Below are 576716 nucleotides of genomic sequence, written 5' to 3'. Positions count from 1 at the left end.
TATGCACCAGGCAATATGAATTAATCTTGTCTCTCTAAAGATAAAACATAGAGAAGACATTCTAAATCTTAACCAAAATGTTAAGGGGATTAAGTGATTAAATTTAATGCTGTTTTGGCAATTAGGTTTTTTTTCCTAAGTTTCAACATTTTTCAGGTTTTATTTTTATTGATTTTTTTAAAATAACTGATGTATGCTTTTATATTAGTTTCAGGTGTACAGCATAAGTATTCAATATTAATGTATATTGAGAAATGACCACCACAATTAGTCTAGTTAGTATTTATCAAAATACATAGTTATAAACTTTTATAAAACTTTTTAAGATTTATTCTCTTATCAACTTCCACATATGGAATACAGTATTAACTGCAAATCTCCATGCTGTACATCACATCCCTATGAATTATATACTTCGTAGCTAGAAGTTTGTGCTTTTTAACTTCCATCACCCATTTTTTTCCACTCCGTACTCTGCTACATCTGGCAACTACCTATCTGTTCTCTGTATCCATTAGCTCATTTTTGTTTGTTCTTTTTTTGTTTTGCCTTTTGATTTTAGATAACACATATAAGTGAGAACACACAGTATTTGCCTTTCCTTATCTGACTTATTTCACATAGCATAATGCCTTTAAGGTTCATCCATGTTGGTGCAAATAACTGGATTTTATTTTCTTTTTATGGCTGAGTAATATTCCAGTGTGTGTGTGTGTGTGTGTGTGTGTGTGTGTGACCTTTTTTTTTTTTTTTAATCCATTCATCCATTGGTGGACATTTAAATTGCATCCATATCTTGGCAATTGTAAATAATGTTGCAATGAACATGGGGTATATGGAATTTGTCAAGTTAGTATTTTCATGTTCTTCGGATAAAAACCTAGAAGTGGAATTGCTATGTCATTTGGTAGTTCTATTTTTTTAAAACTTTTGAGGAACTTCCATATTGCTTTCCATAGTGTATACACCAGTTTACATTCTCACCAACAGTGCATAAGTGTTCCCTTTTCTCCAGATCCTCTACAGATTTGTTATTTCTAGTCTTTGTGATAAGAGTCATTCTAAGTGGTGTGAGGTAATATCTCGTTATGGTTTTGACTTACCTGATGATTAGTGATATTGAGCATCTTTCATTTACCTGTTGGCCATCTGTAAGTCTTTTCGTTTTTCTGATGATTTCCTTTGCTGTGCAGAAGCTTTTTGATTTAATATAGTCCTACTTGTTTATTTTTTGGTTTTGTTGCTTTTGCTGTCAATTAAAAAAAAAAAAAAACTTACCACCAGTGTTTTCTACAAGGAGTTTTATGGTTTTAAGTCTTAATATTGAAATATTTGATTTCTTGCAATTAAGTTCCTTTAGATAAATTTTGTTTTTCTTTGAAATTTATTGAAAATTGGTAGTAAGGATATGAATTAAAGTTCATCCTTATTGATTTCCCAAGTATGCTTTTTAGGACAACACCAGTGCCTTGCTCGGAGAACCATGTTATGTTCTCCTTTGATTATTTCACATTACAAAATTAAGTATTAATTAATAATTATTGATTAATAAAAATTATTTCATGTCTCAGTTTTCAGAATAAAGAAACACTAGAATTAAAATTTTCAACATGTTTTAAATTAAACCTGAAGGCATATTTTGATCTTAATTTGGGGGTTTATAAATATCTAGTTTAAATTATAAGGACAAATATCAAATACAATAAAACCTTCCGATCTTTTTTTTCTACTTTATGAATATGCATTAGAACACAGGTTTTCTGATAATTTATCAACCATCTAATGTGTAATAAATCACTACAAAACCAGTGTCCAAAAAAATCAATAATCATTGATATCCTTCACAACTTTTATGGATCAAGAATTCTAGAGCAAGTTGGCTATATAGTTTTGATTTAAGTGTTGCATAAGTTTGCAGGCTTTAAGGGGATGGAAGAGGCATTTCTAAGATGGTTAACCTATATAGCTAGCAATTTGATACTTGCTATTGATGAGAGCTTGTTTTCCTCCACATGGGCCATTCCAGAGTTACTTGAGTTTCCTAATCACATGTCATCTGCCTTCTCCCAGAATCAAATCAAAACCAAGAAAGAAGATTGAATACCTTTAATAGCTTAATTTCAAGTTCATACACTCTCCCTTCTACCATAATCTGTGGTTCACTCAGGCCAGCCCTGATTCAATATGGAAGAAATCTACACAACAGCAAGAATGTCAGGAGGCAAGAAACGTTTAAGGCCATATTGAAGGCTGGTATCATAAATGTTAAGAAGTGTAATAACGTTTCTAAACTTCAGTTTCCTCTTCTGTGACCTGAGTCATATGAATTAGATTAGAGATCAGTAAACTTTCTGTAAAAATATAACTAGTAAATATTTTAAGATTTGTGGGCCAAAAAATACCTGTTGCAACTACTCAACTCTGTTGTAGCACAAAAGCAGATATAAATGATACACAAAAGAATGAATGTGCTGCATTTCAATAAAACTTTATTTACCAAATAAATTTGGATTTGGGTCACAGGACATAGTTTGCTAATCCTGCACTAGATGATTTAGAGATTCTAATTCTTTATTATTTATATTAGAAGAGAATTTCAATTCTACACAATCTTAAAAAGTGATAACACGCTGTCTAAATAGATGATTCTTGAAAAAATATTTGTGCTCTGCCCTTGTCATGGACTAAGTTTTGATCCCTAAAATTCATATATTGAAGCCCTTACCCCCTTTTTGCCTATGCAGTTACCTAAAACCAAACAAACGAAAACTAAGTGGACTCTTCTCAGGTGAACTCATAGGTCCTTAACCTGGGGAAAATGTGAATGAGCTTAACTTCTTAGTGAAACTGGGTTTGGGCACTGCAAATAATCAGACATAGTTTTATTTCACCAAATTAAAGTGGTTTATAAAGAAAGTGTTGTTGTTTTTTTTTTTACCACCCCCCCCCCCCCCCCACCAAACACATACACACAAACCAAAATCTGTCTTAGTCTACTTAGACCTCTATGGCTGTAACAAAAAGTATAGACTGGGTGGTTTGAACAATTTATTTCTCACAGTTCTGGAGACTGAAAAGTCCAAGATTCAAGCACCTACAGATATGTTGTCTGGTGAGGAACTCCTTCCTGGTTCACAGACAGTAATCTTGTCAACATGTGCTACTTGGAGGAATGAATGAGAGAGCTCTCTTGGGTCTCTTTTATAAAGGTGTTAATTCTATTCACGGCGGAGCCCCCATCATGACCTAATAACCTTACAAAGGCCCCATCTCCTAATGCTAACACTCTGGGATTTAGAATTCAACATATGAATTTTGGGAGGATATAAACATTCAGTTGATAACACCTTACAGAACAACTCTCTTTATTTGTCTGTTATTGACCTCACTGAACATTAATAGATAAAGAAAACAAAAGGAAATGCAAGATGTCTAAATAAAATCTTTAAATTGTATAAAATATACATTTCTAAATATAGATAGATTATATATATTTAGGGTATCTATTCAAACTGCTCATTTCGAATGGGTTATGGTTAGTATGAATTCTCACTATAGGAAGGCGTTTGCACCTCTGCAATGAATAAATTTACTAAACAGTACAGAGGAAGAAATAATATGCATTGTGTGTAGACAATAAGGGAATAAGACTTTCTTTGTAGAAAAGTTTGAAATAAGAATTAAACTACCTACTATCAATATTTGTTTCATTATCTACATGCACTAGAAATTCTAAGTAATCCCAATGGCACAATATTTCCCTGTGAAGTTTTGTTTTTGGTTTTGTTTGATATAAAATCAAGATAACTCATGTAGTGATCATTCTTTTAATAATATGCTAAATATTCAATTGCTTAATTAGCTCACTTTTATTACTCCCTCTAATAATCTATGTATTCTACATAAAAGTTAATTCTGAGAACTCTCAGTTACATGGTTAAACTCCACTCAAGTAATTCAGACAAGTTTCAAAAGTTAAGTTTATAGCGGTTCAGAATTAATTAAACTGATTCTGGGTGCCAGTCTTGTCTACAACCACCATATAATTGCATATTCTTACATTTAACAATAGATTTAAAATAAACCATGAGAGCACAGTGATTGTAAACAGGCAGAAACAAAATTAGTTACATCTGTTGTCACTCTATTTGCAAATTATTCCCTAAACTTGGCAGAAGCATTTCCTCTGGTGTATTTTCCATTTTTCTCAAAAAAATGCATTAATGCAAAACACACGTCTGATAAAGAACTCTTATTCAAAATATACAAATAGTTCTTAAGATTTAACAATATGAAAATAAACAACTCAACTTAAAAAAAGACCAAAAATTTTAACACCTCACCAAGAAAATATACAGATGGAAAATAAACACATGGAAAGATGTTCCACATCATATGTCATCAGGGAATGCAAATTAAAACAATGAGATGCCCTTGAAAACCTGTTAAAATGTCCAAAATCCATTAAGACCAAATGCTGGAAAGGAGGTACAGGAACAGGAACTCTTATTCATTGCTTATAGGAATGTAAACTAGGAAAGCCACTTTGAAAGACAGTTTAGCAGTTTCTTACAAAACTAAGCATACTTCTACTCTATGAATCCAACAATCACTCTCCTTGGTTTTTACCCAATGGGATTGAAAACTTATCAACACAAAAACTTGCACTTGGATGTCATAGGAACTGTATTCATCAATGTCCACGTAATTACCAAAACAACAAGATTTACATCAGAAGGTGAATTGATATTGTACTTTTAGTACATTAGATAATGGCATATTATTCAGTGCTTAAAAAATAATGACATGTAAGTAATGAAAAGATATGGAGGAAACCTAAATGCGTATTACAAAGGGAAAAACATTTAAAAAGGCCACATACTGCATCATTCCAACTATATGACATTCTGGAAAAGACAAACTATGGATATAGTAAAGGGATCAGTAGTTGCTGGGAATGTGTACATAGGCTGAGAAGAGAGGATTTTAGGACAGTGAAAATACTCTGCATGATACTATGATACACATGTGTCCATAATCATAGTATCATGCAGAGTATTTTCACTGTCCTAAAATCCTCTCTTCTCAGCCTATGTATAATGATGCTTTACTAGGAAAGCATGAAGCACTCTCCTAGACCTGTACCTCCTAAACATCCATAGATGTTTCCCCAGAGTCACTGTTGTGGATGGACTGGCACATGTGACCTACAAAGCAAGGTCAGAAAGAGAGAGAGGATGAACCTGGGGTTCTGCCTTTATTGGGATCAAGGGTAGGGTGCCTAGGATTTATTGGGTTCTCTATTGGTCGATTTAAAACAGAAGAGCAAGAAAAAATTAAACATAAGAGTATGGGAAAGGAAAAGCAGGGTCATTCAAGTGGTTAGTTCATTACGTCATCCAGGGCTTTCTAAAAAAGAAAATTCATGGGGCATTTAGGTGGCCGTTGGTTAAGCATCCGAGTCATGACTTTGGCTTAGGTCGTGATCTCTCAGGGTCATGATATTGAGCCCCACCTCAGGCTCTGGGTTTGACACGGAGCCTGCTTAAGATTCTGTCTCTCCTTTCCCACTGCCCTTCCCCTCTGCCCTACCCACTGCCCTAACTTGTGTGTGCTCACTTGCTCTCTCTCTCTCCCTCTCTCAGTAAATCTAAATAAACAAATACATAAATAAGAAAATACATGGTGAATCGACCTGACTCTTAATTCACTTGTGTGGCTAGCAATATATTTATCTGAGATATATGGGTTTTTGTTGTTGTTGGTTTTTTTCGTCTTGTTTTTGTTTTGTTTTGTTTTTATTTTATTTGTGTTTTTGTCTTTTAATGAATGCCTTTGCCATCAAAAGCTTAATGTTGGGGCGCCTGGGTGGCTCAGTGGGTTAAGCCGCTGCCTTCGGCTCAGGTCATGATCTCAGGGTTCTGGGATCGAGTCCCGCATCGGGCTCTCTGCTCGACAGGGAGCCTGCTTCTCTCTCTCTCTCTCTCTCTCTCTCTCTCTCTCTCTGCCTGCCTCTCTGTCTACTTGTGATCTCTCTCTGTCAAATAAATAATAAATAAAATCTTTAAAAAAAAAAAAAAAAAAAAAAGCTTAATGTTAGGCACTTACATTATAAGCAGAAAAGCTAGATGTCAATGTTCATAGCTGCAATGGCCATAGTCACCAAACTGTGGAAAGAACCAAGATGCTCTTCAACAGATGAATGGATAAAGAAGATAGGTCCATATATACAATGGATTATTATGCCTTTATCAGAAAGCCTCATTTTTGCTGGATTATCTGCTAGTGGTTTCATGTTTATATATTTCCAACTTTTGTATCAACATGGATGGGACTAGAAGAGATTATGCTGAGTGAAGTAAGTCAAGAAGAGGGAAAAATTATCATATGGTTTCACTTACTTGTGGAGCATAAGGAATAACATGGAGGACATTGGGAGATGGAGAGGAGAAATGAGTTGGGGGAAATAGGAGGGGGAGATAAACCATGAGAGATTGTGGACTTGGAGAAACACACTGAGGGTTTTGGAGGGGACGGGGGTAGGTGGTTGGGTGAGACTTGTGATGGGTATTATGGAGGGCAAGTATTGCATGGAGCACTAGGTGTGGCGCATAAAAAGGGAATTTTGGAGCACTGAAAAAAATTTAATTTTTAAAAAAAGGAAGAAAAGCTAGTTGACCAACACATATACTACAGACATGTCATTGAATATCTGTCCTAACCCAGAGAATACACAACACCAAGAGTAAACCCTAACAGAAAGTATGGACTTTGGGTGATGAGGATGTGTCAGTACAGGCTTATCATTTCTAGGAAATGTATCACTCCAGTGTAGGATTGATTGTGAAGGAGGCTGTGGGTGTTGGAAGCAGGGCAAAGGGAATATGGGAATTCTCTGGACTTTCTGCTCAATTTTGTTGTGAACTTTAAACAGCTCTAAAAAAATAAACTCTATTTGAATGGAGGAAAAACTAAATTCACACAATTAAAAATGTTACCCTATTGCTTTTGTCCTTTTTTATTGGCTTGTTTATAGATAGGAATTTTAATAATGAATTCATTTTAACAAATTAAAAATAAATCACTCATTTTAATAAATGAATTTTTTGTAGCAAGTATTATTTTTATTTCATGAAAAATACCTTCCAAAATAATCTTGCAGTATAGAGAACATATCAAAATACAATCTGTTGCAGACTTAAATTTTATATCAGAATATACAACCATTGTTACTTTACCTCAAGGCTGCCTTCTTAAAGTCATCCTTTCCCTCAAAAGCTAACTCATTGCTTTGAATCAAATGAATATACAGGAAATTTATGTCCATTTAAGATCATTTTTTTTTTTTTTGCTGCTCCTACCTGTCCACCAGAAATATTTATGCTACTTTAAAGAAATTCTCGAGGTTATATCTTAAATATTTTAAAGAAATGGTTTAGGAATAGCTATATGTGCATATTTGCACATAAAAACTTTTTTTTCCCCCTTAGATTCTTACTGTGTCAGGAGTACTTAAAGGTGTTGGTGCTCCCTAAAGCTTTCTTTGGCCTCCTATTGAAGTTCAGGCTCTTTATTTCAATGTCCCCAAATATTTTTTAAAGAATACACATAACTTTCTTGTTATGACTGAAAACAGAAATGTATGAAATACTTCAGCTCATTGCCCAAAGTGATAACATAGTAATGACGTTTATTTTTCATAAGGACCTTTTTGATCCCAATTATTAGAGAAATCTGATTTTATGGTATTAAGGCTACTGTATTTTCTTCTAAATGCATACAAGACTGAAATATGCAGTCAGCTATACGCAGAGATAGGTACAGGCAATGAACCCAAAGATGCAAAGGACATTTATTAATGAATCTGAAAAGGAAATAAGACAAAGAAGAAATTTAAATAGCTTTTACCTGATTTCATACTCTCTATATTTCATATATACACTTTTTCAAGCCTCATTTTTGCTGGATTATTTGCTAGTGATTTCATGTTTATATATCTGCTGGTGAATGTCTATGAAAATAAAAATTTTCATTTATTCACAGAAAGAATTCAGAATCCCCATCAAGTGTATATTACAACATTCCCTACAGGGACTCATTAAGGATAAAAAATTCTTGGTCAAGGAGCATTCAATCTTTCCTTTCTTAGATATGATTTATAGATACAATTTTAGCTGTTATTTATTCTAGACATTACCCTTCTTCCTAATTTTCATTTCAATTGATAAATAAAATTTCTAAAATATTTTATTTGGTTCTAAGAATAATTGTGTTTAAATATCAGTGAAGAAATAGACATCCAAAAATACTGCATGCATTTGCAAATATATTTTTCTAAATGTATCACTAGATCCCAGGAAGAAGATAGAAATACAGTTTATAATTGTTATTAAAATAAAGTAAATATTATCTTTGTTTTTGTTATTGTCAAATTTGGCTAGTTTTTTCTCCCTAATGTTTATAAGCTTTTCTTGCCACTGAGACGGTGAATTTATAAACTGTTCTGTAGGAGATTTAATTTCTATATTTACTAACCAGAGAAGAGTGGAGTTCTTTTAGTGTTCTTTTTGCAACTCAACTCAGAATTGAACACATCTGTACATTCTGTACAGAATTTTCTATCTGATTAAAAATACCTGATTATCATTCATCCAAAATAAAAATATAATTTTCTTAGACTTTACTTGTCATTATGCTTTTTTTGTGGGGTACACTAGTTCTAAATTCATCATTATAAAATAGTTGAAATAGCAGGATTTTGCAAACAAAAATGAAAATGAAAATCTTAGAGGGGTTGTCTGGGTGGTTGAGTCAGTTAAGTGTCTACCTTAAGCTCAGGTCATGATCCCAGAGTCCTGGGATCGAGCCCCATGTTGGGCTCTCTGCTTAGTGGGGAGCCCGTTTCACTCTCTCCCTCTGTCTGCTGCTCTCCCTGTTTGTGCTCTCTCTCTCTCTCTCTGTCAAAGAAAGAAAGAAAGAAGAAAAAAATCTTAGAAAAATAGTTTATTAAAGACAGAATTGGGATATTCTGGATATGTACATAGTAATTTAACTTTGAAACACTAGATTGATATCTTTTGGAAATTAAGATAGTTGCAATATTGCATACTAACACACATATCACTTAGAATTATTGCATAGATTCTGTTTATTTAGAGTTGTACTAGCTGTTTATTAGCGCTGGAACAGGTAAATCTACAATAATACAAACACACACACACACATACACTTTGAATCGTTACTACATAAACAATTTGGCCACATCATATATGCATGTGGCAGGGAGGGTGTCTATCTTTTAACTAGCATTGACCTACATTCTATAAGCAAAACAATTTATAACAAATAAACATTCTGTAAATGAATCATGCTACTCAGTGAACTCATTTGCTCTGGTACACTTTTAAAATCTGGTGTGAATCTTATTTAGTGGATATGATTATATTACTGAAATTAATTGAAAAGGCATGAGACTTTTGGAAATATTTTGTTAGACACTTTTCAACTATTTTCACAAATCATAATAAATTTCACTAAATATCTCTCAAGCATTCATTTCCTACAATATAAAAGCAAGGCATAAGAGCACACAGAATACAACATACCAAAACAGGAAAATTTACTCAAAATGGGATGAATTAGTCAAGTATCATGTATCTTCACCGAAATGGCAAACTTATTCCTGATACAGCTAAAACCCAAAAATTGAAACACTAATTCCTATTCAATATTGAACAGATCAATTAACAAAATTTCTGTTTTGCTACTCTGAGATTTTATGAAATTTAAAATAGGTTTTAAATATCTGTACATATGGTGATGCATGTATATTATGGTGAAGACCATGTTGGGTAAAAAAAATTCAACACTAATTAAAACAATCCTCTGTAGGGGCACCTGGGTGGCTCAGTTGGTTAAGAATCAGACTCTTAATTTCAGCTCAGGTCATGATCTCAAGGCTGTGAGATCAAGCTGGGCATGGAGCTTGCCTAAGATTTTCTCTCTCTTCTTTTGCCCAACCCCCAGTAAAATAAATAAATAAATAAGTAAATAAATAAACCCTCTATAGCTAAGGTTGCAATATTGTATATATATATATAAAGAAATTGTAATCACATCTTCAACAATCAAAAATTTCTATTCCATAGTTAATAGCTTTTTTCCCTTTAAACAGTAAATTTTAATTTGTTTTATCATCTTGGTATTATTCCTGGAATAATTCGCACTTTGTTATAAAATTATTCGTCTGGCAATACTTGGAAACACATACCTATTTATTGTGTTCTTACAAAGCAGAAGGAAACATTTTCCAAAACACCAATTTTAATTTTTAATTATTTTCCAAAGAGATTTGTAAAAAATGGTACACACATGGATTGATTTCTGTGAAACACAGTTAAGAAATACATACTATTTTAAAATTATTTTTATTAACATATAATGTATTATTTGTCCCAAGGGTACAGATCTGTGAGTCATCAGGCTACACATTTCACACCATTCACCATAGCACATACCCTCCTCAACATCCGTAACCCAACCACCCTCTCCCTATGCCCCAACCCTCCCAGCAACCTTTAGTTTGTTTTATGATATTAAGAGTCTCTTATGGTTTGTCTCCCTCCCAATCCCATCTTGTTTCATTTTTTCCTTCCCTACCCCCTACAACACCCCACCCTGCTTCTCAAATTCCTCATATCAGAGAGATCATATGATAATTGTCTTTCTCTAAAGGGTATTATGCTAAGTGAAATAAGACATACTATTTTTTTCAATATTTCCTATTTTGAGGATAAAACAAGATTTAAGTCCTTTAGGAATAATAGTTTCAACATCAAGCATTTAATAATAATAAATTACTTTAAAATCACCAGCCCCCCCATATATCCATTAACATATATGAGATATTGATAGACTGAATTGAATTTCAGCTGACATTAAGTTTCTTTTTAAATAACCTCTCTGACAAAAGTCACAACAACTTCTTTCAAGACACCTCATTAAAAGCAAGGGAAACAAAAGCAAAAATGAATTTTGGGGACTTCTTCAAGATAAACTGCAAAGGAAACAGTCAACAAGACTAAGAAGCAACCCGTGGAATCAGAGAAGATACTTGCAAATGACATTACAGATAAGAGGATGGTATCCAAGATTTATAAAGAACTTCTCAAACTCAACACCCAAAAAACAAAAAATCCACTCAAGAAATGAGCAAAAGACATGAACAGACACTTCTCCAAAGAAGACATACAAATGGCTATCAGACACATCACTAGCCATCAGGGAAATACAAATCAAAACCACAATAAGATAGCACCTTACAGGGGCGCCTGGGTGGCTCAGTGGGTTAAGCCGCTGCCTTCGGCTCAGGTCATGATCCCAGAGTCCTGGGATCGAGCCCCACATTGGGCTCTCTGCTCAGCAGGGAGCCTGCTTCCTCCTCTCTCTCTGCCTGCCTCTCTGCCTACTTGTGATTTCTCTCTGTCAAATAAATGAAATCTTTAAAAAAAAAAAAAAAAAAAAAAAAAGATAGCACCTTACACCAGTTAGAATGGTAAAAATTAACAAGACAGAAAGCAGCAAATGTTGGCAAGGATGTGGAGAAAGGGGAACCCTGCCACAAAGATAAAGATGTAGTGAAAAGCAGGTGTGCCTACACCTCAAGATTCATAACAGCAATGCCCACAATAGCCAAACTGCTGAAGGAGCCAAGATGTCCTTCAACAGATGAGTGGATAAAGAAGATGTGGTTCATAAATTCATGGAATATTACTCAGCCCTCAGAAAGGGTGAATACTTACCATTTGCTTTGACATGGATGGAACTGGAGGGGATTATGGTAGGTGAGATAAGTCAAGCAGAGAAAGACAGGTATATGGTTATGCTCATATGTAGAATAAAGGGAATAGTGCAGAGGACCATACGGGAAGGGAGAGAAAATGGAATGGGAGGAAATCAGAGAGGGAGACAAACCATGAGAGACTCTGGACTCTGGGAAACAAAGTGAGGGTTTCAGAAGGGAGAGGGCTGAAGGCATGTGATAGCCAGGTTATGGTATTAAGGAGGGCAGGTGTTGTAATGAACACTGGGTGTTATAAGCAACTAATGAATTGTTGAACACTACATTAAAAACTAATGATGAATGGTATGTTGGCTAATTGAATGTAAAATATAAATAAATAAATAAATAAATAAATAAATAAATAAATAAATAAATAAATTTTATTTTTATTGTTAAAATTATTATTCATAGAAATAAATAGATAAGGGGCACCTGGGTGGCTCATTTATTAAGTGTCTGCCTTTGGTTCGGGTCATGATCCCAGGGTCCTGGGATCAAGCCCCACACTGGCTTCCTGCTCATCGGGAAGACTGCTTCTTCCTATCCTCCTCCCCCTGCTTGTGTTTCCTCTCTCGCTGTCTCTTTCACTGTCAAATAAATAAATATAATCTTAAAAAAATACATAAATAGATAGATAGGTAGATAGATAAGAATATATTACTTTTGTTGCAGAAATGTCACTGGGTTATATGGATTTTTTTTAATTATATGCAAAGGTTATACAGTGATTAATTAATAAATTTACTTTCATGAGATATTAGTTGGAAATAAGGTTCATCTTCAATCTGTTGAAAGCAAAGATTTGAGAATCAACTGGCTTGCAAAAAAAAAAAAATATTTTGTTAGTGTGCCAACAGAATCATTCATGACCCAATTTCTGGGAAGCATACCAAAAATGATTTACCAAGTATTATCAACTGACTATTAATTACATCTGTTATTTTTTCACCTAGAGACATGTTGTTTAATCTTATGTACTCAGAAAGGGTTATGAAAATTGGAATACTTTTTGTTCTAATTTACATTTGCCAATGCAGTATTTGTTAATAATTTTTTGATCCCCTCACATAACCCAATTTAAAAAGCCAGTCTTCACTGTTGAACTAATTAGGTAGGTCATAGTGGTTTTCTGTCAGAATAAAATCCTACCTCCACTGTATAGTTCAAATGTGTATGTTAATCCAAAGTTCAGGATTTATTATGAAAACCACTGTGAAAACTAATTGGCCTGCAGCAAGAGTATCACTGGATTATTTGTTAACAAGAGATAGAAAACATTAAGCATTTTATGAAATATTATTGAATATTTAGAATAAATTAAGACTTCCTGTAGAGTCTAATATGAATAAACCATGTGTGCTTAAAAAGAATGCTTTCCAGGGATACTGGGCTGGCAGTCAACTCTTGGTTTCTGACTCAGAAACCAAGGCTTCAACTCTTGGTTTCTGTTCAGGTCAGGCTCTCACAGCAGTCTGAGGACACAGCCCCACATCAGGCTCAGTGGGGAATCTGCTTCAGATTCTTTCTCCTGCCCCTTCTCACCTTCCCTGCTCACTTGTGCTCACTCTAATAAATAAAACCTTAAAAAAAAAAAAAAAAAAAAAAAGGATGCTTTTCAGTGTATCCAGTGAGGTGTTTGCTTTAGTCAGTCCAGGCTGTTAAAATGGAATACCATAGACTAGGTGGCCTGAACAGCAAACTTGTATTTGGGACAGGTGGTCTGGTGAGAGCCTCCTTCCTGGTTTGCAGAAGATGTCTCTGTACCTTCATGTGGCAGATTTCAATTGCTTTTTGATGTGCCCATCATTTTACCTGGACATGATGTACGGGGTAAAAGAAACTGCTGTGAACAAGTTTTAGTAATTTGATGGTGAGGCACAGGGGTAGGGGAAACTTTCTGCAGTTTTCTGAATGTCTTAGTCTCTAGGTGAGCCTATCCCATGTTTCTCAGTTTTCTCTTCTTTTCTTTTTTCTTTTTTTCTTTTTTTTTTCCCTTTCCTTTTCTCTTTTCTTTCTTTTTTCTTTTCTTTTCTTTTTTTCTCCTCTTAGATGGGCAGGAATTACATTTACCCCTTCCTCCATGTGAAAGCCTAGAGCCTGCTGGAATTGGGTATTTCTCCTCTTCAGTCCAGGTAGGCTTTGGTAATCTCTTAGCAGGTTAGGCTCTGGTTAACTGGTGTCCCTTGAGGGCAGGCCTTGTCAAGGAAAACAGATTACTCTTGTGTGTTTCAAAATGGTGCCTTTCTTTTCCCTTCTGCTAGAAGACTGAAGAGATTTTATCTCCATATTTCTGAGGGAATCAAATCAACCTCCTGGAGGTAAATCTCACAATACTGTGAAATCCTCCTATGACTGGGTCCTCCTGGAATTTTTGACTCTTGGGATTATGTATAGTGAGTTTCTAGCAATTTCTTAATTACAGTTCAGTTTTTCCTACCCAACACTCATTTCTTTCTTTCTTTCTTTCTTTCTTTCTTTCTTTCTTTCTTTCTTTCTTTCTTTCTTTCTTTTTTTTAAAGATTTTTATTTATTTATTTGATAGAGAGAGACAGCAAGAGAGGAAACACAAGCAGGCTTCCCACTGAGCAGGGAGTCCGATGAAGGGCTGGATCCCAGGACCCTAAGATCATGAACTAAGCCAAAGGCAGACGTTTAACAACTGAGCCACCCAGGTGCCCTATCAACCCCATTTCTGCTAGTGAGTCTGCTCCATTCAGCCATGACACCCCATATTCTCCTCTTTCTCCATTATCCAGGTGAGTAGTTGGCCCTGTGTCCTCTCTTCCCTTATGGATCCAAGAACAGTTGGTTATTTTTCAATCTGTTCTCTTTTTTTTACTTGTTGTGAGAATGGAGCAGTAACTACTAGGCTCCTTACATTCAGAACTAGAAACCAGAACGCTTGGGTCTTATTTTCTATTATTATTGTATGTTGCTGGTATTTTACCTTCTACCCTTAAGAAATAAGTATATTTTTAATTATTTGTCTTTCTATTCACATAACTTTCCTTCAGTGAATTATGTTTGTCAGTGTATTTTATATATATATATATATTTTTTTTTTTTAATTTATAACCTCAATGTATTTAGTTTTGGTCTATAAATTTGTGCTTTCAGTGAAATTAGCTCTTTTGATAGTAAGATTGGTCATGGCTTCTGTCTGTGAGTTTGGAGAGGAGGAGGGCATTGGAGCCTCAGAGTGGTAGGCTCCAGACACCTCAGAAGCAGCATGCTGTCTCTTCCTTGCTCCTCTACTTCCTATGTAAGACACATCCCTTGGATCTTGGTCTCATCTTCAAATTTTTAAGGAGCCTCAGCATATGCAGAAGTAATTTCCAGGGTACAACTTACACGGAGAGGAAAGGGAGAAGTGAAAGTTCAAGAAGCCAAAGCTCTGGACATTGGACACATTTTTAAACCAACTGTTTACTCCATTGAAACTTTTGCACTGTCTTGATAATCCTGCAGACTCCGATTATCAGCTGGTGTTGATTTCTGCAGCAAAAAGTCAGGCAATCATTTTCCCAAAACAATGTGGGGAGTAAAAGCAAGAGCCAATTTTTAAAAGACTTACCTCAACCTAACCTCTCCAGGCGTCTTCCAGCTGCCCTCTGATTTCAACCCGCAGTTACGCATCTCCCACACTCTCTGGTCTCCTGCATTGTCTGAGCATACACTTTATTGTTTTCATTTATTTCCTGAATTCCTGTTCTCTTCTTGCTCTTATAATTTCATCAGTTTTGATTTTGCGTGAGAAAACCCACCTTCTATGCTAAAAATCCTCCTGAGAGTAACTAGTAGTCTCACTTCCCAGACTTTGATAAACATATATATATATATATATATATATATATATATATATATATATATATATATATTTCTTAAGGACAGTTACTAAGGAAGAAATCCCAAGGTGTGGCGAATTACCAAATGAATGGAATATAATCAGAGATGCCTGCATTGAAGGAGGCGGGGATAACCAAGTTTGGAAGTGAACAAAGATCTTTGCAAGGCAGAGCACCAGTTTCAGGTGAACAAGACACTGGTAAACTAGAGAGATCCCAGTGAAGTTAACCCAAATGAATATCAAGTCCAAATAAATATCAACAAAGGTGCTAATAAATGTGCTTTATTGCATTAACATGTTGATTAAAATGCACAACTTTTACATACAACAAACTGAAATATGAGTTGAGATTCACAAATTACAAATTTGATAAACCTGTATAGTTATCAATATTTATAAGAGAATTTTTACTCCCTTTGTCTGGAAAACTATTTTCAAAATACAGTTTATCTTTCACTGTGACTGATTGCAAATTCAATTTTTAAAATGCTGTTTCTATTTCCGTCACAATTTTTTTAAAAGATTTTATTTATTTATTTGACAGAGAGAGATTACAAGTAAGCAGAGAGGCAGGTAGGAGGTGGGGGGGGGAGCAGGCTCCCTGCTGAGCAGAAAACCTGATGCGGGGTTGGATCCCAGGACTCTGGGACCATGACCTGAGCGGAAGGCAGAGGCTTAACCCACTGAGCCACCCAGGCGCCCCTCCATCCTAATGTTTTATATGCAAGCCAATGCACATGCTTTTTGAAGCAGGTATATTTTAAAGAAAAACACAATGTACACGTGATGCATACAGTTCTTTTACTGAACAATGCATTCAAACAAGGTTAAATGTCTTGAACAGTCGTTGTGTTCAAATAGCAGAGCACAGAGGCAAAATTATTTTAATTTGATGCCATGGCTAAACTTGGATTGCATGTCTACTGATCTTCTTGGTAAATTGTTTTAGAAAATGGAAAATATTTACATGGTTTTCCTAATGGAAATTCCAAAAATTAAATTTAAATAATAATGCTAAATTGACTTAAAACTCTGAAATAATTGTAAAAATCGTTTTCCCAGCCATCTGCTTTCCTTCCAGTACCACAACTGGGCATCTTCTCCTGTCTGTACTTCATACTCCACATAGCACTTAGGCATGCACTGACTCTAAATTGTCACCTAATTAATTAGCCTGAGGTCGCTTAGTATGAATCAATTGCTTCTTCCTTTGAAGATGCTACTGCCTCTGGAATTAAAAGAGTCAATCCAATGGTGTGTCCTATGTTTTTGGCAGTTGTTTCCAGAGAAGACTACATTGTCTTTCAGTTAGTTATTAACTGGCAGGTCTTTCAGCTTCAAAAGAAGCATTAGATTGAATTTACAGAAGAGATGGTTTGGATTACAGAAATTTACATGCGATTTAAAGAATCATACTCTCAGGGGCGCCTGGGTGGCTCAGTGGGTTAAGCTGCTGCCTTCGGCTCAGGTCATGATCCCAGGTCCTGGGTTCGAGCCCCACATCGGGCTTTCTGCTCAGCAGGGAGCCTGCTTCCTCCTCTCTCTCTGCCTGCCTCTCTGCCTACTTGTGATTTCTCTCTGTCAAATAAATAAATAAAATCTTAAAAAAAAAAAAAGAATCATACTCTCATTGAGGAAAAAAAATGAAATCTATCATACAGCAGTGGCCTCTGAATTACAAATAAGGATTTCTATAATATTTGTGTACCCAGGGACACTTTTATCTGAAGTGGCTTTAACATCCATGCTTTAAATTTTGTATTATCATTCCTATAGTTATGTTAGTAATTGGGCTTTTCAAATAGAGATTTTAAAAAATTTGTGGGAAACTTTGAGTTTTCTTTCTTAAAACTGGTTGAAATTGAAAACTGCCAGTGTACTATACATGTACTATAAAAAAACCAAAAGAATATCCCAAATATCAACTTCAATCTTAACACCTTCAGGTTCATTTGTCTCGTAATATGCAGTGCTAGCCAATAGTAAAATCTCTCAATGGAAATTCACCTCCTCAAGCCATAGTGGTTGATTGATTTGTCTCTCAGTCTATCTGAGTCAATTCACAACTTAACCTTTCCTTTCTGACATTTTTCTATGTGGCCAAATGGGAAGACTCTTCATAGTTTCCACATCACAAATAAAGACCTCCGTAAGAACATCAGGTGTCATCTTGAGTTGAGCACTGCCTACTTCCACATAGTGGTGGAACTATGTGAGTTGTTGAGGTTGGCACTTGAAGGGACTGACCGTGAAGTGGTGATGAACTGTGAGGGGCTTGTTGAGATTTAGGAACACTGGAAATCATTGACATAATTCTGTCAGTTTAGTGAATATTTTAAAATATCTCTGCCATTTTTCTGGAAATTCTGAAAGTTAGTCTGCTTTATGTAAAAATTGCTTAGCAATTCATGAATGACACAGAACTCTGGTTTTCTTATTTTTTTTAAAGATTTTATTTATTTATTTGACAGACAGAGATCACAAGTAGGCAGAAAGGCAGACAGATAGAGAGAGAGGTGGAAGCAGGCTCCCTGCAGAGCACAGAGCCCTATGTGGGGCTCGATCCCAGGACACTGGGACCATGACCTGAGCCGAAGGCAGAGGCTTTAACCCACTGAACCACCCAGGTGCCCCAGAACTCTGGTTTTCTTAAGCAAGAATTATAAACTTTGTCTTGCTTGCTTTTCTGTAGGCATTCTTACTAAGATCTGGCAAGTGTTTAAATATAAGCTCTCATTGAGCTTTCAAAGACAAGTTAGTGTTAAAATATTAAAGCATTGACAAACTTGGAAATATTTTGCCCAGGGATTTAGCAAGGAATTTCTTAAGCAGTTTGGGCTCTTATAACAAAATATCAAAAACTTGCTGCCTTATGAACAAATTCCGGGTGCCAGTAGAGTTGGGTTCTGGTGAGAGCACTCTTCTGGCTTGCAGATAACCATCTTCTCACTGTATCCCCACATGATGATGAACAGAGCAGAAGAAGCATGCCCCATCATGAATCTTATAAAGACAATAGTCCCCTTCATGAGTGCTCTATCTTTATGACCTCATCTAATTTTAATCATCTCCCAAATCATCCCCTAATGCCATCACACGGGAACGGTTGGAGTTTCAGCATGCAATTTTTGGGGGGCAGGGGGGCACACAAACATTCATTCCCTAACAATTATATGTTAAAATAATTATCTGTTTAGGAAGATTGAGTGTAGGGGCACCTGGGTGGCTCAGTCAGTTAAGAATCTGCCTTAGGCTCAGGTCATGATTCCAGGTACTGGGATTTGGCCCCACATCAGGTTCTCCACTCAGTGAGAAGCCTCTCCCTCTACCTGCCCCTCCCCCTGCTTGTGTTCTCTCTCTCTCTGGTAAGTAAATAAATTAAAAATCTTTAAAAAAAAGAAAAGAAAGAGTGTGTGTTAAATTTTAAAATATGTATTTATTAATATTATTCTGAATGCATACATGTGGTTTCTGGAACAAGACAGATTTCTATTTACTTATAACCAGTAATGGTTCTGGGTCTCCAAGCCCCAATTTACCCTTCCAGAACAACATGATGAGAATAAGAGATTACCCATATGTACTAGAGTCTGTGCTATAGGCAAGGAACCTAGAAAATGTGAAAGTAGGTGATTATGTAAGAGTGAGTCAGCTATCCCTTCCTCTCTTCCTTAAAGGTGGACAGAAATCTTTTGCTCCTGAAGTAAACAATTCTATTGGGAATTCAAAAGGGAAGCTCTGGGGCAACTGAGTGGCTCAATTAAACATCCAGCTCTTGATTTCAGCTCAGATCATGATCTCATGGTTCTGAGATTGAGCCCAGCAATGGGTTCTGTGCTCAGCATGGAGTCCATCTGAAATTCTTTCTCTCTGAACGCCCCCCTCCACTTGCATGCTCTTGCTCTCTCTCTCTCTCAAAATAAATACATAAATCTTTAAAAACAAATCAGGGAAGAATACTGGGTTCTTATCTTTTGGAATATGTATTTATATTTCTAGGGGAAAATCAAAGTAATATCCTTAAGCTTTAGAACCCCTGGGATTATCTCAGTGGTCTTTGTCTTATCCCCCCTGAGATGTAAATGTATACATCTCTTAAGGAAAATCTCTAGAATTTTCTATATAGTAAGCCATAATTTAATTTTCAAGGCTTGTCTTTTAGTCCACATCCAAAGTTTAAGTAAAATCTTTAAAGAAAGCCCTAATGTTGAAAAACAAACAAACAAAAAATACTTTCTCTACTATTTCTCCCATACTATGTCTTTAGTGAATATAAACACAATTGTATTGAAAAAATAGTGCATGCTTTGTCATTCTGTTTACAAAAGTGTTAAAAATATGATATAATATAATGGAAAGCCTTTCATAAAATGAAAGCATATCAAATAAATCATATCTTTATTTATAAAAATTACTTTAAAACCCATTCAAAAGAGGTACACATATAAAAGTGATGTGATCATTTATTTGTTTTTGTTTTATTCATAGAATAGGAGACTCTTTTTCTAATAAAAAACAATTGACAAGGGATGTGTGGGTGGCACAGTCAGTTGGGCACCCAACTCTTGATTTCTGCTCGAGTCATGATCTCAGTGTCCTGAGATCACATTGACTTAGTGGGGGCTCAGCTTGAGACTTCTCTCCTTCTGCCTTGGCCCCTCCCCCTACTGATGCTCTCTCTAGCTTTCTCTCTCAAAATAAATAAATAAATCTTTTTTAAAAATGGGTAAAATTATTTTCATGGTATTTTAATATTTGATGGATAATCTTAAGCAGAAATTCAGTCTCATAATAGTCAAGTTTACCCAGTTTTGTTTTAATATATTCATTAATGAATAAAATATCTTGTGGCTCAGAAAGAGAATTTACTTCAGGAACAATAAAGAAAACAATAAAGTATTCAGGTATATCACTCTTAGGAGAGTCTTAAGTACATAAAAGTCACTCTGTGTATGAAGACCCCTGCATTGCTACATGGTATCCAAATGAATACAATACTGACACTCTTCACCAAGGAAAGAAAATGTTTTTGAAAAATAAATTTTCAAAGGTGCAAATAATGTCCTTTGAAAAACAAATGTAGGGGCGCCTGGGTGGCTCAGTGGGTTAAGCCACTGCCTTCGGCTCAGGTCATGATCTCAGGGTCCTGAGATCGAGCCCCGAGTCAGGCTCTCTGCTCAGCAGGGAGCCTGCTTCCCTTCCTCTCTCTCTGCCTGCCTCTCTGCCTTCTTGTGATCTCTCTCTGTCAAATAAATAAATAAAATCTTTAAAAAAAAAAAAAAGAAAAACAAATGTAAAAAATGTAAAGAAATATAGCGAAGCAGAAATAAAAAGAACACTTGGTTTTTATAACATTAATACATTTTTTGGTGTTTGCATCTGATATTATCCTAATAATTCAAAAACATTATTGTCCATAGGCATCTTATTAAATGCTGTTCTTGTATAACATCTAACTTTCAACCCACAAAGCCATCACAATGGGATAAAAGAAAAAATGAATTGCATTTTTATTCTTTCAAGAAAAGTATTAGAATAAATTATATAAGGAAAGACAATTATTTTAAAGCCATTTCTTCTGAAAGTCTATTAAAGAATTTGTATGCAATGTACAAGGGGAAAAAGTGAATGTTACGCAGTATTACTTAAGACAAGTAACCAAACTTCAAATAGTATTATGTAATTGCATTTTTACTATAGATGGTATTGACTGATGGTCTTATTTTGCTAGAAAAAAGAACTATACTAATGGAAACTGATACAGATAACATAAGACATGCTGAATAATGCAAATAAAATACACTAGAAATGGGGATACACATGGCTAAGTAGAAATAACTATCTTTCCTTTGGCTACAACTTTATTTTGTTACTAATTCTAACTAATTTTGTGCTGTGAGGAACCTAGTCCATACACAGTTCTTGCTGAATGTATGAATTCAGTATTCATGTATTCCTTGTCAGAGGTGTACATTAGCATACTGAGGAGTCAGCTTCTCAATCTCTTGAATAGAATATTGCTGTAATGTTAGTAAGCTAACTCAATTGCCTTTTTATGTTTTTAATAGGTTAGCTTGAATAGCTTCATAATGTCAATAGTCATTTAGAAAATGATGTTATTTGGAGAGAATGGTGATCTCCCTTTCCCTATTGGCATCTACAGGCCAAAGTGATGAGGAGCTATGAGGCAATTAAACAATAAATGTGAAGTCAGCCTCCTCACTTTTACTCAGAATTGGACTAACTCCACCAAACAGATTGGGCAAACACCCACTAAAGCCAAAACCAGAGGCAAGGATTCCAAAGAAAAGAGTGTGTCATAAAACTCTGTACATGTGCTCTAGGCCAGGGGCCAAAGGCAGGATTTTGCAAAGGTTTATGTGAAGGTATGGCCCTTTTTTATTCTTAAATATGTAAGTGATTGCCTGTGTCATCTCTCCTCATTTCATCTGTTCTTGGAAAAAAATGGTATGTGCTTTTCTACTTTTCTCAAGTTGTTGATCCAAATCCAACCAAGTTAAGTGAAATATAATAAATCAGAACTGTAAGTGTAGGTAAACACAATATCATCATTACAGTTCCTAAACTTTCCTAATGATCTATGCTTTCTCTAATCCTTGTGAGTAAAAATACCACTGTTTTGTGTTGTGTAACCTCTGAGAAATCTCAGTTATAAAACTGAGACTTAAATCTGCCAGATTTAAACCTTTAAATTTAAATCTTTAAATCTGTCAGAGTTAACTGATACATTTCATACCATCACTCTTACATTTGTAGGAGAAAATTTCTGCTTTAATGGAAATCTATGCATGGCCTAGAGCACACTCTCCACGTTACCTGATTCTGACATGTTGGGAACTGTTTTATAATTTTGTAAGTTTTTAGATAACAGATAGTAATGCAAAATAATTATTTTCTGTAGATATACAGGGGATTTCTGTCTTATGGAGAGACAACTGTAGAAAAAAAAAATTCCTCTAAAAGAAAAAATAAAACGTGTTCCTCTTTACATTTGTATGAGAGTCATGATTTTATTCTTTAAAAAAAAAATCATCTTTCGGTTCATATTGGCTCATGATGGCTGGATAGCTCTCATGCTGGATATCCTCAGCACACTGTTCCCCATTTTATGTCACTAAGTTCAACAGTACCACCACAGGTAGGATAAAAAAAACATTTAGTATCTAATCCAACATTTCATTGCTTTATATGGTCTCCAACCCTTTTATGTAACACTAAACATTGTTGGTTTTATAAATCACCTGTTACAGCCAGGTTAGTAAGTTAGTCAAAAAAAAAAAAAAAATGGAGGATACCCTTCAAACCTCAAGACAAAGGGAACAACATGAACAAATTCAAGGAGGTCAGAATGCGCAAAGTAACAAGTTCATGGGATTAACTGGAATTCTAAGTAACTAGGAAAATGAGGAAAGCAAACTGTGAAAAAAAAAATCCAAGAATATGTTTTGTGGGGAAAATATCATCATGTTTTCTAGTCATACTTAATATTTTGTGTTAAAAATTGCCATTATACTTGTATTTGAATAGTTCAAATGGTAACTTTAATTTCTTTAATTATACTTTTATATGTAAAAATACTAAATTAAATTAATTTCTCAAGGAGCTGATATACTGTATGTGTTTTTGGCTTCTCAGATTTTTTTTATTAGCTGTAGCACTACAATGAAATGTGTGTATATTAAATTAATATATGACATGACATAACATATGACAATATATGAATTAATATATGTCCATTATCAATGGACTATGTTTTGTTAGGAGAATTATGTATAAATTGCTAATTATTTCAGTGTTCATTGAATAATGTACATTTTCTACATTTTTTGTTATTAAATTTCTGGAGTAATATTTATTTTCCATGTTATTGTCCTTCAGTAGCATATATTTCTGAATTTTCCTAACCCTGTAATATCTGTAATATATAGTGACTCTTACAGTGTGGCACAAAGATGTTTGTGAAATGTGGCTCTCAGAAATGCCAAGTGAAAATACACGCTGACAAGAGCAGACTTTAGCATACTATGGTGAGTTCTCTCTCTTTCTCTTTCTCTTTCTTTTTCCCTCATTATTTAATATACTCTGCCCCAGGGATACTGCTCAGAGAAGGAACAGCCAAAATTGCATCTTCTTCTTTTGGCTCAAATGTCTTGGAAAAATTGAGAACCCCACAGAGCTCAAAGGAAGAGTACCTAGAGTGTTGTGCAATTTTCTCATTTTTATTTTTCTCTGCCTTTGTTATGGACCTTTAAAGACGAAGGTTTGTTGTAGACTTTAAGTTTCAGGAAAAGGGTTTCAAAGAAAAGCAAACATTTGTGAAATGATAAATGTTATGTTTATATCTTGTTAGTGAGCTTATTGAAAGTGCTTACAGCTTTGAGGTAGAGTAAAGAATATTGAGTAAATAATATTCCCTGCAGAGTGAAAGTTGTGCATAGACAGAAATCATGCAGAGAATCTTAGAAAGCCTACATCACAAGAAATGCTTTTCAGCAGGGAAGTCTCCCTCTGAACTTACACATAGGTCAGAATGACATAAAATGCTTCTTTATTGATAATGACAGAAGTTTAAATAACTTTCAGATGATGTCTATACAAAAACTATAAATTGAATCATAATTCAAAGTTTCAATTTGATCCAGTAATCCTACTTCCAGAACAGAGAACACTCCTTATGTGATAAATCAAAATGGAATACAGAGTTAACACTGTTTTCTGGCAAAATATTGGATTTTGCTCAGAGTACTACTGTTTACAAATGGGAGGAAAAAAAAGTCAAACTGAATCTGACAAAACTATTTGTTCAACAAATATGTGTCTCATACCTACTGTGTGTAGGCATGATTCTAGGTGGTGAAAATACAATAACAAATACAATGTCTGTTTTTCTGAAGTTACATGCTACTGGAGAAGGCAGCTTACAAATATGTGAACAGATATATACACAATACATTTCATAGAGTGATAAACATTTTGAAAAAACAGAAAAAAAGAGGTATGGTAGTTATAAGGGAGGGTTATTTCATTGAGGAGTGGGGGTTACTTTGGTTGGAATTCCCAAAAATTCTGAAAGGATGAGTAAAATATGACCAGACATTCAGATAGTAAGGACTTAGGTATTTAAAGATCTAAAGCATGAACATGCAGGTAGAGGGAAAAAAGATACACAAAGGTTTTGAGGCTGCAATGAGTTTATATATTTTACAACTTAAAAAGGTCTGGGATAACCAGAACATCATGAATATTGCGTTAAACACTGAGAAAGGGAAAAGTAGAAATGAGGGAAGAATCGGCTTTCTCAGGTAAACACCTAAATTGCCAGGCATCCAAATAAAATTAAGGAAATAGGTCAGAAATACAGAATTTGGTTTAAAAAAATCTCCTACCTCTTCCAAATATCAAACCCAGTCAAAACTAGGAGACTTCTTCCAATTTCTTGCTCACCTATATGTGATGATTCATTTTATGTGTCAAAACTGGGCTAAGGGATGACCAGAGAGCTTGTAAAATAATATAGCTTTGAAGATGTTTCCAGAAACGGTTAACATTTGAATCGATATACTGAATAAAGAAGATCTTCCCTCACCAAAGTGAGATGAGGATCATCCAGTCTGTGAGAGTCTGAACAGACCAAAAAGACCAGAAGAAAGATGAATTTTCTCTCTCTCACCTTGATCTAGGCTATCCTTCTTCTCCTGCCCTCTGACATTGGAGTTCTTGGCTTTTGGATTCTAGGGCTTATACCAGCAGCTAATGTGGTTCTCAGTTCTTCAGTAAAAAAAAAAAAAAATTATTATTATTATTATTATACACACACACGCATGAAACACACACACACACACACACACACACACACACATATATATGCATATGTATTTCCTATTGGCTCTCTTTCTCTGGGGAACCCTATTACAATATATGCAAATATTTGAAAATACTCATGCCTACTCCTAATTCCACAGCACTACATAGAGACAGGCAAAAATTAAGTGAAAATAAGGAAAATATAGCAAAGTCCTAATAGTGGATAAATGGATAAATCGTGGATAAATTAGTAACACCACCTGCAGAGACAAAGTTCTGGCCCTCAGAAAGGAAATATTGAGAAATGGCCTAAGAAGGAGCAGATCAGAGCACTGACTACTAGGGAACTTAAAGGCATAGTCTGGTGTGTTCACAATCACAATAGTGTTTAGAAGATACTACTTTTAAGGGAGGGAAGGACTCTTAGAAGAGAAAGAAAGCAGTTGGAGACCTGATGATGATATAAAAAAACAAACTAGAAGGTAAAAAGCATTACAAAATCATTACAAAATCTCATTACAAAATCAGATTTAGCAAACTTTTCTACCAAAAAAAAGGTGCCATGTATTTAAGAAACTGCATTTGCCTACCAACAGGAAAGATTACCTAGAAAGTTGGCCTTGCTTTAGAAATACTTGTAATTGTTGCTCCAGAAAAAATTTCAGCACAAATTAAAATGAATGGGAAAAGGCAGGCATCATCCATAAAAAGAAATAGTAAGAATAAAACAGGAGATAATCAATATTAATTAGCTAGTAAAAACACTTCCCAAAAACCCAACCACAAAAGGGAGAACACATATAACACATTACTTCAAAACAATTAATTATAATTAAATAAGCAATGAAAGATATAACAGGATGCCACAATTCAGAAATTCAAAAGCTTGGAATGGAAATATACAAAAACAAACAAACAAGAGTTGTGAAATAAGAGTTGACAGCAATTAGGAAAGAAATTTGATAAGAAAACAAAATCAGAGGCACCTGGGTGGATCAGTCCTTAAGCCTCTGTCTTTGGCTCAGGTCATGATCCCAGTGTCCTGGGATCCAGCCCAGCATCTGGCTGGCTCTCTGCTCTGTGGGAAGCCTGTTTCTCCCTCTCCCACTCCCCCTGCTTGTGTTTCTTCTCTCACTGTGTCTCTCTCCGTCAAATAAATAAATAAAACTCTTAAAAAAAAAAGAAAAAAATCATCTCTAAGAGAAAAATTAACATATAGCTAGAGAATCATCTTCAGTGAAGTGTAGAGAAACACGTTAGGGTGATAGAAATGTCAATTACTTTTGGTGGCCACAAGATCATATATAATTGCCAGAACTTTTCAAAGTGTGTATCTAGATTGAATGAATTTTATTACATGAAAATATCTGTCTAGTAAAGATAAGTAAAAACTTGTATTTTCAGGTGGGTTGTGGTAGATTGTTAATATTTTCACACCCCACAAAAATCCATAAGGAAAGTCAGATAAATTACAAAAATTATATGTTTCACTGTATATCAAATCTGTGGAGTAGAGTCCTTCCCAGGTGGCCTGTTTCTCCCTTAGGAGGTATTTGATTCTGGGCGTAAGCTGAGATTCCAATTTGACCACAGCAGCAGGATCAACACTGTGGGAAAGAGACACCAGCCATGTTTCCCAAATGCACAGGACTGCTGCGTGGGATGGAAAACTGAAGGACCCTCAAAGGCAACTATGACTTTTCTCATATCCTGGCTGATTTCTGGGGCAGACTGGTCCAGTAAATCAGCACAAAATCTCTTTTAGTCTTACAGTGTTTGGGAGACAAATGTCCTCAAAGGTGGTGCTGCCTCAGACACGTGACTAAGCAGCCCCTTAAAACATCTGCCAAAATTTTAAGCTGCAGGAATAAAGGGTGAAAAAATAATTTAGAGATTGCTCAAGGGAAAACTTGCCCTTCACAGTCTTTCAGGGCTCTGGAGATAGAGATCCATTTTGTTCTCAAGCAAAAACCCAAGAGAGTCACATTCAACAAAAGGAAACAAATCAAATGTGTAGTAAGTCTTAGCCAAAACTGAAGCCCTGCCTTGCCTGGGCTCCATTGCTGACAGACTGAGGCAAACAGTCATTCCCCAGTGGGGAAAAGGTATCATCTGATGCTATGATGCAAATGTCAAGCAAACATTAAAAAAAAAAAAAAAAGTTGGACATATAAAAAGGCAGGAAAATAAGGCCAATATCAAGATAAAAAATAACTAATAGAAGCAGGTCCATAGATAATTCAGATTTTTAAGTTAGCAAAGACTTTAAAATGCCAGTAAAAGATTTAATTTTTCTTAACAGACAGAAAATTGGTAGCAAATGATGGAACTAGAAAATGACCTGTCTCAGCGGTCTTTCAGTGTCCCTCCCGTGCCCCCTACTGGTGAAGTCAAACACTGTGCCAGCTTGCAAAAGAAATGGTTACGGAATCTTCTTCAGTCCCAGCAAAGCAGGCAAAACAGGGTAAATGTGGGCCAAGAGACAGTAAAGAGATAACTGGCAAGAAAGGGATAAATGATGTCAAACATTACATGCATTATTGACAATTCTTATTGTAAGAACAATGAATCTAGGTGCATAGATTTAGGGTTATAGTTTTTTTTAATTTCTATTATTGTGACTAAATTTATAATTTTCTAAAAAAGGTACAAATATTTCTAATGTAGTATCTTGAAGCAATAGCAACTACAATTTACACTGGCTTAAGCAAAATGAGATAATAAATACATAAACACAGAGAAACAGACATATTTGTGAAGTCACATAACTAAATTTCAGGAAGAACAAAGGTAGAATTTGTTAAAGCTAGGATCAGCATAGAAGTCTGTATCTCTCACATATTATTCTGTTTTATTTATATATTTTATTTTATTTTCTCTGATAGACTCTCTCGTGGTGTTAGACCCAGATTCTGGTGGTAACAGACATGTTTACATCCTTAGATCTCCTTCTTTCAGAGATGTAATTAAAAATATTCTAAAGATTTTGATTTGACGTATGTCAGATTACTCAGTAGGATCTAAGGCTGCAATCAAAGGAATCAAACATTATGATTCACTCAGCTTAGGTACATGATTATCCCCAGACTCCTGGCCACCAGAGAGGATGGACATGACCCTTGAAGAATGATTATGAGCCAGTTAGCCATGTACATTCTGTGCCTGTTACAAACATCATAAAAAATAACTACATCACATTTTAATTGAAGATAATATCACATTTACTATAGCAATAAAATTATAAAGTCTAAAAATAAACGGGAAGACATGTGCAGGATAGATACGAAGAAAATTTTAATCTTTACTAAGAAGATAGAGTAATAAAATGAGTATAAATATAAAATGAGTGTAGATTTCTCTTGTGTAGCAGACACATGTTTTGGAATGTTAAACACATACACACATATAGATCCAAAACAAGGCACTGTATTGTAGAGCCTGACCAAAAGATATTAAGATAATAAAGTTCATTCATACCTATGTGTTGTTTCTTTTTTTTTTTTTTTTTAAGATTTTATTTATTTGACAGAGAGAAATCACAAGTAAGCAGAGAGGCAGGCAGAGAGAGAGGAGGAAGCAGGCTCCCTGCTGAGCAGAAAGCACGATGTGGGGCTCGAACCCAGGACCTGGGATCATGACCTGAGCCGAAGGCAGCGGCTTAACCCACTGAGCCACCCAGGTGCCCCTATGTGTTCTGTTTCTAAGGTAGAGAATACTACTTGAGAAGAAAAACTCCTGTGAGTATTAAGTACTTCTAATGCTAAAACATTAATTACAAAATTATTTCTGAGGACCCGTGGAGAGAAAATTTAGAGGTCAGCGATGATGTGAAATATGTGAAAATGCAGTTAAGGAAGTCAGTCTTTACTTCTAGGGAATTTGTCAGACCATACTGTTATGTAACACAAATTTAAATATAAGGCAAAGGCATAAAAGGGACAGAGACTGGGAACTGGTTATGAAAGGAAGTTAGAAAACAGACTTCAGGGCGCCTGCGTGGCTCAGTCAGGTAAGCGTCTGTCCGGGTTGTGATCCCAGGGTCTTGGGATTGAGCTCCCTGCTCAGGGAGAGTCTGCTTCTCCTTCTCCCTCTGCCCTTCCCCCTGCTCCAGTGCAAGCCTTCTCTCCCTCAAATAAATAAAATCTTAAAAAATAAATAAAAAATAAAAAGGACCCATATAAATCTGAACTTATTGAGAGTGATTTCATCAGCATGCATGTTGGGAAAAAAAAAAAAAAAACTAACTTTGATGTTTTTATTTACATTGGATTTAGATTAAATGGGAACAAATGAAAGAGAGAGAGAGAATTGACCACAATAATTTCTAACCACAAGCTTGAATGAGTATGGATTTGGGTCAATAATTCCTAATACCAGTGGGTAATAACAACACTTAGAAAAAATATATATATATATCATCTGCTTGCTTCGGCAGTATATACATTAACACAAGAATGATACAGAGAAGGTTAGAAAGAATGCTTATATATATGTTCAAGGATCATGAAATTTCACATAAAATAAAATGAAATAGTAACATAAAATAAAATAAGATTTAAGGAAAAAACATGAAAGATCTATTAGGAGGAAAGCAAAGCAAAACAAAACAATACCTGCTGGGGTGGGAGGTTTGGAATTAATAGATGACAGAAGGCAAAATATGTAAGTTAGACTTTTTAAAGGGGAAAAAAAAAACAATTTAAAGTGTGAGTAAAGCATTAGAAACTATTAAAAACCCGACTAGGCAGATTTTTAAATAGAACCCAATAAAGATTTGGTTTAATTTAGAAACTAAAAATACAATAATAATAAAAATGTGGGAAGGGCAGATTTAAAGAGATGAACAGAAGATAAAGGGATTGGAAGATAAAGTTGACAAGATTATCTATGTAGCAGCATAGAAAAATGAGTTGGAAAATATTCTAACAAGGAAATTTTAAGAGACACAAAATGTACAGGAGACTATCATATATATACTCCAAATTTCAGAAGGGAAGTAAATAGAATGGTAAATACAGAATTATATGCTTTGGTATATAATTGGTATATAATCAATGGTCTACAGAAATATAATGAGGGTACAATTTCTGAAATGGAAGAAAGACTTAGAATGATTAATCAATTCCAAGCATCATATTTTAAACAAATAATGAAAACAAGAAATCTACACTTTTATCATGAAAACTCTAGAACAACAAAAAAATTGAAACACTATTTGAACAGCCAAAGAGAAAAGATTAATTATGTACCATGGAACAAAAGATGCCTTAGGAAGTACAGAATTCTGAGTTGGCAGTTATTTTCCCTAAAAATATTTAATATATTATTTGCTCATTCTCACTTCTATCCTTGCTATTGACACATCCCCATGAGCCTGTTGGTCCTTTTTAACCATTTCTACTCTTTTTAGTGACTATTTGTAAGATTCCATTATTATTTTTAATATAACTTCTCCATAGAAACTACATATATCTAGATGGGGGAAGGTTATTCTATTTTTTCTTGTTTGGGATTTATTGAATTCTTTAAATTTGTGAATTGATATTTTTTATCAATTTTGGAAATTTTTCAACTCTTTTTTTTTCCCCCCCACATATTTCCTCGGCTATGTTCTATATATTTCCTTGGACTAAACGTATGTTAGATCTTTTCTACATCTTCTAAGTTTATTAAATTCTCTTTTATATTTATTTGTAATTCTTTTGTCTCATTTTTCATTTTGTATATTTTCTTCCAAAACATCTTCCAATATAATAATTTTTCATTAAGTTATAGCCAAGCTACTCTTAAACCACTTAATTTTAGTCTTGCTCATTGCAATACTAAGATTAGAAATTTTACTAGGGATTTAAAAAAAAAAATCTACTGCCACTTTCTACAGTTTCCAGGTCCTTTGTGAAGTTTTGAAGCTTAACTTTTTAACTGTATGATCACATCAACCATGCTTATTTCACAATCCTTGTATAATAATCCACTATAACATTTCTTGTGCTGTGTGTTACTCATCTTATATCCTAATGAGCCTGAATATCTTTGATTGCATGATAGACATTAAGTCTGAAAATCAAAATACTTACAGAATTATTTAGAGGGAAAGTTATGTAATTTTTTTTTTTTCCATAGAGTGCTTGAATTTATTTTTTAATTGGACTTAGCAACACACCATCGCCTCAATCCAATTTTGAATCTTGCAATTTTCTAGATAGGGACAATGACCCCAAGCAGGACTGAAATCCTTATCAGGGAAAATTTATGTCTGATTTGTACTTGCTACTTTTAAGGTACCTTGTATTCACTTCTTCAATCCTGTAACACTACCAAAGTCCCTCTTCTATTTCAGCCATCTCTAGGACTCCAGGATCCCACTCCTGTAGTTCAAAGGTAGTCCCATTACTTGATTTACCTCTTGAAAATTCTTTTTCTTTATTGTGGCCAGTAATTTTCAAGTATTTTTCAGCTATTTGATACTTAAGAAAGTTTTCATTCAGCTGTTTTTTCAGTTGTTTTTAGTAATTTTTCTAAAATTGCTAGATTCACCCTAACTAGAAACCACAGATGTCTCCTCCAGTTTTTTTGTTTTTGTTTTTGTTTTTTTGTTTTTTTAAGCATCTGATTATTTGAAGCTCATGTTCACTTTTTAGCATAAACATTCTTTTCATAAGCAAAGATGTTGAGTTTATCCTAAAAAAAATCTGGCAAGGGATGCCTGAGTCTTTATTAAACATAGAGTTTAGATATAATTTAGATTTATAAAGTTTAGATATAATTTAAAAAGCCTGCAGCAATAAAAACTGATTGAGCCAAAAAAAAGCCAAAACATCATATACAGGCATGTAAAACAAAAGCAATGCAAATCATTTTTGTAAAGTAACAGTGCATTATTATACTTATTGTTTAAGTCAAGCAATATACAAACATAGCCTTCACAGGACAATGTAAGTCTAGTTGTTATCTTTGAAAAGCACTTGAAATATTATTACATTCAGGATTTTGTTCAGTGACTTTTTGGTTGGTTTAACTCCGCTCTGTTATAAATGAACTCAATTAAAGGAGACTATTAATTGCTGCATTTGTGCCATTTCATTTACAAGGAATTACCAAAGCCAGTACAACACTGAAGAGAAGATACTTTTTTTTTTTTTCTTCAAAGCAGCTGGTCATAGAGAAGGATTGTTCCCTCAAGAACCATAAAATTCTTCCATATGACAGCCAAGCAGAAAAGGTGAGAACAAGATAAACAGCCCCGCTAACAGGATCTGTCACCATGATGAATGCTGATGAGCGGTAATTAATGTGGATTCTTTTAAGCAAAGCCCAGAGGTCTAAGCTTATGCCTGCTTACTTAGAGATGGGGAGGCAGGGAAAAGAACCAAAGACTGAAGAAACCAGAGGAAATGCCGTGTTCTTTTTTGTTGTTGTTCTCCCTTTCTTTTTTTAAGTGGGAAGGGAGACTATTAGAGCTGTGTAATGTCTGACCTTCTTGCATTTTTGAGCTCTTGAATATTAATCAGATCTAAATCCACTGTTTCACAGATATAAACTACACTGCCTATATTTATTAACTTGTTCACTATTTGTCTTAGTCATACATAGACAGTCACCTCTTGACCATAAAGTAATAGATATATTATTTTGAAAATTTATATTTTCTTTTTCTTTTTATACCATATATACTTTTCTAGCATGATAAAGTGTTTTTTTTCACACTTACATTAAATTATTTCAATAATATTCTGAAGAAAAAAGTGTTACATTGAAAATAATCAATCATTAATACTATTACATTAGTATGTTAGTATAAATGATATTTCATAAATGTTTTTATAATCATATCATCCAATGCCTAGAAGTAAACTTCTGGCATGATTCTTGGGACATTATCAAGGCATTTAATTTTTTCAGCAGATCATTCCTTGGTAAAGAAACAACTTCTATAAATTTTCCAACCCCTTATATTTAAGTCTTGGATTACTGCATATTCTCCATTAATCATTATTGAACAGGCATATGATATATTAGCACATCAGGGACCACACACAAAACAGGATAGCATTTTCCAACATTACTGTTCCAGCCATGTTTTGTCAACTCAAGAATAGCAATCTGTGTCTACCTTTATTGTGATCTATGAGACTCCTGTAAGGAATTCTTAACAATCATCTTTTTTAGGGGCTGGAAATATTATTTCAGAAAAAGATATTTATGATGAAATGTTCTTTTCAGCGTTAGGATACCCTCCAGACACCATCATCAAGTAATCCTTTTCTGGAAACATATGTCACAGTTTTCCAAGTTATGGTTCTCACCAGTGGAATTTATATACCTTATCATTTCAGGCTTAACTTTTTTTTTTTTTCTTTCCCTTAGATTAAGTCTTCTTTAAAGACAGACTGGTTATTTTAGAAGAACCATTTGATTCTCAGTTTCTCATTTGTAAGTTAGTTACTCTTTATTATTCTGTAAGACATTTATTTTCAAAATGGAAGGAAAAGAAGATTATCTCTGGAAGTAAGAGAAAGGAAAAAGAGACAAGACATCTGAGTTAGCAGTTACAAAGATGCCAATGTCACAGGTCAACTCACAGCCTCTTCCGGGAATGGTCTTTGAGCGCTCTCCTGATACCATAAATTCTCTTCCACTGATCTAGCCTTGGCAGAATCCCTTTTGGGTCATTACAGGTCTGAAAAAGAAAGCTGAACCATAAAACCTTTAAAATAATTGCCTTATCTTCTCCAAGATCCATTTTCCCTCATCTCTTTTATGCGCATGAACACTCATCTATGTGTGTATGTTCATGCACATGTACAAAGTTATGCACATATATTTTACATATGTGTATTTGCTATTTTTAATCTTTTTCCCCATAAATTATCTGTCAATATCATTTCATTAGTTTTTTTCTTCTGTTGCTACTGGCATTTTTCCTGAATGTTATCCATTAATTAAATATTGTTGAGGGCCAAGTAATGCACAAAGCAATATTTTAGGAAAAAAAGAACAAAAAGACCAAATTTTCTTCTCTTGTGGTATTTATATATTTTAGGAATGCTACCATTAGGTGCTCCTGGGTGGCTTAGTCAGTTAAGTGTCTGTCTTCAGCTCAGGTTATGAACCCAGGGTACTGGGATCAAATTCCATATTGAGCTCCCTGTTTAGCAGGGAGTCTGCTTTTTCCTCTCCCCCTACCCCTTGCCCTGCTCGTGCTCTCTCTCTTAAATAAATAATTAAATATTTTTTTTTAAAAAAAGGTATGCTACAATTATTTCTTTTCCAGTTTGACATTTGACATTTAAATATTGTTAATGCTAGTTTTGGAGAGAAAAATTGGAATATTAATAGAGTCAAAAACATTTTAAATTGCAAGTACTCATTATAATGAACATTACTTTCTTTGCCATGAATTGTATTTAGTTAGGTATATGTATTTATATTTATGTATCTGTGTTTTAAAAAATATTTAATTTAAATATATTTGGGTATATGCTATATGACAGATCTATTTTTTGAAATTAAGCAGCATAATACACTGATTATCATTATAATTTCAATTTCTCACAAAATTGAAATGAATCAGTAGATCTGATTACATTATATTACATGCCTTTTTTCACTTATATGTTCACATTTTTTATCTTCTATTTTGTATCCAGTTTAATTTTTTTATTTTATTTATTTATTTATTTATTTATTTAATTTTTTTGAGAGAAAGCATGCACAGGTTCTGTGCGGGAGGGCAGAGGACAGGTAGAGGGAGAGAGAGAATCTCCAGCAGGCTCCATGCTCAGCTCAAGACAGAGGTGGGACTCAATCCCAAAACCCTGAGATCATGACCTCAGCTGAAATCCAGTGAAATGTTTAAGTGACTAGCCATCCAGATGTCCCTATTTTAGCAATTTCTAGTGAGACAATGAATACCAATATATATTCTCTATATATACATTCATGGTTTCCAAATAAAGCAGAAATCTACATTAACTACTTTCCTGATTCCATTACCTTGCAATTGATTCATATCCTGAACTTTCAGACATTTCCTCTATGCAATCTCTCTCTTTATGCATGATTATACATAACATGGTTTTGTGTGCATATTTTTTACGTAATTGAGATCAACTGTATATATAAATTTCTCTGCAATAACTCTCTTCCCTCAATGATCTATCCTAGAGATTTCTCCCTGTTAGTATATATATATTTAAAAAATCATTTTAACTGTTGCTGAGTATTCCATAGTGTAATGTATCATTTTTCAGCTTTCTTGAAGTATAATTGAGAAATAAAATTGCAATATATTAAAATGCACAACATGATGATTTAATATACATTGTGAAAGTATGCCCCTCATGAGTTTATTAGCATATCCATCCTTACACATATTTAACTTTTTTGTGTGTGAGATTTAAGTTCTACTCCCTTGGCAAATTCAATCCCCATATTGTTTTCCATAGTGGCTCTACTGATTTACAGGACCACCACCAATTTGCAAGGATTTCCTTTCTTCTGTGTCCTTACCAGCATTAGTTCTGTCTTGTGTTTTTTGATACTAGACATACTAACAGGTACAAAATGATATCATGGTAATTTTGATGTGCATTTCACTAATAATTAATGATGTTGAACACTTTTTCATGTACCTGTTGGCCATTAGGAGTCTTCTTTTAAAGAATGTTTGTTTAGATCCTTTGCCCATTTTGAAATTGGGGTTATTTTTGTTTGTTTGTTTTGTTTTTGTTTCTGCTGTTGACTCATAAGTTCCATTATCAGATATGTGGTTTGAAAATATTTCCTCCAGGGATGCCTGTGTGGTTCAGTGTGTTAAGCCTCTGCCTTCAGGCCAGGTCATGATCTCAGGCTCCTGGGATTGAGCCCCACATCGGGCTCTCCGCTCAGCAGGGAGCCTGCTTTTCCCTCTCTCTCTGCCTGCCTCTCTGCCTAGTTGTGATCTCTCTCTCTGTCAAATAAATAAATAAAATCTTTAAACAAAAGAAAATATTTTCTCCCACTGTGTTAGTTGCCTTATCATTCTGTTGCTTGTTTATTTTGCTCTGCAGTTTGATATAGTGTCCCTTGTTTATTTTTGTTTTTATTGCCTTTACTTTTGGTGTCAAAATTGAAAAATAGTTGCCAAGACCTATGTCAGGGATCTTATCACCTATGTTTTCTTCTAAGAGTTTAAGTTTCTATTTATCCTTTAATCCATTTGAATTCTTTTGTATGTGGTGAAAGACAAGGATCTAGTTTCATTCTTTCGGATGTGAATATCTAGTTTCCCCAACTTTGTTTTATTTTGTTTTTTGAAGAGACTATCTTTCCACATTATAGTATCTTGGCACCTTTGTCAAAAATTAATTGACCTGTCTGCTTTATTTTATTTTTAATGTCAGTACTATACGGTTTTAATTACTATAGCCTTGTAATATTGTCTGAAATCAGGTAGTGTGACATTTCCAGTTGTGTTCTTTCTCGATATTGCTTTAACTATTTGGTCTTTTATGGTCCCATGTGAATTTTAGGATTTTTTTTTTTCAATTTTTTTCTCAGAAAGTGTCATTGATATCTTGATAGGGATTGCACTGAATCTGTCAATTTCTTTGGATAGTATGGCTCTTTTAATATTATTTTTTCCAATTTTTCTGATCCATGAACATGACCTATCTTTCCACTTATTTGCATCTTTAATTTCGTTCATTAGTTCTCTATGGATTTTAGTTGTATAGGTCTTTTATTTCCCTGCATAATTTTATTTGTAAGGAATTTTTTTAAAGATTTTATTTATTTGATGGAGAGAGACACAGCAAGAGAGGGAATAGAAGCAGCAGGAGAGGGAGAGGGAGCGGGAGAGGAGAGGGAGAAGGAGGCTCCCTGCCAAGCAGGGAGCCTGATGCAGGACTTGATCCCAGGACCCTGAGATCATGATCTGAACTAAAGACAGATGCTTAACGACTGAGCCACCTAGGTGCCCTATTTGTAAGTATTTTTATGTTATTATTAATGGAGTTGTTTTCTTAATTGTTCTTTTTGATGGTTTGTTGTTAATGCATAGAGATGCAAACTGATTTTTTTCAAAGATTTTATTTATTTATTGGACAGACAGGGATCACATGTAGGTAGAGCAGCAGGCGGGGGGTGTGGGGGGGTGGGAAGCAGGCTCCCTGCTGAGCAGAGAACCTGATGTGGGGCTCAATCACAGGATCCTGAGATCATGACCTGAGCAGAAGGCAGAGGCTTTAATCCACTGAGCCACCCAGGCGCCCCTAAACTGATTTTTGTATATTGACTTTGTATCCTGCAAATTTACTAAACTCTTTAATTTGAAAGGTTTTCTGGTGGAGTCTATAGGTGTTTTTGTTTGTTTGTTTTTTAAGATTTTTTTTTAAATTTATTTGACAGACAGAGATCACAAGTGCAGAGAGGCAGGTCGGGGGTGAGGGAAGCAGGCTCCCTACTGAGCAAAGAAACTGATATGGGGCTCGATCCCAGGACCCTGGGATCATGACCTGAGCCAAAGGCAGAGGCTTTAACCCACTGAGCCACCCAGGCGCCCCTGTAGGGTTCGTATACATAATATTTCATCTGAGAAAAGAGAAAGTTTTACTTCTTCATTTTCAATTTGGGTGTCTTTTAATCCATTTTCTTGCCTAATTGTTCCAGCTCGGACTTTGAGTGCTAAATTGACTAGGAGGGGCAAGAATGGATGTTGATACCTGGTTCCTGATCTTAGAGAAAAAGCTGTCAGCTTCTCGCTGTTAACTACGTCAGCTGTCTGCTCATCACATAAGGCCTTTATTACATTGAGGCACATTTCATCTATGCTTAATTTCTTGGGTGATTTTTTCCAAGTTTATTGACATGTAATTGACATATGATTTTGTTTAATATCATTAAATTACAATGTAATGATTTGATACATGAATATAGTGCAAAAGGATTACCATAATAAGGTTAATTGACACATCCTTCAGCTCATATAATTACCATCTTATTGCTGTTATGGTAAGAATACTGAAAGTCCTCTCAGCAACTTTCAAGTATAAAACACAGTATTGTTATCTAGGTCACTATGCAATACATACACAAAAGATCTCTTGAAACTATTCATCTTACCGCTGAATATTTATACACTTTTGACTAATGTCTTCATATTTCCCCTACTTCTCAGCCCCCAGCAACCATCATTTGACTCTATGTTTCTGTGAATTTGAAGTTTTTAGACTCCACATAAGAGATCATATATTTCTCTCTTCTATTCTATAGGTTGCTTTCCATTTTGTTGATTTAATTACATCAAATTGAAAAGCTTCTTCACAACAAAATACTCAGCAAAATGAAAATGCAACCTAAGGAATGGGAGAAAATGTTTTTAAACCGCACATCCAATAAGGAGTTAATCCAAAATATATATAAGATATTCATACAACTCAATGCAAAAAAAAAAAAAAAGAAGAAGAAGAAGAAGGAGAGGGAGAGGAAAGAAAACGCAGAAAGAAAACAAAAAGTCAAAAGTCAAAATACTAAATAATCCAATTAAAAATGGTCAAAGTACCCAAAAAGACATTTATCCAAAAAAAATACTCAAAATGGCCAACAAGTACATGAAAAGGCACTCAGCATCGCTGATCATCAGGAAAATGCAAATCAAAGCCACGATGAGATATCACTTCTCACCTATTAGAATGACTATCATCAGAAAGATAAGAAATAAGAAGTGCTGGCAAGAAAGTAGATAAAAGGGTACCACTGTATATTGTTGGTGGAAATGTATACGGATACAGCCATTATGAAAAATATTATGGAGGTTTTTCAAGAAATTAAGAATAGAACTATCAATGTCTTTTCAGCAAAAGACACAAAATCCCTATTCCAAAGAGATATTTGTACACCGTGTTCTTTGCAGCATTATGTACAATGGTCAAGACATGGAAACAACCTAATTTTCGAGCAACAGATAAATGGATAAAGATGTGGTTATATAATCATATATTATGTAATTACAATTTATTTTTACATACACATATATGCATCATATATTAAGTATACATATATACATGCATATGTATATGTGTAATGTATATGTATAATGTATGTATATATTATATATCTGTGGATACATATATCATGTATAATATATGAAGTACATTTAGCAATATTATATATACATAGTAATATTATTCAGCCATAAAGATAAGGATATTCTCCCATTTGTGACAAGGAAGGACATTAAGGACATTATGCTAAGTGAAACAAATTAGGCAGAAAAGACAAATACTATATAACTTCATTTATATGTGAAAAATTGAAAAAAATAATCTCATAGAAACAGAGGTCTTTTTGGTGTTTGCCAGAAGTAGAGAGTATAGATTGGGAATACTGGGAGAAGGTGGTCAAAAGGTACAACTTCTAGTTACTAATTAAATAAGTTCTGAGGGTGTACTGTACAACATGATGACTATAGTTAACAATACTGTACTGTATATTTGAAAGTTGCAAAGATAGGGGATATTAAAAGTTCTTATCACAAGGAAAACAATTTGTAATTATGAGATGTGATGGATGTTAACTAAACTTCTTGCAATGATCATTCCACAATAAATACATATGTCAGATCATGTTGTAAACTTTAAATTTAAGCAATTGTATGTGTCAGTTACATTCCAATGAAACTGGAAAAAAAAAAGTTTAAAAAAAGGAAAAAAAAAGAGCATAACTAAAAAAGTCCTTTAGAGCAAAATTCTTTTAAAATTAAGTTTTTAGAGAAAAAATAAATATTCCTGATAAAGTCATACTTACAGTAGTGTATATAAACATGAAAAAAAATAAAATAAAATTAAGATGTTAACAACAACAACAAGAAAAGCATCTTGGTTGCTTCCAACTTTTGGCAAGTATAAATAAAGCGACTAAAAACCTCAAAAAAAAAAGAGAACATGATATATTAAGTGATAATAAGCTTTCATAATTGGCATAATTATTATAAAAAACAAAATTGCTAAATTGCAAATATTTGTGGTTGAGACCACAAAGGTCATAGTGAAGTGTTTTCCCAAATTTCTAAAACAAGAGAAATGAATGAGAATATAAGTCAATATAACAAATCATATCAGATACAGAAAAATCTATTTGTAGGTGATAAATGGCCCCAAGCATTGAAATATATTTGTAAAAATATATTCCATAAGCAGGGCACTTGTCGTGATGAACACTGGATGTTATATGTAAGTGACAAATCACCAAATTCTACTCCTGAAAAAAATATTACACTATATGCCAACTAGAATTTAAAAAGAAGCTTGCAACAAAATAAAAATAAATAATAAATAAATAAATCCAACTCAATGTAATTGTCATAAAGCAGAATTTTAATTTTAAAAGTTATTTATGTTTACTCTAGACTTCAGAAATATCCAGAACTCCTACAATAAGCCCACCATCTCTAAAGGTAGAACAGAGCAACTTCAGGGGAGAAAGGACAGAGAGATTTAAAGCGCACCACTAATTTTTAGGAGTCTGGAAGATTAGAAGGACAAAAGACTGTTCTCCAGATCATGCTCCTCAGCCTGTAGAGTTTGTGTTTTAGCCATAGGTAGAAAAACTGCAACAAAAACAAGTAGTGCTTGGGCACCTGGGAGGCTCAGTCAATGAAATATCCAACTCTTGATTTGAACTCAGGTCATAATCTCAGGGTTATGAGATTGAACCCTGGGTTGCACTCTGCACTGGGCATAGAGCCTATTTAAGATTCTCTCTCCCTCTGCCCCTCCCCCCTCACTCCTGTGCTCTCACTCTAAAAAAAAAAAAAGAAGAAGAAGAAGAAGTTACATACACATAAGAAGTTCAGTATATATTGATTTAAAAATATGAAACATTAAAAATAAGTCACTAATTATATTGTTACCTGCAGCTTTTAATATCCTTTGTATCTAGGCATAGCAAGCTTGGGGATATTAGCAAGAGCAGGATCAACGGCATAGAGTAGTTTAGTGGGACATTGCGTTTTGATGTTTTCAATGTAAACATGATGTTTTGGACATTATATAATACCTGAACTCACATATTAGTGAGCATTAAAAACAGTAATATCTTGGTGAGATAATAAAACTGTTCTTTTTAACAGAGGGGGATAATAGAAGTGCACAATGTCAATGTAAAAGAAGAGAAAAATGATAGATAACATGATACAACCAAGAGGACCAATCTGAGGAGTAACCAGGAAACATTATTAGGTACTCAAAAAATAAATTTAAAGAAATTCAAGGAAGATCAGCATGGAGCACTGGAGAAAGTGTTTTATAGCTACAGGAAACTTTTTTTTTTTTTTTTAATACTTGTGAGATCTGTGAACTGAATTTTAAGGGAATATACTGACAGCATTTTAACACAGTACTGGGCAAAATGTGGCCTCAAGGACTCAATGGGTTTTAGAAGGATTTCTGTGTGGTAGAGACCTGTGTATTGTGCTTTCATAATCACCATTATCTCTGTTAATTTGAATTATTTCTGAAAGTACAGAAATTGTGTGTCATTTTTTAAGTATTGCATGCATAGCACATGACATATCATGGGTACCTAATAAATACTGGTTGATAATTTCTTTCCAATAAATAAAGTACTTGCCAAATGACACAAATTGCTTGAAAATTACATTTTTCCTTTTAAATTGGCCCTCTGGTTTATCTATAATTCAATCAGTTTAGTTGTAAGTCAATTTTGCTGAGTCTGATCAATTCACAGTTCTAACAAGATCAATTTTGTGAACCCACGAGGCTGACTGTAGTCTCTAGACAATGTTTAAATCACTGATTCTATTCTGGAATATTCTCCTAATATCCATCTTCATTTCCCATGGTAACACATTTATTTTCCTAAAACTTTTCTTCCAAATAATTTCTGGTTTTTAAAATTCATTTTTTTTAAATTGAAGTATCTTGACACACAATGTTAAAAATATAATTTTAAGATGAGATAATTTTGTGTTTGACAAGTTTTGAAAATCTTATAAGTTATTTACCATCAGCTCCTGGATTGAATCATGGCCTTGATTAGTAAATCAATTTATTTAATCAGTTTATTTATTAAAAGATTTGATCTCTTCCTCTGGGAAAAAAGTAAGACATAGAAAATTAAATGATACTAGAACTTACCAAAAAAAAAATTAGTCATGTATATAAAATGGATGAAAGCTCTCTCCCTATCTTGTTCTCCATAAAGCAGATTCACTGGGCAGTTTAGTCAATCACACATTTAGTTACAGGTTAATGATGCAAGTTCCATCAAAACAGTTGAACTGATGTGAATATACAGACACCATCAATAACTAAAAATCATTCAATTTCTAAAATAAATAGAAGAGGACTCATCTGAATAAACAGAGTTGACATTATATGTGTTCAACAGGATGTACACAACTATTAAGAGAAAATTCTCATTAGCACTTTCATTAAGAAACAAAGAAAAGAAGAACAATTTTGAAAAGTTTGCTTAAAAGAAGACCTTAAGAAAGACTAGGGAATGGGGTGCCTGGGTGGCTCAGTGGGTTAAGCCGCTGCCTTCGGCTCAGGTCATGATCCCAGGTCCTGGGTTCGAGCCCCGCATCGGGCTTTCTGCTCAGCAGGGAGCCTGCTTCCTCCTCTCTCTCTGCCTGCCTCTCTGCTTACTTGTGATTTCTCTCTGTCAAATAAATAAATAAAATCTTAAAAAAAAAAAAAAAGAAAGACTAGGGAAATGTATTTATCTCATTTCAGGTTCTGGAAATAATATTTAAAAGGCTTTTATCTAAACTAATTAAGGAAAGATATTGTTACACACACATGAATCTTATATGATATATTAAAGATTTTATTTATTTATTTATTTATTTGTCAGAAAGAGAGAGAGAACAAGCAGGGGGAGCAGCAGATAGAGGGAGAAGCAGGCTCTCTGCTGAACAAGGAGACTTATGCAGAACTTGATCCCAGGACCTTGGGATCATGACCTGAGCCAAAGACAGATGTTCAACTGACTGAGCTACTCAGGCATCCTTATATGACATAATGAAGAGCATTGGACATACAAGGAATTTTGTGTCATTGGTGAATATAGTGCATCCTTAATGTTTGAAAAAGAGAGGAGAAATAATACTTCACTACCATGTGATTTTTTATTGATTATGTCTGAGGTTGATTACAAACTCTCTAGAGAACCTCTTAATTTGAAATATTTCCTGAATATCTAAATACAACATGTTCAGATCCCATGTATTCTATTCACAATTCTCTACAGGTAGCTCCATTCTAAACTTGCTTCATTTGAAATGATTTTCTGCTTGAAAAAATATGCTGTAGAAAGTAGCAAGAACAACCCAAGTAACACTGACCGAAAAACAACACAGCAGGCTCCTCCCCAGAAATCCAGCCAAAATAATGAGAGGACAACGATCACAGGGTCCCCATAAAACTGTAAAACCCCAATATCAGGGAAAACAATATACTAAGCTCCTGGTATTGCCATAAAACCCCTATATTTCATAGATACAACTTTTATTTTTAATTTATTCCCACTATTCTTGTTCTTTTTAATTTTTTTAATCTACTCTCCATTACAACTAGAGGTTTAATACAACATATTCCATAATAACCTTTTAACTTGAACTTTTTTCATGCATATGTGTTTTTCTTTTTCTTTTCTATTTTTTAATATACATGTAGATATAAGCTTCCAGGTAATCCTCTTTCCCTAATCAATACTACCCCTATATAGGGCGCCTGGGTGGCTCAGTGGGTTAAGCCGCTGCCTTTGGCTCAGGTCATGATCCCAGGTTCTGGGTTCGAGTCCCGCATCGGGCTTTCTGCTCAGCAGGGAGCCTGCTTCCTCCTCTCTCTCTGCCTGCCTCTCTGCCTACTTGTGATTTCTCTCTGTCAAATAAATAAATAAAATCTTTAAAAAAAAAAAAATACTACCCCTATATATAAGCCAGTTTTAATTACCCTTTATCTCTGGAAAGTTGAGTCCTTTAACGAAGATATCAAGATACACCCAAGAAGATTAAAAATAACCTTCCTCACCCACATTGAGGATTTATAACCAACCCTCCCACAGTGGTTCTGTATATTTGTTTTTGTTCTGGTATTATACAAATCTTGGGGTTCATTTTGGCTAGGTTCTTTTTTTTTTTCCCCTTGTCATTTACTTTTGTCAGTCTTTTTTGTTTCTCTGTTTTTGTTTGTATTCCTTATAAATCTTACCTTTGGGACCCATTCTGGTTAGGTCTTCTCTTTTTTTCCTCTCTCTCTTTCTCTTTTTCTTTTTTCTTTCTTCTTGGTGGTGACTTCTGATCTCTCAGAAGCATTCCAGGGTGCACCTTGCCTGGATCACAGTTGATATATTCAGCTATACATCTCCTCAACCACCTCTCACCAAAATGACTAGGTGGAAGAACACCCAACAGAGGAAAATTCAGAGACTGTGCCCTCTCCATCAGAACTAATGGAAATGGACATAAACTGTATGTTGGAAAGGGAATTCAGGATAACAATTATCCAGACAATGGATAGGTTGGAGGAAACCATTATAGACTCTATAAGGACAGAAGTGAAAACTGCCTAGGGAGAAGTTTAAAATGTTATCAATGAGATCCAATCTAATCTATATACTCTGACAGCTAGGGTAACTGAGGCAGAAGATAGAACTAGTGATCTAGAGGACAAACTGATAGAGAAAAAGATCAGAAGGAGGTATGGAAGAAATAGCTTAGAAGCCATGAAAACAGAATTAGGGGAAAAAATGATGCCATGAAATGTTCCAACATCAGAATTGTTGGGGTCCCTGAGAAGTGGAGAAAGAGAGAAGACTAGAAGATATAATTGAACAAATTCTGTATGAAAATTTTCCCAATCTGGGGAATGGGATCAACATTCATGTTTGAGGTATAAAGAACACCCCCCCAAGATCAATGAATCTAGAAAGACCTTAAGACACTTGATTGTGAGACTGATGAACCATAATTTTAGACAAGAGCTTCTGGGGGCAGTTAGGGGGAAGATTCCTTATGTAAGAGAAAGTCTATCAGAATAACGTCCGACCTATCCACAGAAACCTGGCAAGTCAGAAAGGGCTGGCAAGACATATTCAGGGCACTGAATGAGAAGAAGCTGCAGCCAAGAATACTTTATCCAACAAGGTTGATGTTCAGAATGGAAGGAGAGATAAAGAGCTTCCAAGACCTGCAAGGTTAAAAGAGTATGTGACCATACCAATACCAGCACTACAAGAAATATTAAGGAGGTTTCAATAAAAGAAGAAAGAACCCAAGAGTGATATAAAACAGAGATTTACAGAGATGATCTATAGAAACAAGGACTTCACAGGCAACATGATATCAATAAAAACGTATCTTTCAATTATCACTCTCAATGTGAATGGCCTAAATGCTTCCATAAAATGGCACAGGGTTGCAGATTGGATAAAATGACAGGATCTATCCATATGCTGTCTACAAGAGACCCATTTGGAACCTAAAGATACATCCAGACTGAAAGTGAAGGGATGGAGAAGCATCTTTCATGCCAATGAGCCTCAAAAAAAAAGCTGGGGTAGCGATTCTCATATCAGATAAATTAGATTTTAAACTAAAGACTGTAGTCAGAGATAAAGAAGGACACTACATCGTTCCTAAAGGGTCTATCCACCAAGAAGATCTAACAATTGTAAGTATTTATGATCCCATTACAGAAGCAGCCAACTACATAAGACAATTGTTAATCAAGATAAAGAGTCATACTGATACAAATACATTAACAGTAGAGGATCTTAACACACCACTTTCAGTAATAGATCATCCAAGCAGAAAATCAATAAAGAATCAAGAGCACTGAATGACAGTGGACCAGATAGACCTTATAGATATGTACAGAACATTCCACCCTAAAACAACAGAATACTCATTCTTCTCAAGCGCATATAGAAATTTCTCCAGAATAGACCACATACTGGGTCACAAATCAGGGTTCAACTGAAACCAAAAGATTGAGATTATTCTCTGTGTATTCTCAGACCACAATGCTTTGAAACTGAAAGTTAACCACAAGAAAAAGTTTGGAAGGAATTCAAACACTTGGAAGCTAAAGACCACCCTGCTTAAGGATGTTTGGATCAACCAGGAAATCAAAGAGTAACTTAAACAATTCATGGAAACCAATGAGAATGAAGACACATCTGTCCAAAACCTATGAGATATAGCAAAGGTGGTCCTAAGGAGGAAATACATAGCCATCCAAGCCTCACTTTTAAAAAATAAATAAATAAATAAACAAACAAACAAACAAAAACCCTAAAAAATCCAGAATACACCAGTTCTCTTTACACCTTAAAAACAGGAGAATCAACAAATTAAGCCAACTCCACACACAAGAAGGGAAATAATCAAGATTGGAGCAGAGATCAATGAGATACAAACCAGAGATACAATAGAACCCATCAACGAAACTAGAAGCTAGTTTTTGAAAGAATCAATTAGATCAATAAACCACTGGCCAAACTAATCCAAAAGAAAAGAGAGAGGAACCAAATTAATAAAATTATGAATGAAAACGTAGAGCTCATGACTAACACTAAGGAAATAGAAACAATCATCAGAAATTATTATCAAAGTAAAATGCCAATAAGTTTAAAAAAACCTAGATAAAATGGATGCATTCCTGGAAACCTATAAACTTCCAAAACTGAATCAAGAAGAAACTGACAACCTGAATTAACCAATCTAGTAACGAGATTGAAGCAGTGTTCAAAAACCTCCCAAAAAACAAGAGCCCAGGACCTGATGGATTCCCTGGAGAATTCTACCAAGCATTCAAAGAAGAAATAATACATATTCTCCTGAAGCTGTTTCAAAAAATAGAAACAGAAAGAAAACTTCCAGACTCTTTCTATGAAGCCAGCATTACCCTGATCCCCACACCAGGCAAAGACCCCACCAAAAAGGAGAATTTCAGACCAATATGGATGCTAAGATTCTCAACAAGGTCCTAGCTAATAGGATCCAACAGTACATTAAAAAGATTATCCACCATGACCAGGTGGGATTTATCCATGGGATGCAAGGGTGGTTCAACATTCACAAATCAATCAATGTGATGGAACAGATCAATAAGAGAAGAGAGAAGAATCACATGGTCCTCTCAATTGATGCAGAAAAAGCATTTGACAAAATCCAGGATCTGTTCCTGATTAAAACGCTTCAAAGTATAGAGATAGAGGGAACATCCCTCAACTTCATAAAATATATCTGTGAAAAACCCACAGTGAATATCATCCTTAATGGGGAAAAGCTGAAAGCCTTCCCTTTCAGATCAGGAACACGACAAGGATGCCCACTCTTGCCACTCTTGTTCAACATAATACTAGAAGTCCTAGCAACAGCAATCAGACAACAAAGAGAAATAAAAGGTATTCAAATTGTCAATGAAGAAGTCAAACTCTCTCTCTCTTCGCAGATGACATGATAATTTCTCTGGAAAACCCAAAAGACTCCACCCCCAAACTACTAGAACTCATACAGCAATTCAGTAATGTGGCAGGATACAAAATCAATGTACAGAAATCAATTGCTTTCTTATACAATGAAAATATAGAAAGGGAAATTAGAGAATTGATTCCATTAACTATAGCACCAAGAACCAAAAGATAGCTGGGAATAAACCTAACCAAAGAGGTAATGGATATATACTGGAGGAACTACAGAACACTCATGAAAGAAATTGAAGAGGATACAAAAAGATGGAAGAGCATTCATGCTCATGGATCAGAAGAATAAACATTGTTAAAATGTTTATACTGCCTAAAGCAAGCTATACTTTCAATGCCATCCCAATCAAAATTCCACCGGCATTTTTCAAAGAGCTGGAACAAACAATCCTAAAATTTGCATGGAACCAGAAGAGACCCCAAATTGCTAAGGAGATGTTGAAAAAGAAAAACAAAACTGGGGGCATCACATTGCCTGATTTCAAGCTTTAGTACAAGGCTGTGATCACCAAGACAGCACAGTACTGGCACAAAAACAGACACATAGACCAGTGGAACAGAACAAAGTGCCCAGATATGGACCCTCAACTGTATGGTCAAATAATCTTTGACAAAGCAGGAAAAAATATACAGTAGAAAAAGAACAATTTCTTTAATAAATGGTGCTGGGAAAATTGGACAGCTATATATAGAAGAATGAAACTCCACCATTCTCTTACATCATACGCGAAGATAAACTTGAAATGGATTAAAGACCTCAACATGAGACAGGAATCTATCAAAATCCTAGAGGAGAACATAGGCAGTAATCTCTTTGACATTGGCCACAGTAACTTCTTTCAAGACATATCACTAAAGGCAAAGGAAACAAAAGTGAAAATGAGCTTTTTGGACTTCATCAAGAACAAAAATTTCTGCACAGCAAAGGAAACAGTCAACAAAACAAAGAAGCAACCCACGGAATGGGAGAAGGTATTCACAAATGACACTACAGACAAAGGGCTGATATCCAAGATCTATGAAGAATTTCTCAAACTCAACACACACAAAACTGATAATCACATCAAAAATGGGCAGAAGACATGAACAGACACTTCTCCAAAGAAGACATACAAATGGCTAACAGACACATGAAAAAAATGTTCATTATCGTTATCCATCAGGGAGATTCAAATCAAAACCATATTGAGATATCACCTTATACAAGTTAGAATGGCCAAAATCAAGACAGTAAACAACAAGTGTTAGAAATTATGCAGAGAAAGGAGAACCGTCTTACACTGTTGGTGAGAATGCAAGTTGATGCAGCCACTTTGGAAAACAGTGTGGAATTCCTTAAGAAATTAAAAATAGAGCTACCTTATGACCTTGCAATTGCACTATTGGATATTTACCCCAAAGATACAGATGTAGTGAAAGGAAGGGCTATTGGTACCCCAATGTTCATAGCAGCAATGGCCATAGTCACCAAACTGTGGAAAGAACCAAGATGCCCTTCAACAGACAAATGGATAAAGAATATATGGTCCATATATACAATGGATATTATGCCTCCATCAGAAAGGATGAATACCTAACTTTTGAATCAACATGAACAGGACTAGAAGAGATTATGCTGAGTGAAATAAGTCAAGGAGAGAGAATCAATTATCATATGGTTTCACTTACTTGTGGAGCATAAGGAATAACACAGAGGACATTGGGAGATGGAGATGAGAAGTGAGTTGGGGTAAAGTGGAGGGTGGCGAGGGGAAGACAAACCATGAGAGACTGTGGACTCAGAAACAAACTGAGTGTTTTGGAGGGGAGAGTGTTGGGGAGTTGGGTGAGCCTGGTGGTGGGTATTAGGGAGGGCATGTATTGCATGGAGCACTGAGTGTGGTATATAAACAATGAATTTTGGAATGCTGAAAAAAAAATAAAATTTAAAAAAGAAAAAAGAAAGAAAGTAGCAAGAAAAAAAAAATCACTACCTGAGCGCTACAGTGGTTGCTTTGTATGAGCTATAACTCAAAAAGAGGGGAATAATCTTAAAACGGTATTTTTCAAATTTTTCTTGGTGTGAGATAGATACAGATCTAAATTATCTAAATCTGGATCTAATACAAATATTATACACTGAGACCCAAAGTATTATTAAATACCTGTGTCCATCAGTGCCTATGAGAAACTCAATTTTAAATATCACTAGAAAAATCTGTTTTAACCATTTCACCTTCCACTGACAAAGTTGAGTGATATTAAGTACAATATATATGTATTTATATATATATATTCACATACATTAAATGATTCAGAATTTGTTGTGTGTTAGTACTGCTGCTTTAAACATTTACAAGTATTAGCTCATTTACCCTTTATAGGTACTTTATAACCTTCATGAGATAGGTATAATTACTAACTGGATTTTATAGATAAGTAAATTATAGTAGAGGGAGTAAAATAACTTATCCAAGATCATTCTATTAGAAAGTGGCACAGCTTTTACACAAACTCAGACTGTCTGGTTCAGTCTACAGTGTACCTGTTTGAAGGCACGAGTTTACTTATGAGCCCTCTGAGGAAAATGGTAGAACAAGTAGGATGAACCACAAAGTAGTAGCTCATCTTATTCCCTTTACCCCAATTCCTGCAGATCTCTATATCCTATAGATATTCAACCTCATCAACCCCCATGCTTCCCACTCCCCACTGCATATACTGAGATGGTTTTTTAGGCTAGCAGGACCACTACATTCCTTTGTTCCCCAGTCAATACCTTCTTAAGGAATCAACAGCAAGCAATAAAACTGAAGTTTATGTAGGAAGATAAGTCTCTTTTCATGTGGAAGGTCAGTGAAAAGAAACTAGAACTGAATAAATTGTAGCCACAATATATTCTGGGATTTATAGTTTTCATTTACTTTTTTAAATCAAGCGACAGAACACAAAATTGCAGACTCGTTCATATTATTCAGAAATGAAATCCAATTCTGAACATTTATAATGGGAGAAAAAATAGATGCTTCTTTAGGGGAATTAATTCATATACTAAATAGATATCTTGAAAAATACCAGAGAATTTGCTGTGTATACTTACTGGCCTACAAGAAATTGTCAGTAACAAGGATTCTTAAAGCTAACATATATTTAGGAAGTGAGGATAAGATAATCCATATGTCTATTTATGGAAAACATCAGGCCTGAATAGTTCTCTCATTCACAGATGGATAAACAGGCTAATGAAAAATGAAATCAGAATGGGTGTTACGGTATGATCCTACAACATAAAGAAAAGAAAATGTACCTTTGACATTCTCAAACACAGCTGTTGTATTTTGAAATAGATTTAGTATTGAACACAGATTAAATATTAGAAAGTATGGGCTTTCCATATTTATTAAATTTGAGAAGAATGGATTATATGAGATGAGAGAGGAAAAGTGATAATAAAACACAGCTAAAATAAAAGAGAAGCTGATTGAGAATCAGGAAAAAAATAAAAACAAGACAAAAAAAACGAAGGACGTATTTTAAAAAACTAAAATAGTTTTAGAATAAGTATTAGTGTCATTAGAAGTTAAACTAGAAAAATATACAGAAAAAAATAATTGTGATGTAAAAGATACACTTTTCCAGGATTTAGAGAAAAAACAAAGAGATTAAAACAATCAGTGAGAAGATGACAGAAACAGATGCCAAAGAAATAGAGATATAACAAACATTATGTATATTATTGATTTTAGAAGACCAAGGAAAATGGAATTGAAGAAGTTTAAATACAATAGGAAAATAACCCTAAGCTGAAGCAATATCATATTGCATGATTTAAATACTTTCTTGTCTGTCCACCAAGAAAAAAAATCAATAGTCCAATACAAACACATACACACGGAACTCAATGTAATTTTTGCATTTTGATGATTGTACTATCTAGGCAACAAGTATCAGATTTGCTCTAAAACTAAACAACTATTCAGTGTGGAATAGCCCAAGATGCCTTACGTTGGGGATCACGTGTTGATTAAGAAGGATGTATGCATAGCTGCAAAATATCTTTTATACCCCTTGTCATGCCTCCAACATAATTTAATAAAATGTTTAATGATGTCAACCTCTTATCTAAAAAGAAATTTATCATGGAAGTGGTAACACTTGTATTTCTTCCAAATAAATTGGGAAAAAGGAATCAGTTCACATATCAAAAGAAAAAAGGATACAAAAATCATGCCATGATTACAGAACACAGTAAACTGGAAAGTAGCAACATTTTAGATCCATGACACAAAATATCCTTAAAGATTGGACACTGGTTTGGGGAAATCAGAGGAGGAGATGGACCATGAGAGACTGTGGACTCTGAGAAACAAACTGAGGGTTTTGGAAGTAAGGAAGGTGGGATGGGTGAGCCTGGTGTTGGGTATTAAGGAGGGCACGTATTGCATGGAGCACTGTGTGTGGTGCATAAACAATGAATCTTGGAACACTGAAAAAATTAAATTAAATTAAAAAAAAAATTGGACACTGGTGAAAAGAAACAAATGATTCTAAGCCAGAAAATACAGATAAAGCTCTGAAGACAGAGACAATCCTCTGATTATGCATTAAGGGTCAATGTAAAAGATCATTATTACAGTTATTGTGTGTTGTTTATTCTAAAGTTAGATATAGGAAGACAATTAGTACATCATTGAAAGCCAATAATCACTGAGAAATTTCTGAAATTGTCATTAGTAATTATCAGTGATCAAAATAAATATTTACCAGACTACCTATATCTCATGGGGTTGGAGTATCATTAATGGAATTTGATAAAATATTATAAAAATACTTAATAATAGAGTTCTTTGTTGAACAAATGCAACACTGTAGCAAATTAAAAGTTTCTTTTGTGGGACATCTGGGTGGCTCAATCCATGAAGTGTCTGCCTTTGGCTCAGATCATGATCCCAAGGTTTGGGGATCAAGACCCTTTTGGGGCTCCTTGCTCAGCAAGGACTCTGCTTCTCCCTCTGTCTGCCACTCCCCCTGCTTGTGCTCTCTCTCTCTCTGACAAATAAATAAATAAAATCTTTTTAAAAAGAGTTTCTTTTGTAATGAAACCTATTTAGCATTATGTTATTTGATCTTTTTTTGGCATTCACTCATTAACATTTGGTAGATCAATGTTCATTGAATATCAGTGTTAGTAAAAGCTAAGAGTAGTATACAGATCAGAAGATAAATAGTAATGGAAACTTTTAGGAAAAAAAGTGTTTTGGAAGCGTTTGAAAAGGATTGTTTTTACTTCTTTTTTAAACACTTGGTAGAATTTATCTACCTGCTCCTGAACTCTTCTCTGTTGGCAAGTTTTTGGTTGTGGATATAGTCTAGTACTCTTTACTGATATCTTCAGATTTTCTGTTTCTTTCTGATTTGGTTTTGGTAGATTTTATGTTTCTAGGAATTTTTTTTCATTTATTCTAATTTGTCTGCTTTGTTAGTATATAGTTATTCGTAGTAGTCTCTTATGATGCTTTATATTTCTGTGAGATCAGTTATTGATCTGGGTTCTTTCTCCTTTTTTTCTTGGTTAGTCTAGCTAAAGGATTGTCAACTTTTTATTTCTTTTTAAAGAATGAACTCAGTTTTGTGAATCTTTTCTATGGCTTTCCCATTGTCTCTCCTATTTCTATCTGCCCAAATACTCATTGTTTCCTTCTTTGTGCTAAATTTGGGATTAGTGTGTTCTCTAGTTCTTTTAGTTGGTAAGTGAGGTTGTTTATTGGAGATCTTTCTATTTTCTTAAAGTCTGAATTTATAGCTATAAACTTTCCTCTTAGAACAATTTTGCTGCATAGGATCAGTTTTGGAACATTTTGTTTTCATATTTGTTTGTCTCAAGATATTTATTTCCCTTTGCATTTATTTTTTGAAGTGTTAGTTGTTTAGTAGTGTGTTGTGTGATTTCCATGTGTGGATGTTCCAGGTTTCTCCTGTTATTGACTTCTAGCTTCATACTATTGTGGTCATTCAAGACACTTGATATAATTTCAATCTTTTAAAATTTGCTTAAATTTGTTCTGTGGTCTAAAATATCATCTATCCTTGGGGCACCTGTGTGGCTCAGTGGTTTAAAGCCTCTGTCTTCAGCTCAGGTCATGATCCCAGGGTCCTGGGATCGAGCCCCACATCAGGCTCTCTGCTTGGCAGGGAGCCTGCTTCCTTTCCTCTCTCTCTGCCTGCTTCTCTGCCTGCTTCTCTGCCTACTTGTGATCTCTGTCTGCCAAATAAAGAAAACCTTTCAAAAAAAAATAAAATATGATCTATCCTTGAAAATGTTATGTGTTCTTGAGAAGAATGTATATTAAACTGTCATTGGATAGAATGTTTGGTATATGTCTATTAGGTCCAGTTGGTTTATAGTATTGTTCAAATCTACTGTTTCCTTGTTGATTCTCAGGAAAATTTTTTTAAATTAATTTATTTATCTGAGGAGGCAGGTAACATGTATGTGCATACATAGCAGGGAGGGGTAGAGGCAAAGGGAGAGGGAGAAAAACAAGACTCCCCATGGAGCCTGATGCAGGGCTCAATCTTATGATCCTGAGATCATGACCTGAGCCAACATCGGGAGTCAGATGCTTAACTGACCAAGCCACCCAGGTGCCCCTCTGTCTTGATAATTTATCCAGTGTTGAGAGTGGAATTTTAAAGTCACCAACTATTAAGGTATTTCTGTTTACTTCTTCTTTTAATTCTGTTAGTATTTGTTTTATATATTTAGATGGTTTAATGTTGGGTGTATATTTTCAATTGTTAAATCTTCTTGAAGGATCACGATATAATAACCTCCAATATCTTTTTTTTTTTTTTTTACCATTTTAGTTATTTTGCCTGATATAAGTGCAGTCATCCCCGCTTTTTTTTTTTTATTACCATTTGCTTGAAATATCTTTCCTTTCACTCTCAGTGTAGCTATAAATTGAGTATCTCATTGGCAGCATATTATTAGATCTTTTTATTATCATTTTATACATTCAGCCATTTTTTGGTCTTTCAATTGGAGAACCTACTCCATTTATATTTAAAGTAATTATTGATAGGTAAGGACTTACCATTGTCATTTTGTTATTTTCTGTTTTGTGGGTACATTATTTCTTGCTTCTTGCTCTCTTCTTTTGTGATTATATATGAATATATACAGATATATACACACACATATATATATATATTTTTTCTGGGTAGCAATATGAATTGACTCCTTTACCATAATCTTTTGTGTAACTACTACTGGTTTTTTCCTTTGTGGTTATCTTGATGCTGCATAACATATTTTGTATTCATAGTGCCCAAAATCTGATATCAACTTAACTTCTATAGCATTCCTAAACTTTATACTTTTACTCCCACCCCTCTCACATTTTAGATTATTGATATTACTGTTTACATATTTTTCCCAAGTGCATTCAATAACACAATTATTATAGCTATGGTTCTTTTTAATTTACTTTGCTTTTAAACTATATTTGTAAGTGAATTAGGCACCATTGCAATATTAGAGAATCTGACTTTGACTGTATATTTACCATTAAGTAAATATATTCATTTGCCAGTTTGTTTTACATGTACATTCATATGTTTTACAATGTTCATTAGCATCTTTTTATTTGTTTGAGGAACTAACTCTCTTCAGCATTTCTTCTAAAGCAGGTCTAGACATGATGGACTCCTTCAGTTTTTGTTCATTTAGGGAAGTCTTTATCTCTTCATTTCTGAAGGGCAGCTTTACCGAGTATAGTATTCTTGATAGATAGTTTTATTTCTTCCAATTTTTAAAATAAATCATCCTGTTCCAAAAAAAAAAAAAAAATCATCCTGTTCCCTCCGAGATTGTCAAGTTTCTGTTAAGAAATCCTCCTCTGGTTTTATGGGGCTTCCCTTGTATGTGATATGTCATTTTTTTCCTTTGTTACTTTCAAAATTTTCTTTTTGTCCTTAACTGCTGACAATTTAACTCTAGTGAATTTCAGTGTCATCCTTTTTGGATTCAACCTATTTGTGTTTCTGGGTGAATCAGTTGGTAACGCCCTTGGGCAGATGGAGCTTGCCATTTGGGTCTATATTTGGGTAAGGCCACTACCCAACTCTGAGACTAGGGGGTGTGCTTCTGGCTGGGAACAACTGGGTAGGACACTGCCTTAGATCGCTACCTAATCATGGTACTGGAATGGGCTCTGCAGTCACCTGTTTTCTCCAGTCTGGCTTCCTAGTTAGGTTGGACAGAGTAGTCCTACACTTGGCACCACACAGGGCTGAAAATTAGCTTCATTGCCTGGAGGGACAGTGGAACAGACCCCAACACTGGCAAAACTCCTTATTTGGGGACACAAATTTGGTAGATCTGTACACAAAATTCCTTGACTGGACAGTGCCATGGTGTCTGTACTGAAGACAGGCAGAGCCACTGGCTAAGCTCTCTGCTCAAATATTGCTATGTTACATGGCTTTCTGGGTGCTCTGACCAGGTTTCCTGGTTGGAGAGGGCCAAGGGCTAAATTTAGCAGTAAGCAGGAATATGAATTAGCTTCCATGCCTAAGCAGAGCTGCAGAACACACTACAAGGTCAGAAGGCTTATTTGGGGTCCCAAATCAAGCAGAATTGAGCACCAAGTTCCACGGCCAGTGAGAAGAGATATGGCTTGGCTTTACAGATAAGTACATTCACTGGTTAGTATTTCTATTTGGATAATACTCAGTCTGCAGAGATGCAAGTGCTGGTTGCTGTATGTCCCATCCCCCCCCTTTTCCATAATATTGGATCTCCAGTGGTTAAGCCCTACAGATTGATCACAGTTGAATCCCCATGTAGTAATACCTAAGTGAGCCTTCTGTAAAGTGACCCACATGCTGGGGGAGCTGGATGTCCACCTTGGACCCCTTATTCCCACTGGAAAAAAAAGTAGGCCCACCTGGGCCCTCTCAGTTGCAGTGCTATGCCAGCCGAGGGGAGAGATGATGTGGTCAGAGTGAAGCTGCTCCTCTCACCCTTGTAATGCTTTTTTGATCTCTGTCATGCAGCGGGTGCTCCGGTCTCATCCCTGAGGTCTAGGATTTTCACAATGATGTCTTGTCTGTAGATAGTTCCTAGGTGGTCTTCTTGTGGGGAGGACTGAAGTCAGGATCAATGTACAGTGCCATCTTAAACATACCACCCTCTAGGATATTGTATTCTAAGAATGTATTTTTACTTTGAACTCAGGGTATCTTGGTACAGACAACAAATAACATTGCCACAGCAGTTGAAATAATACTGGTCCTCAAATAGTAAGATGAGGCTTCTGGTTCCAAGATTATCATTTACTAACCATGGAGGACTTGGGAAATCTATGTAATTCTCTGAAATCAGTTTTTCTTCTGTGTTAAGTGAAGAGTGGTAATGGTTGGCCTTTCTATAGCCCACTGTTGTTCAGCTAATGATGATAATAAGGGATATCATAGTAATCTGAAAGATTATAAAGACTGTTCAAATTTGTAATGATTATATTTACCAATAAACACATTTATTGAAGGTTGCTCTTACTTTTTCTACATTAATATAAAATAATGTATTGATCTTGGGAAATAGTAAGACATGACAATAAGAAGAATATAATCTATTTTATTAGCACTGAATAGATCTTTATGGCCTGAAGAATATGAATAAATAGGATACTAGGGGGTCTATCTATTCATGTATAAATTTTTCCTTTCTTTAGTCTCTTTATTCTAGCCTTTGCTGACTTCAGAATAAGTATGCAAATAAGGAATAGAAAATGAGTAGTTAATAAGCATTTATGAATATGTATTTATTCATTAATGTGTTCATGAATGAATAAGCATTTAATGCTTATGTAAAAAATATTTAAGATAGTATTCTGTTTACTATAAAGCAATATTCTAAAGTTAGTTATTTTTTAATCTATATTTTTTTTCTATTTGTTCTGTAATATATTCATTCAATCTTTAAAAAAAGAAATATTGCATGTCTGTAAATTTTCAGGCTGTGAGATGTGAGCGACACTGGCAAGATCTTCCTGATTTTCAAATAGGAAAATTTAGAATATAAGACTATCAGAACCAATCAATGCCCACAGAAAACACTCAACTGCACAGAATAGCTTTTTAGTATCCATCTACATAGAAGTTTGGTTTTTTAAAGTATTTCCACAACATAACAAATAATACATTTTGATTAATGAATTTACAAATATATGAGTAAATGAATGAGTACACGAATGAAGAAAAACATGAAAAAATTCTATTATAGCCTTTCTTCTTGATTTGAGCTTTTTTTTTTTTTCTTTTTAAACTTAAGGCAGCAAACAATACTACTTAATCTCAAGTACTAAAGTATTTTAAGTACACATTCTTGGTCTCTTAACAAAACTTGTGCTTAAATTCTGATTAGTAACTGATGGATCAAGAATTGACTCTGGGCTTTAAACATGACAATGATAAATTGGTCAAATCAATAATCTATTGGTATAGCCATATTCAGTGAGAGGATTCAGTTATTTTTTTTTTTAAAGATTTTATTTATTTATTAGACAGACAGAGATCACAAGTAGGCAGAGAGGCAGGCAGAGAGAGAGAGGGAAGCAGGCTCCCTGCTGAGCAGAGAGCCCGATGCGGGACTCGATCCCAGGACCCTGAGATCATGACCTGAGCTGAAGGCAGCGGCTTAACCCACTGAGCCACCCAGGCGCCCCGGATTCAGTTATTTTTATAAGCAATGAATCAAAAACACTATTTTTTTTTTAATGTCTAAAATGTGGGCCTTTGAGCAGACACACAACATCCATGTGTTTTACACGATGGCATTAGCTGTAACAGTCATTTATCTTGTAGAGAAATAGACCTTCCATTATGTGCAACAAAATATGGAGCAACTGCTTCAACAGATATCTTAGTTGTCAAATATGACAGTCCATGTGTAGAAAAGTTATATTCCAACACAAAGCAGAGGCCAAAAAAAATGCTTAAAATATAGAATTAAAATTAGGTACAAGAGGATTTCTTCAGCTGAGAATGCCAACTATGCAGCATACATGCTTATGCAGTAAATATACACTGGCCCACAACATTTTCATTTGTTTCCTTTCAGTATTTGAAGTCCGTAATAGAAAATACCACTTAATTTGTAAATTCTATCGAAATTGATATTCTGTATTTAAATGCAGTCTTTCCCATATCCACATCTCAGCAATACATACAAATTGGCAAATCTGTTGTATCTTAATTTGAAACTACAGTAAATCCTTAGTCTTTATAATTTACTAATATGTGATATTAGGTGATGAAGCAAGTTTACTTTGGGATTCTCCTTAAATAATGAGTACTTGACAAGAGAATTCCAAACTCTTTTTAAGGCTCTGGAAGGAAATCTTTTACTATATATACATAATAATTATATATAAAATCCCCACTTAAATTTCAGGTTTAATCGGTTATAATATATTGGTCTCTTAGTCTTGGCACTTGATTGATGGTATAGAACTATGATAATTATGTCCCTTTTTGTGCATCTGGTAAATTTTTAAGATCTAATGCGTAGAACAGAACTTTTTCCTCAAATATTAAACCTGGATATGTCATCATGAAGGGTCTAGGACTTGTTCTCCTTGCAAGATAACAGGTCTGCTTATCTTCTGAGGTTGCTTGCTATATAAACATCCTTGGAATTCCAGTCTGTAATAAAAGCTGTTGGTGACTGTTCACAAGATGTGCAAAAATGTTAGACCCATGAAGAATTATCTCCCAACAAAGCTTTTATCTTTTGCATACTAAAGTTTAATCTACTTACAGATTTAGAACATTTGGACAGTTATTTGTAGCAATCATTTATTGCTGCAATGATATAGAGTAGCCATCATTTTATTATGTTTTAACTTATTATTATCATTATTTGGGGGGAGGAAGGGACACAGGGAGAAAAAGAAAGAATCCTAAGCAAGCTCCATGCCCAGTGTAGAGCCCGATGCAGGGCTCAGTCCCGCAGCCCCTCAGATCATGAACTGAGTTGAAATCAAGAGCTGTATGCTCAACCAACTAAGCCACCCAGGCACCCCAAGAGCAGCAATCATTTTAAACTCAGCATCTTAAAATAGCAGGTGTTTACTGCTTGCTCTTGTGTCTACAAGGCAACTGCTGCATTTTGACCGATCTAGGCTGGCTTCGTTGCATGGCTCTGCTTTATGCTGTGAAACAGGGTTAAATTCTTTTCTACATGCCTTAGTCTGAGTCCCACAGTGAAGTAACAGCAATTGTCTGGGGCGTGTTTTTCCCATTATCAATGGCCAAAACCCAAAGGCTGCCCAAATCTTTGGAGTGCACTTTGATCCTTTGCTCACATCCTTTCTCTCATACTGTTATCCAAAGCAAGTCACATGGCCAATCCCAGAACCCCTTAGGCAGGAAAATATCTTTTTCTCCAAAACAGAGAGGAAGTTGAGAAGCTGTTTGTTGTACAATATTCTGATCAACTCCAACATTATTTAAAGTGGTTTCTTATTCTCAATTTATATGGTTCAACTTTTTATCTGCTAATTATCTATGGCAATTATAGAAAGGAATACTCAAAAGTTTGATGACGCTTGATGACCGCCTGAATTAAGAACCAATCATGCTTGGCGTAATTCATATGAGTAGTAATCGTGTAGATGATTTTGTAGTTTTGAAATATTTTACATGTAAACGTTCACGGACTGCCCCAAACAACAATGGAGGTGGGAGAAATGACATTGATAGCCCTCATTTTTCCAGCTAGGATGCTAAGGTTTGAGAGATTATAGATCAGGGCCAAACCAGGCAAACCTGAGGCTCAAATTCTCATACTCAGGACCACACTGAATAAGCAACCATAAAGAATTGAGCATCATGTCATTAATTAAAACATGTGTCTTATGTTAAAACAATGTGTTCAACTCTAAGACACTTTATTAATCTGGTTGGTTAAGTATGGAAGAAGTATTCTTTTGTAAAAAAAAATCTGGAGCTCAGAATACATCATAGCTTTTTATTGACCTTACACTGATTTATTAATGCTTTGTATGAGTCAAATGACTTTAGGGTATTCTGGTTTTTTGTTTCAAGTTTTTATTTAAATTCTAGTTAGTTGACAGATGGTGTAATATTGGTTTCAGGAGCAGAATTTAGTGATTCATCACTTACATCTAACACCCAGTGCTCATCACAAGTGCCCTCCTTAATACTTCAGGGTATTTTTATCTTAATTTAGTTTTAATTGTCATTGTTCCCTGTATTTATTTACTTATTTTTAATGTGTCATTGAATCTCTTTATAAATCAAATGTAACAGAGATGCTTTCACAAAGAGAGATTGCATGAAAATCTGAGCTTCAGAAAAGTTCGTGCAATTAAACTTTAAACTCAATGATAATGTCAATTGCCTGCAACTTACCTTGCCTTCTACAATGTCCTGGAATCCCTAACACTCACCATGCATAAGCCTCATCACAAAACAGTAATTTATTCTGTGTAGTTTTGTGCAGTAAAGCTTTTAATGGATGCAGAATTGTGAACTACAACATAAATACATATCTATTTCTATTTCTCTGAATATACATATAATTCAAATTATAATATAGGATAGCTTTTTCTTATTAAGGGGAGGAGCACTATATTTTTTGTTAAGTAATCTCTAATTTTTTCTAAATTTTCATTATGATAGATTTATGCCCTATCCACACCCTGGCCCCCAGGTTTTTTTTTTTTTTTCTTTTTTGTCTACAGCTATCGTCGAATCTTTATTTTCCTTTGTTTTGCATTTTAAAGCACTTCATTAGGTTTGAAGATTTTTTCATTAAGTTTTATTAAGCTCATTAGGCTGAGAGACTAAGTGCCATTTGACACACACAAAAAGAACAAAAGACAGAGAAATACTTTACTGAGAGAGCAGAAAACCTATTATCATTTCTGTCCATGCAATAATTTTAGATTTTTTATAGTGAAACAGAAATTAAAATTATATATGAAGAGTCTAAATAATTTGTCTATTTGACTAAATAATTTTCCAAAAAATGTTTAATTTGATTAATTTAGCCAAGCACATGACATGTTTCATTTTTATATTCTTTTTTAAAATTATGTTTTCCCTAGTATCAGATAGGTACCTTTGATCTGGACAACCAGGAGTGGTGACTACACAATTCAGTCTCATTTGGACACTTTATGCCATTTGGATGGAATTCCAATCCATATGAATCATCTCATTCATCTGTTGAAGCTATGTAAACACTGTGTATATTCTCTTCCTTCTCCTGTCCACTTTTTTCAACACTGCCTCTGAATTCAGGAATGTTATGCTTCCTATTTTATCTAATGAATATAAGACATTTTTCTATGAATTACAATAAGTACTAACTCTATACTTATTTCTAAAATTTGAATTTCTCTCAAAAAACTAATGTCTATCTGCATTTCTCAATTTTTTTTTATTTTGAACATTAGTATTTATTGATTTTCTGTGCAACTTAAACTTTAGTTTTAGAGAAAAAAAAGTATACATGAAGTCAGAAAAAGACCAGATTAAATCTTTTAATGACTATATATTATTCTAATAAAGTGACATGCATGGAATGCTTGATTAATTTAGATCCAGAGGAACCATTTCATTCTGAGCTACAGAACCGTGGATATTTCTGTTTGGTTCTGGATCATCAGACTTTGAAGTGCCTTTGGGATAATGGCCTAATTCTGAGCTCAAACAGATTTGACATACCATCAGAGTCTGGGAAAATGCAATTGTTTCTCACAAGACAGCTCCTTTAGGGAAAAAAAAAAGTATATATTCCTATATATAGATATATGCATATGTACATATGCATATATCTATATATACTGTAATTGGAAAACCTGAAACAAAGTTTGAGTCTTAACTTTTTATTTGAAAAAAGTTATTAAAAAATGCTCAGGAACTAGCTGATAACAAAACCCAAAGCAGAATGGCATTGCTTTATTAGTTATAAATCTCTTAAAACATTATTACAATGTAATGTATGTTTGTCTTAACTTAAATGTTTAATAAATTTTAGGGGCACCTGGGTGGCTCAGTTGGTTCAGCCTCTGCCTTTGGCTCGGATCATGATCTCAGGGTCCTGAGTTCCAACCCAATGTCCTGATCCCTGCTCTGCTTCTTCCTCTGCCTCTGCCCCTCCCCCAACTCGTGCACTCTCTTTCTAAAATAAATAAATAACATCTTAAAAACAAGTATTAAAAAATGTTTAATGCTTTTTAGAATATGTAAATTTAGAATACAGCTTATGCAAATTACTGTAGTTCATCTTACTTTTAAATTCTCAAAAATTTGTGACTTACGTTAACTTTTGAAAAAAGTATTATACAATTTATTACCAGCTCCATATCCATATGTTTTCAAAGACCTGAAATCATGAAAAAAAAAGTAGATTAATTTCCTTTCACTGTCCACATCACCAATATTTTTACGAGATAGGCCCTACTGCCCATCACCAACATTTTTAAAAGGAATACATAGAAAACTTTTAACTGGTGAATAAATGTTAAAATATAACTCAAAATATATCTAGCTATTTACCCATCATATAAATAAATTACTTAGATTGCAAAAAAAGTATAACAATAATTTAATGGTTTTACCTTAATAATATTTAAAAGAAACTAAACTCATGCACTGGAACATATGGTGGTTATGTCATATCTGTCTATAGATTGTTAGTAAAGATTGTCTGGTCAGGATGGCTGAACAAACACAGGAAGTCCCACCACACTCTCCACTTATATAGAAAGGCAGGACACAATCAATAAATATACTTTTGGAAGATTTAATGCAAGAAAGAAAATTTCTGGATATCAAAAATTAATAGCTGGCCCACAGCATTATTATCAGAAGCTGTCATGTTTTATCCAGCAGGAACAAATATCAGATGTACTGTTGATAGCTGTGATGACTACCATAGAAACTGGAGTCTAGGTCACAGGAATTGAGCTGAGGTCAAGCATTTGGGTAGGAGCCAGAAGGGATCTATTATACCCATGAAAGAAAACTTGAAAATAGCTGCCTATTATCCTACTATCGTTGCAAGAGGTTAGTCAGTCTGTGGGTAGAAAAGGATTTACCTGTGAGAAATTAAAACCCCAGACTGTGTCTCAAAAAGTTGAGGTAAACATGAGAAAATTAATATCATCACAAGGTGTGGAGGGACCAAAGAAAAACATACAATCAAGAAGAAAAAGAGATAATGAAGTAAAATAAAAGATATAAGCAATGCTTACATTGAAAATATTCCAGCAGGTTTAAAATTTAAAAAGATAAAAAATAAGAAAATAAAAATATAGAATTGGCAATACAGAATTGCTGAATATTTCAATGATAAACCTAGAATAGGAAAGAAAATATTTTGAAAGTTGAAAAATACAATACACTATCAAAACATTGGGAAAGGTAGATAACTAAGGAACTAATTTGTATAAATATTAAAATATTTAGTTTAATTTAAAACTGTTATTTAGTTTATATTCATATATTAATTCATCATTCATTTATTCTATGTGTATAATATATACAGTTATTAATAGATGTGGCTGGAATTAATAAAATAAAATTTTCTTCTGATTTATGTACAAATCTTTAAAATAAAAAAAACCTAAGTTATGGTATAAAATACAGTAGATATTATACACATATTTTAACATTACTTCCAAAACTCTATTTTTCTTATATTTAAATACATTAGCAATCTAAATTGTATATTTTTATGTAATGTAAGGAGAAAGTCAACTTTTATTCCAGGAGGGCCAATATATTTTTTTTTAAAGCAAATATAATTTTCTCATTGAATTATAAAGAAAACTTTTGTTACATATCAAATTCACAAATATATACAGAAACTTATAACTGGTAGAATAAAAAAACCTAGAAAATTCAGAAGATAAAGGAAAACAGAATTTGTACACATTTTTAATCATTATGTGCAACAATTTAAAAAACATGGAAATCAAAATGATTGGAAAACTATAAAACATATATTAAAGATAAAGAGTTTTTGTCTAACATATGGAAATTACTTCCACCAATTGTTTAGAAAAGACAGTAATACCAAAAGAAAAGTGATCTAATGAGATTTGACTAGACCATTTGCAAAACAAGCATGACAAAATACATTTAAAGATGCCCTCAACATCTCTGCTTGTCAGAAATTTTCAATATATACTAAAATTAGAATTTTACATAATACAAAAGCCAAATAGTTTTAATTCTGGACCTCCATATGAAAAAATGAACTATATCATTACCATAATTGAAAGATACAAGATTTAGGGAAAGATCAATTACACCCATTAAAATGAGACACACTTTTGTTTAGTAAATGGTAAGCATTTTCATGTTACATTGTATATTAAGAAAAAGTAAGTTGTATATGGGATAATCCAATATTTGTAAAATATAAAAGGAAAAAACCCCTTCTGTGTGTATGTGTGTGTGTCTTCCCACACACATGTGTGCGAAGGGCATTACTACTTAGAGTGATAGAAGATGGAAAAGAGAGATTGGCAAGAAATGGAAAAAACAGATTGCAGCAAATGTGAGAGCAAAACTGGATGAATTTTAAATGAAGATAATATCAAAATATTTTTAAGAAATATGTAAACATTGAATATGTACATTGGCAAGAATTACAAGTTGAGAAAATAAAAATATCTGATCTAGCTCTGTGAGTGTGGTCTTAGACTTACATCATCTTACTGCAATGCCTACAATTAACTATTACTTTGATTTTAAAAAGTCATATTATTTTTTAACATGCATACAGCACATACTCAAACATCTTGTTAAATAATTACAACTATTCAATATAGCTATAAAAGTTATGTAACAGAATGTATTAGCCTTTCAAGGACAGCCCAATTCCAATAATTAGTCATTTGGGGAAAAACAGTTCCATTGTTTTCTCAGCTTGATAAAGATTCTCATTCAAGTTGTAGGCTAAGATAGATATAATTAAAAGTCAGTTTTAGCTGTTTCATCTTGGCAGTGGTCTGGGATATCACTTACTTCATTTGTAATTCTAAAGTATCTACAAGATACCACTTGATATTTGAAAAGCTATAAAAATGTTTATCAAGGAAAAAAATCTAATTCCAGATGTGTCTATATTCTCAGTAACACATAACTACTCATCACAATGAACTGATTTCAAACCCAATCACCACATCAAAAAAATGATATGAACATATTAATTATTAAGTTAGCTTCTAATTCTATAGTTATATTTTCTTTAACATTTATGTTTTTATTGAATTTTGCTTTTTCAATTACAAAATAATACTGCAAAAGTTTTATATAAATTTCACTGAGTGAAAGAGATTGCTACCATATTTTCTGAAGACAATTTTTTCCATATATCTTGGAAGTCATTACTATATCAATACCTTTTCCAAGGTCTTCTTTTTCTAGAAATTTCTTCTACGGAAATAAATGGAAATGCATAAGAAGTTTTTCCAACAAGGATTTTTACCACATGCTATATACTATAATAGAAAAGGAGAGATCTATGTAATGCTTTTCATTGATAATATGTCATGCCGTCAGTTTATTGGATATTCTTAGGTCTAGAAACATAGAAAATAAACATTTTATATATAATATATAATATTTATAATATATACAATATATAATATATAATATTTATAATATATACAATATATTATATATAATAAATATAATATTTTATATAATACAAAATTTTTATTTAAAAATAATGTTAGTTAAAAGCAAATAATATGCTTTTTAAAAATTTTTAGTTCAAATATCTCTAAATTCAAAACAATGAATCTAATAGTTAATTTGAATGAAATACAATAAATATGTAGCTATCTAAAAATGAGGAAATATGGGAGAAATAGAGTAAAATTTCAAGTATGCTATCTCAGAGGGATAATATTAAAAGAGTTATACCATTAAACATTTAGCAGTTGTTCTATCAAATTAATTTTTTTCAATATTATGTCACTATTTATTTCCATTACCTAACTCCCAGATCATAGATCACATGTATTTCTACCTGCTATCCACACTAATATGGTTTTTACAGTGCCAGCCTAACAAGCTTCTTTAAATGTTTTTATGCCCGGAAATTCTGTAACTTCGCAAATGAGGCACACAATGTCTGCAATCCACTCAAAAACTATCATATGTAATTCTCATTATTATAATGTGAAATTTAAGAAAACCATAGGACAGAGATTTTAACTTTAAAAAGCGACATCATCCCCCGATCGTGACCTATTCTCTTTCACAAATGTCTATCATTTTATTAGAGATATATGAGGATATTATTGTTAGTAATCAACCCCTCCCAATTTGTCCTTCAAAGTAATCCCATCCAGTTGCCAATTGATGAATGTAAACTGATGAATTAAGAGAAGAAAGACCCAGTGAGAGAAAGAAAGAAAGAAAGAAAGAAAGAAAGAAAGAAAGAAAGAAAATGAAAGAAGAGAAAAATGGGAAGATGGGAAGACATTATCAACAACAACAAAAAAAGAGGTAAATTCCTAAGCTGCTTGTGTATCTGAACATTGTAAAAGTTTTTCAAGTGTGCAGCACACCAAGGCAGAAATATTGCTATGCAATTTCAGAACACTGGAGATAAAGGCAAACTGGAGAAAGAGAGAATATTCCCTCGTTGCTAAGCTTATGGGAACCCCACAAATCCTGTATAATCAAGAACCATGATGAAAATGTACATTTTATTGATACAAATTTCCTCAGAAAATATTTCAATTTTGATCAAATATGTGAAGTTGTAGAAATAGAATTTTTCGCATTTGACATAAACTAACCAGATAGACATCATTCTTGAACAAACTGGTGTTGAGCACAAAGGAGAGGATCTGCAAAATCTGTATCTGTGAACAGAACATCTGGACACAAATTACTAGAATATGATTTAAAATTATTAATAAAAGTACATGGCATGGTGATTGAGTTTGGGGAGTTATGTGAATGGGTGTGCTTGTGCATCTGTGTATGTGTTTCAACTGTTTTTAAATCAATATCATTGCTGTTTGATACTATGATTTGATTAATTCCTTTTTATCTTTTTTTAAAATTTAATTTAAATTTTTTTCCATGTTCCAAAATTCATTGTTTATGCACTATACCCAGTACTCCATGCAATACATGCCCTCCATAATACCCACCACCAGGCTCATCCAACCCCCCCACTCCCCTCCCCTCCAAACCCTCAGTTGGTTTCTCAGAGTCCACAGTCTCTCACGGTTTATCTCCCCCTCTGATTTCCTCCAATTCACTTCTCTCCATCTCCCAATGCCCACCATGTTAATTCTTAGTAAATAATTCAGTGATCTTTACAAAGTCCCACATTGCACAACTTTTTCAGATATTGTCAAATGCAATATAAAACCTGTCAAAATTTAATACATGGCATCCAGGTAAATTTTTTTAAATATTTTGTCTGCCAGGGTGCCTGGCTGGCTCAGTTGGTAGAATGCATGACTCTTGATCTCAGGGTGGTAAGTTTGAGTCCCACACTGGGTGTAGGGATAAATTAAAAATAAAAAAATGAAAATAAAAACTCATTCTGCCTTAATTTATTGGAAGTAGTGTCCCTTCAAGCAAGGAGCATTCTAGTTCACACCTTTGTTTAAGTACACAGGAGGACCACAAAATTGTATTATACTGACTATGTGGGAAATACTATGTGGAGATTCCATTGTTGTGTCAGTGCTCTAAATACATGCCTATCTTAGGGAGTAGAGATCATCCTCAGTGGGCTTTGAGTCCCTGTTGGTGTAATTAGTGGTCTGTTCTCTCAGGATAAGACATTGATGGTAACTGCTAAACTATCTTGCCTTACTGATGAACCTTTCCACCTCAGTTCTGGCTGGTGCTGTTCTTCAGCTTTACATTCTCCTCAACTCATGCTTCAGGGAACATGGGAGGCACAGAAAATATGCTCCTCAGCTACTCCTGTTCTCTCACAAAAGTTTGTTTATGAGTTCATGGGGGGAACAAGAAAGGTGCTAGATTAAGTCTTAACTCTACTTCATATACTACATAGTTCTTTCTAATTTAATCTGGTTGGGCCCATAATGATCTAGGGCTTCTCTGAGAAACACATAACCTCCAAAGTCTATGTCAAGATATGAAGAGATAGGTCCTATAATAGTTGCTAGGACTGCCATAAAGTGGTACTATGAACTAGAGAGGCTTAAAAATACAAAAATTTAGTTTTTCACAGTTTTAGAGATTGAAAGTCCAAAATCAAGGTGTCAGGAGGTTTAGTTTTTCTTGATGTCCCTGTCCTTAGATTTTAGATGTCTGCCTTTTCACTGTGTTCTCATATGGTCTTTTCTCTGTGAGTATGCATTACTGGTATCTTCCTCTTCTTACAAAAACTCTGTTATATTGGATCATTGCCCTATCTTTATGCCTCTTTTAATTTTATTTACCTCTTTAAAAATCCTGTCTCCAAATACAGTCATTTTGGCAGTTAAGGCTTAAACATGTGAATTTGGAGAGGGGTACTGGGGGGGTGTGTGCTATAATAAGCCCCAATATCCTCAATTACTCAAAGCTATGATATTACTCAAAGCTAAGATATTTTGAAAACTGCAGTGGGTACAGCCACTGACCTATATCCCACATTCCTCAATAAACAGACACTTCTGTAAGTCCTCTGAAAATTTCAAATTCTCCAGTTGCCCAATTCCTTCTTCAGAATTACCTAGTCACTCCATGCTTCAGTAAATAAACTTTTAATCCTGACTACTTGGGGCCTCCTTGACTCTACTATAGTTCTATGGTGAACACTAGGCCTGGGTGGTTAAGATTAATTATATTGTCCCTCTTCTCTGAAAAAAGGATCTTTTTTTTTTTTAAAGATTTTATTTATTTATCTGACAGAGAGAGATCACAAGCAGGCAGAGAGGCAGACAGAGATAGAGGAGGAAGCAGGCTCCCTGCTGAGCAGAGAGCCCGATGCAGGGCTCGATCCCAGGATCCTGAGATCATGACCCGAGCCAAAGGCAGCGGCTTAACCCACTGAGCCACCCAGGCGCCCCTGAAAAAAGGATCTTAACAAAAGGTTTAGGTGATCCATACTACCTCAGATGACAAAATATTAATAGGCAGTAAAATATAAATAGGAAAAATATGAAACATGATAGATGATAATCAATGCTTAGTGGTACTCCTATTGCTTGTTTAAACAAACACTAAAATTAAAACTTAAAATATGCAGAAATTAAACCATACATTGATGAACAACCAATGACTCAAAGAGGAAATCAAATGGAATATTTAAAAAAAAATACCCTGAGACAAATAGAAACAGAAACAACATAACAAAACTTGTGAGATGCTGCAAAAGCAATCCTAAGAGGAACGTTTCTAATGATAAACATTCACATTAAGGAAAAAAATAAGCATTTCAAGTAAAGAAACTAGCTTTATGCCTCAAGGAGCTAGGTTAGGAAGAACTAACTAAGCCCAAATTTTATGAAGGAAAGGACATAGTAAAGATTAAAGCAGAAATAAATGGAGTCTAGAAAGAACAAACTAGATCAACTAACCAGGAAAAAAAGAGAAAGGGCTCAAGTAAAGTTATAAATAAGAGAGGATTTACAACTGATACCAGAAATACAAAGGGTCATCAGAGAAGATGATGAACAATTATACACTAAAACAGTGTGGAATTGGCATAGAAACAGATGTATAAATCAATGGACCAGAAGAGAGACCCTCAAATAAATCTGCATATCTACATTGAACTGGTCTTTGTCAAGCGTACCAAGAACACCCAATGGGGAAAATAACTTCTTCAATAAATAGTATTGGGAAAACTGGATGTCCACATGCAGAAGAATGAAATTGGACTCTTATTCACATCAAAAATCAACTCAAAATGGATGAAAGACTTAAATGTCACACCTGAAACTGAAACTACTAGAAGAAAACAAAGAGAAAAAAATCTCCTTGACATTGATCTTGGCAAAGTTTTTTTGGATCAGAAAGCAAAAGCACAAGCAGCAAAAGTGAAAATAAGCAAGTGAGAATATGTCAAACTAAAAAGTTTCTGCAAAGCAAACATAGTGAAGACACAACCTATGGAATAATAGAAAATAATTGCAAACCATTTGTCTGATAAGGTGTTAATATCCAAAATATCTAAAGAACTCAAATAACATAATACCAAAACAAACAAACAAACAAACAAAACAAAATAATCTAATTAAAAATGAGTAAAGGAAATGAATAAATATTGCTCAAAAGAAGACATACACATTGCCAACAAGTATATGACAATGTGCTTAATGTCACTAATCAGAGAAACAGAACTCAAAACCACAAAATCAGATACTACTTCACATCTGTTAGGTTATTATTAAAAAGACAAAAATTTTAAAACTATTGGTGGGAAAAAAATAGTGTTAGTGGAGAAGGGATCTTGACACACTGTTTCGTAGGAACTAAATTGGTATAGCCACTATGGAAAACAGAATGGAAGTTCCTCAAAAACTAAAATTAGAACTACCATATGATCCAGCTATCCCATCTCTGGGTATATATTCAAAAGAAATGAAATCAATATCTTGGAAAGATACCTGCATTCTTAGGTTCATTGCAGCATTATTCACAGTATCCACAGTATGAAAACAGCCTAAATGTTTATCAGTGGATGAATGAATGAAAAAATTCATTATTCATGGGATATTATTCAACCTTAAAAAAAAAGGGGGTCATGCCATTTGCAACAACATAGATGACATTATGCTAAGTAAAATAAGCCTGATATGGAAGCTCAATTACTGCATTTTACTTACACATGGAATCTAAAAAAGTAGAACTCATAAAAGCAGAGTGGAATGGTGGTTGCCAGGGCCTAAGACTTAGGATAAAGAAAAAGGTGCTATTCAAAGGGTAAAATGTTTTAGTTACCCAGAATAAATATATTCTGGAGATATAATATAATGTGTGGTAGTTATTGTTTATAATACTGTATTGATATTTCAAATCAGCTGAGAGTAAATCCTCAGTGTTCTAAACATCAAGGGAAAAAAGTAACTATGTGAGTTGATGGATATGTTAATTAGGTTAATTATGGTAATCATTTCACACTCTATACGTAGATCACACTTCATGCTCTACACCTTAAATACACAGTGTCTACACAAGTCAGAAAATTGAAGTTTTGAAATTTATTTCAGAAACCAAATCGTCTATCTAAAATTAATTTTAGAATTTAGTTCTACTCAATTGTTTCATTATTTCAAGCAGTATCAATTGCCATTTAATTTATCCTAGGTCTATTTTCCTCTTATTCCTATTAGAATCCCCTTTGAAATTTCCTGGCCATTGAAACACAGCCCCAGGATTCCCTAGCCAATAGTAATTCAGATATCAATACTGCAGACTTTTGAAATATCAGTTTCATTAGCTTGAAAAAGGTGATTTATTTAGCTTGCTTTCTAGCAACTTTGAACAGTCGGTATGTGCTAAAAATCTGCAAATAACACAGTATACTTCTCTACACCAACCCTTCAAATATTTTCTAACTCAATAAGGTTAAAAAGTAGCTTCCTCACACCATATTTCAAGCTTGTATAGGAAGTATTAGTGATTAGAAGATGATTAAAGAAAAACAGGAAGAATTATGTTTTATCTGTAGAGTAACAAATATATTTTGATCATATGGGTTTATGGAAAAATCAATTTAAGGTTTTCAACAGATGTTCATCTACTTGATGGTATAACATTTTGCTTGGCCTAATAATAATAAGCAATGTGTATCAAATGAAAATGAGCAATCTGCTTTCTGTGGTTCATTTTACAATCAAGTATTTAATAGAATTTAGAAACAAGTGAACTTAGGAAACAGAAAACTTCCAAAGCAAGTAACAAAAATATTTTTCATTTCCACATTTTATTTGAGTAAGACATAACCCACACTAGAAATTTGGTGTTGGTTTGTGATGACAAAATTTGTATTATGCCTCTGAGAAAACAAATTCAATCATTTTGTCCCAAAGGGAATCGTTTTGCAAATATACAATCATGAAATTTTTATTCATTAGGAAAGTTTTGTACATTCTCATATATTTACCAAATAATTGATGTGTATCATATCAAAGTTTGTCTAGGACTAAATCTGATTCAAGCCCTTCATTAATTCTTTTTGTCCTTGTAACATTTCTCTCTTTGACTCAGTCTGTTCATTTCAATGAAAAAGGATGTCCTTAGCATGGCCTGAAGATTGTTGCATTCACAATCAAGTTAAGAACCACCTGAAATATGATTTAATCATAATAAAACGATTCTCCCAAATCCAGATTTAGGTTTTAACATTACTTCTGATTTAACACATTTGTACTCAAGAACATTCAGAATATAGCTCTATGTGCGCACTTGTTTTCTTTTTTTTAAAGACTTTATTTATTTGACAGAGAGAGAGAGAGATCACAAGAGAGACAGGCAGAGAGAGGGGAAGCAGGCTCCCTGCTGAGCAGAGAGCCCGATGCGGAGCTCGATGTGGGGCTCCATCCCAGGACCCTGAGATCATGACCTGAGCCAAAGGCAGGTCACCCACTAAGCCACCCAGATGCCCCTTTCCACTCGTATTTTAATGATTTCTTTCATTCCAATTTTATTATTTTGCACCTCAAAATTATATTTCTGTCTTGTCATTAAACTGGCAATGTTTGTGTTGGCAGTCTTAATTCCACCAAACTCTTAGTTTCCTTTTTCTTCATAGATTTCCCTCATACTTTCCAGTGGTTCCTTATTTTAGCATATGCCCATGATCATGGGCTCTCCAGTCTAAGCTATAACTGTACAATAACAATTTTACCATGACCCTTCTCCTACATTTGGGAACCCTTCCATTCCTTCCTAAGGAGTCCTTAAGAGCTAAATTTTCCTCCTCGTACTCTGTTTACAGTGTTTTCCAAAAAGGCTGAAAAATAAGGAGGCTGTGCCAGGGAAGCCAAAAACCAGAAAAAAAAAAAAAAGTTAATATAGATACAGAGTTAAGCTAATGGTAACATGAGTTAACTTATGTTGGAAGATGTGTAGGCAGTCATATATGTTTTATTCTATGTCCTCTTCCAGTTCTGCATTTATCAGCAATGTATTTCAAAATATCTGCTGACTGCATTGAACATCTCCCACAACTCATGGGAAGATATTAGGAGGCCAGTATAGAATGACCTTTATCCAGATAACAGCCACATTTCTTTAAGAAGAAACTACCCTTTCTAACCTTGACTTGTTCTTCTCACACCCCCTTTGAAAACAAGGAAGAGCACCCTTCCATCAGATTATGCCTTGGAATTTCTCTAGCTAACATCATTTTGTTTGGCAATCTTTGTTTTAGCATCCATGGCCTATGACTCTGTTGACCACTCTGATGTGTTGATTTGTAGGAAAAAAAACAAGTTTTCCCATTGTTTAAATTATTCATTACCACTTCTTTGTTCCCTCCATCTGCTTCTTTCTTGTGTGTATGTGTTCAGAGTTCCACCTGTGATACCTTGATGACAATGAATATTCATCTTGTAATAGTTTGTGTCCCTTAGATACTTTCGATAGAACGTTTTGTAGGAATCTTAATTTCGGTATGCCTAAACCACACTCCTTATCCTTTTTGCCAAACTTGCTCCTATTGCCACATTACCTATCTGGTTGATGACACACACCCCTTTTGATCAGACAGTCCAAGAAAGACATTTGGAATTAAATCTAAGCTTTTAATTCCTCATCAATAATTTCACTCCTCTTAGCCACATGAATTACTTTTTTTTTTTTAAATACCAAATGTAACTTGATGTCTATAATTATTTTCGTATGGCATTTTTTATATTATTTACCACTCACACAACTAGAAAATTTCTATTGAGCCTTCAGATCACAGGACACAGTTTGGATATTGTCTTTTCTGACATCCTTGTTATAAAACCCTCTATTTTTTACTTATAATGCCCCTACTAGTCAAGTCTTTGTGAGGAGGGAACAGGAGGCTGGCTGAGAACAATGCAAAAGGCTGACACCCTGCAAACTTCCCCCACCTCCATTCCTGGGTGGGACATATGTGACATTCTTTTTTTTTTTTTTTTTAATTATAAACCCCCTAGCCTCATTCAGTTTTTTTTTTTTTTTTTAAGATTTTTATTTATTTGACAGACAGATCACAAGTAGGCAGAGAGGCAGGCAGAGAGAGAGAGAGGAGGAGGAGGAGGCAGGCTCCCTGCTGAGCAGAGGGTCCGATGTGAGGCTTGATCTCAGGACCCTGGGATCATGACCTGAGCAGAAGGCAAAGGCTTTAACCACTGAGCCACCCAGGCGCCCCCATATGTGACCTTCTTTAGGAATCTCCCAACTATCTTAATGTTAATACCTTGCTAGAGGGAAAAACCTTGACAATGTTAAGGCCTCAAGGCCTCTGGTATCCTATAGGTCCTCTTTAGCATATGAAAGTTCTTTTGAAGCCTCCCTTTTTCTTTACCTCCCTCAACCCACCTGCGACCCCTCACAAACTCTGGGCAGCAGCTCTTTGCACCCATGGTTCCTCTCCCCATGCTTTTAATAAACCACCATTTTGCACCAAAGCTATCTCAAGAATTCTTCTTGGTCTTTGGCTCCAGACTCCACCCCACTGAACCTCAGCTATATTCTAAAACTTCATCATTTGTTTCTATCATTGCACAGATTATGCTGTGTTACAGTTTGAGTTTATATTCATTTCTCTTGTTAGTTTTTGGGCTATTTGAGGGATAGAATTATGTCATTTTACCCTTCTGTCACCAACTTTAATCAATGGGCTTGACATATATGGACTTTAAAAAAAAAATCAGGGTAGTGACAGCAGATAAAATATGTAACCCCACACCTTCCTTCTCCATGGAGACAATGACTTAATACAAGGACCAACGGACACGTAAGAAATCCAGAAGGCAGTTAGTTTACCACACCTCAAGCCAGGCACAGTCAAGAAGATCTGCACTGAGTCTAGGAGGAATACTTGTGGTATTTACTGATCATGCCCCTTCCTCTGGCACAGTAATGCACAATCAGGAGAAAACTCCCAATTTCTGACTTCCCTCTGAGGAAAGAAAAAGAGGAATGGAACATACATCCTGATGAGGTTTTGGAATATAGGTGAGGTTCGGTTGGGTGAGGTCTGGAGCTGATGACCAAGAAAGAATTCTTGAGACATCGCTGGTACAAAAAAGTAGTTTTATTAAAGCACAAGGACAGGAACCATGGGCAAAAAAGGCTCCTGCCCCAGGGTTTGTGAGGTGTGGCTGATTATATACTAGGGGGTTGGGGGAGGTAGAAAAAGGAGGTTTCAAAAGGATTTTTGAATGTTGAATACTCACAGGATACTGAAGTCTTGCCATTGTCAGGTTAAGGTTGTTTTTCCCTCTAGCAAGTCATTAACAGTTAAGATAGTTGGGAGTTTCCTGGAGGAACATTACACTTCTTCTGTTTTAAGTATCTGCCAATGGGCTGCAGATTATAAGGACCTTTAATTGTATCTACATTCCCTTCTGGAAGCTAGGCCCTTGATAGAAATGTTTTGTTTTTGTAAATTGCTAAAGTTTTTGTAAACTGAGGTGGAACTCATGTCTTGCAGCACCATAAACTCTCAAAGTTAACTATTTGTTTTTCCTTTAGGGCAGCCAGGAGTGCCTGAGGAATGTCATACATGTCCCATGGGGTATCATGGGGTTTGTGGGGTGTCAGTTTCTGCCTGTCCCCAGCTAGCCTTCTGTTTCCTCATCACATCCCATCTTCTGGTTTTTGCGGGACGTTACATGAGGGTTGGTTTCTATCTTGCCTCAATCTAAATTCTGAAAGGAATGGGCGGTAACTTGGAGGCCACTAAGAATAAAGGACATTACCATGGTTTGGTCTAGCACCAGAGTGCTTGCAGAGAGTTACTACAGATAGTCACTAGGGGAAGCACCAGGACCATGGCTTGTAACAACACCAGAGGCTTCAAGTACTCCAGACCCCCACTGTGTAGAAAGAGAGGCACCTGTTCAGCTAGGAGGTTACATGCACAAGTTCAGAGAAAATGCATCATTAGAATAGGCTTGAGAAGTCAACAGAATTTCTAGCCAGGCTGACGGGTGGTGACACACAGAGAAAACAATGTGAACTCCGAAACAGAGATTGGAGGGATGTTTCTAGGCAGCCACCAGATGCTGGAAGAGACAGGTATGGGTTCTCCCCAACAGTCTCCTCAGGGAGTATGGCCTTGCTAGCATCTTGATTTCAGCCCAGTAATACTGGTTTCTTCTAGGCTTCAGAAATGTAAGAAAATAAATTTAAATGGTTTTAAGCCATGTTGTTTATAGTAATTTGTTACAGCAGCCACAGGAAAATAATAGTTACTAACTTCATATGGATATGGTTTGTGCTTTGAATGCAAACACACAAAAGCCATGGAATGAATGATGTTGACTGAGTTAAAAAAAAAAAAAAAAAGAGCTGGGAAAGAAAGAAATTAAGAACTAAGGACCCAGGGGATATGGTTAGCATCTGAGAAGTAATTTGGTTTTAGTTTTAAGTATGCAGTAATTTGCATATGGCTAAAGGAAAATTAATTTCCAGGGTTTTCATACTATCATGAGTGAACACTCAATTATTTAAAAAAAGCACAAGTGCAATAAATGAAGTAATTGAAGTGAATGGATAATTAATACACTTTAAAAATTTACTGAAATTATTGTTACATACCTAACAACATGAGTCTTTTATGGTCTCTAAAGTTTATTTATTTATTTATTTGTTTATTTGTTTACTTTTGAAATAAAGAGTATGAATGAAGTTGCTAAAAGGATGTATATAAATATATATATATCATATTGCGTATATCATACTGCAATTTTTTTAAAGAGACTGAAAGGGGGCACCTGGGTGGCTCAGTGGTTAAGCCTCTGCCTTCAGCTCAGGTCATGATCTCAGGGTCCTGGGATCGAGTCCCACATTGGGCTCTCTGCTCTGCAGGGAGCCTGCTTCCTTCTCTCTCTCTCTCTCTCTGTTTGCCTGTCTGCCCACTTGTGATCTCTCTCTGTCAGATAAATAAAATCTTAAAAAAAATAAAATAAAATAAAAAAAATAAAGAGACTGAAAGTATAATAGTAAAGAGCATAGAGTTTGGGACTAAAATGTCACTGTTTAAATCCTGGTTCTATTATTTATCAGTTGGGTGACCTTGGGTATACTATTTTATCTTTTTTTGTCTTGTTTATTCAGTCTATAAACTAGTGATTTAAACAGTCTTCACTGGGTTGCTCTCTGAATTAAATGGGTTGGTATTTATATATTATTTAGAACTGTACCAGGCATTTAGTTCTTTAAAAATGCTAATATGGGATGCCGGTCTGGCTCAACTGGTAGAGCATGCAACTCTTGATCTTGGGGTTGTAAGTTCAAGTACCATGTTGGGTGTAGAGATTACTTTAAAAATTAAAATCTTCCAAAGTGTTTGTTAATAAATAAGACAGACTTGAAGTACTCATCAGTCTGGGCATAAACTATATTTGTGCTCTTTAAGATATCAGTGATTTTTAAGAAGTTTTGCCAATCTTGTAGTTGTCAGTCCATTCAGACTATTACAACAAAAATACCGAAGACTGGGTGGCTTCAATGATAAACATTTATTTCTCACAGATGTGGAAGCTGGGAAGTCCAAGATTGAGGTGTTAGAAGATTCAGTGTCTTAGGAGAGTCTGTGTATTGGTATCCTAGATGAGTATCTTCTACCTGTGTCCTCACAGTGTGGAGGGGCAAGGGAGCTCTCTAGGGTCTCTTTTGAAAGAGCACTAATCCCATTCACGAGTTTAGTAAGGGGTGGATCATGACTAATCATCCAAATACCCACCTCCAAATACCATCACATTGGCAATTAGGCTTCAACATACGAATTTTGAGGGACATAAACATTTAGTCTATAGCAATTAAAAAACTGCTAGTTTTGGAAAACTAAAAGAAAAATAGATACTATTATGTTAATGTTTCCTATTAGGAGGAAGGTGTTTCAAAAATGTTAACATAAAAAACAAATATCTAAAAGAGGAAATGGGGAACCTGGCTGGCTCAGTCAGTAGAGTGTATAACACTTGATTTTGGATTGTAAATTTGTGCTCCATGTTGGGTATAGGAATTACTTAGAAATATAGTCTTTTTTTTTTTTTTTCTTTTTAACATTGTATTTATTTATTTGTCAGAGAGAGAGAGTACAAGCAGAGGGAGTGGCAGGCAAAGAGAGAAGCAGTTTCTTTCTGAGCAAGGAGCCCCAAGTGGACTCAATCCCAGGACCTTGGGATCACAACCCCAGCCAAAGGCAGATGTTTAACTGACTGAGCCATCCAGACATTCCTAGAAATGAAATTTAAAAATAATAATAAAAGAAATAAACTGATTAAAGTATGCATGCCTCTGGATGGTATTGGAGAACAACAGATGAATTTTGATTCTGGGGCTCTGCTCCCTTTAGAATGCATATTAGGGGTACCTGGGTGGCTCAGGTCATGATCTCAGGGTTCTGGGATCAAACCCTGCTAGGGCCCCCTACTCAGCATGGAGTCTGCTTCCCCCTTGGTGCCTCTCTGTCCCTCTCTGCCCCTGTCTGCCCCTGTCTCTGACCACCTCCCTGCTCATCTGTGTGCTCTTTCTCAAACATAATCTTTAGAATGCATTTAGGCAACTTTACTTTTATTGAGACATCTTACCTTTGTAAATGGCAATGCACTTGAAAAGTTTACAGCCTTGTTTTACATTGATCTATTCTGATGATTACTTTTACAATAAAAATTTCTGAATAGACTGTTGAATCTATTATGTGTTCATTTTAATGATTCCTCTTTTTGAAAGGCGTTTTATCTCTAAATTTTTTGTATACTTTTCTGTGATCCCTGTAGTCAATATGACTAACAGAAATTTTCAAGAATTTGTATTATAGAAAGTGAATTAATCTGATAAATCATTCATTGTATATTCCTTTTATTCTATCTCACCCTTCAGTCATCATGGGATGATAGACATTATGGTCTTAGCAACTGTTGTATTGGCAAACTTAACTGTGGCTTTGTTACTGCAAATGCCAAATACGTCTGAATTGCCAATGAGAAGTGGCATTAATTTTTCAATCTCTCTGAACAATTGAGTAAATTACTGTGTTCGGTAATGTTTCAAAAAAAAAATGTTTACTCTTCCAAAATCACAGGGTTTGGATCAAAGTGAAAATTAAACTTTCAAGAGATGAGAAGCACATATATGTTCCTTGTTTCCAGGACATGCATTTGCATTCCCAAATTAAATGGCATTTGCTTTATATGGACTGTCTTCTCCCACTGCCTTAATTTATTAAGACCCTACTCATATTTCAAGGCTCAGCCAGCAGCCGTCATTACCATCAGTATTTTCCAACCACTTTCACCCAAAGAGAGCTTTATTATCTGAATCATTTGTTTATAAAGTCATAGGAATTCTGAAGCTAAAGGAGAACTTTGAGAAATGTACCAGGCATTTAGTTCTTTAAAAAACGTTAATATGGGATGCCTGTCTGGCTTAATTGGTAGAGCATGCAACTCTTGATCTTGGGGTTGTAAGTTCAAGAACAAGTACGTAAGTTGTAAGCACAAGTACATATAACTTTATATGGGAAGAACCCAGGTCCCAGAGGAGTTAATATGCCTAGCACATAAAAAAAAAAGTTAAAGTGCCTGACTGTAATTTATTATTAAAATAGTAGTTTTTTCCTAGGAGCCCATGGAAATCAATCAGTTGCCACCACAGAGATCAATGGTGAGAATGACCAGGGCTTAGCCTCCACACATGATATTCCAACCTGATTTCAGTAGAGGGATCACTTTAATTTGTATTATATATATAGCTTTCAGTTAGCAGATACTTGTTAAAAAATAACTACATTAAAACTTTCCTCCTTTCCATATATTTTTACATTGTTTTGCTATTTATCTATTATCTCTATACCCATCCATCCATCCATCCATCCATCCAACCATCCATATGAGTAGATAAGAAAGAATACATGCTCCTTCTTAACCCAACTTTGATCTTACTGTATTTGAAGGGGATGATAATACCTTATATTATCCCCCACCCATCCAGTTTATTCACAACGGCCTAAACTAAGTATTCAGTATAATTTCCAATATTAATGATAATGAGAGTAATAAAGTCAGCTGAAGTGGAAATAGTATGTAATTTTATATGTATCAACAGTTTGACATAACTGACATCAACATTAATTAATGAAATTAATGATTCATTAAATGAAATCAAATATCAGAGACACATGTTTTTATCCAGCAGGATACAATGAACATATGCTCAACCATATTTAAAGCAGCTTAGGATCACTTAAATAAATAACTTTCTACCAGTTTACCTATTCCACTTTAATTAATAGCTCTAGGATTAAACATAATGATAATGAAAAGTCAATTCTATGAGTACTGAAATAAAATAAGGCAAATTTACAAGATAGGCTTTTAAAAATATATGTATGGAACACTTGGAATCTGACAATGTGCCACAGCAAAGAACTAAAAATTGCAATAGGTATACAATGTTTCTGTTTTTATCTCACATAATAATGAAAAAATAGGTTAGTCCAGGGATAATGTGCAGTTGTTTCATTCTTTTCACATGACTTTTATCCATGGACCCATGGCTCGTCCAAGCCCTGATGTAATTTTTTTATTCTAGCAATTACAGAAGGGATAAAAGTACAAGGACTATTTAACGACATTCCTATAAGAGCATGCAGAGTCCGATTCCAAAGCCTAGGCAGATTCCAAGGACCCCTCACTTAGAGGGGTTCCATGCTTAGTTTAATGTACCACTGTCACCATCTTGAAATTCTGCATGTTCACTCTTCATTTAAACCCTGCAAATTATGTAGCCAGTACTGAGAGAATGACCCAACCATGCATTTCTTTTTTTCACCTTTTATTTGCCAGAATTTGGCTATATGACTGCAACTTGCTAAAGAATACTAAGGAATGTTGTATTTTGCTGGTAGCCAATGTCAGCTAAAACTCAGGAGTTCTAATATTAAAAGAAAAAAAGTAAAGAATATTATCAATCAATCAATATCAATCAATATTATCAATATTATCAATTATCCAGCAAAATTAGTCACAATTGTCTGTTTTCCATTGTTTTATTCCCAGAACTTAGCAATACTATGGGCACATGGTTGATGCTTGGCCTATTTTGTTGTTGTTGTTGTTGTTGACTAAATGAATATATGGTTCAATTCTGAGTAAACAGAACTAAAGAAACTAAAATCTTTCCATTTTAGGTAGATCTATGTCACCAAAGCCATTAGGAAAATGAGACTATCCCAAACTAGTCATATTTAGTATTAGATAAGCATTTCCAAAGACTAGAAAATACCTTCAAAATCCTTGATACACAATAGGCAATATTAGGTTAGTAGTACCCTGTGGAGTTCTATTTTCATAAGTATAAATGATATTTGATCAAACCATATATTACAGAGGTACAAAATCTCATGTTCTCTAATCACTGAATGTATCAAATGACCCTTGGAAAACATAGTCTTAATTCAGGCACATGTTGGTGTCATAACTTCCTTTCTGTAACCACCTTAACCAAAAATAATATATTTTTTTAAAAAGAGTGTTAGAACAATTCCATGTGATACTATGTACCTGAATGATAGGCTGATGTTTGTGAAAGTGACATAAAAAGCAAAATTATAGCAACACTGAATCCTTTAGTATAGAGCAAAGCAAGCTTACTGCCAAAATAATCACTTTGCTTTATATGTTATTACAACAGCTTAAGGTAACTGATGGTCATTTTGATTACTTATTATACTCGTATAAGGAATTTAGAAAAAGCTTAATCAAAAGAATTACAGCAAAACAATTTGAAGCCATAAAAGGGGTGTAAGGTTTGCATTTCTGGAATATATTCTTATAAAAAAAATAAAGCATTTCTTATATTTTGTAAATTGTAAATTTTGTGCCCATTACTATAAAACCATATTAGATATTCAACTGGAGGATCCACTGGAAAAAAAGTAAACATAAAATGCATTAAAATGCATTAGTAGAATGAAAGCTAAAGAATAATTTTTAAAAGAACTAAAATGGAATGAGTCAAAAAAGAGAAATTTATTTTTCTCTACCATAATGTATTATATGGGTATACACAGGTTCCCATGGTAATCATTTCAGAATAGTTAAGGGCTCTTCTATCCTTGAAATATGATTTACCAGGCAGCACCATTCATGGCCATTCATAGGCAGGGAGGAAAGAAAGAATGACCCCAGACCAAGTTTTTCTTAAGCAAGTGAGATGGGAGTTGCTGATATGATTTCTCTGGTTGAATATTTAGACAAGTAGTCACACACTTACCTACAAGTCAGGTAAAAAAAAAAAAAAAAATGTTATCAAGCTAGGAAGGTTTGTTTTTAGGGATAAAAAGATTAATTTGAGGTAATGAACATATATCACAGCAACATGTCCTAGGAAACGTTAAGAGTTGAGATTTTTGTTTGAAAAGTATTTGTACTTACGAAATTTCAAGTAAGACATTTCAAGAATGTCTTATGGTCTTGTTTCTAAAACAGATTTTACTTAGAACAGATTTCAACTTATGGAATAACTATGAAGTTAGTACAAATATATCATCCACTCCCAATTTCCCCTATTATTAACAGTTTATATTAGTATGGTACTTTGTTACAATTAATAAATAACATTATTGTTAACTAAAGTTTGTACTTTATCCAGATTTCCTTAATTTTTACCTAATGACTTTTGCTCATTGCTGGTATATAAGAAAGTATTGTTTTATATTAACTTGGTACTCTTGCTTTCTTAATTGGTAAGGCCTAGCCACAAAGACAACTCTGTGCCAATGAGCACACCCTAATGGCCAGATCTTGATTGCTAATGCTATTCTCCAATAAAAGGAACTAGAGCTGCTTGGAGAAATGGCTACCTCGAGGAGCGAGACAGGAAATATATGAGCTGGAAGCATCTTGTTAGTGACAGAGTAAAAAGGTGCTCAACGCCAAAACCAAAACCACCATGATACTGACAGGTGAAGGGCATGCAGGAGTCACCTTAAAGAACTTTACATAGCAAAAGTTGATAAATAGTATCCGTTTATAACCCAAAGTATAAAACAAATATCCATGCGCACCTGGGTGGCTTAGTTGGTTAAGCAACTGCCTTCGGCTCAGATCATGATCTTAGAGTCCTGGAATCAAGTCCCGCTTTGGGCTGTCTGCTCAGCAGGGAGTCTACTTCCCCCTCTGGCCCTCTCCACTCTCATGCTCTCTCTCTCTCAATCTCATCCTCTTTCAAATAAAGAAATAAAATCATTAAAAAAATAAAATAGGGCGCCTGGGTGGCTCAGTGGGTTAAACTTCTGCCTTCGGCTCAGGTGATGATCTCAGGGTCCTGGGATCGAGCCCCACATCGGGCTCTCTGCTCAGCAGGGAGCGTGCTTCCCCCCTCTGTCTCTCTGCCTCTTGCTCTGCCTACTTGTGGTCTTTCTCTCTGTCAAAGAAATAAATAAAAAAATCTTTAAAAAAAAAATAATAAATAAAATAAATATCCATGACTCCATACTGATATAAGCAAATAGGGGAGAAGAGACCTTTCTCCCATGCAGAATTTCAGTTAAGTTTTATAGCTCCTATACTCTCAAAGAGGTTGAGTATAACTACACACTCCTTAAGTGTGGGGTGAACAAAGTAACTTTCTACCAAAGAGCATAATTTGGAAAGGGAAAAATAGAAGGTTTTTCAGTACATGACTCTCACTAGCACTACTTCAGCTAGGTCATCAAGGCCAACATCAACCACAATAATTCAGGGGCCTGGGTGGTGCAGTTGATGAAGTGTTCAAGTCTTAGTTTCAGCTCAGGTCATGATCTCAGGGTCTTAGGGTAGAGACTCGGGTAAGGCTCCATAAGCAAACAAGAAAAGCAATGATTCATGTGGATAGTTTGTACCTTTTATATGATGTAACAAATGGTACTTTGTGGCTTTTTCTCAAAAACACAGAGCCCGAGTCCCATGGTGTTAAGAACACGTATTCTACTGTTGTTGAATGGAAATATTTGATTGATAGTTCTATTTAGGTCAACTATATTTTTGTTAATTTCCTCACTGTTTCATCTATTAATTACTGAAGAGGGACATTGAAGTCTCAAACTATAGCCACAGATTGGTCTAGTCCTTTTAGTTCTATCAATTGTTGCCTTATGTATTTTGATGCCCTGTTCTTGGGTATGTACATGATAAGGCCTGTTGTATCTCCTTGGCCAGCTGATCTCTTTTTCATTATGCAGCATCCATCTCTATCTCTGATAATTCACCTTGTTCTGAAACCTGTTTCATCAACAATTATAGCTACTCCAGCTTTCTGTCTATTGGTGTGAGCATGGCATATCTTTTTTTCATTCCTTTACTTTTAAGCAAACTGATTTTTTTTTATATTTAAAATGGTTTCTTTGAGATAACATTTTGTTTAATTGATTATAAGAATCTGACATTTAATTGGTGTATTGAAACCACTCACTCTTAAATTGATTAATATATTTGAATTGATATCTACTGTATTTATAATCACTTTGTATTAATTGTATTCTTATTTATTTTTTTTCTTTTTTTTCTCCCTCTGTTTTTGTCTTCTCTGGGTTTAACATAATTTTGTTATTCCGTTTTATCTCCTTTCTTACCATATCAGTTGCACTGTTTAAAAAAATATATATATATACACACATATATATGCATATATATATGTATATTTAATTTATTTATTTGACAGAGAGATAGAGCCAGAGAGCACAAGCAGAGGAAATATCAGATGGAGAGGGAGAAGTAGGATCTGTACTAAGCAGGGATCCTGACGCAGGGCTCGATCCCAGGAACCTGGGATCATGACTTGAACAGAAGGCAGATGCTTAACCGTCTGAGCTACACAGGTGCCCTTAAAATACATATTTTGAGCAGTTGTTCTAAAGGGAGTAATATATATTTTTAACTATTTTAATTGCAACTTTAAAAACACTATGCAACATCATGTTAATTCAGGTAATTTGTAACAGAGTATTTCCAATACCTTCCTCTGATTTCTATGACATTGCTGTCATTTATTTCATATATATATATATATGAAATAAATATATACAAAATATATATATATTTATAAATATATATGTATAAAATTATTGCCTATCATATTGTTGCTTTTAATACTTTAAACAGTTATCTGTTAGATCAACCAACAGTAAGAAATTATATACCTACCTTTAATTTTTGTTAATGCTCTTCTTTTCTTTACATAGATTAAATTTCTGACACAAACAATTTTCCTTCTCCCTGTAGAAAATTTTTAAAACATTTTTTTGGCAGAAAAAATGTCATTTGTTAGTAATTAATCCTTTTTTTGTTGCTGTTGTTATTGTTGTTGTTGCTGGGTGAGGGGTTGTTTTATTATATGAGAATGTCTTTTTTCCTTCCCTTAGACTTTTTAGGTGATTACGTTACCAGGAGTAAAATTCTGAGTTTTTTTTTCTTTCAGAACTTAAATATTTTACACTTCTTTCTTCTTGCTTGCATGATTTCAGACTAGAAGTCTACTTAATTCTTAGCCCCATTCCTCTTTAGTTAAAATGAGTTTTTCCCCTTTTTCTGCTTTCAAGATTTTATCTTTGTCTTTGATTTTCTGCAGCTCAAATATGATTTGTCTAGGTTTAGAATTTTTGATATTTATCCTATTTGGTCTTTTTTTGAGCTTCCTGGGTCTGTTAATTTGTTGTCTGTCATTGATTTTGGTGAGCTCTTTGTCATTACTGCTTCAAATATTTTGTTGTTCTGTCTTCTGTTATTCTGATTATCTGTATGTTACAGCTTTTGAAATCATGTTCCGTTGTTATATTATTAGTTCAAGAGGGCTGTCATAATAAAGTGCCACAGACTGGGTATCTTAAGGAACAGAAATTTATTTTCTCACAATTCTGGAAGCTAGAAGTCTAAAATTAAGGTAACTATATGTTTCATTTCTTCTGAGGCCTTTCTCTTTGGCTAAGAGATGGCAGTTTTCTCCCTGTGTCTTCACAAAGTCTTTATTCTGTATGTGTCTGAATCTCTTACAAGAGCCTCCTTCATACTGGATTAGGTCTCATACTAATGATCATCATTTTAACTTAACTACTTCCTTAAAGATCCTATCTCCAAAGACAATCACATTTTTTTTTAATTTTTATTTTTTCAGCATAACAATATTCATTATTTTTGCACCACACCCAGTGCTCTATGCAATCCGTGCCCTCTACAATACCCACCACCTGGTGCCCCCAACCTCCCACCCCCCACCCCTTCAAAATTCTCAGATCGTTTTTCAGAGTCCATAGTCTCTCATGGTTCACCTCCCCTTCCAATTTCCCTCAACTCCCTTCTCCTCTCCATCTCCCCTTGTCCTCCATGCTATTTGTTATGCTCCACAAATAAGTGAAACCATATGATAATTGACTCTCTCTGCTTGACTTATTTCACTCCGCATAATCTCTTTCAGTCCCGTCCATGTTGCTACAAAACTTGGGTATTCATCCTTTCTTTTTTCCTTTTTTTTTTTTTCTTTTTTTTTTTTTTTTTTTTACAGCTTTATAAACATATATTTTTATCCCCCGGGGTACAGGTCTGCGAATCGCCAGGTTTACACACTTCACAACACTCACCATAGCACATACCCTCCCCAATATCCATAACCCCACCCCCTCTCCCAACCCCCTCCCCCCATCAACCCTCAGTTTGTTTTGTGAGATTAAGAGTCACTTATGGTTTGTCTCCCTCCCAATCCCATCTTGTTTCATTTATTCTTCTCCTACCCCCTCAACCCCCCATGTTGTATCTCCTCTCCCTCATATCAGGGAGATCATATGATAGTTGTCTTTCTCCGATTGACTTATTTCGCTAAGCATGATACCCTCTAGTTCCATCCACGTCGAAAAGACAATCACATTTTAAGGTTCTGCTGGTTAGGGCAACAAACCTACACAATTTGCTGGTATGCAACTCAGTTCTTGGATTTCAGTTATATTTTTACTTTTTTTTTTTTAATTCTTTTTCTTTTTTCTTTTTGCTTTTTAGTTTGGGAAATTTCTATTGATGTATCTTTAAACCCGTGAATCTTTGATTCTTTCCTCAACTGTTTACAATCTACTGACGAACTCATCAATGGCATTTTTCATTTCTCTTCAGGTGTTTTTGTTTTCAACCATTTACTTTTGGTACTTTACTAGAATTTCTATCTCTCCACGTACATTATCAATACATTCTTGCGTGTTGTCTACTTTTTTCATTAGAGTTTTTAACATGTGAAACATAGTTATTTTAAATTCCCTGTTAGAAAATTCCAGTATCTTTTTTTTTCCCCTCTTTGCCTTGTAATTTTTTTGTTGAAATGTAGGCATGCTATATTAGATAATTGGAGCTGAGGTAAATGTGCCTTAGTGAGAAGTGGTGATGTTAATCTGGATGGCGGTTGGCTGTTTTTATTTGTTCTGTAGTTGTAGATGTGAGAAGTTTTTATTCCTTTAGTTCTCTTGGTTTTGTCTCTCATGCTCACTTTGATTTCTTACTACTCCTTCTTAGAGTCTGCTGTTTCAGCTGTACCCACACTATATTGGAAACCTGCAGCTATGGTGGTAAGGAAGGGGGGTCCAAAGGGAAACTATTTTATATTCTTTTGATTAAGTAGTAGTCTTTTAGTGGCTCTTTGCTTCTGAATGTGGACAAGTGTTTTTCTCTAGTGGTATTCCTTCCTTGTCACCTTGTTTGCAAGACAAGAAGGCTAGCTGAACTAAAATAAACAGAACGACCTTCCATCATGTGGGATAAACTCTGGCAAAGGTTTTTCCCTGGAGAGTAATCCTTTGTTGTAGAGAAATCTCTGGGCATATTTCACAATGATTTCTCTTTCTATCCCTCTATCAGACCCATGTGGTCATTGTTTTTGATCTTTACCTTGAGAATCCGTTGGTGGTCCTAATGGTAAAATTCACAAAGAGGGGTGGCTCATAGGGTAGGTAAGAATGTCCCCAGGAGATTCTTATCTTTGTGCTGGACCAAAACCAGCTTTAAGCAATTCTTAAAAGTCATCATTGAGATGTTCCCACAAGTTTATGGCTCCAGCAACTTCTGATCCAGGGAAGCATATCTTGACTTTTACTCTCTGGGTTCACTTGTCTCTCCAGACTCTGGGGGTGTTTGTTGTTTGATCTGCAAACTCAGTTCTTTAGTTATCTGATAGGTTCAATAAAAGTTATTGATTTTCAGGGAATTTAGGTTTTCTTATTGTATGGAAGGAAGTGATGACTTTCAACCTCTTTCTACATCACCATTGAAACTGAAAGTCAAATTTTGATGCCTTATTATATTTTATTGCATAGCATTTTGCTATTAACTTATATATAAAATTTAATTATGACCATATTTAATTGAAAGGATGTTGCATGAGTTTATTTTTAATGAGTTTAGAAAATTCCATGAGCTTCCTGCATGAAACTAGATGTTTATTATAGTCAAGTTTAATTATATAAACAAGATGAAAGCAAAAATAGAAAATTAAATTTCTGAATTATGATCAATTTTATTAGTATACTTCCACTAATCCTTTCATTACAGATGCATAAGTGAGAGAGTAAAAGCTCCCTCCACCCTCCACTCTTTTTCTTATTTATTTAATATTTTTTTGTTGTTAACCATACTGAGGGCCTTAAGAGCAGTGATCACATTAAAAGTCTTTGTATGGGGTGCCTGGGTGGCTCAGTGGGTTAGGCTTCTGCCTTCGGCTTGGGTCATCTGCAATAGAGCCCCACTTCGGGCTCTCTGCTCAGCAGGGAACATGCTCCCCCGCACTCCCGCCTGCCTCTCTGCTTATTTGTGATCTCTCTCTCTGTCAAATAAATTTAAAAAATCTTTAAAAAAAAATCTTTGTATGATCGACATATAGAGGTCTATGAAACATATTAGTAAATGTTTATTTGATAAATGAATATTCAATACTAATAGAAATGGAATGACTTAATTGCCAAAAAATAAATAGTAAGCAATAATCTGAATGTGAATGATCATCAGGGCCTTGAAAACTCTATATTAAACTAAATTAATTTTAAATAATTCAATTAAATTTTGAACAAGGAAGACATGTTGGAATTTTTTTAAATAGAAGCAAGTGGTTAACAACTTGAAACTAAGTTAATGCTATTAAAATTTGTAACAATCTTTTTAGAAAAAAAATCACAGATGGTACTGTGGAAAACTGGAAAGTAAAAACATGCCTTATGTTTTTTCTTCCTTCTTTTCTTTTTTTTTAATCCAATTCAATATTAAGTAGTAATAATAAAAACACAAAACCATATTTAAATTCATTTAGTGGGGCATCATTTTATAATCCACTTCTGGATCCTTCTGCCTCCTATTATTATTAATTAGCTCTGTTGTATGAAAATCAAGGAAGTGAATTTTCTGGAGGGAGTTACCCATTTTCCATTCTCTTCTTTTTTGTGTTGGGTACTATAGATGGCTTGTTAGGGGAAGGACATCTAAATTTGTATTTGAAATAAATCTTTTAATCATCACTCTTTATTACATATTAAAAGGTGATGTATCTCAGGAAAATGATACCAAGCTCTACTAGCAGTGGCATCAGCCATATTTTGTTAATAAAATGACCAATGAATGCTATTTAAGGATTGAATAATGATGTTTAAATCTAGAAAAAAAGAAAAGAAAATTGCTTATTTTACACTGTGGGGTCTTAGCTGTGATGATTTCAAATTTAGTATAATATAAGAAATGGTCAAGGTCGACATAGTTACTAATAGCAAGCTTTCAAGGAATCTTTATGGCATCTTTCAATTCAGAACCACTTTTCTGTATCATTTATTCATGGAACCACAAGTTGTTATACTTACAAAGTTTGCTGGATATTAGAAACTCTGATTTCAGATTGTCAATAATTGTAAATATTAAATATTTTTAAAAATATGAATGTGCACAGTTTCTATCTTCTAAAAATCTACAATCTAATGGGATTATAAAAATTAGTACTGTAAAATGCCAAAAAAAGTTAGTGTTTTTTACCTTGCTGCAATTGGGGTATAAAAGGGAATGATCCATCTTACTAATGGAAAGATGGAGATTAAATTCAAATACAAGATTTTATCTGACTCATGAATGGGAATTATTATTACTTTGTTTTTTAGAAAGCCATCAATGGTAAAGGATGAAACAATGTTGCAGGCAGAAGGCAAGATACTGCAGAAGAAAAAAATCTAAAGACATGAAAGAGCATGTCACTTTTGCACTGAAGGCATAGTTTGATATGAAATAAATACTTTGAAAGAGTGGGGATAGGGAAATGGCCAGGAGCTAGATTAAGAAAGGAATTACATGCCAGCTAAAGAGTTAAAGCCTTTTCTGCAAAGAGATGTGTAACATTACCATTTTAAAAGGTTTATAATGTAAAAGTTCATGCTGGTGACTAGGCAGAAGATGGATTGGAAAAGTATCAAAGGGAATTAGAAGAAGAAGATGAATTGTGGACTTCCATCAACACAGCAGACTCAGCAATTTGAGGAGGTAAAAAAAAAATCCTTAACAAACACTTAAAACGGACAAACTAAATAAACAACTATGCAACTGTCCTTTGAAGCAGAGCTGACAAGTAAGAAAGCAAGAGAAATTTTTAAAATCCACAAATTAAACAGAAATTGAAACACAGAGGCTGTAATCAACTCTGGGATAAAGGAGGAAGTGTAGGTCAGATAACAAGGAGCAACTGGTGAGCAACAGTCATGCTAATCAATTAGTTCAGATTTTAACCACTGTGTAAGAACATAGGAAAAGACTTAAAAATATTTAAATGAAGATAATGAAAATATATAAACAAAAACTTAGAAAGAGCAGATAAAGAAGTTGAATCAAGATGGCAGGATACTCTCCCACCTAGAAAAAGTCACTTCATGGGTGAAGCCGCTCAGGCCACACAAGAGGAATGAGGGTCACACCATAGAGCTGCACTGTCAGAACAGTAACCATGGACTACTTGTGACTATGGAGCCCTAGAAATGTGGCTAGTCCAGAGATGTTAATGTAAAATATATGTCAAATTCCCAAGAGATAGTACCAAAAAATCATACAAATATTCCACTGATAAAGTTTCTTGTAAATTACATCTGAAATTATGATATCTTAGATAAGCTGGTTTAATTAAAATGTTAAAATGTATTTCTCTTTTCTTCTGCTTTTTAAAAAATATGGCTATAAGAAAATTTTAAATTACATTCATAACTTGCATTTGGACTTATATTATCTTTCTACTGGACAGCTCTGTCCTAGGGAGTGATGTCTTAACACTAGGATCTCCCAGCTAGTAACTGCATTATTTCTTGCTGACAGTGTTAACTCTCTTAAGACCACTAGAATTTAATTTCTTTTTTGCTTTTGCTTTAAGATATACATTTGATTAATGAATCCTCTTTTCCAAATAGAAAATCAAATGTCCCAGCCAGTACGAACCACCTTCCCCTTAACTATTTAAAATGACAATTTTATCTGGGTGCCTGTGTGGCTCAGTCCGTTGAGCAGCCAATTATTTGGCTCAGGTTTCTGATTCTGGCTCAGGTTACTGTCTCAGGGTCTGGGATCCAGCCCTGTGTCAGCCTCTGTGCTCACCATGGAGTCTACTTGGATTCTCTCTCTCTCTCTCTCCCTCTGCCCCTCTGACCCCTGCTCAGGGATGCACGCTCTCTCTCTCTCTAATAAACAAAGAAAAATGATAATTTTCTCTTAAATTCCCTCTTTGCACCTCCTTTGTTTCTTGATACTACATTTTCCCACCACTTACACATTTTAATGTCTTTTGATGGAAGTTCCCACTGTTTTGTTTTATTCTCATTTTGATTTGTTTGTTCACAGCCATTCCTTTCTCCAAACACATTTTTCAAATTATTGTGTTATATGTATAATAATTAAAGATTCCATTAAATTTTGTTTAACTGGAAGTAAATTTAAACATTATTTTGGGATGGAGTTCACCTCTTTTGCAATAAGTATAGTGTAATTTTCTGATAGCCTTGTATGTATTTCCCCACCTGTCAGTTTCATTTTTTTTTCTTTGCAATAAGTTTTTAAGTTTATTTTTCATATTTATATAGTAAGGTTTCTATCCTTTACATTATAGATTTTTCTTATGCATTAAGACTTTTGCAATTTATGTTGAGAAATATCCAGCTAGGTATTGGAAATAAAGATCTAATCCCATTACACTCATTGGTGGTTTAATTAAAAGCATTCCAAACATTTATTATTCTTATTTTTATAATATTTCTAAAATTATCCTAGATCTCTTAAACACCAAGTATGGAATCTACATAAATCTAGAGCATATGCACTTTACAGAGGAGTTTTATTTATTTTTTTCTCTTACTTTCATGATTTGGAATTGGTATATTTTAAAGAATCTGCCTACATTACTATAAATGAATGAACAAAACTATAGTTTTGATTCAAAAATAAAAAATGCATGAGATGCCATTTCAAATGCTTTTGTGTAAAATCATGAAATTAATTTCAGTTTTCTGTTGTATATAATTAATATTTAAATGTATTATTGTTGACATTTTGAGTGTCATGTTCTGTATTATTGCTACAAATCCTTTTTATGGGACAATTTTTTCTTATTTATTCATCACTGCATTTTTTTTTTCTTTTTTTCATCCTCCCAGGAATTTTGTATGCCCATAACATAATGCTGGTTGAAGGGTGAGGCAGGTTAGAAATCTGCGGTCAGGTCACTATCTCACCCCAAAATCCTTGCATTCACTCTACTCTCAGAACTGTGCATTTACTCCTGGTAGGTACTGCATAGGAATTTAATTAATTCATTTTTATATAAGATAGTTATTATGTGATAGCTATACTATATAACCACAGAATAAAATAGTACTTCAGCCATTAAATGGTTAGTGTGACTGCCAACACCAGCGATAACTCCAAGTGTGGCATGTTTATTTCAGATTGAATTTCATTTATGTGTACTAATTTACCAAACTTGGCTGCATGTCCTCAATATCAAATGATTTGACATGGATATTCCAAGTCATCAGTCACTCAGGGCTCGTTAGAATAGCTAACGTTACCTTTGTGTTAAAGAAATGGAGATGTGTAAAAATCGCCAGTTCAGACATATTTACCAGATCCTGGAATACTATGGAGTGATTGAATTAGACTTTATATTTTTATCTCTAGGAAAGCCTGAAGGTAGAAATATAACTCTGATCGTGTTGGTGGAGGAGAGGCAAGTGGAGTGTCAATAACAATAGGATAGTAGTGCAGTGAATGGGTTTGGCAAAATACAAACCATCAAATGTTAAAAATTCAGCTGATGGCACAATTATTGCCTAAGAATACTGCAAGTTTAACATCTGTGACTTTGTAGTTTCAAATGATAAATGCCATACTTATGACCGAAGGGAAAATGCAATTTTGCTCCAGGATTATTATTCTAATTAAATGATCTAGGCACCAAATCAGAATGAGATTTGCTATTACAGTTTCTCTTAAGCTTGATTTATGTAAAAATTTTTTTTCAACTGTCACATTGATTTGAGATACTTATATGTAGCTTTTAAAATTCTGAAGTGAAATTTATTATTTAAAATTAAGTTTTTTTTTCTACTGGGGTTCTAAAACTTAACTTCCCTTTCGGTTGAATTTCTATATTCTGTACCTTCCACTTCAGTAAATATACATAGTTTTGCTTTGTTCTTCAGTTGTTTCAAATGGCTTATTTTCCTCAAATGAACAAATTTTAGGTGTGTTCAAACTGAAGAGGTCATTAATATCCTTCATAACAACAACAAAAAAGGATGTTCACTTGCAAAAAAAGGGACACATGATTAGAGAGTAGTACATGATCCTGGTTCCTTCCAAAATATTTCCTTCTAAACTGACAAGAGTCACACAAAAAGAGAGAGAAAATTAACTTTCTTGCATTATTTAAATGCAGTTAGAGAAGACCAAAAGTTATTTTAGCTTTTCTTTCTTTCTCTTTTCTTCCTTCCTTCCTTCCTTCCTCCCTCCCTTCCTTTCTTCCTTCCTGTGCTGACAGTGATCATTTGAATATTGATTTAACTTGCTAAAAATCAATTTGAGATTCCAATGATAGGGAGGCAAGTCAAAGTATGACAGTCATCAAAATAGCTACAGCAATCTGAGACATTTCTGGTGAAAATGTATTCTTAACAAATTTCTGATATTCAGAATCTCAAGTTTCACCAAATTTATTAAATTCAATTAACCCCAATTTAGACACCTGAAGTAGAAATACTGAAAAAGAAATCAAATACACTGCCTTTTAAAATACACTTTTGCATATATACCTCTTGATCCTTTGTTCTAGATAAGAAAGTAAAGCTATTTGAAGTAAAATTTTTCAAATTCCTGAAATAATAATGAGCAAAATGTTTGTATATATTTCAGGAAAAATGGAATGTTTATGGATTGCATATTTCTCCATATGTTGGCAAACACATGTTGTATTAAATTAGATTATATTGTCTATTGCTTTCCTTACACTATTTAATAGCTGGTAATATATCAGAAATATGAATATGTATGTTATTTATTTATCCTTTAACTCTATAGTGCTCCAGAATTTGCTTGGTGTGTTTACTTGAAGTATATTCATGCTATCTTAGACACAACATTCAGAGAAAGGCCTTCATATCACTTTTTCACTTTGAGGGGGAAAACTGACTCAGAGCTATAAAGAATTCATGGACAGTGTGACCAGGACAGTTAGAACTAAGATACTTTGATCATATCTGATAGGACTTTTCTGCCAGTACATGCCAAGCACAAGAACTCTCAGGACAAAAACCTAGTTATATACTTCCTTACCTTTGACTGTAGAATCTTCTCTCTCCTAAGCCAGCTAGGTCAGAGAGAGCTGAGCCATTAAGGAAGTAGCATTACTGACATTTTCCTTAAGTTCCAGGGAGGGAATTCTTTTCAGAGTCCTTTGGTGATTATGTATGTTGCTTGGCGGTTTAAAGGTCTCAGAGGCTCTGGACATCTGAGCCTCCAAAACTCTTCTGGAAAAAGTTCTAGTGGCAATTCTGACTCTTACAGCAAATGTCTTTGAAACATATTCTTTATATTTGATAAGCTTGGTCATATTGTAGATGATTGATTTTGGATGACAAATTCTGGTTTTATTTAATTGTTCACGTGTACTGTGAAAGTATCTGTTTTCTAATGACTTAGACCTCAAATTTGTGAGTGATTCTTGTTTTGCCATAAGTCTTTACACATGATGAGATTAAATACAGAAATAGGATGTTTCATTTAAGGCTCAGTGATACTGTGAAAAGAGAACAGATTCATCCAGAAAAGTCTGTGTTGGAATCTTAGTCTTTCAAAATCTTGGTTTGTGATCTTGGGGAATTTGACAAACCAAGCTGAGCTTGTTCTTTGTTTTGTTTTGTTTTGTTTTTCCACCAAGAAAGTGGGTATAATAATCCATAACCTAGTGTTGTCAGAATTAAATGAAGATAATATCTGTTATGATACAAGAATTATGGCATTTAAGAATTATATGTATTTTTCTATTGTATTATCTATAATAACAGAAAAACTGGATAAAAAAGAAAGAAAATCAGCTTTTCATATACTGAGTGGAAAAATAATCCCTTGTCTATGGTAAGTTGAAAAAATATTTGTTGTCTGAACTGTCCACTTGTTCTAAAATGCTTTGGAATCGGGGATGCCTGGGTGGCTCATCAGTGAGATCAAGACCCACATCACTCCTCCTGCTTGCGTGCTTTCTCTCTCTCTGTCTCTGACAAATAAATAAATACTTTTTAAAAATAAAATAAAATGCTTTGTAATAAAAAATAAAACTGCCCAAGAATCTAGAATGTCTGTGTAATGTTTTTGTCATCAGTATTATTCATGTCATGGGTTCCTTTCTCAGTGCCCAAGAAAAGACTCCATGACCCCCAACAAGAAAGCTGGGCTGAACAGTGTATTTGTTTCAATTACAAGAAATGTTTATGAAATATATAGACAAAAGCTGAGTGATAAATATCATAACACACTTTACAGATATCCTTAGAGCTAAACAGAAATGTCATTTAAATTCCTACAAAAAAAGTACAAATTGTATGTCTAATATTATACCATGGGTAATATGGGAACTCAAATTTTAAGCCAAAATATATTTTAGTAGTAGCTTCTCTGAGGGAAAAAATATTCCCTCCTTATCTACATTTGAATTACTTATTTGATTAATTATTTTATACCAACACATTACAACTTATGAATTTTAAAAATGTTACTTTACTGGGGCACCTGGCTGGCTCAGTTGGTTGAGTGGTTGACTTTGTCTCAGGTCATGATCCTGGAGTCCCGGGATCAAGTCCCTCATCATTGGGCTCCCTGCTCAGTGGGGAGTCTGCTTCTCTCTCTCTCCCTCCCTCCCCTCCTTGTGCTCTCTCTCATTCTCTCTCTCTCTCAAATAAATAAATAGAATCTTAACAAAAAAATAAATTAATTATTATTTTTTTTAATGTTATTTTACTTACTGACTTTGGTAAAGTGCTGGAATAACTAGGTTTCCAGTATTTGAAATGAAAATGATTGTGCAGAGTATGCTGATTATTGGTTTAGAATTGGGAAAGAAAAGGAAGAAAAAGGAAGTTTCTAAAGAAATAAAAGGTTTACTTTCTCCATCATGGGCTTATAATCACAATAGTTTTTTTGTTTGTTTGCCAGAATGTTCTCATATTTAGGCAGGAAATAGTTTATCTGTTTATTTTAATAATGACAGTGTCTGTAGGAATGATTTATAAGCACAAGTAACAGAGGTACCACTGGCATTGTGTTGTTGACCATAAAAATTTCAACTGAACATTAAATATTCTACCTAGTTGGGTTTTCTCTAATGGCTATTGAAGGGGACTTTCAATTGTTTCCATTAAAAAACTCTTGGTGAATTTTCCCCAGGTTCTAACAAGCTATATCAAAATAAAACTCATTTCATGGAAAAAAGGAATCCCACAGCACTTCTTTTTAATAACTGTTCAGCTACAAAATTTTATTGGTATCTTTTTATGTTCCCTCTAGAGGATGTAATGCACAAAAGCATTGCCACGGAACATATAAAATTACAAATGAAATTTATTGTAAAAAGTAGAATGTCTTCTAGACTGGTGTCAGTATTTATTTCATTCATAAACCAAAACTGCAGTATAATATATTCATTGTCAGCAAGTTCATGTGTGTAAATTGTCATCCAATGTTATTGACTGATATAAGACAGATATTGAAAAGACAATTTAAATGTACTCTTCCAAACATAAACTGTTCCACAAAAGCACTGTAAAAACTCCTTCAAGATTTTGGGTTGTGCTTGACATTTATGGTTAACTACATAATTTGGTCGTGTCATAATCCACTGTGTTTGGCAATTTGGCATTAAACGCCTGCAGAGCAGATTGGATCCTCACCACCTCGCTAGTAGACAGCTTGAGTCTATGACGAAGCAAGCAAGAGAAAAGATCTAGACGACGCTGACCAGGTGGGGAGAGTTTATTTACACGGTCTCTTATCTCTAGAAGTTGCAAAAGTGCTGAGTCCTGGGATCCCTGAGTATAGGGGTAGTCCAGCTGCAAAATCAAGTCCCGAATTGCTTCAGGGTCAAAGTGCATGCTGTAACCAAACACTTGAATGTTATTGATTTTCATGTAACCCAGGTTCCGGGAAGGGTCAATAAATTCCAGAGGTTCGTAGTAAATGCTCTCATTGCCATTGGGGCCGTTGGACTTGATGCGACTCCTCAAGTAGATGTGCACCGTCTCAAAAAATGTCTTCCATTTGTTGCCCAGAGTCAGCGACCAGTTATAACACTGCAGCGGGAGGTCCAGCTTAGTCCGCTCCCAGTCTGGAAAGCTGTTTTCATTCACAGGCATAAACCAGCTCTCGGAGTGGCTGCCTCCGAAGGGATTGATGTAAACGGCCAACACTGGCTCCAAGGTGCTGTTTTTAGTTAAGCAAATCTGTAAAGAGAGACCCAAGATCATATGGACCAGACTCGACTTGTACTTGTTACTCTTCAAAGTGAGGAGCATCCGCTTACGCCAGGAGGGGTCAAACCAGCTATTGAGGCGCATGTCGTTGCTGATAAAAATGGCATGGACTTCTATTCGTCTGTCCGTCTTCTGCAACAGGTATTTCATCTCGAGGTCTTGCAGGTCAGTCTCAAAGCCAATATAATGATCGGTGGACTCGGCGACCTCAGGCTTGCAGAGCCCCTGGCTCAGCATGTAGCCCGTGTTGCAGGTGCCACAGCGGGTGCGGTTGTCAGGGGCGCAGGTCAGGCAGGCAGAGGCGTCGCCCACCGTGCAAGGCAGGAACGCGGTGCAGACCACCTGGTCATTCGGGCAAGTGCATGAGTGCGTCTCTTCGGAAAAGCTGCCCAGGAGACCGTTCTCATTGCAGTAGAGAAAAGACTGGATGCGAGTGAGCCAGTAGGTTGAGGTTCTAGGAATACAAAACAACACGAATCTATATAAATACAAAGATATATTTTGTGTGTGTACTGCAATAAAATTAACTTTAGCTCTGAAAGCCTCGCTATCATTTCTTAGGTTAGCTCCAGTTGTTTGGATAAAAGATCCAGACAGTTTATAATTGAAAATAGATACACTTTATATAATATTTATATATGTTATATATATATTAGATACTTTTTTTCATTCTTCATTGCACAAGGTTAGATGTGGATATATTTGATTTGAAATGAAATATGGCATGGACTACCTTCTGATGAGATTGCTTGTCATTTCGCTAGGGTACTTGGAAGCTGATTGTGAACATAATTGGGTCAGTTATTGTTTTGAAATGCGAACCAGCAATAGGAAATAAAAGTGATATTATCACAAAATATCTAGAGTAGAATTAGAGCGTATAAATGCTGACTGCTCATTCATTTGCTCTTAGCTGCATAAAACACTAATGTTGCAAGAAGTCAAATAGAGAGTAAAATAAAAATGAAAGAAAAATAAACAACTTTAAAGTGTCAATCGGTGTATTTAAATAATCAGATTTTATCAGTATTGACCGAACAAGAACCCACTGAGAAGGAAAATATTATTAAAACATGCTTGACTTTATTCTTACAGGCTCCTCAAGAAAATTGTTGAAAATATCTTGTTAAAACCAACTACAAGTTATTTTAATAAGGGTTAAGTGTATCAGTTTAATGTGTTTGACTTGAGTCATTAACGTTTTTCCTTATTTATACCCAGAAATCAGGCTAATCATGAGGCAAATGTAAGATTTTTACTTTTCGCGTTTTGTCCACATTATTCAAACTCTTTTGGTGTGTTTAAAATCTCAATAAAATAATGAAGGAAAAATTGTGTGGTCCTGTAACCAGGTAATTCTTTGTTTTTATCACAGTGTACGATCATGGAAGAGTTGAAGGGCATCTATACCCCCGTGCCATTCTTTTGTGTGGAATAGCAATATCTTCCACACTGAGGTTTCTGAGAAATAGTTAGGATCAGACTCTATGCGTGTGGCTAGAATATTGCACAATATATCTATTTCTGATATCCTTATGCCTTTCTGGTGTTCATTATTTAGTACCCATGAGATTTTCTGTGAAATGTGTCTATTACACTCAATCCTTTACACTTGAACACTGTTGCTGTTTCAAAGATGTTGTATATGCAGAATACTAGTAAAACATAGGTATTAATCTGTCTAATAATCTGTCTAATCTGTCTAAATAACCAATAAAAATGTTTCAATATCCATAACAATATTTGAGCTGTTTATATTACATATTCATTTTCATTTCCTGCCCATCCTCCCCTTGAAATGCAACACATTTTTTTTTTTTTTAAGTGAGTTCTTCCTTGTTTTCCCAAATAAATCTCATAACTCCTTCCTTCTCTCTCATGGTGCTTACTTATTCTTTTTTATTTTTTAAGATTTTATTTTTATTTATTTGACAGACAGAGATCACAAGTAGGCAGAGAGGCAGGCAAAGAGAGAGAGAGGAAGCAGTCTCCCCGCTGAGCAGAGAGCCTGATGTGGGGCTTGATCCCAGGGCTCCGTGATCATGACCTGAGCTGAAGGTGGAGGCTTTAACCCACTGAACCACCGTTGCACCTCATACTTACTCTTTTCATGGTACCTTTTTTCACTTAAAATTTTGTATTATTTTGTACCTACTTGTTCATACTATAAACTATTGTTTATCCTATTAAATATAATATCCAGCTTGCCAGAAAGCATGTGTGCTTGTTTAGTGCTGTCTAGTGCCAAGCAGAATACCAGGAGGCCACAGCCCTTTAATGTTTACTGAATCTTGACTCAAATCCATATAGGAATTAAAAGACATTTTCTCAATAAGTGTAATTTTGAGTGAAAGTTAAAGCCCTGAAAAGAACATTTAATATGGTTGTAAAGACCCAGGTCTCAAGCTGCAGGAAGGAGAGTTACACAACATACACTTTGACATTTGCACAATTAAATGTATAAAAAGTTTTTCTTTTCCACCTTCTCTAAATGTAATTTTTTTTGTTATAGACCCAGAAGAAAAGAAAAACAACAACGACAACACTAAAATTAAACCAAACCCAACCACAGCATAAAAGGTCTTCCTCTTAATTATTTCCCACACTGAAAAACACTGGCCAGTAACGCGAACCTATTAAATTCATTTGTAACTTTCCCTAGATTCTTTAAAAATAAGTTCTCCGAAAAACTCTCCCAGGAGCACACCCAAGGGTGGTGAAGTATCAATGGTGTGAGGCTCTTGGGCACTTTGGGAGCTGTACATCTGCATATGAGTCTCCCTCTAGCTCTGGTTGTTTCCTCCCTGTAGAATAAATGTACAAAAAGCTTCCTTCTGTGGTGCATGAAATAACTTGATTATCTCTGTATTCAATTTAGATATATAGAAATTACTACTGATTTTTAATCTGCAGTTACTGATGTATTTATTCCATCATTTTTCTCTTTCACAGGCTATTACTGTCTATCTTGGCTTCTTTCTCTCTCTTTCCTCCCTCCTTTTTTCCCTCCTCTCTTTTCCCCCCTCCCCTTCCTTCCTTCTTTCCTTCCTTCCCTCCTTCTTCCCTTCCTTCCCTCCTTCTCTTTCTTCCTTCCTTTCATTTCTATGTTCTCTTATCCCTTCCCTCAACCCTTTCTTTCTCTCTCTCTCTCTTCTGTAACTCTATTTGTGTCTTTCTATTATAAAGAATATAAAATATATATCCTATCTGGATTGAAAATTATATTTTCTTCGCTGAAACCAAAGCATAAATTCTCTGAGCCAATTCATCTTTCACTGTAAGCTCTAATCATGTTTCCAAATCATAAGGACAAACAAAAAATGAAATAAATAGACCTAAGGCTAAAGACAGAGCTCACAAAACTAGGGCACCGTAGGAAGAAGCATTTGGACACTTTAGAAAAGCAAGGGCTTTTTCAGCTTTCAATCTCTTCCAATCCTTTTCACGTCCCTGCAGATGCATTACTGAAGGAATACGTTTCAGCTTCGTGGGTTTCAGCTTGTCATGTATGAATATTGAGAACTTGACACACTGCCAAAGCTCCTATACCCTGGGATAGAAGGGCTAGTGTGTAGATTTCTTCTTTTAGGCTTCTTGTCCTTTCTCCCCTACTACCTACCTTTTGACAATTTTATACTGTATTTCACAAGTAAGGAATAGATTTTTTAAAGGAAAATTAAATGCAGCAATCAGTCTTTGCTTTACTTTTTGTAAAATCTTGGCTAAAGCAGGAGTCAAAAATGGAGAAGGGAGCCCCTCTGGATTTTTCATTTACCCAAACAATTATGTAGTTTTATTTTTCCCAACAAAGTAAAATAGAACCGATTTTTTCTTTATTCTAAAGCCTTTTAAACTTATTTTAAATAGTTAAATTGTTAAGAAACTTTATAAATTCATTTAACTAATGTAAAATTAATAAAAATCAAAAGTAGGCCTGTATCGAGTATTTAACGCTGCTTCCTTTTATATCTAAATATTTAAAGAAAGTAGTACCACATTTTTTTTAAAATTCCCATCTATAGCTTTTATTCACACTAATTATTTGTTGTCTCCTCAGGCTAAGGCTAGAGGATGTGATGTCAGTAGATGGACTTCTGGCAAGAGGTCTTTTGTTGCTTTTTATCAAGCAGGTGGCATGGTTCATGACATCTACTTAATTGTACTTTGATAAATATTTACTAAATGAAGTAAGAAAGAAAAGGAGAAAGAGGGGATAGAGGAGCAAGGAGGGGCGTAGAGACAGAAATCAGAGTGAAGGAACTATGGATTATGAGAGAATAGAAGACAGAAACAGAAGACAGAATTTAAAAGGCCATTGACATGTGGTAGCTCCTATGATATGGAGCACTTCAGGAAGGGGAGGAACTCCCTTATATATCAGGAACAGTTTGGATTTTAGAAATAATTTTTACAAAGGCTTTTATGGGGTAGTATTAAAAAGAGAAAAGTGCCTTCCAGAGTTAAGTTAAAATTTAAAATTTAAGTTAAATTGAAGCTAAAAGCTGATAGCACGTTTACATTTGAGGGATCACGTGGCATACACGCTTGGGAACTTCATACAGTTGTTTAACCAGTTGTCTCCATTCGGTCTGTAACACTCTCCGTGTGTGGAAAGCCTGGTCTTCTCCACAGTATACACATCCTGTGAGCATCAGGAGAGGCCTAGACTAGAAGATGGATACCTGACTTCTGGGCCGGACTCTACCTGATGACCTGGGACAGGTCACTTAGCCTCCTTAACTTTGAGCAGAGCTCAAAAAAACAGTAGTTCAGAGTTTGACTTTCCTTGACCCTGAGGAGTAGAGGTAGCTTTCTGAACCTTCATGTGTCCATGTGTGACTTCACTTGCCGATTTCTGTCAGGGTGAAATGGTGTCACATATAAACCCCATCATCACCGTCTCACATGTGGTGGTTATTCATAAGGAAACAGTGTGAATAAAATGCTTGTCTCTAAAATTTTCCTGTTATTTAGAATATCAACTAAGACATGGTCTTATTCTTATAGTTTTGAATGATGTTAACTGTGATTGGTGAAACAGATTCCTGGGCTTCCCTTCAGAGATGCTATAAGAATTTCGAGGAGTAGGGTCCAGGAATATGCAATCTCAGAGGACATTATGTACACATAGGCTGCAAAGTTCCTATGTAAGAAAACTGACAACCCAAATAGTGCCTCGGGGCTCTTAAAATACCATCTAGTCATCAGCATGTAAGAATATGCTCAGAGAAGGTATAGAAAAGTTACGATTTCTGTGGAGAAGCGTCAGCATCAGATGGCTTTGAATTAACATGTGAGGCTCTGTCCCCAATGTGTAGGCTACAGTTTGCAAACCCTACACTAGAAAATTTGCCATGTGCTTATATTGAAGAACAAGGCAAATGCTAAAGCCTACCTTAATAAATGAATTCTATGTTGCTACAGTAATATTAATTATTTAGTGACTACCTCTCATTTCATGGGCCAGCTACTTTGTATTCATTATTGAAAATTCTTCATAGTAGTTTCCAAAGGCAAACCTCATCTTAAAATTTTAAAAATATTGAGGTTCATTTTTTTTTTTTAAGATTTTACTTATTTATTTCACAGAGAGAGACACAGCGAGAGAGGGAACACAGGCAGAGGGAGTGTGAGAGGGAGAAGCAGGCTTCCTGCCAAGCAGGGAGCCCGATGCGGGGCTCATCCCAGGACCCTTGGATCATGACCTGAGCTGAAGGCAGCCGCTTAACGACTGAGCCACCCAGGAACCCGTGAGGTTCATTCTTTTAATGACTTTCTCAGTTACATATATATTAAGTAAGACAATGAAGACAAACTCAGAGAAGCAAACTTAAATATTATTTTTTTAAATGTGGTTGAAAGTGTGGTTGCATGGGATCGTGAGAAAAAGTACTTAACAATTGACTTTAGGAAAATACCCAGAGATTGCTATTAGCTGGACAGCATCAATGATAAAAAAAACTTTTAATTCAATAAAAATTACTTTTAATTATGATATAAAGTTTAATTTTTTGAGTGACAGTATACTCTATTGGCTTCAATCACTTTTAGGGAGCCAAATTATCAACTTTGAATCTTATTTCATTTACCTCATATATACATTGAGAATAAAATATAGGTTGTTGTAATAAATTAAAACACAATTTCGGGAAAAGCAGTTAAAAGAGTTCCTATGAAATTAATGTAAATGCTTATTTTTATTATTACTATTGTTACTACTGTTATCTTTTAAAGAAATAACACTGCATATAGTTCCTTTAATACAAATGTTTTCACCTCAGAAAATTGAAAATTTTTATTTTACTTACAGTTCATGCATTGCATGCATAATATCACACTGTATTTCTGAATTTTATCTTTACCAAAATAAACACAGTTATTGATAACACGGTCAGGACTATATTTAAAAGTACACATGTGGCCTCTTTGTGATAGTTTTGAAACTCTAAAAGGTGTGTTAAGACAACATTGCTTAAATTCAGGACATATATTCTGATGTGTAATGGTTTGCACTGAGGTATTCGAACATATGTTGATACAAAAACAATTACCTCCTTTCACGGTTAAATCCTCTCTGAGCACTAATAATCTTATTTCAAAGGTCCCTTATTTCAACCTTCTAATCTTTTATTGCTTTCCAAATCTGTGCAATGTGGATCCAAATTTTAAAACCTAAACAATATAGTTTCAGTATCTTTTTGAAGTTAAATATCACTCTTTTGAGTAGAGCATTTCATTTCAGCCTTCATCGGTTTGTATTTCTCTGACTCTAATACTTTAAACTAAATATGAATTTGGGATTAAGTACCCACAGCTATTTAAACAATCTTAAGCTGATTATTAGCTCAGCCACAGAGAATAATACCAAATAATATTCTGTGACCTGCCCTCTTCCAATTCTGCTGCTCTGACCATCTCAGCCTTGACAAAGTGGCCTAGGGCTCATGGTGACACCCCAACACGTAATAGTCTCACTCTTTCCTTTTTTTTTTTTTTTTTTAAGATTTTTTATTTATTTATTTGACAGACAGAGATCACAAGTAGGCAGAGAGGCAGGCAGAGGGTGTGGGGGGAAGCAGGCTCCCTGCGGAGCAGAGAGCCTGATGTGGGGCTTGATTCCAGGACCTTGGGATCATGACCTGAGCTGAAGGCAGAGGTTTAATCCACTGAGCCACACAGGCGCCCCTCACTCTTGAGAACAGTTTTACACCTCAAGTAAGAGAATGCCATTTTCAAAGTTCCCTCAGCCATGAGTCTCCCAAGGAACCATCTCTATATCACATGAGTATATAGATACACATCTATATAAAATCTATAGACACATATAGATACACACTTTAATTCAAGTATTGACTAATAATTTTGGCTTGAATGTGAAGGAAGGCAATGAAAAAGGAAGTGAAGCAGTTGAAGAGGGAGTAGGTTATATTTTAAAGAAGTTATTACCTGGTAGTTAACATTCACTGAGGTCTTATCATGAGCACATTTAATAGGCATTATTTATTTGTTCCTCTCAATTCTCATTACTCCCTGAGTAAGGATGCTTATTACCCCTATTTATAAAGATGAGGGCATGCCTTTTATTTATTTATTTTTATTTTTAAAAGATTTTATTTATTTATTGGAGAGAGAAAGAATGAGAAAGAGAGAGAACATGAGACGGAGTGGGGGGGGGGCTGGTCAGAGGGAGAAGCAGACTCTGCTGAGCAGCGAGACTGATGTGGGACTTGATTCTGAACTCCAGGATTAGGACCTGAGGTGAAGGCAGTTGCTTAACCAACTGAGCCACTCAGGCACCTCAAGGGCATGCTTTTTAAAAAGCTTAAATGACTAGAACTTGTTCAAAATCCAACAGCTAGTCGGTGGTAGAACTGAAAGACGATCCTTGGTCTTTATTACTCCCAGTGATTTTTTTGGACATGACATCAAAAGCACAAGCAACAAAATGAAAAATTAATAAGTAGGACAACAGCAAACAAAAGGTTTTAGTAGAACTGATTTGTGACACACTTGGTTGAGTGGCACACACAGAAAAATCTGTTTACTTCTTAGAGAGCTACTGAAACGTTTTGTCCCCAAAGATGCTGCCTCTGATATTATAGTTCAAAAAATCAAAAGATATGTTTTTCTTCTACTTGTGACATAAAATCTGAAAAGAGACAGGTCAACATTCAGGCTGTAAAAGGGGAGGCATGCAAAAATGAACACAATTATGTTTCTCTAAGTAAAGAGAAGATATTATCAAAAGAACACCAGCATTTTCTTAAAGTGCACATTTAATTTTATTCCAAAGATTACCAAAAATTGAAATATCTTGCCCACTAATTCACACTAGATAATAAGTTAAAAGAGCTTAAAAAGTATTTAGTATGTGCAAGTTCAGCTAGTCAGTGGTTCGTGTAATTGATGAATATTGACACAAATGCAATTATTTCTCAAAGACAGGTAAATCTGGTCTTTCCCAAATGCATTCATAACATCCTGGCTTTCATCCACCATAATGTTCATTATACCAAGTCATTGTTCATTACCAAATCATCTGTCTCTCTCATTACATTATACAATCTATGAAGAAAAATATGTATTTGTTTACTTCGCTATTTTACTATCACGATGTACTAAATCAGTGTACAATTTTTATACTTAAATCCCCCATTACAACTTTCTAAACTTTTATTGGTCTTAAATGTGTGGATCCAAATTTGAATGGTCTTAAATGTGTGGATCCAAATTATGGATCCAAATTTGAAAATTTAAATAATATAATTTAGGAATTTAAAATATTTATAAAGAGACTATTTCATTTCATCTTTCACAGGTGTATTCATCTCTGATCCTAGTACCTCAAACCTAACATAAATTTCATATAAGCAAATAAATTAGTGAATAAGAGGAAGCTGAAAAAGAAAATTTAAGACTAAATTGAAAATGTCTTTCATTATTGTTGTTCTTATTAAGATTTCATATGGCTTTCTTGATTTCCAGTAAGTGATGAACATTTTTAAAAATTGTCTTATTTTCACATTTTTTAAAGTATGTTTCATGACCAATTTCTTATCAACTTAGAGAAGATCAATAAAATGTTTAACTCTATCATTTGAAGACTTTAATCAATTTTAATGTTTTTCTAAAACTAATAAAACTAATAACCAATACCATTTATATTTAAAGCATAGTTTTAAATTTAAATAAATAAAACATAATTTGTGCAAATCTGAGGTCCATCTATTCATATACCTGTGAACACGACTATGGAATGAACTGTCTATGATATACTTATCTTGGTCTTAGAAACATCCCAGACAAATAGATTGTCTCCAAACTTGCCATTTTCTTCTTTCTTACTACAATCATCATTGTTGTCTACAACCATGGATAACAGCTTATCCCTTTGTGCCTCAAGTAAAGCAAGAACCTGGTTTCTAGAAGCCTTGTACCTACTCTTTTTGTCATTTTGTTACATTTGTGTACTAGCAAGCTAATCTTAAAATTGATCCATTTCTAATTGTATGACACCTTTATAACTTCAGGAGCCATTCACAAACTGATAGCCCCTAGCTTTCAATGCTTGATAAAGTGTATTCTCCATTTAAGCTGTCCCTGTTCCCCTCCCTAAATATGTGATGCTCAATTCCAACTACATTGAATTTTCTTGTTATAGAATTGAATGTCCTTTCTTCTCTGCTTAATGTGTTCAAGATGCAAATTGAATCATTTTTCTTCTAAACAGTCTTTTTTTTTGATGACATAACTTAACTAAATTCCTTGAATGAGTGTATCAGATATCTATATTCCTGTATTTGTAATTAAACCATGTGTAGCCATACACTGTGGTTTAATAGATTCTTATCTCATTATTTCAACTAATGTATACTATTCACGATAACATCAGTAATTTCCTACATGTTAGTTTTCTTAATTAGAGTATAAGCTCTTCAGAGCTTATTTCATTGGCATTCCTAGAGACCGACAAAATGCCTTCTTGACACTTCCAAACAAAACTGCTAAGTCAAAATTGAATTATGGACTTATGTTTGTGGAAAACATCAGAGAGAATACCCTTAAAAACCCCTCAATGCAAAATGCCAAGAAATTCTGGCAACACCTATTTTGAATGCATTGTAGTATGGAAAGAAAGATGTAAAACTTCACAGGCTGAAATTGAAGTAAAAGAACAATATGAAAGAAGATATGTGTGCCTGATCTCAAGTTTGGGGTGGTCATCTTGGGTATCAGAGACAAAGTCTGGTACACTTAACAGTAAGAAGTTGAATTGGAGACCCACTATATTTGGAAAGACAGACACTGTGCATTGAAAGGGAGTCAGCTTAAAAAAAAAAAAAACAGCAGCTGGGGCGCCTGGGTGGCTCAGTGGGTTAAGCCGCTGCCTTTGGCTCAGGTCATGATCTCAGGGTCCTGGGATCGAGTCCCGCATCAGGCTCTCTGCTCAGCAGGGAGCCTGCTTCCCTCTCTCTCTCTCTGCCTGCTTCTCTGTCTACTTGTGATCTCTCTCTGTCAAATAAATAAAAAACAAACAAACAAATAAAAACAGCAGCAAAAACAATCGACATCTAGCAAAGGAAGAGAGCAAATTGAGCATCTACCCTGACCTTGCTATTTGTAGAAGGAAGAGTGCATGATCTATAAATTCAAAAACAGGAATGAAAATAATTATTTTAAAGTGCTCCAAAGTTGTTGTAAGGTGGCAAAATGAAACATACATTTTCTATAGGAATGTACATTCTGCAAAGTACTTAAAGAATCAACATAGATAAAAATTATTTTGACCATGAGCTCACAATGAAAAAAAAAAAGCACATGAGGATGTGGTATTTTTTATTTGTGATTGTTTTCACCCTTATACATTATTTTCTCCCTTCTCCATGTTGGATGGCATGGCCTAGAATCACAATACTACTTTTACACATATTTTCAACTCCCTGCTTCCACTTGAGGAGAACTTAACCCTGATTATCTGGATAATAAATGACAAGAAGATGGGCAAAATCTTCTTTTTATGTCTCACACAAGAAAATGTGAAAATCTGAAGGCACAACAGTTATAAGACATCAGTATTAATGCATATTATTTATGATTTTCAAATTAACGAACAACTATGGGTAGTAAAAGAATGATAGTTGTTCTATGTGTGAACACCAGTGCTATACTGCAACTACAAAATTGCAAAGGTTTCATTGAATTTATTGCAGATTATAAATGTGATATTGTACAGGATTATTTTCAGACTGCTAATTTTATTATTATTGTTATTAATTTTTTTTATAGCGAGAGAGATAAAGTATGTGGGTGGAAGGGTGAGAGACAGAGAGAGTGAGAATATTAAGCAAGCTCTGTGCCCAGCACTGGGCCTGACGGTCATTTTATATGTTGAAATACTATTTCTCAAGATGTTATTATTAGGAGTTAGGGACTTTGGGAAGTAATTAGGTAATGAGGATGGAGCCATCATCAATGGAATTACTGTCCTTAGAAAAGGGACCCTAGACATCTGTCTCACCCTGTTTCCACCATGATGGCACAGTAAGAAGATGGCTATCTAAAAAGGAAGAAGTGACCTCACGCCAGACACCAAGTCTTTCTCTGAGCCTTGACCTTGGTCCTCCAGCCTCCAGAACTGTGAGAAATACACATTTATTGTTCAAGTCATCCATTCCATGGTATTTTCATTATAGCTGCCCAAACTGACTAAGACAGGTATTATCTCCTAATTTTTCTACCAACTTAATGTTACATTTAAGTCTGTGGAAAATAAAAGTGAATCAAATGACTGTATAGAAAAATGGAAACAATTCAGTATGTCTAGTTTTCTTGACCTCATTATTTTTCAAATGAGATTACAAGAAATGATGGATGATCTTAAATGACCATTCCACATCTATTTAGAAAAAAAATAGCAGAGCAATCACGTTAATCCTTGGGTTCCTGGAGCAGACTTACGTTATGTAGAACATCTCTTTCCTCAGCACACAAGACATTCCATTAACCAAAATATCATCTGATAGGGAAAAAAATGAGTCACTCTGGATGATATCAGCAGTGACACAATCAAATGGGTGTTCAACTGTGCTGTTCTCTCACTCGCAGGGTGAACAACAACAATACAAATAGGAGCTTCTTATCAATTGTCAGAAAGAGAGAAACTTGTGTCATTTCAAGAGCTTAATCTATTCTGTTGGCAGAGGGGGGACATTCACAAGTTTGTTCCCTTCATGTTGCAGGTTTAGCCTTCATTTAATTTTTGAACAGTAAGTCCATTTTGAAATTATTTGAAAATTAAGTATTATCATTTTTTGCTTACAAATTCATTTTAAGTTATCTTTGTTTCTCTTTTCATTTGTTGCCACTGCCATTTATTACCTTTTAATAATCAAACAATCCTTTGAAAGGGAAAACAAAAAAGACATTATATGCAAGTAACTGCTAAAATCATGATGTAAAAAATAATCAGATAATTAAAACCTTATAAATATTTATAGATGAGATGTATAATAAGTACCCATTCTAATACAAATAGTCTGGCCTTATGAAATCTTATGTAGTTTGCAAACCAAAAGTTTGCAAACAAAGGGCATTCTAGAAACAGTTCACCAGATCCATAGAAGAAGATCCATAAAAGGAGAGCATGTACTAAAGGTCAAAATCACATTCTCTCTAGACCTCAGAATTATCAGGGTAATCACATGGTCCTCATGCCCACCATTAAGTATTAATCACAAATACATCATGAGCACTTACTATGTGCTGGGGACTATTTAAATATTTTACATATATAAATACAAATATATATGTATATTAACATTTAGCCCTTGCAACAACCCTATCAAGTAATCACTATGATTTTGCACAAGGTGCCTCTTAAGGGACAGCACAAACTATCTATAAAAATGAGCCAGTATCCATGCTCTTCACCACTCCACAAGATTATCTACAGTGTTACTGGCCCAATAAAGGCATATATGAAAAAATGATGAGAAAGTATATTTTTCTAGATGATTATAATTTCAGTCTACCTCCTCAGGTGACAATTATCTGAAATGTTTTGACCGCCCAGATAACCTTTGGACAAAATGTGAACTACTATACTGTTTCTGGATTAAACAGCACAAAGTGAGATGAAAATATAATTCACACTGACATCTTAATATCGTCACGATGTTTAGTAATCTAAAATCCCATATTTTATAGATTATGTTAAAATCATATGACAGTGAAAAAGAATCATGTGATACAAAGGAGATTCTGAAATAACTAGAATCAGTGTGTATCAGAGCCATTCTATCCACTTAACTGAAGAAAGAGTAGATCTACCTCAGTTTCTGTTTAGAGCAGTAATACATTTTTATGACACATGTACCTTGCATGAAAGAAAAACAATAACCACCCAAGTGGATACAGGGCCAAAAACAACTTGCCCTTGATTCTGGAAGTTAAATTATTATTGTATAAACATTTTCATCATGTTTCCTTATCCTTCTAGCATGGGATAAAGCTCCTTATCTAAATATAGTAGTTTATGTAAGATTTCTTCTCATTCTGTCTTTACCTATCAAGTCATCCTAGTATCTATATATAGATATAGATATAGATATCATTTGTTTTGATATATGATATAGGATATCATATGATATGATATATGATATAGGATATATTAGATATGATATAGTATCCTATATCATATATTAAAACAAATATCTCTATCTATATCTACATATAGATATAGATATTATATATATTACATATATATATAATTTATTATGGTATCTGGTTGTGTAAGAGGCAAAGGCAAGCTGAGGAGGTGAAAAATAGCAGTATGATTTGTAAATTAAAAATGAGTGCTTCATTTGTTGTTAATTACCTGTCCAACATCCACAGGCCCCTTCTTCCTACAAACAGAAGCTGATTTTGTTCAGCACAAGGTGCAGAAAAACAAAACAAAACAAAGCAACATTACTTGCTGTTTTCCTTGGAATTAACAGTAGACACAATTCAGATGTCTGTCTGATGCAGAATAGTCTGGAATTGCTCCTTTTTCCTGAAAAAACTCAATAGCCATACTTGCTACTCCTAGTCCTGCTACTTATGCTGAAAATGGTTTTGATTTCTGAAGCAACAAGAGCCATATGGATTCAAGACAATAGACATGTAAGCAAAGTTGAGGGAAAGGCAGTAAATAAATAAATAAATAAATAAAATTTTAAAAATCCAACCAAACAAAAGCAAGCAAACTGGTCCTATTCTTAAGAATCATCAACAACTGCAACATCTACAACATCAAGTTGCAGAGCCATTGCCAACAGCTACTTTCTACAAAACTCCTGTTGCTTCAGAAAGAAAAATCTTTGTTTTTAAGGTTCCATTCACCACGGTTTCTGTTACTTGTAGCAGAATATTGATTACTAGAAACAAGATAAAAGTTTCTGAGAAGTACTCAAACTTTGAAACTAAATAGTCCCTTGCTTTTGTGTTGGGGGTGGAGTGGGGGTTGGAGAAGAAACCCCCAGTCCTTTGAGATTGAGGGATATCTCAGGGTAGAGAAAGCTGAAGTTATTTGCATACTAACTGTAACAAGGTTTCCGAAGGAAACTCTACAAAAAGTAACTTGTTTTTTGCAACTCTAAAATAAAAGCCAAGCAAATCAAATTCTTGGAACTTTCTTGGAATTCAAATATATAAAGACTGACAACATGAAACAGAAAATTGCATCTGTTGGCTTAATGGACAAGTGATTTTATGTCACCAAACAAAGAGAAAAAACACTTAACAATCAACAAAAGTATTAACAACTTGGGAAAGAATGTGGATTCTTCAGGCATTATTGAATACCTCTGAAAGATTTTCAATGCTTGTTTAAAATAAAACCTGGAGGTGGAGGTATGTTAAAAAAAATAGCACTTTTTAAAAAATAGTATGTGTTTTTAGCATAGGTTAGCTATATCCCTATGGGGCTGTTATTTTTGAAATAATGTCAAATTAATGTTGAGACTGAATTTTGTTTTCTTGGTTCATGAGGATTTAGTAGAATTTCAAAAAATATTAGGTCAGTAACTGAAATTAGAGAAATCATTGAATATTTCGAAGTATTACTGTATTATGACTTCATTGTGCCACCACATAAGCCAATATTCTACATATATATTTCAGAATGCCTTTTGTTTTCACAATGAAAAGTTTAGAGAATCCACTTGCAGCATTAGATTGGGAAACAAAGTCAGTAAACCAATAAATACACACTGATTTTTTTTTTTTATCCAATGTATGCTTTTCCTCTTCCAGTGAATCAAAAGTCTCTTTTTAGTGTCTTCCTAACAGTATTTGGACTCTTACAAGAAAAGTTTTATTTCTCACTTCAGTTTATTCCCACATATATCACTCCTGTAAATGATCTCAAGTACAACCTCTTCCTATTCCTCTAAATTGAAAGAAGCATGTCACCATATATCAATGCCAGAGTTGTTTTGGGGAGATTGAGCTGAAACACTACATTTCCCAGGAAAGAACCCAGGAGTAAATCAAACCTACAACTTTCATTTCAGTATTCAGGGAATAGTTTCTCATATGAAAAGATCACATAGTATGTTTTCTTTCTAGAAATATTGCCTTAGATTCTAATGATTTTTATCTAAAGAGGGGGCATCAACTGTGCCTATGAACATTAAGTTCTGAAATTCTTCTGGCCTCTTTTGAATACATTGTGGTTCCATTAATACCTGCTTATGATCATCTCACTCCTCAGATAAAGACTTTCCCACCATCTCATTTAGTATAAAAGTCTTTAGAGTGACTTCTAAGATCCAGCATAACTAGACCCCCTACCACTCTCTAACCTCACTGAGATTTCTTTCCTGCGTCCTTGCTCCAACCAGTGTCACTGCCTCCTTGCTCCTTCCTGAACATTCCTTTGCTTCTGTTACTGGGCATTTTTCGTTTGCTCTTCCCTAGTCCTGGAGCTCCCTTGATGGTACATCTATCTCTATGGCCTCCTTCTTCAACTCTTTCAGATGTTTAAGCTCATTTTTTCTTAGTTGAGGCTTTCTATGGGTTACCTGCTTAAAATTGTTGGTCGCCCCAGCCCTCCCTCCCTATCACCCTCCTCTGCTTTATTTTTCTTGCAACATTAATGTTCAGGCTATTTTAAATATCTCTATATGGGCACCCATGTGGCTCGGTTGACTTCTGGACTCTTGATTTTGGCTCAGGACATGATCTTGGGGTCCTGAGGTTGAGGCCTGATTGGAACTCAGCACTCAGTGTGGAGTCTGCTTGAGTTTCTCTCCCTCTGCCCCTCCCCCTGAACACACATCTTCTCTTTCTCCCTCTCACTCTGTCTCAAATAAATATTTTTTAAATAAAAATAATAATAATAAATAAATGTCTCTCTTCACCAGAATGTTAGTCATTGAAGGTAAGCATTTTTATCTCACTTATTTACAGTTATATTCCCAGAAACACTATCTGGCTCATTGTATGCATTCAATAAATTATGTTGCAGAATAAATTAACTAATTCTTTAAAAAATTTTTAAAGTGAGAGGCATACTTAGTAGACACAAGTAAGTATAGCTTGTTCAAGTTGCATATCTTCAATTTACAGAAAGTACTCTTAGATATAATATGAACACTTCTCAGTGAAGTAGAAATACCTCGACTTGAAAATCATTACTCATTTCTTTTCATTTTGCTTTGAACACTATGTTCTATGCTTCAATGGTCAAAATTAGCTCTATTCAGTTTTCTTTTATCAAACACAGGGGTATTTGGAATAAAAATTCCACTTGAGGGAAGTTTTAGAATAAAGCAAAACTGAAGAGCAAAAAGAAGGGTCATTTTTTTTTTAAGATTGTATTTATTTATTTGACAAAGACAGAGAGAGCATGCACAACAGGGAGCAGCAGAGAGAGAGGGAGAAGCAGACTCCCTGCTGAGCAAGGAGCCTGATGCAGGGCTCCTGGATCCCAGGACCCCAGGGTCATGACCTGAGCCAAAGGCAGATGCTTAACCACCTAAGCCACCCAAGGGCCCTGAAAAGAGTCAATTTTTAAATCTGTTTCTCACCTGTAACTTGACAAATACTTCTAGATCCCAGCTTCTTATCCCATGCTCTAGATAGCATCCATCTACCTTTCCCTGAAAAGTAAACTTCCATTCACATTTTAAAAATCTTGTTCTATCATCAGTATCTGACTTTATCATTTTCCACAGTTTCTTAAAGAAAGGAAGAACATGAGAAATAAAATTCTGTGTTTTTTATATGTCAGCAGCAGAAATCAAAGTTGAACAATTAAATCAATTCTAACATAGGATGACTTAACATCCTCCTAAGCCCCGTGCTTTCTGGAAACAGATGTGGAGACATTCAGACCAAGAAAGAAGACCTGAATATCACAGTCACCAACAGCTTCAGAAAAGCGAAGGTAACAGGTAATTTTTTATTATAGTTTTAATATTTGATTTAAGAATATTTTGCTTAATTGCTCTGATACACATAAAACATGGTAGATGAAATTGATTTTCTGAACACGATCTAGTACAGCTTTCTATTTGGCTTCCTTACACATTAACAGAGAAATGAGATTTGAAGTAAGTGTATATGGTTCCCTGAGCACTCCTCTGAGAAACAAAGCAACTGTATTGTCCCAAAAAGCCGAGAGCCACTGGAGGAGTTTTTGATGCACCTTAACTTTGCTAATCCATTCACTTTATTTCTATTCTTCTCGCTTCACACCACTAAGAGTAGTCAAAATTCATTGCTTCCTGTGTAGTGTAAAATCAAAGGAAAGATGAAGTTGTCCCCTAAAGCTGTGTACAGTAAGGCTTATACTTGGTCATTTTTATCTACATGAGGCTACACTAAAATGGATTCTGGTTAGTCTTAACTTTCTCTTTGGAATAACCATCATACTGCTCCTGAAAAATACTAATTAGAAGTACCTGCCTCTCACAAATGTAGTTAAAAGCAACCATTAATAGCTGAAAATTGATTAAAGTAGACAACATCTGCTTTTAGAACCAAAGGCTCTGACATATAATGTGTTATTCTGGCAAGTGGGAATACACACATTTCAGATACGCTATGGCATGGCACATACACGAGAAAATTAGCTTTCAAAGTGGTATGTCAACATTAATTTTCATAGTTTTGTAATATCTTTAATCATAACCAATGGGGTTAGACAAAAACACCTGCTGTCCTTTCTGTTATTTGTTTGACAAATTAAATTCAAAGTAGCATGACTACCATATAACTGGATATCCACCCTGGGGTGAGTGTCATCAAGTGTTCCTGCAATGTCAGCAGTCCGTGTAAACATACCATCCTAAAGGGACTAAACACAATTTCAAATGAACGTATTTCCATTACCTTCCTTAATAGATTTTCTGATTCAAAAATTGAATGAGATAAATATGAGTTTTTATTCATGGAGTAGTTACCTGAAGAAAATTGAAGGGATGAGTTGAAGTTATACTTAGCTATTTGCTTATGAATTACTCGGAATTCTTGGGTGTTCTCTCACTCAGTGAATTTGAGAGCCTTGTGTTTCTTGAAATTTCTGTACACAAGGAGAGATTCCTGTTTTTCTATGTGATTATAAAAAAACAGTGCATTGGGTATAGGGACACCATAATACTCATAGTTATTCTCCAACTTAAAAAGATGATTACCTCTTTAAATCAATTTATAGTTGGTTAAAGGGAATATTTGCCCAACTACTTTGGGTATTTAAGCTCTTACTCTATGCAAGATATATTTGACCTTCTCAATACAATGCCTTTGCAAAATATGGAGCTAAGGGTTCTAAATCCCTTCGTAATCTAATTGTTTTATGTTAGAGCTAACTGCCTCATTGTTATTCAGGGTAAATTGAGAAGAAATATCTTGTTAAATGTTTTAAAATAGTAGTAGCAACTTTCAACATTTTTGTTTAACAAATTTCTACAAAAATTTTGTGTTAGGATAAACTAAAACGTGCACATAACAATACATGCTATTTAATAACTATTTTTAAGCTTCTTACTAGTTTTTACATGTTTTATCTACCTCCTCCCCTTTTATGGGAGGTGGGTAGGTTGGGATAGTTTAGAACATTTTAAGGCAAATTTCAGAATTCCTGTTATTTCCCTCTAAATATGCTGCATGCAAGTCTATATGCATCCCAAAATTTAAATGTTAGAACATTCCCTTACATAATCACAATTGCCACTATCACATAACAAAAATTAACCATAATTTATTGACAGTGATTAATACTCAGGCCATAATCAAATTTCTGTAAAATTCTAAAAATACATATTTTTAGTTATGAAAAATCAAGATTCAAAGAGATTCTATTCATTTCATTAAGTAGTTATGTCCCTTAAGTCTTTTTAGTTTTGCTTTCTTTGTTTCTTCCCATTCCATTGACTTTTTGAGGAAAGGAGATCAGTTTTGTAAAATAGCCCATGCTCTGGATTTAAATAATGGATTCCTCAGTATCATTTAAGGGTACCATTAAACTCGCTCTTCTATCCCTAATTAATTACCTGTAGATTAGAAGTTGGCATTATATGTATGATTAGACTCAAGTACATTGTGTTTTACAGCACAGAGTACAAAGAAATCTCATGAGTGATTCTGAATATTTACTATTTCTATGTTCAATATTCTTCCCTCAAATCATAAACACACACACATACACTCAGACAGTATAAGCAACTCAGATTTCAAACCAAGCTCTGTGATAACCTAAAAAATTTTCATTAAGAAACAGCCTGTACAGGGGCGCCTGGGTGGCTCAGTGGGTTAAGCCTCTGCCTTCGGCTCAGGTCCTGATCTCAGGGTCCTGGGATCGAATTCCGCTTAGGGCTCTCTGCTCAGCGGAGAACCTGCTTCCCTCCTCTATCTCTCTCTCTGCCTGCCTCTCTGCCTACTTGTGATCTCTCTCTGTGAAGTAAATAAATAAAATCTTAAAAAAAAAAAAAAGAAACAACCTGTACAGTGTGACTAAGCCAAATACTATGACATTCGATCTGACCCTTGACTTCTATTTCTTCCTGTGCAAATAAGAAATAAAATGTTACATGGTAAAAAATACAACTGGAATTAAGATATGGTTAAATCTTCACAAAGGGCTTTCATGTGGGATCTAAGAGAGAAAAGAAAGATGTATAACATTATTAAGCAGCTATCTTAGGCACTTTACCTAACATATTTGTATAATTCTCACTCCTATGAAGTAAATATTATTAACACTATTTTTTTTACAGAGCAGATTACTGAGACTGAGAGGTGAAGTAACTTTCCTAAGGTCGTAAAATAATGAGTAAGTGGGAGATTAGGGAGTGGAGCAAATATCTTCCTACTACTACCTAGCTCAACCCTAGAAGTACATGGATGAGTACAAGCACAGATCTTCCTCCACTTACAATGGATTTATGTCCTGATAAGTCTCTGGTAAGTTGAAAATATCGTTAAGTCAAAAAAGCATTTAGCACATCTGAGATACCAAACATCATAGCTTAGTCTAGCCTAACTTAAAACCACAGTTGGGCAAAATCATCTAGTACAAAGCCTATTTTATAATAAGGTGTTAAATATCTCTAGTATTTTTTTAATACCATACAAAAACAGAATGGTTGTGGGTACAGAATGGTTATCAATGTTTTGATTGTTGACCTCATGATCATGTGGCTGACTGGGAGCTGCCCAACATCCTGAGAGAGTTGCATACCTCATCTGGCTAGCCTGGGAAAAGATAAAAATTCAAAATTTGAAGAATGATTTTGAAGAATGAATGTTTATTGCTTCGGTACCATCATAAAGTCAAAAATCCTAACTTGAAACATGATAAATCAAGAACCCTGCCCCAAATATATTGCTTCATTGCTTACAATTCTTTCATTATAAAATATATTCCCTTGCATCAGGAAGGAATGAAGGAAGGAAGGAAGGAAGGAAAAGAGTAATTCAAATAAAGTAATTAGGAAAATACAGTACCAAGGCTGCCTATTATAACAGAAAGTTGTATTTCTTCGTTATATTTCCTGCTTAACTCCAAACTACTGTTAAGTTTTCCTTCAATTTTAGACTTAGAATAATTACTTTGGGTATAAACAAAGATATTGATTTATTAACTGGTATTTATATTTTAATTTTGAAAGAGGTAAGGATTTAATTTTACCATAGTGGCTAATATGCATTGCCTACTATGTTCTAGGTATTTCTCTAAACACCTTACCTTTATGAACTCATTTAGACTCAACAGGAGCCTAAGATTGGTACTGATATCTTCTCCATTTTGCTGATGAGGAAAGTGAATTACAGTGAGGAGGAGTGAAGTAATTTGGAACATGAATACTGAAATGGCTGAGCTGGGATTTAAACTAGCAGTATGATACTCTTATGCACTAGTTAATACTGCATTACCATAAAACTAGCTTCTTTTTAAAGGCACAATAAAAGGTAATGGCATTTCCTTCAGGTAATTAAAACCTCAATCAATTCTAAGAGACTCATTGATACATGAAAGAGGTAAGAATGTATGCAGAGGAAAAGGAGATGGAGAGAAACATTTTTAGATAAAGAAATAGAAAAAAACCTAAATTATTCATTTATGTGTTCATCCATGAATCACCTACTGAGCTGAGATTTTTTGTTTCTGGAATATTCATCAATTCAAAGCATATTCCAAGAGGTTATCTTATGTCCTTTCTCATTTGCTTATCTGTGACAAAAGCCATGTTTCTGCATTAATAATATGAGTTAAAATCTGAACTTTTAAATTCTGTTGAAATAGTATTTGAAATAAGAAGAATAACAAAAGGTAACTGCTGTTTATCCTTTTCTGATTTTCCTGGTGTGTAGCTAAACAACAAAAATTCAGTTAGATTCATTTCTGTGTTACCATTATCAGAATTAATTTAAGTTTACATTTTTACATATCAGTACTTCCTGATAGTCTCTAAACTTTTAAGATATTGCATTAGATGAAACTTTTTTGAATCTTCCCTCTATTTTTTTTTTTTTAATTTTAGCCATTTATTATCCACAAAGTTCACTTACACTGATGCAGATGTCTCTTTCAGGTAACTTTCTGGTGCTTCATTGAAGCCTGCTACTGGGCTTAAATTTATGTGAGGGACAGGGAAAACAGCAATGACAATATTGAAATGTAGGTTCTTCTAATTGATTAATGACTTACATGCATCTTCTTATGCTATAAAATCTTCTAGATGGAAGCCCCAGTGTCTGGGATTAGTAGCACTGATGGACAACTCTTAGACTGCCTGTGAACCATTCAGCTGGGGGCTCCCTGCGAGTCACTCCTCAGTACTGATGTGGTTAGGACCTGTGCCAGCATACTCAAGCTACTGAGTCCCAGAGAGCAGCTCTTCATTTATCTTATTACTTTGCAATAAATTAATGAGTTAATTTATTACCTCATCAATTCTAGCAAGTAAATATCTCATTGCTACATTTCCTTAATTTTTTCCTTCTATCTGTTTGATCTGTTGTTCTTATTTTATTTCATTTGCTTTACTTATTTTACCTTTCGAGGGAAAGGAGGTTAGTGAACTGCTTTCTCTGGCCATTATGAAAGGTATATTTGAAAAAGACTGAAGGCTAGTGATAAGAATCTAGTGATTTTGAATTCTAACAGTAGAGAATTCTGAAAAGCTCAGCTCTCCTTCACCTTTCTTCAGCATTATTTTTTCTCTACTGCAACCTTATTTCATTGCAGTCAATGCACAATGAAGTATTTAATAATAAAGTCTTACCATTTCATGAAAATAATGCATTGTATGGGAAAAATGTATTAGAAAATGCAACATATAACAAAGAAAACAGCGTTATTCCCCTAAGACATAACAATATTGTCATTATAATCACTGTTTCTCATAATGACAAGCTTTTAAATATAGTTTTAAAACCTACCTTTATTAAGTACAGAATTTGCCTAAAACTGGTTGTATACACAAGACTACACCTTTTAAAAATAATACTTGAATTAAGTACATACAGTAGTCACAGATAATGCATCCCTAGGCCTGTAGACAAAAATTGAACTATGGCATTATGATACAGAATTGAAATTAAACTAAGGAAAATGCAAACAAGAGACTGCTTATAGTATAGTACATGTTGTCAACTAAGGTGAAAATGCCATGAAACCAAATTAAATATGGAATGATAAATAGATCAGGCAAATTTGCAAAGCTGAAAAAAGGCTTAAAAGTCAACCTCCTACTGAACTAGACACACAGTGTGATGGGCTGGAACTCTAGTTTGCTTTGTTCGTGGCAGACTCTTACTAGTAAAATCTCCAAGACCATAAAAAATGTGTTTCATTATTTGAAGATATGAAGATAATGAAAATGGTATAGAGATAAAACAAAATGTTAAAAGTCAAAGTTGGAAACCATCTGCACAGAGAATGCTATTGAAATGTTTTCACATCCATTTCTCTATAAAATAAATGCTAAAACTGTATTACTTTGTTCCCCTATTTTGAAATATGTTAAATTGTCAACAAAATCTGAATTAATCTTCTTAGAGAAGACTTGCATAAGCCTATATATGAAACTTTAGTAAGTACTCATTTAGTTATAATTATGTGTCTAATATCAATTTTAGATAACATTATGTGAGGAAAATGAAATGAAATGAAATGAAAATTAAAATATAAATAGTTTTGTGTGTGAATTCCAAGGGCCTATTTCACTAGAAATGCATATACATATATAATAAATTTAAATTAAAAGCAATTCATAGGTTATGCTAGTAAGTGTAGAAGTTATAAAAATACAAATCATGTGGGTGAAAACAACCAAAAAAGAGATGTTCTCTGAACTGAGGTTTATAGAATAAATATGGTATGGATAAGTGAAGGGAACACGAGGTGATATTATTGTGGAAAATCATATCTTACATGGGGTAGTAAATAGAGGAGTGATAACACCCGTGTTTTTTCCAACTGACAGTGAGTCCTCTCTACCTTAAGCTCATTAATCAAGTTAAATCAGCATATCTTGAAATCTCCTGTGTTATAATACTATTTTTTTTTAGAGTTGGATCCATTGTTCATCCAATTACATGGTCTTGAGTTCATTCATCATTCCTGTATCGATTCATACACTCACTAGCAAGATATAGATATAGATATTATACTGGGTTGTATAGTGTCACCTCAAAATCATGTCTGCCTGGACCTCAGAATGTGACTTTATTTGGAAATAGGGTCTTTACAAGGTAATTGGTTCAACTTAGATGAGTCTATGTTGGATAAGGGTAAGTTCTAAATCCAAACACAACTGACCCTTGAACAACATAGGGGTTGAAGTGCTCACTCCTCACGCAATCAAAAGCCCACGTATAACTCTGACTCCAAAACAACTACTAAGAGACAAGTGGTGACTGGAAACCTTACCCATTACATAAACAGCCTATTAATACACATTTTATATATGAATTATATACTGTATTCTTATAATAAAGTAAACTACAGAAAAGAATGTTATTGCAAGATCATAAAGAAAATAAAATTACAGTACTATACTGTATTTATCAAAAAATGTCGATGCAGATGTGGATCCCCAGAGTTCAAACTCGTGCTTACATAGAGACACAGACACATAGAGGGAAGACTTTCAGGTGACAATGGAAGCAGTGATTCAGTGATGTAATTCCAAGTCAAGGGTTGCCAATATGTTGGCAGGAACTAGCAACTACCAAGGAAGCGTTCTTCTCCAGAGCCAGAAGGATCATGATCTGTGAACCCCTTGATTTGAGATTTCTGACCTACAGAATGTTGAGAGAATAAACGTCCTTTATTTTTTTCAGTCATCTTGTTTGTGGAAATGTTACAGCATCCCTAGGAAACATATAGAGATCTAAGTATAGAGATAGATAATAGATGATAAACAGATAGCTAACTAGACAGACAGATAGATCTGTATGGTCTGGTGCCAGCGCCTGAGATTTATAAAATGAGTAAGTCTGAGGTCATGCTCTTTTGAAGTTAAAAGTCTGGAAATCAAGGAATCAGTTTTGAATTCTCCTTCTGTTGGTGCATAGTCGCCATGGGCCCTGAGTTTCCCAGCACATTCTTGTTGAGTGTACCAGGCTGCAAGTGTTATCTGTCTCCTGACATTAAGCATTTTTGTAGCTAATCACATAGGCAGCTAAGTAGATCAAGACACTAAAGCCTGATGGTGACTACTTTGTAACTGCCCAGGGGAAGGAGGTAGCTTGTTACCAGTTATCATAATGCATATTTGTTGCTCAAAAGTTTTAGACCCTTGGTGCTGTATTTCTCAGTAGTAATGAAATTCCACCACATGGAAAGAACCCATCTGGGGCACCTGGGTGTTCCAGTGGATTAAAGCCTCTGCCTTCGGCTCAGGTCATGATCCTAGGGTCCTGGGATCGAGCACCGCACCGGGCTCTCTGCTCATGCTCAGCAGGAAGCCTGCTCTCTCTGCCTGACTCTCTGCCTACTTGTGATCCCTGTCAAATAAATAAATAAAATCTTCAAAAAAAAAATTAAAAAAAAGAAAGAAAAAGAATCCATCACACCCTCTCTGTGTGAATTTCAGACAAGGACAACCAATGTAATCATGCTGATGTTTACACTGCTTTATTTGCCATGAGTAATAAAGACCTTTGACCTTGATTGAGGAGTCTTGCATCCTTTGCCAACATCCTTGAACGATAAGAGGCTAACAGAGTAGATTTCAAGTCATATAAAACTTCAGAATCCTGCATATTCCTTGACACTTCCTCCCTACTCACTTAATTATGAAATTGTATTTTTTCATCTTTTTCACTGTCTTAGCCCTACTCATTGTGCCACCAAATCGATACATTGGATTATTAGAGAAACTTTTTTTTTTAAAGATTTTATTTATTTATTTGACAGACAGAGACCACAAGTATGCAGAGAGGCAGGCAGAGAGAGAGAGGAGAAAGCAGGCTCCCTGCTGAGCAGAGAGCCAGATGCGGAGCTCCATCCCAGGACCCTGAGATCAAGACCTGAGCCGAAGGCAGAGGCTTAACCCACTGAGCCACCCAGGCGCCCCTAGAGAAACTTTTTAAAAACATGTTTTCTAAATTAGCATCCACATCACTCAGCAAAAGAAGAAAAACAAACACATTGAGTCCCCATTGCAAAGTTCTCAACGCAGCATCCCGGGCCTTTATAATCTGATCTCATGTGGTGCCTGGAAGTTGTATTCACTCTCCATCTCTAAGCACTCTCTTTAAATATGCTCACTTCCACATCTTTGTTTAAATCATTTCCCCAGTTTAGGTAGCTACACCAACTTTGCTTAAGTCTTGTTCTTATATTGATGGACAAGTAGAGTATCCAAATGTCTTCAGCTCCCCTACCCATTGCTGATTCTGAAGTCACTCAAAATATTTCTGTACTGATAAAGAATGTACACCCTTATGAAGCCCCTAAGAGGTGCTAAGCTTTTGAGGGCTGATGGTAATATTTAGGTTTTTATTCTTGGACCCCAGGAAATTGTATTACATACAGATGCTGCTCAGTAAATTTTTATTTAACAATAAAAATAACAAAATCCCATATAAAAAATGATGCATTATGATATTTAAACAAATCACTCCAGGTGCCTGGGTGGCTCAGTCAGTTGGGCATCTGCCTTCGGCTCAGGTCATGATCCCAGAGTTCTGGGATCAAATCCTGCACTGGGCTCTCTGCTCAGCAGGGAGCCTGCTTCTCTGCCCCTTCCCTGGCTCATTCTCTCATTCTCTCAGATAAATAAATAAAATCTTTAAAAAAAACACTCCACTTTCAACAGTTTGAAAACGATTTTAGAAAGCTCCAAAGCATTGCATGTAACTGTGGTATAAAAATCAATTTGACACCATTTCATAGCTTATCAGAGGTGGTAGAGATGCACAAAATTGATGTAAGAAGAACAAGAAAAGGAGAGTAGTTGTCCTATGCAATTAGTGTATATTATCATGAACTTAATTCTTTGCCTTTCAGGAAAGCCAAAATTAGTGTTTATATTTAACTGAAATCTTTACATATATACAAATCAGCCTTTTGCACACCATGAGAAAATATATTCCATTGAGTGTCATGAAGGTGACTAAGAAAATTAATTAGATCAGCATTCACAATGTATCATGAGTCAGAGAATCATGGAAATTAGAGCAGGATAGGACCTTGGAGATCACCTTGTCCAACACCTTCATTTGGCAGATGAGGAAATTGAAACTAGATTGGTAAGGATAATTTCCCAAGGTCGCACAGATAATTAGTAGCAGAACAAGGGCTCGAACATAAGTATTCAAACTCCTAAGTAGGGTCCTTTCAACTGAATAAAGGTCATGCTGTTCCAAAGCACTACAAAATAAAATAGAACAAAAGGCTCTGCCATCAAGCACATTCTAAAGAAATAAATGTTGAACAGATAAAAATATTCATATATAATATATTATAGAAAGGAATACAGATAAGTACTTCTATTTTTGTTCTTTTAAATTTCTTTAAAATGCATCTTTGCTCTTCTTAAAGAATATGTTACACATTTTATTTTAACAATTATTAACATGAGGGCTTTGTTGATAATGATGAAGGCATAAGCAGCAAGAATGAGATAGCTATTCAGAATACATAATTGATTTTCTGCACAGTTCATTTGATTATATCTTAAGGAATTTGCTATATTTCCAGAAATGAATCTAACACTTGAAAATTAAAATCATGATGGGATAGTATGGTAGAGACCACGACGTGTTTCTTAATATTCATTCTTCCTTTCTTTGCACAGTAATAAAATTTTTGGCTGATGACATGGCCACTCAGCCAAAACCACATGTTCTAACTTTTCCTGGAGTTAAAGTGCTCTCAGAATAAGTTCTGGTCTCTGGGTTGTAATTGGCATGATACATGTAACTTTTGGGTTATTCCTTCAAAAGAAAGAAGTGTTCTTTCTCTCTTGCATTTTTCCTTCACTGCTGCTCGAATGGAGTCATTTATAGAGATAGTTAAAAGCCATCTTGAACCCTAAGATTAAAGCTGTGTGTGTGGGAGATGGCAGCACAACCGCTGGAAGGAACCTGGTTCCCTGACATCACGAAGCCATGAAACCAGTCCTCAATGTCCTACACACTTGCTTACAAGAGAGAGAAAGATCCTTGTAGACTCTGTCAACCACCATTTGAGTCTTGCCTTTCTCAGCAGCCTGGCAGATATCCCACTTGATACAAATGGAATTGATTTGACTGGGCAATTTGAAAGTTTACACTAATAGACAATGTAAGGATTCATTCTGAAAGCAAGTCTTCCAACCTAAGAAGAATTTAAAAATATAATCATACATTTAATGATTCATTGCCCAGAAACATTGATTCTTTAAAAAAGTGTATAATTTTATTAAATTGTTTTTCTGCATTTTCCATATGTTATCCTTGGACTGAGGACTAGCTACTGTTTTACAGAGAAGTCAGTTCAACATTCCCACCTTCACCACAGTCCACTGTGCCTCTCCTTTTGGCTTTTCTGGATATCCCAGAGATATTTCTTGTTAATGTACCTGTACATAAAATCTATCAACTGGTATTGTAATTGTTTATTAATTTATCTCTACTTTCCTTTGAAAGCAGGATACATGATACATCAGTGTTAGTTCTTTTAATTCCCAGTTTACAGACAATGCTGCATGTTTTCGCATTTGATATTTCCTTGTTTCAGAACTAAACGGCCGAATCCTACTCCATCCTTCCTGTCTTTGTTCAAATCTTACTTTTCAGAGACTCTTCTATGGAAAATGGCACTTTCCTTCCTAGTAAATCATTACCACATCCACCTGTTTATTTCCTTCATAGATTTCAATCTCATCTGAAATTGTCTTATATATTTATCTGTTGATTGTTTATTACCTGTGTTCCCCTTGCTATGTTCTAGACTGTACATTAAGAGAAAAAGATCTGAGATTCAGCAATCTCAACCATGTGAACATTTTCTACCTTCACTGGAGTTACAGGACAATGAAGATAACAGACATTTGACAAATAATTACTAAGGTAATCACTAACAGGGCTGTGTAGCTCTTATATAAATGAAGTATTAAATTTAATCAGAATTTATTTGTTTCTTAAAATCATGAATCATAAGCTCACAATCTTAGCATTGTACACATATGGTATAAAACTGCAAATGTACATTAATCAGTCACTTGGAGTCTTATGAGTCTTTTCTAATAAACTGCAATACAAATTGATGCATTTTATATTTTTACATGAATTTATTTTTGCTCTTCAACAGAAGGACTTCTAATATATTTGCATAATCTGTTCTAAATTTGGTTCTTGAAACTGGAATGACATTAATTCTTTCTATGCTTACCTGCCTAAATAAAGAATACTTAATGAAAATACATATGTGGTCAGTAATTTAATCTGGAATAATAAAGTATTTAAAAATATTTTTAGTTATTCATTCATATAAATTATAAAAGATGCGGCTACTTAAAAAATGTTTAAAGTTAAGAACAAGTCTTCTCCTAAGTTATAAAACCAAACGTCAGTACTCCCAACATGCATTGGCTTTCTTCCTGTCTTCTTTGCTTTTTACAATGCTGAATCTGTGAACACACAGATTCTCTAAAAAGTACGTGGTTTTATTTTTGTTTCTCATACAAGAGTGATTAAACAACTAAGTAATTTACCTTAGCCAAGCTAACACATAAAAGTAACCATCACAGTGGCCAAGTGAAATTCCCTTACAGATGAAATGAGAATAAAAGTGATGTAGATGTCACTTCTGAAAGGAAGCCCTAAACCTGAGTGCCCCGTTCAGAGTAGTATTCCTGGTCTCAGCAATCGTGAATGCATGTGTCCAGATGGACTGCCCATCAGCCGGGGGACCCGAGTAACTACAATGAGCAGAGTCTGCTAGCTCTTCTTATACACACAGAGTGAGTAAGAAACAATTTTTGTTGTGTTACATCACTAACATTTAGAGTTTGCATGCTATAGCAGCATAACCGAGTCACCATGCCAATATGAGGTCGCCAAGATCAATAGGATAGAAGACAATCGGGAGGGTCATTCACTGACTTTTAAATTCTCTGGTTTCAAAGTGACACACACCATTGCTCCTCTCAATCCACTAGTTGTAACTAGTCTCATGGTCTCCTCTAACTACAATGGAATTTGAGAAAGCCGCTGGGGGGCACTTGGGTACTTGGGAGTCAGTAACTATGTTTCTACCTCATACTTCGTAAATAGTCATGTGAATTTTGTAATATACTTTAAACTTTGTTTTTTCCTTTACATAAATGGAGAAGTAAATAACCACTTTATGCCACTGTGGTAAGAATTTAACTAGATGATATATGGAAAAGATAATCAAATGGTAAGTCCTCAGAAACTATTAAATGCTTTCCTTTAAATACTTAGACTATAAAATGCCTTTTTACCAATTATTTTATAATTCAATAACTTAATTTATTTATTCTACAAATATTTAGCATGCAACTATTATGTATTATATAACTGACAACTCAATTTTACCAGCCACAAACTATTTGTTGAAGCTTCTAATTGAAAAGCTGATTTTTCTATAGCAATGCATAATAATTGGTTAATAGATAAATAATCACTATCTACTGATTTCATAAAACTTAAATATCAACTTGGTCCAGAACTAAATGTCTTAGAAGAATCTGCCTGATATCTGCCCAAAGAGGAAAAGTAGTTACCAGATCACACTCAGCACACATTATTTATTAATAAAATAGTTTTCCAGGATTCTCTCATTTGATATTTGCCATGGCTTACCAGTTTAGCAAATAAATATTGGAATATCTTTACCAATGCCTAAAGTAGTGAATAATCAGGAGAAAGACTAACCCACACAAACCAATTATCTCAACTCTGTGGATGAGGAAGACATTGGATAAAACCTGAATATTCACTAGTGTGTGGCAAATCCTTGCTGAATCTGCTTATTTATCAAAGCTTGACTTACACTAGATTAAAAAAAACCCTTTACATCATTTCCAACTCTACAATAGAAAGTACAAAATGCAAAAATAATTTAAAATTTGAAAAGTGTGTCAAATTATCATTTCAGTAAACATTGGAAAATTCTGATTTGATTGGATAAGTCTATCATGCTTACAAATGGAAGTTAAGAATACAATTTTTGCCTAGCCTTTATTTATCCATAGCTCAGTTTCCTTCAAAACATTAAAAAAATCAGACTCAATTTTATATGATGATCTTGTTTACACAAAACTACTCTATTATTGCCCTTTAAATAAGGATCAAGAGACAGAAGTGTTAGAAGGTTAATAACAAACAAACCTTATTCCTTCATTCTTTTCATTCTTACTGATAGTTTCCTCTATGTAAACCAATTCTGAAATTTATCCAGCTCAGCCAATAATTAAAAAGAGAACTATCTTTTAGAAGTGAAGTGCTAGTAATTTTATTGTGTAGCAGATGAAGAACGTGCAGAGAGACATATTTTCGGTCATCTACATGCAAAGAAGCATTGAACTATAATTTTAGTTTGTAGTGTTATGTTATTTACCAGTTCTGGGGATACTTGTAATTCATGCAGTAGATAATTACAGCATTATGTTCTTTAAATACCATTAAAAAGAACAGGTGCAGTTTCTGAACACTAAGGACAATAAGCCAATCTGTGTTTCCAGCGGCATGCCTAATGTGAAGAATGAAAATGCTATTGACATCACGAAGACTTTTAAATTGTAGATGACGTTAGCAAACAAAGGTTGTTTTTAGCTGCCTAGTTAGTGGTCTTTCTTACTCCTCTAGCATTTTCTTCCAAAAGCCACAGAAGATGTATAGAGAAATGGTTTACATCAATTCCATATACTGTAATGAATAACACAGAGAAGTCTGTGCTTCTAAAATCAAGATAGAATAAGAGGCATATAGTGATGGTAAGCATGTGAATAAGGCAGCCAGTCCTAATTTTAAAAACAACATGGTGCACAAAATTCCATTCTTTCGAGAAAAAGCCCTTTAAGATTTATGTATCTCTTTTGGAGGCACGATTTTATCTTATGAATTTCTGAACACAAATCTCATGGTTGTCCTCACAAAGAGAAGTTGCAAGTAAGGGAAAATGGTGCAGTGGCAAAGTATATCTTCTTCAGAGAAAGAATTCTGGTAGGATGTTCAGATATCAATTCTGCTTCTGCCATGAAGATTTTTATCCGATTTTAGACATGTTATTTTATCTCTATAGTTTGCAGGTTTGTTGGGGAAAATCAGAGTTGACTGACATCTTTAAGCTATTTGACTGTAGGTATGATTTTCTCCTTAAAAACAACTTAAAAAAGTCTTTTTCAGTCTTTTCAGCCTTGTTGCCTGTGTCTTCATGCTATCCTTTGAGCACTCTGGACTCTAAACCAAACTCTTCGCTCTTTTCTTTTCTTTTTTTTTTTTTTGTTTGTTGGTTTGTTTTTATTCAGTTTATCTTCAGAACATTTTTGACTCTCTCTTAAGAGATAAGCAGTTAGTTACCCAGATTTCATGACTTTAAACCTTTTTAGCTGGTTTTACTTACCTTAAGCCTTATTTTAGTCATCTCATGAGGGGAAAACTGTGCTGTGAAGATCCTGAGCATTGCTACTCATAATACCTCCCTTTAACTTAGAATCTGTTGAGCAGTTACTGTATTCAAGCACTTAGTGTTCTAAGAGCACTATGTATATAATCTTATTTAATTTTCGCAACAACTCTAAAAGTCAGCGTGGCATTTTTATCCCTGAATGAAGCATAGTAAGCAAGTTTCCACAACAATTCAAACCTTCTCCCTTTCCCCTACCAACACAGAACCATCTTGGGTACTTTTAATGAGGAAAACAAATTCGTATTGTATTTATTTGTTATACATTACAGCTCTATGTGTTCCATTGGGTAGTCTGACCTAGCTGATATGGATTATTATCTCTGCTTAATAGGTGATGAAACTGAGACCAAGAGGGATCAAGTTACTTGCCTAAGGTTACACAATAAAAATGAGGAAGTTCTCTAACTCCAAAATTTTGCTCTCAAAAGCTATGCAAAAGCTTTCACTTACAGTGAAGTGGGTATGGGATGTGTTGACTATACCCTTCACTGAAGATTTAGGAGATAACATTTTGAGAATAGCTAGAAATGTGTCCTCTTCTCATTGAAAACCCCTGGAATCGTACCAATAAAACAGAAGACACCATCAATTTCAATTACTGTGACTTTCCTAACTCAGTAAATAATGTCTCTGTCAACCCAGATGCAAATTTGTGGGGGTTTTTTTGTTTCTTTTTGTTTTTTTGTTTGTTTGTTTTATTTTATTTGACAGACAGAGATCACAAGTAGGCAGAGAGGCAGGCAGAGAGAGAGAGGGAAGCAGGCTCCCTGCTGAGCAGAGAGCCCAATGCGGGGCTTGATCCCAGGACCCTGGGATCATGACCTGAGCCGAAGGCAGAGGCTTTAACCCACTGAGCCACCCAGGCGCCCCAGATGCAAATTTAGATGTTCACATCTTTCTGATTGCTTCTGACTCCCACATCCCTGCACAACCACAATCACCAAGGTCTTTCTATTATATTCCTTAAGTATGTCATATTTATCTCTTATTTTGGGAAAAGTTTTTGTCAATTTTTGCCAATTTTTCCTAGATATCTCCTGACCTTCTTCCTTTAAAAAAAAATATTTATTTACCTGTTTTGGAGACAGAGAAAGCAAGGGGAGGAGGGTTACAGAGGGGAAAGAGAGAGAATCCCAAGCCGACTCCCTGCTCAGCCCAGAGCCCACTGAGAGCCTCGATCCTATCACCCCAAGATCATGACCTGAGCCAAAGCAAGAGTTGGACACCCAAAAGACTGCACCACACAAGTGTCTCCCTCCTGACTGTATTTCAGGCACTCTTACTGATTTTTATACTATCACCAAAGTGAACTATCTATCTAGTAAATCTGGTAGTATCATCTCCTGGCTCAAATAATCAATGGCTCTATATTGTGGGCTAATAAAGTTCTCCATGATCTTGTTCCTACCTACAAGTTCATTTTCATTTATCCCAATTTTCCCCCTTGAATTTTATGAGCTAGAAACTGAGCTACAGTATATGCAGGGCATTATTGGAATTGGTGCTGTATAGTGGTCATTTGCAATGGATTTTGGAGATGTATGACCTGTTAGTGATTTTTTTTTTTTAGTGATTTTTAATAGAGATAGTAATAACTGCAATGATGTGTTGCAGCATGACATAGAAAATGCATGCAAAATGTGCAGTGAAGTTTTGAACTGTTAATCCTGGCTAATGTGTAGAAGAAAACTATTTGCCTCAAAAGAAAGCCTGTCAACTGTCTATATCAATCTGTGACATTCTCTAATGTGATAGTCATGAAGTACTCAGGACCTACACGTTAAATTTGCCAAGGGCTTATACTGATGGATTTCTGAACATACTTGTAGTGTTTGTGCTTCCGTATGTTGTATATGATGCCCTTTCTGTGTACAACCTCTAAAGATGGGTGATTTATCTGGCAAGTGCTTACTCAATCACTCTTTAAATCGTAACTCAAATTATAACTTAACTGTGAAACTTTTATTTAGTTACTGAGGCTAATTTTGCCTGTGGTAGGAGTACTTTTATGTTGTGCCATTACAAATTTTGTAATGCATTGTACTGTGTCATGTAGTACTGTATTATCCCAGATATCTGAATTATATTATATTGGGTTGTAGTAGAATGTGTTTTGATGGATCTGTATTGAATTGTATTTTAAGTTTTGGGTATCATATTTACTCTGATCTAGTTTTAAGTCCCTTCACGGTATCAATCTTGACTGTTCATCTTACTCTTGCCATTACTTAGCAAAACACTGAGCACAAAGTAGATATTTAATGTTATTTACTGAATTGAAACCAAGAATAAGAAACAGGTACTCGCTCCAAGTTTACAAGATATAGCATTCTATAATAACAGATGGGTTTGTAGTGATTTTGAAATATGCCTACAATTTCTTGACACTCTTTTCTTCAAGGCATGGGGTTTAATTTTCTTCTTCTTGAGTGAGGGTCAGGTTGTATATAACAGTTGACTATGATGGAATTTTCTCCAACTTCTGAGAATACATTATAAAAAGCTATGTGTCTTCTTCTTGCTCTCTCTTGAATTGCTAACTCTGGGAGAAGCAAGCTGACATATCAGGAGGACACTCGATGAGCACTTGGACAGGTGCACCTGAGAACTTCTTCGAATGGGCATGTCAGTAATCCAGCTTACGAGTATAATTTCCAGGCCCAGTCAAGCGTACAGACGACTGCAGTCTACCCTTCAATGTCATGAGAGACACTAAGAAAAAAACACCCAATTAAGACACTCTCCAAATCCTGACTCACAGAAATTATGATATAATAAATATTTATTTTTTAAGCTCCTAAATTTTAGGATAATTTTTATGCATCCATAGATAACTCATATTTTATGGTTTATAGAAAGACTATAAAATTATTCTCTAAGAATCTGTGATTTTTTTAAATGTGGGGTTTATGTTATCCACATTACAAAAACATAATTTAAGATGGTTTATTACACAGTACTAAAATAATTAATTCTATAAATATTTACTAAACAACTACTATGTCTTATCGATAAAGAAACAACAACGTATGCATGTGTTATGGCTTATGATCCCACTCCTGAGTATAAATCAAAGAGGAATTTTCCTCAGATTAGAAGCAGAACACAGAGCTGCATGTTCACTGTGGCATAGTGTACAGTGGTGGGGGTTAGCGATAATTTGGGTATAAGTCACTAAAAAAATATATGGACACTATAGTGGATGCAAATTATAAAATGTTCTGCAACAATTAGAAGCCACAAAATATAAGTATAGAAAAATGCATTGATCTTTAAAACATGTTTTATGGAAAGAAATTAACAAAATGCAAAATACAGCAATGCAAGTAAATAATCATATTTTTAAAAAACCATCACTACACACTTTACAATGAGATACTCACATTTAAAGACATTATTTCAAGCCCAGTACAGTGGGTATCCATCAGAATGGTAGTATGTATAAAGAATAAGTAAGAGCATAACACACACACACACACACACACACACACACACATATATATATATATATATATATATATATAAATGAGATGGGGTCCTAGCATAAAAAGAAAAATATGATGACGATCTGTATATATGATTAACTTAAATCTCTGTACCTGAGTTTGATAAAAACCAAACCAAACAGATAAAACACAACAAAAGAAAAACAAACAAAAAACCCTATAATATTTCTTGTATTTGGGAATTAAGAATACAACAATGAAAAAGAGACCCAGTCCCATTGTGGGTTTAATCTACAATAAAGAAGTGAAATAATAAACAAGAGGTATTAAATAAGCATAAATGCTATGAAAAGATTAAGAGTGTGATGTGATAGGGCATAATGTACAAGGACTACTGCAAAGCTGAGCAAAGGATATATATTCCAGGCAGAGTACAGATGCTTTGGCTTGGCATGAAAAGGATAACAAAGATCAGTGTGGTTTCAGCATCATGAGTTAGTGGAGAGTGATAAAGCAGGGGCCAGATCAAGCAGGATTATGTTAGTCATAGGAAGCAGATTTGGATTACAGTTTAGACTAAAGTGAAAAGAAAAGAAAAAAAAAAATACTGTTTTACAGAAATAGCATCCTGGGGGCACCTGGATGGCTCAGTGGGTTAAAGCCTCTGCCTCTGGCTTGGGTCATGATCCCAGGGTCCTGGGATTGAGCCCCACATCAGGCTCTCTGCTTGGCAGGGAACCTGCTCCCCACCCTCTCTCTGCCTGCCTCTCTGCCTACTTGTGATCTCTGTCTGTCAAATAAATAAATAAAATCTTAAAAAAAAAAAAGAAAGAAAGAAAGAAAGAAAGAAAGAAAGAAAGAAAGAAAGAAATAGCATCCTGACTTCTGTGTGGAGGAGGAATTTAAGAAGAGAAGAGAGATGTGGAATGAGGCAGACCGGTTAGGATACCACAACTACAGTATAATTTCAGGAAGGTATCATGGTACCTCAGGCAATGCTGGAAACAGCGAGGGTAGAAAGACCTAGATACTGGAGTATAGACATTGAGAAGTAAAACTAACACAACCTGTTGCTGGATGGCATAAACAGTATGTAGAGAGAGAAAACAGGGATGATTCCTGTGTGTTTTATTTGAGTAAAGAGGTGAATGGGGTCACTACGGTATGAATAGGTAATAATATGTAAAGCTTGTTTTTAAAAATATCTTTTGAGTATTCAATTATTTATCATAAATGAGACCCTGAGACCTGAACATAGTTGAGAGTTAACTATAAAGTTTCTTCTGTTAACCTGAATAGAGTTTTCTGTAAATTTGTAATAGTTAAATATCACTCTCCCACCACCACCAGAGTTACAATATGTAGGGATTGAGATCACAAGCTTGAACATTGTAAGTATGGGTTCTCACCAGTTCTGTCCCCTACTAGCTCTTGCATATTGGACAATACACTTAACTTCTCTTTCACTTTCCTTCCTCAATGGCCAATGAAGATAAAATAATACATAATCCATGCAGATTACACAAACTGAGCCATGAAAACAACTTTGCACAGTGCTTGATGCATAGAAATCCTTCGATGATGTGCCTTTCAAAAACAATGTATAAAATCAAAATAAGATAATTTCCTCTTTCCCAAACAATATAAATTCCTGGGTGAAATTGGCCTAATGTGCATATCTACTCCAGAAAGCATGCTAAACTTTGATGACAAATTTTATTGAGCCAAGAATATTGAGCCAAATAATAAATGGTCCTCACATGATTTGGAGACTACTATCTAATAGGGAAGAAATATGCTAGTCGAATAGCCATATAAATCAACTTAAAATTACATTTGTGAAAAATGTAAAAAGTGCAGGTAGACTGTGCTATGAGAGTAGGAAAAGGGAGTTGAGATGAATGTGCCAAGCTAAGGAACAGAATGTGCAAGGACTTGGTGCTGTACAGGCATGAGCAAAGAAGACAGTGACTAGTGTGGGGGTGTAACGGTGTAGCCAGAAGGAGGCTCCAGACTCAGGAAGAGTCAGAAAAACCACGTGGGCTACATGAGGGACTTCAATTTTATTGCAGAGCAAATGAGTGAGAATAGAATTACATGATCTGATTTATGAAATTATAGCCTATATTTTAACCCATGTTTGTTGGGAGGAGTATTTAGTTTGCATAATGCTCACATATTAGATATACGAGTAATGATGAAATGCCAGGATTTAAGATGACTGGTCCACTGCTCCTGGAGAGCTGGAGAATGAGCCTATAGGGCAGAACAATAATCCGCTGGAGAGGGCTAAGGAAAGGTCAGAGCAAGAGTGTATCCCAGTCTTCTTTACTACAAGTCTAGTGACATGGATCAGATGCTTGAATCCACATGGAATCAAGGAAGATTTGACAACCACAGTAGTAAATGTATATACTTCAATTAGCATCAGAAGTGGTTGCCAATGCCCAGCTTGACAAGACTCTGGCTTTAGTTAGAATGGAATCTTTCTAAGAAACAGAGATGTCTTCTCTTGAATGGATTTCCACAAGGCACTATAGCCTTTGTCATTAGAAATGCATAGAACTGGGGCGCCTGGGTGGCTCAGTGGGTTAAGCCGCTGCCTTCGGCTCAGGTCATGATCCCAGGTCCTAGGTTCAAGCCCCATATCGGGCTCTCTGCTCGGCAGGGAGCCTGCTTCCCCCTTTCTCTCTACCTGCCTCTCTGCCTACTTGTGATCTCTCTCTGTCAAATAAATAAATAAAGTCTTAAAAAAAAAAAAAGTTAATCCTGGAGCCTCACTAAAGTCTTCAGATGAGTGCAGCCTTAACCAACACTTAGACTTCAACTTCCAGAACAAGAAACATTTAAAAAAAAAAAAAAAAAAACAAAACCGATAGCCCTTATTTCTTAAAAAAAAAAAAAAAAAAAAAAAAAAAAAAAAAAAAGAAATGCATAGAACTACAATGAAAACCTGTCAATTTAAACTATGAATTGGTAATGCTACAATTATAGGATTTTTAAATAAAATGTTGTTAATGGTATTTTTTTTTTTAAAGCACTCTATAAAGTGCTTTTATGAGAATGCTTCTGGGAATGTTCCTGGTTTCACTTATGCTCTGATGCTTTTTTATATTTTGATAGAATTTGGAATTCATTAGTTTTAATACTGGGAAGATGACACTTACTTTCAAAGGTTTTGTTATTTTTAAATGCATGGCAATACTTTATTGTAGTGCATATGCATATGAATAAGCAATAGAAACTACTATTGGAAATTAAGGTAATATGGTAGGAGTAACCAGAAATCATCATTTTGTATACTGCATCTTCCATGGAGATAGAAAATGTCATGTCTATTACAAATATCTTTGCATTTAATAAAGTGACCAATGATATTAGCATCTGACACTTTGATTTTAGATTAGAGCCCCAAGAAAAGAACATCAATGTATTCATCTCAAAACATGATTTTAGAAGGGAGTAGGTTATTAATAATAAAAAAATTGCTTCTGTTTTAGTATATATATATTTTTTGGGGGGGGATTTTTTATTTTTTGAGAGGGAGAGAGAGCATGAGAGAGGGGAGGGTCAGAGGGAGAAGCAGACTCTCCACTGAGCAGAGAGCCTCATGTGGGACTGGATCCTCGGACCCTAGGATAATTACCTGAGCCGAAAATAGTCACTTAACCAACTGAGCTACTCAGGCACCTATGTTTTAGTATATATTCTTCATTTAATTTGAATATTTACATTGGTTATAATATAACTGAAAAGCTAGGATGTAAGGAAGTGTATGACCTTATAACCTATTTTGTTAAAATGTCTGTATATTTTCCTAACTCTATTATCTCTACACCAATATACAAATATATTAAATAATATATACATATATTATTACTATTATCAATATATTATTACTATATATCATAGTAATTCTTTATAGTATAGTATACTACCTAGTATACTATATACTCTCTTTATACTATAGTGTAGTATGCTATACAGCATTACTGTAGTATTACTGTAGTATTACTGTAATAGCTACCTTCTTGCAAAACAAAATTACCATGAAATGTAATAAAAATTAAGTCTAGCAACAAAGAGTTAGGATAGATATTCATGCATGTGTGTATGTGTGTGTGTGTGTGTGTGCACATGTGTGCATGGATGTATGTAGAGGACATCTTCTATACATTCAGTTATTAGAAGAGACACATGCTGTAGGTTCTTGTATTTTTAATAATGAAAAGATATTTTGAGACAGAGATTCTAGCAAAACGCAATCACATTAAAATAGTATTATTATCACAGATCTCCAGAATATTATATTACTATCATTTTTAAAAATTTTTCTTTAACCGTTGTTTGAATAAAATAATGCTACACAATTTATCTGACTTAGAAAGTTTTGAAATTATTGACTTAATTAGCAATATCCTTAAGGTCCAACAAGCATTGCTTAGCAAAATCACCAGCTTTTGGATCTATATTCAGCCACCATAACTTGTTATCTCTGTCCCTGTCAAGGAAGTCCTTCTTTTCTATTCTCATTGGAATGCACTGGTTGCAGTCTTTACCTAACACATTATGGAATACATTGGTAACATTTCTCTGTGCCTTCCCTTTTGGAATAACCTCATCATTAAAACAACTCTATAAAATAATTCTTCAATCATTATTGTTATCGAAATTTTAATTACCATAAACTTACAGTTTCAACATATTCACTCATTTCCCTCTATTCCATCATCTAATTCATTTTCTTTATATACATATACATTTTCATATAATCTTCAAGAGTCCTATAATTCAAGCAGAATCATTGTTCTTATCTCAATATTTACCAATAAAGAAATTGAAAAGGAGAGGTGTATGGGTGACTCAGTTAAGCATCTGACTCTTGATTTTGACTCAGGTCATAATTTAAGGTCATGAGAATGAGCCTCACATCAGGCTCCATGTTGCACTCAGCTCTGGCCATGGAGCTGGCTTACGATTCTCTTTCTCTCCCTCTCCTTCTGTCTCTCCTGACAACACATGTGTGCACATGCGCTCTCTCTCTCTCAAAAATAAATAAATAAATAAATAAATAAATAAAAGAGACTTGTCAAAGTAGTAGTAAGAGGTCAATTGGAGACTGGAAGAATAATGAAAGAAATGTGTATACCATAATCACGGACATCAGTGATTATGCATTCACTATATGTTAGACATTTATTCAAGAGTTCAAATCTTTTAAATCATTTAACTAAATTAACTCCAAAAAATGCATAGTTATATAAAAATGCTTTTTAAGTGAATGAAATATAGTAAACACTCAATACAGCTGAGTTTTTATAAATCCGCACAATATCCAGAGAACTAGGCATTATTTTCCTCTAATTTATAGGCTAATCACCTGAGCTACTGGGTAAGGGAATAATGACAGGCTCATGACTTGAATATGGCTTTTTCTGAACAAAAACTCCTATTTTTAAGTTCCAACATCACTGAAGGATGTTTGGTAAAAAAAAAAAAAAAAAAAAGGCAAGAGGGGATAGTGAAAACTCCTATCAATACGAGTTTTTTCTGGGGCACCTGGGTGGCTCAGTAGATTAAGCTTTGACTCTTGATGTTAGCCAGGTTTGATTTCAAGGTTGTGGATTAGTATAGAGTCTACTGGAGATAGACTTTCTTTCTTTCCCTCTCCCTCTGCCCCTCCCCTCTGCTCACATGTGCTCTCAAATACATAAACAAATAAATAAAATCTTGAAAAATATGTACAAGTTTCTCTTAATAAGTAATGAAGAATTACAGATGGGAAGGTAGTAAATAAAGATGCCACACAATCAGAGTTACATTTTTGAAAGAAAAATTATTCTGCTATATGAAGGACAAATAATGATCTGAAACTGGAGGTAGGGAGAAAAATCATGGTTAGATATATGGGTATTCACTTAACTGAGAACTGTAGACTTGGAACCAAGGGAAATGAAGGCCTTGAATATTTAAACTGAAGAAGAAAAATAAAAGTGATACAATTCAACAATTGTCTGGAATGAAACTAGTGTGATAAAAAAAAAAGGCAGGGAGAATATCAGGGGGTTACAAGATCATAGAAATTGAGAAAAAGAGAGTTTTTAGAAAGACAAGAAGCTACCAGGTTTTAAAATGAATATTTCCAGGTTGAAAAGGAAGGACGTGCTGGCACCTAGCTGGCAGTTATCTTAAGCTGGAAGAAGAAGATGGAAAGATGGAGTGAAAACCATTTTATAATGTGTGAAAGACTGGATGATAGGCAAGAAAATGGAAACTACTCTAAGGGAGAGGAAAGAAAAGACGTGAATATTTATTATATTTATTAATAATTTATTATATGATGAATACATTATATGTGTTGTTTCTTGCAACCTTCACATCTCTCTTGTCATCTTCTGATAGATGGTACAACCTTTGCTTTTAGAAATAAAATTACCTCACAGTTCTGAATGGTAGATCCTCTCCAACCCCAAACTAATTTCTTTATCAGTATTCTGAGATCCCATCTCTCAACGAAGTCAGCTAAATGAACTAATAAGCAATGAGGCAAAGAAGTTATTGCATAAGTTAAGAACCAGAGCATTAAATTATTGAAATCTCCATTTGAAAGTAAAACAAGAAATATCAGGATGTATGTCTGAGTCAGAAAACGATTTGGTAGCCCATCCCAGAGAAGATAATTGAAGAAAAACCCAGACAGATGGGATGTTGGCCAGTTTACATACTTTGAACCCTGTGTTGAGCCTGAGTGTAGGTGGTATTAGGGAGAGAACTGTAAAGTATCCCTTTTAAACTGAAGGATCAATGCAAAGGGAGTCAGCAGGCCACCTACACACTTGTAGAACTCTGGTGGTGTGTAGCCAAGAACAGAGAGGAAGATGTGCCTCCAAAAGTTTGCAGAACATCCAATTCCTTCCTTGGGTCCAGATGGCCAAGGAAGGACAAAAAGATCTGAATGACTTGAACATAAAAAAAGAGGAAGATACAAGATGCCCTTAGACTTGTCAACCAAAGCCAAAATCAGAATCATATACATTTCAAGGGAGTAAACAGGGACAGGTAAACAAATTTAGAATTCCTCCAAAAGGCCATTCATATCTGCATGAGGCATAGAAAACCCACATTAGGTTTAGAATGAACCCAAAGGGTAAAGAGAAGAATCATAAAGAGAAAATTAACTTAATGAATTAATTAAGTTAATTTTAACTTAATGAAGTGAAAATACAGACCAGAGTTGACTGTTAGATTTAGAAAGAATATACCTTAATATGCTAAAATTTCTTCATTAGATACAACAGATGGCTAAATGTCAAATGATTGCATCATAAGGATAAAAAAGACACCTTTTTCACGGCTGAAAACGTGACTCTCAAAATCATGTTATGTCTGATTTTTTTCCCCAAAGATTTATTTATTTATTTATTTATTTGACAGAGAGAGGAGAGAGCATAAAAGGAGGCACTGGAGGGAGAAGCAGACTCTCTGTTGAGCAGGACTCAATCCCAAGACCCAGGACTCTGAGATCATGTCCTTAGCCGAAGGCAGATGCTCAACCAACTAAGCCACCCAGGTGCCCCATGCTATGTCTTATTTTATTTATATTTTAAATATAAGACAAATCATATCAAATCTTATGATGATAAACCGTATTAGCAGGAAAGATGAGTTGGGTGACCCCAGAAAAAATAGTAAACATTTTAAGTCACTGTACATAATGAGAGAAAATGCTAATTGATCACAGAGTGATAACTAGAGTGAGCTAAGCCAGGCTGCAACAGTGTAACATATGAAATAAATTCACTCAGTTAAGGTTTCTCTAGGCAATGTGTAATGTTATTTACCTCTTTTTTATATTCAACATTATAAATGTGCACTTAATTTTCCTTATGTTAAACAAAAGGGCTGCATAATCAATAGAACGCGTTCTTGTCTCAGAGGGGCTCCCTCTCCATTGGAAAAGACAGACACACAGCAAATAAATATAATAAAAATGGCGTAACTCCTAATTGAGGAAGGTGGAACACAGAAAAGCAATTCCTAACTTGTTGGAAAGAAAGGTGGTTAGGAAAACTTTTCAAGAAAGAAGGTAACTTTTGAATAGTCTTGAAAAATGTGTAGAAATTTACCAAGCCAATAGGGAGAGGAAATAGGGTAAAGGCACATGAAAAGAACAGTTTAGTTGGGCTAACTTGAGTATTTTTTATTCTGTTCTACGTGACCCTAAGTATTTCTGTACTTAAATTCTATTTCGTTCAAATGTTGTTGTATTTATGTTACTCTATATAAACATTTTCATAAATATTCAAAACCATATTGATTTGTACTTTAAAATGTACTTATATTAATGTAAAATAAAAATTCTTATAAAGATAAAAATGTATAAAACCTAGTTTTATATGTGATACTATCGCCAATATTATATGCTTATTGTTGGCATACGGGTCATCTGCCACGAAAAAGTAATTTCTCTGTTTGCTTTATCACATTATATAAAAATATTCCAGACACAGGACTGTATTTGTATTCACAGTTATTAACCATTGATCTGAATGCCTACATAAGGGTTAATTTTAGATTAAACAAGAGATTAATTTTATTTAGTAAGACCAGAAATTTTAGGGCCAGACAGAACTTAGTTTTGCTATTTCCTCAACATCCTAACAAACCTTTTACAAAATCAAATGCTAACATTAAAGCTAAAGGATGTGTTTTCAAACTCGATGAGATGAAGTGACTGTATTTCAAAACAACACTTAAACGCTGAGTTAGTCACACAATTCAGGGATAACAAAATTAGCATTCCAGGGATTCATTTGCCAGAAAATACCGGTTGCCTCTTTAGCCACATACTGTAAAGCTATTCATACCAGCAGCTTAAGACACTTCAGTCTGCCAAGTTTCCCAGGTGCCTCCTGCAGAGAATGCCCCACAGTCAGCCAGCCACTCCTCTCTTGTAAAAGAAAAATCTCTATTCACAAGAGAGAAAAACTTACAAACAGAGAGGCTCTTTTTCAATATCTTTGAAGCCAATTCAATTTGGAACTTGAGCAGTTGTAACTCCTCTTAACAACAGGTGCAGAATGATACACTGGCTCTCTTATAAATATTCTTGAAAGGATCTCTTCGCGTTAGCATTTTAATTCCCTGTCTCTTTAAATGAGGCCTGCTTTTCATAGGTCTTTTAATTTAAATGCATCAACTCTTCATACCGTACCTAATTTACTTTACTAATAAAAAAATACCAAATGCCAATTGGTTTGTGTTTCTTGTGAAAATGTTGTCATTAAGATATTAGCATATTTGTAGAGATTTGATGATTCTTACATTTAAAACATCCCATTCCTTTACACTAAAATGGCTATACCTTCTGGCTATTTTCCAAAAGTGAAGTTGACTTTATGTCTAGGATTCCAATCCACAATCTCTTGATTGAGACTCTGGTATTTGGAGATGTTTGTTGGCAGTGTAGAGAAAATTGCACTCGACAAGGGCTACTCAAGGGTTATCAGGACCGTTTACTTACAGTATACTCTTTTGGTAATCATTTAATATTTTATTTTATTTTATTTTTTATTTTTAAAAATATTTTATTTATTTATTTGACAGAGGGAGAGAGATCACAAGCAGGCAGAGCAGCAGTCAGAAAGAGGAGGCAGGAGCAGGCTCCTCACTGAGCAGAGAGCCTGATGATGCAGGGCTCCATCCCAGGACCCTGAGATCATGACCTGGGCTGAAGGCAAGGCTTAACCCACTGAGCCACCCAGGTGCCCCTCATTTAATATTTTAATCTTCATTTCCCTTATCTGTAGAATGGAATAATAAAATGTTCTTTGTACATCTCAAAGAGTTAACGGGAGGATTGGATATGCTATCAGTTATGACAATATGTATTTAAGTAAGAAGTGTAAGAAATGAATATAGAAAAGGAAAATTGAATATAAGATATTAAAAAAACTTTCATCAGAAGAAAACATTAAAAATAATCTTCTCAACCTTTGGATTGGCAAGGATTGATGATGACTGAAAAGTGTTAACCACAAAAGTAAATAACTTATGAGATTTAAAAAAAAAGATTTTAAATCTGTTCTTTGATGGACATCAATAAGAAAATGAATTGACAATGGGCCTCTCTGCTCAGCAGGGAGCTTGCTTCCCTTCCTCTCTCTCTGCCTGCCTCTTTGCCTACTTGTGATCTCTGTCTGTCAAATAAATAAATAAAAATCTAAAAAAAAAAAAAAAAGAATTGACAAGACACATGTGGGGGTGACTATATTTGTAATTCATCCATCTGAAAAATATTTGTATCAGAATATATAGAGAATTATTATAATTCAATAAGAAAATATACTGTTCAATAAAAATGGACAAAATATTTGAATAAACTTCTCACAGAACATGATATATGAATAGTTAATAAGCATCTGAAATGTAACTTGACATGATTAGTTATGGGGAAAGCAAAGTTCAGTAACACTTCAGTCAGAAACCAGAAAAGTGAGAATTTTTTTTAAAGATTTATTTATTTTAGAAAGGGAAAGAGAGAGTGCAGGTTTGGCAGGGGGGGGCAGACAGAAGCAGAGAGAGAATCCTCTAGCAGATTTCCTGCTGCATGGAGGCCCAGGCAGGGCTCAATCCCAGGACCCTGAGATCATGACCTGAGCTGAAATGAATAGTCAGATGCTCAACCAAATAAGTCACACAGGCACTCCAGAAAAGTGAGAATGTAGATGCCCCTAAAGTTAAGAACAGAACTCATATTTTAATAACTAATATTTTAACTAATATTTTAATTTTTATATACTTGGCTTTCAGAAAGAAATGATGAAATCCATACTACTATTTTTTCTTAGAAATTCTATTTTAACATGTATCTGTTGCTTTTTGTTCTCACAGGGGATTTTATCTGAAAAAATACAGTGACTTCGCATGTTAATATGCATGGGTTTTTGTTTTTTGTCTTGATAATGTTTGACGGTTTAATAGTTTCTGAGAAGACAGCTTCTCAAAAATATTTTTATACTTAGGAAAATGTACCTTCCAAATGGGAATTTTAAAATACTAAATTGAAGTACTCTTGAGATGATTTCATCTGTGAAAATCCTCACTTTTTGTCCCAGTAATAAACATTATTAGGAAAAAAAAAAAAAAAGGAAGAAGAAGAGGACGAAAAGATGAACTTAGGACTTGAGAAAAAGGAAAGAGTGGAAATATGATGCTTGGATAACTGTTATCATAAAAGATTTCTTCAGAGGCTGGACATAATTTTATTTTTCTTTTTGAGACTAGAATTTTGGTTTGAGTGATCTATGTTTTCTGAACAAAAAAATATAGAGGAAGAGAGGCTAGATACCCATTTCCTTGTTTAAAATAAAGGCACTTTGCAAGAAGTTTTCAACAAAAAATTGAAAACATTTTCAAATCTGTGAAGATTTCATGGAATTATGCATCAGCATGGAACAGAGGACGTAAGAGATTAGAAGCATATTGTTTAGTGTAGTTATATTTATAAAGAGTTTTGGGTCTTGGAACACAGCAAAACTCTCAGTCCCATAGCAGACTACCTCGAGCACACTGAGATCGCCGTCCTTCCAAGCCATATGTCCATTCAGTGTAATGCGATTAAGCCAGAAAATAAGACACAAGAGAGGACAGACAGAACCAGATGAAGATGATGAGATGCTTCCCAGTGCCTGAAAAAAAATAGTACTAGGAGTCTGAACCAGGGAAATTAGAGAATAAAAAGAAATTTCAAAAAAAAAAATCCAAACTGGAAAGAAAGAAGTAATTTTGTCTCTGTTTTCAAATGACATGATATTATATCTGGAAAGATCAAGAGATTTCACGAAAAAAACTGCTAGAACTAATAAATTCAGTATACTTACAGAATACAAAATCAAAATGTATTATTTATATACTTATATACGAACAATGAACTCTTGGAGATATTAAGAAAACACACACACACACACACCCCATCCTTAAAACTTTCTATCTTCCTTTCTGGTTAATTTTTCTCTGGAGCACTCATCACCATCTAGAACAATATTTTGTTCTGTCTATTTTTTTCTCACTTCTCTAAAACATGAACCCCAAAATTACAGGAGATATATCTCCTGGAATTTTATATATAATTTATATATCTCCTAAAATTATATATATATGTATATACGATTTATATATAGTGTCTTTATGTTATACATAGTTTTATATATATTATAATATATACAAGCATACAAAAAAATTTTTTTTTTAATTTTTGAGGTTGATATACCTCCCATGCCTATAAATGGCATTAAATATTTACTTTTTGAATGAAAAAATGAATAATTTTTAATAAGGTCTAAGTAATATTAATGTTTATTTTTTCTTCTTTATTATTTAAGTCATTTAAAACTATAACTTTTACTTTTAGTTCAGAATTCGTTATGTGTTAATAGGTATTGCTATGAAGTCTTCTTTCTTTTACTGTTTTCTCTAGAGTCTGAAATTCCCCCTTGGATATTTTTTGCTCCAAGGATTATCAGCGGTAGATTTCTTAATTTCCAGTCAGGTAAGAATGTCATTTTGCAATACAAAAATTTCACCTAAAATATTTAATCCTATTAGATTATGATAAAAATGACTTCATTTGTCTCTTCAAAAAATTTTTAAGATCAAGAAATTAATTTAACCTTACAATAGATTATGTTTGTATGCTCTGTCTTGGCAGGTCCACTTGATAGCTATAATGATCGACCAGATTGTTATATATACTTGAATCTATTTCTAGACTTTGTAGCATCTTTGACACCGCTCAATTACTGTAGGATCATCAACATTATCATCAGTACCATTATCAAAGAGATATTCTTTTTTTTTTTTTAAAGACTTTATTTATTTATTTGACAGAGAGAGATCACAAGTAGACGGAGAGGCAGGCAGAGAGAGAGAGAGAGGGAAGCAGGCTTCTTGCTGAGCAGAGAGCCCGATGTGGGACTCGATCCCAGGACCCTGAGATCATGACCTGAGCCGAAGGCAGCGGCTTAACCCACTGAGCCACCCAGGCGCCCATCAAAGAGATATTCTTGAATGTTTAATAGACACTGGGACTTTACATATATAAATCAGTTAATGCCCATACTCTATAAGATAGGTACTCTTATTACTCACACATAATAGTTAGGAAACTGAAAGAAAGAGATAGTAATTTCCATGGATTTTTAGCAGTATAAGCAGAACACTTCTAAAACATGGTCTTATTTTTTCTAGAATGAATTTTAACATCTGTGGATATTGTTCTATTCTCACTATCCCCCTTTAAAATATTATTTGCTGCCTTTTCTTACTACTTTGTTCAGATAGATTTTGATGTTGCATTAAATTACATAATATTAATTTGAGGAAAATAATATCCTTATAGGATTTTTTCATTCAGAAATATGTTGTCCATTTATTAAAAATTTCCCTTAATATCCTAAGGGTTTGTTTTAGTTTATTTCCTTAGTATTATTTGTATTTTGATATTTTTATGAATGTCCAGTATGTCATTTTGTGAAGGTGAAATTTTCTATTGTATTTTCTTACTGGTTTTTGTTCATTTATTTGTAGACTACTGCTCATTTATTTATTTTTTAACTAGCAACTTCACTCAATCTTTCAAGTACATTGTTTAGATTTGGTTTGGTTTTCTACTCCAGTTGAATCTCTGGGGACTTACCAGATAATAATAAGCATGCCATCTACAACTAATAATCATATATTCTTTTAAATATTAATTATGTCTATATTTGCTAATTCCATATTCCAGTTTTATTTCACTAGCAGAGTTTCCTAAGTAAGAGTAAATAATAAAAGCAACGTTAGACATTGTTTTCTTCATCTTAAATCTAGCATATAATACTAGTATTTCAGGGAAAAGTTTATATATCTGCTTGAATTGATTTTTCTATTAATCTCTTGATTTAATAAATACTATTTTCAGTCAGAATATCTGGAGATGATCATGTCGGAGACACTGCATATTATGAGTATGTTCTTTGTCTACGTCTTCATGTGGGAAACAGGGCAAAAGAAATGAACTTAAATGAAAATCTCCTTACAGTTTGCAGCCCACACTGATAGATCCCTGAGACATGCAGAACATGATCATCCTTAAGGAACTAGTGGCTGCCTTGTAACTTGATGTTTAAAAATAACTTTATCTTGGCTGCTGTTGACCCCTCAAGATCCAGATTTCTTTGAGACTTATACTATCCCTAACCACCACTAATTAAAAAGTACACAATCAGTTACTGCCCACAATCCCAGTACAGCAACTTTCTGCCCACAGGTCCTGTCCCATGAATAGGGAAGGGATCAAAGTCTAGGCAGGGGAGATAGAAGGCTCCTGACTCTGACTAGGCTCTGAACTATACCTGGCAGATGGGGTTGCTGAGACAGAGCAGAAGAATAATAAGGGAACAAACCAAGAGAGCACAACATCTCAAGCCCACAAGCTTCCCATACAGTTCTCAACAAAAGACCACCAGTAAAAGCCCTCAGTGGCAACCCATTCAGGACCCCTCTCACTCTGGATCACTTTTTTTTCTTTCCTTTTTGCTCTCACCTTCATGTAATAAACTTTCACCTCAATTCACCCTTTCGTGTCTGCAAGATTCGTTTTTCAACTCCTTGAGACAAGAGCCCCGCCATCCGGCAACAGTCTTACCTAGGAAGTCACGTGGCTGAGCATAAAATTATTGAGTCACTGTTTTTCCTCACATAATACCACTGACTGATCTCCCATACTCCAGTATTTAGTGCTATATATTTTTTAAAAATTTGTTTGCATGTTCGCTTGGTTATAGACAAGTTAGGAGTCGGATTCCTTGTCATGGTTACCGACTGCACTGCTGTATTTGCCTTTATACTCATGCTCCTTGCCTCCCTGACCAGCGGCTCTGTTCCTCCCCAGTTATCCCCAGGGGAAGAAAGATAGGCAAGCAAGCAGCCAGCCCGTGGTCTGGGATGAGCCACTAGTCGTGTTTGCTTCAGTCACTCCCGTCCCGAGAAGCAACAGCCTGGATTGCTGACAGATCCATGCTGTAGGGGTCGACCTCACAGTCAGGCATGCAATGAAGGAGTTAGAACGCACACTTTTGTATTCTCTCTTGCGCCGGGCACACAGTATACTGACTTTAAGAATGTGCCAAATCTTTAAACTCCATGGTAAACGAGAAAAAACTGAAATGGGGTAGCTAAAAATGATCAACATTAACTCAGAAACCACTTAACAATATAGTTTTTTGTCATAAATTTTGTTTGGGACACTCTGTCTTTTTTCATTCATATGGATTCAAGTTTTATAAGAAAAGCTCTCTCTGCATCTCTCATTATCACTGATTCTTCTCAATCAGATATTAGTTTTCTCCTTCTCGGAACCCTCTCATTTGCATTCTCTAGGCCCTTTATGCTTGCTTCTTTCTTTCTTTCTTTCTTTCTTTCTTTCTTTCTTTCTTTCTTCCTTCCTTCCTTCCTTCCTTCCTTCCTTCCTTCCTTCCTTCCTTCCTTCCTTTCTCTCTCTCTCTCTTTCTTTCTTTCTTTCTTCCCTCCTTCCTTTCTTCTTTCTTTCTTCCTTTCTTGCTTTCTTTATCTCTTTTTATAAATTACATCTTTCCATTTTTTATGGCTAGTACTAGATTAGTTTCTCAAGATTTTATTCTAAGAAACCAATTCTGGGGGGAGCCTGGGTGGCTCAGCTGGTTGAACATCTGCCTTCTCTCATGACACAATCCCGGGGCCTGGGATCGGGCCCCACGTCGGGCTCCCTTCTCAATGGGGAAGCCTTCCTTTTCCCGTGCTCCTCCCCTGCTCGTGCTCACTCCCTCTCTCTCTGTCTTTCTCTCTCTCTCAAATAAGTAAAAAAAAAAAAATCTTAAAAAATAAAGAAACCAATTTTTTTTCTCTAATAGTCCACTGTTCTTATTTTAGTTTATTATTATTTTTTTAATTTATTTGACAAAGAGAGATCACAAGTAGGCAGAAAGGCAGGCAGAGAGAGAGAGGAGGAAGCAGGTTCCCTGCTGAGCAGAGAGCCCAATGCTGGACTCTATCCCAGGATCCTGAGACCATGACCTGAGCTGAAGGCAGAGGCTTTAACCCACTGAGCCACCCAGGCGCCCTGTTCTTATTTTAGTTTTAAGTGTGAAGAGAATTTTTTAAATTTTCTTAAAACTTTCTTGTTCTCTGATTATTCCATTTCATGACTTCAAGCTTTTGCATGAATTCAGTAACCTCTGAAATTCCTTTGCACGGAGGAGTTAACCGGAGAGGGGGGGCCATGTTATTAACAAACACTGTAAACCTGGGACAGTTTAGTGACAAAGAACCCAAGCTCTATAGCCAGATTGCCTGTGTTTGGATCCTCGCCCTGCTACCACTAGTTGAGTAATCCTTAGCAAATTTGGATTATCTCAGCTTCAGTTTCCTTGATTGTAATTTTAGGGTAATAACACTAACTACCTTGTAACATGTATTAAATGAGCAACAAGGAGTAATGCACTTAGAAGAGCTTGACAATAGTTTGTGCTTCATACTTGTTAGCTAATAACTAGCTAATTATGATTGCTCTCATTAGCAAGTCAACCTCAGTGATGAGGGAGCATGAGGCTGGCTGAGGACAAAGCAAAAGCTGGCACCCTACACCCCCTCTCCACCCGCTCCCCTCAGTAATGTGTGTGACATTCCTCAGGCACCCCTGACTTCCATAAACGAGAAACAAATAGCTAACTTGCAGAGATCACATCCTGCAAGACAGATTCTCCCTTGGTTTACAAATGTACTAGAGATCTACAAACAAAGACGTTACCTTATCAATAGCACAATTTCCAGAGGCAAATAACTCAGTTCCTCAAGCCCTAAATAAAGTTAAATTTCTTCTAAACCCAAATCTCACTGACAAAGACGCTTGATAGCAGAAATGTGATTGGCTTGCCAAAAGACAACATTGATCAAGCCTCGAGGCCTCCGGTATCCTGGCACTTTGTAGGCCCTCTTTAGCATATGAAAGCTCCATTGAAACCACCCTTCCCCTCGCCTTCCCCCAACCGCAAGGTACGCAACCTGCCATCTCTCACAACCCGGGGCAGCAGCTCTCCCTGCCCAGGGTCCCGTCCCCGTGCTTTAATAAACCACCATTGGTTATCGGCTCTGGACCTCAGCCCACTGAACCTCACCTAGGTTCTAGAACTTCATCATCAGAACTATCACCCTTTATAGTAATGTGTCCGTGGCTCTGTATTAAAGAGTGTTGGTGGCTTCCTCCTAGTGTGTCCCTTGACTGCTAGTTAGGTTGCTGTTCAAATTGGACCTGGTAATTTACAAACTGAACATCTTTGCCCTCTTTCCTCTTTCTTCCCTGCAACACATCTCTTGAAAATTTCTCCACATTCCTGCATATGAATTGAAAGATTCCATAACTTCGGGTTGTGATTTTGTTCATTTTCAATAGTAATTTAGATGAGATTATGAAACAAAAATCACGCATTAAGATCATAATCATGTAATGTCCTTTTGTTTTTAACATATAATTGAGGGGTGTGTGTGTGTGTGTGTTTAAGGTAATGTTAGGGAGAATATGAGTATTTACATCCCTTAAATTGGCAGGTTTTCATTACATTTTTACTACATTTTGTTTAGATTTGTTTCTAGCTAACCTTCCTTCTGGTATGAAGTAATTTTACTTTATCTCAATAAAAGGTACTACCTCAGACTTGATCTTTTTTGTTTGCTTTGAGAAACCTACATGAAGTCTTCCTGCTGGGTTTAATAGAACAAAGAACAACCACAACAAAATGACCTTCCTTTTCTCCTGTATTCTTTTGTTACATCAATGTTCTTTTGTGCTGTTCTATTTGTTGCTGTGTGAAGTGCATCTGGGTTGTGAGATAGGGGATTTTGATTGCAATTGGCATTGATTTTTGAAATGTATTCACTCACTTTATAACTTGTAGTGGCTGTCTCAAATGAAGTGCTTCAAAGTTTTTCCTTTTCTTTCTTTTTTTTTTTTTTTTCAGTGTCACGGCTTTAAGGGGTTTATGTTTTGGTATACTTAGTTTTGTTTATTGAGTCATAATACCATTTGCTTTTAAAACATAGTATCTTACCTTAATGTTCAAGGAAAAGCACTCTAGGTTTCAGTCATTTACTATTTTAATAACTTGGTATATATGTGCATACCTGTGTGTCTGTGTGCATGTGTGTGTATACGTTTACACGTGTACAAACATATGTATGCAAGGAATACATGTAATGATATAATAATGAAAGGATATGAAGAAGGATATTGTGTATTTTTTTGTACTTACCATGAAGATTATAAAACATAAATGAGGATTAAAGATTGCACACTGCCTCTATATGATGCTGCCAAATTAAGCATTGGATTAAATTTGTCATTAAAACAATCCAAATGAGATTTTTCCCCACCAAATTGAGCAAATTTGATTGGAAAAAGGCAGCATTTTAAAGACATACTTGATCTTTACTTTTTAGATGGCTTAGTTTAGTATTTAGTTTAATGTGATACACATCAAATTATTTTCTATTAGTTTTATCATTTAAAATGGAAAAAAGCGTAGGACAAATACTATCTTGTCTACATATTTACTAGGGACAGTTTTAACATAATCAATTACATCTACACCCAATAAAGCCTCCAATTTCACTCGTATGAAAACTAACATAAGACTTTCATGTAATATGAAAAAAAAAATACTTTATTTCTCTTTTATGTGTATACTATAATATTCTTTATAAAGAGATTTGAAACTGTATTCCACTCTAAGTCAGACCTATCATCCCTATATCACCGCGTTTACCTCTGGCTTCAACATTTTAAAGGGGGAATGTTCAGGGAGAAAGACTCATGGATAACAGTAATTCTTCTACTTTGATATAATAAAACCACCGCACCATTCCAGTGGTGTATGACGTTCAGCTTCCTATTTATTTTGGTAAGTAAACATGTATCCATTTCTTCCACAGTATAAGTAAAATTGCTTCAAAGTGCTCAAGTAGAAATGAGACTGATTCTCACCTCTGATTTAAATATACTTAAGAGGGGCGCCTGGGTGGCTCAGTGGGTTAAGCCTCTGCCTTCAGCTCAGGTCATGATCCCAGGGTCCTGGGATCGAGCCCCGCATCGGGCTCTCTGCTCAGCGGGAAGCCTGCTTCCTCCTCTCTCTCTCTGCCTGCCTCTCTGCCTACTTATGATCTCTCTCTCTGTCAAGTAAATAAATAAAATCTTTAAAAAAATAAAAAAAATAAATATACTTAAGAATTGAAAGTGCATCCGTTCGAAGAATTTGATTGTCAGTAACATTATAAGATTTGTAAAAAATATGAGTGTCCTGGGATCTGGATTGATTCTCAGTTTGTGGTCCATATATAAACCACTGATGGTTAATATGATATCAACAAATAAGCAGTTTATTCCTTGTACTCCATAACATTTTTCTTTCTGAAATGTAACAATTCATCACCACAGGAATTATTGCATTTAATGGCACACTCCACCTCATGCAAAATATTGGGATGAAAATCTCAGAGCTCTTTTTCTTTGGAAAAAGAAGCATGAGAAGTGTTTTAGTAAATGAATTAACATTTAACTTGTAGGACCATTTCAAGTTATACCTGTGTAGAAATGGCATAGTATAACCTCTATGTCTTTCTGAGAAAGTATTTAAAATGATCATTTGTCAGAAATTGGCAACTAGTGCCTAGAAAATGTCTGAGAAGTTGAGAAAACAAAGATCTAAAACCATTTTAAGCTTAAGGTAATTATTATCGTTGTTGTTATTGTTATTTTGTAGTGATTGAGGTGACTATACTACAACTGATGGCAACTCTGAAAACTGTAAGAATTGGACTAAAAATGATGGTACAGTGCTTTCTAACTGTATACTTTGAGATTTAATGTTATAACAGGTATTTTAGGAAGTAAACAATTTTGTTCTGACAAAAATCCTTATTTAAACAAATCTATTTTGGAGTGCCTGAGTGACTCAGTTGGTTGAGCGTCCAACTCTTGGTTTTGGCTCAGATCAGGATCTTGGATCCTGAGATCAAGCCCCAGGTTGGGCTCCACACTCAACATGGAGTCAGCTTGTCTCTCTCCATCTCCCTCTGCTCCTCGCCATGCTCTCTCTCTCTCAAATAAATAAATAAAATCTGTAAAAAAAAAAAATCTATTTTAATTTTAGGACATTTTAGAGTATTCGACATGCATATAGACTATGTAGATTTCCAAGTAGAATTTATAGTAACTACAGTTTCCAAATTTGTTTATCCATGACTTCTTTTTAAAAAGTATGTGTTTTTCTATTTATTTTAGAAAACAAACATTAATGTCTCACAAGATGCAAGTTATTTAGTGAATAACTAAATATTCATGAAGGATTATTATCAACTCCTTAGTGAAGAGAAAATGAGGACTGATAGCAAAGCCCTTCAGCCACTCTCTGTGGCATAAACTTGTGGTTTATAAGGAGCTGATTCTGACTGTTTAAACAAAGTGGTACTACTCCAAATAGTACTGGCAAAAGGCCTTCTTAATCTTGATATTACAGATCTTATGACTTTATTTCCAAGATTTTCCCGATAGAACTCTTTTTCTTTCAAACAAGTTAGTGTTAGGTGTTAAAAGTCCTCTCTCAATATAGCTGTCTACATTTTTACTGTTCAAAAATCTGATTATTTGAGCCAGCAACTCCATTGAGTTACCACAGGAGAAAACCGTGTTGGGAATGACATTCTTAATCTTTCTTAGGAAAGTGTTGTAATGTCAAGAAAATAGAGTAGGAGTCACCGAAATGACATTTGCAAGGTGAACAACATGGAAAACAAAGAGGAATAAATCTCACTCAAGACTATTTTCTTTGTTTCTTGACTTTCTTTTCCTGATGAGAGAATAAACTAACTTAAAGTCAAAGAAAGACAACAGTGTAAGATTTTTACTTAATGTAATGAGCTGCTGACCTGTTTGCACTATTCTCACACACATACTAACGCACATACACATTTAAGTTCACAGAATTTCCAAGAGGAGCAAAGACCCTTGATTCTGTTAATATTTTCAAAAGCAGCTATCTAAAGCCTTGAATGTGGACCTCATTCCAAAAGTTGTGGGTTGCAGACAGCATACACTCAACAAAATATCAAGGTGACATGATCTTTTTTTTTTTTTTAAAGATTTTATTTATTTATTTGACAGACAAAGATCACAAGTAGGCAGAGAGGCAGACAGAGAGAGAGAGGAAGAGAAGCAGGCCTCCTGCTGAGCAGAGAGCCCGATGCGGGGCTCAATCCCAGGACCCTGGGATCACGACCTGAGACAAAAGCAGAGGCTTTAACCCACTGAGCCACCCAGGCGCCCCTCAAGGTGACAAGATCTTTGATTGTTCCACATAATCTTTTATACACGAGAGAAAGAAAAAAAAAAAAAAACAAGCACAGCACTATAATCTGACAGATTTTCATTTTAATGTATTTTTTTTAAACTCTTATCTAAAATGGTCCAAGTGGGGATCCTGAGATGACTAGAAAGTAACTGATTTAAAAAGAACAAATAATTTTTATGTCTAAATATGACTGAGTTTTAAAATAGTTATTTTCAGCTAACATTCATCCACATCTAATAAATTGAAAGAGTATAAGCTGAAGGTCAAAGTAAGAATATTAGTGAAAAGATAAGGGCATGTTAGAGCCATGAGAGATGAAGTATAAGCTACACCAAGAATTAGATAAGAGGGACGTGACCTGACTTGCAACGATGCAGATGGAGGTAGAGTATATTATGCTAAGCAAAGTAAGTCAGTCAGAGAAAGACAAATACTGTATGATTTCACTCATATGTGGAATTCAAGAAACAAAGCAGAAGAGCGTAAGGGAAGGGGGGGAAAAAAGAGAGGGAGGAAAAACACAAGAGACTCAACTAGAGAGAACAAACTGAAGGTTGCTGGATGGGAGATGGGTGGGGGGATGGGCTACATGGGTGATGGGAATAAAGGAGAGACTACTTGGGACGCCTGGGTGGCTCAGTGGGTTAAGCAGCTGCCTTCGGCTCAGGTCATGATCCCAGCGTCCTGGGATCGGGTCCCGCATCGGGCTCCTTGCTCGTCAGGGAACCTGCTTCTCCCTCTGCCTTTGCCTGCCATTCTGTCTGCCTGTGCTCGCTCTCTCTCCCTCGCTCTCTCTGACAAATAAATAAATAAAATCTTTAAAAAAAAAAAAAAAGGAGGGACTACTTGTGATGAGCTCTGGGTGTCAAATGCTGAGTGATGAATCCCTAGATTCTGCACCTGAAACTAGTATTATACTGTATGTTAATGAACTTTAAATAAAACTTTAAATAAAAACGTGAAACAATTAAAAAAAAAGGCAGCATGAAAGAAAAGACAAATTTGCCAATTTTGAAATTTGTGTAGAAGTGGCCCCATACCAAGAAGAAAGTGGGACACACCCACTCTCCCTCTCTCTCTCTTTTTTTTCTTTTTTCTTTCCTCTGAAAACTTCTATCCCTGGATTACCTGAATCAGAATCCAGGATACTAATGTGTTATTCTGTACAAGTAAAAATGAATGTGTTTCTTATAGAGTTTATATTATTATCTTTATGACTAATTTTATTTTGACTATGAAACATATGAAAGTACATTTTGAAGAAAACTTATTAATATATTAGAAACACCTACACCAAAGAAATAGTGTCTTCAGTTTTGGAAAGTTAAATAATAATTATTTAATCACTCCCATGTGTTGAGTACTTTATAATTATTATCTATATATTTTACATTTCTCAATCACACACTGAAGATATCTAAATATTAAACTCTTTAAATATGCTGCTAATTATTTCTTAGCATGTGCCTGGGACTCATCATGGAGTGGCTGAAGCACAAAAAAATTATACAAAACATTCTTTTGTAACATAGAAATGTAAGGAAAATTAATATCCTGCCTTTTTCCTACAGCTTCATATAAAATTGTTCTCAGCAAAACCCCTTGTATTAATCATAAAAATGTCATTTTTAATTAAATCACAGAATCCACAATATTAAAGGACTTGGAGGCCATTCAGTAAAGTCCTTTTGTTATTAGGATGCAAGTTTGGCTGCAGTAACATAAGCCAGATAATACTGGCTCAGAAAAAATACACTTTTATTCCTCTCTCAATAACAGTACAAACATCAACAGTTCAGGACTGTTTTGGTAGCTTCAAAAAGATTGGGTTTTACTATCTTTTTTTCTTTTCTTCTCAAATAGGCAGAGAGAGAGGGGGAAACAGGCTCCCTGCTGAGCAGAGAGCCTGATGCAGGGCTTGATCCTAGGACCGTGAGATCATGACCTGAGCCAAAGGCAGAGACTTAACCTACTGAGCCACCAGGCACCCATGGGTCTTACTACCCTTAACAAGTTTCTTCATGTCATCACTTTTAATTCCAACCCATCACATTTTCATTTTATCCAGGGGGAAGAAAATAAGTAGATGGCATCCATTCCTCTTCCTTTAAGAATACAGTTTAGAGGGGCGCCTGGGTGGCTCAGTGGGTTAAGCCGCTGCCTTCGGCTCAGGTCATGATCCCAGGTCCTGGGTTCGAGCCCCACATCGGGCTTTCTGCTCAGCAGGGAGCCTGCTTCCTCCTCTCTCTCTGCCTGCCTCTCTGCTTACTTGTGATTTCTCTCTGTCAAATAAATAAATAAAATCTTTAAAAAAAAAAAAAAAAAAGAATACAGTTTAGAAGTTTCATGTTTTCTTTCTACTTCTGTTTGACAAGAATTATCCACCCTTGGTTCAAGAAAACCCAGGGGCACGGTGTAGCATGAGTTCTGCTAAAACCAGGGGCGGTGTTAGTGAAGAAAGAGAAGGAAAGGATGAAGACAGATAATCCCTATTATAGCCCCCAATTTGTCTGGGGTCTGTTAGGTCCTTTAGAGGAGTTGAAATTGATCTAGGGCAGCATTATTGGGTTGGTTCACCTAGATCTCAGTGTGGGTATGTGGGAAGCAAGGAAGTGGAGACAAAATCCTATCAGAGGGTACACAAGGTGAAAACTAGTTCATAGAAATCCCAAGACATTATTTTTCCTTTACATTGTGTTGACATTTGCATTGATGTGAAAAGCAAAACTGTTGCTGGAGACTTAGCATGAAGATAAGCCGTGGAACCAAAATGGCTGTGCTAGTAGGCATATAGCATTTTCCGCCACATACTTGAAGAACAGGAAGAAAGCAAGTTTCAGTTAAAAATGTTCCTGGTGAAGCAGTATAAAAAAGTTTATTGTGTCTCAATTTTCAGTACAAATCCATATGTCAGAACAAAATGGGAATATGAATAAAGCACTTGTGTTACACACTGAACTATAATGGTTGCCTTGAGGCAAAACACCTGTGCAATTGTTTCAGTTGCAAGCTGAGGTAAGCACTTTTTTCATGGCAAACCATTTTTACTTGAAAGAATAATTGACAAACTGGTTTATCCAGACTCGGATACTTGGCAGATCCATTGTCAAAACTGAAAGAAATAAACCGATCACTTCTAGACAAACCACTGACATATTTAATATCAGTGTTAAAAGTATAGTTTTCAAGTGGAAATTAGATATTTGGAAAACTTGTAACTGCAACCGTGAGAGTGACGGCTTCCAATAAATAAAGACTTTTCTCATGAACACAATGAGGATATTAAGGAATGAAGTTTTGTGTTATTTTATAATGATATGTTGTCAACATTTGGAAGATCTTCAAAACGGAGTGCATCAGTATTTTCCAAATGACTGACACATGATTTCATATGCATGGTTAAAGATTCATTTTAAAGTTCAAGATAGATGAAATAATTTGATGTAAGATATGTCAAAATGTTAATCACATTGTTTTAGATTCCCAATTACATATAATTTTTAAAAAATCTTCACTTGTTGAGTTTTTGGTGCAGTATAAAGAGTAATATCCACAATGATCTGAAAAAGCTATTACAATACTCACTTCTTCAATAAATCTGTGTGAGATTACAAAATTACAATTTGTAGCCAATTGCATAGAGACACAGCCATGAAAATTGAGCTATCCTCTCTTAAGTCAAATATTAAACAATTCTACAGAGATCACTCAGATTTAAATGTTATATATATTAACATGCAATGATCATACTTACTGTTCTTTGTAATTGTATTAACAAATACATTTTTAAAATTTCTATTTCAATTTTTACTATAGTAAATATGTGTGTGTATATGCATATATATATGTATGTGTACATATGTGCATATATATATATACATATATGTATATATACATATATATACAGGGATTTCTCTCACTCATACACAAAGACTCTTTGAATTTCTCCATAATTTTTAAGAGTATAAGGGGGTCCTGAGACCAAGTTTTTTGACATCTGCTGGCCAAAGTCATAGAAGTTTGAGCTACAGGATTTGCTATTAAGATGACAGAAAAGCTACACTGAAGGCATATAAAGCAGCAGAATGTTTTATGTACATGTCACCTGGATATCACATCTGATACTAGGAAGTAGGAACACTTTGTCACTCAATTTTGCTTTTCTTCTTTTGAGGATAAAGGGGGAATGGTGATAGGATAAAACATGTAAGTAAAAATGAAAATTGCCCTAAGAAAATTATAAAGACTTTTAATTCTGATTCTCCTCCTATTTTAAGCATTGTTAACTTGGGAAGGGTGTTGTCTGAACCAGTATATTGGTATACTGTGAATAATGTAATTTGGATAATGAATTTGGATAAGTGTTCTTACATCATTGTTGTTTTCTTTCTCCAAAGACCAGTGCAAGGACCTGGGATGTTTCTCTTGACATACTAGCAATGGATTGTGATCTCAGGAAGCACTGTATAACTAAATTTGCTATTATCTAATTTTTGTAACGATATGTTTGACTGTCAAAATTTTGTAGTCTAAAATCAACTACGAGCAATTGGCCAACTTAAGGACTTACATTACAGATCCATTCCTTAAATATTACAGAATTCATTGATTCTTTGATACCAAATAATTCTTTAAATTCTGTATGACCATTACCAATGCCTAGTTTAAAATCATGGTTTTCATTACATATTTGAAGTCACCAAGACACTTGAAAATATACATTTATAAAATCTTAGTTCAAATTGATTTTTGAATATGATAAGAAAATCAGAAAAAAATCAGAACCAGAAAAGAGTAAATGACTATGAAATGAATTTTAAGATAAATGCCATTTAAAATAATATAGAGAAAAGAGTTATTTTATTTTTTTTTTTTTATTTATTTTTTTTTTAATTTATTTGACAGACAGAGATCACAAGTAGGCAGAGAGGCAGACAGAGAGAGGGGGAAGCAGGCTCCCCGCTGAGCAGAGAGCCCAATGTGGGGCTCGATCCCAGGACCCTGGGATCATGACCTGAGCCGAAGGCAGAGGCTTAACCCACTGAGCCACCCAGGTGTCCCGAAAAGAGTTATTTTATTAAACAACATTTTAAAAACAGAATTTTGTTCATCTACTATAAAGTAATTAGTCTTAATTTTTAGCAAATATAGGCTTTTAGGAGTAAGTGTTCAAGCTGTTGTGCACATAGCACAACTAAAAGGAAACTATGATTCAAGTTACTAGCTGGGGAGTGGGAGATGAGGGTAGAATAGTGCATGGTTGGAAATTGAGCTCAAATAGCCACAAACATTGTGGAAAGTAAGTAGGAGGAGTACTGAGCTCTCAACTCCATATTTCCCAAACAAGAAAGAGGATTTTTCTTAACTCATTGTGTAGTGTGACTCTTCAAGATTGAAATAAAGGTCGTTAAAATGACCTAGATGAGATACACTTCCACCCAGCCTTTCCTCTTTTTAGTCAAGGTATAGTACCTATAATCTTATAATTATTCTTGTCCAAGCTAGCAAATGTTACTTATGTATAAATGTCTTTTCTAAGCATGTTTAATTTATGCTACTTAGGAATAACTGTAACATCATATATGAATTATTTTATCTCACCAAATTTTGTCTCTCTTCATTATTAGAGAAACAATAAAATCTTTTGTTTTCTCCAGATTATATATTTTAATACAAGATAAGGATTGTAATCTCTATCTGCTTTTCTTGAATGAATGAAATTACTTATAGAAATGTCCTGTAATGACTTAAAATTATTTTCACTTCTATAATTCTACTGTTCATAAATTAGGAAGTTGCAGTTTATCTTCACATATTTCCATTTGGTTCCTGTGCCAAGTAAAATTTTATTTTTCCTCAATGTTTAATAGCTATATTACCTTATATTGTTGCTTTTAATGTTCTGTAATTATTAGTTTCTTTATTAGTTTTGTAATGCACCATTAAAACTTGGCAACAACTTATACTTTTTCATTGTCCTCGTTCCTGGGCCAATATTCTCTCAAAATGTCTTTCTCAACATTGTGTAAGAATGTTACACATTGTGTAACAACAACATTGTGTAATAATGGTGCATTGGAAGATCGTCTACATGCTGTAATAACACATGGACTTTGGCAAAACTAACTGTAAAAATAAAGAGAAAACCAAACATATTTATAGCATTATAGTTTGAAGTACTTCTCTATCTCAAATAAACTTTATGGCAGCTAGGAGATATTTGTTACCACGGACAAATTACATTTTTATACTTCATTTTTATTGCTTTCAGGACATATTCAAAATGGATCCAGGTTTTTATTAGATTTTATATCTCTTCAAAATTTCCCCTATTATTATAAGTGAAGGGAACCAATTTGAGTTAGTTTATGGTATAACAGAATATCATTGCAAGGATAAATCAGATATCACATATTATTGAAAGTATGAAAAAAAAAGAGAAAAAATCTGTTATAGGCAATCCTCTAATGCATTAAAAAAGAAAGCTGGCCTAATGTGGGGAGGTACTATAGCAAGAAGTTGTAAATTGATTTTCTAAGAACACCAAATCACTCTGCATAACAAAATATTGAAAGATTTCAGTAAAGAGGGGTTATATTGAATAAATGAAGGTCAATAAAGAGAGAGGGTGAAAAGAAAAAAAATGTCTGGATATTCAGCAAAGGAGAAAGGGAAATAAGAAAATATTTAAAGGATTTTTGCACATTATTCCTGCATGTCAGATATAAATACCATTCTCATTTTCACTTTGAAAATATTAAAATTTCTATTTTCCTTGCATGTGTTACAGAGTTGTAAATACTTGGTGACACATATGGCACAGAAAGAGTCGTGTGTCATTTAGAAATAAAAAAAGTATAACAAAGTCTCAGAGACAGAAATGTACTGGATTTAGGGGTAAAGTGGAAATAAGGGTTTGAATGATACTTGAATTCTCTGTCCCAGATTGAGTCTACATTCCAGCTTCACTGTCATCCACCACAGACAGGATTTCTGCAGAAGAGATGGTTACCTACCCCTCTCACACCCATATCCCAAGGTCTTACTGATAGGTAGAGACAGGCCCTTTCAGTGATGGTCTGAATGTTTGTGTTCTCTCAAAATTCACATGTTGGAATCTTTACCCCCCAGATGATGGTATTATGAGTTGGGGACTTTGGGAGGTGTTTCAGTCATCAGGATAGAGCCACTGTGAATGGGATTAGTATTTTTTTTTAAGATTTTATTTATTTATTTATTTATTTATTTATTTATTTATTTATTTAGGAGAGAGAGCAATAGAAAGCATCAGCAGGAAGGAGAGAGAAGCATGCCTCCCACTGAGCAGGGAGCCCCATCTGGGGCTTGATCCCAGAACCCTGGGATCATGACCTGAGCCGAAGACAGGCACATAGCCAATTGAGCTACCCAAGGCACCCCATGGGATTAGTATTTTTATAAATAAAACTCCAAAGAGAGATCTCATCGCTCCATGATGTGAAGACATACTTAGAAATTTGCAGTTTGCAGCGCTGAAGAGGAAAAGCCTTTACTAGAGCCCTACCATGTTGGCACCTTTGATTGGGACTTCTAGCCTCCAGAACTGTGAACTATTTATAAGCCACTACCTCTGGGTATTTTGTTAGGAGAGCTAACTAATACACAGTTTCATGTCCATTTGAAAGAATGAGGGAAGTAATTCACCTGCTTAATGGCAAAACAAACAGAACATGATATGCATATTATAACAGGCGATCCATTTATATAGACTAGGAAACATTTTATATAAAATGACAACTCACTGTCCTATGTTTCTAGACGTTGAACTAAAATATTAGAAAACATATCACAGAGCATTTATCAAATATTTATTGAGCACTTGTTATCCTTGGATTTGAGAGCTATGTCTAGGAACTCCAGCAGATAACCAAACATTCAGATTTTTTATAAACTGCCTGAATCTCATATTTTCAGAGTGTTCTAGTGGTCAGGTCAATCCTTCCCAAACACTTTAACAGCTATAGTTCATTTCAGTTATCCAAACTTATTTTATCCTCTCTTACCCAAAGACACTGTTAAATCTTTAAACTCATTTTCGTTTCTCAAGTGTTCATTTTTGTTTTTGTTTTTTGTTCTTCCCCTTAGTTCATGATCATAGTATCATTCTGAATTGTACTAGAATTAGAGATCAGGAGTAGAGGGAGGGAAAAATGGAATGTTGACTGACTTTATGAAATAATCCAAACTCCATATTTGTGTATCAATTTGAAATAGCATTTGAATTAAAATCATTTTGATCTATAGGGTTTTAGACTACTCCTATGGGTGTTATATTAGTTAAAAATACATATGTATGTGTATACATAATGTATATATTTATATATATTTTGTATATATTTATTTATTTGTATGTATATTATATAAAAGCCACTGGTGGCTAATAAACAAACATATGTATATATACGTGTATTTATATCCCATCTATATTATATATAATGCATTATATATATCTATACATAGATATTATATATGTGTGTATATACATACATAGATATTATATATGTGTGTATATACATACATATATACACTAGAGAAATTATTAGTAAAATATTCAATATTATTTGATGAACACTCACGATATAGGATTCAATCTGGTTTGCACTCCATATAATGAAAACTAAAGTTACAATATCCTGTATTTAGCATAGCATGTATTCATAACATTAAAGATTTCAATGATATATGGACTGAATACTTTTAAAACACTCAATAACACTTTTAAAGATAGAGTAAATGTTAGAACATATGTCAGCAAACGTTTGTTCTATAAGGAACCAGACAACAAATGCTGCAGGGTTTCAGGACCATATAACTACATGGCAACTATCTAGTTCTGCCATTATAGTTGGAAAGTAGTCATAGACAATATGTAAATGAATGAGTGTGTTTCTTTACGTATGGATATCAAAATGTTTGTTCCATACAGTTCTCATCAACCAAAAAATGCCTTTCTACTTTTGATTTTTTTTAACAATTTGAAATGTAAGGAACAGTCTTTCCTTAGGGACTGATAGAAAAAGAGGTGGAGGTCCAGTTACAGCCCACATGCCAATTTGTTAAACCCCACTGTTGAGCATATATAGGAAGTGCACGACATATTTCTCAGATAAGAATAACATAGACCTAAACTTATTTTATCCTGTGATGTTAGAGAAGGGATTTTATCATATCTCATCTTCCACTATTATTGAGGAAGAGATAATTTCATAAAAATATTTTCATCAATTTTTAGTGGTTTGCTGCTACCTGCATATATTGGCTCAGGAGGGCCAATTATGCATATCACAAGAATTGGCAAATGCTATAAATTAGGTTTTTTATCCCCCCTGGAAAGTTGGTTGTTAAACTTTTACTAACATACATTCAATGTACTATTTCTAAGTATCCTTGGCCATTCTGTGAAGAATATATAACAGCACAAGATAATGGAGTTGAATTATTTTGTAGGGATTATGTATGGATATTTTTAATAATTGTTTTAATTATTTTCCTTTAATGAAGAGAATATGTCATTGTTCCTTATCTCAAAAGTTTTAGAATAGTAGCAAAAGTTTACTACCTCAAAGAAGGCAGATTACCACAGGCTTTACAATTTATTCAAGTAAGAATGAGGATTTTAATGTCACATGAATTCATGAAAGTAACAGTGATGACAGTATAAACTTGGTGAGATTAATCTGAGTGAGTATCCTGTTTTATTTCAAGGACAAATTACACTTGCACTACAAAGAAAAACTTCAACCTACATGTCTTTATAGAGAAGGTGTCAAGAAATCATCTTACTCGTTGAGGTTCATTTTGCAGGTCTCATTTTGTTTGGTTTTCCTTTTTGTTCCACATTTTAGACAATACTAAGGGTGTGATGAAGTCAAGAAAAAAGCTGAGAAAAATTCCGTAAAGGAAGGACCAAAAATAAAATCTCAAATGGAAGTGAGTTACAGGTATCGCTTATCTACTTACTTCTTTCAGAAAATTTTGAAAACATACTTCACAAATATCCAAACTTTTTTTTCATTGTATCCTACTAACAGATTGTAGTACCTAGTTTGCTGTTGTTATTGTTTCCTAATGTCATTTTATAACATTCTATTAAAATTGGAGAAAATAAAAAGCAAAACAGAAATAAATCCCACATTCCTAGTAAAAGAAGAATTGTGATGGAAAGAAATTCTAATTTAACAAAATCTTTTATCTAGAAAGAAGTCTGCATTTTTTGTGTGTGTAATGAGTGATAGCCAACATAGGAATTATGCTTAATTAAAAAAAGAGAAAGTTAAGGAAAGCCTCTGGTGATCTCTGACTTACTTAGGTCAAAAGGATTAGAGAACAAATATTTATTTCTATAGTTTATTAAATTTAGTTCCATTTATTTTTCATTTAGTACCAAATAATGTATTTTTCTTTTATTCTTTTTTTTTGGTCATCTTTATTTTACTCTACTTATTTATTCTGTATAGATCCAACTTGGATTATTTCATATTTTCATACTTTTCTTACAAATCCTGTACTTTCATGACCTCTTTGTATGTTTAAGTTTTATTTATTTTTACTAGAATTAATGTAGCTCTCATGATATATTTTATCCCACTATCTGCTCATTTTTAGTTTCCATTTCTTCCCTCACCCCTTAAACATATCTTTAGATTCTATGTATTTTCCTTTTTTTTTTTCTTAAGGTTTATTTATTTTAGAGACAGAGAGGGAGAGAGAGCATAAGAGGAAGGAAAAGAGATTTGGAAGCAGACTCTGCCCTGGGCAGCATTCCACTTTAAAATAAATGTACTGGGAAGGGCTCCATCTCATGATCATGAGATCATAACCTAAGCAGAAACCAAGAGTTGAAGGCTTAACCATCTGTGCTGCCTAGGCACCCCGTATTATATTCCGATATCACAGTTTTGCATGCACTGATAATTGCTATTCCAGTTGTTCAAATTTCTCCTGAACTTCAGATGTTCATATCCTGCTCTAGCTGTATTTGCTTTGTTTAAAAACAAACACAAAAGAAAAGTATTAGTGAGGATGTGGAATGTTTGGAACTGTCACTCATGGCTGGTGGAAATATAAAATGGTGCAACCACCTTTGAAACCATTTTGGCATCAATTCAAAATCTTAAATATAAAGTTATCTTATAACATCAATTTCACTCTTAGGTATATACCCAAGAAAATAAACAACCATGTCCACTTTAAAAAAATGTACATGAATGCTCATAGCAACATTATTCTTACTAGCCTCAAAGTGGAAACAACCCAAACGTCTATCAAAGAATTAATGGATAATACAAATGCGATGTACCCACACCGCTGATACTCTCTACAATACAGATAAACCTGAAAGCACTACACTATGTAACAGAAGCCAGTCACAAAAGACTGTGTACTATATAACTCTATTTATATGAAATGTCAAAAAATAGGCAAATTATTGGGACAAATAGTAGATTAGACAAATTTCTAGAGGCAAGTATCGCCTGGCTGTGTGTGCTAGTATGGGGAAGGACTGCTAATTGGTACTAGGTTGCTTTTTGGGACAACAAAAATGTTCTTAAGAGGTGATATTTGCATAAATTTTGAATATTCTAAAAACCACTGAATTACAAAAATGATGCCAATGATCTATTTTGAAATTGGACTTTTAAAAGGTGTATAGACTTTCAGGTTTTTTTTTTCTTCAGTGAAAAAGTCTATAATAATAGATTTCTTCTCATAATTAAGCATCAAATCAAAATTCAAGCATTATGTAACAGAGATACTAACACAGATAAAAGTTTGTTTAGTGATATTTTCCTATATTTTCCTTAGCTTTTTATTTTGCTGTGTTTTTTAAAAATCTGACTTCAAATAAATAAATACAACTTCTCAAAGCAACTGTTGCAAAATCCAAAAACTGCGCTTCACAAAATTAGCTCAGACACAAATATTTTAAGTCTGTCATTATTCATATAAATTGTTACAAGTTTTTCCAGCAATTTTCAGAGATTCATGTAGAATGAGGTTTATTCATGTTTATTCATATTATTATGAGCGCAGCTCAAAGAAAATGAACTTTAAATTCTTTTATTTGAAAATTATATATTGAGAAATTTCACTGCATGATCCTTCTTACTCCCTATGCTTACAATATAGCTGTAGGGTTTGTGCTTTTCTGTTCACTGTAATACAATTATTAGTTAACTACCACACGAAACAGAATGATTTCTTGATTCTGATAATAAAAGAAAATGAAAAACAAGGAAGTGTCAGTACATGGGTTCTCCATTGGATTACTGCTTTGGAAAATACAATTTGTTATTCTGAGACTTAAAAGAAAACACCATGCTATGTATATTACCATTTCTGCATTCAGAAAATAAAGAGAGCTCACTGTCAAAACAATGTCCTTTGTTGTCTATATGCCACAAATGTCTTACCTTTGTCTTGGCAAGCTGATGAGGGGTTGTTTATGACACCTCTTGCTAAGGCTAAAAAGCTTGTGTACAATTTTCTGCGCCTTTAGGAATAGTTGCTTCATGCTGTTCTCCAGTTGTTCATAGCGGCGCTGAAAATTAGAATCCATTGTCCACAAATGCATTATGGTAGATGTGTTGAGGAAATAATTCATGGGTAGCCTTTTCATAAAGAACTTGAATTCATCTGGAAAAATGTTAAAATTCCATACTTTAATACAACAATTATTTTCCCTTTTCCCCAAACACATTTAATATGTTAATAGAAAAACAAATACTATTATTTTGTGTGTAGCAAATTAATAGCAAGTTGGGATTTTTTTGATGCTTTAGAATTGTTTTCTTTTTTATTCCCCTTAAAATAGAACTTTCATGGTAGAAGATAATTAAAATAATTTACACTAAAACAAATAGTGTGGCCAGAAAGTTTAAGCTGAATTTAATTTTTCCATGTTCTCCTTTCAATGGTTTTTGAATGAATTTTCTCCCACAAGTAGTAGTCATTAATCTAGCTTTCATTTTTGGCATTAGTATTAATATTCCTTTCTAGGTTTTTTATATTAAAGAAATATTTTCATTAACTCAGTATAGAAAATGTATGTTCATTACTAAGTGATTATATTATATTAATGTTCGAAGAAAAAGAGAAAGATTTTAAAACAAAAAATACAATAGTCAACCATGCATTCTGGTTAAACAAAAAAAAACAAACAAAATAGTTAAAAACAATTGTATACCAAAGAGAAAAATTTTTAAAGAATCTAAAGCTCTAATTCTGGCTTTTGTTTTTATGCTGATAATTATCATATCTGAAATTGTTTTCTTTTCAAATGTCTGATTAACCAACAAAGAAACAAAAGTTAAGGCTACACTAAAGTAAGCAATCATCTCACTGTCTATTAATTATCTAAATACAAAAGGTAGCTGAGACCACAGCCAAAAGATGCAAACAACCCAACTATCCATCCATAGATGAATATATATACTAATTATGATATACATATAAATGAATATTATTGACTCATAAAAATAAAATGAAGTTCTGATACATGTCACAGCATGAATAAACCTTGAAAATATATAACTGAAATAAGCCAGACCAAAAAAAAAAAAAGACAAATATTATATGATTCCAGTTATATGGAGTATCTAAAATAATCATGTTCAATGAGATAAAAAATAGATGAGAGGGGTGCCTGGGTTAAGCCCAGTGGGTTAAGCCTCTGCCTTCAACTCAGGTCATGATCTCAGTGTCCTGGGATCAAGCTCTGCGTTGGGCTCTCCGCTCAGTGGAGAGCCTGCTTCCCCCTCCCTCTGCCTGCCTCTCTGCCTCCTTGTGATCTCTCTCTCTGCCAAATAAATAAATAAATAAATAAATAATAAATAAAATCTTTAAAAAAATAGATTAGAATTTAGCAGGCGGTAAGGAAAGAGTGAATGCAACATTATTGCATATTAGCTACACAATTTCTGTTTGTGGTGATGAAAACCTTTTGGATAAAAGATTGTGGTGACAATTTTACAACATTGTTAATGTAACTAATGTCACTGAATTATACAGATAAAATGACAAATTTTATGTTATATAATTTTACCTCAATTAAAACATTTTCATACACCAAGAAGAGATAGTATAGCCTTTCCCCCACCTCGCCTTTTCTTCCAAAGCAAATATGAAGAGGGACTCAAAAAAAAAAAGCAAAAACAAAACAAAACAAACAACAAAAAACCCCCAACCCTTTCTATTGCTTTTACTATTTCTTTAAAACAGCACTTTTGTTAAGAATATCATGTTGCACCCATTTCACTGTAGTAGATGACTGAGTTTCCTCCCCACAAAAAACAGGAACCCACAACAAGATTTCTAAAGTGTTTTCAGTGGCTAAAGAAGTATTATTTGGCAAGTGAGACAAATGATATTTTAGTCATTATTCTACCCATCAAAAAGTTACATAGTATGCATTAAACCTTAGCCTCTCCTTGCCTTCATTTCCTCCTTTGAAACTGAATTTTTCAGCGTACTTTGTGGATGATAATAATCTCATTTCACTTTAAAATTGTATGATGTTATAAACAGCTTTTTAAATTACCATTACGTTAGTTTTAAATATCCAACTCAAAAACAGTTGTTTTAAATGGTCTGTTGCAGCTACTTTCATTTAACTGGAATTGGACAAGGTGTGTCAATAGCCATTTCTTGATGTAGGTTGTGTGTCTAACACAATTTTTTTTTTTTTTTTTTTTTTTTTTTTGACAGAGAGAGAGATCACAAGTAGACAGAGAGGCAGGCAGAGAGAGAGAGAGAGAGAGGGAAGCAGGCTTCCCGCTGAGCAGAGAGCCGGATGCGGGACTCGATCCCAGGACCGTGAGATCACGACCTGAGCCGAAGGCAGCGGCCTAACCCACTGAGCCACCCAGGCGCCCCCACACAATATTTTAAAACCTCCAAATTATCATTTCTTTATGCCATTCACTTGGGCAAATTACATTAATACATATACATATTTAGAGCAATTAATTTGTATTTATTTTATGCATTAGTGTTATTTCAATATTCAGATCCAGACTTTTCATCAATGCTACAAATATAACTTTTTGGCAATTAATAAAAAATTATATTCATGTATATTGGAGTTATTATTTCATCTAGAGCAAATGAATACAGAGCTCTGGCATCTTTTGGACATTTATGGTATCAACTCTTACCAGAAGAAGAAGGAAAAAATAAAATAAAAGGAAAAAAAAAAGATTTATGAAGGAAGATTTCTGAGGGTGTATCCATTTGATATGCTGTAAATCTTTTTTTTTTTTTAAGTAAGCAGGGTATAAATAAGAGATGCATTTTAAAATTCCAATTTCACAGTACCCTACATTTCGTTTGGTCCCATATGTCTCTTTTGAGAAATTCCCTCTTTTGAATAAAAGAATTGATGCATGGAAATTGGAAAGCATTTCTTGGATTATTCACAGAGCAGATGTCACCACTTTGAAAACTAATCATTAATTTCATTGTCATCTTTTACTTGAACAATTTTGATAAGACTTTATTGTCTCATGGCTAAGCATATTTTAATTATTTTCATTGTTTTTTATAATACTATTCTGAAAGTTTCTAAATTAGTAAATTTTATTTAAATTAAATAATATTTTAATATGGAATGCATTTTATATTACCAAAGTGTATGTAATAGTATATGTCAGCTGAAAATCATCACTATGTAATTTCTAAAAAACACAGTTTTAACATGGCATTTGAATAATTACTTCATTATGAAGTCATTAAGAGTCACTACTGACAGTCATTCAAAACATTTATTAGACACCTGTTGTGCACAGAGCATACAGATGTTTCAGTCTACGAGAGCGACGATGGATAAACCTTTCATCTTATTTTTTTAAATGGCAAATGATTTGAGATAATTTCTTATATTAAAATAACATCTTCCATTTCTGAAATTCATTCTACATAGAAGTCAAGAGAATCTCCAGAAATATTTATCTTTTCTTTTATGCTTGGCAATTAGTAAAATCCTTATTTATAGAATGTGAACATGAAATTTGAATGATGCAGTAGAATTGTTATATTAGGGGTTTACATAACTACAAAAAGAAAATACAATGATTCAGGGTGCAAAATAACATTTTATCCTACAGTTGTTGCCAAAAGCCATATTGAAGATAAAGTACTATTGCTTTTCAAATGGCAAGTAAACAATGACTAGCCATACATTTTGGGGTGAGTAAATTTGTAAATGAAAACAAATTAATGTTATATAAAAATAACCCAGAAAAACTAAATTTAATTTCTAGGTTATTAGAGAGACACTAATCCGGAAATACCTGTTAAGTATGTAGCAACTGAGTACTTTTGCTCAGCATGGTCTTGAGGACTACAGAGAAACAAAATAATAAAGCAGCAATAATAATAATAAACACTCTTGCTTGCAAGAATTTATAGTCAATTGGTCTTAACAAAAGGAATTCACACGAAGCAAAGAATAATGTGGAGAAAAATGCACAATGTGAATGAATTCTGCAGAGGCAAAGAGAATTAGGCTAGGTGACTCTTTTCCAATAAGTTATAGAAGACTAGAGAGCCATCATCTTGACTTTCTATACTGCTACTTCATCTCTATTAAACATGAAGTATTTTTTTAAATAGTTGAACAAGTTTTGATCCTTCTTTCTCCTTTCCCTTGATAGTAACTCTAGTTAACACCCAATATTTAATTAGCTAATTTTGGAACTAATTTGTTCTCCCCCCATCCCTATCTCCCTTTGTCTCTCTCATTAGTTCTTACTTTGACAAGAACTCTTTTAAGTGCTTTAAATATTAATTAATTATTAATCCCTCCAATAATCTTTCATGTAAATTTTATTGACTTTATTATGTTTGTAGAATACAGATGACCTTTACTTTCTTACCTCTAATGTTAGCAAAAATTTTTATTAACACCTAAGGCATTAAAATATTGATCTTATGTATTTATATGTTTGTACTCTATTCTCATGCTTCACAACTGAATTAAATAGGTAAGAGTAGAAAACTGAAAATTTCAGAGTATAAAATAACCAGTCATAAATAGGTAAACCCTGATTTATGTTTCTGTCTATATTGATTAGCATGAAAATCACTGACCAATATCACTGATTATGTATTTTTAAATATTCAGAATCTCTGTTCAGAACTGATTTAGAATATATTTTCAAAGATGCTGTGCATTCTTTTTTTTCTTTTTTTCTTTTTAAGCAGGCCTCACACCCAGTGTGAAGCTTGAAGCAGCACTTGAACTCATAATCCTGAGATCAAGAAGCTTAACCAATTGAGGCACCCAAGTTCCTCCTAAAGCATTCTAAATTTTTTAGAGCTTTGAGAACATATAATTTACTTCCTCAAAATTGTAGAAAAGTAATCAGGTATTTTTCATTATTATTTAAAAAATTTTTTGAGTTATAAATCCATGAAAATAATCCAGAACAGAATCTGCTTCTAATAGAAAGCACGACTATGGTTAGGAAGGACAGAGGGAGAAACTGGTGTTTTTATGAATTCATATGAATGTGTTATTTGATTAAAATTGAAATAAATATTGTGAATCAATATAAAAAGATTGCCAAGAATACTACTGAATTATCAATGCACTATGTGCATATCTTATGTGTCCGACATTTAAAAAAAATTAAACTTATTTGTTTTCTAATAGAAAAGTAAAATCCTGTTGGTTCACATTTCATGCATTTTTTTTTCTGAACAATTAACATATTGAGACAATCAAAGTATCTTTTCAGTAGAAATGACCATGCTTTATGGATAACAATTTTAATTACTGTGAAAGTATAGAAACAGTCTCATCATCATAATAAAATATTGTATAGTATCTAGCAAAATATGCAGGGAGACAAGGCATCTTAAAATGAAAGAAGGTAACAGACAAAAAAATGTGGGTCAGATATATTCGAAGAATCTATGAAACATTGTTTTTAAACAGAATCATCATTTCTGATTTTGTGACATTACCAATCTAATGCCTTCAAATGCAACTCTCCTGCCTATGGTTGGGAATGCAGGATTTTCTGAAATAATACATATTAATAACAACTGCCATAACACAAATTTCCTATAAGCAATGAGCTAATAAAACAAACACGACTTCCATACCCTGAATGCAGTACTGTACCCTGAACACATGGAAAAATACATCCCGTTTCTATAGCTGGATTTTAATTTATAAATCTGTTGGTTTAGTCTAAAATAGATTTATCCTTATGTTAAGTACTACCTCCAGAGCTGAGAAATAAACATCAAATTATTCCCATCACGGGTCTTCCAAGTTATTGCCCAACTGGAACACCCTGTTAGAAGTTACTTTTTGTTCCTCGAGACCCAGTTTTCTAGAAGATACCATGGATTCTTCTATCTTCTGACTTTCACTAGCAAAGATTTGCCTCAATTAATGGCAAACCTTGACACCACAGAAATTGTGGCCTTAAGTAGGTAACATACGAAATTGAGAAACGAGTGGGGATGTGAGTAGAAGAGGGTTGATGTGAAAAAAAGTTGAAAGAGAGAAAATCCAGGTCATCAGCATCCTGAATGGCAAAAAGTTCCCAAGGGTGGAAATGAAAATCTGACCCCCGAGGGAGTAAAATGAATACAAATGTTGACCCCCTCCATAATTCTGACTGTAATTATTCAATTTTTACTTTTACAAAGGTTTTTTTTTTTTTAATATCCAAACATTTCATAAGGACTATTTGAATGATTTGTATCAGTTTAGAATCTTCCCAACCTCTACAGTGAATCACTGGTATGACTTTGAGTGGCCACATATCAGTGCAAGTCTATTCACACCATTCTGTAAGTCATGGGTATAGAATTTGTACTGAAATTGACAAAATACTATAATGCTGCCTAAGGTAAATGGCAAGCCTGTTCAATAGCTTGTGAACGGCCGATTTTATGAGGCTACAAAGTGATGAGTCCAAAAGGGCATAAATCTAAAACTGACCCTAATTCCCCAGCAGCTGCCTAGAAGTTGTGTTTTTCCTGCTTTCTTTTTCTCTGAAAAACACAGCACATTTTTATACTAAAATACTTTAATACAGTGAGCCAGGTGATTTGACCTTCATTGGGTTGCCCTGTTTATGAACCCCTTATCGAATGTTTGAGAATTACCCAAGCAGAGCTTTAACTAGAGAACCTGCAAGACTCAGGTCTTGCCTTTCCCAGTGCCCATGCAGAAGAGAGCAGGTGCATCATTTAAGCTTTAGGAATCTGTTGTACCCACCCAGATTTTGAATCTTAAGCTGTTGATGCAATAGCAAAGAAGATGCCCAGAGCAATTGCCTTAGAAGTAGCGGTTACAGCAGCAATGGTAGTGTTTGGAGCAGTCTAGCATTTACTGCAGTTAGCAGTGATGACCTCACTAAATAAGTCTTGTGTAAAACTTCTGGCTTCATCTTGACCATGTAGCATGAGTATGCCTCTCTAGGTTACTTGATGATTCCCAATGCTATATAATATCCTTTAATGAATTCCTTATCAGATTAGGTTGGCTAGAGCCTGTTTTTCTTACTTGCAGCGAAGAATCTGCCAGACTGAAGTGATTTGGCAATAGCTCTCACGGGCAACAGGGACAACATATACTTGGTGTCCTACCCTAGTTGAGACAGAGGCTTTTTAAATCCATATGGTATTACGAGTGGAAGTCTAACAATAGAAATACCACCTGTGCTCATCTAGAATGTGCAGAAACAGCATTTGAGACTATGTGCCTGCATAGAACTGCATCAGAACATGAAAAATGCAAAGACTGAGGGTGAGTTGGTTACTACAAATAAAGATGGCTTGCTCAGAGAGCTCAAATTCCTGCACTTTCAACTCGAAGAATAGAATGAATGCTAGAGACTTTCAAAGACTGTGCTAAAGGACTCTTTTATCTCTTGCAGCTGTAGGGCTTCAAAACAAACTTTGATCCCAAGATTGAATCTAAATTCCTGACAGATCTGTTAAATTAAAGTTAGAAAGAACACTGATTGGGAAGGCATGGGAACATGGGAACTGCAAGGTAGATCTACGAGAGGACTGAAATTATCTCGGAATAATTTAAAGCACTAATTATGAATGCTTGTTTCCTTGCCCCCAAGAAAAGAGCACCTTCTTCTTTGTCTCACAGACTTATGCTGTCTTGCTTTCAGCCTTTGTAATAATCTTAATCAACGCAGTGACTTTCACTGGGAAGCCAAAATTCATCACGCCCCACTTCCATCACCCATCATGACCCAGGGGAGTTTTTGAAACTATTCTAAGATTAATTTTCCAAAAGCCTATCAAGAATTTGCTAATTTTTATTGGAGAAAACATTACACATGTTGGTGAAAAGAATGCTGATATCTCTGATGAATACGGGTAGCTGTTTTCTGTCAGCTGGGATGCCAGTTAGTGTGAAAATCTGGGTGAAATCAGAAAATTCTCATTTCAATCAGGATACAATTAATACTCTGTAACTGAGTCCTGGTAGCAGCTGTTAATCATCAGAGGTACAATTAACATAGGTATTGTCATATACAACAGGTCCAGTGTGCTACTTGGAAAGATCTAGCCAGTAGGAATTTTATAGATTATTCATCAACTCATGGTACCCAGGGATTTAAATATAGGACCATTGCCCTGAGGTCCTATTTGATTTGTATAACTGGAAAACAAAATTAAATCTGGTGACTAAGACCTGACCTGAGTCATCAGGAGAGAGAATGAGGCTCTATTGAATTCCCAGTCCTGAATTATTTCAAAGACTCAGAACTCCTGTAACACAGTTTAAGTGGGGCAAATCTTTCCTTTTCATTGTGAATTAATTCTTAGGGCTCCTGAATGCCAGAATATTCCAGGAATCAGTGTGCTGCCTTATAGAAGTAAGACAGTAAATTGGGTTTTCCCTGAGTCCCCCTCAAATTAGGCCCAGTGGGACCTTAACTCATGCCATCTTCATTTTCCCAGTCTCTAACTAAAGAATTAGAATAGGAGAACATTGGCTCCCTAACGTATTATGAAGTAAGGTCTATTAAGATAAGAAGGATAAAATGAAGCTTCCCTTTCCTACCAAAAGGCTAAATTTGAAGTGATATTGCTTGTTTTGTATACTTGACATAATTGCAGGAATTAGAGATCCATTCAGTACTGAAAATTGTGAGGATACTATTCATACTCCATCTCCAATTAACTCACCATGTTGGCTACAGCTTAATCATAGAGGAACTCTAATTAAGACTGCTATTCCAGATGTGGTAGCTTACTGGTGGCATGACTCCTGGCACTAGGGATAGAACTTCTTCTCTGGTACAAACTGTTTTCTCTATCATTGTAAACAGAGAATATACCAGAAGCAGTTTTCTTTCATGTGTCAGATACAAGAGTTAAACATTTTCATTGTATCCTGGGGTTCAATCATTTCATAGCCTCTGTGGTACAATTTATTTCATGGGAACATAGATCATCTCGTCATGCCACAGGAAGTATTTTGATAACGACATCATACTGAAAAGATATGAAAAACACAAGTAGCAGTTATGCTGGCTGCTGGTCTATACCTTAGCTGTGTACAAGGACTGCAAATATATCTAATGACAACTGAGGCACTCAATGCCTGCACAAAATTTCTAAGTCAGTGGTCCTGACACATTTGGACATTCCCTCTAAAATGAAGAACAGGTAATGGCTCCTTCAACAACCTTCATAACAAAGATGTACAAATGTTGGAAGTTGCATCAAATGAATTATCTAGCAATATTACTGATAATGACGAATTCAAAAATCTGTATTGGGGTATCAGAGGGCCCAGTTGTAGATTCCTTTGCTCCTTGATGTCCTCAAGGAATTGCTCTTGCTGTGTGATTTAAGGAATATTCCTGGCATAGCCTTTGAGTCAGAACTTCCAGTCCTCCTGCTGATTCTGTGAACTATCCAATCCATGTCTTCAAATAAATTCCTTTTTTACTGTGGTCAGAATCTGTTCTTGAAAGAATGTTGACTGATGCTGTTAATTGAGGCCATAAAGGTAATGATAATCTAGAGCTTAACAAAAGTATAACAAATATTTATCGAGTTTGTATCATGTGCCTATCACTGTGCTAGTTAACTGTTAAAACTACAATAATAATTATTGTAGCTATAGCAATAGTATTTTCTTCATGGGTTTCCCATGTAAATTAAATTAATTACCATGAAAGCTCAATAAAATACCTCATATAATTAGTGATAAATGGTAGCTATTATTCTTACAATTTATTCAGTGTTTCTATGTGTGCTATGCTGGACACTTTACATGGATTGTCTCATTTAATCCTTACAACCGTCCTTGGGGATAGGTGCTATTATATTCTTCATTTGTTCAAAGTGACAGGTTTTAATTAGAGTTCAAAACAAACCAATTTTGAAAAAAAGCATGACTCCTACCTTAAAAAAAACACAAGAGAGAGTTAACAGGGGGAAATATTATTCTCTACATAAAAATATTTTGTTTGGTAGACTACACAAAAGTTATTATATCTAACCTTATAACAGCACAATAGGACAGGCCAGCTTAACTGAGATGTAATATGAAACTAATTTGAATTATGGAATTATTGCACAGAGACAACTATGAGAAAAAAATGAAGACAATAGTAGACTCAAAAAATATAAAAGGTGAGCTCATTTTCTATTTCTCTGAGAGTTGGGACAACATTTTACTTTTCTTTATATTTTCCCCTCCCAAAAGCCTAAGACAATACATTACATATAGTATGAATTAAGTATATATTTCTTAAGTGGCTAAACCAATTGACAAGATCCAAAGAGAAATAGTTGAAGCTTAATATAAACATATACAGAATAATTCATTTGGAAAGGCAGAGTTTGAGTTTATATAAAATACGAAGTTAAGAGTTACCTATGTGGGAAAAGAGAGTTGAAACAATATGTGTGTTATAATTCTAAGCCTGAATATTACTATGGAAAAAGGGAATTCAGGTTGAAAGCAAATTGCAAAATAAAAACAGATAAATTTCTTAATTTATGGGTGAAAAATTGGCAAATGAATTGCAGGTGGTGAAATTATAGTACAGGTAAGTTTCAGAATATTGTTAAATATTGCAAATGCCTTGTAAAAAATTAATCATTGTTTAAAAGCAAAACTAAAACTACATATTCACGATTGTGTAAGGAAAACGTACATTCGGTATCTTCTAAGTATCAAGCGCTCCTGTAGGCACCAAATTCTCTTAATTCTACACAATAGTTAATGCTATGTTCCATGGTATAAATATTAAAACCATGACTTGGAGATGTTGAATACACACCTCCAGGTATGAAGCCTTGTAAGTAATACCTAAAGAGAAACTGTGGAACTCATAAGCAACGTCTGCCTATGAGATCGAGCTCATTAGAAACCATGTGCCTACTATCAGACAGAGAAAGGGTAATGTTGGTGAGAAGTAAGAGCCTTTACATCATACCCTTTCAATAGCCAGCAATTCACAAAAGATACACACTTTCTCTTAAAGTAGGAAAAGCCCATCTAGCACCACCCTCCCCTGTCCATTTTTTGCAGCAGTTTTAATTCTTTTCTTTTCTTTTTTTTTTTTTTTTAAGATTTTCTTTATTTATTTGAGAAAGAGAGTGAGAGAGAGCATGAGAGGGTAGAAGTTCAGAGGGAGAAGCAGACTCCTCATGGAGCTGGGAGCTCGGTGTGGGACTCATGACCTGAGCCGAAGGCAGTCGCTTAACCAACTGAGCCATCCAGGCGCCCTTTATTCCTTTTCAACAATGAAAGTGGAGGCCAAAGAAATTTAGTGTTTTCCCTACAAGCACAGGTCTACAGAAAAGCTGAATTAGTACTTAAACTAAGAACTTTCACCCATAACTTGTACTTTATATACTGTGTTGTTATTATTGTTATTATTAAAAATACATGAAAATATAATCACTAAAATAATACTAATGCACATATTGTTTAACTGTTATGAAGTATTTTCAGATAAGACAATTATAAAATTATTAAACAAGAACACCATTTTTTAAATAAGGTTCGGTTTGGCAATTACCAGTAAGCATAAAGAATATTATGCTATTCTGTTAGAGTTTATTCCCAGTAAAATTCCAAGTATAGGTAGGACTCTCAATGCACTATGGAGAAATTATCTGAGTCCCTGGATATTTGATAGAAGCTTAAGGCATTGTTTTAGAGCTTTGGAAAATCTAACTTTAACAAAGGGTAAACGCACCCTTCAAATAGCCAAACCTCTGGGGAAAAAAAGCAACAAAGTTCCTGCACAGAAACAACAGGGAAACTATCAAGAAGAGGAGGCTATCTCCAGCAGCTAAGTAGAAGTTTCTACACACCTCTAGGAAGTTTGGAGAAGCCAGGCCGTTATGTGACTGTATGATAATTTGAAATCTGCTTTAATTTTTTTCCTTTCTTATAAAAGTCTTACATGTAATTGAAGTATCTGTTAGCATAAAAAATATATGATAAAACCTTCAGTAAGACAGAGTCTGTGCCTGTGATGACAAATAAATGCCTGAACATATGTTTGTATGTATCTGCATGCATAAAATTTATATAGGTATTCTTATATATAAGAATATATATAAGATCTTATATATAAGATAGTAATTTAGGTTGTATACTTATACTAACTCCTTCATCAAATATTTATATATTAGCTTTTATGTAGAATTAAGAGGTGTTATATTCTCTACTTTCATTATGCATGAATTGAAAATATCTCCTCATAGTTCTTAATTTTTGAAGGATATTTACCTGGATTCAATTAACCAAATGTGTTTTGTATTGTGTGCCCCCAATACATTATTCATAATATTACCTATGTTTGTTGGGAACTTGACATTTTTTAAATAAAAACAATATCTGATTCTACCAATTATTCATGCTTATTCTATTTATTCCCAATCAAAACATCTCAGACCTGCCATTTACATGTCACAGACTATTGGCAGTTGTACGCAGTTATTTGCTATGAATTTGGCACCGTCATCACCAGTCTTTCCCGACATCCCCTTCCTTGAACAGTTCCAGGATAGAATTTATCAGTCAGAGAAACTTGTAGGATGTGGAAGTTGGATATGAAGTGGAAACCACTATTCTCAGAAGTTTATTCCAATAAACACATGACAGAGACAGTCCTTCCCCAAATTCAGTGACATGGTGGCTTCTACAGATTGAGCCTTTGTCACAGAAATTGCGGCTTGCCCAGAAGCAGCAAGATCCAAACACCTCTCCACAGGCCCCATCTTCCATCGCTAGATGCATGCGGCCTCTGAGACCTATCCGCAGACTCCGGCTTTTCTATCAGTTCCAGGGCTTCCAGATTAAGTGGATTTAGCCGTCTCTCTCATTCTCTTGTCTATCCCTTTCTTCCTCGTGTAAGCATTATCTCCCATTCCGAGCCCTTTGTTCCCCTATGCTTTTAGGGGCTTTATTTTATTAAGTTCAGATGAAGAAAGCCAGTGAAGCAGCCGTGGCTGGTTTCCTGCCATAGCCATTGTCTCTCGGAGAGCACCGGTATTATTGCTGACAGCAGTGGGACCAAATATAAAACGATTTGTCCTCTCTGGTGCATCTATAACAACATCCAGGCCAGTGAAACAAAAGCAGCAATCTGCAGGGATTGGGGAGGGGGGTGTCAGGGGTACAGATAAAGTTTTGCTTTTCAGATTTTGGTATTGTTCTTCTTCCTTCCAGGCCCTTCCTGCATCCTCCTGAGTGAAATGCAGGCCTGAAGGTGAAGCAACTGTATTGTAACTATGAGAGAAAACCCAATGGCAAGGAGAGACTTTGTTCTATGTCTCCTCAATTCCGTGAAGCGACACAGGCACCACCATCCCTCTTCTGTAATGCATTGTAACTGAGGATGGACCAGAAAGAGACACACCTTCTTCTTTCGTGAGCTTCTTACATTCTTAGAAATCATGGATGACCCTATGGACTTTTGATCATGTGGGATAGTTTATAGGTATTTACCAAGTTATATATCTATTTAGTAATTCATGTACAATAACAGTAATCAACATTTTACATATAAGCAACATATTCTGAAAAATAACTATATTTTCGAGACAAATATATATATTTTTTAAAGATTGGCATTATTTCACAGTTTTGCAAATGTCTTTAACATCTTGTTTGAGAGAAAACATCTGATTCTCATATCTGTTCCTGCATTCAATTTTTTGCACTATCACACACCAGGAAGCTTCTAGACATCTCCACTATATGTTCATAAGAGAATGAAAGTGAAAAAAGAAGCAGTCAGGTTTCAGGAACATTATAGCAAGAGGCTTAATCTGTGGACCTCCTAAAGGTATCACAGGGACCGCCAGTTTTCCTTCAACTACACTTTGAGAAATATTGAACAGAAGAATAATATGAGTATAAGCTATCATAGTCTAAGTTTATATATTAGGTAATGAATGCATATAATATGTAGCTAACATATAAAATAGCTACATATGTTTTACATGTAGTACCTTAATAATATGTTTTATATGTAATAACATTATGTATTAATGATAACAACCAATGGGACCAATTTCATAGTATGAAGCAACATCATATTTTCTGTACTTATCAACAGAAGATAGTTAGTTATGCTACTAATTTGTGGGAAAGGGAATTTGTGATATTCATTCCCCAAGAATATAACACATAATGTTTCAGCTTTCAAATAATTTAAGCATAATATTAAAAAATAAAAATCATATGTTAGTTTAACTGTTGCTGCATGCTTTTTGAAAATCTTATTTTTTTAAAATCATAGATTATTTTGGAATTACCTGGGGCAGAAAAACAAAACTGAGACAACCATTATTTGATGATTTTCCCCAACAATGCACTGCCAAGTTTCAAAACTGGAACATCATATTTATTTGATCTGATGTAATGGTGAGCTTCTATGATCATAGCTCTGAAAATCACCATTACTATTCTTAGTGGAGAACTCTGAAAGCCAGTCATAAAAGATATAAATGATACCATATGGTGTTAGAGCTTGATGCTTTTGTAGAATCCTAGCACTGTGTATAAGAAAAGTGGTCTAATAATAAAATCATGACAATATTACTTCTTTCTCACAACAATATTTTCAGTAGTAATCTAAGCAATAAAAGTAATAGCAGGTCTAACACCAGTGGCAATATTAAATTGAAATAGCAAATTGCAAAGCTAGTAAAATTGTTATCAGAGGGATTGATCTACAATAGAACCAATATTTCAAGCTCCCAAATAAATGTTCAATAACGTGATGCCTCACTATTGTGTAAGCATTATGATAGTAATTTACCAAAGATATATTACTTAAAAAATATCTTGCCATCTTTCATATAATGGGACAAAACACAAAGAACTAAAATGAAAATACACTTATTTTTATGTTCCAATGGATTTTAGTTGTTCACAAAACCTTACTTAATTTCAAGGAATGTTTATTTGTATTGGAACCCATGGAAACATTAGACCCTGACCAGAAAAGTTTCTTCTCTGTACAAATAAATGCAGTCAGTATAATTATTCAAGAAAGGGTTAGGAACAGTTCTCATGTTTTACAAATGAATTATAGTTTTCTTTTTTTCTATTGCATATTAAAAGAACAAAAAGCATAATTTTTACTTGTTATAGGACATTAAAAACATTAACAAAAATCCATGTATTTAGTTATTATCAGTATCATCTATCCATCATCTATCTATTATCTATCTTCTATTATATATCTTGTAATTGATGGGAGAGGCTATATTTTGCTTCTATAACAGTTTATCCCCCAAAACCTACATATAAAGCAAAAACAACCCTTCTTTTTTGCTCATATTACAGGCCCAGTGAATCAGCAATGGGTTCTACTGGATCCCAGGCTCATGGAGGCTCTACTTTCTTCCAAGTGCAAACCTTGGAACATAATGCCTTCTTGGTCTTCACAGTAGGGGAAGAGAAAGCAGCATGTGTTTTGTTTGTTTTTACTGCGTTAGTCTATAAATTCTGCACTTTACTTGTACTGATGCTTTATTTGTAACACTTGTCACTTGCAACATGTAACTGCAAGAAGACCAGGAAAAATAAGGGAGCAAATAGAGTACTGGGTAAGCATTACCATCTCAATAGTCTACCTGGCTGATCATCAAATATCCATTTCCTCTCTTCCTCCTACATATAGAATGTACTCTATTCTCCTCAGGGGAGATAACCCAAATATCCCATCACTGTATCAAGTGCAAAGGCCACGTTATTTGAGAGATGTGAACTAACTTGTGAATCAATTTCAGATATGGATCCCATCAGTCTACAAGTCAAACTAGTTATTTACCATTTATGAGTTATCTATTTGCTTCTCATAACTCTGATAACTAGTGTAAGAGAGACGAAATAACCACAATAAACACTACCATTTGTAAAGAGTGTGAGTAGAAGACACGTAGAAATCACTATTCACAGCACCTGAAAACTTCCAACACACTCTATGGACTCCTTACCCTGGAGGTGGGGAGTATTCACTAATTAGGCCCTGGTTTTACATTCTGGAAGGTTCTTCCTTTTATGATTCTCTTACCAGTAACTGAACTCACAGTTCTTGTCCAGGGATAGTTCTTAGATCTGCTACATCTCTTTACATGTTTGCCTTTCTACCTGTCTGACTACCTTGAAGCTATCAAGGTTTTAACAGAAGACCACATCCTTATCCTTATCTTTTACTGAACATGTGTCCCTTAGGCTTTCTCTTTCTTCACTTTGTAATTCTTGGACACTAGAAGCAGTTAGCTCTTTTAAGTCTGAAAACCTGAAATTTCTGGACTTTGTCCATTTCATGTCCCAAAAAGGAGCTTATCCTTTTCTGAAAGAAAGTTCAGAAGAGAGTTCATCTGTTTCTTTAACACATGGCCAGATACAGCCATTTGCAATCAACCCATAACATTTTTTTAACTCCTTTGCCTAGAGCTATAATTGTGTGAGACAGGAGGCCTCCCCTGTAAACAGCTGCAGATGACAGCATTACCAAAAGATTACACAGGTTGACATCTTTCCTTATGATCAATCCATCGACCACTAGGCCAATATCTTCTTCATTCGTTTGTGAATTGTCACGGAAGTATACCTTCCCCGACATGTGACTTCTGTGGTAGTCAGGACAGACAAGGTTTGTTGCAGTGACAACAAACCTACACACAACATAATATATGTGTCATTGCAATTATTTTGGGACTCAATGTCAAGCTATTTAAAAAAAAAATCCATACCACTAATGCATAATTCTAATAAAAAAATAAAATTACCAAATGACAGAAACACAGGAAGTAATAAATTTTGGCAATAAATCCCACAGGCCCATATTTTACCATACTAAAACCCAAGAAGCTCTAAACTTCAAACAAGAATTTTTAATTCATTTGACAACCACTCCTGATCTTACCTAAGTTCTTTGAGAAACAAATCTTTCCTGAAGTAACATGAGCCTATCACACAGTCCTAGGCAAGTTGGAATGTTACATAATAAGCAGTTTCTTAAAAGTCATATTATTATTCTGGGGTGCCTGGGTGGCTCAGTTGATTAAGCGTCTGTCTTTTTGTTCAGGTCATGATCTCGAGATTGAGCCCGGGGTCAGGCTCCCTGCTCAGCGGGGAGTCTTCTTTTCTCTCTCTTTGCTCCCCCCAACAGCTTGTGCTCTTTCTTTCTTTCAAATAAATAAGTAAAATCTTTAAAAACTAGATCATGGTATTATTCTAAAAACTGAAATGTTTAAATTCTGTAACACATATTCCTCAATGGTTCTGCATATAGTAATATAGACCTGTAATTTCTAAGTCACGTAGAACAATGGGATATCATGTGTTGCTGCTTGGACGTAATTCTTTGGTGCACATTATGTTTCTCCATTTTTATTATATTTAGATTTGTGAATTTTCCCACACTCAACATGCGTACATTTTTCTTTCTTGAATATTAGTGTATGCTGTCATTATTGTTAGTATTATAACCATATGGATTATAATATCTTTATAATTCATTAAGAGTAATTGCATTTCATATAAGCTAGTTGCAATCTCAAACTTTACAAGGGTACCTTTTTGTCAATTAAAAATCTAATATTTCATTATGATTTATGGCATCTGAGAAAGGGAGGAGAAGATACCTAAGGAATTAGGTTAAAATACTGATGGCAAAAATCTTAACACTGATTCTGTATCTTCCTTGCCTGCTGATGAAGATTAATCACATCTCAGAACGCCTATGATAGTTTTGCCAGCGCAGTGACAGAGATTGAATTTCATCTTCCTTACAAACCCTACCCGTTAACTCACATAGTGTCTATAAACAACACTATGGCATTGAAGAAAAACAGATTTGCTTTAAAAAAAAGAATGTTAAGCAAATTGGGTGAATTAACTTATAAAACAGTATCTGAGTAATAAAAGAAGTCAAGGACATTTGAAAACATATAAAGGAGGTAATATACTTAAATTTAGCTGGTTTTTCTTAGTACAAAGTTGTTTGAAATATTTCCATGATTGCTATTTGGTTATCAACTTCACTGGAATAACACTATATGCCAAACTGAGCAGACATCAGTAGAATTAGATCATACTTACCTTCCTCCTTTCTTTTATTACAATGTCAGCATAATATTTAAAATGTCTCAGCAAATTCTTTCCTTCATGACTTTAATAAGTAGATTTGCCAGGTGCAACACTAGCAGGAGGCTCATAATGTATTTAAGTTTGAAAATGAGGCAATTATATTTCAAAGTTCTGATTGGCTACATTTTAATTTCAGAAGTATGAGATGAACTGATTTAGCTGGTAGCTTTCTGGAGTAACCTTGAACACTTGCACCTGTTCATTTTATTAAAACAGAAACACCTTGCCAGGGATGAGAAGAGGATATTGGTCACAGAAGCCACGACAGCTTGGTCCCTCTGCTCTTACTATTGATTACATTTCTTGACAGTCACATGGGAAGTTAATTACTAGTAGGCAATTAACACCCTTGCAAAATAATAAAGAAAACATAATTATATTGAGAACTCCCAGAGACTGTTTGTAATCTTAAATGTGATATTCCCAGGTCTCCAAATAGCTATGGAAACCCAGGTCTTGACATTCCTTTTTGTCTATACTCTTAACCCAGTCCCTGTTCTTGACAAAAAAAAAGTGGTAATTATTAATATGCTCTTGCCCTATTTTAAATTATTAAAAGGAATCCTGAATTTTCATCAATCTAATTAAAAATTCCCTAAGGAATTGCTCAATGAAAACAAGATAAAATTTGCTTTGCATACAAAGTGAATCATTTTTCTAGCAAAGTAGATCTTCTGTGAGAAAGACACAGGAAATCTTATCTAATATTAGTTTGTGATCATGTTAAATTAAATTGCTGCTTTCTCCACTATAGAAGAGCAGCTCCATGAACAGATTCTGGAGCAGTCTAGGCTTTAGTTCCCTCACTGTCCTCCAGAGACCCTATGACCTTGGGGAAGGTTATTTAACGTATCTAAGACACAGGTTCGTATTCTGTAAAGTGGAGGAATGTTGGGTTTGCAACATTCATTGTTATTAATTTTATCCTACATGAGCCCATGAGGTGTTCTGGTTCAGAGACAGATTTCTTATGAAATACCTCAGAGTAAATAATGATGTGTCTGCCCCCTTTGTCCTAGTCCTTACCTCTGGAGTGACATGATGAAGGTGATAATGATATTTTTTTCTCCACAAGTAGCCTGACCAAGGTCCAGAAAAAATTATCTTTTCTGTTCACATAGACTAGGAGGCAGCTGTCCTGTCCACTTCCCCACCTGAAAATATCTTGGGATCAAATGGGGTTGAATCTGAACTTCAATGCTATTGTGTAGGTAAAATCTCTCTGTGAGCCAGATAGCTCCATGCTTTGCAAATGTTGCATTATTGTCTGCAAATTCTGGATCTTCATCTCTCCTTGAAATGTTCATATGTAGGGAGATAGTCTCTGCTGTTTTCCTGGAACTTTGGGGTGTAAGCAAGAAACTCAGCATGGGTGTAACCACTTGGCCCTCTTGGGGTGTTAAAATTTTATTAACGTATCAGATCAGAGCAATTAGCTTCTGAATCAGGGAAAAAATAATCTAATTCTTATAGTATGTGAATATATTTTTAAGAGACTAAAAGATTTTGCAGAACCAGGAAAGAAATCCAGGGAAGTTAAATATTCTCACATGTAATAACAGTAGCACCTGAGGAGGATTTGTGATGTTTAAATGAGTTAGTGTGTGGAAATACTTAATAAATCACGTATAATTAACTCAAAATTACCGGAGTTTAACTCCAACTGATTTTTCAGGGACTTTAGAAGTTATTAGCTGTGTTCTTTAAATAGAAGGTAAACTTTATTTAACATACCATTATTTAGTGCTAAGCACCCCTTATTTATTTATTTATTTACTTATATTTTATTTGAGAGAGAGAGAGAAGGAGCAGGGGCAGGAGGCAGAGGGAGAGGAAGAAGCAGACTTTCCGCTGAGTGGGAAGTGGGTCTCCATACAGGAGTCCAGGATCATGACCTGAGCTGAAGGCAGACACTTAACCAGCTTAGCCACCCAGATGCCCCAAGCACCCCTTATTTAATTTTTTATTTCAAAATAATAATTTGCAGGAAGCTCTAAAAATAGTACAGACATAATCATGTGTATCTTTGATTCAGTTTCTCTTAATGAGTACATTTTATACCAACATAGCATGATATCAAAACCAGGAAATTGACAGTGGTACATTGGATGTGTACATTCTATGTTATTTCATTTTAAATGTAGATATATTAATTCCCACCATAGTCAAGATCCAGAACACTATTCTCTCACTGCAAAGATATTCCTGCTTCTACCCCTTTGTAGTCAACCAATCCCTCTTCTTCTGACCAACCCTAACACCTGGCAAGTAGCAATTAATTTTCCATCTCCATTTTTTTTTTTAAATTTTGAAACTGTTACACAAATGGAATTAGGCAATATGTGATCTACTGAGAGCGTCTGTCTTTTTTTCATTTGGCAAAATGCCCTTGAAATTTATCCAGATTATTGTGTATACCAATACAACTATTCATTCTTTTTTATTAGTGAGTCAAAGTGCATGGTATATATACTCCGCAGTTTTTTCAACCATTTACCTAATGAGAGACATTATGGTTGTTTACAGTTTTTGTCTAACAGAAGTATAGTAAACCATTTACATTTCGTGAAGTTATTGATGATATGTGAAAGCTGAACTCTGCAATTGTTTTGTTGGGTTTTTTTTTTTGTTCTCTTTTTTGTTCCCTATTTTTCTTTAGTTTTCTTTTTTTCTGCCTTTCTGTGCATTCTTAGAATTTAATATTATCTATAGTATTTGAATGGTTCTCTTTGTATAGGTCCATTTTAAATAGTTGGGATAGGTATACATCACACACGCATAACTTATCCCAGTATGCCAGTGCAGAGGTTTTGCCAGTTTGAATAATAGGTAGAGACACTACCCTATCTCCTTTAAGTCCTTTTTCTCTTCTCCTTTTGTAATATAATTGCCTTAAATAGTTTTTCTTCATATATAGAGAACCACATCAGACAGTATTACAGTTTTTCCCCCCATTGGCTATCCAACACGTCTTAGAAAACTCAAGAAGAAAAGTCTATTGTATCTCTATTTACCTGTACGTTTACTGTTTCTGTTATTCTTTTTTGCCTTCTTGATGTGCTGACTCTTTGTTTTATTGCTTCCTTTCTGTTTAAAAAACTTCTTTAGCCAACACTTTAGGGTTGGTGTTTTTGTGAAAATTTGTCTATGTTTTTCTTTGCCTGAGAATGTCTTATCATTTCCTTAATCCCTGAAGGATATTTTTCACGGATATTGATTCTTGCTTAACATTTCTTTTCTATCAACAGTTGAAAAACATTGTGTCACTTCTTCTCACGTCCATAGTTTTTTATTAGAAGTCATTCAAACCAGGTATCCTTAGAAGTAAAGTGTTATTTTGCATTATTTTCAATATTATTTTTCTTTATCCATAGTATTCAGAAGTTTGAAAGTGATGTGTCTTAATGTGGATTTCCTTGTGTCCATCTGTTTGAGGTTCTTTCAACTTCTTAAGCTTGTAGGTATTGTGGCTTTTGCCAATTTTAGAAAATTTTCAGCTTCAATGTCTTTGAAAAATTTTTTGCCCTCTCCTTCTTTGTCCTCTTTTTGTAAGATTCAGAAGACTGGAAAGTTAGATCTTTTTGTTAGAGTACCACATATCCTTGGAGCTCTGTATTCTTTGTTTGTTTTTTGCATTTTTTTCAAGTTTATTTATCTCTGTTGTCCAGATTTGGTAATTTACATTATTTTAGCTTCCATTTCATTGATTCTGTTATTGAATCCATCCACCGAGTATTTTGTTTTAGTTATTATATATTTCACTTCTAAAATTTTCATATGGTCTTCTCTATAACTTTTTTTTTTTTTTTTTTCCCCAGAGTGTATCACAAAACATTTATATTTGCCAAAAAGAGGTCTGGTCTTTGCTCTCAGGTCCAGGAAATATCTGCCATGCCTGAAGGCAGTGTCTTTCTTTTCCTTGGGACCTTGAATTATGTCTACGTGTTATTTAGGGAGGGTGCTGGCCACAAAAGATAATAGTTAGGATGGGAGCTGACCACACCAGAATGACTGACAATGTGATGAGGTGTTGAAGCTTTGGGTCACACAGTTTCAGTTGACCTGGGGACTGAGATCAATGGCATGGGCCATCAAATAATTAGGCCAATATGATAGAACCTCAACAAAAACTATGGACACAGAAGCTCAGTTGAGTTTCCCTGGTCAGTAACACACTACGCATATTGTCACCAATTAATGTCAGGAAAGCAAAACATCATGACTCCATGTAGAGAGAAAAAGAGAAATTCCAAGTTTGATCATTCCATTGGACTCTGCCCTATTCACTTTTCTCCTGGCTGACTAATCTATATCATTTTTTATAAGATTTTATTTATTTATTTGTCAGAGAGAGAGAGAGAGAGCGCGCGAGCACAGGCAGACAGAACGGCAGCAGAGGGAGAAGCAGGCTCCCTGCCGAGCAAGGAGCCCGAGGTGGGACTCGATCCCAGGACACTGGGATCATGACCTGTGCCGAAGGCAGCTGCTTAACCAACTGAGCCACTCAGGCATCCCTCTATATCTTTTTCTTGTAATAAAGTATAACCATAAGTATAAGAGCTTTCAATGACCTCTGTGAGGTTTTCCAGTGAATTAGCAAAATGGAGGGTATTTTGGGAAAACTCCCAGCCTTGCAGTTGGTATAAAAAAATGAGGGCAGTCTTGTGAGAACACATACCTCTACCTTGATAGTTGACCTAACTTTTCACACTGAGATACTGCATATTTTCATGTGTTTCAAGCATGTTCTTAACTGCTCAGTGAAACATTTTTGTGATAGTTGCTTTAAAATCCTTGTCAGATAAATCTGTATCATCTGGCTGTTGCTATGTACTAATGGTCTTTTCTCATTCAAGTTCAGATTTTCCTGATACTTCATATGATAAGTAGCTTCATTTGAAATCTGAATCCTTTTGGTATTGTGTTAGAAACCACTGGGTCTTATTTAAATGTGTAGCAGGTCACTTGTGACACTGCTCAAGCAAGGAAGAAGAGCATCACTTGTTAATGCCAAATCAGGTTAAAAGTCCAAATTTTGCCCTTGTCCTACAATGAACCTCCTGGAGAGAAGTCCTTCTCATTACTGCTAGATGGGGTAGAAGATCAGTTTTCACATGGTTTCTCTGCTGGCAGAATCGTACTAGGGCGGATAGGTATCTCATTACTGCTCTGCACATACTCTTCCCTGACACTGAGGGACTTGGCCTTGCTGCTCCCTTGGTTGTGAAAGTCCCTTAGACCCCCTCTGATACCATAGAAAAGAAGATGATCATTACTACCCAGCAGGATTGAAAGTCTGGGCTTGTCATTTGGTCTTTTGCAACACCCCCTTAAGAGGGGTTTGGAAGAAGCTCATTATAGCCTGGCAAGTTCAGAAATCCAGATTCCCAACATAGACTTTGTTGGCAGAGGTAGGTTAAGGCTTCGGATTTTTCTGGGGGGTTTTGCTGGAGTAGGGATATTGTGTCTAAAAATTTTCTCTAAGTGCCCCTTTCCTGGTCCTTTGCCTAGCGAGAACAGTCTTTTCTTGGGACTGCTTTTGTCTGCTCACATTAGTGTTTTCAGATTTCTAGAGAGTTCATCGTCTAGTTTTGATATATAAGGTCTTAAAAAAATGACAAAACAACAAAACTATACGTCTTGTGTCTCTGTTATTCTTCATTCCCTGTGATCCCTAGCCTGTCTGCTCTCCTCCACACATCTTGTAGAGTCACATTTTTGTTTTATATATAATGCCCAGAGTTTTGGCTGAACTCTAAGTTTTAGCAATAGAAACAGGAAAAAAGTACTTCTAAGCCCTTTTACATGTTTTTCATTAATTATAACATGATCACCTTTGTGTTGAATATGATTTGATCCCTGTATTTATAAAATAACTTGGTCACCATCTAATTACATTGAAAGTACACTTTGCTTTCCACACAGTTATTCTCCTTACTAAAAAGAGTGAGGTGGGATGCCACAATTTTTCAAGTATTATCGTTAATGGAAAGTAATTTTTAAATGCAAATAGCAAATATTTTAGGCATTATAATCGTGATCTGTAAACAAAAAGAATCTTTTTGCATCTTTTAAGTTCGATTGGATTGGAAACCAGAGCTAAAGCATTTAACTACAATACAAAACAGGCAAGTTAATTTCTAGATTGCAACCTCCCTGACTTGACAGTGAGAACTCATCAATCATCAATCATTCAGGTCTAACAAGGACACATTATTTCCCTCAGGCAGCAATTCTCTTCCCAAACATTGCTACACATAAGCATTACCGGGGATCCTATAATAACCAATATTCAGGTTGCATCTTATAATGATTAAAGTATCTGGAGATGGAAAACAGGCATCCATATTTTATATAATCCTTACGAGTTGTGGAGTCAAGTTAGGGACCCAGTGTTTCTTTACATTTATCTCAAGTGCATATTTAAGGGGAAAAATAGATTTAAAGATAGAAGTATATGAAAAAAAAAATAAAGATAGAAGTATATGTAACATTTTAGTTAAATTAAATGGTCCAAATTATGTTTATCAAATTTCAGGATTTTTTCTTTTTTAATGTTATTGGTCTAATTGACTTAATTTTTCACTAATTTACAACCAGTTATTGTTACAAACCTCTTCTGAAGCTGAGCTACAGAAATGTGGTCTCCTAATGCACTTATTATCTGACCTGCTATTCAAAATTTCACAGGAAATATTTATAAACATGGTTTTACATAACAAAGAGGCATTTTTTTCCCTCTATGCTTAAAAAAATATCTTCGGCATGTTAAGACATTTTAGAGTGCAAATGAAAATAATCCTTAAACTGTTTCGTGTTTGATTTCAAGTAACAGTTTTAGAACATCAGTCTTTTGCTCTTTATAAAAATCCATAGTGTTGATTAGTGTATTGAATCACTAGGGAACATTAAAAATGCTGTTATCTAAACAAGCAACATTAATGTTTCTAAAACAAATTTCGTTGAAAAAAGGAAGCAGTTATTCCATTTGGTGTGTGTTCTTTGCATCGACATGTACCAAAGTATTCCATTTGATATCATCTGCAGAAATGTGTCCTTTCTCAGGAAGGCGTGTTAACAGCCTGATCCTGAAGATTCCAATTAACATCAGCATAGTCTTCCCAAGGGAGGGGAAGATTTTCAACAAAGGGAATTGTTAGCATTGCTGGAAGTTTTCTAAGACAAGTGAAATTGAATCAGTAGCGAATTTTCTGCAAGAAAAAAAAAATTTAGATAATTTTTAAAAATATTTTTTAAGTAAAAATAATTTAAGGAAAATAAATAAATGTTGGTGTCTAGAAGCACATTTGAGGAACAGAGTGAATAAGAGGGGTTTCAACTCAGATGAAAGAACTAAAGCGAGATAATGATGAAAGCCAGAAGCTGAGATTTTTCAATTCTGTTACAATAATTCTGTGCTCAGTTGGTTGTTTCACTTTCCCTTCTAGTTCTGAAACTTTATTGTCACTTGGTAATTCATAATTGACCTTTGTGCTCCTCAGAAATTATGTGCTTTATTCTGAAGTCAATTTTATAATATTTTTTTTAAAGATTTTATTTATTTATTTGACAGAGAGAGATCACAAGTAGACAGAGAGGCAGGCAGAGAGAGAGAGAGAGAGAGCAGGGGGGAAGCAGGCACCCTGCTGAGCAGAGAGCCCGACGTGGGGCTCGATCCCAGGACCCTGAGATCATGACCTGAGCCGAAGGCAGCGGCTTAACCCACTGAGCCACCCAGGCGCCCTCAATTTTATAATATTTGTACAAAACGTAAAGATGAATGAATCCGTGAAAGCTCAAAAGTTCTCATTGCTAATGTGCTTTACTTTTAAATTGTTTTAAATCTGGGAATCCCTTTACCTTTCCTGGAAACCTGAGTGGGCTGGCTTATGACTGACATGAAATAACTTAATGGGCTTTCTTTAAAGAAAGCTATCAGAAAGAAGAGAAAAAGGAGACGTTATAATATGAAATAAAGGGGAAAAATAACTTGAAAAAGAGTAAAAGGATGTTTGGGAAGAGACAAGAAGTAATGTGTGAGGTCTAAGCAGGAACTTCGACACTTCAGTCCTGTGAGTGATAAAGGGTTTCAAAGGTTTTATGAGGGTTTACTTGATGCTTTTACTCCCTCAGGTATGTGAGCTACCAAGAGTTTTTAAAAGCCCTGACTATAAAGAGAGTTATCAATCTTATTCAGTGATTTTGGTAGAAAAAAGGCCCCCAAAAGATATCCACATACAGAAGATACCCAATCTCTGGAACCTGTAAATGTTATCTCAATTGGAAAAAGCGTATTTGCCAACATGATTAAGTTAAGGGTCTTGACATTGACCAAGGTAGCGTTAATGTTCCCTTCAGCTTACTCAACTTAAGACCTAAAAATGAAGAAGCACACCCTCCCCAGATACCAAATCCACTGGCCCCATGATCTTAGACTTCTCAGGTTCAGGAATTGTCAGAAATAAGCTTCTGCTATTTATAAGTCACAGTTTATCTTATTTTTGTTATAGCAGCCCAAATGGACTAATTGTTTACAGCATCTATTTCAGAAAACTTGCAATTATAAATTCTTTCTCTGACCCTTTGAGATAAAAATATTATCCTAGTCCCTGGATAGTTTTATGACCCAGAAACGTCTTTCTCAAGAACCTGGTTCTTTGAAATAGTATCATAGGAAAGGTAGGTGCCTATTTTTGATTCTCTGCGGAGGGTAGGACCCTAACAATAAATAACCATCAGCAAGCACAGATGGCCAGTTAACATTGATTAACCTTCCCACTGATTGTTCCAGTACTTTTCCACCAGTTCACCCAGTGTTTAAAAATTCTCCCACCTTTTGTTAAAGGAAAATTAAGCTGCTTCTCTCTCTCTCCCACTAGAATAGTCTTGATTAAAATCTTCCTTGCTTTTTTCACTTGGGTTGTGTGACTTTTTCCTTTTATAAGATGAGGTGATGAATCTGGATTCCAGGCCTGGGTGCTAAACACCATCATATCATATCAAAGCGATATTGTAGTAGAGAGGGAGAGGGAAATTTTCTATGCAGAAGAGGAGGAGTAGGAATGTGACCACAGAGACAGATTTTGGAGTGCTCCAGCTACAACTCTTTAAGAAAGGTTGGCAGCAACCAAAACCTGGAAGAGGCAAGGAAATATTCTCTCTACAGCATCCAGAGTATCTGACCTCAGAACTGTGAAGGAATTAATTTCTATTGTTTTAAGCCAACAGGTTTGTAGTACTTTGTTACAGCAGCCCTAGAACATTAATAGAGTGATCGAAAAACATTTTTATTTAAATATATCTTTTGAAAAATATAATTAAAGTATTGCAAAAAAGTTCATTCCACTTGAAACGTTTTAGATTGATACTACTCTGATTGAGGCGATACCATGAGAGTACCACATGTTGACAACTGTGTACTGTTTCCATAACAAAAAGTAGTAGTAAATGGAAGCAATATTATTTTGTTTTCATGGAAAATGTGATTTTTTTTTTATTTCCTAAGTACTATTGTTAAAATGATAGAATTGGGATAAGCCACTTAAGCACCTGTCCTTAAGGAGAATGTTGTTTAAATAGATTAATTCAGCTGGAGCCCTGGAGATACTAATGAAATTCACTGATTTAGGATAAACAGCTTGGTATGGATTTTTGATAAGAAAACAGCTGCTCATCTAGAAGTAGTAGTAGCTAAAGTCTGAAGGCCTTGAGATTTGCCTGTTGTGGAAGATATGATATGCAAAGAACAGATGGTTAGCATAAATAATTCAAAATAGCTCTTGAGTCACTTCTTTGGGTAGAAACAATATCTTGAACTATGTTTACAAAGTTACTTAGAACTCTATATGTACAAACTATTTCTATTTCCTTTCTATGATTGCTTTCAGTTTAAAAACAAAACAAGAATTTTCAGTACTTAAGTGGTACTCCTTTACACTCATAAAGAGAAGGACGTCACATACATCATATAAAAGCATTATATGTACATTATATGTCCACTCATGATTAAATATACCTAGGTCCCCAAAGGAACTACTGTTGAGGCTACAATGATGTTAATTTGTCTCACAAATAGATTCAATTACACCCTGAAATTAATATCATGATTTATATAAAAAATAAATAAAACTGAATTTTGCATAGCATTTTATAGTTTACATTTTTCTTCATACTTCATCTAATTTTATTTTACATACAAAAATCCAAAATCATTCTATCAGTTAGGAATATATACTACTGACACCATAATTTTAAAATTGCATGTTTACATTTTATAGTGAAGTTTTTATATATCCCTTGTTAATTATTCTTGATATCCCCATCCCTTTTCTTGAAAAAAAAAAAAAGGATTCAAATTTGAAAAATGTGTTTCTCCCCACTTCAATTTTTCCTGTGTATTAGAGGTATGAAGCATTTCTTTTTTCCTGTGTTTTAGAAAAATATATACATATATACCTATTCCTGTCTCTATCCATGGTCACAAGCACTAAAACATGATTCATAATCCCCTTTCTTCTGGTTAATTACCATTCTTCTCTTCATGATTTCAGTCCTTTCTGATGTGAGAATCTAGAACTTGTGACCCTTCTAATCAAATAATGTTAACCAACCTGTTTATTTTCCTCAATCCTCCACTTAAGCTTCTCTCTTTTTTTTCATAATTAAAGTTCTTTAAAAAATGCATTTGCTGTGTCCACTTGTTTTCTACTCAATTATTCTTAAGCTCATTTTCAACTACACATCACTAATAACTTTGTATTTGGTGTACTTTCGCAGTCCGAAACATTTCATGTCAACTAACTATTGTTGACAGTTGCCAGGAAGATAGAAGCATGAGTTTTCTCCTGTAGATCCTATGGAGGCTCTCATATCTCCTCTGGCAACTCTCCTGTATCATTCTCTAACCAAGATTTCTAAGTGTTAACAGTTTCTAACTCTACAAAGCAGACATTGCCATCAGTCACTAATACATTATCCCAACCCTGGTTTCCAAGCTTCAGTCATGCTTCCTTGAACAGTAGATTCCATTCCTTTAAGACTACTACATTTCCACTCACCTAGCAATAGCACCCTGTCCTCTTCTATCGGCATGCCATCATTAGTCAGATACATTCCAACTGAAGCATATAAATTTAGCTTCATGTGCTATAAATCAAGTAGTCAAATTGCTTGCCTAAATCTAGAGAGCTATTCAGCTATTGTGAGATTTAGCAACTTTCTGGATATTTGATATGATCATTGAGAGGGCCTTGGAACTATAATATACATCTTTCCTCTCCAAATTTTACACAGGTATTTGTATTCTATAGTCAACAGTAATAATAAATTTCCTGAACCAGAAATCCAACAGAGAAGCACACAGGTAGGTACGGATATTGAGACATTAAAAGGAAGCTATGGATATACATCATCAGAACTGAGGTATTTCAATTATTATTTCTCCATGTCCCCAGAACAATTGGTACATTAGTTGTTTATTTGTTTGTTTCTGTTCTGGAGAAGTCTCACCTTAGGAGAATTTTCAGGAAAAATATACACTTTGTATGTCTGAAAGAATAATTTAATTTTAGTCAACAGTCTTTCTAGAGATATACTTGTCTCATTTAAAGAGGCTATTCTGTAAATGGAATCTAATCACTGGGAAATCATCATGGGTATGCTTAACTCTATAATTTCTGTTTTAAACAAATGCAAACAGGGTTAGGCCTAAAATAGATCTGATTGTTGAAATAAACAAAACTATAAATTGTATGTTATCAAAAAGGCATCTCAATGCCTCATTATAGATCCATTTTCTTCTTTCTTATTCCATTATCCCTGGGGATGCAAAGGATTTGAGAATAATCCTGAAATGCTATCTTATCTACCACTAATGCTGAGGCCAAGGAAGAGGAGAAACAAATGTTCCAGGTTTGGTAAACCAGACCATTTTCCCCCAAAGTCAACCCCTTCATCTTCACTGATAATTTCATCATAATGTTCATGACTCACATCAAAATTATAAGGGTTGGAACCATTACCTTTTCTGGAACATTTGGGAGAAAAAATATTTTTCTCTTAGGCTAAGCTAGTAGGATAAAATTCTGATGATGCTGGTAGCCATCTTTGTTAATAGTTGGGTGAAAACTGACCACGATGAAAGTAAAAACAAAGAAAAGCAGAGACGATAATTAAAGTGACAGATTCCTAATAAGTTCAATCTGCTCTTCTGCTCAAAGCACATTTTGCCCAAAATGAAACTCTACACTTATTTATTCTGTGTGTTTTTCTTTTTAAATTCTACTTCATTAAGTATCAATGCAACATTTTTAGTATGGAAAAATATTTTACCACATAATAATTGGATAAATTGCCTTTTTAAAATCATTTTCCCTTTTATTTTATAATTGTGTAGTTCCTGTTCATCACAGGAGTTAGCCTGGCAAATGCCTACTTACTCTCTGATGGGCAGCTGAAATGTTCATTTACCCAGAAACTCTCCTCCCTTTATCTCCTCAACACACCAAATTTTATTTTTCATCCTTGTACAAATATCACCCAGGGCCTACCTGTGTCCCATTTATATTAGTATCAGCTGTTAAAATCTGTCTTCCCAAATAGATTTTGAATTCTTCAAGAACGCAGTCCTCATCATTTTATCTCTTATGCTTACTCAGTACCTATTTGTCAATAAACAGCTACTGTTTGTAAATCATGCCCAAATCTCCTGCACCTTCTGTCTGGTTCCAAACACTATTCATTTCATCTCAGACAATTTTAGACTTGGAATGAATTTAGAACTTAACTGGAATGGAATATACAGAACATGAACTCAGAACATGAACTCAGACATCATAAGGTTCATATTTTTGTCTCTATCCAGAGAAAACACGGTGTACAGATGGAGGACAAGTGTTGACTCGCCTTCTTAGGCATGTAGACTTGCAGGAAACATTTACTTTTATATATGAGTCTTAAATTAGCTCAGCAGACTTATGATGAGACCTTGATGAAACCCATATGATGAGACATAGTTTCTAAATCTTAAATTTTGATCAATTAGTCATCTGACAATGGAAGAAAGTGTTTTTTTTTTTTTTTAAAGATTTTATTTATTTATTTGACAGAGAGAAATCACAAGTAAGCAGAGAGGCAGGCAGAGAGAGAGGAGGAAGCAGGCTCCCTGCAGAGCAGTAAGCCCGATGTGGGGCTCGAACCCAGGACCTGGGATCATGACCTGAGCCGAAGGCAGCGGCTTAACCCACTGAGCCACCCAGGCGCCCCGGAAGAAAGTGTTTTTAACTGTGAGAGCAATTTACCCCAGAAACATTATCACTTATAAAATGCATGAACAGGCTCACTAAACTTAGATACTGTGATGGTAAATACGACATAAGCAGCTACAATTTTTACAATCTTATCATGGACTTAGTGATTTCCAACATATGTGTTACCATATACATTCACTCTTCTTTGATTGTGTACCAGGATGATCTCTGTAAAATTCTACCACTCAAATTTATGTATCATTCTTTCTCACCAACAGTATTATTAGACCTGTTAAGACTTTATTGCTGATGTGAGATGAAGTTAACACTGCTGTGTTATAGAAATAAATAGTATTAAAATGCTGTATAATTCACTGAAGAAAATATATATTTATTTGACAGTGTTTTGTTTAAAAGATTGCATTGGATTCTCCAAAGGAACACAGATGGGGTGGAGTTAAGATAAAAAGAGGACAAAGAACATTTTTAAAAGACACACATTATAAATGTATTTCTCTTCTAAAAATCTATTTCTTAGAACTTCAACTAACTAGATTCCTCTATAGCTTTCCACCCTCCTGGGAAGGATTTTCACATCCTAGAATGTTATCATCAAAGCTGACTTGGAATTTAAAAACGTTAAGAAGTTCAAGCATTGTTTTAAAACTTGTTGAACAGATGTAGTTTCTCCTTGGAGACCTTATTGATGGTAAATACCTTGTATTTCATCTGAGAACTTCAAAATACAAGTATGCATTTTTAGCAGAAAGTAAGATATCAGGGAAGAAAAATTATCAAGGATGGAATCTAAGGATATGATGGTATTTTATCTTGTTGCACAATTAGAAATACATTTCAAACTGAAGCACTGGTGAATATTTTTCATCGAAATAAGACTATCCAATCACGGGGGCACCTGGGTGGCTCAGTGGGTTAAAGCCCCTGCCTTTGGCTCAGGTCATGATCTCAGGGTCCTGGGATCGAGCCCCGCATCAGGATCTTTGCTCAGCAGGGAGCCTGCTTCCTCCCCTCTCTCTCTCTGCCTACTTGTGATCTGTCTGTCAAATAAATAAAATCTTAAAAAAAAAAAAGACTATCCAATCATAAGTAGCATAATATAGTGTAAATTGGCATTTATAATAAATACTGGGCTTGAGGGCATTTGAATGCAATTGCTAATTACATTATATGAAAGTAATCTTTTTTTTTTTTTAAAGATTTTATTTATTATTTATTTGACAGAGAGATCACAAGCAGGCAGAAAGGCAGGCAGAGAGAGAGGAGGAAGCAGGCTTCCTGCTGAGCAGAGAGCCCGATGCGGGGCTCGATCCCAGGACCCTGAGATCATGACCTGAGCCGAAGGCAGCGGCTTAACCCACTGAGCCACCCAGGAGCCCCTGAAAGTAATCTTTTTAATTAAACTATTAAAATGCTTTGGTATACAGATACCATTTTAGATTTGTTATTAGTTTGAAATAAAATGTGACTTAATAAGATATTAAGTTGATATTGAATAAAAGCTATTTGAATTCTGCTTTGATGAAAGATACCTCATCAAGACTTACAATGTCAGGAAATGCTCTCTAGATAAGTAAGATCCAAGTTGATTTCTGTCATTCTATGCAAAGTAGGTTATACCTAAAGTGTCTATAAAACAGACTTTAAGAGATATTGGGGTGCCTGGGTGGCTCAGTCAGTTAATTGTCCAACTCTTGATTTCAGCTCAGGTCTTGATCTCAGGATCATGAGACCAAATCCCACCTGGGGCTCCACACTCAGTGGGGAGTCTGCTTGAGATTCTCTCCCTCTGTCCCTCCCCCCAGTCATGATCTGTCTCTCAATCTGTAAAGAATAGGCATTAAGCAGGATAATTAATAAATTTGAAGTTGCCATATAATGGAAAGAAAGATAGGGTAGTAAAAAATGTTTAGCTTGTAAAAATAAGATTCTATAGTAATAAGTCATTTCACTTCAAGTACTTTAAAAATGAAATAGAAAGGATACTAGGATTCATTATGTTTAGCTCCAGAGGACGGAACTGGTGTAAGTGGATAGAAATCCAGTAGATATCTGTTGGTGGAATTTATTGGGGGAAAAAAAATGTGATGCTATCTAGAAGTTGAAGTGGCTATTTTTAAAGAGCATGAATAATGTGATCACCTTAGGAAGCTCACCCATCAATGCTCACAGTCTTATATAGGAGGAATTCAAGTACTGGATGGGTAGGACGTACTATTTTATCTCTAATATATTCATCCACGTTGAAAGATTGTGAGACTCTGAGAACATTTTAGAGGCTATCTGCCAAATAACCTGAAGTACCATCTATCTCACAGCTTGTGCTTTCCTTGCGTTGATTTATATAATCCACAATCTTAGTGCTTAGAGATTCTTTGAGAATAACAAGTAACTGCTCTTAAAAATGAAATAATTCTGATAATGCTTCAGAACTGTCAGTTATTAGACATTAAGCATGGGTTGGTTCAAGCTAGTTGTCTTCTTTCTGAAACACTGACAACAGCTGAATTTGATGTTGGTGCTGTTTCTCTAGGGTTTTTGTTTGTTTGTTTTTTGTTTTTTTTTTTTCTTTTTTGGTTTTGTTTTGTTCTGTTTTGTTTTGTTTTGCCTGTCAGGACCATGGGAAATGTTTCCTAGTTTAAGTGAGACACTGTTTCGTCAGCCTGAGTCACTGATGAATAAGGTGCAGAGGACAGCTGACTTACAACACACATTGAGTGCAAATACATTTGATAAACAAATGTATGTTGCTGGAGAGGCCTGAGATTCTGATGTCATTTGTTACCTTGCCTATTCTTACTGATATGAACTGGAGTTGGGTAAAACAGTATTGTGGGACTTATGCATTTTCAGAAGCAGACTTTGTCCTTGGGTGGGGAGAAGAAATTAGCTCAGAGTTGGGGTATTAGTTATATAATGACTTAAAATGTTATTTAAAAAGGCAGGTGCATGCTAATCATACTTCCAAAGACGTTTAAGACCAGGCTTGCAAAGCCACGAAAAGGATACATCCTTTCCCTCCAACTTCCAAACATTTTACTTCATGACAACTTGCTTCCAAACCCAGAACAAAGTTTAATGCTACAATAATACCATGTACCTCTATCATGACCCTCAAGGACTTCTAGGAAGAATGGAATGCTAGGATAGTTTTTTCCTGTGGGAAACGTTTACATTAAGACAAATCATAATTAGATAATCACTTAGTGCAAAACAAGAATGTAAGGAATGGCATCAGGCTAAAAATATATCTTAAAATATTTGTATTTAAGTGGTTAAGTTTAACCATTGACTAGAGTAAGACCAACCATTGCCTAAAATAATCTTGCAAGTGAGCCATTTTCATATTAAGGCTAAGTTAGGACACATTATTTTACTCAATGGGTTATATTTAAAAACGCAGAAATCATGGAACATTATTTTAGGTGTACTAAGAAAGAAGAGTAAAAGGTCAAAGCAAATTACTAAAATCAATACAGAACTATTCTCAAATTCCAGGGAAATCCTAGTGTGGTTTATGGCAGGGTTCTTCTATTTGCCCTATTCTATTATAACAAATGAACAATGGTCAATGGTCAATGATCAATAAGAAACCATAAAAGGCAATTTTAGTCCATGATGCGATCAGAATCCAAAGAGAGCTCAAGGAGTACAACAATGACAGGAGTATGAAAAAACAAAAATGAAGTCAAGCATTTATTAAAAAAAAAACAAAAACAAAAAACCAAAACTGTGTGTTTCTGTGTGTGTGTGTCAAAATAAAAAGAGAGAGGATCTGACTAGCAGATTATGTGAAAAACACTTGGAAACTGTGTTCACGACTCAGCGTGTGTGAAAAGAATGACATAGATGTAAAAAGTTAACAGATTGTTAGTCTGCATCATGTCCAGAATAAAAGAGGTAATTATTTTATTTTATTTATTTTATTTTATATTAATGAAACTTCATTCATTTCACTGTGTTCAGTCCTGATTTCTACTAATAAACTGAAAATATCCCAAAAGGATTATGAGGACTGTTAAGGATTTAGAAATAAAAAGTCATCTAAGAGAGTTGGAATTTTAAATTTGCTAGAAAAAATACACAAAGAGGATATGGTAATTGTGTGCAAACACCGGAAGGCAGTGACCTATGGAAGAGGGAGGGGCCATCTCTACTACTACAGGGAGGAAGACTAAGGCTTTTAGATAGAAGAATTACATATGTGTTAGCACACAGCAACACCAGGTTATTTTTGCAGAAAACTGGGGAATAAAGAAAATTTCAAAATAAATACAAGTAATCTTATAATTAGAGCCATTCAAACTCATGCTCTTCCGCTTTGGGATACACTGAGCTCCCCATCACTGGACACAGAAGTTAAATAATCAGCACTAAATTGTATGAGACAGAGGATTTTTCATTAGACAGAAGGCTTGACAAATAGGTCACTAAAGTACCTGTCAGTTTTAAGAGTTGAGGCATGTCTTTATGCTTCAGTGGTGTTTGGGGAAATTTATCTTGTTATTCCATGTGTGTTATCTTGCATAGTCAGTGCGACAAATTTGGTCAACCTTCCTAGGATGATACCTGTTCAGAGTTCACACAACACAGCTACCTGACAATCTGACATAACACCACGCATTTGTTTTGCTGCCAATTAACTTCAAGATCTTTCCACTAACACTTTGTCAACTCCTTAAATGAAGCACTGACTTTTGCCAACAGAGGGTTATTTCTTCTTCACAGCTAGTTGTTAAGATCAGACTAGTAAGATAACAAAAATTAAATGAGACTCTCAGTGACAGGCCATTTAGCTGTGTGGCAGATGCTATGTGGACGTGATAGGTGTCACTATAAGAGAACAGAGAAGACTGAAGGAACTCCTGGTTAAACCAAAGGAAATATACCTCTTGTGCACACATTTAATACTTATTATGAGGAACCTGGCTATACTTCACAAGTTTGCAATCATCAATGTATATAAAATCTTGAATTATCACAACAGTAATGAACAAATTGATTTTTTAGAAAAAGTCAGATAGAGAAATACTGCCATTATAATTAGTGTCACAGTCCAGATTACCACTTTTAAAAGTAATTACAGACTTGCTGACATGTAGCTAGCAAATATTAACAGTGACTGAAGGCACCCTGTGTGGAATTCAACTCACTCTAAATAAAAATTGTATCTCTTTGGCTCTAGAGCTTTCCATCATTCCATAATGAAATAAGCAGATGATGACATATAAAATTCACCATAAGAATTTAGGTGAGGGGCACCTGGGTGGCTCAGTGGGTTAAAGCCTCTGCCTTCAGCTCAGGTCATGATCCCAGGGTCCTGGGATCGAGCCCCGCATTGGGCTCTCTGCTCGGCCGGGAGCCTGCTCCCCCCCCCCTCTCTGCCTGCCTCTCTGCCTACTTGTGATCTCTCTCTGTCAAATAAAATAAATAAAATCTTTATAAAAAAAAGAATTTAGGTGAATTTAAGACATGTGGCATTAGTTATCGATATCATATTTCATATAAATACCTATAATACACAATGACAATGCCATTTTCTGTGTCTACCTTATGTATCGCTTACATGTATTAAGTTTTAATCATAAGGGGTTTATTGCAACCTCTAGATCCTATCCTGAATTCTAACTTTACCACATATTAGATGTGCTGAACAAATGAGAGCATGCATTAGCCTAGCTTTCTTATCTATAAGACAAAAGCAAAATACAAGCATAATATTAGTATTTTGCAGGGTTATTTTACAGAGTAAAGAGCATAAGGTCTTAAATGTGTCTGAGTGGTCTATATACTTTCTATGAAACCCATTGAATAAATAATTCAGAAAATATAAGAAATATTTATCATGATTTCTTAAAAAGAAAAATCAAACTGGGCACCTGGGTGGCTCAGTGTGTTAAGCTGCTGCCTTCGGCTCAGGTCATGATCTCAGGGTCCTGGGATCGAGTCCCACATCAGGCTCTGCTCGGCAGGGAGCCTGCTTCCCCCCCTCTCTCCTCTCTCTCTGCCTGCCCCTCTGCCTACTTGTGATCTCTCTCTCTCTCTGTCAAATGAATAAATAAAATCTTAAAAAAAAGAACAAACTGAAAGTCTCATAGTGTTACTTTTTAAAATTAGATAAATAAATCACAACACCAATCTCCATGTTTCTTTCACTTACAGTGAAATACCAAGTATAGTCTATTCTTATATGTATTGCACCATAGGCTACGTTTTTCTAGCATAACGAACAAACCAAAATACTGCTAGACTTCATTTCTTGCTCACATCACATATCCATGGCAGCGTGGCTGTATAAACAGTGGATTGTCCCTTCAGTGACACGAACTGTCAGAGTCTTTACCAATTGAAACATTATCAATTGCTTTGGCAGAGGAAACAAACCTAACAAATTGTGTCTGGCTCTGAAGCCTTTCTTCTAAAGAATGACATTGTTTGCTCTTAGAGTTCCTTTATCAAAACCAGTCACATGGCCATATCTAACTTCAAGGGTGAGGCAAGGTCAAGTTTTCTTATGGGCCCATAGGGATGAGAGCCAGAAATATTTGCTGAAAAGCATGAATGACAACTTTATATTACATATCAATTGAATTTGGCAATTTGGAAATTTTGCTATATACTTTAAATACCTAATTTTAAAGATTTGATGACCAAATAAAAATTTTATGGGATATAACTTGACTTTATGTTAATTTCTAATGTTCTACTATTAGATTATGTTCATGTATCTAAAACCCCAAGTTAAAATTCCATATAATGCTGCCTTCATTTATCAGTGAAATAATTGATGAATCATTTCATGTAAAAGACACAAAACTAACTCCATCCATATAAACTGTTGATTCATTTGCCTTAACAAATTAATGAAATTTTAAAATGTATGGTTCGATCACTGAAAAAGGATGAACAGAATTACTTTTTATTTTGTCATAATAAGGGAATGTTGTCAAGAAATTAAATGTATACAATGGGATAGTTAATATACAAAGTACTAAGTATACTGCATTAGAAGATTTTAACAAAGTCTACATGACTATTATTAGGTCATTTTAGAAGGCATGGATGCACTGATTGCTCAAAGCCTTTGTCCTGACTTCCTACAGTTTATAGTCGAAACGAATAACCATCTTTATCAAAATGATCCAAAAGGTAGCATACAGCACACACAACCTTGGAAGGTCATCACATATATTCTTATAAAAATGACTACAGAGTAGCAGTAAGAATTCTCTGAACACACAGTATTATTTATTAACCTCTTTGCCACAGTCTATGTCTATATGAGAAAACAAATAATAAAACAATGAAGTCACCACTTACTTTGTTTTTATGATACTGAATCAAAGCCTTGAATGATTTGTTTTAGACTAAACCAGATAGATGACCAAATTATGGGTTCTAATAAATAATGACTATCATAGCTTTAGAACAAACACATACATATATTGAGAGATAATTCTCCATAACAAATAAATTCAAACTGATGGAAAAAGCATTACATCTTTGTGTTCTCATGCATCTACATCTCTGTCATATTACTATGAAGAGAAATACATGGCAGTTCATGCTCTTATTCAGAATAGAGGAATAGAAAACAAGATAAAAAAAAGTCTCTCAAAATACCTACGTTAAAAAAAAATACAATATAAGAAGCAAAGTATTTTTGTTTTTTTAGAATTGTTTTTTAGAGTATATCCTTTGAAAAGGTGAATGGTGTTAAAGTCACTGTGACAGTCCAAGATGCAGTGAATGAGGTAAATCAAAATTAATTTCTGGACAATGTCTGGCCACAAATACATTTTGTTATCTTATTCATCAGTCAGTCAACATATATTGTGATGTATAATGTGTATACTAAATAGAGCACAGTTTACTAGTTCTTTGTGTAATGACAAAAAGAGATGATCTCCTCTGTCCTCAAGAAACACTGAACTCTTTTTAGATAGTTGGGGTGATGACACAGATCCAGGTATAGAAATACATCAGGCAAACTAGAACAGGTGGATTGCATTTGGCAGAAAGCCTTCTGGGATCTAAATCAGGAATCGTTACATAAAACACCTGCTTGGCACTGTACAGCCATCTTATTTCAGATGATGTTAAAAAATTAATTGAAGTACAGAATAAAATTTGGTAATGGCAAAGGTGATATTCATAATATATTAAATATGATACAGCCAGGCATTGATGAATCAGAGCAGAAATGCTGACCAATCAGAACAGACAGCAGTGAAAACCAAATTGATTTTGCTATATTGGTCTCGTAGCTGAATGTTTTCTTTAGTGCTGAGGCTATGTATAATTTACAGTAAATCCAATAAAATATTATCACAATAAATTAAAACATAGATATTATGAGACTCACTATTGAGACTTCATGTTATAAAAAGCTTATTTTCTTTCCCCTTACTCTTATAATCCAATTACCAATCCCTTTAAAATAAGTACACTATACATATAAGTATATGATTGCTCAAATGACTTGCCAATGATCACATAACTTGTTACTGAAAATGCTTATTTGTTTTTTTTTTTTTTTTGTGGTTCTAATTTATATATATATATTTTTTTTAATTTTTTTATTTTTTTCAGCATAACAGTATTCATTATTTTTGCACCACACCCAGTGCTCCATGAAATCCGTGCCCTCTACAATGCCCACCACCTGGTGCCCCCAACCTCCCACCCCCCACCCCTTCAAAATTCTCAGATCGTTTTTCAGAGTCCATAGTCTCTCATGGTTCACCTCCCCTTCCAATTTCCCTCAACTCCCTTCTCCTCTCCATCTCCCCTTGTCCTCCATGCTATTTGTTATGCTCCACAAATAAGTGAAACCATATGATAATTGACTCTCTCTGCTTGACTTATTTCACTCAGCATAATCTCTTCCAATCCCGTCCATGTTGCTACAAAACTTGGGGATTCATCCTTTCTTTGAAAATGCTTATTTGTTTATCTGATGTTCAGATATTTAGTTCGGACAAGATGGCAGGTACTGTGGACTGAATGTGTCAAAGTTCACTTAATACATACATCTCCTATCCTTGTTAAATAGAAGACTGTAGAATTTCAGACAGCAAGAACAAAACATATATTCTTGCCTAAGATTACACAGTTAGATGTTATAGAATATGATGGTTTTAGTTGTATCTGAAAACCAACAGCGGCTGACATTTTGGGTGTTCACAAATACTCTGGATCCTTTTCTTTTGTAGACGTATGGTAAAATGTCATTTCTCTGTTTCCTTTGAAATCAGGCTTGGCTATGAAATGTGATCATAGGTAATGCAAATTGCTTCCCAGCAATTCACATGAATTCCCAGCAATTCACATAAGAGCCAGTAACAATTTACTGCACTCTTTCCACTGCCTCCATAAGCAAACCAGACCAGGTGGTGATCTGCCTTTCAGTCTCAATCCCTGAGTGAGGACAGCACGGTGCAAAGACCAGCTAACCTGTGTGGGCATGCAGTGCAAGTGAGAAGTGAACTTTGTTTATGGCTGACATTTCAGAAGTGTTTGGTATTGCAGTGTTACGAAGCTGATGCTGACTGATACAGAAATGGGAGCCAGAAATGGAAGGGAGAGGTTGTGTTGGAGAAAGCAGAAGCCTACAGTTGTGACACTGACTTAGTGGATCATGAATGTGTCAAGGGCACTTTATCAGAGTGGGAATAATGACAATCCAGGTTAAGAAGTGGGGAAAACAGCTAATAAAACTGTTGCCTGTGGTAACTAGGGATGAAGATCATGTACCCAATAAACTCAAGGTGCCAAGGGAAATGTCAGAAAATAGAATGTTAGTTCTGTTGCCAATGGCTCCTTCTGGTAAGTATGACAAAGTATTATCCTCTGTCACAGAGACACATTGTTAACAGGGGGAGGCTGCACTGTCAGCCCCAGTCCCAGAGTGAAGAGACATAAAGAAGACTCTGTAGCCAACTTAAAATGGACACGTGGTATGAGGAAAAAAACAAAACAAAACAAAACAAAATAAAAAAACAAACAAAAAACTTCATATGTTTTCATATGTCATACTTCAAAGCAAATTTTTGATTGTGCATTTTTGTAGCATTACCTAGGTTTTCTGTCTGATGTGCTATCTCAAACTTAGAAAAGAATTAGTGATTTTGAGAGCAGAAATAAAAGGGACTGAATAGAGAAGCAATGAATCAGAGCTAAAAGAGGCAATTTCTTCTCAATTCCCAACATTAAAACAATGGCCAATTACAAGTTAATCCCATAGCAAATATAAAACTTAGTGTCTGTCTTCCATGTTTTTGTCATGATCACCAAATAGATGAATTTGTCTTAGGGAATATGCCCAAGAAAATGTGTAATTCTCAGGAAATACTCTTAATTGGACAAGGCACAAATAAAGAAGTCTAATAAATCCGCATGATTGAATGAGAGAGATAAGAAGGGAAGTAGGAAGAAATTAAAGAAAAATAGGAAATACAGAAAACACCTTTAGGGCAAACTGTGGGTGTGGCTATTTTCCCATGGAATTGATTGAATTCAAGAGGATGAAGACCAGTAAGTTTTTACATAAGTTGTACTTCCAGAAAAACCCACAACTCCAGGTTTTTTTTTTTTTTTAAATCTGAAGTTTAAGATTTAAAATGACCTTTGATTCTTAATGTTTGGGCAGAAAGCAGACTGGGAAAGCTGTTCCTAGTCACGTTTTCCAGTTCTCACCTCACATGTGTCCAAGGAAGAAATGGAATAGAAAGATCACCTATATATTGGAACTTGGAAATAGTAGACAAGTGAGTCATTCCCAGAGAGAAAAACTGAGGACAAATCAAGGGATATTCACCCCTAGGTTTGAGGCCCTCATAATGTCTTTTTCTTCTTCTTCTTCTTTTTATTTTTTTTAAAGATTTTATTTATTTATTTGACAGAGATCACAAGTAGGCAGAGAGAGAGTGAGAGGGAAGCAGGCTCCCCACCAAGCAGAGAGCCCAATGCGGGGTTCGATCCCAGAACCCTGGGATCATGACCTGAGCTGAAGGCAGAGGCTTAACCCACTGAGCCACCCAGGTGCCCCCTCACAATGTCTTCTGAATAGAGTTTCATAGCTACTACCAACAGCTTGCTTCATATTCCCTGTTTTCCTCCTTTCTGGGTAGAAGTGCTTACTATAATCCTCCTGGTTGATTCTACCATGGCATATGGTATGTCTGGGATATACAACTCGCTTTTTGGTTCATGTCTCTGTAAAAAAAAGAAACTACATCTAGATTGGATTAAGATGTTGCAAGCATGACTCCATTGAATTGGACCCAGTAACAGATGGGACTTATGTTCTGTCTTTCATGAGGATGGGGGATATATGTTCTACATCTGAGAGAGGAGGGAATTGAATATCTAGGATCAGAACAAGGGAGTGTGGCATCGTTACAGCTTTTTAAATAAATACTAAAGATCGCTTTTAAGGAAAAAGCCCACTTTGAGGCAAGCAAGATTAACTCATTTTAGCTAATGAAATTTAGTATTACTGTTATGTATCACTTTCTGGCTAAGCTTTAAGACTCAGTACACACATAGTATGCCATGTTTTTATTCTTCTCCATGGGATCACTTTTCCACAAGGGGGATGATCTGTGAGCCTGAGTCTTAGAATGAGGAAAGAGAGAAAAATCCTCAACAAACTTGCAATGGTCAAGTGAGGAAGAAATATATTTAATGTTATAATCCAAAGATATTTTGAGCTTCTTTATTACTGCAGAATTATTAGCCTATCCTGTATGGCAGATTATCTATAATTAGCTGCACAATGAAGGAAGTTTATTGGTTCATGTAACTGAAACTAAAGAAAAGGTGAACTTGTAGCAAGAGTCATTTAACTGCCCAAGGATGTAACCAAAGAAATTACTTTCCACCTTTCAGGGCTCAAGGAACTCCTATGGTTGCAAGATGGCTCTCTACTGGTCTTAAGACTATGTTCTTATTTCATATTTAAGAAGACAAATTAATAGAATTCCCCATAGCTATTGCGGAAAAATTAGGAATCTTTCATCTCCTTCAAATACTCCAAGGAAATATATTTCTGGGTCTCATTGACCCAATTTTTCATGTGTCTTAAGCTGATCTATATAGTTAGGGGAATGGATTCTTAATGATTTGCTTGCATTAGTCAGAGAGCAATTCTGGATCTCAGTATAAGCTAAGTACCATACATTGTAATACTAAAAATGGGAATGGGGGTTCCTCGAAGAAAATTTGGAATATTTTAATGTCAGGGAACAGGAATGAATACTGAGCAGCAAACAGTAAGAGTTTATTAAATATTATAACATGTGAACTGGACAGTTAAAATTCAAAACTTTATTCAGAGATACTTATTTTCTCTGCAATATATTGTTTTTCTATAAACATAGTTAACTATCATCTGAGGGAGAAACTATTTTGGGGAAAAAGTAATAATAGTCTACATTTTAAAAAAGCTGAGAGGAAATAATAATTTTTTTAACATTTATAAATTGAGTTAACCCAACTTTTATAGTACATACATTTTGTCATGATAGCATTAGAAAGTTTAACCATTTTTCAGGTGAAGTGTTAAATGGACAGTGTTCTCTAGAAGTAGCACCTAGACAATTTCCATTACAAGGTGGCCTCCAGCTGCCATTCTTGGTTTATCAAATGAATATCCTTACATTTAATAAGACATGATTCTGATAAAGATTTATGTTGACAGCATACAATACACCTTAGATTGTCCATACACCAGGTGATAACGCAATTTCTCTGAGGAGTAAAGATGTTATGTCAAAAAAATTCTAAAACATTTGCGCTCTATGTAAACCAAACCCTTTATTTTTTAAGATTTGTTATTACTTAAAAATTATTACTTGTATCATTATATTCCATAGTTATAGCTTAAGTAATTTTCTTATTCATCCAAAGAAGGATTAAGCATAATATAGAATATTATATGAAAAAGATACTATACTGTTATCTATGTAGTAGTTCTTTATTTTTCTGCTAACTTTAGTAAATGATTGCATAATCCAAATCAAAATAAATTTGAGGTTTGCTTATTTAAATATATATGTAAAACTGTAAGCACTTCCAGTTTTTTCATTACGTTAGAATTATTGATCAAGACCTAAGTAGAGGGCACCTGGGTGGCTCAGTGGGTTAAGCCTCTGCCTTCAGCTCAGGTCATGATCCCAGGGTCCTGGGATCGAGTCCCGCATCGGGCTCTCTGCTCAGCAGGGAGCCTGCTTCCCTCTCTCTCTCTCTCTCTCCCTCTGCCTGCCTCTCTGTCTACTTGTGATCTGTCAAATAAATAAATAAAATCTTTAAAAAAAAAAAAAAAGACCTAAGTAGAACTGATCTCTAAATAACTGGCAACAAAATTGTTTTTATCTAATTAAACAAAACATATAAATCAGTTTGGTTACAGTTACTGTGTGTGTATTTCATTTTTCTTCTGCATCTGTATTTCCCTGTATATCTCTCTATATCTTTATCTTGTTTCCATTCTTTTGCTATAATCATCACATATATGCTACCATTATTTCTTATTAAACAACATTCATTTATTTCTGAAAATATAAAGGTAGAGAATGAATAGATTTGTTTAAATATAGTTTATACAGCCAAAATTTTTTCAGATTGCAAGTTATGAAAAAAAATACATTCTGTTTTGAAATTTTCTAACACTTTTTTGGCAGGCTGTATAAGGTATATTTTCTAGGACTTATATTACAGAACAAAATGAATCATATATAATCAAATAGGAAAATGGCTAAGCATTCTACACTAATCTAGTCTTATGATTTAATTTTATACTTGGTGATAATAGAAAATACACACAACAGAAAGGTATTTATAAACAAGTTATTCTGATCCAGTAAAATCTGGAATTTATTTTCTTCCTTTTTGTGTGGTAATTGATATTAGCATTCTATTTTGTTACTATATACTTTAACATACACATTTTCACATGTATTATCTGTGTTTAAGGAAGAATTTTATAAATTTAGATGTAATTCTAATCTGGTAAAATAAATACAAGCTGATTTTTTTCTTCAGCTTTAATAAAAATATATTTTTGGTATATTAATTATTTACATTAAAATTGTCAAGTTCAGTTAAATTAAATATTTGAAGTAACATAATCATCATTCTTAATCATCAGGAAAATGAAATAAATTGGTGCATTTCCTTACAATCAAAGCACTTAGAATAAAGTCTATCAAGTTATAGGAGCCTGTGGGTGGTGAGAACATTTGAAAACCTTTCCCAATGCGGTATCTGCCTCATTACTTCTTATATTGTGTTTATCTTCATGAGGCAAAAAAAAAAAAAAAAAAAAATTGAAAAAAAAATAAAGGAAGTTTTACATCTCAAAAAACCTCTTCTCAAAACTATCAAATATTCTACTAGTGTTAAAAGGAGTCCAGTAAAACAATATTTTACCTGTTTTTGGTTCCAAGTGTGGGTAAGTGAGTGTGGTTCTACTAAAGATGTAAAATACTAGTAAAAGTTTGTGTTAATTGTTTATACATTGAAATTGAAAAAAAAAAGCTCAATATTATCTATGATGAATCAGAAAATTACAGCAAAGTAACACCACTCCTCAAATTAAATATGAATCAGCTAAATATACTACATACCAATTGGAATAAATAATTAAACTGGAAAAATAATTAAATAATTCTTTTCAATATTGGAAATATTTTCAGAAATATCATCCAAAAATAACTTTATTCCATAAATCATTGTTTTTCCAACATTGACACAATTGAGCCACTATGGTAAGAATCTGGTTTTAAACCTTAGTTGGGCAGTCCACATATGAGTTAAAATTAGAGTCAGATTTTTTTTTTTTTTTAAAGTGGTGGTGGATGGTGGGGAGGTGGTGATGTTGGTAAAAATTCTGACTTTAATTAGCACTAGCTTTTAACTAGTAGTTCAGAACATCTGGCCATTGAGTATTTCTGATTAATTTTGACCAATAACTTATTCTGGCACATAACATGTAATGAGCTTTAAAAACATTTAGTTAATTCAGCTATTCTAGGATTCTACCCTCCTAATTATTAAGATGCCAAAATTCTTATTCTTATTTTTATTTATTTTTTTAATTTATATTATAAAATGCACAAATTTTAAGTGTAGACTCCGAATTTCATGAACTGAACATACCATGGAGCCAGCCTCTGGAGCAAAGAATCATTTAGCGCTAATGAAGCAATTCAGACCCTCATCCATCACATCAGCTCTTCCTCTGCTGGTACCAAAGCTCTGACGTAGACTAGAACAGACAAACTTTGTCTATTTTTACGCTTAATATTAATGGAATCACATAGTATATGTACTTTTGAGTCTGGTTTCCTTTGTTTAATATGATGCTTAAGAGAGTTATTCCTAACATTCTGGATAAATCATGTACACACTTAGCTTCACACTTAGCTTCATAGAACTTCAATGAGTAAGTACACCATGACTTTCTACTTTTCCTGTCTCAATAGGCATTTTGGTAATTTCTACTTTCAGAGTGTTGAGAATAATGCTACTATGAACATTCTTGTACTTTTTTGTATATTTATTGTGACTATGTACATATATTTATTTATTTATTTTTAGTTTTATTTTATTTTTTCAGTGTTCCAAGATTCATTGTTTATGCACCACACCCAGTGCTCCACGCAATATGTGCCCTCCTTAATACCCACCACCAGGCTCATCCATCCTTCCAGCCCCTTCCCTTCCAAAACCCTCAGTTTGTTTCTCAGAGTCCACAGTCTTTCATGGTTCATCTACCTCTCCAATCTCCCCCAATTCACTTTTCCTTTCCTTCTCCTAATGTCCTCCATGTTATTCCTTATGCTCCACAAGTAAGTGAAACCATATGATAATTGACTTTCTCTGCTTGACTTATTTCACTCAACATAATCTCCCCAGTCTCATCCATGTTGATACAAAAGCTGGGTATTCATCCTTTCTGATGGAGCTGTAATATTCCATTGTAGATATGAACCATATCTTCTTTATCCATTTATCCGTTGTAGAAGGGCATCTTGGTTCTTTCCAAAATTTGGTGGTTGTGGCCATTGTTGCTATGAACTTTGGGGTACAGATGGCCCTTCTTTTCACTACGTCTGTGTCATTGGTGTTAATATCTAGTAGTGCAATTACAGGGTCATAGAGTAGCTCTATTTTTAATTTCTTAAGGAATCTCCACACTGTTTTCCAAAGTGGCTACACCAACTTGCATTCCCACTAACAGTGTAAAAGCATTCCCCTTTTTCCACATCCTTTCTAACACTTGTTGTTTCCTGTCTTGTTGATTTTGGCCATTCTAACTGGTGTAAGGTGATGTCTTAATGTGGTTTTGATTTGAATTACCCTGATGGCTAATGATGATGAACCTTTTTTCATGTGTCTGATAGCCATTTGTATGTCTTCTTTGGAGAAGTGTCTGGTTATGTCTTCTGCCCATTTTTTGACATGATAATCTGTTTTTTTTGGGTGTTGAGTTTGAGGAGTTTTTTTTTTTTTTAAGATTTTATTTATATATTTGGCAGAGATTACAAGTAGACAGAGAGGCAGGCAGAGAGAGGAAGGCAAGTAGGCTCCCAGCTGAGTAGAGAGCCTGATGCGGGGCTCCATCCCAGGACCCTGCGATCATGACCTGAGCGGAAGGCAGAGACTTTAACCCACTGAGCACCCAGGCGCTCCAAGGAGGAGTTCTTTATAGATCTTGGATATCAGCACATTGTCTGTAGTGTCGTTTTAGAATATTGTCTCCCATTCTGTAGGTTGCCTCTTTGTTTTGTTGACTGTTTCCTTTGCTGTGCAGAAGCTTTTGATCTTAATGAAGTCCCAGAAGTTCATTTGTGCTTTTGTTTCCTGTGCCTTTGGAGATGTGTCTTGAAAGAAGTTGCTATGGCCAATGTCAAAGAGGTTACTGCCTAAGTTCTCCTCTAGGATTTTGATAGATTCCTGCCTCACATTGAGGCCTTTTATCCATTTTAAGTTTATCTTTGTTTATGGTGTAAGAGAATGATCGAATTTCATTCTTCTATACATAGCTGTTCAATTTTCCCAGCATCATTTATTGAAGAGAGTATCTTTTTCCATTGGATATTTTTTCCTGCTTCTCAAAAATTATTTGACCATAGAGTTTTGGGTCCATATCTGGACTCTCTACTATGTTCCACTGGTCTATGTGTGTGTTTGTGTGCCAATACCATGCTGTCTTGGTGATCACAGCTTTGTAGTAAAGCTTGAAATCAGGCAATGTGATGTCCCCAGCTTTGCTTTTCATTTTCAATATTTCCTTAGCAATTTGGGGTCTTAGCAATTTGGGGGTGAATATGTACATATTCTAAATTTCTATCCAGGAATGAAACTGGTGATTTAAAGGATATGATGTATTTGCCTTTAGTGGATGCTGGCACATATTTTTTCCAAAGAGGAATTAATTATATACCCAGCACTATTATGTAAGAGTTCCAGTTATTCTAAATTCTTACTATACTTGTTATTTTCCTCTCTCTCTCTCTTTCTCTCCTTCCTTAACTCCCTCTCTCCTTTTCTTTTTTCTTTTTCTTTTTAAATTTTTAGCCATTCTGGTAGGTGTGTAGTGCTATCATTAGCTTTATGACTCTATTTGCCTTATTCTGATTACAAAGATATTGAACATTTTGTCATATCATTATTTTACCTTTGCATCTCATCTTTTTCAAGGTATTGAAATATTTTGTCCATTTCTTTATTGATTTTTAATTGATTAGAAGGATTTCTGTATATATCATCCATAGGAGTTCTTGGCTTGACAAATGTTTTCCAAATATGTTCTCCTTTTATATAAATTGTCTTCTCATTTTTAATGGTGTTTTTGATTGAAGTGTTTTTAAAAAATCAATTAATTAAATATACTACATTACTAATTATTAATTTTAGAGGTAGAATTTAGTGATTTATCAGTTGCATATAACACCTAGTGCCCATTACATAAAGTGACCTCCTTAAATGGCATTTATGCCCTCCTTAATTGACAGTTATCCTATCCCCCCCACCTACCTCCCCCACCAACCTTTAGTTTGTTTCTTAGAGTTAAGAGTCTCTTATGGTTTGTCTCCCTCTCTGATTTTCTCTTGCTTTATTTTTCCCTTCCTTCCCCTATGTTCATCTGTGCTTTTCCTTAAATTCCATATATGAGTGAAATCACATGACTGTGGAAGTTTTAAATTTCTTTTTCTTTCTTTCTTTCTTTTTTTTAAATTTTACAACTAGTATTTGAGAGTCTGTTCATAACATTGTTTTTTTTTTCCCAACTTGCCTAAATTTTAAATAGGTTTCTTCTTGACTATAAGACCCTGATCTCCCTTTTTGTCTGAAAACTTGCAATTGCAAATTCTTTTGGTGTCCTTTTTTTGTTTTAAGATTTTATTTATTTATTTGAGAGAGAGAGAGAAAGCATGAGAGGGAAGAGGTCAGAGGGAGAAACAGACTCCCTGACAAGCAGGAAGTCTGGTGTGGGACTTGATCCTGGGACTCCTTGAGCTGCCGGCAGTTGCTTAACCAACTGAGCCACCCAGGTGTCCCTCAGTGTCCCTTTTAAGATGTAAATCTTTTACAAACCATATTGTCTTTCCTAATGATCTGGGAGTTGTCATTTTGAAAAGTAATCATCGGAGAGAAGGAGCTAACACTTTTATTTTCTGTGGGAAAGTAGAAGACAAGCTTAAGTAAGAGACAATTAGTAAGCACAGCTAGTCTAATCATGTTGACCAGCCTTCCTGTTCATGTCTTCTAATACTTTCCCATGAAAATTGAAAATCCTGCTGTCTTTTGTTTCAGAGGATTTGCATTCAACCTCTCTTCCCTACTATAAGTCTCTCTCCTCTATTACAATAGTCTTAAATAAAATCTAACTTGACTATTTAACTGGTAGAGTACAATTTTTATTTTGTAGTTCATATAAATTAATAATTATGATATATATTCCTGTCAGATTGACTATGTTATTATCAAAAAATATTTTTATTTCATTTAATATATTTTGCATTACCATTTAATATTTTTTGGCTAATGTTTATATTACCTATTTTTCCATCCTTTAACCTTGATTTATCTACGTCTCTAGTAAGTAGCAAATAATCTTTTATTGTTACTATTATTATTGTTGTTGTTGTGTTATTTTAATCAGTCCTGTGGTCTTTTATTAAGAATATTTAATGTAATAAGAAAAATAGAATATTTAATATACTAACCATTATAGTGGGATTATATCTGACTGAACACAATTTATTGAAAACACAATCTAAACCTTTCCCTTTACACTGGATTTATCTAGTTGATCCAGATTACTTTTTCTCTGGTTTTTTATCTTATTGTCTTTTTTGGGGAAGTAATCAAATAATTTTTATTTGATTTTCTTCTTCTAGATTTCAATTAAACATTTTTCCTTATTTTAGAGTTATCCCAGAGATTATAATGTATATTCTTGTTTTATCAATTATATTTCTTAACACATCCTCAGCAATGGCAGCACCTTGTAATACTGAGAATATTAGCTCTTTCCATTCATCACCCATTTTTAATTATTGTAATATATTAAAATCCTATATACATACATATAATTTCCACATCACATTATTATTTTGTACAGTCAATCTTCACTTGTATTTACTCATATGTATTTGCTATTTCTAGTATTCCTCTTCCTCTTTGAATTTCCATGTTTTTACCTAGCATTTCTTTTCTGAACACATCTTTATTTTCACCTTGTTTTTTTTTTTTTAATACTATGTACTGGTATATAATTCTAAATTAATGTTGTTTATTATAATGTTTATTTTTAAAGATGCAAAAAAAATTTTTTTGATAAGTCAGATCCATTGTTACTCCATTGAGAGTAATGTCTTTATTTTCCTTTAGGTATATTGAAAAATATTTTCTGCCTTTTTTTTTTCTTAACAGATTTTCTCTGATGTGCCTATCTGTGATTTTCTTTTTATTTATATTTGTGTTTGTGTTTTCTGTGTTTTTTTTTAATCTGTGGGTTGAATGTGTAAGTTTTCAGCTATAAAAAAATTGTACCATTTTACCATTATACCTTTGCATATTGTTTTTGCCATTTTCCCATCTACCCCACCTGTGCCCCAGATTCAACAATATGTTAGACCTTTTATGAATTTCTCACTTGTGTACTTATCCATATTTTGTTTTTCTTTTCTTCACTGCTTCCATTTCATCTATTCTATTAACATGTCCTCACATTACTAATTTTGTTATCCATTGTGCAAAACTATTAAAATAAGACTTTGAATTATTGATTTCAGATACTATACTTTTATGTTTTAGAAGGTCCTTTAGTCTACTTTTATAGATTCCAAATCTCTGATGAACTTTTCAATATCTCACCTACATGATCATTTCTTTTGTTTATTTTTGAATATTTTAATAATAATTATCCAAAATTATTTCCTACTAATTTCAATATCTGGATCATCTTACATCACTTGTCTGGTTTCTTTTCTCTTTGATGTTAGCTACATGGTCTTGTGTGCTCATATGCTGTAAATTAGGGTTTCATATCCATCAGATATAAAAAGAAGAGCAGAGGCTTTAGAAAATGTTTTCATCCTCATGAGGTCACCCTCTTCATATTTAACAGACACAGTAGGGAGTTGATACTTTCAGGATCAACTCCTTATCAACTCCTTAAGAGCAGGATTTAAACTGTATTAGTGCCGGGTTATAATTGTATAGGACTCAATCTACCTCTTGTTCTCCACCTTTTGAGCATTTGCTTCTTCAGGTCAATAACACTGCAAAGATTCAATTTTAATCACTCAGAGGTTTTATTTTATCTCTTTAGTTATATGCCCCTGGTATGTTCAAAATAAGGCAAATGTCTTTAAAGAGGAGACTAGTCACATGTTTAAAAGCCTTCAAGTCATTCTCCAATATTCTCACTTTGATCTACTGTAACTGCAATATTTTCTTCTGGATTCTTTGTTCTGGAGGAGCAGCATTTTCCAGGATCTAATCCTAGGCTCTCAGCTTTTAACTCTGCCTTGAACTGATAAATGTGACCCAGGGAAAAAGCAGTTGCAGAAACTGTGTCAATTCATCATTTTCTGTAAGGTTTTCCAACCTCGCCAGTTTTATTTTCAAGCTCCTCACTCTAGAGAGGTTTTGTCTTAAGTTCTTGAAAATCTGTGATAAACTTCATTCTTCAGAGAACTTTGTTTAGTTCCATAGCACCCAGAAGTATCTAAATTCAGTATAAACTTTGTCTTAAACCTAAACTTATTTAGGCCCACCAAATCTAGAAATTTGTCAGTCTGATCTCCACAACCACTAAAATTTTTGCTAGTTTTTCTTTCTTTTATCAGTTACTTTTTGTGTGGGGGGAATGCACAGTCCTCAGCTTTTACTCTAAATCAAGAATTGTCAGATGTTTACAGAATTAAACATATTAATGAATAAGAAAGAAGGAAGGAAGGTGCAAGCAAGAAAGAAAGAAAGGGAGAGAGGAAGAGAGGGAGGGAAAAAAAAAAAGGAGGGAAAGAAAAAATGTGAATACCGAGATTATACCTCCTGTCAGGAATCTCATTCTATTTAGTTTTGTTGCTTTGGTGATCTATTATGTCTTTGAAAATATAATTTAAAAAATTATTCACCTTTCTAATTACTATCAGTGGAAGTGCTGCCCTACTACATTTGGTGATTTTTATTTATTTTATTTAATACACTTTTCAAAGCAAAATGAAAAGGGGGAAAATTCCCCTTTTGAATTCCCCCTGTTAATTTCACAAATACAGAGAGGCTTAGAGGATATCCTGGCCTAACCTATCTATCATACACTGTAATATGAGATAGAAGTTATTTGTTTGTTTCTGTTTTCTTTTCTTTGTTTATTTCTTATTTTTTAAAAAAGATTTATCTATTTATTAGAGAGAGGGGGAGGGACAGAGGGACACAATCTTCAAGCAGACTCCCCGCTGAGCGCAGAGCTTGATACAGGGCTCTAGTTCAGGAACCTGAGATCAAGACCTGAGCTGAAATCAAGTGTCAGATGATGAATTGCCTGAGCCACCCATGTGCCCCAGTTTGTTTGTTTTTTAGAAATTTAACACTAGGGAGACTACCATATATTGTAACTTATCTAAAAGTGTTGTATTCCATAACTATTTTTAAACATCAGATAGTTTACATGAATAGAACATGATAAATGTCTCATACATGATATATGAGTATTTTATTGGGAATACTAGAAAGAGAAATTTGAAATTAGAAATTCATTAGGTTTATTCCTGGACATATTATTGTTTTTGGTATAATTGTAAATGGGATTTATTCCTTAATTTCTCTTTCTTCTTCTTCATTATTGGTGTATAGAATATGTAACTGATTTTTGTAGATTGATTTTGTGCCCTGTGACTTTACTGAAGTTGTTTAACAGTTCTAGAATTTTTTTGGTGGAGTCTTCTAGATTTTCTAAGAAGAGTAGTATGTCATCTGCAAATAGTGAAAGTTTTACTTCTCCCTTGCTGATTTGGATGCTTTTTATACTGTTGATGGGAATGCAAACTGGGTAGCCACTCTGAAAAAGAGTATGGAGTTTCTTCAAAGAGTTGAAAATAGAACTACCCTATGATCCAGCAATTGCACTACTAGTTGTTTATCTGATGAATAGAAAAATACTAATTTAAAGGGATACATGCACCCTGATATTTATAGCAGCATTATCCACAATAGCCAAGATATGGAAACAACCCGTGTCCATCAATTGATGAAGATAAAGAAGATGTGGTATGTATGTGTGTGTGTGTGTGTGTGTCAGTCAGTCATAAAAAAGAATGAAATCTTGTCATTTAGAGTGACAAGGATATGTCAACCAAAATATGTCAGTCATAGAAAGACAAATACCATAAGATTTCAATCATATGTGGAATTTAAGAAACAAAAGAGGAAAAGGAAGAAAGAGAGGCAAACCAAGAAATAGACTCTTAACTATAAAAAAACAAACTGATGGTTGCCAGAGGGGAAGTGGGTGGGGGAATAAATAGGTGAAGGGGATTAAGGAAGGGCTTTTTGTGATGAGCATGGGTTTTGTATGGAAGTGCTGAATGACTATATTGTGCACCTGAAACTAATATTACACTGTATGTTAACTAAGAGGAATTTAAATAAAGGCTTTAAAAATTAAAAAAATATATATATATACAAAAATTAGAAAAAGAATTTCTTTAGGTTTTCTAACAATTTCAAGGAGATAAGGATCTTTGATTCTAGATAGTTTTTCCTGTTTATATAAATAGAAACATTACTAAAATTGAAAAGCATTATTTATTATGTACTATTCTGATCAAAATATATACTGAGAAATCATAAATTCATTAATCCTTCCTATATTTATTTACCTACCTTTCTATTTTATAATTTGGTGGTTCTTCTCAACAAAAAGATGATGCTTTGTAACAATCAATTGCATTGCTTCTGACCTGGTATTAGCTACAGACTTGTCATATATAGTCTTTATTATGTTGAAATATGTCCCTTTCATGTCTAAATTGTTAAGGGCCTTTCTCAGGAATGGATGTTGAATTTTATCACTTTTTAAGTATGTTTTGTTGAATTAATCACCAAAAGAATTATAATCTCAAGCATATAAGTCTGATATCTTGGTGGTTAAAAACCTCTTTTGCCCATTTGAAAGTCAGTCCAACACTTTTGAGTAAATACTACTTAATTATACTCACCACACTCTAATGATTTTGATTATTCCTTAATCATGTATTATTATGTATACTTTTATTAATATTTTAAATTTTACATTGAGACATCCTTAAACTTTTATTAAAATTCAATGTTTTATGAAATGAAAGCTATTATAGGTTATGCAATCAGTAAGAAAAAACATTGAGAACACATACATGTACTCACAGAAATTCAGAAATAACAAAAACCAAAATTTGATAACAAAAACCAAATTTGAACATAAATCAAAATTGATTTAAATTTGATTTAAAAAATCAGTAGTTATGTGATCTTGCACATTCATGAGATTCATGTTAATGTAAAAAGGTATAGAACAAATGCTCTCTGCATTTTGCCTCACAAGTGAAACTCAGGGACCACTAGAAAAGACTAGAGAGATATCAAGAGAAATCAAATGACAAATTCTTAAGAGAAAGGCAAAGACTTTCTTTGCTAAATTACTCAGCTCAAGAGCAGGTGAGGTTCTAGTGACAAATAATACTTAATAATACACAAAGTACAACATATGCCTTCAGTAAAAATACTGAATCTCTGGTAATAGAAGTTATATAGATGTCTATTTGAAAGAAAAATAAAAAAATAAATGAAAGGCTTTCCAATTATGTAATCATACTTTCTTCCAAAGAGATAAAATATTTCAACATAGTATTATTTTGATAAAGTTTAAATGTTACGTTAAAACTTCTCTTACCTGATTCCTCAAAGTCACTGTTGTAGACTTTCCAGGTCTCAGTTATTCGAAGAAGATTCTCTTCCATGGCTTGAATGTCCATGGAGGGGCAGTTGCATTCTGGAAATTTGGGACCACAATGACACCAGCAATCATTGTCCTTGCAGATAAACTCTCCCTCAGAATTGCAAGCAATGTAGCTTAACGCTGCTTGTACAAAACGTTCTTGAAGGTAGTCTGGAAGGAGGACTTGTAGCCCTTAAAGAAAAAAAAAAAAAGAAAGAAAAAAAGCACACACTTTTTTAAAAAATGAAGAAAAAAAGCACAACACATTTAAAATATTCAAAAAAAGGTCAGCAATTTAATATATGTCATAGATTTAAAACTATCACTTGAAAATTATCCAAGCCAAAAAAAAGAGAAAAAAAAGAAATTATCTAAGCCTACACAATTGCAAATATTTGTAATTCTTTTCAACATATGATGACTCCATGTACTTTCAAGAATCCCAGAATTTATAGAGATGTTTAAACTCTCAGATTATCTGATTTTTAAAAATTCATTTAATTGTTCATCCATCCTTCCTTCCTTCTCTCTCTCTCTCTTTTTCATTTTTTTAAAGTTTTTCAGTTAGCACACAGTGTTATATTAGTTTCAGGTGTATAATACAGTGAATCAACAAATCCATACAACACCCAGTACTCATTAAGACAAGTGCAGTCTTTAATCCTCATCACCTATTTAACACCCTCCCAATAACCATCCGTTTGTTCTCTATAATTAACAGTCTATTTCTTGTTTATCTCTCTCTTTCTCTTTTTTTTCCCTTTGCTCATTTGTTTTGTTTTTTTAAATTCCACTTATGGTATTTGTCTTTCTCTTTCTGATTGGCTCTTTCACTGAATTGTTTAGAATATTTGGTGATTTTTACATAATGTAGGTAGAGCCTACGTTCCTAAGCCTTTAAAAAGAGACACGCATTTATTTCCCACTACTTGATTTCAAATAGTTTTCAGTATTTTCATTTAACTTTCAGACTATCAGCCCACATTTACATAGATACCATAATACCATAAGTTGTGACATTGGCAAAGAAGTTACAGAATGCTGATGGTAATGTTTACCTCATGTCATTAATAATACATAACTTATATGACTGTATCATTCAGGAGTGATCACTAAGACCAACTACAGGGAAGGACAGATTTCTTTTGTTTCACAGGTCATGTCCTTGCCATGTATTAAGACAGCCCTAGTGATAGAATTCATTATTTTTCTACATGGAAGTTTATTAAAGTTTATTTCTCTTAAGAAAAATTCAAAAATGAAGATAAGGCAATATAATTAATATTTAGTATCCCCTACTGGTTTCATATTTGTTATATTCAAGAATATATAGTTTCAATTCCAGCATTTCTTTATACATAGGAAAATGTAATTAAAAAGCTGAATATTTAAAGTAGTCAGTTAAAAAATTAAATATAGAAGGAAAAATTTGGCCAACACCTGATTGCTATTTATTACAAAACTGGATATTTACCATTATGTTTATTTCTATATCTATCTATATACCTAATTATCCCCAAAAGAAGAAAACGGACATTCTCTAAAACCACACCAAAAATAACAAAGGCTTTTTCGGGGGGAGAAGAAGTCTGGAGATAGACCACTCAAAACCTTGGAATTTTTTAACCAGACCAGAAAAATAGACAATACTGATACTTAAAGAGATAACTTCCATTGCCTTGGTAGATAAGTCAGAGTAACTGGAGGCTTTCCTAGGGTTTTTTTTTTTTTTTTTTTTTAATGTACAGGAAAAACAGAGTAAAAATACCAATAGGACTGTAACTAGCAGAAGTTCTGCTTGGTGCTGAGACTATGCTTAATGAAGCTGAGTTTTGAGCCTGATGTTCATGAAAAGAAGCATATGACAAAGGGCACTGGAAATTATAAATGATGATATAATGGAAATGCCACAAATAAAAATGTATAAATTGGAGTTAAGAAATAATCAATGGATTTAATAGCAAGTTAGAAAGAGCTGAAGAAATAATAAGCAAACTGGAATATGTCAGAAAAAAATATTGACTACAGAATATAAAGGAGAGCAAAAGAAGATAAAATACAGAAAACAGTTTAAAATATATATAGGTTATGACCAAAAGTTCTAAAAATACATTTAATAGAACCCCAGAATAAGAAGTAAGAAGGAAAAAATCAATATTTTGGGAATAAGTATATAAGAAATTTATATAATTGATGAGACATCAAGAAAATTGTAATTTGCATCACACAAATATGTTCTAGCAAGACAAAAAACAAAGTGAAAATGACTGGCTGACCTGTGCTTTTCAATGCTGCTTTGCACCTTCACGGCTTTCAACAAGCATATGAATTTGAAACTCTGTGACTGTAATGAGTTCAAACCGAAGAACTCAAAAGAAGCAGAAAGAAAAAAAAAATGGAGGCAGCGGTCTGTTGTTGCTACAGGGATAGGATCTGGTCTTGATGACAATAGAGGAACTTCCTCCAAAGATAATGGGATAATCCCAAAGATAATTTGACATTGTCTGAGTGACACTTACCAGCTGCCAGGAGCCCAAGGACTGGCAGAGGAATCCCAGCAGGTCTTTCAATGCCCCAGACCCCTGCAGAATTCTATGGGCCAGTCCCAGGGGGTGGTGGGCTATCACAACTGGTGATAGCCCTGCAAGGAAGAGGTACTGCTGCAGCCATTGCTATTGCTGCCACAGTTAGGATTTCAGGGACCCCAAACAAATAGCCAACTGACAGAGGAGATCCTCCACCATCTATGGGCTGAGGAGTCAACCAACTCCAGGCATGATGGGCTGCCAACTCCAGGCATGATGGGCCCAGCACCTGACATGAGGCCTCCCATGGATCCCCCAGTGAGGATTGCCACTGGATAAGGAACTCCAGTGCACATTCTCCCTTCAGGGTGGATGCATCCAGGAGGATGCAGGCCTTCTTTGACCTTTGGCCGCAGAGTTACGGAAGCAGCTCCACAAAAGCATGGGCCAGATTCCACAGGGCCACATTACCACAGACCTGTTTGTTTGTTATGCCCTTGTTCTTGGTTACTCACAGGATTGTCTGGTTTCCCTTTCAGGGTCCCCTCCCCCAGGAATGCTCCCACCAGGGCCCTAGACTCCTCTTGGCTCTCCTTAGCTCCCTGAGTGTTTCCTGTAAGGCTGTACATAGTCCTTTTACTTCCTTGTGGCCTGTGAAACTAGTTTATAATTAACTATTAAGAATATCAAAAAAAGAAGAAAAAAGAAAATTTGTTCCAATATATCAGTAGAGAAACAAAATAGGAAACAAAATAGTTTTATGGAACAATATCATTCTATTTTTATTATAAGCAAAAATAGTGACCTATCATTAACAATGACATTAAATCTTCTATTGGATAATAAACAAGTCCTCTGTCAATTTTGTTGAAATAAAACATTAGGAACAAACTGATCTGGAAAAGTATTTGTTACTCAATCATATGAATCATTCACATTTCAGTTTCTGGGAATTTTACCAAGAAGTTATTACCAAGACTCAATAAATGACTTTTCATTACTCCTTTACCCTTTCACTCAGAAGTATCTTGTTTGATATGTTAAATTCATAAGGGGTTGGAAACATTGGAACATGATTAATCTCAACACATGTTTTCTAATACTTCCTCAAGATTTACTTTTTTTCATATATATTACATATATTGTCATCAATAGTTTGGAATATAGATATGACTTTTTCAATTTTGAACTGTCTGTAATCTAGTTGGCAAAACAGATCTCAAAGTCAAACAAACAGGGAAATCAAGCTTACTCACTGCCAGAAAAACATTTCAGTTCATTTTTTTAAGAATTAACATACTATGTGCATCTCTTTGACATTTCCTTTCTGAATGTTAATTCTAATACAGTTAAATCAAGGAGTTTTGTTCTGAATTTGTTGCTTAATGCTTTCACCTTTAATATTTCTTATTGATGCTTTCTTTGCTCTGATAAAATTCTACTTTCGGACTCCAGTGTTTCCAATTGCCACATATAGTGACCTAAAATCCTTTATACCTTTCATGTATCACGGTAATATTGATCCAGAATCTAATGCTTTGCATTTTTTTTCCTAAGTGGAGAAGGACTGCTATTAACAGTAGGGTTGAAAATGTGAATCAACATAAATACTTAGACTATAAATATAGATGAAGTTTAAGAGAGAACACATGGGAAGTTGAGGAGTATGATATTGATTTCCTGAGATTATTTTGGAAAGGTCTTTGTACCAAAGGATACTAATAAATTTGTAATAGACAATTGAAATTATAAGCCAAAAAATAGAAAAGAAAACAAAAAAATAGATGTGCAGATAACTGCATTACTCACATAAATTGAAAAAAAATAGACACAATAATTATTCAAAAGAAAAGTGTTGCTTCACTTATTTCTGTGTTAATTTTTTTCAACATATAGAAGAGATTGAGCTTTGTTTTTATACTATAATATTCTGAAAACTAAGCACTGTGCTTCACAAATAGTAAAAATTTTAAAAATTCATGTTAATAAATTTTAATAAATCAATTAAATAAATGCCTTTTTGATATAAATAGTCTTTATCCTTTTTGATGAAACTTAATATTTTGAGGACAAGTTGATCTATACATTTAAAAAGGAGTAAGCAATAGAGAATTAGACTGCATTTGCTTAAATTAGAAAAATATTTCAAGAACTCTAAATCTAAGATTGATAAGGAGAAATTAGATGGCATTTAAACTTTAAATTTTTAAGCACTTCCTTTGTAATTTGTATACAATTCAAACTAGATGAGATTCACTTATTATTTATCATAAATTTAAATAACCCAAAGCTGTTACATTTTTCCAAATTGAAAAGTTGAGGTAAAATGTCAGAATTTCTGAACTCTTTTTTTTTCCTTTTTTTTTTTTTTTTTTTTTAAGATTTTATGGGGGACCTGGGTGGCTCAGTGGTTAAGCCTCTGCCTTCAGCTCAGGTCATGATCTCAGGGTCCTGGAATCTAGCCCCGCATCAGGTTCTCTGCTCAGCAGGGAGCCTGCTTCCTCCTATCTCTCTCTACCTTACTCTTTGCCTACTTGTGATCTCTCTCTGTCAAATAAATAAATAAAAATCTTTAAAAAAGATTTTTATTTATTTATTTGACAGAGAGAGATCACAAGTAGGCAGAGAGGCAGGTGGGGAGTGAGGAGCAGGCTCCCAACTGAGCAGAGAGCCTGATGCGGAGCTGGATCTCAGGACCCTGAGATCATAACCTGAGCCGAAGGCAGAGGCTTAATCCACTGAACCACCCAGGTGCCTACACTTTCTAGAACTTCTAAACTTTCTTATGTAAAACTGAATAATGTAAATGTAGCTTTAACTTATGGAATTAAAAAAGGTAGGCAAGAGAAAAGGTAGACTAGAGAAGAATAACTCAAAATTATCCCTTTGATCAGTCACCTTAACTTAGACAAGGTGTCATCAAAGACTTCTCTGAACTTCTTCAACTAGTACATCTTTAAACATGTGTATTCATAACCTTCTGTACTTGTAATGAATAAGTACACACACCAATAACCTATTTGTGGGCAATATACATCTGTACATCTGTTACAAGTTATTTAAAAATCCTCTATTGAACTATCTAACAAAATATAGGAATAGAAAAAAAGTAATTTATCATTATTATCACATAATCCATCTTTGTAATGGAAATATAAATACTTTGTTAATATATTCTCAAATTTTTCTATCTATCAGAAGATAAGCACAGTTCTAGCTATCATATTAGGTTATATTTAAAATGTCAACAGTTCATGCTACAGTGTGCGTAAGTATAGTTATTTTTACTAGAATCTAAGGAAAAAGTCAAAACCCAGACAGACCTATGAAAAACTGCTCCATACTGAGACAATGATTACTCTATGGAAGTAAAAATATTATCAGGATACATTTTCAAATAAATTACCTATTTGAAGAAGTAAAGTGAGTTTTGACATTTCCTAGAATGTTAGTATCACTTAAAAATTAGGAAATTAGCCTTTTATGAGAATTTTAACAGCCTAGTACTGCATATACAGCTTGTTTAAAACAACAACAAAAAGATGAAGAAGAAGAAGAAGGAGAAGAAGAAGAAGAAGAAGAAGAAGAAGAAGAAGAAGAAGAAGAAGAAGAAGAAGAAGAAGAAAGAGATCACAACTTGATAATTGTTATCCAGACTGATAGAGAATTAATGAAATTTTAGCCACATACCTTGCAACTGAATCTTATTCTCAGGACTCTGAACCAGAACAGAACTGACAGAATCTAGGTTGTCATAGTTACTGCAGCCAAGAGGACCAGTCCGTGTTTCTGTTACCTGACAAACAAAACATCCACTTTATTATATAAATCAGAGTTTACCATGTTCTTTTGGCTCAATGTAGTTGTCACCCACTGATATTACACGTCTGACGGTAAACATCACTGCAAGGCCTAGGATCTGAATCATACCAACAATACACACACTGAAGCCCAGAGAAGACAAATAATTCCCTTTGTCTTCAATTCCATTTTCTTCCCTTTGGCCAGGCATAAATCTTCTGGGAAAGTAACAGAAGCCCTCTTTGGTCAACAACATCACTCACCTAAGGTCATTGATTTTACCCAAGATATGACAAGGGCATGTTCCTTTAGATAGAGAGCAAGTTTTGACTCATATGAGAATTGTTTTTTGTTTGTTCATTTCTCCTCAATAAATCAGACCTATCTGTCAGGTTACTGTCTAAAAATGGATTCTATTATTTTATTCTACTTAAAAATCTATAATTTTCCTGTCTTATATGGTACCATCAAAGTCCAGACTCTCCTGCTTGGCTTCTGTCCCATTTCTCCCACAACAGGCGTACATCACTGTCCAACTGGACATTCTTAATTCTATGCCTTGGCTTATACAACATCCTCCATCCTTATCCCTCATTTCTCCTCTTTGACTAATTGATTTTATCTCTCCTCAGGATGAAGCACATTTTCAAACATCCACAGAAAGTACTCTTTAATGACTCCCACTTGTATTTTTTTCCCATTTTTATGAAGTTGTAGTTTGTTGTGCTCAGTCTTAGCAGCTAAGTATGGAATCACATATTGCAGATTGATATTTCCAATGGGTGTCTTGGGATGTATAGCATCAGAAGATGGCGGGGGGGGGGGGGTTGGTCAATTATGGGAAACTGGAAGTTTGTTCTCAGTATGACTTAAAAAAACATATTTTAAAGTGGGTGAATATTGTAGTGATCCTTGCATTTTAAAAAGATACTCTCCACTCAACAACCAGAATGGTTTGCAAAAAATAATTCAGATAATTTCAGCATTCACAACTCCACGAGGGTCTTCCATCTTGCTGAACGTAAAAGTCAGAGCCCTTCTAGAACTAAAATAATGCCACATTATCAAGTTATCCCTGTTACTTCCCTGAACTCATGCCTCTCCTCTTTTCCTTGTTTGTTTTGCCCCAACCACACAGGCTCTTGGCTGTTCCTTGAACATGTTTGTTATCTTTCTGACTCAGAATTTCTGGTGCACTCTCCCTGTATCTGGAATGCTCTTCCTCAAAATATTTTTAAGCTCACTGTTTCTCACACTTTTCAAGTCTTTGTTCAAATGTCACTCTCTTAGGACTCCCTGGACTAACCTATTTTAAATGAACACACTTCCCCACACTTTATTTATTTATTTATTTATCTTTCAACCATTATTTCTGTTCCTCCTTATCTTGTTCTACGGTTTCCAACGTAGTAGTTATCAGCTTCTAACATGCTGTATAATTTACTCATTTATCACGATTACCTGACACTTCTCATTGGAATGCAAGCTCCTCGAGCACAGGAAATACTGCCTACTTTGTTCACTATAGTATTCACCTCACATATTAGGTTCTTGTATAAGCCCATGGGCATTGATTAAGAGAAAGAGAAGGTGAGAGATTAAGGGGAAAATCATAACAAGGAATACATTAAGGAAGACATTAAGGCCATTATCTAGATGATAAAGGCCTGTATGAAGCAGTGGCAATAAGATTTATCTGCAGAAGATGGACTATGAAAAACAGATCTGGTGAGATTATGAAACACAGAAAATATACACAATGGAGAGAGGGAAAGGCAATTGAGGTTTCCAGCATAAGTGATAACAGTAAGTAAGATATGTTGCTACTAGGCTCCACTGTGGAGAGCACGTAAGAGAACTTGGTTTTGAGCATTCTGACTCCCAAAGGAATAACATTCTCCATTGGAAACATCCAATACAAGGAGTCACCATGCAGATCTATTTCTTAGAAGTTATGTCAAAGATGGGATTACTCACTTGGATGTCAAAAACTTATAGGTAATAATCAAAGACAAAAAGACAGATATGTCAGCTGAGATGCAGTAAGTGAATATATAATTTGTATTATGACAACTCTGTCATAGTTTGTTAATACCAAGATCTTCAGAATAATGAATATTGACTATGAGGACATAGAAAGAGTTGGAAATGCAGTTGATCATGAGCAAAGAAATACTTTTTCTCTAACACTACACTTATGTTGTATACTCCCCACGACTGTTCTCTCATGGTGATACTGACCATCCCTTATTTTGTTCAGGGAAATCATTTCTTATGTTGCTATATATATATCTAGATATAGATATAGATATATATATAATTTATGTTTAAATATCATTTGTGTATTATATGTATATAATATACATGTATGTGTGTATGTATAAATGATATTTAAATATAAATGATTATTAACAAAGGGATAAAAAGAAGATTAAAGTCATTGAAGGAAAGACTTAGGGTTTAAGGTAATTCAAATCTTCATGTTGTCCTATCATGTAGTTTAACTATTGTCCACCAAAACACACACATACACACACACACCACAATAATATAAACAAACTCCAGTATTTGTAATTGTAAGGAAAATTTTAAAATAAAATTGACTTTAGGTACACACTTATTGACGTAAGATTTTGGAAATTGGAAGGTAATCTTCTAACACTTAACTTTTGAAAGAGGATAAATGTTAGTAGTCCATCTCAGTACAGACCTTCAGTTACATTGTTGCTGTGTCGCTGAGAATCAATGCAGGAGATTTAAATGATGGTCTTACATATTTAGAGGCTTGACTATACCTATATATCTATATTGCTTTAATCTGGCACCTTTCATAATACATAATAAAAAATCTAGCATGTCCTATGTATAATTTTATTTTATTCTTTATCATTCACAACTGAATTCATTGATAATTGTCTAATTTAATATTAAAATTCACAAACTCTAGCACTGTCAATAATGCAAACCCCTTATTTTCAACTGTTTTATATTTAAGGCCCCTACATGTCTTACAAGGGTCAACACTAATAAATAAGTCCCCACTAATTTTGTATTTTTTAATAATAATGAAAAATGAAGATGAAAAGAAAATAATAAAAGCCAATTCATTGTACAAACATTTCAAGAGACATGTTGACTCTACCAAAAATGAATTTCATAGTTGTGCCACAAACTGGTTGAACTTTTGTTCATTAGCTGATAGATGAACATCTAATATAGGTGTCTTCCTATATAACGTAAGAAATGAAGAGTGAGTCAATAGATAAGCATAAAAATGAATAAGACTAACAACTATCCAGCACTGACAGCATTCAGTGTTTTGAGAATTGATGTATCAAATGAGAAAACGTTTTTACTTATTTATTTTATTCATCTATTGAAAGGAGATTGTTGAAAGGAAAGGAATGTAGTCTTTAGGATCCCAAAATGATGCCCTTTCTGAGGTGTTGTTGTGGTTTGTGGTTCGGTCTGAGCACCATGAGGAAAGTTGCGTGTGCTTAAACGGCTGGGAAGTTTAAGAGGGGGACCAGTGTGGCGTCTGCAAACATGGAAGATAGGTCTTAACCAAAATGGCCAAAATTAACAAGACAAGAAACAGCAAGTGTTAGAAAGGATGTGGAGAAAGGGGAAACCTTTTATACTGTTGATGGGAAGGCAAGTTGACGTAGCCACTTTGGAAAACAGTGTGGAAATTCCATAAGAAATTTAAAATAGAGCTACCCTATGACCCAGCAACTGCACTACTGGATATATACCCCAAAGATACAGATGTAGTGAAAAGAAGGCCATATGTACCCTAATGTTCATAGCAGCAATGGCCACAATCACCAAACTGTGGAAAGAGCCAAGATGCCCTCAACAACAGATGAATGGATAAAGAAGATATGGTTCATATATACAAAGGAGTATTATGTCTACATCAGAAAGGATGAATACCCAACTTTAGTATCAACATGGATGGGACTGGAGGAGATTTGCTAAGTGAAATAAGTCAAGCAGAGAGAGTCAAATATCATACAGCTTCACTTACTTGTGGAGCATAAAGAATAACATGGAGTACATCAGGAGAAGGAAAGGAAAAGTGAATTGGGGGAAATTGGAGGGGGAGGTGAACCACGAGAGACTATGGACTCTGAGAAACAAATTGAGGGTCTTGAAGGGAAGTTATGTGAGCCTGGTGGTGGTTATTAAGGAGGGCACGTATTGCATGGAGCCCTGGGTGTGGTGCATAAACAATGAATCTTGGAACACTGAAAAAATAAAACTAAATTTAAAAAAAGAGTAAAATCAAAACTTCAATATCCTTTAAGAACAAATTTGTCTTCAAAATATAACTATATATATATAAAATGTTATATATAACATATGTTATATATAACATATAATGTTATATATAACATATGTTATATATAACATATAATGTTATATATATAACACAAAACATAAATGTTTTATGTTAACATTTTAACATAAAAATGTTAAAAATACATTTTTAACAATGTATTTGAAACAATTCATATAACTCAATTATAAAAGGAATATATATATATATATTTGAATGTATTTCTTTTATAATTGAGTTATGTGAATTGTTTCAAATACATTGTTAAAAATCAGAGAGGAAGGGCTTTTGGATGGCTCAGTCAGTTAAGTGTCTGCCTTCAGCTCAGGTCATGATCCCAGAGTCCTGAGATTGAGCCCCAAGTAGAGCTCCTTGGAGCCTGTTTTTCCCTCTCCTCCTGGCTCATGCTCTCTCTTGCTCTCTCTGTTGCTCTTTCTGTCTCTCTTTCAAACAAATAAAATCTTAAAAAAATAATTAGAAAGAATGCAAAAGATCCTTTCAACTTTTCTCATGTTGTTTCTATATTGTTTCATTAAACTACCGCCTAATATTTTCACAGTTGGAGAATTTTGCAGAGTGTAAAAGAAAAATGCATAGCCTTCTTAATTCAAAAAGATACTGGCAAGTAATTATATTAACAAATAGGATAGGTTCAAGTTTATTTAGATTTAAATAAAATGGTATAAAGAATTCACTTGGAAATAAACAATCTTTATGATTTTCTATCAAATTTCCCTACAGTCTTACATATTCTAAGGATGACATAATGCCACAACAATGCACTGGAGCTATGAAAATAATTCAGCGAGAACTAGTTGAAGAAAAACTATCTGAAGAAAAAACAATTTTTTTAAAATATTAAGGCAGTGAAGAAAGTGGGATGAAAGAAGAACAAACAAACAGAAAAACATTTGGGAAACACATACCTAAATGAAAATAATACTTTTGAAGGATCCATAGTCTTCACACTCAGGTATTATATAATTAAAATATTTGAATTGGAAATCATAGTAATGTTACATAATTTGAAGAAAGTAGACTGAAGTAAACATGTTAGGTCACTATCTTAGCTCCACCACGTACTAAAGAGGAACCTACTTAAGTTTCAAGGTTCTGCTGGATGGAATGGTTAAAATTTTCTTGCAGCCTAGTGTGGTTGGGAAATAAAAATGAGATAAGCCATGAAAAGTGCTTACCACGGGTCTGACCCACAGTAATTATTTGAAGGTAAATGCAAGGTATGTATAAATGTTTACTATTAAAAAGCAAAGGCCTAATAACATCTCAGCTTGTGTAAACTTATTGGAATTATTCATACCCTACCTTTCAATCAAGGTTGTAAGATCATAATACTTTTTCTGCTATAAGCGCTGAATGTGAACACTTTTCTTTGTAGATAGAGAAAAGGAGACTGAATTTTAAGCCATCCTAAATCAAACTTACCTGTGAACGAAACTAGGTAGAATTTTTAAAAGATTTTTAAAATTAATTAATTAGGTAATTAATTAAATTCCTTTTTGAGAGTAAGAACAAGAGAGCAAGCATGCCTGCATGAGCGGGCAGAGGGAGAGGGAGAATGAGAAGCAGGCTTGCCTTTGAGCAGCTAACCTGATGTGGGCTTGATCCCTGAACCCTGGGATCATGACTTGAGCCAAGGCAGACAGACAACCAATTGAGCCACCCAGGCCCCCAAGACTACATAAATGTTTTGTACAAGATCACATCAATATGCAATTAGAGCACAATATAGTATGAATAACCCATGACAAGACCAAGCTAGAAATATTGATAAAGGAAAAAATGGGGAGTTCAATTATACAAAAATGACAAGAAAAACAGCAACTAGAGTGAAAATAAGGAAAGTTTTCTCATCTACAGTACAGAAAACAATCAAGCAGTCTCTCAAAACAAGCATGATTATATGAGAAAATTTTTATCCATGTTGAGTAAAAAAAGGAAAAGAAAATGTATATATAGTTTGTAAAATTATACATACACATCCATCCTATATAACTCTGTGATCCCGATACTAGTCTAGGCATTTTTCAAAATGAAACAGAGTATTAGTTTACCATTTTGACTAAACCGATTATTGTTTATCAAAAATTCAATAAAATACATGATCATATGAATAGTGTATCTGTTATTGCAAATTTATGAACGCACATCTTTTAAAAAAGCCTATAATATACCTAGAAACTTTATCTGAAATCAATTAACTGGACTTATTTTCTTACCTCTTAAACCACACAAAAAAGACAAGAATGTGTTTATTCTCCATTACAATGACTTGTCATCTATGAATTATTTATTGATCATGCAATAAGAAAAAAATATGGAATATCAGTATTCTTGTTTGTCCTAATGTGTCATTTTTAATGACAAAATAAATAAATGTTTATGTTGGAAATTCAAGCAATGAAATGAAAACTGCTTTTCTCTGCTGTTATCACATATTTACCCACTTCTGTTTACCAGACATGAAACGAGGAGCAACGGCTGTTCAAGATGATCTTTTATTCATAGGCCAAATTTTCATGTACTTTACATTTTTATATTTCTTTCTTTCTAAAAAAAAAATTCGTTTGCTTCAAAGTTATATTAGAGTATATTGAACTAGTTTATGAATAATCTTTTATCACCATTGATTATGCATATGAAACAATAGAATATTGATAAGTACAGTGTAGTTCACTTACAAAGTTATGTCTAGGGTTATTTAAAAATCCAATCCAATCCATTTTTTAATGATCTTAAAAGGTTATATTTGTTTTCTTTCAGGGCCACAGTTATGACTATTCTATAATCTAAAAGGTAAACACATGATAACTCAATCTTCCACAGGAACCAACTTAAGCATCCTTATTTCATCTTTATTTTGTTGAGTACCCATAATTCAAAAAACACACTTATTTCACACTTCTTTATAAAAAGCAATTAGTCTTTTCCTCATAAACTCGTGTATGAATAGCAATAAAATAACTCTATTTGTCAAGGGTAGAAAATTATTTGAGGGAGTAAATATACTAAGTATTAGGAGATTAACCTTCTCATGATATTTTAACATCATAATCCCTTGTCTTACCACAAAGTTTTCTTTATGTTTTATTATGGCATTTATAAAATTACACTCCTCTGTTTACATTATTTACTTATTTAACTATAAATTCCTTATTCATAATTACACACAGTACTTGACACATGATAGGAATTCAATAACTGTGAGCTAAGTTGGTGGGTAATTATCTTATTTTTTGTTAGGAATAACAAAAGAATATGTAAATTGATTTATTAAATCTTTCTGAGATCCTCTTGAAGAAAATGCTGCAGGGCCAGCGTATATAAAGTTTTAGAGCTATGGGGAGTCTTAGAAATCATCCAGCTTGAGCATCTCATTACACAAAGGAGGTATCTGGATCCCAGGGAAGTTATAGAGCTAGCTCGGTATCATGTAAGTAAAATTAGAGCTGGAACTGTGTCTGAAACCTCCTGACTCCTCAATCAAATACCCATTCTGAATGTCATACTGGCTTTCCAAGCTCTGTATGTAAGCTTTATTTAAGCTCTGCTTGCCTTGATTATCTAATTCCTTCTCTATCTCCCTTTCTCTCCCTCTCTCTAGCAATAGAGTTATAATAAATATCAATTTAACTGGTCTGGATTGATGTATAGGCCAGTTAGAATGGTATAGTGTCTTGGGTCATTCTCATGACCAATAAATACTGCCAGGAAGGTGCTGGTTAATATAACTTTGATCAAAGGCCAAATGAATTACTTTTTATTCTAAATATTAATGTATTAATGACTTGAAATATAACTTCCCACATATTCTTATATTACTTTACATTAGACATTTAAATAGTAAAATACAAGTGTTGATTAATTTTTATGATGTCCTAATATAGGATCTTTTACAGTTGTATATGGTTAAAGCTATCAAAGTAACAAAAACCTTTAGAAAATGCTAATACTAAATGTGTTCATATATATATATACACACACACATTATATATATATATATTTATATATATATATATTTATTTATATATATATATATATTTATATTTATATATATATAATGTGTGTGTATATATATATTTATATATATTCATTATATATATTATATATATATAATGTGTGTGTATATATATATTTATATATATATTCATTATATATATTATATATATATAATGTGTGTGTATATATAAATGTGTGTATATATATAAAAATTTATGTATGATATAATATATATTTTATAACCAATAATATATGGTAATTATATCATGACAGGATACTAAAACATAAAATTTTATATATGTAACTATGTAAGTTTTAGGTATTATATACATTATAATTAAATATATGTAATTCTATCATGATATTCATCATTTATGATATATAATTATATGACATTATATAATACTTGATTATAAATTATACATAATAATTAACAATTACATACATGTATCATTTCTGTTTTTTTCAAATATGAATACTGAGTTTAAAGATAATTTTACCATTAATTTTTTTTTCCTACTGGTCATTAATTCTCATTTCACCATTTTACTGAGCACTTAACATCAAACTGCAATTTAATGTAGTCTGAGTTCTCTATCATGTTGCAATATTTCTGGGGCTTAGTATTTAGTTAGGAAAGAATTTTCAAATGTATTATTAATTACAAAAAGCATATGAAATGTCCATATTAGAATAAAGATATTCTAGAAGCAAGGACTTCCTTTATTTTTAAAATTGCTTTATTACTTTTAGTAAGTTTTGTGGAAAAAGTATAAATTCATATACAAAATGCTCTGTCAAGTGAAAAATATGTGGGTATATCAATACTAAATTTAATTGCTTCTTCACACAATAATACACATTACACTTAGTCCATTACACACAATTAATATCATGATTTAAAATATATTTGGCATTGTCAATGTTTCTTGAACCTGCTCTAACCATTTAATAGAAGTTTAAAATAGTACATGATATATAATCAATGCCTAGATGACTCATATATTTACATGAAAAGCACAAACACGAATCAAATACAGATTCAGTATAAAGGAGCAAACACCATTGTTGAATTATTTATCAATGCAAATGACTTTCTGCTGAAAACTATTTTTCCTAATTCTATTCCCCATAACTTCAATAAATAACATACTTCTAAATATTAGAATCATCCATTTATAGGATTGCATTTTTAAAAGCCATCTAGAGTTTATTCTCCAGGAGAAGAAGCAATACTTGAAACATGAGGATAAAATGTATGATTATAAACAGTATTAAGTTAGGTATATTCATAAAGCATGTACAAAATAAACAATAGAACTATGAATTTGTAAAATGAAAGGGATGAGACAGAATGTAGATCAAAACATAGCATGTGAAATAAACTATTAAGGTGTGAAGACAGTAATATAAAAGACGGGGCACACATTTTATTCAGGGACAAAACAGAGTCTGGGGTGTGTTCTAAGCCTCTGTCATGGACGTGGCCTGTTCTTGTGAAGGCGGCCCATAGAATAGAGTGATGGCTTTGACTCCCACCTGTGCCTCCATGGTGGGACTGCAGTCTGAAAGTACCCCCAGCCTTTGTGTTTGCACAACTCGGTGGGGGCGGAGTGTGTCCATTTATGTGGGTTTTTGAGATTTTCCAAAGCTCTGTGATTCAGCAGAGATGAAATGTGAACTATAGGCCTAATGTTACCAGATCACCTCTAAGTCACACGTGAGGACTTACATGGGTTGAATGTTTGCTGTTCCGAATAGCGTTCTGTATCCTTTAAGATTGATCTCTGTACATATAACATACCATTTTGACACCAGATCTTCAAAAAAAAAAAAAAAAAAGAAATTGCTCTTGGAGAGCAGCTGCCTCTGTACAGTTTTCACTTACACTTGCCCCCATGAGTCTAGGCAGGACTATAATGACTGACTGATTTTTTTCATACCCCATAAATTACCCTCCATCAAAAGCATACATAAGTGCCCACGGTTAAACCTGTTGAGAGAGACTGTGTATGTCCTTTGAGCACATTAAAATATAAAATTAAGCCTGAGGCTAGAAAAAAGGAATTTTCTCAAGTTCTTAATGTGTCTATTCAGTTTGATATGGCGTAAGGTAAACTGGATACAATTTAGTCACAACAAGGTTGCCAAATAGCATCAGGACTCCTTTGTGCTCAAACCATGGTTACCATGGAATCTGAATACATAGCACTTGATTGGTCTTGAAGGTGCCAAATCTTTAAGCTCACTCCTACAGAGGCTGTTTTGATTTTTTTTCTTAAATGACGCACAGCAATTGGAAGAAACTATATATCAAAAAAGGTTTCCATTAGGTTCCTAACTACATATATATGCACTTAGAAAATGGACACTTTCCTAAAAGCTACATTTGTGGTAACTCTAACTGATCATGTTACATAAATGGTAACCTTGTACTTTATTACGTGAAGTCTGAGGGAATATTGTTATTAGACTAGAGTTGGTATAGAGTTTTCTGATGTAGTCAATATTTAAAAAAAAAAAAAAAAAAAAAAAAAAAAGCCTGAAGTGAAGTTTCACTGCTCCAGGGCAGTTACAAACAACAAACAGATTGCGACCTGGTTCAGGGCCGTGGCATGTTGTCTGCTTTCTGGCGAGAGCCATTAGACAGGCAATGCAGGTGTTACTACCCCCTTGGACTTAACACCTCTCCCCCCTAGACCAGAGAAATTACATCCAAGGGAATTCAGGAGCCAGAGGGCCATGGGTTCTTTTCTGTTGATATATATATATATATATATATATATATATATATATATATATATTCATTCCAAGTTGACATTCATGTGTTATATCTATTTTAGAGACAAAAACAAATGGAAGTGAAATATTTTAAAAAGATTTTATAGTCTTTGTTTATTTTATGAATTGCAATCTCATTGCCTTTTAGTTACTGAACCTACTTCAAATGACTACCAATTTTGAAACACAATGGTCAAAAAAAAATAAAAAAAAGAAAAAGAAAAAGAAAAAAGAAAACAACTATTTCTAAACCCAAGTTCAGAATCCAATTTTTTTAGGGGGGAGCTATTGCAAATACATCATCATATAAAACTAAGAGTATTTTATAATCATTTTCAACCACAAGGTTGTTAGCTATCCTTTTTTAAATAAAAATACAAAATTAGGATTTTCGTGAAAGGCTAAATTTAATATGACAAAGAGCTGGAATGAGAATAGGGTCCTCAGCCTGTATTGTCTTCCCCCTGGAGACAATCAATCATCTCTAATTGCAGAAGTACATGCATGGGCAATTCTTTATGGTTTTTCTTATTTCTTTTCCAAATCCTTTCTGTATCTCAAGATCCAAACACTCCAAAATATACCTCTACGTGTTTCTTTTTTGATGGAATAAGAAAAGAAGCAGTTAGATTGAACATACCAAAGATGTTATCTACTCTAACCTACAAATGAGCAAATGCGACCAAGTTTACAAACAAGATCTGTTGTCAGGATGAGTGATCAAAGAATTATACTATACAGAGCCTTCCACTTCATTAATTTCCACTTTATAATTTATTTTATCAGTATATTTCTAAATCTACCCATTCCGCCCATTTGCTACTCATCTGGAATCTCAGTCAAGCAGTTAATTGAGAACTGATGCTCCAGATGATATAAAAATTTATCAATTGAATTATCTCTTTTGCTTCCCTTTGACAAAGTAACTAAAAAATGTGCAGATGCAAATGTCAAGTACTGAAATAAAAGAACCTAACACCACACTGGAGAATGATGGCAGCAGAATCAAAGGTACTGCCAATCCATCAGGGCTAGCAGTCCACACAAAGCACAGTCTGGGACAATCTGTCACTGTCAAAATGCCAACCACCAAATGCTCTGCCATATTGGGATAGTGAAGCAAGACACTTTGTTAGATGTAGACTTCTTTTGTGTTTAAATATAATCAAACTATTTCATTATTTTTATTTTTTACATTCTCTTTCAATTCAGGAGTCAGTAGAGTATACCGTATCATTTCCCACAGCTCCTGCTGTTTTAAAAACTACCTTCCCCAAAATTTTTGTATTACTCCTCTAAAGTTCCATATTTAATACAACTATCCTGAACTACTTATTAAAACATTTCTTACTGCTTATGATTAAAAATATAAAACTGTTTATTATAGCCTTTTGAAGTTTCAGCAATGTTGAATATTTCTGAATTCTTTAAGCATATCAAAAGCTCTGACTTCAGTTATCTTTTTTATAATAGGACATCTAATGCCTGTGCACAGACTAGCTTAACTTTCATACTGAAACTGTCATATTCTTCCATTTGTCACCCAATTAAACAAGCGCCCGAGAGCACTGATAAGCACACCACACTAAAACTCAACAGATTCAGGAGTAATTAGAAAGACAGAAGTGGATTGTTTGTTTCAACTGGCCATTTCAGAAACAGGTCTGCTGTCATTTCTTTCTTCCTTTCTTTCTTTTCCCAAAAAAATAATAGGCTTTGCTCACATAGAAAAAGTTTGGATTGGGATGCCTGGGTGGCTCAGTTGGTTGGGCAGCTGCCTTCGGCTCAGGTCATGATCCCAGCGTCCTGGGATCGAGTCCCACATCGGGCTCCTTGCTTGGCGGGGAGCCTGCTTCTCCCTCTGCCTGCCATTCTGTCTGCCTGTGCTCGCTCGCTCTCCTCTCTCTCTCTGACAAATAAATAAAATCTTTAAAAAAAAAAAAAAAAGAAAAAGTTTGGATAAACCCAAATTCTTTTTTTTTTTTAAGGATTTTATTTATTTATTTGACAGACAGAGATTACAAGTAGGCAGAGAGGCAGGCAGAGAGAGAGGAGGAAGCAGGCTCCCTGCTGAGCAGAGAGCCCGATGTGGGGCTCGATCCCAGGACTCTGAGATCATGACCTGAGCCGAAGGCAGCGGCTTAACCCACTGAGCCACCCAGGTGCCCCTAAACCCAAATTCTTTAGCAACTGATTATCACTAAAAGTCAGCCCTAAGATGACTTCAAACAAACAAAAATTATATGAGAAAGAGGAATCTTATAATCCACATGAATTACATCCATATTATTAAAATTCTAAGAGGGAAGGGGAGAAAATACAATAAAGTGGACAAATCGCTCAGCAATACTGCAATCACACTCTACAGTGCTGTCCTCCCCTACCTTTTTTTTTGTTTGTTTGTTTGTTTAAGGTTGAAACACAGCCTGGGGATTATAATTAATATAATTATTTATCACAACAAGTGAATGGCAACATAACAAAAATGGCAACATAAAAAAAAGCTTAAACATTTTTAAAGTATATGTTTGTGTATTTCCCGGGATAGAAATAAAAAAAATAAAAATCCAATGTGAACTCTCACTGCAATTCTTGTTTTTCTCTTTTATTACCTTTCCCCCAAAATCTTAATCCCCATTATATTATTTCTTCCTATTTATTAGTTTCAGAGATCAGAATTCCAAAGGGACTTTTGCATGTCCATGGTACCTCTGGGAGTTCATGGAGCTTTATTGGCAGTAAGCATTTCCCAGATGCAGTCTGAAGACCACACGTACCCATGTTTATAAAACACCAACTCTATTAACTTTGAATCTCTGGAGGGGCTCTTTAGCCTTACAACCAGGAGATTCTTAGCCACAGTAAACATTGAACCTACCAAGCTAGTAAAGGAAAATTAAAAAAAAAAAAAAAAAAAAAAAAGATTCCTCAGTGGGTATACAATCTCAAATTATGTGTTTTCCTTTTTCCTTATAAAAGATTACAAAAGAAAATCCCTCTTCATTCATATTCATTTAACATTCGTAGGGAAAAAAAAAATTTTTAAAGATTTTATTTATTTGACACAGAGAGATCACAAGTAGACAGAGAGGCAGGTGGGGGGAGGGGGAAGCAGGCCCCCTGCTAAGCAGAGAGCCTGATGTGGGGCTTGATGTGAGGCTCGATCCCAGGACCCCGAGATCATAACTTGAGCCGAAGGCAGAAGCTTTAACCCATGAGCCACTCCGATGCCCCTGGTAGGGAAAAATTTTTAAAGGGATTCATTCTGAACAAACTAATTTTGACTCACTTTATATTTTATAAAAAGGTTTTGTTCTAATTATGTCCTATGGAAGATTTTTAAAAGTAAAAAATAAGCTACTCTGTACTTTAAAATAATTATAATTTCATCTTTTCTTGGTTCAGTTGATGTACATATTATCTTTATAATATATTGAGTATAAAGGTATTTGCCCGTGCATTACATGGGACCTGCTGAGAATGACTGAGCTGTTACTTCAGATATATTTTATTGAGGTGTCATTTCAGCTGTTTACATTGGGAGGGAGCATCCAACAGTTACATCTCACTATAACTTTATTTTTATCTGTTGATATAATTATTGTGACTCCTACAACCAGTCCTTTCTGTCTACCTGAAAGTCTATCAGTAAGACTTATCAGTGAGGAAGTCACATAAGCAAGCTGCATGGATCTGTTTCTGAATAGTTTCTTCCTTTTTTTCTTTTAAGATATTATTTATTTATTTGACAGAGCAAGAGATATCACAAGTAGGCAGAGAGGCAGGCAGAGAGACGGGGGAAGCAGGCTCCCCGCTGAGCAGAGAGCCCGATGCGGGGCTCGATCCCAGGACCTGAGATCGTGACTTGAGCTGAAGGCAGAGGCTTAACCTACTGGACCACCCAGGTGTCCCTGTTTCTGAATAGTTTCTAAGTAAAAACGTGGAGGATTTCTTCATATTAAAAAAAAAAAAAAGAACATGGACTTTAGGAATGAAAATTATAAAATCTTAGATTACTCAGACATCTCTACTTGCTTTTAGGTTTTCTGACATATTATAGTTTAGGCTATTGAAAAATAACATTAAAATTTTCAAAAGTGATATATTTTAAAATACAAACATCCATATTACACTTAATTATATGGTGACACTAGATGTTCGAGCAGAGAAAATGAAACAATTAGGTTACCAGAAAGGGAACCAAATAGCAGTTATGAAGTAGGTTTCTCTTTCCAGCTTTGTCACTTGCTTAATGTATAAATATTTCCACTTATAAAAATAAAAATACCTGCATTACTTAGGGAAAAATGGATTTTATAACATTACTTGTGACTCTTACGGCCCTGGATGTTAGTTTCAGAGGAGTTTTTTAAATTACTGAATCAATTTCAATACTTGTAATTAGTCTATTCAACTTTGTATCTTTGTGTTTAGTCCTGGAAAGTAGTGTGTTTCTAGGAATTTACCCATTTTTCTGGATTATCCTATATGTTAACATATTGGATAATGTTCTTATGAATCTTTTATTCTATGTATTTCTGCAGTGTCAGTTGTAACGTCTCCTTTTGGAGAAGGCCTGTGTTAATAATGAACTCGATACTTAGAACTGTTTGTCTTGTGTCCCATACCTTTTTGAAAATTGTGTTTCCATTTTATGTCTAAGTAAGTTGATTTGCTCTTTGTGTTGAGAAAACTGGAAAGCCTCATGTAAAAGAATAAAAATGGACCACTACCTTACTCCATATATGAAAATAAATCCCAAATGATTAAAGACATATATAAGACTGGAAACCATAAAAATCTCAAGAGAAATCATAGGCAGTAACTCCTTGACATTGGTCTTAACAATTTTGTTGAACCCAGACAAAGGCAACAAAAGCTAAAATAAACAAATGGGATTATATTAAACTAAAAAACTTTCAAACAGTGAAGAAAACAATCAAGAAAACAAAACAAAAAGAAAAGCAACTTACTAAATAGAAGATACCAGCAAATCACACATCCAATAAGGGGTTTAAAAAAAAAAAAAAGGAACTTACACAACTTAATGTAAAAAACAATTTAAAAGTGGGCAGTCACCTCAGTTGGTTAACTGTATGCCTTTGGCTTGGGTCATGATCCCAGGGTCTTGGGAGCCAGCCCCTAGTTAGGCTGTGTGCTCATAAATTAAATATATATTTTCCAAAGAAACCATGCAAATGACCAACAAGTACGTTAAAAGATGCTCAACATTACTAATCATCATAGAAATGCAAATCAAAATCACAATGAGATATCACCTTAAACCTGTCAAATAGACTATTACCAAAAATAACAAATGTTGGTGAGGATCTGGCAAATTCCCATGTCAGTGGGTATGTAAATGCATACAGCCACTATGGAGAAGAGTATGGAGGGTCCTCACAAAAAAAAAAAAAAAAAAAAAAAAAAGAACCATATAACTCAGAAATTTCACTTCTGAGTATTTATCGAAAGAAAATGAAAACAACACTTTGAAATGATATGTGCACATCTATATTCATTGTGGTACTGTTTATACTAGCTCAGTTATGTAATCAAAATAAGTATTGATCCACAAATGAGTGGAATGGATAAAGAAGATAGATATAGGTAGAAAGATAGATCATAAAGAGAGAAAAAGAGATAGATGGATAGGAATATTACTCAACCATAGGAAAGAATGAAATCTTGCCCTTTGTGACAACATGGATAGACTTATGTTAAAGGAAATAACTCAGACAGAAAGAGAAATGCCATATGATTTCACTTCTATGTGAAATCTAAAAAACAAAACAGAAACAGACTCATAGGTACAGGAAACAAACTGTTAGTTACCACAGGTGGAAGGGGTTGAGGGGTAGGTGAAATAAGTAAAGATTAAGGAATACAAATTTCCAATTATAAAATAAATAAGTCATGACAATGTAGTGTACAACAAAGGAAATATAGTCAGTAACATTGTAATAACATTTTACAGTGACGGATGGTAACTAGACTTCTCATGGGGATCATTTTGTAATGTATAAAAGTATTGAATCACTATAATTTACTCCTGAATAACAGGATATTACACATCAAATTTACTTCAATAAAAACTTAAACCCTATCCAAATACAAATATAGGTGTTTGTTATAGAAAAGGGAAATGCAGACTCCAAAATGTAATCCTCATATTAGTCCAGTTTTTATTAATGATGTGGCAAAGTTTCCAGTTATCAAAAATGATGCAGTTTATCCATGTTGACAGATCTGAGATAAAGAACTGCACATAAGAACTGCCTTTGAGGGGCGCCTGGGTGGCTCAGTGGGTTAGAGCCTCTGCCTTCGGCTCAGGTCATGATCCCGGAGTCCTGGGATCGAGCCCCACATCGGGCTCTCTGCTCAGCGGGCAGCCTTCTTCCCCCTCTCTCTCTGCCTGCCTCTCTGCCTACTTGTGATCTCTGTCTGTCAAATAAATAAATAAAATATTAAAAAAAAAAAGAACTGCCTTTGATATGTGTGAGTACTTAGCATGTAAGATTTTCTAGGAAAGACAATCTATACACACACACACACACATATATATATATATATATATATAGAGAGAGAGAGAGAGAGAGAGAGAGAGAGAATTAAGTAGTCTCTTAAAATTTAGATCAAATTAATCAACAGCATTTGCTTTAAAAATTATATAGATTGAATTTAAAGTAAGCAAATATTAAAAAAGATGAGTTATATGGAAATATCTGAGTCATATTTTATGATATAATTTTAAGACCCAAAGTCAATATAAGGATATTCAAGTTATTCTAAAGTTTTTACTTCTTTAATCTTGTAGAACTAAACTGATTTTAAAAAAAGTCCTTTGTTTCTAGTCCTGAGAATCATATACAAAAATATCGTTATCAAATCATGTTTTCCCCCATCAATATTTCTTCAGCTTTAAAATCTAAATAGGGAAGCCTGAGTTCTAGTCCTAAATCTAATCCTTCCCTTTCCTAGAAAAAAATAATCCAAAATCAACTGGTCTTAAGTTTCTTACATATAGGAGATATTTTAAGAAATGACCTCTAAATCCCTCTGATTAACTCCACACCCTGTTTTAAGTGGGGATGGAGGAGGAGGAGGAGGAGGAGGAAGCAAGTTGATTCTTCTCCTTTTCATTTTCTTTTTTTCTTACTATAGTCTGTTTTCTTTTTTTGACGCTCATTGAGCCCCTCTAGGAAACATTAATTGAAATTTACTTATATGTGTAAATTTTTGAGATAATTAATACATATATCTTAATACCTTTACATGTAAAAACTTATTAGTTTAGCTATTCTTTAAGGAGTTACCTCCATATAACTAGTGTTGGGTACATTCTTGTTTTTTGTATATTTATCTTCATCTAGATACTTTATTTAATTTGTATATTTTATCATCTCTCTCTCTCTGCTTATGTCATCAACAAAAATTTTAGATATATACCACTGCCCAGATTTCAATTTAATTAAATTTAGGTTTGTAATTTATTTATTTAGAATATTGATTTTCAACCCCACTCCACATTCAAATCACCTGAGATACTTTAAAATATCACTACCCTTAGAAATTTTGACACTCCTCTGTCTCTAGTTGGAACGTAGGAGGCACTGAGATTTTTTTTTTTATTTTTTATTTTTTAAAGATTTTATTTATTTATTTGACAGAGAGAAATCACAAGTAAGCAGAGAGGCAGGCAGAGAGAGAGGAGGAGGCAGGCTCCCTGCTGAGCAGAAAGCCCGATGTGGGGCTCGAACCCAGGACCTGGGATCATGACCTGAGCCGAAGGCAGTGGCTTAACCCACTGAGCCACCCAGGCGCCCCGGGGGCACTGAGATTTTTAGAAAGCTATCTGGAGAATTTTTTTTTTAATTCTTTTAAGTTTTTATTTAAATTATCTAGAGAATTATTTTTTATAAATTTTATTTATTTATTTGACAGACAGAGATCACAAGTAGGCAGAGAGAGAGAGAGGGGGAAGCAGGCTCCCTGCTGAGCAGAGAACCCGATACAGGGCTTGATCCCAGGACCCTGAGATCATGACCTGAGCTGAAGGCAGAGGTTTTAACACACTGAGCCACCCAGGTGCCCCTATCTGGAGAATTTTAACATGTTGCTACTGGTGTTGAGAACCACTGGTTTCAAATTCACTTGATCTTTAGTCAAATGATTTTAATAAAATCTAGTTGATTTTTTCTTTTGCTGCCTGTAGGCTTTAGTAGCATTGGCTACCGAACTTTATTGTATGTCTTTTCAGCCTGTATTGATATAATCTTGTAGGTTTTTCTTGATAAATCACTGATTTAGTTTTCCAATAAACATTTTCAGTTTAAGTGTGGACTTTCGGGATCTTAAATTTATAAGAATATCCCTTCTAGACACCCTGTCTTGGACAGTATTTGAACTTTATCATTTGTAATTTGCACCCATTAGACTAAATCCCAAAGAGCTCAGATCCATGCAATTCAGCAAATACTCTCAAGGCAAAAGTCTATCACAGTGTCCTGTGCTTACATGGTTTCTTTTTCACCATTGTTTCAGAATTTCTTTTTTTGTCAACTTTTGGGTTGATAAAAGAATGTGTTGTTTTTAATTTCATCTGCCACTTTGTTATTTTCAGTTTTCAATGGGAGATCTGTATTACCTCTTGCCATATAAGAAGGCCTTGACATTTCTTAATGCATTGCATTAACTTACTCTTTTTAATATTCACTCCTTATTGTTTTATTTGCTTTTCTGTTAATTTTTTTTAAGATCTTAATTTATATATTTGACAGAGATCACAAGTAGGCAGAGAGGCAGGCAGAGAGAGAGAGAAAGGGAAGCAGGCTCCCTGCTCAGCAGGGAACCTGATGTGGGGCTCAATCCCAGGACCCTGGGATCATGACCTGAGCCCAAAGCAGAGGCTTTAACCCACTTAGCCACCCAGGCGCCCCGCTTTTCTGTTGATTTTAATGGGGAAATACAATCGGTTCACATTTGCCTTACAGTGATATCCTTGATTTGAATTTTTCCTTTTTATGTTAGTATTGCTTTCTTATTTTCTTTTTTTCTCTGCTTTTGCCTCAATCTTACTGAGTTAGTCAAGTTTTTATTTATTTATTTATTTCCCTTTTCTGGTTTATAATATCCTGTTGCATCTCTGTCTTCCATTAATATTTACCTTCCCTTTGTCAATACTCAAGATTAAAACTTTCTTCTCAGGTATAATTTGAAAAATATATTTCAGCAGAAAATTAATGACCAAAACACCTATTAAGATGATATCTTTTGAGCACATAAATGAGATGAAGAGTAGATTAGAAAGAAATGGTAATAGAGTAGGTTGGAAAGAAAAGAGGATAAGCAGTCTGGAAAAGGGGAATCTAGAAAGGATTCAAGTAGAAGTTGAGTACTAAGATTTTTAAAAGTGAAGAAATACTATGAGAGGTATGAGACTTCATTAGAAGAGCCAAAATAAGAATAATGGGTATAACAGATGGAAAAGAAGAAAAGAGGGCAGACAGGTTATTTAAATAAATAACAGCTGATAATTTCCCAAATACTGAGAAAGAACTAGATATACAGGTTAATAGATCACCTTACTATCTTAATGCAAAAAGACCCTCTCTGAGACTTGAAGCTGTCCAAAGTCAATGATAAAGAAAGAATCTAAAAGGCAACCAGAAAAAAAAATAATAATAAAGCAACTAACAAAGGAACCCCCACAGCAGAAACTGTACGGGCTAGGAGAGAGTAAAATAATATATTCAATATGTTAAAGATTAAAAATTGCCAACAATGAATTCTCTGTCCAATAAAGTTATCCTTCAGATATGAAGGAAAAATAAAGTTTTTCCCAGACAAACAAGAGCTAAGGGAGTTCACCACTACTAGGCCTACCTTATAAGAAATGTTGAAAGGATTTCTTCAATCTAATGAAGAGAAAAAAGTCCACAAAACTTTGAGTGAGGTGATAACAGAATTAGAAAATTGTAACTCTTTTAGAATAGATTGTTAAACACTTAAGTATTGCATAAGATTAAAAGAAAAAAAAAAAGCATTAAAAAGGTAGCTACTGCATTTTGGTAACCAAACTCAGCATTAAAAGGGATAATTTATGACAACAAAAATATAAAAGGGGAGGAAGAAAATGATAAAAACCACATGAGCAAATGAAGGTAAGTTGTTATCATCTGCTGAAAGAGGACCATTTTATCTATGAAGCATTTTACAAACTTCATGGAAACCACAAGACAAAAATCTAGAGCAAAGAAATAAAACAAAAAAAAAAAGGAGAAAATGAGCAAATCATCATAGAAAACCACCAACTTTTACAGGTACTAACACTAGGGAAAAGAAAAATGGAGATACAAAACAACTAGAAAAAAAGAAACATAACATGGCAGCAGTAAAAAGAAAGATAACATGGTATATATCAACAATCATCTTAAATGTAAACAGAATGAACACATCAGTTAAAAAGCAAAAAGTGGCCAGACGGATTAAAAAAACAAGACCCAACTAAATGTTGCTTTCAGAAAACTTTTCAACTCCAAAGAAAAACATAGACTCAAAGTGAGAGGGTAGAAGATGACACTTCATGCAAAGAAAGCAGGTATAGTCATGCTTTTACTAGAAAAAGTAGACTTCAAGCCAAAAATGGTAACAAGAAACAAATAGGGTGATTATATAATGATAAAGTGGTCAGTACATCAAGAAGATAAAACAATCACAAATATATAGAGTTCCAAAATTTGAGCACCAAAATATACTAAGCAAATACTAACAGATCTTAAAAGAGAAAGAGACAATGATACAATAATAGTAGGGGTTTCTGTACCTCCTTATCAGTAATGGATAGATCATCCAGAAAGAAAATCATCATAGCAATTGAGCCACACTTTATAACAAATGGACCTAACAGACATATATAGGACAGTCCATCCATCAGCAGCAAAAAACACATTCTTCTTAAGTACATTTAAAACCTTCTCCAGGATAGACCATATGATAGACCATGAAACTAATCTTAGTAAATTTAAGAAGTTAGAAATCATACCAACTACCTTCTCTGAAAGGTTTCTACCTTATAGAAATGTATGCATATATTAAGAAATCAGAAAAACCCCCAAAATAACCTAATTTTACATTTTAAAGAACTAGAAAAAAGGAACAAATTAAAACCAAATATAATAGAAGAAAATAATAAAAATCAGAGCAGAGACAAAATAAATATCAGAGAAACAATGGAAAAGATCAACAGAACTAAAAACTGCTTCTTTGAAAATATAAACAAAATGGACAAACCTTTAACTAAGGAAAAAAGGGAGAAGTTTCAAATAAATAAAAATGATGAAGATATTACAACTGATACGACACAAATACAGATAATGATGAGACTACAATGAACAATTGTATGCCAACAAATCTTATACCTAAGGAATAAAGAAATGGATGTATTTGCATAAATACACAACCTACCAAGACTGAGTCAGAAAAAAATAGAAAATCTGAATAGACCAATGACGAGTCAAGAGATTGAGTCAGTAATTAAAATCTCCGACAACAAAGAAAACTTTAGGACCAGAGAGTTTCACTTGTGAATTATACTGAACATTTAAAGAAGAATTAACATCAATCCTCCTCAAAACTTCCAAAATATTGATGAAGAGGGAACACTTCCAAACTTAATCTATGAAACCAGTATTATCTTCATAACAAAGCCAGATAAGGATATCACAAGAAAAACAACAACAATAACAACAACAACACTACAGACCAACACGCCTGATAAATATAGATACAAAAATTCTCAACAAAATATTAGCAAACCAACTTTAAGAACAGATCAAAAGAATCTTACATCATGACCCAGTGGGACTTATCCCTGGCATGCAAAGATGATTTAACTTATACACACAAAAGTCAATTAATGTACTTCATCACATCACTAAAATAAAATAAAATAAAATAAAATCACATGATCATATCAATAGACACACACAGAAACCATTTAACAAAATACAATATCCTTTCAAGATAAAAACCCTTAATAGATTAGTTATAGAAGGAGCATACCTCAACATAATAAAGGTCATATACAATAGATCCATTTCTGACATTATACTCAGTGGAGAAAAATGGAAAAGACTTCCTCTGAGATCAGGTAAAAGATAAGGGTTGCTCACCCTTCTCATTCCTATTCAATATAGTATTGGAAGTCCTAGCTAGAGCAATTAGGCAAGTCAAAGAAAGAAAAGGCATACAAATCAGGAAATAAGAAGTAAAAATATCACTGTTTGCCAAAAATATGATCTTATAGATAGAAAAATTCCCAAAGCATCAATAAAAAACTGCTGGGGCGGTTTGCCTGGGTGACTCAGTCAGTTAAGTGATGGACTCTTGATTTCTGCTTGCGTCATGATCTCAGGGTTGTGGGATCAAGACCCCTATAAGGCATGCAGCCTGCTGGGGATTCCCTCTTCGTCTGCCCTTCCCCGCCCTGTTCACACACTCTCTCTCTCCCTCTTTCTCTCAAAAACAAAACAAAACAAACAAACAAACCTACCTGATGGAATTGATGATTTCAGTGAAGTGGCAGGTTATGAAATCAACTCACAGAAATCAGTGGCATTCCTTTACACTAATAATGAAACATCGGAAAAGGAAATTTAAAAAACAAACAAACAAACAAACAAACAAACAAACAAACTATCCTATTCACAAAGCATCAAAAACAATGAAATACTTAGGAATGAATGTAACCAAAGAAGTGAAATGTAAAGTGTAAAACTTTGTTGAAACTGAAGAAGACACAAACAAATGAAAAGACATCCTGTGTTCACGGATCAAAGAATAAGCATTGTTACCCAAGGCCATAAAACAGCCATATAATACCCAAAGTCATTTACAGATTCAATGGACTCCCCATCAAAATACCAAAAAAAATTCTTCACAGAAACAGAAAAAACAATACCTGAAATTTGTGTGAAACCACAAAAGACCCAGGATAGCCAAAGCAATCCTGAGAAAACAAAAAACAAAAACAAAACAAAGTTGGAAGTATCACACTCTGATTTCAAAAACAATATGATATTGGCAAAAAATAGACACATAGACCAATGAAATAGAAGAGAGAGCACAGAAAAACATGCAGAACAATGAAAATGGACCCCTATTTCACATTGCTCACAAGAATTATCTCAAAAATGGATCTAAGACCTGGTACCACATAACTACTAGAAGGAAATATAGGGAAGAAACTCATTGATAACTGGTCTTGGCAGTGATTCTTTTGGATATGATGTCAAAACCACAAAAGCAGAAATCAACAATAGGACTACATCAAATGCAAAATCTTCTGCACAGCAAAAGAAACAATCAACAAAACGAAACAGGGTGATGATATTGCAAGCCATACACTGGATAAGGGGTTAATATCCAAAATATATAAAGAAGTTAAAAAAAAAAAGAAAAAAAAACACTTTGATTTAAAAATGAGCTAAATAGAGGGTTTTCCCAAGAAAATATCAAAATGACAAAGAGGCACATAAAAAGATGTTCAGCATCACTAGTCATCAGGGAAATGAAAATCGAAACTGCAATGAGATGTCACTTCACTCCTGTTAGAATGGCTATCATCAAAAGAAAAGAGTTAATAGGTGCTGGCAAGGATGTGGTGAAAAGTACATTTCACACTGTTGGTGGAAATGTAAATTAGTCCAATCACTATGGAAAACTAAATGGAGGTTCCTCAAAAAATTAAAAAATTGATCCACCATATGATCCAATAATTCTTCTTTTCATATATACCCCAGGGAAATAAAAATAGGATTTCAGTGAGATATATGCATACCCATGTTTACTGCCGCATTATACAAAATAACCAAGATGTGGAAACAATTTAAGTGTATCCTCAATGATGAATGGATAAAAAAAAATATATGTGGTATTACGTACAATGGAATGTTATTCATCCATGAGAAAGGAAGAAATCTTGCCATTTTCAAGAACATGGATGGACCTTGAGAACATTATGCTAGAGTGAGAAAAGACAGGCAGAAAAAGACAAGTACTAGATGTTATCACTTATGTGTGGAATCTAAAAAAGTCAAACCTGTAAAAAAACAGAAAGTAAAATGGTAACGGAAAACTGGGTGTCAGTATAAGATTGACGATGTTTCAGGATACAAACTGGTAATGAGTGGTAAATAAGTCATAGAGATATAATACACAGAATAATGAATATAGTCGATAATATGGTACTATAATAATGTAATGTGATAAGTATTTCCTCAAAGGCAATCATATTACAATATATAAATGTGATCAAAGTAACATGCTGTGTACCTTAAATTTAAAAATTGTAACATGTCAAATTTACCAAATTAAAAAAAAAAAGCTGGGAAAAGCTAAAGGCATGGTAAAGAATTGGGGAAAATAACTCAATTTATGTCTTTATAACTTTAGTAAACAATGCTTTTCACAAATCAGTCACAAAATTCTTCAGATACACTGAAGTTCTCCACTTTTTATAGTTTTTTTAGCATGCTTCACTCTTTCACATTTCGAAGCCTTTATTTCCTGCCTGGATTTTCCTTTCTATGTTACTACCCTACTATTTATCCTTCAAGATCCTGATTAAATATTCCTGAGCATTCTTACCAGCTCTCTCAGATAAAAATCGATGAGTGTCCTTGAAGTAAATTTATTTTTGCCAGATTGCCTTTCTCTGTTTAGATATCTGCCTCACCAGATTAAACATCTCAAGGCTAAAAATCATGTCATTTTCATTTATATAGGCCTAATAGCTAGCAGTACTAAGTATATCACAGGTACTAAAAAAAATACACTAAATAAGCAAATTAATTGGGTAAATTTGTAAACTTCCAGACAACCTTATTCTAATGTAGGACATTAAACATTGTATTATATCCAGCAATTACAGGATCACATAATATGTGTACATTTTGCTTTAATTCCCAATTTTATTAATTCAATGAAGAGTAATTAAATGTTTTTGCTAATATTATATAAGTAAAAATTAACTATTAGATGCTTCAAATGTAAAAACTAACAACTGATTTCCATCTAAATAAGCAGAAAGAAAGGTGAATTTTTTTTAATTTAGTAAAAATTGTACATAACAAGTTTTAAAAAGGAATGATTTTTAAATTTTTATCTAGGTCATAATTTTCTCCAGGCATGATTTCATTTTAGATGAGATTTTTCAAACTTTAACTTGGACCAAAGGTGAACTTGTTTGAGAGTTTGAACTAAATTGCTTTAGCCATTCTTGAGTTATGTGAAGGTGAGAGTACATTTTTCATGCACCTAACTAAAATAGTCTCCAACCTTTTCTACTTACGTAAGTCACAAATGAATAATGCTATATATTTTAAACTTGACAGTATTATTATATTTCTCAAAGAAACCTCTAAATTTAAAATAAAATATCTAATAATTTTTAAGATGACAAAATTTTCCATTTATGATCTAAAAATTGCTAATAAAGGACTGTGGTTTAAAAGTAAAGAAAATACAATTAAGGTCAACTCAGATTTCTATCTAGATTAGATAGAAAAAGGATATAGGACAAATATCAAATTAGTGTAGCATTTCAGGGCAGAAATGTTAGGAAGCTAATGCACTTTAAAGTGCACTTTAAAATGTAAAAGTAATTTAACCTCAACCTTTTACAATCCAGCTGGAGGGAAAAGTAGCAATCTGAAATATGAATTCTATGCCCAGCACATCCTCTAGTGAGTTTTGATCACTTAAACTTTTAGCTCCTCTTTAAGCAGTGTGATGGGAAAAATATCTACTATCAAGTTGCATAAAATAAATGTGTATTATATATCACATCACAAATTACTTTTTAAACCTGGCTAAGTCTTAATTAATTCCCTGAGCAAAAGTGTTTCAATTTTAAGATGGAAGAATATAATAAAATTATTATATTATAATATAAAATAATATGTTATGTATTATAATATGTTATTATATATTGACTGTTTAGAATGTTAAAGAAGGAAAATGTAATATCATTTTTCAACAATATCAATGTCATATTTTTATATTCATTTAAACTCGAGCTTACTGAGAGATGGTTTTGGATCTCTATTCACTGCCTTTGTAATATCCACCTATTGATAATCATGTCCTTTATATGAATGTACACAAGTCAGTAATTAAATGAACAAATAGGGAAGGGACAAGCATTGCAACATTAAATTCTTAAAACTATTATCTGTGGAGCATTAGATGTAATAGACAATAAGAAGCCCTCTAAGCAACTTTGTAGTAGGGTTCAAGAAAGTATTGTAAAGGGTTTATCTTGAGATGACATACAAACTTCATTAGAAAGGTGATATAATGAAATCAAGGAGAGATAACTAGAAAGCTTCACAATGGGAAGCGTCTGATCTAGGTTCCTTTCAGGAATGGGAAAAGGAAGGGGTGGGAACCAGAGACATCTGCAGAACCCATTGACTCATTAGGTAGAGAGAACAAATGGAGAGAATGGCATATATAGAGAATTTATTTATAACCATATAGAATTTTGTGACAATGTGATAAACAGAGGAAAACACTTCATGTTATTGAGAAGATGGGAGGGAAATGAGTTTGAGGAGGAGAATGCAAGTGCATTTTTAGGGGCTGTCAACATAGTCTTGATGTTTGATAAAATATGAAATATGTAAAGCAAATGTTCTTTGACATAATTTCTTATATTCTAATAGTTCATTAATAAAAACTTATTTCAAGGCACAATTGTTTATTAGCAATGCCCTTCCTGTATTGAATTAAACTGAGAATAACTGGTATAGAAGTCATTTATTCCCTTATACCATACTTTATACCATATACTTCTCTATAAAACTATAAATATTTGTTAGTATTCTTTTTTTTGCAGATGAACTTCCCTAGATTTTTGCTTATTTTCCCAGCCAGTTAAAAATTGTTATTTTTTAAGAGAGGGGATCAAGCTTTCTTTTGTCTTCTTCAGGCATGAAAAACTTGTGTTTTTTTAAAAAGATAAAAGCCAAGTCAAGAACATCTAGACCTAATAATCCCATGTTCCATAATTCATGATAACAACCTGAGCAAAATTGAATCTGGCCACTCATAAAAGTAAAGTTGTTTAAGTTTAGGATCCCTAAGATTCTTGTTATTCCCTACCATTTTAAAGGAAAATTTTGGAATATTCTAAAACCTCTTTTCCGAACAGCCTTGTAGTGATAGTAGGTGAAAATACATAAATCCAACAGAACCCAGCCTCCGTCTCAGGTTTAATGAGTGTTCTTAAATTCCAATAAATGGATTATTGTATTGTATCTTAGTTCTATTAGGTAACCTTCTCTTTTCTACCCTTTGATTTTGGTTCCTTCTTTACCAACCAATTTCTTTTGTAAGGACTAATGAAATTCTGACTTATTTTTCCTCCTTTTCAAATTATTCTTTTCTCTACTAGAGCTTGTTTCTGAGCCTTTGGTTTACCTGTTTCCTAAGCATAATTAATAAAGTTCACATTTATGTAACACTTAATATATGTGAGGCAATATTCTAAGCACCTTAAATATACTAACTCTTTTAATCTTCAGGACAACCATATCACATAAGTTCTATTATTATCTCTTTTTACAGATGATTAAACTGATAGATAGAGAAGACAGTTAGCGGGAGCAAGATCACTCAGTCACCAGCTGGTGGAAGTGGGATACCAGCCTATGGGTCTGTGACTCCGGAATCAGAGCTTGTCACTGCTCTCTGCTCTCCTGACTTCTTCTGACATTATGTGACATGTGGAAACAGGGAATATGTTCCAATAAGTAGAGAAGAGGGAAATGACAGGATTTCTCTCAAGTATTTAATTCTATCTCCAGAAATGTAGTAGAAGAAATTGAGAAAAGCATGCAGTGTCCTACAACAGCTGGTTCTCGTCTGTTGACAGGTAGATACATCAATTCCAGAACAACAAGGGAGATGTAGAATGTAAAAGTATTTTTCTGTCATTTAAATCCATACGCTATTGAGCAGTATCTTAAAAAAAATAAGAATACTAAAAAGATTCGTGGTTGGTAGTGGTTGTGGGGAGCAGGAGAGAAGGGGTAAACAGGCCAAACACACAGAATTTTTAGAGCAGTGAAAATACCTGGTATGATACCATAGCAATGGATAGATATTGTCACACAAATATCCAAATCCGTAGAATGCATGACATAGGAACAAACTATAAGGTAAACTCTGGACTTTGATCATTATGATGTGTCAGTGTCTGTTCCAATCAACTATAACAAAATTATTCACTCTGATGGAGGATGCTGGTGATGGAGGGGAGATACATATGTGATTGCAGGTAGTATATGAGAAATCTCTGATTTCCCCTTTATTTTATTGAAACCTAAAATTCTTCTAAAAAACAAATTCCTAGTTAAACATAAAACAAACCACTTAATCCCAGCTAGCTCATAAACTCATAGATTCCAACAAAATCTCACTATACCTTTCAGAGCTGTTTTCAAAGCTAAGAAAAATAATCCCATTTTTCTTTGCATTCAGATACTAATGATTAATAAAAAGGTAATTAACAAAAACATTGAATTTGTATCCATCCCATGAGAGAACACAATTGTCCCTACAGAAGGGTTGTCAGATTCACCATGAAACAGATTCAACAGATCACCCATCTGTACATGGTTTCAGGAGACAATTTTTGCTTTCTAACCATCTTTATTACTGGCAGCTGGTATCTCACAAATTCAAGAAAACAAATATTTGTTGAGTGTCACCGTGTATAAGGCTGCATGTGTTCCAGGCTTAGTGTGGCAGGAGTTTCTGCCAAAGAGTTTTACAGTTAGTTACACCGATGAGATTTCCTCATGAGCGGTGCTGTGATCTTGATGATTTGGAGAACGGAAAGTGGGAAGACACAGAATTACAATAAAAGAGCCACTGTGGGTTCTTATTAAAAATAAGCACTTCCAAAAAAAGGGTTTTGAGTTTTCTTCCTGCTTATTAGAAAAGCTGTTATTCTGTTTCTCAGAAGCAGGAGAAATATGAGGATGTTGAAAGATAAAGGCCTGTTGGGGATTCCTGCAAAACTTTTCAAAGCTGCCTCAGCATCCATGCTATCGTTGCAACCACACACCTAATTTTAGCAACGTGAAACTCTGGGGTTGCTGCTGTTTCTGATTGCTACAAAATCATCAATTCTGCTCATGCTGAGTTGGGTTCATTTAGTTCCAATTAGCATTTATTGAGCTCCTATCTTGTACTGAGCTCCAGGTGGAGAGATCAGAAGATAAATAAGCTACTCTGGGAATATAATAAGTGCTCAATAACTATATGTTAAATACTTATAGCTCAGACTTTATAGCACTTTTACATGCTAGACATTGTTTTAAGAGCTTTTAAATTTTAACTCATTCGATCCTCACAACAGTTCTGTACAGTCCTTGCTTTAGAGATGGTGAACCTAAGACCAGGGAGGAGTTGAATGTGTAAATCTGTCCAATTTTTCCAGGTGTCATGACTAATGACCAACTGGGATTTGTACTCAGGTATTGTGATCCTAGAATTCATTGTGAAGTATTCAAATTAAGGAGTGACTGAGTGGCTTAATGAATGAATGTATGCATCTTTTAAAAGATTTACTTATTTATTTTTAGAGAGAGAGAGAGGGTGCGTGGAGGGGAGGGGTAAAAGGAGAGAGAGAGAGAATCTCAAGCAGATGGTCTGTATCTCACATTCCATGAGATCATGACCTGAGTAGAAATCAGGAGTTAACCGACTGATTCACGCAGGCACCCCGAATATATACATATTTTAAACAACTAAATGGAAGGTACTGAATAGGGAAACCTTTGGGACACGAGTAAAATGTAAACATCTTTAGATAGTATAGGAGAAAATTCCAGTAAGGAAAACAAAACAAAACAATACTATGAGCAGTGAGATTGGTTCTTTAACCCTAGGTATTTACTAATAAAAATCTTGGTGGGTCATGAGCAAAAGAAATTGACAAACCAACAAAAATAATTTCTGACCAGAAAATTAAAAATAGAACTACCCCATGACCCAGGAGTTGCACAACTCGGTATTTACCCAGAGGATACAAAAATACTCATTTGAAGGGATACCTGTTTCCCAATGTTTTTAGCAGTATTACCAACAATAGCCAAATTATGGAAAGAGTCCAGATGTTCATCCGCTAATGAATGGATAAAGAAGATGCGGTATATATGTGTGCTTGGTGTGTGTGTGTGTGTGTGTGTGTGTGTGCGTGTACGTGTGTGTGTGTGTGTGTGTGTGTGTGAGAACAAAATAATATTACTAGGCCACAAAAAAGAATGAAATCTTGCTATTTCAAGAACGTGGATGGAGCTAGAGAGTTTTATGCTAAGTGAAATGCATCAGTCAGAGAAAGACAAATACTACATGATTTCACTCATATGTAGAATTATAAAAAACAAGACAGATGAACATGGTCGGGAGAGAAAGGCAAACCATAAAACAGACTCTTAACTATAGAGAACAGACTGAGGGGTGCTGGAGAGGAGGTAAGTGGGGAGACACGTTAAATTGGTGATGGACATTAAGGAGGACACTTGTGATGAGCACTGGTTATTGTATGAAGAGATGAAGCTCTGAATTCTACACCTGCAACTAATACTGTATTTCCACTAGTTAAAAATTAAATAAAAACTTGTAACTACGACAGAAAAAATCCTAACCAGGTTTTTCCATACTTTCCCAAGGCCAATATGCTTCTGAAGAAATCTGTAACTACTTGCCTTTTAGTCTGGAATTAGGGGTTGTCAAAAATCAAAAAAGCTTCTAATGGTTGGTTAGTTACATTGTTCCACAAATTATGATCTCCCTGAGTCCACCCTCCCATTCTGACTTCATCTTTATTTTTACCCTGATGCTTGACATCTACTCATGTACAACTCTAACAAGCAGTGCATGCAGGTCTATTAAATTAAAATTGTGTTATAATTGGAAAACATCCTACCTGTTTTCTAATTATTCTCCATATTATGAATAAAATTGACATTTCAATTAACATAGTATAAATTGCCACTTGTTTCTAATTGCTAATGAAAAACATTCTCTATATTCACCATGGGCATATTTTATAAAGGCATCGACACTTTTGTTCCTTCTTTCCTTTCTTGTTTCTTATTTTCCTAAAGGTTGTTTTACTACTGTTGAAAAGTTATGAAGGTGATGAATGTTATCCAAGTTCTTTTCTCTGTGGTGGCCTATACATCTGGAATATGTTTTATAGCTGACTTTTAGCAAATCTGTTTCATAGGGAACTGTGTGAATATAAAAGGATTTAGAAAGCAGCAGCCTGCAATACGAAACTGTTTTTTTAAATTATCTAGGAATTTTCTGGAAAGACATTTCTTCTATGTCTTAAATCCTGTCACTTTTATAATACTGGAAGCTAAAATGGTATCAGATGTTGAGGTTTGGTCACCAGAGGGAAAGAGTCTGTTTTTATATATTATAAAATAAAGGACTTAAAGTATTTTCTTTCAGATCTTATTCTTAAGCTAGTAGATTTTTTCAATAATTCTTATGATAATTATTGAATAATTTACATTGGTTATTACTAACAAAATTGGTAAATTTTAAAAATGTTTAGATGACTGAGAAATAGTTCTTAGAGATGCCACATATATTATTTAAAAAGTCCACTTGCCAACAAAAAATTATGACGCATGCATAAAAATAGGAAAGTATGACCTATATCCTGGAAAAGAAGCAGGAATACAAATTGCTTGTGAGAGAAACCAGATGTCAGAATTAACAGGAAAAGACTTCAAAATAGCCAATATAAATATTATAGAACTGAAAAAAAGAATGACAAAAATAAAGACAATGTCACATCAAACAATCTCAACAAGAAATGGAAGTTATTAAACAACCATTTGGAAATTCTAGAATTACAACACACAATAAGTAAAATTTAAAAGAGTTACTGGAAGGGTTCAACTACAGATTTGAACTGGCAGGTGTAAGAAATGGCAGACCTGAAGACAGATGGAAAAAGAATATGCAGGGACACTGGGGTCCCTCAGTCAGTTAAGTGTCTGCCTTCAGTTCAGGTCATGATTGCAGAGTCCTGGGATTGAGTCCCATATCCGGCTCCTTGCTCATCAGGGGGCATGCTTCTGCCTCTGCCGCTCTTCTCCCTGCTTGTGCTCACTCCCTTATTGTCTCTCAAATAAATAAATAAAACCTTTAAAAAAATTAATAAAGATAATGCAAGCTGAGAAAAAAAAAGAATTAAAAAAAAAAGAGTGTCAGAGAAATATGGGACATTTTAAGTATATGGACATATGCATTCTAGGAACACCAAAAGGAGAGGAGAGGAAAAAGAGCAGGGGAAAAAAAAAAAAGGTCATAGAAATAATGGCAGTAACTTCTTAAGTCTATTAAAAAACAACTTACACATCCAGGAAGATCAACAAACTCTGAATAAATAAGCACAGAGATCCACACACAAGTTGACACATCATAATAAAAATATTCACAGCAAAAGACAAGGAGAAATCTATAGCTGTAAATGAATATATTAAGAAAGAAAATGGGGCACCTGGGTAGTGCAGTCAGTTAAGTGCCAGACTCTTAGTTTCAGCCCAGGTCTTGATCTCAGAGTCATGAGATCAGTCTCCTGTCTGGCTCTGCACAGAGTCCACTTGAGATTCTCTCTCTACCTCTCCCCCTGACGCCCCCCTCAAATGAATAAATAAATATTTAAGAAAAAAAGACAGAAAAAGGAAGAACTGAACTTAAATGAAACTAAAGGATGAAATAATAAATATCGAAGGGAAGATTAGTGACATAATTTAAAAATTAATAAAGAAAAATCAATAAAATCAAAAGCTGGTTCTTTGAAAAAAAAATCAACAAAATTGACAAACATTTAGTTGGGTCGACCAAGATAAAAAGAGAGAAGAATTTAATAACTAGAATCAAAAATAAACAATGAGAAATTACCATTGATCTTACAGAAATAAAAAAAAATAGTAGAGGATCACTATGAACAATTATGCATCAAGCTAGACAATTCAGAGAAATGGAAACATTCTTAGAGAAACACAAATTACCAAAACTAACTCAAGTAGAAATAGATAATCTGAATAAAACTATAACTGAAGAAAATAAAATAGTAATGAAAAACTACCCACCCAGAAAAGCTCAGGCCCGAATGCTTCCACCATTGAATTCTACCAAATATTTAAAGAATAATCAATACCTATTTTTCACATACTCTTCCACAAGGTAGAGGAGAAGGAAACACTTTTCAACTCCTTTTATAAGGCCAGTATTAGCCTGATATCAAAACCATAGACATCACAAGGAAACTATAGATTAATATCTCCTATAAATATGGGTGTAAAAAATCCTCAAAAAAATACTAGCACCTCAAGCCCAGAATTAAAAAAGAAATACACATCATGACAAGTGAAATTTATTCCAAGAATGCAAGTTTGATTTAATATCTGAATTAATTTAATATATCATATCAGTAGAATAAAAATAAAAAGCATATGACTATCTCAATAAACATTGAAAATACATGTGAAAAAAATGCACTTTTCATTTAAAAACACTCATCAAACTGAGAACTGAAAGGAACTTTTTCCACATGTCAAGAACATCTATGAAAAACTCACTGCTAACATACTTAATGGTGAAAGAAAGGATATTTTCTTGTCTAAATCAGGAATAAAACAGAGTTCCAACTCTACCCATCATTATAAGAAGTCCTGGGCTAGGATGATTAGGCTAGAAAAATAAATAAAAATCCTATCAACTGGGTAGGAAGAAGTAAAGTTATCTCTGTTTGCAGAGGATGTGATCTTATGTATGAATATTATAAAACCCACTATTTAGCCAAGTTTCAACAAAATCCATTAAAAACTCCACATTTGCTGTACGTTTGCTGTAATGGTTAATTTTGTGTGTCACTTTGATTGGGATGTGTGGTGCACAGATATATGCCTGAACTTTATTTGTGGGTTTGTCTGTTTTAGGGTGACTTCACATAAGATTATCATCTGAGTGAGTAGACTGGGTAGCAAACGTTGCTCTCCCCAGTGAAAATATGCATTGTTCAGTTCACTGTGGGCCTGAATGGTGGGGGGGGGGGAGAAAAAGCAGAGAAAACAAGAATTTGGTCTCTTCTTGGCTGCTAAACTGGTATACAAGTCTTCTGCACTTAGACTGGGATTTACATCATTAGCTTCCTTGGCTCGAGGACCTTTGAATTGACTGAGGCATACATCATTGGACCCCTGGTTCTCAGGACTTCAGGTTTTGACTGGACTGTTAGGTAGCAGCTAGACAAGAACAGTGGAAGGAATCCCTGGGGGCATGCCCCTGAGGTCAACAAAACCAGCCAACATCCTCCACTGAAGGATGGCATAGCCTCCAGGCACTCTCCCTAAGGAAACACAAACACAATCCAGAGAGGAGGTGTCCTCACCTTGACCTTTAAACCTAAAGCCATTAACAGAAGTCAGCATTTTAGTTATAACCATACCCTCCATGTGAAAGATTGCCAAGACAGTTCTAGTACAAACCTTGTAGGGTCAAAAACGCCCCCTCCCAATCCATGGCAGGAGTCTTCCAACTGATTAGAAGCAGCCTCCATTAGAGACCATCCTGTCCATGACTCAAGACCTACTCTCATAAAAGGAAAAGACCCCTGCAGTCTGAGGGCAGTTGCCACCTCTGGGCCCGCCTTCTCCAATCTCAAATGTTCTGTTGCTTTAATAAAATTGTCTTCTGCTTTCATTTGGGGCACAGATCTCTAATTCTTCGTTGCTTTGGTGCCAAGAGCCTAACACTTTTTGAGCTGACAGAACTACACCGGCAGAGGTCAGACCGTCACTCTCAGTCTCCATATTCCACCAATTCTTTATAATCTATTTCTCTCCCTATCCTCTCCCTCTCTCTCTAAAATCTCTAAATGGTTCTGTTTCTTTGGAGAACCCAGACAATACATTTTCTATGAACAATCCAAAAGTGAAATTAGAAAAAAATTCCATTCATGGTTGCATCAAGAAGAAAAAATTAATTTTAGGAATAAATATAATAGAAGAAGTTCAAAAATTGTATTTGAAAACTACAAAATGCTTTTGAGATAAACTAAAAGGTGCAAATTAAATGAAAAATCATGTGCATATACATACATGTACATACTAGAAAACTTAACATCGGTCACATGATATTATTACCCCAAACTAATCTATAGCATCAAAGAAATCCCTACCAGGATCTCACAATATTTTGTTTTTGGCAGAAATTGATAAGCCTCTTTTAAAATTCATATGAAATTATAAGGAAACCGGAAGAATGAAAGGGGCACCCCTGCTTCTTTATATCAAAAATTGCCACAAAGCAATAGTAATCAAAACATTGTGATTTTGACACAAGGGCAAACATTAAGTTTAATGAAATAGGATTGAAAGTCTTGAAATAAATTCATGCATCTATAGTCAACTAATTTTTTTTTAAAGATTTTATTTATTTATTTGACAGATAGAGATCACAAGTAGGCAGAGAGGCAGGCAGAAAGAGAGGAGGAAGCAGGCTCCCCGCTGAGCAGAGAGCCTGATGCGGGGCTCGATCCCAGGACCCTGGGATCATGACCTGAGCCTAAGGCAGAGGCTTTAACCCACTGAGCCACCCAGGTGCCCCTATAGTCAACTAATTTTTGACAAGGATGGAAAAAACAGTAAATAGGGAAAAGAATAGTCTTTTTAAACACTGATGCCAGGACAACTGGAAAGCCACATGTGAAAGAATGAAACTGGATTCTTGCTTCAGAAAACAGGAGTAAATTTTAAGACTTTGAATTTGGCAAAGGAATTTTAGATATAATATCAGAAGCTTACGCAACAAGAGAAAACAAAATAGATAAATTGGACTTCCTCAAAATTAAAAACTTTCGTTCTTCATCAAGAAAGTGAAAATGCCACCCACAGAAAAGGAGAAAACATTTGCTATTTACATATCTACTAAGAGAATTGTATCTATAATACACAGAGAACTGTTACAATTCAGTGATAAAAAAGACAAAATCCAAATTAGGAAATGAATGAAAGATCTGGACAGATATTTCTACAAGGAAAATATACAAGTGATCAATAGACATATGAAAAATGCTTGGTGATGTCATTAGGCAAATGCAAAACAAAACCCCAGTGAGAGACCATGTCATACCCACTAGCATGTGTAGATCAAAGTCAGATCATAACCATTGTTGGCAAGGTCATAGAGAAATCAGAGTCCTTGGATGTTTTAGGGGGAATGTAAAATTGTGCAGCCATTTTGGAAACAGTATGAAAGTTCCTCAAATAATTAAACAGAGTTACCACATGACCCAGCTATTACACTTCTAGGTATATATCCAAGAGAAATGAAAACTTATGTTCACGCAAAAAGTTATACACAAATGCTGATAGCAGCATTATTCATAATAGCCAAAAAGTCGAAACAACTCAAATGTCCATCAAAAGATAAATGAATAAAGCACGTGTTACATCCATAGAATGAAATATTCTTCATATTTCAGCCATAAAAAGGGAAAAATGTTGATTCATGCAACAGTTGGGATGAAGCTTGGAAACATTAAGACATGTGAAAATGGGCAGACCCAAAAGTCCACATATTACATGATACTATTCATATGAAAACTCAGAGTAGGAAACTCTATAGAGATAGAAATTAGATAGAGCTAGGTGTGGGTGGGTAGAGCATAGGGAAATTGTAGCTAATGGGTCTTGGTTGTTTTAATTTTTTTTGTAAGATGATGAAAATGTTTTATATTTCTCTGTGGTGATGATTATACACATCTGTGAACATACTAAACAACAATTGGACACTTCAAATATATGATATGGTATATGAATTATATCTCAGTAAGGTTATTTTTTAAATGAACATTAAATTTACATAAAATCATACCACCTATTCTTATGTAGTTGTCTCTTTTTGGTGTAATGCACTAAATTGGGAAGAAGTTCAAGGAATGCTTACAGTCTCTATTTGTTGATTGTAACTGTATTTTAATATCATTCAGTTCCTCTTTAAAGAACAAAAATACTTAAGAAATAAAATCAAAGTCTTCTTTGTGCATTCAACAAAATATTTGAACTAGACTTGAAGGATTTTTTTCCCTTTGGTACTTATTTATAAGAGGTATTTTAATTTTTGGAGGAATATTCGTATGTGCACACCGATGTTTATCTCAGTTTTCTAGGGCAGTTGGAATTTTGTAGATCAGGTTCGTTTGGTTGGTTGCAAGGAAACTGGGATCCGGGAGAGTTTCAGTCGGCATTTCACAGCTCTCTTAATAAATACTGCCAAACATACACACACATTCACGTGGGAGAACACATACACATACACAAATACAACTAAGAGACAGGGAATGTAGGGATCACCAATAAATGCAGCCTCCAGGTAAGTTTTAGGCTTATCTTTAGTTTCTCTGCTGGTATTTGCCAGAGTGACCAGAATGGTAGGCAGCCAAAATGGGCTTAGTGAAATAAATGAGCCCTTTCTTGGTGGTATCACTTGACATTTGCTCCTTTTATCTTCCTTTGGAAACTATAAGTTGAATTTATATGTGGGAAGAAATAGAGTTCAAGAGTTTATTGGTTTAAAGTATTGCTTGTGAGAGTCTTTGTTCCAGATCATTGTTTCTAATAAACCAGTTTGGAGTTCTACTAGAAAGACATGACCTCCGACACAATGCTATTGACTTTTGCCTCCAATCTCTAAATAAAGGGTAAATGACAAAAAAAGATTTGCATGAATTTAGTGATCTAATATTGATAGTTACATGGAAACAAAACAAAACAAGACAAAAAAACCAAAAAACCAAAATCAAAACAGCCCTGTTTTCCTGGATGAAGGCAGGGTGATTGTAATCAACATTTATTATGTTTTTTACATCATCTAATTGCGTATCTAATCGTTTTTCATGGAGGGGATAATGTACTATGTAATAATACAGACTTATTTAGATGGTAATATAATGACAAGAAAGGTGGTCACATTTTATATAATCTCAAGGATTACTTTGAGAACTTTCCGGCCTGGGTTATATTCAATCTAAGGAAGATGTCCTAGAAGTTGCTAAAGGAGGAAGTGTATTTTACTTTGTTGAATGTTTCCTTGACAAGAATCTTGTTAGTGTAATTCTGATGCCCTTTCATAACCCATCTCCCTCCAATATTCAATATCTCCTATGAAAGATAAAAGAATACTTGATCAGTGGTATCGAGGGGTGGGATTGTACATGTTCAACTATGTTGTTTCTGAAATACCACTTGGGTAGATTCACCGGAGAAGTTATAATCTTGTCTCTTTTTTTTTTCACAGCTTACGCTGATGGGAGCAGGTTCTGCCTTAAGGGAAAGTGCTAGTTATTTAAGTTTAATCAGGGGAGAACAGTTTGGAAGCCTGTTGTGACTGCTTCTTTAAAATGATGACTTGAGGGGCGCCTGGGTGGCTCAGTGGGTTAAGCTGCTGCCTTCCGCTCAGGTCATGATCTCAGGGTCCTGGGATCGAGCCCCGCATCGGGCTCTCTGCTCAGCAGGGAGCCTGCTTCCTCCTCTCTCTCTCTGCCTGCCTCTCTGCCTGCTTGTGATCTCTCTGTCAAATAAATAAATAAAATCTTTAAAAAAAAAATGATGGCTTGAAATAAGGCTTATATTTTAACTTCAGTCTTGGTGATTTCTTCAAGTACTTTTTAATTGCTTCTAAAGTTTCTAAGGGGGAAGAAAGGTACACAATACTGGAACCCATGCACTTTACCAGGAAGTAACACCAGAAAGGTAATGGAGTACATAATAAAAAATTGAAGTGTCTTAATACCTCTAGAAAGTCTCTATGACCTTATATGAGAAAGAAGCTGATGTAATACAATATGGTGTTTTGAAAAAAAAATATATGTATATATATATTTATCATGGGACAGAGGGAAATAGGACAAAATGGCAAAAGCTAAAAGAAAGGACTTGCAATTCTATTTAGGATGTAGAAAACCACAAGAGACTATCATTCTCAACCTAACAGTGAAAGTAAGTCAGATAAACTCAAATTCAAAGTTTTTGTTTAATTCTAAAAGAACAGTGGATACTATAAATGAACTGAATCCAGAATGATTAGCTCTTTCTGGGAGGAAAGGGAGACATGGCTGCTGTCATGCAATAGAGTGGGAAGAGGGTAAATCTGCAACTATTAAGACAAAGAGAAGTTAGGAAAAAAAAAATATTTAAGGGTGGTATTTTTGATATGATGGATTAAAATACCAAAAAGCCCCAAATGGCTGACACCACCCAGTGGAATGGTCATGAGCCTTTCTAAGTACACTGGGAGGGTATATAGGTGACCCGATGCAAAGCAGTAAAGATGAGAGAAATCTCTCCGAAGCGTACAGGCTTTCCCCAAGGATAAGGCTGTGGCAGCCAACAGTCTGAGCAGAATAACAGAACTGGGAGAAACCCTCCAAGGTACTTTTGTTTTTCACCAAGTACAGGGCACAAAATGGGAAGAGCCGATAATGATGTTTCTGAGGTATTCTAAGCTTTGACCAAGTACCAGGCATTGAATTTTTAAATGCCAGGGACAGGACAGCAAGGAGGAAAATCACCTTCCAGTAGAAAGCCAGGACAAGACTGGAGTGCAAAGATCATTCTGCAGGATTCCAAGAGATTCCTAGTTATTTCTTAGAGCATAAAAATTCCCCATGACTCAAAAACCTGGTAGTCGGGTTGAAAAAAATGTGTCCCTCTGAATCTCACTCTTGACCAGAACTTAAGCTCTTCTAAATGCAAAGAGCTGATGCTTCCTTCAGACTAGTTTAAGCCAGATGTAAGTTGATAAGTTAGGTTTTCAAGAAAGTGCAATTCCAAATTAGTCTGATTCAGCCACACGTAATAGAAGCCTAATAGAAGAAGTATGCTTATTTTCACAGGAAATAATATTTACTTTAATGCTTTCCATATTTTTGTGGTTCTTTTCTGTTTTTATACACAATGGTAAATAATAAAACGTGAAAAGGAAGAAATGTGAACCCAATGGGCAAGACAGGCAAGTCAATGGAAAAAACTCAGATATGAATGAGAAGTTGAAATCCCCAGACAGGAATTTTAAAATAATATCTACAATGCTAAAATAGCTAGTAGGAAAGTTAGGCCCAATATACAAAATCAAGTAGAGAATTTCAACGAAGAAAAACTATAAAAAATAAACAAATATAAATGGTAGAAATGAAAAATATTATATCATAAATGAACAAATTATTTGATTGGCTTTACATTAGACAATGCAATTAAGGAAAAATGAATAAACTCAAAACTCAAAGCTATTAGAATTTAATCAAACTGAAGAGCAAAGAAAAAAGAATGGTAATGTGAATCAGGACGAGATTGTAAGGAAAATATCAAACAGTCTAGCCTGAGAGTCTCAGAGGAGAAGTCCTGGAAGGAGGGAAAAAAACACATCAAGGCATATTACAGTCAATCTTTTGAAAGACCAAACTAAAAGGAAAACCTTAAAATCTGCCAGAGAAAGTGAAGCATTGTATTCAAGATAAAATTGCAGTAATGAGGGCTAACTACTCATCAGCAAAAAATGGAGGGCAGAAGACAATAGTATGATTGAGAACTAGAGACAAACAAAGAGAGAGGACACTCTGGGAGATGGATATATGCATATATGTATGGGTATACACACATGTATTGTGTGTATGTGTGTATTTAAAGTAAAATAATGAAAATACTAAAATAATCAATTACTAGCTTTTAAGGGTTTTTTTTTGTTGTTTGTTTCAGTATACAGGACTTTTCAATCTTTTATCAATTATAATTTCAACTTCTTTTTTTTTTTTTTAAAGATTTTATTTCTTTATTTGAGAGCGAGACAGTGAGAGAGAGCATGAGGGAGGAGAAGGTCAGAGGGAGAAGCAGACTCCCCATGGAGCTGGGAGCCCGATGTGGGACTCGATCCCGGGACCCCGGGATCGTGACCTGAGCTGAAGGCAGTCGTCCAACCAACTGAGCCACCCAGGCATCCCTCAACTTCTTTTTTTAAAAGATTTTATTTATTTATTTATTTGAGAGAGAGAATGAGAGAAAGAGAGCATGAGTGGGGGAGGGTCAAAAGGAGAAACTGCCCACTGAACAGGGAATCCCCAGTGGATTTGATCCCTGTCCTCCAGGATCGTGACCTGAGCCAAAGGCAGTCGCTTAACCAACTGAGCCACCCAGGCACTCTTTAATTTCAATTTCTGATTGTTGCTAGTAAATAGAAATATACCTGGTTTAATAAATTAATCATGTATGCTATAACTAATATCCCCTTTTAATATCTGGTAATTTTTTTTTCAATTCATTGGATTTTCTACAGAAACTCATGTCTTCTGTGAATAAAGAAAGTTTAAATCTTTTAAAATCTGAATTTTGATTTATTTTTATTGCTTGATGGCACGTGGGAACCTATACTATAATATTTACTACTAGCATGTTACATATTATTATTAACAGAAAGTTTATATTATTCTGCTACACTATACATGGTGATAGCCAAAATCCTTGCCTTGTTCCTGAACTTAAGGAGAAAGCATTTACTATTTTACCATTGAGTATCATCTCAGCTACATAAAGGTTTTTCATATATGCTTTTTATCAAGTGGAGGAAATTCCTTTCTCTTTCCAGTTTTCTAGGAGTTGTGTGTGTGTGTGTGTGTGTGTTTAATCTGTTTATTTATTTGACAGAGAGAGAGAGATCACAAGTAGGCAGAGAGGCAGGCAGAGAGAGGAAGGGAAGCAGGCTCCCTGCTGAGCAGAGAGCCCAATGAGGGGCTTTATCCCAGGACCCTGGGATCATGACCTGAGCCGAAGGCAGAGGCTTTAACCCACTGACCACCCAGGAGCCCCACATTGGTTGATTTTTAAATGTTATTCACCTTGAATTTCTAGGATAAATTCCAAGTAGCCATGATGCAGAATCCTTTTGATATATTGTTGGTTTCAAATTGCTTACATTTTAAAAATATTTATCTCTGAATGAATGGGAGATATTGGTAGTTTTATTTCCTTGTGGTAACTTTGTTTGGCTTTGATATCATAATAATGTTGAATTTAAAGGTTTTTTTTTTTTTTAACTCTCTTGAATGTTCTGGAAAAGGTGTGTATATTGTTACTTTTTCCTTAAAGTATTTGTTAGAATTCAGTAGTGAAGAAATTTTGGCCAGGAGTTTTCTTTGCAGAAAATGTTTTTTTTTTTGTTGTTGTTGTTGTTGTTGTTTTTTTTTTTTTTTTTTTTTTTTTTTTATTTGTCAGAGAGAGAGGGAGAGAGAGCGAGCACAGGCAGACAGAATGGCAGGCAGAGGCAGAGGGAGAAGCAGGCTCCCCGCCAAGCAAGGAGCCTGATGTGGGACTCGATCCCAGGACGCTGGGATCATGACCTGAGCCGAAGGCAGCTGCTCAACCAACTGAGCCACCCAGGCGTCCCCAGAAAATGTTTTAAAATAAACATCCATTTGCTTAATAAATTTTGGGCCATTCAAAGTATTTATTCTTCAATGAGCTTTAGAAATTTGTGTCTTTCAAGGAATGTGTCCACTAGTTTTCAAATTTATAATCACAAAGTTGTTTACGATCTGTCCTTGTTAACATTTATATCAATATCAGTGTAATTTATACTGATAATCAGTAACCTCCCTTATTCCTGATATTGGTAATTTGTCTATTCACTATTCTGTTTCCTGATAATTCTGGTTAAATGTTAATCAGTTTTATTGATACACTTTAAAAAGAAAACAACACTTGGTTTCATTTCTTTCCCTATTGCTTTTCTTTCTTTTTTTTTCTTTTTTTTTTTTTTTAAGATTTTATTTATTTATTTGTCAGACAGAGAGAGAGCACAAGCAGGCAAAGTGGCAGGCAGAGGCAGAGAGAGAAGCAGGCTCCCCGCTGAGTAAGTAGCCCGATGCAGGACTCGATCCCAGGACCCTGGGATCATGACCTGAGCCCAAGGCAGAGGCTTTAACCCACTGAGCCACCCAGGCACCCCTCCCTATTGCTTTTCTGTTTCCTACTTTATTGATTCCTATTTTGATTATTTTTCTTTTCACTCTTCTGATTACTTTGGATTTAATTGCTCATCTTTATCTTTAGATTAGTATGGAAACTTTGGTCATTATTTTATCACTTTCTTCCCCTAATAAAACTATTGTTTCTGGCAAATATCCCCCTAAGTACTTTTTTACCAATATTTGATTGATTTTGATATGTTGTATTTTCATTATTTTATTCATTATTTTATTCAGTTCTAAATAATTTCTCATACCATTTTTGACTTTTTCTCTGAATTATGGGTTATTGGGAAATCTCTTATTTAGTTTTTCAATATTTGAGGATTTTCCAGATAACTGTCTATTATTAATACATGCTTTACAAGGCTTGAATGATAGTATTGTTTAAATCTATTATTCTCTTGCTCATTTTCTCTCTACTTATTCTGTCAAAGATTGAGAGAAGGCTGTTAAAATCCCTGACTATAATTATGGCTTTCTAATTACATTTTTCTCCCCTATAATTTATTGTTTCACATATTTTGAATCTATGCTACTAGGGGCATAAATGTTTAGGATTATAGTTACCTCTGGATTACTAACTAGTTTTTCATTATGAAATGATTTTGTCTCTGGTAATATTCTTTTCTAATACATATTTTTCTTACATTAAAGTAGTCACTCCAGAGTTAGCATCATTTTTCTTTTAACTTATTTTTAAATTCCAGGTAATTTTCTTGTAGGTGACATAAAGTTGGATCTTCCTTTATTTATTTTTTTAATTTTATTTTATTTTTTATTTTATTTTTTTTTTTAAAGATTTTATTTATTTATTTGACAGAGAGAGATCACAAGTAGACAGAGAGGCAGGCAGAGAGAGAGAGAGAGAGGGAAGCAGGCTCCCTGCGGAGCAGAGAGCCCGATGCGGGACTCGATCCCAGGACCCTGAGATCATGACCTGAGTCGAAGGCAGCGGCTTAACCCACTGAGCCACCCAGGCGCCCCTTTTTTTTAATTTTATTTTATTTAGTTTTTTAATCTGATGTGATGATCTGGAGATAGGAGGGCCTAGGCTATTTTATTTTGTGAGATTATTGATATAGTTAAAGTCTGTTACTTGGTATTTGTTTTCTATTTTTCCCATCTATTCTTTCATTTTTAAAAGTTTTCTCACTTCTATTGAATTAATGTTTAAATAATTCTATTATGTCATTTTTTACAAGCTCTATTTTGTGATTTTAGTGGTTGCCTTAAGATTCATAGTATACATTCTTATCATCTATCTTCAAATTATATTACACCATTTCACGGATAACAATAAAGCCTCATAAGCATGTACTTCCATTCCTTCCATTCCTCCTCTTCTGGTTTTTATAATGCTGTTAGGCTACTATTTATTTCTACATACACTAAAACTTCACAACACATTGATTGTAATTTTGTTGAAAGAAATGATTCTTTTTTAAAGAGACTTAAATAATAGTAATAAAAGAGAGCCTTACCCATGTCGGTTCCCCTGCCACATTTCTTCACTCCTTGTGCAGACCTCATATTTCTGACTGGCATCATTTTCCTTCTTGACTGAGAGACTTCCTACATCATTTCTTTAGTTCAGGTCTGCTGGGGAAATTCTTATGGATTTTTAAAAAAGATTATTTATTTATTTATTTGTTTATTTTAGAGAGAATGAGAGCACACACGGGAGGGGCAGGGAGAGAGAGAAAGAGTCTAAGGCAGATTCCGCAAGGAGCATGGAGCCCCATGCAGGGCTTGTTCTCATGACCCTGAATTCATGACCTGAGCCAAAACCAAGAGTTGGACACTTAGAGACTGAGCCACTCAGGCACCCCAGAATTCTTACAAATTTTATACATCTCTAAATATATTTTCCTTTTTTTTGGAGACATTTTTCCTTAAAAATAAACTCTAATTTAACAGAATTTTTAAAAATATTTTAAAGATCACACCTCCACTGTTTTCTCACTTGCATTGTTTCCAAGAAATTTGCTGTCATCCTTAGCATTGTTCCCCTGTACCTGATCCTCATACCTCGTTAACTTACATCTAAGCACTTACCATCTTAGTAAGCTTTATGTGAGTAGCTGTCTTTATCCATGCAGGAACTCTCCTGATAACTAATGAAAGTTAAGATATTCTCTTTAATATTTGTTCTGCACAATTTGATTATGAAGTGTTTTGGTCGTCATTTTCTTGAGGTTTCTCATGTTTGCTTTCTCTTGAGTTTCTTGGATCTATACGTTTTAAATACTGATCAACTTTGAAAACTGAACATTAATTCTTCAAATATTTACTTATTTTTTAATTTTGCCTGTGGTGGACAGATTCTCAAGTGGCTCCCAGTATCTCTCCCTTACGGTATGTACATTCTTCCGTAATCCTTTCCCACTGAGTAAAGGATGGGAACTGTGACTTGTTTCTCAACACAGAATATAGCAAAGGTGATAGAATGTATGTGATTATATAATTATATGCCCATAGTTACATTATATAACATTGTAATATTTTATAATGACTCTTCCTTGCTGAACATGAATAAACAAATTAAGTTGTTGTAAGCTGCCATATGGCATGGGTTCACTGGCAAATAATTGAATGTCACTTCCCACCAAGTGCCAACTCAGATCCTCACATGGACAAGGAACTGAATGATGTCAACAGCCACGTAAGCTTAGAAATGAATCCTCCTCAAGTTGAGAATAAGATGAAAATCTGGCTCAGGTGGACACCCTGATTGAAGAAACCAACTAATCCATACCTGGGTCATTGACAATGCCCGCTCCCCCCCCCCAAATCAGAGATGATAATGTGAGGGTGCCTGAGTGGCTCAGTGGGTTAAGGTCTCTGCCTTCAGCTCAGGACATGATCCCAGGGTCCTGGGATCGAGCCCCACGTCAGGCTCTCTGCTCAGCAGGAAGCCTGCCTCCCCCACTCTCTCTGCCTGCCTCTCTGCCTACTTGTGATCTCTGTCTGTCAAAGAAATAAATAAAATTAAAAAAAAAAAAGAGAGATGATATTGGTTTTATTTTAAGCTTCTAAATTCATGACAGTATTGTTACATAGCAGTATTGTTACATAGCAGTAAGTATCTAATACATGCCCCCTTCACCCTTGTCTTCCTTTGAGACTCTAATTACACATATTCTTAGCTGCATGAAATTGTCTCACAGCTTACTGTTTATTATTTTTCACATTATTTTTTTCTGTGTGTTTCATTAGAGAGTAACTGTGTATACTCTATGTATCTGTGTCTCAATTTTACGAATCTTTTTTTTTTTTTTAAAGATTTTATTTATTTATTCGACAGAGAGAAATCACAAGTAGGCAGAGAGGCAGGCAGAGAGAGAGAGGAGGAAGCAGGCTTCCCGCTGAGCAGAAAGCCCGATGCGGGGCTCGAACCCAGGACCTGGGATCATGACCTGAGCCGAAGGCAGTGGCTTAACCCACTGAGACACCCAGGCGCCCCTCAATTTTACGAATCTTATCTTGTGTCATGTTATAGGTTTTTAATCTTATCCTGTGTATTTTTTATGTTGAAGATTATATTCTTCATCTCAATAAGTTTGATTTGGTTCTTCTTATACCTTCATGTCTCTACTTTTATTTTAGTATATGTAGAATGCAGTTATAATAAACATTTTAATATTCTTATCTGCTAATTCTAATGTCTTTGTTCATTGTAAGTCAGTTTTAGTTGGCTGAATTCTATCTTCATTATTGTCTGTGTTTTCCTGCTTCTTCATTGTCTGGAACTTTTAAATTGTTAACATTTTGAATCTTACTTTGTTGCATGTTGGACATATTTGTTTATATTCCTGTAAACATTCTTGAGCTTTGCTCTGGAATGTTGTTCTTGAAAACAGTTTGATTATTTGGGGTCTTATTTTTATAATTTGTTAGGGTCAAGAAAAAAACTGTCTAAAATTGTAGGTATACTGCATTTTATCGGCTTCACTTTATTGGGCTTCACAGATATTGCAATTTTTACAAATTGAAGGCTTGTGGCAACACCTGTTGGGCAAGTGTATTGATGCCATTTTTCCAACAGCATTTTTCTCACTTTGTGTCACTGTGCCACATTCTGGTTATTCTTGCAATATTTCAAACTTTTGCATTATTATTATATTTCTTATGGTGCTCCATGATCCGTGATCTTTGATGTTACTACTGTAACCATCTGGGTGGTGGGAAAACACAAACTGCACTCATACGACTGGGACCTTAATAAATATGTGTGTTCTATTTGTTCCACCAACTGGCCCTTCCTGTCTCTCTCCCTTCTCCTCAGGCCTCCTCATTTCCTGAAACACAACAAAATTGAAATGACGCCAATAAATAACGCTGCAGTGGCCTCTAAGTGCTCAAGTGAAAGGAAGATTTGCATGTCTCTCACTTTAAATCAAAAGCTCAAAATGATTAAGCTTAGTGAGAAAGGCATGCCATAAGCCAAGATAAGCTGATATCTAGGTCCCTTACACCAAACAGCCAAGCTGGGAATGCAAAGGAAATGCTCTCGAAGGAAATTAAAAAGTGCTACTCAAATAAACACACAAATGCTGGTGGGGGAGGGGTAGAGAAGGCAAAATAGCTTTACTGCTGATAAGGAGAAAGTTTGAGTGTGTAAATAGAAAGTCGAGGGGCGCCTGGGTGGCTCAGTGGGTTAAGCCGCTGCCTTCAGCTCAGGTCATGATCTCAGGGTCCTGGGATCGAGTCCCGCATTGGGCTCTCTGCTCAGCAGGGAGCCTGCTTCCCTCTCTCTCTCTCTCTCTTTCTCTGCCTGCCTCTCTGTCTACTTGTGATCTCTCTCTGTCAAATAAACAAATAAAATCTTTAAAAAAAAAATAGAAAGTCGAATCAGGGACAACAGTTCCTTTAGCCAAAGCCTAATGCAGAGCAAGGTCCTAACTCTGTTGTATGTTGTATGTCCATACAAATTTATGAAAGTTGAGAGAATTGAGGAAGTTGAAGAAGAAAAGTGAAAGTTAGTAGAGGTTGGTTCATGAGGTTTAAGGAAACAAGCCACTGGGGCACCTGGGTGGCTCAGTTGGTTAGGCTCTGCCTTTGGCTCGGGTCATGATTCTAGGTCCTGGGATGGAATTCTGCATTGGGCTCCTTGCTCAACAGAGAGTCTGCTTCTCCTTCAACCTGCTTGTGCTCTCTCTCTCTCTCTCAAATAAATAAAATTCTTAAAAAAAAAAAAAAAAGAAAAGAAACAAAGAATCCATCCGTATAATAAATACAAGGTGAAGCAGCAAGTGCTGACGTAGAAGCTGCAACAGTCTGTCCAGAAGATCTAACTCGGGTCATTATTGAAGGCGGATACACAAAACATCAGGTTTTCAATGGAGTTGAACAGCCTCGTATCAGAATATTTTCTCTAGGCCTTTCATTGCTAGAGAGGCTTCACAACTTCGTCACTTCAAAAGACAGCTGACTCCCTTGTTAGGAGCTGATGCAGCTGGTGACTTTTAGTTGAAGCCAATACTCATTTATCATTCTGGAAATCCTAGGGCCCTTAAGAATTATGCTAAATCTACTCTGCTTTGCTCTATAAATGGAACAACAAAATCTGGACAACAGTACATCTGTTTGCAACATGGTTTACTGAACATTTTAAAACCACTGTTGACCTACTGTTCAGGAAAAAAAAAAATCCTTTCAAAATATTATTGCTCATTGACTATGCACCTGGTCACCCAAGAGTTTTGATGGAGATAAAGAAAATTAGTGTTTTCTTGTCTGTGAACATAACATCCATTCTGCACTCTCTGGATCAAAGAGTAACTTTGACTTTCAAGTCTTATTATTTAACAAATACATTCCATAAGGCTATAATTGTCATAGATAGTGATTCCTCTGAGGAATCTGGACAAAGTAAGTTGAAAACTTCTGGAAAGGAATCACCATTCTAAATGCCATTAAGAATACTCATGATTCATGAGAAGAGATCACAATATCAACGCTAACATGAGTTTTGAAGAAGTTGATTTTAGCCCTCATCGATGACTTCGAGGGGCTTAAGACTTCAGTGGAAGAAGTAAGATGTGGTGGAAATACCGAGAAAACTAGAATTAGAAGTGAAACCTGAAGATGGTGACTGAATTACTACAATCTCATGACCAAAATTTAACAGTCGAAGAATTGATTTTTTTGGATAAGCAAAGAATGTGGTTTCTTGAGATGGAATCTATTCCCAGTGAAGACACTGAGAAGACTACTGAAGTGACAACAAAAATTTAGAATATTATATAAAGTTAGTTGACAGAGCAGCAAAAGGGTTTAAGAGGACTGACTCTAATTGTGAAAATTCTATTGTGGATAAAATACTATCAAACATCATCACAGGCTACAGAGAAATAATGAAAGGAAAAGTCATTCGGTGAGGTAAATTTCATTTTTCCCTTATTATTAAAGACTTTCACAGCCACCTCAGCCTTCAGCAATCATCACCTTGATCCAGCAGCAGCCATCGACATCAAAACACGACCCTCCACCAACAAGAAAACTATGACTCCCTGAAAGCTCAGATAATGGTCAGCATTTTTAGTAATGAAGTGTTTTTCAATTAAGGTATGTACATTTTTTAGACACAATGCTATTTGGATACTTAATAGATAAGAGTATAAGGTAAACATAAATTCTATATTCACTGGAAACCAAAAATTTCATTTGACTCACTTTATTGTGATCTTTACTTTATTGTAGTGGTCTGGGATCAAACCCACAATTTATTTCAGATGTGCCTGTATTCCTTACAACTGAGGCAGGACTTTTGTCAGTCTTCTGTCCAGTGCTCCACAAATGATTGTTTCTATTTTAGCTTGTAAAAACACTTTTCTAGGCCCTGTGTGAGTGCCAGATACTGTTCTCTGATCCTGCACTGTGGTTTCTTCCTGGGTGTCTGGTAATTTTCTCATATGTATACACGCAAAAGTATTCTGTTAAATACCCAAGGGCAACTCTCTGCAGTTCTCTGGGGTTCTGTTCCTACACTGCTTTGCCCTCTTTGGCATTCTACCCAGCAAACTAGAAAACACCAGCTCTCACTAAACTCTGAGGTTTTCCCTCAACCTACGGAATCGTTTGGTCTCTTCTAGGATTTTCTTTCCCTGTACCACAGGGAAACTCTTTCAAGACAATAAGCTCGGTGATCATAGAGCTCACCTTGGTTGTTCCCACCTCTCATGGATCACTGTCCTTCTTTGCCTGTTCTTCAGTGTCTTAAAATCAGTGTTTTCATATTTTTTAATCTTTTAAAAAAATATTGTTACGTAGGAAGGTGCACCCAGTCCCTGTTCTTCCATCTTTGTTAGAAGCAAGTCTATTTAGAGATTTTTAATTTTATTTAGTATTAAATACATTTATTAATTTAGGTTTTTCAGGCTTTTTCATTTTTCCTTTTTTTTGGTAAATGGAAGAGATAATTTGGTCAGCACTTAGTTACAACACAGAATATATAATTCTAAATAATTAATGACAAGAAGTATAAACACAAGTGGGTTTTGATTAAAGATAATATGACAACTGAGATGTAAGGGAGCATAAAACACAGTATGATGGACTTACAGACCATAGCTTCTGGCACGGAAAATAACTTATACTAGGAACATAGCTGGAAAAGTGGAGCAGAAGGAAACAGAGGCAGAAAAATATCACAAATAGAACTTTTAATTTTTTTCCTGATTTGTATAATTAAGATGCAATCTACACTGGGTAATGTGTAGAAGTATTGAATCATATATTGTACACCTGAAACTGATCTAACAGTGTATGTTGATTATACTGGGATTACATTAAAAAAAATAAAAGGATTTAATCTAAATAGTAAAGTTTAATTTGATTTTTCTAATTTACCATTAGGTAGCCACTCTGTATCAGCTATTTTGATTAAAAACAAAAACATAATAAACAGATTCTGCTTCTGCTTTCTAGCAAATTAGGCCTTTGTCAAAAGTAGAGAAAACTCAGCACTAAGAAATAAAGGCCTATAACAAAATGTAGAAAATCATTACCAAGAATATAAAAGTTCTGAATATTAAAAAATATGAATCTCAATTATTAAAAAATTATGAATTTATCATGACACTAAGTTTATATATATTAATTATTCTGGAATAATATATTACTCCTTTAGGCTAAAAAATATTGGGAACAAGTAAACATGTATACACAAAAAATTGCAGATACACTTTTGTGAATTTGAAAAAAAAGTCAGAATTATTAAATGTATTAAGTTAAATTTATGATTAGTATTGTACCAAGACACTTGAATTTGAATGCAAGTTAAAATGTTTATGCTAAGCAAGGTAAGTCAATCAGAGAAAGACAATTATCATATGATCTCTTTGATACGAGGAATTCGAGAGACAGGGTGGGGGTTCATGATGGGGAGGGAAGGAAAAAACAAAACAAGGTCTTGCCAGGGAGGGAGACAAACCATAAGAGACACTTAATTTCACAAAACAAACTGAGGGTTGACTGGAGGGGGTTTCGGAGGCGGAGAGGGTGGCTGGATTATGGACATTGGGGAGGGTATGTGTAAGCCTTCATGATTCACAGACCTATACCCCTAGGGCAAAGAATACATTATATATTAATTTAACTTTTTTTTTAAATCCTAAAAGAGTTTACTAAGGGAACCCTTTCTGAAAATGAAATTAATATATGAAATCAAAACTTCAATTATTATGAATGGTTTACATGTAAATTTTCTTATCTCATGTCTTTTTAAAGTAAGTTCTTTGGACACATAGAAATAAAATTTAAAAATTAATTGTAGGTTTTACTGACTTTATTCTCAAAGAACAAATAATTTACATATCAAAAATGCCTCTTAGAAAGTTATTATCAGACCTAATTTTATAAATAGCATTAAAATTTTTAATTTAATGGATTTTTATTATCTCAGTAATGTAGATCTAAATTGTGGAGCCTCTTCTCAACATCACCTATAACACTCTTATGTAAGATAAGTGACACCAAACATAAGTTAAGTGGATTTTTTTTTACCAGGTATGTTGATCTTTAATGTAATTTTAAGATATTATTTGTGCTTTTTCCTAAATTTGTTGGAAAAATTTTGTGAACCCTAAAATTTTAAAAATCTATCTTTTTCTGTATAAGAAAAATGCCAGAAATACAATAAATTCATCAGTACTTGTTTTGAAAAAATAATAACTTAATTCTTTTAAAAATTTTAAGTGTTTGGGGTGCGGGGTAGCTCAGTTGGTTAAGTATTTCATCTGCCTTTGGCTCAGGTCATGATCCCAGTTCTATGGTGGGTTCCCTGCTCAGCAGGGAGCCTGCTTCTTCCCCTCCCTCTGTTCCTCCTCCTACTTGTGCATGCTCTCTCTCGCTCTCTCTCTCTCTCTCAAATAAATAAACAAAATCTTAAAAAAAAAAAAAAAATAGAGGGATGCCTGGGTGGCTCTATTACTGAAGCATCTGCCTCCCTCTCAGGTCATGATCCCAGGGTCCTGAGATTGATCTCTGCAACAAGCTCCCTGCTCAGCAGAAGTCTGCTTCTCCCTCTCCCTCTGCTGCTCCTCTGCTTGTGCTCTCTCTTTCTCTGTCAAATAAATAAATAAGATCTTTTAAAAAATCTTTAAAAAATTAAGTAAAATTTTTAAGTATTTAATAAAAAATTTAATTTTATTCACTGCATGTAAGCTGATTTTTAGAATTTAGGGTATTAAGGAAGTTTTAGAAAATGCACATGACACATCAGGTGACAGATCACATTTTCTCAGAATATATATTTTCATTGCCAATCACTTCAGATTAAATTTATTAGACTATTTCACAATAAACCTAAAGAGTGTGGTAGTGAAATCTTTTAGATTGCCTGAGTCAATTGAATCTTCTGAAAATGGCCAGTTCTAGAAATTGTATTTGACATGTTATTGCATTAAAAATAATATTGAAAAAGGATATTTTATAAAAATCCTGTTAATTAGGATAATATGGCAGTTAATTAAGCTACATAGGTGTTTGGACCTCTTTTTTTAAAATTTCCAGATGTGTTAATGAATTGCAGCCTACATTTATATTCATAACTATAAGAGATAAAAACACCGAATTGTTCTATCGCATTTTCTAGAAATTGTCTCCTAGTTAACACTATTTGTCCAACTCTTTTGCGTTTTTGCAAGAATTAGCATGATAAAAGCCGGCATCATTTTGCAGATTTAATTATATTTTTGCTGTTATCTGATAATGATCTTGACTTTCTTTTTTAACAATACTCTGTTTCCTAAATTCTATAAATCAGGAGAAAACTTCACACATTTGTGGGCAAAATGAAATGCCTACTACATAGCACTTCAAACCCAGAACATTTTGCCTTATCAAAGAAACTGTGGATCTTGCGACTTTTAGTTGAAAATTTTAAATATATAAACACTGCACTAAACCTTTAGGGACTTAGTAAAGGGGTTAAGCTCTTGATTTCAAACGTATTCCCAAAACACTTTGCAGTGAATTATGTGTTCAAGTATGAAGAATTTCAGTAGTTGATGCCCTTAGATTCCCCCTACTCTCACCCCATCCCCATTCTCAGCCTTCCTATTCTGTTAACTTCCATCTAAGCAATTATAATCTCATAATTGAGAAGAGACATCTTTTATCTGTGTAGGGACATACTTGGTAACTAATGAAAATAAAAGATACTCTCCCCAGAAAAACGCCCAGGCACATACAGTTATGCAAGCCATGAAGGAACCTGCAGACCTCCTCAAGAGCCTCTCCTTAGAGTTTTTACAGTAACCCAGACAGCAGCTGACCCTGCACCAGAAAACACCAATCACTTAAAATTATAACTGCCTCAGAAGAGAACTCCATCCAGACCTAATTAAATCCTGCAAAGTCTGATGGTCCTCCCCTCCTTCCCATTTCCCACTACCTCATCCCTCTACTCCCTACATAATTCTGTGATTTTATTCTTAGTCATGGTGTTGTCACTGGCACATACCTCATTTCATTTTTTCCCAATCCCTAGCCACCCTGAACTGCTCCACATGTGGATGGAGTACACACACCCCTTTATCCCACCTGGGGCTGCCAGGCCCTCCAGACCCGTGGAGCTGGGGTCCAGCACCAAGCTCTTGCATAGAGCTCCTCCTCCGGTGAGGAGGGGGTCCATCCGCCAAAACCACCCTGAGCCAGCAGCTAAAGATAGGCAACACTAAGTCCCAGTTTGGGACTTCTGGGCTTCTCCAGCAGTTAGGGGCCCCTCATGTCTCATTAGATGAAACTTCACGCAGCCAGCCAGGCCCAGTCCTATGGCAGGTGGGCCAATATCCTCCAGCTCTACCTTCAGGGGCAATGTGCAAACTTGTGTAGTTTAGTGCTTAGAGACTAGCTGATGCCTTTTGTCCCCAAGATCCTTTTCCTGTGACCAGTCCTCTCCAGACTCAAGTCCCGTTCCAAGTCCTTGGTGACCCTCTGTTCAGTTTTGATATAAACTGTGAAAGAATACTTCTTACTGAGTAAAGTACAAAACTCTATAGCATAATTCTACTTGGTGTTGAGAAAAAAAAATCAATAACCATATAATAAACATACTTACAATAATGATGTCTTCTATTAGAAAATACACTTTAAGTTACTGTATCATCAAAAGTGATTTCTGAAAAAGTCTCTCTGTCCTTCAGCAAACTAAACTAAATATCTCTAACAATATCCTATCTTACAATATTTTTTAAATTAACCAAAATATCTATATTCACTCTGGCTACAGATTTATCTATAATTGCTATTTATATACTTGATTATCTAATATAACAGAAGTCCTACAATCAGAACGAGACTACTATAATTGTGCAATTTATATCTATAAAAGTCTTTTTCCCAACTTCATCTACTAACAATATGGAAGAGAGGTAGTATTATTTGTGTAACCCATAAGCTAGAGATGTTTCTGTATCACATTTTATTCTCTCCTGAACATCTTACAAAAATATATACCTTGGACTCATTTTTCCTAGAATTCCCCAAATACTTAAGTACTAACTTTTTGATTAACTTATAAAACAAAACATACCTAGTAATTTTAAAATTATAAAGCAATAAAGTGATATATTTAATGACTGCTTTTTACATTGATTATGAACTCTTGCAGGTGAAACTTTAAGAAATGCTCTTTATATTTTGTTTTGCTCTTGTTAACTTAGTGCAGGATCATCCTATCACACTGCGATGATTCTTTATTTGGCAATGTCTGCTGACCAAACACAATAACATGTTGATTTAAACTGCCAGAGAAATGTGTCAAAAAAAACCAATATTTTGGAAACCACTGTCTGTCTGTCTCTCTCTCTCTGCCTGTTTCTCTCTCTTTAAAAAAATAAAATAAAATGAAGGCACCTTATTCTTATTTTCTCTCAGTTTTGGTAAAGTCAACCTTAGTATGGTCAGAGGGAAAGGATTCTAGTGAACACATAGAGTTTACCTACTAATTCTAGACTATGCTGTGTCTTGACTTCCAGAAATTTATACCCAAATACTTGTACTTCTTAATATATTGTTCAAGTATGGGGGGGGATATTCCCAAAACCAAGACTCCTTAACGACTTTTGTGTCACTGACCATTTCGAGCCCAATGCGGCACCTTCTCACAATGTTGTTAAATAAATACTATAAAGTATGACCATTCACAAAATAAACTAATGTTATTAAAACAAAGTTTTATCCTCATACACGTTCTGAGGGAATCTGTGCAACCAGACTCTTACACAGTCCAAGTATATTTCTGTTAACCTTAGGGTATTCAAAACCTGGACCCAAAATCAAGTCACAGATTTATAGACACACCATTTCATCGATGTCTATTACATGAAGTGTGACACATGGAAATGCGACCTTTTTTTTTTTTTAAGAGCATAATTTTTTCAATCAGTGATATATGAAAATATACAGAGATGCATCTTAGAGCTAGGAAAAATCACAGTATGACATCATTTTAAAGTAAACTCATTCGTACCTTAATGGCAGTGGATGCGATTTGAATGTGGTGAAGTCTCCGAAGGGTGCTGTCCCTGTCAATGAAATAGGAAGCGGCCAGTTGATGTAGCGTCTCCAGAGTGACCAACGAGCTATTGGTGCTGGAGTCACTTCCTTCAGATCTCTTGCTCAGCTTCCGCTTGTCCACAAAAATTGTGAGTGACTCCTCTCCTGTATTAATAATATTTAAAATTATTCCATTTTCCACTTAACTTCAATTTTTCCATGATCTGCAGGTGAGGGAGTATAGATTACTGACATAGTAAAACCAAAGAGTGATAAGCAACAAAAGACAAGTTTAACTTTTATGTTCTTCATGGATATTTCTCATGTGCCTAAGAAGGTACGAGAGCTATTGAAGGCTGTAAATACTTATTTGGTAAATGTTGAATAGCTAGCATTTGTGGAACAATTTCTCTAGATTTTATTGACTTTCTCATACAGTTTAGTTAACCTAACACCTATGTGGCACAAAAGCAAATTAAGAACAGAAAATATGTAAATTGAACTTAAGGGGGGATGCATGATATGAAATTGTATATACTCAGAAATGCTTACTGTGGATCAGCATGACTAATGGAAACATGACCAAGCACATAATTAAACTAGCCATTTTTTTAAAATATTTTATTTTAGTAAACTGTATACTCAACTTGGGGCTCAAACTTACAACCCCAAGCTAAGGAGTTGCATGTTTAGGACTGAGCCGACCAGGTGCCCCTAACCATTTTCAACTGAACCTTGAAAATGCAGAGAAAACATACATAGGCATATACAGTTATGTAAACATATATGAACTAAATTCACAGGTTTCCTACATGTGGCATTACATAAAAGTATTATGTGTTAATAAGCTCTATTGGAAATCATTAACCGCCATGGAAGATTTGGATATTGGCGATGGATTTTTGAAGGTGAAATTTAAAACATAATATAATTAAGCTTTGATTTTTTTATGTTCAAGTGTTGACCAAAAATATCAATGGTATTTAAATTAACACTAAGAACTTTCCGTTTTCAGATTTCTGTATTCTTGGATATTCATCTAGTATATAATTGTCAGACTTGATGGTTATTCTTACTCTCAGGAACCCACTGCTCTGGTAGCATTATGCCCACTTACAAATTGGCAAGCCAGTTTTATAAAATATCAAATAAATAAAATAATACTAATTTTAAAATGACATATCCTTGGTGATTATCTAATCTTAAGCAACAGCTTATAAACAGCAGATAAAGCGAGAGCTCAGGTCTATTGATATCAGAAGTAAAGTGTTAACAATGCTACTTCGGGAAGGTCCCATTCTCGGTTTGTATTAGGATCCCAACATGCATACCTGACATCAAACAGCCTAACTACAAGAGCTGAAACAAACAAAACAGTGAGCAATAAATTTCCGCTGTTTATCAGCCGCTCGGTTTATGGTGTTTTGTTAGCAGCCCAAATGGACTAAGACAGCAAGAGACAAGTCTTATTAAGAACAGTTAAAAATAAGATAGCAAATATCTTGGTAAATGTAAATGAAAAGGAAACAAATAGTCTTGATATCTGATATTGTAGAATTCAGTCCAAATATTATTAAATGCAACGAAGAAAAACATTGTATAGTGAGTGCTAAAGACTAAGACTTGCCAAGTTGCTTTAATGGCAGCACTTTTCATAATGCAGAAAATACAGGAAATATAGGTTAAAATAGTACAAGAAACTCAAATTAAAATATATTGATATATCACTGTGCAATTATGGAATTTGCCAAAATCCAAAAGTTTGAAGACTTTGTCAAAGCTGTTGGCAAACAGGAAGGAAACAGGTCCTCTGATATATCACTCGTAGTCATGCAAAATGATGTATCTATAGAGAGACATCTGGCAATAGTTACCAACAATGACTCAGCAGCCTACTTTCAAGAATCTATCCCAAAAAACAATGGCTAAAATATGCAAGAGGTTTCTTATTGTGGCTTTATTTGTATTCTTTGTAGCAAAACAGATATCCAATCAGTAAAAATAATGTTACATCTATACAGTAGAAAAGATTGCAGCCATAAGAAAGAAGTGAGAATGATTTAAAATATTTATTCATCAGAAAACTTTTAGAGTGATTAGTAAGTTCATGATATTAGTATTATGACTAAAATGAAATTCTGAATGATTTCCTGTTCTCAGATGATTCTATTTAGAAAATTACATCTAAATATCCGTGTTTAACCTCCTTACATTCATGTTTTCTTTGGATTCCTGTAGACAGAAGGAAGCTTAATTGCCTATTCTTTAAAATACTATCAAATCTTTTCTTCAATTCAGTAATATACTAACTTCAAAATATGGGTTCAATTGATTTATTGGAAATTAGTTTTGCCTTCTGGAGATTTAAGAAAGCCATTTAAATATGTGAAGAGTCATCTTCACTCTGTCTTTTTTTGGATAGTGGTGAATTTTCTTATTATTGGAGGTGTCCAACATGAATGGAAAAACTATACATCACTGAGCAGAAGAGATAATTAGACCACTAGAATGGACTCTTTCGCTGAATTATGAGGTGCTGGAAGAAAGAAAAATAGAGAATTAATTATCATAGTTTAGATGTAAGTGTGCCAACTTTTGGTGCCAAATAGACTTGAGTTTTAATACTGACTTCTACTTAGTAACTGAATGATCCTAAATTGTGTAACTTGACTCAGTTTCCTCTCATGTAACATGAGCAGAGTATTTCTTCCTCAAAGAGCAGCTGGAAACATGAAACAGATAATATCTATAAAGGATTTAGAATATGACTAGATTGCAGTCAGAATTCAAAAGTTGTTGGCATGGTATTCATCTCTTTTATTCACCTCAATTCCTTAAAATTTAGAATAAAGCATTTCAATCCATATGTGTACATTTCTAGTAATTTTAGCTATTTTGTCTTATTTGTGATGAACAGAAACCTCCTTTTCCACTTCTTTCACAAACTGATGAGCCCTCGTCCTACAATCTGTATCCACACATGGTGAGGAAATATCTCTCAAAACAGTCCTTTAACTACCATATCCCTTTATACATCTTCACGTTTCAGGTGAAAATTCCTTAGTGGGACCTCACTGAGTCATTCATCACACAAAAAGAGAGGAGTAGCATAATCTTATGTTAAAAAGCAGGTTAAAATATTTGATTTAAGGAGGAGCACCTGGGTGGCTCAGTGGGTTAAGCCTCTGCCTTCTGCTCAGGTCATGGTCTCAGGGTCCTGGGATCGAGCCCTGCATCGGGCTCTCTGCTTAGCAGGGAGCCTGCTTCCTCCTCTCTCTCTGCCTGCCTCTCTGCCTACTTGTGATCTCTCTCTGTCAAATAAATAAATAAAATCTTTAAAAAAATTTGATTTAAGGATTTTTTGCAGATATTAGGTTGTCCTGTGATAATTTAGAAAATGACACATACCAAGAGCCAGGGATTACTATTCCAGATTGGCCCCATTTTACAATATGAATGATAAATGCTAATATAAGTTTCAGCAATCAATGATGTCCATAGAGAAGTGATGGCCCATAGTCATCATCATGAGTCACAGCAGCTTCCATTCCCTATCTACTGGAGATTTAAGAAAATGTTTCCTTTGTTTTTCAGAGTCCATGTTTGTTTGTGATGTACAGATAAATGTGCTTTCCTCCTTTTACCCTGAGAGCAAATATATATTATGGACTACAGAAAAAATTAAAGGAAAAGATATTGTAAATCATTATACACTTATATTAATAGTTTTACAGTTCATTCTTCATTGTTGCTGTTTTAATTTGAAAGAAATATGATATAATAAGAGAAAGGAAAATGTGCGTTTTGGAATCAGGGGTATGTGAAGGTAAATCTTGACAGCTCATAGTCCTCTAACTTGATTGCTCTGGGGCTTTCGTAAAGTTACACTTGCCCTTAGCATTTCCATCTCTATGACAGAACCAATATCCTACTCTCATCTGTTTGAAAAGACTAAGCATATAATGCCTCATAGAACCTGGAAGAACACATACAATATGTACAATAAATGTTGGCTTCCTCTCTTTCATTTTTTTTTTAATTAGGGCCCAACAGTAAGTGAGGAGGCTTTAAATTTTTACAAGTTAGCATTTTACAAGTCAAAACTGTTTTCTAGTGGATCTTGTAACCAAGGTACATGTGCTGATTAAAGGTAGCAGTTGTTTATTCTTTCCCATAACCTGATAAAGAGAAACCACTCGTAAGTCGCTCATTGTTCTTCTCTATGGTTGAACATTAATCCATGCATGCAAAAGCTTTCCCTATAGGGAAGCATGTGAGGCAGTTTAAATCACCCAAATTATTCTCATGAATACCTTGTTTTAAACCCTTATTTACAATAAACTAAACAACTATGCGATGTAAGCTGGGTAGTTTGTGCTAAATTTCAAGTGTTATAAATCATGTATTGTTAAACACCTAAAATATTCTGACAAGGCTACTCAATCTACATTGGAAATAAGACAATTTCTTTCCTCTAAGAGATCTGTTTTTTTTTAATTATGTATAACTACCATGTTTTTGTGATTTTTATGGTCTTCATATCCTTTGAAACTCTTACAGTCAGTTTTGAGAAAAAAGAATGCAAAAAAAAAAAAGAAGAATGCAAGATTTTATTTATTTGTTAGAGAGAGAGACAGAGCACGTGGGAGCACAGGCAGACAGAGTGTCAGGCAGAGGCAGAGGGAGAAGCAGGCTCCCCGCCGAGCAAGGAGCCCGATGTGGTACTCGATCCTAGGACCCTGGGACCATGACCCGAGCCGAAGGCAGCCGCCTAACCAACTGAGCCACCCAGGGGTCCCAAAGAATGCAGTCTTAACCTTAATCGTAACTCTTTCTCAAGTATTCAATTATAAAAGTTCATCAGAATTCTATGTAAATAACACACAATATTCAAATTTAAAAATTGAGATATTATTCAATCAACTAAAAATTTGCGTTCAAATGTCACTTTTATTCCTATTTTTTAAACCAGCTGTAGCTCATAAGCATGACGTGAGTACCAAAGGACATCCACACATTTTGTAAAAACTAAATGTGATTCTGAAAACGATTCAACATTCTGAGTTTGTTAGAAAGTAAAAAGGATTAATGACTGTGGATATAAAAAGATGTGATTATTTCACACAGAAATCATGCAGCTGTGCCTTTTACAACTAAAACACTGCGGTAGTTTATGGACATTAAAAGCACATATTGAAGGATGCTTCCAGAGAGAATGCAAAACAGAAGACAATAAAACAACAACACAAAACCAATCATGACTTTAATGCTATCCTATGATTTGTTCATAAGAAACGATTAGGTATATTTGATATGCTAAGGTATGTCAAATTAGGTAAATTCGATATGATTACTAGGACCTCCTCCTAGTAATGTATTTTTCTGTCCCAATTTTCAAATCATCTATGTTATGCCCATGAGGAAGATAAATTTAAAAGAAATTTTGTTCTATCATATTTTCTTTGGATTTTCTCTGTTTGGATTCTCATATATATAGTTATTGAGGATAAAGGTAATGCTCTCAAAAAGTTAGAACAAGTCAAAAAAACCATAGATAATAGAATGAGTAAAAGAATCCTATGGATAAATCAATAATCATGATGTGGCAGATTGCATTAATTTTTGCAATTACTTTCTGCACAATTGTGGGTGCAAATATGCATCCATGGATTAATGGTCCATTGTAGAGAAGAACTATAAACAGTTCATGAGTGATTTCCTTTAATTTGGTAAGGGAAAGGATAACACTTGGGTGAGTGGAATACATGAAAGTATGCCACAATCTAGTACAAGTTTTGAAAAATGCTGCAAAGTTACACAAATTCTTTGACTTTTTCCTTCTACCAGAAGGACAGCATGTTCCAAAGTGAAACTTCCTCAACTTAATTCTTGGAACGAAGAGACACCCAGAGTGGAACATAGAAGATCCACTATCAAAGCATATCAATTGTTTTGTTTTCTTATTTCTTTACTGTGATGAAAATAGCACTTACAGGTTGGCTCTGCCCTTGGGTTAGTCTACCAACCTAGATTGTATACCATTCCACCCAGACAAAAACAAAGCAAAATAAAACAAACAAAACAAAACAACTGTACATTTCTGATAGATATCTTCCTGGTCATTCAATTTCCTTACACTGGAAGATCTTATTTTGAATGTCCATTTGCTTTTGTATGTTTTACTTATAAAGACTGCTATTTGAGTAGAAATCTTTCTCATAGGAATAACCAATGCAAACATAGCTTAAATGTAATTGTAGGTCTTACTTTTGATGTATTATTTCAACCCAAAAATGTCATCCAATTTTTTGGTAATAAAAGATTACATTATTCCTTGTAGTAAAGTCTTATAATATTTTGGGTATAGCTGCTCTTTTGAAAATACATTTCAGTTTTTACAGTGTACCTTTCTCTCACTAGTGATGATTGTCCTTTCTTAGCTTAACATATTAAAAGGTAAACATCCCAATGATATCTATCTTTCCACTAATACAGTGTTGTAGAAAGAACAGTGTTTTAGAAACAGACATTAAAAAAAAAAAAATCTAGCTGAGAAAACTAGGCTTCTGACAAGAAGCAGAGCCAAACAAATATCTAAAGGCAGTAAAAACAGATATGTTGGCTTAACACCAATTGGCATTTGCAAGATATTATGGGAAGAAAATAACTAGTCTTAGAGAGCTTCGACAAAGAAACATAATGTGTTTTGCAAAACACTCCAAATGAAAGCATCTGACTTTTGGATTATTAGCAATTATCCACCCAAAAAGTCAGAAAAATTTTTAAACAAAATTGCTCAGTTACCATAATGTTCTCGATAGAGCAATGACATGAAAAAAGAGGAAGTGGAAATAAATAGTTCCCATATCAGATGAAACTGAATCTACCTGGAGTGAAACACAATTAAATTACCTCTCTTTTGGAGTTGTTTACAATGTTATAATGAACATTTTTGTTATGTATGTTATAAACTCCTGCTATTATTTTGGTAAAATTAATTTTCAGATTAATTAAGATTAATTTGAATTTAAGATTAATTTTCTAAATTTATTTAGATACTCTAAACAGGACTGTTCAAACTTAATGTGCATATAAATCACCCAGAGATCTGGTTAACATGTAGATTCTGATTCATTAATTGGAGATGGAATCTGAGATTCTGCAGGTCTAACAAGCTCCAAGGTAATGCTGATGGTATTGGACCATGAATTACACTTGAGTAATGAGGCTCTAAACCGTAGTAAAAGCAGTAAAACTTATTACCAATTTAAATATCTGTTTATGCCAGTCACCTGCATGTTGGATCTTTGCACTGTTACAGGTAACTCAGTATCTCTTTGTCAAACAATGGACAGATGATTTATCTACCTTATCAAAGTGCTATTAGGAAGAAAAAGAAAACATATAACCAAATTTCTAAAATATGAAAACTTAACATTTATCTTTTGATTTAGTTGCCAGAAATGTCATTATTAAGATCTATCGACATAGCAATTTTAATCCCAATTTCTTTTGTGTTATATTCATGACTAGTTACATAAATGGTTTCAAATCACTTTAGTAGATAACTGCCTTATAAACAATAAATATTTAATTAACAATATTATTTTAACTTCCATTTTTTGAAAATTTTCTGTACCAAAAAAGCATGAGAAATAAAAATAGAGGGAAAAAGAGAGATGAGAGACAGATTGAAACAAGACAGAAAGAGACAGAGACAGAGAACAATGGATATAACTAATCTGATGTAGTATATCTTTATTTTTTAAAAACCAGTATGGCAATTTTTTTCCCCTCTTCAACATGATTGTTTTTATGATTGCCTGGAATGAAGCTTCAGAAAATATTTCTTTTTCTTACCTTTAGTTCCTTTTCTTAAAACAGAATATGCATTTTAATAGAGGAAATAGTTCCGTCCATTTTTAGTGAGAATTTCTATTTGCATATGTTTTAGCAGATTTGCTTCTTTAAGTATGTTACAGTTAAAATGAATAAAAGAAATTTGTATTTCCTAAGAAGAGACCAAATGAAAATGAGAAACACAACCGCTGATCAATTTTGAAAGAAGGTGGTATATGATATAGAATTAAAACTATCTTTGGACACTTTATACAGAATGTAATTTATATAGATAAAAGTGAGAATTGACTATTTCTGAAATTATAAGGATATTTGGAATCTTACACTCCTAGGGATGCAAGACAATTTTTAAAAATCGAATTGCTGTCGTATCTATACTGTATCTTATTGCCTGACTTCTGGCTTCTGTCCTTGAAAGAGATACACTCACAAACAGTATATGGTAAAACTTGCAAGCTATTAAACTGCTTTGCAGTCATAGTGACTTATACACTAAGTAGTGATTGAGGTAGTATTCATTATTTTAAATAACTATGCTAGTAAGTTAATGCTACTACTCAGGACATCAATCATCTATTTTTACATTCTCATAATGTTGAAAATATTTTCTTTATATAAACAAAATTAAATATCTGATGATATGCTTCAGTTGAACAATGTGGTAACAATACATTCTCATAAGCACTTTCAGAAAAAAAAATTAAAGACACATATTTAAAAATAACTATTTCTACTAAAAGTTAAATTATGACTTTTAAAACTTTGTGCATTCAAATACCACTGGTCAGGGTGCCTGAGTGGCTCAGTTGGTTAAGCCTCTGCCTTCAGCTCAGGTCATGATCCCAGAGTCTTGGGATGGAGCACATCGGGCTCTCAGCTCCACGGGGAGCCTGCTTCCTCTTCTCTCTCTGCCTACCTCTCTGCCTACTTGTGATCTCTGTCAAATAAATAAATAAAAACTAAACAAAAAAAACAAAAAAACAAAAACAAACCTCTGGTCAAACAGGACTTGTTTAACGTTGCTGAGAGTGAAAAATATTTTCTAAAGTTGCAAATGAACAAATCTTAAATCTTAATATATGATCCATTTGTCCCTAGAATGGATTTTGGTTTGATTTTTTAAAATACTTCTACTGGCGCACCTTGGTGGCTCAGTTGGTTAATTGTCTGTTTTCAGCTCCGGTCATGATTCCAGGGTCATGGGATCCAGCCCCACACCCAGCTCCCTACTCAGCAGGGAGTCTGCTTCTCCCACTCCCTTCTCACTCTGTTGCTCCCCCTGTTTGTGCTCTCTCTTTCTCTGACAAATGAATAAATAAATCTTAAAAAAATAATAAATAAAATTAAATATCTCTATGAAGTAAAGAGTACTTTTTCCTGCACTCCTCTCCTTGGGAAGGTATTTTGTCCTTGCATTCTTGACTGCCCACAGAAGTGCTGTGAGTTAACAGAAAGGCTGGTGTCGGAAAGGGACTGATATGAGTAACCCTGCGTCTTCCTCTTCTTCAAGATGTGCCTGTCAAGAAAGAACACAAGTTTTGGTCTGTTCTTCACTGTGTGGGGCTTTAGAGAGCCTAGGTTGATATGGGAGCCACACAAACACTCCTGTGACTCTGGGTGGCTCGGGGCTATAATCGTAACTGCCTGGACAAGTCTGTGTAATACTGGAGGCGAGGGTCCTATTTTAAATTATTGTAAATATTTTATTACAACATTTTATAACATTATAAGTGAATTTTTGGGCTGCATCTTCCTTAGTCTTTTTGTCTTTTTCAATTGCTCCAGAACCTAAGTTTGGTGCTTAATAGTAGGTACCCTCCCTCTCATCTTTGAACTCAACAGTTTTAAGCTCTTTTTATTTTTTTCCTATTCACTCATTTGTTGTTATTGTTCTATATTCAGTACACAGACACACTTTTATTTCAGTAGTTGTCATATATTATACTATAATGAAATATATTATAAAAACATTCATGAAATATATTCTATAGCTAGAAATCAATATATCCCAGTAGTACAATCTTTTGCAAGATTGATTTTTCATATTGACTAGCTTATTTTAGATATTTAAACAGTGATGGAGTTTAGATATCATTATCCAAATAGAAGCAAGCTGAATTACTATATTGATAAATAGTCTGAAAGCTATAAGATGAAATAAATGTGAAAAATGATATATATTGAAGAAGGTTTTTTATAATTTATTTTTCCCTATAGGGAGATAATTCAATCACTGGCTTTATCTATCATAAAATATCCCATTAAAGGCTTCAAGTATGCTACCCAAACTTTTATGTCTAAGTCAATAATATGATGTACTAAATAACTCAGGGAAAAAAGACATTTTTCATTTATTTTTCATCACTTTAATACCAAGAGTATTTCACACAACTTATTTTTTCAAATGTTTAAAATGTTTAAATTTAGTTCCTGGTTACTTGGGAAGCAAAAAAATTACTGGCCTTTTGTTTAAAATGTTTGCTTATATACATGATGTCCTCAGTGTGTTAATATTACGGTTGTTACTTAGTTGGTTAAGGAGAAAGCAAGAGAGAAAAAGCTCTAATTAAATACCACAAATCTCCTTTTTTAAAAAATGGAATGATAAGATTTCATGTTCAACCAGGTAAAACATATAAAGTTAAAATATACCTAAAGCAACAATAAAAAAAAAAAGTTTAGTGTAATTACAGCAGCAATATTTTTTAAAATTGCCTGAAAGCAACTTAGTGTACATTTTAATTGCAAATAGTTTATATCCTTTAGCTATGTAAATAATTTCATGGATTTTAGTTAACTTAGTAACATCACCCAGCAGAGATTCCTGAAAGAAACAATAAATAACATTTAGAGGGGGGAAAAAAAAGAATTCTGATAGAAAATACTAGGAAAACTAAATCAAAGGAGTATCCAGAGGGGAGAGAGCTAGGGAGTTTGGCAATTCCATGTCTTCTCCTCCCCCACCCTACTCCATGATTTGCATTTAAGAAAATGCTTGAACAAGGGACGCCTGGGTGGCTCAGTTGGTTGGACGACTGCCTTCGGCTCAGGTCATGATCCTGGAGTCTCGGGATCGAGTCCTGCATCGGGCTCCCAGCTCCACGGGGAGTCTGCTTCTCTCTCTGACCTTCTCCTAGCTCATGCTCTCTCTCACTGTCTCTCTCTCAAATAAATAAATAAAATCTTTAAAAAAAAAAAAAAGAAAATGCTTGAACAAGACTTTTAAATAATTGCAGTAAAACAATTTTGAGAGAACATATTACTGCCATTAAAATAATCAACCTGAAGAAATGATTTAATCCCACAAAGGATTTTTAGACCATGTTTACACAAACAAAAACATACACAACAAAAACTAATCTGAAGGCCAAAATGTGGCATCTACAATGCCAAAACAATGAAAATAATCAAAAAGTCACCATGATTTTAGTATAAGGAACAAATATGTCTGTAAAAATCACCTCTACTTTTTATCGCTTCTACCATTCCTCTGTCACTTGTTTCTTTTCCTACTTGGAGAAGGTATTTTATGTTCTGAAATTCTGGATATTACACATCATTGACATGAATGTGATGAAACCCAGTAAGAGTACAAGACCACTGAACTTCTTAAAGGAAGCTATAGTAATCATTTAATTTTCACTTTTACTTCCTATTTTATTGCATTAATAATCATTGCTACTAACCATACAGACACAGCTTTTAGAGAATCAGTTTTTATGACCACTGAAATATTTTATAATTTTTTCTATCTGCACTTCTGTAATAATAATAACAATAACATAAATAATTACATGTATAAATAATGCCACGTAGGGGCGCCTGGGTGGCTCAGTGGGTTAAAGCCTCTGCCTTCGGCTCAGGTCATGATCCCAGAGTCCTGGGATCGAGCCCCGCATAGGGGTCTCTGCTCAGCAGGGAGCCTGCTTCCTCCTCTCTCTCTCTGCCTGCCTCCCTGCCTACTTGTGGTCTCTGTCTGACAAATAAATAAATAAAATCTTTAAAAAAAAAATAATGCCACGTATTTATCTTCCTGCATCTACATTAATCTTCCTATGACCTTACCACACCCATTTTACTCTCCTACTTTCTCTTAAAAGAAACTAACAGAGAAGTTACTTAACATTTTAAAAATTTCACAATAAAATAAAATATTTCACACTTGGTTAAAAAAAGGAGGGGAAGTCAATTTTCAATAATAGGCTGATCTCTTTATCTTATAATTTTAGTATTATCCACTTATGGAAGACAGAGATCATGTGTTTTCTTGGCTGGCCTGTTCTATCTGCCTGAATTATTTACATTTTCTAGCTTTAATTCTTTGAAGTTATATGACAGACTTGTATTTACTCACTGTGTCCAGAAATCCCCTTTCCCAACCTCTCCATGCCTTGCTCACCTGCTCTTGCTTGCCTCCTCATTCTCTCCAATTTTGTATCTTTGTTTGTTTAATTGAGTATTTTGGCTCTTTGGATTTGGTTTTCATTCAGTCTTCTGGAATTAGATCTCAGTTATCCTCTACACATATCATACTTTTGACATCTATTTAGTCAACTTGAACATCTCAGTCTCTAAACAAAGCGTAGTTTCATTTATTCATTTTAACAAATATTTAATGAGAACCTATTGTATGCGAGGCACTTAAAACCATGGTGGTAAACAGGTGACAAGTACAGGTAAGGCCCCAGTTTTCAAGAAAATATGCAGGAATGACAGATAATAAGCCAGGAAACTAGTAATTAAAAAATTTCAGGGGCGCCTGGGTGGCTCAGTGGGTTTAGCCTCTGCCTTCGGCTCAGGTCATGATCCCAAGGTCCTGGGATCGAGCCCCCCCCCCCCCATCAGGCTCTCTGCTCAGCAGGGAGCCTGCTTCCCCCTCTCTCTCTGCCTGCCCCTCTGCCTACTTGTGATCTCCATCTGTCAAATAAATAAATAAAATCTTTTAAAAAAATTTTCACATAAAAATAAAGATTATAAAGAATACAAAGAAGATCAAGATATAATAGAGACTGCTGGTGGACCACTGGGCATGTTCCTGATACTATGCACAGGGAAACCCTCTATAGCAAGTAACATTTGAGCAGAAAAATTGTCCCAAAACATTTGAAGGTCACTGTGGTTGAAAAATAGAGCATGACAAGCAGAGAGAAAAGTTGAGGTCTGTGGTGAAAGCCAGTATAAGACATTCATGTAGTGCATTATAAACCATAACAAGATATTTGGATTTTATTTTAAGTGGTTAATTATATGTTTTAGATGACACAGGGAATGATTTGACCTTATCCAAGTTTCAAAAAGATCTGTGTGGAGTATGGACCTGAGGCATATTCTAGGGAGAAATGTGGTGGTGACTTGGTCTAGGATTGTCCGGGTAGAAGTCAGAAAATTTTGACATGGGATATATTTTGGGAGGAAAAAAGTATTGGCATGACTTACTTACAGACTGGACTGACAGCTAAAGGAAAGAAAAGACTCATCTTCTAAGGTAGGAAAAATGAAGAACTGGTGGCCTTTCATATTACCGCACCACTGGTGTGAATCAATCTGTCTGTATTCAGCACACTTACTGAGCAGCAGACAAGGAAGCAGGGAATCACTGTTTTTATACCAATGGTATTCAGTGCTCTTCATTATAGTAAAGAGTAACATCCATTTCTAATAAAAAGGTTGTACAAAATGGTTGGATATTCCTTAAAGTCACACACAAAACTAAATACATGGAATTCTGGGATATTTTTAAGTTTTAGGAAAATCACATTTTCCCTACTACATTACCTCCCCAAATATCATCTAAGTGCTGAATTATATATCACCATGATAAAACACATATTTAATGATATTAAAACCACAGATTTCTTATTTCTTCCAAATTTATAAATTGAAGAAGTGACATCATTAATCTCCACTTTTACATTATGCATCATAATTGATATTTATGGATCATCCTCTCTATATCATAATCAAACACAATCAGAAATAGTGCTAAAAAATGTAATTTTAGATCTTTAATGTTTGCTTCAGGAAACTTTTTCCTATTCTCTGTAACCAGGAGTGATGACTTCCAGCCGTGACTTGACTGTTAATTATTCATTTTTAAGCAAAATTTGGCCCGTCACCTGGCATTATAGAGTGTAATAGTTAATGACTGTATTTAATGCATGCTATTGTACTGCAAATTGACTTCAGGCAGGAACTAAGTAATAACCATCTACCTTACCGTTGTGAATACCATAGAAGGCATTTAGGAATAACTCGATGGATAGATTGAATAAATGAATGAATTCTAGAAGTATTCAAACTGAAGCTTCTTTTCCTGACTTTGACAGTTTTAGCCACAAACACACATGGGCACAAATATTTTCAAAGAATCATACCTCCCAAAGTAGCAGATAGCAAGAAATGTGTCCCATATTTCTTGATAAGGTTTTCTGTGATTTGCTGAAGGGTAGGTCGGCGTCCCAGAAGTCTTATGTTGCGGAAGAATTCAGGAGCAAGAGGCAGAGGGGAGCCCAGGAAATTTCTTCTCTCAACTGCAAGGTTATTTACTTTCCAGCGGCCAAACTCCCTGAAAAGCAAATTCATTTTTATTCATAAATAGATAATCTATCTGAATGTTTTCCTTTGAAAAGTTCACTTGGTAGTTTCGCTAGGGTCACCACATTACAATGAGTCTGGCCTGTAATAATATGTCATGTGCTATGAGTAGGAGAAGCAACATTTATAATTTACGTAACTGGAGTGAATATTCTGAAACCAAATCATATAAAGGAAAAAATAAGCCACTTAAACAGCTTCCACTGATTTTTTTTTCCCAAGAAAATATATACTCATAAACATGATTTTGTTATGCATAGGACATGAATACAGAGCTATTTAAAAAATCACCAAGGTAATATTTTATTATTTTGTAAGGGAACTTGTAAAAAAGAGAATGAATTTATTTTCATAATTCTGATTATTGTTTTCTCTATTCATTTTAGAGGGGGACCTTGTAAAACTTCAAGAATATTATAAAGGTACTGGAGAATTTAAAAAACATGATCTCCAAAGAAACATTTTTTACAGTAATTATTGTTTACAACATATTTTGAAACCTAAATTCAACTTGATTAGCCATTTCTCAGGATGCAAAATGAATTTTCAGGTAGGTTTGGCCAAATTGAAATGGAAGATAGAGTTTTAAATGATTTATACATTAAAACATAGATTTATACATTTGTATGGAGTTAAAATCAACCTAATGATACTTTAGCCAAGAACTATGGTGAACTGGATTTCCTGATTAACTGTATTTTTTCTGATGAGTGGTCTGATAAAAATCTTAAGTACCTTCCACTGGGAAGAATTCCATTTACCAGGCTAAGTACTCCCAGGTATTTTATTTAGCTTATTCCTATCTAGCAAATAAAATTTTGAATAAATATTGTATAAAAATGTGCCATATTTATGTATATTTTTCCTCCAAAAAATGCCTGCAGTGCACCAACGAACAGTGAATGATAAGAAGATAAGTCAGTGAACCAGACCAATACTGTCCCTGTCCAAATGGAGTTCACATTCTAGAGAAAGTTTTAAAAATAAATAAAAAACAGACGTTAACTTAAATTTTAAACAAATGTCACAGTGTTGTCAGTGTAGAGATCTACCACAGACAGCCTACTGTGATAAGCCACAGAGCTGTGGGCAGTGGGGCCCTGTTTTACTTTCAGTGACCAGAAACGGCAATACTAGAGAGGTGGTATTTAATGCTTAGGCAGTCTCTGAAGGGAGGGGGGAAGAAAAAAAATTGCCAAAGGAAGTGAAGCAGGGAAAAGATTTATACAGAATAAAGAAGAACAGTAAATACTTGAAGGACAAAGAGCCATATCCCTGACAGAGCCTCTAACTAGGAATATTTTGCTCACGAGACTCACATTCGGCAGCCCAACAATCCACTCAGTCTTTTGGAAATTAATTATAAGATAAGGTTCACTCAGGGATCTACGGAAGACTTCAGCCTGAGAATAAGTGAACTTAGTGTTTCTTTCATGGAGAAACTCTTGCCATCTCCTCCATAAATCAGCTGATCTAAACAGTTTTCTCTACCGCTGGTTCTCCAACTTCAGCACCTCTTAGAGTTGCCTGGAAACTCCACCCCAGAGTTTTCTGATTCATTAGGTCTGAAATGGGATCTGGAGGTTGCATTTTTAACAAGCAACGCTAATGATGCTATTTGGAAAAAATACTAATTAGAAAATTTAATATATTGCCTTTAAAATTTTCTTAAAGGGCTCTATTTTCAGTAAATGTAGGGTTTTTAGAGATACTATTCTAGATTTATTAATTCATGTTTTCTCAGAAGACAGAATGGATGTCCTTTATCTTTCAAAATCTAGGTTGATATTAATTTTTTATCTTTTCTTTTTATAAAAAGGTTACCTGTATTGATTATACATGTATAATATATAACACATTTTATATATTTCATATATTCTAAATAATGTATATTATATAGTACATGACATATACATATTTATATATAGCTATGTAGAATGTCATATATATTTATATATAAATATTTTACAGACATTTTGTATTATATATAAATATATATTAGAGCATTCTAATTCTAATTCCAATATTTATTAGAAAATATATTGTATATGTAAAATATATACTATAATCACATAGAATATATGTGTATTATAATTTATTATATATTACATACAATGTATTATAATTACATGTTTATATGCATATACTTATAATTGCATATGTAATATATTATTATAATTGCATATTACATTATGTGTAATATATATTACATATAATAATATAGCCATATAAGTATATACTTATATATAAGTACAATATACTTTTTATTTATATCATATATGTAAGTATATATTCAAAATTGTGAGGAAGAATCTTTAGATAAAACATTTAAGTTGTAATATTTTGTGATATATCTCAAGGTATATAATCATGTAATGCTTGTAAAAAGTTATTTGTTGGGGCACCTGGGTGGCTCAGTGGGTTAAAGCCTCTGCCTTCGGCTCACGTCATGGTCCCAGTGTCCTGGGATCGAGCCCCACATCGGGCTCTGTGCTCTGCAGGGAGCCTGCTTCCCCCTCTCTATCTGTCTGCCTCTCTGCCTACTTGTGATCTCTGTCTGTCAAATAAATAAAATCTTTAAAAAAAAAAAAAAGTTATTTGTTAAACCGTGATTGAAATAATAGTTGCTCAATTCCAAACTTTAAAAGCTTACCCACAAAAATGTACTTCTTTAATTTGCTGAAAAAATTTATAAATTTGTCAAGGAGTGACATAACTTTAATTCAAAATTGTGTGTTATTTTTTTCCATGATTTAAAGTGTTACATATATAAACTCACATGCATGTATTCGTAGACTAACATGTAGACTAATAAATGAATTAATTGGACTTTAAATAACTAAGAAGATTGATCCAATTATGATATTATAGAGACCATATAAACCCTTTTAAAATCACAAAATATTTCATGCTAGATGACTGTGAGTAAATACACATTTGAAGTGTGCAATTCTAGTCTTTCTTATCTTTCTTAACAATTATTTAATATACAAAAAAAAACCCATGATCTATTCTGACCTTACTTTCTTTAGTTTGTTCCTCTTAAATTTGACAAAAAACAGATATAATATGAAAGAACTAGAGCATATTTGTGTCATTTTCTGAAGTCAGTTTTTAACACTAATTTATAAGAAAATATATTAATTGTTCCCTTTTATTGCCATTACCAGAATTCTGCTAGCCTTGTAGATGAATGTATGAAAAACCTTTATCTCAACGGCTCAGAGATTATATTAAGACAGATAAAATGCAAATGAATAAATTTCAATTCAACTACTTTAAAATATTTTTATGTACAAAAATTTAACTGTGCAGTAGTTTATTTAGCATAATTCCTCTACCCAATTTATCACTATCCTTTAATGTAAGTATAGTAATCTAACTTACTTTGAATAAGTTTTCTCTTCTCCTAGATTCACATACCATGGAAAGCTATGCAGACCCTAAGACTGTGGATAAGCATTCCAGGAAGCTGTCAGGTGCTGAGGTATTATGTCATTCTGTAAACCCTGATGACGTTTATAAAATCAGTTCACCTTCCAACGTTTCAGCTGGACAAAACACTTTACCATCACATCTCATTATCCTCTCTGTCACACAACAGCCAAAAGTAAAGGACAACTCTTGGGAAGTATGATTAAACTCAGACTAATACTAAGGCAAATTAGCCAAATGACTAACTAACCAATTTAATTAATTAATTACTTTTAAAAAATCCATTAGTGTTAGTAATTATAGCAAATTGTTTTTTTCTTTCTTTCTTTCTTTCTTTGTTTAAGATTTCATTTATTTATTTGACAGATTACAAGTAGGCAGAGAGGCAGGCAGAGAGAGAGGAGGAAGCAGTCCCCCTGCTGAACAGAGAGCCCAATGCGGGGCTCCATCCCAGGACCCTTGGATCATGACCCTAGTGGAAGGCAGAGGCTTTAACCCATTGAGCCACCCAGGCACTCCAAATTATTTTCTTATCTTGAAAGCTCTAGCTAAAATTCTTCTCCTAGGGTTGCCTGGGTGGCTCCATCAGTAGAGCCTCTGCCTTGGGCTCCTGTCATGATCCAGATCTCAGGGCCCTGGCATCAGCCCACATCAGGCTCCTTACTCAGCGGGAGCCTGCTTCCCCCCCTCCCTGCTTCTCCTTTGCCCTATCCCCTGTTCATGCTCTCTCCCTTGCTATCTTTCTCTCTCAAATAAATAGATAAAATCTTCAAAAATAAATAAATAAAATTCTTCTCCTAGTTTTTCTTTTATATTTTGTATGAAGAATAAAGTAATATACTATGCTTTCATGTGTACTTTTGTGTGGGTGTGTAAAATCATAAATGTTGCTCTGAGATCTCTCATTTCCACTCTCCACATTATTAGTTTGTATTGTAATGATACACAATCACTGCTATAATCGTTACATATTTTTGGTGAAAACCCAGACAGATAGCACTTAAATAATCCTGAGAAGTGGCAGCAAGGATCACTTTAAGAAGGAAGTCATACCTGAACAATTAAGTACCATACTCTGAGCAGTGAACATTAGGTATACATACAAATACTCAGGGTCCCTTCACGCTGGGCACGGGAAAAGACTGTAGTTACTGGTGTCTTTAAAATCAGTGTGGCCATGTGGCTTACATTGACTAATGAAATATGCACCTGGCTGGTCCATCAGCCTGGGATCCTAATAAACAAAGATGGGGATTCAAATCCCCATCTCCCAACCCCACTCCTGCAGATTACAGGGGTGAACAAGTTCATGAACTACAAAGAAATTTTGTCATGCAAAGCTATCAAGATTATGGGGTTATTAGTTGGTTTATTTGCTTGCTTTCTAGTAATATAATCTAGTACATCATAAGCAACATACAGTATTTTGACTTTGGGGTAACTTGAGAAGGCAATAAAGAACTAATGGTTGTATATAAATTGGAAAATTATGGACACAGGTTTTTTTTTTTCCTTCCTGAAGAAAGATAAAATTCACCTCAGTTGCAACTAGACCATGCATTCATTAAATCTTGGAAAATTTAAAAAGCAATGGAATGCTGAATTGAAAACATGCTGTCGGGTATGATTATCATAATGAGAGCATTTTACCTAAGGGATCTAAGGATTTCATCCAGATTCATTATGTTTATATTAAATAAGAACATTGTTGCATCTAACTGAATGCTCCATGCTACCTGAAGCCTTCACAGTACATAAATATCTTCCCATCATAACCTTTGGAGGTCTTTAAATGAAATAGGCACAATCATTAGAGTTTAATGTGACTCAGCCCCTTTAGGAGCACTATTTTGTGGAACACCCAAATGGGCTATAAACAGTTCAGCCAGAACAGTACTTTGCAAATGTTTTTGTTGGCTCTAAGAAGCCTCGATTAGTTGATTAAGTTGTATATTTGCCTGCTAAAAATTCTGACTTGCAGGCATTATTATTATGTATGTCTATGTAATGTTTACTTTTCTACAATATTTATTATAATTTTATCTGTACCCATTTAATGTAAAAGATTGGAAAACAAGAATGACATCAACAAATTCCATTTAAATAATGATTACATCTTTGACATATTGTCATTGACCTTTCTTATTAGTATTTAAATTCTATGTGAATACCAAAATGCACTCAGTGTATTTAAAATATATTAACTACCATAATTTCTTTCAAATTACACATATATATCCAGTTCCTGGAAAATATAGATCCTGCCACTGTTGCTTTTCAATTCAATGCCAAAGGAAAAGCAGGAATAAAAAAATTGACAAAATCAGATGATACAGTTGCTGAAAAGATTTACCATTAACTACCAATTTACACTAAATAAAGTTGCTTATCTAAGTCTAAAGAGGCTATTATTGTATTATTTTTCACAACACTACATTTGTTGGCTTATAATTTTGATTCATTCAATATTAATTAAATTTGTGTTCACAACAGATTATTAAAATAAGATATATTACCCAAGCACTAATGTATGACAAACAAATTCTGCCTGAGAATCATAAATTGACTTGCCAATCTTGTGTAGCAATATCCTTCTAATTGCATCTATAAAGTCATACTGATCTTAAAAATGCCACTAATAATCAATACTAACTCCCCATAATTCTATTATGTGTAACTGTTATATATATAACTGGTTCTTTGAACGTTCTTTCCTTATAGCTTTCATGTTGCACAGATAATGCTGTTTTCCATTTGGCCAGGAAAAGAGAAATGTTCCTAATGGCCTGGATGACTGTAGCTCTGAAGCTAGTGTTTTTAAAGCAGCTGAATGCTAAACAGTTGACAGAGTAAAGAATCCACTTTCTTTTGTCCTCCTGCCCTTTGAGACAAAACAATTAAAAAAAAAATTAACAGTAGTGAGTTCTTAAATCTTGAGAGGTCTTTTAAGATGAGGCTAGGAATTTAACACGATGAATTTATGCAAATAAAATTCTGGAATAAAAGACCAATGAAAAATACGACTTATGTAAATTGTGTACATGTAGGGTTTTTGAGAAGCACATTTAATGACTATAGTATTTTGAAAGAGTAGCCAACAGGAGCACCTGGGCTGCTCAATGGTTAAAGCATCTGCCTTTAGCTCAGGTCCTGATCCCAGGGTCCTAGGATGGAGTCCTACACCCAGCTCCCTGCTCAGCAGGAAACTTACTTCTTCCTCTCCCACTTCCCCTGCTTCTGCTCCCTCTCTCGTTATTCTCTCTGTCAAATAAATAAATAAAATCTTAAAAAAAAAAGAGCTGCCAACACATCGTTGATTAGAGAAGACAAATTAGAAGGATTGCAACAGAATATTGCCCCCACCCCTATAAAACAGCAAGAATTAATTATAGGTGTAAATTCTTATCTATATCATTGAATTAAAGAAAATGGAGGTAGAGTTACAAAGAATTTTTTTAAAGAATTGTTTGTGGCTACTAATATATATTCCTAATTATTAAAAAAGTGTTAAATTTTCAGGGCCATAAAATGACTGAAAATTAATATTAGCTTATATAGTTTTGTTATTTCTGTAATTTAATAGATAGGGTTTTATTCAAATTTTAAGAGATGACACAGAATTTAGTTACAATAGTCAATGCCATTATTCCCAAAGGTGACTTATTTAATAGAAACATAAAGTTACCACATGCTGTACCCACACAGATATATACATAATATAGTAATTTATTATTTACATCTAAACTAAATCACTCCTTTGAACAGATGTTAGCAAAAGTATTGATGTAAAAAATATAGATACATGCTGTCAATGAAGGACTTTCTAAATTGAAGAGAAGGGATTAAGTAACAAACAAAAGTTTTTCTTTCTAAATTTTGGTACTGTAATTTAACATCTGTTACAACTTATCACAATTCTCCATCAATCACATTAATACAATATAGAGATTTGGTAACTATTAATCAGTGTAGAGAAGCCAAGAGACAGATACAACTGAGCTAAATTAAAACATTCTGATTTTCTCTGACACAAGAAATAAACAAATATGAAAGTCCTTTCTTTACATTTATAATTTAAAAGATATTTATCTTGGTTAATTAGCAAAAATATGTGCACTTTACACATTAATTTAAATATTTTAGGGAGGTAATGTTAGCTTTTCAAGAGAGAATAGATTTAGGAGTCAGAATGCTGAAGTTTCGAATCCCACCCTCACCAACTCAATTCACAAAATTCAAAGTCCTGTAAATTCTGGCATATTCTTAACCTCACCGACATAAAGTCATTTCACTTAGGTACATATATCTAATAGTAGATGTGTAACATTTAACTAAAATGGTACAGGGGACATGGTTTACCTCTTAGCAAATTTTGGCATGTGTACACTTGTGAAGTCATGAATTTTTGTCCCAAGATGTCAATTCTTTAAATATATATAAATATTGATCAAGATCATAAGCCTTAGAGGAATTAAGTGGTCAAATTAACAAAATAATTTATAAACAAAGGCACACTCAAAGAATCTGCAAGGGCACCTAAGTGGCTCAGTTGGTTAAGTGTCCAACTTGATTTTGGCTCAGGTCTTGATCTCAAGGTGGTGAGATCAAGCCATGACTGTGTCAGGCTCTGTGCTCAGTACAGAGTCTGCTTGAGATGTTCTCTCTCTCCCTCTCTATTTGCCCCTCTCCCTGCTCACATGCTCTCTCTTTCCCTCCGTCTCTCTTTCTCAAATAAATAAATAAATAAAATCTTAAAAAAAAAAAGAAAGAATCTACAGATTGCTCTTCTTTGTCCAGGTACAGACTAACAAGTTAAAAGCTCATGAGGAAGGTTATTGCTAAAAGAATAGTTAACAGTCGGGCGCCTGGGTGGCTCAGTGGGTTAAGCGGCTGCCTTCGGCTCAGGTCATGATCTCAGGGTCCTGGGATCGAGTCCCGCATCGGGCTCTCTGCTCAGCAGGGAGCCTGCTTCCCTTCCTCTCTCTCTGCCTGCCTCTCTGCCTGCTTGTGATCTCTCTCTGTCAAATAAATAAATAAAATCTTTAAAAAAAAAAAAAAAGAATAGTTAACAGCTAATGAAAAATTAATCTGCTTTGTGATAATGTCTTTAAATATTTAAGCAATAAGTTCATTAAGATTTCTTTATGATGGTCCAGTCTCTACCTTAAATATTGGATCAAACATTCACAAACTGAGGATTATGATAAGTAGCTAACCAATTAAATTTTGAACTTGCAATAAGTTACAAACTCATATGCTGCTTCATTTCAATAATATAAGGTAAAAATGTAAGATCAAGGGTCATTCTCTTTGAGAGTAATTACAATTTTTAGAGGCAGTGAATATAAATTGTTAATCTTTTTAATGGATTTTTTTTCATAATAAAATTAATTTTAAATATAACTCAATTTAATAGAATATATATTTTTTCTGAAATAAGTTTTAAAATGGCTTAAAGAAAACTCTTCTTAAAATGTTATAATTTTCCCACATAGTTAAGGGAATTAAACTTGCTATTAATTTTATGTCTTTTGCATCAACACATGGAAGAGAGGCTGAATATGGTCTTTTACAACAAATTTTCAGAAAAAAAAGTGTACTCTCTTAGATTTACAAGGTGTGAATTATTATTCCCCAAATTATAACCTTTCATCCTGAATCAGACTTGAGTTGTCAAAATGCCACTTTACACCAAAAAAGCTTGTGAAGTGTAAACTGGCAATGTCACATTTCTCTGGATATTACCCTCAGAATTTATGGATTACAAATTGTAATTTATTATCTAACAGGCATTTAGTCTTCTTGTCTTCTATGCTTGAGAATTATACAAAATAAATTAGTTAACTATCACCCACTATGTACAGACTTCAACAGGGAAACTGCACTCATATTTACCACACCAACCGAGTCCTCAACTAATGGCTATATATACTCATAGCTGAGTATTCTTTTTGCTCCTAGTAACTAATATATTGGTGTAGTTACTTGATTAATACCTGCTTCCTCCTTAATACAACAGGCTCAACATAGATGATTTCTTTTTATGGCTGTGTATTCTTAAGACTGAGATACATGACCTGTAGTAATCACTCAATTTATACATACTGAATCAACAAATGAGCAATGTTCACATGTGAGCTAAAATGAAATGACTATATAACTAAGATAGGGATGGGGTTTTTGACTTCTAAGCATACACCTTGGCTAAAATTCATAGAAAACCAAACCTATTGGAAGAATGTATTTCTCAATCATGCTCTTTGGAATGTTCAAGTGATTGAGGGACATTAGGAGTTAACTGTTGGCTAAAATGAGAATCATTAATGACTAGGGAACAAACTACTCTTGTTAAATCTAATATGTATGAATATTGAGAAAAATGTTACCGTTATCGGTGAGTGCCGTAAAATATATAGTGGTGGTGCTCATAAGCTTTGTTAGTTAATGAACTTTGGGGAGAGAAGTCCTGCCATTTCCATTATAAGAGTACCTTCAATCATTCACATCTGTGTCACCCATATGTAAGGAAAGAAGGCTGATTTATATAAACTCAATTCCAATCTTTCCAGGGAAGAAATAAATACAGAATATATAAGTTGACTAGCTTTCCACTACCACCATTAAAATATATATTTTTTACCCATGATTTTTTTTTAACGCATTAACAAGCAATAAATGTAAAGTTAAAGTTTGGCAGGTAAAAAACAAAATGCTCATATTAACCACAATTTAAAATTTTGATTGGCAAAATCTTTTACCTCAACATAACATTTGGAATCATAATTTTGTGTTGAAAGCAAAAATCTATGAGGTTTAAACTAGTGCACTGGGAAGACATGCTCTTCTTATCTACTTTCAATGAGTAAGAGAAACTTGGTGCCAATTATCCCTCCAAGGATGTTCACCTACCAAGAGGCTGAATCCAAGGGGATTTGACACCAAAACCAATCCCTTTAACTTTCTTATAGATTAAGAGCAACTGGTGATTGAAAAGTAGACTTTAACAGGAATGTATGATGTGTGTTTATATATGTGTTTATGAAGGTACTGTCTGTGGAGAGTATATAGTGAAAGAAAAAGATACAGATAAAAATATAGAAAGAGAGGGAGAAAGAGTAGGGGAAAAGTTGGGAAGAGGTAAGCAATCATATGGGGATAATGTGAGAAATATTATTATATTAACATAAATAAATATAAATATAATGGAAGGAAAATGACAATTAGAGATTAATCCTGTATTATCCTGACTAATGGATATCCCCAAAACAGATAATGTAAAATATCTGCTTGGTAGAAAAAGCTAAAGAAACTTTGGGAATAATTCATATTTCTTAGAAAATGATGGTAGAATTGTAGGAAATAAGGATTAAGGAGGTCTGTGAGCAACTGCTTTACAGGTGACATAGTATAGTCCAAACTCCATACTCAAAAGTACAGAGAATAAAAAACCTCAGAGGGAGAAACACAGATGGCAAGAGAAAAAATACATTCGTAGATGGGATCATCCCGCAGTGTTGAGGAAACTCAAGGATGAGATTGGGAAGCTGATGGGAAAATCTCTTACATCAAACAAGCACCAAGCTGCAGGATGCTGATATGACCCCAGCGTACAAGAAGGGTCCCAGAGACACAAAGAATCCTGTAAAGCCACAGGGAAATTTAAATTCCACAATAAAAGGTTAACATCACTCAACGTAAAAGGAAGTGATGCACCACAAGGAAAAAAAACTCATGTTTTCTACAAAGGGATATTATGTCTGATCACTTTACTGTAATTACCTTTAACGAAAAATAGACATGTAAAAAAATTCATGAATGGGGCACCTGGGTGGCTCAGTGGGTTAAAGCCTCTGCCTTCGGCTCAGGTCATGATCCCAGGATCCTGAGATCGAGCCCCGCATCGGGCTCTCTGCTTGGTAGGGAGCCTGCTTCCCTTCCTCTCTCTCTGCCTGCCTCTCTGCCTACTTGTAATCTCTGTCTGTCAAATAAATAAATAAAATCTTTAAAAAAAATTCATGAATATAATCTATCAATTCTTTTTTTTTTTTTTAAAGATTTTATTTATTTATTTGACAGAGAGAGACCACAAGCAGATGGAGAGGCAGGCAGAGAGAGAGAGAGAGGGAAGCAGGACCTCTGCTGAGCAGAGAACCCGATGCGGGACTCGATCCCAGGACCCTGAGATCATGACCTGAGCCGAAGGCAGCGGCTTAACCCACTGAGCCACCCAGGCGCCCCTAATCTATCAATTCTTTTAAAAAATGTCTCCTCATAATTTGCTTTAAAAAAAAAAACAAAAAAAAAAACAGGTTGCCAGAGTGCTTAATAGTTCAGAACACTTACGTTTGGAAAAAATCTATCCAAATAATGGAAATATCTGGAAAGAAAGATTAATCCCAACAAAAAGAACTGATCAGATGTGCTACTTATCTAATATGCAAAGTAAATAGACAAGCTATAGTCAACAAAAAAAATGTTAACATACCTAGAAAAAGAAAACACTTGAGTGGGATTCAGGGGGGCAGTCTTCTAAAAGAGAAAAGATTGAAACCTCCTAGAACCACAGAAGGTTAAAACTGAGCATACATAGTATTTGGTTAAAAGAGAAGAAAAAGAGTAATAAAGGATGCACCTGTGATGATAGTGGAAGATTGGACATTGATAAATATAAGAATCATGAAAAACACCTTTAGAGGTTTTTATTACTTTACTGTTGACACTGAAAAGGAAGTGGATCAATTAAAACTAAAATATTGATGGACCTGTACCATGGAGAGTCCCGCTATGGGACAAAGGAAAATGGAAAATAAAAAGATGAAATAATCACAGAAGTATCCAAGGAAAATTTATAAGAATGAAGGGAGATGGGAGAAGACTGGGAATGGGGTCAATCTGAGGACACTCAGATTGGTTAAAAAGAGAGGAAACACAAGGAAATAAAAAAAGGAGAAGATTTATACTATCTTGAAAGGAGAAATCAAAGTATTTTCTACATTTCACCTCAACATTGCAGGATTGATAAAAACAATGAAAATGCATATATATAACTGATAGTTTCTAATTTCCATTTCTTGCCCTGTCAACATCATCAGTTTGAGTTGTTTTTTTTTTTTATTTCATTTGTTTTGTTTTATTTTTTTATTTTATTTTATTTTTAAGATTTTATTTATTTATTTGACAGACAGAGATCACAAGTAGGCAGAGAGGCAGGCAGAGAGGTGGTAGGAAGCAGGCTCCTTGCTAACCAGAGAGCCCGATGCGGGGCTCGATCCCAGGACCCTGGGATCATGACCTGGGCTGAAGGCAGAGGCTTAACTCACTGAGCCACCCAGGTGCCCCTGTTTTATTTTTTAGAGAGAGAGAGAGACAGATTGGGGCAGAGAGGGGAAGAGGAAGAGAGAGAATCTTAATCAGCCTCCACACCCAATGTGGAGTCCAACACAGAGCTCTATCCTACAACCCTGAGATCATGACCTGAGGCAAAATCAAGAGTCAGTCGCTCAATGGACTGAGTCACCCAGGGTCTCCTTTTATATATATATATATATATATATATATATATATATATATATATATATATATAATTTATAGTATATAAATATACTGAAAATAGTATTTTAAAAGATATTATTCTGAATCACAAGTATAATGAAAATATGAAAAGAATAAATTGCAGATGAACATCTTGAATAAAGGCAAGATATTTCAATATATAGTTAGCATTAAATTTATACTCATGGACACTTAAGGTCCAATAGTGATGTCTATGTGAAATATAACATGAAAAATAGCTGACATTTACTAAGCAATTTTTATGTGACAAATGTTAAGAGTTTTCCTGTCTCTCTTACTTTCACACACAATCAGAAAATAAGTATAAGTGTCAAATAAGAAAGTCAAATGCTGGGGCGCCTGGGTGGCTCAGTGGGTTAAGCTGCTGCCTTCGGCTCAGGTCATGATCTCAGGGTCCTGGGATTGAGCCCCGCATCGGGCTCTCTGCTCAGCAGGGAGCCTGCTTCCTCCTCTCTCTCTGCCTGCCTCTCTGCCTGCTTGTGATCTCTCTCTGTCAAATAAATAAATAAAATCTTTAAAAAAAAAAAAAAAAGAAAGTCAAATGCCATACTGACACATGCAAATTTGGGTGCAGGAAGATTTAGGGAAAAACACTGGCATAAACATAGAACTCCAATTTTCAAGTGATTTGTTTATCACCAAAGTAATCCCTGGTTACAGAGGGTCTCCATCTCCTACTGGAAGAAATTCAGTTGCTAAATCTCATTTTGAATAACTGATGTTTTGAAATAGGCAGCAGATTCGGTTACAGAGTTGTAACTTTCCCAGAGCTCTTTCCAGTAAGACCATAGATGCAGCTTAATTTTCTAAGATTGTCTCCTGTCTTTTAGATAAATGGCTCTGTGGGAAAGTTGATACCTAGAAAATTGGAACACTTTTCATCTTGGCATGAGTTAATTCATTGATTAGATATTTATTGAGCATTTATCATATTCCAGAACTGTTGCTAGACACTATTGATGCACTTGTTACTGTTACTAACAGAACAGCTAACCAGCCAGAGAGAGGTGAGCAATTTTATCTGTACCCTGGCATTGTGTTTGTTTGATCTGGGACTTTTATGTATACCTAAGGTCAAAGGAATAAAAAAGGAATAATTGTGTACTTTAGTTTCATGCAGTGATTGTAATCATCTGGCATAAAGCAGGCATTCAATAAATACTCCTTGAATGAATGAATGAATGAATGAATATTTGAATGCAATTCTTTTTTTTTTAAGGACTTATTCATTTATATGAGAGAGGCAGAGAGAGGGAGTGGGTAGAGAGTTAGAGATAGAAGGAGAGAAGCAGAATCCCAGCTGAGTGGGGACCCCAATTTGGGCTTGATCCCACAATGCTGAGAACATTGATCTTGATCCCTCAATGCTGAGCTGAAATCAAGAGTCTGACTCATAGTCCAGCTGTACCACCCAGGCACCCCTTGAGTACAATTCTTAATATGATTAAGTTGACTCATAAAAAATTTTTTATTAAATGTTTTATTGGTATAATGGTAAGATTCCTATTCATTTGTAAAAAAACAATAGAGAACTCTTATACTTTTTCCAGTTTCTTCTAATGATTTCATCTTAAAACACCACTGTATAACATCACAACTAGGATATTGGCAGTGATACTGTCGAGATACAGAACATTCCCTTCTCTGCAAGGATCCTTCACGATGTCCTCATCTAGACCCATATACTTTCCTCCTGACCTCCAAATTCCTGATAACCACTAATTCCTTCTCTACTTCAATAAATTTTATCATTTTAACAATGTTATATAAATGGAATCATACAGTGTGTAACCTAGTGGCGTTGGTTTTTTTCACTCAGAATAAATCCCTAGAGATTCATTTAAGTTGTGGCTGCTATCAAAGTTTGTTCATTTTTCCTGCTGAGTAGTATTGCATGGTATAATTGTATCAGTTTGTTGATACAACTGTATCAATTGCTGAAGATATTTAGATTGTTTCTCGGTTTTGGCTACTACAAATAAAACTATTATTTACATTTGTGTACAGGTTTTTGTGTGATCGTAAATCTTAATTTCTTTGGGATAAATGCCCAGAGGTACATTTGCAGGGTTATATGAAGATTATAGCATTTACATTATCAGAACCAATGTTTAAGTGAGTAATTTCTCCATGCCCTCCCCAGAATTTTTTGTATTTTCTTTTCATTTTAGCCATTTTGATAGGTATGTAGTTATATCTCATTGGGATTGATTGCTTTTAATTTGCATCTTTGTAATAGCTCATGATATTCACCATGTTTTCATGGGTTTATTTGTCATGTGTATAATCTTCACTAAATATCTGGTCAAATCCTTTGCAAATATTCTATCTGAATTTTTTAATGATTAATTTTGATAGAAATAAAAAGATTAGATAGAAGATGATAAATAAATAGATAATGGTCTTTTATTACATATGTGAGTTGCAAATATGTTCTTGCTAATATTTGTATGTATATAATATATAACTTAAATTTTTACCCTCTTAACAGGAGGGTACTACTGCCAAACAGTAGAAGTTTTTAATATTGATGTAGCCCAATTTATCAAATTTTCCTTATAAGGATCATGCATTTGGTGTCAAATCTAAGAACATTTTGTCTAACCCTAGATCTCAAAGATTTTTTTCTCCTATGTTTTATGGTTGTCTTTTCATTTTCCTGACATTGTCTTAGAGGAAAGAAGTTTTAAAATTAAACGAAGCCTAGCATATCAATTACTGCTTTCACAATTACTGCTTTTCACTGCTTTTGCCTTTGGTGTTGTATCTAAAAAGTCATCACCACACCTAAGAACATCTAGGTTTTCTGCCTGTTGTCCTCTAGAAGTTTTATAGTTCTGTGTTTTATATTTAGCTCTGTGATCCATTTGACCTACTTCTTGTAAAGGTGTGAGGTCTCTGTCTGCATTCACTTTTTTGCATGTAGATGTCAAATTATTCCAGCCCCATTTGTTGGAAAGATTAACTCTGCTCCATTGTATTGCCTTTGCTTCTTTGTCACTGGTTGGGTTTCCCTAGCCAGGCTACTTTCTCCTCCAAGGAATTCAAAGATTCAATCTTTTGAATCTAAAAAGATTCAAAATCTTTTTAGGTTTGTTTCATAGATAATATCCAGGGGGTTTTTGGTTGTTGTTGTACTTAGTAGGAGAAATCAAGAAAAGTACATTTAATTTATTTTCCTCAAAGCAGAAGCTACTATAACAATGCTAATATTTTAAAATTACTTTCATTTATTTAATAATGTGTAATAAATACATAATTGTATTTTGAAATATGAAACATCGTTAAGAGGCTAATAATTCTATTAAATTGTAAGGAGTTACTAAACAACACAGGTGACTGAAAAAACATTGAGTTAAAAATCTTTTCTTACCAATTTTCTACATCTTTCTGAAGACATATAGAACAAATAGAAAAACATATACAATATTAAAAAAATCTTTTAGAGTTTTTGGAAACTGTAAAAGAGGTTGGAGAGGAAATAAAGTCAGGTGGGTAAGCCATCCTTCTGTAATTACAGAGACAATTTACCTTAATAAAAGTATATTTGGAGTGTTCTGAGGGAGAATTCTGCGTACATTTAAGAGTAGAGTTTTTGTAAGAATTTACTGAAAGGTCATCGACTATAGAAAATGCTATTTGTTGAGATTAAAAATGGAGCACAAAACTTTCCAATAAAATTTGTATGCAACTACATATAATTTTTATGTAGATATATTTTTATAAAACTCCATTTTTCTCCATATATGCTTTTATGTATACTACCTATATTTTTCTGTAAATATATTTCTATTTTGAAAGTAATTTTGATGATATATGTATAGGCAGAAGTTTTGTTATTATTTTTTTAAAATTAAAGTTGTGGTAGAGGGGCGCCTGGGTGGCTCAGTGGGTTAAGCCGCTGCCTTCAGCTCAGGTCATGATCCCAGGTCCTGGGTTCAAGCCCTGCATCAGGCTTTCTGCTCATCAGGGAGCCTGCTTCCTCCTCTCTCTCTGCCTGCCTCTCTGCCTACTTGTGATTTCTCTCTGTCAAATAAATAAATAAAATCTTAAAAAAAAAATCTTTAAAGTTGTGGTAGAGATTGTCAAACACTTTATAAAGAAAAAAAATCACATTGTAAATTTAGAAATGAAGTCTGTAACAAAAACACAAACCAAAATCAATTACAACAACATCAAAATTTTGTTTGATATACCATGTCATGGCTTAGTTACTTACTTCTAACATTTTAGATATTCTTCATGCCTCTAATAGATTAGACTTGCTCTTGTTGGTTGTTAAGGCCATAAATGGGAAAAGTAGGCAAGAATAACAGTACCATACTGTTACTCTAAATAAGAATATTTTTTAAGAGTTAAATGTTGTATATCTTCAAGTACAATGCAAATTTTTTCTCAGAATATAGAAGATATTCAGCTCCTATCTGCTGAATATTATTTAAGTGTTTAATAGAAAATAAAATTAATGAAGACCATAAAATATGTTTGAATGTACAGACTTAGAATGGTGTTTTTTAATGCATCAGCTTGAAGGAATCATACATTTTAATTTTAACTTTTTAAAATTAATAAAAATTAATCAATTAACATCAAAATACTGTGGGAAAATTTTTTCTTTGTGGAGGATGTAATGATTACACTATTAATTAGATAATATATTTTAATTTTCCAAGTTTGAGCATTAGCAGCAAATGAAAAATTACATTTTTGTTAAATTTAATAGGAAGATCATGGCAAGCAGATCCCCAAAGAATAATTAAAAATAAGTTTTGTAGAAACATTAATATTTGATGTCCCTATAAGCATAAGTTAAATGGTATAATGACTCTCTGATGATAATTTACAATATTTTAGAGAAAAGAAATATTTCAGGTGGGATTAGGGTAGCTCTGAAGTTGAAGGTAACCAGTCTTTTTATAAAGCAGATACACTGTAATATGAACTTTCTAATTAAATAATATAAGAAAAAATAGTCAATAAAGACTGAAAAAAGAGATAAGAAAATATGTTAAAAGTGAGGAAATCAGGTTACATTATAATGGAACGGATAAATCGACACTGAAAATAAATGAGGTTTTAATACCTCAAGTCAGCCATTTATTTCATTTATTCAGTTTAGAGTAAAGTTGCAATTAAGTATTCTAGCAAGTGATCTTATTCAATTGGGTTTGAGCTTGAATAACTATTTTATAAATTAAGTATTAGGATTCTTCTGAAAGAACTAAATCAATTCAAAGTTAGGAAAGCCAGAAGTCCAGATGGCACTGAATCCACCCAACTAAAATTAAGTACCCTGGATTTGGCTCATTCTCATTGTTCAATTATTCATGTAATATATATGAAAATCTGGCAAATTGGAAAATTGCCAGTAATTTGCCCCATCAATGGAAGATGACTAATTTCTTCTAAGTACAGACATAGACACAATAAGTATCTTCTATTCCTGCTAGGTATTTTAAAAAGTAATTGACTCTATTTTAAAAAATCAACAATCAAAAGAAAATCGCAGATAATCTATTTTTCCCCATGATTTAATCAAGTGGCCATTCATATAAAACTTAGCAAGTAGTCATCTAATAGAGAAATGATACTCTGTATTAACTAAATTAATAAAGAAAAAGTTTTCAAGTGAATACTTGAAAAGAGGAAGAATTCTATGCCTACACATTTTTGCACTAGATTGCTTTATGTCTTTGAATAAATCACTTATCACTTAGATTCTTATTTTCTATGCTATAAAATTAAGCACATGGATTTAACAAATTCAAGTGTTTTTTCTAGATTTCTGATTTCGTGCTTTAAATTTATGTAAATCTGTAGAAGAAAATTTTCACACTTAAAATTCTCAAGATTAAGCATATCTCTAAATAAGTAGTATATGATTCACATTATTTCGTATTGTTTTACATTGGTCATTATAGCATATGTGTATACTATAGCAATAAAATGTTGCTCATTTGCTTTTTTTTTTTTGACAATAGTCAACTAATAATCTGTCAAAGCAAAGAGAACTACAATCAAGTATAACTTTGTATCTATTTCCTCTCTGAAAACTCATGGTAATAAAGCCTATACCATTGTTATCACTACTTTATAAAAGATGAAAATAAGGCAAAGTCAAGTTAAAACACTTGGCTTATCCAAAACAGTTTATAAATCAGCATTGCCCAATTGACATATTTTGTGAGCCACAAACAATACAGCATCTGAGCAGAAGAGTGACATAAACATAAAGGGAATGAAAAGAAGGTTGTTGCACTGGGGCTGGAAAGGGGTATCTGAATTTAAAGGAGCTATTCTGGAGGCATTGAAACATCCCAGTTCTGAGAAAAGTCCGGTCAAGGATCATAATGACAAGATTGACAAGAAAAGAAAGAATTTGAGAAAAAACAAAAATATATGATTTTTAGCATTTATTCATAATAGAACCTAGTGAAAAACAATATTAGCTCTTCAACGTAATAAAATTCTTTTTGGATTAAAGCAAAACTGGTTGGAGGATGGTGTCGTATTTTAGAAAAAATGACCATGACCTTGGGCTAGTGGATCAAGTTTGCAACATAAAAAACTTCTTTGTCCTCTGTCTGGATAGGTCAATTATGTTAATATTTTCTGCTAGAGCTCACTTATCTTGACACAGATAATCAAAAAATATAGTACAACAATTATGGTTATAGGCAGACACAATAATGAGACAAGGAACCAGGTTGGGATAAATGGTTTGCATATATGTTGCATCTTAAAGGCAGACAGGGTAATTCCTATGTATAAAATATATAAAATATTTTAGCTTATTTAAATAAAAGATACTATTATAAAATAATATGTTACTTCTATATTTATGATTGTCCAAATTGTATAGCCTAACTTAACAGTAAATACACAATGACAGTACTAATTTCCTAAACCATAAACCATTTCCATGAACATTGTATGACACTGAAGAGCACAGACTCTGAATCCTTGAGTGTCTACTGAGTGCAAAATACTCTGTGCAAAGCACATTTTGTCACTTTACAGATTTGGAAACCAAGCCCTAAGTAAGCTTGGTTAAGTGACATTGCTAAACTTAAACAGTAATAATTAAGAATAATAATTAATAATTAAAGCATTAAGAGTTTTAAGGCTTTTTTGTAATTAAATATACTGCGATGAACTGAACTTCCTATTAAAAGCATATTTAAATAGTCCCTATAAATGAGAATAATATTATTAGTTGAATCTAAGAGGAGAAATCTGAGCTATTCCCTCCAAAAAATGTTTTTCAAGTGTCGATTTTACTCATCAATAATGTTAACCATGGCTCACTTCTAAAACAACAACAACAACAACAACAACAAAACCAAGACAAAAACAAGGCTTCTATATTTAGAAATTTTTTCCCTCCTTTTTCCTTATATCTATCCTTTGAAATAGTAACAAAAAAGAAAATTAAAAATAAAGAAGACATGTGTTGTGATGAGCACTAGGAGTTATATGCAACTAATGAATTGTTGAGCCCTACATCAAAAACTAATGATGTGCGATACATTGGCTAACTGAACGTAATAAAAATTTTTCATTTGTGGCAGGATGGCATATTGCCTCTACCTTGAAAATAATTAAATAAATTAGACTAACATAAGTATTTTAAAATATGTTCAAGTGACAAGAAAACTAAGATTATTCAGAATCAAAAACTGGAAAAGCAAAAGTATAGAAATGTATGAAAATAAATATAAGGAAGTATTTAGAACTTGACAATGTTCCATATGGGTAAAGTAATTACAAACATGAAATTTATAATCACAAATTTTTACATTAAAAACCCAAAAAGGCATGAGTGTTGATTAGATATGTATCTATAAAGAAAAAATGATAACAAACCAAAAGAAAGAAAAAAGGGGACAAAATGGAGAAGCACTAATATCGAAAAATACAATAGAAAAAATTACGGCAAAAGTCAGTTCCTTGACATAGGCAATAAGAGTAAAAATAGCTAAGCTGGATTAGGTCAAAATGAAAAACTTTTTTTCATCAAAGGACACAATCAACAGAATGAAAGAGCAAATTATAAAATGGGAGATAATTTTCATGTAACTAATAAGTGGTTCATATCCAGCATAACAAAGAATTCCTATAGCTCAACATTAAATGGGCAAAGGAATTGAATAGACATTTCTCCTTAGAAGATATGCAAATGACCAAAAACATATGAGAATATTTTTATCCTCACTAAACAATAGAAAACTGCAAATCAAAACCGCAATGAGATAGCATCTCATACCTATTAGGATGGCTAAAATCAGAAAAAAAGTAGAGAGATAAGAAAGATAGAGAGAGAGATAAGGAGAGAGATAAGAAAGGAAAGAAGAAATAAAGAGAGAATAACAAATGTTAGTGAGGATGGGAAGAAATTAGAAACTTTGTGCACTCTCAGTGGGGATATGTAACCAACAGCCATTGTGGAAAACAAGATAGTGCTTCCTCAAAAAAATTGAAAAATAGAATTACAATATGACTTAGCAATTCTACATTTGAGTATGCATGCAGAATAATTAAAAGCAAGATCTGAAAGGAATATGTGTACACTCAAGTTTACAGCAGGTTTAGTCACAGTAGCTACAAGGTGGAAGGAAGCCACATGCCCATAGACAGATGACTGGAAAGCAAAATACAGTGTAAACGTACAATGGAACATTACTTAGCCTTAAAATGGAAGGAAATTTTAAAACATGCTGCAACATGAATAAACTTTGACATTATGGTAAGTGTAATAAGACAGTCACAAAAAAATATTCCATATACTATATGATTCTTCTTATTTGAGGTACCTAAAGTAGTGAAATTCAGAGATAAAAAGCAAAATGGTGTTTCCCAGAGGCTGGGGAGAGGGGGCAATGGAGAGTTACTGTTTAATGAGTACAAAGTTTCAGTTTTACAAGGTGACGGATGATGGAGTTGGATGGTGGTGATGGATATTTTCATACAAAAATATGAATGTACTTAATCCACTGAACCGTACATTTAAAAAAGGTCAAGATGGTAAATTTTATATTATGTGTATTTTATAAGTGTTTTAAAAACTCATTTTTTAAAAGTATGATCCAGGTGTGTATCTTTAGGGAAATGTGATATATATATTTTTTACAATTAAAACAAAGAATAATTTTAGGAGAAAGTTTCAAATGACTGATATGGCCGGTATTAAATTCATTGTTTAATATTTTTATTTTATGAATCTCATTCTAATAGGATACTATAAATAGGGTAAGAAAGTTTTTTTGCTTAAAATGGTACCTTATTGCCAAAGAATCACTTGGAAAGGAAATCCACTTTCATTTTCCGGTTTTTTAATAATTCTTAGATTGCTTCTATAAAGGTAAGTTACCACATGTTCTCTAAAAAAATTGTACCTGTGGGGGCACCTGGGTGGCTCAGTGGGTTAAAGCCTCTGCCTTTGGCTCCAATCATGATCCCAGGGTCCTGGGATGGAGCCTTGCATCAGGGTCTCTGCTAGCAGGGAGCCTGCTTCCCCCTCCTTCCCTCTGCCTGCCTCTCTGCCTACTTATGATCTCTGTCTGTCAAATAAATAAATAAAATCTTAAAAAAAAATTGTACCTGTGATCGGCTCTTCTATTCTCTTTATGATTTGCTAATCTGAAAATATTAATCTGTTACTTAATCCTAGTTATGAATGTAAAAATTAAATCTCAAAACAAATATTTAAAATTAAAATGAGATGTACACTGGAAATTAATCTAATGTTTTTTTAAAAGATTTTATTTATTTATTTGACAGACAGAGATCACAAGTAGGCAGAGAAGCAGGCAGAGAGAGAGAGAGGAAGCAGGCTCCCCGCTGAGCAGAGAGCCCGATGCGGGGATCGATCCCAGGACCCTGGGATCATGACCTGAGCCGAAAGCAGAGGCTTTAACCCACTGAGCCACCCAGGCGCCCCTAATCTAATGTATTTTATATTAATGTTCTAGTATAGTGACTGTGAAACTTTGCCCAGTTTTATCAAAGTCCCTCCAGGGGCTGACGCTAGACGACATAGAGTAGGCAATGGAGCCAGTCTCTAGTTGTCTGCCTATTCCCCCTATTTGTTGCTTTTGTTTGTTAGTATTTGGGATTGGGACTCCCCCAACCCCTTATTTTAAGAAAGCTGCTCTTTTTGTTTGTTTGTTTGTTTATTTATTTATTTATTTGACAGACAAGATCACAAGTAGGCAGAGAGACAGGCAGAGAGAGAGGAGGAAGCAGGCTCCCCGCTGAGCAGAGAGCCCAATGCAGGGCTCCATCCCAGGACCCTGGGATCATGACCTGAGCCTAAGGCAGAGGCTTGAACCCACTGAGCTACCCAGGCGCCCAAGAAAGCTGCTCTTCTGACTGAATTGGTTCCCTATTTAAATTAACACCAATTAAAACCCATAATGGAGAAGATTTATAAAGAAGAGAATGCTATATTGAGCACAAAGCATTTGCAGTTGACCACCCAGGGATTTTTTTTATTGTCTTTTGACTTTTGGTGCATCAAAAAAACTCTGATGGTTCATATTCATGTTTATAAAGCACATGGGCTTTTGGAGAACATTAAATTGTGATTTAAGGGGTAGTCAACTAAAATGAATTTAAAACACATTGTGTGTTTTCAATGCTAATATATTTTTATATGACTAAAATAATTACAATATCATTCTGACATGTTTAACAACCAGATTTCCTTTTTGGAAGAATTAAGATAGTGTTTACAAAATGCCTAGCACTGAGCCTTGCATTTAATTGTATACTAAATGAGCTCTTCTAAATGCCAAAATTATCTGTAACTGCCAACTTAAAGCAGTATCATGAGCTTGTTATGTGTAATCATAACTTTCTCACTTTTTTACTGTTTCTTCAGCCTTTTTTTCTTCCTAGCTTCTCTAACTCATTAATTGCATAATCATAGAACAGTCTTCTCTGAAAATGTCGAAAGGCTCCATCTTCTTCCCCAAAACTCTTATTGCTCATCTTCTCTCAAAATTAACATTTCTTATTCTATACTCTTTCCTTCTCCAGGTCATCCAAAATGCACAAGGTGAGAATAAATTAAATCAATAAATTAGCTTATTATGCACTACTAAGTGGCTATTTAACTTTCAACACAAACAATTCAAGTCAATAAACATTGACTAAATACTAGTTAATGTATATTAATTCCTTAACCTTGGTGGAGGGTTCCACAGTTTATAGCAGAGATAGGGAGAGAACTAACCAATTTCCATGTCCTTCACATATCTTTATCCACTTGATGAATGTTTTTATTGCTACAGCCTGATCTAAAACTTTTCTATCTTTCGCTTTAAAACCGAAGCATTTTCTATTTTTAGGTCAATATTTTATTTGAATACATTTGCATTCACAACATGGCATAGGATTTGCAAGTACTGCCTTAGTTTTCATGTATAAACTTTTACTTATAGGGTTTGGATTTTATATTAACAAATAAAATATCATTTTGAATGGGTTAAGTATTGCCTCAAAAGCTAGAGGCAGCAGATAATAGCATTGTATCAACAATGTTAAATCTTTTAAAAATCACCTTTACTTATTCAACTATAAAATTTTCTGAATGATTCCATACCTTTTGGTATTTACCCATGGACATAACCAAGCATTTTCTTTTTACCCTGTCCTTTCTTCTTCATTCTAGGGTAGAATCAGAATTTTAATGAGTTTCGGTGAACTAAATCAGTAAATGCCAAGTCTCATATATCATAATTTTGGGGGGGTTTGAAAAGGTGAGACATTTATTTTAATCTTGATTATCAGAAAAGTCTTCATGGAAGACATAGGATTTAAATTTTTCCTTGAAAACTGATGAGGATTCTCATATGTGAGAAATGAGAGAAAAGCATTCAAGGCTGTAAGAAAGACGAGAGAACAGACATGGATAAACAAAAATGCTTTGAATGTTGGCGGAAAAAGATTAATCCTTCATGATTAAAAGGCAGACTCTAAGGAAGTACATGACAATATCTGAAAAAAAAAACAAACAAAAAAACAGTTGCCAGCAAAGTGTAATGATTAAGAGTGAGAGGTTTGGAACCAAAATGAATAAGAGAAAAATAGAAATAATAATGATTTGTTTTGAGGCTTCAAAGAGTAACATTAATAATGACATCATCACGGATCTAGAAAATGGTATTAACCAAACGTCACAATTAATTTTAACTGTTATCTTGAATAGATAAAATAAAGATTGTTTTACCCTGTAAGAAAGTTAAAATCATCATGACTTTATAAAAAAGAAGACAAAACAAAAACCTATGTTATATAAAAAGAAGTTGATTTAATCTAGCAGGTAAAATAAAAATGCAAAAAAACAGTGACACTGAATATGTAGATAGAAAAAGGGCTAGAGGAAAAGTTAGAGATAGAAGCTGGAACTGAAGAGAGGGGAGAAAAAGAAAAGAAATGAAAAGTCTATTTCCACAGATCCAAGACTGTTTATGAAGGTTGAAAACCGGGGCACCTGGGTGGTTCAGCTGGTTAAGCATCTAACTTCAGCTCAAGGTCATGATCTCAGGGTCCTGGGATTTAGCCCCTCTTCAGGCTATAGGCTCAGCAGAGAGTCTGCTTGTCCCTCTGCCTTTCCCCCTGGTAGTGGGAGTGCTCTCTCTCCCTCTCCCTCTTTCTCTTCTCAAATAAATAAAATCTTAAAAAAAAAAACTGAAAACAGTAGAACTTAAAAGGAAGGTGTCAGCTGAATGAATGCTTATGTGCCTAAAGGCATGTTTATCATATTTCCTGATATAAATTCAAACCACACAGTTTCTTAATTAGAAAGAATATTTAAAATTAAGACTGTCCAGAAAAATCCAGGATATATGATAAATATGTCTAAGGTCATTTGAAGTGGTGCCAAAATTTAATAGAAAATTATGATCTTTTATAAATTGTGTTATTCCAAATTTGAATATAATAGTCCAAAGGATTTCTGCATAGTTGAAAATGAGCTATAATTTAGAGATTTTGTAAAAGGGAATATATATGTATTTCAGAGTTACAATAAATTTTGAAATGGCTTAAAAATAAACATGAAGAGAAGTCAAATATCGAATTTGTAATAATACATTTATATGTTCTCCAGAGGTATTTGGGATAAAAAATGTTTCTCAGTAATATCCCAAATGTATCTGCTCTACCATAGGGTCTTGAAGTGAATAAAGCAGTCTTTCCTAGGTGTACAAAATACTTTAGTCGTGGATCCAGCCATATCATAAGTTGTCATTATGTCTCAAAATAGGAAATGAAATAGACCTTAAAATATGTTTTCAATATTCTCAGGCTTTCTTCTGAAAAGATTTTTCCAGAAGCAAATGAGAGCTTTCAAATGTGAAAGGTACAAAGGTTTTGAAAAGTAGAGCAAGATAAAATTTCTTAAATTAAAGCTCTGAAATACTGACCTCAAATCTTAAATTAAATCTCATTTTGTATTATCAGATAATAAAAGATAGGTAAGGATATGGGTGATATTTTGTGGGAAATGTCACATTGTATGTGAAGGATTATTTCTTTCATAGTCTCTAACATTTAATTGGAATTCTTTGCCAACTTGCAGATATAATAACCTATCCTGAGAATATATGGCTTATTACTTCAAGATTGACATATTATTTAGTTGGAATTAAAACATTCATTTTAAGTTCACTAATGTATTCTTGCAGTAATTACTATTGTTATAAACCACAAATTTTGTATTGCATAAAGATTTTTAATACACAAATGACTTTTAATGTATATATTGTCAGGGCTAGATGGGGGGACACAGATTGATTATAAGTATTTTAAAACAATTTGAAAAAAAACTACAAATATAATTGCATAAATAATGGGTTGGACCTATTTGAGTGTGGTGTGATTAAATATGTTGGATAAATTTGTTGTCTAGTTAATTAAGTCCAGAAGATCAGTATTTCCAGAGTTTTGTTTCCTTTTTTGAGTCTTCCTCAAGAGAAGTTGTTGAGATACTTTATAAATCAGAGCAACAGAATTTGGTAATGTATTATACCTATGCATTTCTATCAAGCCATTTGGTAAGATGAGAGTAAAAGTAAGGGGCTATATAGATGAATCAGGGGCACAAAACAAAAGCAGAAGTCAGGGTTGGGGTCTGATAAGGAAGCCAACGTGAGAGTGATAATAGTGGTAAAACAGGATGCACCAAAACACAGGAACTGGACAATTTCTATTCAATAGGGAAGGCTCTCTTTGTTAAGAGAACTACAAAGAAAAATTCTGCCAACTATGTGATAAATATTTGAATAATAACCATGTATAAAATATTTCTGTCTGGTTTGACAAGTGCAACTTTCTAATTCTCATAATAACATCCTCACTAATATTATGGAGACCTAAATATGTTCCAGGCTCACTTATAGGTTCCATGTTTTATTTTACTCTCATAAAACCTTTGAGGTAGATTGACATCTTCTGATATGACAATGAGAAAACTCAGATTTAAAGAAGTAAGTACATAACATAGACTCACACAAAAAAAGGCGGATTCTAGTCTAGCTTCAACTGACCTTGATGGCCTCTTAATGCTTGAGTTCTGTTCTTTTCTTATGTGGATACTTTGTAAACTAAGTATATAAAATACTTTTCAACTCATATTATCAAATTCAGAAAAACTATAGCTAAGTACCTTAATGGGTTGACTGACCTTTCCTCTGTCACATGCAATTTTATGACATCTTGATATATAAAAAGAATATTTTAAACCTTGATTTTATCAGGGATCAAACTGTATCAAAAATTATACATTTTAATGGAGAATGAAATGGCTTAGATACGCACAAACAAAAAAATATGCTGTGGAAATGTAGAGAAAAGTATAATCAATGGTAACTGAGGAAATTAAATCTTAAGAAAGTAAGTGATATTTCAATGTGTTAAAGAATTACTAACATTTCAGTAAATAAAAAAAAATGAGCAAAGAGAATAAAGATAAGAAATAAAGAACTTAAAAAGCTCAATACCGAAGAAAAAAATAATCCAATTAAAAAATGGACAAAAGAGGGGCGCCTGGGTGGCTCCGTGGGTTAAGCTGCTGCCTTCGGCTCAGGTCATGATCTCAGGGTCCTGGGATCAAGTCCCGCATCGGGCTCTCTGCTCAGCAGGGAGCCTGCTTCCCTCTCTCTCTCTCTCTCTCTGCCTGCCTCTCTGTCTACTTGTGATCTCTCTCTGTCAAATAAATAAATAAAATCTTAAAAAAAATGGACAAAAGAACTTGATAATTATGAATGATTATCAGTATTTATTTGGTAATTATAACAAATGGGCCATACTAATGTAATATGTAATGGAGAAACTGGGTATGAGTTATATGGCAAATCTGTACTATATTCTTAATTTCTCTGTAAACCCAAAACTATACCCCAAAATAAAGTTGTTTTAAAAAAAATAATTGGAGATGCATAACACAATAAATTAAAATTTTAAAAAGTGAACAAAAGACATGAATAAACTTTTTTTCCAAGGAAGACATATAGATGACCAACAGACAATGAAAAGATGCTCAACATCACTCATCATAGGGACATACAAATCAAAACTCTAATGACACATCACCTCATACCTATCAGAATGACTAAAATCAACAACACAGGAAGCAACAGATATCAGTGAGCATGTGGAGAAAGGAGAACCCTCTTTCACTGTTGGCGGGAATGCAAATTAGTGCAGCCACTGTGGAAAACAGTATGGAAGTTCCTCCAAAATTTAAAAATAGCAAGAACTACTCTTTCCAGGAACTGCACTACTAGCTATTTATCTAAAGAATACCAAAACACTAATTCAAAAGGATATATGCACCCTGATGTTCATAGCAGCATTATCCACAATAGCTAAGATATGGAAACAGCCCAAGTGTCCATGGACTAATGAATGGATAAAGAAGATGTGAGATACACACACACACACACACACACACACACACACACACACACACACAGGAATATTACTCAGCCATAAAGAGAATGAAATTTTACCATTTGCAATGACATGGATGGAACTAAAGTATCATGTTGAGTGAAATTAGTCAGTCAGAGAAAGACAAACACCATATGATTTCGCTCATATAAGGAATTTAAGAAATAAACAAACAATGGGGGAAAAAGATAGAGGGAGGCAAACCAAGAAACAGACTCTTAACTATAGAGAAAAAACTGATAGTGACCAGATGGAGGTAGGTGTGGAGATGAGTTAAATAGATGATGGGGATCAGGCAGTGAACTGACTGTGATGAGCACCAGGTATGGTATGGAAGTGTTGAATCATTATATTGTACACCTGAAACTAATATCACACTGTATGCTAGCTAACTGGAATTTAAATGAAGACCAAAAACAGAAACAAAAACAAAAACAAAAACAAACTTTGATGAAAAGAAAAACAGAGTCCCTGCTTCACAGCCCAGAAGCACTCTAGTGTTAAAAATGGTCATGTACAATTACAATAAAATGCAAAGAAAGTTTAATAAAGGAAGCACCATCATGTAAAACCAATGGGAGAATTGAACTTGAGATCTCAGAATGACCTCAAGGAAAATCTTGCTGAAAAAGTGATGTTGAGCTGAATGTAGAGTAAGATGAGTCAAGATCATCCAGGAAAAGTGTAAGTGGGAAGAAGAAATAATTTAGTAGAGAAGAACATGGGTATCCAGCTTAATGCAAGGTTGTTGGGTTGACAAACAAATACATTAACAAAATTTAATATTTTCATTGTAAAGCAGCTCTATGTCATGACAGAGTCAGGAATATTATCCAAAAACATGGTTGTTCAAGAAATTGGCGGTCACTAAACATGGAGATACAGAGGAACCAGAAAACTAGTATGTGATCTGTGTGGTCTATATGGATAATTAAAATAGTCCTAGATGTTAGAGCAGGACTTGGCTGATGAAGAATGTATAGAGCCTACTGATAACAGTTTTCAGTAAATGTCATGAAATTATTTATAGTTCAATAGCTTATAGTGATGATTAGGAGTCAGAGGATGATAGCATGTTCTGATTGTTTAAGCTTTAAAACGTGTTTGTAGATGATTTTATTCAAGGGCAGAGGAGAAATTGACAGTTGCAAAGTAATAATATGGTATTGGTATGGGGGAGTGAATTTAAGGTAAGGAAGGGTGTATGAGAATAAGCTTCTTCTCTTTGATTTGGCTGCAGGGGAAATAGCTTCAGTGGAGTGCTAGGTGTCATTTATACCACTATGGGGCAAAGATGATTGAGAGGAGAGGCTTACAATGTGGGCTATTTATTTACTATGAAATGAGATGTTCCAGAGGCACAGAGGAAATGCCACATAGGGAGGAGATTAGAGGGAAGTTGCTTTAGGAAAGAGGTAGCACACTAACATCTGAGAGAACAGAAAACAAATAATGAGTAGCTTATACCTGGTAACACTGGGTCACAATGGCTCTGGTGACAATATGAGGAGTGAATCTAGAAGGAATAGAATGGAAAACCTGCCAAAGCCCATTTTAGTAGACTAAGTAAAAGACAGTAAGTAAAATGAAATCACAGAAGGAATTAAAAAAAAAAACAAAAACAAAAACAAAAGGAGAATCATTACGTGTTTGAATCTATAAGATAGAACACTATACCCTGAAGGTAAGGAAGGGAAAGGTGAAGGAGAAAACTCTGATCTTGTTATTCCAAAAATTCTAGGACAATGATGGTGTTCATATAGAAATATACAAGACAAGGAGTAAGTTTTGGAATACAATGTATTCACGTTTTCCTTATACTAACTCTGAGGTACTAGGGACATTCCAAGGGAGATATCTACCAAATCAGCTGGAATTTTGTTCTGGAGTTCAGAGGGAAAATCAAGGATTATCTATATTCTTCAATATCATCCACACAGAACTCTAGTTAAAGCTATATGAAGTATATAACTGCCTACAGAGAAAGACATTTAAGGAGAAAAATATGACTAAGAACAAAACACTATGCATAGATATAGATAACTGTCAGTTTCTCCTTTGTATACATGCATATATGTGCATATATTCATATATATATATATATATATATATATACTTGTGGAGAGAGTAAAGAGAGAGGTAGAAAATGAGAATAATATGACTAAGTTATATAAAACTCAATTACTCTACAAAGCTAAGACACCAAGATATTTCACATAATGTATCTAGAAAATGGAGAATTTGGATTCCAAGAAAATGTGACAGTTGATCTTGAACATTTTTCCTGTACTTCACGCAGTTCTGGGGATGGTGGACATGGGAAGTAGATAGATAAACTCTTCATAGGTTTGGGCATCCGAGAAGAGGCTCAGTCCACAGTCTCCAAATATTATCAAGGGGAAAATGGCAAGGCCCAGGAGTCCCTTTACTCTCAGATTTGCGTGGTAGCAAAATAATGGTCTGTATCCTATGTTAAAGCAGATAAGACTGAAAGTGCTCCACAGGGAATGGAATGTTTCTCATTCATGCTATAACAACATGAATGTGAGACTGTGTAAGCAATCAAGACCTGAAGAAAGGGGCATGGCTTTCTCATGGCTGAGAAAGGGATTATCATAGAGTGAACTCTATCAACTAAGAGGAGGGGTGGTAAAGACATCTCAGTGGATACCAGCCTAAATAAATGATGATCCAGTCAACCAGAGATAGTCCTCCCCATCATCTGCCACCAGGTGTCATGTTAATCTTCCTGATAGGTCCCACATCAAAAAAAGGAAGAAAGAAACCTGAACTGATCGAATTTAAATTTCTGACATTCAAGCTAAATGTGAGAATCTTCTAGTAAAATTAAAGTTACATTTCTCATAATTCTGTAAGTGTGTGATTGTTAGCTATAGTCATCAATCACCATCATCATCACCAGGGGTGCTCATGCTCATTAATTTTTCAAGCAGTAATGAACTGCTTCACATTAATCATTTTATTTAATCTGATCAACCTCTTTAAAGACTAGGTGATGTGACTCATATCTGTTTTACATATACAAAGATCAGAAGAATTGAGTAAATTGACCAAATCATACTTTGAGGATCCAAGGCTTTAACGAGAATTATATTAATTCAAAACATTAATAGTTTCTTGTTTAAAATATTAATTGGTTCTAGTGTCCAGATCAGCTACCAATTGAAGTACACAGATAGTCTGCCATATGATAATTAAATCCTTTTATATATCTGTCCTATTCAGTGAGAATTTAATAAGGAGCAGACGTAAGGAGAAAAGCCATTTTCTGCCACAAATTTTACCTTAAGTTGGATTTTTAAATTATTATCATTTTCTCTGTTAAGCATAACAACTGGATAAATAATAGAATATTAACTCCTTTTTATTAGTCTCAAATAATGTTGGTTATCAAAATGATGGCTTAATTTTAAAATATAGTTGACATATTTAATGCTCAGATGGGAGCACTGGAGATACTCATTAAGAACTATAACATTTACAAAAGGAAAAAAAAAACCCCTCTAACTATTGCAAGTCTCCTCTTGAGGAATGGAGTATGTTGTAGCAGTTTAATTTTTTTTTTAATCTGGTGAGATTTACCCAACTGAGTGAATAAAATAATAATAAACGGTTTAATATTTAACAGAAAACAAAATTATTTGTACTTCAGAGACACACTTACAAGAATATGGAAAGTTTACCGAAGGATTTTTTTTTTCTCATCTGCATTAAGACTGGTTATTCAACTATTCTGTGTGGCTGAATATTATAACTGATGTCACTGAGATTATATAAGAAAGCAAGGCAAACATGACAATCATGACAGAATCATGAGACAGCTGCATAATTACCACAAATGAAAAGCCTTCAGTTACACACAAGAAATTGTAAGAAAAAATTCCTTTGCAACTTCACAGCTAAAGTACATCAAAGAGCCAAATGATAAATTGTTATCCTTTTTTTTTTTAAGATTTTATTTATTTATTTGGCAGACAGAGATCTCAAGTAGGCAGAGAGGCAGGCAGAGAGAGGGGAGGAAGCAGGGTCCCCATTGAGCAGCGAGCCCCATGCAGGGCTAGATTTCAGAACCCTGGGATCATGACCTGAGCTGAAGGCAGAGGCTTTAACCCACTGAGCCACCCAGGCGCCCCTGTTATCCTTTTTTTAAAAGAAATATCTACAGTTTTACAACCTGAATCCTAGATAGATAGATAGATAGACAGAGAAATAGATAAGAATGGTGTGGCTGGGTGGTTCAGTGGGTTAAAGCCTCTGCCTTCAGCTCAGGTCACAATCCTGGGGTCCTGGGATCAAGCCCCCCAGTTGGGCTCTCTACTCGGTGGGGAGCCTGCTTCCTTTCTTCTCTCTCTGCCTGCCTCTCTGCCTACTTGTGATCTCTTTCTGTCAAATGAATAAATAAAATCTTAAAAAAAAAAGAATGGCGACAGATAAAAATATTTTTAAAGAAAAGCTATTGGAAGAGCATGCTTCTGTCATTAAAATATAGGAAATTTCAGTAAACAGTAAATAAATAGAAATGACTATTTCATGACCATTAACTGGGTAAGAGCGATTAAAGTGGTTTCGAGCATATTTCACAATGCAGAAAGTGGGTGGAACACATGGACGATACTGCTACATCTACTTGAACCATTTTTTCATTACAATACAAGCTACTGATTTGGTTTGGTAAGCCGCAAGGGAGAAGGGTCATTTTCTAAGATCTTGGTTACAGAATTTGTCTTTTTGTCTCAAAACTAGAAGGCAGAATGACAAAGAGGAACTAAAAGAGAGGCTAAATATGAATAGAGTGAAAAGTGATATGGCAGTTTTCAAAATTATGTTCTATGATAATTTTTGGAGATTGAGACAACACGCACCTGTCTCAAACACAGAATGAAGCTATATTCTAAAGCTGGTAACTTAACCACAAGCCACCTAATACATTTTTCCCTAAGGAATACTGGAATGTTATCACTAATAAATAAGAATTTTGGAGTGGGGGGGAGACCTAGCACTGATAAATCATTGTGAAATGTAATACTTCATTATGTTTCCACAATATGACAACAAATATTGCCTTGAAACATTTGCCAATGTTTGATAAACATTCTTCTAGATTCATTTTTTTGGGGGGAAAAGTGTTAAATTTGCTTCACCAATAATGTTTATTTCTACTAATTATCAAATTTCTAAAATATCATTTATAATATTAGAATAGGTATCAATGTTTATATAATCAGCTATAAAAAAAGACTTTGTAACCCCAAAGCAATTATTATCTTCATGATATTTTCTGTCATAAGTTTAGTGAAATAAATTACTTCTAATTGGGGCTAGAAGAGAACTAAGGAAGCAGAAAAACAATAGCAGTATTGATGGCTTTTTAATAATTGCAGTATCTTGTAATCATTAGGTTTCCTAGAGGGAATAAGATTCAGAAATATGTGGCACTCAATATACAAAAATATGATATCAAACTTCTTTTTAGAGGATGAAGACAAAAGGTTATTTCATTAGTTTATGTTTTTTAAGTGTGTTTGTATTTTAAAATAAAATGATTAAAATTAAATACAAGGCCCCTCAGTAGAACAAATAAAAGAAACTCACAAACATGTAGCAGTAATGTATGGATGACTGATACCTAAGAAGAAGTTCATATAAAATGTTGCAGGGGGAAAAAATAAATTTTAAAGCTCTTGTAAATTTGTAAATCAGAACTGTAAACTAATGGTTTAGGTTTAAGAAAGGACTATTTACTAGGAAGTGACATGAAGTTTAGGCTACCCAAGGAAGTTTTTCTGAGTTATATGATAATACTCAAATAATTAGGCATTTATCTATTCAAAAGCCAGTTATATATCATGCCTTTGTAGTGGGTAGACTCAAAAAGATTAAGTCTTTATGTTGATTTGACATTTTTTAAATTTATCATGCCTAAATCCAAAAATATTTTTAACATTTCTGCATATACACAAAAATTGTAACATGATTTATCATTTCCACATATTTAGGAATATCTAGTTTAAACAACAAAAATGGATCCTATTATTCAAAGATTTTAAAAAGAAACCAAATAAAAACTAAACTATTTTATAAAACTAAACCCTGTGTGAGTTCTCTGAAGGTCAAAGAACTCGTTAAAATTAATGAGCTCTTCTTAATTGAATGATGTACAATCCCACGGACTTTTCTTACCTATTCATTATAACCACTTGAAAACATCTTAATTTAGCTATAAAAGCTTACTTCATCTAAATTTTATAATGTTAGTTTTTTAGGATAATAGCTTACTGAGGACTTCTCATTATGCTTTTAAGAAGTCTGATTACTATATAGTGTATGGTAGAGTCTGTTGAGTATTCACATACACACATCCTCACAAAACTATTTTCTGTTTCTCTTGGACACTTGCATAACCTATGTGGCAGTCAGAGGTGGCTATGTGACTGATTTCTGCCACTAGTTATAAGCAGACATGATATGTGGTACGTTTCAGGCCTGGCTTGTGAAAATCTACCATCTAGACTTCTGAGTGCTGTTTTTCTCTTTCAGCTAGCTGAAAAGGGGTTAACCCCCAGCGCAAACATGGATGACATATATTGAAGATACAAGATTACCCAGCAGTTCTATTATATGTATGAAATAAATAGACCCTATTTATATTTGAATTATGAATTTTGGGGTCAGTGAACTTACCATAGCTGATACACAGTTTAACAATGTCACTAAACTGCTTCCCTGATATAGACAGGTTAAAGCTTAGATTCCCATAATTCTAAGGAAAACCCTTTGTTATCAGTCGTCATTGATTTGGTTGTGATTGTTTAATTCTGTCTAGTCTTACTTTTTGATAATGTTTTCCTTTTAATCATCAGTATTTTTTTTAATAATTTGGTTAAGTCAACTATTATAATAACATATTTACATCAATCCTATTTTGAACTGGGTGTTCTATAATATACTAATATATTAATATTAATATAAAAATATACTAATAAGCTAGATTTAAAAATATATGCACAATAGAATATATGATTATTGATTTAACAAAACATTTAAATAACACTATCATCAATCTGGGTGTGTTTCCTAGTGAAACACATAGTGGAGGGGTTGTCCAGTGATTTGCTCTACTTTCCTTTTATATTTATCCACATGCACAAATTTTTTAAATAAAATTTATTCCACACCATTTTACATGTAAAACTTTAACATTTTTGGATATAAAGATGAAAAATCATGTTCTTACCATTAAGCGACTTTTAAGTACAGGTAATGGTGATTATAATATCAATTGTTATCAAATAATAGCTGTAACCAGAAGGTTATTAGCAACAATTTTCAATGATTATTATAAGCCTGACCACATGCTAGTTGATTTGCATAAGTTATCTCATTTAATTGTCACAACAGTTAAGGTGAATTTTCTCCCTGTAATTTCATAGATAACAGAACCAAAGTATAAGATAATTTTTTTTAAACTATGCCTAAGTACACAGCTTTTAAATGGTGAACCTATGATTCAAGGACATGTAATTTTTTGAAGTCTTTCTTCTGAAGTAAAAGCATGGACTGTATAAAGTATGGTGATAATATTTGTTAATGACCTTAAGCTTGGTGGAACAGCTATGCAGTGGGTGGCCAAATGGTAATTTATTAAGATATCAGAATAGTGAAGAATAAAGAAATAAAGGTAAAATACAGATAAATAGAATAATTGCTGCACATGTATATTATTTAAGAGATAGAGTTGAACCAAATACACATTGCTAATGATCAAATTATGACATCATATTCTAAAGGCATTTTTTAAACTATACTACTTTGTTTATGAAATGCTTGCAGGATTAAAAATGAATTTAAAGTTATAGCTTCCAAATTACTTTCTAAAGTAGAAATTACCTTAACAACATCCATCACAATTGATCATCAATGTCTACTTAAACATTTCCTGGGAAAAGGAAATCAATTCCTCATAACAGAGTCCAATCTATATTGTGTGATCTTTCTGAAATCTATCCCACTTCTTCCTCACTTCAACCCATTGATCCCAGTTCTGTCCTCTGAAGAACACGTAATTAATTTACTTACTGATTCTTCTTGGCAGCCTTCAAATATTTATAGGTTTCCATAATGACCCTAATGGGCTCATTTCCAGAGTATCTGCTTAGTTTAGATGTATAGTATCATAATTAGCATGATATTATAAAAAAAATCCTTCCTTTCCTTCTTCCTATCCCGCCTACACAGGCACATGTAGGTCTTCAGTTAAATAATAAAAATGGAAATGTGAAAAATGTGAAAAGATAAAAATCCTAGACACTTCAAGTTAGGTTCATATAAGGTCACTCTACAAATGAAGTGGAATAGTTAATAAATAACTTGATTTTGTCCTTGGGTTTCACTTTTCTCTGGATTTTTCCCATTTTCTAAGGCCCTGCCCAAGCTGTTTTCGAGAATGAACTCTCATCATTTAAACATATGGTCAAAAATATATAATATAGATGTTTAATGCAAATGCTTATATAATTGAATGGTTTATGTTTCAGATTGTTAAAGAAGAGATTTTAGGTTAGATAACTATTTAATATGAGATTATATAAATATGCTTCTTGTGTTCTAAAGTTTCTATGAAATCTTAATCTCAAAAACCTTGGTATTTCAAAGACTATGTGACTCAATTACACTTTACTGCACATCAGAATTGAAATTACTAAATGTTTTCAAAATAAAATCAAGATATTTCAGGAAAATAATTTCAACTGATGAAAAATATGTCCTTATCTATAGGAAACCTTCATTATGAATGAGATGTAAAAATTCTTATGGAGCCTATGTCCCTAAACTTGTCTAGTTCATCTCTATGAAGTATTTTGCCAAAGGCTTTTCCCCCTTTGGTATTCCAGTAGATAATCTCTAGGAATAGTGAGAGCTGAAACCTCTCGTCCACTCAGATGTGATATCTGGTAAGTAACAGAGCTACTTTGTGATCTCCAGGGGTACAAGAACTTTTTAAGAATGTAGTAAGCTTATTATTATAGGAAGTCTGGCATTTTAGATCCGGGCTATGTGATATATATTAAGGCAAGTGGCTTATTTCTGTTTCCCAAAATTACAATTAAATGGTAACCATTAAGATTTTTTCAAGCAATAGCCAATTTTACATATTTACTAATTCCATAATTATTTTCCTTTGTACTTTGAAATGAAAGTTCTACAACTCCAGTAGTACACTACTGTATAATAGGTCTATTGAACACTATACTTGCAACTGTAGCCTTAAGCTAATTGGTAGGTCCCTCTAAGTTATACTGAGATTCTTTAGATGATAAGAAAGGGCTCCAAGCAAAGATTCCTCATCTACTTTCTTTGAGCAATAAAATTAGAATGGTTATTTAGTTTTTTGTTTACTTATTTTTAATAAAATATGTTATGGGTGAATACTTACATGGATTCTGGAAGAAAGCCACATAGATCTACATTAACATCAAGGAAATTAAATATCACAAGGCAAAAATCCAAAGCACAATCTACTACATTGGTACAAAATGACTGTTCTCCACTCAGAAAATGTAAATCATTTTGTAAATCAAGTCCATGCATATTTAATGAGATTGTTAGCGCAAGACAAATATCACTGTGTATGAAATTTACAAAGGAAGCCTAGTTTTTAGGAAGAAGGTTTCCTGAAAATGTGTGTATAAATTTTAGCTGGTGTAGACAAAATCACACATAAAAAGCCCTAACAAAATGTGCTTTTTCTAAAACATATTCGCAGTGAATAAGAAATAATATTCTACTAAATTGAAAAATAATTCATAGTCACCTTTATTTCCTTTTCCCCTCCTCCCTTTCTCACTCTTTCATTTTTTTTTTTTAAATGGCTTTACCTAGAAAAATATCCACAAAGAGCACAATGGCTATTTGATGAAATAACTTTAGAATTCTGTGAATGTCAACAAAAAGCAATAGTGACATATAATAATAAATTTTACTACTAATAACATTAGACATCTTTTAAGGACAGAGATCGAAGAAAGAAGTCAGTCTCTGTGAACCATATGTTTAATGTTGAAGACTGTATGCCTATATGGTAGTTTTTTTTTTTTTTTCAATTTTTTGGACTTGTATCAAATTTTTATCTAAATTCTAGTTAGCTAACATATAGATAGCTTAAAATAGTTTCAGGAGTGGAATTTAGTGATCCATATGACACCCAGTGCCCGTCACAAGTGCCCTCCTTAATACTAATCACCCATTAAGACCATCCCCCCACCCACCTCGATCTGATGTCCAGGAAAAGTAAATTGAAGTTTGACATATCAGTGATTTATTGAGGCAGCATCCAAGGAGCCAATACAAACTTCCAAATGCAGCAGGGACAAATTTTCTTCTTTTTCTTTGGTATCTGAGGCTAGTAGAAAGCTAGAAAGAACAGAATGTCTAAGGCTAGCTCTAGAGAAAATGCTTTGTTTTGCTTAGTTTTCAAAGGAGTTAAAGATTATGAGAGAAAGTTAGGATTTTATACCTTAGGTATCAAGAGGAATACAAATTTTATATATGTTGACTGCATAATTGAGGAGGCAACCTTGAGAATATGGAGAGCTAACCCTTACTTGTCCTGTCAGCTTTCCAATATGCAGGAGAGAAAACAATGTATTTATACCACTGATGCTACTGGGTGTGATATTATGCACATACATCTTACGAACATATTTTCAGGCCCAGAATATGTGCAAAAAACAAAAGATGCATATCAAATGTGAGATATTTAATTGAAATAAGCTGAACAAATTTTAAACACATACTTGTTTTTACCTATCAGTTTCTAGTACATTGAGGTAGTGTTTGATGTTTCTTCCCAGTGAGGAAATCAGTACTATCTTATAGATAGTATCCAAGAACTCTGAGGAAATTATGAGACTTCACCCCCATTTCATAAAGTGCTAACACAGATTTAATAATATATTCTTGCCTATAAAAAGGAAGAGTTTTGTGCATAGTTTCAAGGTGTGGTAGCTGATTAAAGTAAGCAAATAATTTGTGTAGGCAAGTATACATTAGGATGGGTGTTAATTTTTTCCTATCTATTTTCATCTTATGGGTTACAGCAGGGCTGATCATAAACGAAACAAAAAATGAAGATTTTTCTTCAGCTTTCAGTGCAGAAACTAGGCAGCATACCTATAATCTTGAAAGAATGCTCAGCAACAAACCAATTTGCTCACCTTCCTTAGGATAGTGGCCTTTCAAAAGCTTCACAAAAATGGTTAATCTGCTTTGTCCATGTTGCTCTTAAAGCTTCACAGGACACTTTGTGAGACGGCAGCTGCACTGCAGATAGCCCTACAGCATCATTAAACTTGAGAATATCTTGGGGGAAAAACTGTAATCCTACACTGAAAAAAATCAAAATCGAATTCTCCCCTTTGTGTCCAGTAGAAACCCTGATAACACTGAGGACTCTCACATCTTTTAATAATATTTGTACAAGTTGCACCAGAATCACATCTCTCTATTCATTGTGCCAGCAACCTCTGGGAAAATAAGAAGGAAGCTCAGGAATCAACTCGTAAAGTAAAAGAAAGTCAGCCAAAGAAATGGATAACGTTAGGAGAGTAAATGAAAATCTTTGAGGACTAGCTTCTCTTTTTCCATTCAATCAGACACAATGATGGAAATGTTTCTTGTGCAATGATTTCACTCAGAGCGGTTCATCCTGTGTTAGATGCTCATGTTGATCCTGTCTTGTTACCTGTCTGCTAACCTCCTGTCTCTACTTTTGAAAAAAAATATGAAAATTAACCAAACCCTTAGTTAATGATATTAATTCAGTTAGGCATTTACTTATATTTTTATCTTTAAAGGGGAAAATTTTTTACATAGCTGAGGTATATTTTATATCAATACTTATAGGAACTGTTTTTGTATTTTTTTGTGAATTGCAATTTAAGACAGCAAAATACATTATTCTTCTGTGGAAAGACATTCCTTTTATACTAGACTGTGTGTCATTGGTTTAATTTATTAGATGGGTGTCTTATAACAAAAATCTAGGAAAATTTGCCTGGCTCAACTGTTACTGAGTATCAAAATTTTAAAAGAGAGAGAGAGAAGTTAAAATGGCTATTCTATAATCGCAATGAAAAATGACTCATTCTATTATTTTATATATTGATTCTGTATAATATGAGCAAATCAAAGGTAAATAAAATCCTTAGATAAGGAAAGCTCTCAGTACAGTCTATTTTGAGAGTCCTGACTGACCTCTGAGTTAAGTTATATTCTGACAGCAGACAGGGAGAGGATTTATTAACTTGAAAGCAATAAAGGATTGGGAAAGTGGAGGACACTCCCCAAGGGACATTTGTCAAACCACATGAGGGTTTAGGGAGAGTTTTTCTGTGCTGTCTGCCCAAGAGCCAAGGTTCTCCTTCCCATTATCAAGTATTTGAGGATTCTGCCCCAAAATACAGTCTTTGAAGACATTGCTTTTTTGCTTTAGTTCAGTGATATTGCTTTTTGCTCTGCCTGTATATTGACATGAGTTATCCGTCCATGGGTTTATTACGAGTCCATAGAACTCAATGGGAATGAGCCTAAAACCTCTGAGGTATGAACAATCTTTCTAATATATCAGATTGGCCAATCAAGAGTAAATATTTCTGACACTTACATTCCAAAAATAGAAGTCTATTTACTTGAAATTCACTGGTTATACTAGATAGCATCACCCAAGGTTTTAAGTCCCTTTCCACACACATAGAAGAATAAAATCCTTCTATAGATGAGATGAGAAATTCTTGTGGGCCATCTCAAACAGGTGGAGGTATGGGATGCAGTGATGAATGCTCTTCTCTATCCTCAGTTTATTCCCTAAAGTCATTCCCTAGGAGAAGGCCAAGAGTAAACTGGACTCTGAATTTGAGACTCCAAGTGAATAGATAGGGACTGATACCCATTTGTCACTTCAGAAATGATTTTTGAATGTCTAGCTGTGAAAACATATCGGTTAAGAGGAAAAAAAAACTTGCTCTCATGTAGTTTACACTCTACTGAGTAGAACTTACATTTGTGATATTAGGGACACAAGGGAAACATTAACACATTAATCTGCTTGAGATGAGTGCAGGCTCCAGCAATGTAAAGGACATTCTGTGGTCCAGACGTCTGAAACTTAGGAAGCCAATGGCCATTACCATCCATGGGGAAGCAGTCAGTCACTGGTTACTCGCAACTGTTCTTCACTTTGGTCAATTGAACAAACATGCCATCCTTTTTCATGTTAACTCATGGAGGACACTTGCATACCCTAATGCAGACAGCTTACACACAAACGAAAATTTAGTAGGAGAGATACTGCATCCTTTGAAAGATTTCTTTATATCTAATTAGTGCAAAATCTCTAACTACCTTTATTACACATGATGGTCTATGATATTTAATATTTTTTAAAAGATTTTATTTATTGATTTGAAGCCAGAGATCACAAGTAGGCAGAGAGGCAAGCAGAGAGAGACAGGGGGAAGCAGGCTCCCTACTGCACAGAGAGCCCAATGTGGGACTCGATCCCAGGACCCTGAGATCGTGATCCGAGCTGAAGGCAGAGGCTTAACCCACAGAGCCACCCAGTCGCCCCAATATTTAATATTCTTTATGTATTCTCCATGTTTCCTTTGCATGAGATCTTTAAAATGTATTTTTCTTTCAGTGCACATTCCCTGCTACAAGACATTTCAAAACCCAATGTTATCTTTAATGTGTAATTAATTCCACCCAGTTCATCAGCACATATAATATCTCTGTTGACAACAACAACAAAATAATTTATGAGTAAAGAACATGCATATATTCACAGAAGGGAATTATTAATCTAGATTTCAAAGGGGTGACTTGTGAACCGGTGTTACAAAATAACATTATTTTGAGATGGTGATGGAGACGAGAAAAAGAGGCAGACATAGCAAAGGTACAGAGTCAGAAAAAAATTAAGAAAACATGCAAATACATACATAAACACACAGATACAAAGTGCACTGTAACAACTATATATATAGGCCACTGTCACAAAGTAATATTCCATTTTTAGTTCTTTGCTTTGTGTTAATTTGCTATTTCTACTATAACAAATTACTACAAACTTAGAGGCTTAAAGCTATATAAATTTATTTTCTTTAGCTCCCGTCAGTCAGAAATCTAAAATAGGTTTCACTGAGCTAAAAGCAAGGCGTTGGCAGGTTTGCTTTTTTTCTGGACGTCATGCTGGAGGCTCAGTTTTTGTATCTTTTGCATTTCCTAGAGGCAGCCCACATTTACCAAGTTGTTGCTCTACTACCGCACCTTCAGAGTCGGCAAGGTTGGATGAAATCCATTTCTTTCTCTATCATCTGCTCTGTCTTTTGCTTTATCATTTGGTCCTTACATCCCAAAGGTATTAAACCTGGAGCCATTTGCTCCTGTTCAGAGTGTATTAAAACTTATGTCCCTACAGTCAAATGTTTATATTCCAGGTGGACAATCTCTTCTTTCTCTTCCTGAGAGGTTTTGGTTTTTGTTTGTTTTCTACATTCTAAGGATTTGTTTATATTAGGGAAGTAAGGTTTCTCTTCTCTCAAGAGAGACTAGCCACTGAAAAACATGTAGCCTATATAAATTTCTATATTCACATTTCAGGGTCCTTCTCCTGCAAGTAGACATTCTTGTATATGTATCTGACATCTCCTTAATGGTGTCACCCTGGGGGGTTGAGGCAAAGGAAATCAAAGTGGTTATTGCTGCAACTAATAATAACTCTGATCTCCAGAAACCACATTCGTTTTCAGCATCAAAGTAAATAAACATGGGCATGAAAAACTTACAAAGAATGTCCAGGATGACAAATAGTTGTATTTCGTTGGTACACAGGATATAGAAGTCTAATTTAGACTGGAAACAAAACTGTTAGGATTAAGTGACGAATGATTTGATTACATTTGAAAACTGTGGACTTGGGCCACCTGTGTGACTCAGCCAGTTAAGCATCCGATTCTTGATTTCAGCTCAGTTCAGGATCTCAGGGTTGTGAGAGCAAGCTCTGCCTCAGGCTCACGCTGGCATGGAGCCTGCTTAAGATTCTCCCCTCCACCCCTGCTCTCTCTCTGTATATATACGGACAAACAAACAAACAAAGTGGACTTCAGTCAGTGGAGATTGGAGAGCCATTACACATCTTTGATAAGAACAGTGCTCTTTAAACATATGTTCAGAAAAAAAAAAATCAATCGATCAAAGGATGGCTTAAATTAAGATGAACAGGCCGATGAGTCAGCTAGTGACTGACTGAATTAAGAGAAGAAACTGGTAGATGCTTGAAGAATCACCAGGGTAAGATTTCAGGACCAGAGAAGTCATAATGGATAAAGACATTGACAGAAAAGTAAGTTAATTTGGATTTGGAGAAGTAAATATTTACATGTGTGGCAGCTGTTGATAGAAAGAATTTAGCCAGGGAAAGAATTTGAGTGTAAATAAGGAAAAAGATGAATAAAAGCTCTGCACTGTAATGTGAGAGCAATGTTTTCCTAAACCAGAATGGACTGATCTTGAATCTGAATTCTGCTACTTACTATGGAATCCTAGGGAATTTGCTTAAACTCTCCAAGCCTCAGCTTCCTGAACTACAAAATGTGAAAATAATATGCACTTTGCATCACTATTGTAAAGTAAATATGACATGTAAATATGACAATAAGTTTGGAAATAAAATGATTATTTGAATATCTGGTATGTGGTGTTTGTTCAATAATGGTTTTACTTCCATTGTTATGATTATGGTAGGAAGAAAGAGGAGGAGGAAGAGGAGAAGAATCATTTTTATGATCATCATCATCATCATCATCATTGCTATTGTTATACATTTTACTCAGTTTGTTTAGGTGATAAAATTAAAGAAATTGATGAAGTTGCCAAGGAAGAGAGCTTCTATTATCAATCAATAAACTGTCTTTGTATATGTTCTTTAATTTCCCTTATACAGCCAAAGGATAAGATAATGAAATTATTTTTCATTGAAAGTGAAATGGCAAGAATGATACTCAAGTATCAAATAGCAATTAGATTTCCCCTATAAATAAATAGGCATAAGCTTATTCCCCTCGACTTGTTCGTAGGTCTGTATTGCTTAGAAGACTGTCTCCCTAAGCATTTTGCTGCAATAATTTAGTCATAATATAAGGACAAAGCACAGTGTAGCATGGTATACCATATCATGAGTAGACCTTGTGCTCATGAGCAAATATACAGATAATAAATATCAGTGGAGAATTATGTATCAAATACATGGTAAATCACACTATGGTCAACAATATCATATGTGATGCCCTTCAAGCTCAATTGTGAAGATATTTTCAGCCATTATTGAATAAAAAGAGTTCCTTTTCAAAACATAGTTAGAAAGTAACTATTATAATTGAGAAGTTTCTGTTAGGTACTGTGCCCATTGTTTATGTGTATGAATATATTTCTTCTATGAGTTTACTTTAATATTCTCAAATTTGAGTTGAATAAACTGACATGGAAAGATACTGAGAAATTTCTCTGAGGTCACACAGGTGGAAGGTGCTAAACTTTATTATTATCCAGGCATCTTGACTCTATAAAGGTGATACCTCAACTACTATTGAAAAATTGAGCAACTTTACCATCTCAAAACCTTTGACTGCAAATACAAACAACAAAGATTTGATTGTCTACTATGACTGTGGTCCAAATATTTGTGTCCTCCCCAAAAATCTTATGTTGAAACTTAATTCCTAATGTGATGGTCTTGGGAGGTGGGGCTTTGAGTAAGCCTTCATGAATGAGATTGATGTACTGAAAATAGAAGCCCAGACAAATCTCTCATCCCTTCTACAAAGTGACATAAAATGAGAAGTCCATGACCCGGAAGAGGGTTCTCCCTGACCATTCTGGCATCATGGATATCAGAGATCAGATATCCAACCTCTAAGACTATTAGAAATAAATTGATATTGTTTATAAGCCACCCATTTTGTAATATTTTGTTGTAGCAGCACGGACGAAGACAGCTACTATTTTCAGTTCATGATTCTTACTCAGTAAGCTTTTTAAAATTTATTACTTTTATCAGTAAAAAATAAAATTCCACAATCATAATCCTTGCTATTTACCCAAAGAGTCAAAGAGTTGAAAATGTGCATCTGCACAGAAACCTGCCAACAGATCTTTATAACAGCTTTATTCCTAAGTGTCAAAATCTGGAAAGCACCCAAAATGTCCTTTAGTAGATGAATGGATGAATAAACAGAGATACTTACAGACAATAGACTATTATTCAGTGCTAAAAAAAAAAAAAAAAAAGAGTTATCAAGCTATGAAGACAATGAGAAATCTTAAGTATGTATTACTAAATGAAAGAAGCCAACCGAAAAATCTACATACTGTATGACTTCCACTACATGGCATCCTGGAGTCAGTGAAACTCTGGAGACAATACAAAGATCAGTGGTTGCAAGGAGCAGGAGTGGGAAGACACAAAAAGGCAAAGCACAGAGGATTTTAAGGCAGTGAAAATATTCTGTATGACATTGTAATGATGGATATATGTCATTATACATTATCCAAACCCATAGAATGGACAACACCAAATGAATCCTAAAGCAAACCATGGATTTTAGATTATGATATATCAATGTAGATCACACTTGGTAAAAAGAAAAAAAAAAGTACTTTCTGCTGAGTGATGTTGATGATGAGGGAGGCTATGCACGTGGAGGCAGGGGACATATGGGAAATGTCTGTACTTCCCTTTCAATTTTGTTTTAAATTGTTCTAGGGGCGCCTGGGTGGCTCAGTGGGTTAAAGTCTCTGCCTTCGGCTCAGGTCATGATATCAGGGTCTTGGGATCCAGCCCCGCATTGGGCTTTGCTCAGCAGGGAGCCTGCTTCCTCCTCTCTCTCTCTGTCTGCCTCTCTGCCTATTTGTGATCTCTGTCTGTCAAATAAATAAAATAAAATAAAATAAAATAAAATAAACTGTTCAAAAAACCGAAATCTTAAAAAATGAATATCATCATTATGGAATTCTTTTTAAAACGATTTTATTTATTTACTTGAGAGAGAAAGAGCATAAGCAGGCAGAGGAGCAGAGAAAGGAAGAAACAGATTCACTGCTGAGCAGAGAACCTGATGTGGGGCTCCATCCCAGAACCCTGGGGTCATGACCTGAGCTGAAGGCAGACGCTTAACCAACTGAGCCACCCAGGTGCCCCCATCATTATGACATTCTTAAAGAACAATTTTCTTAATAATCTTGATTTCCTCTCCCATTCATCTGGAAAAATCTGCTGAGAATCAGACCACAAAAGAAAGAATGTGTGTAATATCAAGTGTTCACTGATGATCAATCATATATGAAACTCCTAGCTATAAAGTACTTGAAAAGTTTAACATAATAAATAATCTAGCTTAAAAATGATAGTAATATGCATAGTATTAAATGATTACTAGTCATAAGATAAAGTTCAAATATTTGAACAATTTAGCATCATTTTAGCCTATGTACCATCAATTACCTTCTGGGAATAGAAATTCAAAAAAGACTATTATGACAAGATGTTAAAGATGCACTAACTTAAAGTAGAAACAGTGAGCACTGAGAGTTATATGATTGGCTTTAATATAATTGTATTGAACGTATGTTACATACCTGGTTATAAGAATTGTCACAAATGAGAAATGATTTTTTAAATCATGGTAGGAATTTCAGATGATTTTCTTAAACCCATGAACCCACACAGTATTTTAGTCATGATCTTGTTTCATTTATATGAACATTAAATGTCAGATTCACTTTGAACATTGTAAACATTTGGACTCACAGATCTGGAAGAGTCCTCAATAAGTCTGCTTGTCTCTCCAACATTCACATACCAGTTGTGCCCTTTAATCATGCCAGAAAAGGACTTTTAGATTTCCTTTGAAGAAAGGATCCAAGAATTCCAAATCCAGACTATTTAAGCATTAAAAATTCTAAAATTGTCAATTACCTATGAAATGCAGCAAGAGTTCACAGATCAGAAAAGGAGTAAAATCAAGAACTGGAGTCAGAAAGATAAACTGAGGAAATCTTAAATTATTTCTTCCTCTCTCCACCTTCATTTCCTTTTAGCCTTTAATTCATTATTATTACTTGTGATATATATATATATATATATATCCATTATAGTGAGATATATACATACATATATATATGTCTTTTTCATTTATACTTTAATGTGGCTTAAAATAGACAATGTTAATTTAGAATTAGAAAATATGAAAAGAGTACGCAAATTTGCAAGTCAAATAGTTTAGAAGATTATTGATAAAACTAGAAGCCTAATTTGGAAAATTTGTCATGAAAGGAATTAAATTACTAAATCAAGCACAGAATATTCATTTAACTTCAGAAAAACAATAATTTTAAAATACATGAAGCTCTTTTCTTATCACCTGTCCCCTCAAAACAGTAAACAGTGAAAGGATAATTTATTAATTTAAGTGAAACTTTAAAAAACTTTGCTGGAAATCATTTCCAAATGTCTTCTAGTTCTAAAATTAATTCTAAATATGTAAATGCATATCTTTGCTGGAAATGATCAACATCAACAATAGCAAAAATAGCCAACTTGCTTTAAATAATGCCCATATTTAAATAAATTGTAATAATCATGACTTGCATAAGAAAAAGATTAGATAAATGGGAAATGATAATACTTCAGAGTATCAGACATTAAAACCAAAAAATAGCTAAGAAGTTGTGGCATTTTTAGCAGATCTACCATCTTAACCTGTTTTCAAAGGCAAGAACAGATATTGGTGAGAATAACCATCAACTCTACTGAAACAATTAGACATAAAATTATTTTTGTATAGGCCACATAAGAGAATATCATGGTGAAAAAAAAAACCCCACAAAAGCAGCATTTCAATCGAGGTAAAAGGATATTGTCAAAATATATAATAAGAAAAATGTGTTTCTTCATTCCCATGCATACTACAACTACTCTAGGAAAATACTGAGAGCCCCTCGAAGATATCCTCACTAATGTGAGGGACTCTTGAGATGTAGATGATTACATGCAACAAATCCTGAAACATTTTTTTTCTCTCTAGGTAATAATGCATCCCTTTTCATCTTTGATTTGTCTTTATTATCTTCTATGATCCCCAGATGACTTCTCACTGAAAGCCTTTGGCCACAGGTGTTCCTATGCTTATTCAAAGCCCAAGAATACTCATTACTTGTCAATATCTATCTAACATTACAGGTTGGCTTGAATCTAAAAATTCTAGCCAATATCTCTTAATCTGGACATTCTGGGGTTTTTTGTTGTTTTTACTTTTGTTATGTTTTTTAAAGATTTATTTATTTGAGAGAGAGAGAGAAAGTGCATGACGGGAAGGCTAAGGAAGAGAGAGAGAGAGAGAGAGAGAGAATTTCCAACAAACTCCCTGCTGAGCATGGAGCCTGATGTGGGGCTCAACCTCAACCCTGAGATCATGACCTAAGCCGAAATCAGGAGTTGCGTCCTCAGCTGACTCAACCACCCAGGGATTCCTTAATCTGGATATTCTTACAGATTGCTTCTTCTACATAGAAGATCCTGTTTAACTGTTCCTCCATGTTCTGCTTGACAAACTCCACTTCAGTGATATGAACTCAGTGTAGAATTCATGCTCCCTAATAGCAAGCTCTGAAATATCAAAGACTACTTTATTATTTCTCCTCAGTTCACCTAAAACTCTATGCAAACTGTGTGTTGGAACTTACTGTAGTGTTTATCATACAGGTAATTGACTTGGATATCTTCCCCCAAAGAAAGTAAATAGCTTGAAGATAAACAACTGTTTTACATGCTTATTTTTGTAGCCTCAGTGCAAGCACACAGAGAGCTCTCAATAAATAAATGTGGTTCATTAAATAAACTTTTACAATCAACCATTAATGAGAATTGTATATAGAAGGCAGGAAAACACTTATATCCAACACCATCAGCCTCCACACACAAAGTCAGCAATAATTATCATCATAACAGCTATTATTTCAGGGTTTGCTATGTGTCAAAGCTTCATAGACACTATAGTTTTAATTTGTTACAACCACTACCAAAATCAGAATTTTATATCTGAGAAGATGGAGGCTTTAAGGGGCAAACCAATTTACCCAGGATCTCGACTCTCACCTCTAACTCTAACTTTTAGTCACTATGCTATACTTCTTCCACTTCCTATGTACCCTTGTTCATTTATTTTAAAGTAATGACTGAGTATCCATTATGAATATACAACATATATTAAACGTATACACTTCCCCATGCCCTGCAAGCATAAAAGGGAAACTAAACAAGGGTGGAGGGATGGCATAATAGCGGAAACAGAGGCCTACACTGAAAGCATCTATATCATAAGTTTAAAGGAGCTGAAGTTAATGTGGTTATTTTAAAAAATAATAAGAAATTATATACAATAAAATATTTTCTCAAAAATGGAAAAAAAAATTCCCAACCCGTTTGGTCCTCCCCCAATGTGGGTCTTCATAATTCACATATTTGTTAGAAATTCATATTTTGTTCCAGCTTCTTGAGAAAATTCTAATAAAACCAAGATTTAAATTCAGTATTTTGAAAGGCATGGGAATCTAATATTAAAAAAAAAAAACATATTAAAGTGGGCTCCTCTTTACTGCATTAGCAGATATTTCAGCTAAATGCAATTACTGGAAAAAGGGGCACTTTCCATTTAGGTAATTTAAACCTTGTGCTTCATACAATTTTAAGCTCTTGAACTGTGTGTGTGCATGTGTGTGTGTGTAATCTCGAATTCAATACCTTCCACTCTGATTTATGAGGAAATCAATGAAAATCAACAACATAGTTTTTTAAAAAAACGGATTATGTAAAATGCCTTAAGATAAGACTGACTGATAAGTTGCTATTAGTGATAAGAATAAACTTGTTCTGGGGCACCTGGGTGTCTCAGTCATTTGAGCGTCTGCCACTGTTTGTGTTCCCTTTCTCACTGTGTCTCTTGCTGTCAAATAAATAAAATCTTTAAAAAGAAAAGAATAAACTTGTTCTTATCTACATCTCCTACTAGTCTATGAACTTCAGGAAAGAAACTTTCTTGTAAATCTTTCACTTCTAGGAGGGAGACAAAACATAAGAGACTCTTAATCTCACAAAACAAACTGAGGGTTGCTGGAGGGTGGGGGATATAGAGAGGGTGGTTGGGTTATGGACATTGGGGAGGTTATGTGATATGATGAGTGCTGTGAAGTGTGTAAGCCTTCATGATTCACAGACCTGTATCCCTGGGGCAAATAATACATTATATGTTAATAAAAATAATTTTAAAAAATTTCACTTCCAGAGTTCTCATGTCTTGGTACATAATAGGCATTCAACACATAGTTGCTTAAAGGCAAATACCTATTTCCTCCCAATTTTGCAATTTCCAGAAATTGGCACAAAGAAGAGTGAATTTCTCATTCTATTTGATAAGGTTAGAATTTTATCCCCTGGTAATCTTAGGATTATTAAAGGTTTGTGCTCATGACTCCTAAAATGACCACTAGATGCCTGAATTAGAGCTGCTTTCCTTTTGCTTGGAGCTTTGCAGTTACCAAGACAGGAACTACATTAATGGGAAGAAAATGTTCCCTTTAACTTTTATAGTATGTGGCCAAGTAGCTACACATCACAAAGGGAGTATAGAATGAGGTCATGAATTGAAGGCTTTCTGCAGTAGAAATGCAGTCATAAGTAAAAGATGAGTTGAAACAGTAATATTTTAATAAAGAAAGGGAATGTACCAAATTGGAGATTTAACTTGGGAAGCTTATCCAAAATATTGCTGTTGCCACTCTGCTGTTTATAGAAACTTCAGTAAAATTTAAATAGACCTGAGAAGATTATATACAACAGGGAGATAAAAAGCAAGTAACCATTCAGAAAGAATGAACTTAAAAAAGGAAAGAAATTGACCTAGAATTTAGAAAGTGAAAGAAAACTTAAGCTTTTTACTTCAAATTGAGATATTACTGTCTTAGTCCTCTTTGACCTCAAGACCTTATAAATGTTTTGGTCATATGCTTTCACCTCTGTAAATTGAGTATAGTGTTCTCTCTATGTGTTCTCAATAAATTCTATTCAATGAACCTCAAAACATTTTGCTAGGACCTAAGAAACCTGGAAAGAAATCCAACATCTCCAAATAATTCAGTGCTGTGGTCAGAATGCTTTACATGAAATAAATTAAAACCACACAAGTACTTAAATCCAACCCATCTGTGTCAGGGCCTGTATGTCCAAAATTATCCTGACATATTCTGAATGGTTGTATCAGGAATCCTGGGACCGACTTCATAATTTATCCACAGATTATTTTTCTATTAGAATATCACTTTTTGCCCCATATTTTTATGACCTAAATCACCCTGCCCAATAGTAAGCATTTCTGCATCTCCTAAAGGCTCTACTATTTTGACTTGTACACACAAACTATCAGATTTAGGTCCATGTTTATTTAGCGTCTGCCTTCAAATTTAGGCTATTTGTAGGTATTCAAGAATACTAGACACACCCCTTTGGAGTTCATTTTTGTCTCCACAACACTGTTCCTTGGGATAAACCATGCTTCAATCCAGGCTTGGTGTTCATTCACCTCCTACCTCAGAAGAAAATAGGCACTTATTTTATAATATACTGCAATTTAGCTTTCAAAACATACCACCTTATGTTATGTTTTTTTGTTTGTTCCTATTATGTGGTAAGGTACATTAAACAAATAAGGAGGAACTTAGAGGTTCAGCCCATAAAATGGTAACAGCTGGGCTTCTGTAGATACGATTTTTCTATAAAGTGGCATGCTGATAGGCCAGCGCAAGGATACTCAAAAATTCAACTCCTTAAACTGTCCACCAGGAGACATGTATTCAAAGAACAACTGATTCCAGGAAGTGACATCCTAGTCCAGGTTTTGAACTGTTTAAAATTCTTCCATTTAAAAAAAAAAAGTACATCAAAATATGATTTTCCCTTATTAATCTCATAAGCCACTTAATCTTACCCATTTTTAGATTTTTTGTAGGTAGAATAGTTGGCAGAGATTATAAATGGGAGTAAAAGTACAAAGTGAGGCAGCAAGGGCAAAAAAAGGGGAAACAGGAGAATTTAAAAAGGTAATCTTCTGAAATGAATTCATATGATAGAAAGATAGTTCCAGAAAGAGAAAGAGTTACATTTAAGAATATGAATCTATATCTTCCTTGGTTAGTGTCATTTAGGGGGATATCAAAGGTTCGTGGGGGAATCTAGGCCCATGGAAACTAAGGTGCATGTCTCATTAGGGTTATTGTCATTAGATTGTATGACAGTATGGTTCTGAAGAAGATTAACACTGTGTTTGAGGTTTTGTTGTCTTTATCTACATATTCCACAGGAGCCTGTGAAACTTTTCTCCCATACATCAAAAAAGACATTCTTATTTTGAAATAGAAGGACTTCATGTTTTTAGAAACATGTATATTCCAGTCTCCAAAGGGTAGACCAGAAAAAAACATGCCCATCATTAGATATTCTTTACCTAAGGTTGACTTTTTCTATATAGTATGATCATTGTGGAACACAAACTTGTTTTATACTCATGTGTGGCCAACAGAAATTCTTCATTGTAGCTCTTGTTCTGCCGTGACTTAGAGTAGAGGTAAAATAAGGTCAGATAGTCTTTCAGATGGAAAATAGAGAAACAAAGAAAACACAGAGGGCAGAATTAATGTTAGAATTGACTTGGAAACCATAACAGTTCCAGACTAAATGGGATGGGTAAATATAATAGAGCTATACTTGTAATCAGAAGCGCTGTGTTCATCAAGTATTCAAGCTTGCAAGATCATTTCAACACAAGGCTAAAGCAGACAAGGGGATGAAATGATCTTATTAACTTTATTCAACACTCTACAAATTTCCTTCAATATGGAACTACTATTATATTTTGGTGGCAAATGTCCAGCAAAAACTCATATTTCTTATCTGTAAGTTACTAGTGGACCAAACAATGGTGGACCTCCAGAAAGGTTCCTGAGAATCAAGGCAAACCATTGGCAATGCCCCCTTTGTTCTCTTCACTTCCATCTTCCTGATGCCTGAGATAAGGTCCTAGCAGCCAGCATTCTAGTAGCACAATGGACAATAAGACAACCTTGAGAGAGCGGCACCAAGTCTGGAATGGTAGAGGCAAAAGACAAAAAGAATTAAGTGACTAATGACCAAGTCTGCCCCTGGATTGCTAGCTTTACTAACAGCACAAAAAATAAACTTCCAGGTCTTCAAATCACTGTGAAGTTAAGTGTTCTTTGTATGCTGGCTTTTAATGTAGCTATGTCTACTCTAGATGAAGTACTTGTCTGTCTTGACAGTTTAGAAAATATGGTAACATTCGAACCCATACATGCAAATGACATACTGGGCAGGCTCCTGGTGACCACCTGCCAGCTACAGAAAGGATTTCCTTAGCCAAAATTAATCAGGTTTACAGCCTGCCTCTTTTGGCATTTCAATTTGTACTGTAGTTACAAAGTAAGCAAACAATGCTACTTAGAGAATAAAAATCTCTCTCATTTTAGATTTAGAGAGAGAGAGAGAAAAGGGAGAGCCAGGGTTTTATATTTCCATTATTCATATGTCAGATATTCAATCCAAGCCATTGGACACACCAGGCAGAGCAATTTATATTGGAAACATTGCCAATATATGCCAAACCATTTTGAGTTATTTTGCTTAAAATTTGAGAAGATTTATAATTTCTGCAATAGTGTATCTACTTTACTGATGGATAACATCAATACTTTATGAATATTTATAAAGTCATAAAAATGAAATTCTACCAAAGCCTATTGAGGAGAAGTACCTTTATAATGTAAAGGTACTTTTTGGCATTTGCAAAATATACATATGTTGGACACACTAAAATATACTATTTGGCTAGAAAAAATGCAATTTCAAAGAAAATATATTTATTGCTTTGTTGACAATAGCACTATAATTCCAGGCTTTTCAACCTATTAAGCGTATATTCAAAAAAAATCATAGAAATAAGTTCTCTATTAATTTCTGGTTATTAGTGGACTAACATAAATTCATACATCTTGGTTGAAGAGTTTTAGAAAGGTTCAGCAAATTCTTATAACAAAAATGCTATTTAAGTGTGTAATTTTGGGGGCATGTGCATGACTCAGTCAGTGAAGTGTCCTCCTTCACCCCAGGTCATGATCCTAGGGTCCTGGGATTGAGTCTGCCATCAGGCTCCCTGTTCAGTGGGGAGTCTGCTTCTCCCTCTGCCCCCCCTACCCCACTCATGCTGGAGCATGCATGCTCTCTCTCTCTCACAAAAATAAAAATAAACAAAATGCTTAAAAAATAAAATATGCATCTTTTGTACTAATCCAATTTTTTACCATTTCTCAGGTAAACATATCAGTGCAGGTGAATTACTTGGTAAAAAAAATTAAGCAACCATCTTTGATATATTAATATGGTTGGAGTTCTCTATGAAACATAGTTTGAAATACCTTGAATAAACTAGATGTAAGGCTTCTAAGAATTTTAAATCTTTCATAGGAAATCTTTCTTTTGATACATTAAATACAAATTTTTACTTTTCTTCAATCAACCAATAGATTATGGTCAATAATAAAAATAATTGCATTTTTCTCCAGATTTCAGGGATAATTTATCAGATGATGACTGAAAAAGTGAAAAGGAAAATTTTGTATAGAAAAAAAAATGTATCTGCTGTGGAAAACATAAAAGTTTAAATAATAAGAACATTTATATATAATACGGCTCATACGTCATTAGGCTAAAGAAAATTTGATTTAGACCTTCAAAAAATACAGTCTAACACCATTCTCAGGGTTCAGCAACTTTAATCTGTTTGGGTGACCCTATCCCATTGGGGGAAGTTTACAAATTTATTTCTAATATATTTCATTCATTGTTTTGAGTGCCAAAAATGGAACAGTGAATACTAGAAGTCAGTAGATATTAAATATTTTGCAATGAAAAAGACATATTCACACAAGGTAATGTTTTCTTGTTAAAAATCCACAATGTTTCTGCAGAGAAAATAATGATTGATCTAGATGTTAAATATGATAAGAATGCTAAACTCAATAATTTTTTAAAAAGATTGAAGCTTTATAAAAATCCACTATATGCCCTTCTACTAGTGAAAGGAGAGGTGGTACAGAAATTTTTAAAAATTCCAAAATATGTTTTTATGTAAGGTCTTAATGTTTCTTAACCTAATTTATACTCTGCCCCACCTAACACACCATTTTTCTATCTTGCTTTATTCTGAAGTCTTTCTGTACCACCTCCCAGCACCCCAACAAAACCTATTCCTTTATTACATTCCTGCTGAGATATAAATATACAATAATTTTCTTTGAAGGGTGATTGCACTGTGATGAATATTCTACTCTTCATCTCCCTTACTTCTCTCTCTCTCTCTCTCTCTCTGAAACTAGGAAGTTAGAAGCCTCTGTTTAGAACACTTTTTTCTGTCTTCCAGGCTTTAGATCAGAAAAATGAGGGGTTGTTACCCAGGAAATATGCATTATCTTGGCTGTCCATGAAAAAGTAAACTAAAAAAAAAAAAAATCTTCACTTGCTAAACATTTTAACTAAAATGATATTTGCGAGATCTTAACAGAGAACATGTTTTGTTTTAAATCTATTCCACATTTTACACATTGCTGGGTTTTTCATAATAAGATGCATTCCTTTTTGGACTAGGAAAGATGTATAACCATTTAAGAATAAAAACTACCTATAATTAGTAATACAAAATTCATACAATGAAGAGTCAAAAGATTACTATTATTTGGTATTCTTCAACATGATATAAAATGTGGCCATAATAATATAATAAGCCAAAAATTCATCACTAATGCCACCTTGATTAGTGGCTAAGTGAAACAAGGGTTTTGGACAGTGAGACAATGTTGGAAGCGTGTCAGAAGCATCAGTTCACATTAAATGTTACAATTCAGTTTGATTAAAATTTGACTGTAGCTGGTACAGGGAATGACCATGGTGACTTATCAAAATTAAACTCTGACTTTAAGCACTTATAATTCAAACATGAATGTTACAAAAATAATCCAAATGAAATCAGTTATCACTTTTTTTGTTCTTATTTGATGCTTATATACTTATATGTAGGTGTGTTACTGTCCATTATTACATTTGTTTCTCTTTATTATTATTATTTTTTAAGTAAGCTCCATACCCAGCATGGAGCCCAGTGTGGGGCTCAAACTCATGACCCTAAGATCAGGACCCAAGCTGAGATCAAGAGGTGGATGCTTAACCCACTTAGCCACTCAGGTATCCCTGTATTTCTTTTTCTTTAAAAAGAAAGTGTATTGCCCATCACCGACCAATCAGTCACCCTATCCAGAAACCTCCACATTTTCTCATCCTCCCACCATGTCCCACACTGCCTAATTTGTCATCACATGCTCTGTATGATAACCTATATGACTGTTTCTGCAATGTGTCCCTATTTGTCGCCACTGAAGCTACCTGAATTCAATAAGATCACATCTCTCCATTTGAACATCCTCTAAACGATCTTGCATGACTGTGCTTATCAGTTTATCCTCTTGCTCTTAGTTGGCTCTTACTTTTAGTTTTCTAAAAAATAAGTCTGACCATCATATTCCCTTTCTTGTGATCATTCAATGGCTCCTCACTGCCTTCACAGCAATATCCCAATTTCTTTTTTTTTTTTTAAAGATTTTTTGTATTTCTTTGACAGACAGAGATCACAAGTAGGCAGAGAGGCAGGCAGAGAGAGAGAGAGAAGCAGGCTCCCCATCGAGCAAAGAGCCTGATGCAGGGCTCGATCCCAGGACCCTGAGATCATGACCTGGGCTGAAGGCAGAGGCTTAACCCACTGAGCCACCCAGGTGCCCCAATATCCCAATTTCTTAACAGGCAAGTTGCTCAAAAACTTGGTTGTGACCTACTGATCAGTTTCATTTCTCTACCCACATGTCCCCTCCTCTCACAGAAGCCCAGGTCCTCTGAGATCCCTACTCCCACTTTTGCTAAATTACACTACCACTCTCTCATATAGACTGTACATCATGGTTCCTATTTATTTGTTCCTCCTAATGTGCTCTTAAAGGTGCTGTTCTCAACTGGGGAAGAGTTTGCCCCCAGAAGACATTTAACAGTATGTAATGTTGGATTATTCTACCCGGAAGTGCAGAGCTACTGGCCTTTCCCATAGGATGCTACTAAATTGCCTACAAGTCACAAGACAGCCCCTGCCAAAAGAATTATTCAGCCCAAAATTCATGGTGAGGAAGCTGAAAATCCTGTTTCAAAGGCAAGAATGGCATCATTTAGGTTGAAATTCTTAGATCTAACAGAGGTCCCGATTCTTAGAAGGCATTTTTCAAAAGCATATTAAATGAATGTACATGCAGATATAGTCTTTTGACTATGGCAATTAGATACTACAATGGACTGTTTGGTTAAGGTTTTAAAATTAATTTTCCATAGTTTATCCCTTCCTCTGTTCCTAAGCACACATACCCTTCACTTGAATAGCCTGCCATTCCTTACACATTTCTAATATTCCACCAAATATTTGGTTGTTCCTCCTCCAAAATACACTTCATATAAGCCCATTTCTGTCTCCACGGCCACCATCTTCCTTCAAGTCAAAGCCATTTTTTATTCTAAGTAGTTTCCTAAGTGTGCTTTTCTGATTATGTAACTCTTTCCTCTATTTGTATATAGAAGTCAGTGATCATTTTATTTTTTTCCAGTGATCTGTTAAAAAAAATAATTCGATCATGTTACTCCTCTGCTTAAAATTTGGCAGTTTTTCCCATTTAATTTAAGATAATAATAATTTTTAAAAACCCTACTATGATATTCAAGACTCCATGTATCCTGTTTTATGCTTAGTTCTGCCTTATGTAATTCAGCTACGTCTACAATACTCTTTCTAATTTCTTTGGATTTTGTGAACATGATATTAGAATTCCCAACAATGCTCAGGTGTCTTTGAAATTATAAATAATTATCTAATATTCTTTATATTCTCTAGTCATTATTATGGAAATGTGAAATAGTTACTTAATAAAAAGAAAATATTAAGATTAATATTTACAAAGAACTCTAGTCTATAGTAAATATTCAAATAATGAAAAATACCAGTGAACAGTACTGGGCAGCATTTGAATAAATGGCATCAGATCTTCTAGTAAGGTTAAAAGCAATGGAAAGAATCACTTGCAAAATTGCCAAACTAAGGATTTATTTTGTTTCCAAAACTTCATATTTCTTGGAACACTCATACAATCTGTATATAGTATGTACATAAACTTCTTATCACATATTTTATTTGTAAGAATAACTCACCTTTAGCAAAATATAAAGCCAAACACATACTATATTATGGCAACAGTTACAACCAAGACTAAGAAAAGATTGTGACCATGTCTTTTTAACTTGACACTGTCCTGGTTCCCTGAAATCTTAACTTTAACCTTCCACTATGTACTTTGGAATTTCCTGTTCATTCATTTGACTCTTTCTTATTTTTCTGATTTCCCAAATGATTGTTCCTAATACTAAGAGACAGAAAAACATTTCACTTTCTCAAGAAATACTGGGAAAGAATTTCCATATGGGAACAAGAAGCCACATAGTTATTCTTTCCACAACTCATGGCCACCCCAAGTTGTTCCCACAATTCAGAATTGTCATTTCTTGTCCCTCTGCCTGGGATGTCTTTCCCTTTAATATTTATAGGACTCCCTTGAATCATTTTCATATTGTAGGGGGCATGTCCTTTCTTTAAAGAGAGCATGCAGGACTGTCATTCTAAGATATATCTCCAGTCATAATCATTTTCTCTATCTCTACCTATTGTGTGTGTCACATCAAAATACAAAGGTAGTATGCATTATATTTACTTCTGTGTTTACTTGTTCAATATCTGTTCAGCAGGTGACAGCCATTCAATATACTGGCCAGCAAAAATGATCCCCATTCAAGCTTCGATTTCCATAAACAAAAATATATTGTGCTCTTGTCTCCAAATCATTTGGGATTTCACTGAAATTAGGCGTACACTGTGAGGGACACACACAATGATCATTCTGTTTAATTCTATCTTTGGGTTTAAGGAGAGTCCCTAAAACTTGAGAAGCCATGTGCAAGTGTTCTTTAAATGAATTGTGAATACTTTCTCACCATTTTTGCAATCTAACTTTAACAAAAATAGAAAATCTAATATTGCCTTTTGCTGTCTACACCTTGATTAAAAGTTCAGAGCTTATCAGACTTTAAATAACAGTTCTTCCATTCAGACTCTGTGACTAGGTATTAAAATGATATATAAACAGCAACAGATACCAAGTGTATTAGTTTCCTATCGCTGGTGTAACAAGTTAACAGAAACTTTGGCTTAAAACTGCGTAAATATATTATCTTAGAATTTTAGAGGTCAAAATTCTAAAATGGGGCAGCACGGCTGCATTCCTTCTGGGGTTCATTGTGGACAATCTTTTAAATTCCTTGTCTTTTCCAGCCTTTAGAGGCTGACTGCATCCCTTGGTTCATGGCTCTTTCCTCCATCTTCAAAGCCAGGAGTGTAACGTCAGATCTCTCTTCTTGTTCTCTAATTCTGACTCTCCTAGCTTTCTTCATACAGATCCTTGTAAGTACATTGGATCCATCCAGACAATTCAGGAAAATCTCTCCACAAGGTCCTTAACTTGATCACATCTACAATGTCCCTCTTTACATGTAAGGTAACAATCTCAGGTTTAGGGGCTTAGGACATAAACACCAAAGTGTTAAGCCATTGCCTTGAATACCACACCAAATAATCCAGCTCTACCATTTTAATGGAAAGTATTCACTCATTCATTTGTTCACTCACTTAATAAGTATGCAGCTTGCTCCAGAAATGGCACTAGGCAAGATTTCCTAAGAGCATTGGAAAGGGAAAGATAGGTTACATAGCTAGGCTAACAGCTACCGTACAGGATGACAGAGTGATCAATGTTTTCATGGAGCAATGGAAGGGGCTTTAAGAATGATCAGCACTACTTCTCATAGTGTTTATTTATTTATTTTTAAAGATTCCCTTGCTTATTTTAGAAAGAGAGAGAGAGAGGGAGAGACTAGGGGAGAGAGAGAGGGAGAGAATCTCAAGCAAACTCCCTGCTGAGTGTGAGTCCCACACAAGGCTCCATCCCAGGACCATGAAATCATGACCTGAGCTGAAATCAACGGTTGGACACAACCCACTGAGCCAACCATGTGCCCCTTTAATACTGTTTATAAAGATTCTCCCTCAACTCCTTCTCTCTCCCTCTTTTTTGGCCCCCAAATCATAATTTATTTTAATAATCAAGTTTTTATTTTACATCCATACAGTTAGTGCTGATAATAAAATAACGATCAGCTTACAGTACAATTAGCTGCAAAAAAGAAGCCTGTGCATCTTTTTAAAGATATATTGAAGCTGACCTCATTGAGTCAACTACTTTAGCTAGATTTTAATTTTACAGATGACTGTGGATATAAAGATTTTATTTTTAAAAAATGAGGTTTTAAAAATAATTTACAGAGATACTTTGAGTATAGTATTGTTTCACTAACGTTTTATCTTAACCTTCTATGCTTAAATAGGGATTTTTGAGTCATTTTAGTTTAAAATTTCCACACTTAGGACACCGATGGCTTTGGAATATCTGTACTCAATGTATATCTTTACGAACATCAAAATGCAAGAACTTTGTGTTTAGTAAGGGGTTTAACCCTACCCCAAAAGAGTTCTAGCTTTGTCCTTGGCTCCTAAGAGGTGATCATTGTCTGCCTTGGGCTAGCCAGATATTAACAATGTGATCAAGAGTGAAGGGCGGCACATGAGAAAGACCAGTGATGTGGATTAGTGTGGAGACTTTGGATCACAATGTATTAGTACACGTGGAGACTGGGAACCACTACGTAAACAATCAATCAGGTCTATATAATGGGGACCAGTAAAAACTCTGAACACCAATAGTTGTGTGAGCTTGACAATGCTCCATACATATTGTCAAACACTGAAGCTAGGAACAGGTCCACAGGGAGAAGACAATGGAAATTCCACATTTGGTAGATCTGCAGATTCTACCTGCTCTATGCAGTTCTGCCTTTGGCTGATTTTAATCTCTATTTTTCCCTTGACAGTAGTTTCGGGAACGCCCAGCCATGCAACTGGTGTCTGAAGTGAGGGTAACCTTGTAGAGAATTATGCTCCCCCTGACGATATAGTTGACTGAAGTCTTTACACTCCCTTATATTTGTGTGGGTGGTATGCAAATCTACTTGGGCTAGGATATTAATAACACTTTTATTGTAAAGGAAGGAGGCTTATTTCAGGCCATAAAACATTATTTTTTTAAAAGATGGCAATAAGGTTGTTAAGTTGTTGATTCTTTCCCTTATGTAAGTAGAAACTAAATAATAAATTTGCTTGATCCTACTATTCAAACTGTTTTCAAAGGCACTCTATCCTTTTACCAAACATGATGAAATAATTAGCAATACTTATTCAACCCTTCTAAAGTGTTGTCCTTCAAAGTTTTGTGTGGCACTCTAATGAAACCAGTAATGTTCCCTGTAATTAGGGCAACTGTATAATTATTGTCCAACCCAGAATACTTTTGATATTGAGGGGGAATTCTATTAATAATTTCTATGCAAAACAGGCATAAAACAAGACTATCCAAATACATGCTAATAAATGTTCACTCTACCAATGGAGGCAGCTTTGCCTGAGAAACCATATTTAGACAAAATGTAAACAAAACAAGACTCCAGGATATCATGAGTACATTTTATATAGCATATCTAACATTGAACTTTAAAATTTGAGAATAAATTGCATATGAATTCTTTCATTGCTTCTGGATTATGCCAATTGCCTTTTTAAAAAAATATGAATTCCTCAAGGAATCTTATTTTTCACATGTAATAAGACTATATTACCCATACGACAATCTTGAGTGAAGAAGAGTCAAAAGGCAATGACACTGATTTTTTTCCCCCCTGGATCCATCATTGCCTTGGTTGCAAACATGTGACTTGGGTTTCAGTCTATTCCCAGCTGTGTTTTTCATGTTTTCAAAAACAACCATGCAGTGTGTCGAGCACAGCAGTTATAAAGAAAAATAATCTGTGGTTTACTCAGGGAACTTGCAATCTAGAAAAAGAGACAGGGGAGTAAACAAATCATTATAATTTAATGTGGCAAATGTTATATATCTACACAATATTAAAGAAACATAAAGAAAAGCATAACTAACTCTGGTAGCGCAGTCAGGAAAAGTGCCACCCAAGACTTGAAATGAATTTGTTCAGTAGGTGGGAAGAGATGAGGAATAATTTGAGAAAGAGAAAATGTGTGAAAATCTTTAAAAGTATAAAGGAAAAACCTTGCTCAGAGCATAATGAGAAGCTACATTTGACTGCAGTGTGATGCCATGGTGAAGGGAGAAGGAAGAGAGGGTTATCTAAAGGCACTGAGGCCAGCCTATGGGAGGTTGGGTTTACACAAGGCGTCAAAGATTTTGCAGGCAACAGATAACATTAACCAAGGGATAATTAATGAAAGAACTCTGGCATAACTGCAAAACCAGTAAGATGCTGAGGTTCATACTAATGTGCATGATATGGGCAAAACAGAATGGAGACATGAACTAAGAAAAGGTAAGAAATTTAAGAAATGCTCAGATCTAGAGTCACCAGGGCTCTGCAAGCCTCTGTTTGTGCATGTTATGTACAAGGATGCACGTGTCAAGTCTGTCATTCACAAAGAAGACATGTGGAATTTAAAATTTGTTATGTTTGTGACACACGGTAGTAAAATATTTAGTTTTAATGAAATCACTGACAAAATTGTGGTACTATTCTACAAAATAAAAGTCAAGATTCCTGAAGAATGGGTACCATTTTCTACTTTTCATGGAGGTGCCCCTTAAGCCTGACTAAATGAAAATTTGTGACAGAAGGAGGGATCAATAATGGTTTCCAATTTCTGGTTTGTGAGGTTGTGAAAAATAAAGTCTAAATAGATCAAATCAAGAGAGAGGTAAATAAGATGAGTCTGATTTGAATATGTTCAGCTTGAGATGCTTTGAGTTGCATGAATCAGTCAAGGAATATTTTAGAACTGAAGAGAAAGGAATCCAAGGGCACAACCCGTAAAATGTTCAATGAGCAATATTCAAAGTAAAGGAAGAAAAGAAAGGAAGTAAGAGGAAGTCTTAATCAAGTAGCAAGTCATATATTCAATAAAATACACTATCAAAGAAGACAAAGCAGTGGACAGTTTCATGGAAGGACTGCTCAACATTATCAAAAGTACAGAAGATCCTTTAAATACATCAAAAGCCACAATGACATATTGCATTTAGAAATTAGATCAGCTTTATGCTAAGCGAAATAAGTCAATCAGAGAAAGACTTATGATTATCATGTGATCTCACTGATATGAGGAATTTGAGAAACAAGACAGAGGATCATAAGGGAAGGGAAGAAAAAACAAAACAAGATGAAACCAGAGAGGGAGACAAGCCATAAGAGACTCTTAATCTCAGGAAACCAATTTAGGGTTGCTGGTGGGTGGGAAGGAAAGGATACGGTGGCTGGGTGATGGATATTGGGGAGGGTATGTGCTATGGTGAGTGTTGTGAAATGTGTTAAGACTGATGCATCATAGACCTGTACCCCTGAAACGAATAATACATTATATTTTAATAAAAAATAAATTGAATTACCTTGACCAACTTCCCCCCAAAAATATAAATTAGATCAGCTTTAACCTTAACCAAAGCGGTATCATGAGAGAGGTAAAAGCAAAAACTAGATTTCAGTGAGTTGAGTGAGTAGGAGAGAGAAAGAATAAGGAAGAACTCTTCTCTTTCAACAAAGGTGATGAGGAAGAGTTCTCAGCATCTAAAAAAGACCTCTGTCGTTACTTTGTAAAGCTAATCAACAGTCATCCTCAGTTCCTCAACATTCACCAAATGTTTAGTGGCAACCACTATGTGCTGAGCACTCTTTCAGGGGAAGAAAAACACAATGCACACAACTACTTTCATGGAGCATATGTTGCAAGCTTTGCAGGATTAAAAATAAGAACTAATAAAGAATGTTGATGATATTAGAAAGGAAAAACATAATGGGTACAGCTTATCAAACAAGATCAAAATGAATAGAAGAGTTTGTCTTAGGAAGGAGTGAAAATATCCTTCTCTGAGACAGATGGATGAAATAAGTAGAAGTAGCATACAGGTAGATTAAGAATAAGCTTTGCTGAAAAAAAAAAAGAAGTAAAACTCACAAACAGAAAGTAGAAGTGATTGTCAGGGGTTGGGAATGAGAGAAAAGGGGAGAGTTTGGTCAAACGATACAAACTTCCAGTTATAGGATAAACAAAACTGGAAGATCTAATGGATAACAAGGCGATTATAGTTGGTAACACTATTTTTGCTGAGCGTAGAATTTACCTGTTCTCACCACTGACCCCCCCAAAAATACCGAAAAAACAAAAAGAATAAGCTTTGGAGAAAAATGGTATATGTTTTTCTCACTCATTATTTTAAAGTTACTTACTAATGTAATATGACAGTGAATAGCTAATATTCAGGAAATATTTGCTAAATAGATAAAGGAATATTTATGCCTGATAGTTCTGTTTTGATCTCAAAATCAAGCAAGATGCTATGCCTTGTTTGTTAATTTTATAAAAATTACTATTATTTACTAAACACAAACATACATATATAATCTCAAACACACAGGCGCGCGCGCGCACACACACACATGCTCGCGCACGCCCTGAACTTTGGGAAAAACTAAATCATACACGATAACTTATCATTTTTGTTCTTGTTTCAGGTCCTGCTGAGATAATTTATGAAATGATTCTTCACGCCAAAAGATAGTTGTTTAGGGAAATCCAAGGGGCCCATAGCAGGAAAATAACTAGCCTCTTTACTTAGGAAAAGGAAAAACGTAGAGGCAATACAATCCATAACTAAATGATTGATAATTTCAGAACTGGAATGGTTCATTCTGACTAACTGAACTGTTTATCTAGCTACTTCAGACTATTAGAGCTGCAGGCTTTAAAGAATTGTTCACCTGCAGATGCTTATAGAGGTCTATCAGAATACATTTGGGTTCTACAGCTATATAAATTATGAGTGAGGAAAACATTCAAAGAAATTTGAAAAGCAATACATTTGTCCAATTAATAAAACTGGTATAATATTATAACTTCACCAAGTAAAGAAATATTTTAAAAATGAGAAAAGTGTTGCCTGTACTTAGAAGGAGCACAGGAAATAGTTTAATTCCATCCATTTCCAAAGGGGAATTTATTTTTATAATTACATTGATAGTTTTAATTTTGTGTCAAAATGTATGTAACATTTGATATTTAATATTATACACGAATACATGGCAGTATGTATATCTTTGTGTTACTAAGAATATTTTCACATTTTATATCTCTCCCACTTCGTTTCAGCCAACTAAGTCAAAGCAATAAACATTTTCAGTGTTTACTGTCTGTCAACAATATGTTGGATTCCAGGGACGTAATGATGAATAAAACAGTATTTTTCCTCATGGATTGCATAGTATATATGAAGGGTCAGGAAATTAGATAGGAAAACAAATAATATAATGAAAATATATTGTTTCTTTAAATTGATTTCGTACTTAACATTCCAGCATGATTATTATATGATGCTATTATTTTCTACAATATCATTTCTGAGAATACACTATTTACTGTTGTTAATAGACAATTAGTATGACCAATCCCCTATCATAGAACATTTAGGTCTTTCAATTTTGGATTTAGATTATAATGCTTCAATTAAAAGAAAGATGTTTTGTAAAGGTTTTATTGATTTATTTGTCAGAGAGAGAGCACAAGCAGTGGGAGCAGGAGGCAGAGGGAGAAGTAGCCTCCCTGCTGAGGAAGGAGCCTGATGAAGGACTAGATTTCAGGACCCTGGGATCATGGCCTAGCCAAAGGCAGACACTTAACCAAATGAGCCAACTAGGCATCCCTAAAAGAACGATATTTACCTCAGTATTTCTATATCTCTCTGGACCTCGGGAGTTGGCTCAGGTTAAGGAATATTGACTTTATTTTTATATACTAATTGTTAATGAAGTGGTATAGTCAAAGCTGGAAGTTGAGGCATTAAATTATTTAGAAGGGTATGAAGCAATATTAGAACATAAGAAGTGATAACTCATTGGAGAATAGAGGTTAAAAATAAAGGACATCAAATATGATGAGCTTGGCCTTATAAGACAAGTATAGTTAAAAATATTATTGAAAGGTTCCTAGGCATTTCTATTACAAAGGGGAAAGAATTTTGCCCCCAAATTTAGTGTCCCCCAAATTCATATATTGCAACTCTAACCTCTAATGTGACTGTATTTGGTGACAGGTCCTTTATAAAATGTAATTGGGGTTAGACGAGATCATGAAGGTTGGGTGTCCTCATGATGGGATTAGTGCCCTTGTTCAGAAGAGGCATCAGAGAGCTCGCTCTCTCTCTCTCTCTCTCTCGCTGATCACATAGAAGAGGTCATGTGAACACACAGGAAGATAGTGGTAACCTATACCAGCCAGGAAAAGAAATCTCTTCAGAAACTGACCATGTTGGCATCCTGACCTGAACTTTTGGTTTCCAGAAAACTGAAAACCTAAATGTCTGTTGTTGAAACCACTGTCTATGATATTTTGTTATGGTGGCATCAGTGCTTAATAATCTACCCTTGGGAAACAAACCAATTAACACAGTCTTAAGTGGATAGGACTCATGCTAGGAGACATACACTCATAGCATACCATCATGACTTATTAGAGGAATACTTAGCTGAGGGAAAGTACATATTCTGTAGAATATTATGCCTAAGCAAAATCTCAAATGGTGAATAAGGATAAACCAGGAGCAAAAGTTAGGAAGGAATGTTTCATCAGAAGAAATAGCATAAGCAGGAACGTGAATATTGACAGCAAATCTGCACTGGTTGGTACCTGTGATGGGCAGGATTCTAAGATGACCTTTCTAAGATTTTCACTTTATTCTTAGTTCCAGAAAGAAATGTAAGCATGATGAGATACCACTGCTATGATTAGGTGATTAGTCAATTGACTTTGAGTTCATCTGGGCATACCTGACTAACCAGAGTAGCCCTTAGCAGGATCCAGGGCCTTCCTGAAGAGAGACTGAGGTGTGAGAGGGCCTGTGGAGGAGGTCCCAGGGGAGAGAACTGAGAAAAGCCTAAAGAGCTCAGAGCCATCCCTGGCCACAAGCCAGCAAGGGAATGAAACCTCAGTGCTACCATTGCAAGGAACTGAATACTGTTAGCAGCCCTGTGAGCTTGAGAGAGGACACCGACCTGCAGAAGAAACAGGCCAACCAACACCTCGATTTCAATCTTGTGACAAGTTGACTAGAGGACCCAGATTCCTGACCCATAGACAGTCTCTGCTGTTTTATGCAACTAACTTTGGTAACTGGTTAGGTAGCAGTAGAAGCTACTACATTCATACTGATCATAAAGCATGGAACTAAAAGAAACTAGGTATAGGAGAGGTAGATAGGATTTCGTGAATCTTCTGAAACTTTTTAAGGAAACTTGGACTTTATTATGTGGATCATGGCAACATCTCTGCGTGGTTACAAGCGAGGGTGCGGGGGTCAGATTTCAGTTGTGCAAGTTTGCTCTGGCTGCAGATTAGAGGATAGATATGCAGGAGTTACCACGGCCATGTACGAGGCCGCTGTTCTCAGCTGGCAGATATGGGAAGAGAGCCTGGGGAGAGCCGAATTGGTCAGAGTGAAGTGAATGCATGAAACAAAATTAACATGTGAGGTTATAGGCATGGGCATTATACAGGTGTCGAAGATAAAGAGACAAAAAATTGTCTAGAATGATTCTGAGATGTCAACTGTGTATGTCCTGGTGAATGGTGAGCTACAACCTTTAATGCAGACACAGGAGAAGGTGTAGATTTGACTTAATAGATGGGATGAAATGATGAATTAAGTTTTAAAATGCAGTATTTGGAGTGTCTAGAGAAGAAAATGTAAAGAATAAATGATGTCCCGAATCTGTTGTTCTTTTATGCGTGAAATGTAATTCATGACCTTCTTCTTGGAAGAAATTAGCATTTCTGATAAAATGTTCAAATAATTTCAAGATAAACTTCTAATGGTATTCAGACTGATTCTGGGAAATGAATCCCCATCCCACTCAGCTGCCAATCAAAGAGTCTAATGATCCAAGTTTTTTTTTCCTGTTTCAATTTTGTATGGATATTCTATGACTCCCCCCAACCCCCCATTAGATGTCTCTCACAAGCATAACTCTTAACTTGCCTGTTTCAGGAATCAGTCCTTACACCAAGATTAAAATAATACTTGCATATATGGTCCTATCCAAATATTCCAAAAATTTTATTTTAGACAATGATCTGTCTGATAAGTTAGTTATATCAGTCTCTACACTGTGCAAAAGGTCAGACTATGAACTAGAGCTAGTGGAGCTCAGGAAGGAGACAGAAATGGGATGATCAAAAAGCTGAGAACCAGAAAACCACAAGAGCCTTGCTGTGTGAAAACACAGATCAAGAAGTAATATTCTCTGACTTCCCCTAATTTACTTTTCCTTTCCTTCTCCTGATGTCCTCCATGTGATTCTTTATGTCCCACAAGTAAGTGAAACCGTATGATAATTGACTTTCTCTGCTTGGGGATGAAACTTGAGAGACTGTGGACTCTGCTTGCGGATGAACCTTGAGAGACTGTGGACTCTGCTTGGGGATGAACCTTGAGAGACTGTGGACTCTGCTTGGGGATGAACCTTGAGAGACTGTGGACTCTGCTTGGGGATGAACCTTGAGAGACTGTGGACTGAGAGAGAGAAACAAGCTGAGGGCTTTAGAGGGGAGTGGTTGGAGGGATGGGTGAGCCTGATGGTGGGTATTAAGGAGTACATGTATTGCATGGAGCACGGGGTGTTATACATAAACAATGAGTCTTGGAACACTACATCAAAAACTAATGATGTATTTTATGGTAACTAACATAACACAATAAAAGAAAAGATGTAATATTCTGTAACAGTTGTAATGGTAAATTATAACATATATTAAATATACATATTTATACAAAAATTATAATTTGAATAGTGCTTGAAAAACTGTCTTTGGAAGTATTTTTATAGAAACCTGTAAAAGCTACAATTCTGGGCTCCCAATCCAGCCAAATTAAAAAGAGAATTGAAAGAAGAAAGGAAGGAATGACAGAGTTATGAGACTATCCAGAAAATTAAATTGCTGGTGAATAGAATCGCCCAAAAAGACTGGCTGAAAGTACTATGGGCTGATAACCCTTGAATCGGACCTCGGATCAGTTTGGCCACAAGTACTTCCACTTCAGTCAAAATCAAAGGTGACATGGGAGAATGGGTTGTTTTACTTCGTCACAATCAAAGCTGCCCTCTGAGACATTAAATCACCAGGAGATCCGAATCACAAATCAGTCATTTCTGATTTGGCGGGTTATCGACTTCGGTGAATATTAATTTGTGAAGAGAGTCTCAAACACGCCAGACTCCTGCCTGACTCCTGAGAACCAAGTAGCTCCATGGCAGAGCCTGAGGCTGCCTGTCCCATAAAATCAGACATGACCACTTGTAAATAACGTGTCGTAACTGTGTGAGAAAGACTGTGCTCATCCACCCACCTATTTGTTTTCATGTCCATTCATGGAGGCATTAATTCCTTGCCTTCTCTGCCTGTACTTTGCTCGGTGCTGAGGATACATGGTAAACTAACCAGACAGAAACCCTGCCCTCATGAAGCTTACGTTTTATCAGGAGGCTTCTGTGACTAGCCTCCTTGGAAAAATGTTTAGTCTAAGACAAGCTTTACACGAATTATAAACTTGCTAACTTGAATATTTGAAAAATTTTCAGATCTAAATTTCATGATAGTGCTTCACATTATTAAATTTGTTATGCTTTTATGACAGTGTTTGAATTAATAATTGACTCACTAATCATTGCTAAAAAGGAAATTTTTCAATATTTTTCAGGGGATAAGGATACTAAACAAATATTTTAAAATGAGTATTTCTAGTAAAAATATCATACATGCCACAGAAAGGATTATGAAAGAGAAAGAAATGGGGAGAAAGGATATATATATATATATATGCACACACACTTATATGCATATTATATATAATATATGCATATATAAAATATAATATAATTATATATATATGCATATATATAAACATATATTCTGTCAAAATTTGATAGATGAAGGAAAGTTTCTTCAAAGAAATTTGGGTTGACCTATGAAGACTAAAAGGAAAATAACTAGAAAACAAAGCAATAAAGTGCTATCCAATGAACGAAGCATGAAGGTTCACGGCCAGTGTATCTTGCAAACTCTACACACTAAAATATCTTGTCAGAGACTGTGGGTTTAATGAGAAAAGACAAGATAAAATAATTTGACACTTTTTGTTACCTGGTACTTTGTCCCAAGTCAACTTTCTCATTTACAGAAATATTTGCATTATTGATAAATAAGAAATCTACATTTCTTAAGATTTTATTTTAAGTAATCTCTATGCCCAATGTGGAGCTCGAAATTACAACCCAGAGATGAAGAGTCACACACTTCACAGAGCCAGCCAGGCACCTCAAAAATATGCATTTAAAGGGTATACTGAGAATGAAATATATTTTGTTGTTATGTTATTACAATGGGGACTCCAGGGTAATAGTTCAGTGTCACAGGATAATCTCTAAAGAATTGTGATAGATTTAATGATAATATATTTTTATCATGATAGAAATAGTTTTTACAACTATACAAGGGCATATCATTTAAAATAAGTCTAACTGATGCTCAAATTTTCATTTTTTAAAACCCAAATCAATATCAAGCTTTAAAGATGATCACAGAAAGTATTTCATAAGACAAATAATTTTTTTTAGATTATCAAAGTTTTCCAAATTAATGTTAAATATACGTTCTCTGGCTGCCTGATAAAATCACTTCAATAAAAAGACAACTTGTTTTCTAAAATGCTTTCAAGTCAGCCACATTAGCTAGCACAGATTTTTTTGTGAAGTATGTGCTTGTGATTTCAAAAAGTATTTAACATCTTCTGTACTTAGCCTCCTTAGAAAATGTTTAGTCCAAGACAAGTTTAAATGAATTATAAAATTACTGACCTGAATATTTGAAAAATTTTTAGATCTAAATTTCACCAAAATTCTTCACATTATTAAATTTGTTATGCTTTTATGACAATGTTTGAATGAATAATTGGCATGCTAATCATGGCTAAAAAGGAACCTGAGTAAATAGACATTTGGAACTTTGTGAATAATTTGATTTATTTATTAAGTATTTTTAACTCTCCTCAAAGTTTATGGCCAAAGATTCTTTGGGTAACTTCATTTCAGGTGCTAGCCTCCTCACTCTTCCAATATGCATAGCATGACTTTGACCATCTTGCTGAATAGATTGGAACAGAACAAGGCAGAAAGAGAGGAAGATACTGCAAGAATGATTCCAAGCCATTCGTATCCCTTCAACATTTTCACAGTAGTGTAACTAACATATCCATACACACGGGCGCACACATACACACACACGCACACACTTGGCTAAGATGATTCTTTGAAAACAATCCAACCATCAATTAATCAATCAAGAAGCACAATGAAAACATAAGCAAAAAGGAAATAACCATAGATACAGAAGGTTTTTTGTAATTATAAGAGACCCCTTTATACAACTCTGTACAAATTAAATTTAAAAATAAATAAAATAGATAATTTCCTAGAAAAATCTAATTTATAAGACCCGACTCTAGAGCAAGATATAATGCTTTTTTTTTTTTTTAAAGATTTCATTTTTTATTTGACAGAGAGATCACAAGTAGGCAGAGCGGCAGGCGGAGAGAGAAGGGGAAACGGGCTCCCCGCTGAGTAGAGAGCCCCTATCCCAGGATCCTGGGATCATGACCTGAGCCAAAGGCAGAGGCTTTGACCCACTGAGCCACCCAGGAGCCCCAAGAGAGATATAGATCTAAACAAGCCATAAAGAAAGCAGAAAATCTGGGAATGAAGGGGGACAATTCTGAAGATACACATGACAGTGGATTCAGAGGATAATATCAAATACAGATCTTTTCTCATTTGTGCTTTTATAAAGCTCTCACAAAGCAATTTTTTTTTTTTTTTAAATTTAATACCTGGGCTTATCAGGAAATAGGTTAGAGGATGCTGGGGACAGTGAAAAAGCTGGCATGGCTGAGCTAGGGCAGGGCTCTAGTTGGTGAGGCCTCTGTCTCTTGCACAGAACTGGACCAACCACTGACCTGTCCAGCTGCACTGACCTTGGGAGCAACAATCAAACATCGGGTGGTAGGGGGGTGTGATTAGGCATCGGTGTCCACGTCCTCAAGGCTTCCAGAGGGTTTTGTGCCACTCAAGCATCACGGCCTTGGAATAATGGTTGTGCACGCCTGGCTCCCCATGCCAGGATCTGCAGTAACTTAAACTTCAGCCCCCTACTTTCTCAAGTCCCCATGAAGAAATGTCACAGACTAGAGATGGGGCCACTCTTCCCATTGTTGCTGGTTCTTCCCAGATCTGTGACCAGGAATGTATTGAAGAACTGCCTGGAGTGACAGAAGCACTTGTCTGAGGCACAGAGGGGAGAGGTAAATGACTTCAGCCTGGGGGGTTGAGAGAGGATACCCCAGAAGTCCAGATATAGTAGACATTAAAATTGAGAGGTTGAAGAGTCAGACACCGGGGCGCTTGGGTGGCTCAGTGGGTTAAAGCCTCTGCCTTCAGCTCAGGTGTGATCCCAGGGTCCTGGGATCGAGCCCCGAGTCCGGCTCTCTCCTCAGCGGGGAACCTGCTTCCTCCTCTCTCTCTGCCTGCCTCTCTGCCTACTGTTCATGCTCTCTGTCTGTCAAATAAATAAAATCTTTAAAAAAAAAAAAAAGAAGAGAGAGAGAGAGACACCCTTTCAGCCAGCTGTCTTGCCCTCTGCCCACACTGCCTCTGCAGCCCCTCTGACCAAGTTCAAGGGAGTGCCTTTTCACTAGGGGAAAACCACATGTTCTGCAAGAGCCTCTCTGACACAAAGCCTTGCCTTACTTTCCCAGGGGGTTTACTGACTGGAAGAGTGCACATCAGCTGGCTGGTTAGAAACAGAAAGGGGAGCTTTGTGATGTTGAAGCCACAGACCCACAGAGTTCAGGAAAGTTCTGGCTGTCACAAGATCAAGACCTGTAGCAGCTGGAAGGCAAACAAGAAAGTGTTTCCGGAACAAGAGGTGAATGCAAGCCTCTGTGTTAATGTAACTTCCCTTCAGCTGTTGTTATTTAGCGTTGTATATCCCAGGTCCACAAAAAAGATTGTGCGTGAACTAACATGACGACTGCGTTTTACTGTCATAATCCCCCTATTTACTAATTGTTTATAAGGTAATTTCAGTTTCTAAAACATGAATTACCCTAAAACAAAATGCTGTAAGAGCAGATAATTCTACATGCCACTTAAGCTACTCCAGAAAATATAATTCCAATCAAATACTTGAAGCAAGTATCAATCAATAGAAAAAAAAGTATTGCACAAACACCATAAAAATATTTCACAAACTAATCTCTATTGTAATATCAATTAAAAATCTAAATAAAAAACTAGAAAGTTCTAGGACCTCACTTGAAGAATATATTTTTATGAGCAAGAGGCATATTCTAAGAAGTCAAAAAGATACATAAAATATTGAGAAGTTTACTGAAATAACTTGACATTAATATATCTGAGAAGAAAAGTCAAATGATCTCCTTCTTGGTCACTGAAAAGAAATTTGTCAAAACTCAACACTAATTACTGGTTAAAAAACAATGAATAAAAAAAGGAATTGATGAGGAATTCCCTAACATAACTTAAAAATATGTATACCCATGATCCTTATTATTTGCCAATTCTGTATCTGCAATTTCACCTACTGGCTAAAATCTACTTGTAACCCTAAAATTAATACCTTGGGCTTTTTCACCATCATTCCAGGGCACGTACACACACAGAGCAGTGAAAAATCAGAGTCGTCCATACGTGCATATCCCCTACTGGGGTCCAACAAGGTGCTGCTCCGTCTTGTCCTTTTCAGCAATTCTACAGAGACAACCACGGGATAGAGACAGCAGGGGGCAGCACTGTGTAGTACAAGACACAGGCTCTGTGGCCAGTTAGGTAGGATTTGAATGTCAACTCTGGGGCTGTTAACCTACTTTTTTCTCTTGTAAAACAAAGCAAGTATAATCTACCAGGATGAAATGCTTTAGGAATTAATATTATATGTGAAGTATGTCTCTATCTACACACACAAAAAAATACATGTACACCTGATACCCTAGAAGCAATGGTTCAGTATTTGTTGATATAGGTTTTTGTGGTGATTTTCTAGACATTATTAGCAGGAAAAATGAGAATTGAGTGTCTGTGTGTGTATGGGTGTGTATGGGTGGGAATTGTACATACGTATGTAAAATACATACAGAAATATGAAATACATATATACACATGGTACCTCTAGAAGCAATGGTTCAGTATTTGTTAACAGAGTTTGTGGTGACTTTCTAGACCATTATTAGCAGGAAGAACAAGAATTAAGTGTGTGTGCCTGTGTGTATGGGTGTGTATTATACACACATATATAAAATACATATATAAAGTGAAATATACGTGTACATATATATGGGTACTCCTAGATATTTTATATATCTGTGAGCATCATATATATGTGAAAAGTAAGCATCATATATATGGGCTAATACTTAAAGCTTTACTGCTAAGTCAAGAAGATGACAGTACTATAATCAGCTCTACTGTCTAACACAGCACTAGATGTTCTCGCTGTTGTAACTGGTCAAAAGAGAGAAATTAGAAGTATAAACACAGAAAAGAGAACAATAAAAATATCAATATTTGCAGATGATATGATTTAAACCCAGCAATTCCACTAGACTTAAGTGGAAAGATTCTACAGACAACAAAATAATTCAGATAGGTGGTGGGCTGTGAAATTAAAATACAGAAATCAATAGCCTTCATCTATACACGCAATGACCAATTGAAGATATAAGATAAAAGAAGGCCTTATTCATATTCCTAACAAAAATAAAATTAAAAGCTTAGAAAAACACAGATGAGAGAAATCTGAGAAAAAATTAAACATTCTTAATCACAAACATAAAATGAAACACATGGAAATATATACCACAGAAAGACTCAATTTCATAAAGGTGTCATGGACAGGCTACATAAAAAAACAAATAGGTATAATTACCTAAGAAAACTTTGGAAAGAAGAGTGACAAGGGTGACAAGAGTGATAAGACTAGGACTATTAAAAAGCAAAACTAAAATTAAAAATTTAGTTAGTGACTTCTGGATAAACAAACCAATAAAATAAAGTTTCAGAAATATCCCCACATATGTACAGAAATTTACTATATCCTAGGGGTCCATGGGTGACACATTTGGTTAAGTGTCCAACACTTGGTTTTGGCTGGGGTAGTGATCTTTGGGTCCTGAGACTGAGCTTAGTATCAGGCTCTGTGCTTAGTGTGAGGTCTGCTTGAAATTCTCTCTTTCCCTCTGCCCCACCTGTTCATGCTCTCTCTCTGTAAAATAAATAAATCTTAAAAAAAAAAGAAAGAAAAAGAAATTTACTATATCCTAGAGGTAGTATTTCAAATAAACTAGGGAGTCTTGGAATTTTAAATCAACAGAGTTGTGACAAACTGGGTAGTTATTTGAAAAGTAATGGGGTCCAATTGATACTTTATTACATACTAAAATAAATCCAAATCAGTTGAAGATATATAAATTCATGCAATGATTTTTATATAGATCTCCAATAAAAATGTAGAAGAAAAGTCTGTTTTAACTTTACTTCAAAATCAAAAAGTCAAAAAATAAAATAATTTTATTGATATAAATAAGAATATGTGTTTCACTACCCCTCAATCCTGATAACCAAAGGCAAAAGGTATAACAAACCGAACAAAATTAGAATCCACAGTATATATAAAAGCACTAACATACCTAATTTATAAAAAGCTCTGTATGTCAGTAAGAAAAAATATATAATTAAATAGAAAATGTAAAACATATGAATAGGCAAAAAGTTCATCACTTATATAACTGGATTCTGAAGAACAAACCTTTTGCTAACCTATTTATTTTTGTTCGTATACATGTATGGGAAATACAGTTTAAAAATCCTCTCAACTGGGGCGCCTGGGTGGCTCAGTGGGTTAAGCCGCTGCCTTTGGCTCGGGTCATGATCTCAGAGTCCTGGGATGGAGCCCCGCGTCGGGCTCTCTGCTCAGCAGGGAGCCTGCTTCCTCCTCTCTCTCTGCCTGCCTCTCTGCCTGCTTGTGATCTCTCTGTCAAATAAATAAATAAAATCTTTAAAAAAAAAAAATCCTCTCAACTTTCATTTCCACAATAATCACAGAATGATTTCAAAAAGGGCCTCTGAAATTTTGATATCTGAAAATATTGCCATTTCAAGAACATAAAGGTAAATAAATGTTAGTGATTTTTTTTTCATTTTATGTAATGAGAATTTTTTTTTTATTTTTTTTATTTTTTAATTGTTTCTTTTTTTTATTTTTTTATTTTTTTTAAATTTTTTATTTTTTTTCAGCATAACAGTATTAATTATTTTTGCACCACACCCAGTGCTCCATGCAATCCGTGCCCTCTACAATACCCACCACCTGGTGCCCCCAACCTCCCACCCCCCACCCCTTCAAAATTCTCAGATCGTTTTTCAGAGTCCATAGTCTCTCATGGTTCACCTCCCCTTCCAATTTCCCTCAACTCCCTTCTCCTCTCCATCTCCCCTTGTCCTCCATGCTATGTAATGAGAATTTTTAATTCCCCTTCATGGACAGACATAAAATGTGCTCCTCATTATAACAAAAAAAAAAGTTTCTTCAGGTAGGATCTCTTTCATAGATTTTTCTGACGACAAAAATATCTTTGTAGTTTAACCAAAAGACACCCTTCTGATGACCATGAGAATCTTCAAATATTAAGGATGTCAAAACTTTCAAAGCCACAAAATGTCACCAAACAATTTTTTTGTTCATTTTCATAATGATCCAAATACTAAAAAACAAAACCAAACCAAATAATTTTTTTAAATGAAGAAACAGAGGATTACAGATCTTAGACCTCAGTGTTTAATACATTTAATATTTTATGAACATGACTTCTTTTGATATACTAGCAGTTCCCTGAGAAACAAGACCTACATTGGCTCAGTAACTGTTTACCTTTGGGTGTTTGCAGCTTTTTCATTCAGTAATTGCTTTGATTAAGTGAAATGTAGAAGTAACATCAAATATAGAATGTCCAGAAAACTCAAAGGAATGCAACTTTAATAAATTCCACATTTAATCTGTGAATACTGTTCAGAATTTGAAGCAGGCATAACAAAATTAGAGCTGTGTAATGAAATCATGGTATCATCTATCTGCTCATCTATTTAAAACCTGTTTTTATAAATATTTCTCTGTGATTCAGTAAGCATTTCAGACATGCTGGAAATTCTGTTATCAGCTTTATTTTCTTATTCTCATAACAATACAAGTAGTTAAAAATATCATATCCTTATAATATCTATGAAGAAACAGATGATTACAAATATTCCTTAATCTGTTTTGAGGTAGAATACAAATAAGAAGTCTGACATCATAGCATAATTTCCTAAACATTAGGCCATATTGTCTGCCCCAAAGTACTGTCATGAATATTCATTTATAACAAATGTATTTTGTTGAACTTCTGACATAAACAAGTGCATCTAACTTGTATCAATGCCAATTGATTTAAGTATTTTACATTAGAAAAATACTTTTCTCTCTTTAAATGCTAATGTTTATATTTCCTTTTCTATATAAGCTCATTTTCTCTTTCTTGGCCATGAAAAAGGAAGGAAAGCAGAGAACAATGCACAAGCAGGATTTAAGGCAGTGTTGTCAGAAGAATTTTCTGCAGTTATGGGTTTGTTTTATGTCTTCGTTCTCTGATATAATAGCCACTAGCCTCATGGGGAGAATGGGTGAAAGTGGTCAAAGGGTATAATATATAGGATGTTATTTATCAATCATATCTCAGTAAAGTTTGGAAAAAAGGGTTAAATTTTTGTTATAAATGAAAAAATGATTAAGTAAAGAACTAGATTTTCACTCAATTTTAATTACTTATAAATTTCAATAGCTATGTGTGACTAATAGATGATGTATTGGACACTGCACGCCCAATGTCTTCACCACACCACCACCCTGTCATGATGTAAGTTTCATTATTGTACATCCAAACATATCCCTAATCAGCCCACCTTTTTCATTTGTTAAGCCACCGTAGCAAAAAACATTGCAATTTCTTTCTAATTAGTACACCTGCTTCTACTCCCAGCAGTCCAGTCTCTAGACAGCAATAAAAGTAAGTATTTAAAAAACTCAAATTAACATAATACTCAATGGTGATAAATTGAAAGCTTTTCCCCTAAGTTTGGGAACATGACTAGGATGCCTGCACTCACCACTTCTATTTCATGTAGTACTGGAATTTCTAGCCAGAGCACTTAGGCTTGAAATAAATGGCTTTCAAACTGAAAAGGAAGAAGAAAAACTACCTCTATATGTAGGCTTAATGATCGTATATAGAAAAAAAGGCTAATGAGTACAGAGAGACACAAAAACTTAAAATTAATAAACAAACTCAGCAAAGTTCAAGACTCAAAATCAACACACAAAAGTCAGTTGTATTTCTATACACTGACAATGAACAATCCAAAAATAATATTAAGAGAACAATTCCATTTACAATAGAATCAAAAAGAATAAAATACTTAAAAATTAATTTAATAGAGGCAGCATGACTTGTGCACTGAAAAGCATAAAATATTATTGAAAGAAATTAAAGAAGACCTAAATAAATGGAAAGTCACCTCATGTTTCTGGATTAGAAGATTTAATATTGTTAAAATGACAACACTACCCACAACAATACACAGATTCAAGGTATACCTACCAAATTCCCAGCAGCATATTTTCAGAAATGTAAAAGACAATCCTAAAACTCATATGCACTCACTAGGGAGTTGAACAGTCTGAACAATCTCAAAAAATAATAACAAAGTTGGAAAACTCTCACTTCCTGACTTAAAATTGTATTATAGAGTTATAATAATTAAAAGAGTATGGTACTGACACGGATAGTCAAGTAGACCAATGGAATAAAATTAAAAGCCTAGAAATAAACTTTCACAACTATGGTCAATTGATTTACCACAAAGGTTCCAGGACCATTCAATGGAGAAAGAATATTATTTTCAACAAATAATCCTGGGAAAATTGTATATCCACATGCAAAAGAGTGAGATTGGACCCTTACCTTACACCACATACAGAAATTAATGCAAAAGTTATCAAAGGGGGGTGCCTGGGTGGCTCAGTGGGTTAAAGCCTCTGCCTTCAGCTCAGGTCATGATCCCAGGATCCTGGGATTGAGCCCCACATCGGGTTCTCTGCTCAGTCGGGAGCCTGCTTCCTCCTCTTTCTCTCTGCCTGCCTCTCTGACTACTTGTGATCCCTGTCTGTCAAATAAATAAATTTAAAAAAAAAAAAAAACTTAAAAAAAAAGGTATCAAAGTTCTAAATTTTAGAACACTATTTAGGGGCAAATCTGCATGACCTTGGATTTAGCAATAGTTTTTTAAATATGCCTCCAAAGGACAGGAAAAGCAACAAATAGGTAATTGGATTTCATTAAAATTAAAAACATTTGTACATCAAAGAACACAACCGAGAGAGAAAAAACAAACCACAAAATGGGAAAATGTTATTTACAAATTGTATTGCTGAATAGGTTTTAATATTAAAAAAATTGAAATTCCTACAACTCAACAACAACAACAAAACAAACAACTCAACTTAAAAAATTAGCCAAGGGCATGAATAGATATTTCTCCAAAGAAGATGCACAAATGGCCAATAAACACATGGAAGATACTCAACAGCCTTCCTCATTCAGGAAATGCAAATCAAAAAGCCACAATTCAATACTATTTCATGCTTGCTAGAATGGTCAGGATTTTTTAAAAGGAAGGAAGGGGAGCAAGAAAAGGAGAAAAAGAATCAAGTGTTGGCAAATATGAGAAAATTGGAACTCTTTTTTTTTTTTTTTTTAAATTGCATTTCTTTGAGGGAATGTCAGGAGGAACAGAGAGAGTAGGACAAGCAGACTCCTCCCAAAGCCCAGCCTGATGCCTGACTCACTTCCAGGACCCCAAGATCATGACGTGAGCGGAAATCAAGGGTTTAATGTTCAACTGACTGAGCCATCCAGGTGTCTTGGAAAAACTGGAACCCTTGTGCATTGTTGATGGGTATATAAAATGATGCAGGTCCTATGGAAAGAAGTTTGACAGTTTCTCAAAACTGTACACATAGAATTACCAAATGATTCAGCAATTTGACTCCCAGGTCTATACTTAAAAGCACTGGAAACAAGGAATCAAGCAGATGATCATATGCCATTCGTACTAGTCAATGCATCATCACACTAGTCAAAAGATGGCAAGACCCACGAACGGATATACAAAATGTATATATGTACAGTGAAGATTATCCAGTCATAAAAAGGAATGAAGTTCTGATACACGCTACAACATGGATGAATTTTAAAACACGATGTTAAGTGAAAAAAGACACAAAAAGAAAAAAGAAGTGTGTGACTCATATAAAAATATTAATATGAAATATCTTAAAAAAAAAGCAAAGTCATAGAGACAGGAAGTGTATTAGAGGTTACCAGTTTCTGGGAGGAGGATGGAACTGGGAGTTACTATTTAATGGAAATGGAGTTTCTGTTTAGGTGATAAAAATTTTCAAAACCTATAGTAGTAGTAATGATTGCACAGCATTGTGAATTTAATTAATACCACTGAATTTTATACTTAATCATTGTTAAAATGGCAATTTCTGTTTTATATATATATATATCATAATTATAAAAATAGGAAAATAACAACAAAACCTCAGAGATTGTTTTAAAAAGAGTGTATTGTTCTGTCATCAAAAAAGTCCCCCAAATAGATGTTCATCATTTAAAATATAAAATCTAAATTTCCTAATCAGACTTTCAAGCCCTTTTGCGATTTGGCTCCTATTTCTCCAACCTCATACCATCAACTGCTCCTATATTCATTTTTTGAATGTGTTAAGCTGATTTCCACTTCAAGAATTTTACCAGGTTTTTTGACTGTCTACAAAACTAGTGTATATTTATACAACGTGCAGCTGTTGGCTTTCTCTATACTTCTAATTTTATTGCAGTTGAGAAGGTAATTGCATAGTGTCATATTTAAAACCATGGATTCTGGAGCCAGATTGCTAAGGTTTAAATCCAGTCCTCACCACATACTACCCACATGATTTTGTAAGTTACTATGTCTCAATTTCCTCACATGTAGAGTCAGGATAAAAATAAAACCTACCTGATGAGACCATTAGAGGTATAACATAATATATGTTATGGGTATAACACTAATTACTGTAATGTAAGTCCTCAGATTGATCTCTGGCTTATGGTAAATGTTACAAGTGTGATCCATTTATTATCATTATTGCCCAAGAGTTATCTTCCCTTCTTCCTCCTTCTTCCTGCTCCTTCCTTACCATAGAAAACAGCTGATGTACTTAGCAGGCAGCAACCTTCTCAGTGGAGACTTACACCTAGTTTTAAAGGATGCATCTCAATTGAGCTAAATCCTACATAGGAATTCCCTTCCTGCTTGACGGTTTTTGGTCTAGAAGTAAACATGTGATCCAGTTCTGGTCAAAGAGTCTTAATAAAAATCCTCTGGTATCTCTCCAGGAAAGGCTTGGAATGCTAATAGGGGGGAAAAAAAAGTTACTGGAAAAAAGGTTCTTTTTACATTGGTCTGTCCTTTCTGCCTTGAACAGACCTGTGCAAAGACATGATTTTGGAGCTAAGGTAGCCCTCTTGCAACACCAGACCGTTAGGAGCCAATTCTCCATGGCATTTCTATTCCTACTGTGACAGCTTTCATTCTGGGTTATTTTTTTCAAGAATGTTTGCATGGCAAACAGTTTTGAAACTTAGAAACAATATTTCCCTTGGACAAGAGGGTATATTTGTTTTCTGACTAGAATAACAAAGCCAATGCCCTCCTCCAGTACAAAGGTTGGGCATGTTTGCTGGTGGTTTACTTGTAAGATTTGGGATTTCCTACCTCGGGGTTACTTGGCTGTGACACAACCTGAGTGTGTGCAGAGCATCTGTCTGAGCTGCTCCAGAGAAGCCCTGAGGGTTTGCAGGACAGAGAGAACCAGTGTGAGTGTGAAGTTCATGCCACCTGCTATGCTAAGACCAATAAAGTCCTCTGTCTCTGATCCAGGAGTTCAATGTCTTCTGCCAGCAGCTGGGAGCTGTGGCGGGGTAACTACTATTAACTCTTGAACAATGCAGGGGGCTGGGGAACTGACCCCCATGCAGACAAAAATTCATATATAACTTTTGACTCTCCCCAAAAACTGAACTACTAATAGCCTACTGTTGACCAAAAGCCTTACCGATAACATAAACAGAATTGATATATTCTCACAATAAAGCTAGAGAAAAGAACGTTATTAAAAAATCATAAGGAAGAGAGACTCCCTTCTGTACTGTATTTACTGAAAAAAATCCGTATGTAAGTGGACCCACACAGTTTAAACCCATGTTGTTTAAGGGTCAAACTGTACTTATTTTGCAAGCACAGTAAAGTATCAGACCCTTCACAGTTCCTGACAAACACAAGTTTAACTACAAGAGCCAGCTTGCTGAGGACAGTAGCGCAAAAGATCAGAACTTCTGACTGAACCACAGTACCAACCTTGCAGTATCTACCTTCAGATTTATTACATGATTAAAACACACCCACCCAAGGAGCGCCTGGGTTCCTTAGTCACTTAAGTGCCCCACACTTGGTTTCGGCTCAGATCATGATCTCAGGGTTGTGATATTGAGTCCTGTGTTGGGCTCTGTGCTCAGCTCAGGGTCTGTTTAAGACACTTTCCCCGTCTCCTTCTGCACCTCCCCTCTCTAAAATAAATAAATAAATAAATAAATAACACACAGACACAATAAAATATATTCAGCTGATGAACACGTTATCTAAAATTATGAAAGAATTTTCACTCATTTACATAATGAAAGCAAAGTCATCATTTTCGGATTTGAGTAGCAAGAAAAAAAGATTAGAATACCTATTTGAAGAGATGTTCTTTTACTTAACCTTCTCATACTTCCTGTAAAATTTATTATAGCTCAAGTTCAACTCTTAGGCAATCAGGTAATTTAAAAAGTCTAAAAAAATTACATACATCAAAAGAGGTTATTCTGCTTGAGAATAGTTTTAGTTCTTGAGAAACAACTTCCTCATCTTGTCACCATGTTCTGTGATGCTAGCCACTCTGGACTTCTTGGAGGTCCCACAACCCACCAGATGCTTGCCCACCTTTCAAATATGAAAACGCTGTTTTCTATTACTCTGATATTCTTACTCACCTTGCTATCCCGTAGAAGTTCTCTCTATTTGTTTAAGTCTGAGGTAAACTTATCCCTCCTTGTTTTGTCAAATCATTCCTGGCCAAAATTATTTGCTCCTTCTGCTCTTTTTCCATGTTATTTCACACACACTAGTGCTTCCATCCCATGTGTGTCACATTCTAACTTGTACACGCACCTGTCCCCTCCATCACGTTTTGCTTTGTTTTAGAATTTTGCCTGTGTCGTGTGTGGTTGTCTACTCCCACTCATCTCTTCATTAAACAAATAGTTATTGAGGAGCTGCTGTGTGCTAGCCACTCCTCCTAGCAATGGGAATATAGCTGCACAAAAGTCACATTGAGACATTTCATTTGTGGAAATTACCTTCTAGTAAGAGAAGCAGAGTAAAAACAGTAAATCAGTAGAGAAATACAATAGCAAAACAAGTAGCTTGAGATTAGTGTTATGAAGAAAAAAATGCAAAATAATTTTGAAATAAAAAGTAATGAGAAAACCCAACTTGGATAGAGCAGCCAGGAAATGCTTTTCTGAGAAGGTGGCATTGCAGCTCTGACTTGAACGGTGAGAATGAGGGGGTCGTGAGAAAGGCCAAGAAACACTCTCCAAAGCAGATAAACAGTGAAAAAGCTTGGGAAGGGTGCTTGGGGACAAGGTGTCTAGACAATAGTGAGAAGGTGAAGTGTTCTGTAAGAAAAGATCAGAAAGATGGGGAAAGGAGGTTCATGAGTCATGGGAAGGGATTAGAATTTGTTCCAAAAGCAATGGAACAAAAATCACTGAATATTTCTATTCAAAGGATCAATGTAATCTAATTTACATTGCTGAGAAATCTGGCTGGCTACTGAGAGCGAATTGTCTGAGCCCTGCCAGATGCTTGGAACAATGGTTCAGATCAAATATTACAGTATCTTTGAGTAAGGCTGAAGTATGGCATGCAGGCAAGTGGATGGACTGGAAATCAGAAGCGCTTATGGACCAAGTGTGGTTAATGAGGGAAAAGGGAATATTGGAAATAATCCATAGATTTTAAACTTGAACAAGTAGCTGAGTGATGGTGAGGAAATGGGAGAAGGCTGAATTTTTGGAGGAATATCAAGAGCCCATTTCCAACATACTAATTTTGAGATAGCCATTTAATATCCAAAATATGTCAAAAAAGTAGATGGATTTTAGAATCAGGATGGATTTCTGAAGAGAATTCTGGACTGAAGAAACAAGTGTTACATATCTGCTATCAATAAACATTTGTATTTAATAATATGGATGGGACTGAATGAGTTTCCTCATTTATAATCAATCAAAATATCTCCAATTCAAACCAAATCAATAAGGAAACATACCAAGTAACATACACTTAAATCTAGATGTAGGGTGCGCATCTGAGTTTGTGGATTCACCACTTCCAAGATGTTGACAATCTTTAAGGATAAATTGTTACCGTTCACCTACTTTACAGATAACAAAACTGATCATCACAGAGTAAAAACAACTTATGCATGGTTGCATAATTAGTAAAGAAAATAGAGAAGCCAGGCATTAAACTCTAAGCTCATTTCTATCACACCACTCTGTCACAAAAAGTATATTTAATCTTCCCCAGTATGATATTATAAACTCATAAAGTTAGGTTGATAAATCCAGTTATCCCCATTTTCTTACCAATGAAAAATAAGAGCTTCAAAACTATTTGATAATTTGTTCGAGGTCACACTAATAATTAGTAGAGCCATGGCTAGAGTTCAAGTTTCAACTCTTACACAAATACTCTCTTCCCCATATGCCATGATGTCAGTTTTCCTATCTAGTCTTGGTCCATTATAAAAAGACTCTTTATGTTTCTTTGTTTACTTGTTTTTTTTTTCCTTAAATATTTATTTATCTTTTTGAGAGAGAAAGTGAGCATGAGTGGGGAGGGGTGCAGAGGAAGAGAGAGAGAGAGAGAATCTCAAGTCAGTTCCACACTGAGCACAGAGCCCTACATGGGGTTTGATCTCACAACCCTGAGATCATGTCCTGAGCCGAAATCAAGAGTCAAATGCTTAACCTACTGAACCACCCAGGCTACCCTACAGTTATTATTTAAAAAACTCTTAAAAAACTTTATTATTTAAAAAACAGTTATTATATAAAAAAACTCTTAAAACTAAAACTTAATGTTAGTCCGAGTACCTCATTTTGGCTATCCTTTGCTTCCTTGCCATTTTCCTCCACCAAAAATACATTGGCGATATGGATAAAGTTCTCAGTATCTGTGACAGCACAGTCTTTCAGGGACTCCAATCCACTGGCATGGCTACTTACCATTATGTGCTGAGTCAGCCATGAGCTTCAGGAACAATACACATATTATTTATTATGAGATATGACTACTTTACTTTTCTAAAGGGAAATAAAGTTGAAGGAAATATAAGCATTTATTTGTGTTTTCTACTTCTATTTTTAGATTTTGATATTTATAAATATGAAATCTTTAAAATTTTAATTGGTAACACACATACATCCCAATGACCTTGAGTTTTCTTTTTAGCCTAAATCATATAAAAATATTCATAAGCTTCTACTAGAAATCCATTAATTATCAAATACTAATAATGTAAATGAATGGTAGTGAATAGCACATTTTTCATTAAATCTATCAGTTAATTCTCATTCATGTTCCAACCCAATTTCATTTACCACACACTGATATCTTGTTGGTCTTAGGCATATGGATCAGTACTTATTTCCAAGACTATTCCAATAATCTTTTACTTTTCATGAAGATAATTTGTAGAAATTAACTTCCTAAGATTTTATATGGTAATTTCCTAGTTAAAAAGTTTCATATTAAGCTTAATTCCTCTGGGTGAAGCTTGTGATATGTAAATTTGAAATAAAAAGGCACAAATAATTAGTAGCAGAAAATTATACACGCAAATACAAAACAGATGCATATATTGCATAAGGCCGTTTATACCTTTCAGACAACATGTGACAATTCTTTTTTCTTTTAATATTAGCTCTTTTGTTTTAAAATTTAATATTTTTCTCTAATTCAGGAAGTCAAAAAAATTTCATTGCCATGAACCGTTCCACCTTTTAATTGACAAGAAATATAAAATTGAAAAACAAAAACAAAACAAATCTCAAGATGCATGTACATACATCTGAAGAATCTTGAGGGTTTTTTAATCCTCTCAACTTTTCCTAATTACTTCATACTTAGAAATCCTGTCACATCTTTCCTTGTCTACACAACTGGGATTTACATTCTCCCTCCTAATACACCATCACAAATGAAAACATTGTTTTTGGTTCCAAATGCATATTCAATAGCTGCTGAGAAAATTAGAAATGTGTGCTCATTTACTAAGTCTTAACACCCTCAGACTTCAACCTAGTAGTGTAACAAACTGAAAAAAAAAAAAATCCCAAACTATAAAGTTCTACAAAAGTTCACACTGAGCCAAGAATGGATTTATTTAGAGAAGAGGGGAGTGGGGGACTAATTGCTTAATCTTCCTGAAAAAAGGACAGTCTACTTTTAGCAAATACTGAAGCAAAGTACATAGTCATTAAACTCTTTATCCCTTCAGAACATGCCTTTCAAAGTTGTCTTTTGTCTGACAATTCAAATGTCCTTCTAATGAATTTCACCTGCTCTCAGGTATTAAAAATTCCCTTTCATGATAAATTTCCTTTCATGAAATTACCGGCCACTGAATTGGCCAAAGCACAGTTCTAATAGGTCTGTTTACAGTGTGAGATCCAAGTAAAAGTGCCCTGGTTATGGACCTTGAGGTTCCAGCCCTGTAAGTGAGTTTCCCGATCCAATCTGGGAAGAGCAGACGCTGCAGTCATTTCAATCACTGCCGTCATGTAGACCCAGCCTCATTCTAAATTTCCTCAAGTGCTTTCATCACATGGGTTTGGCAAATTGACAACTCAGAATAGATACAGTATTGATTTGTGTCTTCTTAGTGGTGCAGGTGGAACAGGGATATGAAAGGGGGCCCTTGAAATTTGTATATTGGCGCTCATCCATTCCTGGATGTATTTTTTTCTTCTCTATTCATCTCAGGAAAATATCTAACTGGGTGCTTTGTATGAGGTCATTCACAAAGTAATTCCCTGATTTTTTTTTAACATTTTTAGTAGGCCATTAGATTCAGGAGAACCTAAATTTCTTGTTCTCATATTAAAGTAACAATAAAACCTGATTTCTAATCCACTGAAGACATTATCCGTCACCTGCAGAGTGTAATGCCACAGTATTTGGTAATTATGAGAACATACAGAAATAAAAAAGCCTCATGATAAGTTCCAACATTTAATTTCCCTTGTAAAAGCATAGTAGTCAGTGTAAATATCTCCCACTTAACATGAACTATTGTCTGAGTTCTAGATATTTTGTCCTGACTCCCTAAAAATTTCTAGAAAATAGCGAACTTATATGTCAATTATACAAGATTCATGTCTCTTAGTACTTTTAACATGTATTTTACAGTATCAGAGAGCAAATCATCTTTTGTAAGTGTGCAGAATAAAGCACGAATAATGAAATTAATTTAAATCATAAGCCCTGGGAATAAATCTTAGCTCTGCCTTTTCACAAACTATTTAACCTGAAAAACTTACTCAGCATTTCCAAATTTTCTTTTTCTTGACCTATATAGTGAGAATAAGAACACTGACTTCAAAGGATTATGTGACCCAGTAATATTTGTGAAAAGTATTTAAATTATGAAGTATTAACCAAATATTAACTATTACTAATTCTTATAGGCAAGTGCTTTCACCTTCTCCAAATTATACAGACTCCTAAAATAATACATGCTATGGATTATGAAGGATTAGGAGCAAGTTGTTGTTATGAACACTCTACATGTATTAACTCATTGAATCATTACAATAATCTCATGAAGTAGTTATTGTAACTATTATAATTATGCAAATGAGCAAATTGAGGTACCGAGAAATTAAATAACATCACATGTCTAAAAAATAATGGGGCCAAGATTCAAATCTCAGATAATCTACATCCAGGGTCTTTGTTATTAATATAATTGTTGCCCTTAGATGCCTTTTCATTATACAATAATTTGCAAAACAAAATTACATTTCCTAAAATGAAAACTTTCTTTGCATTATTTCTCTTCTATATTTTGTAAGATAAAAACAAAACAAAATCTATGGCTGAAGCCCCTCATTGGTTCGTAATTCCAACGTGCCAGGCACATTGGAGTTTCAATATGGAATTGTTATTACAAAGAAAAAGAAATTCATTTTATTTTTTTTTTAAAAGATTTTATTTATTTATTTGACAGAAAGAGACAGCAAGAGGGGGAATACAAGTCGGGGAGAGGGAGAGGGTGAAGAAGGCTTCTCGTTGAGGAGGGAGCCTGATGCGGGGTATGATCCCAGGACCCTGGGATCATGACCTGAGCTGAAGACGGATGCTTAACGACTGAGCCACCCAGGCACACCCTAAATTCATTTTCTAAAGTATATCATAACCATGTGTGAAATGAAAGGTAAACATTTCAGATAACAAATGTTAAAAATATTTGTGTGTTGCAAATGGCAAGATTTCATTCTTTTTTATGGCTGAGTAATATTCCAGTCCATGCTTCTGTGGGAACAAGCTGATGGTTACCAGAGAGGAGGTAGATGGGAGGGTGAGTTAAATAGGTGATAGGGATTAAGGAGGGCACTTATAATGAGCACCAGGTAGGTATGGAAGTGTCAAATCACTATATTGTACACTTGAAACTAATATTATACTGTATGTCAACAAATTGGAATTTAAATAAATATTTTAAAAATATTTAATAATTAAACAATGTTCAGAGTGAGGTTTATGACAAAGAAGGAAGCAAAATGTAAATCATCTCATCTATATCATTGGGAAACATCAATATTCATATTTTTGACATTTTTGATACATATATAATCCTCAAATAATGAAAAACATTTATAGGTAGAGACTCCTTTTCATATGTTGGCTAAGAAAGATGATTTGAGGTGAAAAGAAGTTTTATTTGTTTTTTTTAAGATTTTGTTGATTTATTTGATTTATCTGACACAGTGAGAGAGGGAACACAAGCAGGGGGAGTGGGAGAGGGAGAAGCAGGCTTCCTGCTGAGCAGGGGCCCTGATACGGGGCTCAAATCCCAGGACCCTGGGACCATGACCCAAGCCGAAGACAGACACTTAACAACTGGGCCATCCAGGCACCCCTGAACAGAAATTTATAAGTGAATCCATTACCTTTAGATTAATACCAGAGTATTAGCTGAAGGCAACATCTAAACTGATACATCGTTTATCAGTACCGGTTTTCTGGCTTCTACTTTCTGGTAAATTAAACTCTCTGTTCTTATGTAATCAATCATAGAACTTTTCTTGAGGAGGGGCCCAGGAACATTGTTATCTTCAACCAGTTTTAGGAATATGAGTCAGGCACTCTCTTTAAACATGAGTAACCACTTCAATACTAAAATGATCACCTCATTAGTATATGAAAATGTGCAATATCATATCATCCCACATTATGTTACTGATGGAAAACTTTTGGCTCTGAATTCCTTTTGCATCACTTTACCATTACTTTCATTTTTTGAACTTTTATTTTTGAACATTTATTAGTGTAGGATTATGTGTATGTAGCCATCAAAGTTGAATCTTAAAAAAAAAAACTATTACTTTAAGTTTTATTTAAAATAGGAGGAAATAGGAGGAAATAACTTCATTTTGCAAAAGTAAATCCTAGAACATACATGAGTTACAGATCTTTTCTGGGAAAACCAAACTTTAAATGTCATTTCTTACTTTAAGTAATGAAAAATGAAAACTCTGATCTGTATCAATGTAATTAAAAGTGTTTTGCCATTGTAAAATTTTAATGGGCTCTGGAGAGAAATTCTACATGTATATCAAAATGTAAAAAAACTATAAATATTTTATGTATCCCAAATTTTACTTTCAGGCTCATAGTCAGTAGAAATAATGAGATTATTTGCACAGATATAAATGTAAAAATACTAACTCTTAGTTTTCAGACACAAATAAATCACTTCTCATTTCGATGTTCCATGGAGCACCCTAGATTAAAGTTTAGGCTATATGATTTCAAACCACTATACCACAGTCGCTATAATTTTATAATGGATATTTTTATCAGCTTTGTTCAAAACAAAAATAGTAAGAAACTGTTCAGTGATAAGAGATTGATAAAATAATGACCTATCCTGTAAGTATAAACTATATATTCACTTAATGCTATGGGCCTATTCTCTTTGGCATGAGAATATGTTCAATGTATGTTTTTAAGTAAAGAAAAAAAAGTCACATGTTAGAAGCATTTATGTAATAAGAATAACTTTTTTTACTGTCTATATATATTCAAAAAACTGAAAATCTACAGTTGAAAATATTTATAGTAATTTCATCTGGCGATGAAGTTACTTATGATTCTAATTTTACACTGACCTCCTTAAACTAATGTACAAGGAAGCACTCCAACTTAATGGATAAGGTGTAGGAGCTCTGGGGTCAGATGCCTGGGGTGATATAACAACTCTTCGCGTGTTGATGACTAGTTGAAGAATTACCATACTAACTTCCTTAAGCCTCAGCTTTCTTTTCTGTAAAATGGAGATGATAATATGATCTAGTTTAGAGTTTCACTAAGGGTTAAATGACTGACCATGCAAGTACGAAGTTTACAACTCATATCAGCCTATATTTGCTAGCCATTTCTTAAAATATGCTAATAGTGGAAAATGATTTTGTTATGCCTTTATTCTCAGTATAGCATAATTAACATTCTTATTCTTTTAAAGTAAAACAAGCAAACAAACAAAAAACCCAGAACTAATCATTTTGATTTATAAACGCTTTTGCAAATACCAGCATCACCAACAAGAAACACAGTCTCTTAGCATGAAGAATCACTAGTTTTCTGTGAAGACATTTCGAACAGATAGCTACAGACCTCCTCTCTTCAGCTGTTGGTGAATTACAGAAGGCAATTAATGTATGCTTATCAGGTTTGGATATGGTACCTACTTTAAAACCATAGCTGTTTTATTTGATTGCTGACTCAAGAATGAGAATAAATCGGAAAGGCAAAAATCAGCTGAAACCAAATGATGACATTTAATAAGGATAAATGCAAATTTCTGGATATAATTTCTAGAAATCAATAGTAAAAGTTAAAGGATAGAGGGACCTTGGCTTGAAAACAGTTCACATGCCAAGGATCTGGGGATTTTCAGTTAATCAAAGCAAATAATATGACAAGCTAGCAGAAGCTAATTTAATCCTGGGCAGCATTAATAGAGTTATAGTGTGCTTATCATGGGAATTGATAAGCTCACTACACTCCGCACTGTCAAAATGAATTTGGAACACTGTTTAATTTTGGATGCTAAAATATAAGAAGGGCAATGAAAACGAGAGACCATCAAAAAAGTTAAACATGAGGATGAGGCTGTAATTGAAGTTGTATGAGAATTTGTGAAGAAACTACAAGGCGTAGAGTGAGTTTGACTCTCAGGACACCGTACTTTCCTTGTTTTCCTACTTACTCGTGCTTGTTCTTAGTCTTATTCTTTAGTTTCATTTGTTTCTTGTCCCCATCCCGTAATCTCTAAGTAATATAGTGCTCAAGGCTTAGTCTGACCTCCCCCGCCTCCACCCACCCATAGACATTAGCCCCCTTGATGCTTCATCCAGCTTCCCAGCTTTAAATGCCATTCTTTACAATGACTCACAAGTTTGTTATCTTCAGCCTGGATTTCTTTGGTGAACTTCATGTCGCAATGTTGAATTATCTTCTGGACATCTTTACTTGGCAGTCTAATAAATCCTAAACTCAATAAATTCAAAATTTAAACTCTTTGATTTTCTTGCCCAAAACATAATCCTCTAAACAATCCCTCTTCTTCTAAATGACAACTTCATCATTGCTCTTGCTTAAACAAAGTATCTAGTGTCATCCTTGACAATTCTAACTTTATTTCCAATTCAACTACATCTTTAGTTGTATGCATGAACTAGCCACTTCTCACCATTTCCAAGACTATTACCTTGGTACAAATCACCTTCATCTTTCATGTGGATAAGTGCAACAGACTGACCTTCTTGCTTTGACCGTTGTAACACTGCAGTCACTTCTCAACACAGTGGTCAAAGTAGCACTTTAAAATAAATTTAAAAAAAATTCTTACACTTATATGCATGTGCATTAATTATATGCATATATAATTATGAATATAATTATTATATTAACAGCTGACCAACTAGTAAAAATGAAATAAATATTCCCAAAGAATAAACTGTCCATCATAAACATGCAAATACAGGCTGAATAAACATATTTTAGCATAAATCATAAAAGGATTATTTTTCTAAGCTGGCACTAAAAATGAATAGTAAAATATCTTCTCTTGATGATATTGCAATATTTCAGGTTATATAGAATGTGACTATATACTTCAGTTTTCATGGGATTGGGGCAGTCACTCCATCTGTTAATCAACAATATTTTCTGAGTTCCTGCAGTATTCCAGACGCTATAGAGTATCGGGTTGATTTTGTTTCCTAAAAATATATGTCTAAGTCCTAACCCCAGTACCTGTGAATGAGAGAAGGAGGGCTACGGAGACATGACTCTGTTAGAAGAGGTCCGGGAGGACCAGCTCCTTTCTAACGGGCGGGAGGCCAACACCATCAACCAACTTCTAACGGACGGAAACCTGAGGAAGCAGAACAACTATGTAGAGAAGTGCATTAACTTGAACCGTGACATCCTGAAGAAGGAGCTGGGCCTGGTGGAGAAGGACATCATCGACATCCTGCAGCTCTTCTGCTTGGAGCAGCTAATCAACATCCCCTCCAACGAGCAGACCACGAAATTGTTCGCAAGGCCCTACTTCCCTAACCTGCTGCAGATGATTGTGATGGACAAGAATCTGGGCATCCCCAAGCCTTTTGGGCCCCAGATCAAGGGCATCTGCTGCCTGGAAGATAAGATCCGCCAGCTGCTAGAGCCCTTGGGCTTCCAGTGCATCTTCATCGATGACTTCGACTGCTACCTGACTGACATCGGGGACTTCTGCGCCTGCGCCAACATACACAGGGTGCCCTTTGCCTTCAAATGGTGGAGCATGGTGCCCGAGCCCCAAGCTTAGCCCCGCCAGCCCTGGCCCAGCGTGAACAGCCCAGTCATCACATTCTGCAGCACTCCCGACGGCCTGCCTGTCCCTCCCCCAAGCCATACTCCTCCCTCAAGGTATTCTGAGGGGGCGGCAGACGTGACTCAAATGTGCTCGAACCCCCTTGGAAAATGGTCCTCAGCTGAGAAGTGGTTACTAAGTATTCCATTAAAGTCCTAGGTGTTCCCAGTGAAATGGGAACTCCCTTGGAAATAGAGTCTTTGAAAATAAGGTCATACTGGATTAATATGAGTCCAATGATTGGTATCTTCAGACTCATAAGTGTAACTAAGAAACAAAGACATACAGGGGAAATGCAATGTGATGACAGAGGCAGAGATGTACCTATAAGCCAAGGTACACCAAAAATTGCCAGCAACCACAAGAAGCTGTAAAGAGATAAGTAAGGTTCCTTCAGAAAGCATTGCCCTACTGACCCCTCAATTTTGGATTTCTAGTCTTGAGAACAGTAAGTCAATGGATTTCTATTGTTTTATGCCTCCCAGTTTGTAATAACTTGTTAGAATAGCCCTAGGAAACTAATATGACTCCATATCAGTAATAGAGTGGTAGGAAATCATAATCATCATGCTTAGAGTCAAGTGGGAAAATCCACAAAGATTAATAATCACAATCATGCTATAGTTCTATAAAGACATACAGGATGTTATGAGATTATATGCCTAGGAGACAGTAGGAAAACTTTCTTGAAGTGAAGGTTCTAAACAGGTTTTAGCTTATTTATTAAATGTAGCAGGGTACTGGGCACAGAAGTCGATGTTTAATGAATGCTTGAATGAATAATGAATGAATGTGTTAGTGTATAAAGTAGAAATGAGGCAAAGTGGGTCTAGAAGAATATTCAAGACAAAAAGAACGTTGTGTACCAGGCAAAATTGTTTAGCTCAAAATGAGGAAAAAATTAAATGTGATAAAATGCAACATTATGATAAATATTTCATTACATTTTTATTAGCTATAAGGTCATATGAGTGGCCAAGATCTGGTGTGTTTGTACATGGTACAATCCTCACCAAAAAAACGTGAAAATAAATTTAAAACTACTTGTGGAGATTACTCCCTACTGGCCATTTCCTTATTTCCCCAAGTTTTCTTCCTAATAGAATCTTAATTTTAGGATATCCAGCCATACATCATATGGTTCATGAATCTTAAAAAAAAAAAAAAAATCCTAATCCCAAGAATAGATTTTGATTAAAAAAAAACCATTATCTGCTTTGCAACATAACGGGTTAAGAACTAAATGTTTTAGGCTAAGGGGAGGTCAGTATGTCAAAATACTATCATCAAGGGAAATTACATAGATTTAATTTGACCTAATCATATTGATGTGAAGGACTCTATGAATTGGAAAGAGATACTTCCTTTCTTCTGGAAAATAAAATTGTAAGCTTAAATCATATCATTTGGCACGTTTGATCATTTCCTTTTCTTTGAAGCATTAATAAGAACTTAGTAAATGGAGAAAGATATTATTAGAACTGAAACGAATCAATTCACCATTGATTCTAGGAACGTGGGAATTCTTGGTGAATTTAAGATTGCTTAATGGTGTGGTTATGTTAAGTCAAACTCTAACTGGAATGGATGCAAGAAAAAATGGAAGAAGTATTGGCAGTAAAATATATATAAATTTCTTCTGATGAGTTTTACTCTTCAAAAGTGTAGAGAAATGTATGGTAATGGTCAAGGGTCAAGAGAGTTTTCTTGGGTTTTGTTGTTGTTAATTGATAGAGGTGATAACAGCTTGTTTAAACACTGATGAAAATGTTTCTGTTTTCATCATGAAGAGACTTCTTCATGATGAGATGAGAGAGACTTTTTGAAACAGCTTTTAGAAGGAAGGGGATATGGATTATTCATTTCTCAAACTTCATCCTGCCTCATAGTATGTCTCTAAATAGATACCCTAATAAACTATATGTCACATTCCATTGCTGATAAGTAATTGCTAGTCTACTTAGTATGATTAGCACTTGAATATAAATTAGAAAGTGGCATTATATAATGTTAAAATACTATGATAGCAACTTGTCATCATGATAAATAGCTAGTCTCAGATTAGCCATTAGAAAACAAACAAAAATTATATATTATATAGAACAATAGATTTTAAAATAGCTCTATTTAAATAGAAACTTGAAAGAGTAAATTGACTTTTAAAAACCTTATAGGTTTCTTAGGGATTATAAGAAATAGGAATGCTCTTTTTAGTACTTTTTCTCCAAAACTAGGTCTTCCTGTGGTGATCTAAAGGTAGGAAATGATTGAGCTGTAAATACCCACGTAACTTAAATGTGATTACTGATGTTAGATAACATGGTTTGCCAGATTCTGAGGGTCAGTGATAGAGAACCAAAATGTGTCTGTTTTCATCACTTTAAGCATTAAAGGCAGTTAGTTAACTTTATCACTTTACACTCCATACTTGAAGTAGGATAGGCCACTACAAATTAGTTTTCTGAAGCCATTCTCTTCAGTTCTTTGTATTTCACTGGAATGGTAATGTGTGCATAACCCTAATCTTCAATGCACTGTCATTTTACTGGTTAGTACAGCAGATGGTATGAAGTTAAACATGGATCACAGATTAGCTTGGTCAAACACCCTAAACTTTGTAATTAAAAGACTCTTTTGGAGATTAGCTTCAAAAAGTCTTGGTGCCAGATGATTAATACTCTTTTAAAGGGGGCTTTAAAATTATATTCTGATCTGCATACTTTCATAATATAAACAATGAAATTAAAATAATAATATCTTAATAAATAATGCCAAACTGGACTCTATGGTCCTAAAAATCACAATTCTATTGATAATACTAATAATATTGTCTAAAATGTCCAATCCTCTTACTACAGACCAGGGACTCAGAGACACATGTAGAGCTTATGTCACTTAATTCTTACAACCAATCTTTGAGGTAAATACTACTATTATTCTCAATTTACTGATGGAAAAAATGTGAGATTTTTAGAAATGAGGTAACTTAAGGTTACCTAGCTCAAAAGCAGTATACTTGGAACTGTTGCCCGTGTTACATATATTGTGGAACAGGTAAGGGGAGCACATATATAAAAGGATTTCCCTGAAAAGCTCACTTTTGATCTTTTCCAGTATAAATATTTCTTTTTTCTATTTTTTAAAAATTTAATTTATTTGAGAGAAGGATAAGGAGAGAAACTTAGAAAGTCTTAAACTAATTAAGACTTCTTTGAGATAAGTTTTATGATTTTAAATTGTATTTGCCATAGAAATGTTTTTAATGTAATGAAATGCTCGGTTAGGTTAATTACTTTGAGTTTCTTATGATCTTCTTACTGTCCATTGTTTGTAGTTATGAACATGCTGAATCTCGAGATTGGAATGGAACATGCCTAAATAAAAAATCACCAATGGCACCTGGGTAGCTCAGTCTGTTAAGTGACTGACTCTTGGTTTTGGCTCAGGTCATGCATGATCTCAGGGTCCTGAGCTCAAGCCCCACATCAGGATCTATGTTCAGCACAGAGTCTGCTTGTGTTTATCTTCTTCTCCCTCATCCAGTGGGAAAAGACAGTCTCTTCAATAAATGGTGCTGGGAAAATTGGACAGCTATGTATAAAAGAATGAAACTCAGTCATTCTCTTACACCAGACACAAAGATAAACTTGAAATGGATAAAAGACCTCAATGTGAGGGCAGGAATCTATCAAATCCTAGAGGAGAACACAGACACTAACTTCTCTGACAAGGGCCACAGAAACTTCTTTCAAGACATGTCTCCAAAGGCAAAGGAAACAAAAGCAAAAATGAACTTGTGGGACTTCATCAAGATCAAAAGCTTCTGCACAGCAAGGAAACAGTCAACAACAAGTAGGGAACCCATGGATGGGAGAAGATATTTGCAAATGACTCTACAGACCAAGCGCTGATATCCAAATCTATAAGAACTCCTCAAACTCAACACATACAAAACAGATAATCATGTCAAAAATGGGCAGAAGACATTATCATACACTTCTCCAAAGAAGACATACAAAAGGCCAACAGACACATAAAAAAATATTCATCATCATCAGCCATCAAGGAGATTCAAATCAAAACCACATTGATAGAGCTAACCTATGACCCTGCAATTGCACTAATGGGTATTTATCCCAAAGATTCACTACAGATGTAGTGAAAAGAAGGGCCATCTATACCCCAATGTTCATAGCAGCAATGGCCTCAGTCACCAAACTGTGAAAGAACCAAGATGCCCTTCAACAGACAAATGAATATATGGCCCATATATGCAATGAAGTATTATGCCTCTATCAGAGAGGATGAATACCCAACTTTTGTACCAACATGGACGGGACTGGAAGAGTTTATGCTGAGTGAGATAATTAAGCAGAGGGAGTCGATTATCATATGGTTTCACTTATTTGTGGAGAATAAGGAATAACACAGAGAACATTGGGAGATGGAGAAAAGTGAGTTGGGGGAAATTGGAGGGGAAGATAAATAATGTGAGATTGTGGACTCTGAGAAACACACTGAGGTTTTTTTTTGTGGGGGAGGGGTTTGGGTGAGCCTGGTGGTGGGTATTTTGGAGGGCACATAATTCATGGAGGACTAGGTGTGGTACATAAACAATGAATGCTGGAACACTGAAAAGAAATAAAATAAAATGGAAAAAGAAAACCACATTGAGATACCACCTTATACCAGTTAAAATGGCTCAAATTAACAGGACAGTAAACAATAAGTGTTGGAGAGGATGTGGAAAAAGGGGAACCTTTTTACACTGTTGGTGGAAATGCAAGTTGGTGCAGCCACTTTGGAAAACACTGTGGTGATTCCACAAAAAATAAAAAATTATATTAAAAAATCAAAATTAAAAATAGAGCTACCCTATGACCTTGTGCTGGGTATTTACCCCAAAGATTCAGACGTAGTGAAAAGAAAGACCATCTGTACCCCAATGTTCATAGCAGCAATGGCCACAATCATTAAACTGTGGAAAGAGCCAAGATGCCCTTCAACGGATGAATGGATAAAAAAGATATGGTCCATATATACAATGGAGTTTATCTTCTTCTCCCTTTGCCCCTCTCCCAGCTCACTCTCTCTCTCTCAAATAAATAAAATCTTTTTTTTTTTTAAGATTTTATTTATTTATTTGACAGAGAGAAATCACAAGTAGGCAGAGAGGCAGACAGAGAGAGAGGAGGAAGCAGGCTCCCTGCTGAGCAGAAAGCCCGATGCGGGGCTCGAACCCAGGACCTGGGATCATGACCTGAGCTGAAGGCAGCGGCTTAACCCACTGAGCCACCCAGGCGCCCCATCAAATAAATAAAATCTTTTAAAAAATTACCCATACTCCTCAGATCTAATTTTCAAGAGCTGAAATATCTTTAGTTATAATATTTAGGATAATAATGTATTTAGTACATGGTTCTAATTTTGTTTTATTTGTAATATTTACTTGAACATTAACTGAGGGACTCTAGAAAATGTTACATATGCATTGAATATTTTAAACACATTTATATGTGTGCGTATGTATGTATGTATTTACATCATGTTCATATATATAGTGTGTGTCAAAGGACCAGTAAGTGCAGTTAGGATAACTACAGAATTCTCTTAAGACCAAGGTAGGAATAGGTATTACTTATGTCAACACAAGTTATTGATTGACATTGGCCTTCTGACTTTGATGTAATCCTAGGAAGGATACTAAGGTGACACCAGGTCTGATGGGAAAGACACCCCTCCCTGGCGACAAAAGGGAACACAGCAGCACATATTAATAAGCACAAAATTTTTATTCTTTTAGACTGAGCATAAACCTTGCTAACATATCAATATACTTTTCATCAAATACACAAACAGAATCTATGGTAGAAAGTACATATGAAGTCCATTTCTTCAATTCATATAAAGACAATATATGAAAAGCTGCAGGTTCCTAATATACACATAGTTTTTAATAAAGCAATAGGCACTAAGAAAACTCTAGACATATAAAATCACATCCTTCTGTATTTCCTTCTAATTACTTAGTAGAATCATGTACTTAAAAGAGGAATTCAAAATATGCTTTAGATTAATTTTCTTATATATAGCTCACATCTCAGAACTATTAAATCTAAAAGCATGTTGAAAAACTTTGAGTGCATGTATTACTCTGAAAATGGTTGCTAAAATTTGCATTTGATTATGCTAAAATAGATGTTATGGCTAGTTTTGTGCACTCACTGCAGAATCTCAGTTTTAAGAAGTGTTTTAATGTATCCACATGCCCTAGAGCTAATTCAAGGGAATAGGGAATAAGCAGAGAAAATACATTTTCAGTATTTTCTTTTAAAAATTTCCTCTGCATTAAAACTAATATTTTGCTTGAAAAATTACTAAATGTACAGTATTTTATTCTTTCTTAACTCAAGCTTAACCCATACAAAATATTTAACATCGATTCTGTTGTATTTTGAATTTCTTATCAGTTAGATTAGTGAAGTATTGTAGGTAAATTGTTCCTAATAATTTGGTACTTGATTCAAAGAAACAAATTAAACCAAGAAACATGTACATGATTTTAACAAGTGTCAAGCCTTTCACTCCTATAATTTTTTATAATACTTTAGAATATTTCCCTCTCTCTTTACTTACAAATATTTAGTCTCATTATTATGGAGTATATAATGAGTCCTCAGAATACAATATAATTTCCTTTTTAATAAAAATGGAATTTTTAAATAGAGTAGCACAATTAAATGTCATTGTTTCCAGTAACACTGATTTCAGCTGGCAATGGGTTCCTTGCACTCTTTTTAAAAATTCCTAATTCTCTTTTCTGTAGAGAATATGCATGTGCATATGCCAAAAAAAAAGCAAAATCTCTAAATTTATATTACTGCAAATTATGCAATCAGGATATTTCCGGTAGTAATCTCAAGGGCCCTATTTTTCTCTTAAATTAGGTAGTTAAAATACCATAGGTCTTGTACTATAAAAAGAGATATAAAAGCTAAAACAGCAAAGAAAATTAAGAAACACACTTTAATTAAAGGTAAGAAGAAACTGTATTTTGTTACCCATATTTCTTTTTTCAAATATTATATTCTGTGTTCACTACAAATGTTTATAGTTTCATGTAAATTATGTTTACTTAAATATTTATTTTATACAAAGATTCATGTACTTAGAAAATATATTCTGTGGACGTACACCTAAGTTACAGGGTTAAATGATGGGATAGTGGATAGCCTAGCCTGAAAAACCTTCCATTTTTTAGAAAGGAAAAGACATCTGAATGAATGCAGAATTACACCATTTCAAAGAGAGGCCTTTGTAGCATGTTTAGAATGTGTTACTCTTTTTTATTTTTTTTTTAAGATTTTATTTATTTGAGAAAGAGAGTGAGCGGGAAAGAAAGCACAAGCCAGGGGGAGAGGCAGAGGAAGAAGCAAACTCCCTCGGTATGGGGCTTGGTCCCAGGACCCTGAGATCATGACCTGAGCTGAAGAAAGACAACTTAACCCACTGAGCCACCCAAGTGCCCCTAGAACATGTCACTTTTAAAGCAGAGATTTATTGGGGCACCTGGGTAGCTCAGTTGTTTGAGCATGAGACTCTTGGTTTGAACACAGGTCTGGATCTTGGGGTCATGCAATCCAGCCCTTCGGGGCTCTGCGCTCAGTAGGGAGTCTGCTTCCTCCTTCTCCCTCTCTCTCTGCCCCTCCCCCTGCTTGCACTCTATCTCTCTGTCTCTAATATAAGTAAATAAATAAACTTTTGAAACAAAGATTTATTAAAACCACTAAAGAAATCTTGTACATAGTGCTTTTCATGGACAAGATCTCATAAAATAAAAGCATATTGTGGTGTTTTAGTAATCTTGTATATTGATGGCTTACAAGCATCTATTTTTTTTCCTATCATTTTGCCAGAAATTACTATGTGGTAATTTCTTAAAGTAAATGATTAAAAATTAATCAAAATTATATTTTGAATTCCTTCTCTAAGTACATGATTTTTTTAGGTTATCACTGAGAACAGAGTAAGAGGAGACGTGGCCTTATCTATGTGTAATTTTTTTTTCTAAATCCAATTGCTTAATGTAAGGAAAAACACATATTGGGAGTCTGCTATTTGTCATGCATTATGGGTAGAAAATAGCGGTTTCCATAAGCATAGCTAGAACAGAAGAAAAAAAAATAATTTCAACAGGAAATAAAACTTCCATTTAATTGTGCTTTTTACACAATTCAATTCTTTATTGAAACTATTAAATAGGTTTTCAAGGTTTTCTGATATATTTCAATTAAATACACCATTGTTTTCATCCTCAGGGCTTAGTCTTTGCATCTAGTAAACATTCAAAAAATATGTGAAATTAACACTTAAGAAATACATTGCATATAAATGATGAATCACAAAATTCTACTATTGAAACTAATATTACACTATGTATTACCTAACAAGAATTTAAATAAAAATTTTAAAAAAGAAAAAAATAAAATTTGAAAGAGAAATAAATTAATACTTAAATATATATTATTTATAACATGTAATTGTTATATATAAATATGTATCATGTTTTATATATATTAAATATAATATGTTTCATATATTACATATATATCATGTTATACATGGTATAATATATATAGTCTTTTTCAGTATTTAAACATTTCTCTTTAGGTAGATCTCCTGATTCTGTAGGCATAAACTTTCACATTTCCTTTCCCTTTTAACCCCATTCAAAACAAAGGGCATGTGTGATCTTCATAACTGTGTGAAGGTAGAGGATAGATGAGGGTTCAATATGCAGTGGGCTGCTCTGTTTGCCACTAGGAACTAAAGTTCAGGTGGTCTTTCTCCTTGGAGAACATGGTCTTTACCTTCTACCTTTAGACTCTAAATTAGATCCATTTTGGCTTTTTCATTTGAGTCTGACCTTCTGCCACTACACTTCTCAACCGTCTGCAACCCCTTAACATGGCAAGTGATATTTGTGGTCCCTTATATACCACTTGCAAGCTATGGGGAGCCAAGAACAATGGCCCAGTTTCATCTAAGCATGTTCCTATTCTACTATCACCGAGACACCCATGTCACCTTTGAATTATTCTTTGATAGGCTTCCAGTCCTCCCCCAAATCCAGTGAAGTACGTCTGTATGCCTGTAGTTCTCTAACTTGGCATAATATCTCAATATTTCTAACCTTCTCCTTCCCCACCTCCCATATATTTGGATTCAGGCATTGGACTTACCACCTCTCCTTAATTACTCCTATCCTTAGGCTGGAAACAATGAGTTTCACTTCCTTCATGCCATATTCTAATTCTCTCTACACAGAGAATACAGTGAAACTATGTGATCTAATAATAATCTGAATTTTGTATTCCCTGAGTCAGCAAGTTTGGAACCCAACTGAGTATTAGTTTGGAGTTTGAATATAGGGATTGAATTAAAGCTATAATTAATTATCTGTGTAATTTAGTTAACTGAATTGAATTATTAAAATTATCCCCACAATTTACTAAGAAAACTGTCTCAAGAAAAGGAAGAGGTAAATACTATTTTAATGTTGAATAATAATACATCAAAAATAATTGACTACATTTCCTGAATCATTCTTTTAATGTATGAAATGATTTTTAGCACAAGTTTCCAAGAAAAAAAAATCGATATGTGAATCTGTCAAATTTTACTGAAATGACACTATGAGATTAACATCCTGTTCAGAGCAGATTTTGTTTTTTAGAGTAAATTTACTTGGGACATATATAAAGGAAGTATTTTTTTTAATTACTTCATTTTGAAGTATTCCTATCAATCAAACTGCAAGTTTTAAAAATGTCACATAAATTCAAACAAACCAAAAGTCACATATTTTTTTTCTTAGTGAAAAATTTTAGGGGATAGATGAATCATCCTATAATGAATGCTCCATTTAAGTTCACATTAACATTAAGTTCATGTCTTGAGCACATAGAGACTGCAAATTTCTTTAGGGATGAAGAGTTTGGAGGACCACATGTATGCTTATAAAGGGGAGAAACTTAGTTTTAAAACCTTAAAATCTTCACTGACGATCCATATTTGATTAACAGGGAGTAGATAGTTTAAGTAGAGTGTATTTTGAACATTTGAATAAATAAGAGTGGGGGCACAAAGTAATGGGTGGCAGAAAAGATAATTAATTTCGGAGGGGGGGTTACTTCTTACTGATGACTACCTCATGTACTAAGTATGATGCTGAAAAAAAAATAATCGCACCTTCCATAAATCTGGGTCAAGTGACTCTAGAGAGTCTACTTTCTAGCCCATTTTTGTATTGAATGTCATCCATGGTACACTATGCTAGACATATCAAGCTTCACTTTCCAGATTGATGCAGTACTTTGTGCTAAAAATGAGACAAAATCCATTCAGTGTATTTCTCTGTAAGTACTGCCTACTGAGAACCCACACTAGAATCCCCTGTAGTACTTACTAAAAATCTACATCCCTAGGTTGTGAACAAGGTCTCAAAGCCCAGGAATCTGCACTATCATCAAAGCAAGAAATTCTTAGATAAACTGGAGTTTGAGAATTATTTCTTATATAAACCTTTGTATGTGAGAGAACTAACTTAATATTTGGTTCATGTGTTCCTTGGGTTAAGGATTTAACTCTTGGTTTAAAATCAGTTTTGAGGGGTGCCTGGGTAGCTCAGTGGGTTAAAGCCTCTGCCTTTGGCTCCGGTCATGATCCCAGGGTCCTGGGATCGAGCCCCACATCGGGCTCTCTGCTCTGCAGGGAGCCTGCTTCCTCCTCTCTCTCTCTCTGCCTGCCTCTCTTCCTACTTGTGACCTCTCGCTGTCAAATAAATAAATAAAATCTTTAAAAAAAATAAAAATAAAATCAGTTTTGAGTGCTAGAGAGAGAGAGAGGGAGAAAGGGAGAGATCCAATTTATGTTAACAAAGAGGCTAACTGAGCAGCAAAAGTTTATTTAAAAGAACATTTTTTCCATTAATTTTCTGAGCTATAGTCAAGTATAAATGGAAAAACAGTTCACACTTATTGGACACTACTATATGCTATGTACAGTGCTTTACATTTGCATTTATTCTAATTTCATAACACTTATGAAAGAGATATTATTAACATGGCAATAATAGGTGGGGAAATTAAGATGAGCATATATATAGGATATTGTCTCTTTCCTGGTGTTCCTCTGTTGCCAAATCCTCCACCATTCTCACTTAGTTAAAAGCTTAACTCCTTTAAAACTTAAACTCGTACAAGAAGACTACATGATCCACTTCCCAGTGTCTCTCCTCAGGAATGTATTCTTACAAAGAATAGTCATGGCCAATGATACATGAAAAGATGCTCAACATCACTAATCACCAGAGAAATGCAAATCAAAACCACAATAAAATATCACCTTACACTTGGCAGAATGACTAAAATCAACAAGACGGGAAATGACAAATGTTGCCAAGGATGTGGAGAAAAAGGATCTCTTGTGTCCCCCTGGTGGTGAAGTAAATTGTACAGCCACTGTTGAAAAGGGTTTGAATTTCCTCAAAAAAATGAAAATAAAAATACCTTATGACTCAGTAATTCCATCAGTGGGTGTTTACCCATACAAATTTCAAATTACCCAATTGAAACAATAATTCAAAAAGATACAGGTGACCTTATATTTACTGGGGCATCATTTACAATAGGCAAGATATGGAAGCAACACGAATACCCTTTGATAAGCGACTAGATAAAGATGTGGTATATCTATGACACAATTGTTAAAAAATGTTGAGATCTTGACATTTGGAACAACATGGATGGGCCAAGAGCACATTATGCTAAGTGAAATGAGTCACACAGAGAAAACAAATGTGGAACCTGATAAACAAAACAAACGGAGAGACAAGCAAAAAGCAGAAATAGACCTATAAATACGGAGAACAAACTTATGATTGCCAGAGGGAAGGAAGGTGGGGGATGGACAAAATGAGTGAAAGGGAGTGGGGATACAGGCTTTCAGTTATAGAAAGAATAAGTCACAGGAATAAAAGGGACAGTATATAGAGAATATAGTCAATAATATTGTAAAAGTGTTGTATGGTGACAGATGGTAGCTGCACTCGTGGTGAGCATAGCATAACATATAGAGAAGCTGAATCATTCTGTTGTACACCTGAAACTAATGTAACATCATGTGTCAGGTGTATTCAAATTTTAAAATCTTAAAAACTAAAAAACAAAACAAAAAATAAAAATAAAAATCAGGAGTAGTCTTATGTCATCACTGGACAGGTGTCAGGGTTAATGTTTGTTTTTATTTCTGTTTATTCTAGAGATTATGAATTCTTTGTGGGCAGAGATTTGTCTTAATTTATCTTGTTGATACGTTTTGAGCCTAACAGAGAGAATACTTCACCTATAAGTTAAATTTTGAAACCCTTTTAAACCATACGAGATATATGTGAATCAAGATGACTGATTAACTTTTGGCTTTCAGCTCAGAGGAGACAAAGTTACAATTGTCTTTAGTCCTCCCGGATCCTGGTTCATCTCCCACCAGCCACCTCCACTATGCTGCCCAAGTTTGACCCTCACGAAATCAAAGTCATATACCTGAGGTAACCGAGGTGTGCTGGTGGGGAAGTCAGTGCCACATCTACCCTGTCCTAGAAGATAGGCCCCCTGAGTCTGTCTCCAAAAAAAAGTTGGTTATGATATGTCCAAGGCAACCAGTGATTGGGAAGGCCTCAGGACTACAGTGGAACTGACCATTCAGAACAGACAACCCAGATTGAAGTGGTACTTTCTGTCTCTGACCTGATTATCAAAACCCTCAAGGAACCTCCAAGAGACAGAAAGAAGCAGAAAGACATTAAGCCCAGTGAAAATATCACTTTTGATGAGATTGTCAACATTGCCTGACAGATACGGCACTGATTTTTAGCCAAAGAATTCTCTGAAACCATTAAAAAAGAGATCCCGGAAACTGTCCAATTTGTGTGCTGCAATATTAATGCTGCCGCCCTCATGACATCAATAGTGGTGCAGTAGAATGACCAGCTGGTTAACAACTACAAAGGAAAATATTTCAATAAAGGATCATCTGACAACAAATGGAGGGGAAAATGTTTGACTTAATATATATAATTAAAAACAGACATTTCCATGAAAAATGAACATCTTTCTTCCAAACAAAGAATGAATAACAAAAAAAACTCCTTTCTTAGAAAGGAAAGACAGAAAATATTATCCAAAATTCTGATTTTTTTTTTTCCCCTGAGTTACAGAAGTCCCTGACTAAAAATAGAAAGTCTTCTCAAGGGAGCTAATTTGTGATCCCATGTGTCTTTTCATCATGTTACAATGGCTTCAAGCTAAAAATGAAAGTGACACTACTTGGGCATGAAATTGAAATATAGCTTTATAAAGTATAATAAATAGTTCTCATTTAGAATTTCCCAAGGGTTTTAAAGATAGAAAAATTTAAATAGGTATATTGTGCTTTTCTGTTCATTACCAGTCTCTTGGTATATATAGGTACAAGTGGAACAGAAAAGGAAACACTTATCACACAGTATTTCCCTATGTTGAGTAGCATGTACTAAAACTAGGATAGAGACTATTTCTTATCTAGGAAGATGATTCTGATCACTTTCAATCCTTTGTTCCTTATACCACACCACTAGTTCTCTCCTCATCCTTTTTCACTATTTATTGACTCACATAACAAGCATTTATGGATTTCCCAGAATGGCTGACATGTAAATCCTAAAAGGTTGGGATGTAAGATACCACTGGATGAAGATATCTCAAATCAATGTTAAGATATGGCTAAAACATCTGGTATGACACAGGCTCAGGTTGTGATCTCAGGGTCATGAGATCTAGTCCTATATTAAGATTCTCTCTTCCCCTTCCTCTGCCCCTCCCCCTTAAAAATTAAAAAGAAATAACAAGTGTTGGTGCAGATATGGAGAAAAGGCATTATTGGTGCACTATTGGTGGGCATGTAAATCGGTACAACCACTACAGAAAACAGTCTGGATATCCCACAAAACAGTTAAAAACAGAAATACCACATGATTCAACAATTTCACTACCAGGTATTTACCTGAAGAAACCAAAAACACTAATTCAAAAAGATATATGTACCCTTATGTTCATTGCAGCATTATTTACATATAGCCACAACATGGAAGCAGTATGTTTACCAATGGATGAATGGATAAAGAAAAAATATATATATATATAAAGATATTCATTCATAAAAAATAAGGAAATTTTGTCATCTGTGACATGAATGAACCTTAAGGGCATTGTGTTAACTGACATATGTCAGACAAAGTAAAACAAATACACTTATAAGTGGAATCTGGAAAAAAAAATGAAGTTCACAGGTACAAAGAATAAATTAGTGGTTGCCATAGGTAAGGGATAGAATGAGGAGCATAGGTAAAATGGGTGAAAGTGGTCAAAAGATACAACACTTCCAGTTATAAAATAACTCCTGAGAATGGAGTCTATTAACTACACTTAATAATATTGTATTGTATATCTAGAAAGCAGATCCTAAGCCTAGCATCATAAGAAAAAATAATTTGTAACTGTGTAGTGATGGATATTAACTGGACTTACTGTGGTGATCACTTTACAATATACACAAATATAAGATCACTATGTCGTAAACCTAAAACAAATACATTGTTAGAGTATAATATATATTGGCTATACCTTATTTTTTAATGGAATATAAATAAATAAATCATATAACTTAATTTTGAAAGAACACAAGACAACCTCAAAATATTTTACATTTCAAAAATGGTTGAGAGACAAAATAATTATACTAACTAATGTAGTAAAGAAAAAATGTTATTGGGTACTGTGCACTAAAGAACTATAAAAAATAAAGTTTTATTTAGTGAAAACTCTGTGTATTTCAAAAACAATACATCTAATCAAAGACTTATTTTGCCAATCAGATATGATTGGTCTCATCTGTTTTCTTCCATTTTTTATGGACTGGTTTATGGGTGCACATATCTTGTCAGTATTTGAAAGTGGTAGTAGTGTTTGCTAGTAGTGGCCAACCAGTGCCATCCTAAGAGAACACTTCCACCATCATAAGAGAACACTCATTTTGTTCAATGGTCTAGCCCATTCAGTGCAGACCCTGTGACTTAGAAAAGTAGATCTTATCCATAGCTCCATAAATGAGCCTGATTAGTGTTAGCCAGTCAAAGCAATCCTAACCCCCTCACCAGTAATTAGTGTAGGAACACTGGCATAAGCCAAACAGACCATGTAATTCCCTGGCAACTTTTATTCGTTCAGAGTTAAGTGCATGGCCTATGTTGGTCTATTCAATTCTAACAAAAGACCTCATGTTCCAGGATTCAAGAAAAGCTTTCTCTTTCTTTTGCTGAATGTGAATAGGGAAGCTTTCTGCCTCAGTTGCTTTCTGCAGTCATACTGTGGCCCTGAGGGAAGCCTGCCTGAGAACAAATCCAACATGTATTGGTAGAGCACAGAGTAGAGAAATGCAAGGAAAATACAAACCAGCTAACCTGGGACTCAATTATGTCTTGGAGTGTGACCAACCTTCAGACTCGTCAACATATCTTTTTTGCTTAAGGCAGAGCTGTTTTAACGTGGTCCACGGCTATCAAGATCAGTAACAAACTGAGGGTTTTGGAGCGGGGAGGGTGTTAGGTGAGCCTGGTGGTGGGTATTATGGAGGGCACATATTGCATGGAGCACTGGGTGTGGTACATAAACAATGAATTTTGTAACACTGAAAATAAATTTTAAAAAATGTAAATTCTGGGACCCATCCCAGGCCAACTGAATCAGAAACTTCAAGTATTGCCTATAGATAGGTGTGGGCTAAACAAGATCTCCATGATATTTCCAAGCATCAAAGCTGGAGAAGAATTAAGGTGCATAGAAACCACTTTTGAGTCAAGATTTCTATTAATTATAGTCAAATGTTCCAATTAATAAAAAAGACCAATCATTTCTATCAAACCAAATGTGCCACTTATACATATGTAGTTGGCAAAAATAATGCTCTATTTTTAAAATAAAATTTTGTTTTTATAAATTTTCATTAATTTTAATGGAAAGCTATTTAAAACCACATTTAAAGTTATGTTATACTCTGTATTTTCAATCCATAAATATTCCTTTCATTCAATCAACAAAAATAAATACACAGGAGCTCCTGGAAGGCTCACTAGGTTGAGTATTGGACTCTTGATTTCTGCTCAGGTAACCCCACGGAATCTCGTGAGTGATAGCAGTTCTGGGAACATCTTTTGTTCTAATGAAGTGATTAGGTATCTACATGGAAGAGGACTGGTTACAAGAAAAATCAGACCCTGGTTAAAAGTTTGGAACTTTCAGCCTCACCTCCAATCCTCTGGGGATGGCAGAGCAGTTGGTGATTGAGTTCAGACTGATCAATCCTCCGTGATGAAGCCTCCATAAAAATCCACAAACTATGAGGTTCAGAGAACTTCTAACCATGTGTGGGGAAGGTGGTACATCCTGACTCATCAAAGACAGGAGCCCCTGGCTTGGAATATTGCCTTGTTCTGGCTGTTCATCTGTCTTCTTTTTTATATCCTTCATAATAATATGGGAGAACATAAGTAATTTCCCTGTATCCTCAGAGCCACTACAGAAAATTATCCAACCTAAGGAAGGAATCATGGGAAACCTCAATATTTAGCCAAGTTTAAAACAAGTATGGGTAACTGGGGTATCCACTACCTGTGACTGGCATCTAAAATGGGACACATTCTTATGGGACTGAGCCCTTAACATATGGGGTCTGTACTAACTTGGTATATATAATGCCATAACTGAATTGTAGCAGCCCAGATGATGTCTAGAGAGATGGAGAATTTGTCAGTATAAGAGAAACCCTATGAATTTTGTGCCAAAAGTGTTGTGGCATGAGTAAAGAAAAATCATAATTCATTTCTAATAGATATATTTGTTTATTACTAGTGTGTTATGCACAAACTAAATGTAGTAGTTAATAGTAAAAGTGCATTATTGCAATCATGATTAGAATAACAGTCTTGAGGATAAATCCACATGAAAAAATCTTAAGTGGACACTGACAGCATGTGTGCAGGTATGTACATTTGAATGTATGGTATATTGCTTTTTCTCAGAAGGGAATTCAACTTAAAGAAATTAAAGTAATATATTTTTATATTTAAAAAAAATTACTTGGTTGATTATAGTTTCATTTGTGAAATTATAGGCCTTTTCAAAAATTATAGAAATATATGAAGTTAATATATTCATATACTCATCAACTGGAAGACTTTTAAACACATGAACATTCAAATGTTAATGTTCTCTAATAGCTCCACCTTATTATAAATTAAAATTAGTTACATCATCTTTATACTTAATAGCAACTATCAATTTTAGAATCCAATTTACTTTAAAAAAATTCTTTCAGACTCTATGCTAAAATCTCTTTGAAGGTGTCTCCAGAGGAGGTTGCTTTTGCATTAAAACTACCCAATCTATTCACAGAGAAGATGAAAGAAGCCTAGGTTCATGTATTGATGTTGAACTTATTAGAAAATCAGAATAAAGCTTTACACTCATCAGAACATCCAGTTTAATGTCCAAGTTTGACCATCTTATAAATCAGGTCAAATGAAAATTTTTGAAGCTTCTATTACCAAAAAAAAAAAAAAAAAAGGACAGAGAGACATTATATTCACATTATATGGCAAACTTTCCTGTCATGACTTCTTTAAAAATGTGCTCATATTTAATTGTTTTGAAATACTAGATTTTTCTCTGTTATTACAACATTTTTCATACTATCTTGAAAACATAATCTTCTGAATCAATAAACTATACATTCAAGTTATCTGAAACTTGTTCAATACTGAATTAGCCTAGAGAAGTATGAAAATGAGGAAATGGAGTAAACAGCCTATAATCTAACTTGGAATCTGTCAAATTATGGTATCCTGGCTAAATGGGAAATATTTATTCAATTTGCATTGTTAACCCATTAAGTTCTGCTGGGTGAATCACTTTAATTCTAAGACAAAGCTGCATAGCCCCCAGCTCTGGTTCTAATTTTCTAACAGCGTGAAAAGAGAATGAGTACAATCAAAATTCCTGACAAAACCATACATGGAAAGAAGAGAAGTCGATGTCGTGGTCAAAGAAACAGGTATGATCCAACTATCTTCACTGCCTAACCTAGAACAAGAGTTGTAGAGACTTCACTGACTATCATGGGTACATGCACATGAGTATATGAATGATTTAATAATTGCAGAAGGAATTAATCAACATATCGTGGATCAAAGTATGAATAAAAATGCACTCTCTAATGGAAATTCTGAACTAAAGCATGATTCTTTAGATAAATTGAAACATATTGAGCTTCTTCCATGTTTTGGAGCTCACTTTCTTTAAATTCTCTGGGTCTTTAATACTAATTCTCTTTAATGTAACCCTTCTCATCACTACATATATTGATTTTTTTTTAAAGATTTTATTTATTTATTTGACAGACAGAGATCACAAGTAGGCAGAGAGGCAGGCAGAGAGAGAGGAAGGGAAGCAGGCTCCCTGCTGAGCAGAGAGCCCGATGCGGGACTTGATCCCAGGACCCTGAGATCATGACCTGAGCCGAAGGCAGCGGCTTAACCCACTGAGCCACCCAGGTGCCCTACATATATTGATTTTAAATCATCATTCCCATCCCCACAGGTAATTTGATAATATGTCCATGCTAAAGTGAAAATCGAGGGGAGAAGTCTTGTCTCAGAAAGCAATGTGTATTTTAAGCAGATCTTCTTAAGAGAATGTGTGAAATGTATCCAAAATCATCTGTAATCTATAATGCACCAGATAAGGTGCCTAACTTATCTTATTTACTACTCAAAAAACCCTAAGAAATAGTGGTAATTACTCCATGTAATTTTACAAACAAACAAATCTGAGCAGAAGAAAAGGTGAAGAAATTATAATTGAACCCTTGACTATCAACCCAATAATCCATGCTCCTTAAATAAAATTACTGGTTATATTGCAGTTTTGTTTTCTATGATTTTGTTATTTGGAAATAATAATTCTAAAACAACAAACATAAAAGAAAAGGTCAGTACATAGGAAACCAAAATCAATAGCAGTATCATGCCATTGTGCACAATCTGACACATTTGAAAGCTTATTATAGAAAGAAGGAAAATGAATTCATTGCAGAAGTCCTATGGCCCAGCCTGAAATTCAGTAAAACGTTATATTGTACTTCTTTTGTTTGAAGGACAAATGAAACCATGCTGAAAACATGTGGTTGCTTTTTCTTAAAAAAGTTACAGATGTGGGCTCCTGGGTGGCTCAGTGGGTTAAGCCTCTGCCTTCGGCTCATGTCATGATCTCAGGGTCATGGGATAGAGTCCCGCATCAGGCTCTGCTTGGCAGGGAGCCTGCTTCCTGCTCTCTCTCTGCCTGCCTCTCTGCCTACTTGTGATCTCTGTCTGTCAAATAAATAAATAAAATCTTTAAAAAAAAAGTTACAGATGATCACAATTTCATAAAGCGTGTTGTTATTTATTAATGTATCTATTCCTTCACTTGGAGAAGAATGGGAATTACTAAAAATGTTTTCGTATTTGCATAGCAACAAAGAATATACTTAACAAATGGAAAAAAATATGATCTTTAGTAAAAAATAATTAATGATAATATTACCTTAAATTTATAAAGTACTTTATAGTTTTCAAGGCTCTTTCATACACATTATGTCATTTAGCCCTTCAAGAGTCCTATGAGATTGCCAGGGAAGATAAATTACTAACCCAATTTTATGGGTGAGCAAATTAAGGCTCCAAAAGATTAAGTGTCTTACCTAATAGTACACACAGTTTTATGGTGGCGTTTATATATTATTATTAAAGTCAAGTTTCTTTCTGGATTTTCTGATGTTCTTTCTTTCAACAGCAATGATCTTAGTATTTGGGATAGAGATTTACAAATGTTTCCCCAGTTTTCAAGCTGGTTTTAATCTAAAAATTATAACTGAATGGTTACCATTTAAAAAAAAAAAGCCCCATAAACACAGCTTTTAAAAATCCTGCAGTGAAATTAGTTAGTGTATTTTTAATACAGGAAACCAAGTACATAAACCAGATGAACCAAAAAGGAAGCAATTGTACTTTAATTTATTGAAATAAAAAGGACATCCATGTCCTGCATCAACAGTTCCCGAATTTTAGGATTAACAATACCACATTTTCTCAGTCTGTAGTAATAAAAAATGTTTTCCAAGAATCATCGACATGCCACATTCTTTCTTAGCATGAATAATGATGAGCAGTTTTGAGCTCTAATGATGCTGCAGGATCACAGAGAATGCAACTTGGAGGCTTACCATATAAATTAGTGCAGTATCCCATTAGCAAGCAAGACACAATCAGAGAAATGAATTCAAACTGAAGGAAAGGGATTGCCAGATATAATACTCTGAAATAAAGCAAAAACATGCAATAATATTGTTTTACTTTTCAGCTTAAGCTCCTCGAATTCCAAAGGTGGATTTGGGGATTTCATTTGCAATCATCCTTACCATGCTAGATATGCTGCCATCACTGTGTAAGAAGGACAAAAGAGTAATAGAATTAATCGAAATATATTTGGGTAATAGGACTGAAGATTAATCAACCAGATCAATGTATCCTTTTCATCATGTTACTTAGGTGGTACAGCGTGCCTTGTAACATTAAACAAATACTTGATTTTGCCCATTCCTTCCTTTGTAGATTTTAAATTTGACTTTCAAGTTGTCTTAGGCACTGTTAAATTGTTAGTTGTTAATATTATATACAGTTATGGAAGTAAAAAGGTGGAAATGGTTATAGGATTTTAGTATTAAACTCAGCTCTACCACTAAATCTTCGTGCTACCAGATCATAGACACAACTGCTGTACTGGCTGCTTCTTTTCATCTTTCTGAGAAATCAGCAAGAATAACATAAGAGGTTTCACAGTAGTCACCTATCCATCATTATCCTTTAATATGCGATGGACCATGTTTTATAAGCTTAACACAAATCACATTATACTACTATTTCTGCTAGACCTGTATTTTCTACCTTTACAAGAGTCAGAACTATGTGGATGAATCTCCTGACAGATTAGATTTCAATCTCAAGTGATCTAAAATACAATGCATTTTAGTTTGGCTTTTTCCTCACTTATTTTACCATAGCTTTGAGATGAACTAGGATACATCCAGTCCTGGTGTGATACTCATCCAGTTAATTTAAAATAGGTAAGCATCTTATATGCTGAAGATAGCTTTATCATCCTGAGCCAAGAGTTTTCTCAATAAAAGGTTTTGAATCTCTCATCTAATTTCTGCTAGGGGGGAAAAAAGGTGTTCCATAAAAACTCTACCGAAACTAAAATAAAACAAAAAAAATAATAATAAAGTTCAAATGAAAATGACAAAACAGCTTCACCTAGTGATTAATTTATATACCTTTCATGTAAATTACCTTTTATAGTGTAAGGACCTATTTAGAAGCTGTCCCTGCTCCCCTTCCCCCAGGGGATTTACTTGGAGACAAGTCCCGGAAACCAGCTTCAGGTAACAAAGCTCAGATACAAAAGTGGGTCAGGCCAGGTGGAGACATCTGATCAGTGGGGGGATGCATACTGTCTCCCTGGTTACCAAGGAATATGGGCCCCGCCCTTTGGGAGCCTTTTGGGTGCCAATCCCAACCAAGGTGATAGGCTGGGTCAAATGTCTACTAGGGTAAATTGTAACTCAGTTGGTCACCTAGCATCACTGTGGAGTTTCCTGTGTGTGTTACAATCTCATTGGCCATCTGTGCGTGGTCAGGCCCGACCACATGGCCTTGGCTCTTAAAAGCTAGTCTGTGAAACAGAGAAGGGTCACCCTCTCTTGTAAGAGGTACGTCCCCAAACGTTTGGTTAGATTCTTGATGCTTGGCGTGAAATAAAGCTTTGCTTGACCTTCGCTTTATATCAGTCTCGCTCCTTTAATCACGGACCCATTATTGGGGCATAACAATAGTTACCTTTTGTAGTTAAGTCACTTTAATTAAAGCCTTGAAAGTAAAGGAAAATCAGTCCAAAATCAAAGGTTGCACATGAATATTATTGAGGCTTTTCTTTGGTCAAATTAGATGCCAGATTATAGCAATCTTAAAATATTTCAGCCTAAGGTATTAGCTATGTTCCTTGATCTGAACCTCTTTGATCATTATAGGTTTTTTGTTTTATAGCAGCAGCAAATCAATTTATAGACTAAAAAAATGCACACTGCTAGAATTTTGCCAGCAACTCTGAGGGCCACACCCACAGAAGGTAAGGATTCTTTCAATAAAAACTGACACACTTCTGGCTTACCACCTTACGTAAAAAATTATCAAACCCACCTCTGAAATCTAAAATATTTGAATCTTTCTGTACTCAAGAAATGATATTGTCATGTAAAGTTCTTTCTAGAAAGTATAAACTTAAAGGCATTGCTGTTATTCAGGTCTTTGGTAAATCCTGGCTGAATGAAATGATGTTCAAGGATCAAAGATTTATGCATCATACAATTTATTCATTCAATGCATTCAAACTCTATATCAAGTTTGATATCTGTAAATAAGAACATATTAACATCATTAATTTAGCTTTTTTTTTAAATATTTTATTTATTCATTCAACAGAGAGAGAGATCACAAGTAGGCAGAGAGGCAGGCAGAGAGAGAGAGAGAGGAGGGGAAGCAGGCTTCCTGCTGAGCAGAGAGCCCGATGCGGGGCTCGATCCCAGGACCTGGGATCATGACCTGAGCCGAAGGCAGAGCCTCAACCCACTGAGCCACCCAGGCGCCCCATTAATTTAGCTTTTTAACCAACAAATAATGTTTTAAATGTCATGCCTTTCATTTTTATTCAGAGCAAATGTTGTACATAATAACATGAAAAATATTTAATACATATAACAAGTTTATCTTAGAATTGGTTAATAAAAACCAAAAAGTTGGTATCACTTGAAATATTGATGTCCTTTTATTCAATGAAAATTTATTACTTTCTCTGAGAGGAATTTCTAAACTAAATTAAAAGTTTGATCCCAACAATCATGTTAGCTCTTGATACAGTTCTATCCTTCTCAAAAGAATGTCTGTTCTTTTATATGTTCAGGAGTTTTGTTTAAATTTTGGCTACTTTTTATAAATAAAATTATTTCTTTCAATTCTATTACATAAATGTTATTTTTAAGAAAAAGTTCTCTGTGTGATCTTCCATAAACATTTTATTGTACTTGCTTCAATTCCTTAACCTATAAAAAGAGAGAACTGAACTATACCCTCCTTAGCATCATTTCCATTCTAAAAATCTTTTTTAAAGATCTGAAAATGTTAATTAACATAAAAGACTGATATTACTGATGAATTCAAAGCCCATGGGTCAGTGAAGTTTATTTGCTCTTACTTTTTCATTTTTTTTGTAAGAGCAATATACGTAAACTGTTTTTTATCATACATAGTAGATTGTTGGTTCTCAAATTAGGATGATTTTGTCCTCCAGGGGATATTCATCACCATCTGCTGACATTTTGGTTGTCAAAACAGCATCAAGGTTTTTTTTTTTTTTTTAAGATTTTACTTATTTATTTGACAGACAGAGATCACAAGTAGGCAGAGAGGCAGGCAGAGAGAGAGGAGGAAGCAGAGTCCCCACTGAGCAGAGAGCCCCATGCGGGGCTCGATCCCAGGACCCTGAGATCAAGACCCGAGCAGAAGGCAGAGGCTTAACCCACTGAGCCACCCAGGTGCCCCACAGCATCAAGTTTAAACTATCAGTTTCCAAGTGTTAACCATTTGGGTTAGAATGGTATAATATTGTCACTGAAGAAGGCCTTAAGAAATCATTTAAATGAAAGCCAGTAGTTCTGGAGAGTGGGGAGGATTTCACCCCCAGGCTACATTTGGCTAATTCTGAAGAAAAGTTTTGGTCGCATGACTTGGGATGAGAGTTGCTAATTGTATTGGTGGTAGAAGCCAGCAGTGGTGTTAAGCATCTGACAATGAACAGAACAGCCACTCACAACAAAGATTTATCTAACGCTGAACATCAATTGTGCTGGGCTTGCTGAGGTTGAGAAACCCTGACCAGATGGTAAAGGTGTCCTTGTCTTTAGTGGGCTCTCTCTTTAGATAAATGTAAATATTTCTATATTAAATAACATAACTATGAACACAACTTACTTTAGAACGAAGCACAAAACTCAGTTTTTGATTTAATATATCTTCATCTCTTTTAAAATTATAGTTTAATATTTTAGCTCCTTTTTTTCTTAATCTAGTAGAAAGATTTTTGCATATCTTATACATTTAAAAAAATAAAACCTGAAGAATTTTTTTTTAGAAAGTGAAACTGACATTCTGTTTTACAAACTGATAATTCTTTGGCAGAGGTTTCAAGTAATTTCCCCTTAACTAAGCATCTTCTAAAGAAAATTGATGTGAATATCTCACTTTGGAAGATAGAAACTGAGAATTACACTGAATACCATTCATACAACACAAATTTATTGAGCACCCATTGCATGCCAGGATGATGTGAGGGAGCAGACCATATGAAAAACTGGAGAAATAAAAATGGAGATACCTCTACAACAGCCCAGAAAGGAATAAACTGGATGTATTCAAGAAAAAAAAGTCTATGCTTTTGGAGATAGAGAGTAATGAGAGAGAGAGAATGATAAAAAATGAATCCACGAGGGTAGGCAGGAGTAAAAATCACATGAGGCATGGAAGGCTGTGTAATAGAAGAATATTTTATTTTTAATATTTCATTATTTATTTTAGAGAGAAAGAGAGAGAGAGTACAAGCATGAACAAGGGGAGAAGCAGAGGGAGGGACAGGGGGAGGAATAGAAGGAAAGGGACAACTTGACTCCCCACTGAATAAGGAGCCCTACTGGGCTCCATCCCAGGAGCCTGAGATGATGACCTAAGACACCCAGGAACCTCTTAATAGAAGAATATTTTAAGCAAGAAAGTAGCAAGAATTGGTCTCATCCCTCCTTCCTTCTTTTGTTCTTTTTTTTTTTTTTTTTTCCAGATTTCTCTGGCTGTTAAGAAGAAAATAGATAGACTGAAGAAGTGAGAAATGACAATGACTTGGACTAGGTTAGTAATGTTAGAGATGGAAGAGAAAGATGGTTGAGTGCTGGATATAATATAAAGGTTAAACTTACAAGATCTAATAGTGGATTGGACATAAGGGTCAAGAGAGTATGCCTCCAAAATTTTGGCTTGAACAAGTTGGTAAAGTCTAGGTTGTCACTGAGAAGAAACTGAAGGATAAGCTTTGTGTGAGCAATTTTTGTCATTTGTTTGCTTGTCTTGGTTGGGGAAAAAAATCAAATACACTATTTTGAACATATCAAGTTGAAGGTATTCATCATGCAAATAAATAAAAATATAAGAAAATATTTAAGACTGATGGGAAAGTTTGAGGTGGAGTTAGAAATATGATGCTATCAGCACATAAGAGGATACGGTTAGTATTTAAATTGTATAAAACCACCTATAGAGATATGAAAACTTAAAAGAGGAAAAGAAATAAGATAGCACACACAGCATTTGAAGACTTAGTGGTCAGGAAGAGGACAAGGAATTGGAATAAGAGAATGAGAGAAACAGCCAGTTTTAGAAAAGAAACCAATAGAGAATGTTGTCCTTAAAGACAGGTGAAGCAATGTTTCAAGAGAGAGGATGTGATTAAGAATCTAATGCTGCTGGAGGTAAAATAAGGGGAGGACAGAGAATCAGCCATTAGATAGAGTGAGAGAAAATTTTCTAGTCTTAACAGGAATTATTTCAATGAAGTGCCTGGGGCAAAAGCCTGATTGGAGTGGGTAAAAAAAGATGGAGATTTTTGGAAACATGATGGTCTACTGAGCAAGTGTCTATTTCCCTCCCTACTGAAGTTTTGCTAAAAGGACAGTATGAATTCTTAAAAGGTATAAATGGACAAGGTGGAAGACTAAAGACAGTGTACAATAATAGCAGATCAGTTCTTAAAACAAATTTTGGAATTTAGAAAGCAGATAGATTGAATACCAGTTTAGAAGTGGGAAAAAACTAAAAGCTAAGTACTTGGAGGGATAAATGTAGAAAAAGCAAATCAGTTTGCTCACAGAATCACCCAATTTGTGAGAAATGGAGCTGGGAAAGGCATATGGTCACAAGTCTGTTTATACCTCAGACTCTCTTTCTACCACTAGCCCCAAGCCACTACCTACTCTATCTCCTGCTCTGCATACTACCCTCATGTCCTTATTCTCTCCAGGAAATCTGGATTGACTAGGATAAAATAACACTGACAAAGCTCCTGAGTTTATAATACCTGAAACAGCAGAATTCATGAAAAGACAACAAACACAGAACAAGAAAATGTTTATAAGGATCAGAGAAGAACTAAGGGAATAAATGAAGCTTGTTTATCATATTATTGGTTAACATAACACCTAAAAATGTGACAGATTTTAATTGTCATATTTAATGTAGATGGCTATTTCTATAATCTTACAGTAAAAGAAATGAAAAAATCATATACTCCAAATAAAAACATAATTAACAATGTGAAAAAACAAACTAGGAACATATACTTATGATCTATATAACGAAAACAGGGTTAATATCCCTATATCAAGTAGTCTTGTGAAAAAAAAAAAAAAGTAGTCTTGTGATTAAGCTAAGGGAAGAACAGCTTCATAATAAAACAAGCAAAGGATGTATATAGGTAGTTTATGTAAGAACTTTATTCACCTTAACTGATAAAAAATTAAATGGAATATTTTTTCTAGTAGATTAATAAAAATTTAAGAGGTTAATTTTACCCACTACTGAATGTACAGTGATAATTTTTGATGATGTATTTTGGCATTTTGATGTTCAAATCTTTTGATAAACCAATGTTCAGATCCTTTGACTTAGCAAAAAGAAAGATATGGACATGTGTGTGAGTGTGTGTTATTTTTATTGTTGTTTTCATTAACTCAAAAAATCAAAGAGACTTAAAGTTCTATCCAAGGGAACTGATAAAATTAGGCATCACATACAAACATACAATCGTAATCCCTAGAACCTGTAAATGTTTTATAAGAAGAATTGTTTGCACATAGAATTAATGATCTTGATTTAGATTTTACTAGCTTCTTCAGGTAGGCTACAAATCCAATTTCAAGTGTCCATATAAGAGACAGACAGACAGGGGCACCTAGGTGGCTCAGTGGGTTAAGCCTCTGCCTTTGGCTCGGGTCATGATCTCAGGGTCCTGGGATCAAGCCCTGCTGAGCAGAGAGCCTGCTTCTCTTCCTCTCTCTCTGCCTTCCTCTCTCTCTGCCTGCCTCTCGGCCTACTTGTGATCTCTCTCTGTCAAATAAATAAATAAAATTAAAAAAAAAGAGAGAGAGAGAGACAGACAGCAGAGGAGAAGACAATGTCACCACCAAAGCAGAGATGGGGTGAGGCGGCTACAAAGCAAGCCACTAGAAGCTGGAGGAAGCATGGAGAAGACTGTCCTCCAGAGTCCACAGAGGTAACACAACTCTGCCAACACTTTGACTTTAGTCCAGTGATACTGAATTTTAGAGGTCTGGCCCCCAACACTGTGAGAGACTAAATTTCTATTGTTTGAAGCCATCAATATCATGGTAGCATGTTACAGCGGCCAGAGGAAACTAATACATGACTGCAATGGAAAAATTCATGTTTTTCCTTCCTGAGTAGGGAAAAACCCAGTTCTTTCCTACCATGTGGTTCTCTCCTGTGACTTTCCTTGACTACTCACACAACCCTTCTTTTTTGACACTTCTGGTCACCAAATATGTGGAGGATTTCTCCACACCAACAACTATTTCTAGGGAAATGTATCCAAAAATTGATCTTAATTCTGACATTATCTACCCAGAGGGGGCTCAGTCTCACAGGACTACTCCCTAACCCCACTTCAGGTGCCAGTTGAAACACCTGTTTTTCTGACCAACGAGCTTTAGATCTGAGGTTCCAAAACCTCTTTTTTGCTTTCCATCAATCTTCTAGTTCAGGAAAACAGTTTATTAAATAGTATGATAAAGAGTACAGATGAACATACAGTTGGAGGAGAGGCATAGGGCAAGGTCAGAAGGAAGGGGCTTGGAGCCTCCATGCTCTCTCCAGATGTGCCACTCTCCCAGCAACCCATGTGTTCACCAATACAGAAGTTCTCTGCGCTATTGCAATTTCATATAGGTGTACTCACATAGGCATGATCAATTATTAACTTCATTTTCAGTTGCTTTTCCTTTTCTAAAGAGGGGTGTTGGGGACTAAAAATGCCAAGCTTCTAACCATGGTTGGTCTTTTTTGAGGAACATCTCCCATCCCCGAGTCATCTCATTAGAACAAAAGATGATCCCACTGCTCTTATCTCTTTGGAATTTATAAGGATTTTAGGAGCTCTGTGCCAGGAACAAAGGACAAAGACCAATATCATGTTTCCTGTGATCTCACAACCATCTATTTCATTAATAAGAAAAAAGACCTAGGTTATATTGTTCATTGAGAATGTCCATTTGTAAATGATGCAAAACCCAAAGTGCATGAAAAGAATGCCTAAAAAATATATTAACAGGAATTATACTGAATAGTAAAAATACTGGTAGTTTAGAATTTAAAACATGTTTTATTCTTTACAATGACTACATATTATTTTTTTTTTCGCAAGAAAGAATAGTATTTTCACTTTTAAAGCAAAATAAGTAATATTTGCTTATCTGCCTATACCACAAAATATCTCTATATCTAACCAATTAGGCTAAAGTGCATAGTTCAAGTTTCTGTACCTGTGGGTACTGGGAGCAATGAAATGGCATGCCTTCCTGAATCAGCTTTCTTATTTACGCAATTAATAATGCTTTTACGCTGAATTAATCTCTGTGTTTCTCCTACACAGAAGAATTATTGGTTGCGAATTATATTTGGCTGCTACTATCAGAGGCCTTCAATCAGTTCAGTATATTATAGGTTTATTTTCTCTCATATAAAATTAATCTGAAGATAGGATATTGAAGGCTGGTGTAGTAGCTCTAGAAGTCACCAGGGACAAAGGTATCTTCTTTCCTTTTATTCTGCCATTTTTAGGTCATGGCTTTCCTCCTAAAGGAGTTGGACTATCATAAGGTAGCTGCTGAACCAATATTTTAGGAGAATGAAAAGAGATAAAGAGGAAGACACTCGCAGCTGAACCTCTGCTGTTTTAGGAGCTATGGCTACTAATATCCACTTACATCTACTTGATTATCCCAATTTTCAGTGAGGAAACAAACTGTAGTCTTATAGATGGGCACAATGTTACTAAGGCAGAAAGGAGAATGGGTATTGATTTGACAACTGTCAGAGTTTTCAATAACCATGGCACTAATAACTAAATGGGTGTCACAGAGAAGCATTCAAATCAAGATCCAATAGGAGTCACTGATGTCATATTCATCACCAATCATCTCTTCACAAAGAGCTGGACAGTAAGACTGTTCAGCCTTGAGACTAAAGAGAGACCTGTTACTTTCTCTTTCTTGCCCATTATAGACTACAAATAGACTAATTTCCTATTTTAAGTGGTTGGTTCAAAAGTATTATTTGTTTTACATACATAGGTGAGTTAAGAATGATTAGATATATATTTAAAAATTTTTAAATCTATCTTTATTTTATGACAATATAAGAAAATGGTCTACCAAGAATCAATAGGCCCCTACATCCTCCTTTTGCATCAATTGGCTAAGCAGTCCTTCTCTAACATAGCATTGACTGGAATGTAAGCTTCTTGATTAAGTAAATCTGCTTGGTGAAGTGCCTACCTACCTAAATTACTACCAAATGGGATATGAAATCAAAACATAAAGTCATCACACATTCTAGAAACAGAACAAAGCACAGACAACTTCTGTGTTACTGGATGTTATCAATTTTCAAGTCCTCAATTTGTATTTTATATAAATTAATGGTTAATATTTAATTGTCCCATTCTAATGAATCATGATCGCAAAATAGAGCAAAATGAAACAAGACAAAGCACAAATGAATACTAAACAAAACACAAGGCAGCATTTTTTATCTAAACTATTACTTTTTGCATTAAAATGTTACTCAACAAATGAATATGAGCCCAAGATAATAGAATCTAAATAGAAAATGATTCAGTATCAAAACAGATCTCCTAACAATGTTCTCTTTCATACACATCATCTATGTTTATTGTACATGTTTTATTCTAACATGTCTCAGACATATTCAATATATTCCTAAAGTTGAACCTAATTTTGGTCCCCTTTCAATGTCTTAAATTGAAATCTATAGAACACCATATAAAATCTTGATTAAATAATGCACAACTCAATACACAAATCCATTAAGTTGTTTAAAGAACTATGAAACTCTTCAAAAATTTATCTCTATCTATGTGTGTTTGTTTATATTGCCTGCACATTCATAGTAGGTAAATATTTAAATAAATATGTAGTTCTTGGTTCTGCATAAATATGCACAAATTGCCTTCTCTGTATTTTTAACTTGCCTAGTTTTCAATCTCTTACCTCATTAGTAAACATCCACTGGATGCTAATAGTCCTTATACTCCTCCAGCCACCTCTTGCCCAGGAGCACCATTAGAAAAGGAATTTTTATTTATTCCAGGCATGACTGCTGCCCCAATAAGAATACCTGGCACATTGTGTGTGTTTAAGAAATAACCTGGACTCATGCAACATTTGTCCTTCTATGCCTGGCTTATTTCACTTAGCATAATATCCCCCAGGTTTATTCATGCTGTTGCATATAGGAGGATTTTAAAAGCCACAGTCCTAAGATCTATTAGGAAAAGTCCCACTTTGTTATGCCTGACTACACTCTCATGAGGTATCTAAAATAGTCTAACCCATAGAAACAGAGAGCAGAAAGGTGGATGCCAGTGGCTGGCAGGGGGTGGGGGGGATGGGAAGTTGTTACTCAATGAATAAGTTCTAGAGATTGCTGTACCTACAGTTAACACCACAGGATTGTACACTTAAAAGTTGATGAGGGTAGATCTCATATTAAATATTCTTACCATAAAAATAATAAATAAATAAATAAATAAATAATAAATATTCCCACCCAATAAAAACAATTATGATTGAAGACCAAAATATGTTTGAAGAGTGACTATAAAATGACAAAGACACAAACACATCAAAAAATAAAAATGAACAAAAATGAAATAATTTAGAATTCATTTCAAAACAGAAGTAGAGCACAGACGTACATAAGGATAATGTTTGAAAGACTTTTGTATTGGGGCACGTGTCTACCAATGTTCATGACAGTCCATGGCCTATTAGAATAATGATGCAAATATTAATTCCCCACTAAATACACTCCAGTCTCTGTTAAGTACCTTATAATCATTATCCCATGCAATCTAAACATTATTTTTTTTTAAATTTTTATAATCCTTCATTTACCAGTAAGGAAACTAAACCTTAGGGAGTATAAATTTGTTTGGTCCAAGATTTTACAGGTATTGCTATACAGTCTTACTCTGTATCTGTAATATTTAACCACTGGCTCATGACTTGCACTTGTGAGCTTGGAGAATCTCAGAAAGCAGGGACAACTGCAGTGTTTTCTTCCACATCAAAACCATATAGGATCATCTTTTGCTCTAGATTTATAACTGTCCCTAAATCAGAGGAAATTGTATGTAGGAGATTAAGCACTAAGTAAAGTTAGTTTCTTCTCCCCAGTTTCCTTTTTGCTAAGAAACTGACACTTCAGAATTGTGTAAATTTCCCCTTAATTCTAGTGAACAAAAACAATGAGCTGAAATACAGTGAAAAATCCATTAAAGTGGAATCACAACTTAAATAAAACTCACTTAACAGGTGTTTTAAATAATATTATATATACCTGTTTGTTGATTCGAAATATAATTTGCTATAAAATGAGTCTACAAAACAAGACTAAATCATAGATTTCATTCTCAAAAAAATCCAATGGACAATTACACATGTTGTATATTTTGTATGCTGAGTATATATTAAAGGCTTTGGCAGAACTGTTCTTGTCCTCTAGGTATATTTGATGAACACAATATGCCTGCTATCTATTAACATTTATTTTAAAACCCTATTCAACAAAATATAAGTTTTTCAATATGAATCCTACTCATTACTTATGCTTTTGTTGTTGTAGTAGTACTTCTAGGAAGTCATCTATCAAAAATTTAAATATGTCTTTGTTATTTTCTAATATAACCATATTTAGCCTTTTTAAAAAATATTTTATGTTTCCATCTGAAAGAGAGAAAGAGCACGCATGCCTGGGGAATGGGAAGGGCAGAGGGAGAGAGACAACCAGACTCTCCACTGGGTAGGGAGCCCGATGTGGGGCTCGATCCCAGGACCCAGGATCCCAGGACCTTCAGATCATGATCTGAGCCAAGGGCAGACACTTAGCCAAGTGAGCCACCCAGGTGCTCCATATTTGGCCTTTCTCTTATCACAAGTTTTTTGGGTTTGTTTGAGTTTTATTTTAGTGCTAAAAATTGACCTTTCCCTAAAGTTAAAACAGGATTTGAGTAGCAAACAATGCAAAAATATAAAACATTCAAAAATGATAACTTATAAATACAAAAGTTATTTTATGAGACACCTTATATCCTTAGACAATAAAAAAGAAATGCCATATTTGATGACATGAAGATGATGTGAGTGGTAAGTGGGAGAAATATTGAGAAGTACAGTTGAGTCATTCTTTACAATAACACAGAAATGATTGTCTCCTTTTAGAAAACAAGTGATAACTATTATTCAACTTGGTTCTGACCCATTGAAAACCCGCTGGATAAAATAAATAACAAACATAGAACAAGCTTCCTATCTGAATCTAGAGAATTAATTATTGAGTGTGCTAGCTTTGGAATAAAACAGAATTGTTATCCCTCCCTTCATTAAGTATCTGGTACCTAGGTTAAGTATATGTAATTCCTAAATGATATCAGCACAGTGACTCAGTATATTCGTTATTATTCTTGATCTCCCAAAACTTTCAACACTGTTGATCTCATCCTATCTAAAAGTCTCAGTGTTTTAGTTTCTCCCTTCTTCCTAACTAACATTTATTAGCAGTCATCCTAATAGAGATTCTCTTCACCTTCTGCTTGAACTATAATTTATCTTCCTTCAAGATGTCACCATTTCATGTCTCCTTGATTTTCAGGCCTCCCTAAACAGTGCAAAGAAGTAAAACAACATCATATTGGCTATATCAAAGTCTCCAAAGTATTTAACTCTCTCACCAATACTCATTGCTTATGGACTTGGTGTCTGTGTGTATATGTGTGTTTGTTTGTGTGCACATGCACGTAATCTTTTTTTTTTTTTTTTAAAGATCTTATTTATTTATTTGACAGGCAGAGATCACAAGTAGGCAGAGAGCCAGGCAGAGAGAGAGGAGGAAGCAGGCTCCCTGCCGAGCAGAGAGCCAGATGAAGGGCTCAATCCCAGGACCCTGGGATCATGACCTGAGCCAAGGCAGAGGCTTTAACCCACTGAGCCACCCAGGCGCCCCTTGCTTATGCACGTAATCTTAATCAGATTGCAAATTTCTTGAAGTAAGGCTTGACTAGGAGGTGTAATAAGTAACTTTTCCCAATAATGAAATTTTTAAATGTAAAATTACTCACCTTTTAAATATTATAGCTATTTACCAAGGGGAAAATCATTAAATAAAGTCTGACTGATACATAGATTACAAAAATTCTTTTCATGCTCTTATTATTGGCTCATTTTTTTAAAGTTTAAAATTACAATGTCACTCAATGTTTTGTTTCATTTGTTGACCCAGTATAGCTCACACATTTTCTACCCTACTGGTTAAAATCCTCCTTTCCATATCTTATATTTTTGCAATTGCTTTTTTTTCTTAAATGAATTTTTATTTTCCTTCTCATTGAAGATTTATCTGAATTAAATATTCTACTATGATCTTATGATTAAGAAAAAACCCAAATTGCAGTATTTGCAGCATTTGTCCTGTTTCTTTCACACAGTATAATGTCTTTCGGGTTCATCCACGTTGTCACAGAGGACAGGATTTTCTTTTTTGGGTTTGAATAATATCCACTTGTGTGTGTACATCTATACATATACATATACATAATTATAGCATATTTATATATATGTAATATATATGTGTATATATATATATGTATATAATACTTTCTTCATTCATCTGCTGATGAACACTTGGATTGTCTCCCTATCTTAAGTATTATGAATAATGTTACAATGGACATAGAAATACAGATATTTATTTGAGATTTTGATTTCATTTCCTTTGGGTATGTACCTAAAAGTGGGATTATTGGATTTAAGGGCAGTTCTACTTTTAATTTTCTTGAGGAATCTTTATACTGTTTCCAGTAACTGTGGCATCATTTTACATGTCTGCCAATAGTTTACATGGCTTTTGATTTCTCCACATCCTGTCTACGGCCATACCATCCTGAACATGCCCGATCTCGTCTGATTTCTCCACATCCTTAACAGCACTTATCATTATTTTTTTTGATAAGTCATCCTAATAGGTATGAACTGATATTTCATTGTAGTTACGAACTGTATTTCCCTGAAAATTAATGATGGTAAATGTCTTTTCATATAACCCTTTGAATGAAACTAGCCAATTTTAAATATTTGAAAATTAAATCCTTTAAGATGCATCTATCCTAAAATTAAATATATTTCTGCTTTTTCACACAAAAATCTGCAAAATGGAAAAATAACAGAGCAAAAACTGAGCTTGTTTATTTTCTTTAATGGGTCAGAACCAAGAATGCTATGTTCATCTTTGTCTGGAATCAGTTTGAGAAGTGTTTGGAAGATATGGAAGGAACAGCCCTCAGAAGCTGAGTAGACACTGTTAGGAACAAAGTTGTATTGTGAAGCCCTATAAGACTCTTATCTGCCTTCCATCGGCCTGCTTCAACTTTTGCTGCTCCAACTTGTAGGCCTCAAACATTATATAAGGTTCAGCTTCTTTGTGATCCTCCATAGCCTTCAAAATATGGAGGTTGCTTCAAAAGCCAGTCATGAATGGGGCACCTGGCTCTCTCAGTTGGTTAAGCATCCAACTCGATTTCAGCTCAGATCATGATCTCAGGGTCCTGGGATGAGCTCCATGAGGGACTCCATGCTAGGTGTGGAGCCTGCTTGAGATTCTCTCTCCTTCTGTATTCCTCCTTCCCACTCTCACCCTGTTCTATCTGTCTCTCTATAATAAATAAATAAATAAATAAAGTAAAAACTGGCTTATGATTAAAAAACAAATGGTGTCCCCCACATGCTCATTATATTGCTGTCAAATCTAAAGCAATGCCTGATAGATCCCTATTGAAATGTGTTTGTAAGAGCTTACTTTTTCTAAAAAAAATTAAATCTTATGCCCCCACCTCTCTCTCTCTCTCTCTCAAATAAATAAATCTTTGGGGTGCCTGGGTGGCTCAGTAGTTTAATCATGGAACTCTTGGTTTTGGGTCAGGTTGTGATCTCAGGGTGGTGAGACTGAATCTTGCATTTGGCACCACAACTGCATGGAGTCTGCTCAAGATTCTCTCTCTTTCCCCTCTCCCTCCTCTTTTGCCTCTCCCTCAACCTTCACCCACTAGCATGCACTCAAATCAATACAAATCTTTCTTAAAAATTAAGTCCTATGAACTTTTTTGCCATATAAATCATCCTTTCTGAAGTATTCATGTCCCTGATATTAAATAATTTTCATGGAATGTTAGAATAATTCTATATTTTCCATGTGAGTACACACTTGTAAACTACAGGCTGTTTAGCTTGTCTAAGAAAGAAAGCGAATCTTAAAATCCATATTCATTCTTTAGTTAAATTTCAAATACTAGAAAATTCTAATTACATGAGTTCCTTTGTGATTTAAAGGGAAAATGAAAAACCAAGTGTTTCGACTGCATTACATTCAGAAAACCTCCAAATTAATCTCAGAGCTCTGAAACCAATTTTCAAAAACAAAAATTCAGTTATTGGGGTGCCTGGGTGGCTTAGTTGGTTAAGCCTCTGCCTTTGGCTCAAGTCATGATCTCAGGGTCCTGGGATTGAGCCCCGCATCAGGCTCTCTGCTCAGCAGGGAGTCTGCTTTCCCCCACCCCACCTGTCCCTCTGCCTACTTGTGATCTCTGTCTGCTAAATAAATAAATAAATAAATAAATAAAATCTTTTAAAAATTCAGTTATTGCATGCTCACCAATTCCTTATTGAATTAATAGAGTTAAGAAAACTAAACCAGTATATCTATTCTCATTATCTTTGTTCCACAAGGACAAAATGCAAAATCTATGAGAATTTTAAGTGTAAATCATTGGTCACTCTTATAAAAACTTCTTTTCAGTAATATTTATAATTGAGTTTGAAAACAAATAATGCAAGTCCTTATCCCATGAGTATTCCACCTAAACTTAGTTGTAAAAATAATTTATTGTAACAAATGGATACTTAAAACTATATATAGAAGTAGCTTATGTCAAGTTTTGGTATCTGATGCCAAGTGCATAAAGATGGCAAACCCTACTACCTCCCCTGGTTTTTCATAAATTCTTTTTTTTTTTTTAAGATTTTATTTATTTATTTGTCAGAGAGAGAGAGAGAGCGAGCACAGGCAGACAGAGCGGCAGGCAGAGGCAGAGGGAGAAGCAGGCTCCCCACAGAACAAGGAGCCCGATGTGGGACTCGATCCCAGGACTCTGGGATCATGACCTGAGCCGAAGGCAGCGGCTTAACCAACTGAGCCACCCAAGCGTCCCTTTCATAAATTCTTTGTACAATTCCTCATCTTAAAGATTATGGGCATACATACATTTATACACACACACACACACACATACTCACATGTTTTAGGTTCTTAAGAAACTACCAAGAGAACAATGATCATAAGAAGCATAAAGGTAGTGTAAGTTACTGGCATATAGGTCTCTGCCAACTGTAAGAAAAAAAACATTTCTTATTTAGGAAAAAAAAAAATTCCAGGTCAATATGCAAATGTCATTTGAAAGCGTTCTGTTTTTTAAAATAAGTTGCTTCTCTTGAGTGGTTTTACAAATATCAGCTGTGTTGATATAATATGTTTGCAAGCAAACCAAATTTGGGGACCAAAGTAGATTTTTAAAATAAATCTATATATGAATCTTAAATAAGATTCAATAAGCACACAGATGGTTCTGCAGGTGGTATTGTCCAATAACGGAAGCTCTTCGAGAAGGAGCATGTGTTGGTGTCTTGAAGTAACAATGGACACACACAACTGCCCTAAATCTCCAGTCCATTGAGTTGACATCTTCTGCCAATCATTTGGCCACCATTATGTCTCCAATTGTCTCAACATGTCACACTCTCTCAACAGTCCTCCTGTTACCATCCCTGAATGTATATCCTGAACAGGTGTATATGACGTGTAAAAAAAGTTGGAGATTGTCAGACCTAGAAAGGATGCAAAAACTGCTTAACCAAAAAAGAAAAAGGGAATCTCTAGTAGTTACATCAGACTTCCCACATTCATCATAAGAACAGAATAAAACAAAATATGTAACAATCATTCTGAAGTAGCCAAATTGACCAATTCTTTCATCTCTAAAAAAAAGTCACATTTTATAGATACAAGTTAGTCTCAGCACTAGACTGTGTGTGACTAACCTATGAATTGTTCACATAACTTCAGTAAAGTGTTAGGTTTTGATAAATTTTAGTTTAGAAAAATGAGTTTATAGTCCTCTGATTTTAGAAAATGTTATCAAACCATCATCCTTGGCAAAAATCTTATTATTCTTTGAATGTGAAACATCCCAAATCCTGTCATTTGTTCGGGTAGCATCTTGTTCAAAGATCCAGCAAAGACAGCTGAAATTGTATAGATTGTCGAGTCTGAACAAGGATGTGAGCAAAAGACGGTGCTTCCCGTGAGATTTTGGCCCTTCCAACCATCTAAAGGTTTCTATTTTCGTTACCAGAAAGAGGTCAGAACAAGCTTGTTCACTGAAACCTCTCGAGTGCAGAGGTGTTAGTTTCCTGCCCTTATGACTCTAGCAAATATAATAGTTGCATGATCTCACTTAGTATGAAAAGAATGATGCAGGTATCATCTTGGTACTAGCTGCTCTACTGACAAGTGCACAAGCCTTTAACCTAGCTCTAATTGTAATCAGAAATAAAATTATTCATACTCTAATCCAACAAATTGCTAATCACTAGACTTTTCATATGTATTCCCAGTAACTGTCCTTTTTTTATTTTTTTTTATTTTTTTTTTAAAGATTTTATTTATTTATTTGACAGACAGAGATCACAAGTAGGCAGAGAGGCAGGCAGAGAGAGAGAGAGAGAGGAGGAGGAAGCAGGCTCCCTGCTGAGCAGAGAGCCCGATGTGGGGCTCGATCCCAGGACCCTGGGATTATGACTTGAGCCAAAGGCAGAGGCTTTAACCCACTGAGCCACCCAGGCGCCCCAACTGTCCTTTTTTTAAAGGCACAAATCTTTTATTTTGTGTACAAGAGGCAATTAAAATGTAATAATGACTAGCTGATTCATGAAGAACCGCAAAAGGTACTTAAACGAGATGGTTTTTTACTCACTGCTATTTAAAGTGATATAAAAGGCAACTTGGCTTTTAGGGAAACCTTGTCTTTTAGCAGGTTCCTTAGTCCATCTGTGACCCATGAACTATTAAAGATGTAATTTAAAAAATGATACTGAAAATGAATCTCTACATTATTTTATTCATTCTTATGTTGAAATGTATCACTAAATATCAGTCGGACTAAAGGGGATTCTCCAACCATGATAAAGCATGGTCACAAGATATATTTTATGAAAAGTAACTCATTCCTTATGACATAAATCTTAGCTCCATTTCTTGAAATTAGTTATATACACGACTATGTATGTAAATATTTTCTTTTACTTAGACTCCACACACCATAAAGGGCATATCTTAAAGATTAGGATTTTAAGACACCTGAAATCACTCTATTTATAATCTATAATCTATATAAATTTTTTTATCTCCAAACTTTCTCATATTCTCAACTGATCCTCACATAAATACTTTCTTCATCCCCTTCATGATTCTCAAAGCCTTTTCTGCACCATTTCATATTTTCATAATTTTTAAAATATGGTTGAGTAATTTTTTAACTTTTATTTTCAAAATCCTTATGAGAAATGACAATTTTAATGTTTTCCTTCTGTTGTCATTCCTATAAAAAATAATGGGTCACAATCATTGGAAAACAGTCTCTACTGACACAGTTAGATAAATTTCTGAGCAGAATCTACATTTAGAATGGACATCATGAGAGTCAAGGTTGGCTCAGCCCAAAGGATGGATTATGTGAGAAACACACTTGAATAGCTAACATAGATAAAATTATGTAGGCATTGGAGGTATATTTTTACTTTGGATAGACTATTATGGGTTACTGGATTAATAAAATTTTCAGGAAATTCACTCTGGGATTTCTATGTTTCCGTAGTGCAGTGGTTATCACATTCGCCTGACACTATGGGATTTCTATGAAGAACAGATTGGAAGTATAATATAAGCCTTCCTTGATTTCTATGGGATGGCTGGGTGGCTCAGTTGGTTACGTATCTTCCTTTGGATCAGGTCATGATCCCAAGGTCCTGAGATCAAGTCCTGAGTCAGGCTCCTTGCTCAGCAGGGAGCCTTTGCCCTCTGCCTGTTGCTCCATCCATCAATCAATCAATTAATCTTAAAAAAAAAAAACTTATTTGATTTCTACATGATCTTCTGTTGAGTTTTTTCCCCTAGCCATTCACTTGGTTTTCAAACCCTGCCTCCAACACCCAAATACACACATACCCTATTAATCTGTGTTTTTCCTTCACAATACCTTTCACCATAAACATACCTATTCATTTGTTTAATATAAACCCTCAATTAGATCGTAGGTTCCATAAGATGACATTTTTGTCTTTGTTTCTTCCCATTGTGGTGATCCCAGATAACACAATTGATAGTAGTCAAATAACACTAAGCATGAATTAATGACTAATTTAAGATAGAAATATTCAAATGTTTTATTATAAAAGAAACTGTAATAACTATATTCTAAATATGATCTAAATAAATGTATAATTATATTTAAGAATATCAAAGTTTATAATAAGAGGAATTTCTAATCCTTTGAGGGGTATCTGTATTTATGTGTAAGGGCCACAAAATTCAAATTTATACTGAGTTAAACCTGAACTCTGAGCAGGAAGATATTCAATTTTATAAATAACTGTAAGTTACAAAATAAAATGTAATGTTTATATTCTGTTTTTTTTCCTTCTGTTGAGTAATACTGCATGCTAATGCTATTGGAACTTACAGAAGTATTACATTCCAATAGTATTAGCAGAATTAATAGAGAAGTATTAATACATAGGACAATACTCCCACATTACTCCACAGATTAAAAAAAAACACTCCTACCATTTTGGCACATGCATTCAGGCCTTTAAAAATAATTTTGAAAATATAGTTTTAATACAACAGCATTAACAAAATTATTATATTTATATTTTCCTTTATATAAATTATATACATAGTGTTATATATCATTAGCATTTCAAAGATCATTCAAAACTCAGCATTTCCTTAATTATATTCTTTATATTGTTCAAAAAATGCTATGGTTTCTTTTGAATGTTGGTAAGTTTCAAAGTTTTCAAAGTTTCTTCAAGTTAGTCATTCAAACAAAGTTGTGGAAAATATTTTTGGAAACCCTACCATGTTCAGACACTCTGCTGTGGTGACAACTGAATAAAACCAGCATGGGTCTTGCACACAGGAAGCATGTTTTCTTATGGAAAGGGAGCACACGTTAAATGGCAAACAATGGGAGAACATATTATAATTGTGTATATGAAGGGCAGAGATAGATCCATGAGATTATAACTGAGAAACAATATTACATGTACTTGTAAATATAGATTTCATGATAAAGGTAAAGAAAAAAGCTTCCAATATACATATACACTTACTGATAGATACTTATATATTTTATTATTTGCTATTTAAGAAATTAAAGTATGGATATGTGAGAACATCAGCATTTTAAGACATTAATAATGTATATTAAAATGCTATTAAATCTGGTATTGTTAAGAAAAATGATAATTTATGGTGAACATCATGACTGCTTTAAAGGAAAATGTGCTTCAACAAGAATTTTCTTAATGTGTAATTTGGTTATTGTTTTGTACTCATATCTATCTTTTGTCAAAAGTAAAACTTTTTAGAATATTCACATACAATTTTTGCATAGAATATGATTCTAAGACTTATTTTTCAAAATGTGCACATTTTTATCATTTCTTCAAGTATAACACCTCAGAAACAGCTTGTTCTTCATTTCAATCACAGAATATACATAACTACTGCATTTAGAGAAAACATAAATTGCTTATGACAGCCTTTATCTTAACAGTTGTAAGCTTTTATGTCTTTGCTTACATGATTTAATAACATGTGAATACTGTAAAAACTTGTGTGTGTATGCATGCGTAAATATAGTGAACCCATGTTTTCTGAACAAATGCCTGACTAAGTTAATTCATATATGGGAACCCATAAACTGGAGGCCACCCTAGTGGCCTGGCCCATATCCGAAATCTAAACCTAAGTTTGCTTGCATTTATGGGAAACACTTCACTGTTAAAAGAAACCTAACTCCAATCGCAGTCTCCAACTTAGCTTTAGCTAGTTTACTTTACCCTAGAAAAGAGGATCTGCTAGCCTTATAAGGAAATGCCCAACCTCAGAGCCAATCATGCCCTGTTTCTGTTCTGCCTTTCTAATATTCCATAAAATTGTTCTTGTCCAAAATCCCTGAGGAAGAGTGTGCCACAGCTTGTGAAGCACTGTATTCCCCCATCCATGGATTATCCTCTGTAGAATAAGGGACATCAAACCCATTACTATATTCTCTTAGCTTTGTCATTTTATGTGACTAATTTGATGGGACTCCATGGCTTGGCTTATGTGTTCAAAATGATACAGATAATTTTCAATTTTCATAATCGGAGAAAAAAATCTAAACATTTATTCAACGTTATCTTGATTTTCAAGTTTGATCCAAGCAAAGTATTGAAGAAAATAAAAATCCCTTAAGGGGCTAATAATAAATATCATTAACTGTTTGTTTTTTTTTTAATTTTCTTCTTTGGCATGTTAAATATTGCATAATTTACTTAGACTAATAAGAGAAAATTCAGCTCGCCAGTGGTCAAAATAAGAATATAATTTTACCACATAATAGGTGTGTCTAATCTGCTTAAATGTAAAAAAAAAAATATGGAATTCCATTAGAAGGTGATATTGTGATATTGTGATTTATAATGAGAAATATATATTTAGTCTTTGTCCATGGTCTAGCAGAGCTCCTAGAACCTTTGGACTCTCTCAAGCGATAAAGGTGTCTTTTGTTATATTAATGAGATGACTTTTGGAAAGCCCTTAGGTAACCAAAAGGTGGGCTGGTTGCCAGGGGCCCCACCCACATGTTCAGTTCCAATCTCCTCTGCTCCAACTCCAGGAAGGAGAGAAGGGCTAGAAGTGGATAAATGGCCAATGACCAATGACTTGAGCAATTATGCCTACACATGGAGGCCTTCATAAAAACCCCTAAAGATGAGTTTCAGAGATCTTCGTGTTGGTGAATTTGTGAAGGTACAGGGAGAGTGGTTCCTGTACATGGTTCCTGACATGGAAGCGCTGAACACTTTCCCCACACCTTGCTCTATGTATCTCTCCCATCTGACTGTTCCTGGGTTATATTCTTTGTAACACCCCAATAACCTAGTAAGGAAAATGTTTCTCTGAGTTCTGTGAGCCCCTCTAGCAAATTATTCAAACCCAAGGAGGGGGATGTGAAAACCTCTAATCTATAGCCAGTTGGTAAAGAAGCGTTGGTGATAACCTAGAATTGTGACAAATATCTGAAACAGGGAGGGGCAGTAATGTAGGAATGAGCCCTTAACTTCAGGACATGACACTATGTCCAGGTGGACAGTGTTAGAATTGAGTTGAATTACAGGACACCCAGATAGTTTCTGAGAATTGATTGGTGGATTTTGGAGAGACTATTTCTTCCACCCACACTTGTCAGAATTGGTTCTAGAACCATTTAGAAGGCAAATGACAGTTATTCAGGGGAAGAAAAAAAAAGTTTTTCCAAAGGACAAAAAATTTAGTCATTTTTAAAACTTGTTTTTAAAACTTTAGCAAATATTTAGATGTCATGTATGTGCATAAAGTCCTTGATAATTTAAAATTCAACACAATAGTAATTAAGTTGAATTTTCAAACGCACAAAATTAAATCAGTTTCAAGAGAAAATGTAATGTCACTACAATTATAAGTATCAAATCCAGGTCCAAAGTCATAACGTTTTTAAAAAATGAGAGTTAATTAGAAGACCTATTACTCTAATACTTGTGAACAAGTGCTATAATCCTTTCTCTTTCTGTGTGTCTCTCTTTTAGAAAAAGTTGTTATAAATTTCTGAGAACTTTTTATAGGCATATAGTATAACATAACATACAGCGTTACTCCTACTCACTTGTTCTGGCTCCTTGGACATATTACTTAACTTCTCTGAGCTACAGTTTTCTCATCTCAAAAATTTACTAGCTATAGTTCATGAAAGAGTCAAATGTGGTCATGAGTATACAGTGCTTAGCACAGTGCAAATGCCCCATTACTACTTTTACTACTCATATATATTTTTTCATGAATGTTTCTTACACCATTTTCATCTTCTTTGCTATTTTTTTAAGATTTATTTATTTATTTGACAGACAGAGATCAGGAGTAGGCAGAGAGGCAGGTAGAGAGAGAGGGGGAAGCAGGCTCCCTGTTCAGCAGAGAGCCTGATGCGGGGCTCCATCCCAGAACCCTGGGATCATGACCTGAGCCCAAGGCAGAGGCCTTAACCCAATGAGCCCCCCGGGCGCCCCTTCTTTGCTATTTTTAAACCACTTTTTCCTTTATCTTTTTCTAACTACTCAATGAATTGTCCATTTACCACTCATCTCTAGAAAGTGTTCATTTCCTATCTGTGTTTCCCAGGGTGACCCTACATCACATAAGATGATTGTGCCTGACACTTAATACTTGTATGGCCTGGGATGAATTACTTAACTTTTTACATCTCCGCATTCTTATCTGCATTGGGAAATCATAGTGTGATACTTAACTCACGATGCACTTGGAAGGTTATATAAGAAAATGTATGAAGCATTTAGAATGATGTAACTCTCAACTGTGACCAACATGGTATAAATGAATGTGTGTTCTTGCTCTCTTTAAATCTGGTTGACAAGTCATTTCTAGGATAGAGCTGGGCAACATATTTGAATATATTAAATAATCTAGAACTGGAGAGATCACATTACTCAGTTTCTCTGTGAACCTCAGGAAAGATGCCAGAAAATTATATCTTATATTATTAAATTATTTAAACCTTCAAAAATCATAAAGGTAACTGTCAGTGAAAAATGACACCTGCTGTCAGGTAAGTCAACATGAGAAATGACACATTCAGAACATATGCTGCAAATTCATTACAAAAATTCTCTGATATGATAGGTAACTACATACATACTGATAGCCAAAACAGCTGTAGGGTTTCTAGATTTAAAAATGAATTACTCCCCCCATAAGTGTCATATATTCTAAGCCCAATTTCCTAAAAATGAGCCAAAGTCCAGATGGGGGGGAGGGGAGTGGAAGGAAGGAGTGAGTTTTAAAATCTTGAGTCTCATTCAAGAACTACAGAGGAGGCTGAGTTTTAGTATTAAGCATTTATTTTACATTTGAAATTTTTGGCTGAATTAAAATGGTTTTTCTATATAAAAAACCGTTTGACATATCATATCATTTGTTAAAAACTAATAACTTTTACAGCAAAATTTAAAATGCTAGGGTATTATTATCCTGTTTCAACTTATTTTGTATATTGAAAGCAGTCTTTGAAATATTAGAGTTTTTAATCTGATTTTTGAAGGGTGCCAATTTTCATTTGTGTTCCAGACAGGCAGCAAGCTTCCACTGATCTTTCTCATTTGAGGGAAAAGAGAAGTCTCTAGACCCTCATGCCTTTCATATTGTTTTTACAGATGAGCATTTCTTTATGCTTAGGTCAACTCCAGGTTCTTATAAGGAGGGAGGGAGCTTCTGAGGCAAATTTTCCCCTCCCTGGGTTGTCATTATAGCATGAACTTTTGTCATGAGGGTTCGATTTGTTCCATACCCTTGTATGAGGTTTACCTTTTCATTTCTGAAAGCTAACATTTATTTCCCTTTCATGACTATATGTTTCAATTCATGGACAGCAACAAAAAATTATCCCACATTTCTGTACTTTAGGAGCACAAGAGAGTCTTTCTAAGGCAGCCCAAGCCACTATATAGACTTGAATTCTGTTTATCTAGCATAAAATCAGAGTATTGACAAAATATGATAAATATTTAAAATAGACTCATATGATAGTGTAAAAGTTTTCCTCCGTATATATTGAGAACTGACAGCAGACAGATCAACTACTCTTAGCATGTGAAAAATTATTGTACCTTTACATATCTGGCAATTGACAAGAAAAATACTGCCAATCCTTTTAAGTTTTACTTATACTCCATAGTATATTTATGCACCCCAATATACCATAATTTAAACCATTTTAATGTTTTAAATATTAAATCATTACAAAAGAATGAAATATTGTCTTTTGATACTTTCCCAAATGAATTTGTCAAACTTTTGACTTCACACATTTCTCTCACTCTTCCACCCCTGAAACACAGCATATGCACATATACTTCCTATCACTGGTCCTAGATATAAGGATTTTATCTTTGATTATTATCATGGCCGTTTTTATTTTTCTCTCAAAGGGATTTATAATTTTATACAACCAAAACCTAATTTTGAACAATGTGAGGTAAATTTATGTCAACCTAGTTTCAGTGTTGCTCACAACCTGTTCTTTTATAGGATTTGCATCCTGAATATTAAATTACATTTCATTTCTTAGTTGGTAAGAGTTCCATAAATACACAGGGTTGCTTTTTTAAAGTAGGTATATGCACAATCTAATTTTGGATTTGTTCCAACTTATTACAGATTTTAAAATATAGTTCTCCTGCCTCTTTCCATGAAAGAACTTGTGTGTATAAATTCTTGAGTCTTAACCTTTATTCAAAATTTTGCTGTTCTATTCTAAATTTTACTTCACTATTTTCTGGAATATGTTGTCATACAGCCTAAAGATTAAAACCAAGATAATATATATTAGTGGTTACTGCCTTAGAGTCATTCATAATTCTAAGTACTGCCCCTTCCCAGTCTTTTTATACCCATTCAGACATACTCAAGTCTCAAAACAACAAAACCAACAACAACAGCAACAGCAATAAAAACCTGATGTTGGTAGAGGGACATTTTAAATTAGGAAGTAGAGTCTTTGTATGAAAACAATATAGTCAGGGAGAGTAGGGAAATTAATATTGTTAGAAGCATATGATTATAGGTTTTATAGTCAAGTCTTTAGTTCATTGTGAGTTAGTTTTTGGGTACAGTGTGTTTTGGGGTTTGTTTTTTATTTTTTGGTTTTTCGTTTTTGTTTTTGTTTTTTCGGTGTAGTTGTCCAGTTTTCCCAGCACCATTTATCAAAGAGACTGCCTCTTTGATAAATGTTCCCCATTGTCCTAAGTATCCACTGATGGATGAAGATGTGGTACACAGTTCAGCAATAAAAAAGAATAAAATCTTGCCATTTACATCAGCATGGACAGAACTTAAGGGCATCATCCTAAATGAAATAATTCAGACAAAGAAAGGCAAATACCATATTATCTCATTTATATATGGACTCTAAGAAACAAACACAGCAAAGTCATAGATACAGAGAACACAGTGGGAGTTGTGCAATGGAGGATGGGGAAAATGGGTTCAGGGCATCAAACAGTACAAATTTCCAGTGTGAAAGGATGTAATGTACAGCATTGGTGACTATAGTTAATACTATTCTATTGCATATTTGACAATTGCTAACAGGGTAGACCTTAAGAGTCCTTATCACAAGAGAAAAAGATTGAAACAATTTAAAGCTATGAATAGTGATGAATATTAAGTAGTCTTATTTAAAGCATTTTGCAATATCTACAAATATTGAATCACTATGTTTTATACCTGAAACTAATATACCTCAATAAAAAAAGAATTATGGTTGACCCTTGAACAACATGGAAGTTAGGGGAGCCAACCCTCTATATCCATGTATAAATTTTGACTGCCCCAAACCTAACAACTAAATAGGTCTAAAGTCTTATCAATAACATACACAGGGGTGCCTGGGTGGCTCAGTGGGTTAAAGCCTCTGCCTTCGGCTCAGGTCATGGTCCCAAGGTTTTGGGATCGAGCCCCGCATCGGGCTCTCTGCTCGGCAGGGAGCCTGCTTCCCCCTCTCTCTGCCTGCCTCTCTGCCTACTTGTGACCTTTGTCTGTCAAATAAATAAATAAAATCTTAAAAAAAAACATACACAGTCAATTAACATGTATTTTGTATGCTGTATTATGTACTTCATTTTTATCATAAAGACACTAGAGAATAAGTTGTTGCTAAGAAAAATCACAAGGAAGAGAAAATACATTTATAGAAGTATGTTCTATTTATCAAAAAAGCCCCACATGTATCTGTGGGCCCACATAGTTCAAAAGTCCACTGTATATTATTATAGGGACTTTACATATTCGTACTTACTTTAATTCAGATTGTCAAGGTACCATACAATAGCTTAGTAAAACATTACAACTGCACAGCATTAAGAAATCCCCGATAGACACTTTGGTCCAGAAACTCTGCCCAACAGATTACCTTCCCATTGTGCATACAAGAAAGGGATTGCGCAGCAAGTTTAGTAGAGATATCTGTAAGCACTGAGTCTGTCTAGAGCTTAAAGTTAGGTCATGTTATCAAAGAGGACCTCTTAAAAATACCACAAAGAAAACCAAATCTAGAAGTCTCAGGAATATTAGCTATAGGAACCCATCTACAGAAAGGATATCCTCTCTAACAACAGAAGGAAATGCCAGTACTGTGCCAATAATATGCAAAAAATCATGCAAGACGACTTAAAAGAGCATATCTGGACTTGAGAAAGCCAGAGAAAACAAATGTGATTAAAGAGAAGATGAATAACACATGGGAGGACTTCAAGGAGAGTATAATTGCAATAATACAATAAAAATCAGATAGGAAGCGAACCCAAAGAGAGCTGACACTTCAAATAGCTGTAGCAAGAAATGGAGAGAAATATCGGGGAAGTTATGCTAATTTGGAAAGGAAAAGGAAAAAAAAAAAGAGTTTAGAATAATGAGAAGCAAGGTGATACTCAAAGGACCAAAACCAAATATGAAACCTATGAATTAGATGTCCTGTAGAGCAATTTAACATACATGGAAAATAATAAAAAATTAGATGGATTTTTTTTAATGACTTAAAAGGAGATCTATGCTTGGAGACAGAGACTATTTAACAGTTTCAGGGTAACACCAATGATTTAAAAATTTAACAGACAGATATTGGTAAATACGTAGATATTGTCTCAAAATAAGCATGGCCAAACTCTAAACACCAAAGAACAATGCTTTCCCATCTTCCATTAGTCTCCAGTGACCAATTTATTAACAAAATGTGCTAGAACAAAGAAAGTGAGTTCCAAATTAGTTGTTTCAAGGAAATTTGGATTTTTCACTTGAAAATAATAGCAATTCCTTCTATTATAATTCACCATCATCATACTTAACAAGGCAATGGTGCATATTACAAAAAAGCCTAATGCTTCACTCCTTGGCCTAGAAATATAAACTGTAAGCTAAATAAAGTAAAATGGATCCTATGAAAGAGGCTTATGCACTGGGTAATGTCATACAACAGCTAAGTTGGCAAAACCTTTGCATGACCTTAAAGAACCGTACTTGATAGAATTATTTCCAAATCAATAACCATTAGACCCAAACAATGTTGATTTGTGCCTTTCTGAAAGGTAAATGGCTCAAACAGAATCATTGCAATAAAATCTTCCTCTCTTAACAGTATTCATTTCAATAGGAAGCCAATAAATCTGACTTTCAATGAAAAGCCAATAAATAATGAAAAGCCCAGCATTTTATTTTTAATCAGCAAAAATTTAAATGCATTGGCATATACAATGTCAGTATTGCAAAATGTTTCCCAATTATATACTGATATATATAATATACAGCTTCGAAAGTGAAGCATGCATTTTTTTTTCAATTACTGCAATATAACCCAAGAAATGTAAACTTTTATGTGTATCTTTTAGTTTAGAAATATGCAATGGAAATATTTACCTAAATTCAGAGGGTAATTTTCAGGATCATTTCTGAAGGAAGAAGTAAACTATTCCTGGTCTCATCTTTATACCCTCTATCCCTCTTATAAAATGAAAATAATAAAACAGAAGTGTTGTATGGCAATACTAAATGTCTAATATAATTTGCATGATTTTATTTCATATACTATAATTCATAACATTTTACCTTCTTATACCTTATGGGAGAACATGTGAACTAATTAAATTAGATGCATTTATTAAAATGTAATACCTATAAAGAATGTACAAAACAGGGCACCTGGGTGGCTCAGTGGGTTAAAGCCACTGCCTTCGGCTCGGGTCATGATCCCAGGGTCCTGGGATCAAGCCCCACCTCGGGCTCCCTGCTCAGCAGTGAGCCTGCTTCCCCCTCTCTCTCTGCCTGCCTCTCTGCCTACTTGTGATCTCTGTCTGTCAAATAAATAAATAAAATCTTAAAAAAAAATAATGTACCAAACAGAAGTATTAATTTAATAAAATTTGGGAAAAGTTAAGATTTAAAAGTATAATCTCAATTGTGTAAAGAATGCCTAGAAAAGAATACTAGAAGAAAACTAACCCAAAGTTAAAATTGGTTGTCTCTGGGTGGTGGGTTTATAGATTAATTTACATATTTATACCAAGCCCTGTTCTAATCAAATCATACCATTTCTTCGTGCTTTTCCTTAGTTTACAATTCTCTATAATACCAATCAATTTATTAATCAAAAAATAGAAAACCGTGCTCTAAGAAATATAATGTTGAATTCTGTATCAAGACAGCATTATGTTGTAGGAAAATTTCTAACTCTCTTATGCCTTTTTTAGGAAGGTCTAAATAAAAGTGATCTCGGGAATTAGTATGAGATCTGAAAGAGACAGTGAATATGAAACATCCAGTATACTCTTTGGAATCTTGGACAATCTATAAACACTGAATTTTCTGCCATTTATTTCTCTAATTTTTACATTTGATCCATGGGTTTGTTTACTCTTCTATCTTTAAAATGTTATAATCCTAAAATCAGAGATGTTTTTTTATTTTATTTATTTACTTATTATTTTCATTTTAAAATAAAATTTGCAGATGAGCTTTGAGAAGACTTCTATGCCTCTCAGCTACATGTGTGGGGAATAAAACAGACTTGTAACTAGTGTTAGCCAAATGAATATTGTGTTCTCTTCTGTTTAGACAGTATGCTTTTGTTTTTAACTTTATATGGGGAAAAAGGAAGATAAACAATTACATCTTCTTATAAAAAAAAGTTCTCCTAAATTTCAAGTTATTTAAAATATTTTGTGTCTGTATACACTTACTTAGAATTATTGCAGGATAAGACCCACTGAAGGATTACATGTAAAAATGAGAAATCACATAGGCAAAATCAATTTGGAAGCCTTCTTTCAACAAGAAGCATTCTCTATGAAATAAAAACTGGTTGAACTTAGATCACATTCATAAAATAATTTTAACTATTTTTAGTTATACAAGATATCTGACCTCTAGAGCTATAAAGTAATAAATTGTGGTGTTTAAGCCATTAAGTTTGTGGTAATTTGTTATAGCAGCAATAAAAAACCAGTATGTCTATCGGTACTAAAATATATTATGAATAGAAATTTTTGTGGTTTTAATTGAGGAAAAGGATGGTTTCTAGTTCCATCTCTTCCTCTCCATTAATATCTGACAACAAACATATATTCTCATGATTCTACTTAAAAAAAAAAATCTGTGCTCAAACTTGTCTCACTGTCTTTTCTTCTTGACAATCCAGAGCTTTTGGTGAATGTTGTCTGAAATCTCTGCTTTCTTTCCATTCAGTAAAAGAAAAAAAAGAAAAAAAGAAAAAAAAAACAGTTCTATTGAGGTATCACTGATATACCAAAAAATTGCATATATTTAATATGAACATTTGATTTGTTTGAAAATATACATATCCCTACGATACCATCATCACCATGAAAGTAGTAGACATCCAACACATTCCAATGTTTGTTGTGTTCTTTGTTTTGTTGCTATTGTTGTTTTTTTAATGTTCGTTTTTATTTCCCATTTTTTTGTGGTAAGAACACATAACATGAAATCTATCATTTTAAAAATTTTTGAAGTGCACATTATTACATTGTTAACAATAGGCACTGTTTTACAACAGATCTCTAGAACTTATTCATCTTGCATAACCAAAATTTGGTGCACATTGAATAACAGCACCCCATTTCTCCCATCTTCCAGCCCCTGGCAGTCACTATTGTATTCTCTCCTTCTATGAGTTTGACTATTTTAGATATCTCATAAAAGTGAAATCTTGTAGTATTCTGTAACTGACTTATTTAATGTAGCGTAATGTCATGTTGGTTCAGATGGCAGGATTTTCTTCTTGTTTAAGTCTGAACACTCCACTGTGTTTATATAGCACATTTTCTTTATCCATTCATCTGTCAACATACACTTGACTTATTTCCATATCATGGTTACTTTAAATAGTGCTGGAATGAGCATGGGAGTACAGACATGGTGTTCTGTTCTGCACACTGTATCTTTGGATATTAACTTTGGAATAGTTGATAGAAGGTTTCAAAATCACTTTCCCAAAGAAGATTTTAATCAGGGTGATGACATGATCAGAACTGTGACTAAGAAACATTCATATCATATATAATGTGATAGTCTCCAAAACTGGAGCACTCATTAAAGAGATGGAAGAAGAGGGATAAGACAAGAAGCTCTAAGTGTTAACATAGAAACAACAGGAGAACCAAGTACCTACAACTACGGACTGAAGAAAAAAATGAGTTTAGACCTTGAGGTGTGGTCAAGAGGAACATTGACATGATGCCAATAATAATCATAATTATAGCAACATGACTTACTTTATGCCAGGCACTAGACTAAGTGCTTTCCTGACATGCATTATTTAGCTGAATCCTCATATAAAACCTGTAAGGTAAATACTATCATTATCTTCATTTTACAGATGATGATACAGATAATTAGAGAGTTTAAGTGGCTTGTTCAAGGTTACAAATTATTGAATTGATAAGACCATAATTCAAACCCAGGCCATGCTTTTTAATTATTATTCTATCTAGCTACTCCCAATCTGTCACTAAATTGAGAAGAGTTCATTGGCTCTAGTAATTAAGAGATCATTCTTTTTGAATTAAAGCCAACAGATTTTGTGAAGAGCAATAGGATAAAATACCAAATCTATTTTCCTCTGTAGGCATTTTCATTAAAATACTTCTCTTCACAATTTTTATTTTGTATATAATTTTTAGAAACATTACCTCACTTTCATAATGTCATCTTTACTTCTTTAAACATGAAAGTTAAGCAAAGATAAGGAAGGTTCAAAAGTCATGAACAGATGGTTTTCAGGGCAAGAAAACAGATTATAAGGTTGTACGCTCACTCATAATGAAGACAAGTTTAAAAACCAACATATCACTTTAACCTATAAGGCCATTGGAAGCAATAGCAAAATTTTACATACATACAGCTTTTCATTGAATAGTATCATTTATAAGCATTTGTTCTAAGATATGTTGATGCATGTGAACAAAGACATATACGTGAAGATATATTTTATTTCATTACAGAATATAAAACTCTTGATAAGATTCTAGGAATCTTTAATGTTTATAGGTATTTTCTTATAGTATGGAAGACTCAGGAACATTTCTAATAAAATCTGACCTGACTTTAGCCTGATCTCTTCTATTTTTCTTTATAATGATTGTCAGCATTGATCACCAAATACAGACATTTACTTTAAATTTGACCCTCATCAGAGGTTAGATGAATCCTTGGAAGAAAAGATTTTCAAACATCTCAGTCAGTTTTGCTTATTATTTTTTGGTCTAAGTTTTAATTTAAATCCGTGATTAAACATACAGTATAATATTAGTTTAGGTGTAGTAGTTGGTGATTCATCGCTTACATACGACTTGTGATGTTCATCACAAGTGCCCTCCTTAATACCCATCACCCATTTAACCCATCCCCTGCCCATCTCCCCTCCAGCAACTGTCAGTTTTCAGTTTGTTCTTTATAGTTAAGAGTCTCTTTTAGGGGCGCCTGGGTGGCTCAGTGGGTTAAGCCGCTGCCTTCGGCTCAGGTCATGATCTCAGAGTTCTGGGATCGAGTCCCGCATCGGGCTCTCTGCTCAGCAGGGAGCCTGCTTCCTCCTGTCTTGGCCTGCCTCTCTGCCTGCTTGTGATCTCTCTGTCAAATAAATAAATAAAATCTTTAAAAAAAAAAAAAGAGTCTCTTTTAGTTTTGTCTCTCTCTTTCCCACTCTCTTCCATGTTTATCTGTTTTGTTTCTTAAATACCACGTATGAGTGAAATCGTTATTGTCACTTTGTCCCAGTCAGATTTAAGAGTGAGAGAGAAATATTAATGCTGTGACCTAAACAGAAAACCATGGCAGAAAGCTAAGTACAAGTACTACTATATGGGTTATTATTATTATTAATAAAGGCTTTATTTATTTATTTGACAGAAAAGGACATAATGAGAGAGGGAACACAAGTAGAGGGAGTAGGAGAGGGAGAAGCAGGCTTCCTACTGAGCAGAGAGCCTGACGCGGGGCTCAATCCCAAGACCCTAAGATCATGACCTGAGCCGAAGACAGATGCTTAACAACTGAGCCACCCAGGCACCCCCAGGTTTTTATTTTCTTAAAAAAAAAAAAAAAAAAGTAGACTCCCAGATACCAGAATCTGAAACTGTGTAGTTCAAGTTGAACTAAAAAAACATGGATAAAAGCTTATTCCTACAATGTAGAGCTATAGCCATCTACATTTTTTTTTTCCACTGGGCTAAGATTTATACAAGGGGCTGACCCTGACTACTCCAGATGGTAAAGGTCAAAGGGTCCCAATGTGGGTGAAAGGAGGAATGCAGAAATAGGAAATAAGTCAGAACCTCATAGCTAAGTTGTATAATGAAAGTATATTTTAATTTTATATGTGAGTTTTCTCTTATCTAGACTTAACAACTTCAACCATTATAAGGGATAATTTCCAATTCTCAATGACATTTAAAGATCATCAGATACGAAATGAGTCTATGATGGCATTGCACATTTTCTTCTTAGTGTGGAATGCTGAAGTATTGACAAAAAGCCATAATTTAGCTTTATGAAGCAAGGAATTCAATTCTTATGGTTCTTGCTGTTGGAGCCAAACTATAAAATGAAACAGTTTAATCCCATTGTGTAATTCATAAGAAATCAAATTAATGGTGCTGTAAACTACTCAAATATGTTTATCCTGTTCAAATGATTATCATAGAAGATTTTTTTCTTAGAAAACTTATTTCTGAGTAATATGTCTCATAGAATTACATGATAATGTGGTAATTATTAGAAAGTCTCAGGAAACAGAAAATATATTACATTATGTATATATGTATGTTCCTTTAGCTAAAATGTTAGTTTGAGGAGCCATGTCTAAAAGTGCAGTATGTTTCTGAATTCCCATAACATTATTAAGTTTAAAATGTATCTGGAATTTTATTAAAAATTTTGTTTAAATAATACATTTAGTGTGACTATTGTTTAATTAATTAATTTTAAATACATATGATATGCTATGTCCATAAGTTGCATTCAAATATTTATATGCAAGGTTAGGTCATTATTTCATACAGAAATTTTATTTTGGAAATTTAATACTTCTTACTTAAAAATGATTATTTTAGGGGAGCCAGGGGGCTCAGTCAGTTAAGTATCTGCCTTCAGCTCAGGTCATGATCTCAAGATCCTGAGGATAGAGCCTGAGTTGGGCTTCTTGCTCCGTGGGAAGTCTCTTTTTCCCTCTCCCTCTGCTCATCCCCTCACTAATGTTCTGTTTGACTGAAATAAATAAAATCTTTAAAAAACTATTATTTTCATAAATTATTAAACTGAAAAAGATGATTTATTTTCAATGAAGAAAATCTCATGGGAAAATGAATGCATTCATACTCATAAATTTTGTCCATAAACCACAATTTCCTTCAATAATTTTCTACTGCATAACTGTATTTGTTTTCTGTTAGATAATGCAAATTAAATTAATATTAATCTATAATATTATGCATTTTCTTCTGAAATGTCATTCAAAAGCTTATGTGCATTGCTGAAGCTGAATTGAAAAAACAATAATAATTTGCACATAAACCCATGGACCCTAATGGGCATTCATTTTTAGTAAAAACAAGAACCAATAATGGTATTAAGAGGAATGTACTGAAGGTAATAGGAGAACACAGTAACAAAGTATATTCATGCATACATGAATGTACATACAAATGGGAAGAGTGATGTACTGGAAATAATCAAAACTGCAAATCACAAGTATATAAATCCCAGCAGTTTCCTATGAAACAGAGCTTCTTTATCCACAACTTATTACTGCTCTCATTCACATGCAAGTCAAATTATGCCCTACTTAACATAGCTTTCATATTTAAAGTCCAGAAATCATAGACTTTTGTCTTGAACTCAATATTCAATTCATGAATTTTATTGCAATTGGAAATAATGGAATATCTAATTTTGTTCTGGTATACTTGCACCAATCCTTGGGTGAAAAATTCCCAAGCGAAGGATCCTAAAATCTTTCCTAGAAGGCCAGTAATCTTGTGACCTTCTTAGATAAAAATTACTACTACCATATGGGAGAAACGTACTCAAATTAAATTATCATACTTAAAAAAAATCCAAATTTGCCTCTTAACGTCTTTGAATTATAAATAGCAAGTACATGACACAAAAATGCTTAATAATTCATTTAAAATTATGTTCTTAAATAAAATTGTTTCTAAATAAATTATCTGAATTACTCATTTCATGGAATATAACAAAAAATTAAATATAGAAAAATGCATTCAATTGAAAATCATGTCAAGCAAGCAGAATCATGACACTTCATTGGCTCAGTTGTCCATGGCTGAAAATAAAGAAATGCCTTGGTATAAAGTACAGACACTTGATGTCATCTGGAGGAAGCTTGTATTGTATTATCATGTTTATTGAACATATATTATGTGCAAGACTTTGTGCCACATGGGAGAGTTACAATAAGATACTTTGTTTTCTCCCAGGAAGCTGATACTCTCAGGTAATTGTCAGGCAATTAAGTGATTACAATATAACACATTTAAGTCTTACCAATTCTACCTTTTTAATTCAGACAAACTTCATTTTAGTGAGAACTGATCAAACATTTGGTATAATCAGTATTATTTGAAGTGGCTATATGTTTTTGTAAGGTGTTTATATTATTCAATTTTTACTAAAAATAATAAGTGACTTCATTAGGTTTCTTCAACAAAATGCCAAGATGGCATATTATATGTCAAAATACCTGGACTCTATTCCTCTTGCCCTCTAAATAGATAAAAATGATTTAATCTTTCTAGACCTTCTTTTGGCCATGTCCAATAAAACCAAAGACTTCTGAGACAAACAATCTCTCTGTGGTTTTCTGTCTATATTAACATCCTCATCAATATAACTTTATAATTCCAGAAAATTCTTACCCAGGAAGGTGAATTTCTAATAACTTTATTGTTCACTGCAGAATCTTCCTGATAAGACTAACGGACTTTTCAAAACAAAACAAACAATAGTTTATTGTCAATAGTCTTTGAACCCCTGGCCTCAAAATTCATCTTTCATCTCTGTCTAGAAGTCCTGAACTATTACATCGAGGGTCCTTAATCAAACTTAATCAATCCTAATCAAACTTCATACTACTGATATTGATAGACCCACATATTGATAGACCCACATAAGCGAAACTGTAAAACCTCAGTAATGTTATTCTAACATTACCTTCTCCTCTCTGAGATACTTTTGGGTCTCTGTTGTGGAAATGGTGGCAGTGAGAATAAAATCAGCTTTGTCTTCTCAACAAGTTATTTTGATAATACTTTGGGAAGCCAGGATTCCACAATGTTATTATTTAAGCAATTTTATAACTATATTTTAAAATATTAAATGACTTCTTGATATTTTACAATGGTTACAATTTAACTACTTAAAATTATGTGGAAATGTAACTAACCCATTTCATTTTGCATTTATAGAATTGTAGACAACAAAATATATTCAGGATAAATGAATATTTTAAGAAATAATGTTCCACAGGATTTTGCTATAAATTTTTCTTTTTGAGATGTATGGTGAAACTATAAATGTATGCTAAAATAAATATTAGGGAGGGACACATTTATGTAGCAGTTATTTTGCAAAAGCATATCTTTCATTCCTCAAGATTTCACAGTAAAATCAAAACTGTAAAAAGAGAGACTTCCAAATCAATCACCCTTAAGATCTCTTCCAAGTCCAAGACTTTTTGTAGATCACTCTTTGATCATTGCACATTATTAAACACAACCTTTAAATGTTTTGACAAAAAATTATAAAAGTGACAAAAATATTGTGATTTGGTTACAAAATAATATAGAAGAGAACCATGACTATTATTTTTAAACCACACATTCATTTCTTTAGACACCAGGTGACCCTATTAAGAGCTTACTTGCTCACTCTCCCTCTTCCTCTAACTTATCACCCCTTTCTGTATGTGAACTATGATAAAATCAAGACCACAGAAGTATTTATTCTATATTAAGAAGATTTTCAGAATTACCTTGTCAAAAAGACATACTGCCTGACATTGAGGAAAATTCTATTTTACAAAAAGGAACTCCATTGTTAAATTAAACTTGTAACCCACGTTGGGGTTGAGGGCTTATTACATAAAATCCAATAAGCACCTTAACATTGAAAGACACTAGAGTGATTTTCAGAAAGATTCTACCTTTAGAAAATACTGGTATATACTAAGTCAATTCCATAAGAGATTTGTGAATAGCAATTTTGTTTGAGCTAAGATCTGGGTCAAAGATCCATTGAAAAGCAGGGCACTAACCAAGGAAGAGGAAATGTTTTCTCTTAAGATATCCTAATAATGAGGCACTTTCGGGTATCAAAGCAGGCAATAACAGAACCAAAGGACAAGTTAATGTTAGCCCTGTTGTGAGAGTTCCTTGTTTCTCTTCACAGGATCCATCAATTTTAGATACCACAGAGCCATTCCACTGGTATTTTGGGGTTTACCTATATTCCTCTTTGCTCCTGGTTGCTTTTGGCAGAGTAGAAATTAACCACGTCTTTTCTGATTTGATATCACTCCTTCTACTTACTCAGGGTTTTTTGTTGTTTTTTTTTTTATTTCCCCCAATTTTTTATTTAAATTCCAGTTAGTTAACATACAGTGTAATATTAGTTTCAGGTGTAGGATTTAGTGATTCATCACTTACTTACAACACCCAGTGCTCGCCACTGTAAGTACACTTCTTCATATCCATTAACTATTAACACATTCCCCCCTCCCAAGTAACCCTCAGTTTGTTCTCCATAGTTAAGAGTCTGTTTCTTGCTTTTCCTTTCTTCCCCCTCCCCACTATGTTCATTTGTTTTGTTTCTTAAATTCTACATATGAGTGAAATCATATGGTACTTGTCTTTCTCTGACTTGTTTCACTTAGCATAATACTCTCTAGCTCCATCTATCTACTCTGTTTAACAATATCATTTTCAGAATTCTGGTGGTATGTGTGGGAGATGGTACAGAAGGGGATGGGAATGCAAGTGAATCTGTGTCTTCCCTTTTGGCTCTGAAATAATTCAGGGCAACAGACATAAAAGTGAAAGTGACTTACCTTGTAAAATACCTTCCAGATTTCTAGGAGTGGAAAATGTGTTGCTCATAAGTAGGTATAATGTTCACATGAAAATATAATGAAGAAGAAATGAAGAGTATTTCAACATAAATTGAATATATTAACATAAAATGCTTTTTATATAATCCTAGCACCCAAAGTGGTTTGAGTTTCCCATTTTAATTTATTTTGAAGTTTAAAATAGCACAAGCATGGCTTAAGACTCTTTCATATTTAACCAAACAAGGCAGGTGTTAACAACCAGATCAAGAGTAATGTACAGCATAGTAACTATGGTTAATATTGTTATATTTTCTGTGTGGAGGTTCTAAGAAGGTGGATCTTAAGAGTTCTCATCACAAGAAAATAAAATTTTGTGACTATGTATGGTCACAGATGTTAACTAGACTTATTGTGGTGATCATTTTGCAATGCATACAAATATTAATCCATTATGTTGTACACCAGAAACTAATATAATGTTATATGTCATTATGCCTCATCTTTTTAAAAAAAGTTTATTTCAAGGCAGGAAAAATGCCAGTTCATTATTAGTTTTTATAAGAAGTTCTGTGTTTGCATGTGTGTGTGTTTTGAATAAGTTAATGGTAGAAAGATATTGAACTGTGTGATGATCTATTTTAGGAGTATTACTAAGGCCAGAAACAGAAGGGAGATAACTTGATAAACTAAGACCTAAATAGAAAAGCTCAACAGTGAACAGTGCCAGTGAAAGATTAAAGTATGAACATGGTTAAGATGCCAGAAATAGAGGTAGAGAATCTGTCTTTAGGAAATATAATATTAAGTTCATATCATATCAACAATGATCCTATTTGCTCTAATAAGGGAACTGGAGATAAGTAAGGGCAAAAACAGGACTCAAGACGTTAAGTTCCTGTGTCATGGGCACATTGTTTATTGTCTTTTTGATTATTTTTCTATTAGTGAAAGGAAGGGAATACTCATGATGCCTCATTTTTTTTTTTTTAGAAAAATACTTTGAAAAAAAAAAACTTTGAATAACCTATTTGATCTAAAATATACTAAAGTAACATTCAAGAATCTTACTAGACTACATTTAGTAGTAGATGCTACTGCAGATATCAAACATAATATTTTTGAAAGCTATATAATACAATAGAAAATGCATTCAGTGAATGTTTAGAGTTTGATTATGGGAAGCAAATATTTGGAATTTTTATAAAATAAAAACACTAAATTATCATGGCAGAGACAACACAGGAAGTTTCTTTGCCATCCAATAGATTTAATTTTTTATTCATGTAGTGTACATTCCTTAAATACCATTCTTCTTTTAGAAGCAATTTAGCTTGCTTATCTTGAAACATTACACATGAATTTTAGAAATTATTTTCTAGAAAAATCTGAAGTTTTTATATTCAGACATAGTGTTCACTAAGTAGAATTCTTTAAAACACAAACTTATATTCAAAACAAATTCAAATATTAATCCTAAAGGAAAAATATGCAGCCGGATCTGTGGCATATTATATACATTTACATTCAATTTCTGTATACAATGATAAACCCTAATTATTAACATTATAAAATAGCTTCTGTTAGAAAGATGATGAGTGAGAACTTTGCTTCAATTGAACCTCAAAGTGAGAAATAAGCTCATTGTGTTTCCTGTCATTCCCATTTATAACATGAAGACTCAGAGGAACAGAGGGGTAATATAAGTTTCAGGTTTACACAGAAGGTAAATGATAAATGCAGGCCTGAAGTTCTATAGTTCTTAGTTCTATAATGCCAATTCATCTTCTCTTTATCCTACTGTGAGTCGTCTTTACCTCTCCATTAATACAGTGGAATTAAATTAATATAATGCCAAAAATAAGTGATTTAACTCCTTACTTAAAGATCAACTAAAAAATATTAAATAACTTTTCAATAGAACATAAGAATTATAAGGTCACAACTTAAAAATAAGAATTTATGAATATAATTTCAATATTTAAAATGAAAAACAAGTGTCCTAGATTGAATTTTTTATATGTTTAGGTAAGAATAGAAAAAATGTATTTAATTTCCTCCTTAGATGGGCTTGTTAACCTAATAGATCAACAAACCCATTGGTATTCTGTGAAATTGTTAAGGGTTATCAGGAGATGTGTTGAGGAGAAATGGGGTTTAGTAGGTATGTGGCACAAGCCAGACTTTCTACAGTTGAGTTAGGGACTGGGGGCTGGGGGTGGCATGCAGGTATTTCTCATCCCAGGAAGAAGCTGCTGGTCCCATATAACTCCTAAGATCCCTGGCGACAGCACTTTCCCTGGGAAGAGTGATTGTCGCAGCAGTGAATCCCCTGTACTCTGAGCCATTCCTGGCAGCATATCCTAGCCCATCCTCTCCTTGGCCCTCCATTTGGAGCTGCAAGTACTCCCCATACATACCTGAGACACTAAAACACACCTTGTGGGATCCAAATGTGCTGTTTGTATTTAACGTGGTCAAAAATATTATCCTAATGCAGAAGCTGGGGAGAAGCATGGAGGTTAACATAGATCCAAAGTGCTTTACCTGAAGCCTTTGGGGTTAAATGCATCTTAATTCAGAGACTTTCCAATTTTATTTTATTTATTTATTTTTTATACTTTTTTTTAAACGATTTTATTTATTCATTTGACAGAGATCACAAATAGGCAGAGAGACAGGCAGAGAGAGAGAGAGGAGGAAGCAGGTTCCTCGCAGAGCAGAGAGCCCAATGCCGGGCTGGATCCCAGGACACTGGGATCATGACCTGAGCTGAAGGCAGAGGCTTTAACCCACTGAGCCACCCAAGTGCCCCTAGATTTTCAGATTTTAGAGGAAAAATAAGGTAGCTATTATGTATATTTTGTAATATGTTCAGTTGAAGGGCATCAACCCCTCATCAAATACATCAATATCCCCACAATGAAACATATGAATATTTGCATTAAATACAAAACCAAAAACTATAAATAGTTTCACATCTGCCCAGGTCAGGAAAAGTTTTCAAGTCATGTGTGCTATGAGAGAATGGCTCGCTGTCAGAGCTTTGAGATTTTCAAACCGTTGATAAAGAACTTTGAACATTTACAAAATTTGAAATGTATCTAGTTTTGGGAGGGTTTCTCAAGATGTGATTGAGAGATCTATTTTTACTCTTATTCAGCTAAAATTATTGGTAATACAAATGAATATATAGGGGACATTCTTTTGAAATATGAAGATCTGAAATAAAACAAGGTGTCAGATTATAATGTTCAAAAACAAAATTCTCCACAGATTTGTCAAATGACTAAAAATGTTTTTATATTACATGAGATATGAACACACATGTCAAACAATGACATGACAAAGAGCATCCAGTAGAATCAAAATAATTTGAGTAGATGGATTTTAAGGACATTTTTATTCATTAGAATCTTTAATTTAATATTAAAAAAGTCTTACTTCTGAAAAGATAATTCCAAAAAATAAATTATCCGTTTTTTATAACAAACAAGGAAAAGTATTTTCATGTGTGATGAAGTTAGTGGTAACTGAAAAATCACTCTTCATATAATAGTTAAACTTTTAAAGATTATATATTGTAAGGAAATACTTTATACATTTTAATCAGATATATTTATTTAAATCCGATTTTCTATTATGTTTTGGGTTGATAGTAGTGCATGTCTTTAGGAAAAGATAGCACACAAGGCTGCAGCAATGCAGAGCCTTTGCTAATTTCAGGCTGACAGGAAAGACAGTTTAATTAGTAAGCTGCTAATATCTATTTAAGCGAGCAGCCTGAGAAATGTTTACTAGGAAAAGGACATGAAAATGTGTGGTAAGGCCATTCTCTTTGCCTCTTTTCAATTGTATTGAAAATGAAGAGAATGAGTAGTCTGTACATATATGGAAAGGGGAGGAAATTACTTTTTTTTTTTAAGATTTTATTTATTTGACAGAGAGAGAGAAATCGCAAGTAGGCAGAGAGGCAGGCAGAGAGAAAGAGGGGAGGAAGCAGGTTCCCTGCAGAGCAGAGAGCCCGAAGTGGGGCTCCATCCCAGGACCCTGGGATCATGACCTGAGCAGAAGGCAGAGGCTTTAACCCACTGAGCCACCCAGGTGCCCAGGAAATTACTTTTAAAAAGGGAAGACCGACACAAAAAGTAATCATATGTCTGCATATATATATATATATATATATATATATATATATGACTCTTGAATAATGGGAGAGTTAAGGGCTTTGACCCCATACACAGCTGAAAATCTCTGTATTACTTTGGCTTCTCCAAAACTTAGCTTCTAATAGCCTACCCATGGCTGAAAGCCTTATATCTGACATAAATTGGTGACTAACAAATAGTTTGTATATGTATTATATACTGCATTCTTATAATAAAGTAAGCTAGAGAAAAGAAAGTGTTATTAAAGAAATCATAAGAGATAATACACTTATAGTACTTCACTGAAAAAAAAAATCTGTATATATGTGGACCTGCACATTTCAAACGTATGTCATTCAAGGATCAACTGTACTTTCTAATATCATGGAAACTTCTGTTTCTTGACCACAAATAAAACACTCAGAGAACCTTTAGTAATTTTTTAATAATACTGAAAAGCATAAAAATTTCTCTTTTGACTATACTCAAGGTTATTAGCTTTTACACTTAAACTAAAATGGTTTATTAATATTTTCCTATTTTGACATAATAGAGTACTTTTCAAACTGCCTTTGTTTACCAGAAGATTTAGAGAAATAGATGAAAGCAATATTAAGAACATATGGGTGGAGGACCTGAATGCATTTTTCCAAAGAGGACATACAAATGGCCAAGAGACACATGAAAAGTTGTTCAGCATCACTAATCATTGGGGAAATGTAGAGCAAAACCACAATGAGCCATCATCTGATTCCAGTGAACATGGCTAGTGTCAAAAAAAAAAAAACAAAAAAACAAAAAAACAACAACAACAAAATAAAACAACAACAAAAAAACATAGTAAGTTTTAACAAGGATGTGGAAAAAAAGGGAATCCTCACACACTCTTGCTAGGAATGTAAACTGATGCAGACTCTGAAAAACAGTATGGAGGTTCCTCAAAAAATTAAAAATAAAACTACTTATAACCTGTAATACCACTTTTGGGTATTTACATAAGGAAAATAAAAATACTTTCAAAAAGACATATGCACCCCTGTGTTTATTGCAGGATTATTTACAATAGTCAAGATATTGAAGTAACTTAAGTGTCCATCAATATATGAATGGATGAAGATGTGGTATACACTTACTATGCAATACTACCCAGTCATAAAATTGAAATCTTCCCATTTGTGACAATGTGGATGGATCCAGAGGGCATTATGTTAAGTAAAATAAGTCTGACAGAAAAAAACAAATACCATAAAATTTCACGTACATGTGGAATCTAAAAATCAAGACAAACAAGCAAGGAAACAAAAACAAATAGACACATAAATAGAACAAACCAGTGGTTGCCACAGGGAAGGGGTATGGGAATAAATCATGGGGATTTAAAGTACAACATAGGGTATATAATTAATAATATCATAATAACTCTAGGTGACAGTTGGTAACTACATTAACTATAATGAGCGTCTCATAACGTAGAATTGTAGTAATCACTATTTTGCACACATGAAACCAGTCTAATATTATATGTCAATTATACATCAATGAAAAGTGTATATATGAACATCCTTTGTGTAATTTTTTTCAATCAAATTTGTTGGACATCTACATATTATCATATGCCACTTTAGTCTGAGAAGCAAATTTCAGGGTTAAATATTACTAATTTATTGATGGTAAGACTCTTCTCTAAGCTGAAGGAAATTTACTGGATGATTCTTACATCCTAAAGCAGATTATTGCATTGTGATTCTAACTGAAAATAATGGGGAAAATAAGCAATTTCTAGAAAAAATAATCTCAAAAAAGTTAAAAAGTGCTGCTTCCATTAAAGAATGGTCTAAATATAGATATTAATTAAATAAAATCTATTACAAAGTACAAGTACTCAGTACAAATTTTAGCTTTAACTTTGGAAAGTACAATTTGAAGGTAAGGGTCTAATCTTTTGCCATGATTCACATTACATGCTTATTAAAGTAAAACAGATAATATCTTAATATTATCTCTTTTAGCTAATATTTAAAAATTGGATTTTTTAATATTGCAATTAAATGGCAATTGCTTTGTTTTATATTAAGGCAGAAAAAGGCATAATAAATGTTATTTAGGATCTTTCCTTACTTACAATGAAAAATATAATGTAAATGGCTTTTTAAAATAACAGTCCATTTAAATAGAGAGGAAAAAAGCCTAGAAAAAGGATTATTACTTGTTTTCCCCTCTTCAATTTTTAAACCTTGTATTTTTGTGCTTGATTAAAAGCACAAAAAATTTTAGTGCTTGATTAAAATAAATTAACAATTCAAAGCCCCAGAACAGTGATATCAAAAGAAAAGAATACTGATAATTTTGACAATTTTATTTGGAAGAAGACCACAGAGATAATGACACAGAAGGATCTGGTAAGGTGGAACTAGAGAGGGCAAAATAATCAAATAAATTCTTTGTTTGAATGCCAAGAATCATCATTGTTATTTCCTCTTCTGTTTATAATTGTATGAACTGGCAGTCCTGTTCATTTTTTCATTTTAATAGCAACAAACATGAATGTGCTATTAGACTAAAAATTATTACTTAGAAATTATAGAAATTATGACAAAGAATGCCTTTTATTTATAGTTATAAGATTATATACAACCTCCTTTAAGAATTGGCTTTTCTGAAAGTCAATTATAACTCCAAAACCCTGAATTAATATTTTGATTTTATTTCTTGCTAAAATTTTCCCAATGACAGCTAGAGGATACTTAAAGTATGAATTCATATGTATGTTTAATCGTGAATAGAATTAAATAATAAAATTTTAAATTTATTATATAGTTTAATCTCAAAATTAGAGATGTAGCTAAATAGAGTTGTTGAATAAATATAAAATATCAAACAAATTTAGGTTACTTATGTATAAAGTTATTATCTAGAATATTCTCCCTAATTTATCATTGCACAGTAAAGTGTGCTACCAGACTAATGGAATGATTTGTAGAAAGTCAACCAACTAGCAAAAATAGCTTCCTTCCATTACAGCCTCCTTAATAGAACATATAAGAAATAGAAAAGAATTTGAGTGGTATGTAGGGGAATACTACAAAATTGATGTTTAACTTTGTATAAATACAGAGTAATATAAAAGATTCTTGGATTTTACTTTTTAAAAAGTATTTACAAGCAACTTTTGTAAAGGAAGGAATAATGCACATAGCAAAATTAACCACAGTTTATTTATTTAATGCTTATCTATTTGTTCTGATATTTTTCCATTTTGCTTTTGAAATTACAAGCATGGAACTTTATAACTCTTTAGAGATCTTTAGAGATCTAGTGTACTCTTAATTTTACAAAAAAAGGATACTGAAGTCTGAGAAATTAATTTATAAATCTGAGGTAGCACAGTTCTTAGTAACAAGGACTGAAAACAATTCATGTCTCCCTACTTATAGTCAAGTGGGGATATTTTCAATGGCATGAACATTGGTTTTGAGACCAAGCAGCCCCAAATGTAAAGACTACATCTTTGATGGGTGAGCAACTAGTTTGCTCCAGAAATATAAAGATGGATAAAAATATAGAAATAAAATAATAATAATAATAATAATAATAATATAGAAATACAATAGGAAGATGGAGAAGTCTTGCTTTGAAGGCATTCAGAGCTTAGGGAGTCAAAAGGTGATTTTAGTGCAATAGCATGTAAGTACAATGAAAGGGATATTCTAGAATACTAAGATTAAAAATAAAAGTATAACAGTTTATGTTTTTATTTGTTAATATGTAAAAAATGGGAATCGTTATATTAGGTTTGTTTGGGAAATTAAACGAGGTCATATATGAAAGCACAATCACATAATGAAAACACAATATTGAGTTCTATCTCTTTTCAGTGTAGAGTCTTGTCTACACTCTCTGTTCCGTTAAACATTGCTGGTTTATTTTATAGTTCTCCTTTTGTGATATAAAGTTGTTTTATTATAATTACTTTGAAAATAAGTGTAAAGACTCAAAGAGATAATGTGTTTCATTTTTTAAGCTTTATTTTTAACTTTTATTTAAAGAATCTTGGTAAATTGTAATGATTTCACCATTAAATATTTGAAAGTCATGTTTCAAATGTGTCTCTCATCTTAATAGTTTTAATGGCATTAAGTATCTTGACTGATCATAGAATCACACTTACTATAGAAAAATGTAATAAAAAATCTATAAAATTTTTCAACCAGAGATAAAGCAAACAGATACATTTACTTCTAATCTGTATACTCCACATATTTATATTTTGAAAAAGTAAAATCATAGAGAAATCATTTGAGCCCTACTTTCTATTTTTGAGTTTTGGAGTTTTTGTGTGTTTTATTTAACTTTATATTTGAAAAAGTATACAAAATTTCTCATAGTATTAAATATATTTTAAAATAAAACCATATTTAATGTTATTAAATCTGAATTTTCAATTTTAAGAGCAAATAGTTAAATTAATTTCTCTAAATTTATATTCAAAATAATCAGTTTTAAGGCAATGTGGTAAGATTTCAAAAATTCTAAACTCTAGGGAATGTATTATTTTGAAAATTTTTGCTTCCACCAAAATAAATAAAATTTCATAAATATTCCATATATGTATTTAAGAAGTATATCACATTTAGCAACACATGTTCAACATGTGCAACTCTATATATGATACAATTGTACTAGATTCCGTACTCAAGTTATCTTCTCTTTCCCAATCCTACACTGCTTGTGTGTGTGTGTGTGTGTGTGTGTGTGTGTGATCAGTTTCATCCATGAAGAATAAGAATGGTAGACTAAAACCTCATGTGACAGTTATTTTTTTTTAACTTCCTTTAAAAGGTCTAGTATAATATACCATTCATTAGATAGTATTATATGGATTGTAAGAGAATTAATTGATCATCTTTTCAGCTTTTATGTTAGGGGTAACTTTGTTTTAGGCAACTGCTAATAGCATATTCAAATATATGTTTTAATCCAAATACAGTAATTATGTTTGGACCTTGACATAATACATGCATTACATTAACCATATGTTTGGTTTTTCTGAAGTCCCCTTGTCTTAAGTTATATTTATCATTTTCTTTTTTTTTTTACTTTTTATGCTTGTTTTTTATAGGTAGCAGTAAATTTTAAGATATATATGATGATTTTGTATCCACTTGTCTTACCCTTAAGGTTTGCAATAACATTTAAACTTATTCTTACCAGTTCTATTTTATAATTTAAATAAATATAAATTTTGATTCCTCACTTAAATTTTTATAAGATTTTACTGTCTTTAACATGGCTTTTTTTCTAGGTATTTATTTCTATCGATTGAGCTTATAGACCCATATAATTTAATCATGATCTTTCATGTTAAATATTGTATCCTCCAAGATTTATATTTTAACATTAAATGCAATTTCATAACCATCCTTGCAATTTTTACACTCACTGTGTTTAATGATCTTTAATGTGAATTTTATTTTTATTGCTGCATTTGATTTACCTACATTATTATGCCATCTTACCCAATTCCCTTTTCTTTTTAGATTACTTTTTCCTTACCATCTCCTCTGTTTGTAGATTTCACAGCTTCTTACAACTTATGGAGAAGACAAATTGTATATGTGTATAATACTTGTATATGTGCATATTGAGGGGGGAATCATAAAGAGGTCATCTCTTCTACTGACTTTTTATGATAATTTTTAAATTTCTTTTGTTCTGCCAGGTTTTTTTTTGTTGTTCCTTTATTCCTCCTGTGAGCATGGTCTCCCTACAATGTTACACGCACTCTGTTGTACACTACAAATCCAAAGGTGCTATTACTGTCTTACTTTATGTAATATAAAATGGAGAGCTCTATTAATATGTAGAGTTTGCTAAGAGACAGTATGTGAGTCACTTTTTCCCACTTGCTTTTTGTTTGCTGAAGAGTGCACTGGTGTGTAGAATTTTGGGCTTAACTATCAGTGTGTAGCTGTCTTCATCTAATGCCGGGGTTATCCTGACATTAATTTTTCTGACAGAATGAACAAAAAAGTCCATGAGAAACTCTACTGACTTCATTCAGGGCTTGCTCTTTATTTCTTTATTTCTAATTTACTTCTGAGAGCCCTTGTCACTGATACATAACCATCAATGTCAGTAATCACCTTTTTCCTCATAGAGTTACCAGAGAGAGAGGATAAAATACATTACAATCAGTTCAACTGCAATTTAAATAAACAATGAATGATTTTTTTTTTTAGTATAAGTATGTCCCACATATTATATAGGTCATACTTAACTGGAAACTCTCTATCTACCATATTATTTTGGGTAACCACCATTTCCAAACATGGTAAGAAAAAGAGAAATCTTCAAGTATTCAATCACTAAGTTCTACATCTGAAACTAATATTATACTGCATGTTAACTAACTGAAATTTAAATAAAAATTTGGGAAAAAAAGAAAGAGAAATCAATTATTTATACTCTGATTACATCACAAAGCAGGGTTTTGCAGTGGAGAGATGGCTGCCCATTTTCTACTAGGTCCCAACTCTGGGCTTCTGAGTAGGTTGCTGAGTATGTAGTGCCCAACGTATTTCAGGTAACTATTACTTTTGTCAAGACTATTTGGCTTCCTCTATCTTATGTATTTAAATATGATTGCTACTCAATGATTCTTATAACTATTGAAATGCCTCTCATAGTTTGGCAGAAAATAGTCTGTCAACTATAATCTTGTGTTGTGATGAATTTTCAACCTCCTCCCACCCTCACCTCCTTCCATGGATTCATAGTCGTTTAGGAGGAAATTTAAAGTGACTGCTCTTGTTTGAAATTGCCAGAATCCTCTTAGTTTTTTTTTTTAATTATTTAAAAATGTATGCATCCTTAAACAAAGAAGTTCTTTATAATAAATGCTATCTTTACCATTTCATATGATTTATAATATTTATAATATTATTAATAAATACCTGTCCAATATATATTCCTGATGAAGAATAGTTTCATCCATTCCATGTGGTACACTTAAATGCAACAGTTGTACACAATTTTATAGGTCTCTGACAACAGAGAATGCATATTAGAGAGAAGGATATATTTACTGAGCAAAGCTGACAAACACATGCAAACATAGAAATAAGAGTGGTAGATGGATTTGGTTTTTGACTATCAACAAGTTAGTTAATTATCTATGGGGACTCTTATTTCGTTCCTGGCTTTTTTTTTTTTTAATTATAGTAAAATGGTCATTGAATTTGAATTAGAAATATAAAATTGTTTATGTTTGTTGTTTGTAGACATATTATTTAAAATCTCTGAATGTATTAAGGAGGGCATGTATTGCATGGAGTGCTGGGTGTTGGTGCATAAACAATGAATCTTGGAACACTGAAAAAATAAAATAAAATTTTAAAAAAAATCTCTGAATGTTAGCTTTTTAAAATCAATATAATGATAATCAATGAGAGGCACCTGGGTGGCTCAGTCAGTTAAGCATATCCCTTCAGCTCCAGTAATGATCTCAGGGACCTGGGATGGAGCTCTCAGTTAGGACCTAGGATCAAGCCCCAAGTCAGGATCCCTGCTTAGCGGAAAATCCACTTCTCCCTTTCTCTGCCTCTCATCCCTACTCCCCTCGTACTCTCTCCCTCTCTCAAATAAATAAATAAATAAAATATTTTTAAAATAATAATGCCATCAATGAAATGTTATAGCAAAAATCACATATAAAAATAATGGAAGGTCTTTGTAAACAAATAAAAATTTTATTTTTCCACATGAATGCATGTATAGATACTAACTATAATGGAGTATATACTGCTCTTATAACAAAATTTATGAGCTTAATAAACATTAATAATAAATATTGAATGTGGAAAAAATTAAAGGAAATAATTTATTTACTTAATGAGGATTTCAATTTTTTAATCCAAAGCTGACACAGTATTTAGTTACTTTAAAGATATTTTATATTGTGGGTGCCTGGGTGGCTCAGTGGGTTGGGCCTCTGCCTTCAGGGTCCTTGGATCAGGCCCCGCATCCGGCTCTCTGCTTGGCGGGGAGCCTGCTTCCCCCTCTCTCTCTCTCTGCCTACTTGTGATCTCTGTCTGTCAAATAAATAAATAAAATCCTTAAAAATATTTTATGTTGTGAAATATAAAATATTATATGAATAACTGTCTAAAATAAATATTTAGAATGTAAAGAACACCATTGTAATGATCACTTATTTTAAGAAATTCAGTATCATCATTTCCTTAGAATCCCTCATGTTTTACCCTAAAAATCTTATCCTTCTTATTTCCTCATAGAGATAATCACTATCTTGATTTTTGTTATAGTAGTTTCTTTGCTTTTCTTTAGGTTTATCTTTACATATGCATCTCTAAATAATATAATTTAGTTTTGTGAATTTCTTAGAATCATATTGTGTGCAAATTTTTCCTGTGTTCAGTTTATTTCACTTAACATTCTGGTTTGGAGATTCATCTGTGCTGCTACTGATGGCTATGCTCCTATTTAAAAAAAAAATATATATATATATCTTATAACATAACATATATGTATGTTAATACACCTGAATTGACCACTATCTTTTTGATGTTTAATGCCTGATGTTTTAAGAAATTCTTACATATCCCATTATCATGAAATACATGCTTTTTTCTAGAAATATATGTTTTCTTCTATAAACAACATTTTTGCATTTCTTGTGTAGATCCTTATTCCATATTAAGTAGATTTGTATATACAATACAAAGAAAGAATCTGATTTCTGCTTTCCTCATATGGATACTCAAATTGCATACTATTTATTCAAAATCTCACCCTTTCCCATACATACACTATTTCATATTCTCCTGTCATATATGAAATGTCCATACATTTGTTTATCTTTCTAGACTATCTTGTCCCTTGCAGAGCATAATTTTTTTTCAGAGAGCATGACCATGAAAACCAATAAAGCACAGCATTTAGCACTTATTTCAATTGTGTCTTATTCTCACTTAAACTTTGCTTTGAAAAATTATTTCAAGGAATTTCACTAAGTTGTAGTAATAGGACATATCTTTATAATATCTTGGAAGATTCTAAGAAAAGCATCATCATTTTCCCTATGATTCGCTTGTACATGTGCTTAAACAAAGAATAGTAGAGGTTTGGCAAAAAACAACAACAACAAAAAAAACACAAACTTTTATTTTGTATCACCATATTTGAAGATCTATATATGTTTCTTTTATGGAAATAAAAACCACCTCCTTATGACATAGAACTTATAGCTGTGATTCAAGATAACTCTAAGTTTGAGTTATTAAAAGTGAATCCCTTGTCCAGAGCTCTTATAATTTATGCAAAGAATTGAGAATCTCCAGACCTGGAACAAATTATGCATTTGCTGGTGGCCATAATGCCTAAGGGTATTTTTAGAACATAATAACCAATCACATGTTTCCAACATATTAAGGGACCAAGTATACTCCTATTCTATGCTTTTGAGTGGACAAAATTTATCCAGGCATAGCCCATTTTCTAGACGTAAGGGTACTTAAAATGCCTATGCTTAGGTTCTATTATTGATCTTCAGCTAAGACAGAAAGATGGCTAAAAACCAAACTTTTAGTGTTAACCAAATAACAAGTTAAGTGTTAACAAGTTCATTCTTGGTCTTCCAATTCAATGACCTACTCATAAAATGATCTTTTCTTAAGTCATAATGTTGTTTCAGAACAAAAATCTAAAAATTCTTTATAATTATAACAGTTTAAAAATACAAATATAAGCCTTGTTAGTTGAAAAACACGCACTTTGTCAAAAGAAATAATAATGGCACTTCCTTTTCCCCTCTATGCCTTGATTATGATCCTAGTAATAAATATTCAATGATTATGATCTTGCCATTCTATATTTGAGGTGAAAAGAAAAATATGTTGCCAGAGAAGGAGATAAAATGAAAACAACTGAAAAAGATTTTACCTAATTATTTTAAGAGTCTTAATATGTTTCACATTTAAAACTAATGCCTTTAAGAAACTATATCAATACAACACCCCACATGAAGGAGCTTATGACAGTAATAATAAACACTAGTAGAATTTGGCTGATCACTTTTTGAAATTATGTGATCTTTTAAAATGATTAATCTAGCACCTAATATGGAAAAATATTAATTTTCCTTCTGTGTGTCTTAAATACAAATTCTGCATAACAGGGCAAACATTTATAAAAGATAAAGTCTCAAATAATTATTTTTATGACAAATACTTTTAAAAGTAAAACAACAGCAAAAAACTATTTTAGTCATTGGATTTGAGAATCTCTAATATTTCAGCTACAAGTTTAACTTCACTTAAAGTTAACTTAACTTTAATGTGAGAATGAACTCACATTCACATGGGAATAATGCCCATTATATTGGATGCATAGGTCGATAGAATTCTCTGAAATTTAGGTAAATACTAGTCAGCTAAATGAAATGTCTCACTGTTATGACACAAAAGGAACCCTCATAAATATATTATATTGTTCACTGTATAGCAACCATCAAAGGTAACATAAGAAGTTAAAGCCTGACCCGGGCAGAGCTAAAGGGATGCTGTATTTCATTTTTTATAAACAGACAAGTCCAACACATGTTTATTAGAACCACAAAGGCAAAAACGTAGGAAGGATGAGGGGTATAGGGCTAATGTAGATCTTTAAGAGTACAATTCCATAAAGAATAAAGGGAATATAGGAGTTTTGCATACACATCCCAAGACATTATTTTTCATTACCTTTCACTATGATGATCCAAATAATGTCTCTTTCATTCAACTTAGAACCTCTAAAGACATGTCAAGCCATGTTTTCAACTCACAGTTCATCGACCAATAAACAGCCAAACAATCACACACCAGACAACATCTCAGACCTCCCAGTAGAGATGTCAATGGATCATGGAGACATGCTCTGAGTTAGTTTGTTTGACAGACTGTTAATAATCCTCTTGCAGAACGCTGAAATATTAGACATTCTTACAATCTTAAATTCAAGTAGCTCCACACAATTTGTAAATCTGGCTAAACCAACAAACACATGTAAAAAGGAATAAAGCTAGAATCATTTAGATTGACTGTTTTCTGCTGCATTTCAGAAAGAAAATCTTTAATATGCGTTATGTCATCTTTTTAAAATTAGGATAAATCTTTTTTACAGACTTGTGTCCATGCTCTGGCTGCCTAGACTAAGGGACTTCTTATTAAACACACTCACAGACAGACACACACACACACACACACGTGCGCAGAGCAGTGTGATTTCATGAAATTGTTCAATACCTTCAGTCTGTTCTGTAAATATGCATCGCTGATAGGATTTATAAATTTCTCACAATGCTGTATAAAAGACTACATACAGACCAGAAGCACAGTGCCCTCTGGTGCACATACAATATAAAATAAAATATTTATATAACAATATCTACATAGATGCAGACACAGAAATACAATACTAAGTTTTGCTTCTACATAAATGCTAAAGCAGCTGCTGGGAATTGTAAATTTCTATCATGAAGAAACAACCCAAACTGATAACTGTATATAAAACATTCTTTATGGCAAAGATCAATACAATCTAATCCATTCAGGTAACCATTTGTACACTCCTCTATTTAATGGATTCGCTGGGCTTGGGGAAGCAGGCAGGCTGTTGGACTTAATATATGACTCCTTTTGTGTAACTTATTTAGATTCAAATATATAAGAACAGTAAAAGTTAAAGGCCATATATCTTAATCCCCTCCTTTTCCTTGGCCTTTGCTAGCATGTCACATTTATCTGCTACTTCTTTTTAACCCATCACCATTTTCTCCTTTTTACCTTTAAGGGGAAAAAGAATGAGGTGACTCAACTTTTCAGTGACTACCAGAAGATACCATTTCCATTTAAGCTAAAAAAAGAAAGGGTAACATAGCATGGCATAGGTAGAAAGGAATCTCAAATTCATTTAAACATTTGGCTATTTAAAATGATAAACTCAACCTCAAAGTTAATTGGAATTTATTTTAGGGAGTGTACCATTCCTAGAATTTGAGACAGATGAGCAACTGGTCACCATTACTAGTTTCTTGTTTTTTTTGTTTTTTTAATGGCTTGTTACATCTATAAGAAATACTTTTAAATAACAAGAAAACAGTACTATTGTGAATGGTAAATAATAACCCTTCTGATAATAACCCTTTCCCATCTGTAACTTTCCCTTAGAGAAACTTATTTACACACAACTTTCAAGGAAGATAGCTCTATAATTGCTTTCCCTTTGCTTCATACCTGTATATCTTGTATCTTGTGCTAAATCCCTGCCGGCTTCTGTCCACAAAATCTGTGTATTCCTGTGAGCGATGGAAGGGTCCCTTATCAGAGAGGAGCCAGTCGAAGGGGCTTGTGGCATGCTGATCCGAAACAGCAGCAACCGCTAAAACCCAGCAATGAAGACTCAGGGCTATCCACTCCCATAGAGCCATCAGAGAGAACAATTCAGCACCAGCTCTGCTCCGCCATATCATGCTTCCACTGGGAATTTAGAGCCTTCATTCTCTTAGCTTTCCCTCAACACCTAGACAAAATACACAGGCAATTAGTTAGCCCCTAGAAGATTCTTTTCTAGCAATTAAGGTGCTGAGGTAGGAAATTCCTTTTTTGTTTAATCTAATATCATTTGTTTTAAATTAAATGATAGCAAAAGTAAATAAAAACTAAAACAACATCTTTTTTTTTTTCCCCCCAAAGCTGTATGTCTTTCAGACTTTGTGTCCTTTGGTATTCATTGGAAAATAAGTCGCTGAGTCATACCAGACTCTGTCATGACAGTGTCATACAGTCACAATTGGTTTTGAATAATCCTTATTTTTTGCTTAAGTGTTTATAACATTGGATACTTTCCAAATAAATATTGAATATTTTAATTATCTCATAAATTGTGTTATGAAACAAATGTGTTATCTCAAATTTGTGTTATGAATTTTAATATTCAGTGTATTTTATTGTTTACTTAATGTTCTAAAATGCTTTAAAATGAATTAAAATTCATTAAAAATGAATTAAAGATAGGTAATTATTTTCATAATGTTGATACTAAAAAGGAATAAAATTGGTGCAAAAATACATAAATAAATTATCGTGTTTATATTTGTGTGTGTCTCTACCTATCATCTATCTGTCTCTAGAAGTAGGTGGATGGATGTGTGGGGGTGATGGGTGGGAGGGGAGGTCTGTATGTTTTCTCAAGTTTTTTCCCATTATTCTATTAAGGACAAACTTCCCTGATTATTAAGGCAGAACCATAATCAAACTATTTCTAGGACTTTAAAAAACTTAAATGTGCATCCATGTCTTATTCATGAGACAAACAGGTGTACCTACAAAATTCATATATACACAAAAATTATGACAATGTAGATTATACATAAACCATGAAACCATATACATTAATTTTATAAGCTTTCAAAAATAAAGTACCAGGAGGTGAAATCCAAGTGTAGTATAGTATAAATAACTTTACACAGAGCAGCTGATGCAATGTCTTTACACTACACAAAATATTCTACAAATATTTGCATTCAATTTTCCTTTTCATCTTCACTAATCTTTCCCAATATCATTATTTATAGCACATAGAACTATGCAGTATATAAATTCTGACTAATGAAAAAGTTTTGATTGTGAGAGTTTTTAGTCAGCAAAATATCTTTAGAAAGCAATCAAAATGCACAATATTAAATAAAGTATTTTAATTGTAATTGTTGCCATTTGCTCTGTTTTGATAGGGCCATTGATACTTTTAATTTGCTTTCTAGTTATAACCCTACAATTCATAATTTAACACTACACTATTTATACATGAAAGGCATACAGCAATAATTTTACAACTATAAAGTATCTCAGTGATGCAATACGACTGATGTAGGTCATCAGATCCAGTTATACACACTATACAATCAGAAGGACCAATGCCCACATTCTGTATGAGTTGTCCCAATCATCTGAGTTACTCTACTCTGATGATTAAACAATGCCCTCTTTTGAAAATAACAATGGAAGTATTACAAGAAAAGACACTTAAAATTATTTATCATAATAAGGATGACATCATATAATAGAAAGATCTTGGAATATTAGTTGGGAGTTTCTGGATCTCCATCAATTCCTTGTATAAAGGTGATATGAAAATGATTCAATACATAATTTCCAATGCTGATCAAGAAAATAAGTACTTTTAGATATTGTTTCTTGTGTGGGAACTATACCAGTTATCTTAAAATTAATTTTATTTCATTTATATTCATAAACAAAGAATTATTCCTATGTTTAATGGTATAGTATAATGCTCTTATGACTAATAAATATTTATCTTTGTTATGACTAATAAATATTTATCTTATGACTAATAAATAAAACACATATTTTTATTCTTCTGATCAAATATATTCAAACTAGAAACATTTAATCATTATTACAAAAAGTCATATTTTCTTCTGTAAAACACCTAGATTAGTGCCTAGAATGTTGGAAGGACATTAAGAATGCTTCAAAGTACATTTCATACTGATATGAAATCATGCAGTTGTATACCATAAAATTAAACCTAACTCTTCTTGCTCCAGCACATGATTTTCAAAGACACCCAACATTAACAAAGTAGTATACAATTGACTTGGATGGCATTTAAGGTCTCTAAAATTCTGTGATTTTTCAATATGTAATTGACCAGAACCACCATATTTGTTCTTTTCTTACCATATTAAAGATATTTCATGGTTGTTGTATTTCCTAATCTTAACACACAAGAAAATGGAAAGATTTTCTTATATTATGTGTGGAGGGAACACTTAAATATGTTAGTATTAGGTTTTAATTATTTCTGTTTCTTCTACTTTTGACTTGGGTACATGCTCTCACTTCTGTTCAACATTTTTTTTTTCTGAAAGAAAGTTTATCGGCAATGGTATTATGAGAATATCAATCCTGTCCAATTTTATATTAATTTTGGGGATCTCTTGAAATCATAATTATAAGGTCTTTTTAAAGACATGAACAACCAAACTATGATTCCCAACATTTCAACTCAAGCCATCTTTGAGAAACTTCCTTTAAGAGTTACGAAACAGGGAGAAAAGCAGTGTTAGAATATATTAAGGCAAAGATGTATGTTTCCAAAGATCCTTAGGACAAGCGGCCGTTAGACTCAATGTTCACTAAAAAAAAAAAAAAAAAAAAGCCTCATTCACCTAGTTTTTTTACAAAAGCAGGTAAATGTGCTTTTGTAAATAGTAGTAAATTTTAAATTATTACTGAATGGCCTGACTTGGTTCCTTTACTTGGTTTGGATTAATAGCAATATTTATTCTTGTGTGAGAGATGAGTTTATGATATAGATTGCCAATTTCAGAAGTAGTAAGTATGGCTCCTTTGAGGAACCTTGGAGGTCACTACTAAAGTAAACTGCTATATTTAAAGGTATTACCAAGGAAAGGAAGTTGTGAGGTTTAAGGAAAGCAAGTAAGAATTATTAAACTAATAAGTGAATTATTGTGACAGCGGAGTGTAAGGAAATGGCAAAAATTATCTTGAATTTACTATTTCTGACTGTCTAAGAGGCCAACGAGGGAAACTACAATGTCAGTGCACAGTATATTCTGAAACATGTAAGGGTGTATTTTTTGAATAACAAAATATAACAAAACATTAGAAAAACTAAAAACATGAGTTCATATTTTAAAAGTATCACTTAATTAAAATGGCACTTATCAAGTTTTTCTTTTCCATAATTAAGAGGAAGCAGTAAATACTGAAATATCAGATTGCTTAAAAAATAGATATTTAGTATGTGGCCTTCTCTTATAACAAATTCTCACCAAATAAAATTCGGTGGGAACATTATCAATTCACACAACTTATTACTTGCAAATACCCAAAAAGTTCATGCAGAAGAAAACACACCAAAAGAAGTTACATATGTAGTAATATGCACTAAAGCATTTAATAAATATATAAAATAATATGTAATATATATATAATATATAAATGCATATTCTAGTACACAATAAATATTTCTCATTAGCTCTCCTTCATCCTATTCCAGGGTGGCAGTGCATTATTTTTATCTAAAACACTGGCATACCATATGTATTTGAAATTCATAAAGTAATGGAACTTATAAAGTATTTCCTATAATAATACAGATGAATTTCTAGTATAACTGAAATTAGAAAGAGGAAGAAGATTATGAATTACTGTCTTAGACTTAATAACCTTTAGATTGGTGGGTCATGTCATAGAGGTTCATCTATCTATTAGAGGTTATCTAATATCTAATTGTTCAAGACTAATTATTAATATTTGTTGAACAATTAATATGGCATACTATGTAATTTCTTCTTTTAGGTTTGCATTTGAACTGATTTTTGCTGCTCACATGTTCAAAATATTTTCTCAGGAAATAAAACCCACTTATAATCTTGCACATGCAAAGAAGCTTCATAAAATAATTGTGTCAAGGAGATTTCTTTTACTTTAATTTTGAAAAATGTGAAACCCACAGGAAAGTTGAGAGGCTAATACAGTAAACACATATATCCTTCAGCCGCATTTACCAGCTGTTTACATTTTACCACATATTCTCCTCTATTCCTCAGTCCCATGTTTTTTATGGAGCAAGGTCTAAGGAAAACTGACTATTTTGCTCCAGGTAATGCAAGCATTTTCCATATTCCTCATTTTCGGCAACTGCTACACTGCTTTATAAAATAGCTCCTTAAAATTCATGATCACTAATATTGGAGGTTGTAAGTATAAATAGTTAAATCTTCAAAACAAAGTCTCCAATTCTCCAATTGTTAAAAAGCCACGTTCTTCCTTAATAAACTAATGGAATATATCTTATTCTATGAAAGTGTAAATATCAGAATCATTTTATTATTATAAAATAATATATTGTATATAATGCTCCCAGAATCTATTAAATATATAGCATATTATTATATTACTATATATCATATATCATATTTTATTACATATTAGAATAAATGTTAGCTCTGAAGTAAACATCTACTAAATGAACAGTATAAGTAAATGAATGATGGAAGAGTTAAAATATATCTTAACTATAAATTTTCAATAGTTTTTCCAAATAGTTATAATTCATATTTCTTTTGGTAACATTAATAATAAAGAAAACTGGGGTGCCTGGGTGGTTCAGTGGGTTAAGCCGCTGCCTTCGGCTCAGGTCATGATCTCAGGGTCCTGGGATCGAGCCCCGAATCGGGCTCTCTGCTCAGCAGGGAGCCTGCTTCCCTCTCTCTCTCTCTCTCTCTGCCTGCCTCTCCGTCTACTTGTGATCTCTCTCTGTCAAATAAATAAATAAAATCTTTAAAAAATGATAATAATAATAAAGAAAACTACCATAAAAAGGTAAATAATAAAAAGAGGTAAATATTAATTATCATTTACAATGGGCAAAATGCCCTGATATATTTTAGTATGAAGCTGGATGACAGGTATCATTAAAAATACTGCTTAGAGGGGCACCTGGGTGGTTCAGTCTATTAAGTGGCCTACTCTTAGTTTTGGCTCAGGTCATGATCTCAGGATTGTGGGCTCGAGCCTCATGACAGGGTTCCATACTCAAGCAGGGATTCTGCTGGAGATTCTCTCTCCCTGCCCCTTCCCCCAGCACATGTGTGTTGTGCATGCATTCTCTTCCTCTTTAAAATAAATCATTTAAAGAATAAATAAAATAAAATAAAATAATTAAACAAAACAAAACAAAATAAAATAGAAATAGAAATACTGCTTTGGCGGCACCTGAGTGGTTCAGCTCATTAAGTGACCCCCTTTGGCTCAAGTCATGATCGCAGGGACCTGAGATGGAGCCCCATGTCACACTCTCTGCCCAGCAGAGAGCCGGCTTCTCCCTCTCCCTCTGCCTGCTGCTCTGCCTGCTTATGCACTCTCTCTCTGTGTCAAATAAATAAAATCTTTTAAAAAAATTACTGCTTTGATTCTAAGAAACTTAGAATCAAGTGAGGAAGGCTTTATGTGAGGTAGAACACATGGCCCATGGCAATCTCTTAGAAACCAAAACATCTATCAATTAAAAATCAACATTCTTCATTTAATTTTCTCTTTCTGGTTTCCTTATCTCACAAATGACACTTCCCTATATTCAAATCCTTAAACCAAATTCTTTTTTATTTAAATTCAATTAATTAATAGTGTATTATTAGTTTCAAGGATAAAATTTAGTGATTCATTAGTCTTATATAATACCCAACACTCATTACATCACAAGTCCTCCTTAATGTCCATCACCCAGTTACCCCATCTCCCTACCCTACTCCCCTCTAGGAATCTCAGTTTCTTATGATTACGAGTCTCTTATGGTCTGTCTCCTTCTCTAATTTCATCTTGTTTTATTTTTCCCTCCCTTCCCATGTGATCTTGTTTCTTAAATTCCACATATGAGCGCATATGATAATTGCCTTTCCCTAATTGATGTATTTCGCTTAGCATAATACCCTCTAGTTCCATCCACATCATTGCAAATCGCAGAATTTCATTTTTGATGGCTGCATAATATTTGTGTGTGTGTGTGTGTGTGTGTACACACACACATCTTTTTTTATGCATTCACCTGTCGATGGGCATTGGGCTCTTTTCCTAGTCTGACTATTATGGACATTGCTGTTATAAACATTGGGGTGTAGGTGCCCCTTCAGTTCACTACATTTGTATATTTGGGATAAATCTCTAGTAGTACAATCGCTGGGTTATAGGATAGCTCTACTTTCAACTTTCTGAGGAACCCCCATACTGTTTTCCAGAGTTTTAAGCTAAAATCCTACTTTCCTCTACCTTCTCACTCATGACATATATCCAATCAATTCCCAAGTTCCTCCCAAGAATCAAATCTATCACTTTCTTTCCACACCCACTTCATTTGAGTGGGTCATGCTGTATCCCCAACCTACCACCATAGTCTCATTCTGGATTACTACAATAGCTTCATAATTGCTTTTCTTAACACCCATGTGGGTCTCCCCAATTTGTTTGTTTCTCTTTCATTTTGTTTTTACTAGAGCTGTCTTGCTAAAATTAAATTTGAGCAAATAACTCTTTACCCCACTTATGATTTTCTGTCATCTGCCCCTGGATAACATCCAAACTCTTTAAGATAATTTATAAAATTATCTTCCCTTACTTAATCCTTCATCTGTATCTCTCCCCTGTGTATGCCACCACAATTCTCAGCCAAACAGCTATGTTTCGGTCATAATTTTATTCCTCAAATTCACCTCACTTTCTCCCTTTCTTCAGCATCTTTGCATATGCAATTTATTCTACCTAAACTATTATTTCTACTTGAATCCCTTCACTTGCCCAATCCTTACCTATCTTTCGACTTCAGACTAGATTATCATTTCTCCACAAAGCTTTCTGGGACTCTTTAAAATTGGTTGGCCTTATTTCATGATTCCATTACTTCATCTATTATATTACATTTATATTGTATATTTATGGGTATATTTTGTCTTTTTGGCTGCGTATCTCCCCTGCCTCCAATTAGACTTAGTTTTAGAAGGACAAGAATTATTCTTACTTTAGTGACAACTGGGATACAGTTAGCATAGTACCTGAAATAAAGTTGCTTAATAAGTATTGGTTGAGTGACTGAATAAATGGTGATTAAATAAGTACTAAATTGAGGTGTAATTAATGTGATATGGATGACAAGATTAGAAAAACTCCTTCTATGGGGGAAGAGGAAGCTTTACAGAGGACTTAGCATCTGAGCCATACCTCAGGATGACAACAGCTTTTATAGTTGAGAAAGAAGGGAAATGGGAGTCCTGATATAATGGTCCAGGTGTCCAAATCATGAAGGTAAATGGCATGTTCAAGTATTATCAAAGCAAAGTGTTCTTAATAGTAAAAAAACTATTAAGAACAAGGACATAAAATCATAATTATTAGTTTTAAGTTCAGTGATAAGGAATTATCATGATCCTGCATATAATTGTGAAAAGCTTAGGGTCTTTTCATTTATGTTCTATTATTCATAGTTTCTAAAGATAGACCAAATGAATAAGAGTTCAAAGGTAGAGTCAAACATAGATTCTCTTCTCACTAATAAGCACAGTATATATTTTACTATGTTATCACTTTTGAATTTAAATAATAATAATATAGAAACAGCAGGTGAATAGCTTGTCCCTCCCCATTTGAAAGGTCATATACTAGAGATAACTTTAACTGAAAACCTTGCAAACTTCATTAGAGAAAAACAAAAAGACAATGATGATGAAAATGACATGCTATTTTTATTTTCTTCTCAAGAAATTACTTTTATTTTTTTATAATTTTTTTAAAGATTTTTATTTATTTATTTGACAGACAGAGATCACCAGTAGGCAGAGAGGCAGGCAGAGAGAGAGAGGAGGAAGCAGGCTCCCTGCTGAGCAGAGAGGCGGATGTGGGGCTCCGTCCCAGGACCCTGGGACCATGACCTGAGCTGAAGGCAGAGGTTTTAACCCACTGAGCCACCCAGGCGCCCCAAGAAATTACTTTTATCAAGCTCTTTTGATATGTCAAGCGTTTTACCAATATTTCCTTATTTCACCTAGGAACACAATACAGTCTAAATTGTTATCACCATTAGCTTGTTGAGATGACAGAGGTTCAAGGTGAATAAATAAGCAGGATGCAAGGACTAAAAGCCAATATTCTTTTTTTTTTTTTAAGATTTTATTATTTATTTGACAGACAGAGATCACAAGTAGGCAGAGAGGCAGGCAGAGAGAGAGGAGGAAGCAGGCTCCCCACCAAGCGGAGAGCCGGATGCGGGGCTCGATCCCAGGACCCTGAGATCATGACCTGAGCCAAAGGCAGAGGATTTAACCCCACTGAGCCACCCAGGCGCCCCAAAAGCCAATATTCTTGAAGCCAAATTGAAAACCATGCTCTCCCTATTACACCAAACTGCAACTTAATCAGAACTGATTGCAGATCGAAAGTTATTTATTAGGATTTTTGTTGCCACTTAATGAAATGCTCTTGAATAAAATAAAATTTTAAAACGGAAAATAGGAGCACCTGGGTGGTTCAGTCAGTAAAGCGTCCGACTCTTGATTTTGGCTCAGGTCATGATCTCAGCGTCGTGGGATCCAGGCCCGAGTCTGGTTCCGTACTGGGCTTGAAGCCTGCTTAAGATTCTCTTTCTTTCTGGGGAATCTGGGTCACTCAGACAGTTAAGCTTAAGCATCTGCTTTGGCTCTGGTCATGGTCCTGGAGTCCTAGGATCTAGCCCCACATTGGGCTTCTGCCTCAGCCAGGAGTCTCCTTCTCCCTCTCCTTTTGTATCTCCCTGCCACATGTGTTCTCTCACTTTCTCTCTCTCTCTCTCTTGCTTGCTCTCTTTCTCTCAAATAAAATCTTTGGAGGAAAAAAAAAAAAAGATTCTCTTTTCTTCAATCTCTGCCTCTCCTTTCCCCTCCCTGAAAAAAAAAAAAAGCAAATAATAAAATAAAATGGAAAATATAAATATTAGAAATATAAAATAAAATTAAAAATTAAAATGGGAGTTTTTTTCTCAGTCTATTATAAGCAAGTGATCTGAGTATTATGGGTTTTCATAATATAAGTTTTCATATTACAGGTTTTCAAAGCATATCTGCTTATCTAATTTAATTTTTCAGTGAAAGTTATAGTTTAATCAACTAAATGTGATTCTGTGTTATATATTTAAAGACATGTACCATAAATTAAAAATATCAAAAAACTACTTTTTTCAATTACATGTATTATTTATTGGATTAAAAAGTATAATAATGCTTGGCATGATTTAATTTACCTCTCTGTTCTTCAGAGAAATTACGGTATTACTCCAAAAGACTTAATGATGCAATCTTATTAAAAATTGCTTTATAGTATTGCAAAAAGGAAAAATAATATCCAACATACATAAAACAGAGATCGTGTCTCAAAATGGGACACTTAATAAAATTTCAGTAGAATGAGATGATTTTAATATTTTGCTGAAATGCTATGATAAATTTTTAATTAAGGTCAGCTTTCTTATGTCCTCAAAAATGCCAGATAATGACAAGAATATGAAGACCATTTTAGCAATTGTTATTTTAAGGAATAATAATGTGAAAACTCAAGAATACAACTAAAAAATATATATTTTGTAGTATTACTTGCAGGAAAAAATCCCTGGATATGAGGAAAATCATTTTAAAGGCCTTGCTTTTCTAAAGTGGCAAACTCAAGTATTAAGTTTAGTAAACATATTCAAAGATATATGGATAATTTAATGCATCATCTACCTATACGCACATACATATGGATTTTCATCTTTGCACATTCAAGACCTATATATTGTATATAGTCAAATTAATAAAAAATAAGAGCTCCATTATTCAATGATTTACATCATTAATTTAGTAATGACATGTTAACTGATGGCTTTAGTTAAATAACCAGTTATGTGCTATAATTTTAGACTTTAAATGACTTTAAATTGTTCTTCCTTAATCTAGACATTGTTTATTTAAAAGTAATAAATTTTTAAATAGCCTAATGGAGTAGAATTAGGCATTTTATTATATAAAGATGTCAAGAAATTCATCAAGATATAAAATCTTGCATATGTAACATTTTCTATATAAGTAGGCGGAATTTTGCCACTCTCATTTCTGTAGTCCACCAGGAGTATAGAGAAATGATTGCTTTACCTTTGTGCACCTGTTGAAGCAAACAGCCATGTGTAGGAGTGGGGAAAAAAAAAGTCATTCTGACTTTAGCTATGCGATTTGTCACTGGTATATCTGGAAATTATACCAAAGGGTTTTTGTTTTGTTTTGTTTTTCTTTTCCTTATGCATTGATAATTCTTTCAATTTCCCTCAATAAAAGGGAAACAGATTTATAAAAAGCCAAAAAAGATGTGATAATCCCTAAAGCAAAAAAGTAGTATATAACTTCAGGTATTACAGAAAACTAAGGTATCCAATCAGGAACTTAAAAAAGAACAGAATGTATTCTTATTTGAAATAGCAATTCCTCTTCAATTTTAAAAACAAATGTCCTGTGGGTTAATAACTACCTTAAATCCTTTCCAATATCTTAGTTTGAAAATTATTAAAATAACTGCTGATTGGTGGATTTCCACAAATATGTTACTATTATCCTTTTTAACCCATTTGTTCACATGACCAGTTTATGAAGGACTTGCTAGCAGGGATTATGTTTTAGTAATCCCTGTGGCCACTAATGTTTAACATTAACATTAGATCTGGTAAATTTTTGGAACACACACTGAATTGAATTCCTTTATTTCTTTCTTTTGTTCATGGGATGTTTCATTATGTCTGCCTAAACCAGCAAGAGATTGCCATTATATTAATCTGTTAGGAATGCTTTATTATTATACTTTTTCACTTTCCTTTTCTGTTTTGTTGTTTGTTTGTTTTTTGTTTTTTTTTTTAACTAACTTGTTTTAAATCATGTTGTATAGATTAAGATTAGCCTGAGAAGTGAATTTTTCCAGTGATTTAACTCCACTAAGCCTATAGTCCAGTGGGTCCTTCTCATTATTTATTTTAGCTGATCAGGCAATACAGTGCCTCTGAATTACAGCTTTAAGTGTTTTCCATCTTAATGAGGGTTAGTATTCCTCTGAGGAGTATATACTGCAGAAGGAACTAATCTCCTGCTTGATCCTGTCAATACAATCTTGTCCTACCAATAAAGAAGAAGTTAAATGATACTACCTAATGGTAGAGCTGATTAGAAAAATGAACAGAAGGTGAATTCCATTCCTTAATTCTTCAGCATATAGGTGATATAATTCTTAAAAGTCCAAAGTTCAAGAGTCACTTGGGTTATCTTTATATTTTAAACATAAAATATCTTGGCTTTTCAACATAAGTGATGATATAACAAAATATTTTGGTAAGATTTGGATTGTACTTAATTTTAATTCATAAGGAAAAGTGGTCAGAAAGTAAAGAATTACATTCAGATGCAAGATGTTTAGTATACTTAGATGGCAGAATCTAATTTTAAAGTACAGTATGAGAAAGGCTTCTGAAAATTTAATATAATCAATATCTTTGATTACCAGAACAGTTAAAGAGAAGAAGTTTAAAATAAAGATTTTTTTTCCCAAAGAAGACATACAGATGGCCAACATACACAAGAAAAGATGCTCAACATCACTTATCATCAGGGAAATGAAAATCAAACCCACAATGAAATAATACCTTATCCTTGTCAAAACAGCGAGAATTGAGCAAGAAGTAACAAGTGATGGCTGGAAAAATGTAAAAAAAAAAAAAAGAAAAGAAAAAGAAACCTCCTGCCCTGTTGATGAGAATGCAAACTGGAGCATTCATTGTGGAAAAGAATATGGAAATTCCTCAAAAGATTAAAAATAGAATACTGTGATCGATTAATTCCAGTACAAAGTATTTACACAAGGAAAACAAGAGCAATAATTTGAAAAGATATATCTACCCCTATGTTTATTGCAGCATTATTTACAATAGCCAAGATATGCAAGCAACACAAGTATCCATCAATAGATGAATGAAGAAGACAACAATGGAATATTATAGTGTCATAAAAAAAAAGAATGAGATCTTCCCATTTGTGACAACATGAATGGAACTAGAGGATATTATGCTACGTGAAATAAGTCAGACTGAGAAAGACAAATATCATATTACTTCATTTACGTGTGGAACTTTAAAAATTTCAAACAAAAAAGCAGAAACATCCGCAAATACAGAGAACAAACTGATGGATGATGTGGAGTGGAAGGAGGTGGGTAGGCACAGTGGGAGATATAGGCATCCAACTATGGAATGAATAAGTCACAGAGATGAAAAGTACAGCATAGGAGATATAGTCAATGGTAAAATAAATAAATAAATAAATAATTTTAAAATAAAGATTAAAATAATCTATATCTATATATATATACACACACACATATAGAAATGGAATGGAAATAATAGTTACAGACATCTGTATTTAATATGGTTACTGTAAGTAGGAATAAGATTCTGCTTTCTTTTGTATAATAATAATAAATAAAACATCCTGGCTTGTAAGGAGAATAAAACAATTTCCGTCAGTAAAATAATTTTGTCACATAAGTGCATATTTATTTTTTTAAAGATTTTTATTTATTTATTTTACAGAGAGAGAGAGAGATCACAAGTAGGCAGAGAGAGAGGGGGAAGCAGGCTCCCGCTGAGCAGAAAGCCCGGTGACTCCATCCCAGGACCCTGAGATCATGACCTGAGCTGAAGGCAGAGGCTTAACCCACTGAGCCACCCAGGCATCCCACATAAATATCAATTTAAAGAGAATCTGGGGAAATAATTTTGAAAAAGGACTGTAAGTACTATGCAAATACAAACACAATAAAGTTTTTGCCTCCAACTTTATGGATAATGACTTCAGTCACAATTTTGCAAAGTTTTAAAAATGCTTTTTTAAAAAAAATTTCAATAATGATCCTGGATAAAAACTAAAAGTGTAATACTAACTTGTTGTTCAGTGAAAGCATTTATACTGTTGTAAAAAAATAATAATAAACTAATATAGTTTACGACTAAGACCTAGTGCTGGGCTGAAGTATAGAAATGTTGATGTTTGTTTTGGGGCGCCTGGGTGGCTCAGTGGATTAAGCCGCTGCCTTCGGCTCAGGTCATGATCTCAGGGTCCTGGGATTGAGTCCCGCATCGGGCTCTCTGCTCAGCAGGGTGCCTGCTTCCCTCTCTCTCTCTCTCTCTGCCTGCCTCTCCATCTACTTGTGATCTCTCTCTGTCAAATAAATAAATAAAATCTTAAAAAAAAAAAAAAAAAAAAGGAAATGCTGATGTTTGGAACCAAATGGACAATAAATCTGTTGTTCTAGAATAGAACCAAAATTTACCTTGGAGTTAAGCAGGGCTATAAGGTGAAATGGGCTATTTAATTAGAAGTTGCTATATGGAGATATACAAATAGGACTATACCTTCTGAAGTTGCACACAAAGGAAATATTACATTTAAGGCACTTTTAAGGAAAGTCCAGTAAAATTATTAAAGTTTGTTTAAAAGGTACTGATTAGTAGGCCACAAAATTTCCTTTTTTATTTCAAAATAATAATGTCCAGGTTCTTTTTACTCATCTATAAGGAAATGAAAGTGTTCAACTGTTTTTAACCTAGGAGTGTATAGTTATAAATATTGTCAGTGGACTCTTAAATTTGTCTTCTAGTCTTGGTTACAGAGATCGTTAAATTCAAAGGGTAATTCTTATAATTCTTCAATAATTCCTATAATAATGTTATAACCACTGCAATTCCAGTACAAGCAACATGAGGCAAGTATTTGTGTCTCCTTTGTTCACTAATGCATCTATAGCATTAATAAAAAAATTTGGCCCAGAGAAGGCCCTAATAATAAGAAAATTAAATTTGTAAAGTAAATTCTTATAATGTTAATCTTTTTGTTGTTGTTGTTGTTAATTTTAGTTACTAAAAAAACAAAAGGTATAACACAGTGGAAATACTCTCATTAAAAATAAGCTAACATTTAAGAACAAAACAAAACAACACAAATCATGATGAAATGTCAATGAAGTCATTACTCTGAGAATTGTTGTGGTTTTATTTGCACAACTGTCCTGGTTCCTACATTTCTCTTATAATAATCTTCTAAAAGTCTGGATAGAAAATTCATTCTTTATTGACCTATATCTATACTGAGGAATATGACAAACTTCTTCTTCCCTCAAAGAGAATTAGATTTGTAATATCAAAATTGGATATGTGTGAAAATAAAATGAGTGTCCAAGCATTAAATTTGCCTTGGTGGATTAATTAAAATAAAATGTACTACAAATACCAAAAAACCTGTAAGCCTCTTATGTACAATTGTTACATCTTTTCATTGTTCTATTTCCAAGGTGTACCTCAGTGCAAACCATTGATCATACATTCAATGAATACTTTTTAAAAGGAACCAAAACTAACAGCAAAAAGAGATGATTTACAATAAGCAAACCAATCCAGCAACAAGAAGTTAAATTTTTATCTACTGTTCTCCAGTGCCCTCTAAGCCACCATCTAAGAAAGCATGTCAGAACTCTCTGTGTTTCTAGTTGAAGAATGCACATCTTACCCATTTGCCAAAGATGCTGGGATGGCCAATATTTTCATGTGGTAGCTAGTCCTGTAGTGTCTGATATTGGTCATATATTGTAGCTTGTCTGAAGTCTTTTCTGATAATATGCTCTATTTTTCCCGAACATACAAGTTTGAAAATATCTGGTATTCTCCAGGACCACTCTTGTCACTAGATTACTTTAACTTCTAAAATAGCTCAAATTGTCTTCAAACTTACAAAGTTATAGAGAACTTAAGATACTAAATTTCAAAAGAAAAGCACAGTGAGAGGTACCTGCATGGCTCGGTCCGTTGGGTGTCTGACTCTTGACTCTGGCTCAGATTGCAATCTGGGGGTTTTAGGATGAAACACCACATTGGGTTCTGTGCTGAGTGGGGAGCCTGCTTAAGATTCTCTCTCTCCCTTATTCTCTCTTAATCTCATAAAACAAACTGAGGGTTGCCTGGGGGAGGGGGGTAGGGAGAGGGTGGTTGGGTTATGGACATTGGGGAAGGTATGTGCTATGTTGAGTGCTGTGAAGTGTGTAAAGCTGGCGATTCACATACCTGTACCCCTGAGGCTAATAATACATTATATGTTAATAAAAAAATTAAAAATTATCTTAAAAAAAAAAGATTCTCTCTCTCCCTCTCCCTCTATCCCTCACCCTATTCATGCTCTCTCTCTCTGTATCTCTGTCTCTCTAAAATAAATAAATAAATATGTTTTTTTTTTAAAAAAGAGCAAAATAAATCTATATGAAAAACAATTTATGTTCTTGAAAAGGATTTTTATATAAAAAGCCAGATTTTTGAAGGATATTATAAAGAAAGCATAAATGGGGGGCGCCTGGGTGGCTCAGTGGATTAAGCCGCTGCCTTCGGCTCAGGTCATGATCTCAGGGTCCTGGGATCGAGCCCCACATCGGGCTCTCTGCTCAGCAGGGAGTCTGCTTCCTCCTCTCTCTCTGCCTGCCTCTCTGCCTACTTGTGATCTCTCTCTCTGTCATAAATAAATAAAATCTTTAAAAAAAAAAAAAAAGAAAGCATAAATGGGACATTGTTATGTCTAACTGATTAGCTATACTGAGCGTATCAAGTATGCACTAGTGGTAATTTTTTAAATCATGTTGTCTGAACTTGTCAGAAATTACCTTCTAAATAATAACCATAGGAATCAATGTTATGGGAATTACCTGAAACAGAAATTTGGTAATAAATTTTAATGAACAGTTAATAGTTGTCTAGTTTCAAATCCTGAGTAAATAAATTGTCATCTTCAATTTAGACCTCTACAGACCTATAGCTAAAATAGAGGAAAGCATGTTAAATTTTTGTCACTTTTATGATGAAAGAATCATGCAGAGAGCTAGATAAAACTCTTATTTACCTTACTGACTCAATATTATTGATGAGAAATAAATATTTTAAACAGTAAATCACAGCTATTTATATGAAGGTGCTGATTCTTTAAATCAGAATTGATTTTCTTAAATAGCAGCTGTCAAGCATAGGTTTAAAATGTAGTAATGACAGGAGTGATCTTTCATATTCATCCTGGCCTATCTTTGTATGATTATAAAACATCTACATTTCATGGATGGATGACAGATACAAACGAAAACCTGCTAGAGTTCTGAGAGGGAATGTGAGTGTTTGAAGTTAATTTCCTCCATTGTTTTGTCACCATTCAAACATAATTGGCCAAAGGATAAAGATAGCTATACATTTAAAACATCAAGGGGCACCTGGGTTGCTCAGACTCTTGAGCATCCAATTCTTGATTTCAGCTCAGGTCATGATCTGAGGGTCGGGGGATCAAGCCCTGTCTTCGCTGTGCTCTCAACAGGGAGTCTACTTGGCATTCTCTCTCTCCCTCTCTAAAAAAATAATAATAAAAAATTTAAAAAGTCAATAATCTGTTCCCGATCTAAAAGTTCTCAAATAAGAAGGGATAATATTACAAAAATCTGTGTGTTCCAGGAAAAGAGGCTTATAAATCCATAAGCTATGTTTCCATGCAAGGGGAGAAAGATGTTTAAAGTAAGTACTTTATTAAAAAAAAAAAAAAGGAAGTTTTAAATTTAATTTTTAAAGATATGTAGAGTGTCCCTTAAGAATTTGTTCAGGAGTCCCTTTTCTTTAGTTATAAATTTTATGTTTCAATTCACAGAGAAGACTGGATTCCCTTCTCTCGGTTCACAATGTGAAAATGTTGTTTTGGGTAATTGTTGAAACTTTTCATAAGCACAACAGAGCACAGCTTACAAATTGGAAAACACATATTCCATAATAATTGCTCTTTCAATAAAGTTTTTGAGTTAATGTTAACAAGTTGTTTAAAAACTCCTTTTGGAATGAAATTTGTAAAAAGGAACAAAAAAAAAGCTTTCTAGTTGTTACTGTTGTTGATTGGTAATAAGCAGATCCTTTTTATTCTATTTTGGAAACTTCTGGTCTGTCACATTATTCCATAGCATAATCTCCAAAACAATACTTACCACATTTATAAAATGTACTTAACTTTGTCTTTGTTTATTAGTGACAGGTCTGAATGAACAATCAAAAAGTCATTCAGTTTCAATGTTTTGTGTAAGCTATACTTAGTCTATATGTTAATCTTTGCCATTATATAAGAAAATATTGAGAAAAGCATGAGTTAATTATCTAAAAGGATCACTTTTTAACAACTTTGCTGCAATATTTATGTAACCTTTAATGATTTTCTTCTAAAAGTTTAAACTGTTTATTGTTTAACAGGTGTTCACTTCTGAAAAAGACTGTTCTATCATCTCTATGTAAATTTAGAGGGCTGATTTTCAAACCATCAGAAATGTTACCTACTAAAGACATGAAAGACACTTAAATGTATTGTCTACACCAGGACTTCCTGATTGAATTAATTCTGTTCTATATTTACTTTAGCTACAACAGAAGAAGCTTCTACACACAGTATTAAATTGCATATCTGAGAGTGTTAAGAAAAACTTGTATCTGAAAAGGTTTGTCTATCAATGATATCACAAATTACAAAGAACACATTATACACAACATATGTGATTCAATAATCTGATACTTGATTGAACATAGTTTCAATTTTTTTTAATATATTTTTTAGTTAGATTAAATCACTTTTTCCCAAACTACTTTGCATCTGTGGACATCATCTGGCACATTTTAAAGAAAATGTTTTCCAGTTGTGAGAATAAGTGTTTAATGAATCTACAAAGTAACAGTGTTCTTATATTCTGGCCACTATTTGACAGCGAAAATCTAAAATGCATGCCTACTCAGTTCTGCTCTTCCCAAGGCAAGATTGTTTTTTAATAGTGCAATATTCTAGAGATAGCTTTAAAATTAACAAAATGCAAGACTCCAGAAAAGTTAATAAAAAACAGCTCAATCCTGATGAGGTTGGCTGATATTCACAGAAATCAGGGAGATAAGTCTATCTATAAGTATTCTTTCACAATAACTCTATAATGGAATTTAAATGAAACACACCATTATGAAACAATAATTCTTATATAGCAGAGAGCTACAATACATTTGAATGTAATGTTAACATATTTATTAATTTAATCAATAAATGGGTATTTTATAGATTTAATTTGCTGGAACTATAACATGGTAGCTTCTTTATTAGCTATTAAAGGGAATTTGTTATGCTTTGGGTGCTTTCAAAGGCATCTATATCTGAGTAAATTAGGGTTTAGGCATTAAAATAAACACTCCTAAAACATTAATTATAAATAAAAATAGGTCTAACTGAAGATAAACACCATTTTTAACTGAAAATTTAATAAAAAGTAAAAATTGTGAGAAATTATACATTGTGTTTAAGAAATAACAATGTATAAGGAAGAGTAAGAATCTATGAGACCTCTTAATTTTTTAGGATGTATGTCATTTTTCAACATCTGAATTTACACTTTCTTGGTTAAAATGAAATATTTTAAAAATCAACACAACTATTTGTTTCATGGTAAATACCTAGGAATCCAGTCAACTCATTAAAATATATTAGTTTTATTTTTCAATCTTAGGGGAAAAGAAATTAGTTAGAGAATCATAATTGGGTTTATTTCAATTATAGAGCATCAACTAGTTATTCATGATTAGTTATTTTGAATACAAAATTGAAAAATATCCTAGAATAGTATGCATGAATACTTTATTTCATATATTAAGTATAGAAAAGGGGACTCATAGTTTATGACATCATAATCTATAGAGATTTTGTAACTGGACAGGTGTGCATATGAGTAATTGGATACCAATGTTCTTAATAACTCATCAAATATGTCCTGAAATGATAATAATGAAAGATTTAAAATGTTATCGATGAGGATATTTGATGACCAATATAAAATGGTTACAATGGGTGTTTGATATCACTTAAAAAAAAAAAAGAATGAAGAAACTTCCAGATATATTTTCAACAGAAAAGTCATTAGTGTTCATGATAAAATTTCAGCTTTAGAGAATCTTATTTTTCTACACTAGGATAGATATTATATTATCCCCTTCTTTTAATAATCCATTAGCAATCAATAGTATTCAAACCCAAACTATTTTTTGTTTTCCTTTAGAACTTATGGAATGTATATATTAAAATCATAAAACCATATAACAGTGAATAGAGATACATTCTTAAATGTCTAAATGAAAATATTCAAGTAGTTGCTAAATTAAAACATTAACAATTTCAGGCATCTCCCAATTATTCTGGTAAACTGAATATTAATTTATAAATGATGTTCGGAAAGTCTGACTTTTTTTTACTTTTTCCATTTTTAAAGTTGCTACATGTGAATATTTTTATCTTGCTTTAATTAAAGTGACAGGAATCATCGGGTTAATAGTATAAATTTGATAAGAAATCAGACTTTCTTTTCACCAAATGATACTGAAAAGTTAATCAAGAGTAACTATTTTTGTAAATGTGACTATTGTCCCAGAACTGCATTAAAGCCAAGGTAAATATAATGTAATTAAGAACTAATGTGCCTCAAGGAATGTATTCTTGAACTTGTTTTGTTTTTTAGCTACACAATATCAAAACAAACAGAAAATATTGTTTAAATCCATTAGAAACCATGACACCATAGACCACCATAGACTAATATGTGATACTACTTTTTTTTTTAAGTTGTCAACCTCATTACTTTTTTCATGGAATGAGAACTTTAACCAAAAAGAAAAAAAAATGTAAATGGTATCTTCTCAAAATACATTTTGTTTTCATTGCATGTTTGTCTATTTAAGGCATCCTCACTTCTTATGTCATTTATCTGTAACCATGCTAGAAAGGAAATATTATTTTCCTCAGGTGAAAGTTGAGAAAAATAAATGAAGAGTGAAGAGAAGAAATTTCACTAAGCTCGTATTTAGAAGGTAGAACTAGACTGACATTGTGGAAAGAATCCTAAGCCCATCTTACTCTACATTTCAAGATAACCCACTGTTAAGGATAAAGAGGAAAGTGTTGAGGTCTTAGAAGCCTACCTCATTAATCACAAGTCATAGTCATAATATCCAAATACCTTTGTGATACTTTTTCATGAAAGCTAAATTTGTACTCAACATGCCACAGACTGGTGTTACATTCCTGTTTGTATCTAAACTTCAGACTAACACCCGATTTTTAGATTACTGAAATTTCACGTACTTATTCTGGTCAGTAACTGCTCATTTTAGTGATAATATGAAAAAAACCAAAATAAGAGGGAATATAGGAAACTGAAGCATAGGTTGATAACAAAGTATCAAAGTTTTGAAGTCCCACCCGTTAAGTTCTTTGCACTTGTAGAGAGAAACACACAAAGGCACTATTCTGAAAAGAAATTCCATTTTTATTTAAAGAACACACAAACCTAGTAATAAGGTTAATTTTGTATGTGCGTATGTATATATAGTACACACACACACACACACATATGTACACACTCTCACAAACACACACATTCTTTTAGAATCCCAAGGTTTCTTCCTACTTAGGTTTGATCTACTTAACTACTTTCCTACTTAGGTTTGATCATTTTGCATGAAGAAAACCAAGATATACTGTATTTTATATTTAAAAAGCCTACAACTCCATTATAATGTTGAGTTTAGGAAAATATTTCATGAGGCACAAGAATTACATTCTACCTGATTAAGTGATAAATGAAATCAATCATATATGTATCATGTCTATTTCATGTAGAAAACATTATTAAGCAATGTAAGTTTAAATAAATATGTTTTCCACCCACCCAAAAGTGGGGGTTCTCACACACACACACACACACACACACACACACACTGAACATGTTCATTACAATAAAACTCTAGAAGGCAAAATGCAAAAGAATTTAAGAATTGGAACTCATTCACAAATTACTTTCTCTACTGAAGTAAAAACTACCTCTTTCCTCAAACTCCCTTTTAAGAAAAGCACTATAACCTTGCAATTTTATGACCCAAAGTTTCAATTATCTTTCTCATATTTTCAAGATGCTATCAGTGAGCCTTACAAGCAGAAAAATTATTGATCAGGGCATCCACGTCAATAAATGTAAGCACTAAAAATATTTCCAGAGAAAATCTTAAAGAATACAATTTCTTAGAAAAGAGAAAGTGTTAGAAATAAATGGAATAGTTTTAGGGTTGTGTTTAATTAATTTTTTGCCTCATTTTGTGGAGACTCCAGACTCCTTCCACATGTAAGCAGAACATCGCAAAACATTATCAATAATAATAACAAAACTTCATACATTCAAAATATGTTGTCATTTTAATTAAGTTTTCTGTCTAATCTAAATAGAAGAAATTTATGGACTGCTAATATTATACATCTACAAAATCTGGAATTTAAAAAAGCCTTATTTATGGAAGATTTACTATAATTTTCTGATTTATTTTTTCAGTCTCTAACTGGTTTTCCAGCCCAAAGATTTCTATACTAGGGTCACAAGTAACATAGCCTTAGGCAAGCCCTTTTCTTATCCTGTTTGAAAACCCAACCAACCCCTACCCCAAGATTTTATTTTTTTTTAAATTGAGAAAGTAATAGGGCTATAACCCACTACACATTTCTCTCAAGTAGTCAGAATTAAATTACTAGTTCAAGATGCCCCTTATAATTCTCCAATTGTCCTTATATTAAGGTCTGTGACCTTAACAAGGAGCACTATTTCAAGGCATTTCTGCAACTACCGTTTTACATACTTCATTAGGGTTATGCATCCCTTCTTCCAACTCTGTACCCTTCCCATTTCTTCCTTTCACCTCTGCCCAGTGTATGATTTTTGTAACATTGTTAAGCACTTAAATGGATTTAAAGGGTTCATCAACGTGAATACTAAGAAGTTATGCATCATAGCAGAACCATCTGAAAATACATGTATCCCACCGCTTGAAACAGGGAAAAATTATCCCAGGATGGGTCACATACAGGTTATATGATTGTCAATAAAATATAGACATTCAGTCCTTACCTGCTTAACTGCATGATGACAAACAAATCTATACAGCATGCAAAAGTCCCCAAATTCTGAATCTGTCTTCCAAGCGGTTGTGACAGTTTTATACCCTGATGCTTTCTTCTTTGCTTACATGCATTTGACTGGCTAGAATATTTGTAAGCAATACTAGGGTTATTTTGCAAGCCCAGTCTCCTCTTCCTCTTTTCAAGCCTCTGGCTGGCATCTCACACAGCTCGAGGCAGGCATCTTCGGAGGTGAAGCCTCCCCAGCGATTCCCAAACGGATTCCCCTTAGAAGGAGGTCCCTGCTCGAAAAGGCTGATCACGTTCTCGACCTGGTGCAGAGTGAAACACTCTCTGGTTCAACTCGTAGGGGCTGGGAGCACAGCCATCAGAGACCTAAACTCTCTGCCACTGCTTGGCTGCGGAACCGGCAGGAACCCGCGGCCGAGAAGCGCCACCCCCTTCTCGGGTGGACACCGAGGGGAGCGCTCGGGTCCCAGCTCCTCCTGCCTCTCCCCCCACCTCCAGAAAAAGGGACACAGAAAAATAAAAGCCCAACTTGGAAGTGCGTCTCATATAAGCCAAAGCGTTCCCAACCTCGCTCTTTGCGTCAACTTCAACCTTGTATTCCAAGCTCCAGCTCTAATTGGAAACCCAGCTCTCTTCCCCCACCCCACCTCCCCCCAGATTCAGCACTTGGTGACTGACCAGTTGGTGAAGGCAGAGAGGGAATGACGGGCAGTGACACTCAAACACCGAGCCTGAGAAGTCAGTTAGCAAGCTTAAGCTTGACTAAGCAGGGGGAGGAAGAAGGAGATTATGGTTTTATGAAGCAGGCACGCTGAAAAGCCGTCATTTAGGAGTCTTGGGGTAAAGCTCATTAAAAATAATAAATAAATAAATAAATAAATAAATAAATAAATAAAATGCAAATGCAAAAGGGCGTTGATAAGAGTCTAGTGCTCCCAAGTCTGTCCTCTCAGAAAAGAGGTTTTGCTCAAGTTTGGCCTAAAGCAGGCTGGAAATGGAGCGTGAGGCACGGAGGCGACCCCCCGGGCGCGCCCAACGCACCGGAGCTGCCAATGCCCACCCCGAGCCCAGTGAGCCGCAGGGGCTGAGTGCGGAGCCTGCGCTAGCCGGGCAGAGTGCGGGACCCGGTCCCTGCCCGCGCCGCCATCCCCACACCCAGCGCCAAGCCTAGCGCCAGCGGCGGGCCAGGCGACCGGACACCTTGTCGTCCGCGCTCCCCGCGCCCAGGTGGCTTAGGCGTTGCCGGGAGCTGCGGGGAGATCTCCAGGCTCGGTCGCCTGTTGCTAGCCCCCTGCTGAAAGCGTCCTTGGCGGCACAGCCTCGCGGACCTAACTGTCCCCGTCGCAAGCTGGAGTTTCAGGCTACAATAGAGCAAAGCGCACTTACCTAACAGCGCAGGGCTGGGCTTGACTGGAGTAGACTAGGTTAAGGAGGAAAGATGTGACTGCACTGAAAGTTGCGTTTTGGGGTTTTGTGTGTGTGTGTGTGTGTGTGTGTGTTTACCCCCCACCCCCTTCCACCCCTGCGCAACAGCACCAGTCCTCCAAAGAGGAATCTTGAATTGGTGAATTATGCTAAGCCCTCGTTTCTGAAACTAGAGTCGCGGCATCTGATGGCACTTGTCGGGCAGGACGACCAGACTAGGAAGGAGACCAGGTAGAAACTAGGGTCGGGTGAGGGGCGCCAAGTGGTGCGGACCACAGTCTCAGCCCTGCTCTGATGGGCTGGTGGTGGGAGCCAAGGGGGGGAAGCCCTTGAATCCTGAGACTGGGGGATGGGGTGACGCTGCAGCTGGAGTACTTTTATGTCTGGAAACTAAAAGGGCTTTTGAATTTAAAAAAAAACATTACTTAGGTCGTCGCGTCAGCCATCAATGAGGATGGGGATAGTTCTTTTTGAGAAATTAAAAAGAGAGAAAGAGAGAAGAAAAAAGGAAAGGAAATGAAGGGGGGGGGAAGACATAAGGAAAGAAAGAAAAGCTTAAACAATAGGTTCTCACCTCCATCCACCCCAATAAGGAGAAAATGTAGAACCCAGGAACTTGTTCTGATGGGGGCTGGGCAAGGTGGAGGGGATGTAACAGGAAAACTCTAAAACCTTAGTATGTATTAGAGACTGCAATACATGTAGGCTTGACATTTAATTAATACCATGTCCTTGTCAATATGTGAAGTAAAAGCTAAGATTTAAATGTTCCTCAGCATACCTATACTTAAATGGGAAGTGATAATCATAATGTCAGGTAAACCCATAAAAAATGTTCATAAAAGCAAAAAACACTGATGCTTTACATAGTTATTAAAAATTGAGTCTGGGGGTTGAACAAGTGTGAAGAGTGAGGTAATTAATTTTTTTATATAAAGTCTGCCCCTGATTTTCAATTTATTAGAACCCAGATAATCAGTGCTTTCTTCTGATAGCACTCTTCCTCTGAAATGAGGGCTCCGTGTCCAATTAGCTGTTCATCAGCTAAATTCACGAAACCAGAAATGTACTAAATATGATCCCTGAATTGAAATGCAATGCCCAAAATAATGTGTTCATGTGTGATTTGGGATATTGTAAGAAAAAAAATGGTGCACTTAAAACTCCTACTCTTCTTCTTACCGTAGAGTGGCTTTTAGTGTTTAGTGTCCTGCTAAACCCATAAAAATACACTTTACAAAAGTCTTCTTCAGTCATGTAATTGCTTGCAATGAACAAATGCTGACCTGAACAACCTTGTGAAGATCAGAAACCAGTGAACTTTCTCGGACCCTGAAATTGTGAGAAGGTTTAAGCTTACTCTTAGATAAACACATAAAATTTGACCTTTCAAATGGCACGAGAATGTGTGCCAAGAAGCATTAATGGGAGGGGGGAGGAATGGTTAATGTTTCCTATAACCTGTAATATAAAGGAGGACAGAAATAAATAATGTAAAAGGTGATGGGATAATTCATTACATGAGCTCTATTTTAGTAGCACAATTGCAACTAATATACTAATTAATGAACAGTCACATAGATCTTTGAGTTCTGAAAGTAACAAAAATATCATTAAAATGAGATATTGCTGAAACAAAGCTTATTTAAAATAACACTAGCAATAAATTTCTAATAAAATATAAGGAGAATAACTTACCAGAGGACATTTCAGGAAGCAAGATGACTGTGAGAAAAATATATCCAGGATGCAAACAGATATTCCATGATCTTCCAAATCAAAATAGTGATGAGCTGCAGGGTGGTGGAACTTTGAAAAAATCAGCAGTTCCTGGTGGCATGTAACCACCTAAAAACCAGTTACACAGAAAGCCATGAACCCCCAAGGAAAAGAAAAAATGTGTGAGAAGTGCCTTTTATTTTGGGGGGTGGGGGCTTATTTGTAAAGATCCTTAGGCAGACAAAGTGAAATTTACTGACTGTACATGCCCACACAGTGGGGGGAAATAGAAGCTGTGTAACCCCGGAGAACAGGAGGTGAAATACAGATAAATCTGCAAAGAGAAGTAAAAGGATGTGTTGAAGACAAGAGATAGAGAGAGAACTAGTGAGCAAGGCTCTAGTCATCCTGAAAGATACAGCAGCAAGAATGATTTAGGCTGCTGGGAAGGATCCAATGAGAATTCAAGAGGGCACTGCTTCTGAAATCCTGCTCTGATCTTCCCACTCTCAGTTCTTTAAGAGTTACCTGCGCTGGGAACATGATTATTAGGATTAATAGTATTCCATCAGTGTGTTTCACTAGGATTTCCCTTGAACTCTCTCACTCTGGCAGCAACTGAGGGAGGCGTAGTAAGGAAGCCCAGCTCAGCCAACCCCCCCCCCCCTCCCAATAAACCACTATGGTCACTTTAGGATGACCAAATCATCAGTGATTTGCGTGGGGGGGGGGGGGGCGGTGGGGTTCGAAGGGCTGAAGATGCGGATGAGGCCGAGTCGCCGGGCGCTTTCGGGGATGCTGTGCCGAGGCTCAGGCGGGGGGCGGGGGGGACCGCGGTTACGAGCTGCAGCGGCGGCAGCAGGAGCGGTTTTCTCCCAGGTCCCGTTTTCTCGGAGAATGCTGCAGCCCGAGACTCGAGACCGTTCACTTCCATCCGAAACCTCAGCTCCAAATGCCTTGTTTTAGAAGCTAGAGCTGGGAGGTTCCGAGGACGGTTCCTGGGGGAGCGGGTGACAGGCGGGGAGGCTCTCGCGTCCTCTCTGATTCCTGCACAGTTACCGAGGGAGAGTGCGCTAGAAATGGCTTTGCTGCCGAACGCATGAGCTTGCCGTTTTCGTATCCCGATACGGCACACACGATCGCCTGATCGATCGGGTAAGATCAGCTTTATTCCTTCTCTCTTTTCCTCTCCGTGGTCCCATCCCTTCTCCGAGCCCAAACCCGAAACCCGAATCCTAGGTTCTCTCCTCTGTCTCTCTCCTTCTCTTTCTCTCTCTTTCCATGGAAGAACTTCCCTTTCCTTTTTGAAACCTACTTCCCCAAGGAATTGCTCGTGTGACTGAGGGGCTGGTAATTCTCTTTGTAGATGATTTATATTTTGGCTGTGAAATGATTCCCCCGTCGCCACCCTCGGTACCCTCCTTAGAGAAGATCCCTCCCTCCCCATGGGTTCACTCTCCGAGCTCCGATCTGGAAGAAGAGCGCCGTGGGAGTCTTTTGCCCTCAGCTCTATCTTCCTCTGGACCCTGAAGCTTAAGCACTATCCGCCTCTCTCCCTCTCTTTTTAGAAATAGGAGGGAAAGGTAGAGTGGAAATTGATTTCTTGCAGAGACTGAGGCGCCGAATGATAGAGGGAATAAACATTTGCCCTGGATAAAAATGTTCTTGGTAAGTAATCTTATTTTCTGCGGTTGAAGAGGAAACACATTGCTTCTCACTGCCCCATCCCCCACCCCATTCATTTATTTGCTCTCTGTATGTAAATCACGAGCTGGGTCAGTGGAAATTTTCTTTTCCTCCTTCCTCGGAGAATAGCAACATGTAAGGGTGAATTTGAACTAGGGAGCTTTTAAGGAGGCCATAGGAAGGCTTGAAGGCTCTTCATTTCTTACATTCAAAACCTACACACAGGTAAAGCTGATTCCTGATTGCTTGCAAGAAGAGTATTTAAATACTCTTTTTTAAATATTTAAAAAATATTTATTTCTCCTTTATTTCTCACTGTTTTTCTCCTTTATTTCTCACTGTTTTTTCTTTCCGAAAATAAAATAGTTTCAGGTGGTAGCCCCATGTCCAAGGTTTTCGTATCCCTTGGCCATGTTCTAAAATTCCATTCCAGAAATAAGAACGTGTATTAAGCTAAAGCTTAATAAGTAAGCTTTAAGCTAAAGGTAAGTTAAAGCTATAGTGCCCCTTACTAATGTGTACATCTTTGTTCCAGTTCTTGGACCAGATACAAATTATTAGCATCCAAGATAGCTGTTTGCATGTTGTGATGATACCTATAAATTCAGAAAGCCCTCTGGTTTTCATGAGTCTAGAGCACCCCCAGCCTGCATTTGCTTATTATGTGAAGAGTGTAAAAGTAGGAGGAAGCCAAACAGTCTTGGAGTGTGCTTACATCATATGTCAATAAGTGTGCAGAATAATACATCTCGCAAATTTGTGTGAACTTGGTTTATCAAGTGCCAGCTGACCATTTCGGATGTGAAAAACTAAAGGCGAATTGTTCTAAGAGAAATTATTGCAACTTTGCGTTAGAGAATGTATTTTACTGGTGTAATATCTATATTACTTTTTCCTCCATTATTGTTATGGTTTATAGTCTACAACTCTTATTCCCAAATTTTATTGATAAAGAATAAGCTAATTTGCACAAAATTTATTTCTGATATAAATAGGATAACCTTAATCCCAAATATCTGATATTAAAATTCCATTGATAAGAAAAGACTTTATTTCAGATCATCAGTTTCCTTGAAATCTACTAGGAAATCCCAGAAGAGAGATAGCCAAGTATCGTATTTCAACAGTAAAGCAAACTGTGCATGTACTCAATCTAGTATCTAGTCTTTGTTACTATCAAAATTGTCCAGGGAAAAAATTTCATGCGTGTGTAACTTTTTTTTTTTTCTTTCTCTCCTTAGGCTGTGTTCCTGCCCTAATAAGGATCTAGAGCAGAAGATTTTCTTCAGTCATCAAATTTTACCCAAAAGATTACTGTTGTGTTTATGTCTGTTTTATACAGGTTGACAGATGTTGGTAGGGGGATCTGAGGTCCACACAAGGAGGTTGAATGTCCTGAATTAGATTTGTTACAAATTCAACCTTAACAATTGTGATATATAGAGAGCACAGTTTGCATATATGATCTTTTTATGCTGTCTAAATCTACTTACCTAAATTGCTATTCAAAAAAATACAGTTGTTTGTTGAGGACCCAACCTGACTTAAGTTAGAAAATGTAACATTAAATTTTTTATTTTACATGTGAAATGATTGTGAGGTTGCTATTCTTTTAAATATTTGGAGAATAAAAAGAACAGGATAAAAACATTAATTTTGTGGCCCATGGTTCCTTAACTTTAACAAATTTTATAACACTTAAAGTTTATTAAACTATCTAAGTACTTAGCATTATATTAAAGCATATGATGAAGTTCGATGAACCTCAAAATAGAGCCATAGGCTTTTACATCTCATAGCTAGCTCTTACCTGGTTTGTACGTAGAACCATCTCAAAAGTTAGATATTTTAATTTTATACTGAGAATGTCCTTTCTTGGACAATCTCAAGGTACATCTACCATTGGTATCAGCACATTTTATATTACTGGTATTGTTTTTGTTTGCTCTCCTGGCTTCTTCTTTTAAATGTATAGGTATCACCTAATGTCTTTCGTTCTTTCTTTCTTTTTCCTGCGTCTTCATGTTTTTATTTTTTTTTCATTTTATTTTATTTTATTTCTTTTTCAGTGTTCCAGCATTCATTGTTTATGCACCACACCCAGTGCTCCATGCAACACGTGCCCTCCTTAATACCCACCAGGCTCACCCAACCCCCTGCCCCCCTCCTCTCCATAACTCTCAGTTTCTCAGAGTCCACAGTCTCTCATGGCTTTGTCTCCCCCTCTGATTTCCCCCAACTCACTTCTCCTCTCCATCTCCCAATGTCCTCCATGTTATTCTTAATGCTCCACAAGTAAGTGAAACCTATAATTGACTCTCTCCTTGATTTATTTCACTCAGCATAATCTCTTCCAGTCCCATCCATGTTGATACAAAAGTTGAGTATTCATCCTTTCTGATGGAGGCATAGTACTCCATTGTTTATATGGGCCATATCTTTATTCATTTGTCCATTGAAGGTCATCTTGGTTCTTTCCACAGTTTGGTGGCCATTGTTGCTATTGGGGTACAGATGGTCCTCTTTTCACTACATCAGTATCTTTGGGGTAAATACCCAGTAGTGCAATTGCAGGGTCATAGGGAAGCTCTATTTTTAATTTCTTAAGGAGTCTCCACACTGTTTTCCAAAGTGGCTGCACCAACTTGCATTCCCACCAACAGTGTAAGAGGGTTCCCCTTTCTCCACATCCTCTCCAACACATGTTGTTTACTGTCTTGTGAATTTTGGCCATTCTAACTGGTGTAAGGTGGTATCTCAATGTGATTTTGATTTGAATCTCCCTGATGGCTAATGATGATGAACATTTTTTCATGTGTCTGTTAGCCATTTGTATGTCTTATTTGGAGAAGTGTCTGTTCATGTTTTCTGCCCATTTTTTGATGTGATTATCTGTTTTGTATGTGTTGAGTTTGGGGAGTTCTTTATAGATCTTGGATATCAGCATTTTGTCTGTAGTGTCATTTGTGAATACCTTCTCCCATTCCGTGGGTTGCCTCTTTGTTTCGTTGACTGTTTCTTTTGCTGTACAGAAGCGTTTGATCTTGATGAAGTCCCAAACATTTATCTTTCTTTTTGTTTCCTTTGCCTTTGGAGACATGTCTTGAAAGAATTTGCTGTGGCCAATGTTGAAGAGGTTACTGCCTATGTTCTCCTCTAGGATTTTGATAGATTCCTGCTTCATGTTGAGGTCTTTTATCCGTTTCAAGTTTATCTTTGTGTATGGTGTAAGAGAATGGTTGAGTTTCATTCTTCTACACATAGCTGTCCAAGTTTCCCAGCACCATTTATTAAAGAGACTGTCTTTTTGCCACTGTATATTTTTTCCTGTTTTGTTGAAGGTTATTTGACCATAGAGTTGAGGGTCCAAATCTGAGCTCTCTACACTGTTCCACTGGTCTATGTGTCTGTTTTTGTGCCAGTACCATGTTGTCTGGGTGATCACAGCTTTGTAGTAAAGCTTGAAATCAGGCAATGTGATGCCCCTGATTTTTTCTTTTTCAACATTTCCTTAGCAATGCGAAGTCTCTTCTGGTTCCTTACAAATTTTAGGATTGTCTGTTCCAGCTCTTTGAAAAATGCTGGTGAAATTTCAATCAATATGGCATTCAAAGTATAGATTGCTCTAGGTAGTATAGACATTTTAACACTGTTTATTCTTCTAATCCATGAGCATGGAATGCTCTTCCATTTTTTTGTATCTTCTTCAATTTCTTTCATGAGTGTTTTGTAATTCCTTGAGTACAGATCCTTTACCTTTTTGGTTAGGTTATTCCCAGGTATCATATGGTTCTTGGTGCTATAGTAAACGGAATCAATTCTCTCATTTCCCTTTCTATATTTTCTTTGTTAGTGTATAAGAAAGGAACTGATTTCTGTACATTGATTTTATGTCCTGCCACATTACTGAATTACTGTATGAGTTTTAGTAGTAAGGGGATGGAGTCTTTTGGGTTTTCCATATTAAGTATCATGTCATCTGTGAAGAGAGAGAGTTTGACTTCTTCATTGCCCATTTGAATACCTTTTATTTATTTTTATTGTCTGATTGCTGTTGCTAGGACTTCTAGTACTATGTTGACCTAATATATTTCTTACCTGTTAATCCAATAAAATGTCTAATCTAAAAGCAATGTTCAAGGTATATTGTATTAGAGAAATTGCAAATCAGTTTGCTTGTGAATAAAAAATGTCAATGTACCTTAGGTCGTTTTAACCCTAAATCAAATTTATAACAAAAATGTAGTAATAGAAGTAAACTCAAACTGTTTCTTGCATACAAAAGAGAGTCAGTCATACATCACACACACATGCATATATAATTTCCTTCATTAGAATATTAAAATTTATTCATTTTAGTCTCTGCTACATGTTTATTTTGGTTTTAGATCTTCCTCTTTGAATATCTCTAAAGTTTCTTAAATTCCTAAGTGTGAAAGCATTTTCATGTCTTACTCCATAAAATGAATATGCTGCTAAATAAACAGAGCCCATATATTTGAGTCTCAAAATACTTATAATAGTCCCCTGCCTTATCCACAGAGGACATGTTCTAAGACCCCCAGCAGATACCTGAAACCATGGATAGTAAAGAACCTTAATTATATCATGTTTTCTCCTACACATACATACTGTAATAAAACTTAACATATATTAAGCACAGTAAGAGTTTAACAATATTAATAAAATAGACCAATTATAAAAATATTCTGTAATAAAAGTTATGTGAACATGTCTCTCTCAAAATACTTATTGGACCATACTCACCTTTTTTCTTCTTGTGATGATGTGAGATAATAAAATGCCTGTGTGATGAGATGAAGTGAGGGAATGACATAGGCATTGTGACATAGCATTAAACTACTACTGACCTTGGGACTACTTGTCAGAAGGGGATCATCAGTTTCCAGAAACTGAAGCTGCAGGTAGGGTAACTGAAATAGGGGAAAGTGAAACCAGAGATAGAGGGAACTATTGTATATTGAAACCGGAAGGGACTTTAATGCCACTGAGTCTTAACTCCTTCATTATGATGAAGAAATTGAGAACCTAAGAGGCTAAGTGATTAGTGTAATCATGTACTAACTGGTAATCCACAGAACTTTAAATTTAGTCTTCCTAACTTCTTAGCTAGTATTCATTGTAAATCAATCAAATTCCATCACTAGTTGCTAAAGCAGGTATTGTTTGAATTGGGATAAGAAGTAGATGAAAGAGAAGGTGATATAATGATGAATAAATTGCACCCTTCTTGGAGTTGATTTTGTTGACAACTAATCCTCTCCATTGTAGGAAGTTTTTATTTCCCCATCATGTTTTATCGTCCCTAGCTCCCCGCTGTCCCTGCCCTCAATTCTTAGTGCAATTGTACTTCCTCAGAAAGATTCTTAAGTATTTTTGTACTTCACTAGGTTGTTCCCTAGACTACTACACACCTCCCTCCTTCCCCTACCCATACACCTACCCGCAGTGTCACACACCATCATGTCACCTGTAGTTCTGCTTCTTTTTTTAAAAAATATTCTACTTATTTATTTGAGAGAGAGAGAGAGAATGAGAGCTGGGAGGGTCAGAGGGAGAAGAAGACACCCCACTGAGCAGGAAGCCCAATGTGGGGCTCTATCCTGGGATTCTGGGATCATGAGCTGAGCCAAAGGCAGATGCTTAACCTACTAATCACCAAGGTACCCCTGTAGTTCTAGTTTTTAAATTCCTTAGTAATGTAAAAAATAGAACTACATCAAGAGGAAAGCCATCTCGAAATAAGATGGTTAATTAGACTTACATCTGAAACCACACACACACACACACACACAGGATATGAAATAAATGCAGAGACTCAGAAATACATTGTGATGAAGACATTATTATGTTAAAATATATTCCATTAACAAAGGGCATTCATAATAAGAAAGCTATAAAACTTCAGTAATTTAGGAATGTTCACTTTCTGGAGTATTGCTACCAAGTTACTTTTCTTGGAAATGACAAGCCTAAAGGACAAATACAACATTGAAATTCATTGGTGGTTATTGCTTCAAAGGGGTCCTTATTCTTGGGTTAAACAAGAATAGAGGAAAATCTGAAAATATTTTAACTCTATATAATATGCTTTTATAAAATTAAATTTTTACAGTATTCTGAAATATTGCAATAGATGGGATACTTACAAGAAAGAATTTATATTGGTTATTTTTTGTATTAAGGATTGATACAGCATCTGTTCCTAATTAAAACAATTCAAGGTATAGGGGTAGAGGGAACATTCCTCAACTTCATAAAATGTATCTATGAAAAACCCATAGTGAATATCATCCTTAATGGGGAAAAGCTGAAAGCCTTCCCTTTGAGATCAGGAACACAACAAAGATGTCCAATTTTGCCACTGTTGTTCAACATAGTACTAGAAGTCCTAGCAACAGCAATTAGACAACAAAAAGAAATAAAAGGTACTCAAATTGACCAAGAAGAAGTCAAACTTTCTCTCTTTGCAGATGACATGATACTTTATATGGAAAACCCAAAGACTCCACCCCCAAACTACTAGAACTCATACAGCAATTCAGTAATGTGGCAGGATATAATATCAATGCACAGAAATCAGTTGCTTTCTTATTAACTAACAATGTTTTAAGGATTGAAAACAAAACCCATGCTTACTTAAAACCTACCTATTCTTGAATAAAACTTTCTAATTGCTAAAGGGAAAGATAGGTAGATTCATAGAATTTTTTTTAAAGCCTTATTTATTTAAGAGAGGGAAGGAGAGAGCTTGAGTAGGGGGAGGGGCTGAGAAAAAGAATCCCAAGAAGACTCCTCCCTTGATACAGAGTCTGACACTGAGCTCTGATGATCTCACACCGATATCAAGATCTGGGCCCAAAATCAAGAGTCAGTCAGTTAACAGACTGAATCACTTAGGTGTCCCAATTCATATAATTTTTTGAAGAACCTACTATAGGTCTATCATTTTAAATAGTTTGTATCTCTATCAACTGTGCAATTTGGTTATAAATGTTTCATATATGAAGCAACAGTCTCAAAGCATATTAATTTTCCCCAAATCACAAACTAAGTAGAAGATTCAGAATTAGAAATCAGTTTTTATGACTTCAAAGTCTTGGTGGATTCCCACTGTACTTTTCTACCACATATAAAATACTGGGATGATAGAAGTGTTCTGGAAGCATTTGTTAAGTAGCATTTGTACTGCTGTAGATGTTTTTGTGTGATTAATAATGTCTTCACAACTGTGTAATAGAATTCAGAGCCTAATCTATTTCAAAGAACATGCTGCCTACTATCATTTTCATGAACCAGAAACAATGATTGTGTTTTTTTCACATTTATTCTCAACTCCCTTGCTTTGAATCTGCACCACCTAGTACAAAAACCTTACATAGAGAAGGAGCTCAATAAATATTTATTTAAAAGGTGAAATTCAGTGCTTAACCAAAGCTTCCATCCTTAATATTCCTACAAGGGCTTTCTGTGTTTAATTTTTATCCAACATTTAGAAATATTATTACTAAGTGAGAGCATTTTTCAAAATATTTTCAGAATATTTTGCATATATTTGGCTTTAGTAAGCCATGTTTAAAATAATAACACTTTGCTATTGCACAGGAGTTTATATTTTTATAATACCTTATTATCTGCCATACTAATGTAATCCTCCCACTATGTTGTAAGTTAAGGCATTTTGTTTATTTGAAAATAAGGGAAATAAAGTATAAAGAGATTAAAGCACTATTATTGATTACTAAAAGAAATAATTAAGCTATTTTTACTTATCATATTGTATTTCCTAACTTGTTGAGGGAAGAAGAAATGTGGCGGACATGTCAAATTGTTTGTTAATTTTATTAACAAACTATATGGGTATAAATTTTTCATCTCTCAACTTTTGCAAGTAAAATATATTCATAGAAGTGAGCAATCTAATTTTATGAGCTGAATTAAAAAACTATCAGTTTTTATAACATTTTGCTAATCAGAATTCTCAGAATTAAGATATTTGACATTAAAAATGATTATTTTCTAAATTATTTGTACTGCCAAAATCTATTCATGAGTGCAGTGAACAAAATATGTTCAATAGTATAGTGATTATATGGATTAATGCATTATCAACTGACATGAATACATTTACACAATTTTTTAAATAACTTAAAAATAATAATATTGAAAACATTCAAGGAAAAGATACAACTTCCCTACAATCCTCCTTTGTATCTGGATGTCAATGATTATTCAGTGTGATAGAAAGAATACAACTTCCCAAAATATCCCACATTCTAATCCCCAGGATGTTCAGCTAGGTTACCTACCAAAAGGGGCTTTGTAAATGTCATAAAGTTAAGGACCCTGAGACACTGAGAGAAGCCTAGATTACCTGTGTGTCCTTAATATAATCACAAGCATCCTTACAAGACAAAGGCAAAAGAATGCAGTGTGAGAAAGAGATGGGATGACAGAAGCAGGTGGAGTGATGAGGAACCATTAACCAAGGAATGCAGGCAAGACACCCCTTAGAAGCTGGGAAAGGGAAGAAAACCGATGTTTCCCTAGTGCTTTCAGAAGCAATTAAGCCCTGCTGATCAATTTTAGAATTCCGACCTACAGAATTGTTGACTTAATAATTTGTGTTGTTTTAAGACACTATACGGTGATAGGACACTGATAGAGCCAGTCATGCAAAGAGTTCAAAAATAAGCAGTATGTCCTTTCCTCTCTGGGAACTCTAAGATTTAACAGCAAATTCTTGCTTCATGGCTACTCCATTCCTCCAGATACTGAATAAGCCATTGTCTTTCATCAGGCAGAAACTTGATTTCCTCAAGAACCAGGCTGATTCATCGAACTTGGTTATATCACCAATTTGGTGAATAAGAACCAGGGTGGGGACAACCAGTCAATAGTACTAGTCACCAGAAACAAACTAACAATTTAAGAACTTATCATACTGCATAGTTTTATTCATTTGATATACACTACTTAGCATAGTGTCTCACACATATTAGCATCTAATTCATGCTGATTTGGTTCTAACAAATATTGCTATAGGTGTAATAAAGTAATGATCATTACCTCTGGGGATTGTATGAAAATGAAATGGTATGAAGAAAAGATAGGAGCACAATAACAGTAAGTACAGAAGCCAGTGAAAATTATCAAAACATCCAAAGAAATATGAGATCAAAATGAGACCACAAGAGACTGACTGACAGGGAGTGGGAGGATTTTTATTTTCATGGAAAGATGGATATGAAGCAATTTGATAATTTTCTCCTTGTGTTTTGTACAGTACTGCAATCAGGAAAAGAACCCAAACGTTTACTTAATTAGGTTGCATCATTAATTTTAGTGTCTCATGAACTCCTAAGGCCTTTCACCCCTTGTAGAAATAAAAGAAACTAAGCTACTTGATTGCCAATTCCCTTGGTGTCTCTAAATCTCTGTAATGTGTGTACTTCCTATTCTGAAGAAATACATACCTTGTAGGAGGAAGAAAAATAATCCTTCACATTGATCATGGAGTTTTGCCTCTGAGGAGAAAATACGAATTTACAGACAAAAGCAATTTTAAAAGACTATATAAAATGAATTCATTTCATATTTATAGAAGGAGCCCAAGCTTAAAAGTCAATTCAACGAATATTTATTGACATTTATTCAACAATCATTTATTGATAGTATTATATATATGAAGCAAGGTTCTAAATGTTATAAGGACATAAAAATAAATAAGTTACAGTCTTTATTTCCTGGTAGGAGGATAAGGGGAGGATACAATAAATATAAAGGTACTTTTGACTCTATCCCGCATTCTATTCTCATAATCAATCATCCTTTTTTTAGAAAGAAAAACAAATTTATTGTCATCTGTGGGCCATGCACTTCTTAGGATAATATGCTGTTTGAATAAGATAACCAAAGTCATGGACATCAAGTGTCTTACAAATACTGACACAATCCTAACAACAATACAAAAGAAAATAATAAACCTAGATTTGAATAATTGCTGGTGACTTTAGCTGAAGCATAAGGCAAGAGGAGTTTGCTTAGAGTTTTAGGAGGCAGCAGTTTCAGCAGGGTGATTTTTTTTTTTTTCAGTATACGTTTAAGGTTAAGAAATCCAATGTCTTTAGCTCAACCACAATTTTAATTTTGTGCTAATGCACGGTTCAGTTTAGTCAATAGGATAGTGTGGTGATCCAATGCACAGCAATTCAAGGACCTAGACTCCTCCTGTCTGGTGACCTGTTGTTCCACCAGATCCTTAGATATTATCTATTCATTTGGGAAATGTAGGAAAGACAAAAAGTGGAGGGAAGGTTACTTAGGAGATTTTTATGGCCCAGATCTACGAGTGGCCCACATCATTTCCATTCGTGTTCCATGGACCCAAACACATTCTTATGACCACATCTAACTACAAAGGAAGCTGTAAAATGAAATCAAGTTTTGGGTCTAGAAAGAAGACAGGAACATAGATAGCAATCTTCTGTACCGATAGTCTCAAACCAGAGTGTTCTTTGGTTGTGTGTTCAGTCCAGGACCAAAACTTTAACTTTGCTTTTGGGAAGGAATTAGAGCAAAGAATTGATAGATGGTGTGTTGCTAGGGAGAAGAAATTCCAGTCCTTGCCAACATCTAGAATGGGCACGGCAAATAGTTGATACTTAATAAATATTTGTTAATGAATGAATACCTATGGCCTTGGGTGTTCCCATGAAATGTCTCTGTACCCAAACTTGGCATTCAAATGTATATCCACAGACCTTATGTTATGTACAGAAATAAAAGTGAAATAGAAATTAAGTTCCCTAAATATTGTAAATAGGAATGTACATTAATAATGTTGAAAGAACGAGGTTTACAATCAATTTGCTGGGACACGTGGGTGGCTCAGTTGGTTGAGCATCTGCCTTCAGCTCAAGTTGTGATCCCACCCAGGGTCCTGGGATTGAGTCCTGCATCCAGCTCCTTGCTCAGCAGGAAGCCTGCTTCTTCCTCTGCCTCTGCCTGCCATTGTGCCTGATTGTGCTCTCTCTCTCTCTCTCTGACAAATAAATAAATAAAATCTTAAGAAATTAAATAAAAGGAAAGAAAAGAAAATCAATTTGCCCATATGTGCTATAGACTCCTAAGTTAATTTCCCATCCTCTCCTATATCAATTGATAATATTCCTCAGGAACAAGACAAAACATATTTTAAAATAAATATTGTTTATACAGACAATATTATAGGCCTTAAAGATTTCTTAGTTAAATAAAATAATATATACATTCAATTTCTTCTAGATTTAATTATAGTTTAATTATATGACACAGAAAGAAAAGCAATATATTCAATTAAAGACTGAGAGAGGAATGATTAGGAATGAAAGTACAAGTTTTGGCCACAGATAATATAAAATAGCTTTAAATTACTGGTAAAAAATATATTTTAACATTTATTGTTAAATTCCTTTGATAAGGTCTTAATTTGCTTTGATAAATACATAAAAATACTCATTCATGCCTAGAAAATAATCCAGTATTTGTTATTAAGCCTGAGTAATTAATAACAGATTTCTTAAAGTCACCATTTACCTCACAACTATTAGAAAAACATACATTTTTTCGAAGGGCTACTGTATTTGCCAATAAATACATATGTAATATAAAAGAATGCAAACTCTTACGGCGCCTGGGTGGCTCAGTTGGATAAGCAGGTGACTTTCAGTTTTGGCTCAGGTTTTGATCTTGAGGTCTTGATAGGAACCCCACATCAGGCTCTGTGCTCAGCAGTTTATCTTTCTCCCTTGCCTTCTGCCCCTCTCTCTGCTCCCTTGTCCTCTCTAACTCTCAAATAAGTAAATAAAACGTAAACTCTTAATATAGTCATAGTGCTGCATATCCCACACATGGACACTAGCAGGTTTTAATCCATCTTGATGATTGCATTAACATGTATTAATTAATTAATTAATTAATTTATTTATTTATTTTAAAAGCGAGAAAAGAGAGGGCAGGGAGGGGCAGAGTGAGGGAGACAGTGTTTCCTAAGCAGGTTCCATACCTGGGACTGAGCCCAACGCAGGGCTCCATCTCACAACCCTGAGATAATGACCTGAGCCAAATTCAGAAGTCAGACGCTTAACTGACTGAGCCACCCAAGTGCCCCAACATACATTTATATAAACAAGTTCTTAGTGAATATTCTCATTAATAAATTCTGTCTAATATATAAACAGTTGGTTTACTTATAACAGTGTGTACAATTTATTGTTGCATTAGAATTCAGAAAAATGTATTTATTTGTGTATAAGTAAATATGACTTGTTTTGTTTAATGCAATTATTTTTACTCAATGCATTTACACAAAATTCTTCAAACATTTTCATGACATTGTAGTATAACTAGTGATCTTGGTAGCTCTCCATCAAAGTTGGAAAATGCCAGTCTTAACATCTTTTCCTAAAACTACAGGAAGTACTAAATCAGTAAAAGGCAGATAGCGTTTTAATCTTCTCAAGCTCCATTAAAAAAAGATAGCATAGAATGGGATGCTTAAACAATAGAAATTTATTTTTCACATTTCTAGAAGCTGAGAAGCCCAAGATCAAGGTATTAGCATGTTTGGTTTCCCCTGAGAGCTCTCTTCCTGCCTTCTCACTGTGTTCTTACTCTATGAAGAGAAGGCTTTGGTTTCTTCTTCTTTAGATAAGGGCACTGGTACTATTGCATCAGGACACTACCCTGATGGCTTCATTAACCTAAACTACTTCCTTAAGGCCCTATGTCCAGTGCAGTCACATGGAAGTGAAGGGTTGTTAGGGTTCCAGTTTCTGAATTTGGCGGGGGCCCCCAATTTGGTTCATAGCAGATAGAGTGTGCCAAAAAAAAAAAAAAATGATCATTTACCTCAATACTAATTCACCTTTAAAGTCAGAGTCTTTATTTTTAACCATCAGGCTAAACCAGCAATAATTTGCCCCTTTCTTCCTGCTTTTTTAGAGGTGATAATGCTCCGATGCAGAGTATCATTTAAAGAGCGACTTGTGGCATTAATAACCACTTGTTATACATAATTCCTTACTACACTCCAGCATGAAAGCGATCACGAATGGGTAAACTCAGGATATTAGGTCAATCAAACAAACACACAAATATGTATTGAGACAAAAATTAAGGAAAATCATGGAACTTTTCTGAGACATTTTCAGCCATACAGGAACGATTAAATAGCTGAATTTCTAATAGAAGTATTTTCATTTTCTCAACTATATTGTCTCCTTAAGAGATTTCTTAAAATATATTACATAGTCAGTATAACACGTGGACTGGACTGGACTGGACATTCGTCATGATATTGCTTGCTCATTATCTGAAAGCCATTCCTATGAGTGAAGAGTTCTTCCCTGAATGAGACCAGTTGGGACACAGGAAAGCTTTTAAAGATGCACCTTTCCAGCACAAGCATATATTCTAGGTTGGATAATCAGGTACACATGCCTAACCATTTAAATCTCCAACTAGGAAGGCAAATCGTGACAAACAGTAAGAGACTGATTTTCGTGTAAGCAGCAGGCACAGCAGCAGCTTTTCCTTTGCAGTTTCAATAGCAGCAGCAAAGCCCACAATGCCTACAAGCAATATCCAATATCCTGTGGCACAAAGGGGTAGGAGGTGTAGAAGATGAGGTGGTATCAATGTTGTCACCAGATGGAATCAGTGGTGTGACTTTTGCTTGGATCTGGCTACTTGCATTCTTTGCTCTTAATTGTTTTCTGAGCCTGGTTTTGCGACCATATTAGAAAACCCCTGAGCTAATAAAAATCCTTCCAATAAACACACACTTCTGCTTAAATGATCTGCAGTTGTTTCTATTGTTTGTTTATAGGAAACCTATTTGCAAATAAATGGACATGTATCCTACCATTCCAACTTCTCTGATGTGTATGAACGACCATAAACTATGTCCTATTAGACGAATGTCACAAAACTTTCCAAATCAATAAACTCAAAGCTGAAATCACCATTTTTTTCCCCTCAAACCCTACTCTTCCTCCGCTATACCTGATCTGTGAATGGTACCGCCACCCAACCGTGTTTCAGTCATTCTTGAATCGCTTGCTTACACTTCATCTATATTCAATCATCAGCAAATACATGCAACAAGTAAATAGCTTTATTCTGATAATTTTCTCTGTATCACCACAACCTTTGCCAAAGATATCATTACTTCTCATTTGCACTATTGAAAGTACCTCCTAACTGGATCTAATTTGAATTCTCTACAACAGAGAGATACTTTTTTCGAAGCTCATAAAGTGATCATCAGCCCAGTTATCATTCTTTGCCTTTAAAAATGTTCTTAGGATCAATTAACAATTCCTCATTTTGGTTTATAAGCCACATGACCTGGCCCCAACCAAATTCTCAACTGCTGGTTGTACAAAATTTTTTACCCTCTTCGATCAAAACCCTATTTTATTTCATTTTCTTCTACCTGCCATGCTCCCACTTGCTTTATATCCTTTACACTTGCCATTTGCCTACCTAGAATAAGATTCCTTTTCATCTATCCTTGCATGTTTTCTATTCAACTGTCATAGAACAAAGTAGGTGTCATTTTCTGGTGGGCATTTGGCATCTCTGACTAAGCAAAATCTCCGCTATAGGCCCAACATTGGTAGCTATGTAGTCATGTTGCAGATAGCGATCACTAATTATTGTGAAGGAAATGAATTTGGTTTTCAACTCCATGTAAACCTGTAATTGAGTTAATTTCTCTTAGATGATGATAGTCTAATAGTAGACCAGGGTACCTGTGCTAAAGCATAATGTCACCAAATAATCTTGTCAGTTTCCTTATTTTTTTATGAAAATAATTTGGTATGAAATAAGAATTAACTGCCTGTGAATATCTATAAATATTGAGAAAAGGAATAGCAAGACACAATATAATATGGCTGTTTTGGGAATTCTAAGTGACCAAAGTAATAATCTAAAATAAAACAACAACAACAAAAACTCTTGTTTTACCTCAAAGAACACAACACAGCTTATGTTTTTTTTTAAAGATTTTATTTATTTATTTGACCGAGAGAGATCACAAGTAGGCAGAAAGGCAGGCAGAGAGAGAGAGGAGAAAGCAGGCTCCCTGCCGAGCAGAGAGCGCAATGTAGGACTCGATCCCAGGACCCTCAGATCATGACTTGAACCGAAAGCAGAGGCTTGGGGCGCCTGGGTGGCTCAGTGGGTTAAGCCGCTGCCTTCGGCTCAGGTCATGATCTCAGGGACCTGGGATCGAGTCCCACATCGGGCTCTCTGCTCAGCAAGAAGCCTGCTTCCCTCTCTCTCTGCCTGCCTCTCCGTCTACTTGTGATCTCTCTCTGTCAAATAAATAAATAAAATCTTAAAAAAAAAATTAAAAAAAAAAAAGAAAGCAGAGGCTTAACCCACTGAGCCACCTGGGCACCCCAACACAGCTTATTCTTAACCTTGACTGTGGAGCCAACTATACACAAACAAGAGCAAATGGTCAAGTGCACAAATGTCAGGAGTATTAAAAGTGTGATGGGAGTGGTAGCAGGTGTGTGGGTCCCCGATGTCCTAGTACATATCCAGAAGTCTAGCAGGGCATGATGTCACACTCTAGGAAAGGGATGCTGATCCTTAGGCAACATGCTCTCTTAAGCTGCATGAGTGATAAAGTACCCCCTCAACGTGGGATCAGGTTAAGACACAACAGCAATGCAACAGGACAGAATTTTGGCTCCAGTCCTATCCTGCCAGTCTAGTATTATGAATTGAAAAGCAGAAGCCTTTCACTGGCAGGATCGGAGGTCCAGGCCGAAGTCTTACTCTAGACCAGAAGCATTTCCCTGAATACTAGACTGTGATATCTTTCTAGGGCTCTGCCTGAGCTGGCTTCTTTTTTGGTAGGTCAGCTTCTAGTAGATCAGTTTTGGTCAAGTAAACATTAAGCTTTTACTGAGCTAATTAAAATGATGAAGTTTGAAGTAATTCTAATTACTATAGTAATCCTTAAGTATTTTCAATATTTTTTATAATGTTAATGGATCTGATGTAGTAATATTTTCACTCAGGCTCCTTATATTTCCCTCTCCATCATCATCATAGTTTCCTGTATTTCCTTTCCTGTGAATATGTATATCCTTGTGTAGAAAATCTGAGGTAGAATACAGTCTAAATTCCTCATCAATCTGTTTTTCAAAGGGCTTTTCCCTTATTTGTTTTCTTAAGAATCAGGCATTTTGAATTGAATATATAAATTATGTGTCTTCACATCTGCCCTGGGGATGTGAAGATTGTGTTACCATTTGTCTAAAGAAATATGCATATTCCCCTCTGGACTGTGGGTTTTTGAAAATATATAATGCTGTAAACTTTTAAAAGCAAATCCATACTCTAGTTACAGATATTTACATATCACATATTTTTTCCACAATATATTATTTACATTTTTCCCAAGTATTATGAAATACTTAAAGGCATAAATCTCAACTTTTTGGTGCATAATACTACATTCCCATTAAATTGCAAGTGGAAAATACCATAAAAAATTTAAAATTCTGAGTTGTACATGATCAAATTTGGAAGTAATGTCAATTAAAGATTTCTGTCATGATTTTGAATTTCGACTTCAAATTTTCAATTACTATTATTACTATTCACATTTTTATTAGAAACTAGCTGTCATTTTAAACTGAGAAGGAAGCAAAATTAAAACCATTTTCCATACAGATTCTGAATGAATTATCTTTTAAAAAGATTTTAAGTAAGACAACATGAAAATGTCAAATCCTTCTGATATTTATCAAAATCATTCAGTGATCAAGAATAATGTAACTCATAATAGAAAATGGAAAGCTGGAAATGTTATGTAAACTGAAAATTCTATTTAAATATAATATTATATATATATTTATAGATGACATTTGTATATGATCAAACATAACTACATAAAGCACTACATTATACATGTTTGTATCAAATCGAAAATTACCTTTTATAATTATGTAAAATTAACACCATGTTTCAAAATACATTGAACAATATACCAAAAAACCATATAACCATAAAAACATAAACATAACCATAAACCAAACATAAACCAAACATAACCAAACAACAAAAACATAACCATAAAAACAAAAACATATATAATAAGAACAAAAAAAGTTAGAGACCATACATGTGTTGATAAAATCTGAATAAACATTACCTTGATAATTGTTTGATTAAACATTAGAAATAAATACAAAAAATTTTCAAGTAGATTATTATTCATTAATTAATTTTATGGATATCAGGATTTCTGCATATAAAATTTACATTGCTTTATCTTCTCAAATATCTTAGTGTGATGCTGACATTTTGGACATTTTAATGGAAAAAGTAAGAATTCCAAAGTACGGTTGTAAAGCATATAGTCAAAATCTGCAGAGATAATTTGTGATACAATTTATAAAAGAGTAACAATAGTGCCTGGAACTTTGTGTATTTTATTATTAACCTCCATAAATCATGAGCTCCAAAAACCATTCCTACATAGTCCGAAGGAAAGGGTGCTGAATACTATTTTGAGTTGGAGGGAAATATGATATGTGGAAGCTCTTGAACACAGAAATGGAAGGAAAAAGCTTAAACATTAGAATAAGAAAATTATTGGGGCGCCCGGGTGGCTCAGTTGGTTAAGTGGCTGCCTTCAGCTCAGGTCATGATTCCAGGGTCCTGGGATCGAGCCCCACACCAGGCTCCCTGCTCAGCAGAGAGCCTGCTTCTCTCTCCCCTTCTCCCTGATGCTCTGCTTATTTGTGCTCTCTCTCTCTCTCTGTCAAATAAACAAATAAAATATAAAAAAAAAAGAATAAGAAAATTATTAAAGTAAATAAAGAGGCAGTGAGAGATACGGTTATACAAAACGACCTAACTCTGGGCTTAACTCCTGCTCAAGTAGGAAATCATGTTCCACATTATGAGAGAGCTGAAAACAGAGGCTTTTTTTCCTCCCTTCCTTCTTCCCTCTTCCACTCCTTCCCTTCCTTCATTCTTCATTCCTTCCTTTATTCCCTCCCTCTCTTCCTTCCTTCCTTCCTCTTTTTTTTAACTTTTTCTTTCTTTCCTTTTTCCTTTTTTCTTTTTTTCACATTTTAGACTCAGAGCTGGCTTTCAAGATGCATCTTCACTAACACTGTAGTACAGAATATAATTGATGATCACATATGGTCCCCAAAAGTTGCCCCCAAGGTTCCAGCATGCCATTTGAAGTGACATGTTCCATAGCTATGAAAGCCAATGAGTGAACACATCAGATGGTTCCGTGCGTTGGGTAAAAACTTGTAGAAAACTACTGAAAGGCTGAATGACCAGGTAAAGAATTAAGAGTCACAGGGAGTTCTCGGGGGAAATAACTTGTGATTCCTTACTCATGCATCCTGACTGTGAAAGAAACAGTACCGGATATTGGAAATTGATTCAGAGCATATGAAGCCTTCCGGAGAACTTGGCTTCAAATCTGCAAGTCACTGCCACCCAACTGGTGCTGTAATTGAGTCTTCAAAAGGCCATTCTAGCATTCTAGCAAACCATCTGCTTCAGAATGTTGGAGAGCATGGTCAAACCATTGAATTCCATGAGCCTCACTTTATTTGCTGTGAAATAATGATGAGATGCAATGTTATGTGGAATACCAGGATGGTAGATGAGGAGTTCTATAAGTCCTTGGGTGATATTTTTGGCAGAACATCGGGTGCAGGGAAGGCAAATCTATATTCAGACTGTCCACTTGAATAAGATCAAACTACCTCCCCTTCTAATATGGAAGCAGTCCAATGTAATCAACATGCTACCAGGTAGCTGGCTGATCAACCTGGGGAATGGTGCCATATATGAAATTCAGTGCTGGTGTCTCTTATCTGTGTATTGAACATTCACTGGTAGCCATTGTCAGATTGGCTTTGGTGAGTGGAAGTCATGTTGCTGAGCTTAAGCATTACCTACATTGCTGCCAACGTGACCACTGGGCAGTTACAGGGGGCGGCTGGGGAAAGAGGCTTACTGATACCCACAAAACAGGTCATCACTCTGTTACTTTAATTATTAAAAATCCTCCCTGTTGAGGTCACCCTTTGATGAGCATTCACGTGGGACACAAATAACGTCACGTTTTTTGCCCATTCAGAGGATCAATACATGAAACTCTTCAAGTTTCCTTGTCATCAATTTTCAAATTATGTTCTTCCATCTCCCTAACCGTCCTGCCAAACCATTGGCTAAACCCCATGATTTGGGATGTAATTGCACATCTGATCTTCTCTCCTTCCAAAAATAGGATATTTGGCAATAGAAATGAATAGAAGAAACTTGAAAACACAATACTATGTGTAAAATGAAGCCCATCACAAAAGGTGCATCGCATATGATTTCATTTATATGAAACGTCTGGAATTGGCAAATTCATAGAGACACAAAATAGATTGGTGTTACCCAGTGTTTGAAGGGAGTGTAACTATTAATAATCATTAAGCTTTCTTTTTGAGGCAATGAAAATTTTTAAAATTAGTGATATTCGTACAACTGTGTAAGTTAACTTAAACACTGAATTGTACACTTTAAAAAGACTAGTTGTATGGTATTTGAATTAAATAAGTTCAATAAAATTATTGTTTGCATTTTTAATGAAAAAACGTGAAAAAGATAAAGAACATCTCCCATGATTTTTTTTTTTTTTTGAAGGTGTGTAGGGTGGGGCAGAGGGAGCAGACAAAGTGGTATTGTGAAGAGTGAAAAGAATGTTGGTGAAATTTAGCTTCTATCTCATTTCTTCCTTGATTTTTCCATGAGGAGTTAATTATCTTGAATTTTTAATATCAACTGGTTTAGGGCCTGAGTCCAGGATGGAGCATTGCAAGGTGAATTTCTTCACCACCATTAGAAATTTTTCCTAATTTTCATTCATTTTGTAAATTCACATTGTTGTCTAGTTTAATATGTATATTTGCATAGAAACTTGTTACCAAACTTCCTGGTCTGGCTATCCTGTCCTGAACTGTTTTACTGTTGTTTGCCAACAAAATTAAGATTTTATTTTTCAGTATTATTTGACACATTGAACAGCCATCTCTTTTGGTAACCTTATAATCCTGGAATATTGATCTTACAAATGTAATAAATAAATACAGAATAAAATGGAGACTTAAAATTTAGTTTTTCTAAAAGTTAATCAAATGTGAATTTAGTCAATTTAGAATAGTAGGAAATCTTTTTATATTCTGTGTACCTATAACCTAGTATAGTGCCTTGTAGATGACAGCACAGAATTAACTTGCTGAGTTAATGCATTTTACTTATTAAATTAATGCATTTGACTCTTTACATTTTAGTTTTTTTCTCCCTCTTTCTCATACTCTATGGATTTGAGAATGTTTAACCTAATATTTTATCCTGCTCATTTTATGTAACACTATGTCGATGGTGTGTTATGTTTTTAAATACTTTTTGCAATAATTAATTTCCTATGGTAGCATAACATTTCATTGTATTACTTTTAATCAACTTTATTTAAATGTCACTTGCATATATTTAAACGCGTCCACTGAAGCATGTATTTCAAAAAGTTTTAACAAATTTATATACCTGTGTAACCACTACCACAATCAAATTATAGAATACTTCTCTCACCCCCAAAGTTTCCATGCAAACACTCCTACTTCTCCACCCTCCCCTGGCCCTAGGAAACTGCTGATTACAAATTAAACCTATTTTGTCTAAGTTTTCTAAATTTCCATATAAATGGAATTCTACAGTCTGAGATCTTTTGTTCAGCATAATGTTTCTGAGATTTATTTGTATTGTTATGATTATCAGTAGTTCATTACTTTTTATATTTGGATAATATTACATTGCATGAATATAACACAATATGTTTGTTTACTCATTTGCTGATGTGCACTTGAATTGTTTCTAGTTTTCTGCTCTTATAATTATAGTGTTATGAACAGTCATGAATATGTCTTCGGATAAACTATTGTTTCCGTTTCTCTTTTGAAAATTTCTGGAAGTTGTATTACAAGGTCATAAGATAGATACAGGTTTAACTTTATAATCTGTCAATTTTTTTTCCAAAGTGGTTTTGCCATTTTAGTATTTCCACCAGTATAAAGAATATCTAAGTTGATCGATACCCTTACCTACGTGTGGTATTACTAGTCTTTTAATTGTAGCTCTGAATGGGTATTTCACTGTGGATTTAGTTTTTTTATTCTAAATGAATAATTTCAAACACTTTATCAAGTGAGAATTCACCATTTGTTTCTTTTGTTTTCTGCACAATCTTTTAAAATAGTTTGTCCATTCAGGGGTACCTGAAGTGTCTTCCTTCAGCTCAAGTCATGATCCCAGAGCCCTGGGATTAAGTCCCATGGCTGCTCAGCAGGGATACTGCTTCTCCCTCTCCCTCTGTTTCTCGACCTCCCAGTATTCTTTCTCTGTCAAATAAATAAAGAAAATCTTTTAAAAAATAAAAATCCTTTCTTTGTCATCTTTGTTGTTTTTAATTACTAAGTTGTAAAGTTTTCTTCAGAATTGTCAACACCAGTTATTTGACCAAATTGTATACATATAGCAACACACATACACATACATGAAAAAACATACATAACATTTTTTTCAGAGGAAAATCTAATTTTGATAAAGTCCAATTTATCATTTTTCATTTATAATTCATGCATTCCATGATTAAGTGTTGTGGTAGGTACATTTACTGAAAATCAACTGGCCATGTATGTGTGGCTCTATTTCTGGACTCTATTCCATTGTCTTTCTCTGTATCTGTCCTTAAACTAATAAAAACTGTCTTGATTTCTGTAGCTTCATATTTTCTGTTGTTAAATTTATCTCTAAATATTTCATGATTTTGATGCCACTTTAAATGGCTTACTCTACATACCTTAAGACTTCTATAAGTTCTTATAAAACAAAACCAGGTCACCCAATGATATGTATTGTCTTTGCCTTTAATTTCTCTATCTTTAATGGTGTCTCTGTTACTGTTGATCTCCTTCTCTTATTCAATAGAATCTGAGATCTTTGAGAGCATGGAATAATGCAAATAATGCATACTCACTCTTGTATAAGCAGCAGAGTAAGAAGATGGTACCAGTTATGAATAAACAAATGAATGAATGACTTAGAGATGTTATTCTTCAGGAAGTGGAAAGGGACTTACACTTCATGTAAATCTAAAAGTTATTAAGACGAATTGTATTTTGGGGTGTCTAAGTGGCTCAGTCTGTTGAGTGGCAGACTCTTGATCTTGGATCAGGTCTTATCTCAAGGTTGTCAGTTGGAGCCCCTCAGTAGGCTCTGCACAGGATGTAGAGTACTTAAAAAAAAAAATAGAAGAAGAACATTTACAATATTCATGATTATAAGAAATACCAAAATTTGTTTGGCAGACAAATATGGAATATCCATTAATATGACTTCAGGGTGTTAAATGATTCTAATGTAAATTATTTATGTATTTCATATAAATGTGAAATGACACTTGGAATTTATTTGATCCATACATATGCAAAACACTTTTTGGAACAAAAAGGTTTCTATAGAGATTTCAGAATCTAAAATAATTTCCTGTTATTACAAACTATAGGACTTGACATCTGAAAATTTTTCTGTAAAGCTATTTAGAATCACAATATTTTAAAAGATATACTTGTGATTTATCATTGCTTTTTCTCTACTTCTATCTTCTAAAAATGTTAATTATTAATTCTATGTTTAAAATTTGGCGGTAATTTCATGATTCAAAACTGAGTTGGAGATTCAGATTTATTTCTATACATCATGTAATGTTATTTGAGGTTATTGATGTTATTTTTTATTACAATCCTAAAAATTTTCTGTTACTGACTTTAATATATTTGTCACTATCTTCTTAAAACTATGGGAAGATTAACTCCAAAACACATTTAAAATATTTTTCTCCCTCACAGTGCCTCCTGATTTTTCACTTTTTTAATTTTTTGCTATATGTTTCATAAAAGATATTCTGATGCCTGTGCATGTAACAAAATGTGACTTACTGATTGCCAACCCCAGAGTTTTCTGTCAGTCTTGATTTTGCTCAATTTAACAGTGGCCTTGCACACAGTCAATCAAAATGTTCTTACCATTTGACTTCATGGGGTAGCAGTGATTTCTCATCTTGCATCTTATCTTTCCAATCATCCTTTTTGCCTGTGTAGCAAAGACACTTCCTAAGATTCCTAATATGCCACTTAGAGTATGTAATTAATGATGAGGGTTGGTTGAAGCACCATGGGGGAGCTCCTCACACTCTGCTGTGTGTCCTGAACTCACAGTCTATACAGGGTGTTAGTAGTAATAGAAACATAGGGAGCATTATATAGAGAAAGAATGTGTTACTTAATCATAATGTGTTTCTTCATAAATATTCCATGTTCAGAATTCTGGATTTTTGTTGTTGAAGAAGACTGGTTTCTATTGCAGATAAAAACTCTTTATATTTTTCTTTTTTAAAGGAAAAACTAGACTTTTCTTCAATTGGCTAAGCTTTTAGAGCAAATACATGTCAGAGATTAACAAATTTAATATAATCAGTACATTGATCTTCTATATGACAAGGCAATGAATTATTATACACTTAGAATGGGTGTAAAAAAATATCCACAGAGAGACTGAAAACATGCTTGACCAGAATAAAGGTCAATTGTAAGATATTGTACATTTCCTTTTTAAATAAAATATGCCATATACATATATAAATGCACTACCTTATTTGCAAGATGGCCTTTGCAGAGAGGCAGGCAGAGAGAGAGAGGAAGGGAACCAGGCTCCCCAATGTGGGGCTCCATCCCAGGACCCTGAGACCATGACTGGAGCTGAAGGCAGAGGCTTTAACCCACTGAGCCACCCAGGTGCCCCTTAAGTCATTGAGTTTATTGACCTCTCCAGTATAACTCATTTTTAAAAATTATATTTGAAGAACTTAATAGGTGAGAATTATTTTGGGACCACAGTATTTATGAAGTGGAAGGAGCAGAGTTATAGGCGTCAGAAGAATCAGGTTCAGAAACCACTTCTTCATTTACCAATTGTGTGGCCTAATCCTCAACACTTTATGTGCTCCAGAATCAAGAGATGAGTACTAGATAAAATAATGTATGTATATAATGGATCTTTGTAAGGATTATGCATACTTACCTGTGAAAGTTCTTTGGAGTTTTATGACAGAATGAGAAATCTAAGGAATTATTCTACTCTACAACAGTCATACCTGAAATGGACATAATTTCAGGTCATAATAAAGGTAATAGAAGTCTCTAAGGACCACCCTACAAACAAACAAATGAACAAGTAAACAAATATAAGCTATGGCTTGGGGAGTCAGAGTCAGGGCTTTGTGATCAAGGGATAAGCTTCCATGGTTGGAAGCAGAAGCAGGACCGAGCTGGGAAATATGCATAAATATCAGGCCTGAAAACCTGGAAAAATAAGATGTAAGTGGGTGGGGGGGAGTCAGGGCAACAGAGGGTCAGAGTAAAGGTGAGAATTCTGGAACTGCAGGAATCCAAAGGCACCGTATTTCCCTGAGACATGGAGCACTGCTATGAGATTTTAAAGTTTAGAACCCTAATGTGGAGAATCTGAGCCTGAAACTCCCATCTGAGTCCTATAAACATCTCTTAGTTGGGAGCACATTCTGACTATTAGAAATAGCTAAGAAAATCTTTCTGGAGGAAAGAACCACATAGACACACAGAGTAAGCTTTATATACAAAATCAATTTTTGCCCACGTGCACCAGAGGACATCCCAAAAATATTGAGAGTACACTTTTGCAACTGCAAACATTTTAAAAGCTTTCTGCCAGAACAGCTGAAAAATAAGTAGTGGAAAACTATATGGTGAAAATTAATGAACCCCATCTACCCTCAGCAAGATGGCTGAATCTTAGTAAGGTAATATTGCAAGTAGCAAAGGATATCTGAGTAAAAAGTAATAATCATCTATTGAGGACATCTGAGAGCAAACAAAGTTGTACAAGTTATATAGGGACAATAATCACAAAAAAAAACCAAAAAACCAACAACAACAACAACAACAACAGAACACCTAGAGGTCATTCTAGCATTCAGGGTTTCTTTTTCTATAAGAACATCTGCCAATTCTGGAACTTTGGGCAGATGAGAAAATGAGAAGCTACCCAGGGATTTTTATGTCCTTTAAATTCTTGAGGGTAAAACATGGGATCTGCCAAAAAAAAAAAAGGGACGAGGGAGAAAGAGATTAAGAGAAGGAGAGAGAGAAACAGACACAGAGAGACACAGAGAGAATCTGATTAAACTCCTAAACCAGAAACACATGGTCACTGACAACACGTGAACATATTCAACATATATATATATATATATATACATATATATATATGTATATATATATATTCTTGAAGATATGCTTCAAACATAAATTAAATGAATGTTTGACCAGCAGACACTCTGAAATGTCTCTTACAGGCAGAAGGAAAATGACAACAGATTCAAGTTTGAAAACACAGATAGAAAAGAAAAAGAATGGAAAATATAAATTTGTAGATGAACCTAAATATATGGGTAGGTAAAACAAAAGAATATGATATCTTATTCTGAATATGTGTATCTATGTATAATAAAACAAGAATGCATAAACTGTGAGGGAATGAATAGTTAACACATTCTAAGGTATTTACATTGGCCAGGGAGAAGCAAAATGTCAATTCTTGGTAAATCAAGTATGTATGTTGTAGTTTCCATGATAACCACTAAGGAGAGAGTAGAAGAGTGATAGCCATCATAAATTTTTCTAAAAAGTAAGACATGCATAAATAATCAAAAGAAGGCAATCTCAAATATAAGCTGCTTACAAGACACATAGCTAAAATACACATCTTCAAAAAGGTGGAAAATAAAATAAAGAAAAAGATATACTATTCAACATATGAACCAAAGGGAAGCTAGTATAGCTATGCTAATATCAAGTGAGCAGAATTTAAATTAATATAAAAAATAAAATATTATTAAAGAAGAAAAGGACAACTTACGGCAATATGATTTAATTCAATAGTAGTATACAGAAATTGTATATTTGTATGCTTTACACAATGAACGAAGATGAATTATTAAAATTATATCAGCACTATAAGGTAATAGATAAGTAAATGTTTAAAAAATAGCATTTCCAAAATATCACATATAAGGAAATAATTATAGTGCTTGCTTATAAATTAAGGTCACGTCTCACTTAAGACATTGATCCACAAAGTATATTATTATAATAATTAAAATAACCCTGTAGTCATATGTTGCCTTACAAATTATTTATGAAAACACAGAAAAAAGCTCACAAGAACATATGTATATTGATAATTATCATTATAAGTAATAGGTATAGATTAACAATATAGAGTACATTAACCAGAGGGTATTAAAAACATAATAACTATACAGAATTATCTCTCATTTTTCTAGATCTATCTCTATTTGGTTACTTCTCACATAGCTAGCATAATGTCAAATATAGTTTATTACATTTTTTATTTTAGATTTAAAAAATCTTTTAAAGAACAGACTCTTGTCAAAGATAACAAAATGTCAACTTTGCAACTTAAAGTCATTTTAGCATTTTATTTTTAAATTATTTAAAATATGAAATAAAAAAGATTAAAATGTGGAATAAATTAAAATAATCCTACCATATAAAACATGTTAATTTTTGCGTATTACTTTGACATTTTTTTCCTAAACACCAAACACCACTATTTATCATCATGATACCATTTGATATACTGTGTTTCCCTTTAATATTATTTTATAAAATTGTTAGTGTCTCCGTGGATTATTAATAATTATTATTTTAACAAATATTTTGTTCATTTTATATATAGTAACTTACTACACATTTGAATATATTTACAATTAATTTGTAAATTAATATATTTTATATTTTATATGTACTTTTAAATTCTGGTCACTTTTTTTTTTCTAAGGAAAATCCATAGGTATAGGATTATTGGGTTATAGACTGAATATAAATATGACTGTTATTATTACATAACTTTCCATAAAGGGTAATAGTTTGTTTTTTCGTAATAAGTGAGCTGATATTTGATCTTACAACAACAAGCACCTATTGAGTATTTAGTGTATAGAATAAAAGGAAATATCCTGGGACAGGAAAGAAAGAAAACATATAGATACTGCTCTTAGAGAATTTATAATTTATTTAGCAGGCTGGAATGTTACAGTTCAAAGAAAGAACGGGGAACCTGGGTGGCTCAGTGGGTTAAGCCTCTGTCCTTGGTTCAGGTCATGATCTCAGGGTCCTGGAATTGAGCCCCATGTGGGGCTCTCTGCTCAGTGGGAAGCCTGCTCCCCCTCTGCCTGCCTACTTGTGATCTCTCTCTCTGTCAAATAACTAAATAAAATCTTAAAAAAAAAAAGAACTTTTCTGTTTTGCCTAAGTGCTAGAAGTCCATGATAATTTCTGATATTACCTACTTGCTACTAAATTAGTAGTAAACTTTTAATTTGAAATATTTATGTTTTGACATTGTGGATATTTTTAAATTCTTCATCCTACCTATATGAGAATCGTAAGATGATACAGGAGTTTCTGTTACATATGGGTTCCTGAAAACCCTCTTGTACAAAAATCATACCTTAGAAATAATAGGGCTATGGGAATAATAGAGCTGTCAATCACTCAGAACCCAGTACCTTATGATCAGAGCCTTAATAAAAACAATAGCAACTACCCACTTCTTCACCAAAGAAAGGTGCTTCTGTGGGATTTTCAGTATTTTTTAACAATAGTTGCGAAACATTAATCTGCTGAGGAAAATGCATATAAACAAGCCTGTGTTTACTAGTATCCTTCTCCTATTTACCCAAGGTATATAAGCTAATTCATATTAAAAAACAAGTATGTTACAGAACAGAATTCATAGCAACCATTCCTTTTCTACAGGGAGCTTTACCAAAATTTGTTTTCTATTGTAAACTTTTCAAGGTCCCTTTTATTTGGAAATTTGGGGCTAATAAGCCCTCTTTATTTTTAGTCATTTAAACCTCTAACATATTTTCATATTTAATTATCAGAATTAATATTTGTTTATGTTATATCATATACTTTTATTGTTCACTTTTTTAAACCTTATAATTAATAAGGACCTTATATTTAATACCTTCACTCTGCATGTCCATAGCTGCATAAAGTCTTCCAACTCATATTCCATTGTTCTCCATTATGTGGAATGAATAATCAGTTTTCGACAGGTAGGTTTGATTTGTCCTTGAATGACTATATAAAATGGTTTCCTTCCATATTTGTGAAGCAAACAATACACTTTATTAAACAGACTATTTTATTAAAACTATAATATTTAGTAAGCACTTAATTCTAATATCTTAGTAAATCATCATGAATAGTTTATTTCACATCAGTAATAGACCACTTTTATTTTTCAATTATATAAATAACATTCTAATATTTAAGATGTAATAATATTGCTAGAAGTAGGTAACAGATACCTAGTGGCTGCTCTAAATTCTTACATAATCACGTAGTTTAGCACATATTGTGAGAGCAGAATTTAGTTTGTAGATTACAAAATGATTCCAACTCTGAACTAAATCACAAAGATGCCTTCTGGTAACTCTTTTTTATTAATTCCTAGCTCTTCACTTTGCTTTTTTTTTTTTTTTTTTTCCTATTAGCCAGCTTCCTTTCTGTTGTACAATAAATGAAATAAGACAGAATTCAGACGGATGATGCTTGGAAACCAATGCTTTTATTTAATCAGAATAACAGGAGCCTTAATAATACAGTGATGTTGAGAGAATTCAAACCATTTTAGACTGCTCTATAATCAAGTTTCTATGAACAAAGCTCAAAATTAAAGGAAGAATTGTAGGGAAAAATCTCTTTCAACCTACATTAGTTTCTTCATCTCTTGATTTTTGAGGACTGAATTTAATATTAGCATGGTTAATTGCTGGTTTGAAACATCTATTAGAAAACTTAAACTGCAATTGTAAATATGACAAAATAGTGTTTCACAAAAGTAAATTTTTCAATCCATTTACTCATTCTTCATGTACTCAGTTTTTATTTTGTGGCAGAAGAGTAAGGAAAGAAAAAAAGAGAGAGAGAATATAGATGTAAACTGCAGAAATCCTGACATTCTGGGGTAAAGAAGAGAATCTTAGAAAAGCACTGAGGAACAGATATTGAAAAAGACAAGCAGTGTCTCAGAAACTAAAGAAAACCAGGATCACAAGGAGGAAGTTGTAAAGATTATTGAATATCACATAAACATCAGTCAAATATTGATTGAAAAGTTTCCATCCATTGCATCTCTCCCTACCCAGAGAAGTAGGAATGACCTTCTGCAGAGGAATTAATTGCACGTAAGGAGAGATGTCAGATTGCTATTGCATTACAAGTGAAAGTGTACAATGAATACATGTGAAAACTGGTGAAATCCATTTAAGGCCTGTTGACCAGTTAATAGTGTCGCACCAATGTGAGTTTTTTGGTTATGCAAGATAATGTTTTTGAGAGAAGCTATGTGAAGACCTCACAGGAATCTGTGTACTATTTTTGCAACTTCCTGTGAGTGTATAACTATTTCAAAATAAAAAGTATAAAAAAAAAGAATGTCCAGTTCAAGTAAATTTGAACCCAACACTTTGATTTTATGTTCTCAGTGAAAGAGAAAAAAATAAACAATCTTAACCAATCAATCAAACAATTATGAAATTCTATTTAATAGTTTGTTTTTCAGAGTATTTTGGGTGTAGAAATGCTGCACTCATTCAGGCAATATTGTAAGACGAAGCTAGTGAGTAAATATACTGATGGTGTTGGGAGCCAGAATCCTCACAATATAAGAAGGGCTTAAAAATGAATTTTTTTTAGTTTGAATAATCGAACTTGAATAATTTTTCAAATGAAAAAAGGCAAGAATGGATTCTGTGGTGTTAATAACAATTAGAAATATCAGTATAAATTCATGATTTCAACATATATTAACATATTTTAATAATATTTATGTACACATAGTTTATAGCTTACTCATCAGTTAATTTATTATATGCTACATAGAAGAAAGAAGATAAAAATATGGAAAGGGGTGTGGAGATGGTGCCTGGGTAACTCAGTTGGTTAAGTGACTGACTCTTGGTTTGTTTCAGTTCAGGTCATGATCTCAGGGTCTTGAAGTCTAGCCCTTTGTGGGGCTCCATGCTTAGCTTGGGGTCTGCTTGAGATTCTCTCTCCTCTCCCTCCACTCTGTCCCTTCCCCTCACTTCTGCCTGTGCATTCTCATTCTCTCGCTAAAATAAATAAATGAATAAAATCTAAAAATATATATCTACGGATTGAGGTAAGGCATGGGAGATTCCTGACTTTATGATTTTATGAAGGACTGGGATGTGCTCATTGTTACTGAAGAATAATTGTTCCAAGTCTCTTTCAGTGGGCAAAGGCAGGAATAAAAAGGTCAATTTTATCCCATTCATAGCAATTATAAATAGAGTGTGTGATTATGTATAAGTTGGTAAAAATGTTCAGGGTTGTGTGTGTGTGTGTTATAAAAGAGTGGGAACACATGTTAAAGTAAATGTAGCAAAATATTAACAATTGGTAAACCTGAGTAATGGATTCATAAGTATTCTTAGTAATAAACTTGACACTCTTCTCAAAGTTTGGAATTATTACAAAATTAGCATTAAGAAAGACCAAATATCAGATTGATAACTAGATATGGTAAGTATAAATTAATAATTTAAAAAACTTACTTTTGAGAAAAAAGTTAAATTAAATGATAATTAAATTAAATAGGAAATAAGGGCACCTTGGTGGCTTAGTGGTTAAGCGGCGGCCTTTGGCTCAGGTCATGATCCCAGGGTCCTGGCATCAAGCCCCATATCACACTCCCAGCTCCATAGGGAACCTGCTTCTCCCTCTCCCACTCCCCCTGCTTCTGTTCCCTCTCTCACTGTGTCTCTCTCTGTCAAATAAATGAATAAAATCTTTAAAAAATGGAAATAATAATTTAAAAATAGTAACATTCATTTTTTTTTAATATTTACTATCTGCCATGCATTTTCAAAATGCATTTTATATATTCTTCATTCACTTAATCTAGGCAAAATCTTGTGGTGGTAGGTTGTTCTCCCAGCTTAACAGAGGAGGAAACTAAGGTATAAGGACTTTAATTAGCCAAGCTGAAGTGACTTAGGTGATAGAAAATTGGTTCAAATAGAAGCAGTCCAATTCTACAGCCAGAGAGATCAACTATTGTAATTGATGAAGTAAATATCTTCATATAGTAATGAGAAAAACCCAAAGAGTAACAAGCAGTGAAACCACAAAGGGTATTTCCCTACCATAAGAGATATTGGATTTCAAATTACATGTGGAAGGGTTGGCCTCAAGTAGCATAAAGGTTATTTCTCCTGTGGTACCTGGAATTTACTGTGGCAATTGAACAGGATGATTAAAATAGTTATTGAGATCATTTACGTAAAAACGACTTACACATTTAGATGGAGTTATATTATGTATCTACTTGAAAAGTCATTATTGTTGGTGAAGACTAGATATTTCAGTCAACTTAGTAGGCATGGACCAAAACTGAAGTTCCTTTATAAGCAGCTGGCTGCTTTTCATGCTTACTACAATAATTTCTTGAGCTTAAACATAGCATCTGGCATAATACTATGACTGGAAGTATGGCATTAATGTAGAGAAAATATGACATTTCATTGTTTATAACTTGACAGTAGAAATAATTTTATACAAGTAGAATAATACAGGTATCGGATAATTTAATTAAATTAGTTACACATATTTTGGATAATAACTGAGAAGCAACACTATTCTTTTAAAAGTGTACTTATGAGGGGCGTCTGGGTGACTCAGTGGATTAGGTATTGATTTCAAATAAGTAAAAATATCTTTAAAAAGAAAGGAAACTATGAGATCATAATGATATGTGTCCGTATTGTATATTTGTGAGATAATCAGGTAATATGTTATATTAAAATATATGTATATAAATATAAATGTACTTGATAGAGAATATGTGCCATCTTTAACAAAGCTCAGAACAAATTAAAATTATTTCCACCAAGTGCTGATTTCCAGGCTTACTCACATTGTGACATACTTCTGATTATTATTCTGTTTTCCTGCACATTTCTAAATGTGGTTCAGTAAAACGCTTGGGGTTGTTTTTGTTTTTGTTTTTACTGTTTTGAACCATTTAAGTAACAACACAATCATGACATCTCTCTGCTTGAATCTTTTTAATCATCCACTTTACTTACAGAGTGTTATATAAAGTTCTTGAATACGCTCACAGTGACATTTTTTTATCTGCATTTCCCTTCATAGTATCCTACCTTACCTCCAGTCAGTCCCAGTACTGATTTTGTTTTCATCCTCTGTATTTTCTAGACATTCTAATGTAGAATATACATACATCACACATATGATACTGCAGTAATGGCTCCTAGCATCCTTCCCTGTGCAATTTTACAAAAAATGTGGACTCTAGCATTTTTATGCAGTTTTCAAGGGTACATAGAGGTAACTAGAATTTCTTTTAAAATATTAAATATTAATTTCCATAATATAAGATATATTTCCTACAAGAATGAATTCATGGGACACTTTGAGAAAATGCAGTAGTGTAGAAGAGTTTAGTTGCTTCTTACTTAAATCTACAGCAGGACAGAGAACCAACAGAGATAGGGCTAGGGGGGATTAAATCAAGGAGGTAAGGCATGTGTTGAGAGAAGCTTTAGTGTGAAGCCTTGGCAGGTGAATCAGGAGTGCGTAAACCATTGTATCAGTGGTGGGCAGCAACAGGATGCACTGTGTACTCTTCTTGGCTTGAGAAGTCAGAAGACTGAAAGAGGGACAGTCTCAAAGAAGAAGTTGGTCTTTGAGGGCAAAGGGAATTCTCCACAAATTACAGATCATTCAAATTTCAACTTCATAATTGCTACCCATTCCAAGTTTTCAAATTACAAGTCTAAATTCAATCTATTCTCAATTGCAAAGTGCTTATTTTGATATAAAATAAAGTATTCGTAGCTTGATTTCAACAATATATTCTAAGTGACATTTTTCAGGTCACAAAATAACTATCAGGTCATTAATGGCCATTAAAATTGGACTGCAATCAGTATGATCAGCCCAGTTGCAGCAGCGATAACTGGGCTGGTTGTGAAAACACAACTTGATTGTTTTCATGCTCAGTTTTTGACATGTGACACAGGCAGAGAATTGTTAAAATTCACAGATTCAATCCGACCACCCTTTTTGACTTTGGTTGCACGATCAGAACACAGGGTTATATCCTTATAGGCTTTGGCATCTGTGCTTCTAGTTATAACAGATTCCTGCCACTGTGTAGAAGAACAAATACCCACCGTGATGTTGAATGTGATGAGAGTATGTGACTGTGTTAACTGATGAGGGTTTCTGGAATTTTGCCTCTCCAAAACGAGAGAACTTCATTGTCTCTTCAGTACTTTCTCCAAGTCACTGAAATACAGAACTGTAAGAACACTTGTTTACCAAAAAACAAAACAAAACAAAAACGAAAGAAAGAAACACAAAGTACACAAACAACCTCTGTTTCCTCTGGTCTGTGAAATGTGGTGAATGTTGGAATGAAACGAACAAGTACAGAGACTTGACTCAGATTACAGGTTCCAACATGAGTTCTAAAATTGTGAACTGGTCTGTCTAAATTTAGTGGCTCTTCCGTCTTCCATTCTTCTCTGATAATCTGCATGATTGCCAGCTAAGGATCATTCAAAAAACTGATCCAGCAATTTTGGTCACTCGTAGCTTGAAATCTTCAGAAATAATGAGGGTTTGAAGCAGTGTTAAAAAAAAAATAGCACAAATTCTGAGCTATATGATAAGCTAGCTCACATGCTGTTTCTAAGTGGTTAGTTTTGTATTCCTCTGGAAAAAAATAAGGGAAAATAACCCAATTTTATTTCGTTTACTCATAAATCTCAAGGCTATTTTGATACTTAAGAAATTGGAGAATGAATAAATGGATTATTGCAAATGTCATAGCAGTACTTCTGTGCCTGGTAGGGACTTAAGTTTTATGGTAATACATATTTGATAATAACACACAACTAAGGAGATCATAGGAAATTTGCAGTACAAGTGAGTGTAGATTAATATAAGTAGATCTTTATTGAGTAAAATATAACCATCAGATTATATTTTATACAAAAAAAGAGATGAGAAATGATGGTTATGAATTATATAACATAAAGCACAATAAATTACACAAAAGTAAGAATCCTAGGGAAATGTGCTAAACACCTCTAAGATGATTGGTTGCAGTAAAACATGAAGCCTACCCTCCCAGGTATTCCTCTTTCTTTCTTCCTTTCTTTCTTTTTTTTTTTTTTTTTAAGTTCTGAAATAAGACTGTTTTGCCATAGCTAATTCTAATTGACCCTTCTCCCAAATTTCTTACCAATTTTGTAATTGTTGCTTCTCTATATGAATTTTGGTGGAATTATAAACTAGAGGTTTTGCAATTAGAAGCTCAGATACCTTAAAAAAATCTTTTATTTGGCCTGATATACTTTGATCTCAGGGTTGTGAGTTTAAATCCCACAGCTGAGTGAGGAACCTACTTAAAAAAAAGTCTTTTTTTTTCTTTTTTTAAGTTGAATCTATAAATCAACATGAGGAAACTAAAATATTAAAGTCTTCCAATCCAAAAAATAAGGGATGGAAGGAAAGAAGGAAGGAAGGAAGGAAAGAAAAAAGAAGGAAGGAAGGAAGGGGGATAGAGAGAAAGGAAGGAAGGAAGGAAGGAAGGAAGGAAGGAAGGAAGGAACAAAAGAAAAGATGATCAGAATTTAGGAGCTCCATGTCCCTAGATTCATCAGAGTCTCTCCACTTCAAATTGTAGGATCCCATTCTTCCCTAATAAATGCCCTCATTTTAACAATAGACATTTTTTGAGGCTGAGAGTTTAAACCGCTTTGTAGTTCAGCCAGTCATAGGATGAAATTCTGTGTTGATTTTCATCAATCTCATCTTTGCATCTGCAAAAGATAAGGTTCTACTTCAAAGACACAGGCTTGAGCTTAGAATTTAAATCCCTGAGTTCATTCTTTTCATTCATCACTTCATCCAGGGACATTGGGTTCAAGCAGCCAAGTTTATGATATTTGTTATGATATTTCCAAAAAATGTTCCAAAGTATCATATATACTGTCACCAAGCTCCTTGCTTATTATACATGGTTGTTTAGGAGTAATAATGCAGATATTTACATATCTCTTTTGCTGAGTCACAACATGGGCACTACGAACTGTCAATGCTCTTTGTTACTATAAATAAAATCATTTGTGTCTTTAAATCTAATCAAATTGGAGAGCTAATTCCAGAATCCCAGAGCTAATTGGAAAACTCACCCTTAAAACTCTGTTTCTCTAGACCTACTCTTAATATCAAAATCTATACTAGGGAACAGAACCAGTAGTATGTATATATGATATATTATAAGGTGTTGACTCATGCAAATATGAAGGCTAAGCCCCATGGTCTGCCATCTGCAAGCCAGAGACCCAGGAGTATCAGTGGAATATTTTATTTATTTATCTATTTATCTATCTATCTATTTATTTATTTATTTATTTATTTTATTTTATTTTTTTAAATTTCTTTTCAGCGTAACAGTATTCATTGTTTTTGCACCACACCCAGTGCTCCAGGCAATCCGTGCCCTCTACAATACCCACCACCTGATTTCCCCAACCTCCCACCGCCCCCCCCCGCCCCTTCAAAACCCTCAGGTTGTTTTTCAGAGTCCATAGTGTCTCATGGCTCACCTCCCCTTCCAATTTCCCACAACTCCCTTCTCCTCCCCATCTCCCCTTGTCCTCCATGCTATTTGTTATGCTTCAGTGGTATATTTTAAATACACCTGAGAGTCAAAGAGAAAATGATGTAGGTTCTAGTCAGAGTTTGAAGGCCCAAGGACCAGGAGTGCTTGTGTCAGACAAATTTTCCAGCTCATGTGGTCATGCAGAGAGAATTCAGTTTACCTTTTTATTTTTGTTCTATTCAGGTCCGCAATGGATTAGATGATGTCCATGCCCATTGGGAAAGCCATCTGCTTTACTCAGTTCACCAATCCAATTGTTAATCTGTTCCAGAAACACCCTCATATACACACTCTCAAAATAATGTTTATTTAACCAGATATCTGGACATTCCTTGGCCCAGTCAAGTTGACACATAAAATAAGCCATCACATTCAGTCTTTTACATCCATGACCACACTACCTCAGCTCACTTCTTCACTGACATCCTTTTGAGAAGGGTTGGTACTTACTCTCTCTACTTTCCCACCTATAATTTATTCTTTAGTCTATTTCCTTCTTTTTCCTTTTCCTTTGGCAGTAGCAGCTTATTTTCTCTTTCTTTCCTCACTTCAGAACTGTTCACTGCCAAAATTGCCAATTATGTTTTGTTTAAAGATTTGTTTATAGATTATGTGACTTCCCTTTTCTAGACCATTAGGCACTGTTAACCAGTACCCATTTCCTCAAATTACTTTCCTTTCTTGCATCTTTGCGGCACCTAATTTTACAGCATTTTAGTGGCCCTTATTTCTCATTCTCCTTTATTGTTCTTTTTTCCCTACTATTCTTTTTCCTTAAATGTTGGTGTTTTCCAAACTCTGTCCTTTCTCCTGAGCATACTCTAAGTGAATCTCTAATAGTTTTTTTATAGACTAACACCACTCCCTTAACACTATGCTTTAAATACAATGTTCCCAAAGTTTTCTAATGCTGTAAACTCACTTAGAGAAAATAATAAAATATAGCTGTAGAGCTTATTAAAATCTGTAAGAGCCTATTACAACAATCCCCTAAATAACATATCCTATTTTGTTTATAAGTCTTTGTGATATGCATCCTAATAGTGATATCCAAATATTTTATAATATCATATGCTAGTCACTTTCACCTTCCATCATAGAAATTTAACAATCAATATCCATAAAACTTTCAGTTAACATAAACAAGGTGTGAATTCTTGAATCCTCCTATATATGCCATTATAGACCTAGATTCTATTAACAGATACTGTCTTTGTAAAAAGTAGGTTGTATATTTATTTACTGCATACTGCCAAAGTAAAATATGTAGTGTCCCAAGTGTATTATTAGTAGTTTTATAAACTTTATTAAACAAATATGATAGTGCAACACCACATAAGAGAAGAAATGATATTTACTGATGAGAAAATATTCCTTTAACAAATACATGTGTTACCTATGTGCTCTCAACTTTAGCATAACTTTAAATTAAATGTATGAAAAAGTTACGAGTTGATAGAAAGATAGTACTATTGAAGACAGCATCTGTATCTTTATCACTTTAAACAATTTTTATTTAAACTCCAGTTAGTTAACATACAGTATAATATTAGTATCAGGTATACAATATAATCATTCAACACTTCAACACAACACCCGGAACTCGTCAGGACAAGTGCACTCCCTATTCTCCATTACCTACATAACCCACCTCTCCTCTGGTAACCATCTGTTTGTTCTCTAAAATTAAGAGTCTATTTCTTGGTTTCTCTCTCTCTCTCTCTCTCTCTATTCCCTCTGCTTATTTGTTTTGTCTCTTAAGTTCCACATGAATGAAATCATATGGTATTTGTTGATCTCTGACTGACTTATTTTGCCTTTTCTTCAACAATATTTTTAATTGTAAAATTTGGAAACTCAAATAGAAATAATAAAATAGAATATAAATTATATATTCATTTGTAACGAATATGGATGCCCTGAAAATGGATGCTATATTAAGAAGAATAGCAGAAATATGGTGGATTTTAACATGAAATTATAATAAATCTTTGTTATTTTAGGAAAAAATTCCAAAGTATCTTCAATCTGGATTTATTTTTGACATACTATTTTACTTTCAGCTGATATAACTGTATTATAAGTTTCAGCCTATGTGCTTATGTAAGATGGGTGAATACTGAATATTGTCTATGTCATTATTTTTATAGTTTGTGTACTGTTCTTTCCAAAATTTGTACAGCTTCTTGTCACTAATGCAGGCTCTAAAATATCGCCTAAAGCCAACAGCTAAGAAAGAATGACTGGAAGACAGGGTTTCTGTATAAATTACAGCTTGAAGATCTTACCTAAAATATCTCAATAGTAAATATAAATAAACACATTGTTTTATTAAATAATAACTTTAAGATTCACAGATTTCCTTGTAAATCCTCTGAAATGTTCTGATTATTCTCTATAGGCATTATGCTAAAGCAATATTTGTTAGATAAAAATGGATTAATCACTGGAGAAATATTTTAGGGTAATTGAGATCTGATTGAATAATATTAGAAAGAGATGGCATTAAATTGGGTGAAATATACTAAAAGGACTTCTTGTTATTTAGTGAGACAATTTCAAAGGAAACTATTTTAGGCTCAGTCTGCTAAAGATTTGAAGCTATTTTCAGTGGCTTGATGATTTGAAATGTTGATTGCTAGCCAACTAATAGATTAAGTCCTTTAGGAACACAGATGAGTCAGTAGTGCAGTAATAAACATAATGATACTTAGCACTTTTAATCTTCAAAACATTTTATAAACGTTATCTAATTAATCCTTATACCAATCCCATGAGACGGATGAATATCGTTCTCATTTTACTAATGGTAAAGCAAAGAATACTATGTGTAAATGTCAAGTCACAGAGCACAAAATGTTAGTATGATCTCTTAGACACATTTGCAAATGTGAATTTCTAAACATGATGAAGTTGATATTTAGAGAATAAGTATATGATTCCTAAAAGATGGTACACTGTAATTAGCATTATATAAGTACTTGAAGTACAAATCTAATTGTTTATTTTTTAGTGGTTTATTTTTTAGTGTTATTCTTTCAAATTACAGCCAAAATTCTGAATTATCTTTTTTTAATATGTTGTGTCTTAATATATTTCTTGTTCAACTTTAATTGTGGATGAGAGTATTTAAACTTTCTTCAAACTCATCCATTTTGATTATTCTAAAGTCACAAAAATAATATAATCTCACTGTAATAAATGATACTATGAAAACTGGCAAAGAAGTTTTCTATCCCAAACCCAAATCCCCACAGACCTGTGACAACAATATGGTAGCCTGGTGGGTATGTGTCCCTCCATTCCTTTTCTCCTTGCTCATACGAACATATATATTTGGAAGGATTTCAATTATTTTTCTTATGCATTTTTATATAAATAGAGCAGTATGTTTTACACTTTGCTTTGTCACTTGCTTTTTTCACTTAATAAACACAAGCCACACCTTGCTATTCCTTTGCTCAAAATCCCCCAAGGGTTTACCCTGGAAGTCCCTCCATATCCCACATTTCCACACTGCCCTGCCTCTGTCTTCTCTCATCTGTTCTCAGGTGCATGATCTGCTTTCTTTCTCAGGTGCATGATCTACTCCCATCACACTGGTCTCCTTGGAAATCATGAAGCTTGCTGACACTTCAGCGCCTTCGATTTCTATATTTACTGTCCTCAGTATGAAGGATTCACCCTGAGGTATGTATCCGGCTTTTTTTTTTTTTTTTTTTTTTTTTTTTTTTTTAGCAACCTAAATTATAATGGTGATGCATTTGACCTACAGAAAAACAAAGAACCATACTTCTTTCCTGGTAAAAAGCAGAAATAATTTGGCCTTTTACTAAAGGAGTGCTGTTTAAGCACAGCAAATGTTCAGGGAATGAGTGAAGAAATGTTTCATTACTTAACCTTATGTTTGATAAGTTTGGTAAAACTACATTGTGTAAGAATAAAGATAAAAAAAAAAAAAACAACCCTTTCTCTCTCCCATCACTTGTACCCTTACCGTGACTTATTCCTCATCTTAACACTTATCAAAAACTGAGCGATAATATTGGTTGATTTGCTGATTATCTTTAATCATAATTCTCTTAATATCAGCCAATTAATGGGTGTATATATTTTAGAAAACTTTATATTTCATTGGCTACCAGTAAACTGGAGATTATTTTTATACATGTATTGCCTATAAGTATTGTATCTGTAATTTTTTAATATCTTTTGTCAAACTTTCAAAATATTTTCATTTTAGCTTTAACATTTTCCTTTTGTAAATATTAGCTCTTTGAGTTGGATTTTTTCTTGTTTTCTGTCTCAAAAACTTAATTTTTAATATGGCAAAATATACCTATTTTTTTTTTTTGCTTTTTGTTGTTTATAAGATAGGAAGGCCTTCCTTAACCCCGAACTGTACATGTAATTTCCTATCTAGTAACCTGTTAAAATTAATACCTTCAGTCATTTTGGTATCTATTTAGAATTATACTGTGAATTAAGTTTATGTTGATTTTATTCTTCATTGGCACTCAACAATACCATTGCATTTCTCAACCAAAATATCTTTTATTTCATTTACATAAATTCCACTTTTATCACATATTTACATATATACATATATATATTCCTAGATTATTAATAGTATTTTTATACCTGTACTAAAACAATATAATAATGATTTGATTACAGTGGTTTATACAGATGATGCAAGTCTCTTTTCATTCATTCTTTTGGTATTCTTGGTTATTGAATAGTCTATAATGTTAAATGAAAAGAAAAGTTTGAGGTTATGAGTTTAAATGCATTAAATTATCTTTATCATTTTTTTTCCTAAAATTTTTTATATCCCTGATAACTTACCCTGAGTCCTCTATGTAACAGAGCCTGAAAAAAAGAATCAAAGAATGGATATTTTATTTAAGAGGTGCACATAAAAGGCAATAACAATGGGAAGAAAAGAACAGGAGTGAGGAAAGTGAGATGCAATGGAAAACGAAGCATCACCATATTAGCTACTGGTTTAAAACAGGCCTACAAAAAACTGAACAGACTACTCTGGAAGATTTTACTGGACACTTAAGGACTTCTCCCCAAGAGCTTCCTAGAGAAACTCTTTCTTGGTGCATCACAAATGAGTGGGGAATTAGGTGTACTCCACAGGTGGTTAATTCCACCATCTTCTCTCATTGTCTTATCAGGTCACTTCAGTGGCCATTTGGGAGCATAAACTCTCATGTCCTGCAGTGCGGTGCTGCCCCCAAATTTTCAGTGGCAGATGAGACACAAATGCTTGGCATACAACTGACTGGCCCAACTATGAACTGATGGTAAAGCAGGAGAACCTGATCCTCCCACCCCAAGTGATAAATTTTATTCTTTCAAAAGTAGATACAACATTGAGAAAACCAGCTATATTCAGAGTCTTTTTTTAAAAAAAAGTAATTTTAATATAGTTGATGTACAATGTTACATTAGTTTCAGGTGTACAACATAAGGATCCAGCTTCTCTATATGTTATGCTATTCAGAATCTTTTAAAATAAATGTTTAGTTTATATCTTAAGTGTCTCTCCCTAAATTGGTCTCAAAGTATCCTTTCTTGTCAATACACATTTTTATTAAGAAACCATTCATTTCCTCAGCACTTATACCCATTGGTAAGTGGTGTATTCTTAGATTCATTTGTCTCTTCTCTATTTATGCTTATGTTTTATTTCTCACTCCATTCCTTTCCCTTTCAATCTCTCTGCTTTTAATATTGTAAAAATTTTGTCTACTTTGTGGTCTTTTTTCAAAAATAATCAGCTTTTGGATTATTTACCTTTGATTTTTTTTGTTTTTTTTTCAATTAATAGTGTTAACTTCTATTCTGAACATTTTTTAGTTTGTTGTTTTTATATTGACTTCATACATGAAAGCAATTCAGACATAGTCTTATTTGAAGAAAGTGACTTATATAGAATATCTTCACATTCCTTTTATAATAAGTTTAAAAATCTTATCAGTTATCAATCTAAAATAATGTTATAACCACCTGAAGAAAGACTACAGATGATTATATTAACAGTAAAAATTAAATTTACTTCCAGACATTGGAGAAATTTCAGTGAAAGATTTGTGTTCATTTTGAAAGTTAGGATATGACTGATTTAATAAATAAATATTAAAATGCCTAATCATCTTAGTGTTTCAAAGAAAAATAATAGGTAGATATTATCTAGAATTTTAAGTTGCTAATTTATCACTATTTCTGGTAATTATTCCCCAAACTGTCCTTACTATAATAATTTCCTAATAATATTGCTTCAAATGTGACAGTATAACAATGGAGATGAACACAGAATTTATACTCTTTGTAGTCTATTTATTTTAAAATATTAAATATATTTTAAAATTAGATTTCCACATGCACTTCTGTGAAGGATTTTGGTCACCCACAGGCTCTTCTGCATGTAATGTTTTTATCAACTGAGTTCTGGGAATTTATATGAATTTCCTCAGTGATTTTACCACAATTCCATTCTTTTATTCTCTATATCCTTTATATATTACATCTACTCAGGCATATCAACTTACTTTTATTATACTTCCTCTCATCAATTTGCTTGACTCTTCACTTTATTTCAGACATGGACTAGAATGAGTGAATCTTTGACTCATCTATCATCCCAGATCTCAAACTTTGAGTACTCCCCGATTAAAATCTACTTACATCTGCATCTCTCACTCACTCATTCTTACAGACTTTTGCATGAGTATTATTTTCTTGACCTTTCTGTATTTTCTAAATCTATCAAAGGTCTTCATAGTCATTTCTATACCAATATTCAACTCTACTACTATTTTTTCTCTTTCAAATCTTTGATGTTGAATTTTATGATAAAATAAATAAAATTATGCCTCACTCCACGTTTAACTTTAGCCTCAACTTGATGGTTATTGATAAACTATTTTTTCTGATACACCTTTCGGTGTCTTCATCTACCTTTTTTCATAATCTTCAAACCTTCAATTCCATAATTCTTATCCAAAATTTCTGGCTTCATCTCCCAAAAGTAAGACCATTATGCAATAGTCTTTCAAATTTTTGTTCCTTTGTCTTAAAAATAGTATTTTTTTTTCATTTTCTGTTTTTTTTTTTTTGGACCTCCAACTTGATCTAGGAAAAAAATGTTTTCTTTTTCCTAAGATCTTTCTTTTGCTCTCTCTTTTAATTTGAAACACTTCTCCCTTGTCTAAGAACTCTTTTAGCAGTTACTTGCCTTCTGCTTGCATTTTGGTTGTCTTTGATAGCTGCTTTCTAGTCAAAATCCTTATTACAATGGCTGTCATCAAAATGACAAGAGATATTGAGTATTGGCAATGATGTAGAGGAAAGGGAACCCTTGTGTAGTGTTGGGAATAGAAATTGGTTCAGCCACTTTGGAAAACAGTATGAAGTTTTCTGAAAAAAATTTTAAGTATCACATGACCCAGTAATTTCACTTCTGGGTATATATCTGAAGGAAATAAAAATGGGCTCTAGAAGAGACATCTGCACTCCCATATTCATTGCAGCAATATTTACAATAGCCAAGATATGTAAACAACCTAAGTACTCATCAACAGCTGAATGGATTAAGAAATTAGGGCAAACATATACAATGGAGGGCACCTGGGTGGCTCAGTCCTTAAACTGCTGCCTTCAGCTCAGGTCATAATCCCGGTGTCCTGGAATCCAGGCCTACATCTGACTCCCTGCTCAGTGGGAAGCCTGCTTCTCCCTCCTCCTCTCCCACTGCTTGTGTTACCCCTCTTTCTGTGTCTCTCTCTGTCAAATAAATACATAAAATCTTTAAAAAAATAACATATACAATGGAATATTATTCATCCACAAAAGAGAAGAAAATCCTGCCATTTATGACCACATGGATGGAACTTAAGGGCATTATGTTAAGTGAAATAAACCAGACAAGGAAAGTCTTATGATCTTATATGTGGAATCTAAAAAAGCTCAAAATTCATTGCTTCTCAGCCTTTTGGCTAAGATCAAGTGTAAGAAATCTCAAAATTACAGAGACCAGAAATAGATTTGTGATTGCCAGCAGGAGGTGAGGTGGAGAAGGAGAATGGGGGAGAATGTTTGAAGGTAGTCAAAAAGCACAAAATTTCAGTCATAAGATAAATAAGTTTTGGAATGTTACATACAGCATGGTGACTATAAGTAACAATTTTGTACTGTATACTTGAAAGCTGCTAAGAGAGAGAGCTTTAAGGTTCTTATCACAAGAAAAACTGTAACTGTGAGGTAGTGGTACTTATTTTGTAATATGTACATAAATCAAACCATTATGTTGTGCACCTTAAATTAATACAATATTATGTATTCACCATATTTCAATAAAATTGGAAAGTATTTTGCTCAAAGTCTCTCCAGCAAAAAAACATGCCAATAACCTCCATAATTCTTTAAGTTGGATCTATATTTCTCTTTTTTTAAAAAAAAACCTAAAATCTACCCGTTGCCCTTAATAATTCAGTGAAATTATTTAAGTAACCTAGATATTTACATTTTCTCCACTGTAATTACCTTAGTTATTCCTAAATTTTTGATTATGTCCAGTCTGTGTCCCTTGTTCTTAAAAACAATAACATTTTTGTGGGGGGAGAAGGGCTACCTTTATAGCTTTGCACTTATTCATTCTTTATTGCTGTCTATCTTTTATCATTTATACTGGTAGCCCTTTCTCCTCTATGCTTTAAATAAAGCATGACTGTACTCATTTTTTTCTCTTTTGGGGGGAATATTACTAATTAACTTTCTAAACATCTGTTTCATTATTCTCTTATTTGGAAAGGTTACCCAGATTATTCAGAGCTAGAAATCTGGGTAATAATTCAGGTTGTGTCACTTAAATGCAAATATATAACATTTGGGAGACAAGTGAAGGATAAGGATTTTTTAAATATAATTTACATTTCTCTTCCCATTTTTTGCTTTCATTGTTTTTCTTTTCTTTACTTTTCCCCCTTCTTACACTTATAAGCAAGCTATGCTTGAGACATAGAGTGACTATCTATTGTGTCATTTCAGGGTCTGTTCTTCAGGTTACTGGGTGTTGAAAGGCAGTTGTGTGGTGACATGATGGCAGAAACATCTTTTAATCTCTGAGATGAAGGTGTGATTTTGCATTAACAGATCTAGTGTATCCTCACAGTTGCGGTAGCTCTCCTTTCTACAGTTCTGTGTTTTTCTACCAATCACTTCAGAACATCCATCTTAGAACTCATTTGTTCAGCCATATGACAGTTGAAAGTGATGTCACTTACTATCAAGAGTTTGAGTTTTGTCACTTTGGTAGATGACTCAAAAATCTACATATTTCACATCATCAGTACACTGGAAATGGAAGTAGGTTGAAGGATTGATTCGATCAGCTATGGTTTCTGACACTGTAGTCAAAAATCAATCATTACTTTGAGTTTAAAGCTTCTCAGGGTGCCCTGGGTGGCTCAGTCAGTTAAGCATCTGCCTTCAGCCCAGTTATGATCCCAGGGTCCTGGGATTGAGCCCTGAACAGGAAACCTGCTTCTCCCTTTCCCTCTGCTCCTCTTCCTCATTGTGCTCTCTCTCTGTCTCTAATAAATAAATAAAATCTTAAAATAAAAGAAAAAAGAAATTCTCAGCACTAAAAATAAAATAGTAATACTTACCTTACATGGTTGCTTGAAAAGAGATGAGATTATGTGTTTAGAATGTATCCAGAACTGTTCTGATGCATATTAATTGTTCAATAATATTAAGTGTATTTTCCCCTTTCTCTTTTAGAATTTTTTCCCATTCTTCTGATCTTTCATTGTGTATATATTGATACCAAGGAGTTATCACAGATATATAATGTCTAAAATAGAAGTAATATTTAATAACCCCATTTTTCTTAACTTTTTCTGCAATGAAATTCTTTTTTTTTTTAAGATTTTATTTATTTAGTTTTGACAGAGATCACAAGTAGACAGAGAGGCAGGCAGAGAGAGAGGGGAAAGCAGGCTCCGCACTGAGCAGAGAGCCCAATGCAAGGCTCAATCCCAGGACACTGGGATCATGACCTGAGCCCAAGGCAGAAGCTTTAACCCACTGAGCCACTCAGGGGTCCATATTTGGTATACCCATATGAACCTAATCATATTTACATAAATTTCTACTTTGTCCAATCCATGACAAATTCCTATTCAGTAAATTACTAAAATGTTTCTAATGTATACATTTCTTTCCATGACTGCAATTACTCCAATTCAGTGCATCATTTCTCCCTAGAAAATATTAAATAGACTTTTACTTGTTTTCGTGCTCTATCCACTCCTCGTTTCCTACCACTGTAGCTGTCCATTCTGTAAGCAGTGTTGATGAAAGGAGAAGAAGATATCAAAATATCAAAATATTGTACAGGTGGTGCCATTGTTCTGCTACGGAACTTTGAATTTTTTCCCATATTGTATTTACATTTCATCCTACATCTCTACATCTTAAATTCTAGTAGAATCAGACTCCTGGTATTTACTAGATATTTCTTTCCACTTGACCATTGCCCATACTATCTTTCTGCCTGATCTTCCATTACCCGAGCTGCTTCCTTTACCTGAGAAAAATTTTGTTTGTTTGTTTGTTTTTCAGGTTCTTCCATGAAAAATGTCATGGACATTTTTTAATTTCCTTCTTAAAATACAATATTAACACTTTTGCAAGATTAGAAAGTTAGCTCTTTTTCATAAATCCCATTGATATATGAGTCTTCCTATCTGTTGTTTAACTCTTTCAGGATAGGGGTTTTACTTATACTATTTTCTATCTTTGTGTCTTTAACTGAGTGAATAATCAGAAAATAATTAGCAAAATGTTTTTATTTCAGCTTTTGGAATTATTCATATATATATAACATGTATATACATGTTATATATAACACATAATGTTATATATACATGCATGTGTATATATACATACACACACACATATATACACATATATATGTGTGTGTGTATATATATATATATATATATATATATATAACATATTGTATATATAGGTCTCTAATAAATGAGTATGAAAAACAAAATTAAGAAAAGGTGTGTCCACACTGTATTAATGGTATTTCCACACCTAAGCCATTGCAGGAGCTCTGTAAATATTAAACCTATTACCTTCTGTTTTGTGGGACTGAAACCTCTTTTGTGTGTTTCAATTTTAATCATAATAGTGAGTCTCTTGAATAGGTAACTTTCGTTTTCAATTCAATAGTAAATTGACATTTACTAAAAAAATGCATTATATGTATTTATAAGAAATGGAAATAAATAGGAAATAAAGGACAAAAATAGAATTTCCACACCTGTACTGACAGTATTTCATAGAGTCTGTGTCATTCAACGGTTGTTTCAAATTGATTTATATCCCCTAGTCTGTTTGGGAGTTTAGCTAAAGATGAGAGACAGATTTTTCTCTTTTATTTACTTTTCAGAGGTTTTAAAGTATGACTTCCTAAAATATACTCTATTTTTGAAGTCCTTAACAATTAGACATGGAAATTAGGAAATATATTTCAACTTTGTTGTGTGCAGGGGGATCTCGGTGTGGGTATGTGGATGTAAGTGTGTTTGTGGTGGATAGGAGAAAGGGACACTAGAGAATTTTGAAATCTGACTTATTATTTTTCCCATAGTCTAATATTTAACTTTCTTTGGAGAAATTTGTGATTTTATATAAAAATTCCATTATGGATTATATAAAAACAATCTTCATATGTGATCTATCCAGACCATCAGAAAAAAAAGAAATTATCTTAACGTTTCTAGAAAATTTTAATTAAAGATACCTGAAATCTAAATAGATTTTTAAGTAAAAAATCATATCACTATAGTGTTGGGAACACTAGTTATCTTATTTTCTGATACATTAACCCCCATCCTTATTACAGGGACACATTATTTTATCATTATTTTACTGGTTCTACTTTTTAAAAATATTTTGTAAGTCACCTCAAGTACATTTTGAATTACTTGATGTAAAAAACAGAAGTTTACATGCAAAAAAGTCACTGAAAACTCATTGAGACTAATATTTCTCTTCTAGCAGAAAGAGCTAAAGAAATATATATATATATATATATATATATATATATATATATCTAATTTTTGAACTTTGTCTTATAAATATTTTATTATGGATTTTTTTTTTCTTTCAGCATCTTATCTCCAGAGCCTCTCTTCTCTTAAATTATATATTTGAGGAAATTCTATACACCTGTGGTAAAGCCTCAAACACCTCAAATTTGGTGTGTTCCTGACTGGACTGCACATACTAAAAATGAAGACATATTTTGATTTCTGATAATCTTAGACTTGGTGACATATATCAAACTAAATCTTTATTTCCCTAACACTTGCTTATAATCTTTGCCATGTGCTGTGGGTTTAACTGAGGAGAAGATCATAGTAATGAAATGCTGACTGACAGAATGAGAAGACAGAAAAGAGAGTTAAATTAGAATCCAGATTTAAAAGGCCTTGTGGAAACACTAGTTAATCCAGAACTTCAGCAACAACATCATAGAGTCAATAACCTCATTTGAGGAAGTAGAATTTCATGCAGTGATCTTAAGGATATGAGATAGAAATGAGTTAAGCTGCATTCAAATTTGCAAGGCAAACACATGACTATAATCACTTTCTAATACAGACTATACAGATTTTGTTCCAAAAAGGATTTAAAGTTACACAGGAATAAAAACTGATCTTGGCTGGGTGCCTGGTTGGCTCAGTAGGTCAAAACCTCTGCCTTAGGCTTGGGTCATGATCTCAGGATCAAACCAGCATCTGGATCTCTGCTCAGCAGGGAGCCTGCTTCCTCCCCCTCTCTACCTGCCTCTCTGCCTACTTCTGATCTCTGTCTGTCAAATAAATAAATAAAATCTCAAACAAACAAACAAATAAATAAATTTTTAAGAAAACCTGATTTTGGTGATCTTCTTTTTACAAAGATCATTATTATATGAGAAAAGAGTTTTTCAAGAATGCCATGAGAGTCTGAGAGTATAAAATCATTGCGCTTCAAATATTGAATCTGACAGGCTTCATCAATAACTGTTCTTGAGGGGCGCCTGGGTGGCTCAGTTGGTTAAGCGGCTGCTTCTCAGTTCAGGTCATGATGTCAGGGTCCTGGAATTGAGCCCCACATTGGGCTCCCTGCTCAGCAGAGAGCCTGCTTCTCCCTCTCCCTCTGCCTGCTGCTCTGCTTACTTGTACTCTGTATCTCTGTGTCGAATAAATAAAACCTTTAAAAATAAATAAATAAATAGGTAAATATTCATGAGAAGTGGGTGCCAGAAAGATGTTTAAGGAAAAGTGATCTGGTTCATCAGTAAAGGAAACCCCAATGTCATGACCAAATTCAGAAATTAATTTCATTCAAAAAGGGATTTACAATGGTCCTACACTGATAAGCAGAAGGTAAAGCGATAGTAGTAAAGAGGGGTCTGAAAAACAGTCAGGGGGAAGCAGAGACATGAAATGCTCCAGTTAGTTAAAGGAATGAAATATGGTACTCATTTTGTAACCAATAAGCAGGCAGAAAACACTTGGTATAACAGGATGGACAAAACAAAGACTCTGTACTCAAAGACAATACTTGGAGCAAGTAGATAAGCAGAGATCCAAGACTCTCCATGATTAAGTAATAAAGGTTCCTGAAAGGAGAATAAAACACCCAGCACAGGCAGTTAGGTTGACAGGAAAAGGTGAAATTTAGATGAAAACTCTACACGTTGTTCTTGAAGTACCTGGTTTTGGGTGATCACAGACTCTAGGTGAGGTTGAATTGAAGTTTATGCAACATCCAGTGCAAATAAATTATGTATGATTATTTATCAGTTTCCACTTCTCTAAGTTTATCGAGAAACAAACTAGAGAAGCAGATGACTGTGCAAGTGATTTACAGAGAGTGTTCCCAGGAAAAACTGGTAGGGAGGTAGGGAAAACTGGACAACAAAGAAGAAAGCCACACAAGTGTTTGATTTCCAGCCAAGCCTCCTTATCCTGCAGAGGAATTCTAAACTCTAAGGGAGTTATTTATTAAAGACTGCCTCAGGGTAACTAAAATTCCTAGGCCCTTTGAAACCCCAGCACAGGCCTCTGAAAATGTACAGTTACTTGCCTTTGCAAGAAAAAAGACACAAAAACAGAGGAAGAGGTGCCCTCAAATGTGAAGGGGATTGTTGAGGATTTGTGTGGAAAACTAGCAAGGTCTGTTGCCAACAGTTTATAGAGATTTATGTAGCTCATAGTAATAGTTTTCCATGTTTTGCTAAATTCAATTGTTGACAATAAAAATGAAAACAAAGATTTTTTTTCATGTTGTAAAGTTTATAATTTTCAGTAAATTCTATTGTCTTCTTTACATTGTTCCAAGATCTGGGTTTTGGTGATCCAAAACTGAGAACCTAAAAGTATTATGAGGTATAGATGGTTGATTATATACAGATAATTATTCTCAGCAATGGCTAATACAGGCAAGCATCTTTCCTTAATAATTTGGCTTAACAAGGCATATTATCTGTCTAGATACCTTTGAAGCTATACTACATAAATTTGTTAGAGATTGATTACTAAAATGTGGATGACCTTTACTTTAGAGTCTATTAGGAATTGGAAGCAAAATGATTATTGCTGTTCTGTTTGTGTCTAATTATAATTAAGAATGTAACCTTAGTTTGTACTTCCTTTCACCTTTTGCACGTAGAGACAACCCAGGGGTGAGCAGCAGCAGTAAAACAGCACTATCTAAATGCTATTTATCTGAGAGGATCTGGGAAAACAGGGTCTTTATTTAGTGAAGAATAAGCAGGGACAATGGTACTAGATGGCAATGGTAGGTAGCTATTTCTAGGTTTCAGGCTTCAAAGAAGCTGCAATTTACTAAGACTCTTGACCTCTTAGAAAGTTCTAATTAATTGATAGTGTCTCCTTGATATAAAGTTAGTGTAACCCAATCACTCTGAAAAAGAGAATAGTTGTTTGGGAACCACAAATATTGGTCTCTGAAATTCATCAGACTGGTTCCAAAGTTCAAAGTTTTTATTGAGGGAAAGAGAACAAAAGCCCGTGAAATTGCAATTTGATAATTATGAAGACTCTATTAGGTATCAATGTGTCCTTAATTCAGAAATTCACCAAAAACATAATTAACTTTTTTTTGTTTGTTTTTTAAACTGAGCAAGACTGTCTAGTTCAGAGTGAGGTGATAGGTGGCTGTTAGAAATTGTTAAAAAAATGGGTGAGATATCTCTGTTCTCAAGGGACTTATGGCCCATTTTGAAAAACAAAACTAAAATATTTTTAAATAATTAAAATAGTTTGAGTCAACATAAATTAAAGGTGGAATTGCATTTAAACTGTAGGAGTTAGAAAAGAATACAGTGCACATTTTGCTTTTTAAAGAAATTGCTGGGGCAATACAAAGCACTGATTATATAGTTAAAAATTCAAAAGCATGTTAAACCAGTCTCTATGAAGTGGTTTATTTGGAGATAATTTCCTTGGAAATCACCTTAACAATTAAAACACACCGATGATTTGTCACTACCACAGCAAAATGAGCAACAAGGGAGAAGCAATTAAGTAAGGATGAAATTGGCAGGGACAATAGACAACGTCTAATAGTGGTTTGTGTAACTGGGATAAAAATAAATAAAGCATTAATGAAAAAAGCATAAGAAGATGAAGAATTAGAAATCTCTAGTGCCAGGGCGCCTGGGTGGCTCAGTGGGTTAAGCCGCTGCCTTCGGCTCAGGTCATGATCTCAGGATCCTGGGATCGAGTCCCACGTCGGGCTCTCTGCTCGGTGGGGAGCCTGCTTTCCTCTCTCTCTCTCTCTCTGCGTGCCTCTCTGCCTACTTGTGATTTCTCTCTGTCAAATAAATAAATAAAATCTTAAAAAAAAAAAAAAATCTCTAGTGCCGGGCAAGACACCACTTTCCACAGTCCCAGGAGGCATCATGGAAAACAAGGTGTTCCCTTGCCACGATAGACAGCATCTCAGGAGATTCCAAAGTGCTTGGCAACAAAAGATTCCAGAAGGTGAGGAATGTAACCATAGCAAAAGAGCAAAATAGAAGACTCAGAAATAAAGAAGGGATCAAGGTGTACAGAGTCATCCAAGATCAGAGGCTTTGCTAGTGACTGTGGGGAAAAGTACCAAACATATAGATAACCCAAAAATGTGGTCAAAAGAGTTATAGTGCCACCCTAAGTGTAGAATTAGAGCCATATCTTGCCTGGGAGGTGAGAGATGTTAAATACTGGAATAGAAAAAAACAGTGGCCGGGATTTCTAAGAGTGAAATAGACAATTGATTTTTGTATGCCCCAGGGTATTTTAGATTTATTATTGTCAAAATTAAATCCATTGGTTCATTTCTTTAATTTCCCATTTTTATCCTCCTTACTGATTTATATCATCATAAATCTATTCATATAAAATAATATATATGAAAGACAGTTACAGTTCAAAAATAATAAACACAATCACATACATAATATAAATACATGAATACATTCAAAGTCACTGATATGTGCCTCCTTTATCATTTCCCTCTCTTCTCCTAAGATGTAACTACCACAGTTTTGGATTTTGGCTTTGTTATTCTACTTTTCTTTCCTATTGTGATATATGTGTACACATATGTATATTGCTTATATATTACACATTAATGTATATTATATATAATTTCCTAGAAATCATAATTTTAGTTTTGCTTATTTTCATCATCATCTACATTTTGTTTAGTCCCTGTGATCTGCGACTGTGGGCTGTATGCATACACATACATTTGTATAGTGCATTTATATTATATAGCATTTCATTATAGGAATATACAACACTTATTTCTCAGTTCTATTTGATAGGTCCCCAATAATGGGTCCATGATCAAAGGAACGAGACTGATACAAAGCGAAAGTCAAACAAAGTTTTATTTCATGCCAAGCATCAAGAAACAAACCGACCAGTCGGGGCCGCCTCTTATAAAGAGGCGACCCCTCCCAGCCTCACAGACTAACTTTTATAGAGCGAAGGCCATGTGATTTAGCCTGGCCACACACAGGTGGCCAATGAGATTGCAACGCACAGAGAAAACTGCACAGTCATGCTAGGTCACACACGGGTGGCCAACTGAATTTCAATTTACCCTAGTAGATATTTGAACTAGCCTATCACCTTGGTCAGAATTGGCATCCAAAAGGCGGGGACCGCTCTCCTTGGTAGCTAGGGAGACAGTATGCATGCCCCACTCTTTGGATGTCTCCACCTGGCTTGATCGGCCCTTGTATCTGGGCTTTGCTACCTGGGACTGGTTTCCCGGACTTGATTTTAAGTAAGTTCCTCTGGGAGGGGCAGGGTCAATCTAAGTTTATTGCATAAACAACAAAATAGCTCCCTCTGGCTAACTAAGCCCTTACACTATTATTGATGAGCATATGGATTATTTCAGTATTTGGTATTATAAAACCAGTTGCTATGAATCTTCTTGTATGTACTACATATACACAAAAGTTTCTTTATGGCATAGAATTATTTGGCATTGTCAGCAGGTGAGGTATACATACATGTACATTTAAGTGTGTCTAGGTATATGTTTGTATACACACACACATTTGTGGGTGAATGATGGGTAATATTTCCCTGATTACTGTTATGGTTAATTCTGTTTTCATCTTGCTTGTCCTTTTCATAATGGATTCTTCTTCTTTTTTTTCTTTTATTAATTAATTAATTAATTTAAGTAAGCTCTACACCCAACCTGGGACTTGAACTCATGACCCTGTGATCAAGGGTAGCATGCTCTACCAACTGAACCAGCCAGTTGCCCCACTTCTCTTTTTGTAAAATACCTGTTGATATCCTTTGCCAATTTTTCTGTTGCCCTTTTTTTTTTTTTTTGGTTTTTAGTGGTTCTATCCCTCAAGATTGATCCTTTGGCAGTTACATATGCTGTGATTACCTGCGCAAATTTGTTGCTTGACTGTTTTGTTTTCTTTATGGTATCCTTGCATTAGAAAAAGAATGTATTTTTACTCTGGTTCCACTTATGAGTCTATTCTTGATAGTTTGTGGTTTTCCAGATGTTTTTGTGAAATCTGCCTATTTCAAGGTCCCCGAACTGCCTTCTATAGATATTTTAACAAGTTATATAATGTTGCCTTTCACATTTGAGTGTTCTATTATCTGAGATAGATATATAATCTTTAGATATATAATATATAGATATACTTATATAATATAAAATATATTATGTATAATAACACACATATATATAATGTGTTCCATTATCTGAGATGGATATGTAATTCTTGAAGTTATCTATAATTAGTTTTTTTGTAGGAATATATAACAGTCCTAGCACCACTTATTTGAGAAGTTTTTTCCATTGCCAGAGATCTGCCTGACACCACTCTCAATTTTTCACATACCCATGTGTCTTATTCTGTGTTGTCTATTATGTTTCTAAGACTGTCCCTCTCCTTTGAAATTTGAGTGATATAACTACTATTTTTAACATTTTCTGACAGTTTACTCTTAAATTTAAGTGACTACTTAAGAATTATTCTTACCGTTTTATATTGTCATTTATTTTCTCCTAGAAAGGGCCTAAAAATGGGTGATCGAGGTGGATGTTTGGAGGAGTTAAATTAGCATTTTTTTTCAACACTTGGGCATGACCTGACATTTTACTTTTTTTTTTTTGCATTTTGTTTTGTTTTGTTTTTTTAGGGAGATTGAGAGAGCAAGCAGGGCAGTGGAGGCTGGCTGGACAGAAGGACAGGGAAAGAAAATCTTAAGCTGGCTCCAGGCCCAACACAGAGCCTGACACAAGGATTGACTCCATGACCTGAGATCATGATCTGAGCCAAAATCAAGAGTTGGTTGTTTGACCAACTGCACCCCCCAAGGTCCTCCTGACATTTTATTGTGTAAGGTTCAAAAAGGTATTTCTTTTTTTTTCCCCTAATGAGTTATTAGATCCTTGTTCTTGACTTGAGTTGCTATGTGTATACTAGAATCTGCTATGCATATGCTAACATTAACTAAAAACACAATTTTTCTTGAAAGTTATTTGGAAAATTCCTAAAAGTCCATTTCTATAGGGAAAAGGTAACTTTCAAAACACTCATAGTTAATCTTCATAAGTATATAGCAAACTAGAATGTGATTTTAAAAAAGAGAACACAGGGGTGCCAGGTGGCTCAGTTGGTTAAGCCTGAGCTTCTGCCTTTGGCTCAGGCAAAAGCTTCTGCCTTTGGCTCAGGTCATGATCTCAGGGTGCTGGGAGTGAGTCCCACGTCAAGCTCCCTGCTCAGCTGGGAGTCTATTTCTCCCTCCCCCCTTGCTTTTGCTCTCTCTCTATGTTAAATAGATAAATAAAATCTTAAAAAAAAAAAAAAGAAAAAGGAAAACACATGTGAATATGTATCTAAATTAAGTGACCCCACAAGATACTGTATGGAAGTGTTGAATCACTATATTATGCACTAGAAACTAGTATTACACTGCTTATTAACTGGAATTTAAATAAAAACTTAAAGAAAAAGAGTGATTGAATTCCTTATGCATTGATTTCTCTGAGGGGTTTTTTGGTGCCATATAATAATGCTCTCTTGGTTCGACATTTTGTGAGCATTTCTCCACTTTACATGTATGTTCCTCTTTTTTCACCCTGCTGGTTATTACAGCTTGATTGAATTCCAGCCCATCAGGAGTCACAGTTATATTCTTCTTTTAATTAAAACTATTTAAACAAGCTGCTCTTCCTTCACTTGAGCAAAGCTATAGCCTTCTTGTTACCTCTGCTCAGCATCTTCTTCCAATTAAATGTAATCTCCTTTGTCATAATTCTCCCAAATATGGCAACTTAAAAAAAATCTTTGATTTAGGGACTTTTTTTGCTACTTAATGGGAACTTGGCAGCTCAGGTTTAGTTTGATTCTCCTCTTTGAATATCCTCTTCTTTTCTCAGAGTTTCTGCTTATATGCCACTTAGTGTAACAATTTTGAGCAAATTTAATCACGAATACACATATTTTCCCTATTGATGTTCTAAGATTATTTTCTCATGACCAAAACAGATAAATATGCATAATATACAATATCTATCTTTATCAATTATTAGTTTATTCCCCAACAGTTTTTCCCTTTCAAGAAGAAGTATTTTTTCTTTGAATTATATATATTCAACAAATATTTAATTATAGCTATAGCATGTAATTGTGCCATATTCAAATGCATAAGGTTAGCATAATTTTGATTAGCAAAATTCATTCAATATGTAAATAGTCAATTCATAGATAACACTCCATTTATCTAGCATGTTATCAGAGCTAAGAACTGTTTAGATATATTTATAAGTAGCTACTTTGGTAGCTGGTAGTTTAGTTTATGAAGTCAGAAGAAAAGAACCCAAAGATAATTGATTACCAATCCAATAGTTTTACAAAGGCTCCACAGAGACTTTAATCAAAAGTTTCAAGGAAAACTGAAAGGGTTGTATTTAGTTTCAGTTTTATGGCTTTTTTAAATTCTGTAATCATCAAGTTAAAACAGTGAAAAGGCCCAAAGGCAGATAGCTCTGAGGACTTTCATTGCTGGTGGCATGAAGAGATTGGTGACTTTCCTCTGGAAAAGTTGCCTAAAACTGGACAAAGTTTTAAAGATAACCATTTTGGAGCATTGCACATTGACTGACCCATCTTCAAGGCAAATAAATTGAGAGACATTTCAATCTTAAAAATAATGTTAGAATTTTGGAAAACAATGATGGCAGTCTGGGACCATTCCTCGTCCTCTCTTTCTAGCTCTTTCCTAAGAATCTTTTCTTTCCAGCATTAGGATGGTTATGAAAATTAGCAGATTCCCTTAAAGAGGGAAGCAGGCTTTATTTGGGCAGAGTACAGGAAGCCCACAGCTTTGCCAGCTAAAAGTGGTCATTTTGAAAAGGATGAAGTAAACCTAGGGACTTGCTAACTAAAGTTTAAGGCACTACTTTATGGTAATCAATGGATTAGGCAGAACCTTTAAAAGAAGATCCTAGAAAAGAGAGAGCCATGTAAAGTCTGAGGAAAGTTTTCTATACATTTCCTGGCAGACTAGGAAACTGTCCATGAAAAGATGAGACCCTAAGTAAGATGTTGAAACATGAAAGTCAAGAAAACCTTGAGAGCCGGCTTAAGTGTCTTGCCTAGCTCAAGACTACTACACTGATTAGTGATGGTAGAAGACTTCTGGCTATATGATGTTTAAGCACAATCCCAGTCCAACATTGGTTGACTAATTAGAGATACAGTGACAACCTTTGGATAGATAGGCTGAAAAATAGTCACACTAGGTTTTTAAGAAATCTAGGGAGTTAAGTGAGTATCTGAACACAAAAGAGACCAATTCTAGTTTAAGTGTAGGCAAGTTACTTTAGAAAAAGAAAAGGAACTTTCAGAAAAAAAATTTTTTTAAAGATCCTGAGTTGCTCCAATAGGTTATCTAAAATATTCTGTTTTTAACTAAAACTTCCTAGACATATAAGGAAATAGGAAAGTGTGACCCATGTTTCACTACAAAAAAATTTGAAAGAAACTGATCATAAGAGATTCTGGGTGTTTGATTTTGCAAACAAAGACTTCAAAGCAATTATTATAAATGTATTCATAGAGTAATTAAACTACGCTAACAATGAGTCAACATATAGGAAGACTCAGTAGAAAATACCAACTGTAAAAAAAATGAAATTTAATTTTGGAGATCAAAAATACAGAATTTAAATAAAAATTCATCAGGCACACTTAGCCTCAAATTTGAAATGACATAAGAAAGGATCAATGAACTCGAAATCAGTGAAAAACGTCCAAACCAAAGAAGAGAGAAAAGAAGTTTAGAGAAAGATTAAAAGAGGTCGACTGACCGATGAATCACTCAAGTAAGCATTCCAACATAAATTTAATGTGAGTACCAGAAAAGGAAGAAGTATTAAAAATTGCAGAAAAATTACTTGATAAAATAATTGCTTAAAACTTCTGAAATTTGATGGAAAACATTAATCTACTGATGCTATGAGCTCAGAAAACACAAAAAGAATCACACCAAGACACATAATAATCAGACAGCTGAAAGCCAGAAACAAAGAGAAATCAGCAAAAGACTATAAATCCTAATGTACAGAGAATAACAATGTGATTAAAAACAGCTGGCTTCTCAGGGGGGGGGAAAAAAAAGAAGGAAAGCAGTGGAATAACATATTTAAAATGCTGAAAGGAAAAAAGATCTATCAACCAAGAACTCTAACCAACTGCAGCAGAATGCACTTTTCTTATCAGGTGCATATGGCATACTCTTCAGGATAATCCAATGTTAAGTCATAAAATGTTATCATGTTGCATTTAAAATTATGAAAATATATTCTCCCATCTTAATAGATATAAATCAGAAGTCAGTAGCAGAAAGAACTCTGAAAAAATTTCCAAGAATCCAGAAATTAAATAGCTCAGACCTAAATAACCCAGTGGAAGTCATAAAGGAAATCAAAAACATTTTGATTTGAATGAAAATGAAAATTAACAATGTACTGATGTATATGGAATACACAGGTAAAGTAGTGACAAGAAAGATTTGCAACTTTTGGCACCTACTTTAAAAAGGAAGATCTATAATTATTAATCTAAGCTTCTTTCTAATGAATCTTGAAAACAAAGAGGAAATAAAATCCAACACAGAAGGAAAGAGTGGGGGAAATGTCAAAGTAAAAATCAGTGAGTTAAAATATAAAATAAAAAATCAATAAAACCAATATTTTGTTATTTGAAAAGATTAACAAAATTGATAAATCATTAGCCTGGAAAGGAAAGATACAGAGAGAGGAAAGAAAGAAGAGCAGAGAGAAGGACAATAAAAGAGAGTATGAGAGACAGACACAAATTACCAAAATCAAGAATGAAAAGAAGTTCACTGATACAAATCCTAGATCATTTAAAAGATTAAATGGCACTATTATTTTAAAATAACCTTACCCCAACAAATAAAATGAAGTGGACAAATTCCTAGAGACAACAAATAATACTTACAGATTTATCAGGTAAATGAAAGTGTTCTTAAACTTGTATCAAGAAAAGAAAACAATTTAGTGCAGAAAATCTTCCCATAAAGAAATGTCCAGGCCTAAGAATTCTATATAAACACTTAGAGAAAATGGAGGAAGAGGAAATGCATCCCCACTCATCTCATAAAGCTCATGTTACCCGGATAACCAACCAGATAAAGATATAACAAGAGAAATAAACTACGGATAAGCATTATCTCTGAACATGAATTCAAAATATTTTTAAATATTAGAATTTCAGCAACGCATAAAAATTATCATGTGTCATGAACAACTGGTGTTTATCCCAGAAGTGCAAAATTGTTTTGATATTCAAAACACCATAGTACACCATATTAAAAGAATAAAAGACAAAACCCTTAAGTACATTTCAATGGAGGCAGAAAAATCACTTGATAATACTTAACATTCATTCATAATTTAAAAAATATATCAGGGTGCATGAGTGTCTCAGTTAAGTGTCTGATTCTTGATTGTGGCTCAGTTCATGATCTCAGGACCCTGGGATCCAACCCCACACTAAGCACAGGAGTCTGCTTGTCCCTACCCATCTGTTCTTTCCCACTTCTCCTGCTCATACACTTAGACACTCTCTCTCTCAAATAAATAAATAAAATATTTTTAAAAAATGTATCAATAGGGCGCCTGGGTGGCTCAGTGGGTTAAAGCCTCTGCCTTCGGCTCAGGTCATGATCCCAGGGTCCTGGGATCGAGCACCTCATCAGGCTCTCTGTGAAACAGGGAGCCTGCTTCCATTCTTCTCTCTCTCTGTCTGCCTCTCTGCCTACTTGTGATCTCTGTCTGTCAAATAAATAAATAAAATCTTTTAAAAAAAAATGTATCAATAACCTGGGAATAGAAGGGACATTTGTTAACCTAATATAGAGCATCTATGAAAAACATACAACCAACATCACACCTAATGGTGTGAACGCTTTCCTCTAAAGACTGGTAAAGAGTAAGGGTGTTCACTACTGCCAGTTCTAATCCCATTGGTTAGGGATGATGAGGGATCATTTTGGAGTAAAGGGAATGATATAAAACTGGATTAGAGTTATATAATAACTATAATACATAACAATGTATTACATTATAATGTAATACATAACAATGTATTACAACTCATTGAAATAGAAAGTTAAAATAAGTGTAATTTGTGGAATGTAAATTTTGCCACAATGAAATTATTTTTAAAAGGGGAAAGGAGGGGCGCCTGGGTGGCTCAGTGGGTTAAGCCGCTGCCTTCGGCTCAAGTCATGATCTCAGGGTCCTGGGATCGAGTCCCGCATCAGGCTCTCTGCTCAGCAGGGAGCCTGCTTCCCTCTCTCTCTCTCTCTCTCTGCCTGCTTCTCTGTCTACTTGTGATCTCTCTCTGTCAAATAAATAAATAAAAAATCTTTAAGAAAAAAATTAATAAAAGGGGAAAGGAGTCATATGAATATAAGTAAAAATATTATCTGAAACAAATGACTGAAAGAAAAGAGAGATAACAATCCTGAAGTTTCCCAAATGTGACATTGAAAATGTTGAAGCAAACAAAACGAAACCTATAATGTTATATTCAGATCCAGTTTGAAAATATGTCTATAGGTTGAAAAAATAGACTTAAGAGATTATTTTTAAATTACCCCAATAAGATTTTTAAAGTACTAGAACATTAGCTCTCCTGACAGACATTTTATTCTAAACTTATTCCAAGGTTAGAAGCACAGTATAAGGTCAATAAATAAATTTTGATTGAATAAATGAAGGAAAATAATTTGCTACTTCCATTTAAGTCTCTAGTGATTTAATTTGGACTTTTATCTAACTCTTTATTATATATTTTCATGCATTTGTTAGAAATATAAGGTGACCTTGAATACAACAGTAATATCAGCACTAATCATAGATTAAAGTATAAATATATTTTGGTTGCTGTTATGTTTTCATTACATCTGTAGTGGACTAATAAATAGAAACCAATTAATTGCTTCACTTGCTTGCATGAAATAATATTCTCTAGAAAATCACTAGGGATATGAATAAAAACTATTTAATTTAAGCATTATGCCTTGTGTGATATATATCACCAATTAAATAAGAACAAATCATTACATTATTTTAAATTAAATATTTTATTTCTAACTGTAGATGTCCCTTGCAATGATTAAATTGAAACTTTTATTAGAAAAATATATTCTTTCTGGGTTTTGATAAAAAGGAACTTCTTTTAAATTGGACAATATTCATATTATCTGCATACATAAAGCCATTTTATACTTTGGTCAATTCAAATAAGCCCATAAAACCCAGATCATACTTACCTCTTGTTTCCAAAGAGCATTGAAATTTTGTTGTAAGACAGTTTGATTGGCAATACTATATGAGGAGCACCTGGGTGGCTCAGTAGGTTAAAGGTTTTTTTCCTGTTCAGTTCGTGGTCCCAGGATCCTGGGATGGAGCCCCACATCTGGCTGTCTGCTCAGCAGGGAGCCTGCTTCTACGTCGTCTTCTGCCTGCAGCTCCCTCTGTTTGTGCTCTCTTTCTTTCTCTCTCTGTTAATAAAATAATAAAATAAAATAAAAATAAATAAAATCTTTTTTTAAGGAAATACTATATGGAAATAAAATATGAAAAGATATCCTTTCTCAGAATTTTCTTGTAAACATTTTATATTCATCAGTTTGAGATATGCTCTTGGTGTCTTACTTCTCCATAACAGTAAACACAAGTAACCATTCCTTCTTTGACATAGTTCAGGAACATAGGCTTTAATCCAGCTGCCTACTGGCTAAGCTTCTAAACTCAAGGACTGAAAGTGTTCAAAATTATTGATTCTAGGATAATGACTTTGACACTTTGTTCTTCTCACTCTCTGTAAGTACTGCACATGATTAAAACATTTTTACTGGCTTTAAAAGAATGAGTACAGACTACTATATAATGATAGTAAAGAGCACCTCTCTCTTGTTTCATGACAATGAAATTAGTTTCAATTAAAAAATTCCTAAAAATTTAATTTTTTCTTTGTATGTCCCTGAATTGAGGGTATAAAAAACATTCCCGATAAAGTTTCAGGTTAACAATTTTAATTCTAAAATAACAATTACAATTAAAGATCCCTTCCTTTATCACCATTTTTTAAAGATTTTATTTATTTAAGAGAGAGTGAGAGAGCAGGAAGGGCAGGAGAGTGAGAGGTAGAAGCAGACTCCCTGTTGAGCAGGGAGCCCGATGAGGGACTGGATTCTGCGACTCTGCGATCATGACCTGAGCCAAAGGCAGCCATTTTACTAACTGAGCCAATCAGTGCCCCTATCTATCACCATTTTTAATTAATGACATTAACATTTTCTGTTGTCATCAGTTAACTTCCCTGATCTCTGAGTACAATGATCTACCGCAATCTTGAAATTAACCAAATTTTGTATTCATTGCCTCATGCTCCATATTTAGTAATTGAGCTATAGACATACATATAAATATATGTATATAGCTATATACATACATATAAATATATGTATGTATATTTATATACATATATAGCTGTATATATGTATATAAAACAAGATGATAATGATCTTTTAAAGAAGTGTCTAGACATTCCATGAGGCCAAAATTCTGAAAAAACAGAACAGTGACCACTACAATAGTCTGACTGCTCTTTCCTTCTGAAGGGAGTCTTTTGGACTCACCATCACAATTGACAGATACATGTCCCAGTCATGAAATTTACATATCTCCCACCCTCCCTTACCTTCCATCCAGTTATCTATGAATTCGTACATCTCCCAAAGTTTGTATTTTCCCTGGCCCATATTGATTTTAATTACTTGTCTGGATTTATATTTGTTTTCTTACATTTATCTGTGTGATTTCATCATAGCAATTCTACAAATATTGTAATTACCAATATCCATTGTATATCTGGAGAATATTGACTCTGATGGGAAGAAAATTGGTTCTGTTATAAATAAACTACTTAGAATGGTCATATAGTTTTCTTTTAATGATGAAGAATATGTAACCCTTTTTAGGCACTGTGATATACAGGAAGCCTGGGATCTTTAACACTAGTGCTAATCTGTTCCTTAGTATTTCACCACTCTTGTATTTCATAAGAATCTCTGTGAAATTCAACAGTTAACATGAAAATTCCTGAATAATGGTTATGAAATTGTAAGTTAAAAAACAAAACTCATTTGAGAAGGTAAATATTTCAAGTATATATTTCTAAACTCTTATTCTAAACAATATGAATCATTTTAAACATAGGTGTTTGGTATCCACAGACATGAACTTTGATACAGGAAGACTAACTGTTAAGTAGCTCAGATTTATCCAAAATACAAAATAAATTACTTGTAATACAACTATTTTTTTGTATACAAGTATAATTTTGTATTACAAATTACAAAAGGAAAGCATTGTGGTATATAAATGTATTTTGGATATTTCTCAGAAAAAATTATAAAAGAGGATCATCAGTAAATACAGCAATAACATTATTTTAAATACTTACCCCATTAAATTCTTCCAGCCTATGGATGTAACATAGGTTGAATTCTTTGTAATTTTACTTATAAAACAATACAAATTTCATAAACTCTGTAAAAATACTTCACTTCTTTGAATTCACTTTCTGGTCTTCACTTTGGCTTATTTTTATTCACTGGTAAAGGGCAGCTTAGTTTTATAGCACCTGTCAGCATTGCAGGTGATATGTTTCTCTCAGTACATTTGGATAGTAGTGCGTGGAACAGTTGGTAAGTGATATTGGTGCATTGTATAGCCAGTCATCCTTTTGCCCAGAAACTTACTAAATCCTTTTTATAACACACTTCATCATTCACATCCACAGGCCTGATACCTTAAGTCTGTTGCACTAAAATGGTAGAGTTCAGCTTTTCAAGCAGGCTTTATCACAAATAGAACTAATAATGTACATTCAGTGGAAGATGGCTAGGAAATAAAATCTGTAAACATTCCTATCAGTTATTTGAATGTTACATTTCTTTTCACTGAGTTTGTGTGTATAATATAAATGTACACATCTATAATGTGTGTTTGTGTGTGACTGAAAGGTACGGTAGGAAAATAAAAATATTGAGAGTTAAATATTTCCAATTATGATCTATTTACATGTACCTTTTATATGTTATATAAAGATTATATATGTCATATATATTAAATACCTGAGTTTTTATTGAAATGTATATTATTAGTAAATATAAAACATTTGGAAGTTACGTTCAGAGAGATTTGGAACTACCCAATGAAAACCATCAAATTAAATATCATAAACCTCAAAAAATATACTAATGAAGTAATCTGAATTAAAGTTAGGGTAAAATGTTTATAGAAGTTACTTATGAGCAAATAAAATATGGAAAATAGGAAAGGAAAGAGGGAATAAAGTCTAAAATCCTTCTCTTGGTTTATATATCCCTACATGATTTGTATTCTCTTTAATTTTCTGATGGCAATTCCTGTTAGTCTCTCCTTTATTTATGAGTCTCTGATTATATGACTTCCTAATTCCTAAACATCTAAGTTTGTTTTACCTTATAGCTATTGGGCTATTGTTTACTCTTTCCCCCCCCCAAAAAAAAAAAATGTTTCTTTAGATCTTTGTAAAGTCTTTGCTTTACTTGACATTACTTGGACATGTTAAAAACATTGAAAAAATTAATTTATCTCTTTCTCTCTCTGTATCTCTCTCTCTCTCCAGATAAATAATCTAGTCTGAATCCATAAGTCTTATTGGGAGGCAGAGCAGTACAATTTCCACTTAAAAAGCTAAAATGACCAGATAATTGCTTTCCTAGCTAAGTTTTCAGCTTAATTATGATCACATGATATAGAGAAGGCCAGTGAAATGCTGTGGAAAATTCATTCTATTGTTTCAAAAGGCTAATTTCTATAGCAACTCCAAGAGTTCTGTAGTTTAATAAAACTGACTTTTTTATTTGTACAAAACCCAATCAGTAAGTGACCTTCTTCATGGTTGGTCTACTGGCAAGAACCCTCCACTTTATAGCTACACAACCCATGACTTGAAATCCTCTCAAATTAGAAATATAACAGAGGGGGTGCGTGGATGGCTCAGTTGGTTAAACAACTGACTCTGGATTTCATCTCAGGGCATGATCTCAGGGTGGGTGTTGGGATTGAGCCCTGTGCCTGGTTCCACACCCAGTGCAGAGTCTGCTTGTCTCTCTCCTTCTGCTCCCACCCTCAACTTTCTCTCTCTCTCTTTCATAAATAAATAAATAATCTTTAAATTAAAAAAAAAAGAAATATAATGGAGGATCATCTGTGGAAGTGGTGCATACTCTTTTTGTACACATTCCCTTAACTAGAACACAGTGGCATGGCTTGGTCAATGTAAAGATAGCTGGTAAATATACTTAGATGCAGAAGAAAAGGAGGCAGAAAATTTAGTGAGCAAATACAATCTCATTCCTACAAATATGTCTTTTAAGAATATAGTGACACTATATCCTAACACAGTAAATGGTATCCAGAAATGTCAATGACAAGGAATGTCTTAATTGTGTGAATGAAATGTATTAATTGTGTTAATGTCTTGATTGTGTTAGATGTGTTAATTGTGTTAATGAAATGACCAGGATAATCATGCCCAGCAATCTGGCCAATAGATAGCTCAAATGATAGAGCTACCGAATCTAAATCCATTTGAGTCATAGCTGTGATTTGGCATGTGTCATCTGCTAATAATTGTCAATTCTGGCTTAAAATTTGATGAACAAATTTCTGGGACTTGTGGTCATCTAAGATTTCCAAACAGTGGTAGCTTGTATAGATATTTCCCTAGTAACTAACACACATTTTGTTAATCCAGTCCTGACAAAATATATGCAACAGAGAGTACTGTAGCCCAGGAGCCTAGTTCAAGAATGAAAAAGGGTCAGAATCCATTTTCCAACTCTGTTATATCCAGAGCCACATTGTTCAGATATAATCATTCCACTGAGCAGTCAATCTAAAAGTCACTAATAAGATCTTTTACTTTTTTCTTTTTTTCCCATTTTAAGTCTTCAAAATCTGGTATGTATTTTATACTTGTAGAACCACTAAAATCCAACGAGGTACATTGCAAGTGCTCCATAGCCACATGTGGTGAGTGACCCCTATGCCAACAGCACAGTGTTAGGTTTTAAGGTAACCCTGTGGCCCAGCATGGCACAAGGAGACAGTGTGGCACCCATGGATCCAGCGGGATCATCAAATTGAAGGAAGAGAAACAGCAGACCTATTGAGAATGAGAACAAGAAGGTGCAGTGGATGTATCTTGCTGGAACTTTGCCACATGGTGACCCCAAGAACTTGGAATGAAACCAGAAGAGGCAACTGACTGTAACTAAGGTCTCACTAATTCAGCAAAATTACGGTTTGCAATAGACACTCCTTAGTTGTGGAAAAATAATACAAATTATGATTCCTAGATTGAGATTACAATTTACAGTTCATTAAACAAAGAAGAAAATCTAAAAGTGTAACACAAACTATTAACCAAATAGGTTGGGCCAGGAAGAGAGGACATTGCTTTTGCTTTTGCTTTATGTTATATAATGTGAACATCTCAGGGAAAGTTGAGGGGAATGAATCATTTTACTTTATTTTCTTGAGAAAATTATATTTTTTAGTGTGTTTCTGGCTGATAACAACTGAGAGAGTTCTACTTTTCTGTTTAGAACAAGACCTGAATATTTTAAGGACAGTGTTGTTAAGTAGAGTTTTAATTTAATTAACATAAATTTAAAAGCAAAACCTGCAGTTTTTCATTCTTCTATCAGTATTTGAGTATAAGCAGAATATTAAATGTAAAGGACACATATTTTATCTAGAATTATTTTTTTATTTATTCATTTTTTTGTTTTCTTTTTTCAATAACTAGTAAAATAATACAGCATATATGTTTTACTTAGATTTTTTGAGTCTTTTAAGTTATTAATCTTAATAAAAATCTGTTTGGCCACAGGCTTCAAGTCACTTCTCAATAGAATAAAACTGGAGCAATTCAAACTAACTAATTGACTTCATATCATTGACTAGGATATAAACATTCCTGATTATAGTAGTATCGTGTGGAAGATATCCACCCTCAACATGCAAATAAAAAGGTACATCACTAGTTGTTCTTTTAATAAAGCAAATAGCACGAGATGTAAATTTATTTTGTATCTTCATATGGATAAAACAAATAATCGGTCTGACTGTTCACTTATAGTTATTTGCTTAGTTGTTTATATCAAAGTCAAAGTTGTATAGATAAATTGTTTCATTCTACAGTTAAGATAAAGAATATCTTTTCCTAAGTCAAAAAATAAAGGTAAAAATGACAGGGTTTCAAAGATTGGAAAATATTGGAGAAGCCTATAAAATGACCTTGTCTATACTGTATAATAACATCTGGCCATATGTGGCTATTAAAATTTAAATTAGTTAAATTTAAATTTAATGGGGAGCCTGGATGGCTCAGTGGGTTAAGCCTCTGCCTTCAGCTCAGGTCATGATCTCAGGGTCCTGGGATCAACCTTGCATCGGGCTCTCTACTCAGCAGGGAGCCTGTTTCCCCTCTCTCTCTGCCTGCTTCTCTGCCTGCTTGTGATCTCTCTCTCTGTCAAATAAATAAATAAAATCTTAAAAAAAAATTAAATTTAAAAATTCTGGTCCCAATTTACTCCAACCAAATTTTAAGTGCTTAGTAGCCACATGTGTGTAGTGGCTACATATTATACACTGCAGATCAGAAACATTTCTATCATTGCCAATAATTTTATTGGACACCACTGATATTTTTATTGGACACCACCACCATCTCTAACTATGCTTTAAATAGTGTTTATCGTTTTACTGGGAAAATATTAATCTTTTAAGAAAGAAGTAGAAATCATGCAAATTTTATTTGCATGGATAACCCAGATACAATATTTCATGAAACCCATAAATACAATATCACTAATAATAAATATAAGACAACAGAATCTTTTTATACTCGTTAAGTGGTAAAAACAATGGGAGGGAATCTGTTTCCTCACTATTGCTCTAGGCATATAAATCTTGTTTTAGGAATATTTCAAGTTATCATTGTTGTTTTAGTATACCGGTATGTCATTCATCTTACAAACGTGAGGCTTTATCATTTTTGAGGGTATTTTTGGAGAGGAGTTGAGGAGTTACACACACACACAAAATGGATTTGAGAGAAAAACTGTTAAATCTATAAATCAATGGGATAAGACATTTTCTCATCATTTAAACAGTGAACAGATCAATGGAAAAATTCTGGAATAAAGTTGATATTCACTACCAGGAGCTAGGATGAAAACTGGACAGTGAAGCATCACCAGAGAGATAGATAGATGATAGATAGATGATAGAGAGATGACAGATAGATAGATAATAGATAGATGATAGATAGATAGATAGATAGATAGATAGATGATAGATAGATAGATAGATAGATAATTTTCCTGGGATGTCCTATGGAATGGGCCACAAAACCTTTGAAGTTTTTTGTTTTTTTTCCCTCACTCAATCAGAAGCTCTTTTTTTGTAAGTTAGATGATTTACATTCTTGGTATTTCACTTTCATTCCAATTTGTTGAAAAGATTTTTGAAACTTGTATCTGCCACAGCTGTACAAAGGATATAAAAATCTGGACTTTGTGTGTATTTTTTTTTTAATTTTTTTTATTTTTTCAGCATAACAGTATTCATTATTTTTGCACCACACCCAGTGCTCCATGCAATCTGTGCCCTCTACAATACCCACCACCTGGTGCCCCCAACCTCCCACCCCCCACCCCTTCAAAATTCTCAGATCGTTTTTCAGAGTCCATAGTCTCTCATGGTTCACCTCCCCTTCCAATTTCCCTCAACTCCCTTCTCCTCTCCATCTCCCCTTGTCCTCCATGCTATTTGTTATGCTCCACAAATAAGTGAAACCATATGATAATTGACTCTCTCTGCTTGACTTATTTCACTCAGCATAATCTCTTCCAGTCCCGTCCATGTTGCTACAAAACTTGGGGATTCATCCTTTCTTTCTTTCTTTTTTTTTTTTTTTAACAGCTTTATAAACATATATTTTTATCCCCAGGGGTACAGGTCTGCGAATCGCCAGGTTTACACACTTCACAACACTCACCATAGCACATACCCTCCCCAATATCCATAACCCCACCCCCTCTCCCAGTCCCCTCCCCCCATCAACCCTCAGTTTGTTTTGTGAGATTAAGAGTCACTTATGGTTTGTCTCCCTCCCAATCCCATCTTGTTTCATTTACTCTTCTCCTACCCCCTCAACCCCCCATGTTGCATCTCCTCTCCCTCATATCAGGGAGATCATATGATAGTTGTCTTTCTCCGATTGACTTATTTCGCTAAGCATGATACCCTCTAGTTCCATCCACGTCATCGCAAATGGCAAGATTTCATTTCTTTTGATGGCTGCATAGTATTCCATTGTGTATATATACCACATCTTCTTTATCCATTCGTCTGTTGATGGACATCTAGGTTCTTTCCATAGTTTGGCTATTGTAGACATTGCTGCTATAAACATTCGGGTGCACGTGCCCCTTCGGATCACTACGTTTGTATCTTTAGGGTAAATACCCAGCAGTGCAATTGCTGGGTCATAGGGTAGTTCTATTTTCAACATTTTGAGGAACCTCCATGCTGTTTTCCAGAGTGGTTGCACCAGCTTGCATTCCCACCAACAGTGTAGGAGGGTTCCCCTTTCTCCGCATCCTCGCCAGCATCTGTCATTTCCTGACTTGTTAATTTTAGCCATTCTGACTGGTGTGAGGTGATATCTCATGGTGGTTTTGATTTGTATTTCCCTGATGCCGAGTGATATGGAGCACTTTTTCATGTGTCTGTTGGCCATCTGGATGTCTTCTTTGCAGAAATGTCTGTTCATGTCCTCTGCCCATTTCTTGATTGGATTATTTGTTCTTTGGGTGTTGAGTTTGCTAAGTTCTTTATAGATTTTGGACACTAGCCCTTTATCTGATATGTCATTGGCAAATATCTTCTCCCATTCTGTCAGTTGTCTTTTGGTTTTGTTCACTGTTTCCTTTGCTGTGCAAAAGCTTTTGATCTTGATAAAATCCCAAAAGTTCATTTTTGCCCTTGCTTCCCTTGCCTTTGGTGATGTTCCTAGGAAGATGTTGCTGCGGCTGACGTCGAAGAGGTTGCTGCCTGTGTTCTCCTCGAGGATTTTGATGGATTCCTTTCTCACATTGAGATCCTTCATCCATTTTGAGTCTATTTTCGTGTGTGGTGTATTTAAGCAAGGCTTCCAATGTTGAACTTCACGAAAGTCCAAAAATGAAAATACCCAGCCCTCAATCCCAGGGATGTTACTGTGCCCACACACAGAAATACTCTTCCCAGTACTAAAGCTCATTGATTTTGTGTGCTTTTTTTTACAAAGGAAATACATTTTTAGAAATATATACCTAGAAATTAGATTATTCTCCTTGTGACTTTTTTGTATGCAACAATTTTCTGATAAGACACAAATTCTACAAGAAAATAATTAAACAAAGCTAAATTGAAGTAGGATATCTGTGATGATATCTTAGAAATATAATGCAATTTCTTTTATCCCCACACAAGCCATTTCTATTATTTTCATATTAATATGACTTAATAGCATCTTTCCCATTTCTAATAGCCATAAACATCTGAATAAACCAATGTGCTCTGTCTCATGTACTTTCTCTTGAAGTCCAATTATTCCTTGAATCATCAGTTAACTTCAAAATAAAGCTGATCACAAATTTTCCTCAGAAGTTTGCTAAGATGACCTTGAACAGTTTACTGAGACTACAGGAATACTGCATAACCCTGGACGTTTTTAAAGGACTCATTTAAGAATAGCTAATTATGGGGGCGCCTGGGTGGCTCAGTGGGTTAAGCCGCTGCCTTTGGCTCAGGTCATGATCCCAGGTCTTGGGATCGAGCCCCACATAGGGCTTTCTGCTCAGCAGGGAGCCTGCTTCCTCCTCTCTCTCTGCCTGCCTCTCTGCCTATTTGTGATTTCTCTCTGTCAAATAAATAAATAAAATCTTTAAAAAAAAAAAAGAATAGCTAATTATGGAAACAAATATTTGTACCTTAAACAGGTATTAAGTATGTTTCACCACTGTCTTATTTTCCCTTAAAGTTTAATTATTAAATATATCAAATTTTTATTTGTTTGAGAGGGGGCATGCAGGAGAGGGAGCACAAGCAAGGGGAAGGACAGAAAGAAGCAGACTCCCAGCTTAGCCTGGAGACCAATGTCAAGCTTGATCCCAGGCCTTAGAGATCATGACCTGAGCCAAAGGCAGAGGCTTAACAACTGAGCCATCCAGGCACCCCTAAATGTACATTTTTGGTTTACTGTTGACCAACAGTATTTAACAGAATTTTTTCCATAGCAATGCTATAATTTATTGTATTTACTGATTCCCCCCCTCTAATTTTCTACTTAAGTTACAACCTAATGTTACCTCTAGTAAAAACAGAGAAAAATAATAATTTCAGTGGGAACAGCAATTGTTAGAAGCTTTTACTCAGTTTCTTGAATTTTCTCTATTTAAAAGAGTAACACCACACTGAAATGTTTAATACATAATTGGCCTTGTGCTGCTTTGGCTTTACTCATGTAATTGAGTTCTCCAAAGCTACCACAACATAGGCATTATGATTCCCTTATACAAATGAAGAAAATGGGTTACAGATGTTAAATGACACTCCTCAGTTAATGATGATGATGGCGGCACATGACTTAAATATCTGTATTCTTTATGCTCTTCCAGATGATAACATGTAGGAAAGTATCTGAAATGGTCAACTCTAAATTCCAAATATAGTTAGGTGCTGGTTATAAATGGTGAAACATACTGAAGGTCTTGGGAGCGTGCTTTCATTTCCCATTATTTCCTATTATTACAAAAATTCAAAAATAAAAATGGAGTGGATTAAACCCATATGCTCTATCCATTTAGGTTTTAATATTAAAACAAAGTATTATGTTATTTATAAGATTAATTAAATAGCATTATCACTTAAAATCTTAAAATTATATATAATCATGATTCTATAAAATGAGACTGAATAGTAATTTTGAACACCATAGTCAAAGAATTACTGTACCTGACAAGTGAAACAGGCTTTACTCAAGATTGTTACAGTAGGGTTGGGAGATTGAACTCAACTTCCATGAAACAAAAGGTGGGAGAATTTTTAAGAACATGGGGTGAGCTAGTGGAAAGTACAGGAAGACTTTCATTTTAATGACAGGTTGGTTGGTATGATTCGGCATTCTATCCTTGTTATTTGTCCCCTATGGAATTTCTTATCATAGGAACCAATAGGTTCCTACCCAGCCACAGTGACTGGGACATAAAGGAAATAATCTTTGATGATATCATTTCAAAGGGACAGCTTCCAGGTCCTTAAGAAAGACATTCTTGGATTATAAAACTGGCAATAAATGGAGAAAATTTACATCTCAAAAACACGGAGCAAAGACTTTACCATAGAAAATTTATTGAAATAAACGCTCCAAGAAAAGGGACATCAGGGGCCTAGAGTCTGGAAGAAGCCTGTTTAAAGTTCAAGCTGAGGGAAATGTTAAGAGCCTCTTGGTTAATATCAGATATCTGCTGTTGCAGTCTTTCTTTTCCTTTTTACCTTTTATTTTGACATAACTTTAGGTTCCCTCTGCAAAATTTGCATAAGTTATGCAGATAATTCCCAGGCTTCTTTTCCAACTCTTCCTACTATTATTTTATTTATTTACTTATTTATTTTAATTTGACAGAGAGATCACAAGCAGGCAGAGAGGCAGGCAGAGAGAGAGGAGGAAGCAGGCTCCCCGAGAGAGCAGAGAGCCCGATGCGGGACTCGATCCCAGTACCCTGAGATCATGACCCAAGCCGAAGGCAGCAGCTTAACCCACTGAGCCACCCAGGCGCCCCATCTTCTTACTATTATTAACACAATACTATTAACTACATAATACATTTGAATTTCACCAGTTGTCCCACTAACATCTTTTTTTGGTTCAAGTTCTCACATCTCCTCAGTCTCCTTTAATTTTGTGACAACTTGTCAGTCTCTGTGTGTCTTTGATGACCTTCAGACTTTTGAAAAACAGTAATCAGGGTTTTTTGGTTGTTATTTTGTTTTGTTTGTTTGTTGCAAACTGTCTCTCAGTTTGTCTAATGCTTTCAGATGATTAGATTGAGTTTGTGCGATTTGCCCAAGGTTGTCACTGCAATTATGTTGTTCCCTTCTCCATGCATCATACCAGGGTGTACTTGATGTCAATATCTCTTATTACTCATGTTGAAACTTTGATCACATGACTAAGGTGGTGTCTGCCAGGTTTCTTCACTGTACTTGGTTTTCCCCTTTATAAAAATTAGAATCTTTTGAGGATATACTGTGAGGCTATGTAAATATTCTTTTTCTCATTATATTTTGCACATGAATTTTAGCAACCATTGATGGTTCTTGCCTGTAATAGTCACTATTCATTAATGGTGATTTTCATTTTCTACTATTTCTCTTCCATTAATATATTAAAATTATATAAGGAAGAATTTTCCTCTTCCCTCAATACCTCCTACTTTTCATTATTCATATATCTTTGTAAGATGGACTTGTGGATTCTTATTTTATTCTATTGATTAGAACACAACACTATCCCTATTTATTTTGTTGTTTATGTCTCCAATAGACATTCCACTGTGGGAGACTTGGACTTAAGTGAGCGGAGAGGAATACAGGAAACTTTCTATCCTGTGTTCACCCTGTATTCATCGAATATTTTTATTGCTCTAACAAAGATATAGGTTTATTTCTGATGTAATGATACAGTTTTAGGCACTCCATGACTGGTGTTTCTTCTAGCTTCAACAAATGGCTTCTGCCTGTGGGTCTGAGAGAACTCTACTACCCACCTCATCTTTCCACCAGTAGAAAGAAGGAAAACACCAGGAAAGTGCATGTCTAATTGTTTTCAGGACAATTTGCTCTCAAATCTCATCAGCCAGAACTGGTAATATAGCTGCCTTTCTCTGTAATTATTGCTAGGAAAATTAGTCTAATCAGGAAATGTAACTCCAGCTTATGTAGAGTGAAACTATCGTAATGGAAGAACGAAAAAGAAAATGGATATCAGAGGACAAATGATTGTCTTCTCTAATCGACATAAAACACAATAATGAAGTTCACCAATGTACCATCATTCTGGACAGAAATTCTTTGTGATTGAATTCAGTATAGTAGGTTAATGGGTACATCAAAGGATATATCAATCACATATTCATGTCTGACTGCTACCGCATGAGAGATTTGAAGTCAGAATTGTTCAACTTGAGTCCTTCCCAAATTCCTTACTTACAGAAATTATGAGATACAATAAAATGATCGCTGTTTTAAGCTACTAAATCATGTGTTGATATTCAAAGTGTATCCTCTAACTGAGGCCTCACTGGTTAATCTGTAAAACCAGTTTGTTTCCCTGCTCCCACTCCTTATGCCCCTTACCTTACTTAAGTTTCAAACACAGTGTAACATGCCATATATTTTACATGTGTTTTTTTTCTTCTTGTTTCTGTTTATGTCCACTAAAATGTAAACTCCTTTTGGATGTAGGCAATAATTTGGGGCCAATCTGTTTACTGCTGGAGTCCCAATGCCTGGAAGTATATATGGCACTTGAGGACCAGTGAATAGGATTTATTGAATAAATAACTGAAAGTTATGAGTAAGAGAGGAAATGGGGAAAGGAAAGAAAAATAGTCAGCTACATATAGGTAGACTAAATGAATAATAATGACAACATTAAAGAGTACGTGGCATAGATAGCCACACATTCATGTGTCCAACAAGGCTTGACTTGGTTCCTCTGAGCCCATCCAAAGGTCGTCATCTATTTAGACCTTTGACTTAGTTTATTTTCTTTATTGCCTAAGAGATTATGGAAGTTCTTGATAGTATAAATTATTCTTTCTGTGAGAAATAAAATAAAATAAAAAGAAGCTACTTCATGGTAGGTAGTTAATGGAGAAATGATACTAAAATTGATTAACTACCTAGTTTCAAAATAGTATTATAACAGTGATTTTTATTCTTGTTGTTTTCCCAAAACATACGAGCATGACATATTGGCTTAGTGTATAATGTAATATAATTTTTTTTTCATTTAGTTTGATTAATGCCAACAGGACAAAATGGTGGCAGTGAATTTTCCCACACCTAACCCAAGTGTAGCTATGCTGGAGATGGAGAGTCTCTAAGGTCTTAGTGTGCTTCAGCACCCTTCTTTATTCATGAAAAGGTAAGACTTCACATTGGTCACCCATTGCA

The 576716-nt window shown here is 34.3% G+C and overlaps 1 protein-coding gene, 2 long non-coding RNA genes and 1 pseudogene across 6 annotated transcripts; 3 read left to right on the top strand and 1 right to left on the bottom strand.

Annotated features, from left to right (window-relative positions):
- Positions 1 to 98170: 98170 nt before the first annotated feature.
- On the bottom strand, positions 98171 to 499997 carry BRINP3 (BMP/retinoic acid inducible neural specific 3). 4 transcript variants are annotated; one of them, XM_047705594.1, is made up of 8 exons: positions 499452 to 499997; positions 473938 to 474223; positions 302956 to 303146; positions 288696 to 288886; positions 231351 to 231456; positions 225091 to 225327; positions 169160 to 169382; positions 98171 to 99661 (listed from the first exon to the last, which is right to left on the bottom strand). In XM_047705594.1, exons 2-8 carry the CDS (start codon positions 474171 to 474173, stop codon positions 98545 to 98547), a joined length of 2301 nt encoding a protein of 766 aa, XP_047561550.1. In that variant the 5' UTR covers positions 474174 to 474223; positions 499452 to 499997; the 3' UTR covers positions 98171 to 98544. The 4 variants fall into 4 exon arrangements, with proteins under 4 accessions (XP_047561550.1, XP_047561551.1, XP_047561548.1 ...); XM_047705595.1 differs by lacking the exon at positions 499452 to 499997 and adding an exon at positions 497715 to 497795; XM_047705592.1 differs by lacking the exon at positions 499452 to 499997 and adding an exon at positions 496309 to 496838.
- LOC125086231 (small nuclear ribonucleoprotein-associated protein B-like) lies at positions 227424 to 228237 on the top strand (annotated as a pseudogene).
- Positions 499998 to 500412: 415 nt separating the features above from the next.
- On the top strand, positions 500413 to 502946 carry LOC125086217 (uncharacterized). Its single transcript, XR_007123125.1, has 3 exons — positions 500413 to 500627; positions 501041 to 501140; positions 502400 to 502946. It is a non-coding gene; the product is annotated as an uncharacterized LOC125086217 (long non-coding RNA).
- A 3119-nt stretch (positions 502947 to 506065) lies between these two features.
- LOC125085520 (uncharacterized) lies at positions 506066 to 510564 on the top strand. Its single transcript, XR_007122970.1, has 3 exons — positions 506066 to 506083; positions 510225 to 510305; positions 510466 to 510564. It is a non-coding gene; the product is annotated as an uncharacterized LOC125085520 (long non-coding RNA).
- The last annotated feature ends 66152 nt before the right edge of the window (positions 510565 to 576716 follow it).

The sequence above is a fragment of the Lutra lutra genome, chromosome 15, assembly GCF_902655055.1.
Source record: "Lutra lutra chromosome 15, mLutLut1.2, whole genome shotgun sequence".
Lineage (NCBI taxonomy): Eukaryota > Metazoa > Chordata > Mammalia > Carnivora > Mustelidae > Lutra > Lutra lutra.
Note: the sequence above shows the minus strand (reverse complement) of the source record. Positions and strands in the feature narration are given on the sequence as shown.

Coding starts and splice junctions, on each gene's coding strand:
- BRINP3 (XM_047705594.1), bottom strand. CDS start 474,173: ATGATATGGCGGAGCAGAGCTGGTGCTGAATTGTTCTCTCTGATGGCT. Junction 303,147..473,937: donor ACAAGATACAAGATATACAG/GTATGAAGCAAA, acceptor TTTGCTTTTCAG/GGAGTTTGGCCGCTGGAAAG. Junction 99,662..169,159: donor ATCAGCTTGCCAAGACAAAG/GTAAGACATTTG, acceptor TTGTATTCCTAG/AACCTCAACCTACTGGCTCA.